At 36.8% G+C, this 576716-nt stretch overlaps 6 protein-coding genes and 1 long non-coding RNA gene across 35 annotated transcripts; 3 read left to right on the plus strand and 4 right to left on the minus strand.

Moving 5' to 3' along the window:
• Window positions 1–27670: 27670 nt before the first annotated feature.
• Window positions 27671–103322, minus strand: LOC133268709 (sodium channel protein type 2 subunit alpha-like). Of its 7 annotated transcripts, none has more exons than XM_061452260.1 (29): window positions 103070–103322; window positions 94602–94848; window positions 93781–94034; window positions 87686–87961; window positions 84109–84229; window positions 83125–83212; window positions 81465–81593; window positions 80680–80771; window positions 79570–79842; window positions 79218–79281; window positions 78184–78325; window positions 77832–78038; window positions 77163–77462; window positions 73011–73358; window positions 69030–69162; window positions 65089–65327; window positions 62014–62187; window positions 60413–60769; window positions 58840–59325; window positions 48415–48535; window positions 47676–47830; window positions 46557–46730; window positions 41020–41142; window positions 38850–39131; window positions 36016–36069; window positions 34958–35095; window positions 33196–33300; window positions 31830–32100; window positions 27671–30940 (listed from the first exon to the last, which is right to left on the minus strand). In XM_061452260.1, the coding sequence occupies exons 4-29, from the start codon at window positions 87950–87952 to the stop codon at window positions 29748–29750; spliced, it is 6036 nt and encodes a 2011-aa protein (XP_061308244.1). In that variant the 5' UTR covers window positions 87953–87961; window positions 93781–94034; window positions 94602–94848; window positions 103070–103322; the 3' UTR covers window positions 27671–29747. The 7 variants fall into 7 exon arrangements, with proteins under 7 accessions (XP_061308244.1, XP_061308195.1, XP_061308215.1 ...); XM_061452211.1 differs by having other exon boundaries at window positions 87686–88002; XM_061452231.1 differs by having other exon boundaries at window positions 34958–35091; window positions 36012–36069; window positions 87686–88002.
• Window positions 103323–112571: 9249 nt separating this feature from the next.
• On the plus strand, window positions 112572–191821 carry LOC133268727 (sodium channel protein type 2 subunit alpha). 6 transcript variants are annotated; one of them, XM_061452290.1, is made up of 27 exons: window positions 112572–112830; window positions 133821–134139; window positions 137111–137228; window positions 139724–139814; window positions 141532–141660; window positions 142148–142239; window positions 143402–143674; window positions 147181–147244; window positions 147814–147955; window positions 148740–148946; window positions 150353–150643; window positions 153813–154193; window positions 155054–155186; window positions 156822–157060; window positions 157977–158150; window positions 159833–160189; window positions 162120–162599; window positions 173356–173476; window positions 173743–173897; window positions 174825–174998; window positions 177338–177460; window positions 182170–182451; window positions 182908–182961; window positions 184009–184146; window positions 185798–185902; window positions 186930–187200; window positions 188502–191821. In XM_061452290.1, exons 2-27 carry the CDS (start codon window positions 133873–133875, stop codon window positions 189695–189697), a joined length of 6057 nt encoding a protein of 2018 aa, XP_061308274.1. In that variant the 5' UTR covers window positions 112572–112830; window positions 133821–133872; the 3' UTR covers window positions 189698–191821. The 6 variants fall into 6 exon arrangements, with proteins under 6 accessions (XP_061308274.1, XP_061308303.1, XP_061308265.1 ...); XM_061452319.1 differs by having other exon boundaries at window positions 153813–154160; XM_061452281.1 differs by lacking the exon at window positions 142148–142239 and adding an exon at window positions 142336–142427.
• Window positions 191822–194250: 2429 nt separating this feature from the next.
• Window positions 194251–295962, plus strand: CSRNP3 (cysteine and serine rich nuclear protein 3). Of its 8 annotated transcripts, none has more exons than XM_061452403.1 (6): window positions 194251–194424; window positions 225803–225973; window positions 268651–268821; window positions 285651–285910; window positions 291345–291641; window positions 293548–295962. In XM_061452403.1, exons 2-6 carry the CDS (start codon window positions 225826–225828, stop codon window positions 294589–294591), a joined length of 1920 nt encoding a protein of 639 aa, XP_061308387.1. In that variant the 5' UTR covers window positions 194251–194424; window positions 225803–225825; the 3' UTR covers window positions 294592–295962. The 8 variants fall into 8 exon arrangements, with proteins under 8 accessions (XP_061308387.1, XP_061308377.1, XP_061308369.1 ...); XM_061452340.1 differs by lacking the exon at window positions 194251–194424 and adding an exon at window positions 213327–213430; XM_061452368.1 differs by lacking the exon at window positions 194251–194424 and adding an exon at window positions 228113–228146 and having other exon boundaries at window positions 225846–225973.
• A 15011-nt stretch (window positions 295963–310973) lies between these two features.
• On the minus strand, window positions 310974–322888 carry GALNT3 (polypeptide N-acetylgalactosaminyltransferase 3). 2 transcript variants are annotated; one of them, XM_061452419.1, is made up of 10 exons: window positions 321090–322884; window positions 319636–319808; window positions 318250–318399; window positions 317759–317993; window positions 317265–317382; window positions 316680–316880; window positions 315512–315643; window positions 314479–314580; window positions 312332–312484; window positions 310974–311855 (listed from the first exon to the last, which is right to left on the minus strand). In XM_061452419.1, exons 1-10 carry the CDS (start codon window positions 321599–321601, stop codon window positions 311733–311735), a joined length of 1899 nt encoding a protein of 632 aa, XP_061308403.1. In that variant the 5' UTR covers window positions 321602–322884; the 3' UTR covers window positions 310974–311732. The 2 variants fall into 2 exon arrangements, with proteins under 2 accessions (XP_061308403.1, XP_061308412.1); XM_061452428.1 differs by lacking the exons at window positions 310974–311855; window positions 312332–312484 and adding an exon at window positions 312526–314117 and having other exon boundaries at window positions 321090–322888.
• A 15404-nt stretch (window positions 322889–338292) lies between these two features.
• TTC21B (tetratricopeptide repeat domain 21B) lies at window positions 338293–377656 on the minus strand. 3 transcript variants are annotated; one of them, XM_061452439.1, is made up of 29 exons: window positions 377578–377656; window positions 377269–377398; window positions 376300–376410; window positions 374265–374431; window positions 371922–372044; window positions 369925–370082; window positions 369457–369541; window positions 368116–368214; window positions 367326–367518; window positions 366515–366612; window positions 365823–366023; window positions 363787–363916; window positions 363208–363365; window positions 362681–362905; window positions 361663–361901; window positions 361266–361338; window positions 360134–360244; window positions 356834–356972; window positions 354822–354928; window positions 352259–352447; window positions 349169–349279; window positions 348059–348140; window positions 347150–347300; window positions 346543–346704; window positions 345945–346140; window positions 343931–344155; window positions 341837–341957; window positions 339504–339571; window positions 338293–338544 (listed from the first exon to the last, which is right to left on the minus strand). In XM_061452439.1, exons 1-29 carry the CDS (start codon window positions 377596–377598, stop codon window positions 338467–338469), a joined length of 3951 nt encoding a protein of 1316 aa, XP_061308423.1. In that variant the 5' UTR covers window positions 377599–377656; the 3' UTR covers window positions 338293–338466. The 3 variants fall into 3 exon arrangements, with proteins under 3 accessions (XP_061308423.1, XP_061308433.1, XP_061308442.1); XM_061452449.1 differs by lacking the exon at window positions 360134–360244; XM_061452458.1 differs by lacking the exons at window positions 338293–338544; window positions 339504–339571; window positions 341837–341957; window positions 345945–346140 and having other exon boundaries at window positions 343962–344155.
• Window positions 377657–379861: 2205 nt separating this feature from the next.
• LOC133268797 (sodium channel protein type 1 subunit alpha) lies at window positions 379862–472919 on the minus strand. Of its 7 annotated transcripts, none has more exons than XM_061452486.1 (27): window positions 472624–472919; window positions 439207–439522; window positions 432717–432837; window positions 428337–428424; window positions 427428–427556; window positions 426632–426723; window positions 425460–425732; window positions 421208–421271; window positions 420463–420604; window positions 420105–420311; window positions 419331–419636; window positions 418210–418557; window positions 416873–417005; window positions 415842–416080; window positions 413078–413251; window positions 412130–412486; window positions 410943–411425; window positions 409411–409528; window positions 407894–408048; window positions 405026–405199; window positions 404141–404263; window positions 393180–393461; window positions 386308–386361; window positions 385834–385971; window positions 384103–384207; window positions 383451–383721; window positions 379862–383086 (listed from the first exon to the last, which is right to left on the minus strand). In XM_061452486.1, exons 2-27 carry the CDS (start codon window positions 439468–439470, stop codon window positions 381921–381923), a joined length of 6006 nt encoding a protein of 2001 aa, XP_061308470.1. In that variant the 5' UTR covers window positions 439471–439522; window positions 472624–472919; the 3' UTR covers window positions 379862–381920. The 7 variants fall into 7 exon arrangements, with proteins under 7 accessions (XP_061308470.1, XP_061308456.1, XP_061308473.1 ...); XM_061452472.1 differs by having other exon boundaries at window positions 418177–418557; XM_061452489.1 differs by lacking the exon at window positions 426632–426723 and adding an exon at window positions 426822–426913.
• A 100-nt stretch (window positions 472920–473019) lies between these two features.
• LOC133268814 (uncharacterized) lies at window positions 473020–571336 on the plus strand. 2 transcript variants are annotated; one of them, XR_009743179.1, is made up of 3 exons: window positions 473020–473152; window positions 542979–543053; window positions 570817–571336. It is a non-coding gene; the product is annotated as an uncharacterized LOC133268814 (long non-coding RNA). The 2 variants fall into 2 exon arrangements; XR_009743180.1 differs by lacking the exon at window positions 570817–571336 and adding an exon at window positions 553986–554400.
• Window positions 571337–576716: the final 5380 nt, after the last annotated feature.

A 576716-nucleotide genomic window follows, 5' to 3' on the forward strand; every position in this document is an offset into this window, starting at 1 on the left:
TGAATTTTTAAAAAGTATGTTTTCAGCAAGAAGTTAAGGAATAAATTTCCTTATAGAAGTGAGCTGAATTTATTTCACTTTTGATCCATTTTTCAGAGTGACTTATGTAGGAAGAAATCTGAGAGAAGTTAAAAGTTGCTAATGTAGAGCCTGCATGAAGTTGCTAAAAAGGAAAGCTATGTAGGAAGAGCCTATAATTTTCATTCCTATCTTTGTACTTGGATTAATGCCCAGAATAGTGACAAATCTGACGTCATTAGAGACGGACTAAGGATCATCTCTGCTGGCAATAACAGCTAACTAAAGGAATGGATAACTGCATGCAATTATAATAAAGTATTTGCTAATAAAAACAATCTCTTTCTATTTTCAGTACAGATAATTGACAAGGGACTTTTTTAACACTCAAAGTAACATTTTCAAGGGGAGAAGGAAATGTTGATATCTTATGTGCAACTATGAGAATATGTGCATGTATATACATATGTCTATATTCAACAGACAAATTCAGCTGAACTTATTACAAAATATAGTTTCCCTCTCAAGGCCAAACCCATTCTTTCTCTAGGAGAGTTACTGAAGAGGCACCTTTTTGAAGAGTTTGGCGTAAAAGGTGCATAATGAATGCCTCTGATAGAAGTAGGGGTGGCATGTAATAGTATAGTTGTATTTATTTAATTTGTCCCCTCTGTCATTCAATCCTCTTGAAAAAAAAAAAAAGAAGGTACATACAGTATGCTGGTTTAAGTACTTCCCCACACACTTAGTCCCATACTGCTATCCCTTGGTCAGCCTAACTTTACCCTCTGCTTCTCAAGAAACACTGCCTTACCTACTTCCCCAATTCTGCCTGCTTTCAGAAGACCTACAGAAAATTTTGTGCTGAGATGATAATATCCTTGGAGAAAACAAGCAACAGACTTTCTGGCTGTCTTTGGAGCCTGAGGGAATAACCGTGGTCCCTGTAGTTCTCACCTCCCTTATTCAAGATTCAAATCATTATTTCTTTTCATAGAATTACAGAATGATTTGCGTTGGAAGGGACCTTAAAGCTCATCTAGTTCTCACCCCACTGTCAAAGGCAGAGACACCTTATACTAGACCAGGTTGCTCAAAGCTCTATCAGGGATTGGGCAGCCACAGCTTCTCTGGGCAATCTGTGCCAGGTTTGGGGGTAAAGTATTTGTGACTGTAAGATGCAGTATTTCTGTCATTTGGAGGGGTTTAAGAAAGTGAGGCTCTAGCAGAAGAATAACCAAAAGAGGGCCAAAATAGTAGTATTTTGTGATGAATAGATGCATAAATGATTTTTTCAGGGTGTTTTTTTGTTGTTGTTTTTGTTGTGCTTGTTTTGGTTTTCTGTAAGGTTTTGTTGTTCGGTGGGTACTTTTAGTTTGTTTTTTTTTTAATTTTTTTTTAACATGGTTATATATATGGAAAAGGGAATCAGGTCATACCAACTAGGTTTGTGTATGGAGCAAGATTTTGCTGTAGTACTGCATGAACAGAAGCTCCCCTTGTGTACTAAGATGTTAGTTGTATTAATTTGGGGGGGGGGGTTTTGCTTCCTTGCAGTGCTTTTTAAGCATGGTCAGTCTAAAAGGAATGTGGAATTGTAAGGAGTCTGCTGCTATTATTGGCCAAATAACATCCAGAAATAAGATGTGTATTTGAGCAATAGACATATTTTCCTCATTGAATGGAGAATTTACTTACAGAGAAGTCAGCTTTTTAGTATTCCTGATGCTATAGTATTCTCTGGCCTTATGTCTTTCCTCATTTCTTAAAATGTTTACTGTTTTGGGGAAAGGAATAAATTATAGATGATAGAGGGTCTATTTAAATTGGGTCTATGCTGAGAGACCAGCTGACTTTACTGAATCTGCTTCATGCTTAGTAACAAAAGGTAGTCTTTCAACACCTCTTTCTTTATTATACAATAGTATGCTAATGCAAACACGTATCTAAAACTAGATGCATTCTTTTTTAAAATCATTGCATATCCTGCACTTTTTGCCTACTGAATATAAAATTTGAGTGTGACTATTGAAACAATGTTATTTTCTACAAAGAATTTTAGTCTTGGCTCTTCTATTTGGGGCACATTGAGCAAAATATAGTAAATACAAAGTTTTAAAATAAAAAGCATAATTTTTGTTCATGGGAGTAACTTTTATTATGTGATCAAATATTTTAGGCAATGTAACATATCTGTCATGCTTTTACATATAAAGAGGCAGTATTATTTAAAGCAAGACCAGATATATATATGCATATGTATATTTTTATACTAGAACCAAGGCTTAATAGGTGCCTGGCTTAGTACTAGCTGACAGTGATCTAATTTTGGGCTGAAAGACTGCAGTAACTCAAACTGGTGACATTGCTTGGGAAGTAAAGACATGTTTTAAATATTAACTGATATGAAATATCTTGTTGAAGGCTGTTGTTGACATACATTATTCAACAACAACAGAGTCTGTTTGCAAGCAGAAATAGGAACATGTGATGATACAGCTGAGGAAAATAGCTCTCCATATTATGTCAGTTGCTAAGGATATAAACCTCATTTTAGGAGTTCAGAGAATGAATAATATCTGTATGACTAAGTATTAATGATATGAACTGAAAAAGAAGCACTGTTGGGTAACAGAAGGTAGAACGATTTTACTATATGCAGTGATGAACATTACCTTGCACAAGCAGTACAGACTTGAAGTAGGGTGGGTGGAGGTGCAGCTGGGTGGGAGGCAGAAAAGAAGATTGAGAGAATATGATTTATGGGTGCGAAATACAATCCTGTAAATAAAATTTAACATTAGAAATTTAACACTAGAAATGCTGCAGACTGGGCTTTGAGTTTACAGACACTCTTTTCTTGCATTTTTGGATTAGTGACATTGTTATTTCCACAGCAACCATTAGTGACATTGCACAAAGGACTGCAGCTAGAGTTTCCATTAATATAGTTATGGATTACTGCTGTTGTAGTTCTAACTATTTAAGATTATCTTCTATCAATTCTTTTCCTCTTTTCCTCACTGCATTTTTTTACTAGCATAACATATGCAAATAAACATCTGATTTGTATAACTGAAAACTAGCCTTGCCCAATGTCCTGGGTTCAGCAGTAGCAGTCATTTTTCTCCTTCGTGGTAGCTGGTGCAGTGCAGTGTTTTGACTTTCGGCTTGGGAACAGGCCAAGGAGCTCTCTCCCATGCATGCAGCTGCTATGTCACTCCTTTACCATTATGCATCTTTTGTGTTGAAGACCCTGCACACTATTGAGTCATCTTGAGCTATTGCATTACCATACTAGCTCACAAGAGTGCAGCGTAGGGGTGGCTGAAAGGATGTCGCAGCCAAGAATTGAAACATAACTGATAGAGTAAGTCTAATTTTAGGTGCAAAAGTCTCAACAGTTTCTGTGCAAATAATGAGAAACTGGCATAAAGTTATCTCAGTAGGTATTATACATGAGAAGTGTTCTTTTCAGTGTTATTTTATCTAATTTGTATTTTGTGTATGTATTTGTATTACTTCATTTTTTTTCTTCTCAAATAGTAAGATATTTTAGTCATGATACCCCTAGATGTTTTGCAGCTATCCACATGTTTTTATATATTCCACTGCATTATATTTTTGACTGATATTTAGTAATGTATTTGTTTTGCTGAAGATTAACATAATCTATTAAGCAGATATCTAACACGATTCATTTTGAAAATGTTGTCTTGTGGGCTTTGTTTTAAATAGCTAATTCTGCAAATTGTATTTCCTTAAAAATAACAGCAGCTGTTGTATGTACAGCATTTTTAAGGTGTTTAAGTCATTTAATGAAGTACTGCAACAGATCTAGTACATACACAGATATAAATACTCTGAGTGGGAAGAGAATAACACCCAGCTAGATACAAGCGCAAAATGGATGCTACAGCCTTGATCTAATCCCTTAACATCTACAAATAGCAAGGAATTGATTTATTATACAGTATGAATCTAGCTATTGGACTGGGCAGCCTTGGCTCCAGAAGTACAGCTTACACACTACTTTTACCCTGCTGATTGCATACACTGGACTCAGCAAAGTGAAATTCTCTATGCCTTGAGCTAGATGAAGGACTTTGTGAATGCTTGACAGCAGAACTCTGCTTAGTATTGTAGAAACTGACATAGCATAATCAGGTTTCTAAGTCTGGTCCTTCCAGAGCTGCCTGACATCACTTAAGGCATGGAAGAATTTAAAAAAAAAAAACTAAATCTATGTTTTTACAAGGATATTTCTTGGCTGCTACTTCATTTCTCCCTCTCATCCCTAACCTGACAGAGCAGTGTATGGTGTTGGTGGTTGGTTGTGGGGGGGGTTTGTGTGTTTGTTTTTTTTTGTTTTTTTTTTTAAATTCTTTATTTTTAAAAATTGAGTTTACCTTTAGATCTGTTTGGTCTAAAGGGCACTTGATAGGAGTCTAGTGACGCAGACCTTGATGGTGTTGGAATACCTGAATTTACCTGTAGAAAATCTCGGTACCAGGAATATGATACAAGTAACTTTAAGTATTCCTCTGGATAATAGTCTTAAAAAATACATCAGTGACTGCATAAACTAAATGAATTAAAATATGGGATTATGAATAGTAAGACTCTTTGGACTTATGACAAAGGTCCTGTAGCCTATAGAGTCAGAATTCAAGCATGTTCCCACATGCTTTGCTAGCAGATCTGAGGCGTTTGTGACAGAATTTAACAGCAGCATTGCTTTCAGAGGAAAATGGTCTTACTAATTTTGGCTTCTTATTGTGTTACTAATATCAAAAAGAAAATCCAGTGTAATGTCTTTATATAATTCTATACCAATAATAGTAAAACCCAATGTTTTAGCTTTTATATGCTGCCCAACATTTGAGATGTTTATTTTCACTTTTAGTCTGCTTCCAGATCTGTACATGTTTGTGGAGACCCAGTTCTGTCAAAAGGGAAATGGTGATAAAATATGCATAGTATTGTTAATAGCACAAACAGTATAAAAGCATCTTTAGAAATTAGTGCCACAGATAGAGGACACAATAACTTCAACCTGTGTTTAGATAGTCTCTGCTTTAAATCCATGTGCTTTTGGGCTTTGTAGTACTTGGATTTCCTCTCCATTTTGCTGCAGAAATTTCTTTTGAGTGCAGATTGTCAAATAGAAAAACCATACTTAAAATCTGTCATTTAATTGATAGCACGTGTATTAGTATTTATGGAATTTGCTGAACCAAGGAAAAAAAATATTTGAAGCTGAATTACTTGCTGAAGAATAACATTATAACACAATGTTCAGTTGAAGGCAAGTCACTAATCGGTGTGTACCCCAGGGACTGATACTGGGACCAATACTGTTCAACCTCTTTGTTAATAACCTGGTGATGGAACAGAGTGCACCCTCAACAAACTTGCAGAATGATGAGGATTTGCTGCACAATAGTATACTCCAAGTGGTTGAGCTGCTATTCAGATGGATCTGGACAGCCTGGAAAATTGAGCAGAGAGGAATCCCATGATGTTCAACAAAGGGCAGTGCCAAGGCCTGCCAGTACCTGTTGGGGCCAAATGGCTGGAAAGCAGCTCTACAGAGTGGGATTTGGGGGATTTTCTGGTGGAAGTTAAGTTGAACATGAGCCATCAATGTGCCTTCATGCAAAGGAAGCAAACATCCTGCGCTGCACTAGGAAGAGCACTGACAGCCGGCTGTGGCAGGTGATCCTTTTCCTCTGTATTTAGTAGTAGTGAGGTCGTATCTGGAGTATCACGTCTGCTTCTTGGCTTTCCAGTATGAGTAATATGGGGACTTCCATGAATGAGTCCGTAAAAGGACCACAACAATCATCAAGGGATTGGAGCACCTGTCATCAGAAGAGAGGCTGAGAGAACTGGGACTTTCAATATGGAGAAGAGAAGGCTCAGTGGGGGTCTTCTGGAATACAGTGAAGATGAGGGAGCTAGTCTCTTGTCAGCAGTGCCTACTGATAGGACAAGAGGTGATGGGCACAAATTAAAATGCTTGAAATACCCTATAAACAATAGAAAACCCTCTTCTACTGTGAGGATGGTCAAACTTCAGAACGGGCTGCTTAGAGAGGTTGTATATTCTCCATCTGTGGAGATATTGACAAGCTGTCTGGACACAATCATGCACAACGTGGTCTGAGTGATTGTGCTTGCACAAGGGGGTTGAACTAAATGATCTCAAAGAGGTCCCTTTTAACCTAAATGATTCTGCAATTTCTCTTACCTTCAGATAAAATGGTGGGAAAATGTTATCACAATGGCCGAGTACATGCATAAATCACAGGCAGCTCTTCTTAATGAGATTGAAATATGGAAAGAAGCTGTGGTGGAATCTGTCATTGCAGCAACGATGTATCTTGTGCTCATGTCCTTCCCCATAAACTTGTAGGATTGTGCTTAAACCGGTGGATTCTGGTATCCTTCCTGCCAGGACTTTACTGCTCTGTAGAGATTCATGGAATAAGTTTTTGAGTTTCAGCTTTCATAGATCCAGTCTGTCAGCAGGTGGTGGGAAATGTTCATCTGACACTGCAGTATGATGGCAAAAACAAAGAATAGCCTAATAAAATGTGTGCACAACACCATTTTCACTTAATATAAGCAGGTGTGATGGAAAAATTTAAAGACAATCTGATATATTTAATGCTTAGAGAAACTGAAAACTGAGAACTCTACTAATTATAACAGCAAGGTGGCCACCGTAACGTGTTTTCTTTGCTGTCAAACCTATAAATCTTAGGATCTCTTTTTTGGATTTTAAAGGTCCATTTGTATAAGTAAGTAAAAACCTCTAGTAAACATAATTTTGTTAAATGTTTTTATTCATCAGCACCATCCAAGTGAGGTAAGATTTTGTGGTGTATGAAAATTTGTATCTAAACCCTAATTTTTATCATATTTATTAAAAATGCTTTTATTCTTTTTGCTAGGCTTTTCTGCCTAGTTGCAAGCATGTATAAAGTGTCGGTTTTCTGCTATAGTGGCTAGAAATTTTCTGCCCTTGTAATCTACTGCCAGTGGTGCAGCTACTGGCAGTAGATAATGTTTTAAGCATTTGCATCAGTGAGCACATTTTACAGGCACTTTGAGCTATCCTACCATGCATTTGGAGGAAACATTGTGTCTCTTTTGACCACAAATTGAACTTACTTGCAGGTCTCCATTTTCTAAAATATGAAAAGATGGGGAGGTATGGGGCGTGGGAATAAAGGGAGAGAGCAAGGATGCAGCTGTAAAATTTTTTTAGGTAAAAACCATGATATGCTGTGAAAAGTAAGAAATCTACTTCATTTATGCAAGCATGTGAAATCATTGATACTGCAATGGAGCATCCCCCTCTGCAGACATACAGAGGAGATTCTATGTGTATCAAATTCCCTGTGGTTTGGTTCAGGGATCAAAGTTCTTGTTGATTCTAGTATCTAAATTTGCTAACAGGGATTAGCATAACTTTCAGATACTTAGAAACTTAGAGGACAGCTGAGTAATAAATTCATGTGTGTAATTTTGATCATTATAGAATTTAGATTCAAATCTTTCTCATATTAGTAAACTGTTCCATAACCATAGTAAGATTTCAGTCATCTAGTTTACCCTTCAGTAGTTGTGTCCCATTTCAGTACAGTTAATTGTGAAATGTGTAGTGAATGAACCTTGCAGTTTCACCAGAAGTAGTCTGTGTTCACAAACATGTAGAATTCAAACCTAGAAGCTGGTGGGAAATTCCTCCTCCTTGTCCCATCCCACACCCTTTTTTTTTTTTTTATTTTTTTTTATTTTCAAACTAACTCTTTTCTATTGTCCCATTAGGTGCTGTGTCATAAAGAGTGAGGTTCTGGTGGGTCCAGTGCTGAGTGCCGTTCACCAACAGCTCCCATTAAAACTGACAAGGAACAAATATACTGTGAAAGGAGTTCATTATGTGCTTCAGCAAAGTAAGTTAGTTGTGGTTTATTTTTAGAAGCTATCACAAATGACTTTTACAGAGACCTTTTCAACTGTGTGCAAGCAGTACATGTTCAAGCCTAAAAAACGAAAAATAGGCAATGTTAGCCTAGAGAGGAGGATCTGTGCAAGATGGAATTCTGTGAATTCCTGGAGTATATGAAAGTTTAGGCAGCGATTGGGAGGCTGCAGAACATCTCACTTTTCAACTATCTTTGTCTATAATATTTTATTCTTTGAAAAAAAAAAACCCAAACAACCCTGATGTATTTCTTTGAGCACTGATTTGTTTTTCACTGTAAAATGGCCTAGCTCTTCCTTTGTAGGTCAGGAGAGTGGGCATGCTTCCTGTGCATATTGATAGGTATGTAAAATCTTAAAAAGGTTGGGTTTATATTTATGTAAATAAAAAGAAGGGAAAAGGCATTTACCCTGGAGAAGGTCTAGTATATAACCAGTCAGAAAGTGTCATGAAGAAATTGTTCCCTTTTCTAGTCTAGAGTTAATTTAAATACATTGACTGAATACATACTGTGAACCCATTTACAGTGGAAAGCATCCTTCTTTCGGAACGTAGATATAACAGGAACGAAACACAGGTAACTTTGTTCTCCTGGCAACATTAGAATAACTAGGAAGGTAAGGGCATACTGGGATAATACAAATTGTAAGGACTTCTCAACATTTAATTATGTTAATTTCTTTCCCTGTTAGTTCAATCCGTTTTGTAGATGGTGTCATATGAAAACATTTCAGATAGGTTATTGTTTAATTAGTTAATTTAACTAAATGTTTTCTTGCTATAAATTACTATTTGCTCACCCTCCCAGAAGGGTTATCTGTTTCTTAAAAGGAAATAGTGTTTTCAATTCACAATATCATGAACATAAGAGCAGAATAAGGATGTAACAGAATATTTTATTTTTGCAGATGTCCCCTAGAAAACTAGAATTTAATTTTTTTACAAGTACTAAAGTGCATCTTAAATAGTGGCCAAATAACATAAAGCTTTTATAAAATATCAGAAGAACTATAAAGTTGTATTTGATGGTAATACATGTTACAAAAAGTGCATTGTTTGTGTTGAAGCTGGGGAGGAGACAATTAAATTTGAAATCCTGTGCTATTTGTGTACTTACATGATCCTTACTTGATAATTACAGAGATCAAAGTATAGCTGGTGGTGGTTGAGGGCAAAAAAGGGAGAATCTAGAGCTAAAAAACCTGTCAGCTTGTATCTTGGTAATATGTCCTAGTAACTTAGAAATAACACAATCACAATGCAAAACTCTAGGTGTTGGGTTTTGGTTTTTGGTGGTGGTTTTTTTTTTTTCCTGAATATTAAAGCACAATCACAATTTAGTGAGTTTTTAGTAAACAGCAGCTGAACAAATGGCTTTCCGCTTTTTTGATTGCCATGTAATGTAGTCCAGTGGAGTTGGAAGTTTATGGGTCCTTAGAGCTGTTAGTGATTGCTTTCCCTGCTCCTTGGAGCACTAGTGGTCTGTTTTTACCCTGCTAACTCTGTGTCTCAGCCTGTCCTCCCTCTCTGCATATCCTGTAGGGCTTGTAAGGTTCCAGTCCTAGGAAGATTTATTTTTGTAATGCCATATATAAGTAAGTTTTTCGTGTGTTGTACAGTTGAGCAACCTCAATATTAACTTGCTTAAAATTTATGGATTTCCCATCATAATTAAAATTTATAATATAGCCTTTATTTAAACCTAGATAGAACTTTTGGATCTGAATCTTGTACTCCCATAGTTACTTAAGTTTTTTGCTATTAAAAGGTGCATTCCCTTTGGGAAATTTTGAATTTAAAATGCTTTAGTTTACAGAACTTAACTGCTTGTCATTTAAGTTAAAAAAGAGGTCTAATTTAATATTTTTTATGGAGCAAGATCTATTTGTAAGTCTTTTTTTCAGTGCCTTAAGAAATCTTTGACAAGTCATTTGCTCTCCTTGATAAATAACATCCTTATGTGAGATTAATATGTATCTCATATGACTTGTGATGCCTTTTTCCTCAGGGCATTCTGATTTTTTGTCAAACTGGGTTTTACAATGTAGATTTTTAATACACATGCTTAACTTTTATGGTCTGAAAATGAAACTACTATAGGTTGACTCTGTGGGGTAGCAGCCTGTAGCAGAAAGCGTTTATTTCACCTGCTAAAGTTTCAAGCTCTAATGTAAACTGAATAGGGAGAAAATAAAAGGATCATGTCAACAATCTGTCAGCTAACCCAGTAGATGGAGATGAAGTGTCAGCAGCTTCTCTGCCAGGAGGGATGAATCACTTGTCTCCCTGTCTGGGGAGAATCAGGATGGAGCGAACTGGCTTGCCAGACCGTCTGCCCAGAGGTGCTGCTCTAGAAGAGAAATGGTCTGCTGGCTAATAGGGTCCACAATGCTAACCTGTAATCTTTTCTCAGGTCCCATAAGCAAATGAATTACTTAAGAGAGTGAGGGAATGATAAAAATAAGAAATTTAAACATAATTTACACTGAGGCAGAGTTCTTTGGTAACAAGATGTATGTTATTTAAAGAAGTATGTTTTAAGATATAAAGCTGTACTAATGGTGAGAAGGATATTGGAATCAGGCAATTTTAATTCCAGTTTATTTAATCTCAGGTGCATGATAATATAGTGAATCAGAGAAGTTTGTAAGATTCCCCCCCCCCCTTTTAATTCTTGTTATTTTCTATTTCTCAAGGCAGTTTTGATACTAGTATTTTATCTAGTATTCTAGTAATAGTTCTAGTAAATCCTTCACATAAAAGAAGGTATAAAAATCATATTTAAAGAAGTGTGACTTTACAGAGCTGTAGTTAAAACATTTTTGTATGCAAATATTCTACAAGGATTCTGTATTAGGCTTTACATCTGTTACTCGATTATGATATTAAAAAGAATAGTGTGCAAACTATGCTATCTCTTAACACTTCTAAAAAATGTAAAAGGAGTCTCCTCTGCATGTAAGAATTTGTAGATGATAATCACATTGTTCAGTATTCAGGTGGATAAAATAATTTACTCAGAATAGTTTGTTAGTGTAACATTCAATGAGTTTTGGCACCTTTGTCTTCCAGAACGTTTTTCAGGACACTGGAAAGTATCAATTACTGGGGTTCTTTAGCTTCCTTGAAAAGTGGGTGCCCCTTGGTTCTTTGACAGTTTTTCCTGTGTTTCCTTGTGTTTGCCTGGCTTACAAGCTCTTTGGAATAGAAATTGATTTGGTTTGTGTATCACTTTTCAGCTTGTAAGAAATAACAAGTACAATAAATAGCAGTGAATCCATCCAGAAGTGCATAGCTAAATAATAACAGAATGAGATGCGATGAGAAAAAAATACAAATAAAAGAAAACAGGAATAAGTTTGCCTAAGTAAATACTGATGTTTGAAAGTCAGCTTTCGTGTGTGGTGTTTGCCTTCTGCAAGTTGAGTACCTGGATTTTTAATTAATTCCATGCAAAAATATACAGGTTGCTCTTTTCATGAGCTCAGAGCTTGAAGGATGTTTTGTGGAATTACACTTCCTTTACATGGTTTATGATTGCAAAGAATTAACCAATTCTGCTCAGGTGTTTGCCTTTACTGTTCTTGTATATTTCTGCATACATTTTAGTGTTGGTCTGTGATTTGTTTTAAACTCAAAGAATATGACTGTTAATTATCCCCTGTTATTGTGAATTCTTATGTGACTTTTAATTGAATATTAGTTAATGCATATCTGGTTTGTTTTTTTTCTTTTTTTTTTTTCCAGATAAATTAAAGGAAAATAAGAGTTTGTTTCACACTTGTTTAAATTTTAATTGCCTTTTCAAGTAACAAACAAGCTTCAAGCTAAGACTTGCAGATGTTGAAAACTAGGTCATCCTGTTTATGCACAAACTCTTGCTTGCTGTACTGCAGAGTGGTGATCTATAAAAACAAATTAAAGGGTATTCCCAGGATTAGGCAAGTCGATAAGAATGTTAGAGTATCCTTACTGCATCCTGCCATGAACTAACCATTATTTTTTATTAGTTATTCACCTATCGTAATTCTGTTTTTTGCTTACTTGGATTTACTTTGGCTATCAGACTCTGGGTGAGTAATTCTTGTGGAGATTCTTCACTCAAAATCTAACTCGTGGAATCTAAGACTGGTATTTCACCAGGATTGATCCAGTGCTTTCTAGAATTTGGTCTCCTTTGCATGGTAACTTTACACAGGACTGGTCCCCATGAAGAGAACAGAATTGTGTCAGATTATAGTCATACCATCTTTTTAACAACAACATTAATTTGAAAAGTGCTGACATAAATCTGTTTCCTTCCTTCACCTCATGTTAGTCATACCGTCTCCCCTGTAAGCTATGCAGTTTGCTGAAGTGGTGCGTATAAATAGGCTAATATTTCTTGTCTTCTCTGCAAAACCTTATTATTTAACTATTAGTCAGGACTGTGAGAGTAAGTATAAAATGCTGACATCACAACAGGTTATATGGACACTACAGGATCACATGTGGTAAACCAGGGTCAACACTCAAAAGGCACAGTGAGAGTTTTGAAAATTTTGGTCCACCTTATCTATGCTGTGTATTCATAGCCAGTACTTTCAGTGATGTGATTTTAGTGAGTCAAAATGCAACCTGATTTTCTAATTAAGACCTACTTACAGTTCGGTTTTGTTTTCTTTTTCTGAATCTCTTGCCTCTTTATGGAAGTAATAAGAAAGATATCAGATTTCAGAAAATTTTGAGATTTCAGTGCTTTTTGTGTCAGCTTGGTAAATAGCACGAGAAGAGTGCTTCATTTACCCCTGCTATTTTCCAGTCTTGTTCAGAACAAAAATGTGGTTTCATGAGAACTGAGAGAAAATGGTTAATATGTCTTAGTTTTAAGTTTTCCTTATTAATTTCAGACTCTGTAAATGATTAGAGTCCTCATGCAAAAGTCTGCATTAATGCCACCCTAAGAGACTGAGCATTTGTCTCTGTAAGATACCTTTCTTTTGCATTTTTCACCTTTTTGTTACCCAGAAATGGCATAGGAATAGATATAACAAAATCTTACTGCAGTGCTTGATAGGTTGAGTATATTGTCCACATGAAAGGCTTATTATCTCTTTCTGTTTCCCTGCCTCATCCTGTTCTGCCTGTTATATTCCTGTCTGCTTCTATTTTAGAAACATATAAATGTATGTAAATAGATGATCTTGTACGATTTGTGATTTATTTAGCAAGTCCTTCACTTTCTGATAGTGTGTGTGGTTTACTCAAAACATTAGCACTTTAAACTCAGTGAGATGATACAGAACAGAAATGGAAGAAGCTTGCTTTGTTATTTAGAGCATTTGCTTCGCTTGAAAAACTCATTTAAGATAAAATTGGCAAAAATTGCTACGCTAGGTTGATAATGTTCTGTTTTTCACTGGATGACTGGATTTTTAACAAAACCTGTATGACAAATGGCTAGCTCCTTTAAAGCGAAATAACTAAAACCTGAAAAGGGTCTAGTTTTCATCTGAAATTTTCAGTGTATGAATGTAATATTGTAGTAAGTAAATAGTTACCAATTTTGATGCCACTGCTGTCATTTTCCTTTGTATACTTGGTTCTTTGACTCCACTACATATGAAAACTGAATCTTACTCTCCCTCTTTCCCCCACCATGAGTGAAGAGATAATATTTTCTAGTTATTTTATACATTGCTCCTTTACAGATCAAAACATATTATGAGGAAAAGCTTAAGGCTTGAGGCAAAGACCACATTCAGTAGCAACCATGTGACTCAACTGTCCAAGGATTGAAACAGAATTTAACTCTTGCTAGCATTTTATTGAAGTTTTAACCTGTGATGTCTTTTATTCATTTACACACAAATCTCAGTTGCAGCACTTGAGCAGCTATGCAATGTAATCTGTACAAATGCCATAAGATAATTTGAGAGGACGTAGAAAGTGGGGCAATGTCTTCACCTCTGTCTCATTTTGACTTATTAAAACACCGACATAAGTTGTTGATAAAACTGGCTGCATATGTCTTACCAAATGCTAGATTAGAACTGTAGATACACGTGATTGTTTTCTTGGGACGATTAATACAGTTGACAAAGTGGCATTTGGTCACAGAAACCTCTTTTTTGGATCTGAAAGAGAAACAACAAACTTCAAACTTAGATACCATTGAGAATAACTGGTCTTGGATCCTATGAGAAAGGAGATACCTGCTTCCTATTTAGTGAAGTGAGGAGGGAGGATATAAGCAGAAAGATAGTGCCAAGGTGATCATTTACTTGGGGAGAGTGATTAAATTATAAAAGTAAATTATAGCCTGTGGGACATGAACATGTTTCACTCAGAGTCAGTAGAGAAACCAGAAATAACTTAGCTTGACCTTTAAATTCTGTTTCCAGAATTTGAATTTGGAAAGGAAGGGAAAGAAACAAAACAACACAATGTAGTGAATGATTTACTTAAGTTTACTTGATTTGCAATCTGAGTAAATGTAACATGCATCAGAAGCACTGAAGCAATAATACTATTTTAGTGCCATTTTAAAGGCATTTTCATCAGTGAAGGTTTGCAGTTGATCAAATTGATCTGAAACATCTTTCATGTACTGTCTGTTAATTTTTTGCAAATAAAATACAAGGCTGTTGAATAGGCTGAAATTTCTTGTTTTGGTGTGTTTTGGGGGTTTAGGGGTGGTTTGTTTGGGGTTATTTTCTTATTTTGGCCGATATTCTTGATTGCATTTGTCATCTTATAATACTGTTGCCTTGCTTTAGAGATTATGTGTCTTGAGTATGTGTATCACACATAGACCCCCTGAAGTCTTTTGAAATCAAAGCAGTTAATAGTTAATGACAGTTTATTAGGCATTGTACTGTAATTCTGACTGCTGATCCTATTTGGAGAATATCTGTTTTGGGCTAAAAGTAGCTAACTGCATGAACCATGTTGATTTTTCCTTTACAGCTGTAGTGGTGGTATTTATTCATTTTCCCAGATATTCGTAACGTATTTTAAAAGGCATTGAATTAGAAAGTCATTTACACTGTTCAGTTTTGATACTGCATTGAGATTTTACTTATGTTACACTTTCTTGTTCATGGCTGATTTGGTTTAAAAATTTTTTGGCATCAGTTTCATGCCTTTTCTTAAAAAAAAAAGGTTTTTGTTTTTGTTTTCGACATAGTTTGCTGTTTCTGTGTGCCAGAGGTTATCATGCACATTGCCTCTAGAATATGTTTACAATACATAAGAAAAGTGTTTGGGGGATGGATGTGGTGTTTTTGTAGCTCATCAATAGTAGAACTTACTGAAATGACAATATCTCTTGATCAAAATGAATCTGAAGTACACAGTATGACTCGGTTATTTGGATAGCACTGACTTATTAATATTTGCAGAGGAAAAATCCCACATAATATACTGCAGATAGGGCCTAGCTATTTTGGAGGTTATTTCTCTTCTTTTGATTCATACAAAACTGAACTCACTACCTGTTTGCCATGGTAACTGTCTCTCAATAAACCTGTTGCCTTATCTGTATGAGTCATTCTTGACAGGAGTGACCTGACTTATCCTAAATGGTGTAGAAGCATCCTTACACTACGTAATGGTTAAGCATGAGGCATGCTCACATGTAAAGTGGCAGGGAAAACAGAATCCCTATATTCAGGTTACAGATTCAGATGTAATGTCTGTTTTGACAATGGGCAGATACCCGTATATTCTCTACTACCCCGAAATGAGACATCGTTGTCACTTTTGTGTAACACTGTTGAATCCTTGTATATAAATTCTCTAAACTGTATTTTGTATATATAATAAATGCACATAATAAGGAAAGACAAAGTTATAGATAACTAAGGAAATTGATCTAGTTTGGTATTCAGTGTCATTGTGGGGAGAGTTTTAAGAATATATTTATATACATGGATCACACCAAAATCAGTGTAGGATGCCATGATTGGTACAGAGAAATAGTGAGAATTTACATTCAAAATCACAACCCATATACAGAATTTGGATTTGCAAACAATACTTCATTTTTAAAGTGAACTAAACCAAAGTCTTGGCAGTAATTCCACCAGAAGATTTGTACCTCAAAATCAATGTCTTTTTTAGTGTCTTCTTTTTCTTTTCCATTTCTGATGACATTTAACTGAAATTAGGCAATGCCTCATGAAGTAACTGACAGAACACTCACGAAGTGTGGCGGAAACAATCCTGGGGGATTGTACAAATAAATTGTACATTTTCTGCTGTGTCTGCTGTACCTGAATTTGTATCTCTCTTATAGCCTTTTCTTTTTTAAAAGTGAGAAAAGGCATAGTTGTCTTTGACCTGACATGTATAATCGTTTTTTGCATGGGTAAGGAAGAATTTTGAGTGAACAGTCTACCAGGCTACTCTGCCATGGAAATATTTACTGTCATCATTAAATCAAGCTTCTCCTGTTTGCCTGTCGCACTGCCTCTAAATCAGTTACAATGGAGGTGAGAGGTTACCCAAATGAGGTGGTCTGCTGATCTTGTCTTCCCTTTTATATAGTTTTTATATCAAGCCAGATTAATTCAAGGATTCAAAACCAACAGCATACCTTCAGTGTTGTCTTGTCTACCTACTGCTAGGATTGTTATCTTTGGGTAAACAGTCAAAAGCTCTGTAGACTTTTTTCTCAGCCTGAAAATATATCCGAAATGTTCATTACAAAGTTATTTTCTTTTATTTTTTTTTTTTAATAGCTTTGTTTGTTTGTTTGTTTGGAAGGGCACAATAAACTATTCAGCCATACTTTTTATTGCTGTTTATTCAGCCTTTTTTCTCACTTCTTTGAGTGAAGCTGGCTATTTTGCTTTAGCCTATAATGATTCCAGGTTTTTAACCCAAGAATGAAGCTAATTTCTCAATCCTGTGTAAGAAAAAAGTGAGTCTCTTCCACAATACTTACACCGGTGACACACATCATGGCTCTAACTATCATGATTTAAAGCATCATTTACTTATGCTTTAAGTAATAGATTCATAGAATCATAGAATACCAGCTTGGAAGGGACTTCAGGGATCATCTGGTCGAGGCATAACATGACCTAGACTAAATGTCCCAGCACCCTGTCTGGCTGAATCTTAAATGTGTCTAATGTTGGGGAATGCATCACTTCCCTGGGGAGACTCTTCCAATGGCTGATTCCTTTCATCGTGAAATATATTCCTCTAGAGTCCTACTGGAATCTTCCTGGGATTAGCTTGTACCCATTACCCCTTGTCTTTTCCATGTGACTCCTTGTAAAAAGGGAATCTCTACCTTCTTCGTAGCCACCCTCTTAATACTGGAATATGATGATATGTTCTCCCCTAAGCTTTCACTTCTCAATGCTGAATGAGTCGATCTTATTGCTTTAATTTAAGCACCCTAGCTACTTTTTTAAGACATAACCATAATTTTGATTTCTAATTGTTCAAAAAGTGAAAGGTATTCGACATGTGACATCTCTATACCTAGAACATTACTCCTATCACTCCTGTGAAAGCATGACAGAAGACTGATAGCTTTACAAATAGTAATTATGATCAGAGATGAGGAAAGTTGTCTTATTGAAAGGATTACATTGAAATACCTTATCTATATTTAAAGTAGAATCCATGTTCTACTGTTATTTTTATACAGAGTTTCCATGAGTCACAATTGGAGAGATTTTTCATTAGAATGAAAAAAAAATAATGCATTTGAAGTGTGATAGCAGTTTGGTAATTCCTGCCAGGGACCAAGATTTCACAACACTGTTGAAACTAGTCACCAACAGAACTAATGCAATTTAATGACATTGTTATGTACTAATGTAACAATATTCCACACAGGAAGGAAAGAAGGGCTGTTTGTGTTTTAGAGCAATATTTAAGCACATCTGAGAATTTATCTTTTTCTTTGATTTTAACTTTCTGACGGTTATATATATCTGGAAAAATCCTTTTCCTGTTTGTACCGTTGTGGATGTCATTTGGACTCTACTTTTGCACTGATGCTTGTTCTATGCCACATCCAATTTAACTGTCAGCCAAAACAATAACAAAATTTTTACTCAGCAACTCACAAAAGTGCATTTTACAACTTGTGTTAAGACCAAATGCAATAGTAGTTCCAAGTAGATTTAATTTATTAATAGGTAAGTTTATTAGCCAAAAATAAACCCAGAGTCTTATTTACAGCTAGATAAAATTCATTGCTAGGTTTTCATTCCATTTCACATCAAAGAGATGACAAGTTTTCTTGACTGATCTTTTTTCCAGTGTTTGGAAGAAGGAGTCTGACTTGGTTTTATCTTTTTTTTTTCTTTTTCTTTTTTTATTATGCTAATTTATGTCATTGTTAAATCACTGTTTTTTAACTGTATTATTCAGAGTGACCAAGAGTCTAGCCTAGAGTGTCTGTCCAGCTAGAATTAGTACTGTATCTTGGGCAATGTAGCTCTGTGGTTACTTCTTCAGGGTGTGTAATACTCATTCTGTATGTCATAGCTACCAGATGGTGAATTGTATTTTCATCTCCCATTTTTCTTTCAGAAATATTTTACTGTCTATTCTTAGGTAGTTAATATATAAATACAAGATACTAATTTGTCTGCAAAAAACAGCATAGTAGATAATAGAAAAGAGGTGTATTGTGGTATATACCCACAAGATGGCAGATTAACTTTAGCATATGTGACCTTCAGCATTTGCTGAATTTTGGTTTTAGTTATGAAGCCTTAATATTTTACTGGTTCCAGAAAGTCTCTGCTTGTCTGTTAAAGGGGCATATGCTGGAAATAGGGTGCATAGCACCTCCCCTTTGTGCAGTGGTATTAGTAAAAACTGAAGCAATAACATATCTGAGAGCACTAAATTATTTTTTTACCTAGCTACATCAAAACTCTGACTTCTCTGCTAACCATTTAAAATGGTAAAGTATTTACAAATCATGTAGATGGAAGAACATCTAACCTGATTTCCTTTTATGACAAGGTGACCTGTTTAGTGGATGAGGGAAAAGGCTGTGGGTGTTGCCCACATAGACTAGTAAAGCCTTTGACACTGTTTCCCACAGCATCCTCCTAGAAAAACTGGCTGTTCATGGCCTGGAAGGGCATACACTTTGCTAGGTAAAGAGCTGGCTGGATGGCCAAGTCCAAAGAGCTGTGGTGAAGAGAATTAAATCCAGTTGGTTGCTGGTTACAAGTGGTGTTCCTCAGGGCTCAGTATTGGGGCCAGTTCTGTTTAATAACTTTATCAACTATTAGGATGAGGGGATTGAGAGCACTCTCAGTAAATTTGCAGATGACATCAAGCTGGGTGGGACTGTTGATCTGCTTGAGTGTAGGAATGCTCTGCTGAGGGGTCTGGACTGGCCTCAGTGCACTGATCCAGCCTAGTGTATGATGTTCAACAAGGCTGGGTCCTGCACCTGCATCACAATAACCCCATGTAGTGCTACACTGAAAATCCCTAGCAGCCTGCATTTCTTTCCTGGGGAAACAAAGTATTCTGGGAAGAGAAGGAGACAATCACTGTGTCTTGTCCAGTGTAAGGTCAAGCTAAAGCAGGGTCATACTTCCACATCTGAGAGCTATGAGGTCCTGCTTAATTCCACAGTGTATGCATAACCTGAGGGATAGTCTAGATATATGGGATAAGAAGGAGGAGTTCTGTTTAGGCCGTCTCCTGTCTGTGCTGGGATGCATTTTGCCTGCTTATTTCATTATTTATACTGTTTACTTCTTCCCTTCACTGAGTGGTACCACGATAGTAGTTTAGCCAGTTTCTCTGTGATTTTTGGTCAGCTGATGTTTAGAGTCTCATAAACTGGCAAAATGCTGCAACCTGGACACTCTTAACTGCAGGTGAACAGCATATAATCTGTGGGTGTTTCCCTTGCAATAAAAGCCATGTGTAATAACAATTGCAGCCCATCTTTAAATCTGTTTCTGTAATGCCTGTGTTTTATATGTTTGGACATAAAACATCCCTTTTATGATTTTTATGCTCAAAATTGCATTTTGAAGAATGTGAACACTGGGGTTTTTAATACATTTTCATAAGCCTTTATTAATTAATCTGGAACTTTCTTCAGATTTTATACCTTGAGAACTGTTTTGTTTTATTTGGTTTCTGTTAGGATCAGGTTATTTGGAAATGTGCTGTATGCATTCAGCAGCAGTAGCAAAACAAAGCTTTGTATTCTGGCTCATCGCCTCCATTACAGGGGCAGACAGGTGGTGATGTCCTGTCACCATGACTACATGCAGCCTTTAGGGAGGGCTCTTGTAAGATGATAGTAATTCCTGAATGGGGGAAGGGCATCAAGATATACTCCTCCTGGTTGTGGGCTCTTTTGTACGGGTTGCACTTGATGACAAGCCTACCCCTGTCGCATGCATGTGTGCTCCCTGAAATGCAGGAATCAGAAAGAATGCATCACTGCAGACAATGTAGCAGGGGTTGCTCACATTTCCCATTTACAGTAAAAGTCTTTACATGGATTAGAAAGGCAAAAGAACAATTACAGCCACACTGTCTAAGCTTCTGCATTGTCTTGACCATAGATTTTCCCAGAGTTAGGCACTTCAGAAGAAAAGGTATACTGGTGCTGAGGTGAAAGGAGGTTAAATCTGGCAGTGGTTTAGGGCATTGGTCTAAATGGGAAGGAAGGGCTCTGTGGCTGTGACCGCATCTAGTGACAGAAAGTAGCCGTGCAGTAGTGGGAAGTGTTAGCGAGGGTAAAAAGAAACTGTTCTCCCTCAGTGAGTCCCGGCGATTTAGGTAAGTAGAACTAAGAAGCCGTGCCTGGCACCCACAGACCACCAGCCTTCACTTGTGAAAGAGGTCTAATAGTATTTGTAATGATTAAATGTGGTTTGACCTTGTTGATGTCATAGCTGAAAAATGGGATTGCCTCATCTTTGGCTTCAGATTTGAATGGCTTAAAAAATAATTTTTAAGTGAATTGCCAGTATTGTCCTTTTACATGTTTTTATGCAGCCTGACCTGGCACAGCCTTATTTAAAATTCTGAGATCTGTCAAGACCGCAGCTGGACTTGGTGTTGCTGCAGGATACTTGTCATTTCAGTTCTACTGCTCCCCTGCAGCAGCACAGGTAAATGTCTCTGCTACTGGAGTGTTTTGAGTAATGTGAGCGAAACTTGAGAGGGACGTAAAAGAGTTAAATAACATAAACCAAAAAATCACTACAGTCATAGAATTATTTGGGTTGGAAGGGATCTTAAAGATCACCTTGTTCTAATCCCCTTGCCATGGGAAGGGACACCTTCCACTAGACCAGGTTGCTCAAAGCCCCACCCAACCTGGCTATCAGACTTGAAGGGACAGAACAAGAAAAATGAAAGCTGGCCTTGTAGTTCAGAAGGGATTTTTTTTTGTTGTTTACATGACTGAAATTTTACTTTTAGGAAAATGCAGCTGTCACTCTACATGTCTACATGTAATACCTGGTTAAGATGAGCTCTGGAAAAGGGTTTGTAATCTGTGATGTTACTACTGTTATTCAGTGTTGGGATTTTCCACCATAAATTCAGCCAGGAATGCTGTAGACAGGAAAAGGGAAGGTCTCCCTGATTCAAATTTAATGTGGACTGACAGAAAGAATGAAAGTTTAGTGCATGAGGAGTGTAAAGAAGGGAAGAAACCCTTCCTTTTGAATGGAAATTACATGGAACTGGCTAAAGAGAAGAAAAGACTAGTTAATCCTTGAAGTGTTTAAGTCCCCATAGTGAGTGAATAAGAGTTACCACCTGGATTTTAATTTCACAAGGAAAGAGACTCTGTGTATGTTTTCAGTGCTGTGGAGGGAGTGTGGGAGCAGTGGTGAGCTGCAGAGAATGAGTGGTCTCCTTTGTACTCCATCTTCAGATGCAGCAGTTCCTTCAGTCTGCTGTTTGCTCCTAATGATTCAAGAACAGAAAGAAGCAGTGACCTAGAAAGCATAGAAATATCATTTTACTGTAAAATATTTACACTCTCTAGCTTTAGCTAGACAAATTCTGCAGCATGATGAATTGGGAACAGACTTGCTAGTAAAGCGTCTTTTAAAATCATCAGTTACATATTTTAATCTGAAGTACAACAAGGAGCATTCTTGTATATGCATATAATCTGGAAACAGAAGTAGAATGGTTAGAACAAAAAATACATCTTTGCCAAATAGCTTTGAAAATTTAGTAGCTCAGCCATCAAATTGCCCTGCCTACTCCATTGACAATTAAATAGCATAAATCACCTGTCTAAAAACCATTACTTGTTCTGGGCAAGTATTCTGAAACTAATAAAACAACGGGGAGCTTTGTATTTTAGTTACTTGCTAAGTTTTAGGACTTGTTCTTATATGTCAGTCATGAAGACATACAAGGTGTCAATATGAGTTCTGATGCACTCAAAACACGGTATGCAAAAAGTCTGTAATCATGCTGGGTCTGAGCATGAGCATGTGGAATTCCACTATAGGGCTGCCAAATGGAGGCCAAGTACCAATGGAGGCAAGGCCCTTTGCACTCGGTATATATTTCTGTGTGTATGGCCGGCAAGTGGAATGTTGCTTCATGTCCCCATTTGGAACTCTTGAAATTCTTCTGCTGTATATCAGTAATCTGAAGGGCACGAGCAGAGGATGAAGGTAATTTAAATACCACTGCTTCCTTTCTGTATTTCCTGTTGCACAGCTTGGATGAACCAGATAATTTATTCTCATTCTTTGAAAGAAAAATAAAAAAGGAAAAAAAAAATTGTGCTAAATGGACCAGTTACAGTTTTTCTGTCTAAAATATATAATTGAAAATACATGTGTAAATTAAGCATTTTAAAATATAGACTCTGGGTTAAAATGCTGCATTATGAAATGAAGATAACAGTAAAATAAAAATAATTGCTTGTCCTCATTTCTGCACAAACTCTGCAACACATGAATTAAGGATGTGCCTGGTGCAGATGGGAGATGTTAGTAACATCCTTTCTACACAGCACACATTCATGGAAGTAGCATATGCTCTGCCAGTTCTGTCCCTTGTCACTTTCAGAGTTGAAAAGAATGTGCTGTTCCCTGATGCCTGGAGTTGCAGCAGCAAAATCCCATCCAAAAATTGAATGATACCTATGATATGTGTTCCACATGTTAGGATCTGACTATGCCAATTAACGCCACCATTCCTTTTTTCTTCTATAACTTTTTGTGCTTGCATCTTTTTTTCTTTGTTTGTTTTGTTTCTTAGTTAAGAGAGAGAATTTATGCAGCTTTCCTGTTGCATACTTTCACAAGCTTCTCAGATCTTTATCTGCTTATTTGCATGAAGGGGTAGGATAAGGCCTTTGGCATTCAGCAGAGACAAAAAGCTGTTATTTTTTTTCTGGGTCAATCAATTTCCTTCCTTAGATCAGAGCTGGGATCTCTGAAGTGTATACTGGAACTGAGCTTTCTGCTGTTGTAAGATTAGACCCATCACTGTCATCCCCCTGTAACAGCAACAAGAGAGAAAAATATGAACAAGTGTATGTTTTTGTGACTGATGAACTCAGTCAATCAGTTTCAGTTCTCTGGGAAAGAAACTCATAATACAACCACTTACAGTGTGTGTATGACATAATTAAAAAACCTGTGCATGTTATCTTTGAATATAACTGCTATTATACGGCATGCTGTTAAACTGCGTCTTTTGGTTTGCTGGATTTGATATCACTGCATTAGACTGAGGGACAAAACAGCATGACCCACTTTGATTTAGGATGGCCAATTTCACTCATTAAGACTGTACTTTGCTTGTATTTTGCTGTAAGCGCATACCTGGGGCTATGCCTTCTGAAAGCAAACCCAACACTGCTACATAGGGAGACTGGTAGGACAGAGTGTTTGTGATCCATGTACAGTCTATACAGGTTTTATAATAAAGAATAAATAACCCTCTGATACTGAAATTCTCATAAGGCTTGTAGTCTTACAAAAAAACTGTGCCATGTAGGGTCTGGTAAATGCGTTTTGTATTTCTAATACGTGTTTACTATAACAATGAAACATACCTTTTAGGGCTGATACCATTTTTCCCCTTGCCCCTTAATGTAGGTTATGAGAAAAAAACATTAAATGGCTTTTATTATACAGGAATTCTACTTGAAGTGTAGAATACTTGGGAATGGATGCCTGCTTTAGTGCTATAAATTGTTCATGATATGTCTTTTCTTATATGCATCAAACATAGCACTTGCTGCAGAGATGCATATGATTTGTCTTCTGGGAGATGGTAATTTGCTTCAGTCTACCTAGGCTACTGCTGTACAATTTATTTTCTTAGCTTAGCTGAGGCTCATATTGCATCATGTTTTCTTCTATGGGGATGAAGTGTTTAATTTGTAAAGTGGTGGAGAGTATGTGTTACATTATGAAGACAGCACATCCCTGCTCTGTGATGTTTAGTGGAAACAGATCACAGCACTCCACCATCCCCCTTTACCTTATCCTCTCTTGTTATTAAATTGTACATGAGTTAATCATAATCTTTTAGAAAGCATCTGGTGTAACTTGCTCAGTAATTTGAACACATGAGTAATGAACTGTGGTTACTATTTGCTTTTGTCTATTTATAATGATTTTTTTCTGAGGTTTTCAGCTTGAGTCACATGGTGTTATTCCTCTTTTATCTCTGTCTGGATAACCAAACATTCTTCAAACAGGCAACAAATAAAAATAATGAAAACATTTTAAGTATCAGGTTTTTTTGTTACTTCAGTGTTTTGGTTTGGTTTGGTTTTTTTCCTGCTCAGATTTCTGGTTTGTTTTAAATTTATCTATCTAGATGAAGAACTAGAGTTTAAAATAAAAAAAATCACAACAAATGGCACTTCAAGAGAATTAAGCTCTTCAATATATAAATTTTCAATGGCAACAGTTCTTGTGGCAATAATAATAATGTACCATGCAAGCCGTATACTGGAGATGAACCCTGAGTGAGGGCTTTCTTGATTTTATTAATTCCTATCATAACTGTACTGTCTAAATGATTGATTTTTTTTTTTTTTCAATAAGGAAATTAGTAATTGGCTAAGAAGTGCTGAGTATTTACAGTTTCTTTTAATGGATTAATGAGTTTCACAGTAAACACATTTGACTGCTGGGGATCTTAACTTGTCATAATGGCAGTCCTGTTTATTATAGGTGTGGCCAGTCTGCTTCTTTTTGGAGGAAGTGGGTGTGGGTGTGTGTGTGTGGGTGTGTGTGTGTGTGACTGTTTTTTGCGTGGGTTTTTGATTTGGTTTTTTGTTTGTATTTTTATGTTTTTGTTTTGTTTTGCTACCATGTACTGAGCTTCCTTCCTTTGTTAATATTACTTCAGTGCTGAATTAGCTTCAGTTAATTCTGCAGGCTCATTACTCTTTTATGAGTGTGCACATGTTAGGACTGCTGCGTTAGCTCATGTGAGGCACTAGGACTTCTGGGAACACTTGCTTGGGAATACATTAAGCTGTGCTGCCTTGTGAATTAATTTGCAATGTACCGAACAGGAATATGTCTCATTTCTGCGCATCCATGTGGAAATTTCTTCATTTAAAAACTCATTAAATAAAAGTAGCAAGTAATGAACTTATACTATGAGAGTGACCTAGCTCTACTGTCAGCATTACTGATACTCTCATAATGGCAATACATAACAGATAAGAGGTTTAATACAGAGAAGAAGGCATTTTGTTTGGTTGGACACATTGCAAATTCACCTGTTCATGGACATGGATCAATACAGTCATGAGGATTAAGTCATGAGGAATTTAAGAGCCAATAAGGGATATTCCTTTGACTGGAAACTGTGGAGAAGAGACTACACACCCAATGATAGTGGTAGTGTGGAATATAAAACCACACTTGAGTGCGATAACCATCACGACTGGATTGCCAAGTAGCATGGAGGGAGTTCTTTCAAATAGCTTTTCTGTTCAAATGGTCTGTAAGCGTAGGAGTATGTAATGTGAGATTTAAATTATACAAACTATTCAAATGATGAAACCCCTGTTGATATATTTCTGTGGGAAAAGGAATAGGTAGAAGGCAAGAAGTTCACAAAAACAGCAAAGGGTAATTAAAAGGACAGACATGCCCTCAAAGCAGTGAGCCTATTTATAGTCTAGGTTAAACCAAGCCTGCTGGTCCAGGCCAAAAGTGGTGTCAATATTTTCCCACGTACAGTTCTTGGTAATGAAGTCAGGTACAGTAATCCTACAGAGTACTGTAAGAGACTCCAGGTTTCTGAAAATCAATGATGAACTGTCATTCCTCATCAGAACACTTGCTAGCATGTTCACAGAGCAGAAGTTCTGCAAATTTTAGGTGATTTTTTGAGCAGTGATATGAATTGGTATGAGTAAAATGGAATTGCTAATTGTGAAGTGAGGGACCAAAGAAACAGAAGAGCTTTAAAAGTCTCTGGAAGTAAATTGAATCATTTATGAGGTTAGATAAGGTAGTTAGAAGAGTGTTGGAATAAATAATGCACATAACTTTGACTTCAAAGATTTTCATATTGACATTAACAGAATGTGGTTAGATGATTCTCTAATTTCAGCCTAGAGGCCAGGTACTTTTAAGGATGCCTGTGGAAGACAGTGTCTTGAGCTTTAACCCTGTATTCTTACAAAGCCAGGGACCAGGTCCAGGAACTAATCATATGAGCAGGCCTGACAATTCCATGTGTTCTTGGTAAGGCATTTTTCTGGTGTAGGTAAAACCGTTCATGCAAGCAAATGCAGGTTCCCTATTTCATGGTGTACCAACTCGGAGACCCAGCTGCAGTGATTGTTGATGCTTATCATACCAGAGATCTTAATAGATTTAATATTTAGCCAAAATATGACTTCTATGGCATAATATCCAGAGATGATGAAAATGCTGAAAATATGGCAGTAAGGAAACTCCAGGAATATTCTACTTATTGCTAATTTTAAACTATGTTATTTTAAATCAGACAATGTGTTTCAATATACTACATCTTTCTGTCCTAGAACAGCATGAAGTCAAAAAAAAAAGTTGAGTCAAAAATTATGGTATAGCATCTGGGCATTATGCCTATGAAAAATACTTAACACAGCTGAGTTTCAGTGCAGACCCTTTCTTGGGATATCAAGTGAAATGGTATTTATTACTTTTGAGAACTGCTGGAATAAAAAAATCATGATACAATTAAAACCAATTTTCATCTCTTTGTGATCAGCCTTTTAGTTGAATGTTATAGAGGACCTAACAGAGGAACTCTGTTGGAAAATTTGTTTGCATATTTAAGACTCATAAAGTGTGAGCAGCTTTGGTAGCAGCAATGTGGCAAACTAAAACAATACCTCTAGATAACAAGCACTGCCTTTATACTTCAGAAGGGCTCTTGAGGGCTGACAGAAAGGCTGCTGGGGCAGAATGTGTAGGTGTCCTGTATTATCCCCAGATGGCATGCTGGTGGCAAAGAAGTCAAAATCAACGGGGTGGGGGTCAAAATTATTAGATTTTTTTGTTTTACATAAAAATTAAAATGTGAAGAATAACATATTTGGTTCTAGTGATAAAGAGAACATTCTTTATTTGTACCAAAGCCAGTTTTTACCTTGCTTTAACCAAGAGAAGGACAGAGACAAAGAGGAAAAGAAAAAAGCCCTAAACCAAAAAATAAAAAAATGAAATCTTTATTTTTTGGCTCATTTGTAATATTGTTTACGCTGTTTATGGTAATAGCAATTTCCTGCATGCATTTCACCAACACATTACAAGTCAAAAACATTTGTAAAAGAAAGATTCTACATTTAATGTTAGCTTGTGTATGAAACACAAAATGTCCTGATGTCCTTAATTATACAAATGTGCTGTTTTGTTCTTGGGAAATATTGTGGATCCTAGTTTTACAGGTCTAGTGCAGCATGATTCAAAAAGAATAAGAATAGGCTATGTAAACAGACACTGCAAGATAGCAAAGATTTAATGAACAATGAGACTATCTTGGAACTTCTGATTCAAACAGCGCTAGAAATTTGCACATTCCTCTAATAATTTCCTTGCTATTTCCTGTTACCAGATATAACTATTTGGAAACAAGCTGGGTTCCAGATTTACACAATTTACTTCACATTGAAATATATTCAAATATAATATTAAAACAAAATAGTCTACGAATACTCATTTTTTTTTTCTCAGAGTGTGATGATGCCAGTTTGAAATAACTGTGGTTAAAAAGTCAATGAGGAAAGAAATATAAGAAACAGTGATCCAAACTTGAAGACACTTCTCTTATATACAAAACTGTTGCCAGTGGTATTTCTTTACATTATTTATATATGCTAACCATATTTTCAACAGGTTAAACAGTTTGCAGTATGGCCTGTACAGTCTGATTCTACACCATATAGTAGCCACTTCAATTTTAAAATGCAAAACTAAAGAAGCTCATAAATAGCTGCAAACTATTGCTTAATGATTTGAAAGAATGAGGTCTGCTTGGACAATTTGATTCACTTCACCACTGACACATGGCTTCCTATAGTGGAGACTGTTGACAGTGGAAGGAGCGAGATACAGCAGCAAAAGCATTGACATGCATCAGTGATACTCTCCAAACTAACTATAATGACACAGAAGACAACATGTCCCGTTGAGCTCTTGCAAATTATCCATACTGTGGTACATATCTGATGCAATTCAATGTGGCAAAGCCATTTAATTCTATGCTCAAATATGCACAACAGTATACCATTAATATTTACATGGATAAGGGTATTATTGATTCACTGGATGTTGGCTATGATGAGAGAAGGCAGTAACTCAAGTGTAATCCAGGAAAAAATTCTAGCTGTTAAAAAAAAAAAGAGAACTCTCAAGTATATGTTGGCAAAGCTGTTTTTCCAGTGCAGAAACCACACAATATTTTTTAACAGAACCAAGAACTTGTGCATGTTTAATGATTTGCATAAAAATAAGTCATTGCAGATTCCTGTAAATTAGGGGAGACTTTCCAGGCACATTAATCTGGATGCAGTCATACAAGTAGTTAGAACACCTCAAGTTTAAGAGCAACCCTGAAACTTGGAAGTTCTTAAAGTATTTGGCTTTGTGCAATGTCATATTTTCATTTATGCATGATTGACAAGTGCAGCATGCCTATGCAAATCACTTCCCTCTATACATTATAGAGAATCTGAGAGTAGAACACCTGGTCCTCATACCTCTTTCCCCAACATAAAACCTACTACAAAAATAGTCACATGTAATAGTAAACAGCTTGTGAATTAAAAAATAATAAATACACTAATACTGCTTTTGCAAAAATCTGACAAATGTATCAGCTGCATTACAAAGAGTGAAGAGAATTACTGTTCTATGTGTTTGCAGAATGTGAAACAAAAAATTATCGCTTTGCACTCAATTCATGCTCCATGTTCTCTGTGGAGCCACTTTTTCCCTCGTTCTTAGCAGTGTCAGCTGTAGTGAAAACAGTAACCTCTTGTCAAGTTTGTTACCCTGATTCACAGAGTCACAGTTTGATGATGAAGGTTCACTGTTCTGTTATAGGCACTGACCTTAAGTATATATATATAATGTATATATATGCACACACACACGCGCGCACACACACACACACATATATGTATGTGTAAAAACTGTCAGTTTGGCATAAATCTCCTGCAGGAGTCCAGTTGATGCTTCGTTCTCAAAGACTGTAAACAAGTTGTCCAACAAGCAGAATTCTTAGATCTTTATTTTTTATGTTCCCTGACATCTTTACTTTTGTAGTTCTTTTCTGCTTTGTCTTTTTCATATTTTTCTTTCTCTGGCTTTGTTACACTGTCGTAAGAAGGTGGGGAAGTTGTAGAGGAACTCTCATCCGTCTTTTCTGGAGTGGAGTTCCCATTTAGTTTATCAATAATTATCTCTTTTATAACTGGTCCATATCCTTCTTTGTTTTTATTTCTGTTATATATACTAGACACCTTTTTAACTTTTTGCCTTAAAAGGTAACACCTGTAAGCACGCTGAATAATGACAGCAGATACCTCCTCCTGTTTTCGTTTTAACGTGGTTGTAATTGGTTCATAGGAGACTTTAGAAGGATTGGCTGCCATAAACCGATCTTCCATCTGTATTCTGAGGGCGTCCATCTCCCCACTTTCCCCCAAAACACGCTTTGTGAAAGCAAACAAGATGTCAAGGCAGTGAATTCTGTCACCGCTTACCATGGGCAGATCCATTGCAATAAGCTGGACTTTGTTTGGTTTCGCGATAAGAAGAGGAGGATCTAATGAAGCTGCAAAATCTGACAGTTTACTGTATTCTATGAACTGTGTTGCATCGGGATCAAACTTCTCCCAGACTTCATAGAACATCTCAAAGTCATCCTCGCTCAAGGGTTCAGCGCTTTCTTCAGTAGCAACACTGAAGTTCTCCAAAATCACAGCAATGTACATGTTCACCACTACCAGAAATGATATGATAATGTAGCTGACAAAGAAGAAAATCCCAACAGAAGGGTTGCCGCAGTCACCTTTAACGGAGCTCCCTGGATGGTCTTTATAGGGATCACAGTCTGGCTCCCCACTGTTAAGAATTGGGGCTAGCAAACCATCCCAGCCTGCAGATGTGGTAATTTGAAACAGGCAGATCATGCTGTTGCCAAACGTTTCAAAGTTGAACATGTCATCAATCCCAACTTCCCTCTTAACGTAGGCAAAGTTGGACATGCCAAATATAGCATAGATAAACATGACCAGGAACAGCAGCAGACCAATGTTGAACAAAGCAGGAAGAGACATCATCAAAGCAAACAGCAGCGTGCGGATTCCCTTAGCGCCTTTAATGAGACGCAGGATTCGGCCAATTCTGGCAAGTCGGATGACTCTGAATAGCGTTGGGGACACAAAATATTTCTCAATCATCTCAGCTAAGAACATACCTAGAGAAAAAAAAAGTGAATATTTAAAATGTAATTTTAAATTCATTAATTCACTGCCCATAGAACGATTTATTTATTGCTGTCTCCAAAACAATCAATATAGGAAGCTCATAGTTATAGCAAAACATCATACAAGTTATTCCATTTTCTTGAAAGCACCTTCCTGATGTTGGAATGTTATCTAGGAGAAGGAAAATAAGTAAAATATGACTCGCTTGTGGCAAGGTAATTAGGGTCTGCCTAAGTTTTCAGTTACTTCTAAAGCAGCCTGGAAAGAGAAATTTCTGTCTTAGACATAATTAGTTCTTGAAGCCGAGCCTATTACTACCATCTTTTATGAACAATTATATTACTTAATTTCTGCAAATCAGTAATTTATTTTTCTTTACCTGAGTATCTACACTGTATCAGCACAGCCTTGCTCAGGCGTATCACTCTTTAAGTTTTGTCACGCAACTCAGTTGCACCTTGGAGAGTCATTAGCTTTTAGTTGACAGAAATCTAAATATTCACCAAGTCCTTAGTTATCAAAAGCAATTAAAAATCTCACCCCCTTCACATACTTTTCAGGTTTAGTACTGAAAACAAATTTGTGGTTAGTTCACATATACCACTAAGGATTCCCTGTTAATCTGATGTGCCAAATAGTTCGTCTCTTCTGATGTGGAAGATGACAGGAAATAGTATGGAAGAGATAAAAATCTTACAAGCAACATTTCTTATATTGTACGCTATAATGCATGAAGATCTGAATCAACATTTAAGTCATACAGGAAACAGAAAAATTCATATTCATAGCATTCAATAAAAATTCAGTATCATAACATTCCTGAAACAAATGTTCCCTTTTCCTTCCACTAGTTCTTTCTTGAAAGGGAATTGCTCTTACCTACTATGGAGAGAATCACAACCACAAAATCAAAAATATTCCAGCCTAGAGTGAAGTAGTAATGGCGAAGTGAAATCAATTTCAGGACACATTCTCCAGTGAAAAGGACAATGAACACAAGGTTAATCCGGGATAAAATTGTTTCCATTTCTTTACTTTGGTCATCTGTTTCTACCATCATTGTGACCATGTTAAGGCAGATGAGTATCATGATGCTGATGTCAAATACTTGTTTGGTTACAAAATCAAAGACCATGCCTTGGAATTTGTTCTGCAAAACCAGAGATGGGATACAGTTTATAGTCTGAAAATATTTCTCTTTACAAATGCCAAATGGGAAAGCAAGCCCCTGCAAGATTTAGGAGTGCAGAGCAACACCCATTCATGACACATCTGTTAATATATACTAAGCACATGCTGGTTTGTGTCTCACTCTGTGAGATCATTTTGCGAGCGGATCAAGAAGTGTACCACTGTTGGCCGAAGGGATGGGAAGGGAAACAATGCAATAATAACAGTAATAACATTGACAATTGATTCTTTTGGTGTAAAAGAGGTGGTGTAACTTGACAACCAGCAAGAGTACCAGCCAAATAGATACTTATTATTCTTAGCTGGTTTGTAATACTAATAGCCAGACAGGCCTCTCTCTTTCTTAACCTAATCGTGCTTGGTGAGATCGTTGAAATGCTGAAGTTACATGTCTCCAACACACCATGACTGCAATATCCTAGTTTTTCTTTAGTACTTAGCTAAATGTTTATTGCCATATGTCTCTCCTCAGAAAGACTATTTTTAACCACTTGGTGCATAAGGTGCAACAAGTATTTTATTTTTTCCAAACACTGTAGGAGTACAGTAAATAACAGTTTCTTATCTCAGAGACAGATTTATCCTAGTTTATGCTTTGCTCCCTAGGGTGTCCTTTTATCCTGTAAGATTATCTGCATCTGTCTTTCTCATTAGGTGACCACTGCCCCCTTCTGTCTTCAGCAAGGGCCAGTGCCTCCTCATTTCCTACACATTTTCTGGGAGAAGAAAACAGAAAATTAAGTTTATCTGGGGGTAACAAGAACCAATAAATGATACAATTAACTGTAATTTTCTAGGATTTAGGGAATTATGAAATTCATAACATTAACCTTATTAATACCTACAGTTCATATTTCTGAGTCTATGTTTTTAAATGAAACATGAAAAATCTCGTCCACTGAATGAAGAAAAAAAGGGACAAATTCTACCTTTACAATAAAATAAATAGAAATAATATTTTCTTTCCAGACATATAACCTTTTCTTGTTGGCCAAAATTATATTCCCCAATGAATATTTAATATTAGGGGCTTTAAAAAACAAATCACTCTTACCACTGGCCTTGGTATAGGTTTCTGTGGCTTTTTGGATCCCAGTTTCTTCATTGCATTATAATATTTCTTCTGTTCTTCTGTCATAAATATGTCCTGACCTCCAAAGTAAAAAATAATATCAAAACTAATTACTGCCGTGTCCATGCATACAACATTTAACTACAGGAAGTCTCTCTGTAATATAATACCATGGTATGTCTCTTTGTAATATAATATATTTGATTTAGATAACAAAAGTGATGTTGTTCAGGTATTTAGAGTGTGGATGTTCATATGCATTCCTAAAAAAAACAAAACCTCCCCTTTGTCAGGCTGACAGTTGAATTTTTCTTCATGCTCACTTTTGCTGACATGGCTAAAATGTCTATTTTGCTGTAAAGTTACTATACTGATGCTGTTAAATAACTTGCTGATTTGGGGCATACAACCCTGATTGTTTCCTCATGTGTCCTAAATTCTAGACAGACTTTTAAGATTACACATAGCTAGGTCTAAAATGAGGTAACTTTGAGGCACAAGTTGTGTCAGGGGAGAGTATTTGGGTCTAATCTGAGGGGTTTAATCACCTCTGGTACAAAATTAAAAAAAGTAATTCAAAACATGCCACAGCAAATTATTAATTAAAATATCACTAGAACCTTGACTAACTCAAATTAGCCTTTGTTTGCAGATGCACATGCTGCCAGTTAGATGTGCAACTGACTGAATTTCAATATAAATTGTGCTTATTGTGAATCTGAACTAAGTTAGATAGAAACATAATGCCAAAGTCTCTGTCTGCTAAACTGGATATTGAAGTTCAAAGCATAACTGACAGAAACGGAGGAAGTAGCCTCAGATGTGTTTATGGCTCTTTTAAGAAGCTAAAGAATATTTTCACATGGAAAAATTTCTGTAGTTCACAACTGACTTTAACCATAGATTCTGTTTAGTACTGCTGCTTTCTACTTGGTTACCAGATAAAACCAAATCAAAACTGCTTTTTCACAGCATACAAAGATTTAGAATGATCCTGAGGTTCATTTTGGCAGCTGAAGGCTAAGAATCATGAGCCTTCAAAATTTTTTAAATGTGATTATTTGTATTTTTTTATTTTTAAAATTATTTAGAAATTATTTGCATTATCAATATATTTTTTAAGCAGACTTGTATGTCAAATGTATAGAAATAAATCTTCCTTTTATACCTTTGCATTATTATTGCTAATAAATTATAGATTGTGTCTAACAAGTTCATCTAATTTCTTACAAAATTGTTAGAAAATAGACTTCTTTTGTACACTTTTTTACTTGTATCTTTAAGCCTATTCATGTGAAGTCTGTCGAACTTACTATTAACCCACTATTTAATCAGTTTTCAGAACTATTATCTACTGCATGAAAACAATGCCGTATTATATTAAGTGCCAACAGTTTATAAGTTTAATTAAAATTAATTTATCTTGAATTTTAAAAGTTAACTAAAAGGTTAATATGGCAGATATTATTGCATCTAATCAAAAGAATAATGCACATTCCCTTTTTGCATTTTCATTTTAGCTCTTACACAATTTGCACAGTATTATGACCCAACTCCTGACTTGTCCCTTTTCACTTGTCAAAATGATGAAATGCAAAGGTCAAAATCACCCACACAGATTCAACACAGATTGTGTTAAAAAAAGAGATGTTTTTATTCAAGGACTCAAAATGACTTTTGATTTTTATTAGCTTTACATTAAAAAGTTAATTTGTAGAGCTATGGAAACATTTTAAATACTTATCTTCTTTTTTTGTTGGTTGAAGTTGTCTATGATGACACCAATGAAAAGGTTCAAGGTGAAGAATGATCCAAATATGATAAAGATGACAAAATAAAGATACATATACAAGTTGTCCTCATACTTAGGTTGATCTTCTACCTGCAAAACATTGTAAATTTTATCAACCTGGGAATATTAAATGTAAAAACACAGTGCATATAATTTATGAGTAGGTATATGCTAACTTAGCTAGAAAATCTTTAAACTGTACTTAGTTATTAAAAAGACTAAACATGTCCATTCCACTCAGTATTTGGAGAACTGGAGGTTGAAAGAATGATTGCTGATATGGAATTTTAGACTAAATATGCACACAGATGTGTTTATGTATGTACATATACACAAAGTTCCTTGTATAGAAGGAAGAACCAATGTGGGACTGAGAGCAGTCATTAATACTTAAAATTTTAACAGCACAAATCTAAATATTTTATATTATGTTCAGTATATTTTGATGCAACAGAATCAATCAATTTTACTATCACCTAAATCTCCTTGGAATTCTTTTGGGCTTATATGATTTAGTTCTGTAGCCTATTTAAAATTCTAATTCCTAGAAAACAGATGTTCTTCAAACTTAGAATTTAATTGCACTTAAATATATAAAGGAAGTGCTCAGACCTAAATAAAAAAAATGAAATGTAGTTACATATTATAAAACAAGATTAATATATTCAATATGTAATAATTGCATTATATAATCTTAAATTAATACCCAAGATTACCAAAAGAAGTGGTTTAAAACCCTCTTCTTCTTTTTTAATTAACATTAGCTTTTTAAAAAAGTCCCATTAAGTTAATTTATCTTATTTGCCTAAACAGAAGGAAGTAGGATTAATTCTTTCCACTACAAATTCTAAGATTCATGAAATTAGATAAAGTTCATTTCTCGACTAAAAGTATCTAGAAAAATATGTACTGGTGCTGATTATAATTCTTAATGTTATTGTATGTGTAGCTGTTTAAATTCTACACTCAGAACATGGCCAACAGATTATATTTGAAAGTCTTACACTTACATCTCGTGAATCAACAGCAGCATACATAATATCCATCCATCCTTTGAAAGTAGCCTAGAAATAAAATACAGTTGTTTGTCTTTCCTATAAAAATTCATGATGTGGAAAATAACTAGGTCACAGCATTTGGGCCTTAACTTTTAGTAAAATGATATCTAAATATGTAAACCACATTTATTAACACGGGTATATTTTTTATAATAATACTATTTTTTTTTGAGAAGTTATTTTTCACTTATTAAAAGTCTCTGAAGGTCTCAGCAAGGGCAAAGTGTATTTGGAGCTGCAGATTCTTGCTTTGCAGATTAAGAATGGTAGACTTGGATAGACTGGAGCTGTTCAAGTAAAATCTACTAGAACCACTCATGCTGACAAAAATTTTATCAAGTGCACAGTATGAATTGATGGAGTCAGCAGTACAACTTCTGAACAGATATGAACATGCATCTGAATGTTTTTGCTATGTCTAAATTACCATGGTATTTTTAGAAATGTTTTAATCCCACATAGCTAAAAGGAATAGTCTCCGATAAAAATATATATATATATGTATATACACACATATATATATATATATATAAACACACACATTATTTCTTGAGGAATAAGATTTTCAGAAGACCAAAAAGTGAACTATGAAAGAACTGAGATTAACTTCAGCAAAACTCTGGGCTGAGTTCCTATAGAGACTTCAGGTAGAATAGAGGAAAATAAGATCTGTCATCATTGCTCTAAGGCAGTGATTTTCATGGACATGGAACATCCACTGTCTGAGGAACACCAAAGGGTTGGTGTGACATGCCGGTTGAAAGCGCAAGTGCCCACCCATTAGCCAGGGTTTCCGGGCTTATTCACAATACAGAAAAAAGAGCTAAAATGCCTGTTAAATGAACAGATAAAAAAGATCTCTTCTAAGGAGATTCAGGAGAGGAATTATCCCAAGGGGTATATTTGCATCTGTGCTTTCCATAAGTAGCTCTGATACTTTGGTACAGCTATAACTTTCCACAGCAGAAAACTTGCATTCCTGCAGTTTTTATGTCCTGAATTTTGCAGTGCAATACAGATATATATTAAGAAGGTATACTTGAAGCCAGGCTTCATAGCTCTTTGTGGTTCAGTTGACAATTGGCAGGCATTTGGTGCACTTTGCATAGCAATATTAGAAGAGGATTAGTTTGGTAAGAGCAATAAACACAGGAGAAGAGCGGAGGGAGAATGTTAATGGGGACAATCAGCTGAAGAGGTGACAAGATACATGCTCAAGGATCCTTTAATCTCTGCATGAAAAGTAAAGGGCAGAAGGGAATTTTGGAAAAGAAAAGAATCAGAACAGAAAGAATAAAAGACAAGAATGAAAGGTTCACAGGTGTGATGTAGGAATTAAAGACCAACACTGTCTGCATGAATGACAGAGACGACATTCAGACAGTTTCAAGAGACTAGAAGTTTTCTTTGTACATTTTCAGAGTCGAGTATTGGTAATAAGATGATTTAGTCTCTAGTGGGTAGCAACGCGATCTGGTCAGAGAATTAGGATCATCATTCAGTACTACTACTCAGCACATGAGAGTGCTGACTTTACAGACTTTGAATATGTAGCAGTAATGAATAGAATATGCCATGCAATACAATAACATCTAATACTTCACAAGGACAATACCATAATTAACATAAATATATTATAATGATTCTTTAACAAGCATTAATGGAATATAATAGTTATAAATCATTAGTATTTTTTTTCATAAAAGTATTTTACATTTTCCTGTTTTAGCCACAGTTTAATGTCTTTGTAGTTCCATGTACTTCTTAATAAAGTACATTTATTTTAGTAGCAAGTACTGTTTATCTGCCAACATCAAGAGAAAGTGTTATATGATTAATCAGATCTAATACTCAAGTAGGATCTGTTTATCAATAACTATCCATATTCTTCCCATGGACAGCTTCTACTTCTCTTAGAGGATTTCAGACCTCTTACACAAGCATTACGATAATAAAGAATTGGCTCCAAGGTACATGAAACATTGGGTGCCCTAATCTCAGATCTTGCTTTATTTATTATTACTTTCCCCAAACCTGCTTCCAGTTCCGGAAAATCAAGGCTGTATTAAACAAATATCTTCATCAGAGACACTGGGTTGGTATGTTTTTATTTTTACCATCTAACTTACATACTGGTTCCTTAGATAAGCATAAACATGAAGGAAAATCCATTTTACCTTGATCACACTGTTGAGAAAAGAAAAATTATTTCACAGTGACAAAGTGCCTAGATTAATGGATTTTGGCTCTCAAAGAATTTTGCTGTGGATGTGTAATGATCACAGAATCACCAAATCATTAGGGTTGGAAGCAACCTCTGGAATGTAAGAGGTATTGGCAGTAATTTCTCACTTCAGACCAGTTACTTGTCTGCCCTCTTTTAAGCTGCTGTCTGCCCTCCTGTCTTACGAGGTAACAGAGCTCATAAAAGAGGGCAGAGACCTTTTCAGTAATTATAGGGACTTCTGAGCCTTGCCCACCATGGCAAGACACATGAAATACATTCCTGAAGTTTCTATTGTGCAGCAGTAAAAATATTCTTGTAACTTTTACATTTATTATTTTCACATTATTATCATCACGATGAGACTGTGTTCCCTAGCCTTGAAATGGAAAGTTATTTTACTATCTTGAATACAAAAAATATAGGTAACAATGCAGTAGAATTATGTAAGCTGTACGTCACTGCTATGAAGAAATTATTCCACTCCCTAACAGTCCTAAATTGCCCATTTTTTGTAGACGTCTTTAAAAAGAGCAAAAAGAAATTATATAAATTTACTTACTACTTGAAGAAGAGCAAGATATCCAGCTCCTACATTATCAAAGTTTACTTTCACATTTTTCCATCGGGCACTTTGATTGTTTTTTATGAGTTCCTCACACTGAGTATAATTGTTGACATCACTGACATCAAACATCTCACCAGTTGTGGTGTTGACACAGTGATAGAATTTGCCAGCAAACAGATTTACTCCCATGATGCTGAAGATGAGCCAGAATATAAGACAAACCAGCAATACATTCATGATAGATGGAATTGCTCCTACAAGGGCATTTACAACCACCTAGTGTACAAATTAGACAAAATAGCCACTTAGTTCGTGAGCAGAAAAATAAAAATACTTTTAAAATGTTTAAACAGTATTAATATGGAATGGACAGTTAAAATGCTACATTAAAATTTATGGGGAAAAGTTATTTAAGATTTAATAAAAACACTAATGAGATTGCAAAAAGCAAGAAAGAAAATAATATGCAAACCAATACAATGCAAAAGTCTGAAAAAAATCATAAAGCAAATGAAAACCTGTTAGTAGCAAGATGGATTCTTAGAGTTTGTGTGCTCTAGAGAAAAAGAGAGAAATAAATGTTAAATTCCAAAAATACAAATCAAAATCTATGAATAGAAAATAAACCAGAAAAAGATCAAAGAATGATGATGTGGGAGACTCAATAAAAATGTCTACATGTAAAACTACCATTATGAATTACTTTATTCTCAGAAACTCTATGTATATATTGACACCAGTGTATTTTAGCCTCTACAGACAATATAACATAATTAAGCATATCTAATTTACTTTTTATTAACAGCATCTGCTGTAAGTCTTGGGCTTAAATTGCCTGGCTTACTGTAGTTGCTCTTACATTTCTTTTTTTAATTGGTTGCATTTAATACAGTTGAGCTGATCTATAAGGGCAAGGGCGGTAAAAGATAGATGAAATCCCTCTTACTTCTTGTGACTGAACTAAAAGAAAGCTGCAGATAATCAGATGATAATTTCCTCCCAAATCAGTAGAGGCTGCAGTACTTTTTTTTGTGTATTGTTTTGAAAACAACAGTATTTTTCAGTATACAAATTTGACTGGAAGTAGTCTAATATCAATAGAGGTTTTGCCCATTTATTAGACAGAGACTTATGTGTTGTTTGCAATGCAAATCACCCCCTACACTGGCTACTGTGGCCACATCTAGAATATCTCAGCCTCAACCCAAACTGGAACCACACTACTTCTTTGGAAACTTGAGACCCATGACCAAACTGTAAATTTGTATTGCAGCATCTGGGTGTTTTGAGGTGAAAGATTAAAAATAAATTTCTTAGTAACATTACCATATTAATATTTTATGCATCAATTTTTTCCAGGAAATAGCATAGCCTGCATGTTCAGCAGACAGCTTGCAATAGTTGGGGGGGGTTGTGTTTTTTTTTTGTCAGATTGGCAGAATATGAAGATAATAATTTCCTCAACAGGAAGGATTTAAACTATGTAGGAGGAGAGGTAAGATGGCAACATATGCATTCATATGAAGTAAAGGACACTAGCTGGGAAAATTATTTCCCATCTCTCCTTTTCTGTACTTCCAACCTCACAGTTATCAGAGAACCTTTCCCTAATACTACAGCATTTATTATGGGATTTTTTTTTTTTCCCAGGCAGGTAGACAGGGAGCCGCAGGAAGGCTACAGTTTCTGGTGTGTCACTGTTGTCACTTTCTTCACCTTCTGTTTTTTTTTGTTTTGCTTTGCTTCACTTTATTTTGTTTTGTTTTCCAGCTAATCCTGTTCCACCTAAACTGCTGACAAGCTGGCAGAGAATAGAAGTGAGGTACACAAACGTGTAACATAAAGTTCCCAGCTAAACTGGAGGAAAAACCTCCAACCCTCTGTTCTAAAATTTCTCATGTCTTTTTACTTTTCTATAGAGATCTACAAATCAATGGAAAACACAACTATGCAACAGTCAGCAGGCAAATTTAATGAGCTCAGACTCTCATCTCTGAATGTAAGCTGTACACATATTGTGTACAAGGACATGTTGGGAGGCTTTTTTCCATACATTTTTGCATGCATTCCCATTCTGGAGTTCTTTGCAGAAGGCATGAGTGTCAAACTTCTACATTACTTTTTGTATGCATGTATTCATTCTGACTCATTCATTTTGTCTCACCCTCATTCCTTCAAATCGTGACAAGGCTCTTAAAGGTCTTAAAGCTCGTAACGTCCGAAGCGATTTAATGGCACCAAGTTCAGAATAGCCCAAAGCATTGGCTATTAAACTAACCAATGAGACCTGTAAAAAACACAGAAAAAATATTATGAAATTTGTTCTACACTGTTTAGTTTAAAAAAAATACAGGTTCAATCAACAGAAATATCAACAGTGACACCATTCTTGCTTATAGTGATATTGGAGGCCAAATCCCACTATTTTCATACTTGCTGGAAGGTCAACAGGTCATACAAAAGGAATATATGCTATTAAATGCCTGTTATAGCTAAGTAGGATTTAACAGACAGATGGAAGCTCACTGTTGGTGAAGAATATAATTTTCAGTAGTACTTAAAGACAAAATAGCCATACTTTCAGTAACTTCATTAAGGTTCAACCTTTCAAGCAGTTTAAAATTCTGAATACATTAGGATAGTTTATTAACTACTGAAAATATTATTAATATCTATAATCACTAATACTATGATAAATAATGTACTGGTTAATTAGCTTTTGTTATAAATACTAAGTTACTGAGTTCATAGCAACAAAAGCCAGGGTATCTATGAAATATATGTTGACAGAACATTTACTTTCTCACTTGCCTGACAAATCTTTTTTTTTTTTCTTCCCTTATAAATATAGGGAAATATTACAGGATATATGTTAACAGATGCTGGCATTATAAAAATAAGTTCTTTGTTATCAACAACAGTAGTGAGCTCCTGTTCATGTTACTGGGATTTTATTACAAGCTAATCTACTTTAGGAAAGAGCAATTAATTTGCTTCTCAAATAGAATTGTATTTTAAACAGTGTTTAAATTTATTTCAATTTAATTTAATTTATTTTGAGCAGTTTTGCAGACAGAAGTAGGGAAATACACCCTAATTATTTTATTCAGTTCTACCACCAGAAGCATAAATGAACATGTGTCAGTTCTTGAGAAAAATCCTTCAAATATTCATTGCAAAATACCTGAGTCTAGAGGGTTTCTCAAGTAATTCATTTAACAGAAATAGGTATTTGCTGATAATGGTGGTAAGATTTTGCCCATTAGATGAAAAATTAGTTTCCTATGTTACTTGTATCAGTAAAGAACAATCAGGTGAATCATAGAATCATAGAATAGTTAGGGTTGGAAAGAACCTTAAGATCATCTAGTTCCAACCCCCCTGCCATGGGCAGGGACACCTCACACTAAACCATGTTACTTAAGGCTTTGTCCAACCTGGCCTTGAACACTGCCAGGGATGGAGCACTCACAACCTCCCTGGGCAACCCATTTCGGTGCCTCACCACCCTTACAGTAAACAACTTCTTCTTTATATCCTATCTAAACTTCCCCTGTTTAAGTTTGAACCCGTTACCCCTTGTCCTGTCACTACAGTCCCTAATGAATCAGAAACACACATGTTACAAAGTCATGTCTCAAAAGGACAATCTGACAGCAGATAAAAATCAATTATTCATTACAATGATGCTATGTATATTAGTCTAACAAAAATTGTGTTTTAGGGAATTCAGATCACTGTAACTTTCAACTGGATTACATGTAAGGATGTAATTCTTTTTATCAAAGGAAAGGCTTATTGCCATAATGGAAAAGTTTAAAGGAACTTGCTATGATTTACAAGCATATTAAGAAGAAAATCTTATTGACTTTCTGTAGCCTGTAACTCGTCTGTTCACTTGCAAGAGATAACATTACTGTTTTGGCCATTACATTAATTACTGTCATTGATATTAATAATTGTCATTAATACAATTTATTTGCCCTGTGATTCTACAATCAGAGAGGGTTTTTTTAAATCAATTTTTAATATATTCCAGAGATAACAAGACATTAAATTCTAAGTATTATTAATAGAATGTTCATTGTGATTCACTCACATCAACAAGACACCCAGACATTTAGTAGAAGATCTTTACCTTTGGTGTGAAGACAGCACATTTTATGGATTAAAATGCATGCAGATACAGTAATTTTAAAAAATTAAAAGGAACTCAAATTTTTACGTTCATCTCCTAAAACTGGAGTGTCAGATGTTCACATTTTTGTGTATGGATCTTCTAATTTTGCAAAAAATGTTTTGAAAATTAGCAGTCATAATTACCCCTGCTCAAGATCTTCAGTTAGGGTTGTCATCCAAGCCAGACCATCAGTCATACACTCCACATTGACTTTATTTCTATTTAAGCCTAAACTTTTTACTCCATATGAATTCTGTGCTACTTGGTGAGGTAGCTTATATATGTGATTTGATTAGAGCTCCTCAGTTCCAACACTGCTTATTATACCTTTCATGTAGTTTAAGTGTTTAGGTATTACACTTAACTAGGAATAAAAACAAACTGCAAGATGTAGGAGGAAAATAATAAACAAACCACAACGCACCCCCCCCCCCCCCGAAAAAAAAAACAAACAAACCAAAACAACAAAAACATCTAACCAAACAAAAAAAAAACGAACTAAAGATTTTTCTTTCTATTGAGAAGTTAATGCTTTTTCTTGTTTTTTGAAAGATAGACACTGTATTATTGGTTTTCCAGGTAAGCATTTTTGGCATGCTTTTACAATGTTAGGATACACATAAAGTCATATAAGACTATCTAGGAAGACAAAGTGACATCTCTTTCTGTATCTGGTCCCCCAACACATCAATATGCTCATCTTATTTCTCCTTATTTTGATTATGAAGTTGTCGAGGCAGTAGTTGCCCCTTACTCTGTGCATACAGCATTTAGCGTATTAGTATAATGTGACCCTGATGTTTTCCAGAATGTTGCTGCTGAGTTATTTATTCAAAAAAACTAATAAAAAGGTCAAGAGCATGGCTGAATTAAATTAACTGTTTTAACAAAAAAGCATGAAATGTTTTTAGCTATATGAAGAAATATTATATAAGCCACTGACACGACCAATTTTCATGTACTGTACAATAAGCCAAATTGGAGGGGTTTCTTGCTACATTTAAATGTTCAAAAATTGTACCCACTGGAATTTTCTCAGGCATCAGCAATTTCAGGAAGGTCAAAGTTTTCCTTCCACTTATACATTCATTACTGCCCCACAGTATTTGACAAACATGTTTTGTTTTAAATATTATTTCTGTTTCATTCAAGTACAATTTATTAACATAATAATTTAGAAATAAAGTGTCTATACCAAAATGTAGGACTAGCTTATAAAATTTAAAAATACACAGCATAAACTATATCCACTTAACACTATCTAAGTTTACATATCCTATCAGAAATCTACACAAACAAATTTGATAACTGACAAACTCATTGGGTCTTCCCAGATTCTTTATCTCCTTCCCTGGTATCCCATCTCCTAGGTTTGTATGTGGCAAAGACAACTTAGGCTCATTACAGCTGTACATCAAAACCTAGACATAATAAACTTATGACAGATGGCTTCTAGAAAAAGGAGTAAGAGCAAAAACCAAGGCACAAGATGACATGTTCTATAGCATCTAGTTGTACTGTGTTATGATATTGCTGTCTCAAGCCTTTACTGGATATCTCTGCCAGAATTAGTCTCCCCTAAAAAAGTGAGTATGTCCCTGCCTGTCAGCTGCTTGACCAAAATTCAGTCTCTTCACTTAAACCACTAAACTAATTTACCAGATTGTGATTTTGGGTAGATAAGGCACTCCATGCAAATATCTGCTCCTTGCTGCAGATATTGTTGGTTCTAGCATAGCAGTGGGGCTGAGAGATGGCATGATAAGGTTAAAAACTGAGGTAGCCAGATGTACCAAGAGTCATCTGTCATGGCTGTAAACTGACAGAGCTGAAAATTGCCATTGCTTTGTGTAATTATTAAAACTAATTTGGTCAAAATCACAGAGAGCAACTATGGCTATTTCTCACAATGAGGGAGTTAGGTATATAAGATATTAAAGGTCAAAGCCATGAAGGACTATCAGTGTTTAATCTTGAATAATTTTAGAGGATGGAATTAAACAATTTGATTAACTTGAGTCACTTCTAATGAAGAAGGGCTCACTGGTGTTCTCACTAGGAGCATGCCACTGAATCACACCTGTTCAAACTGCCTGTTAAAGCAGTGTAGATTCTCTGCTTTTCTCTAGAAAAATAAAATGACAATAACTTTTTAAGTACTGCCTGTTGGTGTTGAGGGAAATGCTGCATTAGCCTTAGGCACATTTTTTACCACTTTCTGGAACACAATATAATGCTTCAAAAGTAGAAGGGTCCAATCTCATTTAGTCATGATTTTATTTATAAAATTAAAAATTATGGGTAAGAAGTTAGCAAAATAAGCTGCTTTACTTACAGTGATGTTTTTAATAATTCTGAGAACCTGCTCAGGTAACAGCATCTCTAAGGCTAAACCATTATTAAATGGAGCATGTCTTAGAATAATCTGTTTAGCTTTATGTTACTAAAAGAATAATTAAAACATGAGTTGTAGTTTATCTGAAAACAGTCTTAACATCATCTTGGAGAGGAGCATCTCTTCTGCATTAACATCCTCTTAAGGAAACTGTTCCAGTGTAGGTCTTCAGAACTGAGATAAACAGTATAACAAAACTAACTTGGGCAGTTTAAAAAGCTGAGGTCTTCCATTTTGAGTTATGGGCCAATCTAAACAGGTGTTTTTCTCTCTGTGAGTCAAAAATCTGATACATTTATATATTTTTAACAAATGAGTATTTATGGAACTGGGATTTATACAAACTTCCCAATTAACATAGTAGCTTGGGCAGAAATAAAGGCACTATTGCCCTGAAATGCCATCTCTCAGTTCCACACTGTGGACATGTGTAGCTAATGAACTGGGTCACATAATGTGTGAAGGCAAGAGACCAAAATATTCTGGGAGTAAAACCAGCTTTGATCCCTAAGCAAGGCCTTTGCACAGAAGTGTATCACAGCTGGGAAAGCAGCCAAGAAACCTTGTATTCTCTTCTGGTATAAACCCTGCCAAGTCACAGCTGTTTTTACTATCGCAGATTGGCAGCCCCTTAAAGCTAATTAATTTTTAGACCAGATAGCCACTGTGTTTCTGTTTTACTGAAAATGATAACAGAATAGTTTTGTGGGACAAAGTACTGAGAAATCAGATGAAATCTGGACCAAATGTATTGTTTCACTTGCAAAGTTGCAGTGTTTGTAAGAAGAAACTTTCACAGTATGGTGACTTATTTGCTAAGGAATAAGGTAGAATGACCAGAGTTCATTAAAAATATCATGTTTCAAAATTAGGTTTTGTCCTCATAAAATCTCAAGTTTGATACACCCTGGGTACGAAATTATTAACCATGAGGAATGAACAAGCTGATGGCCAGCCATCCTTTTCCTTCTGGCATGTAAATCTACTTTAAATAATACATACAGATCATTGTAGGCTATTACTAAGGCAGTAAGACTGCTTATAAGACTGCTTGGTAGTAAAGAGCTTTACAACATAAAGGACTTAACTACACTAAATTTTACAATATTAAAGTCTGTGTACTTACATCAACAATCAGGAAGTCCAGCCAGCACCAAGCATTAGTAAAATATATTTGAAAACCATACGCTACCCATTTTAAAAGCATTTCTAAAATGAAAATATAAGTAAAAACTTTGTCAGCATATTCCAGCATGGTCTTGATAGTTTTGCGCTGTTCAATGTATATATCTTCAAAAGCCTATGAAAAAAATATATTCACAGATTACTAATGTTTCACAGAATACACATGATAAAAATAAGCTATTTTATCCCCTTGTTCTTCTTCATATTTCCCATCTTTAACCACACTACAAATTGGAGCAATTTGCCCTGTCTTAAGTTAGATATATATATATATATAATGTTTTACTAATGAATGACGAAATAAACTCAAAGCACAAATTTTCATCCAATGTGGTATTAAGAAAATTTCACATACACAAATGCCCCCATTCTTATACAAAATCTGTTCCAGATATGTACATTCCATTCTAGAAAGCAATTGGGTAGATTAAATTTCTATCCTCCATCAATCAAACTTACGTCTAGCAGACAAACTAAAGAGCAATATATTTGCTAGAATGTACACTTTGGTACTGTAGTGAATGTTAAGTGAAGCTGGAGAGGTGGGTAATGTAAATCTTGGTGGAAAGAGGTTGTTAGGTTTAATTTGTTGTCACAGTCTTCCCTATCTTCTGCCTCCAAAAGAGAACTGAATGAAGTAATTATTTCTTTTTTTTTTTTTTGTATGGTCTTTCATTATCAGATTCCAAGAAGTGGCTGAGCCTAGAAGGAATTAAGAACTTAAAATATAGCTATATATTCAGTTTACAATGATCGCTTGTACTCAAATCTCTTGATGAAAATTCGCAGGCAATTTAAATCTTGAGTAGCTATGCTGGCTTAAATGAAACTTTGCCAGCTTTACAACGGTAAATCAAAAGTATCACTAAAAAAGTGCATGTGAAAGTTGACAAATTTTTCAAGTTTGGGCCAAGTTTAATTCCATGCTGAAACGATGGAATGCAGGTAGTTTTATCCAGCTCCAAGTAAAACAAGTCTTTCTAAAGCAAATCTGAATTTTGCTGTTGCTTCTAAAGAGATATCTAAATATTTCAGCATCTGCAATTTTTTTTCTACTTACTAGTGCGCCACTGCTGAGGAGAATCATGAAGACAATGAAAGTCTCAAACCAGTTGTGCTCAACTATGCTGTAGCAGGTTTTTCTAAGGTTCCACCAAATTTTTCCTTTGCCATCCTCTATACTTACTTGACAACATGGAAATTTCTTCACACAACCTGCATTAGATTATGAGACATTAAGATCCAAAAGCAAATTGTTTCAAAGTCAGTATTTACTGGGGTATCGACATGGTTAGAAGCATTAACAAATTTTATAATAGTTTTCTAAATTAAACACTGGAATCCTCTTTATAGGATGCTGAATATTGGAATTTAGATAAGTAATTTGAAGGGAAACCAGACAATAGTGAACATACAGTATAAGTAAACAATCAAAATAAACCCACTGATACTTTTGAGTTTTGGCATGTAAACTGTTCCATTTGTTGATGGACTATCACAAAGATTAATTTTTTCCAAATTTCAGGGGCCCTTCCAAATCAGTGTAAAGTGTTTTAAAAGTAGAAAAGTTAATAAAGTTTCTTAGTTACAAGATGTACACAGTGGCCAGGCAGATAAAGTTACTCAAAGCCTAGGGAAACTGTGTTTTGATTTTCGTGATTTGCACCATTCTAGGTTATTTTCTTTTGATTGTTAAGGTCATGAAGGTCCACCAGATTTGAAAGTCCCAAGAACTTAAATATGCCTAGTAATAATGCCATTTTACTAATACATCTCTTAAAGCACAGTTATTGTACAACCTTCTGTAAAACAGGCTTCTGGTTCAAGAGCTTCTTCACTTTCAATTTCTGCTTGCTCGCCCTCTCCAGGAGGAGCAATATCAACCGTGCTGCCTTCTGATGAACTGGAGGCATTTAGTTTCTGCAAATAAAGTTCCACAGAACAATTTTTTCTCATTAGATACATATTCTGTAAAAAATTATATTGAATCAAATCATGCTAGTCTGACTTTTGAAGGACGCTAAATTTATACTTATAAATTGTGCATCACCATAAGTAAAAGCATAGTAATGACATGTGCATTGTATAGTTCTGCTTCCCAGTTTATCTTCTCATAGGGAACAATTAAATATAACTTGTCTACTAACCTGGTCCACGTATAAAACTTCTGAAGTATTCTCAGTAGTATTAAAACTGGAGAGCTTGCATGTACCACACTCTCGAGTTATTTCATTTTACTGGATTACACTGAAAACGTGTCTTAATTTTCCCAGCGAAATGAACTAACAGAAAGCTCCACATATATCTTCGTGTCCTCTACAGATGGTGTTTTCATAAACACACACCATATCTGGATTAAAAATTTGTAAATTTAATGGCATTTAATGGCAAATTTCTGCACAATATAATTTTTTCAGAAAGCACAAATTACCAGATCCTAAATACCATCTTTGCATTCCAGTCTTCTGTGAATACTGAGAGACCCCTGAGGTCCTTTCCTCAGGTCCTTTCCATCATGAATTTTTCTGTTATTCTACTTCTTTTGTGTTCAGTAACACAAACACATTCCTTACTACGGTAAAACCTTAGTTAGATAAAGCAACTGAAATTAGGTGTAACTTTTTACCAAGTACATTGAAATTTGGATCAGGTCAAGCTGTTTATCAGACATGCAAGACTGCCCATAATTTTGTCCTTTTAAGAAAGCATATTTTGAAAGGACAAACTTGCCAAAGATGCATACAACTAATTCAATAATCATAGAGTTGTAAGTTGTATTCAGTTGTCAATACTGCGTGTCCTTAATCGCTTCCATCCAAACTACATTGTCTTTTACTGTGAAATAAGTCTTGTAATCAGAAAGCAACATTAAAAAAAAAACACAACCACATCAGTGGAATATTTCCGGTTTATACCATGTAGCAGTAATACGCAGGAATTTTGAGGGGGATGGAGAAGGCATCTCTAACTAAATAGTTCAAATCGTACAGGCATTGATGTAACAAAAGGGCATTTGGTCGCAGACTAGATTTATGGTTTCACCTAAGCAGATCTGGTCATGCCCTTTTACCTATATGAAGAGCTTTCAATAAAATTTTTTTGAGGGAATGCTTATTACAAGTTACTTTTCACATTTAGTTTTCAAAATAGTGACCTTTTTAGAATATATAGAAAGAAATACTGCTCAGATGATTTGACTGGTTTTGCAACAAGTAATAAAGAATAACCCTTTATAGAGGCATTTCCATGTATTCCCTTCTTCAGAGACACTTCTACAAGTTAAAACTACTTATTTAACTCTTCAGTCCCTTCAGGAAAATGCGTCAGGAACTAAGGGCTTTTTTTCTGCCAGAATTTTGGTAAATAGCACATATATCTTCATATAGATTAGTAAGCAATTCTTTCCTCATATTCAGCTCTTACATGACATGAATGAAATTTTTAAAAGTGTTAATATTGGGTGATGAATAATTTCAGGGTTAAGTTTCAAGAAGCTGCCCTTCATGAACATGTGTAAATGGAGTCATTACAGGGTCACTCACACTCAGGCTGCATGGCTGTTACTGCATTGTGACCAAAACCAAAGGACTTGTTGCATAATAATATAAAAGATTTCTGACAAGCACACAGGTATGAGTTTGAAAAACATTCTTTCTCTTCCTAAATATTGTGATCCGTCACACATGGAAAATTGTGCTGACAAATGTGAAAAGATTTGGATAAAAACATTGAGATTTTAATGTTGGTTAATTTTTGCTTAGTAAACTTGTAAAAAAATATCATGTTTTCTTTTTCATTATGATCTTCCTCTGTAATTTCCAAAACTTATGTAAGTAAAATAATTACAGCTATATTGCCTCTAAATGGCATCATTTTATTACTGGTCATGGAGATCAATAAGTCTGAAATAAAATATCATGTACTTCCCATTGTGAGAGTATTTTAAACTTTGCTTTCTGTATTACATTTACAGACCAAAATACACATTAATGTACACTGTATTAAGCATTATTAGCACACCACCTTATTATACACACATAAGGCTGTCTTTTATAAAGGAAATAAGATTTGTGAATGAACTTCATTGTTATATATCATTGTAATACAAAGAAATACAAGTCTTAAACTTGTCACTGAAATTATAGGCAGTTTCTTCATTAAATAAAAACCAAATATTGTGAAAATAAGAATCTGTCACATTCAATTTAGGAAAATTAAAACTGATTTATGGCCTGATCCATCATCATTAAATCAATTACTGACTTAATAGTAGCAGGATAGAAGTTCATAGTAGGCATCAATTATTAATCTATATGAATGCCAATTACAGAATTAAAAGGCAGTCAATTTTTTAACTGCATCTTCCCATGTAAACTCTGTTGCAGGTAGTCCTGTCAGCATAGTTGCTAAAAAAAAAGTGATAGAAGTGCAGTTTATAGTCACTGCAGACAAAACCTGCTATAATTCTCATTACTTTTTTTTTGACATAAATTGTTCTATTCATTTTTTTCCACATAATTTTAAAGAACCATATTATAAAAACGAAACTCATTAAGTTAGTAAAACTCCTCTTTGCTTCAAGACCCAATATTAGAAAAGAATCATTACATTTTAAATAAGGTGACTTTAATGATGTTTTTTTTTTCTGGCAATAAAACCAATAAGGCTAATTGGAAACTCAGTATACATCATGGATTAACGCAGTCTTCTTTTCACCTCATAAATGTGATTATCAGCCCCTTGAACATGCCATGCCCTATAAATACTTATTTGCAACTTCAGTGATATTACATTTTCCTCTACAAGGATACAATTGAAAGCAATTGCTTATGATGCAGCATTCTCAAGGCCTGAATCAGCAAAACAACATGCTTGACTACAGCAGAAGCCTGAGCAGTACTGTGGAAATCACGCACAAAAATAAAACAGAAAATAAGACTACCTCTGTGGGATTTTTTGTTTGGGTTTTTTTTTTTTTTCTGAAAATGGTATTGTATATAAATATTATTTCATAGGATATTAAAAAAAAAAAAACAACAAAAAAACAACCAAACAAAAGCTTCATCACCAACCCAAATACTTGGTTAATATATGTATAATCAGCCTCCATTCTGTCCTTTCAGAGCAGTGCATCTCTTTTAGCTTCGATCATTAAAACAAGCTTTGACCAACAGCATGTTAATGTGCCCATTTACAGGAAAATGCATTCACCTAAGGCCTGGTCTTGCTCTCATTTGATTTTATTCTAGATTCAATAAGAGCAAGAGCAGGATACTAAAATTGTAAGCTTTACAAACGGCTTCATGATTCAAGTGACAATAAAATAAAGGGATTCAGCCATTACAAATTGCCTTTAGTAATTCAGTCATGTGGTTTTATCCTTTGAGTCTTGGAAGCTGCACTGTAATTGAGTGACAAAATATAAAATAATGGGGATCAATGATTCCAAAGTGATTCTAAACTGACTTTCAATCTCAGATGTTATGATATTTGACTTCTATATAATATTAAGGAAGCCACTTTAAAAATCTATTTCCATGTTCAAAGCATGTCTTGGTTTAAAATTTAATCAGTAAAATCTGAGAATTTTCAGAATAAACATCAATATTAATTTCTTTTAGCATCTCTGGAAAATTTATATTCAGTACAGTATAAGTAGATCATACTAAACTATAATCAATAGTACAAAATGAACTATTTCGTTATCCTTTTGAAGCCGGCGAGACTCTGCCTGAAGGAAACAGCTTTGAATTTTGCTGTAGGACTGAAATCTCAATCCCAACAAAATTTTGACTCCTAGTTTCACTAGGATAGTTTGGCCTCCTTAGTTTCATGCAATATTTGGTGTCCCTGTTCCTAAAAGCTCTGCCAGTTACGCATCATGGAAATTATACTTGACTATGATTAAAAAATCAAAAACAAAACCAAAAATCCCCAAAACCTAGGGTTAATATACATGGAATTTTATAAAAAATTATGCTGGCTATTCCATAGTCTTTCTAATCTACACCAAGTGAAGTCCTCCGACTCAGTCACAGACTGCTATCATGGAACACCACTGTTTATGAAGGAGTTTAAAATGCTTTGTAAAATTTGTAAAATGCTTTTCTTTGATAGATTTTTAAGGGGGATTATTTGCTAAGTATAATTTTAGCAATTATGAAACTGTTTACTTTGCTTACAGTTCATAAAACTCAAGATATGCACTGACCAAATGAATATAAAATGTAGTTTGTAGCATTTTTAAGATTTGCTTTACAGTGCATCGTAGATTTAAAAGTATAACAGTATAATGTGTATGCAAGTAGCTACTGCAATAGTTTAAATATTATTCATGAAGGAGCTGAAGTTGTGGCAGTAATCATTATAAAAATCACTTAAAACATTTCCTTACATATTTACATTTATAAGGGCTGAATCAAAAAGGGCTGTTTTTTTTTAAAAAAAAACTACGCATGCTCCCTTTTTCTTTTGCCTCTTTAATGTATAACATTCCAGTACTGTTATGATCCATACTTCAAAACCTGTAGACCATGCACTTATTTCTAAAGACTGTATTAAAATATTCAGAAAAATCATTAGCAGGTTAAAAAATGTATGTTGGGGTTGCCAGTCCCACCTGACCATGCTGTGATGTGAGTCTCATGACTCAGCAGAGAGCAGCTGTGCATGTTTGTACTGTCTTGCAATGGATAGGGAAGGTACATAGCTGAATAGCATGCAGGCCAGTCAAAATCCATTATAAAGTGATTATATATATATATACATATATATGTATAACTTGCTTAGGTAACCTGTGTGAAAGTGGTGACACGTTGCTCTACCTGGTTAAAAAGCACCAGAGCTGCATTCTTGATTGCTCCAGCTTGGTTTTACCCCTGTGAGAAGTAAGAATGGTAGGTAGTGAAGTTCAAGACACAGGATCTCTAGTTTTCCTCTTTTTGGAATCTCTAATTAAAACATGGCTTTAACACAATTAAAACAATTATTAAATATTTTATGATCAGTTGGTAAAAAGGGAAATACATACCACCTGAAATGTTCAACAAACTTTTTCTACAGAACTTGTTTATTTTAGAGAAATAAGAAATGCAGAAGCTAGACCTAATAAACCACACTCTGAAATGGTGATTCATAAATAAAAATAGAATTAATTCAATTAATAAAGACATGGTTAGAGGATTTGGAAAGTATTCCAGTATTTATATAGTACTTAATGCATATTAATAAAATTTTAAGGGTTTTTTTTTTGTTTAATGTTCTAGTCTTCATTTAAGTGACTATGTGATTATGTCTTTTATTTGAAAAAAATGTACATGCAGTAAGAAAAATACACTGAAGATGTATGTTTTCCCATGCCTCCTTCATCCCCTAATAATAGTGATAAAATTTCTGGGTCTGAATGAAAAGAAATCTCCATAATTTCTGTTTAAATGGAATGTCATGAAGTATCATATTGCATAAGTTTAGATTTAGTATGCTATATACTTCCAAGTCTGTAATCTCTCTCTAATTCTCAGAAGAGGATTGGATTGGTGTCTGGATGGAGGCCCATCAGTGTGTCCAGAGATGTGGTCTCATTCATTAAGTATCCACAGCTAGTCCATAACTTAAAGAATCTGTGGCTTCTGAAGACACCATTACAGAATTGGTCAGTTACAGAAAATAGAAATTTAGATTGTTGGATATTTTAAAAGAAATGCGATAAAAAAATCACCCAACAAACTGATCAAATCACTGCAGGGCATGGTTTGGCTAAGAAATTTATTGAAGCCCAATGACAATGCTTAACTTTGGGGAATGCAGTAAGTATGTTCCTGTCTTCACCTAGTCACAATATCACTAGTGATGCCAATCTGAAAACTGAACTTATTCCTTGTTTTGAAAATTCAGTGGATTAGGTGATGAAGGATATTTTTAATGTTATTAAAAGCACCAGTTGCAATTTCAGAAGTTAATTGAGCAGTCTTACTTCTCCAGTCTGAATTTGTACTTACTGTACATATACTGTAGATACAAAGGCTTTTGAAATTCTGAATGATAGAGGCCTGTAGGTGTATGTATTTCTTTAGCTGTGAAATAAGCTTTCCAGAACTGATGAATATCTTTGAAATAACTTTCCCATGTTGAAATCCAAACCGTATTCATAAAATTGTGATTCAGGTAGAATGAGGAGTTGTTTAAGTGGTACAGAAATACAAGTAGAGGAGTTTTATGTTTGGTAAGATTAACAGAGTCTATTGATTTCACTGACTAGCAGTCATGCTTTATAATAGAAACAGCAGCCCCAATACTAAATTTAAAACCATCAAATTATCCTCTTTAGTTACTTCTAATTTTCTTACTATCTACATAGTTAAGTATCTTGAGTATCTTATTTTCAGAGCAGAAATCAGTTATTTCTGATGGTTATTTCACCGGGCATCACCTCTGTTTTCTGTAGCAGGTACTAAAAATATCCTCCTTCAAAGTATCAATTAAATGTTTGCTTCTTTCAGGTACTTTCTGCCAACTATTATTATAAAGCAATGGGTAACTTAGAAATCTAATAAATGTTACTGTTCTGTTTCACCCGAATGGAGACTTCCCAGAATTTCTAGTGATACATATGAGAAAGATCTTCTTTTGGTCTGAAACATGCAATCAGGCTCCAGAGTAAATTCTGGAGCAGATTTGGCAAGTTACTAACTAGCAAATTAATTAGGAAGTGTTTTCATGAAGGAAGACGGGGACTAAGAAAAATTACAATTTGTTCCTCACTCTCCTGCTCTATCGCCTTGCTCTTGGAACATTCCTCATTGAGGAATATGCCCTGCTCTTGGCATATTCCTCACGGGCACACAGCCTCTGCCTCAGCTCTAGCGTGACCTGTTATTGCTGACAGACTTTAAATAATCATTCTGCTCTTAGCATTAGTGACAGTCAGTAAGACACCAAAAAATGGGCCATTTTACAGTTCCTGTGAAGATCTAGTTTCCAACAACTCTGTTGTTAAATAAAAAGTTATTAAAGAGGATACCTCCTCAGGGTATTGTAAGTGCTAAGTACTGCCACAGTTAAGCCAGGGAAATACCTGCCTCATCTCTTACCCTTTCTTTTGAAGACTAGGCTTTCTCCTAGCAGAAATGTTGTCTCGGTGGTACCCCTTGAGAGGGAAAATAAAGTAAATGATGGTGAGCTGTTCTAGAGAGGTAATGTAAACATTGCACCAATATACTCCTCAAAAGACAATCAGGAGGCAGCAAAAGATTCAACAGTACTGTTGACTTGGTAGGAGAAGATTGGGAATCTTCGCAAATTCCCATCACACACCGGAACATTTGTTCTTATATTATCAAAGTGGATTTTTATACACACACTTAAAAAAAAAGAGCATACAATCTTTCTCCTAAAAATAATCCAGAAGGAATGAATTAAGGAAACCAGAACAGAAATTGTAAGTAACATAGAATTAACAATTTTCAGGGTACTGGTAATAAATTCCTGTCTTATTACATACCATTCACAACATCCACACTTGAACCGTACAAATACCTGCCAAACAATTAAATGCTAAACAGCTGTGTGTGAGTAGAACTTTCAGGAAGCACTACTGCTCCTGCTTCACAATGGTAGTGATTATTACAGTCTACAGAAACCTTGAGGCTCCACGTAAGTCCTAAGTTTATCCTATACCCATTGACAATTTCTGTACAAGTTCTTAAGATAAACACCATCCATCACTTACTGGCAGATTTCCTACAGTCACCTGAAATTTTCACTTTCAAATTCCTTATAGAGACTTTTGAATTTGGTTTCTCTTCCTGAAGACATACATATACAGCTAAAATCTGTAAAACAAGGCAAAATCCCTTTTGATTCATTATGGTCCTGAAACTTCAGGATGGCCTTAGAAGAAAAAAGTATGTCTGAATTGAGCGAAGATGAGAATGAACAGAGAAATTCACTTGTGAAGTCACCTTGAAACTGGTATAATTCAGAACTTCTCAGGACAGCAAGGGATTTTACTGCATTTTCTTAGGATGTATTTACATCATATATTCACTTGAAAAGCAGAGGAGTTTCTGCCTTTGCATTGCATTTTGGTTTGCCTTCAGCTGTTCTGATAGAATAGATAGCAACACGCCATAAACTGAATCATTCAGTCTCTCTTAAAGAAGAAGTAAACAACACCTACGGGATGATGTTATTTAATTTGCACCCCTCCAGTGACATGCCTGATAGAACAGACCCACAAGCACTGCATCAGTGAAACTGGTAAAGACTGCCAGAGGAAGAGGAGCCAGGTGTGAACGGGAACTTCCCAAGCCAGCTCTGCTGCTGAGGCTGACATGCCACGTAACTGCACATTTAGCATCTGTACAGTTTATAAGCATACCAACTTCCTAATGCATATTACAAACACTTTTTAAAGTAACATATTCTGGAAGTGTGTAGGCATGTAACTTCGTAAGATGGAGTTACCTGGAAGGAACTCATCACTGTATTTACCAAAAATACCCAGAAGGAAAGCAGAAAAAAGTTAGTAAAATGTCATTTTAACAAACATCAGAATATATGAAAATACTTGGAAGTCTTTGCTAAGTCTTTTGCTAATGGAAAAGACAACTTTTATTAGAACAGCTTATGTGAAAAATACTTAATTTTCAGACCCAAAGTCATTCTGAAAACTTTTCTTTTTCTATACTAGTTGATCACATAAATTATATCACTTTACACTTCCTGTGTCTCTAATATTCTTACGTTGTCATGTAAAAGCACTACTGCTATACTGTCTTATATATCTGCATTAAAAATATTCGTCTCATAACCGAGCAATTCAGTCTGATGTTTGATAGAATATCTTGCTCTTAATCTCACAAATGTTATGCAGAATAACCTCCTTTGCAGCTGCAAGTAAACACACGCTTTAGATGTTTCTTTATGTTCTTTAGCAAAAAAAACCCACGACAAACCCAAACATACTATGATTAACTGGATTACAGTTATCCATTAATGTTATGTGATGTAGCTTGCTGTTGCTGAGGAACACAGCATTATTTTGGGTAGCATGGTTTAGCGAGAGGTGTCCCTGCCCATGGCAGGGGGGTTGGAACTAGATGATCTTAAGGTCCGTCCCATCCCTAACTATTCTATGATTTGCAAATATGGCAGCTCTACAGCTGTGATAGAGTCATGAACACAGGGCTTCTTAATAGAAGAGCTTTCTTTATGGTAAACAAATCCTTTTGTATTAATGAGTTAATCACATAACATCATAGCTTCTCATCTAATTGAAAACATTTACCAATGGTCCTTATCCCTTAAACCTCACAGGTCCTACATTTCTAATGGCATTGAATATAATTATATTCTGCTATATGCATTTATTAGCTAAACCCTACATTAGCTAAATCTGATGCATTCATTAGATTGTCATTGATCATTATTCGAACATACAGAGTTTTCCTTGAGCACCATTACAACCTGTTCATGATCACTTCTGGTATTTGAGCCCCCTACATTTTGAGCCACATGGCTTCTGATTTTTAGACCAACTTCTTTCTCTTTGCACAATAATTACAGCATATGGCTTTCCAGTAAACTGTTTCCAGATGCATCTATATTACAAGATTATTCTGCTCTCCAGGATCTTTTGAGATGCTGCTTTACCATGACATTGCTTGGTATCTGGATTACTTCAATTCAGCCAGCCATAATCTATGAACCCAAAATCTGTAAGAATATTACTCACAAAACTTTTTAGATAACCCAGAATACATCACTGATTTATGATGTCTTAGCGTTCATTTTTAGAACTAATCTCTCTACATAATTTTTTTCTCCACTTACATTTCATTGAGTATGCAAAGATGTATATATTTAATTTTTCTTTAGCCTTCTACAATTCCATAAATCCTGATTCCGTAAATCCTGATCGCATTATAGGTACTACAGAAAGAATGCATTATAAAATGTGCGCTAGTCCTAAAAACCTCACAAAGTTGTTAAAGAAACAATCATATTTAAAGTTATACATCTGCCAAATGCTAATAAACAGAGTATTAAAAATGTAAACTCTAAGGATCCACTAGTGTACCATCAACAGGGTATTTTTTTTTACAATTATCATTACATTAAATACTAAAATATAAAATATATTTATATGGGATAAGACAGTTTTTAAACAATTCTAAACATATAAATACATAGCAGTGCAATTGTTAAGATTAAGAAAATCCTACCTGTTTGCTTTCTTCCATATCAGACTCACTGCTAAATTCTTCTGTATTTAAATTTTCAAAATCTGATTCTCCAACTGCAATGGGCACTGTCACAGTGAGACCTGGGTTGTTTATGAATGACATGTAATCATTTTCATCGATTACGCATTTTTCCACACTGCTGCCTGTTCCTACACCACTGGTGGTTCCATTCCCATCTTTAAGATAATTCATATCTTTGTTTATTTCAACAGCAGTATGATTGGAAATGCAGCTGCCTTTCTTGTTGTTTAGCTCTTCAAGTGCTTTGATTTCCTCTAAAGCTTTCTGCTTTCTAATGAAGGCTTTTTGGATGAACTCCTGTATCTTTTTTTTAACATAATCTATTCCCTTCTGTATCCTTGCCACAGCAATCTGGAGATTGTTCATTTCATTATCATCATCGGTAGCAGCAAGGTTGTCTGAACTAAATGAGCTCAGCAGCAAGGCCAGAAATAGGTTCAATACCTAAAAGATGAGAAAATACAGCTGTAGAGTAAATACACACATGTAAGAAGTGGTGGACTAAGCAGTGCCAAGTTAACAGTTGGACTTAATGATTTTAAATATCTTTTCTAATTTAAATAATTCTATGATTCTAAAAGAATAGTAGAGCAGGTTACTGATCATAAGTAAGTGTCTGGGGCTCTGCTGCACGTTTCTGCTGATATAATATCAAGATTGCAAGGTCATGTAGATAACTAGGATAAGAATATTTTGAATTCTGTTTTATAAAAAATTAAATTGTGTTAAAATGTATCACTAAAGGAAAATCATTTTGACAGGTAATGAAATACAGTTTTCAGGCATATCAGAATTAACTGCAGGGATTAACAGTAAATGACACTTTAAAGTGTAAATGGCGCATTCCAGTTACAATCCTGATTTCTAAGAAGTTCTCACCAATTCAATACTTACTAATTGAACCTTAGGCGTTTTAACTTGTTGGCTTGAATTAAAATTTTTCTATAAAGGTTTCTTCTATCATTTTGAGTTAGAAGCTTTCAAACATATTTTTAGTATAGACATCCAGTCACTCTGTATTTTGCTTTCTTTTTTTTATACCTAAACAGGCCCAAAAGTTCAGTACTTACATTCAAGAGATTCTATATAAGAACAGATATATTATACTTTATTAAGTCAGAAGTATTAGTGCTGGAATCAGCTTTCATGGGTGTAAGAAAGATTTTTTTCCTCTGAGCATGCAGCTGCCCAAAAGCTGATGCAGCATAAGCTTTATTATTTCAAGAGCAGTTAGGAAGACGTTTGGATTTAAACAGCACCTCTAAAATAGCTGCAGCACTCCAATGTTAGGTTGTTTGATTTGACATTTTGGTATATTCCTAAACTCTTGAACCCATAGTGAGAGTACTCCAGTGTATGAAAATGAGTAAAAAGGGGGAAAACAAAATCATCTTATGTTTTTATCCAAAATCTAGCACATTCAGATTTATTTTTTAATTATAAACAGAATTATGACATTCTCATTGCCTAGTTGTATAACTTATGTGCAGTTTTGCATTAGAGTTAACGCTAAAAAGCATTCATCACGTACCACAAGGTTTCCAATCACCATGACCAGCATGAAAACAATAAGGCACATGGTTTGGCCTGCAACCTCCATGCAGTCCCACATTGTTTCTATCCATTCTCCACACAGCACTCGGAATACAATCAGGAAAGAGTGGAAAAAGTCGTGCATGTGCCAGCGTGGAAGTTCACAGTCACTGGAGATCTTGCAGACACATTCCTTGTAGCTTTTCCCAAACAGCTGCATCCCAACCACAGCGAAAATGAACACAATGATGGCCAGCACCAGGGTCAGGTTCCCCAGAGCCCCCACTGAGTTGCCAATAATCTTAATCAGCATATTCAGAGTTGGCCAAGATTTTGCCAATTTGAAAACTCGCAACTGAAAAACAAAACCGCACAGGAATAAATAGTGTTAGCCATGAAACAGAAGCTAGGTTCAAGTGGTTCAGCAGATTAATTTGTTCTTCAGTAGGAGAGCCTTATTATTTTAAGAGAAAGGAGGGAGAATGGAGTATTTGCCTAAACTGTTGTCTTCAGCATTTCATCTTAGTGATGTACATAGGAAAAAAAAAAAACAACTAATTTGTACCACATTTGATTTTAAGATTTCTAAACACCCACTTACAGACGATGACTGAACAATTCTTAAAGACATTTTAGAAGTTTTACTCTTTTCATCACCTTCACTACACCCTCTTTTCTGGTTTGGTTCCATGTTTCCCTCAGTGCTACATAAGGTCTTCCAGGCTTAGAGAACAATTTTTTTAAGCAGCAATTTTGTGCTGGTATTGTGATGCTCATTCAAATCATAAACATTAACTTAAAAATAATATTCAGTAACCAAACTGTGGTATATCAAGTTGGGTACCATTTCAACTGGTCCTAATAAACTAAGTCACAAGCTAAGCCACTACTTTCTGCTCTCTATATTAAGAATTAACCTAGTTTTTCAAGTAATGTGATAAGTATTAGTAATATAGACGTCTAAATCATGAATGCTGTGCCTCCAGTAAACATACCTATAAATTAGCTTCTGTATGATGCTAACTGCTATAAAAAGATACTTCTAGTAGAAGCTCAATATTTCAATTCAAGCGTCGTGCTTAAGTCTGACTTTACTCATATTGACTCTGTTACATGCAATGGACTTACTAAGTGTTTATTCTCGGCCCCCATTGAAATAAATGTGAAGAGAGGATCTGCTTAGGGGCTTTATGTGTAACAAACAGTAATGTTCACAATGAAAAGACTAAAAGTGTTATGATTCTTTACACTGGTGTAAGTATGTATATTTTCAGAGATATTCAGCTTGGATGAATCTTGATGAAATCAGTGTAATAAAGATTTACAGAATTCTCAAACAGGTAGCATTTATCCTTATGCTGGCAAAGGATATCAATAGGATAATTTAATACCAAAACATATCAAAGGACATCAACTGACAAACACCTTAAAGTTGTACTTACCAAAAATGGCTTGCAAATTAGGTATATATGAAAAATAGTGTGAGCCATATAAGTATATACCTTTATAATGCTGGCAATTGTTACAGAAATCAGCACTTTTGTTTCTTTTTTTTTTAAAGACAATAGCATGCATGTATTTAATTATCAAGGTATTTACCAATCTGAATGACCGAAGAACAGATAATCCTTCAACATTTGCAAGACCAAGCTCCATTAAACTAAGGCTAACGATAATACCATCAAAAATATTCCAGCCTTCTTGGAAATAATAATAAGGGTCCATGGCAATTATCTTTAGTACCATTTCAGCTGTGAATATCCCAGTGAATACCTAAAATAAAATGTAATTAATTAGTTGAGTTGTTATGAGAAATTTATATACCTGAGTGAATATTTCTAATAAAGCTTGAGTTGTTATACCTGTCACTTTTACCTGTCACTATAAAAAACAGCTGACTGCTATCTCCAAATGCCATTGAAGTATTTCTAAACACTGAAATCTGATCATTAAAAACAAATTACTAAATCAGGATAGCTAAAGGAAGGCAGAGATTTCATAAACCTATAAAAAGCTCTTCACCAGTCAGCAGCTCAGCTCTGGTTCATATTTGACTGATATTGCTGGACTGTCCATCCAGAAGACGATGTGTTATGATCCAGTGTTTTCAGTTCTGTTTCTAGAGAACAGTCCCAGTAAAGCAGAAGACTCAACAGTATTTTTTTGTTTGCTCACAGTCTAAGCAGAAGTGGTTTAGAAACTCTCTAAAGTTCGATGCTTGAAGGACAGACTCTCTAAGTTCTGTATTTTAGGTCAGAGTTAAAAAGTATAAGTGGAATAGATGGGAAGTTGGAGTTTCCTGCACAGCTTTTTGTAAGGACATTGAGGTTTCACACACAGCTACTCTTCTGTGTGACAATTATTTTCTTTTGGGAAAAAGAGCTTCAAGGTGATAATGTTTGAAATATCAAAGTACCAAACGTGAATTATCAATGCTACTTAGAATTTTAACGTCCAGAATTTAATCCATTTAAATTTCTTGCAATGACTATTGACCAGTGTTTTCTGCAACACAAAAAGAAGTTTTGGAGCATAATGCAAAACCACTAAAAACATGTCAATACTCTGCACAGTACTCAAAGGATATCCTAGATGATCCAAAAGCCTACTGAAGTGCACCAACATACTCTGTCATTGCCTTGTGACAGTTCTTTACCCAGCTTATCCTCAGTCTTCCTACAGTGAGTTTTTAGAAGCAGAGCTGACTTTTTACAGCACTATATAACTACACTCATGACTTCCTTTTAATTTAAGATTAGGAGGTGGATATAATGTTGTGGAAACATTCACCATTGTCAAAGTGTAAAAGTTTATATTTTTGAGAAAACAGAAGTACAGCAGGAAACACTTCACTATTAAATTGAGATATGAGAGATGTTACCATATATTCAGAAGCATGTAACAGATATTGCTATGTTTGGTAAAGAGAATGCAACAAAGAAGATTATTCTTGACAAAACTGTAATATTTTACAAAAGAAAAAAATGGGGAAAAGGCAAAGAAAACCATTTTATTTTAAAATAGTGACTTCACAAAATAACCCATTACATCCATAAACTACTTTTTCTTGAGCATAACTGCAACCCCAAATACATAAATATACATTTTAACAGAAGTAAACTCAAGTTTTCTTATAATTACTTAGGACTTTTGAATAATGAATGGCTTTTAGTATTATGAAAATGAATCATTGTTTTTAGAACTATTTATTTTCATTAAAATCCTGCAGAAAAGGCAGTCGTATTTGTCATATTTAATTTATCCTCAAACAGACCGTGATGTCACAAGCAAAGAGTAGATTAACATATTTTGAATGGAAATCACAAAATCAAGGTTAATAGGTTAGTACAGTGAGGAACAGAGAATTTAATTGAAACCAGCAGGAATAGTATTCACTGCATATATATAATAATCATAATTAAATATACTGGTTTGTTACAAAGGTAGTTAAAAATATGACTGCTTCTAGTTTAGAGTAGAAGAAATAAGCATGAGATGGGAAAAGGCAGACAGCATTGGAAGTGTAAATGTTTGGAGAGAATTACTTCTAAAAATATGGCAGAGCCACATTTTAAAATACAATATTCTGTAATCTGTGATGAATATAAGACTATCCCAGTAATTAGATCTTTGTTCAGGAGAAAGAAAACCATAATGCACACAAGAACACATAGGTAGTAAGTGCAATTTTAGTTCTATTTTTTAAAAAAGTCAGGATATAATACCGTAGATATAAGGAAAGTGTTTAGACTTTAGAGCATACTCCAACCGAGAAATCTATTGCTCTATTTAAACATTAGCAAATTTAAAAAAAAACTAATAATTTTGATTGATTAGTTCAGAGAACTTGGTTGGTTTTGGTTTTCAGGACTGCATGCTGTGTCAGTCAGTCCAGACCTCTCCTGTGTAAACTATTGGTACTTATGCGTGCTGGCAAAAGATTAAAAATGTGAGTCTTCTTCTAAAACAGTCGCAAGATTCTGTCTTCTGCTTCCGGAACATTAGAAGCAAATAGAGAGAAACAGACAAAGATATTTGAGGGTTATGCCACACTTAGGTATCTGCTCAGAAACAGAATTACATGTAACCCTAAATCTCTGGATCAGCTTAAAATCAGGAAAGGTATAACTAATAAAGTTTCAGATACAAGGTGCTTTTTGTTAGAGAATAAATAATAATCTTCCAGTTTATTAAGTACTTTTTATTTACCTAAAAAGGCAAGGACTGTGGTAACAAGAAATGTACTTCCCTTTCTTGGAAAAGTAGTGTAACTGAAAATATATCAAAGAGAAATTCTGCCATCTGAATATTTCACTGCATTCTTACAGAAGAAAAATATTTTCTGTGATGAAATATCAGTACTTTGCTAAAAATTAGATAATCTACCATAACATTTTAAAGAAAAAGCCCAAGGTAGACCTCAAGAAATCTGACAAGCCAGTGAAGACTGCACTTCTAGACAGGTTTGGTTATACCATTATAGTAAGTACAAAATAGATTAATGAAATTTAAAGGCTCCAGAAAAAATCACTTTATCTATGAAAATCACATATACAGTTTCTAAACTGATTATACAAAAAATCTGGAACAAATTTAAAACAATTGCAATGCATTTATGCATTTCTTCTTTTAGAAAAGGTACTTTTAACAAGTAATGTATAACAAACCACTTACCAGGTTCCCCACAGAAAGGACACTGCTAAACTGTTCTGTCATTGGGTAATGTTCCATGGCCATAAACAATGTGTTTAAAACAATGCAAATAGTTATAGCAAGATCAACAAATGGATCCATCACAATTAAATTGACTAGATGTTTCACTTTTAACCATGGATTCCAGCAATCCCAGATCAAGAAAGTGTTTGCAAATCTGTACCAGCATGGTGGGCATTTCTGTCTGGATTCTTCAAGCTCTGAAAAAAAAAAAAAAAAAAAATAGAAAAACGTTAACAAATAATGAATATCCCAATTACATCCTCTGAAAGTTCTTCTTTTAAATATGTACAAAGATTAAATCATTCAAAGAAACACCTCACATTAACGTGTTATTTCCTTCACCTACGTTTAGCCGTCTTAAAGTTGAGTATCTAATTTATTTAAGCTTCTCTACAATCAGTAGACAGTGAAATTATCTCTAAAGAGTGAATCACCTCAGATATCTATGTAAAGAGAGAAGTGTGTTTGTCTCTTTCCCATGCAAGTAGGGAGAGTCTAGACATTTAAAGTCAGTTGACTTGCTTACAGCAGATGTTTTTTGGATATTAAAAGTTAACATGACTCCCCCATCAGTTGTAAAAGCTTCATAAAATATGAAATTTTTGTGTTAAATATGTAACATGCATACATATTTTGATTTGAGCTACTAAAAGCATTCTATTTGCTACTACACTGATCCAGTACAGTATCATAAAGATCACAGAATCACAGAATCCCAAGGGTTGGAAGGGACCTCAAAAGATCATCTAGTCCAACCCCCCTGCAAGAGCAGGGTAACCTACAGTACATCACACAGGAACTTGTCCAGGCGGCCCTTGAATATCTCCAATGTAGGAGACTCCACAACCCCCCTGGGCAACCTGTTCCAGTGCTCTGTCACTCTCACAGTAAAGAAATTTTTCCTGATGTTCACATGGAACCTCCTATGCTCCAGTTTACACCCATTGCCCCTTGTCCTATCACTGGACATCACTGAAAAAAACCTAGCTCCATCGTCCTGACACTCACCCTTTACATATTTGTAAACATTGATGAGGTCACCTCTCAGTCTCCTCCAAGCTAAAGAGACCCAGCTCCCTCAGCCTCTCCTCATAAGGGAGATGTTCCATTCCCTTAATCATCTTAGTTGCCCTGCGCTGGACTCTCTCCAGCAGGTCCCTGTCCTTCTTGAACTGAGGGGCCCAGAACTGGACACAATAATCCAGATGCGGCCTCACCAAGGCAGAGTAGAGGGGGAGGAGAACCTCTCTTGACCTACTAACCACACCCTTTCTAATGCACCCTAGGATGCCATTGGCCTTCTTGGCCACAAGGGCACATTGCTGGCTCATGGTCATCCTCCTATCCACCAGGACCCCCAGGTCCCTTTCCCCTTCACTACTGTCCAGCAGGTCAACCCCCAACCTGTACTGGTACATGGGGTTGTTCTTCCCCAGATGCAAGACTCTACACTTGCCCTTGTTGAATTTCATCAAGTTTCTCCCCACCCAACTCTCCAGCCTGTCCAGGTATCGCTGAATGGCAACACAGCCCTCTGGTGTGTCAGCCACTCCTCCCAGTTTAGTATCATCAGCAAACTTGCTGAGGGTACACTCAGTTCCCTCATCCAGGTCGTTGATGAAAATATTAAACAGCACTGGTCCCAGCACCGACCCCTGAGGGACTCCGCTAGTCACAGACCTCCAGCTAGATTCTGCCCCATTAACCACAACTCTCTGACTTCTTCCTTTCAACCAGTTCTTGATCCACCTCACTACCTGATCATCAAGCCCACACTTCCTTAGCTTATCTATGAGGATGCTGTGGGAGACACTACCAAATGCCTTACTGAAATCAAGAAAAACCACACCTACTGCTCTACCATCATCCAGCCACGTAGTTACTTCCTCATAGAAGGCTATAAGGTTGGTCAAACATAAATGCTAAATGATTTGGTGTGCATACCTATCACTGATTATTTGAATCAATATTTTTAATCTACAGAGTGACTGTTTTCTTATTTTAAAAATTATCACTTGACTTGTGATAGATAGACAGATGCAGTGTCTATCCATTGAGAAACAGAACAATGTTAATATTAGCAGAACGACTTTGCCCTCAATTAGAATCTTTACAAACTGTTTTCTTCCATTTCACTGTCAATATTGTCAAGGTTACAGAGGAAAAGTAACTTCTACTGAGTTAATAATAGAAAGGATGGATCTCTAATGTGATGGGATGTTTGAGGGCAGCCCAGAAAGAAGACTGATATTTGCTTAAGTGAGAAATACTTAAAACTATGAAATACATGAGAAATGGACACAACTGTTTTGATAAAATGTCTGCATAGTGGCATTAACCCAAATCTGAAATTTGTCAGTTTTCAGACATCGCTTAGAGCACAGGAAGTCTCCATCATCATGACACTTCTATCAGATTTTGCTAAAATGCCAAACATAGAATCATAGAATAGTTAGGGTGAGAAAGGAACTAGATCATCTAGTTCCAACCCCACTGCCATGGGCAAGGAGACCTCACACTAGACTATGTCGCCCAAGGCCCTGTCCAACCTGGCCTTAAAAACATGCTTAATTAGAGTATTTGCTAGTAAGGATTTATTGCTAAGTTCTACACTTTGAGGACCAGTGGACTGCTTCTAATATTGTCCTGTATGGGTGGAATTACAGGAAGTTAGAAAGTCACTTGCCACAGATCTCAAATTCATTGAAATTAGCAAGCTCTCCCCTCACATCTGACTGTAGCCTCCAGACACAAAAGGGTATTGTCAGTAGAGAGAGTCTTCTATAATATTAACATGTTTTTTTCTGGCCGGAATAATGAAAGGACAAAGTATTCAACTGGAACAAGAGTGTAGCACCCTCTAAGGAGATACCCTACCTACCTGAGAGGAGAGCTAAGAATTGTACACCAAGAATCAAGAGGTACCAACACTTCCTGCTTGCACTAAAGTAAGAATATATACTCAGATATACTCAGAAAGGCACATGTTTGTGAGAATACTTTTAGAAGAAAATAGGCAAAATAAACCTTATATTTCTGACTACAATTGTTTGGTATCTATTTATCTGAGAGCAAATGGCTTCAGAACCCCCTTTAAAAAAGTCTATTTCAATTCTGGCTTAATCTTCAGGACACTGTAAATTTTATTGGTAATTTCTTGCCCTTTTAGAATATGTGTTGTAGGACATCCTCAGGGTTTGTGTGACTCCAGCAGCTGTCACACTGTGGCAGTATCCAGTAGATACATCCATCCTTTAAGTTTATAAAAGGCATATGTTTGAAGCGTGAGTGCACTCAGTTTCCATTAAGTAAGCAAAACAATTCTTACAATGCAAGCTTTTTTGTATACTAAATATTTTTTTAATCTTTGATATACTTACCTATGAAAGTTTAAGCAATGCTTGAGGAAGGCAGTTCATGTGCATTGCCATGGGCTAATTAGAGTTGACTGTTTTCTTTAAAACTCTCTTTTTCATTCCAATTTCCTATTGTCTATCCTTAGATATTAAATCTAAAGAAAATATCTGTTCTAGGACATCACTGCCTTTATCACAGCAATTTCTGTGTATCTTAATTGATTTTTTCTGTTGATATCTTATAGGAAGAAAATCCCTGTATTCTCTGTTTGGGGATCTGTCAATCCCCTTACTGTAATTATTTTGGGTCTGTTTATCCATTAAATAGCATAATAATTTGGAACGTGCCACAAAAAAATAAATGAGTAAGCATTCAGAATGTGTGAATGGTCTTAGAAATGCTCAAAAGCCTTGTATATCTGATGTACAGTGATTTCACTTGTCCAGTTTCACATTTAAAAAGGAAATTATATAAATAATTGCTCTGTACATATGGTTAGCTGAAATTACTGAATTGCCTGTCAGATAAAACGCATCAAATACCTTCCATTGTATTTGTAAGTATGCTGGCTATACTCATTGCTCTTTGTCTTGCAGCAGAATCTTCTAGCATTTCCATGGAAATTTGATAAGAACTCAGTCTTCTTTTTCTTATCTCTGTTTCTGTAGTGGTGCCCTGTAAATGAAATACTGAGGAATTAAAACATCCTTTCAACAAAAATTAACAATATTTACTGTGTAAGTATAGTAATAAATACAGTAATAAATAATAAATAATAAAAATCAAGTTTGTGCAGCACATTATACTTTCTTGCATACTGCATTTTTCTGTTCATGTAGGAATTACTTTGTTCTTTCTTGAGGAGCTCAGTGGGAATTTTGTACAGTTCTGCAAATGATCAACTGAGGGACAACATACCAAGGCAATGTTGGACCAAAGGTGATTCTTATTTAAATCATAGAATCATAGAATGGTTTGTGTTGGAAGGGATCTTAAAGATCACCTAGTTCCAACACTCCTGTCATGGGCAGGGACACATTCCACTAGACCAGGTTTCATGAGTGAAAACTTTGCTAGGTATCTTTTTGCTAATGATGATTATTCTTTTCAGAAAAACATATCAAAATTGGAACCTGTCACCTTAATTTCCAGCAGCCAGACATATTAAATAAAGCACAAGCACAGAAAGAAGTGAACCATTATTTAAGAAAGTAATTCGCCTACAAGAAACATGAATATAATTCTAGGCATTTATCTCTTTAATACTATGCACTGCTTTCCTACCCTGATAAGTGTGCTTGGAATGTTTTTTAGGAGAAAAAAAAAAAGAAAACCACATCTTATTCAATAATTCTTCTTCCTAATTCTCACCACTGCAGTGTTCATACAGAATTTGTTCTTGCAATAGATCTGCAAGTCCTGTCTGTTTTGTATGGCTTCTAATTATCTTTTCAAAGCAATAACGCCTGATTCTGATTGTGATGTGTCTAATGTGTCACTACTCTGTGGCATGTATCACAGTATCACAGTATGCTAGAGATTGGAAGGGACCTCAAAAGATCATCTAGTCCAATCCCCCTGCCGGAGCAGGAACACCTAGATAATATTACACAGGAATGTGTCCAGGCGAGTTTTGAATGTCTCCAGGGAAGGAGACTCCACAACCTCCCTGGGCAGCCTGTTCCAGTGTTCCGTCACCCTCATTGAGAAGAAGTTTCTTCTCAAGTTTAAGTGGAACCTCTTGTGTTCCAGTTTGTACCCATTACCCCTTGTCCTATCATTGTTTGCCACTGAGTAGAGCCTGGCTACATTCTTGTGACACTCCCCCTTTATATATATATATATATATATATATATATATATATATATATACACTAATAAGGTCACCCCTCAGTCTCCTCTTCTCTAAACTATAGAGACCCAGCTCCCTCAGTCTTTCCTCATAAGGGAGATGCTCCACTCCCTTAATCATCTTTGTTGCCCTGCGCTGGACTCTCTCCAGCAGGTCCCTGTGCTTCTTGAACTGAGGGGCCCAGAACTGGACACAATATTCCAGATGGGGTCTCACCAGGGCAGAGTAGAGGGGAAGGAGGACCTCTCTCGACCTACTAACCACCTCCCTTCTAATACACCCCAGGATGCCATTGGCCTTCTTGGCTACAAGGGCAGTGTTGGCTCATGGTCATCCTGTCATCCACTAGGACCCCCAGGTCCCTCTCCCCTACACTGCTCTCTAACAGGTCGTTCCCCAACCTATACTGGAACCTCGGGTTGTTCCTGCCCAGATGCAGGACTCTACACTTTCCCTTGTTATATTTCATCAGGTTATTCCCTGCCCAACTCTCCAGCCTGTCCAGGTCTCGCTGGATGGCAGCACAGCCTTCTGGTGTGTCAGCCACTCCTCCCAGCTTAGTGTCATCAGCAAACCTGCTGATAGTACACTCAATTCCCTCATCTAAATCGTTGATGAATATATTAAATAATACTGGTCCCAGTACTGACCCTTGAGGCACTCCACTAGTTACAGGCCTCCAACTAGACTCCGCCCCATAGACTACAACTCTCTGGCTTCTCTCCTTCAGCCAGTTCGCAGTCCACCTCGCTACCTGATCATCCAGACCACACTTCCTCAATTTAGCTGTGAGGATGCTGTGGGGGACTGTGTCAAATGCTTTGCTGAAGTCAAGGTAGACCACATCCACCGCTCTGCCATCATCCATCCACCGTGTTACTTCCTCATAAAAGGCTAAGAGATTGGTCAAGCGTGATTTCCCCTTGGTGAAGCCATGTTGACTGCCCCTCATAACCCTCTTATCCTTGATATGCCTTAAGATGGCACCAAGGATAAGGTGTTCCATCACTTTCCCAGGGATGGAGGTGAGGCTGACCGGCCTATAGTTACCCGGGTCCTCCTTCTTGCCCTTTTTGAAGACTGGAGTGACACTTGCTTTCCTCCAGTCCTCAGGCACCTCTCCCGTTTCCCAAGACTTGGTAAAGATGATGGAGAGCGGTCTAGCAATGACTTCCACCAGTTCCCTCAGCACCCACGGGTGCATCCCATCTGAACCCATGGATTTATGGATGTCCAGATTGCTCAACTGGTCTCTAACCCATTCCTCATTGACTAAGGCAAACTGCTCCATTGACCTGACTTCATCTAAGGTCTCCGGGGTACAGGGCTCTTCAGGACTGCCTGCAGCAGGGTAGACAGAGACAAAGAAGGCATTCAGTAACTCTGCCATCTCTGTATCTTCTGTCACCAGGGCACCCATCCCATGTAGCTGTCTTTGTTTTGGTTTTCTTCTGCAGTGTGGCCTAGGGATCTAAACACACGAGTAGGATTAAAAAGTTCCTAAATCTTCGTGCTTGCTCTACCACCAAGTCTGTGATTCATGGAAACCACACGCTCTTTTTGTCATTACTCTGTTCCTACCCAGAAAAAGAATAAAAAAGCCTACAGAACTCATAAGGGATTTCAAGGTTATCTTAGTGTGAAGATGAAAAAACATTTTCAAGCATTCACTAGTGCTATTTTTTTAGTGAAGACTCTTGAGTTAAATGGCTAATTTCAAGTGAAAGTATTTCTGAAATAGAAATATATGCTCATAACCTCTGCGGTGATCTGACTAAATTTCTGGTATGAAGGTCTGTATCAAGATAGAGGAGAAACAAAAAAGTAAAAAGAAATGTGTAATAGAAGTAGTGAAATCTCAATACTTATTTATGATAAAAATATTTTCCAGGGTAATTACAGTGGTATAGCTACCAAAATGCCATAGTGAATCCATACTAAAATACTATCAATGAAAAGCTTTGTTTTTTTGAAAGCTTGAAAGAACATCTTAGCTTACAGCAGTCTGAAACTGGGACTGAAATGTAAAGTAATTGCAAAGATACATAGAGATTATATGTATTTTTCTCATGAAAGTTATGAGAAGAATTTCTTCAAGATAAATTCAGTAAGGAGTATTTCTACAAATTGCCATGGGAGTAGTAACTGCATCCTGCTTAATTTTGCAGGTGTTTCCCTATGCATATTTCCATTTTATATACTTAGTAATATATCAAATGTCTGCCTTTGTTGATGAGGTGAAACTATATAGAAATTGTCAAATTCAATTTACGGGGTTGTCCTGGGTTCAGCAGTAGCAGTCATTTTTCTCCTCCTTGGGTAACAATATTTCAGGGCAGGAAAGGCTGTATAGAGTCCCCAGCAGCAAGCTGCAGAAACTGCTTAAGGGGACAGTGAATTATTTTAAGCCTGGTGGGCCCATGGCACTTCAGGCCATCAGTTTTTCTTTGTACGTACAGATCTCTTGCTGAAAGCAGGGAGAATACGACACTTTACTGAAGCTCAGACATAGCAGGTTGAGGACTTTTTTTCTTTACACTCTGTTGTTTAGAAACCATTGCAAATTATTTCTCACAGCTGTAAGAAATGATGAGGCATGCAGAGGTGTGCAGTAAGAGAAAAAAACATGCCTGAACAAAACTGTAATAATTACTGATTTACTTCTAATTACCTCTGGTACAAGCTGACCAGCAGGTGAAGTTAAAGGTGAAGGTCCTCCAACTAAGGAAACTACTCCATTGCAATCCACAGTGCTGTGCATCTTCCCATTTACTGGAAGGGCTGGTACCATTCTAGATGACACACTGGCTTGACTAATGTTACTGTTGCGTCGTTCTCCATGTCGATTTGGAACAAAGAGTGAATCTCTTCTGCTCTCATTGTCTTCAAGAGTGCTGTGCTCATCATCAGCAAAGTCATTTTCTGATCCTACATCCTTTGCATGACCTCTGAAACTGAAAATGCTTGTTTTGCTGTTGCGCCTTGGAGAAAAGAGGGAGCCTCGAATGCTTAGCAAAGACTGTAAAAGATTAAAAACAAAACAAACCAGCATTAGAACTGAAGTTCTAAGCTTGTGACTTTTCAAGGAAAAGTTACAGTGCTGGAGGAAGAATAGTCACTTTTTTCTTCAATAGTATCAGTGTGTCCATTAGGGCAATGTGCTTATTAGGGGAACTAAAGTGGAGGTGAAAAATTCTTTTTAAGGAATGAGGAAAAGTTGTGCAGGAGACATAAGTAAGGTTGGACAGTTTTGAGCAAAAGCTGCAAGCTGAATTGGTATGGATCCATGACTGCTGGAGACAGTTCTCAACACCCCTGTCAAGGCTTTGCAGGTATTTGTCTTTTATTGCTTCTATTAGAGGACAGAACTGAAAATCTTTAGTTTTTTTCCCTTCCTCATCGCCTGGATTCCCCTGGGTAACAACTGCTAATGCTCACTGATCATCGCTTTCTAGTTTATTTGCTAGACACAGAGGTGTTCTTAAGTTTGGTATTAAATTCAGTCTAAGTTCATGTAACGAATTTGTCTCCCCCCTTCACAATAGGCTCAATAACATGGGAACAACATATGCAGTACTGTAAAACCAGAAAACAGAGGCAACAGCTTGGGGAAGCTCTGGAGGCAGAGTGTGAACATGACTAGTAGTACTGTTGGGTATAGCACTCTGGGGGCTGTGCCCACTGGCACACCTATCAGAAGGTACCACTTGGCCATCAGGCAGCTCAATGCAAGCATTCACCAGGGACATAGTTACATAAAGATCCTCTTACAAATGTGAAAAATAAATCAGTGGTTGTTGGTAATTCATCTTTTAATTACAGTAGAAACTGGTTAATGGAATGTTCTTCTCCCCTGCTACACATTTTATTAACAGCATTCATTAATAAATAAAATGAGTACTAATTGTGGGAAAGAGAAACCTTGCATTAAGCTTTCTTCAGTTCTGCATTTGTACAAATGTTCACATCTTAGTACATCAAAAACCTGGTTTCAGAGACTCTCAATTTTTCACTAGTTTTGCAGGTGGAAAGTGCTTGTATGTAATAGCAGTGTTTTTTATCCCAAGATAATTAAAGTGAAAGCAAAAGCTGCATTATAATATATAAGCCTATATTAATACTGTGAAAACCAACCACTGAATACACATATATACAGATCCATATGTATCTTGGGATGTACATACTCAGATTTATATGTACACACACATAATGTGTGTGCTAAACTGCTAGTACTGCCTGTTATAAAGGCGGGCGGGTGTTCACCATTATGAGATGTATTTTTTCTGCTTTTACAGCTAATAATTTGGGATGAAATTTTGTATGCTGTCTGTCAGCCTCAGGCTGAGTTACTTGAAGAATATCAGCCAAATGGTTTTGCTAACCCATTTATGTAAACTTGGCTGAAGAAAAAGTGCTCTTTTGCTTATGCTGAAAGATAATTTTATCCAAAAAGAAGCTCCAGCTGCTAGAGAGCATGACACTGAAGTCTGACAAAGTGGTAAACTAATTACTGCACCCTTTGTAAATTTCTTTGCAAATGTATTTGGTCAACCTACAGTCCTTTGAAAAACCACGTGCTCGCCAGGTTTCATCTGACTATCACTGCTACCTTTGCTTTTTTAGAGAATGTTTCCATGGCTGCTATGTATGCTTGTAGCCCAATCTTTCAAATATGCATTATCATGCTCTGAGCACAGCTAAATGGATTAGGCCCCTCAGGGATCTGGGAGGAGTACTGCTCTGCAAGTCCCTGCTGGATTGAGATAAAGGAGATAAACCAGAATGGCTGCAATTCCAACACATATAGAGGCAGAAACACACGTGTCTACATGCTTCTGGAAAGTATTGTCTGAAAGGGAAGCTTGGCTCTTCTTGAAGTCTGCATCATTCATTTGCATGTGGAATATTGTGTCAAAGGACAAAACCTCTACAGGGGCCAAGTGAGCAGATCATCTCCACTTACCATTCTACCACACTGTTTCACAATCTGCCACCCTGTTTCCCAAGGGAGCTCACTGCAGCGTTGTGGTGGTGCATCCCCCCTGCCCCCTCCCCTGGATCTCTCAAGAATTCCTGGTAGGCCCTAGCTTTTGCACAGGCACAAGGAGTTGGACAGCTGGGTGCTCCCTGGCCATAGCATGAACAATAATTGCCTAGCAAAGGTGGGAAGAGGCACACAGCTATCAGGATGGTTGGATACTCCCTGATTGCATCAGTTCTTTTGGGATGATAAATCATTCCCTGACAACCCGAAACAACCAACACAGAATTGAGGCCAGGATGAAAATTTACTAATGAATAAAGCCAATCACCTTATGACCCTATAAATAATGGTCTCAAGAGAGCTCTCCTGAACTGCAGTGGGCTGTGACCGGTATCTCCCTCTGCATGGGATGCCCCTCAGAGCCTGTAAACTCTCAATATGAAACAGGGGGATCATCTGCCTGGTCTGTTACTTCTGCTCACTGACACTCAACTTTTCACCCATTGAGGAGTGCTGAGAAAGCTGATGTGGTATGGACACATACATAGATATCTAAGTGAGGCAGGACTATGCAGTCTAAGATGAGATCTTTGGCTGCAGCTCCTTTGCATCAGCCTGACCCAAAGCCCATTCCAATTAATGAAAGATTTTTTGGAGTAGAGTTGGCCCAAAACTGATAGTACATTTGATTAGATTGGAGATACACCTTTACAGTATTACTTAAAGGAGTTGCGATAGGTTTAATAATTTTCCTTACATTTTATTTTTTTCTTATCCAGAGAACCTAGTCATTCTTCTTAATTATAATAAACATCACTTTCTTAGAAATGCAAATGTATCCTTTACAGACCAGGTGTCATCCTTTATACTTGACTAGTTACTGAGGCTTTGTCTAAACTTAAACTTTCCTCCTCTCAGTGCATGTATTTCTGTGTGAACTATTTCTGCCACTGAATCTCATGTTTTATATGAGTCTGTAAACTAACACATTTGAGATGAACATTAAATAGGACAAACATTGGCCATTAAATGTGGCTAGAACTAGTAGTTACATGTCATCTATTGCCTGAGACCAATGATCATGTTGAAGAATGCATCTGAGTGACTTTTCTGCAATTACCATAACTGTGTGTAGACTTGAAATATGCAAGTTATCCTCAAGTGATGGAAGAGATCCTTTGATTTAAGGGAACTTTGAAGTTTGGATTAAATGATTTCCAGAGGTCGTTCCTAAACTACATTTTTCTGTGATTGCAATGATTCTCCATCTTGTATAATGAATTTCTAATGAAAAAGAACAGTATAACTAAATTCTTAGCCCAAATCATCCCTATGTAGTGTGACTTTGTTGTGGAGTACTGGAGCTATTTTTCTCATTATCTGCCATTTAAAGAAGCTAATTAAGGAAAACAAGAGCAACTAATGGTAGTGTAGAATTTCCTGTGCAGAGTATTCTCATGATGTGGTCTGCTAAAACCCCCCTCATATTTGTATAGTTTTGAAATTAATGCAGTACAGAGAACCTATCATTGATTAATGCAAATATATGAGTATTAATCAAAGAGACTTTGATTTTTTCCTCCAATCTACTAGATACATCTTTAGAAGTACATTTTCAGAAATCTTTTAATTAAATTTACAATACCCATGCTATGTTCTTTTTATGGCTAAGCTGATACAGTGGGTCAAATCGTATAAATTCTTAACACTGTTAACAGTACTAACACTTCTTTTCCTTCACTCACCTTTTACATAACTTCTAATGTGCAAAGCTGTTGTAGTGTCAGTCAAAACCATATAGAGTAGTCATACATGATTTAAGAAAAAAGAGTCCTGTACCTGGTGAGGAGATGTGAACCTTTTTTCATATGACAGTTGATTTCCTTCTGTGGAGAAGCGGAAACTTTTCCTTCTGATACTGTCTTCTGACTCGGACTTGGGGAGCTTATCAATATCTCCTTTGTCCTCTGCTTCAGACATTTCTTTCTGTCTTCTTTTCTTCCTTCTGTTTCTTCTTTCTTTAGCACTCTTTGAGCTCAACTTTGATGCTTCTGAAGAACTTTCCAAGAGTTCTCCTAATCCCCCTACACCACTGAAATCTCTTGATGCAACTGATGCTGCTGCTACTGCTGCTGTTGCCTGTGAGGTTACAAAGGAAGGTATTCCTAGTAGGCCAAAATTGAACAGTTTTACAGCCTTTACCAACTATTTTTATTATCACTGTGGTAATACTGCTGGTTGTACACCCCTGAGTATGCAAATATACACAAATAAATTGAACTGAAGGCAAACTGAGTTGTATAGCTCCTCATAGTTTAGTAGCATGAGCTAATTGAAACATCGACTTCATCATAATAGTGATGTCACTGTTCCTTACAGACCAGCTGCACAAGACACTGGTCTAAAATTCTGTAATTCATTGTACAACTTATACATGTTCTAATTCATAAAGTTATTATCCTTGCCTTACAAAATGAGGCTGTTCAGAAAGCAAATTTCTGTCCTTACCTGAGCTTCTTCTTGTTGCTTCTTCAGTTGTTCTAGCATCTGTTGAAATTCTGCTTCTTTCTGCTCTGCTTCTTCCATGGTTGCTTGATTCTGTTCTTCATAGGCCATGGCAACCACAGCCAAGATCAAGTTGATCAGATAGAAAGACCCCAGAAAAATCACGAGAACAAAAAATATCATGTACGTTTTCCCAGCAGCACGCAGTGTCTAGGGAGTAGAAAGAATATCTAAATATTATTCTGCCACTTTGTTAGTACAACAGCATTACGCTTTCAACTCATGTACAAATAAGCCTATTTATATAATTTATTGTGTAACCTACAGTTTCCTTTTTGTCATAAAAATGTCTTACCAGCTGATACAGGTTTTCCCAGAAGTCCTGAGTCATTAGACGAAAGAGTGACAGAAAAGCCCAACTGAAAGTGTCAAAACTTGTGTAGCCATAGTTGGGGTTTCTACCAGCTTTCACACAGATATAACCCTCTGGACACTGCCTATGTGAAAACCAAACAGGAGGTACTTAGTCATACCTTTTATTTCCTGTGCAGCAGATTTGTTACTTTCTGGAACAAAATGCATTATTTTTTCTACAAGAAAGCCATGAATTACAGTTAAATTCATTCAGAAAAAAAGTCCTAAGAAACGAACTAATAAGATTGTAAATGAAAGATATCCTTTCCATCCATTCACTGGTTGAAATGACCTAAATATCTAAATTCTCCTCAGTCACATATTGCAAATAGATTCCTTATTCCAAATGAATTTCCTGGCAGAAATAATTGCTAAAATACTGCTAAGGTTACAAATAGATTAAGCAATATTATTAACTAAATCCAATTGTACTGTTAAGGATCTCCCACATAATGCTGAGATTATTATATTTTTTTAATAAGCTTCTTCACTGTTGCCAGTTAGGTATTGCAGTTCAGCTAACAATTCCAGGCTCATAATTGGGCACGTATGTACGGCAAAATTTGGCAGTAATGAAGAAGAGGTAAAGCTTATAAAAAAAAAAAAAATCCATCTGGAACTATGAAGCCACTACTGTGCTTTCTTAATATTTTGTATATTCTCTTTCCTGGTTCTGACCTTTGCTTTCATCCTACTTTCTTCAATCAGTGTATCTCCAAAATAGATTTTACGAGAGTTCGTATTTCATCATTAACACCAACATCACTTTCCAATCGAGCAGGAAGAAAGGCTGTTAATGAGTATTTTGTTTAGCCAGAGAGTAAAATATTTTGACTTAAGTAAGAAATCATTGTTTAGCAGTAAAACTGTGTAAGTTCTGTAACACTACTAAATATGGAGTTGAAACTGCGATGAGTAGGTTTCATGTTATTGCTTTTGCTACAGAACATGAGAGGATTTTTGAAAGGGTCTTACCCTGCATCAGAGCTATTACCACAAAGTAGGGCATCTCTTTGTCCTTCCAAAATGTAAAAGTGAGCTGTGTAGAAAGCATTAGAAATACATGTGAATAAATAAAATTAACCTGAAAGTAGTACAAAGTAAAATAAAACTAAATTGTAATAAAATCAAAGTGGGCAGCTGCTGGTCATTTCGTAGTTGGTTTAGAAACTCTTCTGCTTATTTTATTTTCTATTGTATGTCAGTGACTGCAAGCAATTTTACATAAGGCAGAAATATAAACTGTTCAATGTTCTTTGTTTGATCACAAATAGTTGCATACTATAGCCACAAATATATTAAGAATAGTTATATCAGAAATTCTTACTTTCATCCTCAATGTAATCCTTCCAGTTAAATGTGCTCACTGTCATATTAATAAGTGTACCATTTTCATCTATGGTGCTGTTGAAGTAGGAAATAATATTTATTTCAAAAGTAGAATTGTCTGGAGGCCACTGCAGGCATTTATTCCTCAAGTTGCCCATGAACAGCTGCAGCCCTATTAGTGCAAATACACTCAGACAAAATACAGTCAGGATCATTACGTCCGAGAGCTTCTTCACAGACTGAATTAGGGCTCCCACAATAGTCTTTAGGCCTGCAAAAAGAAAAGATCCATAGATTTGTCAAAGAGTATCTTTGCCGATGCCATGTAATTAGGATGTCATGCAGACACTTAAAAAGAAATTCCTTTTTATTTTTCAAAAAGTAAAGCTTCATGAACAGCCTCAGAGCTTGTGAAGATGAAGGAAAGAAAAAGATTCTTTTTTATGAATATGCAATGTACATATATTCCACTAAATTGGATACATAATGTTATTCTCAAGCAGGAAATTTTATCAATAATGCTTTCCTGTTATAGAGTTAATTTTATTGTTTTATTTTTTCTCTGCATTTAATATTCTTCCAATAATTCAGTTTCCAGTTAATACTAACTATGAATTCACAATAGTATGAAGATAGTATGAGATAGAAAGTAATTTTGAGGAAAAAAATCACTTGCATTTGATAAACTTTCCTGCGCAATATTTATCTCCTTTTTGTTAGCTGCTTTTGTTGTTGCTTGGTTGTCTTTAATGTTAGTTCTAAGTGGTAAAATGAAGGAAAACATTCAAAATCAAGAAAGCCATAGCGCTAAAGCTTCTTAAATGTATAGCAATTTCTTATGATAAAATGCAAAAAACCAAAGCAAAATAACCCATAGGCTTCATATTTTATGTTTCATGCAAGAATCTGTTAAACTCAAAGGCTGATTTTGCAAAATAAAGGAAGCTAATGCTGAAAAGGCAAAGCATCATAATCCAGGCTGATGATCCATGCCTTTTTTTTTTTTCCTTTGGCAACATGAGCAGCGAACAGCAAGACTTATGCTCAAAAGAAGTGAACTCAACTTCAATGGACGAAAGTCAGCCTCTGTGTTTAACCTCGCTCTCACCTGGAATGACTGATATTGTTTTCAAAGCTCGGAGAACTCTGAATGTTCTCAACGCTGAGACATTGCCCAGGTCCACAAACTCTGTGACATATCTGTAATAGGGGAGTTCACACACAAACACAATGACAGCACACAAATAACAGTTGGAGATATGAGGGGCCTAACACCTTACACCAACTACTTCTTACCTGGAATTACAGAAATAGTTTTCAAAGCTCTCAATACTCTGAAAGTTCGAAGAGCTGAAACATTGCCTAGGTTTACAAATTCTGTTACATACCTGTAGGATTAAATCACAGTTATTCAGAATTGAGGCAGATCTTATACTAATTATGTGGGTCTTCAAAACCTCTGTGGCAATATTAGCACTCATATTCCAAAATTTGCCTGTCTCTTCAATACACCTCACTTTTATAATTATAAATTTTCATCATTCTGCTTAAATTTCATTGAAGTGAAACTCACTGATTTGTATTTGAACAGCTAATTAAGCTAATTAGCTTGTCATAGGACGGTGATATGAAGTCAAAGGGATGACTGCTATTCTTCTGAGCAGAAAAATGTAGGACATGAAATTAGTGTCCCTCAGCAGTAATTACACTAGTGGCTAACATTCCATACTAGTTCCTGCTGTATATTACTTTATGAGTACTAAAATGTGGGATATGGTGTCTAAACTTCACAGGTTTCCGAAAATAAATACTTTTAAATAAATACATTTATCATTATAGTATTTGCCACTAATTTCATGCCCTAAAAGCTTAGAAAATTCTTGAGCCACTTACGCCATTAAAATGACACTGAAGTCAAGCCAGTTCCATGGGTCTCGCAGAAAAGTAAAACCTTCTAAGCAGAAGCCCCTTGCAAGAATTTTGATAAGTGATTCAAAGGTATAAATTCCAGTGAAAGTGTATCTGAAAAGCACCAGAGCAGGAATAATGGATTTTTGCATATCTATGTTTATAGACAGTGCCATTCATTATCAAATATGTCTTGCAAGAAAAGAAAAGCATTTAGAAGTAAAAGGAGAAAATCATTAACTTTACTAGACCCAAACACTTAAGAATGCAATTGTAGATGAAATTTGAACCTGATACATTGATTTAATCTCATTTTTTGTGCAGGGATGCCTCTTGGCTTTTATGAAAAAATCAGGTGTCTAAATATTACAAAGAACTACAACAAAATAATATTTTTCAGGTCAAAATCAGAGTTTTGTCAAAATCAGTTGTGGATAATAACTACACTCATTCTTATAATACAGGTTTATTTCATAAATATTCATTAAATATAACAAAGCATGCCCAGACTGTTATTCTTGAAGATGTGGATTGTGATTACCAATTCACCTGGTGTGGTGACTACCATTCATTTAAAATCATAGAAGTCAGTTATAACCAGTGTAATGCAGGGACTTCCTGAGACTCATGTGGGTCTGTGAGGACCTCTACAATAAAAAAAATCTACCTACAGATGCTACTGGTCTCCTTTCAGGTTCTCAGCCATAGTCACAGTTGAGCATACTGGGAAGTGGCGAATATTAGTGCAGTTTCTACATACAGTATTCAAAGTAAGATTTCTTAATGCAGTGAAATAAAGCAATATAAATCAGTAATGGCTTTTGGAGAACAAGAGGGAATAAAGTGGTTAGACCCAGGTTTTTCATGAGTAGTACTACTTCAAAGAAAAATATAATCTTCAGAGGAAAATGCATATCTGTTTGAGAACATGTATAACAATGAACAAGAAAAAGAAATGGATACTTTATGGCTTCTTCACTTCTATCTGCTTTTTGTTACTCCTTCATAGCTAAGGCCCTTTCCTCAGCAGTTTGAATTTCTTGTGATTTGGGTGTTGCATGCGTTTGCTGTAGCTGGCGCTTGTAAGTACACATCAGTGAGCCACAATAGATAATAGAATAGTATTGTAGAATGTTTGGGGTTGGAAGGGACCTTAAAGATCATCTAGTTCAAACACCCTGTCCCAAGGCAGGGACACCTTCCACTAGACCAGGTTACTCAAAGCTCCATCCAATCCAGACTTGAACACTTCCAGGAATGGGTCATCCACTGTGCTAAGATCATGGATACTCAAGCAATATATGGTTGGCCTCACCAATAGCATGCAACAATTTCACACAGACATTTGTAGTTCTGGAGTTCCTTTTCCAATTTACAGCTCAGAATACCCAAGGATGAGAACTTGTGTTCATACTTCACAGTAGAACTTCAGATATTCCTCAGACATAGTTTTAAAGAACAAAGTATTACTCTTAAACCATTTAAATTATTCAGAGGAAACCAGAAAGATATTGATATCTTGGAATCTGATTCTTCATAACTCTGGAATGCCTATTCTGGCATGTAACTTTCCCTAAATGCTTCTGAATCACACAAAAACAAAGACATAAAAAAAAAAAGAAAAGAATAAAAATGTGTGACTTACTCTACATTCTTTGTCCAGTCTGGAGGGTTACTCATGGTCATAAATACACAGTTGGTCAAAATAGTGCACATGATAAGCATGCTGAATAATGTAGGTTATAGTCAAGGCATGTAAGTCACATAAGTTTGACAGTTTTATAACACTGAAATAATTAAAAATATTAAGTGTATAAAAATATGTACAAACAATGAGACATTCTAAATCAAATCTGAAATTGAAGCTTTGCACATGATTTTATCTATTTTAAATGGTAAGCCATCTGGCATGCTACGGTGCAGTTACTGTAAAACAATGCATTACTTTTATAATTCTGGCAGGTTTAGGATTTAAATGAAATTTAAACGAAATTTAAACACATCCTTAAGTCTGTAAAAATATGAAATGAGTACCCAAGCATAATTACTCACTGAAGCCAGGCGGATCATTTTGAAAGATCTTTAGGCAGAGGCTGGTTGTTTACGCCCAAGTTGTACTTTGGGCATGACTGAAATATATTTGAAAATATACTCCTTTATTCTGACTCGGATCTTTTATAGGACACCTACCCCAGTGCTGAAAACACAATGCTGAAAAAGTATGCCTGAAAAGCAGCTTTCTACTCATGCTCTTTTGTCCTTGCTAAGTGTTTCTAGTTCATGACAAGTGCTACTGGTCTTGGTAAAAGTGTGACCTTAGATATGTTCAAGTGCAATGTTTTGTTACTAATTTGGACTTCGCTGCAGGGCTTAGTAGGGATCAGGTCTCCTTTTGTATATGAAGCCTGATACTTAAACCCTGACAGCTTAAGAGGTTCAGTAGAGAATTCTCTCAGTGGGAATGAAGATCATAATGCAATTCACATGTGATATTTCTGCTTTTAAAGTGTGATCAGCATAGTATACCCATACATAATATGTTTATCAATACGATAAATTTAATAGTTTTAAAGAGCAATTTAATAGTTTTAAATGGCAACTCTTAAATCAACATGAATTACAAAAGGATATGAATGTACCAAAATCTTGATGGCAATTTTTCTGATGGGATTAAAAGGAGTCAAAATGTACAAGGCAGATGTGGCACTGAATCGGAAAATTGCCTTTCCCTTATTCAATACTATGAAAGTCTGAAAAAAAGACATACAAAATTAAAATGCAGTGTTGAGTACATAAGTGTCATTACCTCCTTCTAAAGTATTCCATTCTCCATGTGGGAGGTTCACGTTTCATTCTACTGTCTACCTGTGGTAGGGAAATAACTGATTTCTATTAATACAGTGGATTAAGCCTTCCACAGTCAATTCTCTAATTTGCTGAATTCTCCAGCATGTGGACTGAACTCTGATGTTATTAAAATTGGTGTGAATTATCAACATCAATGTCAGTTTATCAGTAATAGAAAATTTGGCACTTCATCACTAAAATATTTTCGATTTCATTTCTAACAAAGTCCTTGATTAAATTCAGAATTTCAAATTAATCAAATACATTTTACCTCATGAGCAAACATGCAACAAAACCAGGAAAAGGGCACTTCTAAGCATCAGTTTGTATTTGGAACAAACACTTGACAGAATTATATACACATATATATGGTGACAAGGACAAACACCTGTTACTAAACAATTAACCATAATTTTAAAATAATTTTTCTTTCATTTTTGATTTTTAAATACTACCAGTATCAATTATATGTCTTCAGAAAATGTATCTGTGAAAAAAAAAAAAAAAGAATTAATAAATTTCCAGCTGACATTATTCTGAGCAGTCAGACAAACATATGCCAGAATTTGGCATCTTGTCACAACAAATCTTTTCTTCAAAAAAATGATTTCATTTTTAATAATATTCTGTTATCTTTCCCTACATGTGAGCACAAAACAGGTACTTTTTACGTCTTAAAATTTGACCTGATAAACATAGTTCATGTTCATTTCATTCTGTTCCTGTTGGCTGTCATTGCCTAAGTGTTTTCATTTTTATTCCAAGTGTATTTGTGCGTGAAGTTTACTTGCATCTTTGGTCCTCTTTGAAATTACTTCAGGACATGACTATTCTTTATTCCTTTTGCTCTTTGTCAATGGTAATGGCTCTTCTTTGTGTTATCATAATAGATTCTTTGTTATGCTCTCAGCAGAGCTATACAGTATCACTGCTCTCCATGTTGATTTCCATTCTGTCTAAAAACTTGGCTGTGATCAGAAAAATGCTGCCCTCTCCGCAGTCTTCATTGCGTATCTGGTCTGCCATCTCTGGCAGAGAAAGCAAACCTCTCTACAGTGGGAAAGGAATGTTGCCAGTTCCTGTTCACAGAATACCATCAAGCACAGCACTGAGGATGACAGAGAATGGACTCACACTCATCAGTATTTCTCTCTCCTCTAAACTCCTTCACCCAGCCAGAAATGCTAGAAAGATGTTGCCTGTCCCAAGCTCACTGCTGCAGCAGATCCTGAAGACAGACTATGATTCACATATGATTTTCCCTTCACTGACAAGTCCATGATTAAGAGTAGTTTCTGTTATATAGTGGAACAGGGATGACTAATTCTAGTTCGTCAATTAAGATGTCCACTTGTTTTCTGTTGAGCACATTAGGCTGGTACATTACATAAATACAGATGTCTTGTAACAAAAGATTCTGCAGTTTACTAGTTATTCTCATAAACTAGCAAGTCCATCAATAGTCTGAGTTTTTACACTTTTGCTCAAGAAAACTAACTACTTTTTCTGATCACTGGAGGTTAGAAAATAATACACTTCAGTACTTCAGGTTTTCTCTGATACTTCATTTATTTTGTTTAGAAAAACCTATTCCTCAACTTATTTATGCAACTTTACTCCTGATTTTTTTACAGATAGTGGAGAAAAGGGCTCCGTGCACACCATTATATTGTAAGTTAGAATCTGCATGGAACTGTTGGTATAACCAAAAACATATAAATGAAAATAACGCTTGGCCACTCTCCTTCTCTGAGCTTTCACTTCTTTAAATTTCTTTAATAATGCTAATATTATCTACAGCACTGTTACACAAATGTTAATGTAGGTTATACAATTACATATGGATTCTGCTTAATTTTCTATTTCTATTACTGAAGCCACAATTTTAAAAACAGTTTTGTGAACCAAACTCAACCACAAATTTAGCCACAAAGTTGAGGGTACTCTTAGCATGACTTTTTCCTAAGAGAGTGAGTTTTTTTACAGTTTAAAACGTTTTATGTCTTCATTTTTTTATAGTTGCTCAATGTCAAGTGTCTTATCTCAATTGCAGCCTGGAATGCTTCAAACCATCAACAGAGCAACTGTGTCTGTTTCCTTCTATATTTCAGAGAGACAGGAAAAGATAATCCCAAGCACTTTCCCATAAAACAACCTCTGCATTTTTGAATTTAGGGTTATTATCCACAGCTTTGTCTTCCTCCACTGTCCTTACCCACAACATTTTGCAGGTTTATCAGGAACTGAGAGAACATCTTGATGCTGCTAAAGGAGCATGCAGAACTAAGCAGATAAAGAGTACAGATGAGAGAGAACCTGCTGTCAGCTGTACCTTTTACTAATCTGTGCAGGATACAAGGTATTTTTAACTATCTCCAGGCTGCACTATTTCAGATCCTGGAGGAGTTTAGCGCAGTCCACAACTAATCCCAGCTACAGTGATATACTTGTTTGTCAAGGGGCAAATATTTTACTTGAGTTGATCTGTTTGCCTATTTCCAAGTCCCTAGCTTGTGGGTCATGTGAAAATGAGGACTTTGTATGGCTGTGCTAATCAGAAGGGGAAGTACACCTCTTAAGAATTTACATTCTTCATGGAGCACAGCCATGCTATTAGAGGTCCAGTTGTGTTACAGCCTTGCACATGTAACTCAGGCACATAACTTTTCTCTCACAACGTGCAACTCTTCATTCTGCTCTTTCTGCATGAAAACTCTCAATTAGTCTTCAGAAGAACAAAACTGTCTTTTTTTTTGATTCCTTCCTCAAAACCCAGCTTTTCTGTTGTGCCTGCCACAGACTTCTAATTGACAGCTGTGCAGCAGAGATCTGTCATAGCAATCCCAAGCACCTAAACAACAGTGTTCATTGTAGTTTCATATGAACCAAAATATACACAGAGTATCTATGTACTGACTATATAGGGATATATATATTTTTATATGTACATATATAGATATATGTTTACATATGTTACAGAGCTATAACAAAAGAATACAGCTACAGTTCTTTATTTTACTGACATGAATGGATGTAACCTGGTTATCCACAACCATTTCCAACCTTGCTTGGAATAGCTCACTTGTCATGTCCAGTCTTATTACTGCATTGAAATCAGGAAAAATTCAGCCATGTACTCAGATTCAGGCAAACTCAAGGAATTGTATCTTCCTTGCAGTGATGTAAATAACAAGTAACTGTTGAAGGAATCGCAATATAGAAGAGCATAAATCAGTTCTATCAAAGGAAAGGATGTTTCTGTATATTTAGTGGCTTGATGGGTCAAACCGTATTTTGTGATTAAACTTTTCTAGTGTTGAAAATTATATTCTATTTTGTGCAAAAGATTATTCACTCACTTTTTTATTGATATAATATGGGTCCAGGTCTTCCAAAGGTTCAGACACCATTCCTGGAGGTATGTCACCGTAAATAAATGGCAGTGTCTTTCCTGCCTCCAGGTCACTGTTTGGTTTTGGACCATTTTCATCATCATCATCTGTATGTTCTTGCTTGGGCTTTTTAGCTTTTTCTTCTGCACAACGCTTCTCAATAGCTGTGAGAGAATCTCTTGTAAAATAGCGGAAGCTTTCAGGTCCTGGTGGTACCAGCAGTGCCTGTGCCATGTTTTCATCCTGCAAATTTAATTACTTTTAGCCTCTCGCATAAGAATGACCTATAAAAGAAAATTAGGTAATTTAGGTAAGCTAGTTGTACCAACAGAAAAGAATAAAAATTTGCTCAGAAACCCTTTCCAGGCCTGAAATGGAAGCAGTGTATTTCAAGGCTGAATGAAAGAAAAAAAATTAACTGCTCAGAATTTATTCAGATATTTTACAAATAATTTTTCAGCTTTTTCTTTCTGTTCTAGAAAAATACATTACTTCTGCCCACAAACACAACTTTGCCTATGTCCTTAGACTTGCCCAGTTAGAGGAAAATATGGATATGAGTGTTTTAAAAGTGTGTCTTTTTTAACAGCAAGTATAAATGCATATTCTATGAGGTACTCTTGAAAATTGTAAACCTATATTTTACTAATCAATACTCTTTCCATTTTTTTAAGTATTAATTTAACTTTACAAGTGTAAATATTTTTATTAAATGAAAAAAAACCTTGTTTTTGTAATTAATGCTATTTAAATGACAGCAACTGAACTATGGAAGCAACGAGTACAATTCCTTCTTACTGACACTTTACCATAATGAAGGGTAATGTTAGATAACCAAAGAAGGTTAGGTTGCATTTATTGACTGTGAGCCATGAATCAAACCAACAGGCCTTTTAAGTAAAAGGAAACAGGATGTACGATTAAGATTAGGCAGGAAAGAATCCTGCCCCTGATTCTTTGCAAGGCAAGTGCCATAATATTACTTCAGACTAAAACTAGCTTGAAATCTAAGTCTGGTTCCCTATGAATGTCTTTGGTGCCAGTACTGGATGATGTCCCTGCTGCTACAACAACCCTGCAGAGTTCCCGCTCTCTGCAGCAAACTCTCCATTGTAGAACAGGTCTTTTTATGAAGCCCTGCAGGGCATCAGCTGAAAGTAATGTTCTTTTCTCTCTTACAAGTCCTTCTGCAGCAGGATCAGTTGCTTAAACTTATGCACAGTGTAGAGGTTTGAATGGCTGGAGGGAGAGGATGGCAGGAGGCAGGCAGATCTTGTTAAGGAGCAGTGCCGCCGAGTAAGAAATGATAGCCTAATTTGATGTCTACTTTGCAATAGTTTGTGGCCTCGTGTACTAACAATTTTAATTATGAGACCCAGTTTTTAAGAGTGAGTTTCAGTGCTTTCAATGAGGTCTAGTTGTTTTCTGTACATGAAGCCACGTAGCCTTCCCTACGTTACTTCCTGAACGTGCAACATCTGTATTCTGGAGTTGCCATGTGTAGATTTGAGACATAATATTGTATTCATTTGCACATTCATTCAATAGCCTTTCTCCTAAACATTCTTGCCTGTCTGAAGCAGTTTGTAGAAATCGCACACAAGCACAGACACACACAAAGTGCTACAGTAATGATCTTATGAAACAATGGATTCCTGTTCAAATGACCTCCCCAAACCCAAAATCCTGTGTGAAGGTAGAAGGGAATGTTAAAAAGTGCTGGAAGAATCTACAGAAAACTGGAGGAAAGAAATTAAACTGCATATTCCTAAATCTGAATTACCAAGGTAAACCTGCTCAAATGCCACATCAAGTCTTTACCTCTGGAATGGGTTCACAGCATAGCGTCTGTGTGTAAGACCAGTGTAAACTCGTTGACCTAGGTAGCTTTTCTATGAAACTAGTGTTAAAAGGTGCACCCTCTGAGAGTCATCATGGGTCTGCCTTGATGTTCAGTGCATTTGGGTAGGCTGCTCTTCATCTGTTAACAGTTATAATTACAAATGCTGTAACGAAATACATTGTCCTCACTAGAAATATGTGTTTGTATTGCTAGAAGTCCACAAAGGAGCCAGTGAATGACTAGGAAAAGTAATATTAGCAGACTTGGGATTTCACTGTATTTCTCAGACAGTCATAAAACATACTTTAAAAAAGTTTTTTTTCTTCACAAGTTGGAAACACTGCTTGAGTGCTGCCTCCACTACTGTCCAGTGCAGTTACATCTTTCCTGTGTGCTGCTATTACACAAGAAGGTTTTTCCTGTACTAAGTATGCTTCAAGTGTTTTCATTCAGATTCAAAGCTTAAAAGAACAACATACAAATATGTATTTGATTACTGTTGCTATTAGGCAATTTAATAGAACAAAGCAACAAAAGTGATTCTGTTCCCCCCACCGAGCCCTGAACAAGCTCTTAACAATTCTTGAACTATAAACCACTCATTTGTTAGTGATAGCTTCTCTCTTCCTCCTTCACTGGTTTTAAAATTCCTTGTTACCTAGTAACTAAACTGCCAGGACATGAATGATACTGGGCAGAATTCAGATAAAGAATTCTGTAGATATAATAATTTCAGAACAGCTTTCCTTAAAAACCAGTCTTTAAAGGAATAGTCTCAAAAATACATGTGGTCCAGGCCCGTCAAAACCAGATACTGTTCAACAAAAAGGATTTCAAGTTTTGAAACACAATTTGGGCCTAGATACTGTATGTATAAAGGTCTACAAGTCTATAGATTTCATTAGAAAAAACAAGCTCTGGTTTATTAAAGACATAATTTTGCCAAATAAATCCGTTAAATTATATTAGAGCACAGCATTACATAAATCTTTCTCCAGTTTTTCTTTAGTCCCTTCCTTTGAATAATAATATTGAGCAATAAACAGTATCCATATGTTCTTAATTTTATGTATATTTCAGTTAATTATATTATGCCCATGGATAACTTGTTAAATTTTATTTTTGGCTATAATTATCTTCACACCATATACACAGAAGATGACTCAGAAAGTGAAATATCTGTGCTAACGATGTCAAATTGATTTTTGTGTGTTTCTGAAGAAGCCAGAAGAAGTGGCCTGAAGGTATGTATTTTTATGATGTCTTAAATCAGACATATGGTAAAAGTGAAAGTACCAGTGTAAGAGCCAGGTGGATCCTATGATTACTTAGTAAAATCATAAGGTTATCTAACAGGTTATTTGCATTCTGCATGAGAAGGTACACATGCATACTTTTCAAGGCAGAGAAATGGCAAACCTTGCAGGTTTTCTTATGGAATTTTTTTTTTTTTCCTTTTAGAACACTGGATTCGAATTATCTTCATGCTAAAATCTAGAAAAAGCTGACTACTGAGATTTTCATTCCATTAAAACTGAAACACTGGCACACAAACAGCATTTGATTAGAATTGGAGTAAGTGCAAGGATAGCAAATGGAATCTGTAAAATGACCAACCATCACATTTTTCTTATGTTAATCTTTACTTTGAGAGGCTGCAATTGGAATATCTTCCTCCATGCCAAGCACAGCAATAGCCTCTCAGATGCTAAAACCTGGGTAAAAACCTCTGCTCTAAATCGCTAATGTTAATAAGACTAGCTATCTCATATTAGGCCAGTAATGATATTTGTCCAAATCAAAAAGGTGGGGCTCCCATGGTAGGACAGTCAGAAAGAACAGGGCTAATGGCAATTCAGAAGTAAAAAGTGTCGCTGTTGTGTGCTGATGTTGTGAGAAAATTAGCAAAACTCAAACAACCACTGTCCTAAGGAGGAAAGGACTACACAGGGTGGGCATGCAGGAAGTCTAAAGAAGTAAGTCATCTTGACTCCCTCTCTTAGTATTTGGGAAGTTGCTTTGCAAAATTCAGGTACTAGTTTTCTGGAAGTGAAGATAATTTATGTTTAAATTACTATAATCAAATTCAAAATTGGGTAATGCTGCACTCAATTTTTCCTAAAAACAAAAGGAATGGTAAATATAATTTTGTTGTGAAAATGATCTACAATGAAATATCTTTATTTAAATATCTCATGGTCTTTATGCACAGAGGCTAATGTCACAAAGAAAAACCCATCCCCTTATATGCCAAAGTGCTTTAAAGTATTTTTTTACAGTTACAGATTATATTTTCGTAACTGACATTTGCCTTGTTTTTCCTGGCATCCTTGCACTATTTTTTAATGCTTTAAAAATGTTTCAATAAGAAACAGAACTCAAAAAAATGAGCCCAAAAATGTCACTGCTGTAATTCAAAGTGGTAAATGTAATGCAATACACAGTTAATTCAGATATCTAAAGAGATAGCTGTGATAACAGAGATATCAGTGAAAACTATCTATGGGTCCTAAGCCAAGGAATCCTTCAGTGTTGGTTCCACAAAAGTTGGTATTTCCTAGGAAAGGAGTGAACTTCCTCAAAGCTGAAAACAGAGTCCAGCATTTAGCATTTGCTCAGAACCTGCCTCTTTAAACTGTAATCTACTAATGTAAACTATGATAATTTTCGTTTACAGGTCCCAACTGACTAATATGTAGGGTTTGTTGTCCTTAATTTTTGTTTACAGGTTCCAACTGACTAATATGTAGGGTTGGTTTCCCTTTTTTCCATTCCTTCCAACATTTATCACTCATCTATTGTGTCATTTTCCTTAGACTGTAATTTCTCTGTAGCAATGCCTATAATTTTTGTCTGGATTTGTACAGTCAGCCTCAGTAGCCTATAGGCATTAATGTTATGTAACTATTCAAAATAAAAATAACAAAATCAACATCAGGTATTAATAAAATTAATAAATCACGGAAGACAAAAATACTTGTTATGAGAATATGAAATCAACTAATAAGGATATGTAACAGAAATATTATTTCCTTAATAAAAAATTACTTCAAAGGTTTTAGAAGGGGGTAGTGACAAGTGGCTGAATATGAATTGTAGTTCACAGTGGATGAAACCTGACCAAAAAACAGTAAATACAGCAAATATTAATGAATTAATACTAACGTGGTGCTCCAGGGATGTTACATGCAATTTTATTGAATGCCCTCAGTAATGACTTGCAATAAAGTGTGAAAACACATTAACTAACCTTAAGAACCTGAACCTAAAGAAAAGAAAGTACTGTAACAGTTTGCAGATCTCGGTAGAATATAATACATGAGGATCTGTCTGACTGGTGAAAGACTAGGCAAATGGGAAAACACTCAAAGCAGACTGGAAAGCAGTCCCAGACCTGTCTGAAAGATCCAGAAGCTGCTTCTTGGGAGGGCATCTTTAGACACGCTCTCTTCCTCACCAAGACATTGCTATGGATAGTCTTTCCCCCCACTTATTTGCCTGTTTGTGACCATTGCTGTTCCACAGTCATCTATTTTCTTCCCTCTATCTCATTGCTACATTCACTTTTGAATTAATTTCTTCCTATTTCTTCTCTCCCCCTGTTTAGGAGAGGAAATAGTGGATTAAGAATCTTACATCAAGGCCAACATATGCTGTACCTAGTAAACTGGAGCAATAAAAAAATAGATATATCATGTAAAGAAATGAACCTTGATTTCTCAGATACATACCTGCAAGTTGTAGAGCCCTGAAAAAAATCATTTGACCCATTTATTTATGAAAACTGATCAAAATCTCTAAGAATTCTTTACATGCATGCTCACCTTATATTTCCTTTAACACCACAAATTGCCCCTGAGAAGGTGTGAAAAGAGATCAAGTGTGACTATTTGAAGTGTTGGAGAAACCTGAAGGTGGCCAAATGAAAACTATATGCAATTTAAGAGGAAGAGGAAGGGTCTCTTTCTTGGCCCATCAACCCAATTGTAATACAGTATTTGTTTAATATTTTGCAAATACCTTCCAACGTTAAGGATCCTTACTTTCTAATGAAAAATAGATACAATACATGTAACACGAATTTCTACGGCTAGACTTTACTAAAGATGATAATTTCATTTTCTCACTGATATTTTAGTGAAGATACATTGTCCTATATCTAACAGCCATCTTATGAAGCGAAACATTATTTATGGCTGAGAAGAAAAGATAGTCTTACCTTTCTTTTTCTAAGAAATGCCAAATCTCAGAAAGTAGCCACTGGATCTTTTGCTATCATGAAAACAAAAAGGCTACATTTCTAGCAGAAAATGGAACTGGTAATAAAAGTTTCTCCCTGGGAGCTGAAGCTTCTTCAAGACAGAAGTTTCTTCAAGAATCTGTCATTCTTTCTTCCTGTGTCCAAAGCTTCTCAGAAGTAATTGTGGTAGACAAAGATAAGTCTACATATTGATGTAGATACATTTTTGCAACCTAAGAGCAAAGAGATGTAGGAAAAGCAGGGTGGAACATGGGTTAGTCCACAAAACCTAATACAGACCAAAAGTGCATTAAGGAATATTCTTTAAATTATATGAGTGAAAAAAATCAATTTATTCTTTTACATGCATGCTTTAATTAAAAGGAAAAAATGGGTCTTGTTGAGATTTATAGATACTAATGCAGTCATTAGTAGACATGGAATAACAGTGCCTGGGCTGATGGGAGTGTCCTCATTTGTCACTTAGGGAACTGCACAACGTTATCATTCCTCCCCACTGGATTTACTGTCTTTAATCAGGAATAGCAGTTAATTCAGCCTGTATTTCATGAAAATATGGATACTTCTTCATGTTTTTTATCTTAGAGAAAGTCAGTATAAAAGTTCTTTTCTGTGGACAAAATTTTTCTTCCACCTGGAGCAATGTGTAGCAGGAAAAGACAATCTCTTCAATTTAAATATTGCGTCATTACAAGAGCTCACCAAAGGTTGGTGTTGTCTTCCTTAGTCTTTAAAGCTTTAATAATCTGAGTATTTAGTTATTTAAACAGTCTACTTACAACTTGCAAACTTTAGTCTTCAGCCATTGTAATTGAGATGAGATGTCTTTGAGACATTTATTATTGATTGAGCTAGATACTCTGGCTCTTTTTGTACTTCTTTATGTTATTGTTATTTTGTTTTTACTCCCAGAGAAGAAAAGAAAAAGAAGATATCCCCCTTTTTTAGGTCTCTGCTCCTGCCATAGCAGCCCTTAATAATATTTTCCTCCAAATACAGTGAGAATGAGCAGCCACTGTAGAAACCCTGTAGATAAAGAAAAATCTGTGTAGACACAGAACAGGTCAAAGAGTACACAGAAGGTGGGAAAACAGAAAGCAAAAGCTTTTGAGTAGACCACTGCTTCTTTTGTATATAAAGATAGAAGATCTCCAAGAACTCCTGCAGAAAATACATTACAAAAACTAACCTAGAAGTTACCTACTAACAGTTACTATTAAACTAGAATTACATTTTTCCAAAGATGAAATAAGTTGTACCACAATTAGAGCTTCTATTTGCTTAATAACATAACATAAGGTCATGCCAACAGCAAACTCTTTCAAAGTCCTGGTCATTTTCAGTATCAGTAAGACACTGATTCAGCACAGCTTACTGTGGTGAGTCACTACTGGAGAGGCTCCACTGAAGACATCTGAAAGTTGTGTCTCCAGCATTAACCTCAGGGGATAATGACTCTCATAGTGCCACCAATGATACTTATCCACCAATGCATATTTTACACTGAATGCAGCTTTCCCTGGGGCTATGTAGAGGATTTCCCCATCCCTTTGCCTATTGGGTGCATCTGGATTCTGCTTCTGAAGTAGCACTGTGGCTGAAATCTGATCTCATGGTCAGATACAATGCAAATAATGTGTAAGTGCAATTGCTTGAAAGTTTTAAAATAATATGAAAGGGATACTATAGATTCCTAATAAAAGAGTAGTCTTAATTTCAATTTAAATAATATTAAGCATTCATATGCATTTGATTTCAAAAGAGGGGGTGTAACTTCTATCCAGCTGTTAAAATATTTGCCAGTTTACAAAATGTAAAATGAGGAATTCATCTTTCATGTGAAAATTGTTAATAACACTAGCAGTGCAGGGTATTTCAATACATCTGTATTTCGAGTTACAGCACAATGCAGAGAACCTTTTTTCACATGTAAGCTTAGTCTCCACCTCCCTGTTTTTTATATCCATGTCTCTTTGTACTGCCTGTATCTCCAATAGATAGGAGATACAGCTTTGTAACTACTAATGCTATACATCATTGTAGTACAGTAGTTATCAATGGTAGTCACAGCAAAGGAATGAGGTTGGCATTATTGCAAGCCCTTTGTCCTGAATTTATAATAGGCCTAGGCCATAGCAGAGTAATTTAATTACAGAATTTCAATTAATAACTCATCTCATATAGTTTTTAGCTTTTTTTTTTCTGCATAATGCAGATATTTTTAATACTCAAAAAAAATACTTTGAGTTTTTTTTAATATGTCTTTAGTTCTCACCCCAAGACTAGAAATTTTCATAGGCAGGTTCATAGATTATAGAGTTTTACTGTAGTTGAAGGTGATAACAGAGCATTATTATGTTGACCAAAATAATTTTTATTTGGGTAGATTATTGCAATTCAGCTTCCAAGAGTGAATCGTAGGTAAAATCTCAGCTCTAGTCAGAGGTATTTCCTGATGGACAGATTGTATATATTCTTTTCTGTGGAACTCCTGCCTCAACTCTTCTTCCTCTATGGCATCAGCATTTAAGTCTGGTTAGAATATCCTTCAAACTCTGAGATATAATATTGCTTCCAAAAAAAAGTTACAAACGATATCCTCATACACTTGAGATCCCTTTCAATGTAATAATGAGCTGGAAAAGACAGTTGCATATTACTGTCACATTGACCTGTGGCAAGATGTGTGACTCCATCTGAAATGTGATTTAGAAATCAAATGGGGTCATTTGAAATTAGATACTCTTATAAAGACCCTTATAGGACAATATGACAGTGATGGCTTCAACTAAGTGAAATCTCATGTTAGAGACAAAAGCCAGACAATGAACGGAAATTGTGGGCAACCATATGGACATCTAATGTCTTAAGTGATTATAAAAATGTTAACCTGGACTTAGATTAACAGGAGACAGAGCTATCCACAAAATTAATTGTCCAGATTCAGAATTATCTGTTGCATGTTCTCCATTATCTAGATTCAACTAGTTCCTTATGGCTTTTTGTACTCGCAATTTAAATGTGCTGACAAGTGAAACATTGGAACACACATCAGTATTGATTGGTATGGAGGTAATTAAAGAAGTCACAATAAAGCATCAGTTAGCAATACCTAAATACATCACAGTATCTGTTTTGCTTTGGAAAAAAAAGCCGACCCAAAACAAAACAAAACAAAAAACCAAGCTTTGTTTGAAAAGCAATACTCTTTTCTAAATTTTTCCATGGAAACTTATGAAAATGCATTTGTAACAGAAAACATTGCTTATAAACCTAGAAAAAAATAACAAATTATTGAACTCAGAAAATTAACCGAATCATTAAGAACCATGCAGCTGGAACATGTGCTTTCCTAGTCTTACTAAGCCCCAGAAACTGATCAATACAAAATATGAAAGAATAAACTGTATAGCACAAGATTAATGGATTGTATTTAGACTTTGACAGTTGTCTAGGAAACGAAAAGGGAAGAATTGGAACTTCTGGCTGAGAGGCTTACATACAATTCTAAACTGAATGTGAGCGTTCCTACACAAGGAGCAAACTGCACAGAAAGTCAGCATGTAAATAGAGTGCTTTATGCCTGTGGTTTAACACAGCGTATGAAAAATGTACATGATTTCTTCAGATATCATGGTAGTTCCTACTGAAACTTAACCAAGCCCTAAATTTGGAATGTTTTCCAAATGGATTATGGAAGTATGACTTTGATCTAGTCACTACATGCATGTAATAAATCCAAAAGAGCAAAGCCTATGAGTTACAAGTTCTAGAACCCCTTTAAAAAGTGTCTCTTGTAATGCTGAACTTTAAGTATACTAATGAAACATTGTGCTAATTAGAGACCTATGGCTTTAAGTAATATACACTACAGAAAGTGTTATAGCAGCTACTAGAATTTTAGTATTCTTCCTCTTATAACACAAACTAAAGCGAGTTGATATGTAGGAAATACATGGCAAGTAACTTAAACAGCTGTTAGTAAAAAACTTTCAGGAAGACTCCTTTAATACTCAGTTACAGATTCACTCAGTAGGAGGAAATTCCTTCCTAACACAGGTTGAACTTTTTTTATACTGCTTTTGGTCAGAACTTGTGTCTCAGGCCAGGCTTCTTGATAGCAACATTTTGGCCTTAAATATTAGTGATAGGCTTTTCTTTAGACACTTCATCCGAATGAAAGTAAATATGAGGATTGCCCTCTTTCAGTTAAATCAGACACTGGACTACTGGGGCCTTTTGAGATTACTTATTTCTGCCATGAAGTTTATTCTGCTCAGACCTAAAATAACATCATAAATGGATTGCCTCTCCTACCGTAAACCCTAGCACTTTCGCTTTCATCTGTTGTACACAAGTTGTACAAATGACTGGGCTTTAAAATAAACAGAATTTTTGAAAAAGATTCAAAGCTGTTTGTGATGAGTGCAATGTGTCTTGCTCCTTGGCAGGGCATATTAAAGCATATGCCTTCACTCATTTAAAAGGGCTCTCCCTCTGTAACATAGAAGTTATCACAGGAAACTCAATTTTTTTGCAACAGTTTAAATTTGGGGAATTCCTTCCCTCAAAACAGTGCTTTTCTAAAGAAAACACATTCAAATATCTGTTCTAATAGATATTTATCTGTGGTGAAAAATATCTTGCTTTGACTGTCACTGTGGAGTTAGGTTAACTTTTCTAAAATATATGGGGTTTTGTCATTCCTATGGCTTACTATCCTAATCATATAGTCTACCAGCTTGATCCTTTTTACTTAACCATTGCACAATCACATACACATTCAAAGTAAATGCTCTTAACAACAGTAACTGCAGAGAAATTTCAGTACTCAAGGAAATCAAGTTGGTATCATGTTAACTGCATCTGAGAAAAAAAAAAAATCCTCTGTGGAACAGAGGCAAATTCACCTTCAGGTTTCCAAGATGGCCACACATATATTTCAAATATGAATAAAAGGGGATAAAAATATTCTTGTACCAAAGTCTTGGTGCTGTTCCACAGTTATATTCTGTGACTGGCTTTTGAAAAGGCAGTGAAAGTTGTTTATTAAGACAGTGCATTTAATATCTGAAAACTTATTTGGACATACTTAAAATTAGACCAAGAACTTTGGCTTCCTGAGAGTATATTTTTAATCAATGTAAATCTGGAATTCCTTAGTGTGTCCAAATATTAAAGGATAATACAGCTACACATAAGAAAGGGCAGACTTTCAAGGAAACTCAAACCAATGTAGGCAAAAATCTGGGACATGTTTGGCCAAATTCAGACTACATGGGTTCATGTAATTTCTGCTTCTATCCCAGGACTACCAGCCAGAGAAAGGACATGATTTCTGAGAAATTATGGCAGTTTTTTCCTCAATGAGTAGGTAGCCAGGCCACATAGTGAGATATATGTACCTATATACATATCCATAGAGGGAACTATTCTTCCTCTGAACAAATAATTTCCTTTTATTCCTTGCTCATTTTAATTCTTCAGAATTCTTCTTCCTGTTAAGTGATTATACTGGGGTATACTGAAGGGGTCACAGAGCCAATAGTACAGATACTCTTCTCAGCCATTTTCCATACTGGCATTTGTGATATCCTTTCAGATTTACTAGTGTTCCTCATGCTTTTATTCAGGAAATGGTGCACAGCTCTATGTGCTGCTCAGCTGATCTATACATATGTAGCAACTTACAACACATGTGAAACATCAGCTTTGCTAAGCAGGTAGCTCAACAGTACAGCGCGTATGCAATTGATAAATCTGGGATGGGCCAGGCTTGCTGCATACGGACTACACAGTCAATACATACATTTTCAAAACGTGATCATTTGATAAGGATATCTGACATCCAGCAAACCAATAGTCAGGAATCCAGAAAAGCATCAGGAAAAACAAATTCCAGGTTGAAAAAGGGACCTGTGCACATGGTAGCTCTATGATTATACTAGCCTAAGTAGAACTACTCGGTAGAGAAATCAATAGCAATAAAGAATTAATAACTAGACATATAATTAATCTGAGCATAAATAACCTTTTCCTCAAAGTTTTTACATGTGAAAAAGCTTCATAGAAGCTTAAGCTCTTTAATTAAATTTTAACATTTTAGTTGCATTTTTAACCGTAAAACATGTTCCATGATTTGTCTTAGTTGTTCGAGCAAGTGAACAGTATTTTATTTGTAGGAAAACCTTACAAAGACTGGTGACCAGTTTAAGAGCACCAGTTGGCTGGTGCTTTTGGCTTTTTCTTTTTCTTTTTTTTTTTTGGAAAGAAATAATTTTGGGATTGATAATGAACAAATGAGGGAACAGATACTACTGTGACCTAGTATTTAACTTGCTTACTCCTTTTTGGGATTACAGTGGTAATACACTCACATTACGGTTACTCAAGAGCATATGGTGCTCCTACTCTATATTTATATTTTGAAGTAATAGAGTCCCTGCCTGAGCTGCTCTTACCCCTACTCCCTCTGTCATAAGACAAGGAAAACCAAGCAGTAACACCATCACAGTAATATACTAGGTATTCCAGTTGTTCATAAAGAAAATTTTGATGAAACCAGGTGAACTGGTTGTAAGATACCTGTTCCAATGTCTAGGTCCTATGGGAGAGCAGTTAATACCAAACTTAGAGATGCCATTGGCAATGTGCTTCAAAGCTTTAATGTGTATCTGTAATGAGTATCAGCAGCTTTCCAGTGAAGGGGATGCAGTTTCCTATAGATGGATTTTATGGTTGTTGACATGTGATTTGATAGATTCACTAAAGCCACGGCTCAGAGTGTGTACTTTTGCTCTGTAAGTAGTCTCAGCTAGTGAGCATCAATTTTATTTTGATATTTTAAACCTTTCATTTATTCATGTGAGGATGAAAAAAAACCATTCCCTGCAAATGGTAACAGCATCTATTACTGATTAGCAGCTATAAGGTAAAAAAAAAATAGAAGAGTTACACTGAATGGCAAATAAGCTAATTAGACTTTTGAAAGTTAAGTTTCTAACTTCTAACTAGAATTTCCTGATAAAGAACAAGTAAATGCAACTTCCTGAAACTTATTTTCAATAGTAATTCTCAGGGTTCAACAAATAGATATCTTAACAAGTACAGTACTAAAATATCAGAAAGTTGCATTTATTTCCTTAATAGGTTTAAATCAGGCAGAGTTCAAGCAATTTTTTCATTTGTCACCTTTTGGCAAGAACAACATATGGGTAAGAAGAGCCAGGATTTTCTCTTTAGAGAACAAGGTCATACCTTTCCTCCCTTCTACAAAGACCTAGTATCTGCTCGTCTCTGATCCATCAAAAGCTGTGGGACTCCAGCAATGTAATTGATACATAGCATACACATAACAAATTGTACAGGGCTGAGAATGTGAGCAGCAGAAGGAAATGAACCAGTCAGAGCACCAGTCAGAAAGTTCCATCTTACATCCCACCATCCTTTTTTGCTTCTAAAATCCTTATTCTTCTGAAGGCAAATAAATTTATCTCCGTGCCTAATCTTCATAAGGTACAAATTAACTCACGTAATGCTATCTGAGGAAGAAAAAGAGGTGAAAACACAAGATGTGTTGTCACAATATTGATTTAAATCCCCATACTTTCTACCCTTTCTCCTTTCCCTTCATCCCTCTCCACTCCAGGTTACCTGATAATAAATGGAAATGACCAAACTACCACTCCAACAGAATCTGAGAGGGCACAGGGCAATTGTTTAATGTTCTCCAATGAAAAAGTCTTTACCTCTGCTTGCATCTAGCATTAGCTAAACAGAAATTTACAATGCTGAGCTTAATTGGCACAGCAAAGAAAATCAGTATGAGCTCTTCTGCTCATTAGAGGAAAAAACATAGGCTAACAACACAAGCATCACTTCTATAAATATCAAGCCTAATAAACAACATATCTGTTTAACAGGTGCCGTGAGGCTTCAGATTACTGCAGCAACTCACGTTCTAGACTTTAACAATCTTTCCTCACAAAATGGAGATGTGCAAGAGAGCAAAAATTAAATATTAAACTGTTAGAATTAAAAAGTCTGAAACTGTTTTCTTGACAAATCAATTAGGAAAGCACAAACATGGTATATTTAAAAACAAACACGATCATTATTATTAATTATTTTGAAGTTATACAAGGACATCACAGACACATTGATTTGGCACTGTAAAAAATACAAATTAAAAACCTTACCCTTTAATATACCTACTTCAGGTACAGGCCTCACTTGCTACTCTGAGTACCACCTGAGAGCCAATCCTGCTCTCTTTTTCTTATATGGATCGAGATGTGATTTGTAAACAGTGCACTCCCTATTTTTTTGGCATTTTTTTATTTCTACTGTTTTCTCTTGGAAATAATTCCTAAATTGATACTATGATAACACATATAGTTTTAATGTTAACGTGTGCCTGTAGAATCACTACTGAAAACAGAATTCACGTATCAAAGTGATCTTCAATTGACATTTTCCTTTTACCTTCAATAACTGACAGCTTTAATTATTACTGATAACAATGAATGAGACAATAGATAAATGGACAATAACATGAAGAATTATAATAATTCTTGTGCTGATTTCTTCAAATGTTCCTACTAAGAAGCATATATTACTTAAGACAGTAATGTTACAGACAAAATTTTAACTGTATCATCAGTGTGGACCTCTGATTAATTAACAGTTGGTGAGCCCATTCTCTCATACACACAGACACGCAGCAGTGCAAAAAAAATGGCACAGAAAGAAAAAAATCCCTTATAGATCTTCTACAAAATCCAGCCAATAAGAGAATTTCTTCAAATACAATATATATATATTGAAAATAGCAGTAACAAACCACATAGATTTTATTTCTGGATCATCAGAATCTTATGAGACCTGCTGTTCCTGAGCCTGAATATTACCAGATTTTTCTTACTAGGAAACAAGGTCACTTCTGTAAAATGCCAGGAATTAATTTAGTATACCTTGATTACAAAATGATCTGATTTTGAGAGTAAGACTACTGCATCATAACATCACATTAAGAGTACAAGGCCAGATACCAGATTTAACGAGTTTAAATGAAAAAAAAATCACACCATTATCACAATCAGACAGTACAAAATGGCTTTGAATTCCCCATTTCATCTTTGGCTTTACCTTAACAGCAGACCAGAGGGTAAAATCTGATTCCAAAATGTGGGAAAGATCATATTGCTAAGATTTATTATGGCTACAATGAAATGTTTTGCCAGCTTACCTGATTGAAAGAGAATGACAAATCACTGCAACGCCAAGCATCCAAAAATAATGTGATAATATATGTCTCCTCCTGAAATAGTCCAGATTTCCATCCACAAAGCTTTACTAATTATTTATAATTTCTGTATTCTCAGTGAAAAAGAAAACACAGAGACCTTTCCAGAATCCTCCCTGATTCTGCCTCCGCTTCCTGTTCTCAGTCTCACTCTATGGTACCCAACATATATCAGAAAACAGCTTATTAGGAGAAGGAGGGGGTGAAGGGTGGGGGAATGGAGGGGGAGCAGAAGTGAAAAAAACGCAGCACCTAACGTGGCAGCTCCACCTACTGGTAAAGATAATGAATCAAAACGTACAATGCATCAGTTTCTGAGGCGCCTTTATCCCAGTTTGTTCTGACCTACACATCCACCAGTTCCCGTGTAGTAAGTTCCTCCGAGCAAGCAGCAGAGCAGCCCACAAACCCACACTGACTATTGGATCACCATTTTAAAGATTTTTTCTTAAAATAATTAAATTTAAAGCCAGATGTCTATATGCATTCAGCAGAGAATTTAGTTTGAAATGTGCTGTTTCCTTTAAAAATCCGTGGGAAGAGAGGACTGTGTAAATACCAGAGCACAGACACTGACTGCACCCCTAACTTGTGTATGCTGAACTTGCATCTTGATACTGTGTTATCCATTAAATACTACTATGCATTTTTGGCATTATGTTAATTTCTTTTATGTCTGTAAAATGTAGTATGCTTATGTAAAAAACATAGCTCAAAGTCTTTCCTTAGACAGCATTCCTGGGCATGTGCTTACCTAGGATTCCTCTAGCCATCCTGGGAAGAATTACTAGAGCACTGGCTCCAACATTGCCTGGTCCATGGGCAACAACATTGAGTGAATAACGTGCTTCAGGCAACATATTTTGTCCTGCATGTCAGTTTGAGGAGTATTGTATCTGTAGAAATGCTGAGCAATGTCAGCAAGTGTGTGTAATGTATTAACTCATAGCCTTGGGTTAGAGATCACTACAGTTCCCAACCAATTTAAAATCAACCTACTGACTTTGTTCAGTCATGTGGGATTTAATGAACAAACATTATTCCACACAGCAAGAAGAAAGAGTATAGGAGACAATGAATATTTTACTCTTCGGTAGTCTGTATTTTCTTTCAGTAGCTCTTCAGTAGTGTCTAGAGAGAGCCCCATTCTCTGTCCCACCAGTCACATACATTGTTTTGGATGTGAGGACTCCAGGGCAGCCATCACATATCCAGCCTGAAGGCCGCTACCAAATCACAACTACACAAAGCAGCAGCAGTGGTGACAACTGCATACAGATGATGTCTTTTTTCTCCAGTATCATAGAGAAATCCCTATTCAAATTAGCATACTTAAACTACAATCCTTAAACATTTCTGTCAATTTGTTAGTAGTCCTTTTAATTTCAGTTAAGTTTTCTGTATGCTTGACAGATACAAATACCAAATTCCTGAATTTGGCTAATAACAGTAAACAGAAATAAGTTTTCAAATGTATGCATTCTGTATGTACAGATAATCTCTGTATATTAAGAAAAAGAGATGAGCTCCCACATTGCAAATGCAGCTGCATTACTTCCCTTGTTTGTTTTTGTAGAACCCTAATGTAGAACCAGAGCACATGAGGACAATCCTGATCACACTGTACAAGAAAATCCCTCCTTTTTATTTCAAAGAGACTTTGTGGGTGTGAACATATAGCACAGTTTTTTAAGGGAAAAAAAGAAAGATTTGTTCTCTCTTTTATTTTAATATTTACATTTTCAAACTTGCGGAAGTTAAGAAGGAATTTATTTTTAATAAAAAAATGTGCATTGTCTCTAGAGCATTGGGTTTGCTTTCATAGGATTATGTTAATTTAGCTAACCCAAGAATAAACAGAGGCTGGTGCCTTGATTTTAAACTGCTTAGGAACATTGTTTTGCAACTGAATTGTGTTTTGAAAATCAAATCACGTCCTTGGATAGGACTTTCACTTGCTTATATGCTACATTTATTTTTATTACTATTATTTTAATCTTAAAAATTTTTCTTAGTGGTCTTTGGAAGTTTTCTTCAGGAGGTCTTTATGTCATAGTCCAAATGTAAGCATCATCTCATAACACTGTAGCTAAGGATGGGTTATACATGTTGAATCTGTTTCTTCTGGAAATGTAAGAAAGATATATGCGGTACATACCATGTATATCAAATGTGTACATGCTCATGTGTACAAAATCCCTCTCCCTCCTTTCCTCTGCCTCACTAGATCCCACTGAACAGTCAACTACCAGATATGAAAATCAGAAGAGGTCATTCAAAAGACAACTACAAATAGACTGCTTTGACAAAAGTAATTTATAACAACGCCAGCCTGGCACTTGTTTCGATCCAAATTATTAGTATAACTTTTACTGAATCATCACTGAAAGTTCATTTCTGAAATTGCATTTAAAAATATAACTTGAAAAGCCTTGACATTTTTAAATAATCCGTTTGTCTGGGAATCCTGCCCCAGGTGCAGTTATGCTCTCAGTAATGAGTGAATAAATGCAAAGCTATTCAGTCACTTTTAACTAAACAGCTGAAACAGAAATGTTGAAGAAAGAGAAAAATGATTTTGAAGTGTTAAACATGAATGAATGCAGGCCTTGTATGAGGACTCGTAATATAAAGGCAAGTCCTGTACATAGCTCACATGTAACTTTTCAGCAATGCTTGTTTCAGCATCAAGTATTTTGTTTGGTTAATACCATTTTTTTTGGACAATAATTCTCTTTAGTAATTCTCAGGCACTTTTGTGAACATTAACATGTATTTAAAGGCAGCAAAATACAAGACACTCTGTCATATCTATTCCTTCAACTGCTTATCTGTATTAGCCTATGAAAGTGACCTAACGCAGTATTTAGCTAAGTCTGATGGATCTGACTTTAATTCAAGTTCAAGACTGGCTGATATAAGAGTATAAACCTTTGGTTTCTTTCTTTTTTCCTCCCTTTTGTCTCTAGAGTGAGGAATGAAAAAATTGCTTGTAATAAATTTTATACCAGTGTTACTAATGCGTATTTACAAGCCATGGACCTGACATAGTGGCTTTTCAGCTTAAAAACTGTACTTTTACTTGAGAATCTATTTTTATTTGACTGCCTCATAGGGTGATAAGCAAAATTTAGGGAAGGCAGTACACTCAATTGCAATAGAAGAATCTGGTCTAACATTTAAGGAAGATCAGTGGCAGACTTGCAAAAGAGTTTCTACAGTTTCTTTTTATTCAAAAACTTGTGGGTTACACATGTAGAATTTCAAATCTGCGAAAGGAAATGCAAATGTGGTAAGCAGTCAAATGATACAGAACTGCAGAACTTCTTGGGGTAAAGAAGGGCCTGAGGGTATGTGTAAAGTCCATGTCTTCCCTGTATCATCAGTAATATCACAAAATTCTCTCTGTAGAGGATCGCAGAAAAGTATAAGGACTTCATAATAACTGAAGCCTTTGATGGTTAGATATTTTAACAGGCCACGGAGCATACTATCTGAAAAATTATCTGCTATAAGATACACATAATAATGTCACAAAAAAGATACGTGATCAGCAATCTGTATGTTAATGGTTGTAGCTTTCAGTTATAGCAAAATTGTTTTAACATTAATGTTATTATATAATAGTTTAGACCCCTCCTACTCGTCGAAAACAATACGAAGGCCATACACAAATGGCTTTTGTCCCAGTAATTCCAAATGTTTAGTAAAAATGAATTAAAATACATCTCAAAGGATAAACCACCCCAACCACCTTCCATATGTGTCCAAATATTGACCTCTAGATGCAACTTTCCTGTCATTCACATGACTACAATCACAATTATAAATTATGAGCTGAGCAAAATGTACACAACAATCTCACCTTAGAGATGTCATAAAATACTCACATGATATATAAACTATATATATGTTCATACTTTGTGTATATATATATATATACATATATATATATGTAGAAAGAGTAAGGATCTTGTGTACCTATGTTTTGAATAAATCAGATCATCATGTGAGACTCATATGTGTTTAGTCAGTGGTCTAACAGTTCCCAGTGTCACAGGTTTCTAAGTTTAAGATCATTAGCAGCAGATGATGATAAAATAAATGGTGAAAAAAAAACATTTTTTTTTCTAATGACAGTGATGCTGGAGCAAGAGGTGGGCCTAGTTGGTTGCAGGAGCCCCACAACAACTTCACCGGGCATTGTTAACTACTTAGCAAGAGAGCTGGTGAAAAGATTCATAGGTTATTAGGAAAGATGTAGCTTTCCCCCCATATATGTGCTAGATGTTTCTATTCTCTAGAATGTAGTAGGCACAGCATCTGCTGCCGCCACCTCAGAAGTTTAGGAATTTCTGAGTGCTAGAAGCAGCGTTCCTCCTAATCTTGTTAATCTTGCTTCAATGTCTATTTTGGCACAACACAGGAGAGTCATAGAAAGCGACTAATGCATAAGGAAATACTTTTTTGCATGACATATAATATACCTTAAGAACTTAGAGATAGACAAGCCAATAGCTTAGGAGGATCCTGAAAAACACTAGATATTTATGTGAGTAATAAGAGCTAGAGCAGGGAGCAGGTGCTGACTCAGATAATAAGAATTCAGTACCTAAGGCTTGCAAGCTTCTTGTGTAACTTCGTGAACACAACATACGTTTGTATCTCAGTTCCTCACTTATGAAATTAAGATAATAATTCCTGACTTCAGAAAGGGGTATATAATAAACTAATTTTCTTAGCCAGACATGCTGTAAAGAACAAGGCTAAAGAAGTATTTTAATTTTCCTTGTAATGTCCAAAGAAGCCATCCAGGACTAGGAAGCTATTATTTTAGGCACTATATATTCACAGGACACAGACTATGTTCAAAAGAAGCTACTATATGTATATGACCAGACCAATAAACAAAGAGGAAATGCAAGCAAGCAATTTCAGAGTGAATAAATACAACTTCAGATAGACAGATTTTAAGAGGTGGACAAATGAATTAAATGATACCTCAGCAACAAGTGCAGTAGTGCTCTCAGAGCTAGTAACAAAATCTAATAATGTTCTCCCAGGACACCTATAAACAGAGAGATTGCATTCATATGTTTTCATTCCATTTATTGCTACTGAGTCATGTGGTTTAATTGGTCAGATGAAAGGTAATCATCACTTGGAGAGAGGGGAGGTTTTGTTAAGCAAACCTCAAGTTATGATTTATTTATTTGGTAGTCTTTAAAAGCTGGAATGCCTAGAAGAATTGCTCTGTTTAACAATATATGCTTGCCAAGTTGAGTTTGCATTAGAAAATTTCTCTGCATCTCACAGTATGCCTAGCAGTTATCTGCACTAAAAATAGTACCTTTATAATCAAACCGTGAAAATATACTACACTGAGAGAGATGATACAAAATTTCAAACAATAGACTCTAATATGTTAAGGAAAAATAACTTTACCTTGATCTGCTTCCAGCAAATACAGATACAGAACATTTCAACTGTTTGGTGCACTGAATCGTGAAGTAAGCACTAGTTAATGACTTAATGGTTCTGACTATAGGCATACTAATGTCTCAGAGAGCAAAAATGGAAGGGATAGATCCTTCCAAAAACTTTTGTACGCATTCCTTTTCAAATCTGTCTTCCCCATTGGTCATTAAAAGTGACTTCAGGGTTAGCCCCCGGCAGCCAAGAAATGACTGGCTTTACATTTTGAAGATATTTTGAACATGATTTAAAATATTCTCTTCTTCTAAAGTAATTATCAAGACCAAATAGTTTTCATTACTTAGAAATATGTTCAGAAATCTTTTAAGTTCCAAAGCTGTCTTCCTTCTAAGGTGGAGGTAAAAAACTGGTGGGCTGATGCCAACCTCATGAAGTTTAACCATGCCAAGTGCAAGGTCCTACACCTGGGTCGGAGCAATCCCAGGCACAGCTACAGGTTGGGCAGAGAAGAGATACAGAGCAGCCCTGCGAAGAAGGGCTTAGGGGTGTTGGTCGATGAGAAAATGAACATGAGCCGGCAGTGTGCACTTGCAGCCCAGAAAGCCAACCGTATCCTGGGCTGCATCAAAAGGACCGTGACCAGCAGGTCGAAGGAGGTGATCCTGCCCTCTACTCTGCTCTTGTGAGACCTCACCTGGAGCATTGCCAGTACAGCCCCAACTTTCTCAGCCTGTCTTCATATGGGAGGTGCTCCGGCCCCCAGGTGGAAGGGATAGATTTATGGACAAACAAGACAAAAAAAGGAAAAGTAAGGGTTCTAAATATGTGAAATAGCTATGTCTTTGAGGCATGTAAAGGACAGGCGTCGATAAGTGTCGGTTGGCCAGAATAGCTACTGGCATTGCTCCTTAGGCTTAACATCCCATGTGCTGTGGAAACTGGAGTTTGACCTTTTACTCCATCTCTTCTGGGCAAATGTTTTTGCATGATTTAATAGAATGGGTATTTTTTATGCAGATGTCTGTTAGCCATGCTCTGAGAGGCAAAGAGAAATTTCTGGTAGAAATGAGCTCTATCAGCATGGTTGAATAAGCAGAAAGAGTCTTCCAGCTATCTCAGCTTTAAGACACTTGAAAAAGATCAGAAAACTAGATTTGTTCAATGGATATTTATTTTCATTCCTATGTAGTTACTACTAATATGGATTTATAAAACCAAGAATAAACCATGTTTGTAGCTGTTGCTGGAGAGCTTTAATAGATTTAGAATCAGTTTTGAGAGTTTTACTGGAATTTGTGATTCTCACAGTGCTTTTCTGAATTTTTCCTAGAAAAAAAAATTATTTTCTCACAAATGTGTAACTGGGAGAGTTTGTACAACTGACAAATCCAGGTTTTATAAGAAAATAGAAAATTCCTGTGAATTTCAATGGTTAATTTTTTATTGTCTTTGAGTTCTTGTGGCATTTTATTATGGTGTATGTGAGATACTACCATCATCTTTCATTATCATTGTACTCTTCACAGGGGATATAGAAAAGCAAAGCTATCTTTGCCAACAAGTTTTGCCATTATTATGTAATTATCACAAATTAAAAAAAAAAAGTGAGAAAGTAATAGACTGTGGAAGGATTAAGATTACAGAATATATTAAAAAATAAAAGTTTCTCAGAGTTCGGGAGAGAGAAAATAGTATTTATAATGAAGCTGAAATCCATGTTTCTTCCCAGTATTCCTTTAATTAGATGGTTATTCTACAGCTAAGAATTTTATATTAGTGTTGTTAAAAGTAATAGTCATACAATCTCCAAATCTCTTGAAACACTTCTATCTCATTTTTAACTCTTCAGATTTTATTAATTCAAATGATCTTTGGGGTGTGGGTTTTGTTTTTTTTTTTTCTGGTTGGATTTTTTTTTTTTTTAGAAAGCTTAGAAATTCTTGTTTGCTTTCTGAAGTAGGTTAAATTAATATTCAAAACTTTAATGTTAGGTATTCTGGTGAAATGATCGTTTTGTGAAAAGTAAATTCAGTGAAAGCTTTAGTGGAAGTAGGCTTTAGAATATCAGCTTCACCAGTTTATGCTGATAGTAGGCCTGTATCCATCCATGGTGCATTTCCATATGTATACAAATTTGTTAAAGTATATTCAACAGTATTTCAAGTTACACCCACGTTGCACTCCGGGCATTTTGAAGTGCCAAGTCTCCGTGGGACGCCGCTGTGCGCTTCAGCACCATGGACAGAGCCCACCGCCCTCGGTAGTGTGAAAACTGGCTGTAGAATCATAGAATCACAAAACGTTTTGGGTTGCAAGGGACCTTAAAGATCATCCCGTTCCAAACCCCTGCCATAGGCAGGGACACCTTCCAGTAGACTAGGTTGCTCAACACTGCACCTAACCTGCCCTCCGGGAGTGGGGCAACCATTTCTCTGGGCAACCTGTGCCAGTGTCTCATCAACCTCATAGTAAAGAATTTTGTACTAATGTCTGATCTAAATCTACCCTCTTTCAGTTTAAAGCCATCCCCCTTGTCATATCACTAGACTTTTATATTACTATACCTTCCAATGAAGTCCTCTTTCCAGGTATGAATATCATTTTTTTAAATATAAAAGAGTATTTTACAGCAAAAATATCATTAAATCGAGTTCAAATTAGAGTATATTTTTTGTGACAATAATATTTCTAAAACACTCAGCCCATGCTCACACAATAGGTATGTTGATCTATTATTATCTTTACTTGAACTACTTTAGTACTTCAGAGTTCCTTCATCGTCCAGAATCCCATTGTAGGGATTGAACAAGCATGGAAATTGATCTTTTTCCTGAAGAACAAACCCTCCAAGGGTTTGTGATAACTGTAATGAATGGTTTAAATTGACACAAATATGAGTTGCTACTGAAAGGGATAGTCTCTCCAGCAACTTCCTTGTGTTGATGTTACTGTTTTTTGTGATGCATTAGATCATGGATCCTAATTAAAAATTCCATGGCTTTCATCTAGATCCATTCCTAGGTAACTCTTGCACATTTTCCTCCCCAAACCCTATGGTTTAGTGTGATGAAATTTTCCTCCACAGCAGATAATTTTTGAGCCAGTCCTGCATGCAGGTGGCTGGTAGCTGTTTGATGTGACAGAGCAGGTATAAGTGACAGAAAACTGTCAAGGAAATAGATAAAAGTAGGCACACTCAGCTATTAAGTATAAGGGATGCTTCAGTAAATCAAGCATTGTTATCATGGGGATCATGGCTGGAGACACCTTGGGTGAGGCACTCAGATTGCATATTTGTCTTTCATAAGTAATAGTACCCAAAGTACAAAAGGCAGTTTCAAGATGATATAAAATACAGAAGAGAGTCTTGGATGGAAATAAGTAAAACAGATCACCATAAAAGCTCTTTATTGAGCAATAACGTAACAGTCCTGGCTAAACTCAAGCATTCATTCTTTTTTTCTTACGTAACTTCCCCCCCCCCCCCCCCCCCCGAGGCTTTCAATGAAGTTACAAATGCAATTTATATCTTGCAGAATCAATATTCAAAGAGGAAAAAAGCAGGCACACTTATTTTCTCTGTCTTCATAGTGATGGGTTCTGAATACAGAATTACCTCTTTATTATTAAGCATACTGCACTGTTACATAGTAAAATATGTTATCTGGCAGAACCTCGAGCTTTCTGTGATTATTTGTATACGGATGGATCCAAGTGCTTCATTATTAAAACAATCAATACAGAAAAAAAGTTGTGCAGATTAAATCTCAAGCCAATTTTTAAAAACATTTAAACATTTATCAGTCCTAACCTACTTACTTCGTTTTGAAGCTGTATAATCAAGGGCTAATACTCAATTAAAAACTATATTACAATTGTTTTGGAGGGTAAGAATCCAGCCGAGCCCATTTCCTTGCCAGTAGGTGGAGCCAGCACATAATATGCTGCCTCCTTGTTTCCTCCCCCTCATTTTTCCACCTCCCTCCCCCCCCCCCTCCCCCCCCCCCCCCCAATTTTCTGATCGATGCTGGGATTCAAAGAGTGAATCTCAGAACAGGAAGCAAGAGAAGAGCCTACAGAATACTGCAGAGGTTCCTTTGTTGCTTTGATGGGGAGGTTCTTTCTTTATTTCCTTTTTCATTTCAGTGAAATTAAGAGTTTACAAGCTTCTTTGCCCAGGACAGTGAACCTGCAGTAAGAAGGAGACTCATCACCTATAAGTGTCTGGATATTTCTTATGCCATGATTTGTAATTCTCTTTTAATCAGGTAAGACAACATGATATTTAATAAAAATGCTTAGGCGACAAATTCCTGTTGTTTTGTATGAAGAATCCTCTCCTGTGGTGCCACACCTAGTTTTCAATTAATATTAATAGAGCAAGAGGAGAGGAAATAATAGCCATCTTTACCACTGCATGGATTTTTCATAGTATTTAATTGGATATCAGCACAATAACAAAAATGTTGTTGCTCTTTGGAGTTCTCTCCTCCTGTGTTTCTTTAAGATTGTATGTTTATCATTAGAATTACTTTGGGGCTTGTATTTTTCATCCTAATTGTGGTAATTTGTGCCTGTTGTTTTGAGGTGGCCATCCACAAGTGTTTTCTTTTTCTACTGGAGGTTATATTGGTGCTGTATCCAGAATACAGATTGGAATGTATTTTAAAGCATAGAGATACATCCCTGGGATTGCCCAGTTTTAATGCAGAAATGTGCTGTTGCTTCTTTATGCCATCTTCAGTCAGAAGCTTTCTTTACTTCCTTAATTCATTGTTTTGTTTCTGTGAGGTACAGGAGATTTACAGGATTCTCCCCTCTCTCATTTCCCAAAACAGCCTCTCCCTGTTCTGGAAGACAGAATGGAGGACTTGTCTGTGACTAAACATGGTTTTGCACTGCTGCAAATATCATAGGAAACACATGTGCTTTGTGAACCATTTTATATATGGAAGAATGATTTTATTTTTTTTTCTTACTGCAAAAAAAAAAATCATTCCATGTTGCATGAGAATGGAAAAAAATTTTCCTCCTTTTTTTTTTTTTTTTTTTGGATACATGATACACACTGGGGAGACAGCAGAATGACTCAGGAGGTGGGAAGCTCATGCAGCAGCCCCTGACTCTTCTTTCAGACCTTCTCATTTGGTTTTTATTTTGGGCTCTGTTTTGCTTGGGGTTTTTTTTTAACCTTACTTACAGCAATAATTTATTTAGTTGGGAAAAACAACATAGAAATGCATTGACTTACACAGCCACAGATTAAAGGTCTCAGTAGCCAGTACGTGAGGAAAAAAGAATGTGTGATTAGTTTAAATGCGTTTTGCTTTCTATTATAAGGTGGTGAGTAGGAAAGCACTTAATCAAAAATTTCACACCTGCATGAAGGTAAACTTTATTCTTAGTGTGATTAGAGAAAGGACAGAAAATCGCCTGTTGAGATTTGAATGCTAGATGCTGTCTTTAACATGACTCATTAGATACATGTGAAATGTTAAGAAGGCTCACATGCATCCTTGCCATCTATGCATATTGCCTGCTTAGTTGTATATTTCTGATCAATGTTTACAGTGTGTAAATGGGTCTGGCTCAAGCATTACAGCATCTGAGGATCTCTTCACTAGATGGTAAAGGGTCATCCATTCTTGAAAAGATCTGGAGAGAAGATGAATACTCGAGTCCAAATGATCTGCAGTTTCCTCCAGAGACAAATGCATTAAATAAATGATGCTCTCATGTCTATAGGCCCCAACTCAACAACAGGCATGTCAATGGAATGACTCACATTCTTAATATCAGACAAGTGGACAAGCATCTGGCTACGTTCTCTTGATTTTTAAACTGCACCAATGTTCTGGGAGAGAGTAACTTTTTCTCAATCGCAGCAATTTTGCAGTGTTCATAAAATGCAGTTAGTAGGCATATAGCTTCGAAGACAAGCTACAGGTTTAGTTTTACATTTAAAAAAATGGAAAGAAAAACCATTAAGTTGCTACAAGCCTTAAAAGAAAATCTGAAGTTGAATTCTTACAGATTGTGAACATTAGTCTTGGTAAAATACAAGCATGTAAATGGCCATACCATATCAAAGCATGATCCAGTTACGTTTCAGTAGCAATGAAGTCGATGTTTCTAGAGAAGTTCAAGTGAAAGTTGACCCTAAGAAAGCTGGCCATCCCTACCTTCTGTGAAACTTAATTTTAAGGGATATGTAAGCCTTCAAATTTTTGTTCATCTGAATTATTCTATTTGAAGTGTACCCTGTGCACATCTCAGCATCAGATCTCTGCAGCAGAGACCAGCAGACCCAATCTGCAGCAACAGCAAGAACCCAGCAGCCGTCATGCTGCCAGCACTGCTTGTTCAGTTTATTGATCACAGGCCTTGATGAATGGATTTGCTGGGTCACTACCTGTATTCCCACTCTACCCCTGAGTAGCCTCTAACTGTCCTGCCAAGGGGGTAGAGAGGACACTGAAATCTAATATACCCTACCTGCTTGAATCATACTAGGCATGAACAAATGCAAACGTAATTCCTTCGTATGCATGCAGCTCTCAGCTGCACAAGAATCACAAAGAAGCTTTTTACTGTGTTGCCCCCATTTTTTTAAGGTCACGCACACTTATGCTGACTCCTCCAAAGGACAGTGTGTATCAGCAGCAGGCCCTCATTCTGTACTCTCTCAGAGTGGGAACAGACTCTCCTCCACCAAAACCCCTTGTTCCTCTTTCTTTGCCCTCAGCCCCAGCTTGCTGAGCAGGCAACAGGGATCCCAGAGGCCTCCTTTCTAGAGGCTTCCTGAAGCCACTTGAAAGAATCCATTTCTTGTGCCTCCTCTCCTCTCACTGACATATACCAGTCTCAGAAATGCTGAGTTAAAAGACATTTCTGACAATGGTGGCTGAATCTCTTCTGTTACTGTCTTTGAAAGACAAGTAATGTACCTGATTTCAAAGATGTGTTAATAAGGGGAGGCAAATGGTGTTGTGAACGACTAAATACCATAAGACTCATAAATAAAGCTAAGGAGGAAATTAGTAATTCTGTACTCACTGCATGCATGGGAAGATAGGTAGTAAAGACTGCTTGGGACCAAACTGTTGAAAAAGGACCATTTATAGAAACACTGAACAACTATATTCGTGTTATTGAGTTCAAATTCCTATTGTTTCCAAGCCTGCAACTTAAGCTGTCTTATTTCTGAACCTACTATTATTCCTATTTCTATCCTTATATTCAATTTAAATTAGGTTGCTTCCTATTCCTGCTTCTAACTGGTTTGGGAGCAGCAGGAGGGATTTTCCTCTTCCTGGTCTCAGTATCTCATGCCTCAGCAGCTTTTGCTATCAACAGCAATGAAGGGGCTGTTAACTAACGCTAGGCAGCAACACAGTCAACACGTGGCAGCTTTGTAGGTATTTAGTGCAAGCCACTAAGAAGCTTTTTCTGAGCATATTTAGAAATTATTTTAGAGAAGTGTTGAATGGCCAGATTTCAATAAATTTAAACAGGAGCAACAAAATGCAAACTCTTATATTGCCTGAGCAGCCTACTTGACAAAATTCAGAGTAAAGAGATGGTATCAAAAGTTCTCAAAAAATGGCTGGAAATATATTTTAATGCTGCAGTATTACCAGTATACTCATTAAGTAATTGCAAAAATAGTTTTTAACGTTCCTATTAAAAAAAAAAAGAAATAACATAGATTAATTGTTCTTGTCTTTTGTTTTTTTAAACTTGTAGGTTACTGAAACAATACTTTCAAACTTTTCCCAATAAGCAGATTAAAAATGTACTTTTTCTATGAAATGGTGAAGCTTTTTCTGTTATAAGCATTCAAGCTGAAAGAAGCAGCACCATGAGAACACATGGATCTTGCATTGTCAAGTTAAGTTTTTCTTTCTAACTTCATTGAAAGAAGTATCTCGCCATTTATAGTGTCATTAATGAAAGGAATCAGGACGAGGCCAACAGCATAAATAAATTCAGTCTCAACAATTAATATTTGGCAAAGCTGAAGGCATAAGGAAGAGATTCTCATGACGGACACTCTTAAGGAATCAAAACTGTCAGCTCTGTTCATACTGTACAGAAAAAAGTTCAAAAACGATTTTAAAGTCAGCAATAACTTATTTTTTTACATCTCTAAGTTCAATGATTGTTTCTGTGTGAAGTTTTCTTAGGTTTTATGTAACTGTGATCGCAGTTGCTTCTTGATTTTTAGCTCAGCTTCCCTTAAATGTGGGCAGAATGTGATTTTGGCCAGGTGAATTGTTCTTGAACTGCTATGCTAGTCAGTTCTCACTCATCTTTCTGGAAATCCTCACAGGTACTTCCTATTATGCAGTGAAAATGCAGGCCTCTCCCATCAAGAAAGATGGCCATGTTCAGTAAGATAACGATTGCTCTATGCAGTATATAGTTACCTTACTTGCACAAACTGATAACATATAACATTAGCACACACGCATTTAAGATGATGGATATCCAGGCTTTGAACGTACAGCAAGGGATCTTCTCGTGGTCTAACATGGAACTTGGCATATGACAGGAGAACCCTGGGTTTCATGCCATATGGCGCTGCTTGTCTGGTCTTAAATGGAGTTGTAAGGTACAGCTTTTGTGTACAGCTAGAAGATGTCAAATGAGCTATTCTACCAAAAACAATTGGGTACCATTCAACCCTGCAGTAAAAAGCATGACTGCAGTAGGTTTAGCCAGCTCTCATCTTAGTACTTTGGTTTCAAAGGCAGTGTATGTGCTTTAAACAAACCCACCTGATTATTACGGCTACTCATCTGACCTGCTAACCTGTCACTCCATAGCTTTCTGGTCACTGATACCGAGCTAACTAAATTAAGACTACAATATTTCTGCATCTACCACTGTCATTGCTCTGATAGATGTGCAAATTTTCCTTTAGTTACATTATTACCAGCAGGCTTTTAGAGTGGGGCAGAAACAGTCTTCCTGTTTGAACGGGTGTCATTTATACATTTTCTTTTCTGTACCATCCTCATCATATCTCACCATCCTCAGTGTAACTGCAAAATTCTCACCAGACTTTGACCCCAATGTAGTTTCGTTTGATGATGAATGTAAATGACTCACTCTGAAATTAGGAATCTGACTCAAGTTCTTCAAAGCCATAGACTGTGTTCTAGACTCACCCATTTGTCTCGGTAGAATCACAGATATATTGAGTCAGATTCCACATATGTATACAAAATGGAGTCAGATGCATGCAGAAAAATCTGTCAGTCTGTGAGTTCGAGAATAAAAATGGCCAGGGTTTAATGCACTGTAAACTGCATACAGATAGAGCACGGTCAGAAGGAACTTTCCTTTCCCTAGACATAGCAGTCTGAATTTGCTGTTTAAAAATGAGTTCCATAAACAAGTTAACAACAAAAAGAAGTTTGAAGTAGCACTCAGGTATCTAAACAGACCATGTGCTTATAAGGAAGTGTATGGCAAATGTCTATACAACCACAACTCTTATGAAACTAGTACTCTCTGAGTACACTTACTGTATTTTGCTTATTATTAAATATTTGTACCGAATCCAAAACAGTGGAAAATCCTACCTCTTGGGCTGCAAGACAACCTTTGTTAGATCAGTTTTCTCCACTGGAAATCTCTAGTGTGGTTATTCTAACTGGGACTGCGGCATGCAAGGTCGGATCGCAATGTATAACAGGTGTACTTGTAGAGCATGTGAGCTCCATGTGTTTTCTCTTTACTGAGAGTCAATAATGAAACCATGGAAACTAAAAGATAAGTACTGATACCAGGCAGAATGAAAAAAAATCTTCCATCTGTAGTGGTGCTAACCTGAAAACAGACACAGGGTAAACACCGCAAGATTGTTTCCAGATTGAGACGTCAGTGACAGCTGCACAAGCATCATGATGGCAAATGCATTCACGCAGGTTAGATTTTGCAGTGCAGGGGCAGGTTTCCATTTTGTAGAATGGGAAGTACCACAAAAGTGCTGATAGCAGACAGCCTCCTAGGTACCACGGTACTACTACTGTAAAATTCCCCTAGCAAAGCAATGAGGCTGTACTTTGAAAATACTAGGGTGCAGGATGAGCTAACTTTTTTTAATTTGGCTTCTGGAAAATACTAATAGACAAAATGAAAATCACCCGATTTTACTGTCAGTAGCAATGGTAGATTGCACATCTTTAAAGTTATTAAGGAAATCAATTTGATTAGGAAGCAGGAGACTGTTACTGTGCCACGTTTATGAGAGTCACTTTTCAATAGAGTAACATTTCACATCTTGCGAACAGTTTGCTTTTGTAGTTTTGTTGGCTAAACACATGCAACAGTCAGAACATTTTTTAAGAGTTATTGTTTCAATTTTTTTTTTTTACAATATTTTCAGTTAGAGTTAACATTTAAAGCACTCCACAGCCTTTACAACATTTGTGACTGTAAAAAGACATTTGTGCTTTTGCCAGCTGTAGTTTTTATGAATTACATGATCTTTGATCTCAAGCAAAGCTTCAGCCCTCAAAGACAAGCTGAAGGCAAGCTAGTCTTTGCACAGAGAGAAATCTGTTACTCTCCTCCACCAGCATCCTTCGGGGGAGGGGGGGGGGGGGGAGGAGGGGGAATTGTTAAATTTGAATGTAAGCCTCAGGGTATGAAAATGGTGACCTTTAATATTATATAGGACACTTGGGTGCTGTTACTTAGGCTGATATCTTGCACTGTGGAGTTGCAGAGGCTGGGAACACAGAAGCATTCTCCATTGCTGGGAAAGGGATTATACAGCTTTTCTCAGTATTGACCTCACTTCCAAATTAGTTTAAGGATTCACACATTCTCAAAATAATCTGTCCTTAGTGAGAAAGATGATGGATATGATGTAGAAATTGAATGAGCTGGTACAAATATTGTGAAGATGGGGAAACAGATCTGAAACTGTGCTAAGGAAAGGAAATATCCCCTGAGAATCTGGAGAACAGCGATTGATTGGGGGGGGAATAATCAAAGGGGGAGGGGGAGGAAGAGAAATTTTAGGAGAGTACACAAATTCAATTCATACAGTTCATACAAAAAGTTCAAGACTCCATTGTAAAGCAAATATTGAAATATGTATCCATGTTCCGGTATGGAGGTGAGCAGCATGGTGTGCATGGCTACAGTGGAAACATCTCTTTACAGTGGTACAGCACCAGGTCGCAGGTGATGCTGTGAGCAAGGAAGGCTTGTAAGAACTCTTTGGGGAGCTCCTGTATTCCCTCTAATCAGAACCCATTTTGCTGGCTCAAACACAGTGGGAAAGGAAAAACTCTCCTGAAGAGGTTTTCAACATCTGCTCCCTTGATTTATTCACATGTACCAACAAATGCAAATGGAATATACTCAAAGAAAATTTACACTTAGGAAATTATTTCGATCTGGAGTAGATTGTCAAACGCCACTGAACAAATCTCAGTTCTGAGCCACCCAACTATAACGGGCTGCAGTTGTATTTTAGCCCGGGCTTTTGTAGATTATCCTGAGCGATCCTTCTTTTCCCCATAGTTATGAAACTGCCATGAACAAGCCTCCCCTCCTTTTTTTAAAAAAAAAAGTTACCTTGAAACTGAATCTGCTTTTTTAAAGACAGTGGCTGAACCTCACAGCTGTTGGTTATCTGTAGTTTCTTTCATTATGTATTTCCCCTCTTATGAATAAAATGAGAAGCTAAAATAGATTAGTTTGGGGCAGTTATATGGTGTAACTGTTTAGCTTTTAATTTCTGGGACATTCCTATACTTAAAAGGAGAAGTGGCACAGAAGTTTTCTTAACTTCAGTAGCCAGGAAAGTAATGTCTAAGTATAAAAGAAGGCACCTATTTTATTGCAATAATAATATTCCAGTAAGCAACTTACTATTTGATTCTCATGAATTTGGTGTGTCCCAGTTGATGCTCATATTAACTCAGGGGACTGTTATGAGCCATACTGTGCAGAATGTCAGAATAAACACTCATAAAAATCTCCTCTGATCCTAAATTTATCAATATGCATTGCTCCCTTAGGCCTTTCAACTTTCTTGATGGAATAGTGATATCACCTTTCTGCTCTTACTTAACTGCACATCTGCCATATGCACTCTGTCCCTCAGGATAACTTGATTCATAAATATTTTTTACAGTGTTCAGAAGATTCTCAATTAATGTCTTGATATGACAGTCAGGTTATCAGGACACTATAAAAGGCAAACAGAAACCAGGCCTGGCAAGCTGTTTCAGGGGCAGGGGGTTTAATGGCATTTCTATTTAATTTTGGGCCAATTAACTTCTTTATTTTCTTTCAGATAAAAAAATAATCTTCTGAATTTAATAGAGAGTTGTTTAATGCTTCCTAATGTCATATATCTGACTGAGCTTTTCATTACCCAGAGAAACAAACATGCTGGTCATGTCACCAGGGAGTAGCGGTGATCTTGCTGTCTTCCTCTGCATGGGAGGCTGGGGGGTTGAAGCTGTAGCACTTGTTTTCTGGTGTTTCCTGTATAATGGTCTGAGAAATGCTATATAACCACTCAGCTGTGTTCTGCAAGTCACCAACCGTATTACTCATCATAGAATTTAATTTTATGCTGTTTGGTTTAATATTTCCTTTTTGGTTGCCAAACTTTGAATATACAACCACCCTTATCAGCCTCACACTGTGACATCTTCATTTAAAAGACATACTTACGCAGTTACAGAGATACCTGTAGTGTGAAGTTCTGGACAGTTGGCAAAACTCCAGACAAAACTATTAAAAGTACAGTAACTAATATATATGCTAAGTACTACAACAAGAATATTAATTTCTCACCCTGCCTCTGTTAATGTGTATCAGTACGCAAACTACATGTATTTTACTATGTTATTCTGTTTTCAAAAGTACACATGGTTCTGTTTTTCAAAATGTAGAATTAGAATAATGTTAATAGGTGCAGAAGAAGTGCCTGATATTTAATAAAGAGACTTGGAAGTACAGGGTTCCACTAAATAGTTTACATTTAAAAAACTGCATTAAAAATGTTAGTCAGTGGCAGAGCTGAGCAGTCAGTTGTGGGACACTGAATTAAGACTGTCTTTACATTCTAGAAATCAGACATACGATTCGTAGCCACCTACAAATTTGAGTGAATTGTGCAACTGAATTGAGTGAATTGCCTGCCATCATATTGGAGTACTGAGTAGGAGTCATCTCATCTCTCTCCCTTTATTGTCAGTGGAGAGAAACAGGCACTTCAAGGGCACAACTTGCCTCATCTTAAGCTAGGTACCTAAAATAGGTCAGAAGAATTGACTTTTAATGGACCCATTTTTCTCCAGTGAGTATGAAAGGAGTTCACACTAGCTTAGATGTGGATGCCTACAGATACAGACATCTGATGCCAGGGAAGGTGAATCCTGCTCATGATACAGGCAGAGGTGACATCCAGTTCTCCAAAATAGAATTCTGGCCTTACACATAGGACAGTATGTTTTGCCCATGTAGTTATTTTCCTTTTTCCTCTTCCCACTAGTCATTTCTCCCAGTCCATGTGCAGCACCAGTGAAAAGGACGTCTCCTCCAAGACAAATCTCACTGCTTTTAAGAGCTCACTCATATTGTGTACTATAGAAGGCAGTAAATGCTGGATTATAGTTATCTACTGACAAATGGACCAAAAGGCAGGCAGATCTCAATTTAACATATGCTGTCATTCGAGTCCCCTTTCCCGCGGCAATAAATTGTTTTTATTGGAGTATTTGTACACGATTTTAGGGTGACCATACTGCTACTCACAGGAATAATCAGGAGCTGTTGAAGGTGTGTTTACATATACGTTAGACCTTGAACTTGTCATCTTTAAACTCATTTTCAGATTTTATTGTCCATCCTTCCAACTAATTCCAGTCCAGTTATCTCAGCTTTTTATTCCTCTCTTGCCCACTAAGTCCAAGCTTTACTGTTTTGTCCTGTTTCAGCATCTGCCATTATACTGGCTCCCTCCTACCTCTCTTCCCTTTTCCTTCACTTTTTCCCAGCCCAGTCTCCTATGAGGTCAAATTGATCAACCTGGGTGATTTTCTTGGCCATAAAAATCTACAAGTCTTTCTTTGATCTTTTAGTGTCTCCCCAAACAGCCTCCAGCACTACTACAGCTAACTTTGAGTCATTCTCTTTATCCAAGCAGACAGTTCTCTCACATATAGTTTCCCTGGAGGTTTTTTTCTTCAGTCCCAGATATGTCTCCCTTTCTCCCTACCTTCCCTCTTTTCCTTCTGTATTTCCCTCTGTAGGTTTTGGGTTTTTTTTTTTAAACCAATGTATAGGATCATAACACAAAGACGAAATCATTCCCACTCTTAGGTCAGCAGTCCACAAAAACACACACTTCAGCTGCAGGTAAATGCCATCAGCTGGACACTGAAACATTAACAGGAAAAGCATTATTTCTGGAATTCACACCTTTAAACCTCTGGGGTGTTCTTCTGAATATGTGAAAACTGACCGTTCACAATTTTCCAACTCTAGGCAAGAATCATAGACACCACTCCAACAGAAAAGTCCAAAATTCAGAATGCTGCTCTGCAAAAAAAGTTCTGCAAGACTTCATGCTTGGAAAAATAGCAGCTATAAAATTCTAAAGACAAATACATATACATCATTTTTTCTTGGAAATGGTTGCATCATTTGAGCTGAAGCTTCCCTGCAAAAATCAGCCTGAGGCAAAAATGGAAAATTTTAGCCCTGGCACTTCAAGTTTGGCATAATCAAGCAAGGAAAGGGAAGGAGGCAGGGGTAGAAATAAAAGGAAAAGAGGACAGGTCAGGCATCTCAGTAATAAACAGTACTGCCTGCCCCATCTGTAATTATCACAAAACATGCCAACCTGTAACTAGTAGCTGGCTTGGATCCATCTGCATTCTATCCCTAAGGATATACTAACAATTGCTAACACATAAACCATCATAAGACTAAAGCATACCTTAAAAGCAGATACAGCACCTCATCCATGACTTAATTTCCAGAATCACTGAAATCACTTTGCTTTTTGCTTGACTGCAGTGGCAATTTCCTGAAAAAATGCCAACTCTTCCATTCCAGTGGCAAAGGGAATCTGGTGGAGGCCATGTGTGGGGAAGGGAGTTGTGCTTTTTAATTGCCTGTTTGCTATTTCTATCTGTTTTGGAGACCTTGATATGTTTCCAGATGCAGCCACATAGTAGGATAGTCAGGTAGGAGCATGAGTACGGCTGATAAGGAAACAGAGTCTGTGGCATCCTGCCCTTGGAGGCTGATGGGTATCCAGGGAGTTACTGCTTCTTTCAAGCTGCATTAACTCCTGCAGGATCCCCTCAGCAGCTGGTGCTGGGCAGCTGCAAAGGAGCCTGTCAGCAACAGAGCAGTTACCAGATGGAAAATTCTTGTATGGTATCCACAGAGATGTTCGTTGCCCCATGTCGGGTGGTCCTCACGCTTCCTGTGTCTATTGGTTTTGGTTTTAGAAATAAGTTTGTCACTAATAAACTCTCTTTTCAATTGCAGGCCTATTTAGAGAATACTCCATTTAGATTCAGATTCTCTTTATTTTGCAGAGTGACAAATTACATACATACCTCTTAATGCTCTGTCACATATACTAAACCTTGGTTTATTTGGTATGTGGTGGAGGAGGCTATTTCCTCTTAAAAATATACCTACAAAATGGAATAAGGGCTGCATCTTTTAATAGTGAAGATGATGTAAAAACTGCTCCAGCACCCCATTCCCCATGTGTCTTTCTACGGTTTTACAGTCACCATTTTCCTATTAAACCCCCCAACAAACCAACAATAAAAAACCCCAAAACAGGACTCCCTCCCCCCCCCCCCGAAGAAGGGGAATTGGCTGCCTGTACCCAGTAAGCAGCATGACTATCTGCATCCCATACAGACAGTAAACAAATGCAACAGAAAGGAAGAATGACAATCGCCGGTTGCTTCCAGCCTTGGTGTAAAGCTTGGATACGGCACTATCCCCGCTCAGCTCCAGGGGCAGGGGGGCCTCACGTGGCGCTGGCGCAGGGCCTCAGCTGTTCCTCGCTGGTGACTGAAAGGCGGATCCATCTTATCCCCGCAGACTGAAGCCCCTTCCCACAGCACGCCCCTCTCCCAATGCCGCCTGTCTGTAACCCCGCTGCTATCTACCCTACGCTAGATGCCTGCTCTTTCCCGTCACTCCCGCTGCTCCCGTTTGGCCAGGTCTTGCTGAAGCAGACAGGGGAAGCTTTATTCCTTCTGGAAAAAGCGATCTGCAAGAGGCAGGTTTTCGCGGGGAGTCTCCGGCGCTCCCCTGCGCCGCGCTGTCTGCCAGGCCGCAGCGCGGGTGCCGCAGCCGCCGGGCCGGTTGCTAGGCAACCTCCCACCACCACCACCCCCGCTCCTCTCGGCGCTGCTCCGTGCCGGCCGACTGCGCCGCCATTGCGGAGCTGCGTCGCTTCACAAGGCAGCAGCTCCCCGTCCGTCTCCCCCTCCGGCTTTTCGCTCGGTGTTGTCGCTTCGAGCGACATCGGACTGCCCGTCTCCCCTTGCTGCACCGGTGCGGCAAGGGGAGGTGCCGAGGCCCTGGGCGGTAGTCCCCTGCCGCACCTGAGTGAGCGGGGGAGGTGGCGCCTCAGGTGGGCTCGGCTCGGCACCGCGGCCGGCTCATCGCCTTGCCTTCCCCCTCGGCTTTCCGCAGCCCCCATGCTGGGTGCTTGTTGGCTCTGAGAGGTTAAAAGGAGCCCGTGGAACTGGTTTGGGGTTGGAGGGGTCCTTGACCATTTGTCCTTGACTTGAGGGGAGTTCGGGCTCTCCTTGGCTGTCAGAGCCCGACCTGGTCTTACATAAGCGATAAGTGAAAAAAAAAGTACTTTTGTTCATAGGTTGTGTTTGCAGTAGAGGACAGTAAGAGCCTATAAATGTGGAAGTGCACAGTGTTTTCCACAATCACTTGTCAGTAGGGTCAGAATCGTGATTTATGTTCTTCATCTGAAATTGCTAGGCAGTTGTTAGGGGGACATTAACATCTCTATACCTGGTGTCTTTAATCGAAAAATATATAAATTATATATGATTGAATTTGCTGTAGCTGTGCTGTGATTAAGATTAATGGAGATTTCATTCTAAGGATCCTTATATAATGCCCATACTGGGAATGTTAAACTCAGGGTTCTGGTTTGTCAGGAAAGAAATCACAGCATGTTTTATTAACAGCATAAGTAGTCAGCACATTCTCCTATTCAGGCATCTGGAAATATCTAGCTCATCCCATACATATGGCACTTCTGTTATCATTGCATCTTTGAATTGTATAGTCACTCTCCCCACACAAACACACTAAAAATGGGTACATCTGAGCCTGACACTCACTTACACAGGAATGTACTTGTGGGGATACATTTCTTACAATGGATATTAGGGCAAAGATTGATTTGATGAAAAGCCCACCTCGGCTAGATGGCTGAAAGGCCTTAATCACTTAACCAACTTCATTAGGGATTTACTGAATGCTCTTCTCATATTACTTTGTCTCTCACATTGCTGTTTGCTTTGGAGACAGTATATTTCTCATTTTGGAAAGGGAAACTTGAACTGTTGTTTTAAATTTTGCTCAGGTGTGAATTGCCCTTTGTTTTTCCCTCTGGTCATGGAGAACAGGAGGAGCTCATCAGTCTGGCAGAAAGCTTATTTCACTGTATACAAAAAAAGTCAAGAATGGTACTATCCTAAGGTGAGAAAAAACAAACTGTCTCCTGCTAGAAAGAAGAATTTAAGGGCCTCTCATTGGAAAAAACAGCATTTTTGTCCACTCGCTGGCATTTGATTGAAAATCAGCAATTGTTCAAACACCATTTCTGATGAAAGAGGAAAACAGAGAATGCAACTATAACCAAATGCAAGTCATTCCCAGTTACTGGATAATGATAAGTAAATATAATGATCAACTGATTTTTACCAATGTATTTTTCATACTTCCTTGGAGTACATCTTACCATAGCTGTGTGGGCAGTACCCTGAAATAAGTTCTAAAGAGAGTGATAAAATTTATCTGAGGGAACCCCCAAACTTCCCCAGCAGACGTCTTTGTATGTCTGTTTTCATGTTCAGTGATCCTTGCCACACATTTTGCATAAAATGCTGTCATGATGTTGATGTTGAAAGGCAGAGTGTGATCCTGGTCACCTCCTGATCTTGGAAGAACAGTCCTGAGGCTGCTGAAACTGAATGCTAGCTCAGTTTGATCTCCAGATTTGCTAGTGTTTGGGCATTTTAATAAACATTTTTGCTTTGTCATCCTACCTGTACTGAGTTCTACACCAGGTACTGGACGTGGACTACACAGTTGTTAGAGCCTCGTTCAGCCCAGCATTCCAGCCACCAAAGATCTGTTTAGTCATACTCTGGTGCTTTAAGCCTTATTGAGCTTTGCACTTAGGAGAAGCACTAAAATTTGGAAGACACTGCAAGTAGTCAGCTAATCCTTTGCTCTCTAAAAGTAAGGGACATATTAAGCCTCTTAATTTCTGTAGTGTGATGAATCAGCTCTTTCATCTACCGAAAATCCAGCCACTTGAACTTTTCAGGCAGACCAGTGAGCTGTTGCAGAAGTGCTCAAGCCAGCATAGTGGGAAATGACCAAGATAAGAGTGGTGGAGAATGGGGCTGTCCCTTCTGACAGCACCATCACATATTGGCTTAAGATTTTCAGAAACTGCATTTTCAGGGGTGACTTGCTAGTTATACATCCATTTAAAATGTTAGAAAATGTGTAGGAAGCTGCATTTTTATAGAGCTCTTCTAAGAGCCCTTTGGAAAAAACTTGTATAGAAAACACCTACTGCTCAAATCTTTCAGCACATAGATACTGTATGAAGAGCCCTCTGTCAGAGCTGACTACTGAATATACAATCCAGAGTAGTATGAAACACACAGACCTCAAGCATGAGAAAACTGTGGTTTATGTGCTGTCTACTAATTTCAGCAGTGGAGCAGTGAGACCATAAATACTACACCGACTGTAAACCTTCTACCTTCAGACAGGGCAGTCGCATGTTACACAATCTTTCATGCAGTACCATGAAGTGCCAACACATCCAGGAGGGCTATTGCTGTTTCACACAAACAGGGCTTTTTCCACATGTATTTTACCTGTGTGTAGGACTAGCAGTGATGCGAGTTGTAAGAGAATGGGCTATGAAATAGCTTTTCTAAACTTGGTCATTTTAATTTCTTTTTGTCAGGATAGGGGAAAAGGAAAGTACTGTGAGGAGAGAGATGAGTAAAGAGAAACTGGGGGCAGATCTGTCCTGTTCCACTTCCACTGTTCCTCTTCCTTAGGCACTCTTGTCCCTGGGGACTTTTCTGCATATGATGTCACATTTTTCTGTCCTGCACCCCAGTGAGTCTTCAAGAACTTTCTCAGCCAACAGTGACTGAAATCCAACCCCCTTTGTTTTATGATTCTCTGGTATATAAACAATAAGCTCTTGCTCCGTAGAGGCCTGGGGAGAAACATAACAGATGGAGCAGAACAAAACAATGAGAAACTTAGACTTGTTAAGTCTAACCCTAAAACAGTGAGGGTCTGTTACAAGTTTCTTGATTCTCATCCTGATTAGTTTTGCTACAAATCTCACACTCATCACTGATCTTTCTTTTTACAAAGCCCAGCCTTTCTTATAGCCCTTGAATGATTGCAGTGTAATTATTCTGTTCATTCTCTGTTTTTACTGGTAAGAGGTTTTCCTAAAAATCCCTCTTGCTGCAGTTTAACCCACAACCTGTTTGCGTAAATGCCGAATAAACAAAAACCAATTCCTCCTCTTCCTTGGAGGAGCTTTCTAAACATGTCTTCCATCAGTCATTTCAGTGTAAAGACAGAAAGCACTCAAATCCCACAATTCCATGGATGTTTTCTCCCAAGTTATGTTTATATTGCCATAGTCTGAATTCTTTCAGGTGGCCCCCATATTTTTTGAAATGTAGTACTCAAGTTCGATGCACTGCTTCAGCTAGAGGAGTGGAAGATCATTCCACAAGTGTATAAATCCAAATACTTTTTGGCTTTTTGCAAAACTGACAGTTTTAATTCACTTGATTTGTGATGTGGCACGTGCTATAGATCTTTTCCTACAGAGCTATTAGTGGGGTTTTTTGCCTTGTCCTGTAATTTTTCAGTTAGCTATTTTTGCCTCTATATAAAATGTAGGGCTGTAGGATTTGTGTTTCTTGGATTGCATTATTTTTTGAGACCATTTGTCAGGACATTTTAAATTCTAATACTGCCCTCCTGTTTACCTGTAGCCCGCCCCGTTTCATGTCATCTGCAAAGATAGCAAACATGTTTTTCAGTCATCTGAATGACCATGAATAATTTAGTAGTACAGTAAGTGTTTTAAGTGGCATGGGGAGAAGGGGCGATACGTATTTCTTTGGATTCAGTATATTTGATTGAATCTATGCTATTTTAAACATCAGATGTATAATATTTAGGAGAAGAAAAAGCTCCTTTTTCTCTCTTCTACCCTTTTTGCTCTTTAAATTAAAAAAATACTAATTAATTTTAGAGCATAAACCAGAATTTTTCAAGATTAAAGTTTTTGGAGTAGTATTAATGTATTTTTCAAGCTACAGCAAATACCACAGTAACTTACACTTGGGTCCAAGTTGCCCATCGTAATTATAATTTTGGGACGGATCTCATTTAAAATGTAATTAATTGTTTCAGCAAAGAAAAGGAGAGATATGCCAATGTAATTTGCTCCTATCAGAAAGTTGGGAGGCATTGTCAAAGAACAAGCAAGCTATTATAGAGAAAGAACTAGATGAGCTTGATGACTGGTGTTACTGGAACGAGATGAAATTCAGAGCCATAAATGAAAAGTCATGCACTTAGGGACAATTTAATACAGTACAGGCACACACAGCTGGAGAGTGAAAGGATCACAGAACCACAGAATGACGGCAAGTTGCCACTTGTGCGTTTTAGTGCTCTCCTTTAACATTGAACAAAGACAGTTAATTCTTACAGATTTCTGAGGAGAAGCTGGTAATCTGTTTTCCTTCTGATTTTATTAATCAGGAGCGCCTGTAGATGAAGGGCTCGTAGACAGCCAGGAAAAGACTCACAAGTTTTTCTCAGCTCTGTCCTGTCAAAAATCATTCACCCTCATGCAATTTCTTTACATATGACACTGCACACTTCAACTGTACCCTTTATATGGGCCATGAGTGTTTTGCCAAATAATTAAAAGACAAAGTCCACTTCAAGCTTTCATATGTGCCATAATAGTGGGAAGGTGGATACCACTGATGATACATAAAATGTATTCATGGGTATAGGTGAGAAGCTAGACAACAGTCAGAAGTTACCTGCTACCAGAATTCTTAAAAATTCTTATTATTGTGAAAACTTTCCATATTTAGGTAAATTGTGACCATGTTTGATCAGTAGTTTTTAATAGGTTATGTTGGATTGGTTTCTGATTGCAATTTACTATTTGATTTGATCTCCTGTCTCTTCTGATTTTATCTGCTACATTTACTATAGCTATGTATCATCTATTTATTTTAAGAATTATTACTAGCTTCTCTAGGTGTACTATAGTGATCTCCTCTTTAGAAGTATATATATTTCTCTTTTTAGACTGCAAAGATCATATTGAATTTCCTGTCTATGCTGTCTTTCTAGAATACGTGTTCTTTTCAACTTACAGCCTTGTAAGACTGTAGACCCAAGCATCTAAGGCAATGGGACACAATGTTCCACTGGCTGTTTCCTTTTCGTCTCTACTTTGCACTGTCCTTCCTAACACTATGAATGTGAATTATAAAGCACTGTTGGAAATCAGTTTGGGATCTCAGATCATTTTAGACCTATGCAATAAGAAACAGATAATCAGACATTTTAACTTAATATACTATTAACAGCAGCATCAGGCTCCTTTTCCATATCGTGTGAATTAGCCCAGTTTTTCAGGTACTTGCTTTACTGTAACTTTAATAAGCAGCTGCATAAACACATATATATGTATTCACATGTATAAATAATATACTATTAACAGCAGCATCAGGCTCCTTTTCCATATCGTGTGAATTAGCCCAGTTTTTCAGGTACTTGTTTTACTGTAACTTTAATAAGCAGCTGCATAAACACATATATATGTATTCACATGTATAAATAATCAAAATACTTTTGTAGTTAGAAGCTCCTGTAAATCTGTCCTGTCTCATCATTTTCTTACTTTGAGACTGCAGAGCAGCTCCAAGTAAACCACAGTCCTAATTAGGCCCAGTCAGAAGTTTTCATCCAGAGCTATCTTACACCAACAAAAAAATATGTTACACAGAATTGTTTGCAAGATTTCTATTGATCTCATTGAATCATTTGTGAAATTAGAAAAACCTAGCAACTTTTCTAGGAAGACTTTTCTAGAAAGGCTTTTAAAATTATTTAAAAATACTGTGTAATGTTTAAATGGTTAAAACCCAAATCAGTGCTTTTAATGGTTAAATTTCTCATTCAACACATTTTTTCTTAGTTGTTGAAAATTTCAAAACCACTGTTTTGATGCAGACTGTTCATTCTCTCACCACTATTACCAAAGAAACAATTTATCAGTATTTGTCCCTCTCTTCCTTGTCTTTTTTTCAAAGCCACAGTGGCATTTCTTCAGCTACTGTGTTCTTTCCTTCTCCAACCTTTTTCACTTTGGAATGACCCTTTGCTTTTTATTACTCTCCACAGCTTCTTTAGTACCCTTCACAGCTGAAAGAAGGGAGATGGCAGAGGGACTGCTTGAACAGCTGAATCTATAGATTGGAATGTGTTGCTTGAAAAGTTTGAAAGCGATTGGGTATATGTGAGAGAAGGAGAGAAGAGCAGAATGCCAATGGTGGGGAAGGAGGCTGAAAAGCTTCATTAGTGCAGCAGGAGAAAAAGCCTGAAAATCAATAAGCATAGAAAATACGGAGAAAGCAGGAGAGTGGAAGGAAGTAGGATGGCATTTCAGTGCAGTGATCCCCAAAGGTTATGTCTTATTGATTCACCACAAAGGAGGGGCTTACAGCACTCGTGATCATCTAGTCTTGCTCCCTGCTACTGTGGGTGACTTCTGTACAGGAATTCACCACTGCAGTGAACACTCCAGACCACCATCCTTCCCGCTCATTGCTAGCTTTCCCAAATTTGGGAAGAATACACATCAAGTATATTGTATAAATTTATTATAGAAAACTGATACAAAATTTGATTTTAAATAACCCAGACTGTTGATAAACCAGTCTCAGCAACTGTTCTGGTGTACACTGCCTGTGCAACCTCCATTTTTCTACTTCTCTTACTTTGCTATCCCTCCTACTTTATTTCTGTGTGACCTTTGCAGTTTTAACAGCTATGGTCTCATCAGCAGTAGTTGCTATATATTCAAAACAATCTTTGAGAATCCTGAGACCTGGCTGGTTATATAAAATCGTGTATTTTAGTCCCAGAGTCTCAGTTTAAGTAAGTGTTTCAGCATGCAAAAATTCTTTACCGGCAAGAATTTATGGATTAGTACCATCTAGTGTCAGTAAGAGTTACAGCACTTAGTAGATTCTCACAGGAAATGCCAGTTTTGACTTCAATAACCAGGATCCTTCAGCAGGAAGTTAGGTGTGGTCTGTAGAAGAGAATTTAGGAAAAAAAAAAAAAAAAAAAAAGGAAAAGACATGATGGAATTTTAGCTGCAGCCTTCCTTGGTGCCATTCCAAACCCACATAAGTGCAAGATTCTTCACTGGTAATGAATTTTTAATTGTTTCCTGCAATATTAAAACAGGATTATGCCTTTTTTTCTCCCCCTCCTCTAGTTAACAATAAAATGTAACAAGATTCTACTGCAGGACCACTTTCAGGTTGCTAATTAACCCTTTGCTGCTCCTAGTCAGTGCAGCTTCCAGCAGCAGTTTGTTACAGACCGTCCATGGCGGAATGCACCAGGTGCATTTGCCTGCAATGGAAGAGCGTGTTCATAGGGAGACCTGCAGGAGTTGGGATGCATGTGGGTGTCTGTGTAGGTATAAATGACTATGTGCATAGGGTGGGAAAGGAGGAGAAAGCATTGTGTTGCTGTTTATTTAGCATGCCTCAGAAATATGCATTTGTTGCAGCTGTGCTGGAGTATGTGTATTTAGCAGACAGTAAAACAGGATCATGCCGATTATATTTAACTATTGTATCATTTTAATTTGATAATTGTTTCTGGGCATATTTTCTTACTCGGAAGTTGTTACTTTTTTATTGCATTTGTTGAATTTTTAATGTGCTTACTTGAGAAGAAAATTCTTGGGCTATGTCTGAGATCCCATTTATTATTTCAGATCAAAGTATTTATATCAGGAATATTTTCCACCTTTTTTTTTTTTTTTAACTGGACACATTTAGAAGAGATCTTTCTGTTCTTGTTTGTTGAAATTGTGAAGAACATATATATATATAACTGTATATAGATTCAGATGTAAAAGACCTAAGTGCAGTATGTAACGATTTAAAGAGCATTTTTGTTTAATTCAGCAATTCTTCCAGTGCACAATGTGTTGCCAGGCAGGAGATCTGAATGCAGGTGCTTATACCTGAATCTTGTTTCCTGAGCTGGCAGCTCTGCAAAGGCTGCATATTTGTACCTGAAGAGAAGGAGCATCTCACATTGCTTTCAACTGATCTGTCTGGCCTTACATGGCAGTAGTGGGTTCTAGGAGTCATTTCTGGCCCTGTAGCTAGAGGGAGGATTAATCCAAGGTGCAGCTTTCAGGGCTATAAGGAGGTGAATTGTCTGGAGTCTCACGTCTCAACACCAAACTAGAAACATTTCAGAACTGTTGATTCCTCACACTGAATGTGGTGGAAAAGATCTCCTACTTTATTCCCTGGAACAGATACATTATCATTGATAAAGGCAAGATGTTACTGTACTGTACGTGACTTTTTTTTTAATACAGTCTGTACAGTTGTCGATCTATCATCACAAGCACTAAGTAAATTTTAAACTAAATGTTTTAAGAATTGGTACCTTCAAGACAACTCTGAGACCATTTTCAAAGGAAAATGGTTTGTCTTGAATAAAACAAAAAAAAAATCCTTTTCATTGCAGCCTCCTCTTGGATAATAATTACTGAATAACAAGATGTCCTACAGAAAATTCTGTGAAGGTATATTGTAGCTATTTGTGTTGCTCTGATTTCTTTCTTTGTTTTTTATATTTTTAGCACTTTTTTATGAGAGAGGCTAAACAGTAATTAAGAGGTGCAGGATGAAAAGATGGCACAATCAGTGCTGGTACCACCAGGACCTGACAGCTTCCGCTATTTCACAAGAGAATCACTTGCAGCTATTGAGCAGCGTGTCAATGAAGAAAAAGCTAAGAAATCTAAACAAGAACGCAAAGATGATGATGATGAAGATGGCCCAAAGCCAAATAGCGACTTGGAGGCAGGAAAGACACTGCCATTTATCTATGGCGACATACCTCCAGGAATGGTGTCTGAGCCCTTGGAAGACCTGGACCCATATTATATCAATAAAAAAGTGAGTGTGTTGTATATTTCTACCAGACTTTAAAAATACTAAAATACAAGGAACCCTCTCACAGATATAGTATTTCCAGTATTTTGGACCCATTTTTTACATATAATACATTCCCCCAGCAGCTGCTTTCATTGGCAGAAATCTCCATTGTAAGAACAGAAGTTAGTAATTAAAGTTACTAACTGATCTGTGGGTAGACATGCATTTAGGTTTATTTTATTATACTTGGCATTTTATTAAAGCTTTTAACTTTCAGTATTTTACACGCAAGAGAACTGAAGAAGTAGCAGAGGGGTTATCTTTAGAATTATTATTTTATTAACTGCCATACTACAGACTTGAAAGGAACAGATCTTCGCTATGAAGCCCATCTCAAAGGTCGCTAGACACCTCCCTAGCTTTCTCCACTGTTACATGGAAAGCCTAGGTTGCTTTCTCTTGTTGCTGGGAATAATAGGGAAGTAGATAAAGGCATTTCTCAGGATATGCTGAAGATCATTCTCTTCCATTTTATACTCTGCAGAGGTATGATATATATCTGACTTAGTCTGGGTGAAAAATTTTTCATATCCAGTTTAATATTATTCTATGACTGTTATAAAAGAGGAGGTGTTTAAAAGTTGGACATAAATAGGGAGGAGGTAGGAATTCCTCTTGGAGTGTTGTCAGAATGTTATGTAATTTTGAAATTATTTTATACAGTTTAAAAAAACCAAACCAACCACTTATTTTATTTTTGTTTAAAGTAACAGCAAAAATTGTTGTGACCAAGAATAAAAGTGCTGAACTTAAGACTTTTGACCAGATGGCCTTGGCTTTCCTCCAGAATTCCAGTCCCTCAGGTTTTGGCATCATATGTATCGCACCCTCACTATTCTGCCAGTAAAGAAGAAATTACTGATATTTTATTTATTTATCTGTCTTCATAAATTTTTTCTTGTGCTTTCTTTTCTTTCCTGAGCAAATTAAATGGCAAATTAAAAAACCAAAACAAAACCCAACAAACCAAACCAAAAAAAACCAAAAGAGCATGAAAGCAAAAAAATACTTTAAAGGAAAAGGATGAAAACCCCCAAGAATTGCTAGGAGTCAAACTTGAACTAAGTAATAATACAAATATTTGTGTACATATCCTGCAGGAATTAGGGCTATGCCTCATCACTATTATATTGAAACAATAACAATACAGGCATCCCATGATAAATGGGCAGCTTTAAAAAAATCAGTTATACCTTAAACGTCCATTGCAGAATTTCTGACACTCAATTCATGACATGGAGAATCATGAGTTAAATTTGAAAACAAGGTTTCCAATTACATACTGTGTTCTCTTCCCTTTTACTCAAGTGATTTACCCAGTTGAAGTCTGGATGTAAGGCAAATGGAATGTGGGTCAAAGTACTGATCCCTTTCCATCTTTCTTTCCGAGTTCTGTACAAATCCAAATTCAGTAGTAAAAATCTAAATTCAGTGCTGGGAATTCTAAAGTTAGCACATGTATTATCATGCTTTGAAAAATGGAAAGCAATTCTGAAATTGACTGTGGACATGAAGTAAAATCCTGCTGAATTGCATGTTCCTGACTGAGAAATGCTCAGCTGTTGTCTTGATCTTTTCCAAAAGCGTAGTGGTTTCTAGTAGGAGATACAAGACTATATCCAAATAGCCAAACTATATATGCATTGCAGTCATAATATTTATTTTTCTTGGTGTTTGAATATCTTTGAACATCCTTGTTTAGGTCAGCTCCATTTTAATTTTTTTATATGTCTTGATGAGTCAGCATTGCACAAGTGATGCTTCATCAGGTGTTTTGTCAGATTAAAAGGAACAGAAAACATATGGAAAACTCTGATTTGAGGGCATATTTACTTGAACTCCTGGAAGAATAGTAACAGAGTTGAAAAGCAATGGTAGCAAAGCGTACCTTACAGACCAATCCTTTCTCCTCTACAATAAAGGACATGGCATACAATAAAGTATGGCTTGAGAATCAACGAGTATCTTGCAAAGCAAATATATTTGTTTTTGAAGTGCTGAAATTTATTATTTCAGTCAGGGGGAGGCATTGTGTTTTCAGGATTTCAGCTGCTGTGTTTAGCATACCTGCTCAGAATGTAGAACGTATCTTTACAAATGCTGCCCTCTGGTTCCAGCTGAGGCAAATCATGGCTACTGGCTGTGCTCCAGGTTTGCATGGCTTATGTTCCCTTGGGCTTTTTAGGGCTGCCACAGTGCTAGCTAGATCCACTTACGTTCAGCGAGCATGAACTTTCACCCATGTGTAGAAAACAGAGATGACAGAAATAGATAGGAATTTCCACAAATGCATGGAAATCTAATTTTAAAACTTACTCATTGATAAATTTTTCTGATTTCCCAGCTCTAAAGAAAAATATTAAATCCAGTAATGCTATTTTAAACATTGGTAGTACTCACAACTTATTGCTGAAACTGAGGACGCTGAAAATATATGAACTGTTGAATTCTGTATTAGGTAAAAGTAAAGCATGGTATAAGAAAAATAGAATTGCAGGTATGAAATTCACAAGAAATAGCTGAAAAGAGAAGCAGTGTGTTAGAGTACAGCAGAAACTCAGTGCATTAGTGTTATTTTGAAAAACTGGTTATTGAACACTCAATTTGTTTATTTTCATGAGACCACTCTTGAAATTTAGATCACTGTAGTACTATTGTCTTAGTACTTTGATGTGATAATTAATGCTGGTTATTTGATTTGGGGAATGTTGAAGCTTTAATGGCTCTCATTGCAATTATAGTGATTTGGCTGGACTCTACAATGTGTGAACTGGACAAGGGGATTGTGATCCTGGGGGAGGTGCAAATGGAAGAAGAGTTTGAGCAAATATGATTAATGATGAAATTAAAATGATTCTGGGTTTGAACTTGTAACTTGTTTGTAACTTGATTATCTTTTAAATACTATTTTTCATTCTGTTTCTTTTTCCAGACCTTTATAGTATTGAATAAAGGGAAGGCAATATTCCGATTCAGTGCCACCTCTGCCCTGTACATGTTAACTCCTTTCAACCCTCTTAGAAAAATAGCTATTAAGATTTTGGTACATTCATATCCTTTTCAAGTGGTTAGTCTAAAACTTTAGTAAATGAGATGTTACTTAGTATTTAAATGATTCTCTGGCATGTGTCCCAGGATTAATATGATCTATAACGCTCTGTCCCTCTTCTCTCTATTATTTCTGTCTTCTGTTCTTTTTCTGATTCACTTTTTACATTTATTTTCATTGCTGGATCTTAATATAGTAATATCGGAAACCAGACAACCAGTCATGGTCCTATACATTTTTTTCTTGTGTCTTTTTTTCTTCCACCACCTGCTTTAGATTTTTTTTTCCCTCCTATTTTTCCTGTAATCATCACATCTTTTTTCATTTTCCCCATCCCCCATGTTTTTCATAAACTGCAGATACAGTGCTCAAAATATTTCCAGTTCTTAACTGACACTGTGTTAAAAATCAAATCTTTGATCCCAGGTTTCTGCTTGCACGAATATTTAGTGAAAATATGGTTTCATTATTCTTTTTCATTTTCTGATTCAGATCACAGTTGCAGAAGGATAGGTTGATAAAAGAGCTTAGGTTTCTTGTTTTATTATTATACATTCTCCATGCTATATGTATCTTATCTATTTTCTTCCTGGATCATTATTGCATTATGCACTTGTAATCCTGTAGATGTTTTAATTTCAGTCTTCAAGTAGGTCATGAGATTTCCATATTGCAGGTAGGTATTTGCAAAGCTAAATGATCATGATGACTTATCTATTATTTTGGGTTTTTTCAGTGTTTTGATAGCTGACTGTAGTAGGCATCCCACTGCTCTGATCCCAGATGCTGTTATGAGCAATCAGGACATTGACTTCAGCAAGTCTACTTACTTGAGGAACAAATGCAGATGTTTGCACAATTAGATTTTAGAAGTCTTAACATAAGCACACTGAAAGTAGTTTTGTGTGTAGCATTGCATATAGTGATCCTAAGATAATGTAGAATGAATAATGAAAGGATTTTTTTTCATTCTTGGTATGATGGAAGTCTGGTAATTGCAATGGTTGTGTTGAATGTTGTTATCTATGGCTAGCTTGAAAATAACTTCAGAATCAATCATGACACTACATAACCTATTTTGTATCTTGCTACAGGTGCTACTACATGCGATTATTTGTCAGTTATATGACACTCGTGAGCATGTTATAGAACATTATTACATGGAATAATGGAAAATCATGGGACTGAGATGGTGATGAAGAGCTAGATTGATTGAAGTCAGGATGTTAGAAAACATTTAAAATTGTGGGAAAATATATTCAAGTTATTTCTCCACTGATGAAAGAATAGTGAGGATTTGCAACTCTGACAGGACGTTAAATCAAGAGGATTTTGAAAGCCTATGAAAAGCCCAGGATTGTGAAACACTCTCATAAGATGTTACCTATTACGTTTTTAGAAATACCTTTCATTCTCTTCTGCTCTATTCATGTATGAATTACATAGTGAGAAGCTAGATTATGAGTAATGGATGTGAAATACATTTATTGAGCAGAAAACCTGAAGAATTGATGAACGTGAAGCCACGATTGTTTGACAGTTCAAAAGGCAGAGGTAGTTACTGTCTCTTGAAGTTTTTTCAGTTGATGTAGACATGCAAAGAGGGAAACCCCACAGTACTTCCCACCCCATTATACTCGGATTTCTATTTAGGAGCACCATGTGAACCTAGTTACAGAAGCTAAAGCTCTTCTCAAAATCGAGTATTGTCCTCTTTCTAGTTTTAGGTGATGGTGCCATCATGTGGTCATTTGGGGCATCATCCCTGTGGTTTTCATTTGGTGTTCGTTGCCATTTTCTACAAAGAACGTCATCAGTCCTGAGAGTGAAAGGTTTTAGATCCAGAACAGTTCTGTTAAAATCAATGAAATATTTATGGCTTGTACCTGTTTCGGAATGGTTGGCTTTTTTTGACTATGCCTTCCCCTCCAGTAACATTCATATTACAAAACCTATATAAAACAATATTTTTCTCCCAAAAATTTCCCTATGCTCTCTCCTACTATGTGATAACTAGCTTTCAAAATATGTACTATAGTAAGCAAAAATGTTGATACATGCCAAATTCTATGGTGAAACATAAAATTAGAAAGGTGAAGAAAATTTATTTTTCACTAGTTTGTATGCATGCAGTAGATCAGATTTGTCTAGATCATCCAAAACAAATTCTTTCTGTGTTATTCCTCTAAACTGGAAGCTGCTACTTCAAGCTTTCATGTTTTTATTCAGAATAAAAAAAAAACATCTAAGGTCTTAAGATTAAGGGCTGGGGGTTTTATATGTATTTCAGGGTTTTTTTTTTTAATTATGTGATTGTTCTCTTTTAGCTATAAAGCAGTGACTGTGAAATCTTTAACATATTTACAGCTTTTTTTTGAGTGTTACCAGAGCAGTGGAGGGATAAATAGCTCCCGATCCTGGAAATCTGCCAAAGCAGTGTTATTTGATACTCTTTTAATGAGATTTTCTGGCTTACATTCCTTAACTCTTTACCTACATTATTCAGCATGCTTATCATGTGCACTATTTTGACCAACTGTGTATTTATGACCATGAGTAACCCTCCAGACTGGACAAAGAATGTAGAGTAAGTTAAATGGATTTTCTTTGAATAATATTCAGTACTCTGAAATAAACTGCTGTAAATGATTTTGTATTAAGATGGCATCCACTGGCAGCAGCTACTTTGTTGGGATATCCTTTCAACAGCTATTCTGATGCTACTTTCTAATTTGTAGTATTAAATACATATATTTTACACCACTTGCCTCATTACAAGTTGTTCAGTGTCTATCCTCTGTTTGCAGTACTAGATGGGGAATGTAAGACGAGAAGCTAGTCTTCTGACCAAGCAAAAAATAGATTATAAATATTTTCCAAGGCATTTGATGTTATATCCATGCAAAAATGTGGAGAAATACACTCTTCCATCTCTCCTGGAATAACCATTGCAGATAAAAGGATTGTCTAATGGATGCCTGTGTTCACCATAGTGCAGCCTTCCTTCACCAAAGACAATCTAACAACGGAAAGCTTGTATGAAAAATAAGCTGTTAGAAAAGTGTTTAGGTGGTTGGCTGATCTTGCTATAGGAAGAGAAAAGGTCAAATATGCCAACAACTTGATGCTGATACACATTTGATGCATGTTTTGTGATAGTTCCAAGGCTGTAGTCCACAGTGTGAAACAGTTCTTCATGGTGCTTCATTTTTTGAAATAGCATATTATGCTTCTGCTTCTTCTTCATTCCTAACTGCTTTGGATGATATGTAACTGTTCAGTCTTTAGTGATCAAAAGTGAAATCACAGGAGGTTGGAGTCAGTGGAGGCATTCTCATTTTGAGTTCAGTATGAACGTGTATGTATTCAGGATGTCTAGCATATAGTAAATATTCATGAGTAAAGATAGCTAGCCTGAATATTTCTTCATATCATCATATTGTGCCATTTAGATATGCAACAGAAGTCCCCTGTTGAGCTAAGTTGTGCAGGAAAGAAAATTTTCAGAAATTTATCTGAAAAAAATTTGGAAAACTGGTTTCAGGTTGACTCAAATCTGAAAACCAGTTCAAGCAATTTTACCTGGATTCTTTGCTATTAAAAATATAAATTAAACACAATTTCAAGATGACCTAATTTAGAGATAGAAAATTGAAATTATTCAGAATGCCAGAATTAAGTAATTTTACATTTCAACTAGAGTTTTTTGTCAAAGTGAGTAGCTGAATTTTATTGGCAGTTGTAAATATTTCTGGTTATTCTGCACAGGATTTTGCATTTGAAAACACTTGTTTAATTCCAGTACCATACCTGTCTTGCTGAAGGTGAAGTACTTGGTACACCTACTCTGTAACCAAGTCAGTGAGGACTGATGACGGTGTATTCCCAGCTCATGGTACTAAGCAGTACTTCAGCATAAAAATAACATTGAAGAAATACCTTTGTAGTCTGGAAGCAACTTCTGAAATCCTAATTTCTGTAACCCATCTGTATATTTTAACATGGATTCAGACTGGACATACACATGGGGAACAATAAACAATTGGGAATTTTGCAGCTGGTTTTTTTGGTGTAGATTATAGAATGTGAACTTAAGCTATGGGTTGTCATTTAGTCTTTCAATAATCAATTCATTCCTCCTTCCTTATGGTACAAATTCTGCAGATGATTAAATTTGCTTGTAACTTCCATTAAATTCTTATGTCACTTAAAGAGAAGAAAATGAGAATAAAGCAACTTGAGAGCAAAATATGTAAAGTTAATGCCTGTGTTTCTATAAACTCTGTCTTGCATATTTTCCTCAGATACACTTTCACTGGAATTTATACCTTTGAATCACTTATTAAAATTCTTGCAAGGGGCTTCTGTCTAGAAGATTTTACATTTCTTCGAGACCCATGGAACTGGCTAGATTTCACTGTCATTACATTTGCGTAAGTCTTCTACCTTTTTTTTTTTGTAGAAAAAAATGTTCCTGCTAGCATGAAATTAGTGACTAAAAATTGCCTCATATTTTGTCAGCCAGAACATTTGGAGCCTGGACTTCCTGCGGTTTCAATATGTTTCTTCTACCTCTTTTACACATTTTAGTATTTCTAACTAACCATGTGCTGCAGAGGCCAGCATAGTGTGCCAGCCCATTAGGATTGTGAATGCCATCAGCCTGAACTGTTCATATCCTGTCTCCTTTCTGCATACCAGAATAAAAAGAATCCTTTTGACTTCCTGCTATAAGATGATGAAATTTCAAACGTCAAGTCAATTTGGCTAATTTTTATTAAATTAATTTAAATTTGTGGTCAGAAGCATATTTATAACACAGGCAAAATACAGTGAACGGTGAAGAGGTCTTTATCAAAGACCCAAGCAATTAGGATAAAATCTGCCTCAATTCTGAGTAACTGTGATTTAATCCTACAGGTATGTAACAGAATTTGTAAACCTAGGCAATGTTTCAGCTCTTCGAACTTTCAGAGTATTGAGAGCTTTGAAAACTATTTCTGTAATTCCAGGTAAGAAGTAGTTGGTGTAAGGTGTTAGGCCCCTCATATCTCCAACTGTTATTTGTGTGCTGTCATTGTGTTTGTGTGTGAACTCCCCTATTACAGATATGTGACAGAGTTTGTGGACCTGGGCAATGTCTCAGCGTTGAGAACATTCAGAGTTCTCCGAGCTTTGAAAACAATATCAGTCATTCCAGGTGAGAGCTAGGTTAAACACAGAGGCTGACTTTTGTTCTACAAAGGCTATACTCATGTTTTTAAAGCATAAGCCTTGTTTGCTACACATTTTTAACAAAATAAAAATGCAGGAATCAAGACATGTAATTTTACTTAAACTGATTCTTGCTTGTATTAGTGGTATTTTTCTATCTCTCAAAAAAAAAATCAGCCTTTGAGTTTAACAAATTTTTGCATGAGATATTTGCAGTAAACAGCCTATGTGATTTGCATCTGATGACATCAAGCTTTCCTGTACATGTTTTAAATGTCAATTTTAAGCTTTCATATTGATGCAAATTTTATCATTTATTGCAGGCACTTGATATAGCAACTTAATTCAGTTTTAAGTCATGTATGAAAAATTAAAGGATAGCATGGGCCATGCATGGGGTATTGTTTTAAAGATGTCTTTCTTCTCCAAACCATCACCCCTCTTATATTGTAAGATTATTGTTATATCATTCAAATATGCACTTACAATGTCTTTATAATGGGTTTACTAACGCAGAATATTTAAAAGGTTCATTTAAGAAAGGTTTGGGCAAGAAGCATCAGCAAAAGCAAATGATGCTTTTCTACATAGGGTTGAGATATAGCATGAATAAGAAAATCACTTATTTTGGCATAAACAATGTGTTTGGTATTATCTACTTTTTATTTCTGTACACTGTAAAATAAGCATAAACTTACAGCTTTTCATTCATCTTCACAAGTAGTAAGGCTTTTCATGAAAGTTATTGTATCACAAAATATTCAACTCAGTTGTCATTTTGCATGAAATCTTTATCTTGTCAGGAAATACCACATTATATACATTTTTTTTGGGGGGGGGGGTTGGTGTGGTGTGGGGTTTTTTTTGTTGTTTTTTGGTTGGTTGGTTGGTTTTTGTTTTGTTTTGTTTTGGTGTTTTGTATCTGTTTAATGCCATAATAAAATTCTTTTCTCTTTGCAGGCTTGAAGACAATCGTGGGCGCCCTAATTCAGTCTGTGAAGAAGCTCTCAGATGTTATGATCCTGACTGTATTTTGTCTGAGTGTATTTGCACTAATAGGTCTGCAGCTGTTCATGGGCAACTTGAGGAATAAATGCCTGCAGTGGCCTCCAGACAATTCTACTTTTGAAACAACTGTTATTTCCTACTTTAATAGTTCTATAGGTGAAAATGGCACGTTTATTAATATGACAATGACAACATTTAACTGGGATGAGTACATCGAAGACAAAAGTAAGAGTTAATTATATCACCTACTGCATTGATTTTCTGTAATTTTTTTTTAACAAACAAAAGCATCAATATCTTTTCATTGCATTTTAAATGGTGTAATCTGTCCAAAAGACATAAAAGTGCTTATTTTGTATAGCAAAGAAAAGAACAGTCATAACATAGTTTAACATACTTACAGTATTGTACTGGGTACCAAAATATCTTTTTACCTTTTACTGAATATGACTTTCAGAGTAAAAACACATTGCAGCACAAAGCAGAAATTTCTGTGCTAGCTTCGAGCCTCCTGATATAGTGTGACTGTCCTGATGTGGGATCTGAAATCATATAGCTACACTTGTGCAAGATAATATCCAATATCATAAATCCCCATTTGAACATCAGTTAGCTCATGAATCCTGCTATAGCATGTAAATGCAGCTGCATTGCTTCTTCTGGAACTTGGTCTTCACACCACAGTCCCATGCACAGCACAGACATGCCTTTATGAGAATACTAGTGATTTATCGCATGCTTCTTACTCTAGTAAAATAAGAACTATATTCCATATTATGTATCTTTTACATTGTTTCTTATCTGTGGAAAATCAAGAAATAATCATTTCCGTCTCCTATGTTACCTCATAATACAGTATTTTCACCATTTTAGGTAGTTCATGTCATTAATGTTTTAAAAGAAATTATTTTAAAATATAGATACTGAAAGTATCTATAGTAGATTGCTATTCTGTCATTCATAATGGTACATTGCTTCAGAATCTCCTATTTATTCAGTACTTCCTATTTATTTTACTGTAATTAGGGTTTTAACTTCATAATTAGGCATGATCTTAGTTTTTTTCTAAAGGCTGCATAAGTCTTGTAACTAACATCTGTACCACTGAAAGTTAGGGAACCTCAGTGTGACAGCTAAATGCTTTTGGATCCAAGTCTCATTGCCTTACAATCTTTTAATATACTTAGCATCTCAGCATACTTCTAGTATCATAGAAATGTCATCTTGGAAATTTTGGATGATAACATATTCTTAAAAATATCTGAAAACAGATTCCACTCCCTTTTAGCTGCTTCTGGTACTACAGCATACAAATAGAAAGAATTTTCTAAATATCTGACCTAAATTTTCCTGATTTCAGATTGAATATATTACTGCTTCTCCTGTGGATTTAGAAATAAGATAATCATAGACTGTATTAGTCTTTATAATACTTTAAAACCATTATCTTCTTTATTTCTGGTCTTTTCTAAATCAGGCAATCCTATTTTGTTTTGCATTTTCTCTACATCTTTTCGCCTTTTTTTTTTCCTCTTCTGGAATCTTTCCAATTTGTCTGGGATTTTGGGTAGTTTTTGTTATTGTCCATGTTTGTTTGGGTTTTTTAATTAGATTCTCAAATTGTACTTTACTCCTCTAGCAAAGGTACAAATTAGAAGTAATTACCTTATGTGCCATATATGAAACATTTCTATTAAAACATCTCAAAATTGCATAATTTTTGTATCAGCGCTGTATTGTTGATTCACAGCCAATTTGTGGTTTGTGACAGTCACTGCATCTTTTTGCACAGTAGTGGCTGTGGCCAGATCCTGTCTATTTTGCATTTACGTATTTTATTTTGCCTTGTCAGTTGTTGCATTTTCTTCTTGTCTCTGTTGAAATAAATCCAATTGCTTTTGGACCAGCCTGTCAGTTTGTAAAGGTCATTCTGAAATTCAGTCATCTTCTCTCCTAGCTTGATGTCTTCAGAATACTTGATGCATTTTTTTCTATTATTTCATGTCTTGAGTTGGTAGTGAAACTTGTTATGGAAACCGTGTATAGCACAGAGCCCTGGAGGACCTTCAGAAAGATGCCCTTATGAACTGACATTGAGCCACTGGCAACTGCCCTCCAAGAATCTTTTTTCAAGTATTTTGTGATGATTCCAGCCAGAACATATGTCCTTCATTTGCTTATGAAAGTGTACGACTTGTACGTGTGACTGTTGTCCTGTTATTAATTTGGCAGGAGACAGGAATAATTTTAATATATGGCATATTTTCTACAAACACATATTAGCTATTTTTATTACTTAATCATTATCATCTTTCTATTGAAAAATTCATTATTTAAATGTTTTCTAAAATAGTGGGCTAAGGGCTGAGTTGACTGGATGGTTTAGCTGGATCCTCTGCTTACCAGAGCAGGAACTGTGTCACATAAAAATATGAATTAGGCCTACAGACAATTTTTAAAATCCAGCTTGTAGCCTATCTGCATCTTTATGCTTTTTAAGTAGGGCTTAGATCTCTCACAGAGTTTGACTATATGAGTTCCAGAATGTCTGAGAATCCACTGTTTTCTTATCTGATACCCAAGAATGTATTGCAGATGCCTAAATTATGCACATAATATCTCTCTCTCTTTAAAATAAGCAGATTTTATGCTGTCTCTATGGTATACCGGTGGTGACAGAGTAGAAGCAGTCAATAGGAACTGGTTGCAATTCCCTGCTTGTCTCTTTAGCATTAGCCCTCAGTTAGTTCATGCCAGCTAAGCTAGTCTGTGCCAGCTGGCAGTGAATCTCAAGGAACCATCTGCTTCCTGGGAACAGCCAGAACATACCTAATTCTGGCAACGTTAGCTTAATATGCCACCTGACCCAAAAATCTCCACTAGAGATTCCCATTTTACCCCAAGAATCCCAAACTGGGAATTGGTGGCAAATTGGTTTTCCCTTTCTGCCTCAAAGCAGAACAAAGAAAAGAATATGCCAGAGGCTTTTAAGACTTCCATCTCTTTAAATCATATTTTACCTCATTTTAATAGTTAACCTATTAACAAAATATATGTAGGCACTTCAAGTACATTCCTCTGCTACAGAATTTTGTTTAGTAATTTTTTGTAATGTACAATAAAAGCTTGGTTTCTTCCTCAGCTGCTCAAATCAAGATTCAGGTAGCAATTTCTTGTGCATGTTGCATTATCTTTCCATGCTGAAAAAGTGTCAGTACTTTTTGAAGTAATATTTTGATATAATAGCAAGTAATTAATAGTTATAAATTAATAAAACTAAATGACATATATCAAAATGCATGAACAAAGGCAGGGTATCAACCTCATCTTTTGTCTTGTTTTCCTGATACTTGTTCACTCATTTGCTGACACACATAATTTGGTATTCTACCCATTGTATTTTAGTCATTTGGGTAAGTTACTGAGAATTAGCTGTACAACTACCTTGCTATTTTCTAAAGAAAGGCCAACTTCAAGATGCCGTAGGAAGTCATTTTCCTATCAAAACAGTATTTTCCATACTTTTTTCTTTCCTAATCATTATATATTGAGGTTAAACTGTTTTTTAGCTATGCTTAGTTCTTTATAGTGTTAAAGGTGTTAAAGTCTATATCATTGCTCAATTTTCATTATGTATAAATGATGTCTTTCTCATCACCTTTTTTTTTTTTTTTTGGTTTTGGTTTGGTTTGGTTTTTTTTGTTTTTTTTTTTTTTTCTTTTTAAAAACAGGTCATTTCTACTTCTTGGAAGGCCAAAATGATGCTTTGCTGTGTGGCAATAGCTCAGATGCAGGGTAAGAAAACCATCATCATTTTTTGTTATGCATCAAGAAAAAACAGCTACTTAGAATAGCTCAGGTGGTCAACTCTAGTATCAGCTGTACCAGAGAGTTGCTAATTACTGACATTTTGCAGTTGAAGCTAGACTGAGATACAGCTATCAACTATGTGGTTTGAGTTTACACTTTTGAAGCACTTTTGTCAGCATCTGCGGCTAATTTTGTAAAGGTAACCACATGAATGCTATGTGCATGAATGTTGCTGCCAGCTTGCTGGTATCTGTTTATCATGAGCCATGCTAGTTAACATTCTTTTATCCTAGTGGAGATGTGTTGATATGACAAATTGTGGGGAAGGGTAGACAACTATTAGTTATTTATTAAAGCATTGAAATGTCATTAGGAAATTGAATTAAAAATTGAAAAGCAATAAGATATGTAGTTTTCTTTTAGATATTTAGAATAAAATTTTACTTGTTCATAATTTCATTACCAAATGGTACTCCTGAACAATTTTGTGATTTACTATAGCATATCGTAATTTAGAGTAGTTGTTAAAAATAGCATTTCCTCTTCTTTTGTAGTCAATGTCCAGAAGGATATATATGTGTGAAAGCTGGTAGAAACCCCAACTATGGCTACACAAGTTTTGATACATTCAGTTGGGCATTCTTGTCACTGTTTCGATTGATGACTCAGGACTTTTGGGAGAATCTTTACCAGCTGGTGAGGACTTATTAAAATAAACAGCACCATCACCAATACCATTACTACATAGTACTTGTATAGTTATTTTCATTCACATGTCCCTAAGGCATTTAGGACAGAAATCATCTTTTATTTCATATATGTAAGCGGTCTAAAACAAAAGGGCTCTTGTTAATGATTTAGGTTCCCAAGAAATAGCAGCTATTTTGTTAAGGTGGTTAAGCATTATGTTTTCTTTTCGCAAATGAGTAAATGAACTTAAGTTGTTAAAGTTTATTAGCCGAACATGCTCTAAATAGATGCTAGCTAAATTGGTCTGCAGTCTAGTACAAGTATGTTGTTATTGAAAAGGTTAAATCTTGTCCCTGAACTACACATATCCTTAACCCGAAGGACAGTGATGGTGTACAGCATGACATTTTGTATACTGCACTGTCTCTGTGGCATTGTAGTTTGGGACTGATGAAACAAGAAGGTAAGATGTTGGTTAGTGGCCCCACTACTGTTAGATTTAAAGCTATAATATAAAGATGTAAAGTGGGGACAGCAACTAATACAGATTCTCACTGGTAGATGTTCTGAGGTATCCAAGCTACAGAATGTTATTTACCTTGGCCATACCAGACACAAAACTTGAATTTTTGCACTTGTAGCCAGGATATAGTACTATTTATATATGGAAAAAATAACTAATAACCTTGTTATAACATAAAGCAATCTTATAATGTATTTCTAGACCATAAGACAGATGCAACAGTATTTAAAAGTTTGCTAAAAATGTGCATTGTCTCTTTTCCTCCAGACACTGCGCGCTGCTGGGAAAACATACATGATATTTTTTGTTTTGGTCATTTTCCTGGGTTCTTTCTACCTGATTAACTTGATCTTGGCTGTGGTTGCCATGGCCTATGAAGAACAGAATCAAGCAACCATGGAGGAAGCAGAACAGAAAGAAGCAGAATTTCAGCAAATGCTGGAACAACTGAAAAAGCAACAGGAAGAAGCTCAGGTATCCCTGTAAAGTAGAATTCCTTCTTCCATTTGTAATTGTGATCAAATGTGTTATGTCCACATATAAGAATACTTATTCCCCTACTCCTAGCAATTTATTACCTTCAGTCTTACAAATTCCTTCACTTTGCAAGCAATCTTTAGAGTTTTCCATTGCTCCGTTTCTGCTGGCTTGAGTGAACCTGTTAATTTATGGCAAAAATTACAACCACTAAGCTAAAATACTGGATTATTAAATTGGAGATGGAAATTAACATTTTACTGAGCCCTTGAACAAGTTGCTCAGAGTGCTTGTGGGACCACCACCCTTGGAGATAATAAAAAAACATTGGAACATGGTCCTGGGAAACCTGCTTTAAGTGACCCTGTCTGTGCTGGGGAGTTGGACATGATGACCTCCAGAGGTTCCTTTCCAAAATCAGCCATTCTGTGATTCTGTGAAATGGAGATGGAGATGTGGGGAAAAAAGCCCCAGGAATTCTGCTTATTTAAATAACAGAAGCAAATCTATTACAGGGAGAAATATTTTGCTTCAGCAACATTTGGCTTTTTCTGCTCCTTCCCCAGCTCTCACAGCAAAAAGCCACAGTGTTCCAATTTTAAAGAAAACTAGAAAAAATGGAGAAACTGGAGAAAACGCTTCTGTGGTACAGGCATCGTGATTGCATACTGCTTTGAAATTCCTTTTCATTTTTTGAAGACTCTGAAATCTATAATAGGATAATTGATAATGTCTGCTTGGCATGTGGCCACATAGAGCAGAAGCTGAACTATGTCTTCCATGTAAGCACATGACTAGTCAGCAATAGGAGTTTCTTGTTTGGTTAGTTAGTTGGTATCTGGGAATTTTTTACCAAAACTTGTAAATAAATGTTAATCAAGTGCTCCACAAATGTCTGAAACTTCAAAAAGCAACAGGTCTCTAATGGCCTGCAGTTTAACTCAAATCGCTGATTGTGATTTGCAAAACTGAGATTAAGAATGTTACACCAGGCCTTTAATAGACTAGACAGTATTCAAAATCCACTAAAATGGTGTAAGCAAGTGTAGCTTCCTGTAATTGGGATTTTTTTCTGTTCAAGCCTTGATTCCTTACTTTTACATAGTAATTCAGGTGAAAAACCCATTACAACATATTGCTCCAATGTAAAACAGATGTTTGTTAACTTGATTCTTTGACAGCAGTTTTCCCTTGGGTTGCTCTAACTCATGGCTTATGGAGCAGTGGCAAATTATGGGTCCTGTGGTATTTCACAAATTCTATTTATGGTATGCTGGGTTTAATAAAGTGGGATTATTGCTTTTATTTCAAAATCATTATTTTTTTTTTAAGAATGGCAATAAATTTAAAATAGTGTATGTTTGTATAAATATTGTAAATTGCATATGTGCTTGTACGTATAGGCAGCAGCAGCAGCTGCAGCAGCTGACTCAAGAGATTATAGTGGAGTAGGTGGAATAGGTGGATTCTCCGAAAGTTCTTCAGAGGCATCAAAACTGAGCTCAAAAAGTGCTAAAGAGAGAAGGAATAGAAGAAAGAAAAAAAAGCAGAAAGAACAATCTGAAGGCGAGGAGAAGGACGGGGAAGAATTTCACAAATCTGAATCAGAGGACAGCATCAAAAGGAAAGGTTTCCGATTTTCCATTGAGGGGAATAGACTGACATACGAAAAGAGATTCTCTTCCCCACACCAGGTACCATAGTATTATTACCTCTTAAACACCTTCGTTTTCTACTCATCATATAAACAAAACCTTGTAAAGTAGTTTGGTCAATTCTTGCAAGAGATTTCACAGGTTCTTTAATGTCTTAAGTCAAGTATGACCCAGTTAATACTTACAAAGATGAAACTGTAAGGATTTGAGAGATTTTGGTTTTATTCTGAGTTTATGTGTAAAAAAAAATCAAAACAACATATATTAATTAAAACCAATTTCTCAATGAAAACGGACCTATCTCCCCATCAAGATCAGTGTATTCAGTATGATCAGTGGCTTCAAAATTTGGTGCAACCATACAATGAAATTTCATAGTTTACATGAGAAAAGTATTAAAATTTGAGATATAAAAACTGCAGTAGTAATTGCATAAATGTTCATGTGAAATTTGACAAATTGATGTGAGACCATTAATCATGTTATCTTAAAGGTGGAACTATGTGTGGCAATGTGTCCTTGCATGTGTTCTCCTACATTGAAACACCAGTGACTCAGAGTGCCATCTGCATCTCCCATTCAGACATTCATTTAATTTGATAGTTTCATGTCATCCCTTCTACAATTTTCAGAGCTCCTCTTCATTTGCCCACCTCCAACTCTCCCCTCAGCACTTCACGTGCAGATCTCACATCCATCCTGTTTTTCTGCCCCTTTGTGTGCCTCAATATGCTTCTTCCTTTTATCATCACCTCCTTGATTCTCCCTCATCTTTGACTTCCTTTCACCCTCTTTTTAGTCACTATTGCTAAACTCATTCATTCCTTTTTAATCCTTTTCTATTAGAGTGTCTAGAAAGCCTGTTTTGTCCCTAAATCGATCATGAACGCTCATATTCTCTTCATGTATCACTTTCTCCAACTCCCATTCTCAAAGAAGCTCAGATCTCTTCTGAGGTCTTAATTTATTTTTTTTAAATATTTTTTTTCCTAAGAACTGTCCTCCTTAGATCAGACTATGGTGGGAATAAAATTTTTCTAGCTTCCTATTTCTGCCAAGTTAACTCCTCCTTCTACTTACTTCTTAACATACTTCCTTTTTTTACTAGTACTGCATCCTTCCCTCCTCCACCACCCCCCACCCTTGGTCTGCCATCTTTTTACATTGCTGTCTAACCTCTGTAATATTTCATTGCTGAATTTATTTAGTTCATGGTTCATTCTGCTCCATATACAGATTTTCACACCTATATCCATTGGCTTTGTTGGAAGACCCATGTGATCCTTTAGGTGCATATCCTTGCTTGTGTTGTCATTCAAACTGTAGCCTTATTCAGCTGCAGCTCAATACATCTATCTTGTAAGAAATGAAGCATTCCTCATACAACTTGCTTCTCTTTTACCTTTTCATCTCCAAGTTTATTTGCAGCTGTTTACTATGGCAGTCTAGCAATCACTTCCCCTCTGTTTTCCCAACTCTAGTGCTTTTCACAACTCTCAACTTTTCACTCTAGATTCTAGCTGCTAATCAAAAATACCACTCACCAGTTCTTAATAACCTTTTCCTAGACAAAACTCAGGTTTATATCTCATCTTTGACTTTTTCCTTGACATTTCATTTGCCTTCAGTGTCCTTGAACTGTTATGTTCTCTTGAAAACTTACTCTTCCTAACATTCATAGTTTCATTTCCTATCAATTCTCCTGATTTAGTTGTGCTTTAGAAGATTCTTTTTTCCCTTTGGCAGTTTTCTAAGGGATTTCCACAAGGCCTTTTGCTCATTCCCTTCTCTCCCCCTATTTTTTTATTTTTTTTATTTTTTTACTCTACTCTGGACCCACAACTGTGAATCATTTTTTTAACCTGGACCTCTTTCCATGTCACAGTTACTGCTGTATTCATCAAGAATGTGGTTGCAAGGCTATCTCATTGCTTTACCTAATCTGCTAGTAAACATATCTACCTAAAGATATTTTTTAATACCATAAAACATACGGTGCCTAAAATTCCTCCTAACTCATCTTGTCTACGTAGAGTAAACAAGTCCCAGCTTTGACTGACCCATCCATAACCTCCTGTTAAATTTTCAAGCTAGTTTCTTTGAGCTCTTTCTGTTATGCTGCCCCTCATGCTTGGAAGAAGCTCCCATGAGTTTCCACAGAACACTTCATTGCTTTCCTCAAATCCCTCTTTAAAACTCTCTTTTACCATGCTGCCTACAGAAAGCTTGACAGGGAAGTGACTTCAGGTGAGCTAAGACCACTGTTTATCATATCCATCAATTTTGCCTCCTTGTATTCCCTCTCTTTTTGTATCCATCTGTTGTGTTACACTTAGATGATAAATTCTTTGCAGTGCCTTTTTGTTCTCCATTTTGCAGTACCTAGAACAATGGGGTTCAGGTCCATAAAGATAAGTTGCAGAAGAGAAACAAAGACACTGCTTTGTTATGTATCATCTCTGCTGTTCATAGAGGTCTTGGTTGAAATCAGGTGATAATCAAATCAAGAGGATCACTTGAATTAAAGTTAAGAACAGCTATAATTATATGCAATTTTAGAGCATTATTTTGACTCTTATCCTGAAAAGATCCTTTCATAACAGAACATTTACTTATGTGAGTAAACTGATGATTAGTGAGACTGCATAAAAAATTATAAAATTACAAGCGTAACTTTTCATATTCAGAATAGCTGAAACTTTAAAAATGAAATAAAACCTTATTGTGGCCTACTTGACTAGTATCTGAAAAAATATGGTTTTTAAAATTAGGCACTATTTGGGAGCTACCACTGTGTGCAGACTGAGTCATGGGAACTTTGCCTAAAATTTTATTTACTCAGCCTGACAGACTAATGCTAACCTGAGGTAAACAGTGTCTAGATTTGCTTCCTCAGTTTATGAACAGTTGGTAATAAACAAGCAGAATGGCAGAGGAAACAATTCTGTCAAGCAGTTTCTTTTACTCTAATTAAACCAATTGATTTCATATATCCAAAGTAGTAAAATAACTAGTCTTTGTCTGTCACTTATGTGCTCTTTGTTTACTACCCAAAAGGGAGTGTATTTGGGGGGGATGTGCCAGTTCATTTCTTTGTAGATAACCTTATCCTTTAAGACATATTAACACTGTGTTTTTTTCCTCTGTATGAAAACATTATATTTGAAAGGATTTTCATTGGATAATCATTGTTTTTATTTGCCTGCAGTCTTTGCTGAGCATTCGAGGCTCCCTCTTTTCTCCAAGGCGCAACAGCAGAACAAGTCTTTTCAGCTTCAGAGGTCGAGCGAAGGATGTAGGATCAGAAAATGACTTTGCAGATGATGAGCACAGCACTTTCGAAGACAATGAGAGCAGAAGAGATTCTCTCTTTGTTCCTCATAAACATGGTGAACGACGCAACAGTAACATTAGTCAGGCCAGCAGGTCATCCAGGACAGTAGCTCCACTTCCAGCAAATGGGAAGATGCACAGCACTGTGGATTGCAATGGAGTAGTTTCTTTAGTCGGTGGGCCACCAGCTTTGACGTCACCTACTGGACAGCTTCTGCCAGAGGTGATGATTGATAAAGCAGCCACTGCTAGCAATGTAAGGAAGTCTGCAATAGTTTAGGCATGATGTCTTCTCCCTGTACTATCAGCCACTGTTTTAAAAAAAATGTAGATACTTGGAAATGATTCCCATTCTGGCCAAGCTGTGAATGATCCTTTCATATATTCCAGTTATAAGCTAAAGTAAAAACTGAAGTTGCCTAGCTCTCATTACCTAAGTATGTGAAAATATATGCTAATTTACTGGGAATTAACAGAATAGCATAGTAAACCGTTGCATAAATTTTACATTACACCCATTGATTCATTATGCTAACTGAAGACTTAACTGGAAGGTTCTGTATTTGTATATCAGGATATCAAAATGAAAAAAATATAAAAAATAATTCTGTATACTTAATGGAATATATTAAATGAGCATTCAACTTCACACTGACCACATTATTAAATATTTTCTTTCTTTTGTTTGAAAGCATGTGCTAGGAAATTGATAAGTTACTCTAAATTAAGAGTTACCTTAAGAAAATACTCTGTGCTTTTACTGCTAGCTGTGTGGGCTGTACTTTTCTGTGTTTAGAAAAAGACTGCCTAATTAGAAGGATATTTATGGCAGACCTCATTGACAAGCATTGTGGAACTTTTTATAATCTAAAATCTTTTTTAATGTCTCAGCCCAGTTTCAGCAAAATACTTGAAAACATGTTCTTTAAGCACAAAAGCAATATGTCCGATGTGTCGACCATTTGCTATATATAAAATTAGGCATACATTAGGTTACTGCAAAAGTGTGACATAAATGGAGCATGGTGCAGAAAAGCAGTGTTTTAAAATATTGTAATTCTATAATAATTTACAGCATTATTTTATCAGGCTATTTTATCAGTGTTTTATTTTCAGGGCACTACTACAGAAACTGATTTAAGAAAGAGACGGTCTAGTTCTTATCATGTTCCTATGGACTACTTAACAGATCCTAGTGCAAGGCAAAGAGCCATGAGTATAGCCAGCATGCTTACAAACACAATGGAAGGTACGTAGCACAGAATTTTTGTATGACAATACCATGAAATGCTATAAAATATCTGATACATTAAGTAGCTGTGGCATTTTATGACAGCTGTTTAAGCCTAAAAGGTACAGGCAAATGAGATTTGTACACAGGGATTTGTACACTAGGTTTTTTTTTTTTTTCAAAGGCTGACCTATCTGTTTGGAGAAGCAGACAAGCTTTCAAAGTACTAACAGGTTTGAGGAGGAAACAGCAGTCATTCCACACAGTTTCTCTAGATAAGTTATGTTTTGATGAAAAACCTCCTTTTAGATTACTGAAATGGCTGTGCTTCTTGCAGTGGAACAATCCCCTTCTGCCAGTTGAACAGACATGTTGTTTCACAAAGGAAGGATCACATTGTTCTTTCTGTAAGGGTAAATACAATGAATTTGAATTATGGAATTAAGCAACTAGTTGTAAGAAACGGCAAACGTTACTTTGAGGCTTAAATGACTATGCCAAAAATAACAAATAGGAAGGTAATAATCAGAAGTTTTGCACATGTGGACCATAATGCTGTTTAAATAGTTGTCTGAGTTCAGGTTTGTTCTGACTGTTTATCTTTAAGGAGGAAACTTTTAAATATTCATTCTAGGTATAAAATCATACAAAGTTTTCGGTTGGAATGGACCAACTAGATCATTTAGCTCCAACCCCCCTTCCACAGCCAGGAACACTTTCCACTAGCTCAGGTTGCCCCAGGCCACATACAGCCTGGCCTTGACCACTGCCAGGGTTGGGGCATCCACAACTTCTCTGAGCAACCGTTTCCAGTGTCTCACCAACCTCAGCATAAAGAATTTCTTCCTTATATCTAATCCAAATCTACCTTCTTTCAGTTTAAAATTGTTACCTCTCATACTATCCCTGTAATACCTAATAAAAAGTTCCTCGCTATCTTCCCTACAGTCCCCCTTTAAGTACTGGAAGGCAGCTCCAAGGTCTCCCCAGAGCTTTCTCTTCTCCAGGCTGAACATGCCCAACTCTCTCAGCGTGTCTTCATAATAGAGGTGCTCTGGCCCTCTGATCATGGCCCTCCTCTGGACCTGCTCTAACAAGTCTTTCCTATGGAGGGGACCCAAAAGCTGAATGCAGTATTCCAGGTGGGGTCTCACCAGAGCAGAGTAGAGAGAAAGGCTTACCTCCCTCAACCTGCTAGCTTCTTTTGATGCAGCCCAGAATGAGATTGACTTTCAGGGCTGCAAGTGCACACTGCCAGATCATATTCAGTTTTTTGTCCATCAATACTCCCAGGTCTTTCTCCACAGGGCTGCTCTCAGTCCACTCAGTGCCCAGCCTGTATGCCAGATTTTTAAGACAAATTTCTATTTTGCATCCTGTGTAGCATTTTCTTGTGAATAGCTATTTTATTTATGTATGAATATTTAGTATTCTTTTTACATAGAATTTAAATCATAGTGGGGCAGATTGCTTTTAATTGTAATTTATTTTGACAGTAGCTTTTGTTTCAAAAGATCTATAATATCAACATGGTTTATCAATAATACCTTGGAAAACAGCATTTAGACCTCAAAGAAAAATCCCAGGTTATACTGGAATAGAGAAATATGTTTAAAATCTTATTTTCTTTTCTTATTTTTATTTTCTCTCTAGAATTGGAAGAATCCAGACAGAAATGCCCACCGTGCTGGTATAAATTTGCTAACACTTGCTTGATTTGGGACTGCTGTACTCCCTGGCTGAAAGTCAAACATATTGTAAATTTGATTGTGATGGACCCATTTGTTGATCTGGCTATTACTATCTGCATTGTCCTAAACACCCTGTTCATGGCAATGGAGCACTATCCAATGACAGAACAATTTAGTGGTGTGCTTTCAGTAGGAAACCTTGTAAGTCTTTTATGGTGTGACATGTATGTAAAATGCATTTTTCTTAAATAATTCTTCTCTGACTTATGTACCTATATTTAAAGAAAATGTTGAGTAGATCTTTAAAGGCTTGGGGTCGTTGAATTTATATTTAAGCTGTACTGAATCCCACTTTGTTGACATTTGTGGGTTTTGCCACTCTTGCTTTATAGAGCAAAAGGTAGAAAGATTTATTAAGTCAACATACATTTTGATTTTTAAAACCTTCAGCTTCTGTCATTGAAGCACTTTAAAGGAATTTATCTTTTGTGTTTTGTTTTTTTTTCTTGGATGGATACTTTCAAATCATAAGAACTTTCAGTTCCATTCTCACATCTGTTCTGCTCCTCACTAGCACCTCATAAGGTTCTGGGCGTTCAGGCAATTGCAGAGGGGAAAGACCTTGTAAGCATGGCAGCTCCACAGGAAATGGTGAAATGGCATGACAGTGCAGGTCATCCTGAAGAAAAACAGTTCTGCTCAACTTTCAGTAAAATATTTTTTCTTAATAAAATAATTGTCCCTCTCATAAACATATCTTTGTTCCTAGAAGCAAAAAGATGTCCCAAGGGCAAAGATGAGATCTAAGGAGGAAAAACTAAGCATTAAAATTAGAAGAGATTCAGTATTAATACATGCATATTAGCAGGCTAGATAAAAACTGTATTTTCCCAGTTACCTCTTTTCCTTTGGAAACCAAAAACTGTGATGCATATGTAAGCTTCAAATCTGAATTTAATTTTTAACCGCAATGTATGTCAACATAAAGAAGCTATTAAGATTTACCATAGATTGCTTGCTGGAGATATAACTTACCAGAAAGTTGATATTATTAATCTGGGGGAGGGGGTAATATTTTCTTATTAAACTGGAGTAAGAAACTGTATTTTGCTTGCAGGTGTTTACTGGAATTTTCACAGCAGAAATGTTTCTCAAGATAATTGCCATGGATCCTTATTATTATTTCCAAGAGGGCTGGAATATTTTTGATGGTTTTATTGTGAGTCTTAGTTTAATGGAGCTTGGCCTTGCAAATGTAGAAGGATTATCTGTCCTTCGATCATTCAGATTGGTAAATATACTAACCTATGTTGATCTGTTGTGGTTTTGTATTTCTGCATGTATGTTGTGCATTTTTAGTTTGTACATTATATATTTGCTTAAGACAGAAGATTATTTCAGAAGAACTTACAAAACTTCATACTCGCTAAATGGCATGTATCTATTAATATTGTTTTACACATTATCTTAGTAACATCTGTTGCTTCTTCAAGACATTGTCAGCATCAGTTCTGTTCTTACAGTGAGTGTGCTTTAAGGATTATCTTTTTTTAATAGTAGTATCTCAGAGTCTTTTTCTCATTAGATGAGGGAATGAAAAATGCAAGAGCCATGGGCCCCCACTAACTGTGACTGAAAATTTTTAAATTGCTTAGTAAATAACGGATTAGCTAATAAAAGTTTATTGACAGTTTTATCTGATAGACTTTCATTACCAGTTGGCTTACATGGTTAGTTTTAGAAGAGAGTAGTGTTAAGATTTTTCTTTGGATAAAGATTTTTCATCACTCTCAGCCTTCTCCTTATCATCCTCTGCAAGGCACCATCTGTCTAACAGTTTTTCTGTTCAGAAGTCACTATGTTATCTCTGTCTGTATGAAATATCTCTGTCATGAATAGGAACTTGAAAAACTTTGGTCTTGCTGAAGACTAGGCTAGCATTCAAGTTGATGTTCACGTTCTCTTCTGAGAAGACCTACAGAGTAAGAGACAAGAAGTTAGAGTTCCTATTCATCAAGCTCAAGTTTTGCCTAAATAAAGCAGAACACATTTGACTTTCATTTAAAGTTATATAAGCCCCCTTTAAAAAAAGAGGACATTTACATTCACCCATTTGCTGGTTCTCTACATATCATTATATTGTATTTTGCCTGAAGTCTAATATCTGTCTGGATTGAATTCTCCCTCAGTAATTGAATTTTCTTTTTAACTTTGCCCATATACATTTTATTTACATGTCATCCCATGAAATAATATTTAAATTTAGATTCCTTTTATATTCTCCTCTTTCAGTTGTCTGAACACTTACTGTATCTTTCCAAACAATTTCATTTTTGTCAGTTTTGACTTGTTTAATATAATGCTTTCCTTTGGTTTTCTCAGCGGTGTATGACAAACTTTTTTCAGACACTTTTGTTTGCTTATATTAAATGACAGAAAATACATTAGATACTTGTAAGTAACTTCTGTGCCTGTCATTAACAACTCTAGCTTGTGTCTCTTCCTAGGAAAACTATTTCTTCTATCTCTCTGCCACTGAAGATGAAAGAGATCTGAAAGTGTCTATACACTTACAATCCTGTTAAACTGACCACATTTCATGTGTGCTGGTTTATTTTTAGTTACATTCTTTTAGAGTTAACTAAAGGAGAAAGACTGTTTTGTCCAACTTGTCCAACAAGTACAACTTGTTTATAGATATCTACAGTCACCAAAAGAGGCAAAGTCTGAATAACAGACTTTGTGATAATTGCAATATAATTGAAATGAGCATACAGACGATATTTTTGATTTCTTAAGACTGCTGCTGTGTAGTATTATACAAAAAACCTAGAAGCAAATTTTGTAACTGAAGTTTCTAAAGATACATGAGACATGATTTATACACAGGATAACTGAAATATGAAATTTATGGCAATGATTTCATTACAGTTAGTAACATGATTAACTGTATACTTTTCTTCTGTTTTTCAGTTGCGAGTTTTCAAATTGGCAAAATCTTGGCCAACTCTAAATATGCTGATTAAGATTATTGGCAACTCAGTGGGGGCTCTGGGGAACCTGACCCTGGTGCTGGCCATTATTGTGTTCATTTTTGCTGTGGTTGGGATGCAGCTGTTTGGGAAAAGCTACAAGGAATGTGTCTGCAAGATCTCCAGTGACTGTGAACTTCCACGCTGGCACATGCACGACTTTTTCCACTCTTTCTTGATTGTATTCCGAGTGCTGTGTGGAGAATGGATAGAAACAATGTGGGACTGCATGGAGGTTGCAGGCCAAACTATGTGCCTTACTGTCTTCATGATGGTCATGGTGATTGGAAACCTTGTGGTATGTAATCAGTGGATTTTTTTTTAGAAGTATTAGAGTTTATTTCCTGTTTTTCATTATTTAGAAATCAGAGATGAAGACTGGAAAAGGACTTCAGGAAATCATGTAACTCATTTGCCCTTTCGCTAAACCAGGTTCAAATCTTAGAATCATAGAATGATTTGGGTTGGAAGGGTCCATAAAGATCATATAGTTCCAACCCCCCCGCAACAGGCGAGGAGACCTTCCACTAGACCAGGTTGCTCAAAGCCCCATCCAACCTGGTTTTCAACACTGCCAGGGAAGGAGTAGCCGCAACTTCTCGGGGCAACCTGCTCCAGTCTTGCCATGCTCACAGTGAAGAATTTCTGCCTTATATCTAATCTAAATCTATCTTTTATCAGTTTAAAACCATTACCCCTTATCCTATTCCTACACACCCCTGTAAAAAGTCCCTGTCCAGCTTTCTTCTAGGCTCCCTTTAGGTATTGGAAGGTTGATATCAGGTCTCTCCAAAGTCTTCTCCAGGATGAACCCAAACAGCCTTGATCATTTATGAAAAATGTTTGTCTACCTTTTCTTTTAATTCTTCAGTAAGTTTATGACTTCTTTAAGATCAGCACTGAATTATGCTTACAGTTAAAAATGCCTTTCAAAAAACCAACTTCAATCACCTGTTACAGCCAATTAAACTGGTCTCAATAGGGATGAAAACCAGTTGGTCTTCATGACAATATTTGTAACTCTTAAAGTCTGAAAGTTTCCACTGTCAGTCTTTCCTTTTTGAAACAAAGTAAGTCCAGCTGTTAAATTTTTTTCCATAGATTTCTAAACTACTTACCATTTTTGCTGCTGGCCTCTGAATTCCTCTCAAGCAGCATATTAGATAGAGATACAAGTATCGGATAATGTGGAATAATTATACTTTCAAGTCTTACACCCAACATTCCTCATGGTACATCCCCAAATGACACATGACATTTCTCTTCCAGCAGCCTATATGCCCTTTTCTTCAGTGCTTCCACCTTGCCAGTTATCACACCTTCTCTATACATAGTTTTCATTTTTTACAGCCAACATTTCCACTCCAGTACTTCAGAATTAAATGCCATATTAATTTTGAATCATTTAATCTATTTACATGCTTATGCTTAATTACAGTTTTTTCTTGTTGAGTGCTAGCACCCCTTCTCTTTTTAGTATCACCCACAAATTTTGTAAATACGCTTATTCAGACGTACATACAAAGTTTAACTGGACTGATGTGACACTCCTGTGGCAATTTTGAACAGGAAGAATTGAGAAGTATAATTTAAATGTTATGATTAATCAGTTTTGCATATAGTCTGTCATAATTACATGCAGTCCAAATTTCTCTTGTATGTTTGCAAAATGTCATGCAAGAAAGTCTGAAATAGTTTCCTAAAATTGAGGTGTATCACATCTGTGGACTCTTTATCTCTTCCCTAGTTCACTTGCCCAAAACAAAAATAGACTAATATATTTTTGGCAAATACAGAAGTTTATTATATTCTGAATTAGAGACACTGAAACTACGGACTCTTGAACTGGAGTCTGCCTGTATTCCCCTCACCTGTGAACACTACTGCAGATGTAGCTTCCATAAATTACTACATAGTGTTTTATCCTGCTTCCTTAACGTCATTCTCCATTTTGAGGGGCAGACCTGCACTACTTGCAGTGTGGTGGAGAAAGTCAAGGAACAGCTCAGATTTTCACATATATTAGTCAAGCTAAAAAATTTTTTGGCAACTTACAATGAAATATGGGGAACAGGGATTACAGACTGGAAACTGTAGCAGAAAGATGGGTTGAAATAAAGTGCTAGCTGTAAAATAAAAAACATGTCCTATTAAACAATCCATAGTGGAATTACTTTTGTGACCTAAGAATAAGAGATCCATTATGTTTTCTCCTTACTGTTTTGTAGGTACTCAACCTCTTTTTGGCCTTGCTGCTGAGCTCATTTAGTTCAGACAACCTTGCTGCTACAGATGATGATAATGAAATGAACAATCTACAGATTGCTGTGGCAAGGATACAGAAAGGCATAGATTATGTGAAGAGAAAAGTGCGTGAATTCATCCAAAAAGCCTTTGTTAGAAAGCAGAAAGTTTTAGATGAAATCAAGCCTCTTGAAGACCTAAACAACAAGAAAGACAGCTGTATTTCCAACCACACAATAGTAGAAATAGGTAAAAACCTTGCCTATCTTAAAGAAGGGAATGGAACTACCAGTGGCATAGGCAGCAGCGTGGAAAAATATGTTGTTGATGAAAGTGATTACATGTCATTCATAAACAACCCAAGTCTCACTGTGACAGTGCCCATTGCTGTCGGGGAATCAGATTTTGAAAATTTAAATACAGAGGAGTTCAGCAGCGAGTCAGACCTGGAAGAAAGCAAAGAGGTAAGACTATTTCTGTATCTAAAATATGCTGATGCTTTTCTTTATTTCCTAAGCTTAGTATTGTTGAATTCAAATCTCTATTGAATTCCTGTATAACAACGTATACAAGCTTGTAATGATATTTAGGGTAAATCGATGTAAGATTGTGAGAACTGAATGAGATGGTAGTACAGTAATGCATTTACTGTGATAATGAAGATGCATGAGATAATTTTTTAGAAAATCCATACTTTTTTTTCCCTATTTTATTTGGTTAAATCATTAAGAAGAAAAGGAACCAATTTAATAGCCCTGGATACCAGAAGTCTTACAAAATGTGTGTGGGTTGTGCAAGTTTCTGCATGCTTACTTCATCAGTGCAGTTTATTTACTCTTTTGTCTGCTTTCTGGAGTGCCTTCTGTCAAATTAATAGTTCATTCTGATGATTTTAACCTTTTTGATCTAGTCAAAATGCATCTAGATACATCATAAGTACATTTGAATACTGGACCAGCATCACTAAATGATTTCGTATAAATCACTAATAATCCATTTGATAGTAGCAGAACCACTGAAGAAGTGAAGTAATGGCTTTATGGTAAAAAAGTTATGAAGCTTTATTTCTCAGTGTTAGATCCTTTCATATGGTGATCCATTGTAATTTTCAAAGCTTTAAGATACTTGAATCTGCTACCTATTGTGACAGTAACAGAATGTACCTCTTTCTGGCACAATGTGGTGCCAAATGGGCAAATCCAAGCTAGCACTCAGTGAGTTACAGTGGATGGATGCTGAAGCCGTTATTATCATCTTAACCCAATGCTCTGTCCTGCACAATTGTACATGGTGGAGGCATATCCCCTCAAGTGCAGTAAATCTATGGTCTGCTTAGTACCAATGTGAGTTCGTTCAGCAATAGGATGGGCATTTTTAAGCACTATTACATGCTCCAGTGTAGACATAAACTAACATAAAGGCTTTTGTAAGTGATTTCCTCATGCTTGAGGTATAAGTATGGATAAGATTCTAGCAATTCTCACCTTGAAATCCTTTTTTTTGTACAGACTGCAATACTCAGTCATATTTTCTTGTTCCTTTAATGTCTTTAATAAATGTCTTTATTATTCTTTTAAAAATATTTATTTTTGAGAATGTTTGTGTTAGTATTTATCTTACTCTTCAAAACCATGATTTGAGTGTAAACCAAAGCAGAAGTTACTGTAGTTTAACTTTTAATTGTTGTATGTAATGAAGAAGGTGAGTATATGAAAGTTTATTGGTCTGAATGTAGCATTTTTGTTGATTCTATTCTATTTTTGTACACAAGATAAGAAAAGAATCTTCTTCAGGCAATTTTATACCACATAGGGCTACTGCACTGTCCTGTCTTTCCATTGATCTGCTGTTGTTCTATTGTCCCATTGTTCAGTTTCAGAACTTACTGCTGCCAAAGGAGCAGCAAATTCTACTGCTAATCTCAGCAAATTCCACCTATCAATGCGATCATCCATAATGGTTGCATGTGGCAGGAATGGCACAGGTTATTTTTCTTTGTGTAGATCACGTAGTTTCTTGGTATGAGTATGGTCCTTCTGGGTTTCTTCTTTTTTCCTGCAAACCATGTTCAAATCCATCATTTTCAGCCTTCCCCCTATTTAGCAACTACTGATAGCCAGAGGATGTACTGAAAGTTGGGCAATGAGGTATCTTAAATTGGAGAATAAAGTATCTCAAGCTGGAGAAAAAGGTGTCTTGACTTAAAGTTCAGTACTAGGAAACAGAATACTTCATATTCCTTCATCACAAAATATTTATTGCTATCTTGCTGGAGTAATACCTATCTGTCATTCCATATTTGCCTCTAAATTTAGTATAGTACTTTCTGTTTGAAGGGTGCTGTAAACCTAAACCTATAATTTTTCATAAAACATTCCAAATGGCTCAATTGGAAAGTGTGAAGAAAATACTGTTAGCTTATTCTGCAGATATTGTAACTGGTAATGATGCTTCAGATTATACTACTATATGAATGTCACTAAAAGAAAATCTTCTAATGCAGATACAATCTGGGATGTTGGACGTGAAGTCCTAGTATGATGAGAAGGATGCACTCAGGAAAACTCTGTTCACTTCTTCTTTGGTGCTTCCACCTATATCAGATTAATTTTGATAATTACTGGTTCTGATACCACCACTACTCATGGTAGCAGTAAACCATGTTTTAAATGGTCCTGTATACTTTTCCTGTAGTTGTTCTTTTTCAAAAGTTATGAAGTTATGTACATATTAACTGAAGTTATATCAAAATAAATGATAGTTCTGATAATTTTTAATAGGCAACTTCTCTGCAAAAAGTAATTTGGAAGTGTAATTGGATCTACTCATTTAAATACTATATGTCTAACATTGCTTAGAAAGAAGTAATTAAAAATTTTCATTAGTGATTATTAGATTATATAGCTGCTGAAGTCTGTTTTTATGTGTAATCACAAGACCTATGTACTAGTGCAGGATTCTCCATTTCTTGTGCTGAAGCTACAATTGTGCAGAAAATAATTTGTGATTCACTGAACAGTGGTAGCAAGAAAGAACATGACTTTTGGTAGTGCCTAATGACTTAGGCATCTGTTTTGAGAATGAAATGTTTCCCTGCTACAAAATCCGTTTATAATTTTTAATACAATTTTTTAATATTTTTATTTTATTTATTGTATTATATATTTATTGTATTATTGTTTTAATATAATTAGTCAATAGTCAGTGGCTAAAATGCAGAAATTGCCTTGAAATAGGGCACATGAACCTGAATTCGCATGTGAATTCCCCGATAGCCAGCATTCTTACTTTTTTGCTTCTTTTTATAGCCTGCACAATCTTTAACTATTTACTACACAAGAGCATTATGTCAGTAGAAGAGATGGAGGATGCACTTTACTCAAACCTATAGGCTGATGGTGAGCAGGACTGAGTATGATCACAGTGACAATGGTGCATCTATTCCTATATCGTATAACAGGATGGTATAACTTCTGACTATCTTTATTAGCCAAATATTTCTTTTTACCATTGGAAAGGTCCCAATTATGTTATTCTACAAGGTGAAAAAAAACCCTGAATTCCTATAGGGAAAACTCTTAAGTGGATTATACCACGTTTGAGGCATAAGCTCCAATCATTAAGCTTCCACCATAAAAGAAAGGCTTCCTCCTCCAGATACAGTTATTTAAAAGAAAACAGTGTCCTTATTGCATTTTTGGAGGCACTTAATCTCGTAAATGTGTGTATTAATCATAGTTCAGTAACTGCAAACTGATCAGGTGATAAAACAAAGAAATTGCGTTGTCAGGAATGAGCTAGTGCCAAGCAGTTTTGACTGGTCAAGCCTGAAACTATTCTTAAGCATATTCAGGACCAAAATTTCTTACTCTTGCAGAATTTGAAGGTGAAAACTTGAAGGGAAATGTGTACAAATTTCAGGCACCCTCAAGAGAGGGTTAAGCAAAGACACTGCAAGCATATTTCTTATTTAAGTGCCTAAATTTCAAATAGATTTTAATCACAAAAGTGCATATCTTAATCCTAGTTCCTACTCTTCACTTGACTGATGTTATCCTCTGTGGTTTTTATATAGAGAAGACTGATGACTTATTATTCATAAGACCAACAGTCTTGTCATGAAAATGATCCAAAGCAAAAGAAAGAACTTTTTAAATTAAAAAAAAATTACTGCAAATGGCTTTTTTGTTCAAGGCCTCCTCTTATTTGTCATGCCATAAAGTGCCTTGCATTTCTGCCCTCTCATGTTTTCTCATTTATATGATTCTGCTGCTACTGAGTGTTGATCTGCCAGTTACTTCATAGCTTATACTACAAATTGAAAGAACTGAAGTCAGAAACTACCACCAAACCATGTTCAATTAGCAGTATTCCAAATGAAAGGCAGCTTAGGCATCCATGTACTGTGAGAACATTCTGCACAAGATAGCCAGGTGCTAATGTGTGTGTCTGTGTGCTTTTGCTTTTCTCTTTGTATACACATGCATACACCTATTCACTGTGGTATAGGGCAATAAGCTGAATTTCTACAAAGTAATTATAACTTATTAGCAAGTTTTAATTAAGTTATTAATATTTAGTGGATAACATACATCTTTTCCTTTATTTTGATGGAAATGTTATCTAGATTATGCCTTTCTAGAAACAATATATAATGGTACATGCTAGTAAGTGTGAATTTATAAGGAATTTTCTAGGAAATTGACCAAAACCTAAAATAGTGTTAATTAGGAAAATATTGCGTCCATAAGAATGGTAGTGGGGAAAAACAACGTAATGAGGGAATTAGAGAATAAATCCTAAATAAAATTTTATCATGGAAGTAAGGCCACTAATATCTTGGGCCACTGTGCTGAGTCTGTTGTCCTGTATGTAAAGGTCTGTGGACCTGAGCTGCATTAGTGCTATCCAATATAGAAACTATAAAAATAATTTTTCCTTTTTAGGTCCTTAAGTACTGCAGGGATGGTTTATATAGAAAATTTTGTAGTGCATGTGTAGCTGTGTAATAATCAGTTACAATAATAATAATAGATGTGTAATAACTAATTTATGCTAAGTGTAACCTCTAGGCTAGTAATTACACACAGATATATCAAGTTAGAAGACATTTTTAAATGCCTTGAAACATATGGGATCTCCTAATGCTGTTGCAGACACCTGAATAATGTGTATTTTACTTTAATCAGTATTCAGTGCAAAAAAAAACAGAGGTGCTGTGTTGTGAACTTCATTTCCTGCCATTCTTACTTCTCACAGGAGTAGAACCAAGCTGGATCAGTCAAGCGGGCAGCTCTGGTGCCTTTTAGCGAGGCAGAGCATCGTGTCACCAGTTTTACCCAGGTTACCTAAACAAGTTATACATCTATGCGTATATACTATATAATCACTTTTTTAATGGATATTGACTGGCCTGCATGCTCTTCAGCTATGATCTTGTCCCATTCATTGCAATAAAGTACAAACATGCACAGCTGCTCTCTGCTGAGTCACGAGACTCCCATCACAGCATGGTCAGGCGAGATCGGCAGCCCCAGTATTTCTGTGGTTCAGATGCTATACTTTCCATGATATTTTAATAATTTTTTTGCAGTGCATGCTATGTACCTTTCCCAGTCTTTATGGTAAAGTTTCAGGATTCTCTTTTTGAAGTGTTTTCCTTCATTTTGAAGGACGACAGAATATGTAACACATAAACTGTATTTCTCATCAGAAGCTTATGTAAGTCCATCTGTAAATTGTGCTGATAATGAAAAGCTGCTAGCTGTTTTGGAATACGTTCCTACTATTGTATTTTAGCTTACAATGGCGGTAACTTGCAAACTCATGATAGTCACTTCTTTAGTTTTCATATTTCTTTTTAGAAGTGCTTTTCTTCAGTACCTATATAAGCATTTAGTTATTTTGGAGATTAATATGCAGAACATGAAGCACCATTAAGCATGAAATTCATTTAATTTCCAATCTAAGCATGTGACCATCATTTAGTTAAAAAAGTTCATACAAAATTGGTATTTGGCTGGTTGAACATTTGGAGATCAGTTCTGCTCTTACTTACACCCACACTTAACAAGCGTAGAGGTGCAAAGAGAAAACTGATAGCAAGATCTGGCCCAATTCAGTCTTACCATAGCTTTTCAACTTATGCTTAAAAATTGTCTTACCTCTCCAAACATCTAAAATTGTCTGCCCTGACAAATTTATTCTCATCTTATCAGTAATAAATAAAGTTCCACAATCAAGTGAGTAAGTTACTGATGTTGGTCCAAAAGGTTCTGAGCTTTATTAATTACATCTCACCTATTAAACATTATCATAATATTTGCAACACCATAGTTCTGCAATGCTGCTTCCAGTTTGGTAAATCAGTGGAATTAAAATATTATTATTGCATAGCTTTTTGTCTTGCATTTTATAAGGAATTATTTTTCTTCTAAGTCATATTTTTATTTTAAAATACTAATTTTTCAGAGTCCTTTGATACTCTGAAGAATTTAGGTTTGGAATTGTTTGTGAATTGGTCACATTGTATTGGCATATTGTGATTCACAGTGGATGATATTGTTAATGTTAGACTTAATTGGAGTCAGCTTAATTGATCCTTACAAAAAGCAGTCCCTTGCTCTGTCAGAAATATCCTTTCACTATTGTTTGTATGAATCAAAGGGCCTTTTTAAGTAGCTTCCAGTGGGAGTGCTTTTGCAAATATTTCCACTGCTATTTACGACACTTTTGCTATCATCCAACATTCTTGCAAATATTTTTATTTATGAAATGCTCATAACTAAGTAGATCAAAGGAATTATAAATAGCAACAAAGTACAGAATGTACTATAATTTAGTGAACCTGTTTTTCTGCAGTATTTGCAAACAATAATCATTACAGAATTGTTTTGCTTTGATTTTAAATGTTCTGGTTTTTTGAACTGATAGAGTTATTATGCCTGACTTTATAAACACTAGAAAGAGTGTTATCCAGATTCCATTAATTATACCAGTGGAACTATGATGATATTTACCACTTGGTCAATTTTATAGGTAATATAGTTGTACTGAAAAAAGACTGGATAAGCTTGTCTATAGTATTGCCATTTATATTATGGAACATCTCATTTTCATACTGACATACACACAGCGCTGAGAAAATAAAACCAATACCATTTCCATTATTTAACATTTTCACAGGCATTTGGGAGGAAAGCAAAACCAAAATGGTGGTTTCTGTTGGCATCATCTTCCTGCTTATGTCTGTTCTGTTCTTTGCTCCTTCAGTCCTTAAATTACGATTTCAACAGCTATTAGTGGCATCCTGGGCAATCATGAAATTTCAGGCTTTGTCAAAAATCTTAACCTAAGAGCTGTTCAGCTACTCTCAGATAATCATCTAAGAAAGAAAGAAAGAAATGTTAGAAGCTCCAAGTGTTCTGCCTGTAAGTGAAGCAGAATTGTATGAATCTATGAGATGTTGCCGTGGTTCAGAAAGTAATTACGTCAAGAACTTCCTGACCTAATCTTGGCTGCTGCTTTTGCAATGCTGCTCTGATAGGCAAGCTGCTTTCCACTTTCAGTTTCTATCTTGAACCTAAACCAAAATATGTATCTCATACTATACTGGATTGCTGACTAAAGCATGACTGGCAAGGCTGTTGGTAGATGTGACAGAATAGGTATCTCTCTACGTTAATCAGTATACTGCTGCTTTAGAACCATGTAAGTACCTTTGTCCCCTTACTGTTTTCTGTGAAAAGAAGATGGAGTATGTACAGTCTGAGGTTTTGCAAAGTAGATTTCTCTGAAAATAATTTCCTTAGCATACTTTTCAGAAGGAATCTATCATCCTAACTTTCAGAGTGTCTAACACTTGGCCCTCTAAGTATCTTTTAATCTGGGTCACTCAATATTTTTGAAACCTAAAACTATGGTATAAAAAAGTCTTTAAAAGGACTTACTACTATATCAAAGAGAATTTTTTGGCCTGATGATTCTCTTGTTTCTGCAGGCTTATTTTTTAAAAGGCTATATACATGTTAAGCAATGTATACATGCATACATGTATAGAAATGCCTAAATCAAGTTTTTGTAATGTTGGTGAGCAGAGAAGAATTTATCAAGTACAAAAGTAACTTTGAGATATGCTAAGGTAAAGAACTGCAACATACACTATATACCTAACATATCAGAGTCTGCAATTAAGGGTAGTCTAGCCATCCAGCTGTATTCTATATGTACAAACACTGGAAAGATGTATTAAGTGGTAGAAAAAGTTTTCCTATATATTAATGCATATGAAAAAAACATAGCAATAACATGGTCCATTCCCATGTGATGTTGTGTTGAATACTTAGAAATCAGTACAACTTCCCTGTGTCTGCTGCTTTATACCAGAGCAGAAGTTTGATGTGGAAATAGTGACTGTTAGTGAAAAGTTTTACTAGCATACTGAACTTAACTGATTTTCTAAAATCTTAAGGTTTTGTATCATAAAACCTTCCTGTTTCTAATGCATACAAAATTTTATAAATATTGTATAGAATGCCATACATTAAATTCAATGTTAAAAATAACAAACAAAAAATAGTAACTATTTATGTTGAAATTCTTAATTTTTCTTCCACAAATGATACTGAATTATTACAGATTGAGTTTATTGGATAATTTTTATAAAATGCATCTTCATGTACTGATCAGGTTGGGCCTAAATTCATGTATAGCAGAAGAGTGTGCTAAGGAAATACTCTGTCATGTCAACAGAAGAGTAACTGAATTCTCAGTGGGCTAAGTTATTTAATTGTTGTGTTTCAAGTATCAGTTGCTGTTGATTCGTTTTAGGATTTGTCTGTTTAGCTTAACTCCTGTGATTACTATTACAGCTGTTTAAAAGAAGTATACCAGATTTTCAGTGAGAAGAGAATTGTAAGCTACAACTCACCATACATACTGCCCCTCATAAATAAAGATGGCTTTCTGATGTTCCTATAATTGACAGTTCTACTGATAATTTTCTACTTTTTCTACCTGATCTTATTGATCTCTTCTTATAGTGGGTGTCTCTAATCTTCCATCTTGAGCTGTTAGTCTTATGCCATTGCAATAATAGGAATTCACTACCCTTTCTTAACTTTTGCCGTTTAAACTAACTGAGCAATATCTGAGCTACTGAAATCTTCATGTTCCTATAAAATAATGGACAGTATAGGTCGTTCCAAATTGTGGTTTAACCAGTTTATAATTTTTGTTTGCTCTGCTACTATACAGCATTCTGCTAAAAATGCTGTCCAGATTGGAATGATGCAAGCGACATTTTAGGAAAACTCCACATAATGCAAACAGATAATCACTTCTCAGTTTAAAAAATATTTACTGTATTGTATTGGTCAACGCTGATTTTTAACACCATATATAAATTTCTTTGGAATGTACCTTGTGTTTATGGTATTTCTGGCCTCTTCTCAAACTGATGATTGACTTCCACTGATGTTTACATTCTCTGGTACTTAAGAACTACAGTATTTATTCTATTCCAGTTTCTCTATTTTAGAGGCAGTATTCCACAATCACCAAACTGCCATGCATTATCCATAATTTGGATATGTTATAGTGGGGTATTTGTAATAATAATCTGAAGAAAAGTATGCATCCATGTTTTTGTACACTGGAGCTGACCTCATAGATGCTAAAGCTTATGCACAAACATAAGACATGAATATGTAAAATGGGATTTTCAAAGAAACGAAGTGAGTGTGTAGTTATCACTGAAATTGCGTGCATAATACACTATACAATAAATGTTTCAATTTGTTTGTTCTTCCTCTAAAATGTGGGCTGTAGTGTACCATAATACACAAAAATAAAAGTTAAGCCAATGTCAAAATGACAACAAAGTATATTATCAGTGTGATTCAATAAAATCAGAGTTGGGAAGAAAGGAATTAATCTTTTTTGTTTGAAGAACATACTTAATATTGTCTGAAATGTAAAATTCCATTAAATCTTATGGTATTTTCTGTTTTCACATACTGATATTGTTTACATTTCCTTTACAAACAAACAAACAAAAATGTATTCAATTTGGAGCTTCTCAAACATGTTTTAAAAGAATAATGCCTCTAACTGAAGTTTTAAGTGTCAGCAAAGATATATCTTTAATTTTATCATTGACTCTCTCTCTGTGTAATATTACTTCCTTACAGACTATATTCTAAATCTGCTTACATCATTCCCTTTATAAAACTAGCTACTTATCAATGCAACCATTTTACTGATGTTATACTCCACATAGTGATAACATTAGAAGAGTCATAAAATGCTGTGATTAAACTACTTTTACTTATTATAGTACTCATACTTGTCTGTTGCCAATAATGTTACAGTATGAAATAATTATTTTGAAGATTTGATTATTGACATGATTCATAGGTGTAGTATTGTTTTATGACAGTACTGTTTTAAAAGCACTGTTTTTTTAATTTAGTCTTCAAAAATAATTTTTTCTTAAAAAAAAAAGGGCTTTTATAGGGATTGGACATGTATGTTTACTGTACCAAAGTAATAAGTAGTTTCAAAATGCACAATAAATTCAGAAAATGCATTGGCAAGTGAGAATGCAAAATATCGGCTACTGCTCTTAAAGCTGCTCTTTTGGAAATAAATAGAATTAAACTATCCTATGCAAATCATAATATGTGTTTTCATGTCAATGATAATGAAAAGCTTATATTTGAATTTTTTAGATTTTACAGACTTGCTAGCATAACATTTACTTGAGACATGAAAATACATCTGTGCAGCTTGCTGTTGGTTTGGTCATGACGTTGGAAAATTATTTGTATTAACACATGCTATCTGAAGTGTAATCTAAAATGCAGCCACATGATTGGAATAATTAAACAGTACCAACTGTGGGAGGCACCCATTCCTAAGTTCTGAAATTTCATTTCAGAATTCATATGTGTGGCTCAAAATAGTAGTCTAATGTCAGCAATTCCTTGTATGAAAATATCAACATATTTTCAATAGGGAAAATGCACATTATGTAGTTTCTAATCTTGTGACCTCACCTGTAGTAGAGCAATTTGGCATTATGGAATATAGATCAGAAATTATTTTAATGTCAAAGTGTGGAATAAATGCAAAATATATTGGTATGCATTTCAAATATGAACTTCTATTCAAAATAGATAAAATTGAAAAAGAAAAAAAAATATGGGGTTTCATTCACAGAAATTAAATGCATCCAGTTCATCAGAAGGCAGCACAGTTGATATTGGACTACCTCCAGAAGGGGAACAGCCAGAAGCAGAACCTGAAGAAGTTCTGGAGCCAGAGGCTTGTTTTACAGAAGGTAGGCAAAGCAAAATGTATGCAAGGTGATTACTCTTAACTGTTGTTTTGGTCTGGATTCCATTTTTGTTAAAAATCAAGGAGAAGCTTTATTTTGGAAGGTATTATAAGAGTTATAAAACTTTAAATATTGAAACAAAAATCCTCAAATAGGAGATACTTATTTACAAGCATCTATTGCAGTAGCACTGAAATAAAACAAATTAATTTGGTTCATTGTGATTCCTAATAAATACCTTATCTGACAAAATGTATTGTTGCACTTAGGCTGTGTGCGGAGATTCAAATGCTGTCAAGTCAGTGTAGAAGATGGGAAAGGGAAAATCTGGTGGAATCTTAGGAAAACCTGCTATAAGATTGTTGAACACAACTGGTTTGAGACCTTCATTGTCTTCATGATTCTTCTCAGCAGCGGTGCTCTGGTAAATTCTGTGTAGAACTGTTGTGTCAATTTTAAGGAGCAAGCATTTAGAATTCCAGATAATTATGCAACTGCATGTAATATATCAGAATTTAATATCCAGTTCATAAATGTCCTGATATCAACATTTATCAACAAGTGTTTGGCATGTTTTGTACGATACTCAGGAGTTTGCTCACAGGCTAAGAAAATTTTTTTTGCAAGTCAGTGTTAATGGAAATAAGACATCAGTTATATCAGACTGGTATTCACATGTATTCATATTGATGTTTTTTTTTTTTTTGTCTTATACACTTTTAAAGTAAAGCATAGCTGAGCTAGGAACTTATCAACAGTAACATAAATTATCAAACTGAGATGTAAGGTGCCAATGGGATACTATCAGGCATTTACCAGTTCCTCATAGCAGCAGCAAAATATAGTTTACTTGCTACACTTGGGATAACGCATGGTGATTTACTGACAGTGTAGACAGTTGTGGGTTTTTTTAAAGAGAATTATTAATCTCTGTTCAGGATTGCTTTATGGGTTAGTGTGTACAGTTTGGTTTCAATTATTAGTTCCTCAAAAAATTTTGTATCACAGAGTAATTTTTAAATCCCTTATGTATTTTTGATATAAAGTTGTAGCTATCACAAATAAATCCATATGTGAATAAGACACTGCTATCCATTAAACTGAGATTTGGAGGTATTACAGAAGTTTTTTGGATCACTGTTCAGCTACACTGAAAGCTGGATACTGTGTTTGGACCCAGCTTCATGAAAAGACTACAGTAAGGAGTGAAGGCAAAAACTGTGCTTAAGGGAAGGATGTATGTCTTATCATCCCATATATCTTTCCAATTAATTCTTTTTCTTGGCTACTATATGCCACATTGCAAATTGTGAAGACATTTAATTATATCTTCAAAAATCTTTTTTCACAGGCATTTGAAGATATATACATAGAGCAACGTAAAACTATCAAGACCATGCTGGAATATGCTGACAAAGTTTTTACTTATATCTTCATTCTGGAAATGCTTTTAAAATGGGTGGCTTATGGCTTTCAAACCTATTTCACTAATGCATGGTGCTGGCTGGACTTCCTGATTGTTGATGTATGTATTCTTTTTCATGTTCTCTAAGGTGCTAAAAATCAGAATATTAGGGTTTCACGATAAGCCTTCTGTTCTATTCAGTGGAAACTATTTTAAAACTTGCTGTGGTATGGTTTATAACACTGTTCAGAAAAGTAAAACTATTTAGAAGTGCATATTACTCTAGAGAGGTTGTTTTAATATTCTCTAGTTTTATGAAGTGGTAATGCTTATTGAAATAATTTATTGAAATAATGCTTTTTTTTTTCACGGTATAGAAAGGATGCTGTTTATCCTCTTCATTTTTTGCTGTATAGGGAATTTACATATTTCAAAGTAATTTCTTTAGAGCTTTCTAACGTTCTAATGAATTACTGTAAGTGATACTCTGTAATATCAAAGGAAAACACTGCTAGGAACTCTCACATCCAGTATACTATTCAGTACTATTAAAACTTTTCACTGCATCACATGGGTGACCTTAAAGAGGCATTTGGAGAACTGTGGATGAGCTCCCTTAGAATGGGCTTTCAGATGATTTTCAAAAGGCTGCACCACCAATGGGCAAGTGCATATTGTCTATAGCAGATCTAGTGCAGAGTGTCCTGTAATTTCAGGTCTACATGCTGACCAATACATGCACAGTACTGGATAGCATAAATGAAGTCTACAGATCTTTAACAATACAGCAGACATTCATTTCCCTTCCATCCCCAATAGCCTGACTACATTTGTCTGTGCTAATAGGGCACCTCTCAGTTCCACATATGTAATTCCCATAGAATGCAAGGTAAGAATATGTCTTGAATCACTTGGCATCTCATTCCAAAAGCAGCAGAAGTCTATAGAAACCTCTGTGTGTCTCCCTAAAACCACAATGATATGATAGGCCATGAAGTCTTTACTATACAGAGGTTGGAAAACATTATAACTTTTTAATCCATACCAACATTGCAGATCCTATGATAAAACATGACTATATGCACACATAGTATTCTGTGGTTGAGTCTGTACCCTTGTAAAAGATTTAATTTTCAGGCTCAATCATCCCATGTTTAAATTACCACGACCAGCAGAACATAAGAGACACTCTGGACAATAGATAACACTGTCATTATTTTATCTACCTGTTTATTTTATCTATCAAAAAATATTTAATTCTTATTCGGTAATCTGTGCTTTAGTTACTTCTGTGAACTTTATAAATAACTTTATTAGATTTTCATAGCACCCTCACCCTGGTGCAATTTTTTTCATGGAAAAAATTTTATCTTTGAAGCATTTTGAATTTCTGGATTTTGAATGCCCCATCCCTGGCAGCATTCAAGTCCTGGCTGAGTGGGACTTTGAGCAACCTGGTCTAGTGGAAGGTGTCCCTGCCCATGGCAGGGGGGTGGAACTGGATGATCTTTACGGTCCCTTCCAACCCAAACCAATCTATGATTTTTGATTTTTTATTTTTTTATCTTTAGCCAGAGGATTGAGGTAACGAAGTGCAAAGTTTAATATGGAAATGAGAGAATTAAGAGGAAGGATGGAAGGGAAGGGCATTAAGCAGAGGGAAATAGACAATGGCTTGGTTTGGCTTTGATTTTGTTGTGTGTTTTTTTCTAGGGTGACTCCTTCCCAATGGTTTATTATAAATACATTTCTAAGAATTATTGATGAAAGATAATTGTATTATTTATTTTACAGCTATTCTAGTTTACTTATTCATCTGCCTGCAGACCAGACCAGCGTTATGCAAGCCAGGATTAATGAAGTGGTTAAAGGAGTCACAGGGAATTTAATGAAATGTGGATATGCCTAACAATGAAGCCTCTACCGTTGTCTAACAAACAGTCGATTATCAGTGTTGCTTATCCGGTCAAATATAAACAGATCTGGTAGCTATGGCTGTTGAATAAGATTTTCTGGACACCAGAAAGTTACATTTGACCAAAGGCCAGGTCTGGATATGGTTTTTGAGAGCTTTTACAGGCTCGTCAAGTTCCAAAGATACTATGGGAAATTCTGAACTAAATTGACCATTCTAATTCACCCAGCTTTTGGGAGTTTTCTTTTTTGCATGGGACTTCATTTTTCTTTAAATACCACCAAGTGTTGACTGGTTTATATGAATTTAGAAGGCCTATTTTTATACCATTCTACCAACATGATTTCATCAACAGGTACTTAGAATATACTTTTATTCTACTTTGTCTGACTTGAAAGTCCTTTCTGCATTATAGAGGGATTCCTGGAGAAAGAGGTCCAGCCTTGAATCTTCTTGAGAAGTTCAGGGCACACATCATTCCCGCCATATGTTTGAAAGGATATATAAGCTAAATGAGCAATATTGCCTTTCTGTTTTTGTGTAGGTCTCTTTGGTTAGCTTAACAGCTAATGCCTTGGGCTACTCAGAACTTGGTGCGATTAAATCCCTTAGGACACTAAGAGCTTTGAGACCTCTAAGAGCCTTGTCACGATTTGAAGGGATGAGGGTAAGACAAAATGAAAGAATCTGAAACTATGCATGCATAGAAAGAATGCATGCATGCAGAATGATCAATGACAAATCCATGCAGAAATGCTACGCTATCATTGTATGTATTTTGCATTTATCACTAACATATAAGCAAAAGGCTTCATCTGCTTATATGAATTCATATGTTATTGCACACATTGTTACACTTATCGAGGCTCCTTGGCCTTTCACCCTATTTCATATTTTCCTGGAGAGCCTGAGGATCAACTGCATGGATCTATGCAATGTTACTACAAAACTGAATTTATTCCATACAAATAAATCCTGCTATAGCCAGAACAGTTTAAAAAAATCAATACTTCCTCATAAAAGTGTGTGTACATATACACACATACATATGCACATATGCACATGTGTACTCCATACCAGTATAGAATATCATGAGTAGTCTACCAAATACCTTTTAACCCACTATACTGTAAATATTAACTGGGAATTTTTGTTACAATTTAAAAGTTTTGTAACAATTTCCGATGTTACTATGTAAATTGGCAGTGTTAAAATACCCCTCTTTGAGAATAAAGCTATTGCATTCTATTTAAAATTCTTCTAGTATATCAAAGATGGAACTGACTTTATGATTTCTGGCATAAATTGGTGGGTTACTGCTTTCCCTGATTATACTCTATAGACTACTAATCAGCCTGAAAACATATCTGAAGACTTTTTCTGACAGTTATAGAATAGAATCGTAGAATAGTTAGGATTGGAAAGGACCTTAAGATCATCTAGTTCCAATCCTCCTGCCATGGCCAGTTGGGTACACTGGAGAAGTTACTGTCTCCAGCTGTTTGTTATATCAGTTATAACACCCGAGACTCTCTGCTGCCCAGCTAGGCTTTCTCAATCTATTCCAGTGCAAAGTCAAATTGATTCGTTTAGATGCATTCCTTAGTGCACTGAATTGGCAAAGACCTTATGTGCTCTGCTATGACATGAAAACTCAAAAATGTTTCTCTTAAGGGCAGTAGTCAACAACTGGAGATGGTATATAACTCTAGCTCCAGACAAAAGAAGTTGTCTGGCTTATACCTTCAGGGTCCATCTGCCTGCCTTGGACATAGGTCTAATAGGCAGATGCACCTGAGCTGAAACCCTATGGCTGTAATTAAAAGGGATCCTTGTGTGAGCTCCCTACTACAATCACTGATCTTTGGGCACCCCAGGTTATAAACTGATAAGCAAATTTGTAAGTCAACTACAAATTGGTGAGCTTCTGAAGAAAATGTGGTGCTTTATGCGTGTGTGGAAAGATTTCAACAGGCTTTGATTGAAGGTTATAAATTCAAATAGAAAATAGCACTTCCTTGCTCCAACAAATGTCTGGAACTTTGCTAAAGCAAATTTGAAAATTTGAGATGCTTGTATCAGACATAAGGGCTATATAAAACATCAGTAGTCTCTTGCTAAAGAACACATTAGCTGTTGGAGTTTTTTTAAGCAAATGATTAGCAAAGAAAAAAATCCTAAATACAAAATATTACAAATTTTATGTGCACAGTAAATTGCTTAAGTGGCAATCTAATGTGGCAAGCTAAAATCAATCACGTTGTCATGAGGGCTTATGGGTAATTGTCAATCCCATAACTTTAATGTTGGTGTAAACTTTACCTACAGATTTGACATTATCTGCTGTGTTTCTTTGTAAAATACCCAGATAAGGAGATGTATACCTTCAGCAAAATATATAATAATAAGGAGTGGGTGAAGTTAGATAACTTTTATTAACCAGGTAATTGACCATTGAATTTGAAATTTTCCTATAGATATAATGTGTTTGCTTTATTTAAAGTAATTAAATTCAGGCTTATTGTCTTTAAAGATACAGTAGGTCAAGCTGGTGAAGAAATTAGTGTGAGACAATTTTAAGGTCTGATACATGCAAATTCAAGATGTCTGTTCCCAGCATAGTAATTTAATTGGTGTTTAACATCTGTGAACTGAAAATATGACAATATAGTATGGTGCACATTTTTGCACAGACGCTTAAAATTACTTCCAGAGTGAGCATTATACTTCCTATATAAAAGGAAGAAATTCCATTCCACACATCTAAAATTTTTAATCCACTATACTATTTTCTAGGTTCAGGACTTGTGTCTGCCTGGACTAATACTGAATATAAAACATTGCCCCTGTGGAAGATATGTTTCCCCTGCGGCTTCCCATCACTACTATTGCTAGGGGAATACACTTTACACTTGGGACTTCATGAAAGTAGCCTGAGGGAGCATAATTAATCTGTCTGTGCTCTGTATCAAGCAGTATTACTGCTGTATGGTGCTAGGCACATACTACCCCTTTTTTTTTTTTTTTTAACCAGTAAACAATGTTTTCAATATCTTTCTAATGCTTTCCCTACTTTCACTTGCTGTCAGACCTTACCATCTTCTCTCACACCCCTGCTACCAATGGATCAGTGTTTTCAGTGATGCTCAGCAGTCTTGTTTTGAGTGTCTTCAAATGACCCATATTAAATACTAGTCCTGCTATAGCTTTAGGACTCAGACTAAATACGGAGAAAGTAGGTCAGCTGTAGAAATCCAGCAATTAAAGAAAGAGGAACATGACTGGACCTGTAGCTGTAGCAGAAGGAGGAACAAAATTCTCGGGTGTAATGAGACTGAGAGCTTGAGGACAAATATTTTCACTTCATTAACTATCCCTTTATCTCTCAATAATTATTCCTGATGGATTATATTATTAAATTAAAAAAAAAACTCTACTTATATTTTAAGTAGAAGAACTGAGACACCTTTAAATAAAAATAATGTGAAAATAATAACTAATATGTATTTGGAAAATATTCCCAAACTTGGAAAAAAAATTATGTTGTCATTAATTATTCCAGTCAAACTTCCCACTGAAACCAGTGAGTTCATGGAATTCCAATTTCAACTAATTCAGCATTATTATGAAACTATTCATTTATTCAGGTCAAACTACTCCTCATGGCCTTCCACAGTCATGTCATTGACAAAGCTGATAGTAACAGCACTGTTGAAATAATCAGAATAGATGTATCCATTAGTCAGGAAATCCTCTCTGCCTGGCTGACGAGTGAAAAAATGCTAGATTATTTTTGCTTATTGATTTATAATAGGTATTGATAAGGAGATTATTAGTATAAAAAACAATGTATATATATTTTTTACCTTCTGCATTATAAATAAACACTTATTGCAACATTTGATTTAAAATATGTGGCAAAGCATGGAAGTTTTGGACTTCATCCACCATTCTGTGCTTTTTATTGAGTCAGAGAGTAATTTACACTGAAAGAGACCTCATTTGATCCAGTTCCTAAATTTAACAATTTTGTTGAGGTCCTATTATCCAAAGTATGTATCACCCCAAAGAGGCATTGTTTTGGCAGGAATGGTGCTTTGAAAGTAAAACAAGTATTTCTCCTTTCCTTCAGCCCAATCTACTATATGGTATATGGTGGTGGTTCATCACCTACTCTTAACATTCAAAGGTTTTATTTTCTATTCTGAAAAATGGCAAGGAATGACTACTTTTTTACAAGTAATTGAATCTATCAAACCTGTTAACTGTAGATACAAATGTAATGCCAAAATATTTTAGAGGCTAAGCTACATATCTGTATTTCAAATAGAAGTAAATACCATAGTGTGCTAAGGGATCTGCTGTAGTACCTACATCATATAAACTAAATGAATTATAAACAATTACATCTACATAACACTTAATGTCCTGCATTTTTAAAACAAAGTCTTCATTAGGTTCTAAGGATCTGATTCAGTTGTTTTGGCAAAATTGATAACGGTGCTCCATAGTTACTAAATTCTATTTTGTTAGACTTAAAATCAGATTTAAAATGGGAGTTAACTAATCTAGAAGTTCATCAATTCCATCATTAATTAAATCATTCTCATTCAGAATGGACCTACTTTCTCCCTAATTTTATTTTCTTTACTATTTTATTTTTATTCTGGCATGCTTTTTATCATTGTTTATCATCATACATGAACTCATTTTCCTGTTTTTCTTTCCTGATTTTCCCAAAAATTCATTTGGGAATTACATCTAGTGTCTTCCTTCTTCAAGTCTTATCTGCCACTTGCCTGAACACTACCAGCAATTCTGTGTTCAGATGAACGTATCTGCTTTTCTGATTTTATACATAACCATTCAAATGAACATGCATATATCCCTCAGGTTTTTTTTAAAGGAAATCTTAAAATGACTTTTGAATAAAAACTTGCTCAGTAGTAATAATGATTTTGACTGTTTATCCAGTAAACATGTAATGGAAAAAAATTCATTGTTTTTGTTGCAGTCATTAGAAATATTATGGGTATGGTTTTGCAGACATACATGAAGTAGATATTTTATGAAAAAGAACAGTATATGATGATTTTGTTTGTGAGGTGTTTTGTTTTTTTTTTTTAGTTAATTCTTCCTGTTTGTTCTTTTTCCCATTCTTTAAAGTCACCACTTGCTAATGTTTGTATGGCTGTCCTAATTACATTGACATTTTGTCTTTCCTCTATACTGCTTTTTGTACTTGATACTCTCAACAATTAAAAAAGTGTAATGCAGCTTTTAGAGTTAAAATAGAGTGTTACATTTAAGTAGGTCTGATGAGGCATTTGTAAGACTGGTGCCAGGGTTCTTACGCTGTCTCTCCTTGTACTGTAGGTGGTTGTGAATGCCCTGTTAGGAGCGATTCCATCCATTATGAATGTGCTTCTTGTTTGCCTTATATTCTGGCTGATCTTCAGTATCATGGGAGTAAATCTGTTTGCTGGAAAATTTTACTACTGTGTTAACACTACAACTGATGAGAGGTTTGATATCAGCCAAATCAACAACTATAGTCAATGTGAGGAGCTCATAAAAAACAATGAAACTGCCCGATGGAAGAATGTGAAGGTTAACTTTGATAATGTAGGCCTTGGTTATCTTTCTCTGCTTCAAGTGGTAAGTCACCACTCTTTAATTTTTATTTCTCCTTCTATATCACTTTTGTTTACTTGTAGCAGTAAAAATTAATTTTCTGTTGTTTCTTGCATTTGGAAATCTTGTCTCTCACTTCTTGGTTTATAATTATATAGTGTGGGATAAATCCATGACTCTACAGAAATAATACAAAGCATAGAGGCTATGCTGACTATGAGAAAAAATACGCAATTCAAAACTTAATTTGCCTGCACTGAATCTATATCAAGTGCATCTACTTTCCTCATACACAGAAAAATAACTTTTCTATCAAATATTATTCATAATTGATAAAAGCTCTTAATAAATGCTGTGTTGTCTATAGTCAGAATGCTTCCAATTCTTGTATATGAGTAAAACATACAATGGAAGGGAAAAGTTTTTGACAAGCCATTTTCCAGGAAAAGCATGAGGTAAACACCAGTGTTCTGTTTATAGGCTACATTTAAAGGATGGATGGATATCATGTACGCAGCTGTGGATTCTCGTAATGTAAGTATAGTCCCTTGAGTCCATTTGTTTTGACTGTGCAAGCTCCAAGATTTAAGAATATAATTATAACATCTTTCAGAAATAACAGTGAAGATGAGAAAACAAGGAGTTATTATAGTTTTGTAGTTAAAGAAAATGGAAACCACAGGAAAAATACAGGAGACAAAGAAAGCAGAGGAGCATTCCTAAAGGATTCCATGTTCTCTATTGTGCTGTTGGACCAAATTCCTCATTTCCACAGCAGACTTATCTATTGCCGTGAAATGTCTTTTCCTCCTTTCATTATGTGCATTGAGGCATTATTTACATTTGGAAACAGGCACTGATACCCAGCTTAGAGATGATTTTTTATAAAGTTGATCTTTTTATAAAGTTGAGACTTTCAGTGTGCTCAGCAAGCTCCAACTCCTTTCTTCAGGGCACAGTTCCTGTTCTTAACTAGGCCTGCCTGTGCACTTTCTTACCCTTTTGCCTTCTTCTTGCTCTCTTGGTGCAAGCTGTCATCTAATTCTGAGTAAACAACTGAATAAATTATACTGGCAAAGCCCCAGGTTTTCTCATAAGCTACACTCACAGTGGGAGGCCTGTTGTGGTAATAGCAAATATGTATAGCTGTACCAAGAAAATATACATACTCTAAACATGGCTTGGATGCCTCTCTTCCATAATCCAGGACAGTTTCCTGATTACCTGTACTAGTGAAAGTTCCACAAGCTCACATCTGCGGCCTTCCATGAGATACATAGAAATTTTACAGCTTTATAGGCTGGTGTTTTGTGTTGCCTGTAGACTTAGACTAATTTAAGCCTTCGGTGTTTATTCTATGCTCATATCAGCCAGTTACATTTTTTTAAATGAATTATCAAGTTTGATAGCCAAGTTCTTTGTCAAGAACGTAACATCATAGATTGAAGATCAGTGGGATAGATACGTGGGAACTTGACCATAAGAGGCAAAGATCAGAGTGGCAAAGCCCTGAATTCTATCCAGATATTGATTCTGTGCTCACAGTTAAACTAATGCTTAGTTTTTGTGCCTTTTTTGCAGGTTTTGGATCAGCCTAAGTATGAAGATAACCTGTACATGTATCTTTACTTTGTCATCTTTATCATATTTGGATCATTCTTTACCTTGAACCTTTTCATTGGTGTCATCATAGACAATTTCAACCAGCAGAAAAAGAAGATAAGTACTTCCCTGTTATTTTGAAAAGAAAGATAAAAAATTGCTTATTTTTAGACCACACACAATAATTTCATTCATTTTTAAAAAATTTATGATAAATTAATATGCGCTATGCATATTGAATATGTTAAATTATTAAAGCTTATGATTTGGCTTGATGTGGATTTAATGGACAAGTGACAACATATGTCTGTCCATGGTTAGTGAAAAACTCAATGTCATTTTTGTAAAGGTGTGGATTTCGGGCTGGAGTCATAAAAAGACTAACCACTTGTCATGGTTTAAGCCCAGCCGGTAACTCAGAACCACACAGCCACTCACTCATTCCTCCCCTTCTTCCCTCTCTGTTCCCAGAGGGATGGGGAGGAGAATCGAAAGAATGTAAATCCCACGGGCTGAGATAAGAACAGTCCAGTAACTAAGGTATAACACAAAACCACTACTGCTACCACCAATAATAATAATGATAAGGGAAGTAAGGGAAGAGAATACAACCACCCACCACCCGCCGACTGATACCCAGCCCAACTTGAGCAACAATCTTGGGCCTTCCAGGTAACTCCCCCCAGTTTATACACTGGGCATGACATGCTGTGGCATGGAATACCTCTTTGGCTAGTTTGGGTCAGGTGTCCGTCCCTGCTTCCTCACGGCTTCGTTTGCCCTCCTCACTAGCAGAGCATAAGACTGAAAAAGTCCTTGATCGAAGTACATTACCTAGCAACAACTAAAAACATCAGTGCGTTAGCAGCACTGTTCTCAGACTAAAGTCGAAACCATAGCACTGCACCAGCTACTAAGAGGAGAAAAATGACTGCTACAGCTGAACCCAGGGCACCATTGAAATAGCTAAATGTAGCTATAAAGACTCTTAGTTATACTACCCTCATGTGTCAGAGCTCAGCAGTGTAGATTTTTGAACACTAGCAATAAACTTTTTATTACCTTTATTTGTACTAGTCTTTGTATTTTGTCAACACTGCCTCAGAATGTATCAGTGTTTCAGCTGCAGAATTTAGCTAAAGTACCTGGCTACACAAAGTCTTACTGGAATGGTGGAAATGTTGTTGGATCCATGTGCTGAAATTGGTTGAGATGGAGAGAAATTATTCTTTTTCTACTTGTTCCACATATTAGTTCCAGGATCTCCTTCTTCAAGTCCTGTCTCAGCAGACGGAGAAGAGGTTGTAAAATATAACTGTCTAGATACTTTGTAATTCTCCTTTGCTATCATAGATGTCAGTTCTGAAATTTTGCCAAAATTTACTCTAGAGGAAAAACAAGAGAAGGGGATTACAATATCTTATTAGTTTGTGCCTCTGTAATAACTGATGAAGCTTAGTAGAACAGAAAAAGCATACTCTCCTTCCTCTGTACCTCCCTGTCCCCAAAGGAAAGCAAAGGTTTGCCACAAACAATGCAACTTCAAAAGCCTCCCAGAAAAATACCGCAAACATTAAAAGTGGAATATGTAAAGCAATTCTTCTGTTGTGAAAGTATTAATAATCATAATAACAGGGGATTTTTATGTCTGTCCAAGCTTTTTCCACAGATGAAAACGTGAACAAGAGTGATTATTACTATTCAGTATCGTTTATAAGTAATCAATAGAAATACGTGATTGTAACCAGGTTTTGTCTCTTTGGTTTACTTTGGAGGTCAAGACATTTTTATGACAGAAGAACAGAAGAAATACTACAATGCAATGAAAAAACTGGGTTCAAAGAAACCCCAAAAGCCAATACCTCGACCAGCAGTAAGGATAAAAATAATTTCTGATATTTTTACATTTATTTAAAATTGGGATAGTTTCAGTTATGCCTTAGGCTGAATTGAGTAAACTAAAAAGTCATATAAGAAAATCCTTATTCATATGAAATCAGATTTTTTTTTCTCTCTTTGTCTGAATATGGTGGACTCTTCCCTTTTCTCCCTTATTCTTTCTCTGCTGATGGCAATGGCATTTTATGTGGCATTTTTTCAAAACCCTGATTTGATTAGAACAATTAAATGTGGCAGTGTACTTATGAAAATATGTGAAAACCTTAGGGTACAGGCTTTTTCAATCATCAAGGAAGACTCTGAAACTGCTCTATGGGGGCAGGTTATTTTATTGTTGCCTCAAAAATAAACCCTTTTGCCCTTCACACTCCTGTTGCACAATCCATATAATGGTTTGCTCTCCTCAGCAGGCCTAACCTAGCACTACAGAGCAGGTTTTGGCTGGAGCAGAGTGTTTGCAGCTCTTCAGTTCTACTTTGGATTGTGGAACCTGCCCAGTGGCCAGTCCATCCATCAGTAAATTCCCTATAGCTGAAACATGGAAGATAATTGTTTTGAAGGTCATTTTGGTGGCATGAAGAGTACTGAATTCAGGGCTTGAAAACTTTGTGAGTTTTCTGGCAAATGAAGTGTTAGTAACTCTCAGCCTGCTTACACTCACCCACCTTAGGTTTTTTTGGCCAAGCTAAGCATTCAGTTAACAGTCTGTGTCACAAAATGGTACAGTGCACTGGTTCTGGGTGGCAAAGTCTCCCTTGCAGCTTCAAAAAAATGCACCATGCATGTTTTGAAATCATCCCTTTAATACTTATAAACACAGTACTTGTATTTCTGTTTAATTGTGTTTACATGTACGAGCTAGAAAATTCATACAAATGGAGGACTTCATGGGAGACAGGCAATCCCCTTCATACTAGATTTGGATAATTTGTAGCAATTCCAAAGAAAAGAAATTTTACCCAATGTGTATTGTAATGAATCTTATTTTTTTCCCTCCCCAGAACAAATTCCAAGGCATGGTCTTTGATTTTGTGACGAAACAAGCATTTGATATCAGTATCATGATACTTATCTGCCTTAACATGGTTACAATGATGGTAGAAACAGATGATCAGAGTGAAGACATGGAAAACATTTTATATTGGATTAACCTGGTGTTTATTGTACTTTTCACTGGAGAATTTGTCCTGAAATTGATTTCACTTCGCCATTATTACTTTACTGTAGGCTGGAATATTTTTGATTTTGTGGTTGTCATTCTCTCCATAGTAGGTAAGAATAATTCATTTTTATGAAATGGCTAATTCTACAGAAACTGGCACTTTTTGGCATGTAAAGTCTATTTATATTTTGGTTCAATATTGTCACTAGAAAGTCTGACCACAATTTTTGTTTCTTCTGATTTCGTATTACCCATTAGATAACTGAACAACATGGTAAGACATTTTTTAGCAATAGGTTTCATAACTCTCATTTTTCCATTAGTTGAAATCTGATACTTACTCTGAATGCAGCAGAAATTCCTCAGCATACAAACAAACCCATACATGAAAGGCAATTTTGATATAAACTAACAGTGGCAGTTGCAGGAAGAGTCCAACAATCAGAAATCCAGGAGAAGAATCCGTGTGGGACTGTTGCTAGGCTAGCATGCAAGCAGCCTGGACAGCAGGGTAAAACCCTCAGCTTGCTTCAGAGTTTTGTTTGATCCTGGGAGGTTTTACGCCTGAGCTAGAGTGAGCGACCAGAGAAATAGAGCTGAAGCCGATGTAGTAATAAATCTATGGCTCTGCTAATCTTTGCTTTATCTAAAGGAGAAAACATGAAAGAACTTGAGTAAAAATTCTGTCCTTTTAACTTCTCAGAACTTTTTAATATGCAAATAGGTTTGCCATTTTTGTATGGAAACAAATAATTTTTTGTAATTTTTTGTAATAAAAGGATGTAATTATTTTTTCGGCTTTGAGGTACATAATACAACGCTCAATTCTTCTATTCTTCAATGAGTTCTAAGAAGCCTTTTTATCATAGGTTTGGAATTGCTGTGTCATTTAATACTAGACTTGTGGTCACACCATTTCATGTGTGATTAAGTTGTTATCTTCAAACATACATATTTTCTTTGAATACCATCACTTGATTATGTGGCACTTTAATATTATTATAGGTATGCTCTTTCTTCAGATTAACTGAGATTATTTTTTGTTACAGTTCAACAGAAAGCTGCCTGGTCCTAGCATTTGCTCGTCCAAATACATAAGTTATAAGTTCTTCCTAAAAAAGATTGATTTTGTGTATTTGTGCATTTTTTTGCATACTCAGTCCTACAATTAATGCTTAAAAATATAATTGATGCGGTTTTTTGTTATCCTGCAAATTACTTCAGAATTTCTCTTGGGATTTATGGGTTTCTAAAGGTTTTACAGGGGTTTTGTAAAAACAGCTGAATGGCTAATTTCTAAAATCTCTTCAAATATCCTAAATTTATACAGTGTTTGTAGGATAAGTTTTTAAAAGTCTTTTTTAAATGTAATAATAATATTCTTTACTAATTTAACTTGTTTTTTCAACAGGGATGTTCTTAGCTGAGATGATTGAGAAATATTTTGTGTCCCCAACGCTATTCAGAGTCATCCGACTTGCCAGAATTGGCCGAATCCTGCGTCTCATTAAAGGCGCTAAGGGAATCCGCACGCTGCTGTTTGCTTTGATGATGTCTCTTCCTGCTTTGTTCAACATTGGTCTGCTGCTGTTCCTGGTCATGTTTATCTATGCTATATTTGGCATGTCCAACTTTGCCTACGTTAAGAGGGAGGTTGGGATTGATGACATGTTCAACTTTGAAACGTTTGGCAACAGCATGATCTGCCTGTTTCAAATTACCACATCTGCAGGCTGGGATGGTTTGCTAGCCCCAATTCTTAACAGTGGGGAGCCAGACTGTGATCCCTATAAAGACCATCCAGGGAGCTCCGTTAAAGGTGACTGCGGCAACCCTTCTGTTGGGATTTTCTTCTTTGTCAGCTACATTATCATATCATTTCTGGTAGTGGTGAACATGTACATTGCTGTGATTTTGGAGAACTTCAGTGTTGCTACTGAAGAAAGCGCTGAACCCTTGAGCGAGGATGACTTTGAGATGTTCTATGAAGTCTGGGAGAAGTTTGATCCCGATGCAACACAATTCATAGAGTTCAGTAAGCTGTCAGATTTTGCAGCTTCATTAGATCCTCCTCTTCTTATCGCGAAACCAAACAAAGTCCAGCTTATTGCAATGGATCTGCCCATGGTAAGCGGTGACAGAATTCATTGCCTTGACATCTTGTTTGCTTTCACAAAGCGTGTTTTGGGGGAAAGTGGGGAGATGGATGCCCTCAGAATACAGATGGAAGATCGGTTTATGGCAGCCAATCCTTCTAAAGTCTCCTATGAACCAATTACAACCACATTAAAGAGAAAACAGGAGGAGGTATCTGCTGTCATTATTCAGCGTGCTTACAGACGTCATCTTTTAAGGCAAAAAGTCAAAAAAGTTTCATGTATATTTAATCAGGATAAAGGTAAGGATGAGGACAATCTGCCCATGAAAGGAGATATGATTATGGATAAACTAAATGAGAACTCTACTCCAGAAAAAACAGATATGACCCCATCCACAACCTCCCCACCATCCTATGATAGTGTAACAAAGCCAGACAAGGATAAATATGAAAAAGACAAATCAGAAAAAGAAGATAAAGGTAAAGACAGCAGGGAAAGTAAAAAGTAACACAGAATTCTGTTTGTGATAAACTGTTTACAGCCTGAGAAAGTATGTATTTGTGTCAACAGGACTCCTGTAGGAGGTACATGCCAAACTGACAGTTTTTACATATATAAATATATATATAATTATATATATATATAAAAGGTCAGTGCCTATAACAAGACAGTGACCCCTCGTCATCAAACTGCAACTCTGTAAAACAGGGTAACATCTTGACAGGAGGTTGTTGTTTTTATTACCAGCTGACACTGCTGAAGAGAAGATAAAATGGCCAATCAGACTGTAGGGACCAGTTAAAAAAACAAAGGTGCGAACCTATGAATCTCTGTGTTTAACATGAAACACACAGTACAGAAATTGTATCCACTGTTTGCATTTCAACAGCCACATTTGCCATATTTTTACAAAAATCAGTGTTGGTGAACTTATCATTTTTTAATTCACAGGTTGTTTACTATTATATGTCACTATTTTTGTAAATGGGTTTTATGTTGGGGAAAGGGGTATGAGAACCAGGTGTTCTACTCTCGGATTCTCTCTAATGTACAGACAGAAGTGATTTGCATGAAGGCATGCTGCACTTGTAGTTCATGCATGGGAAAACATGACGTCGCACAAAGCAGCAGAGTCTGACTACTTCCATGTTTCAGGGTGGCTCTATATTTTGAGGTGCTTAATAACAGTATCCATCTAGTATCTCATCCAGACAAATTTTAATGTGCCTGTAAAGTCCCATAGAGTCTACAATAATAGAACAGATATTTTATTTTTTCATAAGTCATTTAACAGTAGTTGAACAAATTCTGCATAGATAATTTACCGAGGGACATAGCGTCCATTTTTCTTCTGTAGAAAACGGCTTACCTGAACTTGGGGAATTGAATTTACCAAAAACCTGCAAACCTTAACGATTATGAAGTTGTTCTGCTTCACCCTGCAGTATCGTTTAGCCATCTTCTGCTCTCAGCAAGGTTGACATTGTATGTGTTGATTAAAAAAGTACCGTCTATGTAAATAGTTTTTTTATCCCGTGGTGCATGTTTGAGCAAACAAATAATGACCTGTGCACAATATTTATTGCATCAAATATGTACCACAGTAAGTGTAGTTTGCAAGCTTTCAACAGCTGATATGAAGTATTCCGTACCATTATAGATAGTTTGGAAGCTATCACTGATGCATGTTTATCTTGCCTTTGCTGCTGTAATTTTACTCCTTCCACTGTTGAAAGTCTAATATGGGAAGCCATATCTCAGTGGTTAAGTGAAACAAATTGTTCAGTTGGTCGTCATTCTTTCATGACATCAAGCAATAGTTTGCAGCTATTTAAAAGCTCCTTGCTTTGCATTCTAAAATTTTAAGTGACTACTGTACGGTGTATAGTCAGGCTGTACAGGATATGTTGCAAACTGCTTAATCTGTTGAAACACACATGGGTAGAATTTTCTAAGAAAATATAAATATTGTAAAAAATACCATTTTATTTTATTTTTCAGCGTTTTGTACATAAAATAAGAATTGAGAATTATCTTCAGGTTGATGTCACTGTCACTTTTGTTACTTTCTATCCATAGCACTTTTTAATTCCAGAACTTCACAAAGTAAGAAATGAAAGAATGGGGTAGCTTTAGGTTTCTGCTTTTTTATTAGTACTGTATTTTTGCACACATTTTAATGTGAAATAAGTTTCAAACTGAGTCCAAAATGCACTTGCTTCCAAATAGATATAACTTGTAATTGAAATGTGTTGGGGAAGACTTGTTTAAAATTCTAGCACTGCCTGCATCAGAAGTTTCAAGGTAGTCTTTTTATTCATGAAAACTTTACTGGTGTTTGTTTACATAGACTATTCTTCTTGTTGATTCATGCTGCACTAGAACTGTTCAAAATATAATATGGGATCCACAATGCTTTTTTTCCACAGGAATTAAATAGCAAACTTGTATAATTGATCACATGAGGACATTTTGTGTTTCTTACACAAGCAAAAATTCGATGTTGACTCCTCCTTTTACAAAAATATTGACTTGTGTGTCGGTGAACTGCATGCAGGAAAATGCTATTACCATACAGAACAGTAAATCACATTACAGTTGAGCCAAAAGAATAAAGACTTCATTTTTTATTGTATTTAATTGTTCTGTCTTTGTTTTCATCACTAAAAACTGTTGGCTATCAAGAGGTGTTATGAAAATAAAATGGGAACATATAAAGTGTAAGAAATAAGGAGTAGCGATTAAAAAATATACTACTAGATTTGCAAAAGTAATAAATTGAAGCCATATGCTTTTACAAAGATCTTCAATATGAATTGGACTTAACACTCTTCGGCTTATTAAGCCTGCTTAAAAGTATTCTTTAGTAGGATAATGTTTATGTGTACATGATGATTAAACCCCATTTTCATGTCAGGCATTCTCAGACAACTAGAAAAAAAGGTTGTTAAAGAAACTACCTAGCTATCAAGGCTGAAAACCAGTATGTATAATTTCAATGACATTTTACATTTGAAGTGAAAAGTTTTTTTTGTGTGATAACAAAAATTTTGTTTACTGTATGATTTGTAAAATACTTATCTGTTATTTTGCTTTAAGACATGAGGGGTAGAAGTCAGCAGAAACTTTGCAGGAAGTTTTGGTAAAGCATCAAATTTCTTTGTGTTTTTTTGTTTGTTCTTTTTTTTTTAATGTTAAGGTGCTGAATGCAATTACAATGTGAAAAATACTATGATTTTAAACTTGTATGGTGAATTTACAGAGTACTCTTCACTGTCAGGGAGCTGCCATACATAGAACAGTGCATACATATGAATGGAAGGGCTGATACCAGAATCCAGGAGGTAGATGCAGGACACGCATTACAAAAGTGTTGGCAGTGGAACTGAGAATTTTGAGGGAATTACTATAAATAAGTATTTATTGTGTCAGTCATGTCATGTGAATCACTTGCTCTGTCTCCACTTTACAGAATTCCTCACGAGATGCTTAGAAGTATGCTGGAAAAATACCTGGTATCAAAGTATTTCTTTTTCCCCTAACACTGCTTCCTATGAGACACAAATCAGTTTCCTGACAAACTGAGGGACAAGAAATTGTCTTTAACTATGTCACGAGTGTCTTCTCAATGCATTAAAGTTACATTTCATTTACATTGTTTCAAAGTCATCTCTGATCCTGTAAAACGTGCTAAAATTGGTTCTCAATAAAATAGCATTTGCCACACTGAAAGCAGGGAAGATGATTTTTTAGGTAGCAATCATATGTGAGTGCTATTTCTAACAAGGATTTTTCTCTGTTGTAAGTGTAAAGTAATGCCCTGAGGGTAGGATACCCTGAACAAGTTAAAAGCTAAGGAAAACACGCACTCATCACAGGTGTGCAGACATGTATCTCTGTGGAGTATCAGGAAAACCAGATATAGCCAAAGCTTTACGTGATGTGCAAGTCTTGGCTTTGAGACAAACACTTCCCAACGGAGCAGCTGGATGATGCCCATCATCTCCCCACATTTTTCAGCCACTAATGGTCCGTCAAGATTGCTTACACCAAAAATGACTATTACTATACTAATGTAGCAAGTTCTCAGGCTGCAGTGTTGCAATTTGATTTTTTACCTCTGCCTATGAAAAAAACAGTTGTCAGGGTAAGGTCTAGGATAAGAAAAGATGAGAGAATCTGAATTTCTGTAATTTAAGGACCAAAGCTATGGCTGTTTGGTTGGTCTTTTGGAGGGAAAGGTATTGAAAAAAATGACATACAGTTGTATGAATTAGACCATTCAGCAAATAATCATTATTCTTCTTGCAGGGATTCATACCTAACAGACAGCTAGTAGAAATGAGAAACATAATTAAATACCTCAAAACCGATAAGCAGGTATGGTTTTGCTTGGGCCCCTCTTCCCCCTTCTTTTTTTACATATCTGTAGATTTACTGAGAACACCCGCTAATAGGCTGCAAACCAACTAATGCGCAGGTTCATCCACCGCAGCCATCTCCTGTATTTCACCCGTTCTGTTACAGAGGGATCCCGCTCTCTACAGCCGTGGTCCGAGATACGCAGGGTCTGAGCGCTCGAGTAGCACCATGAGCCCGTCCCTTCACGCGCCCTACAAAGCCGCGTGGGTCTCCCTGTATCTTCCCCCCGCCCCAGGAGGCGGCCGCTGAGCTCCCCACGCCGCCTGTCGCCACGCAGCTCCCGGGGCCCCCAGTTCTCTCCGCCCGGCGGGCCAGCGCCGCCTCCCGGCCGCTCCGCGCGGTGCGCCTCGGTCAGCACCGCCCCTCCTCCGCCAGGACCGCAGGCGCGGCGGATGGGGGCCGCCTCCCGGGCTGGTGGGTGGGTGACGATCGCCCTCTCCGAGCCCGGCGGCCGTCGGGTGGTTCGGGACCTGCTCGCGTTTGCAGGCGCAGGAGGCAGGTACGGGGAGCGTGGGGAGGGCAGTGAGGCGTGTGGCAAGGGGCTGCTGCTGCTGCTGCCGCTGCCGCCGCCGCCGCCGCTGCCGGGGGGAGCGCGAGCCCCGGGCGGCACCTCTGCGCACGCCCCGGGGGGGCGAGCGGCGGCCCCGGCCCAGCGCGTGCTGAGGCGGCCAGAGGGAGGTGGTCGGTGCTGCGCAGCCCGCGGCTCGCCGCCGGTGACGGAGCGAGGCCAGGGGCCAGGCTTGCCCGTTACCTGCCGTTGCTGGCTGAGCAGCCCAGGCGGCGGCAGCAGCAGCAGCATTAGCTGGAGCACTGGTTGTTCAGGTGAGGACCCGTAAGCGCGCTGAGTGTTCCTGACCGTAGGGGAGGCTGTGGAGCAAGGGTGCACCCGTGGTTAGCCCAGGAGCTGGGGGGGGGGGGGGGACGACGACGACGATTTCGTGAGGAAGGAAACGAGTGTGCGGTTGTTGTTGCGCTGAGAGAGCAGCTGAATGCACTGGATCCTCGCCGGTGAAACCATTTGCCGTTCCTGGCGTTCCTGACACCGGGCACTCCCAGGGCTGAGGCGAGGTGGCCTGACTCACCCCTCAGGGCTCGGGGTTTCCGCTGTCCTCAGGCGCTGCAGATGCCCCAGCCCCTTCGCTCCCAGCTGCGCCGGGTGGCTCGTGCCGTGCCAGGCTGGGTAACGGTAGCGCTGGCTTGCCGCTGGCATCCGGGCAGGCCGGCCTGCCTGCCTGCCTCCCTGCACGGGTGGCGGCAGAGCGCTGCGAGGGCAGCCGGCAGTAGCCCGTGTAGCCAGAGCTGTCCACTAGAATAAATGTGAGCCATTTCACAAGGTTGCTGTGGTTCTGGATAAATCCTGTGCTGCTGCAAGACTGTGGTAGTCCTGCGTGAGAAACTGTTCGGAATCTGCTCAGCACAGCAAACTCCAGAGCAACAACAGATACCACCCGTTCTTTCGTTGCCTGAGTAGGTAAGAAAGGCAAACTGTTGGGCAGTGGCTGATACAAACTATTAGAGATACGGAATAAACAGGCTGCTTCAGGAAGGAAGGCATGCTCCGTTTCCCGATTCTTTCACTCGTATTAGTGAATTGTACTCATCTGATTTTGCAGTGCTTTGAATGAGGGTGTGTTTTACTGGGGGAAGGTTTGTTACCTGAAGTCCGGCGCAAATGATTGCACATCCACAGTTGTTGCCTTTGTTTCACCAGTGTGCGAGTTGGAGAATGAAGCATTTATGCAGTATGTGGGGGGACATAAAGCTCTAAGAATTTCGTAAATTTGAATATATTTGGGAGGTGGTAAAGTAAATAAAGATACAAGAGCAAAGGTGCCAGAGTGGCATAGCCTAGGGTGGCTCCAGGACAACTGTGCTTTTCAGTCTTGTCACAGGGAAGCAAGCTAAGTAATCTCTTAAATAGCTCTTTTAATAATGGACTGTGAGGAAAGGTCTGCCCTTTCTGTATGCCTGTTCTTTTCTGTGGGATTCTTTTTTGTTTGTTTTTTTTTTTGTTCTAGTATGTTATTTTTGTGCTTATTACATGAAGCATAATTCAGGTTAGCCTCGCTGGTTGAGGGTGACTCACTGAAAATCTCATCTATCATTTCTTTTAGAGAATGCAGTAAAGAGAAGGGAAATCAGGGAACTCAGAGAGAATGTTTCTATTTATCTTTGCAACTAAGCTTCCTTTATTTTAAAGTGTTCTTATATATCTTTGATGGAGCTCTTTAGATCTGACTAGCTTTTATAATGAGATAAACACAACTTTCTGCAGTATGTGGTGTAGGTTTGGTCGAACCTAGAGAAATCTATTTGTAATTTGAGTTAGGTAGTCTCAGATTTCTAGGTTATGAAGCATTTCATTGTGGGCTGGCTTCTTCACTTGATGGGGACCCTTACTTGTGCTTGCAGCATGCAGTGTTGCCTTACTGTGAATTTATCATTTTTATAGGTCTTGTGCTTTACTGCTTAGACTTTGGATTCTGTCAGGTCATTCTAATGACAATTTAATATCAGTTTCTGCCTTCGTGATTGCGTAGCAACAACAGCTTGGAAAAAATAAGCAATAAGCTACTGTAGGAGGTTGTAATTGTGTTGTTACAACACATATCTGCTATTGTAAATTGTTGTACTTTGGAAACAAATAGCCTTGTAGAGAGACTGCAGATCGGAATACAGCCCAGTTTGGTGTTTGTCACACTGATAGTACAGCAGTAGAAGTAGCAGCTTGCTTTAACCACAGACAGATGTTACAACACTGATGTAAGACATTCACTTGCTCAAAGAGGAGAGGGGGTGAATGGGGTTGAACTGGGGTTTGTTTCCTTTTCTAAATAGCCAAGTATAAATAGGGCAATCTTCTACAGGTGGCTGATGGTGACTAATTTAGAGAAACAGTGAGCCAGAGGACAAAGGGAGTTGGATGTCCCTGGCAGCGAAGACATCTGCCTAACATTTGTATGAATTGAGAAATGCAGAGCATCCATATTACTGAAATAATGTTTTGGCAAATAGATGCAGTGTTAAGTGAAAGACTGATATATGCAGTAAAATGAACTAGAAGATTAAGTATTTTCCTGTGGTTTTTACTATTTGTAGTATACTTTATTGTACAAGTTACTTTCTTACTGCACAGCCCTTTTTCCTCACCAGTCGCCACTCAGGAAAAGATACTGGTATTTTTGCAAATTCTAAAAATTTGTCAAATTAATAACGTCACCCCATTCTCAGTATAAAATTTTACCATTAGAAGCTTTGCATACTTGATTGTTTCACTTTGTTGTAAACTGCTTGGCTTCTTAAGCCCAATTTAAATACTTTTACAAGCCATAATAAAGATGCAGGTGTCACCTCCCTCCCCCTGTCCATCATCCTGTTTACCTATGACTTTGTCAGGCAAAAATGAAAAAGCCTGTTGCATTTCCCAGGTGTGAATACGCTCCATTGGAAGTGCCTTCCATTACTATGAATGTCCTCAGTTATTTGATGATCTGTCCAAGCATTTCACCAGATCTGTGCAGTTCTGTGCCAGGGCATGCAGGCTAGGTCAAAAAGGAGAATGGGCATGGCTAAATTGTGGGCAGCTGCTCTAATCTGTGCCCTGGGGCAGGGGATGAAATGAAGAGTTAATCAAAACTAATTGGTTTCAGTGGTGCTACATTCTGTGTATTGTGCTGTCTGATAAGCGTTAGAACAGATAAAAAAGTATGTTTTTAAGAACAGATAAAAAAGAACTTATTTCCTAATTAATGGTTCTGCAGAACCATCTGGAACTGTGAACTGCAGATAGGACTTGTACTTAGTTTCCAAGGTTTCTTTTTAAAGTAATTTTTCATAATCTGATACTTAAGCAGTTATACTGTTAAAATAAAAATGTATTTCGAGTATATATTGAGACTGCTTGGATGTGCAAAGGCAGTTTTTGCAAATACTGTTCTGCAAAACTTTTCTCCAGGGATCTTTCCAGCTTTGTGGTTGTGTTACAAATCAGCACATGGCCTACAGGTCACTCCATTTCAATGTAGTACTTCTCATCTTGTGTTCTCGAGACATTTTATATCATACACATTTGACAGGAAAATAAATCTAGCACCTCTGTAAGATTTATAATGGGGTGCTGAAAAGGGTATGTTTGTAATATGAATTCCATGTTATTACACAGATCCTTTGATCAGTTTGTTGGTTTTTTTACTCACACTTCTGGGAACTGTTTGTGTTCAAGTGGGAATTGCATGACTCTAGGTTTGACACTGATTTTTCACTTGGCTTTGAAGTGCCAGCAGCCTTCTCAAAAGGCTTGATATTCTATTTTAGTAATCAAACGTTAATTTTTGTTACCTGGTGAGAACACAGATGCAAAGGGCAAACTGCATGCTAACTAACCTTGAAATATTGTGTTAAACAATTGCATTATTGTAGATCTTGCTTTATACAGCCAGTCTTATGCAATATTCTTCTTTTGTGTGCCTATCAGCAAGTGCTTTAGGATTATTTTTGTTGTTTTTTTTTTGTTGTTGTTTTTAAGGATCTGTTTATTGTCTTGTGAGTAGATGAACTAAGCAATATAAATCATGAGTGTACACTTTATACCAAGTATATCTGGAGAAGGCATACATACAAGTTGGTATTCTTGAATTGTATGTAGCAAGTCTTAACCACTAATTTGCTTACCTTCCTTTGTATAAACAAAATATATATGTGCAGCTTTTAGTGAAAATTTGCAAAATGCTTGTGGAGGGAGAGTTTGGAAGTAAGATTTGAGGAAGCATTTTGTTTTCAGGTTGCAAATACCCAAGCATTTTTGATACAAGAACCTGGACTACTGGTAATTTCCCAGCAGACATGTTTCTGTTGTAGCCTTGCTATGTCATGACTGGCTTTTTTTGCAGTTCCCATGGTAACAAGGATTTTTGATCTGCAAAGCAGAATAATGTGTATGGTTTGAGGAGGTGTGTGTATATATATATATATATATATATATATAAATTTTTTTTTTTATCACAGAGGAAATCTTGATCCATGAAAACTGATCAGGCACTCTGCTGTCCCCCCCACACCCCCATCTCACTCCTTAATAATCTGTTTTGCTGATAAGATTACATTTAAATGTGAAATCCTGACAAGAATGAAGTTATTTTTTCTATTTTTTGACATAGCATAAGAGATGGTGGAAAATCTGTAAAGGCTTCCTATAGTGATACCATAGAAAATGTGTCATCTTCCAGGTGGAGTCTTGACAAACAGAAGGCCATTGTACATGTATATAAATTTTAATGCATATGTATTTGTGAGCATTGTGTATGCATATAAGGAGGAATGAGAGTTCAAGTTGCTCAGGATTTGCATTGGCTTCTGCTAATATTTTCTTTGGCTTCGACTCATTTCCAGGATGTATTCATAAAATACTTTTCAGATGGACTTACGCATTTTAACTAAAGGATATCAAAATATTGTACGTGATTCACAAACAAAAAATGGTTAACAGTGGTAATAATTTTGTGTGTGCGCCCTGTATCCCTCACGTTCTCAAATGAACACATGGGTAGCATGGGAACTAAGTAATTAACAGGGGAACCCGCCATAGAGTAACTATGCTTAAGGCATGGGTTGCTTTTTTTAGAGTTTTCTTTGTTACATTTCTTTTTGAGCTCTTGCTAGCCGTTTGAGATTTGTCAAGTTCCCTCCACACCCACTTTGGTTTTATTTGTTTGGGGCTTTGTGCAACTGGTAAAAAAGAAAATGGGAACAATACAGTTATTGAAACAAACAGCATAGGCAAAGGAGGTAATTACCATTTATGTTGTAAAAGCCCTCACAATAGTGCATGTAAGAAAGATATGTTTGTAACACCTGAAAGGCAATTTAGAGATGTATTAAAAAACAATTTGGAAAGTCAAGTCTACTGCCACTGCCCTGTTGGTCTTCATGGTGTTTGGTCTGAGACCTCTCTCCCACAGCCACCATCACCATACACACAGGTAGGATAATTCTGAAATCATGAAAAGGAAAAAAAAACAGTGCACTGATCTCTGCAAGTGAAGCTACTCGTCCAAAGACATGCAGTTATGCTGGAGAAATACTGTGCAGATGTAGGGCAACCTAGTATTTAGGTAATAACTTCATCCAGACACCTGCTTGTGAAAGATTTTTTTTTTTTCACTAGTGCTATTACCTGTGTATGTCATAGCTGTGACAAAGTAACTTTCATACACAAGAGACAGAAATTGAGCTTAACACCCATACCCAGACATGAATACCTTGGGTGAATATCAGGGTTTTTTCAAGTGAAGCTACAAGTTCTGAAATTACTATATTTTTTTTCTCCCCACTCCCCCAGAGATGTATTGAATAGGGGAGGTACATGTAACTTAGACCTCCATCACTCTTCTCAGGAACAACTTTCAAGTCAGTTCAGTGCTTATGTTGGAAAAACAGCTTGGAGCCTGCAGTAGCGTATCATCCATAATGCTGCGTGTGATCCCGGATTATCCTTATGTTTGGGAATTCAAGAAAATCGAGATATGAAAACTGGAATTTTGAACACAGGTTTGCAAAGATTTATGGCAACTGATAGCATCTGGCAGTGCATTGTGTAACACCCCCTCCCACAACCTCAGCCTATTTGTAAGAGTTGAAGGTTTATTTTGATATTTGCTTTTTCTGGCTTTGCTTGTAACCCTAGGCAGTGCAGTGTTTCACTGAATAATTTCGCAGAATCATAGAATATCAGGTTAGAAGGGCCCTCAAGGATCATGCGGTTCAACCTTTCTTGGGTAGGCATAACCTAGACCAGATGACCCAGCACCTTGTCCAGCTGGATCTTAAAAGTATGCAATGTTGGGGAATTCACCACTTCCCTGAGGAGATTATTCCTGTTGCTGATTGCTCTCATTATGAAAAATTTTCCTCTTATGTCCAGTCAGAATCTCCCCAGGATTAACTTGTGCCAGTTATCTGACATCTTTTCAGTGTGCCTCCTTGTATAAAGGGAGTATCTGTCTTCTTTGTAGTCACCATTTAAATATTTTGTCCAGTGCTCCCTGAGAATTCAAGAGAAGCGATGGTTTCTAGCTTGGGCTTGGTTTGAAAAACTTGTAAAGTTTAGGAGAAGGGATCCCTTAAATGCAGTAAAAGAATAAGAAGAGTTGTGAATTGCAGTATCAGATCTATTATTTATGGAGAGGATGTGGTGCTGGTGATCCTATGTGAAGCTGGCTGAATAGGTCAAACAGCCAGCTTCTGCATCTCTGTTGAGACACATTAGGAGGAGTGACAATGCAATGACATAATCACTGACCCCAGATTGTTCTCAGCTATAAATCCTCTGGTTGCAGTCTCCACTATTCCTCAGCATGTGCCATTCACATTTAAGGGCTTTTGAGATCATCTCTACCACCATCTGCTACATAATGGAAACAAAACAATTGTGCTGTGTGTGGAGCCAGCTGACTCCTGAGCAGAGATGGAGGTTTGCAAAATACATCTTGGCTCTGAGAACTTGTTTGTCTGGTTGGTCTCACTGACATACTGTGCACTAGCCACTAGGCTGTTGTGATGGATGAAAAACAAACCAATGTAACGACTCACAGGGACATACATGTTTTTCAAGCAGGTCAGATACTGCATAAAATATTGTGTGTTCTCATGCTTGTGTGCAAGAAATACGGCATATCCTAATGTCTCCCTAATTAGAAGAAGGGAAAGCCAATCTGTATGTGAAGTATCTTATCAGCATGAATATATTTGTAACAGTTGTCCTGCATAGGCAGAAAAGATAAGCAACAGGATTTCTTAACTGCAAGTATTCACTAGGTGTCAGTGCATGATCACACTGAACTGATCCTGTCAATGAGTTCTTTCAGGATTGTGGTACCTCCCTAATGAAAAGGGATTTTAAAGAAAGTAACTGCTTTTGTCTACAGAATGCAGTGTGGTTTAAATTTAAGAGCAACTAATGATTAATTCAGTCTTATTTTATAGGAGCAGTCTGACAAAAATGCTGATTTAGAAACAAACCCCATCATGTTTTGTGCTTAATAAACGTCATTTAAAGACTTCAAATAGCCCATGTTGATCTTTATCTAGCTTTCTTGTCAATATCAGGTGTATTACTGATCAAACATTTTATGTGATAATGATGCTGCTCCCAGGTGTGACTAAAATTCCTATTAAGATGAGGAAAAATTACAGTTTTCATAGTGATATGTTATCTGTATCACAAACACATTCACATAATTACTTGCAAAACTGTTGTTTTCCTTAAGGGATGTAAAAGATCGAGTCTGTGAGTATCAGTTGAAACTGAGGAAAACCCAGTGAATACAGCTGAAAATTCCTGGATTTCTGTAACAAACTGTTGTTCTCTTGCCATGTCATGTCACTGGAATGGAATATCATGTTTATTAGAATATCTTGTATTACCTGCATCACAGCATTACATTTTTAAAAATTATTTTTAGGCTTATTTGAATTAATAATACTTAGTCTAGTGTTAGTGATAGATGACTAGGGAATGTATCTTTTCAATAGAGTGAACAGCATTAATCTAGAAGTTTAAATTGTTACAAAATGGGTATTTTCTGTCTTGTATGTGAAAGTGTTCAGTGAAAACTATGTATTAGTAGGTCAAAATAGCAAAGATAGTAATTCACTTGATAAATGTAAATATTTGAAATGGCTTTTGTGTACCTTCCAGTAAGTACTGAACTTTCTCTATTGTATTGTAAACCATAGCGCATGGTGAATGGTAAAAATATTTACATGTTACTCTTTTCTATCTGATCTATTTACAAGTGAGGCCTTTTGTAGCACTATTCCCTGGTACCCTAAAGAAAGTGTTAATACTTGTGCTAATAGTTAAAAGAAGTTAGCTTGATGACAAATACACGTTTTTTGATTTATGATGAACGCTATATTGGTAAATATTCAGTATGCAGCAGAAATACTCATGTGGTTGTTTGATGGCCAACCTTCAGTATTTTCTGCATTGTTACAGCTGTACAAGAGGGCCATCTTTGGTGCCATCTTTGTTTATTCGTACCACTTAACTGTCAGATAGAAACTATCTGATTGTCAGACAAAGGCATATTTCTTCCGCCCTGGTGTCCCTACAGTTACATCATGCAGTGACATTTAAGCACTGCATCTTTCATCCTGGGACCTGCCTGGCCAGATTTTAAGGCAGATTATGATCGAGCTTGTCTGAGAAGGTCCATAAGATGTATGGTAGGAAGATTGTAGAGATTAAAATAGACCATTGTTCAACATGCACTTTTCCCTTACGCAGACATACTGAATCTAAACACATATAACAACTTCTAAATAAAGGAGAGCTTGAGTGGCTTCTTGTTACATATGGCTCTCTGTGTCTTTGAACGCTGAATGAAAGCACATTGTCCATCTTTAGTTGCTTGTTAACTTCACTAGAATTGTTGCATACTCACAGTGATGCAAAATCAAACAGATTCTGTCACTGTCTTAAAAAATTTTCCTAACTAAGGTATAACGATTTATACGAAATGCTGATTTTTCCTTTCAGTGACAACTTTGGGATTCTTCCAGGACCTCTTATCAGAAGCTGATCTATCTGAAAAGAGATCTCCGCCCAGTGACAAAATCTTTATCTTCCCTTGTTTGACATGTCTCGAGAAATTTGTTTAAAAGAATTTGAGATGCTTGCTTTCTACTGTACTGCTTTCTATTGCTAACTGTGCCATTCTGTTGGTATGGTTCCTTTGAAGTTTATGATTCTATAAAGCATTTTCTTGCAGACCTCCTGCTGCACTGAAGGTGATTAAGAAGGCATTTGCAACTCAGAATATCATTTTGATGGTTGTCTGCAGCTGTAACTTTTAAAGTAATGCGTACTGTGTTTTTAGCATAGAAAATAGAGCTTATGTCTCTGCAAAATACAGAAAGAGAAATTTGGTCATCCTGCACTTCACTGGGGTTTCCACTTTGCTAAATGGACATACTAGCACAGTAGGATGTCTGAATTTCTGAGCTGCTTTAGCATACAGGCAGCTGTGTGCATGAAGCACTGAACCCTCTTCTGTGGACTGTTGAACGTAATAGATTTTCTCTTCACCAGTGATAGACAGGCGCTTATTTAAAATGGTTGAGAGCATTTCCTAGCAAAGTGAGAGACTTGGTTACTGTTCTTTCCTCTGCCTGAAGGTGTTCAAATCCACCCCTGCATCTTACAGAAATGTACCATAATTGGCAAGCTATAAAATAATTTGGGGAAGATAGTGCTAAACAGGGGTCTTTCTTTTATTTTGGGTGATATTGGGTGAAAAGGGGAATAACACTCTAACTTGATATTAGGCTGTTCATTTGTGTGGAAGGATAGCATCAGCAGCACTATGGAAGAAGCATGAGTACTACCAATAGCAACAGTGATGCATGGTGTAAAGGAGGAGCTCCTTCAGTGACTTCTGCAATTAAATTTTACAGAAGTGTATTTTAAAATTTAGTACTTGTATTGGTGGAAATGTAAAACAGTGTTGTTTTGGGGGGTTTGGGTGTTTTTTTTTTTTTAACCAGAAAATAGGTTATGAAAAAAATACATGCTTTATGCTTGTATAATGTACTTGAAGACCACATTCACCATTTGCTCCTTTCTCTTTAATCACTGGTTGGTAATGGATGTGCAGAAAATCGAAAATCTGAAACAGAAGAAGGGTGACTTTCAAATGGGTAAAAAGTTGTGGGGAGAAACACATTAAGGGGGCTAGATGTGCATGTGGTAGGAATTGGGATAGTAGGACACAGAGACTGATTGATCCAATATAAATTTAGTTGATTTTTAATTTTATTCTTTGAAAGTTGAGAGATGCCCACAGTGCTAACTTGGGATCAGCATCCAATATTCAGAGGAAATGTATTTTGATATTATCCCTGTTCTTCATGTTTTTCCACTTTTCCTATCTGAATTAGATGTTTGCAACTAACTGCAGTGTAGCTGCTTAGGCTCAGAATATTTGGCTTCATCCATTTATGTTTCTGGACTCTTCTTGCTATACATATATCTCAAAGAACTACTGAACACTGTCAAAAAAAGAAAAAATATTTATGGTATCTGTTATTTAACAAACTTGCAAGAATATTTCAATACACGCACATGCACATACGATTTCTTCAGTCAAGGGTCAGGCATTTCCTCTAAATGCAAGTTTGGTAACAACATCTGTGGGAATCAATTACTGTGAGCATTCCATGTAAACCATGCTTGCATTTGAATAGGAACTTTGATCCTATAGTGGAAATACAGGTCTTAAAGACTGATTTTGTAGTTTCTTCATCAATAAAATCCCTTATTAATGGTCCTAATGGGGAGGAGAGAGGGTTTATACCTTGCGTGTATGGTCTTTGGTATTTTTAAATTATTAATTAAAAAAAAAAGTTTCCAGGCAACTTGAGACGCATGACAGCATATTTTTTTAGGCATCGTTATGCATAATTGCCAGCTACGTCAGAACTGGACCGACTTAAAATCAGCTTAAAGTTTTCATTAAGTCGGCGCATTAGTAGAGGAGAAAGGAATATAAATGAAAGAAGAAACTAGCCTAACCTGCAAAATAAGCAGAAAGAAAAAGAATCCTTATTAACCTTTCAGGTGTTGAGCTGTGGTGACTAAGTAAAAATCTCATAAGGTGCCTGTCATAGCAGTGAAAAGTGTTATTCCTCCCTGATCTAGCTGTCAGTCTGCGTCTGTGTTCCTTCCAAAAGGGGTAGTACCTCATCTTTTTTCTTACTGTGCTGTGTCAGCACTATGCTCCTCACTGGAGCAGATATGGCTGAACACCAATTTTTTTTTTTTTTTTTTTACAACTAATAAAAATTGGGATAGTAAACTTATTCAGGTTTGCTTAATATTTCCTTTCAGTTGTGAAGTCTAGATTATGGTTCAAAAGAAACTTGTTTTTAACGTCTGATGTTTTAGGCTTGTGTACTGTTACTTAGTTGTGAGAAGTCAATTGCTGATTTTTGGGAAGAACTTACATGACTTAGTTACTGGTGTGTAAATAAGGAAAATTGGAAATACTTTCCATGCTAGAAAGTACTTTATAAGATAGTCATAGATGAGTTAATGGAATTCCACATGTACTTTTGTGCTTTGCTTAGCTTTTTCTGTCATTTATTATACTACTTGTGATTTCACTGAAGGCAGATGACTATACTCTTGAGCTGATTGAAGAAATATAAATTGAGCTTGGAAAGTGAGTGGGAGTCTGAGGAAGTTGAAATTTATGTAACTTACATTTCAGAGAGATGAAAATTAGTCTGGCTTGAATATGTTATTAAATTTTGCCCTGAGATTTGTCCCCACCTGGCCCTGTTTTCATAGAGGTTTCTGGTTTTGTTGTGGTAGGGTGTGTTTTTTGTTGTGGTGGTGATTTTTTTTTTTTTCTGGTTTTGTTTCTTGTTTTCCACAAATATTTTATTTATTTTTTTATTTTTAAGGGGAAAGGAGAATTTGTTTCAGTTTTCTTTGGGTTTATTTATCAAAGAGTAAAGAAAAACTCACCTGTTGTAACAGACGTACTACAGTACTGTTTCCCTTTTAGGAAGGAGCTAACTGCTTTTGGCCTGCGCAGGAAGTGTAGTTTTCCCCCCACACACACACACACCCCTTCACCCTCCCTTTCTTCCAACAGTTTTTACAGCTTCTTGATAGATAATTTCTACTAAACTAAGGTGTATTCAAGTGTCAGATCCACTGACCAGCATAGACACTTTCTAGCATCCTTGTGTGCCATATAAAAAGGGCTCTGTTTGTTACTGTTCTGAACTGGCACAGCTGCTTCAGAGATGGCACAACATTCAAGGTTCTATTGAAGAGTAAAAACATATGAATGCTGGGGTAAAGTATTCCTATTCTTCATTCCTGAAGCAGTTTCAATTTTCAAACTAAAGGGTGATGTGTTTTCACTGTGTATCGCCCATAATTATCCAGCTGCTTCTCCAACCTAACAGTCGTCCCTTTAGGCTTCATTAAATGCAGTCAGTAGGGCATTGAAGCCAATGTAGCTTGCTGTTTGGCTTCTGCATTTTAATATGTTGCTATTTCGTACTGTGGAGTCCTGTTTTTCTAAGACTCATGGAAGTTGTATCACACACATCCTATCCAATAGCTTCTCATTAATTAAACCTCAGACTGCTGGAATCCTACATGCCTTGAGATTTCTAAGGCCAGTAGGTGATGGCATCTGTCCACAGTTTGTGAGAAAGGAACATCAGTTCTCCATTTGTTTGCAGTCATAAATCGTAACTAATTTCCTTGCAATGGCAGCAGCTTCAGGTTAAGGAAGTCTTGGCTTGGATTTCATAGTTGAGCGTCAGTGGGTTCCAGTTCTTTTGGCCACACAGGAATTTTCCAGTCAGCCACCCTGAGTGCACATAGTCATACATAGTTAATTTGTCACTTTCTTATTTTTTCTCTGTCAGTGTTTATTGTGCTTCGGGACCATACTTACACATGTCTTAATGACACTGGATCCTGAGTTGCCACATGAAATTGGAAGTGGCAGTCAAATGCACATAGTCTTTTGATGCCTTACAAGCTTGGTCACTCCTTCAAGGATCTTTCCACAGACATGTAGGATGCTGAGAAACAAGGTGTTACAGTGTCTCTTTCCATTCAGGAAATCTAGTAGATCTAACCTGTAGACTGTGATATACCTTCCCGGCACCTTGCTAGTAGAACAGTAAATAACACCCTTATTTCTAGACCATGCATGAAAAAATCGTTCCGATGTCCTAGTTACAGTCTTTCAGGAAAGTGATTATTCTGTAAGAAGTCTGAGCTCCTCTGGCATTAATCGTCGACGTGATAACTCTTTTGCTCCTGAGCTGAGCAGTAGCCACCATTTTTCTTTTTAGGCAAACGCCTGATCCTGCAGTAAGTTGCTTGGTGCAGATAGGTCACAAATGGATAACAGTCTCAAATGCCTGCCTTTAGCTTTCACTAAATATCAAGCTCCACCTGTGTCTTCATTAAGCAGAATATTAGAGCCATCTTGCATTTGACAGAAGAGATCTGCCATAACTGGCTTCTAATGAAGGACTCTGTGATCAACTATCGTAGTTACATAACGTGAGGATACCTGCTGGGAACCATCCACTGTATGAATGCCTGCATGGGATAGGGAGTGGAAATCAAGAGAGGTGTTATTACCAGTAATCTGAGTTCTTTGAGATATGTAAATTTACAAGGACCCTTTGCCCTGGCCATTGTTTACCTTTCCTTCTCTCCTACCTGTAAAGATTTGTGTTTCAGAAGAAAATAAAATGGTGCAGAAGGTGCTACATGGTATCCTAAACGTGACAGCAGGCAGAAATCAGCATATCATATACTCAGTGGCAGAAGGAAAAGCTGGTCTAGTCTTGAAGTGGATATACCTGTGAACAATAGGAAACCACAGTTACTGATAAGCTCTCATCCCTATCTCTGTATGTACCTAGTTTTTGAATTGAAATTTGAAATAAAGGCCATTAGTGAAAAACTGGATGCAGAATTTAATAAATTAAGGATTCGCTTTAATATTGAATGTTAACAATGTCGCAAGCAGGTTTTAGTATTAATTTAGCTTTAAAGAATTTTAACTCCTCTGAACTCCTCTGTCTTTCACAGAACCATAGAATCGTTAGGGTTGGAAAGGACCTCAAGATCCTCCAGTTCCAATCCCCCTGCCACGGGCAGGGACACCTCACACTAAACCATGTCACCCAAGGCTCTCTCCAGCCTGGCCTTGAACACTGCCAGGGATGGAGCATTCACAGCCTCCCTGGGCAACCCATTCAGTGCCTCGCCACCCTTACAGTAAAGAACTTCCTTATATCCAATCTAAACTTCCCCTGTTTAAGTTTGAACCCGTTACCCCTTGGCCTATCACTATAGTCCCTAATGAAGAGTCCCTCCCCAGCATCCCTATAGGCTCCCTTCAGATACTGAAGGCTGCTATGAGGTCTCCACGCAGCCTTCTCTTCTCCAGGCTGAACAGCCCCAACTTTCTCAGCCTGTCTTCATACAGGAGGTGCTCCAGTCCCCTGATCATCCTCGTGGCCCTTCCCTGGACTTGCTCCAACAGTTCCATGTCCTTTTTATGTTGAGGACACCAGAACTGCACGCAATACTCCAAGTGAGGTCTCACAAGAGCAGAGCAGAGGGGCAGGATCGCCTCCTTTGACCTGCTGGTCACGGTCCATGGGATGCAGCCCAGGATATGGGTGGCTTTCTGGGCTGCGAGCACACACTGAAGCCAGCTCATGTTCATTTTCTCATCGACCAACACCCCCAAGTCCTTCTCTGCAGGGCTGCTCTGAATCTCTTCTCTGCCCAACCTGTAGCTGTGCCTGGGATTGCTCCGACCCAGGTGTAGGACCTTGCACTTGGTTGGCACCAGCCCACCTCACAAGTGTGTCAGGGTCCCTCTGGATGGCATTCCTTCCCTCCAGGGTATCAACCAAACCACACAGCTTGGTGTCATCGGCAAAATTGCTGGGGGCGCACTCAATCCCACTGTCCATGTCACCGACAAAGATGTTGAACAGGACTGGTCCCAGCACAGATCCCTGAGGGACACCGCTCGTTACTGGTCTCCAGCTGGACATTGAGCCATTGACCACAACTCTTTGTATGTGGCCATCCAGCCAGTTCTTTATCCACCAAGTGGTTCATCTATCAGATTGATATCTCTCTCAGTTTAGAGAGAAGGATGTCGTGTGGGGCAGCGCTGAATGCTTTCCACAAGTCCAGGTAGATGACGTCAACTGCTCTACCCCTTTAAGTCTTTAAATAAATACTTCATGGTTCTAGAAAGGAAACTGGTTTGTGCACTTAAGAAGCAAGCATGGGCCAGATGTGGGATACAATAAAAGAGAGAAAAGTAATCTGATAAACCAGAACAGCTGCAAATATTTTTGATTTTTTTTTTTTTTTAAAGGTAAAAAAAACATAAGGCCTAAAGAGAAAGATAACTGGACTACTAAGAGAGCCTACCAAGGGAGGGGAGTGGATCCAATTAGCTCTTCTAAAGGAAGTGGATGAAAGCAGATACCATGTCTAGTTTTAGCAGTGTATGTTACGAAAGACAAGAGATTTTTTTTGAGGTTCTTGTTACTTACTGAGCTGTGTCAGTTCATCTTTACAATAAGGGTTGTCTAAAGCCTTAAGATAAACACAGGTTCTCTTTGTTTTTTCCAGTATCCCTGAGTGTGGAAGTGAGCATGATTTAATCATCATCATAAATAATTTATACTCTATATATTTGTGTGATATATGTGATACACACTACATTGCTATATATGTCATACACACTTAAGTGTTATTTTACTTGACTCCCATGGGCCTGTGCAGCACCTCTCAACTTTTTGTCCACCTTAGCTTATCAGCAGCTCTGGAGTGGGAAGTAAAATCTTGACTTGTAACCCTGGATGTCACAAAGAACTCTGAGTTGCAAGTGAAACCTGAACTGGGATCCACAAATGGTTTGCAGTGAACTAAACCAAGTCAGGAACTGCCTTCAGCCCTGATGGCATAGCTGTAGAGATTTAGTCAAAGGACCCTGGCAGCCTTGCGGTTTCTTATTTCAACTCACTTATATTCTTTTAATTTTCTCGGTCAGTACCATTACCAGGTATGGCAGAGTGGATTACTGAGGTATGTAATTTGTATATACCTTCTAAATTTTTTCCTCTGAAGCTTTTGTCAAGAAGGAGGTGGGTGATCCTGTAGCATACTATCCTCCCATGAAGGGATTGCCAAAAGAAGCTTAATTCTTTGATTGAAAGAAATACTTCAGTAGCAATAGACATACTCCAGGAAAGGGGCAGTGAAGAATCATCAGGAACCTGCTTCCTGATAAAGTCTTCCTTTTGTGCAGTATAATAGCTCTGGAGAAAGAAAAAAACAAAACCAAAGCCAACCAACCAAACAAAATCCCTGTATATTGTAAAGGAGCATTAAGTATAGAGAAGTTAACGCTGAAACAGCCAAACAGACACAAGCACACCGACTCATCTCTTGAGTCACATCAGGGACTAAGTAAAAATGTGGATTCAAAAAGGATCCACTTTCCCTTTCTCTGTCTCTTTGTATATGTGATTAATTAGTCCAATAATGCCACTAGGAGCCGGAAAGCGCTGTTAAGACTTTGCAAGTGGTGTCTCTGGAAAGCGACATTTGGGTTCAGGTGCTGTACTGGGGAGCAGCCAAGGCAGCTTGGAAAGGGCAGGAGAGCCAGAAGCTGAGGGCAGCCCAACGGTACTGACAGGGCAGTACAACAGTCAGGTGGAGGGGTGGCCGCCAGGCTGAGACAGGAGGCAGGTCTATGGTCAGTCTCCTGGGGTTTGTATCAAGCAGATGCCTGGCCAGATCCAGGAACGGCTGCAGCCAAGTGCTAGCATTGCTTGGGCAGGGCCAAGGGCAAGAGGCTGAATTTTAGCGCAGCATCCTAGCAAAGGGTGGGCAAGCTCACAGTGGGGCTGCTTGCTCCCTTGCTCTTCCAAGGCCACCAGCTGCGCTCTCTGTAAACTGGCCTTGTGCCCAGGCAGCCAAACCTCACCCTGCACAGGGGAATGTCCTCAACGCCCTGATCTGTTAGCAGAAATGAATTTCATATATTTAAAATTCATTTATCAAGCAAATGCCTTAATTTTTGGTGTGCAAATTGGGGCAGATTTCACAAGGACTGATGTTATGTAAAATTCTGAAGAAACTGGCGAGTGTAGGTTACAGATTGGACAGACACTGCTCTGCTGGGGAGAGCACAGCACTTGCGAGGGGGAAACATCAGCCTATTTAATGGTGGTAATTTTTTATAGCAAGGCTATTTGTGTTTTATTTAGAAACACTGACTGTATTAGAGTTGCTTCATTCTAAGCCTATTTTAGGGGTGTTGGGTTTTTTGTTGTTAATAACCTCCCTTTTTTTCATAGTAGATTTTGCAGGGCATTCTGATTTACTTGTTTGTACTGCCCATTTCTCTGTGATTGCTTATTCTGATAGTGCTTCAGGGCTGGAACAATGTTGCACCTTCCATCTGTACTGAAAAGATTTCTATTTGATCCCGTTTTGACACTACAGTTCTGTATGCCTGTGCGTTTCTCTCAGCAGTCAGGCTGCTTGAGAGGTGGAGCCTTAGTGCTCAACTCCCACATTTCTTTCTACAGATTAAAAAAAAAGAAAATAAAGTTGAAGATGTCTTCCAGCCAATTGCTTACCAGGGCAAAATGTCTGGTTAAGTTTTCCTTGGTCTTCCCCACAGTTCCTTTCCACTGAACAAAATGGTATTATCACAGAATCATAGATAGTTAGGGTTGGAAAGGACCTCAATCTGAAACCTAATAGTTATTTTAGATTTTAATGCTTCCAGGAATGGATTTATTTTTTTCCAGGCATCTAGGAAGAGGTTTTATGTTAAACTGGTATAATTTGATTAAAAAGACACCTAATTTACTTGTTAAGGCAGAATCTGCATTTTATACACAGGATCCACTGGCAGTTTGTGATAAGACTAATGGCTAATTTTTTTCAGACGCTAAACCAGCTATTACTTTATAGTGAAAGTATGCTAACAGCTATAATCTTGCTGTGGCTAAAGATTGATAGTCCAGTGAAGAGGACAGATCCTCTTATTTAGAGGAATTCACAGTTAATTTTATTGGAAAGCCATAGCTGAAGACTGAAATTTGTAAACACAAAGGTATTTGTCAGCATCTCGCTGCTTAACATTCTCCGTTCAAGGGGAAATCCTGGACTACAAATGCTTTGATGTGGCAGTAAACATTACCTTAGCTAAGACTGAAGATTCATTACTGATTTTAGTTTTAATTAAACTGTCGTAAAGTAAACCTGATGCCGTTGTTTTCAACTGAGCAGAAACCTGATTTATGTGGATATAGACAAAATAAAAGTTCCCTAATCTTGGAAAGCAATTTTTGACTAAAGAGGCTACAGATAATAGCCTGTTTGAAGTGCAAAAATTGAAAATGGTTCACCCAGTAATTTTTTGCATTTGAATTTTTTATTTAGGTAGAAAGTTTTGTATGGATGAAGTTCATGCGGTACATTGGATTTTGGCTACTGTATTATAAATTCAGTAAAATAAATGCATGCACATCAATTATACAGGTAGAGCTTTGTATATAAAACTTCAAGAAAAAGTATCTAGGAATTATTCTCTTTCAGGTATTTTATAAATAATGACTCAAACAGAAAATTTATATAGTAGGAAATTATTGGCATTTATCTCTGATTTATTCTTATTTGCATTGATATTTCAGAGTCTTGCATTCTATAAAAGCACCACTGTTATTTTGGTAAACACAAAATTTCCTAAAGACACAGCAGCACTCTTCATTAAGATCTGGATGGCTAAGTCAGGCTCAAAGAATGTATACAGGCAGTAACTGTGTTCCTACAGCTGTTTGCCTTTTTTCCTTACAACGAGGAGCTGAAAGGGAGAATTGCTGTTCACTAGTGGAGCTGAAGGTTATTAATAGAGAGACTTGTTTTTCTTCTTGTCTTTAAATTTAGTCATTACCTTCCAGTACAGAGCATCCTTACTGATTACTAAGTAGCTCATTAAAGCTGTTTTTCAGATGTGCTTTTTTGTTCTGTTTTCTTCTTGCTGTTTTCCCATTTTGCTAGCATGCAGATGGGGGTGGGGAGTGGGAAATAAGGGAGAGAGCATGTTCCAGAGGATGCCAGGATGACTTCAGTTATTGGATGACTGCTGTCTGATGGATAGAAAAAGGAGGAGTAAGCCTTTCAGTCTGCACTGACGGAGCTGAAAGACAGAAATCCGATTTACAGGTAAGTGTGAAAAAAATTCCTGATCTGAAGAGCTATTCTTGATCCTTGCCACAACATTTTTGGTATAAAAAATGTGCAGGCATCTTCTCTGCTCCTCATTAATGACTTTGAAGCAGCTTTTTAGGTTATTGTTTCTCCTGCCTAAGAGGCTTCAGCCGCTGTGAGATCCATAGACAGTGAAATCATAGGCATGCCTGATGCTATCTGACAACTTTCTCATGTGAGGGTATAGGCACTGCATCTCATTGATGCTGAAGTTGTGCAGTAAGCTGTAGGCCTTTTGTGTGATGGAAATACTCGCTGTTGAAAATAATGTATGCTACCAGCAGGAAAATAGTACTGGAAGATCTAAAAATGTTTTCTTTGAGTTTGGATAGGAAAAGGTCACACAAATGAACTGCTTCTTCAACTGGATGTGTCTTATTTAGTGTTGATCATATAGTAAGAATGGCTTATCAGAGCAACTCTTAAAATGTTTTTGTGGATTTTTGCATTATTTTTAGGTTTGGAATTAATCTGGTTTATAATTCACTCATAAAATTATCTTTGTTGTAAAGAAAAACCATGATGCTTATAATTGTGTGTGTAATACAGATAAACCTTGTAGTACCTACAGCAGTTATATACCAGTTCTAATAAGCTATTGAAACAGCTTGTATGAAACATGTTCTGCTGAGTTTGTGTTATTAGCAGCTATTAGGTCACAGGCCACGGAGATGCCAAGTAGAGAAATACAGAAAATAGACTTGTTTATATCCTTAAATGATGTGACTTGATAGGGCTACAGGCAGAAATCCTGGCACCACTGAAAGAACTGGAGATTTTGATGTTGGCCTCACTGGGGCAAGGATTTCAACATGTCAGCGTCAGCTCTCTATTGACTTATTTATGCATTTTATCATGTAGCAAATAATTGTACTGTGTACAGGGTCGTTTTGCTGGTTTGAAGCAGAAATCTTCATTGAAATAAGTAAATTGTGATTACTGTTGGTGTGAGAGTACATAGTCATAAAATATATTTATAATTCTAAACTGTGGGGGTTTAGTTTTAATGAAGTTCAGAGATAAAATCAGTAAATGCTTATATCCATTTTTGTTGTATTCATTGAGCGAATTTGCTTAAAGATGACCAAAAATTATTAAAAGGTGGTGTTATTAAAGAAAACCTGGACAAAGTCAACAGAACTCTTACTGAGTACTAGGACTGGAAGAAGCTTTGCCCTCTGTCCACTTATTTACACATCTTACCAGCTTCAGGTGTCTGGTGTGATGTCCTTTTTTCCTGGCTGTTTTTTTCCAATGGAGCCCGGTATGTTTGCTAAACAGACAATTAAGAAAAAAAAAAGGTACAGCAATTGTCAGTTATTCTCAAAATATTCTGTAAGACTGATGATCTGTATCTCTTTTTAATACTGGAATGTGAACACTGGTAAATAATACTGACTGAAAAATAGATGAGTTACATCCTACGTTTGTTATTTGTATGGAATGGATATGTATCTGAAAGCATAAGCACAACTGTTAAATTACAATCTCGGATCCATGTATTCCAATCACTTTTCTTTTTCTCCCCACAAATGAGAAATCCAGCTTAAATCAGCTCCACTAACAGAGAGGAGTTGATGAAAACAGAGATGTAGTTCCACATGTATTTAAATTATTCTGTCTCCTTGGAAACGCTGCTGCTGCAGATGGATTTGGCTTTTGGTGGCTAAAAATATCTACTGCTTTAATAATGACAGCATGAAAGATACTGGATAAAACTACTGTGTTGTCACTAGTTTTCAAGTTCCCTAATGATTCAGGTATTCCACATGAACTACAGTTTTGCATCTTCTGTTCTGTATTGTCTGTCAGCTGCTGCCAACACTCACCAGCGTGGTGGAAATGAGATAAGGTCATTAGCCTTGGTTGGAGACCCTACTGAGAAAGGAGCATGTGTGTGGCAGGTAGGCTAGCCAGACAGTTTGAAAGCAGGTAGAAAGCTTGAGGCAGGGGGATAGGTGGAGTTACGGTGCTAGTTTGGGTATGTGTTGTGTAGTATTTCAGGCTTATTCCCAGGGAAGGCTATGACAGGAAGAGTATGCTTAAGCCCTGCCTTTGTAAATTAACAATTTGTAAATAAAAGAATGTCTCATTTATTGCAGGGTCATTAGTGATAATTTCATTATCAGTTGTATGTGTAGGTGATTGAAATATCATACAAACCACTTAAAAGTCAAATATTATCTTAAAAAGCCAAAATTTAACTTACTAAAGAACTTGTAAGAAATAGAATTACATGAAGAAATTTCATCCTTTAAAGAATTCTTTTCAGTTATGAAAATGTAGCCACTCCTTTTTTTTATCCAGTTCTTTATCATTCCTTACATATATCACAACTACTTTTGGTGTTAGCTGGTTTTCAGTACAGATGAAAAATACTGGTTTTGATCTCTTCTTCATTTCCATTGGATGGCTTCTTGCTTGTGCCCAGAAAAGGGAACAAATGACAAATATTTCCTCAGTGCTGCATGGTGAGCTATATATTCCTCTCTTATTCTTTTGTTTTGTTTAGCATAGATCAAAATTCCTAGTTAATTTTCAATTACTGAATGAGGTTTTTTTTTCCTGTTCTGCAGTGTCTTAGAGACAACACTAAAGTATTATGACGCATCGTTACAGATGAATAAGTAGTCCTCCTCAAATGAATACCAAACCCCATTTTTAAGCTGATAACAGAAGTACCAAAGGTCATTTAAAGTTGAATACTTGGCTTTGATTAATTGAAATAAGTAGTAGGAAAGAATCTGGATTCTCTCATTCTGTAAGAGACTACTGACATATTAATAAGGCAGATTATTAAATGGAGTATGGAAACTTTTCTATGAGGACAATAAAATGTAATCATGGCCTTCTTGTTGAGAATAATTTGTTTTGTATTAAGATGAGCAAGCTCTAGTTAATTTTAAACCCCCTTTCTTATAGTATGTCATTTAAGATTTTGCAGAAATAATAAGTAAATCTGAACATTGTTTGAGAAAGTAAAGGTGTGATGATAAGGTACTGGAAGTAGCATCTGTGTGTTTTACAACAGTAGTCAAGTTGAGCTAATTTGATATAAATCCGTTTATTTCGGGATATAGAAGCAGAAGTTCTCATCCGTTGAAAATAATAATGAGGTTTGTTTATCTGTCATTATGTCTAGGTTGTGCAAGATACTGATGATAGCACAGAAAGTACTGCTTTTTTTACAAAACCCTGAACTATCCATTAGTCTTGTTTCTAAACGTTAATCCCCTAAAGTTAGGTATTTTGACCTTGTTACTCATAATTATTGCCATTAATGTCAATGATTATGGCAAGAACGAGGTATGAAGTATTTTGTTCACTGTTATCTAAAATTTGCACCTAGACTTTGTGCTTTCCCTGAGATACAGTCACACACCCCTCCATACATAAACCATTAAGCTGGAAGAGTTTTCTCCTGTCCTTTGAGATAAAAGAGGTAAACTTAGTTCAGAGTTAGTGTTGCAAGTATGTTCCAGTACATTTTTGTGTCACAAGTTTGTACTGTACTTTTCAGAGCTCAAATGTTCTGATTTTGGGGGTGTTCAGGGGTTTTGTGCATATGTTTTTTTTGTTTGTGATTTTTTTTTCTTTTGTTGTTGTTCTTGTTTTGAAACTCAACACTACAGATTTCAGAGGAAAGAATGGCTAATCATATGTCAAGATGCAGAGCTCATGGGGCAGAAGGGGAGAGCTGTTGAATTTATGTGCTCTCTGCTGGCTTTGGCAAGGGTGAATGAACAGCCAGGCTGTGTGTTAAATAGCATGCGACAGGGAGCTAAGTATCATGCATCAGGGCTGTAGATGTGCGAAAGCCCCTTTGGCCTGTACCAGTCTTGACCATGCTGTGCTTTGGCAGGAGCATACGAACATATACAAGAGAGCCTACCTACCATGTTGTGTAGTTCCTCTGTAGGCAGTGCACAAGACTGATGATCATGAAAGAACAACGTGGAAGATCAGTGCTAAAATAGTACACAGACATTTTACAGTGCCAATCAGAATTGCTATCTGGGCTAATCTGGGCAAAATTTATATTACATACCACTTATTTCCAGCACTCTGTAAATTGATGTCATTTCCAGTCTCCACTACAGAGCTGAATGCTACTGCTATTCTTGTAGCTGGGAGCAGAATAATGCAAAGCCGCTGTACCAGAAATATGTGGAAAACACTATTGCAAGTCTCAGAACCTCAATCCAGTTGTTGAGCAGGGGCAAAGCAAGCCAAATGTTGTCTGTCCTTTTGCAAAGAGGTGTAGTAAAGATGTGTTGTTAGTATGCCATCTCCCTTATAGCAGATGGAAAGGTTCTCCCTATCACCTGCATGCTCACTCTTCTCTAAAAGGCTGTGTATCTATAGAAGTCACTAGGACTGGTGGCACTTTTTCTGTTTTTACGTTTCAATTTCTATGAAGAACTGTGACTTCTGGCCAGAGCTGTACTGCAAGCAGTCCTGCAAGACAGTCTAAGAACTCCTTTCTGGGTGCCCACATACAAACTTAAAAATTTCTTCTGGGATACAGATACTTCTGTTGTGGATGTCAAATACATTTAACTGTCTGTATTTTTTTTTGTTTTTGTTCTTCAAAAGAAGCAAGGGCAAATCTTCCACAGATATTTTGGATTAAGACATTTTAATTAATGAAATTTCATCATCAAAGCTTAAAATCTAGAAGTGGCCAATACCAGGTCTTCAGCAGTGTTACCCAAAGACTTTGGTAAAGACTTCATGACGGGCCCTGCTAAAAGCGTCCTAGATAACTTAGAGGTTAGGCATTATGAACCTGAGTTTGTGACTCAGCTTCAGCATGGCTTTTCTCCAGAATCGCCTGTTTGCCTCCAAGACTCAGTGTCATTTATGCATCTTCCACTCTTGTAGAAGCATTTCTTGCTGCAGCAAGCTTACAAAATTGTTATAAATGAAACATAAGCTCAAACTAAACAGCTTTTGTGGGCAAATCCTGTCTTGACAGGAAAGCTCTCTTGCTGAATGCCTCTGATTTCCACTCTGTCAGGTTGTGCCTTTGTCATTGGAGACCTAAATTCTAAGCTCCTGGATGCCTAGTTGAATTATTTCTGCTGCTTACTTGTCTCATTTTGCTCTGTGGGGAGCATGCTGAGAGAAGACTTAGGAGAACTAGGCAAGAATTTTCTTCTGTTGGCTGAATTATACAAGCATTTCGTTTAACAGTTGGTACCACTTGATGTAGCTAAGAATTGAACTTGGGCATCAGAAGGACGTTTCACTGCCACTGATATGTGGGAGTCTTGTATTTGGATGATGGAGAAGGGGATATTTACAGGCTTGGTGCCTGTAGGATCTTATGAGATACTTCTGGGAAGACTAACGGAGCTAGATCTACCACTATTGCATCTGTACTGTATGTAGGGACAGGAGGTGAGTATATGCCAACATCCTTTTTGCATTCAAAATTCATTGCCAGTGGAGCTAGTTGGCATATGTTAGAGCATAGAACAATGTGTAGGCAGTCTAGAAGATTAGTGGATTAGTAGTCAAGTGTGAAATCAGGAGTTCTGTAAAGTAATGGTATAGAAACCCTGCAAGGAGCAGATGTGCCAGAATTTGGCTTGCAAAGCCAGAACAGATTCCCAAGTTGAACTGTGCAGCCTTATCCTGCAGGATTTACTTAGAGCTATGGATTTAGCTAGACTGAAGCAGGCAAGCAGAGCAAGACTTTTCCTAGTTTATGTCTGTGTAACTTGACCACTGCTGTAGGCACAAATTTATGAGTAAGATTATACTACTGCTATTCCCTGTGCCTGTGCAGACCAGTCTCTTAAGTGGAATTAGCTTGCTATATGCTTTTAATTTTTACAGACTGTAGTAGTGAAACTATCACGAGCCTACCTCTGGCAACTGGTGCTTGTGATTAGAGCTGCCAAATACAGCAAAACATGTATTGCAAACATTAATTTGAATTCTGAACAGCTGTTTGATTCATGTTCATGTACCTCTGTTGTTCACTGTTTGCAAGCATTCATGCAAATGGCTTTTTGTCTGCATTAATGCAGTCCTTTACATGAATAGTCATTTTCACAAGCAAATAATATTCTTTGTGTGAGTGATGTTGTCACTGTAGGTGCTTTTGGTTTTGACTCTTGCTACCCTCCCCCCCATTTCAAACTGTCTGTAACACAAAGAGCAAAATAATTAAGTGCAATATGTGGAACTAAGCAAACACCTTGATTAATTCACAGCCATCTCTGCTGCTGTCGTTTATTCAGCAGGTAAGAAAAATGTCTTTTGAAAAAATCAGGCTTTGTTTGCAAGCTAAGAAAAAACCTAAATTCAAAAAGAATATTAATCACAACAAATAACCCAAACATCTCTGCTTGTGAGCATCAATATTCATGATTTCACTGGGAAATTATTTGCCAAATCTCCCTAGCATATTATAGTACATGCTGACTGGCCAGTGGGTGGGAGTTGTTTGTGATGAGTACTTTGCAGTAATGTTTTATGTGTAACATCTGTTTTCTGCATCCTCCTGTTCAGTTTGCACTCATTTGCATAGAAGTGCTTTTTGTTTGGAAGCAAATCTGTATTGCTACTACACACTTTGTCAGAATTTTTCCGTACTTTCAATTGATACATTTGAGACAAGGCAGAATGCAGTGTGACTCATAGGTCAAGTCTTGGTTTGATGCCTGCCTTTTTATTTTCGTTTTTATTTTCAGATCAGAATTTTTATGCAGATATATTTTATCATGGTATGTGATCAGCTCTCAAGAAGGAATTAGTGCAAAATAAGGTTTCATATATGGTTGAAAGAAGCATGGTCTGTCCCATGTTGCTTCCTCCCTACCCCAATGCTGGTGTGTTCTTGGACCTTTTCTCTTGTTTTTCCTGAGCTTTGGTCAGTAACTGATTCCTATAGTGAGACTTTTCTCTAAATCATGAGGATATATAATCTGAGGCCGGGTCCTATTTTATTTTTTTTTGTATCTGTTTTGCTATGCTTACTGCATATAGTACACCCTTGATGTTTATGCCTTCACAGGGCAACAGGTATGTTCCATGCTTGTTCAATTTCCCATATGATTTCTATGAGCTATATACTCTAGTGCTGAATTTAACAAAACAGTAACTTATTTTAAGATTCTGACTAGGATAAAAATCTCTTTGGAGCTTTCTTTGTTGCCGTCTGTGTTATTAGTATCTCTTTTCACATTTCAAAGCAATGGCTGAAGTGCAAGTTGGGAGAAATGGTTTTTACCTCTTCCTGTAGTGCCTGTCTGCTGTGGTCCTGGTGCTTTTGTTCTGTGGACTATTTTTCTGTTTTACTGTTTTCTGTCCATGGATGCCAGTGATACATTGAGGATATGGCAACTTAAAGTTAGGTTTTGTAGAGCAAGTTTGGCAGTGTACGTTATGGGGATAACATCATAAGAAGCAGCTTCTCCTGGAAGCACAGTCATCCCTCCCCTCCACTCAGTAACTCTTTTTGGGCTTTTCACTGGGGTTTGGAAATACCCACTTGCTGCAATGAGGCTGTTACCATGGTTTTCTGAGATTTCCAGTCTTTTCAGGTGCAAGAGAAAAATCAATCCAGCTAGGCTTTTATATTATTTTACTTTGTAGGTTCCAGGTAGTATTGTGACTGTGTTAAATATATCCCCCACGTTTACATGGGATTTTTGTCTTCTGGTAATAACATGTTGCTACTGAACCCTTTAAATGGATGGTGCCTGCCAATTGTTTGGCATTGTAGCAAGGCAAAGCCTGTTGCCATGGAGCTTTGAGGACTTGCTTCGCCAGTCAGCATACCTGCAGCTAGAGAGCTGGTTAAATGATCTCTTTGTAGGAGCAGTTTCTTCAGGGTAGAGAAAAATTAGGAAAGAAGGGAGGAAAAAATGGATGTGGGGGGTGTTTAAGAAAGATACATCCTTCTCACAGCCCATATCCATCATATGTTTCTACTGTGTCAAGTTGCCATCTCCTTGAAGAATCCTTAATTGTCAGGCAATTGGTGTCTGACTTAAAGCTCACAACAGTGCATGTAGCTGATTTTCCTTGCTTTAATTCTGCTCCCCCTGTTTCAAATTTCCTTTGCTTTGCTGTGGATTAATGCCATGTTAGCACGGTGAGGAGCATGGCAGAGGATGATGTATCTCATCTCTGTGCAAGGATTTTTTTTTTGTGCAGGATATATCATCAAACAGGAAAGCTTTCAGTGCTTGCTTGTTACTCAGTTGTGAGAATCAGCAGGATGCTGCTCCAAATCAGTCTCAGCTACTAGGCAGCTATTTAATAATTATCCAGAAAGGTCTGTTTCTCATTGAACTTTTCAAGCCAACTTTCTCCCTTTTTCACCTAGACTGACAAGTCTGATGTAGTAGATATCTAGCTGTAGCTGGTGGCTGATTTTTCTGGAGGCTGGGCCTCACTGGTGTCTTACTGGAAGTCCAAAAATACTGACACCTGTGTTTGTTTTTCTTAGTCATGTGGTGTAGTTTGGTTCCTACAGTCAGTTGTGAACTTTTGTGTACTGTGTACTGGATTTTATGCAGAAATACATACGTTTTCTCATTTTTCCTCAGAATATACGTGTTGCTGTAGTACTTCTGTGTTTGAAATTATTGCCAACCTATACAATGTATTGTCTTGCATGCAGTGACTTTTGTGTTAGCAAAATTGTACCACTGTGTAGTTATATTACCCTTTATGATTCCTGTTACCAAATATGTGGTGTATTTGTAAGTATTACTTTCCATTCATATATTGAAAATTTGACTTGTCTAAGTCTTCAGTGTGGTGTTCCCTAAACTTGGAGAGTCTTCAGTTCAAATGAGGTTGGGTTCAAATTTCTGTGTGACTGCAGTTACTTCTATTTGATTCCCCCAAATCTGAAATTACTGATGCAGTCGTAGCTCAGGTGCAGGAAGAACAACAATTCAGTATGAATTCCCTGTCCTGGTTCCTTCATTAGGGACTTAGGGAACCTGTTGAGATATTTTGAGATATATTTCTGAGATAGTTGAGATATATTGAGATATATGAGATATATATTTGAGATATATTGAGATAACTTTGTGACCTCACTGCTGTTGTAAGTTTGACTTTTGCTTATTCCTATTGTTTTCTCTTCCACTGGAATGTATCATATGTGTCACTGTGCTTCTTTTGTCCTAGTTCCTAGAGATGTGGCTCTTGCTCAGGTACTACACGATGCCCATGTAAATGAGGCGTGGGTTAAATGTATCAGCCTTAGGCGCTGCTCTGCAGATGTGCCTCCTTCTGAAGACTACTGGCTTATGGTGTGGCAGCTGTTTATACAGATGTTATTCTAAAGGGATCTCCTGCTGGCACATAATGTGTATAAACAGTTTTAGATACTTTTTAATCTATCTCTCGGATAGCCAAGCTCTTGAGTAATGGAAGTCTCTCTTTTCCCAAGTGTAGCATTTTCCTGGGGAGACCTGATAGCACAGAGACTGGAATTAACAGATCTCAGGCAAGTGGCAATACCTAAAGTTTATCACAACGACTACTTTGTCAAACAATCTTCTTGATAATCTTCCTGGAAGAAATTCATGACAAAAACTGGGCAACAGGTATATGCCTTCTTTATGTGTTGTGGTAATATTCAGGTTCTGCAGTATTCCTGTACCTCCTGGCTTACCTTGATCAGCTAGCTGGGCATAGAGCTAACCTGTATGTCACTTTCAAGGATCCTGGGAATCATTTCTTATAGTTAATTTCATATATCTTCATGATAAAATGGATTTTCTTCTACCAGGGCATGACACTTGGCACAAACAGGCAATGCCAAATGCAAGCAAGTTTAAAACCCTTTGGTGTGAAAAATACTTGTTTCTGCTACTAACTGTGAACTTCTCTGGCTATTGAGACTGTCACTGTATGCAACAACTTTACTAATGTGCAAGATGCATGTTAGTCATCCAGTTGCTGGTATACTTGCAGAAGACAATGTCTGACAAAAGGGCTGTTGTCTGGACATCATCTCAAGCTATGAGAGTTGTTGCTTTCTGACAGTCTGCGCACTAGTGATGATAGCAGTTACTAGGGTTGCCTTGCAGTGCAATTATGACTCAGGTTCTTTGAACACGGAATTTCATGATTCCTGTAGCCACAGTTTAAATGGGCTTGGGCATGGGTTTGACCCAGGTCTCACTTGTACAACAAACTCTTTGTCAGCTCATTTCTTTCTTTCTTTACTGAGATGTTTGAGTGTAAGCATTTTCTTTCTCACACTCCAGCTGCTTCTTCACCCTCTTCTGCAGTCAAGCTATAATCCTGTGGATTTGATATTGCAGGCTGTTGCCATGGAAATAATGGTGATTTCACTACTTCAGTGCTACAAGCACTGCGGGAGGCAATAGAAACGGTGGTTAGCAACAGATACAGTGAGGACGTGGGGGACAGTTCAGGGGAGTTCTTTATGATCTTTTTTTTTTGGGGGGGGTCTTCTCCCTCTCTATTATTGTTTTTTCAGTATTTGTTATTCTCTTTTTTTTTTTTGATGGGATTTTATTAAAGGCTGATGGGTAACAATTTCATGTATTTTTTTTCTCTTTTTTTTTTTCTGCCCAGGTTGTAGCTAAGTGCTGCTTTCCTTTTTGTCAGAATAAACCACAATGCTTTCTTTGCAGCTGGTAATAATTCATTTCTGGACAAAGGGCAAAGGTTGAGATGTAAGCACATTCTGTTTAAGTCATGTCTTTAGCCTGCAGAAATCCCTTTCAGGAAAACTTGTGGTGGTGGTGATTTTTTTTTTTTGGTTTGGTTTTGGTGGTTTTTGTTTGTTTGTTTGCTTATTTGTTTTCATTTTTGGGATGTTGGTTTTTTGGTTTGGGGTTTTGTTTTCTTCCATAAATAGTAAATGAAGCTGGGAACATCATGTCTGACACATGCATTTAAAGCTGTCTGTGTGATTGACAGGATTCAAACCTAATACATTCATTATTTAATTTGTAGTGTGCTCTGCATACAAAAAAGATCGGTGCTGGAGATCATCTTATGCAGCATCTGTTCTTAGCATTATGTTGTGATTCCACATGTATACTGAAATCTTTTCTCTAAATTAGTCACATCCATAAAGGTAGAATGAAACCTACTGCAGAAATCAACTTGGTTCTAAAATGAATTGGCAGCTTAAGAAGCTGAAGGCAAATGGCATGGAGAAGAATGAGAAGTTTTGAAACTATATGCTTGAAAGCATCAAACAGCAGTCTTTTTTTCCCAAATACTTACAACAGGGTTCCACTGATTAGCATAGTCAGAGAGCAGATATTATCTGTAACTTTTAAATTAAGATCTTAGAACTAATTTTCAGTCTTCAATAGGATGTCATCAGTAACGATGGTGACAGTAAACTTTTAAGATCATTTTTAATTAAATCAAGAAAAAGTGTTTCAGCCTATCAGATGCTTTAAAATGATCTAGGAATTGCTTTAAAAATATTTTGATCTTTTTCTGCTTGATAGTCCATAAATGGAGATAAGAAGACAAGCTATTACGTACGAAAGGGAAACAATAAGGAATGTCCAACGTGCCTCTGGCTTTGTTGGGCAGTGTTATTAGGAAGACCATAGGAAGTTCATAAGGATAGATTAGGAAGACCATTAGGAAGTTCATAAGGATAGATTCAGTCCCTTGATACCTTGTGTGAATGGAAATAGAATATGTGTGTGCCAGTACTCATATCTGAATTTCACGAAAGCCTTGCAAAAAACTTATGCATAAATTAAAATGACAAAATGAGCCAGAAATATGTTTGCAGGGCCTGGCCTGAAAAGATGCTAAGTATTTTATGGTCTTAAATCTAACTGAGAATGTGAGCATTTGATAGTACTGAGTATTACATATACCAGGCTTTTAAAATAAATCGAGAAAACGTTTCCTCTGTGAACTATATTTATTAGTGAACACTGATTTGTCATGTAATGTCTCCTCATGGCAACTAAGTTTTTAAGCTTTGTATAAAGGCACATGTCTGCTGAATTGTATTGGGTTATATATACTTTATGCTTGGCCCAAATTTGCTGTGTAACTGAAAAATTTGCATTTTTTCATGCATGATATTGGTTATAAAATTTTGTCTGTGTCGCTATAATACAAGTAGCATTTACCATCTGCATGTAAGAAGGTCAGTGAGGTGATGAATATACTATTTTTTTACTCCTTCCTGGAAAAGTTATTTAAAACTCTTGGTAAGGCACCATTTACTACAGGTGGTAGTATCTGATTGATACATGAACTTCTCCATGATAAAGGAATTTGAAGGCCTGGACAACAGGCAGGTATTTCGGTGCCTCATTGCCTCTGTTCCTGTTACAGGTGCATGTGACAGCATCGCAGCAATGAGTGGAATTTTAAAGAGGAAGTTTGAAGAAGTTGATGGCACTTCACCTTGTTCCTGTGTGTGGGAATCAGATGATGACATTTCTAGCAGTGAAAGTGCTGACAGTGGAAGTAATGTCCATCCATCCACTTCTAATCATTTTACTCGTAAGTACTAAAGTGATGTGTAGGGCATGATATGCCTTTTTATACCAGCTAAGGAAGGTTCATTTTATGTGGCAGAAATACAGTAGTCTATCTGATTGTATTTTGAAGCATTTTTCTGTTTTATTACATTTAAATGTTGACACTGTAAGGAAGTACTTCTTTTTGAAAAATAACTATTTCCTAGTTGTTGTTTATGTAAAAAAAATTGTACATCAGTGAGTTTCTGAGAAAACTCTGCTTGTATATTGTCATTTACATCTAGATAGTGTGAAATATTTTCAATATAGAGAACATCTTCCATTTTGGGTGATGATTTGGGTGGGGAAAAAGGGAAAATCAGCAGTCACAAAGTTTGAACACCAGTGTTTCTGCATAACACTATCTGTTCAGAGTTGAGTAATGTGTGCCATCTGTGACAGAATAGCTGATTCCTCAGATCATTCGTCTGCTTAAGCCAATGCAACCACACAGCCCTCAGTCCTTCCACGCATTACAGGAGTAAACAGAGGAAATGTGTAATTCTCCCTGAAAAAATGTTAGATTCATATTTGATGTCTGCAGGATACACTTGAACAGAAATCTTGTTCCCACTCAACCAACTGAATATGAATAGTTAATTTGCAGAATATTTTGCTTTTGACTTCTCAGGTTGAGGTTACCAGTTAGTAAGCTTGTATAATTTGTGGAATCTACATAAAGCCTCGTATCTGCAGTAAACCATGTGTGTAAATGACTAGCAGTAAGTGATCCAGACTTTATTTTGCAATTTGTATGTAGCAGCTAGAAGGCTTTCTTAATTTGTTCTTTTTTTGTTTTCTTTTCGGGGGGGTTCTTTTTTTATTTTTTTTTTTTTTAACTCCCTATCTAATAATGCTGGGCTAGAGCTGTTTACGAATTACAGCTGGCAACAGGGTTAGTGTAGTTCTTTATCTAAAAAACAATAAGGAAGAGCCTAAAACTCCCCCACCAGCCCACACAGAAGGGAGGAGGACCAGTAATGCAGAAGAATGGAAGCTTGCAATGGAAAGGACCAGCAGAAGGAAGAGACTTTCCTCAAACCCTGAGGTGCCCTTGCAAAACCGCTTTACCAGTCTGCATACTGAAGACGAAAGATCCATCATATCAGAAGACATGCTGGAGCTGAGTCTGATCTGCTTCTGTATAGAATCATAGAATGGTTTGGATTGGAAAAGACCTTAAGATCATGTAGTTCCAATCCCCTGCCATGGGCAGAGACACCTCCACCCTAGACCATGTCACCCAAGGCCTTGTCCAGCCTGGCCTTGAACACTGCCAGGGACCATTGCAACTAAAAAAAGGCGACAGATGTTAGTAGTAGGCAACTCTTTTCTGGGGGGGCACAGAGGCACCCATTTTCTAGCCTGATGCGCTCTCTTGAGAAGTGTGCTGCTTATAGGGTGCTTGTATCAGGGATGTTATTCAGAGACTACCAAGCCTCATTAAATCAACTTACTGTTATCTGCATCTGTTGTTTCATATGGGCACCAGTGATACATCCAGGAGAAGTCTCAGGAGTATCAAGTCTCAGGAGTATCAAGGAGTACAGACCTCTGGGATCTATTTGCCACTTCGTACTACCAAATCTGTGTGTACATCCGGTCTTCTGATTTGGTACTTTGAGTACTGCTGCCTTACCTCTGTGAGTGCAATGGCAGCCCAGTACTGAGTGGTTTGCAAAGCCCAGGTTTTCTGTAGGCTTCTTTCTGAATTTAGAGTATTAGTGGAAAGAAGAGAGACTGGGGTTATTTGAGACACAAGTAGTTGAGGGATGTCCCGCTCCTTCCCCCTCCCCAACTCATTACCCTGCTTTGATTGTGTTTGAGGCTCTTGCTGTTGGAACTTGAACTCTCCAATTTAGCGGTGGAATTTTCAGCCTGGAATTTCTTCCACTTGGAAGTCTGCCAGTGCTTTTGTCTACTGAATAGGCTTCAGGGCATGACGCATATACATTTATTTTGCTTAGCTATCATTTGTTTTCCATTTGAATTTGTTTTTTGGTTTTGGTTTGGTGGTTTTTTTTTGTGTGAGTGTGTGTGTGTTTTTGGTTCTTTTTTCCCTTTTCATTTTCATTATTTCATTCTTGACAAAGCCACAATCCATTTGCTCATGTTTCTGTAGGCAACAGCAGTACTTTTCTAATGCAGCTGTCTCGGTAAGTATTTTGTGTGATACTTTTTTCTGTGGGAGTGAAAAACCCAAAACATCCTGGCTTCTGTGACAGCAGACTTTATAAATCACAAAGTAACTAAACCAGTTCAAGTGCTTTTGTAAAGCAGAAATAAACAATAAAGATTGAATTTAAAGAGCTTGGCTCTCCATAGCTGAATCTTGTACAATTTAGCTGCATCAAAATAGAAGCTGCCACATCAACTTCTTTTTACAGTGGTGTTTCTGTAGCGTGGTGAAAAATCAGACCTGTAGCCTAAGAAAACATAGTATTTCATGTAAATTAGCTGAGAAACTTCTGGTTATTTTCCTGTTTGTTACCTCAAAGAAAATTTGGCAATTCCTATATAACAGTTTTATTTTCCCAATTTTGCTAGCATCTATTGGTTTTGGAATATACTTTTATATTTTTCTGGGGAGAATGGGTTTATTGGAGTGATTGCTGCAGCAGATGGCTGTTTACTAAAGGTTTTTCAAAGGATCGGGAGTTGCATATATTGTATCAGAACTTAGTTTTTCAATTAGATTCTGGTAATACTGGTTTTCGGATTCCTCCATTGATGTTGTTTTCTATTAGTTATCAGCTTCTGCAAAACCCAAATGGCAAGTTTATTAAAAAATCAAAAATATCTATAACTGTAAAATGGAAACCAGTATTTGCAAAGAAAGATTATTGGTGTGAGAAAGTTGCAGGATTGGGTTGCATAGTGTTTGAATACAGGGCAGAACAAGCAAATACACCTTACTGTTGCAGACAACTCTATCCTTACAAGCATATGTTACACACATAACAGCAGGCTTTTAGAATATGTAAGATGTTTGCTCTAGCCTCATCTGAGATCAGTGTAAATTCCCCCCCCCCCCCCCCCATACCACTTTATGCAGTAATGCATTTATTCTATACATGTTTCATGAAATCTGGGCTCCTACTGTGTGCCCAAACCTATTCTGCTGTTCAGAAAAATCTAAATATACTCATAAATTTTCACTCTTCTTTATCAGCACATGTGCAGATTCATTGCTTCTCCAAAGGACTGCTGAGACCCACAACAGAAATCTAAAAAATCCTCTTCTATGCCATGAGCTCCAGTAATCTCTGTCAGCACACAGTAATTCTTTGTGATGGTAGAATGTATCATTATAACAATATTTTATAAACTGCATACAGATTAAAGCTGTTAATAATTAATAGTCAACACTTTATATTAATCTCTATATTTCTTTTCCTGTGGCACCATGTTTTATTCAAAAATAAATGTTGGGTGTATCCAAATCAGGTAAATGATTAGAGTAGCATTATATTGCTTTTCATTTCCTTAGTGACATCCATGGAAATGAATGTGACTTTTTCAATAAATATGTATGTCTGTGTGTTTGTGTACATGTGTGTATATAGGTATAGCTTGAAAAAAACATAACTATGTATGTGTGTAACTATAATTTGTGTGTAAATGTAATCTGAGAAAGCATATGCACTTGTGTACATATATATGTACAAGTGCAGTAAATGTGGTAATGGCATATGGAAATACTGAGTGGTATTTTAAATTTGTGAATTTGTGCTGGCCCAAACTTTCTCAGGTGCAACTGGAAAGTTTCTCTAATTTATTTCAGTTGACTTTCTGTGGATGCATGTTACAGACCAGCTATGCTCACCATTCTTTCCAGACTGGCCAAACTATTGAAAACTATAATCATGCCTATTGCTATAAGATCCTTGTAAGATGTGGGGAACTGCTTGACCCCCTGGTTCAATTCATCCTTCATGCTGGAAGGATTTCCAGCATGAAAACCTGAGCCAGCGGACGTTTTCCATTTTGCTTGTTGTTATGTCATGACTGACGTCAGTTTTTACTGTTTCTATGACAACCATATTTTTTGATTGGTAAAGAATAAAGTGCTAAAAGATAATTTTTTTTTTTTTTTTGACTGTACGGTATTTTTTCATCAAAGGAGTGAAGACATTGCAATGCTTTTCGCTAATCAGTGTTATAATTGAATTGCTGCCTAAATGCGCATACCTGTTTGTGGCAGATTCCGCGTATAATAATTTTTCAGATAGAACAGATAAGAAAATATCCCTATTACAGTTGCCAAATAACCTTCTGAAAAATTAATGATAATTTGTACTTCCAATTTAGGACATCCTTATTTGTCAAATCATGTCGATATTTAAATTCCAATGTTAACCTGTAAAGAAATGTACTTATCAGGACATGGCTCAAAGCAACATACTGGGTTGTTCTCTGAGATTCTTTAGCGATTTTTGCAAGTCAGCAGCAAAGTGGTACTTGGGAACTGATGATGGAATTTCATCAGGTGGAAGTCAAAAAGAAGCAGGTAAGAATAACAAGAACATGGCTTGCTGGGTTATAAGAGAACAGAGAGAGGGGTCAGAATGCACAGGTGAACAATTAGTGGTTACTTGGGAAACAGAGCAAGGAGCTAATACAGGGCTGGTCAGGGTGAGAAGATGGCTTATTGACTGTGTCTTTATGAAGGAAAAGAGAGGATGAGGTTTCCTGAGACAAGAGGGGCTTGATAAGCAACAGGGTGTTTTTCAGTAAGAACAAGAAAGCAGTGGTAACAGATTTTACTTGGTAAATATGTCAGTTTGCAGAAAGGGCTACAGATTGGCTGGCTCATAACTGGGAAAAAAGGGAGGGCTAATGAACAGCATGAGAATGAGACATCTTATCAAGATCAAAGGAATTTAATGCTCCAGCAGTTTGCATATTCTTAGTCAGTGAAAGTGACTCATACTCTCACTACATTGATGTGTATGGAACATATTTCAAAAGCACATTTAGAAAATCACTGGGAAGTGTTGATTGGGATTCTGTAGTGCTTCTGGATCTGTTCTGCTTATATTAGAAAAAAGCACCTTGCACTAAGAATGTATGTATAAATCCCGGTCCATATTCAGGAGTATGTACCATCAGCAGGTCTGGAACCATCTTTTGCAGGCAAAATCTAGTTCAGAATGATGCTAGTGTGATGTGTGAAATTGTATTTGCTGACTGGCTCTTGTCTATGAGATTAGCTAAAAATTAAAAATAATGGTTGGATTTTTGTCCTTGATTTGTGATGCAGAATAAAAATTAGATTCACAATTGGAGTAGTGTAGCACATCAAGTCTTAGTCACTAGTTTTATACTTTTTATAGCAGTTGATGTCTCTAGATGCTATTACAATACGAAAAATAAATTTAATAACTTTACAATCTAATTTATAGACATATCTATATATGAAGTTTGTTGTTTTTTTTTCACCTGTGACATGCATGAAGTTTTAGTAATACAAAATCATGATAACAATTGCATTCTTGACAAAGAGTAATGTGCTTGCGCTCAAAGTCTTTAAAATTCTCTCAGAAGATCTTTTCAACTAACTTCTAGCTTGGATTTGTAGGTCTTACCAAACATCTTTTTCTGGAGAATCCATGAAGCTGGGATACAGATTTTAGTGAAGATTTGCTTCATGGTCTTTACAAATAGTACCAGTATTTTCAAATGTGTTTCTAAGGGTAAAAACCTTAAGATGTCTTGGATGCTAAAAGTAGCTGTCCTGCTCCGCAGACATGAAGCAGAATTATGACAACATTTGGATACTAGTGAAAGCTGTGGGTGGCCTTATACCATTACATTAGCTTTTGCAGGGAGATCATTAATGAATCAAATCTTATTCCTAGTGAGTCCCAGTGGCCTCTTAGCAGCTTTCTCTGAATTTGCAAATTAAGCTTCAGGAAGACTATTACAATATCTTCTCATCTAGTGCAATATCTTGTTTCGTATATTTGGTACACATTCTGTGTTTTATACTGGTTTGCAGCTTTTACTACCAGTCTTTAAAGATGGCTTTAAAGATGTTTTGAAATTTAAAAGCAAGTTAGAGCTTTTGATAAATTATATTGTCTTATTCTCCATTACTGTAAACGTTATAACTAATGTCAGTATATACCACCCCTCAATACATGAGCCATTGGGTAGTGTTTTCTCCTTCTCTCTTTGCCCACACTAGCAACTGATTCAGCAAAACGCCTGACTGAGGGGAGTTAACACCAGAAGGACAGCGGCATAAAAACCCAGTTTCTATTGGTGGTGGATCTTCTTCTAGAGGTTCATTCCATTCTGTGGTTTGCTCCTGCTCAAAGGTTTTTTTTTTTCCCTATCAGTTAATGCAGCTTCCAAATATGTTGTTTGTGTGACCATGCTGTAAGAGGTCTTAGGTCTCTAACAGTGAGTTGAGAATAGCCTCCTGTGCTGTTTTTGTTTGTTTTCATTTTGTTTGTGTGGGCTTTTTGGATGCTTGTGGGTTTTCTTGTTTGCTTGGGTTTTTTTTTAATAGACTAGCAGTTGTTCTTGTAAAGCAGAATTAACAAGCAGATGAATTTAGGAGGTTTATCTTTTCTTGGTGCTTCATGATGCAACTGTTCTGATGGTTACAAGAACGATGCCACTGTATCTTGTCTCTGTTTCAGTATTATCAGCCTTCAGTGATCAAGTGTTTTCTATTCTGTTTTTTTGTCATCTGTATTGTGCTTGGGCTTCTTGGTCCTATTGGGCCTAGACTGGACTGGCTTAAGATGAAGGCCTGTGTCTGGATACAAAAAATACAGACTTCCTTCCTCCCTCAGATAATTTAGCCTTGTAAGACATCAAGCATATGGGAATTACTGACCTATGAGCAAACTATTAAAGAACTTTGAAACATTGGGAAAAAGGAGAGTATTCTGCCTGTCAGAAGCTGTATTGTCCTCATGCTTTCTTTTTCTGCTGTAGACCAGCCTCATCTCCCACATGTCCTGCTGTTTGCTGAGCTGTCCTGGTGCCCATGGCAATTCACTGGTGTGCACTGTCCTGGGTTCAGCAGTAGCAGTCATGTTTCTCCTCCTTGGTAGCTGGTGCAGTGCAGTGTTTTGACTTTCGGCTCGGGAACAGAGCTGATAACAATGATGTTTTGGTTTGGCCAAGGACTTTGTGAGCCTCATGCTCTGCCAGGGAGGAGGGGAAGCCAGGAGGAAGCAGAGACAGGACACCTGACCCAAACTGACCAAAGAGGTATTCCATACCACAGCACGTCATGCCCAGGATGTAACTGGGAGTTAGCCGGAAGGGCTGGGAGACTGCAGGGTTGGAGGAGGTATCGGTCGGAGCTTGGTCGGGCTTGGGGGGCTAGTTATCGGTCAGCTGGTGCTGCGGTGTTGTATTCTCTTCCCTTGTTATTTCCTTTATCATTATTATCATTGGTGATAGCAGTAGTGATGTGTGTTATACCTTAGTTACTAAACTGTTCTTATCTCAACCCGTGGGAGTTGCATTCTTTTGATTCTCCTCTCCGTCCCTCCGAGAGCAGGGGGAGGGCAAGAAAGGGGGGGAAGTGAGCGAACGAATTACCTGACTGGGTTTAAACCACGACAGCACTAAACACAAAATGTATTTAAAGAAACTGAATATCAACTCCCTGCCTCCAAAATACAATGGTGACATTTTGAGCAGCCTCAGTTAGAAGAAATATGTGCAAACTATTGTTTCTTTGGAATTTGCCAATTCAATGAAGTAAAAACAGTTACATGGAGCATGGAGTTTGTTTGGTTTGGGTTTGTATTTATTTTGTTTTGTTTGTTTTTTTCTTAAAGCTGTAATGGAAACCAGATGGCTTTCTCAAGCTTTTTTTGTTCCATGACAGTTTGTCTGCTTGGCCTCCCAGCAATAATGCTGTGGTGTCTTGTGTTCATCTACCAGTGGTTTTGAGCTTGCAAGAGTTTAGAGCAAGTGAGAGGATATGATTCTTCATTGGTGCTGATCAACACCATTGGTTATTATTCTCCTGCTCAATAAATATGAGGCATTTTTTTGCTTTGGTTGTGTATGTGAATACTGATATTGCCCTACTGCTATGTGTTTGTAGCACTGATATCATTAAGGCATGTGGATAGCTCCAGGTAAGGACTGGTTTAGTCTGAACTCACATAATAGTGAAATAACTCTATTCTAAAGGAGAAAAACAGTTAGCAGTTGTTGAGGATATTGACTTATCCTGTTTCTTCCCAGTTCACTATCAAAGTCAATTAGAGTCTTTTTGTTACATGGAGTCTTTTGTATACAATCACTGAATAATTAGGGTTGGAAAGGACCTTAAGATCATCCTATTCCAATCCTCCTGCCATGGGCAGGGACACCTCACACTAAACCATGTCACGCAAGGCCCTGTCCAACCTGGCCTTGAACACTGCCAGGGATGGAGCATTCACAGCTTCCCTGGGCAACCCACTCCAGTGGCTCACCATCCTTACAGTAAGGAATTTCTTCCTTATATCCAATCTAAACTTCCCCTGTTTAAGTTTGAACCTGTTATCCCTTGGCCTATCACTACAGTCTCTAATGAAGAGTCCCTCCCCAGCATCCCTATAGGCCTCCTTCAGATCGTGGAAAGCTGCTGTGAGGTCTCCACGCAGCCTTCTCCTCTCCAGGCTGAACAGCCCCAACTTTCTCAGCCTGTCTTCATACGGGAGGTGCTCCAGTCCCCTGATCATCCTCGTGGCCCTCCTCTGGACTTGTTCCAACAGTTCCATGTCCTTTTTATGTTGCGGACACCAGAACTGCACACAATACTCCAAGTGAGGTCTCACAAGAGCAGAGCAGAGGGGCAGGATCACCTCCTTCGACCTGCTGGTCACGCTCCATTTGATGCAGCCCAGGATACAGTTGGTTTTCTGGGCTGTGAGCGCACACTGAAGCCAGCTCACGTTCATTTTCTCATCATCCAACACCCCCAAGTCCTTCTCCGCAGGAGGTTCTGCTCAACCTGTAGCTGTGCCTGGGATTGCTCCGACCCAGGTGTAGGACCTTGCACTTGGCATGGTTAAACTTCATGAGGTTGGCATCAGCCCACCTCACAAGCGTGTCGAGGTTCCTCTGGATGGCATTCCTTCCCTCCAGCGTATCAACCGAACCACACAGCTTTGTGTCGTCGGCAAACTTGCTGAGGGTGCACTCAATTTATTTTAATGAATTCATCATCTACTATGTATTCCCCAGGCTAACAGTGGTGAGAAAGTGATTTTCACCATCAGATTGGCTGAAGACTAACTATACCACTTCCTCCCAAATGAGGCTTTAACTGTTAGTATCCGTGGCTTCAGCCTTGTTACATGACTGGGTTTCACTTTGCACTTGTGTGCAGAGTAATAATATGTGAAACCATTATCTCCAATTTGCAACAAATACACTGCACACAGCATCACAGAACTCACTGTGTGCTTATCAAAGGTAGCTTAACCTGAGTGCTTTCCGAACTGTATTACTAATGTTTAGCGGGTTGCTCTATATAAATGTTTTTTCCTGTTTGCAACTTCTTGTAAAGTTGGTTGTCTCCATCTTGGAGACTTGAGGCTTGAGGTGCAAAGAGTAAATTTTTAGGTGCTGAAAATCAGGTTTTGGTGTTTCCAACTGGCTAGTCAGTTCATCTACACAAGTATATTAGGGGATGCTTTTGAAAATGTTGAAGGAGGAATTATGTTTGGAAGTAAACTAATGGCAATTCCAAGCACTTCTTTAGCTCTTTCTTACATTAACTGAGACATGTCAGTATTTGCACATCACCTGCTAGCAACGAAAGCGGCTATAGGCAGTGGTCATCCTTAGAGCTATAGTTCAGCATTGGTTACTATGGAAACCATAGGTGACCTACATTTTACTAAAAAGTGATAAAGTTTCTGTGATTTTTTTTTTTAATTTTTATTTTTCCTTTAATGAGGGACACCTTTTGCTTCTTAGGTTTTAGTGATTAGTCTGGAATGGACACAAACATCTGGAGCAGAGATGCCATTTCGTTGTTAAACCACTATTTACAATTAGTAGAAAGTATTACCTTTGCTGTCTTGTCAAATTGTGGGTTCTTAGGAAGAAGGTAACACGATTTCATTAATTGCAATGTGCTTTATAATAAAATATAGCTATAAGTCTATGGTTTATAATGGCTTGCAGTGGAAAGACTTATGAATGTATCTATTTGACTAATATTACAAGTCAGTTGGTTCCTGTATGAAGAAAGTTACTCAAACTATTGGACTTTGAGTAAGCTTCAAAAATGCTTTTGGGTTTAGTAAATTCAGCTTGTGTTGCCTTTAAAGGAGTGAGAATTTTTTCCAAAAATGAGAATATACTGCAGACACTGTTAAAGAGCATCCAGAAGAGAGGACAATGTGTGACATTTGAAATAAAGCTTGGGTTGGCATTTTGAATATACATTTCTCACAATGAGATTAATACAGGAGGGTAAACGTTGGCTTAAGAGCATGTGTCTAATTGAAGTCATTAAATGTTGTGTTTGTCTAGAACTTTGGCTTGTGGATGAGCCAGGCCTGTTCTACTCTGCATTGTTTATTGTACTTTGTAGTGCGAAGGAGTCTTTAGTTTCACAGATATTAAGGACAGAGAAAAGCTAAAGTTTGACTTATTTGGGACCAAACATATTTTCTGTGATTACTTTGTGAACCACCCGCAAATTACTGAAATCCTTTCTCATAGCCATCGGTCTTCTTACGACATTAGGTGGGACTACTAGAGGCTGAGATGGGATTATATAGATCCATAACTACCCATATGTCATGGTTTAAGCCCAGCCAGTAACTCACCATATTTTGCAGTCTTTCCTCACTGTTCACATGTACAAGATCATAGGCGTCCTGCTGCAGCTGATAATGGAACCACCTCCTGATTTCTCCTGTATTTCCCACTTCTCTGCCCACGCTTCTTTTGTAACCCTCTTTATTGCACTGAAATTTATACAGCCTGCTCAGTTTGCCATCCATGCTGCATGGCACACTGCTTCATCGCATCAGTTGTGTTATTAGGTTAGCAACCAGCTCATTTGTTTCCATACCTCAAACTAGAAGACATTTGGTTATTACCTTCTTTCTTGCTCTAGAAAGCTCAAGTTGGTTGCATTGTATCCATCTGCCTACATTGTGATACTTGCAAACCGCTGCAGTATTATTGGCAAGAAATATTACTTGCATAAAACAGCCAGTACTAAATGTTTTGGCGAGTTGATCTAGTTTGCCTTTATGATGCAGTTTTTAATTATCACCTAAACTTCCTGTAACATGATCAAAACCTTTGTATTCTCCAGATTATTTTGATCCTAAGAAAATCTTAAGCATGCCTTAAATAGGTAACGGCTGGATAGAAAGCACTGTACCACTGATGCTCAAGATGATAGCAAAGACAGTGTGTAGGAGTTGTATGCCCAGAGAGCCGTGATCTGTGCTGAAGGAGGGTATGAAAGTCACTAGAGGTCTAACTGGAATGTGTACCAAAGTTTTTTCATAATCATGTCATTCTGAACTAGCGGCAAGGACAAAGTACCTTCCAGGCATATCTGAAGTGTGTCTCTACTACTTCTGGCCGTAAGCCTCTCTCCAGGTGTGCTCAGTTTTCAGTGCCATAGAAGGTGAAAAATGATCAAACTGCAGAAACCAGACTCCACATTCAGAAATGTTGAAATTAATATGCTTTTCTGATCCTCTGCAAGTTAAGCAGAAATACTGAACCAAGATAAGAGTCTGACTTTATGTTAAAGCAGGATCACAAGTGTTAGGGGCCAGAATGGAAAGTGACCCAAACAGGCATCTGTAACAGCAAAGACAGACCAGAACTGCTGCTGGTTTGTGCTACAGGTTGCTTTCCCCTTTACCACAGCCATGTCCACAAGTGTGTAATGTGGATCAAATGTTTTTTTTCTTTGGTTTGGTTTTGTTGTTGTTTTTTTGTTGTTGTTGTTGTTTATTTTTGTGGTTTTTTTTTTTTCTTTGGTTGGTTGGTTTTGTTGTGTTTGGGTTTTTTTTTGTTTGTTTGTTTGTTTTTGGTTTTTTGTTTTTAAAAACTATATCCAAAAATCTTTTTTAGAAAGATATCAAACCTTGCTTTAAGGACTTCAACAGATGGCAAGTCTGTCACCTCTTGGTAAGCAGGATTAATGTTTAATTATCCTTGAAGTTACTGAATTTTGTTCTGTTCACTGAAATACAGGAAGGTTTTCAGAATCCCTGTAGTGCCAGAGCTGAAGTAGCTTGTGTGTAGCAGAAACCAAATGTGCATACTGGCTATGTGCTTAAAGGTTGTATGATCATTTGGACTAAAGCATCAGGTCTGCTCTTCTCAAATATAAAATATTTCACAAGTTAGTAAATAATTGTTTGAAATAATTAAATATTTTGGTAAAATAACTTCTGTGGCTTACTCACATGCTGTTATGACTCTTTTTTTTTTTTTTCCCTCAACGTGGTCATTGGTTTAATGTCAAACAAACAATTTCTCTGTTTATTCTGTGAGTGTGCATAAGGCATCTCTAATACCTTGATAGAAATTCTAAGTTTATTGGTATCATTTTAATGGTAATGAGACATGAATTTCATTTTTTTAAGGACAGATTAAGGAAATGTCTACAGACTGAAAACATGATTTCAGAGGTCTAAAAATCTCCTGAGAGAAACTGGCGTTCACAAGGTCAGTAGTACAGTAGCAGTTACTCATGTGCATATATCTATAAAATTATACAGGTCCAGTTTCAGTTTTGTGCCATTTGATGGTACAAAACAAGGTGTTATGTTTTACATCTCAGCAGATTTTATTAGCAATTTTAGTACATTAGTAAAAAAAAAAATCCAGCTTCCAGCTGCAACTTTGTTTAAAAATGCTTAAAATTCATGCTAAAAGCTATTGGATTAGTATACATCAGCAGCTTCCAATGTGACTAGAATTAGGAAAAATGTTCCTAACTTGTTGCTTGTGTTTGTAAATGCATTAATTATTCCATATTTGCATCTTCCTTCACTTGCTTGCAGAAGTATAAGCTGTTTAATATTTTGGAAAAGGAAACACAAAGTTATCTGAAGAGGTACTTTCAAAGATTCTATTTTAATTTGTCACATTATGATGTGATTTATTTTTTCCAAAGACTGGAAGTAATGGATATGATTTATTCAGCCACAAAGAGCTAGCCAACACATCTCAAATAGTAAATGTGTTCAGAGAACTGTGTAATCAGTATAATATTTTAATAACATCACAGAGTAATTTAAAATGCTTGATAAATGGCAAGAAATGATAGAATCTTCTCTTGGATAATGTGTTCATAATTTGTGGCAAGCTTTACTCAGATACTGGAAAACGTGTCTAATTGCTATCTTTAGGTGTTTGTTATTAGAATCTTATTTTTAAATGCTACATATACTGATGAAGGAAAAATGAGTAAGCATGAGTGTACTTAACCCTTATGCTGAAGGGTCTGTTTGAATTATAGATTAACTGTGATATGAGTGCAGACATTAAACTGGCTTTTAATGAATGACCATGGATCTAAATGTATTAGTATGCTGCTTATGTACAGCATCATGTGGACATGCACATCTAGGGCAATAGTTCATGACCAAGGAATTACTGATCTCCTTTTTCTGTTTACCTTGTTGAATGTTTGAACTTATATTACTTCTTTTATCCTTATCACGTGTTACTGAAGGCAGTTGGCAGTTGATTCTATTTCTGTAGCTTATGCCATATGAGTATTTGATGACCCTCTACAGTAGAGAGGAGGATGCATGCTGCTTAACGAAGGCTCACTTGGCCCAATTTTCCTTAACTGCATAAGGGAAAAGGAATTCATTAGAATTTTCACATAATATTTATTCAAGAAAGAAGTTACTGAAATATTTTTCTTTTGCTATACTCAAGTTTTGTGAAGTGTGTTTCACAGTAAGGTAGAAACATAACGGAAAAAAAACCCTGCAGAAAATAGTACTGCTGACTTAAGAGGTGCTCCATTAAGTTTGATTGGTAAATACTGCAGGAAAACTTCCCAAAGGGTCCTTGGTGTTACTGTTGTTCCACTGCTGGGTGCAGTTAAAAATGTGGTTTAGAAAGGTAATAGACCAATATTCCTTTGGTGGCTGCATCCGAGAAGGGGGGCTGTGGGGAATTTTCAAGTAGCAAGTAATTTACATTAAGGCAAGCCAGACAGTTTACTGTTATTTTCTGCCATTCTCTAGACAGGCTGAATGTATATGGAAAGTTTTGGGTAAATCTTCAGAAGTGTGTTGTGTTTGTGTTGTAGTATAACAACAACTTCAACTTGTTTTGAATTATGGTATGTAAATAATTCTTGCAATGTAAGGCTTAATCATACAGTCATTACTGAAATAAAATTTTTGAAAATAAGGCTTAGTATCTACATGATTTTTAATTTTTTTTTTTTTTTTTTTAACCCCTCCTTGTCTTCATAAATTCTTACTGGGTTTTAGAGACCAGAGGAGGCTTGGTGAGGACTCAATGCATCAGCCATTCAGAGCATAATGCTCTGAGGTGATCCCCAAAAACAGTGCATTAAGTTCTATTCTGTCTACAAACTGTAACATTTTATATTAAAAATAATTTTAATTCAAATTTAATATTTACATGAAAAGGAGAACATATTAGGATTTCTTAAAAGTACACCATTTAGGAATCTGAGCCCAGTTTTTCATAGCGTGAATGTCTGTCATTTAGTTGTATACTTCTATCAAATTTCTGTAAAATAGTGTTGTATCACATTGTTCAATCTTTTCTTGGTAAGAGTAATATTTTAGAGCTCAAAGGTACTGTAGTGTCTAACATAACCTGTTTACTAAGTAATACTTGCCCATCGTATTTTAGCATTTATTGTTCTGTTGAAAATGGAAATAAGAATCCTGAAAAGCAGCCTAAATCAAATTCAAGCAATGCAATTGTTTGTGAAATACAATTGCACAGGACAGGTTGGCCCCAATTTACACAGAAAATCTGTGTTGCCGTCTCAGAGAGTAACTTCTGGAGTCACTTACAAAACATTCACAAATAAGAAAGACTGTTGCCTGCTTTTGTACAGGTAATATCCAGGAGAGCTCTTCACTCATTGCCAAATTAATGGATAAAGGAAAGGACCTTAGTCAGCCCTCATAGAGAAGTCCCTGATTCCTGTAGGAGTCTGGACTCCTAGTCCTCGTACCTGCTAGTAACACATAGCCCTTGGGTATAGCAGTTTGTGTGCTCATTCATTTCCATGAATAAACATTTAGATAAGAAGATCATAGAATAGTTAGGGTTGGAAAGGACCTTAAGATCATCCAGTTCCAGCCACCCTGCCATAGGCAGGGACACCTCACACTAAACCATGCCACCCAAGGCTCTGTCCAACCTGGCCTCGAAGAAAGATGTCTTTCTCCCTCCTGATTTTCTCATTCACAATAATGCGTAGCAGGGAAGAGCATGTGATTCATAACTGACCATGTGATTTGATAAGAATATTAGGCTTGTTTAAAAATTGCCTTTTTAATAAACAAAATGCTTCCTTTATTTTGGTAAGCATGAAAACATGTCAGATTTCTGGACTGAGTTTCTTAGATTCATAATGTTACTGAACTTGCAAAACTTGATATAATTGCACCTGAATTTCTGAGTCACCATTAGACACTAGGAGACACTTACTGCCTACTGCTAATTCCTGGCTATATCTGCTATCGTAAGCCTGCAATGTGAAGCCAAGCTTTTGTCATATTGTTCTGATTTGAGAGATGGAGAAAAGATAAGAGTTACCACCCCCTCCCCGCTTCTCCATCTGGTACTTGGAATTAAGTTTCTGGACTATGTAAGAAAGCAGTTAAAAGGGGGTTCTTTTTTAGGCTTCATTTAGTAAATAGCATAAGTAACCTATCTAATACCTGAGATAATAACAGAAGTAACAGAACAGTTAGTTATTTTTCTGGATGTTTTTCTCCTTGCCCATCCTTTTGTGAAGGAGAATTTCATCCTATGTGCTTTTTAAACAGCACGTTAGCTGCTGTAGCAAATTCACAGGAATAAACAAATTCCAAAACAATGGCAAGCTGGGAAAATTAATAATTTAACTTCAGATAGGTGGGACCTGCACAGAATTACGACTGAAATTTTTTGCTAAGGCTTTTGTGTTAACCCCTGGTTAAGTGTTAAAGGAGCTTTAGAAATGCTTATTCTGTAGCTGTTTTGTGAAAATGTTAGTCTTCCAGTTCAAGCGTCTTGTCACCTCAGTGACAAGTAACTTCCTCAGGAACTAACCTATCTTTCCACGCTTTGTGGACTCTTATTCTACACTTCCCTTCCCATGCAGTGTCACAACAGTGCCCACTTAATTTCTCCCTGTGGATCAACCTTCCTCAGACTTGTCAGCTGTCATCACAGCCTCGAAAGTGCAAGTGTGCTAAGGTGTATGCTTTGATGTGTCAAGCAGAACCATTTTTCCATTTCTGAAGTGGTTTCTTCTATCTGTATCTTACTGGATTTGAATTTCTCTTTCAGTTGCAGGACGGACAAATGACAGAAATTTCTTCATACCTGTAAGATGACAAATACAATTTTGATGGAACAGTTTTTTTCTCTACCGTACATAACAGGGAGGAATTGCTAGCTGATAACCATTCAGCTTTTATTTTTTTAATTCATGTCCATACATAAAATTGCTGTCCACATGCCAATCTCTGGCTAACAACAAAGGGACACTCCCCCCTCCCCAACCCCAAAAGAAAACCAGCCAAACAAAAACCCATCCAAACCAACCAGCAAAAAACTCCACAACAAAACAAACCCCAAAACAAAAGCCAAAGTAAAAACCAACTACTGCTCTTGAAATGGCTGCATTCACAAGGTTTGATGGTAGTGAGGATGGGGATGAAAAATGTACACATTCAAATCTCCATCCACTGTCTGAAATGGGGGGAGCAGAGAGATCACACAAATCACTAACCTAATTGTGCTAGAACAGCTGCCCAGATATCACAACTGTGAAATCTGTAGTAGAAATCTGATAAAGTTGTTTTTTAACCACCGTACCATCTAACTTAGCTCTATGTGCTATACTGCAGTATCTAGATCCACTGGCTGATTTAAGATGTTTAGCTGGTGGGGACAAATCCTATGAGAGTTACTGCACAAATGCTGTATTATAAATCCTCTTCAGTGATGCTGGCATGGTGCTAGCATGTGGACTCGCTTAGCGCAGGAGAGGTGTGAGACATGCAGAGATTTACCACAGGCTATACATTTCTGAAGGGCATGTTTCTCGCTATCACAAATGCAACAGTTTCTCATGCCAGGATCTGTAAAACTGCAGAACAACTGAACAGAGGATATTTCAGGAACAAATGGCACAGTCTTATTTTTGAAAGGAACACAATTTAATTTTATGTGACAATGCCTGCCTTTTAATGCATAGCATAATAAAGCCTGAACCCTTTGGCTGAGGTCAGCCTATCTACCAATGTCTTCTTTAGGCATAGAAAGAAAAACTCCTCTTTTCCCGTGAACATTTTCCAGTGTTTCAGTACAAGAGTTTTTAATCAGAAATCACAATATGGGAACTTAGAAGGTTTATGTGACTATAAATTCCCTCATAGCACTTTTCTCCCTAGAAGTTAGAAATACAGAATAAAAAGATAAAAGGCATGTGTCCCACGTTATAATTTGGAGAACAACTGCTGCAGAATTTCTCTCATAGTACTAGGACTTGTATTTTAGGTTGTGTGGCTGTGGTTTCATTTTTGAGAGTTTTGCTCAGATACCATTACTGGGTATGGCAAAACCCAGTATTTAGACAGCAAAATAAGTTTCTACATTTTGTACCTCTTATTATGTAAAATGCGTAAGTTGTCCATTTCAGGGCTGGCAGCCAGTTTAAAAATCCTAAGTAATTCCACTGGAGAAGATGTGTGGTATGTAAAGAGTAAGCACCTTCATAGGATCTCTACCCTTTTGTCTGTGAAGATACATATTTTGTTGATAATATGATGAAGTGTTTGAAATGTGAACCAGGGACTTCAGAGACTAGTATTCTAGGCTGTAGAGTTTCCTTCCTCTGGGAATTTGAAGAATTCATTAAAAAAATCTGGCCAGCAAGGTGCTTAAGTTATATTCATGCTTAATGAGAAGTATTCTGGGAACACTGTATTTTTAATATCTGTTCTTACTCAAATGGGGCCTTAAAAACCCAACCATCTAAAATTAAAGCAGAATAAATAGTTAAGGATGCTGAAGAGCAACTTAAACCCCATATTATTCACTTAACTATTTTAACAGTCTGTTTCTTCATCATCCCTGTTATCATTTTGATTGTTTGAAAAGCATTATAATTCAGTGGTCCAGGTTAGTACTAAAGTCCTAGACACATTGCTGTTATTTCTGATCCATCAAGACTACAGCTCCTTTATTTTCTTTATAGCAGTCTAATGAGGTCAGAAAGGTCAGAAAAAACTAGCAAGAAAGGTCAGATTGGCTTATGTACGGGTCCTTTTCTATAGGCTGATACTCAGCATGCTAGGAATGGGTTGGGTTATACTCTTTGGATTGTGCAGTGAAATAATGACATGACCAATTTGACAAGTAGTCTTCATTATCCTTTCCCACAAATGTATTTCCACAACTAGAGCAATTAGTAGGGATTATCTTTGAGAAGATAAATTCATGGCTTTTAACTGCTTTGTGTGCTCTAAAATAATGCCAGACGGTTAACATTTTTCCTATCTGAAGAGTATTTCTTTTGTGAATTCAGGTGACAGGATATCACCCTGTATCAGAAGAAACAGATTTCCCCATCCACTTACTGCTGGCTTAAATTTTCAAACTTGCCACTGTAATTCCACCCCCACCTCCCCTTTTGTTTTTCTTTTATACTTTGTTGTTGACAGAAGTGCAAAATAACTCCTGATTGATTTTTCTTCCTGTAATTATTTTACAATGAGACAGACTCTCTCTAGCTGGTGATAATGAATCAAAGTTTTTATTTTTCATCACTAAAAGTTTAATTGTGGGATAAGTAACAATAAGATGTTTTTCTTTTTTTCTTTTTTCCATATGGGGAAGCTAGGCATGGAATAGTAAAACTGCTCAAAGTCTCCCAAAATTGTCCATTAAAAATGGCTTTCAGGGTTTAACTGTTCATGCAAAATTACTTCAGGTCTCTGCTGCCAGTCTGATCTTAGCAGTTAGGCTCTCCGTTTCACAGTGCAGAGAAAAGTTCTGAAATATTGCTATTAGTTCAAGTATTAATAACACCTCTATAGCAAAAGTAACAGTTGTGTAGCAATTAAGTGCCTGGCAGTTTCCTTGTAATATTTCTCTAATAAGAATGCTTGCTATTTGTTGCTAGCTTTTATTCCTACTGTTGAATTGCACACGATCAAGCTGTAGCTTGAGAGTCCTCATTGCTTATTACTCAGTGTCTAGTAAAAATTCCCCCACATTGTATTTGATGTTTAATGTGTATGTGGGCCTCTGAATTTTTGGCTTTGGCTGATGCCTTGGTTTGGGGTAGAGGGCTCCAGTGCGCCTATGACTAACAGAGTCACCTTGTTTATATGCTTAGATTGAATAAAACAATGGATGTGTGGACAGGCAGGAGTTCTCACTTCAGTTCCAGTTCAGGCTAGATTTCACTCGGCTGTCAACCTGTTTGGCTTTCCCACCCCCACACATGCTAGTCTGAGGTTATTGATGTATTTTCACCAAATTCTCAGATTTTGTGTAGCAAAGTGATACCTTTCATATCTTCCCTTTCTTTTTTTTTTTCTTTGCACACATTACAGTCTGTGAATATTGCCTCCTGAGTTTGCTGGAGGCTTTAGATGCAAGCAGATTGTTTTTTATGACTTTTTTTAATGGGTAGACTTATGTTCCTAGCATAAGTTGTGTGTTACAGTACGATATTTCTGCTGTTCTCATTCATTTACTTTACTCTCTCATTCAGTTACTTTAGGACCCATGTGCCTTGGTTTCTGCATATATACATTAGATACAAATGTTATTTCCTAGATCTCAAACATTTCAGCCTTATCTTCCAGAACCCATCTTCAAGAGTGTACCGTATTTCAGCTCTTCTGAAATGTTGGCTTGCCTGTGCTTATTTCCAGTCCTGGTTCTTCTCTGCTCCTAAACTGCCACTCAGTGTATTTTTGAAAAGGCACTTTGTTTTTTCCTTCCCTACCCTACAACTTTCTATTCAGTTACATTTTCAGTTGCCTTTTCATTTCCATTTGTGCTTTTTCTGGCTTATCTAAAAAAAAAAAGTTACTCTATGATGCCTATGCTAACAATAGATGTATCCCTCTCAGACCTTTACTGTAAGGTCATTTTCCAGTAAGCAGTTTGTCTCTCCTCTAATCTAGCTAACTGAACTCATCTGTGAAGCAAAAAATCTTATGCAGACTTTTTAGCATCTTCCATCTCAAGTATCACAAAACCCTCGCCTCAAAAAATATTTTCTTTCTTTGTTCTCATGCATATCTAATACTGCTTCAAAAGGGATGTTACTGCATCTCTTCATATCTCCTTTAGCATCACACTTTTTTTTTTACTGTCATAAATGTATATTCCTTGCCTCTGCCTCTTGAAATAGAGGCAAGTTCTTCCTGATCTTTCCCTTTCCACTTACCTGTGGGTTCATAAATATTGGTAACTATTAAAATTTTCACCTCCCATGCTGTTTCTAATGTTTTGGAGCAGTTCCTGAAAATGTATTTAAGTGCTTTTAAAATTCTTTTGTAAAACTCACCTTTGTCATTGCATATATAAAATTTCCAGTTGGCTTGTAAACGTAACTGTTAGGGCATGACAAGTGATCTCTGATTTCTCTGCAATCCTGGGGCTTTGAATTCACCTTTGTATTCTGCTTGACGTTTTAAGATATTTGGCTTCTGAAGCTATACATTAGAGAGCCTTTTGAGGCTGTATATGAGGTTGTATGTAGCTTTTAAGGCTGTTAATGCTGTTCCTCTGGTATGAAAATCTAAGGATAACCATCAGACAAGATTTGTGGGGGAATCAGTATTTTTTTAAATTAGATTAACTTCTACAGTTAAAAAAATAGGTAGGTGTTTATGTGTATGATCCCTTTCTGATGTCCTCAAATGGTTCAGTTTACCTCGTCATCCCAGCTTGTCTACTTAGGTACTGCTTTTCTCTGCAAACTGCCTGTGTCATGGCTTGACACCCTGAATGTCATGACAAAGCCAGCAATTGTTAACCTGGGGTCTGTTCCAGTATGATTATGAATGTAATTTTTTAAACAGTTGTTTGTTCAGTATTCAGTACTGTGAACAAAAAAATCTAACCAGAACATTAAGTCCTGCAGCTGGTAGGTATCAAGCAGTTTTATGAAAAAAACAAAACACATTCATGAATCTTTCTGAAATGATGCAATCTTGAAAGACATTTGGGCTATAAAAATGCTTTAATAAAAGCCTTTAGTCCTGATGCATTTTAGGAAGATCTCTTACTTAAACAGTCACTTCATAATCTCTTCTACAAACAAACTTCAACATGTTGCAGAAATGTTGATTCTCACACAGTTTCAGTGCATGAGACCACCACAGTTATCCTGTGTATTTAAATCAAACCCATGGTATGCCTTTGAACACCATTTGAAAGCTGTCATCAGATTGTACATCAGCAGTCCATTTTTATCATTGAAGTCAGATTTACACCAGTGTATCCTAGAACTGTCCACTGATTTGCTAATAGGAATGTGGTTATTTAAGTATTGCTAATTGATCTTCTACCTATATGAAAGACATGGCAGTCAGTGTTCCTTGGAAAGTATATTTCTGGATTGGAGAGGCTTGCTTTCTGAAGCTTCAGAATATTAGAATGACACGGTAGAGAGTTGGCTGTAAGAGTATAGTGGTTCAGGTTTTAACTTTATATGAAGTTAAATATCTTGTATTTATACGATGAAGTTTATTTGGGATGCTAAAACTATATGATAGGGTCTTTAATTCCTTTAATACTGATTTCAGGGGAAGTGAAATCATTACACTGTTTTTAGGGTGCAAAATACTTTTACTTTATGTAGTCTGCTGTCATGGAACATACAAGGGAAAAATGTGCTGTGCTCTGCTGGTAGAGAATACTCAACATAGGCAGTAAAACTCTCAGTGCCATGCTGATATTACCAGTAATGCTGGTACATGAAGAAAGAAGTAAATAATCATTATTTTCAAGCTCTGCTGGATAACACGTAAGGAGAAGAAATCAGTGCTGGCCAAGTGGAAATGGACAGAATTATTAAAAGAGAATAATTTTCTATGCTTTAAAGGTTATTTGAAACAGTAAAAAGTTACCATGCAACCTAGAATTCAGTGTCCTTTTAAGCTTTAAATGACAGATCTAAGGTAGGATGTACAAAGGTGCAAAGAAGTGTTGCAGCAGATTTGCTTCCTGTGGAATGAAACCCCTGACTGATATTTAGCACTTCAAGGCAGAAACCTTATTTTAGATTTTAGGTATCTTCTTGTCTGTCAGATTAAAAGTCCGCTATGTATTTTAGCTGTGCAATGAAAATGTTGCTTTGCTGGATGTGTTGCTTCATAAGCTAACTAACTGCTCTAAAATGTAAAAAAAATTGTGTACGTTGCTCTCCAGATCTGTGTCTATTATATTTGTATTTCTGTCTGCTCAAATTAAAATACCTGTGTTTACAGTAGACATGAATAAATTCAGAGGTTGTAACAATGAAAGAATTATCTTCCACTATGGAAACTGTTAAAGTGTTGCTAGTTTAGCCAACAGTGGTACTTTAGAAAAGTTCTGCTGATGACAAGTCCAGTAAGGAAAGAAGGTCTGCTTCCTCCTGACTGGATTTTATTCCTGCTATAACTGTGGTGACTCAGTAGCCTTTTTGGTTTACTGTGGTGTAAGGGGGATTAAAAGAACCAAATAGTTGGAGAAGAAGAAAAAGAGAAAATACTAGCTATCCTGCTTGCTCCAAATAGCTGTTACTTAAACTTTTTACTGGTGAACAGCTAAGTGAAATTTGCAAGCTGAGAAAGGGTGTTATGAGGAAGGTGTGCTTAGTAACCAAGCAAGAGAAATGAGATGAAGTAAGGAGTATTATGGTAATTAAAAATGAAACCGGACCTCAGTTTCTTCTGTTTATGTATTGCAATTTCTAATTATACCAAGCACAGCTCTGTGCAGATCTGAATTGCTCCCCGGCATGGATCATGTTGCTGTGTCTGAGCTGTCATGGATACTGGCTGGAGCAAACCTGGTTTAGGAAGCACATACAAGGCAGCACAGGCAATCTCTCAAAGTGTCTCCTGCCTTCTAAGTTTGTGGAGGTTTTGGTGTGGGGTTTTTTTTTTGTTGTGTTTTTTTTTGGGGGAGGGGGTGTTTTTGTTTGTTTGGGTGGTTTTTTTTTTTTTTTGTTTTTGTTTAAGATAGGATTCTTTAAAATAGAACTTGCTTTGTTTTATTTTTGAACCTCCATGCTCTGCTGGCGTTTTGGCCGATGGCTGTATAAAGCATTACAGCAACACCAAATTAATTGCTTTGATTCACATCATCTAATACAACAGTAGTGAAGAGATTCTTTTGCCACTTGTGTACACACCTTTCAGTACACCTCTTTTAATTTGCCTGCCAAAGTCAGTGCGTTCTTTGATTTTGGTAGTAGTTAACCAACAGTTTTGAGAAAGGTTGTGAAAGGAGAAAGAAACCCTGTATGTTTACTACAGAGGAGTATTTTTGTTTGCATACAGTAGTTCCTTCTAATGCATAGTACCATTCAGTGGTCATTTCCGAAAGGAAGCACATTTTCCTCTGAAATATCACCCTGGTGAGAGGGTTTGTTTTCTCTTAGAAAAATGCAAGTATTGTAGGATGACAAGATGTATCATTAAACACAAAGTTGTTTTCAAGAGCTGTTGTGTTAAAAATCACAAGGGGTATGCTACTGTATAGCTCCCAGCGTATGTACCGCAAATTCACTTTGGTCTGTGCCTGCTTTGCACCACATGATGTAGGAAGTTGCTCTGGGTCAAGGAGGTAATTTTTAAGAGTCAGGAAGAAACTGTACGTGGTGTTCTTCCAGTTGATGGGGTTAAGATAAAGGTGCCAGAGGTAGTAGTGAAAGGTGGCAGTGTCAGACTTATATTGACATGCTAGCAGTCACCGTGTAAAGTTTGGAGATGAGATTGCTAAGGGGCCGGAAATCAGAACAGCTTCTCACAAGGCTGTCCTTCAGTTATAAGCTGTTTTCTTCATCCATCTGTTGAGCTGAGGCTGTCTTGTTACCTTTCAGATAGATTTTGCCTGTTTTCCTTCATTTTACTGACTAGACTCTTATTTCAAAATATGGTTGTACTTCTTTGTTGAAAATGTCATTTAGGAATGACTAAGTTTTTCATATTTGTGTAATTCAGGAACCCACGGTATGTTGTTCTTTCTGGCAGGCTACTGAAACCCATCAACCCCCAATATTTGGAACAGAGTAGTTAATGTGGCAGTACTTGAAGATAGTTTAGCTATGACTGTGATGCATCCAGAAAAAGCAAGACATTTGGGGCCAGGGTGAGGGACTTTGATGAAATTTTATCTGGTGTAGAAAGAAATATGTAGAATTTAGACTTTAAATTATCCTACCCCAGTGAAACTGACAGTAATTTCAGATGGAGAACTTTAATTAATATTACAGCATTTTCTCTCATTTCTGTGCATTTTGTAATTCTGTAGAACTTCTGTTATGGCAGAGTTCCATGGGAAGTTTGCAGCCATTCCTCATCCCGAGCTCAAATGAGAGGAGTTTGCGTAGGCAAGGTTTATAGATCTTACCAGAGGAGCGATCACAAATTATCTACTTCCAAACCTGAAAGCCAGTGCTGAGGCATTTGGGATTGCTGCTGCAGCAGCTCATAAAATGCAAACCATGGTATGTGAACCATGCTGTTTGCAAGGGCTGGAGTTGAGCATGTATGTTCCACTGGACGCACTTCATAAATCCTTGACTTCAGATTTTTTTTTTTTTTTTGGTACTAGACTGCAAAAGGGACTTTTGGTAAGCCCCTGTTTTTCTCAGCTGGTGTGGAAGTTGTGTTTCTGGTGTTTTTCTAAAGAAACAGGAGCTCTTGCATTTAATGATAAGGTACAGGATTCAGCCCTTTAGAATAACAACGCATTGAGTGCAAGTTGCCCCTTTTTGTTTCATGAAATTGAAACAATTATTGTACAAATAACTGTTTAAATTCATATATGATTCATCCAACTGTGATACAGGATACTGAACTGCAGCTTAAGCTCAATACCTGGCAAATAGTTTAGTTGTATAAGGTGGGAATGATTTGAAGTTCAGTCATGGGTGTTAGCCTGTTCTGTGGTATATGGCTGATTTGGGGTGGCGGTTGTGGTTTGGATGAGGGTGGGGTGGGGGCTGGTGTTTGGTTTGGAGAGTTTTGTTGGTTGTTTTTTAAATCTGTGCAAATCTGTATTTCAGTGAATATAACCTGTGTAAAAGTACTTAAGTTTAAATGCATGTAAGGTACAATAAACCAGGCTTTATGTAATTATTCCTTACTAATGATAGAGATGATTCAGAATCAGAATTTCCTTAGCAGTTCCCTTTAGCTATAGCTTCTCTGGAATGGGAAAACATAATAATGTTCCTGTGAACTGCTTTTCCTGCTAAGCAGATGTGGGATCTGACAGTTTGCCCTTATTTACAGTTTTTCAGCAAGTCCTTTATTCTGTTTTCATTTGGATTTGCAAGGAACCTTTTATTTGACGAAAGCCTTTGCTTACCTCAACTCCAGTGGAAACCTTGGGTGGATGCAACTGCTAAGCATTTGCATATCCTTCTCCCACTGTTGTTTTACAGACGTGAATTTGGATTCTCATGAAGAAGTTGTCTGTTACAGGAGAGGTACCAGAAAATAGTGTCTCATTTGGAGTTCTTTCTACTATGGAGCCACAAGAGAGGCCTGGGTTCCGGCCACTGTGAAACTCTTACATGATTTTTAACTTCTTTCATGGTAGCAGAAACACACTTCCTCAATAGTATGTTTGGGCAGAAATTCAACAGTATGCCTCTGACAAAGACTTCTTTCTATTTAGTAAACCTGTAAGAACAGAGTATGGCATGGAATATGATTAGCTACCAAAAAATGTCAAGTTAGGAAATCCCTAATTCCACTATGGAAGGATGAAAATTCCCTCCTGCCCCCTTGATCCCCCCCCACAGCCCTGAAGAACTGATTAACTGAGGCTGCCTTTCGTACACCATTAAGACTTGCTTGCTGCTATTGTCTCCTGCAGAAACAGCACTTTCCTGCTAACTGGTTTAACTGTATCATGTCCTTGAATGCATTTTCTTCTAACGTCCTTTCAGGATTTTAGAAGTGCTCCATAGTATGTACAACCCTTCCACCCCCCAAAAAATGTGACAATAGTATTCTTTCCCTGATCAGGTTTTGTTCTTTCCATTTGTCAAATGTTTGGGTTTTCTCCCCCCCCCCCCCCCCCCAGTGCTACTGCAGCAAAAATGCCTGCCTTTTGTTTATGTCTTCGTACACTGGCATCATGACATCATCAGTGATATCGCCGGGGAAAAAATATGCATAGCTGTAGCTAAACCAGCTGTTTGTTAGCAACCCAGCTAGTCTGCTTTCGTTTCTTCTCATTAGTGTATACGCAGCAGTGTTTCCTGCTTAAGAGATGTAGAAGGTTCTCAGCCACAAACCATCTGCTCGGTCTGTGTCTTTGGGTAGATAAAAATGGTGGCACTTTAAAATATACTCATTCTTGATAATGGAATTTTTTATTAAACACAATGAATGTGAAAGCCTGTAAGATATTCATTGCGGGATTTAGTTCTGGGTAATTCTGAATCCTTTACTACCCATCATTTATAATTCGGTGTAATCATAGAGACTGCATATCAACTGTTAGAAAACCTTAATAATACACAATGAGCAAGATGCACAGAACAATAGAAAAACAGGGAATTTTGTCACTGATTTGCATGATGACGCAGTAAAGCCTATGAATCTGTGTTTGTCACGCTTGTCCCTTCTTCCATGCAAATCGGCAGCAAAACTTCCACTGACTTTCATAGGACTAGAATAATGCCAACAATGAGCAACAAGCTGTCATTTATTCTTAGGAGGGAGATCACAGATAGAGTAAGTAGGTATTTCACTTGCGGAATGTTAATGAGAGCACAGTTTCTCTTTGCCATCTTATATTTTCAAAATGCTTATGAATTATTCCAGAGATAATTGACTATTTCATAGAATAGCTGCATCTTTGCAATGTTAATATTATGGTTAATTATTTGTTCAGTACCAGTTTTCAGCATGGAGAAGAGCTGTTCATTTCTCATCACTAGCAGTATATTAAAGAGTTTTAAATTAGGATATTCTGGGAATTCACTCTGTAATAGGTGTTAAGCTGTCTCCAAATGTTCCAAAAACCAATATATCAGTAAAAAAAACCCACCATTAAATATTTAACTTTTTATGCAAGTGCTTTTGTAATTTTGAATACAGGTATTCACTTGTTCCAGTGTAAAATGCTTAGGTAAATATTATTAAACAATATAAAATGTTATTTAAATGTATAATTTTGTGTTAAAAAAAAATCCCCCAAAACCAAACGTCCTCTCCCCCCCACCCCGACCCAACTGAGTATCACCAATTATTATCAAGAAGACTTTAGATTCCATTGTACTGAATAATTTGTCATTTGGATTTGAGACTAATCCTTGATCAAATGGCCAATTCTTATTCACCTGAGTAGTCTCCCTGAAACCAGCAAAACTAATTTTATGACCAAAAATTACCGGATAATGCCCTTGACTGATAAGAGAAATTTAAATTAAGGGGCTTCTTTTTAGGAACAGTTTTTCATTCAGAAGCTCGTCCTCTATGTAAAGGATAAACACTGGCAGATGAAGTGTTGGAAAAATATTACCTCTTCAGAATATTAATTTCAGTGTGCGCTATGTATGGAGTGATGCAGACAATGCAAGGGTTTTGCCACTCCCCACAGGAAAAATTACTTTTAGCAACTCTTAATTTCTACTTGAACCCGTGTTACGATAGGAGTAATAATAAAAGTTGAGAGGATTTCCACAATGACTGTTGTCTTAATGAGGTAAAGAAGCCTTAGAATTTGTTGTTCTTTCCCGATAGTAGACCTCAGCTGATAAAAATATTCCCAGCCGGTGAAATCAGAGGCATGCCTGGCTTTCTCAGACAAAACTCCCATGTGATCATGCAGGCAGCCTCAGTGAGCCTGAAGCTGCTCAGCAAGCAGTAGGTAATGAGTCTTTGTGCAGAGCGAAGCTCTTGTGGCTGAACAATAAAGCATATGGTACCAGCAATAAAACACGGGGCTGGGAAATTTAAGAAGATTCTGCTGGAACTAGGAAGACAGTGAATATGTCAAACGTTATAAAATGATGATCAATCTGGTTTGGTTCCTATTTAATAAAAACAGTGCATGGATTGGAAAAACAGCAGTTTGAACAGGTCAGTTGTTTTACAGATTCTTCGCACACTTCAGTATTTTAAATGTAAGTGGGGGTTTTGCTATTTCCTTATTACTACTAAATCCAGGGGTGGTTTTTCATTTTATAAGGTGGTATCGGAAGGGTGCACATCAGTGTGATACCAAGCTAAATAAATTGTGTAAGTTCTGGGATCAGATTCATTGTAAAAATATTTTTACCATTGTTCTTATGCAATTCAAACTTCAGTTGTGCATGAAAAAAAGGATAGTAATATTAAATTTATGCTAGATGGATCATTTACCAATATCATAAAATATTTAGTAACAACAATCTATTATTCTGTTATGTATTTGAAGCTATTTTTTTTCTCAGTAGGAAATCTGTACTCTGGTTAAAAATAATGTAACACTGGAGCATATCTAACTGAGTGCTTACATTTGTTTCTTTGCTCCACGTTTTTCTTGGATAATTTTGAAAGTGGTGTTTTGTGTTGTTTGTAATGCCTTTGTATCCACACAGGAATGACACGTTATAACCCTTTGCATTTATTTTGCTCTAATATTGATGCAAGAGATGTTATTTTTCAAGCAGGTATTTATGTCTATTTATGTCTCATGGTAGTTCCTAGTTATGATATTTCATTTTTGAAAACTGCCCCCCTGAGATTTTAGTGGCCTGTGTTTGTCTTCCAGAGGGAAGACATGTCATTTCTCCGTTACATCACAATGCATAGGAATTAACTGTGTAAAAGTTTTTATCCCCAAACCTCTGTAGTAGTGTTTGTCTGTTTTCGCCAGCACTCAGAAATCATAAACCTGATATGCTGGCACTGTCTTAAAGAAATAGATCTGTTGATTTGAGGGTAATATTTCGGCAGGAAGGAGACCGAGCCTTTGAAATGGGATTGGGAAAATAAAGAAGAAAAAAAAAACAAATATAGAGAGCAGGATGTGATTTTCATGTGAGAGTGTGATTTGAGGCAAGAAGTGTTCTTAATGAACACCCCTCTGCCTAGCTCAGAGGAGCGTTGTGTAAATACCCGGGGCCGGGGCTCGGAATGCTGCTGCGCGGGCACCCCGCGCCGGCTGCGCAGCCTCGCTCGCCTTGCGTCCGCGCCGGGGTTACTATTGTGTCTGTGCGTGATGCTAATTCACGTGGGTGCCTTGAAACGAGCCGTGCGCGCAGCGGGTCCGTCGCTGACCCGCGGTCCCTTCCTGCTCCCATTGGAAAAGGGGGAAAGGGAAAAGAAGCCGCGCTCCGGCTGTGGAGCGGGGCTCCGCGCAAACCAACGGGCGTGCGGACGGGCTGCTGCCGGTCGGGAGCACCGTACTGGCGGACGCGGCCGGTGGGGGCCAGCAGCTCCGGCCGCTGTGCGCGGTTTCTGTGTGTGTGCCCGGCGTGCCCTGCGGCGGGGAGGGGCCATGCAAATGATGGGGCGGGCGAATTGTTCGGTGGCGAGGGGCCCGCAGTGTGTGCGGTGCCCCGCGGCGGTGGCGGGATGCCGCGGCTCGGAGATCGCTTGTTCCCCTCTTGCTCCTAGCAGGTCGGCACCACAGTGTCCTGTGCGAATACCTGCCTATGACCACGGCTTGGGAGGGGGCCCTGCAGCCCACGGCCTCGTAGGTCATAGAGATTCGGGGTGTCTTTAAGTGCAGAATTTTCCAGCTATAAATATTACTACAGCGTCAGTGAAGGTGCTTTGCAATCTTTGTATTAAAACATCCTATAAAATATAATTCTATATAAAAAAGGCAACATCTCTGAAAACAGGCACGTTCAGGCTAGATCTGAAGGGCTGTGATAAAGTATTTGTTTCATTGTATGCAGCTGGCAACGGAGAACACGGTAACGACTGTAGTAACACCTGCACTATTTACCGTCGGATTGGGTGAAATACACTGAACTTCTCACTCCTTACTGATTTAGATGGAGAAAACAAAGCAGCACATAGTCATGCGGTTTGTATAATTGCCGTATTTGTCTGAAATGAGTACAGCCGGTTTTACATTTAAGAGGCATTTAGGTACTTACAGTAAATACATATGTAGGTAAGATAAACAGTGAGTTCTAAAATAACAATAGGAACTTCCCTGTGGAACTGCATTCCCACTGTTATAATGGAATCACACTTTGAAATGCACCTGCCTTTTCCATACATGCATGCAGGAAACAAAAAAGCCAAAGGTTTTCCCTGTGAATCGGGCACTTTATGTTCTAAAGTGCTCCCAGTATTAAGTTATTTAAAGAACTTTAAATAAAAAGATTCAGAGGATTCCTGAGCAAGCAGGTGTTCTGTGTTGCTGCCAAATTATGGTAATTCTGAAATAAACTTATTGCTCCTATCTAAACTCTATTGAAGCAGTGGTTTATATAAACAATTCATGCTGCAATTTGATTCTGGATGCTGAGCTTCTAGAAGCATCATAAATAGAACCAAATCTTTCTGCATGCATCAGATGGTTTGGAGATAGAGACACAATTCTTTTCTGTATTACAGAAATTCAGCGTTAATTCTACTGATCTTAAATTACTTTACATCTGAGAAGCCAGAGTCTGGCGCATAATGTTTTGATTAGAGCATGCACAATGCTTACTGTGCATTTTTTGAATTTGGGTCTCGTTTGTTTATTGGAAAAAGGAATTTGTTTTTGTTGTAAAACACACTGGTTTGGATTGATGCAATAGTTGAATATATTATAAAGTTGAAGTTTAATATTAATTGAAGACACAATAGTCATCATTTAGGGTACATAACAGCAAATATTTAGAAATTAATTCCAAAGCTTAAGTATTTTCCCTGAAATAGGAAGAGATGATTCTGCCATCTAAAACTCTTACTTGCTCTTAAAATGTACTCCTAGTAACTGCGCCTTGAAGTTTAGGGTTTTTTTCCCCCTGAACAACCAGATGGAAGGTCAGGCTGTAGAAGGGCAGGTATAATCTATTGCAAGATTTAAAAGCTGTCTGAAAGATAAATTTACATGTAGCCTGTCAGTGTCTGTCTTTGCCCTTGATCTGAACCAGTTATGATGCTGAGGAAAAACTGGATTATAAATGTGTCATTCCCTTAGCAAAACATCAACAGACACCCTCATATCTTTAAAATGTTGATGCCATTTGAAGTTCTATCAGTGAGTTTTGATCACTTCTGCTTTGTTGCACTTTTGTAGGGCTTTTTGACCCTGAAGAAGGAATTGAATGTAGATAAAAGATATGACTCGTTTACAAATACACACAAGCCGCAAATATTTACTAGGTTAAAACAACTCTAGGATAAATAGCATGGCTTTTATTTCCCCATCTCTAGAAATACGGATACAGTATTTAGTGTAACGTGTGATAAATGGGAGTTACGAATAATTGCTAACATAAAATCTGAAAAATTGTAGGCTTTTTCCTCTTTCCAGTTTATGCATATGTCTTGCCAACAGCTCCAGTTCCTCTAGTCTTGTCCCCCACCCTCTAAAAAAGTTTGCGTTTCTAGGACCTCTGCTTCAGTTCTCTGTCAATTTCTGTCTTGTTTTTACCACATGAAATAGAGAACATGGGAAAAGGAGCGTAAATGTGTATCACAATAAATATTTGATGGAAAATCCAATTAATATGTAAGTTGTCTAAAAGTGAAATAAGGGATAAAAGAAAGAGGAGAGGAGCTGATGAATTTTTTTTTTTTTTTTTTTGTTTTCTGGGTGGTTTTTTTTTGTCTGTTTTGGTTTTTTTTTGTGGGTTTTTTTTTGTGTGTATGTTTAAATGCAAGAATTTAAGCAAGGATATTTCTTAAAACTTAACATCAGAATGCATTGGACCACTTGTAGTTAGGCTTTCTGATGAAAAGATAGATGGCTTTTTGTTACTACTTCATGAGTCATTTCATGAAATATTTAACTTGATGTCCTGATTCAGTTTGGAGCTGGTTAGCATCCTGCTCTTTCATAAGCAATAGGGATTTGCATATTTATTGTCTAGTGTGAAATAGGAAATATGGGATGCATGGTATGGAGCTTGACCCTCATCAGTCTTTATGAAGGATGCGGGCAGGAACTAGAACATCATTTACCGACTGTAGCTTCACCATCCCATGTAGTCCTTGGATTTTGATGAGGAAATGCAATCAAGTGGTACTGTTATGTAGTGGAAGGCTACAGAGTAAATAAGCCTCCGCAGTAATTGTAGCTTTCATTAGCATGCTGCCCTTTTGAGGGTAGTGAGAGGAATTTGGGGTCATGTTACATTTATTTATTTCATAGTGGTAAATCATTTCTGTGCTTGGCTATAATCATGTTTTTCATCTGCTGCAAATCAGGACAAATTGGTCAGTGTTGAGCTCTGTGCTGCTGCTGCTATTCTGGTGCAAGTACCTCAGCTAGCTGGTCCAAAGCTGGCCTGGGGATCTGTAGCCCCTGCAGTAAAAGCGCTGTCTGCATAAAGCAGCAGGAACTGCTGTTGGACGACCATGAGAGCTGTGGGAGGAAAGGCAGGTAGACCAGAACCAGGACTTGCATTTCCCTGCAGGGGGTCTCGGCTGGTGGAAGAGGGCTGCTTTTCAAACCCATCTCCATGGGCTGCCTGTGAGAGGGCTCCTCCGGTGCCTGTTTGCATCTCCCACCTGAGGATCAGCTGGCTGGCATATCGGGGAGGATGACGTAGGCTGACGTTGTGGTGGCTTCAGGAGGAGGTTGGGTTTTTTGAATAAGGTTCTGAATTTATTATTATTGAGCAAAGTCTCCTTTTAATGTAGTATGAATATGTTAGAAAAGGTGAGCTGGATTGCTGTTGTTTTCAGTTATACTTCCTAGGTGACAGCAGTCTCTAGTAAATGCTGTTTGTCTGGGGGTGAAAGGGTAAACAAAACAATGTTGAAAGCCACAAAATATATTTATTCATTATTTTTAGTGTGCACAACATGAACTGTGGCGGCTGAGCAGGCTATTCTCAAGCAAACATTTTTGCCTGCAAGTACTTTATTATGGGGGTGGAGGGAAACCCCCTGACTGGGGGGAGTCGGAGTGCTTGCAGAGCTGCCATTGTTTTGCTCTGTTGTAGTACCAGAGTCTTTATTGAACCATTAACTTTCAGAGTAGCTCAAGGTTTAACTTGGTAGCTTTCAGTTAAGTCACTCTGTTGTTTACCATTATGCCCTCCTCGCTCACTCTTATTTCTAAACAAACATCTTTTTAACAGTAAAATGGAAAAGTGATAATTGCAAGAAATTAACCTTCTCATCTCAGCTCCCCTGGAAAAGACAGAATAATCAGGGATTTGATAAAGAAAAATATCAAAAAATATCTCAGAATATAAAACCCCTCCACTCTCAGGTTGAAAGTGTAAGCCACATACCTTCATAGCAGTGCTTTTCAGGAGAGCCTAAGGCAGGTAATTAATTTTGTCCCAGCAGAGTCCTCTGGCTGAGGTGTCTTTGAATGGCCACAAGGTGCTTACAAGTCAGGCAGTGCTATGGGAATGGGCTAGCTGCTTAGTTCCTATTCATCAGTGTCTCAGTGACAAGAGTGCCTTGGGAATTGTATGGGTACATACTTCTTATCAGACCTGCAGCTCTTCTGTCAGCCTTCTGGAAGAGTTTTCGGCTTTGAATTCTAAAGTGAACTGAAAGGGATTTTTAGGCATGTTTATTATGATGTCAAGTTGCTACAGCCATGACTTCCAGTTTTTCTGTAGTACTACAAAAAAGCGAAGAGAGTCAGTGTTCAATTCTAACACAATCGGGATCTAATTTTAGGTCAGCCTTAATGTGGCCTGTGGCTTTGCACATTCTCATTGTGATAACATCATATACCCTTTCTTCATGTGCCTTTATGTTGAGGATATAAAGGCACACACACAGAGGTGTGTAAGGACCCTTGTGTAATGGAAAGAATAGCTGTGATTGAATGAATATGCATTTTAGAAATCCGACCCTGAGGTGGTCAGTGAAATTACTGGGAAGACTACTGGCTTACAGAGAAACGTTTTTGTTTGTTGATTGTGTTTGTTTTGCCTCTCTTCACAAAAGTCAACCATCTCATTCTGTGATGCTCTGGTCATTAAATTTGCGAATCTAAAATCTTAGTGTAGCTGATCTTTTTGACTGATTTCTTAAGGACATTAGACTTACGCAGTTATGCTTTCTCTATCCCTATCATATTGTTTGATGTGTCTGTCATGTTTTCCTTACAAGCTTCTTTTTTTTTAACCTATTACCTCATTTTAGCTGAGTTTGAAAGGGAAGTAGTAGATCTCAAAGTATTGTGCAGACAGGTGGTGAGATGGATAAGGGAGAGAGACTGTTAGTTCACATCAGTGAAAAAGTATTTGCACTATGACTAAATCCCTGAGTATCAAAGTAACCACACAGAGCAATACTTAAACACCATGACCCTGGGGAAGAGCATCAGTGAACCAACACCCCTACTGTGCCTCAGGCAGCAAATCCATAAAGGATCAAGTTCCACTGGTTTCTCAGAATATATATATTTTTTTTTTTCCTCATAAACTTGAAATTAAATTTTGCTTGTGTGTTCTGGCTGATAGCTGAGTAGCTTATTTTTATCTTGTGCTGTGAATTATCAACACTTTATATATGTGTCAGTGGCAGGAGGAAGCTTAGCAGTTGCATGAATTCCCTATTTGTTGTGCATGTTATTTTGGGGTGAATTTCCCCAACAATAAACATTTTAACAATAAACAATGTCTATTGTTGAAATAATATCATTGCTAAAAACATACTAGTTTTCCTGGCTGAATAGATACACCATATGTGGTGAAAAGTCAAAAAGCAAATAATAGAAACAAACCTTAATTTTACATCTTATTTTTAAGTGTCGTATTTTGTGGGCCTGAATGCCTGCTTTGGAATGTCTTGGGTGTCTGTTAAACCTCCAGATTGTAACAGTAAATGTTGGTTGTGTGTTGTCCTTGATTTAGATAGAGAGCTTGAATTATTATAGCCATAAAGCTATTTTTGAAGATAGTAGATTCAAAGCATCACAGCCTTCCAGTAGATATTAATAATTTATATTTTCCAGTACACATAGTTTTATTGACTCCATTCTCCAGGGAGAAACATGCCCTTAAACATCTTTTTACTAATTTTGGCTGCACTTGAGGCCAAGCCTGGAATGAAGTCATGATTTTACTTTCATGCCATGGAGCTATATCCATTTCATGGGTGGCAATTGAATGTTAGCTCCTGCTGACCAAAATTGTTTGTGTTTATAGGGGCCTGTTTCATACACTCTTCCTTAAGTATTTCTGCTAAAGAAAGCAATAGGTTTTATGGTATTTTTGAGCTGCTCGTTTTACCATTTTATTTCAGCTTCTCATTAGAAAAAAGATACAGAGTAACCTCTTTCAAGAAGTGTTTTGTGCTATCAGAGATGCCAGTCTTGTCACTTAAGTTGCTGCTAATAGCTGTGCCAAATATTTATTTGGTGTCTTAAAAATGCACACAGCCCTGTGAGGGTAGTAGAGAATTGTGTTTATGATGTTCTTCCTAATTTTAACATTTATTGTAAAAATAAAGTAAGATGCTATGGGAACTTTTTATGGTTTTGTCTTAAAAAAAAAAAAAATCAAAAGGAAAAAATAGAAAGCACACAAAACCCAAACCTTTTGATTTGTTGTTCATAAGTTGTCAGATGCAAAGAACAAACCTCATACCATAAGTTTTATATTACTTGTTATTGAAGTTGGAAGACCATGATCTGACTATTGTAATATCAGTGGCTCCACACCAGCTTCCGTGCTCTCTCTCACTGAAAACGTGGAGGCTCCTGGAGCTCCCATATCTGTGTCAGTGCTTGCATAAGCATAAGAGAAAGTATTCCTGCAGCTGTGCCTTTTCTTGGGTGGATGTGACAAGACAAAGGCATTGGGTTGGACAAAATAATCTGCCAAGCTGGAATTTGAACGCTGAATTAAGGAGAGGGAAGTTGAAACAGTCTCCATTAGGGAACATGCTGAGCATGCCTATTGTACAACGCTGCAGCAATACTAAACTGCAAATGGCTGCTGGCTGTGCACAGGCAGTTCTTTAATATCTCAGGATTTGGTGCATAATAGGCTAAGACCATTTTTCATGCTACCTATACAATGAATTCTTGTTAACAATATTTGTTAAGGCATATTAAACATCCACATTAAACCTGTATACATAATTAAATTCTGCCAGTATATGACAGAAGAAAACCTGTGTTAGAAGAGCAGCAAAATTTGCAGAGCTAAGAAATGAATAGCAAATTGGCAAATAGCATAATTTTTGCCATCATATGACCCTACAGTGCATTTATGTTTATATCCAAAGCGATGTATGTTTACACTTCAGAGATGCCTGTTGAAGCTAAGAATATATTGCACAAGGGTACTGTAAATGGTCTAGCTGCATTAGGGCAACATTCTGTTTCACATGGTATTTCTGCCGAGAAGCTGTGTGTATCAGTACAACTGATCTGCCTCTGCTGATCGTGCTGTCTTGTTCAAAGTAGCTGAGCTAATAATGCAAGTCCTTAGCTATATGTTCATATACATTGTATAGATGAATACCTGCTGCTCGGCTTCGAGGGCACCCTTTTTTGTATCTGCTTTGTTTACATTCTTTACAACTGGCCTCCCGTGATCATGACAGCACATGGTTTCCCTATTTAATGTATATTTCTATGAAACAGTGAATGAAACTTGAAACTTTTGGCTCAGAGGCCATCTTCTGTAGGCAAAGGTTTTTTTTTAATAACCTTTTACATCAGTTCCTTCTCATCTCTTTCTCTCCCTCCAGTTTTACCTCTTCCATTGTGCTCCTATTCAGTCTGTATTGTCAGTCTCAAAAATCGACTCATTTAGGCGAATTTTTTATATGTTTAGGCACATCTTTGACACTGAGAGATGTCCGCACTAAAAATTACAAGTGTTTTCCTTAAAGGTCCTGTGAGTGAGGGCTCTTTTCAACTGCTGTAGTTACAGGTTTTTTTTTTTATTACTATTTTTTAACACAGGTAAAACAGTTTATCACTTTTCACTTTGTAAATACTTTTGACAAGTTCAGCTGGCAAAGAAGATGAGAAGAAATGGGCAAAAAGCGAGAGGATAAGAGCAAGCTCTTCATGTTCCCCTTTCCAGAAGAATGTATTTAGAGATCGGAATAGGCAACATAATTGATTCCTGCCAGAGGCAGTATGAATTTGTATCTTTACCCTTGACTTGACTTTTAGCCTATATTTATTTAGCCATGTAAATTGTTGTAGCCATTTCTTTTGACCATCCCCTTGGCAGTCTCGTTGTTGACGCTTTCACTTCATTTCCCCCGCATTTAAGTCATAATGGCAGGAAGTATTTTTGAAAGAAGGTGTATAGGCTAAAACTAAACACTGTGCCACTCTTAACTCCAAGTGCTGATGCTTTCTCAATTAAAGCAAACATTGAGTAGTAGAAAGTCTATTTCTTCATCGGAAAGTTTGGACTAAATATTTAAATTGTAATCTTGAGGTTACATCAGCTGTGATATACAAACTTAATGTTTTACAGATGTAATTAAGGGTGTTAGGAGAGTTGATTTTAAGGTGGCTGTAAGATAAAAGAATCCAATGGCCTTTTATTGAACGGGAGAGGGATTAATGTTCAGAAAAAGAGTTTGGAAAATGAACAGGCCAAACTATCACTCCCCTGGAGATGCTATTATTTAATACATCTGCTTTGTTTTTCAAACATTTCCTTCTAGTGGCTTAGAATTGATCAGAATCCCATTGTATTTGAAGGCAAAGCAAAATTACAGAGCTTATTTACTGATGCAGACGTCCAGTAGTGTACTGTAGGGAGGAGGGATCCTTCCTAGGAGAGTTGAGGTGGCTGAAAAATACACTGTCCTTCCAAGGACTGATTTGCTTTGAGGAGAAATACATTGTTTCTTGTGGTAAGTATAGGCTGTGGTCATTAAGGACCACAGATCTTTTGCTCCTGAGTAAAGTTTCAGGATTAGTCCCAAACTTATGTTCTCTTAGTGAAATACGAAGCAAAGCAATTAGAGGTTAGATGTGTGAGAGTTAAATATTGTAATTATCGATGTCTGGGTGGTTACCCTTCAGCATGGAACCACAGCTCAGCTGTTGGCTACTGAAGCTCCCTATTTCCAGGGTCACAGTCCAGTACCTGCTGCTGAAAGCAGGCTCATAAATTTTCCCCTTCAAGAACAGAGCATAGGTCACTCTTCTTCTTAAAACACATTTCTTGTCAAGATCTGCTGCTGAATGGGTTTCATATTAATTTACACAGTAGCTCAACAGCTGAAAGATTCACCATGATGCTGGAGAGCTACATCTGTTGTTCAGTAATTGCTGTCTCTTAAGTTACAGCTTAGCAGAGAGCATTCTAATTCCTTTACTTAGGTGGACACCATTTCACTGTATAGAAAATAATGCCAAAGAGAATGTGCACAGGTAGTTTTCAAATTCCTGTACTGTATTTATCAGCCTTCCAGGTACATAAATTATCACTCGTGGGTTTGGGCCTGGCCCAACCTTTCCACCCCTTCTTCTCAACATGCTCTGCACTTGTACTATGGTTCTGTTTTGTTCTTAGACACCTTGCTTGGAAGAACACCAAGGTTCTGTTTCCTGGGGAAGTCTGGACATGAAGTTATGCAGGCATCTCAAATCCCTGTAACTTCTGAGTATGTGCAGAAGCAGCATTTATGCTAGGGGAACTTGAAAGTGAGATCCTGTGCTGTTAAAGAAGGCAGTTTGGGCAGAGCCTTCTGGGAAAAGGAGGTTTGGTCTGAGGACTGGTCAAAGACAAGGACACTGGCATCATGTAAAAATTCTTGGTTTCTCAACTGAAAGCAGCTATTTCTCAGTCAACAGGCAGTAAGCAACCATTTGTATGTCCCTGTGCACTTGCAGGGGGTAGGCTGAGCAGGTGTAATTTCAGTGTGCAATTTGTACCTGTTGGGATTGCACATCACTCCCCCTGCTTTTGTTTTTTGGCCATAGGAAATGTGGCAGCAGTTCACAGACTCAAGACAGCTGCATCAGGGACCAGTGCTCCCTGTATGTTTTTCTCAAGAGTTGGAGTCTTTCTGATGGGAATCCATGTACTGTTCTGAGAATCATTAACTCGGAATTGGGAAGAATCTGTTTAATCAGTAACTGGGTACTACACAAGTGTTTTCAGACCTGCACAGGTTTTTGCTCACTTTTTCCTACTTATTTTGGCTGATGAGCACCTTAGTTACTACGTTTGAAGTCAGAAGCAGTGTCAGCAAGAGGCTGTGTTGCTTTGGGAGTTCCCCAGAAGCAGGCTGGTACGGGTTGCCCAGCTGTGAGGTTGAGAGTGTAGGCAGTAGCGTGCTGGGTGCTTTGTGACAAATGAGCAGTCAGACAGACTCTTCAGCTTTAGGATGAGTAACTTGATGCTGCAATCCCATTTGTAGCTCCATTGCCATTCCGTCCGTGCACACCCCTCCAAGTATAAAAGGATTTGCTAATTCCTCACAGGATCAGCAGATGCACTGCACCTCCCTCGTAATGTAATTGCTGTTGGTGATAGAAATGAAAATACCGCTATAAAACAGCAAGAAGACCTCAGTAACTTCTCTTCAGCTATTTCCACTTTATGGGGAGTACCCGTACGCATGGAGTTCTGTCTAGTACAGCATGCTGCTAGACACTTGGCACGGTTTTGCTCCTGTTTATTGTCCAGAATATCATAAAGACTGAAACGGCTGTGATTTTGAAGGGTCTGTGGCTATAGTTTTGGGAAATGTGGTTTTTTTGTGGATTTCTTCCCCAGTAAACTGATATGAAACTTGTTGCCTCAGGAGAGCAAGTCACATGAATTTATAAGAGGCTGTGCACTGTTGTATAGCAACATTTCAGCCTTATGCTTAAGGGAAATTGACTGCAAGGATGGGGAAGCAGATCCATGTATCTGCAGTGGTTGTGGCTGGATTTCTCATCCCGTTGCGTTCCACTGACACATTAAATAGTGACTGTTGCTGGAGGCAGGATATTAAACTTGGTCCAGTCGTGTATGTGCTTCTCAGAGCTTTTGCTTCCTAAGAGGTGAATGAGCTCCCTTATTATAAAACTTCTAGTACTTGTAATTAAATAATATAAAAATGTTGTAGAATGTATCCATAATTTCTAGTGTTGACCTCCAAAGGCAAGTTTAAACCTGCTTATAACTCCCTGCTGCTGTGGTTAGGTGCTGGCAGACAATGTAAAATGCTTTGTCAGCAAAGCAAAAGAAGTAATTGGAACTAAGTTTTGTTGCTCTGGGGTGAAACTGATATTCTTGCCACCTCAGTCCCAGGATTTCCTACAGACTGCAGTGTTGGCTGAATTACGATTTTCAATTATGATTCTGTAATATGGTAACCCATTGATTTTTAATTTCTTTTTTCTTTTTTAACTCTCAGCTTCATATACTGACCCTTACCCTGTTTGAGCTTCATATCAGGCCAAAAGCTGGTTGCAAACCTCTTCACGCTGTTGCTTTTTTTTCTTTTTCCAAGAAGGAAACAGGTGTTGGGGCTTGAAGGGAGCTGCAGGTTGCATAGGAGACATTGAAACTACTTGGTACCAAAGATACCAGAGGATCTGCTGAAATGCTGTGGTCACAGGGTCAGAATATGGCACCTACATCACTGGGACTACCTCTGTATTAATTAAAAAGATAAAAAAGATCCAGGCTAAGGACAGTGTTCTCTAGCTTCTGCTGCCAGGTGGCAGGGTACAGTTCTTGTCCACCATGGCTAAGCTGTCAACCCTCTGCCAAGAGCTGGGTGTCCTCATCCAGCCTGCCTGCTGGGAACAGTTCTGGCACCTGCTTCATCCTACGTTATCCAGCAGAGTGCGAGGTGGCCTGAGCCAAAACTCTGAAATGTGTTAATTGTTAAACAGTATGGGCAGTACTGGAGTCTCTGTCTTAACCTTGTCTTCTTTACTCATAGTCATTTAGCCAGCATGTGTTTGCTTCCTGACAGCTTTACTGATTTTTTTAAATGTATAACCAGGGAAATGTTTGTTGGAAAGGGGCTTTGGAAGTTATCTAGTCCAGCTTCCTGGATGGAGCAGAATGCACCTGGCTTGGAGTTAATGAGTCCTAAAAATGGCTGCAAGGATTAAAGAAGTTCTGTTTCAGTGAGGAATGCAAATTTCTTTATTCTTTTTTTTCCATTGCTTTCAGTGGGATTTGGCAGACCACTGTGGTAAGTCCATAGCACGAGGCTGTGTGTCCTCCTCAGCAAGTATAGCGCGTCCTCAATCCTAGACAGACTTTTTGCCTGGGTAAAGGTCAGCACTGGTTGCCTCTGCAGTGTTGTGGATGCTGTGGTGGCAACTGCATGTTCTCAGAGCAGGCTCCAGCTGTTCTTGATCTCTCCTGGTAGTTAAGGGTACACTTTCTCCTTAGTTACATGCAGTCCATGTTTTATTTCTAACTCTGCTGCTAAATTTCTGCTTGAATGCTTTATACTCTTCTGCACAACCTCAGGAATATATTAGGCATCTCATTTCTTGAAGTGGGAAGGAGAGAATTTGGGAGGCAATTGGTATGTCTAACTGGAGTGGGGAATTTCTGAATTACGGGCATTTATTGAGGACTACATTGGTATATGGTCACTGTGATTTCAGTGTCTTTTATCTGTCTGCAAATTCGAATTATCAAATTGATTTCTTATAGGGGTGATATGAACACTGATTGGATGAAATATATTGGAATAGCAACTGTAGTGTACAGGATAATTTCTTCTTATTTAATTTCATCCCTGTTTGTGAACATTCCTTCCTCCTCTGGCATCGAAGACAGGGACCAAGTGAGGATATTTGAAGAGAAGCTTCCATTTTTATCTTGTTTGAAATTTTGCAACATAACCTAGAAATCAGGCGTACTGTTGACATCAAAATGGGGAAAAGACTCCCTGAAAGCAATCTGTTACACATTATTCTAGCAAAAAACAACATTTCCACACATCAGGTTAGAGTATGACTCATGATGGCTGTTTTATTATTTCCTATGGCTTCACTGTCTCCTAATAAATTATATCTAATTTCATACTAAATGGTTATTCAAGACTACAAGTGGCAACTTACTGATACTTTTAAGTAAAAATGACTTTGGAGGTTATGACTGCATGTTCCGCAGTTGGAAATTTCGGTGCCTCATTGCCTCTGTTCCTGTTACAGGTGCATGTGACAGCATTGCAGCAATGAGTGGAATTTTAAAGAGGAAGTTTGAAGAAGTTGATGGCTCCTCACCCTGTTCCTCTGTGCGGGAATCAGATGATGACATTTCTAGCAGTGAAAGCGCTGACAGTGGTGATAGCGTCAATCCATCCACTTCTAGTCATTTTACCCGTAAGTACTAACATTGTGTATCTAAAGAATTCTCCCAGTTCCTCAAAATACAATCAATTTTATTGTTAGATAAACATGATGATTTTAAATCGAACAGGTGATAAAATGGTCTCTCTGTTCAGTTTGTGACTTGCTCAGAATGTCTTAGCAAACTTCACCCATTTGCCTGCTTGTTCACTATATAAAACTGTATGTCATCATTGTAAAATTTTGAAGTCACTTGGAAGCCCCTACCTATTTGTTATTTCATTTATGTAGCTGTTTGTAGTTAACACTGGGAGTTGGGGTTAAGGTACTTCAAATGTGTACTGTAGGAAAGGTGTTTTAGGTAAGTTTGTTTATTTTGCTTATATAAGTATACTGCAGCCATCAGCTATCTGCAGGATTGTATTGGTGAGAGTTCTTCTCCAAAGAAAACAATAAGCTTTGTTTCATTTGGAATTGAGGAATATTGTGTATGGAAAGCATTATTGTGATAGTTTATATTCTTCATGCAGGAGAGGGTATCTCTGTACTAGGCAACGGTATTGTCTACAGATCAGAATTTGGTTTTAAGCTGGCAAAGCTACGTGAGCAGCATACTTATCTAGAAAGAATGAATTTACAGTTTATATTTGTAGTTTGCAGACTTTTTTTAGGTGTTTATACTGTTTTAATAGTGAACTGCATGATTTAAAAAACAGGGGTTTACCTTTTTCAACTCTGTTGCATATAGAACTCCCTGCTGAAGCCAGTGGTTATAAAGCTGTTTTCTTAAGACTATGGGCCAGGGAATAGGTGAAGTTCCTCATCAATGCCCGTATATAGTGTGATTCTTCTAACTATGTGTTAGATATCATGTCTGTAGCATATGTTATGAATATTCTTTTAACTGATTTGTCTACTGATTGCTGCTGTGCCGTTTGAGATAGGCTCTGGATGTGAGGGTCTGAATCCTCTTTGCTCTAGTATGGAACACTCCTGTGCAAAGTGTTGCACAGGCACAACTTTTCAGACGTAACGGTCTTGATGTGGTGTATTATATTTAAGACACAGTGCTAGTAGAGGACCTATTTTATTGAAGTGCTGCAAAGGGGTGAGTGACCCAGAAAATCTCATTGATAGTATTAGGAAATAGCTTGGTAAGAATATTATCTGCATGCTAATATTTTAACTTTTACATCTGTTTAAGGACTTAGATGATTATTCATCATAGGGTGAAAGCAGTCCTTTTACATCAGTCATTGCCACCCACATAGAAGACAGCAGTTTTGTTGTGAATACACAGATATCAAAAAGAAGGCTTGCAGTTCAGGGGAGAAACTTGGAAGTTGTAATACATCTGTGTAACAATAAGCTTTAGTTGTAGCTGACACAATAAATAACTTAGTTTCTGAATAAAATCTGTAATGGAAACTACAGCATTTCAGTGTTACAATTAATGATCTATAAACTGAGGTAGTTGTGGGCAGAGTAATAAACATCTGTGCAGACACGCACATAGAAATTGTACATATTAACTTTTTTAAAATACATATATATCAGTTGGTGATACAGAAATAGAGTAAATTGTTTGTATGTGCATTGATGCTACTTTATAAGAAGTATTGTTTAATATAGATGCAGCGCACTGAATTCCAAGGAGTCAATACAGAATAATCCCAGTATTATATAAGGCTGGTTTGGCAAGAAAAGAATTGAAGGGCTGGCATCAGTCCTATATTTGAATACGCAAATCTCAAGGTCCTCAAGGAAAAGGAGACTAATTTTGGTACCACTGTATGTGGCATCTTTCAGTGTCTTAACATTCTGTTTTGCTCTTCCTGTAATGCAGCATGGTTGCAGGAGCTTGACTGTAGTGACAGGACAGAAGGTAATGGGTTCAAACTTAAACAGACGAAGTTCAGGTTAGATGTAAGGAGGAAAGAAGTTCTTTACTGTGAGGGTGGTGAGGCACTGGAACAGGCTCCCAAAGAAGTGGTAAATGCTCCATCCCTGGCAGTGTCCAAGGCCAGGCTGGACAGAGCCTTGGGACACATGGTCTAGCGTGGAGGTGTCCCTGCCCATGGCAGGGGGGTTGGAACTGGATGATCTTAAGGTCCTTTCCAACCCAAACCATTCTATAATTCTATGATGAAGGTGATAGATTTTCATTTTATAGAGGATGTTGATGCTCAGATGAAGTATAGGATAGAAAAGTTGTTTTATCCCATTCTAATTACTTGCATCTTGCATCCAGACTCTTTCTGTATGCATCAGTATTTTGTAACTTTACCAAGGACATTCCATGTTGCATCTGATGGGGAAGTCAGGCTTTGTTAATTTACTGCTGAAATGCTGCAGGTAAGATTTTGCATCTTCTTCTTTAATACTAAACCATATCAGTTACTTATATGTTTACACAATTAACATCTACCAGCTGAGCAGTCTTAGAAAAATCCCTTAGCTAACCTTAGGCACGTCTGCTGTGTATAAGAGCTGCACTAAAACAATGAATCCTAGTGATGATATATGATATATGGTAATTAAAGTTAATATATGTTTGCTATAAAAATTAATCATGTTTATATTTAAAGTAAAAGCAGTAAAGACACTTGGGAATGCTGAAAGATATTTTTCACTTGATAACTGACTACCTCTAGAAAAAACAGGTTTCTGTTGAGGTTGGATATTATTTTTATTCTCAGATTTTCTTGAGTTTTCATGTGCTGTGCTTTGATTTGGGAAAGAATGTTGTAATTGGACAATCGGTGACATTTTTATAGGCACGGGATTTGTTTTCATTTTGGTTTGTGTCAGTTGACATCAGTTGTGTGTGCGATGTTGGATGCTCCTCAGGGAGCTTTTCTTTGTGTACAGTTAGATTTTTTTCTTTTTGAATTCTAGATTTTAATACAAGTATTATTTGAAAAAAGCATATTTTGAGTTCTGGGAAGTGCTATAAAACGAATTGATCCTGCTGAAGTACTTGGCTCTGTCTTGTCAAAGCACAATATGTGGAAATTTTAGGAGAGGATCTGGTTTGAGACCATCCTAAGAAGCTGAACGTGTCCAAGTCCATGGGACCTGATGAAATCCATCCACGGGTCCTGAAACAGCTGGTGAATGAAGTTGCTAAGCCACTCTCCATCATATTTGAAAGATCATGGCAGTCAGGTGAAGTTCCCAACAACTGGAAAAGGGGAAATATAACCCCCATTTTCAGGAACAGGAAAATGGATGACCTGGGGAATTAGAGACCAGTCAGTCTCACCTCTGTGCCTGGCAAAATCTTGGAGCAGATTCTCCTGGAAGGCACGCTAAGGCACATGAAAAACAAGGTGCTTGGTGACAGCCAGCATGGCTTCACTAAGGGGAAATCCTGCCTGACCAATTTGGTGGCCTTCTATGATGGGGCTACAGAACTGATGGACAGGGGTAGAGCAGTTGATGTCATCTACCTGGACTTGTGCAAAGTGTTCGACACTGTCCCACACCACATCCTTGTCTCTAAATTGGAGAGACATCAATTTGATGGATGGACCACTCGGTGGATAAAGAACTGGCTGGATGGCCGCACACAAAGAGTTGTGGTCAATGGCTCAATGTCCAGCTGGAGACCAGTAACAAGTGGTGTCCCTCAGAGATCGGTGTTGGGACCGGTCTTGTTCAACATCTTTGTCGCTGACATGGACAGTGGGATTGAGTGCTCCCTCAGCAAGTTTGCCGATGACACCAAGCTGTGTGGTTCGGTTGATATGCTGGAGGGAAGGAATGCCATCCAGAGGGACCTTGACACACTTGTGAGGTGGGCTGATGCCAACCTTATGAAGTTTAACCATGCCAAGTGCAAGGTCCTACACCTGGGTTCGAGCAATCCCAGGCACAGCTACGGGCTGGGCAGAGAAGAGATTCAGAGCAGCCCTGCAGAGAAGGACTTGGGGGTGTTGGTCGATGAGAAAATGAACATGAGCCAGCTTCAGTGTGCGCTCGCAGCCCAGAAAGCCAACTGTATCCTGGGCTGCATCAAAAGGAGCGTGACCAGCAGGTCAAAGGAGGTGATCCTGCCCCTCTACTCTGCTCTAGTGAGACCGCACCTGGAGTATTGTGTGCAGTTCTGGTGTCCTCAACATAAAAAGGACATGGAACTGTTGGAACAAGTCCAGAGGAGGGCCACAAGGATGATGAGGGGACTGGAGCCCCTCCCGTGTGAAGACAGGCTGAGGAAGTTGGGGCTATTCAGCCTGGAGAAGAGAAGGCTGCGTGGAGACCTCAGAGCAGCCTTCCAGTATCTGAAGGGGGCTGCAGGGATGGTGGGGAGGGCCTCTCCATTAGGGACTGTAGTGACAGGACAAGGGCTAATGGGTTCAAACTTAAAGAGAGGAAGTTTAGATTGGATATTAGGAGGAAGTACTGTATGGTTGGTGAGGCACTGGAATGGGTTGCCTAAGGAAGCTGTGAATGCTCCATCCCTGGAGGTGTTCAAGGCCAGGTTGGACAGAGCCTTGGGTGACATGGTTTAGTGTGAGGTGTCCCTGCCCATGGCAGGGGGGTTGGAACTAGATGATCTTAAGGTCCTTTCCAGCCTTAACTGTTCTATGAGTCTATGAAATTTTCAGTGTTCATATCTCATGAATGCAGGTGTCTTACAGAGCTACTGAGTGACATTCACTTGAAAACCACATGCAGATGTGTTGTACAGTAATGAAACTGTTAACAGTGTGCATTGAAAGCTGTTTTGTTTGTTCTTTAAACTCATTCATGTCCCCAGATAAGAGTGCTTTCCTAGGTGCAATATTTGAACCTGTACTTTTAAGGGCATATGGAAACAAAAGAGTTCTGTGAGACTTTTTCAGTAAACACGCCAGAAAAAAAGCCTGTGCGGGAGAAAGGCTGGCCCGATTCCTTACCTCTGTAACATGCCACAGTACCTCTTTGATAGAAGTTATCTTTCTAAGCCATTTGCTGACACTTTTTCCATTCACTTTTCTCTTTTATGAGATGCTGTCAGATCCTGCATTTTGTCTGCCTTCCAGTCTGTTTTCATATAAGTAAACCTGAAGTTCAGTGTAAACTCTTCTACTGACTGGAAGTGTGGTGGTTGTATGTGACCTGTAGTCAGCAGATAGATCTGTATGTAAATTCTTTAACTTAGCTTTTTTAAAAATGGACCTAACATGGCCCTCTGAGCCTTGCTTTTCCTCTCCAATTCACCTGACAGATAACTTTTTAATCACTTGCAGCTATATACCTTTCAGTGCTTCAGCAAACAGGCAGTTTGTGTATAAATCTATGTAGAGTAGCTGATACATCTTCAGTATTTACATAACCCCTGAAACAGTATGTACTGGGTCAGATAAACAAGAACCTTTCAGCTATCCTGCTCCATTAGCCTTAAGTTTAACCTGTCAGCTAAATGAGGCATGCAGATGCTATGGGTCACTCAGGTGGAGCAGAACCACCAGAAGATAGCTTTGATCTCGGTAATTAACCCTGTAGTGTGATGACAGAAAATACATGACTGATGTTGTCTGAGTGCTGTCTGTTGTGACTACTACACAGGGATGAGTACAGTTTCTTTAACAATATATACATTTAAACAAATCAAGACAGCGACAAAACTATATATATCTAGCCTAGGTTACAGGTGTCTTTTTCTGAGTCACGAAATGAAATGACAGTCCGTAAAGCATAGACAACTATTACCAGGTTCATAACCAACAAGCGAATAAATTTAGTATTTTCCTGGTCACATATGTGTGTATATTATATACATCTGCATATTTTTCATTCTCTTACCCCAAATGGTGATAAGAGTGCCGTCATTAGCACTGTCAGATATAGTCCCTGCTATCTTTATTATTTACTTTTCTCAGTCTGTTGAGGTCATTTGAGTTTGATTCAGAAGGCCATTAGTCACGTGGCTGATTTACCTTAATGGATGCCAAAGTATATTACTAATCAGCCCGTGTACCTGTCCCGTTTCACAGCTTCTCCGTATCAGAAAAAGGGTGTTCCTCAAGTAGCAGTCCAAGAATGCACATATAGTATTAGTCAAGACTAAGGGTATTTGTTCCTTTTTTTTCTTACAGGTACATGTAATACAGGGTGTGAGCACACTCAATGCCATTTCAGTTCCTTTAAATTGCCATGATGAGCTAGGGCATCTCACCACTGTGTTTCATCAGCTCCACAGCAAGTTGTCTTTGAATACTAAATGCTTGATCTACTTTTCTGATAACCAAATTTAAGTTGCAGAATTTCAGGCAATTGGATGACCTGGGAAGACCTTAAGTCCTTTTTTTAAGCCCTTTTTGCTGGTAAAAATTCCCCATACAAGATTAATCACAGATGCGTCTCTTGAGAAACATACGTTGAGGAGCTGCTGCTTTCCTCTGGCATTTCAGCTGGGCATTTCTGGCCTGGCTGAAACTGTCAGAGTAATGCCTTTGTTGCAGAGGCTTCTCCACCTGCAGAGACAGGTGAAATCTCCAGTGCCAGCTCATCCCATAACATGATCTTCACCAACAGGAGGTAAAACCATTGCACAGTTTAGTTCCTATCCTCCATCAGTTTTCTGTATCTTGCCATTACCACCGTCATTAGGAAGGTTATCCTGCAGCCAGCCATAATCATAGGTCCTGTCATTCTGCTAATTAGGGTACTGTATTTTAAGAGTGTTGGATGTCTGAGGTTCATTATAGAATCACAAAATGGTTTGAGTTGGAAGGGGACCTTAAAGATCATCTAGTTCCAACCCTCTGCCGTGGGCATGGACACCTTCCACTAGACCAGAGTGCTCAAAGCACCATCCAACGTGGCCTCGAACTCTGCCGCGCATCCACAGTTTCTCCACCCTCACAGTAAAGACTTTCTTCCTTATATCTAATCTGTATCTACCCGCTTTCAGGTTAATGTCATTACCCCTTGTCCTATCCCTAGATGCTACAGTAGCTAATATACTGAGACTGCCTCATCTATGTGGCTGTGCAGAACTTGTATCCAATCTTTTGAAATCTTTAGGAAAGTCTAGATTCTCTTAATTTTTCTCTATGTAAAGGGTAAAGTTTTATTTGCTGTGAGATGAATAGCACAAAGTATTACTTGAGCCTTGAGCTTCAGGTGTGTGAATAATTGCTGGTTAATGATAGAAATCTAAATGTGTTAGAAGTAGTGATGCTGACATTATGGAAAAGCACTTAGAAGGTGTAGCTAAATGCAGGGATTCTTTTTTTCATGTCATCTTGCAACTATTTATATTGCTTGTAGCCAGGCTTGGAATTTCCTTGTTAATGAGAAATATGTTCTTACTGTTATTTGTTGACTCATGTTATGAAATCCAGACAGCTTGAGAGATTCTTGGGTTTGATTTTAAAGTAAGTCAGCCGGGCAGTAAAAAACAGGAAATGCAAAGAAATACAGTGAAATGTAGTGCAATGTCTTTGCTCAAATACTCATACAGCATGACAGGGCAGGGCATGCCATGACAGGATCTTTCCTGTTACCTGGAATAACAGTTACTGTAGAAGGAGTGTTCTAAAAAAAACAAGGAGGGGCTGGGAGGCAGGCTCCCATGGCTTTTACAAGGACTTGTGCAACTGTTTCTATTTCTACAGTTTTGAAAAGGTCTTTCCTATAAATGAGTGCATTTCATATGCTGGACAAACAGGGATGGTTTTTTTGCCTTATATGGTGTATTTGTTGGCTTAGATAACATAAAGTCCTTTTTTTTTTTTTTGTTGAAGATGTTCATGGCAGATATGCCAAATATGTTTGCAAATGCAAAGTCACAAGTAGCTGATGGGCACTTGTATTTCTATCAAATGACTGTTCACAAAAGTCACCCATAAGGTGGGACAAAGGATTGCCTGTAGTGTCTTAGGAGAGTTCAGCAAATACAGTTGCTATGCATGGGTGGTCCTGCAAGCATCCTTGGTAGCAGTTTTCCTCTTCACACTGTTTGGAGCTGGGGCCAACTAAGGTCAGCAATAATCATCTGCGGAACAGCAGCTGACATTTAGAGTAAATGGTGAAGCTGAGCACATTTAACTGTCTCTGATTCTCCCCACAGGCTGATTATGTTTGCAAAATGGAGAAACTGGACCAGTATGATTAATGTCACAGAAAAGCATTCTAGAGATAGAGGATGTTGAGGAAATAAAGCAGTAAAATTCCAGCTCTTAGCATGCATTCTGAGAGTTTTAACGTTTCTGTGAGATTTTAGACAAAACTCTGACATTGAGTTAAAATGTTCAACTAAATTACAAATTAAAATCTCTCCTATTCATGTCAGACTTGTCTGTGAGCTGGTGTTTTTCAAAATCCTTTTCAAATGTCACATAAATAAGTCTAGCATTTGGGAAAAAGTCCCATCAAGTCCCTCCTGTGAGGTAAACTTAGCTTTAGCTTTAGCTTTACCTGAGAGGAAGGTACTGGAAGGATGGAGCAGTGAAATGTTACTAGGGTAGGTCACGCACACACCTCAAGCTTAGAACTCAAGTAATGCTTTGTGCTATTGACCTCACGCTAAAGGTCAAAACTTTACCCTTGACATAAAGAAAATTTAAGGGAAGCTTAGACCTTCCGAAGAATTTCAAAGGATTTGATACCTTCCAAATTCTGCACTCCAAAAATAAAACTTTGTCCCTGTCCAATTTTCATGCTCAGTTCCTGCCTTCTTGAGCATGAATTTCCTTTCAAGACTGCCAGATTCAAATTTATGTTAGAAAATACCTCCCTGCCCCCAAGCCCACATTTCTTTTGGAGCATATATTGTGTGTCACAGCATTCCCTTCTAATGTGGATTTCCAGCATGCAGGGAAAGCGTTTCATCATTAAGCATTTAAAATTTGTTAATTTAGTGTATGGAAAATCTTAGAAAGATGTCTTTTGGGAGGCAGTTGGGTAGAAGGAGAGGTAGGAGATAGACATAGAAGCAATTTCTGGAATATGACCCTTTTCCCTGTTCTTATTTTCTGTGGAACTTGCAGAGCAAGATGGCTTTTTTAATTGATGTTCTGACCTGGATTACCATGATGGGTTAGGCTTTGCAGTTCTGTGGATTTAAGACTTGATGAAACATGGCATGGGAAAGTCAATGGAGCGGGTGGAGGATAGTGTTAATCCTTCTTGCCATAGCGGTTTATATGGCACTAAGAGTGTTTAAAAAGCAGACAGAAAGAAAAGCAGCATTTCCTCTGGTCTAAGATAGGGCTTTAATCCAAAAGGCTGCTTCATACATGGGTTTTCCAGCCTTTTGAAATGTTCATGTGCGTAGGATATTTTTGCGCTGGTGACAATGAATTGCTTTGCCCTCATTGATGCAAGAGTGCTAGTAATCTGCCAGCTAGCCATATGGTTCACATTTATTTTAATGTGCCTTTGACATCAGGAGAATAGCTGAGACAGCAGAAGAAAGTGCTTATGTCTCGGAGTTCAGCCAGAACTGAAATCATTTATGTTTCATAATCAAAGAACTACCAGTTTTCTCAATGAAAAATGTTTGAAAAACACTATGGGCTTAAAATGTCATTCCTGTCAGGATTTTGTCAAATTAGGAAGCAGGCTTTCATGGACAAATACAGCTGCAGTGGGATCTCTTCTGGAGTGGGAGATTTTGGGTTCTGTTTTGGCTTCCAAACACACAGAAGAGACCACTGTGTCTTTCACAGGTATGCCAGTGCTGTACCTCCACTGCCCAGAGAGGAAAATGAGGATGTTCAAAGGCAAAAGAAAAGTGGGGCTGTGTAGTGCAATTCAGGAAAACTTTGTTTCAGTCTACCAGTGCATTATTACTGTTGCTTACCTATTTCGTTGGTTATAATTTATTCATATACAAATGAGACTTGGATGATTCTCATAAAGATACCCTGGACTGCTAGTGTAAATATTGATCTTCCCCTCTGTAAAAGTACTTTTATTGGGAGCTGGGAGTTGGATGGGCCTGTGATGTCATCTCTTACCAAAACACAAGAAATATATTACAGATACAGCTCACCCCTACGTGCAGAGATCAGTAGTAATCTCCTCTGCTTCTAGCATCCCACTCCGTGCTTTGAAAATACCTTGGTGGGTAGTAGGGCGAAGAAAGAAAGGCGCAGTTTCAGAAGTTAGAGAGCTGCTTTGAATAAGCTGTAGAAAATGAGCTGCAAATGAAATTCTTCAGTCTCCCAATAATACAGAAAAAAAATTGTTTGTAATACGAAAGTAAGTGCAAAAAATCTTATAAGTGTGAACGTGTTGGTAGAAATAACTTGATGGCAACTATTGTTTGAAACTAACTCAGCAGCAGGACTTGGTGATTTCTTCCATATACCTACAACACCGAGGAGGCAGTCTCTAACCACAGTGTTCTAGTCACATTTAAATATATTACAAAAATATTGACAGTGATTTGTTACGAATCTGTGCCTTGCTGCATCCTTCTTCACTCTTGTCTATTCACACATTCTTCTGGATGTATGTTTACACTTTTTTGCCATATGTATTACTTTATTCTCTTATTAGTTGTTGGTGGACATTCTCTAACCTCATGTGACTTGAATGGCTCTCATTTTTCTTGCCATCTTTGCTGCGGAGTGTCGTGGTTTAAACCCAGTCAGGTAACTCGTTCACTCACACACCCCCCCCCCCTTCATTCCCTCCCCCTACTCCCGGAGGGATGGAGAGGAGAATTGAAAAGAATGCAACTCCCACGGGTTGAGATAAGAACAGTTTAGTAACTAAGGTGTAACACAAATCACTACTGCTACCACCAACAGTAACAATGATAAAGGAAATAACAAGGGAAGAGAATACAACACCTCAGCACCAGCTGACCGATAACTCGCCCCCCAAGCCCGACCAAGCACCGACCGATACCTCCTCCAACCCTGCAGTCTCCCAGCCCTTCCGGCTAACTCCCAGTTACATCCCTGGGCATGACGTGCTGTGGTATGGAATAGCTCTTTGGTCAGTTTGGGTCAGGTGTCCTGTCTCTGCTTCCTCCTGGCTTCCCCTCCTCCCTGGCAGAGCATGAGGCTCACAAAGTCCTTGGCCAAACCAAAACATCGCTATCAGCTCTGTTCCCAGGCTGAAAGTCAAAACACTGCACTGCACCAGCTACCAAGAAGGGGAAAAATGACTGCTACTGCTGAACCCAGGACAGGAGTCTTTTCCCAACCCCAGGAAGTATTTCCTCACTTGCTATGTTTGTTTGGTGACAGAATTCCAGCCCGGATCAGTGCTTTGTACAACATACTTTAACCAGGATCAATCTGACAGGGAAGTTCTGTTGTCAAACAGCTATGTGTAGTATTTGCCTTTCTCCCATTGATCGTCATTGTGACAGAGATGTATGAGAGACAGCAACCTAAGCGAGAAAGAACAGCAGCCATGGAAACTATTTTACAGGAAAGTTTTATTGTTTAAGGCTATTGTTATTTTCATGATAGCTGTATATATATATGTATTTTACATTGATACTTTCTTCAGTTTTGAATTTTAAGTTTTATTTTTAGAGTATCTCTGAAAAATGGGTTAGTGTGGCCACACACACACAGTGTGTATGTGTTTCATGCTCAATATGGGCCACACTGTCTAGAAAAATGCATTTAATGCACTTGATCAAGTACGTTTAATCTTAGAAAAAAATTAATCTGAGGGACACTGTCTTTCTGGTAAACTATCTTGTATGCCACTGGGTGATAGAAATTGTACTTTTCAATAGGTAAAATGCTACCATTTTAAATTGCAACCATTTAAATAAGAATGTTGGTAATAACAATTATGACTTAGTGTCCCAGTGTAGGAGGCGGTGCATAATTTATCACCTGTGGGAACAACCATAATGATGTTTGTGTGTTTATTCTGGTTTTAATCTTTTGATAGTTGGCGTTCTGTGTCTAATAAACCACAGGTTGGGTAAGACAGCCTTAGAGTCAAGCCTTAGTCTACGCAATCTGGATGAGTGGTGGTGTGGGAGAGTGGTAACGTGTGGGAAAAGGTTGTCTTGAATTAGACAAAGCTTATTCCATGGCGGTGTGCAGCCTTATGAATAAATCACCGAAATGACTGCTGAACAGTTATCTCTATTGTGTACTACAGTCACTGACCAAAAAAGGACCTTACTGAAATACTGAAAACTGAAGGGCTGTAATAAAAAACATTGGTATGTAGTGCTTAGACATTCTGCAGGTCTTTTAAATTCTGGAAACCTTAGAGATTCCCTGTATGTTCAGTATCCAAAAAAGTACATATGCCAGGAATTTTACATAAGGAGAAATGGCAGAAATATTGTATGTAGTCATGAAATAAATTATAAATGCTGTGCATAAAGAAAATTGTTATGAGGGAGAGAGATTAATAACTGAGGAAGGGATGAACAAATGCATTCTGCTGTAGTATAGAAATCTGTTAAAGATCATGTGTGATCCATAGGACAGTTTTTGGTGATGATGAATATTACTGTTCCCTCTGGCATCCTCACTTGCCTTGAACTGCTAGAAAGAGATGGTGGCATCTAGCTCTTGTTGACAGCATGTGTCCAGCAGCTGCTAAAAAGTCTCATCGTTGCAGTCCTAGCACACTCTGCCTGTCACCCTTTTTGTGCGGAACAGCTGATAGTGGCATCCCCTGATACCACTTGTTACACAGGCAGACAGCATGTAAATACTTTCTTGAGACTGGCCAAGCAGGGAAGCTGTTACTAAATCTCTTCTAGAAAAGTGTGGTGTTTACATTCTCTCTGGATAAATTTTTAGGTTTAGGGCTTTTGCTTCCCTGCAAAAACCTTTGCAACTGACTCCCAAGAGGCATGCAAGCTTGCACGGTCTGCATCCCTCATTTTAAAGGGAGCTTAGTAACTGATTAACGTCAGTAAACTTTGTCTGGGCATATGTTCATGCTTTCCAGTATATCAGAAAATATGTATTTTGTATATCCTTCTGCTCTGTCTTGAGCTAAGCAATGTCCTTAGCAGTAATTAAAACAGACTTGAATGTAGTATGTAAGGTACAGTGCACGCAAAATAGCATATGCCCCAACTCTTGATAAGATGAGCTGAGAATCTCAGTTCTGGTTGGCTTGAAGCAATAGGAATGAATAAGTTACAGCTTTGTCCCTGATATTGGAAAATTGTTCGATAGTTGCATTCAATATCTAATAATAATTTTTTTGAGGTCATTTTAAGGCATCTCCTCAGAGACTTTAGGACTAGAGTAGTAGAGCAAGGATATAGCACCTCTGTGGTGCTTCCTTTTGTGTCCTTGGTTACTGAGGTAGTCAAAAGTGTCCAGTCCTCTCGCTGACATCTCTAACCTATGCTTTTGCATAATCAAATAAAATCCTGTGATCTCTTGCAGTTCCTGCCTGATCTGTTCTTGTAAACAACATTCTCATAAATATGAATATATTCTGACTACTTCCTAGCAGTAACACAGAAGAGATGACTCTAGCCTTAGCTCTTCCCTTTAATGAGCTCTTGGGTGAGACAGAAGCAAACCCAAAAGATAGGATGTGTTTCAGAAAAAAATAATCATGTGCAGTCTGAGAGCTCTGAATGTTTACATGCTTGTTCACTTACACAGATTATCATAGAATTTGTCTGACTCAGAACTATCATATTAATAAATAAAGCCATGAACTTTGATGTAATTTATAACAAATACATGTCAGCTCTTATGCTGTCTTCATTACAGTTGTATAGTGCTGGGTTTATAGCACTGGCGGTGTTGCAGTTACAGTACGACAGCATTTTCTTCAAGTTCAGCTTAATTCTATCTTAACATTTTTGTCAGTGATCTATTAAAAAAAAAACCAAACAAGCAACTGTGATGGCGTGGCGCTGATATTATAATTACTAAAAGTGATAAGAACTATAAAAAAGGTTGGAGAAATGTGCTAATGGGTTTTTGAAAGACAGCTTGTGACAGTCCTACTGAGAAACTGCTGACCAAACTTTTGGGCATAAATGTACAGTGATGTCTGAAATTCACATTCTAAATTTTGACAGCATGCACATGGGCACCACCACCCAGTCAAAAATCCATGGAGTGGAAAAGCTCATTGATGTAATCCAGTTTTTATCATAGATGATGTTCTGATTTTTCTTTTTCAGCTGGAAGTAATTAGATCACAGTCTTCTGCCTAGCTTCAGTTAACTATTAATATTAGCGTGTAGCCTGTGAATAAAACTGAAGGTTGATTTCCTTATGTATAGAAAGCAGTATGAAAGTAGTATCTCTTCCATAAAGAGATTGGCAGATTTAAATGGAAGTACTTTTATTGCAGCGTTTGGTATTCCTGCCAGTAAGCAGCCATGTCAGGAGTTCCATAGCTAAGGTCTAAAAACAAATTACTATAAATGTAGACCTTATGTGGTAGATACTGAAGTTTACAGATGAGGATTCAAGGGCATTCACAACTTGTGCAGTTTTATAGGCACAATTGCCTTCTATTTCCTCATGAAGCATACATATATATATATATTTAAGATTAACCTTCTATCTTTCCTTTACAATTTTAGTGTATTTTTAACTCTCATTCCATTTGTAGCTGGTTCTTTTTTCTTAGTCAGCTGCTTGCCCTGCAGTAGCTGTCAATATGTCTTCTGAAATAAGAGCAAGATCCAGTTGAGAGCCAAATAACATCAATACTGTTGTATCAGAAATTGGATACCTCCCAGCAGATGTATCTGCTTCTTCAGCAGAAGCAGCATTTTTTAATATGCACTTTCCTGTGCGTAAGAGCATATAGGCAGTGAAGGTTCTGACTCAGAGTATTTGCTTTTATGCTAACTTGAAAGAGAATGACACAATATCAAAATTACCCTGTCCTCTAAACTCTAAAAAAATTGGCTTTATTAAGGTAGATTTGTTTTGAAACTCTGGCATATATGAAAAAGATCAGTAGGTTAAAACAATATCTAACTTAGGACAAAACTGACACACACCTATGAACTAGACCGCTGTGAACTAGTCTCTTCTAACAAAATAAACCTTTTCCCCCACTCAAAGCTTCCTGTAAATATTTTTGTCAGGCTCTGTTGATACGAGATTTACTAAAACTTGGATATAAATTTTAACATGCCTGATGTGACAGAGTTTATCTTTTGATTCCTCTCTGTACATCCTGTGCCTTTTTTGGAACACCCTTCACTGAGAGCATGTAAGTGGATATAGGACCTGAGCTTATTTATGTGCTTCATATTTTTCATCTAACATACCTGCAGCATATCTGAAGTGCATGTTATTTATACAATAAGCCATACTTTCAGTTGTTTTTCAGTATTTAGGAAAAATAACACTATTTTAGTGTTTTTCTGAGCCCCAAATAGCTTTATGATTATGTCATCAGGGTATACTGTCTAAAATTTAGTTTTAGGACTGTATTTTCTAATATACTATTATTATATACTGAAATTTGGTTTTCATATAGGTAGGTTATGCTGTTTGTTAGACTGAATTAATTCATGTAGAAGTTTGGAGTTTTCACATTCATGGTGATTAACATTTCACTATATAATAATATTGGAGAATTAAGTCTGTTTGTGACAATAAACCAGACCTGTTATGAAGCCAAGGCTGAAGGCCAGGTGTTCTCAATCTCTAGATTGGAAGCTTTAGATTTGGAGTGTACATCTTGTTGCTTTTACTGCTCCTACAGAATAGTTCCAAGTCTTTCTAGAGTGGTCGGGCACCTTTTAAATCATCTTACTGCCTGAATCCTGACAGGTAGCTCACATCTGCTAAAGGCGTAAGAGGATAATTCAGACCTCCTCAATTGTTGCTTGTAAACTGCAAAGCAATGACTTACCTATCTGCATTCTCAACATCCTGTTGCTATTTTGCAATAAATCAAATAGATCAGGTTGGTCATCTAAAAAATCAGGTGGTGTCTCTTACCTAACATTTGTGTCTCTTTCTTTTTCCTTCTCTAAAGGCTCACCACTGTTACTAGTGAGAAACAATAGATCATCATCGGTGGAAGGAGTTACTAAATGTCTGTAGAAAAAAGACAATATTTAACAGTTAAAATTTGGCATTTCTTTGTAAAGAAATCTATTTTCTATGATACTGCATATGTGCATGCGAAACTGCGCATGAGCGTGAGGGGAATCAGAAAAGAATTAGATTTAATTATTTGTCAAAATTCTACACGTAAAATATATACACACACATGTATTCAGTGGATGGCAGCAGAAAGAGGATGAAAGTAAAGAAAAAGTGGATCTTATTGTTAATCACTATTATTCCTGTATTATTCTCTGGTGATGATGGTACTAATTTCTCAGTCGGAAGCACTCAACATACCACCTTGATAGTTTTTCTAACACTAATTTCTAACATTTTGGATTGTAAGAGGTAGAAATCTTTTCTGCCAATGTGATCCAATGCTTTAAAGATGTAGTTGCAGATCTCTACAGCTAATCTTTGCTGACAGAATAGTAACGGTGTATGTAGACCTGTGAGAGATTGGGTCTGTTGTTCTCCTCACTGCTGTCATATACATACGGCTTGTTTGCAGGGGTTTGAAAAGCAGCAAGTCACTGGATCTTTGAGGCGACCCTGTGAAAGAAGTTAATTTTCCTGGGACTTGTTTTCTTCTTTGGTAAAAGGAAAAAACATGTTCATAATGCTATGGAACAACAGTTCTGGCCAAGGATTTCTGATCTAAAGTAGATAATGGTGTTTATGATTGTAGCAGTTTGGAAGGACTTCTAGGTTTGTAGATATACTAAGTATTTCTAATGTTATCTCCTCATTTCAACTGCATGTGTCAGAACCTCGTTGTGTACAGTCAGGTATTGCTAAGGTAGGTGGAACTACACAAGTGATGAATTTGCTATATTGAGTGCAAGTTATCACTCATACTGTGATCTCCATCTGTTCTAGCTTCTTCAATCCTGAAGAGAGAGAAGCGGAAGAGAGCAAAAAATGTCCATTTTAACTGTGTTACTGTGTATTACTTCACGAGAAGGCAAGGATTCACCAGTGTTCCCAGCCAAGGGGGAAGCACACTGGGAATGTCTACTCGCCACAACAGTGTGCGCCAGTACACGCTTGGAGAGTTTGCAATGGAACAGGAGAGGCTTCACCGAGAGATGTTAAGAGAGCATCTACGGGAGGAAAAACTCAATTCTCTAAAATTAAAGGTAAGAATTGTTCAAGACTTTGATCCCTGCCTTATTTGTTTAAATGAACAGTGACAGAGCTATATGGCCCCAGTACATGTGTGTTAAACAAAACCATTTCCTTTCCGTCACCTCCATTTTCAATCAAAACAATGGCATTTTTCTAAGTTTTATTTTATTTTATTTTTACTGAACACATTATTTTTGTTCAGTATTACCAAGTGCTGTTATAGCTCTTATTGATGTGTGTCTCAGAGTTCTTTACAGCGAGATTGTTATTTACTTCCTGTTTCCTACAGAGAGGAAAACTGAGGCAGAGAGTGGTGGAAGTTAGCCTTGAATAGGGTGTCCAGCAGAAGTCTGGAAGTGGCAGGGAGAGGCAGTCTTCTGAGCCCTTGTACAGTGCCCTGTTAGACAGGGGAATGGTAACATTCTACGTATAGAAAGTGAAAGAGCTTATTTTCTTGGCCAACTTGAGTGAATTTGGCTAACAGTAACAAACTAATACTAAAAATGCTTATTTTTTCCGTGTACCAATTTATATGGTCATATTTGTAATGCTTCACCAGAGGATGTCTGTGTTGAAGAAGGAACATGTCAGAAAAATTAACTGGCTCTATCAGTTTAGCCAGAACAAATCTTGGCTACAGTTCTGAAGTTCTTTATTTAAATGTAGCATAGGAGGGGGAAGAGTCTGTATTTCAGTAGAGGAGACTAGAAAAGAGGATTGTGTTCTTGGAAGTGTCCCTTATGGGTCTTTAAAACTGGTAGCAGAACTTCTGGGTTTGCTATGTTTTTGGAGTGGATGAAAGACTTCCCGTGTAATGACTGGTGTTATATGTATTTCAGGCTCTTCTTCAGATGAATCTTGTAATTAACTGAACAATATTTAGAGTTGTAGCCAAACTGCTGTGCTCCATAGCCCCTTTTGTGATACTGAATCTGTTTCAGATACTACTGCAGTTGCCCGGGTACCCTCCAAGTTTAAGAAATGCCTTTCAGTATTTTTCCCATAGAAGGAACCATGTTCATGAGTTCTGTGTCTGAACTCCTGAAGAAGTGTGTATGACCCTTACTATTGTAATGACTTTCTTTTCTCAGTTTCCTAATTGGTGTGGGGTTTTGTGGGTTTTTTTGTTTGTTTGGTTGGTTTTTTGGTTTTGTTTGTTGTTTGTTTTTTTTCTATTATTTGAATAGCTAAATAGATTCTTGAATAGTTCATAAAATGTGAATTGTCATAATGAAAACAAACAAACATAAAACCACTCAGGGTAAAGGTAAATTAAAGGTGGATATTTGGACAGGTTGGACACCAAAGGCTGGAGTATGATTTATCACTAGTAGAGATTATGCCTCTAAACATCTCATATCACAGCATCTTCAGAGCACCAAGTGTAAATTGAGCTCTGTCAGTGTAACCAGTGACTCTGTGTAGTTCCCTTGGATGGCTTCCAGGAATCTCAGTGGAGTGGATAAAGAATAGTAAGGCATGCAAATCTTTAGCTTTTCCTTTTTATAGCTAGAAAGTAAATTAAGAATAATCACAGGTCCTATTTACTTTTAAAGATTGGATGAAGCCTTTTAGCTTTCATCTGTATGGAGCAGTGCTCGGCTCTGTGTGCTTTCCTAAGTCTCCCCTTAGGTGGGACAAATCTCTATTCTTCATTAACTTCACACCAGCCCACTCCCTTTTCTGGGACATGGACTCTACTTCCTGCTCCTCTTCCAAATACAGTATGTTCTTCCATCCCCCCAGTCACTTGTTTAAGTGGATGATAATCTTTATTGTGACTGTTAAGTTCATGCTAAATTTCTTCGTAAGTATTCAGTAAGTAAGGAAAGCCTGATTGGCTTTCCTCTCTCTGTCCTAATTTTAATTGCTTCCTTTTACCAAATAGTCCTTTTCTGTACACTTAATTCAGGAGTGGTGGGGTTCTTTCTTCATTGATACTCAGCAGTTGATGTGACAATACTAGCACATACTGAGACTGGTACACTGACTTCAAAGTTTTAATTGAAATACTAAGAAACTGTGTTTAGGTCTTCAGAATCCTGAGACTGGCTTAAAACTGTTAACATCTTACTAGTGTTAAATCTTTTACTAGTGTAAAATATTTCTCATCACTCTCCAGCATGTATGAAAAAATAGGGAACAGAAAACTTCCTTTCTGAAGTAGTCCATTAAACTCAGCTCAGTTACATCTGTAGCTATACACTTGGGGTAAAAAAATCAAATAAAAACTACTTTCCCTCCCCAGACTAAATCCAGGACTCACTGAACTAGTGAAGAGTCGCTGTAAAGCACTCAGTGTGTTTTATTTGCTTAAGACAACTTGGTCTTGCTGATTTCCCATTGTAGAGATGGAAGAGCCACATGGCCATTCACATGGTTTCTGGATTAACAGGAAAACATTTAAAATTTGTCAAGAAAAAATAGAAATACAGGAATATATTGAAATTGTGCCTTTATAATATTAGGTGCAGTTTATTCTTTTACATGCTAAAGGTGAAGAGAGAAATAAGAAGCTTCTCTTAATTAAAAGCAGATAAAGACTTTAAAATCGTTATCAAGTCACTTTAGCCATTTAGCACCAGCACTTTGGTGTAAACGTTGCTGACAGTGGCATAAACAAACACTTGTCAGCAGCAGAGTGTGAAGAATCTAACGAAAAAGCCATCTTGTCAAGATGAAAGGTACAAGGTAGGCTTTGCTTTAATACATTGTCATTTGAGAAAACATTATGAGTAAGCACAATAAATTAGGTGAAATAGTCCTTATTGCTTACTCATAATGTCTCCTCAAATTAAGATCTGTTAAAATTATTAGCGTGATGCTAGTGATGTTAAGGCTTCTGGGTCTATGGACAGAGTTGGTTTCCTTTGTGGGAAGTTGTAAGGAATAATTTCCAGCTACAGGAGGCAAAGGTGCTAACCTGAATTTTTCACATTTTACAGTTGAAGTGAATTTCACCCAAAGGCTTCACATATTCATTGGCCCTTGCCCTGTTCTGTTGTTATGACATTACCTTTGAGCTTTATGAGAGAAATTTAACCCCTCTGCATATCAAGTTTAATTCAGATGAGCAATATTATGACAATCAAGAGAACTTAATGTTACCCTAAAGTTCTGCATTGGAAAATGTATTTGATGGGTCTCGGTAATCTTCCTCCCTCTGTAGTTACACAATAACTTGTTCAAGAATTCTTCAGATCTTCCATTTCATTAATTCGTTTGCTCTGTGTGTGACAAAGCAGTTAAGATTTGCAGGAGAAGGAGGAGAAATGCATGACGGGTTTGGTATGGTTCTGTAGGTGCCCGTGTAAGCTGAGCAGTTAGAGCATTCACCTCATGGGTAAGAGCCCTGAAATTGAATTTTTATTAAATACTAATTGAATAAATTACTAAAATAATTACAGAAGCAGGGATTAGAATTCTTCCCCGGTTTCCAGCTTAAATTCTGATAGGCATTTAAACAACAGTGATCTGCTTAAAGAGTGGTATGAGCCTTGTGTATTTAAAACTAGAGAATTCAGAATTCTTAGGTGGGTCATTCTCCTATTTCATATTACCTAGCTAACAAAAAAATGAAAAACATAAAAAATCGAGGATAATGCCATTCTGGATTTGAACATTCAGGCTGAGTTGCATGTACAGCGGAATATTCCCTCCCACTGGCTAAAGGCAGCTAATTCAAGGTGCATTTAATCACTCTGTGGATTTACCTGTCTCTCACAGTAGATTATACAGAAAAAAGGATGACTTCTGACATTGTCTTTCCTACCTTACTGAACTAATAACATTGAAATACCTGCTGTAACTAATCTCTCCATTGTGCCAGGGCCAGGCAGGCCAATTAGGTAACATCTTCAGTGAAGGAGCTCTTGCCCCTTCCTTTCCAGCCACTGTAAAGGGAAATGAATAATAGAAAATAGAGAAAAAAAACTATCTGAGGCAAGTTTGAGAGGACATTTTGCAAATGGCTGCATTGGAGATGAAGAAGGAGGCAGAAGTGTACATACATAAAGAGATTTGAATGTCATAGGGGTAACAGACATGGTAAACAAACTGAAACATGAAATAAAATGACAGCAGCTCTTAGAGGCAGCAGTCATGGAGAAAGATTGAGAATACATTGAAAAGCAAAGGAAACAGTAATGCCTATAAAGCAGGGTTGTGGAAGTGGCAGAATACGTCTGTGTGAACTAAATATGGTGCTGAATTCCTAAGAAGGAATCTCTCTCAGGAGCATTTTTCTTTGTGCAGCGTGATGCATACATGTAGACCATATATAAGGACTACCAGTTGTGACACTGATGCTCTTCTCCTCCAGAGGGAATAGTACTGCTTTTAACCTGACTTTACAAGTCAGGAATAATTGGTTGGGAGTTTTTTCTGTGGCTGGCTTACACAGTTGTCATAAACATAAAACTGCAATTACTAAGAGTAAGCAGTCAGTAGGAGTTCACTGTCAAGTAACTCAGTAATGCCATAAATGACAGTTACAATCCAAAAGATTGTGGAAAGGACAAACTGTTAATGGGAAAATCAAACAGCTGGGAATATAATAAAAGTAGAAATACTGAAATGGGTAAGATTCAGGACTGCTTTCTTACACACAAAAGCATAGCTAGATGGAGATGACAGGATTTAGGAGGAGGAAAAAGTGGGAGGTACATTTAGAGTGACAATTGTTAAATGTCTAAGCATTGAAATACACAAGAAACAGGCAATGTTAGATATGACTTCCTTATTTAATCTGTATCTGGTGCCTAAAAAATTATTTGGGATAACATGGCAAGCTGAAACTTTCTGCAAGTAAATAAGGCAAATCAGAGAAAGAGTTAGAAGGCTATTTTTTCTATAGGTAAGAAACATTCAAATTACATTCACTGGGACTATTTTTCTGAGGTGCCCCTGATGAAACTTTTAAGGCAGATGAGACTTGAGACTTCATCAGTATATAATTATCACACAGGTGCACCATGTTTTCTCCACAAAAGTAGGAAACCAGGTGCTTGGCTGGTGTAAATCAGCAGCCTCATCAACATAGAGGAAGGCGAACATTTGGAATCTGGGGGGGGGTTTGTTTGTTTTTCCATTTTAAGGAAAATTATTTCATAGAACAATTAATAAAAGGGATTGATTATATGACAGAATAAGTAATATGTCTGCACTTGTTTCACATTTGCTGTGTAGTACCATGCTTAATCTGAATAGCCTGAGACTGAGAAAATATATTTTTTGTAGTGAATGTCATCTCTCTGCCCTTTAACATTTGATATTCTCTTGATTCTCAAGCAATTTTCTCTGTAGAAGAGCTTTTATGAACCCTGTAGTTGTGTTACATACAGTTGTGCACATTCATAATGCATTACATGTATTTGCATCTGTTTGCATATATGGCACGTGTGACAGTATAGTTAAAGGACTTTGTTAAATTGTTCTATGCAACAGATGACAAAGAATGGTACAGTGGAATCTGAGGAAGCTAATACGCTGACGCTGGATGACATTTCTGATGATGATATTGATTTAGACAACACTGAAGTAGATGAGTACTTCTTTCTACAACCTCTGCCAACAAAAAAGCGAAGGGCATTGCTGAGAGCTTCTGGAGTGAAGAAGATTGATGTAGAAGAAAAACACGAGCTGCGGGCCATCCGACTGTCCAGAGAGGATTGTGGCTGTGACTGCCGTGTGTTCTGTGATCCAGAAACTTGCACTTGCAGTCTTGCAGGCATAAAATGTCAGGTAAATGTCTCTATCTTATTTAACTAACAAGGGGCTGGGTAGTTGTGCATGTTAAGTATTAGCCAATAACACTTGTGGATGTTAAACCAGTTATTTTAGACCTACCTTTATAAGTATATAATGTGCAATATCAACAATCTCCTTAAACTCCTTTATTTTATGATTGATTTAGGCACATACGTTGCTCGGGGTTTGGGGTCTTTTTTGTTCTTATACAAATATCCTGCTCCTCATATTCCTCTTTGGCCTTTATCTGAATAGGCAGCTGCAGACAGCAAAAGAATCGGTAGCCTGCAGACTTAAAAAGGGATATTACTTTTCATTTTAGAGACAATTCACATACTTCCCAAATGTGAATTATAGTCCAAACTCAATGAGAAACAATAAATGACACTTTATTTAACATGCATGATGCTTAAAATGGCTGCATGAGAAATTTGCATGTAAGCAATGAAAAATACATCTGCTAATATAGCAGGTAGTTTTTTTCCTCTGCAGACTGAAAAGGCATTTTGAATTGTACATAGTGTCCTATGTACAGCTGTAAATGTCCTTAAAGGAATGTCCCTGAATGCATTTTTCATCTTCTCTTAAATCCATGCTAAACTTTCTCTGCCATTTTAAATAATACGTTCTGTTTGCTGTTCCTGTTTTCATCTGCACATGTGAGGAAGATGTACTAGATTGTGTTATATGGTTTTCCTCTGCATTCATATTTGATGTTTGGGTATTGCAGTGTAGATGAAAATCATAGACCTCAAACTATGTAACCAAACTATCCAGAATGTGGATTTGGACACATCTTTAGGAATTTAAGGTAGATATTATGAGATATGTAAGTTCTGCCCACAGTCTGCTGAACTTGCAATATTGCATCTGCTGTTGACTGGAATATCTTGTAAAATGTACTTCAGCTTTTATTCCTACTTTTTGTGGTCAGGTGTCCCTGTTGCCAACTTCATAAAGTTTTTTATATATAATTCATTTTCTTTTAATAGGTTTTTATTTTCCATGATTTTTACCAAATTTTAAGATGCTTTTCTGGTAATGCTTTTGCCAGGATTTGAGCACAACATGAAGTAAAGGGGTAGCATATCCATAAATAGAAAAACTACATATTTTTTTGGTTCCAATGTATAATGCTTTCACCTATGGAGCAGAAACATATTTTTCTTATTTTGTAACATTGCTGCATGTATGTGTCCCTTGCTGTTCCTATGAGTACTGCTGAATTCCAGGGCTAACTCCTCTGAATTATTGTTAGCTTTGACTGTGCTTACAAGCATTTCTTGAGGTGAATCCCACTTCACTGCTGTAGAATCACAGAATAGTTAGGGTTGGAAAGGACCTTAAGATCACCTAGTTCCAACCCCGCCTGCCATGGGCAGGGACACCTCACACTAAACCATCTCACCCAAGGCTCTGTCCACCCTGGCCTTGAACACTGCCAGGGATGGAGCATTCAAAACTTCCTTGGGCAGCCCATTCCAGTGCCTCACCACCCTTACAGGAAAGAATTTCCTCCTTACATCCAATCTAAACTTCCCCTGTTTAAGTTTTAACCCGTTACCCCTTGTCCTATCACTACAGTCCCTAATGAAGAGTCCCTCCCCACCATCCTTATAGCCCCCTTCAGATACTGGAAGGCTGCTATGAGGTCTCCACACAGCCTTCTCTTCTCCAGGCTGAACAGCCCCAACTTCCTCAGCCTGTCTTCATACGGGAGGTGCTCCAGTCCCCTGGTCATCCTCATGGCCCTCCTCTGGCCTTGTTCCAACAGTTCCATGGCCTTTTTATGTTGAGGACACTATTTTGTACCATATTGTACTTCTGTAGGCTGTCTAGGTTCTGTCGTATCACCAGGCTTATGCTGCATATTGTTAATGTGTATTCTTTTTTTCACAAGGTGGATCGTATGTCTTTTCCATGCGGTTGCACTAAAGAAGGCTGTAGCAATACAGCAGGTAGAATTGAATTTAACCCTATCCGTGTACGGACTCACTTTTTGCACACGATAATGAAACTTGAATTGGAGAAAAATAGAGAGCAGCAAGTTCCGACACTAAATGGCTGCCACAGTGAGATAAGCGCACACACTAGTTCTATGAGTCCAGGACCCCATCCGGTTGAATATTCAATTGCAGAAAATTTTGAGATTGAAACTGAACCTCTGGCTGCGGTTATGCATTCTCAGTCAGCCGAGGACTTGGACTGCCCAGGGGAAGAGGAGGAAGAGGAAGATGGGAGTAGCTTTTGTAGTGGCGTTACAGATTCTAGCACACAGAGTTTAGCCCCTAGTGAATCAGATGATGATGAAGAGGAAGAGGAAGATGAGGAGGATGATGAGGAGGAAGAAAAAGCAGATGATTTTGTAGAAAGCATGGGCTCCCACGCTGATATGGTGCCTCTTCCTTCTGTCCTTTGCTACTCTGATGGAACTGCTGTGCATGAAAACCACTCTAAAAATGCCTCATACTATACTAACTCTTCAAATCTGTATTACCAAATAGAGAACCACATTGCTGGCACTGCTAACCAGATCAGTGAGACTTACTCAGAAAGGGATGCTGTCAAGAATGGTAGTCTTTCTCTGGTGCCTTACAACATGACTTCAGAACAGTTTGTTGACTACACACGGCAATCAGAGGAAACTTTTAGCAGCCCTCACTACCCTTCTGCAAACCCCTCGGTGATTGTTTGCTGCTCATCTTCTGAAGGTGATAGCAGTGCTCCCTGTAACAGTTTATACACTGAGCATAGGCCAAGTCACCCTCAAGTGGAATTTCATTCATACTTGAAAGGTCCTTCTCAAGATGGGTTTGTTTCAGCTTTGAATGGCGACAGTCACGTACAGGAGCACCCTGCTGAGAATTCATTAAATCTCCCAGAAAAGAGCAGACTGCACGAAGAGTGCATCAAATCACCAGTGGTAGAAACAGTACCTGTTTAATATTAAATTTATTCTAGGACTGACTTCCTGCATCAAAGTGCACTCACACTGGATTTCCTGGAAACTTACTTTTTTAAGTGGTAGACAACACTTGGACTACAGTCAATGTTCCAGACACATTTTGTTTTCTCAAGCTACACTGGCAGTGATATTGCACAAAACCAGTTCATGTAAAGATTTAAATAAGAATAATCAAACTGTCTTTTGATAAAAATTAAACACCTAAGTAAAACCACACCCAACATATCTCAAAGTAGCCTACCTATTAAAGTATGTGAAACCTGCCAAGCTATCTGAATCAAAGCTTCGTGTTTTTGATTGTCGGGCCTGTGCAAGATTGTTAAAAATGATAGTTTGAAAAAATCATGTTTAGAGTCCTAATTTTCAACACATCTGAAAAGATGGTAAGTTTAATGTAAAAGTAACTGCTGTACAAAAAAGTTTTAATTGTTCTGTACTGTATGTATTTTATTTATGGTAGTTTAGTACTCATGTTTTGAGAAAAATGAACAGCATGTTCATTTGAGCAGAAGATCCGTAGCTAGTTACAAAGAGCATGTCCACTCTTCATCTGGAGTACCTTGTATTCTTCCATTTTGTTTTTTTAATTTTTTCAAATACCATTTCTGGAAAATTATTTTGAAGCGCATTTTTAGAGTGTACTGTTTTCTCATTTGCTATATTTGAAAAACAGAAGAGTCAGAAAGGGGGCGTTTTACATCTTCTAGAAAGATGAAAGGTAGACAATCCTCCATTTAAATTAAAATCAGTGGCATTCCAGAAGTAGGACCCCCACCCCAAAGAAAAATGATCTTTTATATAAAGGCAAAGCAGTAGCTTCAGCTTGCACAGCACCTTTTAGCTCAACAAACATTCAGCTATTTATGCACTTTAGTGCCATTTTGCAGTACTGTATTAACTGCGGGAACTGTGAACTATTCTGGAGAAATGCCATAGCTCCAGACTCTGAGGTGTATATAAGATCTTAAAATTCATTGTGACAAAATCTATACGTTTTTTCCCAAGCCAGTTTATGAATGTGTCAGTAGGCAATTTGTAAAAGCAGGTTCTTGCTGGTCAGAATTTAAACGAAGCATGGGAAAAAAAAAAAAAGTTAAAGTGTGAAGTGTCTAGATTTCATAAATATTTAGCAGTTTTTATGAAACGAGACTGGCTTTTGTGGACTTCTAATTGTATCTCAAATTTACAGAATCATTTGGTCTAAATAAGAACCTGTAGATTCAGTGAAGAAAAATAGCTTCAAAAATTTTATATTTGCTAAAGTTTGCAAGCAGAATAGCATGTGCATCGTGGGGGGATATCCCTTACCCTGTACTCCATTTGTTTTTAAATTAAATGAGAATTAAAATACCTACTGTATCTCAACCTTTAATCTATTAACCAACCTTCTTTGGTTGGCATAGAAACATACTTTTCTCTACACGATAATTCTGCACTGCCTTATTTTGGTTTCAAAATCTATTTATTTAAAAATTTTTCTTCTAATACTGAAAATTTATTTATTACACATCAAGTGGGTTGCAATGTAGACCTGTCTTGTTTGTCAAAATAAGGATCAGCGTCTTAGTTTTTATCTGTGTCAGATCTATATGGTTAACAGTATGCATGTAAACACAGTGTAAAGTTTAGCTCTGTAACAGTGACTCTTCTGGTTAAAAGCTCTTTAAAACACCATGTACAGTACTCCAGTAGAAAACTGCCAGACTTAAAATATGCTTTTTTAAAAAATAAGCTGACTTAATTGTTTTTATATGAAATCTGGGCAAAATAATTTCTCATTTTTATGCTAAATTAGCAAAATATTTTTACTCCATGTAGTAGCTGGAACAGTTTCTTTATTTACTTGTTTCCACAAGAAGTCCTACATGTTTTATATGAACTGCATTGAAGAGTCCTAGTTCTCTAGGGATTGGATTTCACACTTGCAATGTATTCCATCTCCTGAGAAAGTGCAGGCGTGTTGGTCATCTGGCTCAGCAATTCCTTAGCCTCAGTTCCCTTTTAAGGAAACTGTGGTCTCTTTCTGTAACAGTTGAGTAGCCAGGTTAAGCACGTGTATTCTCCAGTTCCACACAGCAAATACCCATCTTTATTTTTAAAGAAAAGCTTGTTAGTTTTACATCTAGTAACAATATTATTCTGCTCAAGACAGTCTATGGGCAAATGCAGCAAGTCTCTGTGTATCTAGGCATCTTGCATTAATAGGAGACTTAAATCTGGCACTGTCACTCAACACCAGCACCAAAAGCACAAATCCCTTTTTTCTTGAGCTGGGACAGTAGCTGTGAATAAGTAGCAGCTTTTTAACTCAGAGTGTGTTGGAGGATCATGCACACTTTTACCAGGGTATTTCTCTCAGGGGAAAGTTAAATATTTTGTTTTGTTATTCACCCCCTTATTGAGCAATAAGAAATTATTTTCTTTCCCCTGCTCTTTCACATGAAAAATATCTTTAATAATATTAGCAAGCACAGTAAGTGATTAACTTAATAAAATACATCTCAGCAAGCTTTAAAATACTGAGACGATAGTTATTTAATATTTCCATTGGCACCTGCTTCAGAGCCCAGGCCTCCTTAAATTTGCATCTGTATACACTTCAAAGTACTCAGAAGTTTGTTCTGTGCCATCCAGGCATCAGGGGTGACTACAGCTAAATTCCCTAAAGCTTGTCCAATTGGATAACAAGCAGTAGCTTGTAATAGATAGGGTGGAAAAGGCAGTGACTATGTAAAGAACTTGTGCTACACTATTTTCCCTCGTTTAAAGTAGCTCATTCCTGGGACTCACGAAGTAAAATGTGCAGAATAAAGATTTATGTTGAAAAAAGAGTCTCAACTACCTGGTGATAATGTAGCTAGTAATACCTTTCATTTGATCTGACCTGATGTTTTTTGATCAAGATTTGATCTCGGGATACAAAGCAACCAAACTTTGTTTAGTTCTTGCAACAAGTCACAAGGTCAAATCTGTTTATAATCATGGAGATTTTGTGGTAGCGATGCTAATAATATCAAAAAGCCTTGTAACGGAGTAAACTCATGCTGAGGTGAAAAGAAAACAAATCCAGAACAAAACAAAAACAACCAAATCCAAAACCAGTAGAAACCTCTTGTTTTGATACAGGCATAACCTGTTCCCCAGCCAATTCTGTATCAGCAGATAACAAAGCTGCGGCCTTTTCTAGCATGTATTATTTGACTAGAGTGAAAAAACAAGAGTCACAGCCTTGACCAAAACAGGCTAATTTGTGAAATCTAGAGTAGGCTGTAGAATAAGTGAGAGTGGAATCAGCCCTTGATTAGGCTTTGATGTTTTATTTAGAAGAAGATAAGGATAAATAAGGAAAAAGGATAAATAAGGATAAGGAAAAATAAACTTAAATCATGGGATGGGAAATGTTGTAATGTTATTTTCTGGGCTAGCATATAGTAATACATGATGTGTTCCATTTCCCAGTTGGTTAATATTCATGTTGATGAATCCTTTCATTTTGGGTAAGCTTAGTTCTGTGTGATATTGTTAGAAATGACAAACAGCAGTATTTGCTTCTGTATTCACACAGTATATAATTTGTGGAAATGTTTACTGGTAGTTGCATCAGCTTTATTTCCAACACATCTGGCTACTGCTAATCACTCCTGAGAAGCCCAGCAGTAAATCGGTAGATAGTTTATGATTACACTACCTATGTCAGGAAAAATGAGCCCTATAAAAGCACTTTCCTCTGTTAAATTACAACAGAATTTTCACACAGGATATCTCTGAACAGCACCTAAAACTGGATGATTTTTTTGCATGTAATGTGAAATTTACCTCTCTTGGAAAAAAATGCATTGCTAAAATTTATACATGAAACTTTAACTGAGGTTAGATATGAAATTAGAACTTCTCTGACAAAATTGCAACAATTGCAATTGTTTCCTAAGAGTTGTAACTCATGCCCTGGAACATCCTTTAATAAATTAAAAGCTGGTCAGTAGACATTTCTAATATTTCTTCACCACCCCTTTAAAAAAAATATAAAATTCTACTAATCCTTTGATGAGCTGTATGCCATTTGGATCAGAAGGTTCCAGATTTGTAAAGTTATACTGTTGTTCATTTACGTAAGTTCCTGCTAGTGAAACATAATTTCAGTTGACATTTATTTAAGACCATTGACTACGCTATGATAACCACCACCACTTGCTATAGATAGAATTCAGCCTCCTCGCTGATGATAGTTAACTGAGTCAGTCAACAATGCAATCCTGCCTTTTGTGTAAGCTCTGCAGAAATGGATGCAGTATTCACAGTAGTGTTACTCACTAGATGATTGCTAGCTGATCCAGATCCAGTTTCTAATCTTATCTGGGTGCTGCATTTCAGTAAACATGCTATCAAACTGATCATGTAGCGTTCCCTGCCACACCATCAGGAAGATATCTTCACAAAACAGCTGGTTTGTTACAGACTATACATACATTTGTATGCAAAATAGGATGTGATGTTTTTTCTTATTTCAGATGTTCCTAACTCTTTGATCGAAATGTGATATACTGGATAGAGAGCGTTAGGCTCAGAGAGATGAGACCTGGGTTCTGCTGGTTTTGCCTTTGTCCTGCTGTGTCACTTCCATTCCCTGTGTTCTGGTTTATAAAGTACTTGGAGATACTGTGATAAAATATTAATTCTACACCACTGGCAAAATACATTTTTCCTCCTTTTTTGTCATAACTAAAATTTTGTACTGCAGACTGAGTCACTTTCCCAATAAAGCCCAACCCAGCTCGGAAGTGACTAGAAATTTTATCGCTAATGTGAAGCAGCAAAAGCAAGCTCCCTTTTCCATGGACAGGGTTAATGAGCAAAAATATAATGATAAATTTCATAGTGAGCAGAAGCTGTATTGAATATACATTTACCTGTTGAGTGCTTAACATCTGAGCAACAAGATTGTAGTTTACCTGCAACATCACAGCTTGCAGCAACAGGCAGTCTTATTGCCCTGTGTGGTGGTGGTTTTTGCCAGCTGACCTCCCTCAGTGAAAATCCTCATGCAGGCTGCTGGTTCTGTAGCAAAGCAGGTGCCCTTATTCAGAGCGAAAGCAAGAGTAGACCCAAGTTATTGTTTTAAAAGGCATTTGATAAATAAGCAGCTCCCATGAGTTGTATAAGCTCACATTCATTGTGCCAGTTGTTGAATTTTCTGAAGCAGTCAGGAACAGGGACAAGAGAGGACGATATGGTAAGTCCTTAAGTGTTTTGGGGTGTTGCGCCTTCCCACTGAAGCTAAAGAGTAGTTCTGTCATCTACTTTTATTATGGTTGCAGAACATTTGTAAAATACTTCAGAAAACTAGAATTAACTCAGAGAATATATTCTATAGAATTTATTTCTAAAGTAAAAAATCTGATTATTTTTTTAAAATGGTAGAAAGCTACTGTTATTTTCAAAACAGAGTCTAGTTCATTAACATGTTCTTTGGTATAAAAAAAAAAATTCTCAGTATTTGCCTTTTCAATGTTCCCATTTTTTAATCCTTAATTTTGCTGTTCTCTGTGATTACTGTCCTTGTGCAAATTATGAATTGTCATTTTCTCCAGAAGTGTGAAATCCAAACACAAGCATTGAAGTGATGAACAAGTGCAATTTAGTTGTAAAGAGATCTGAGTGAGCACAGGCTCAAGTTCTTTGTAAGTGCTTCTTGTTCACCATCTCTGTTCACTCATCAAAGGCAGCTTTTAATTTTGTTGCTAATAAACATGCCAGTGTATTGTTTTCATATAAGGAGGAAAGCTATCCTTGAGAACTTTCTGCTACCCCTAATAGCTGATACCAAGAATTTTATAAGAACATCCAGTTCATGAAATATCTGTTTTGCAGCTTTAGTCTTTTCTTTTGAATTCCTTCCTCCCTTAATCTTAAGTGTTTGGCAAAAGTCTGTTGAACAGTAAGGCTTTTTATTAAAATGGATCATTAAGCAGCTCTCATGTCCTCTGTGCTATATATCATTTATGTTACATTAGTATGTAGATAGATTGAAACTGTGGTGAAAAATAGTCCCCCATTGGCTGAATATGAGAGGCATGATGGAGCAATTTCACTGGGGGGTCAGTAGACTCTCCCTTTCCCTATACACAAACAGGAAGGAAACCCACCCCACTGGCTGCAGACATTTAGTAGGAGATCCTTGTTGGGTCCTGGGGCCTGTAGATCTAGGGGAAGAATGTCATTCATGATACAGCACAACCCAGTACAGGATGAAAATCCAAGATTATTAAAAGCAAAAAAATGTCATTTAGGAGAACAAAAAGTTTCTTCAAACTACTGTTACAATTTTTTTTTTTCCAATTTAAGAAATAATAAATTAAACCCACCCTTTTATAAAACAGAAGTGAGTTAAATCTTAAAAAGTAAAAGTTAAATGTGTATTGTTTCTACTGCTGTATAGTCCTTAAAAGTTAGGATGATACCTGCTACACAGAAGGTCCCATCTGACTGGAGAGCCGTATTCATGATGCTCTGTACTTCTGCTTCTTAGTTGAGATGATAGTCCTTCATCCAAAGCTGGGGCAAGGGGATTAAAAAAGAGTCAGAAGGCAAACTTCATGTATTTACTCAATTATCTTAATTTGAATCTTAGCAATGACACTTTACTGAGGTATTTTATGAATTAATGTCAAATAGAACCAAGTCAAAAGAAGTTGGCCTCATGTATGTTTGCCTGCAAATGTGCACTTTTCTAACAAGCTATGAAGACTGGATTAGCTTTTCTCGAAGGACAGGAAAAATGATGGAAGATAAAGGAACACCACTGTTCTAAGACAAGGATCAAGATAATCCTTTGTTTTGAGGCATGGGTGGATACACCCTGGAGTGAGGTTAAGGGAAGGATGAGAAAGGGCAATTTAGAGGAAAAGAAGGCTGAAAGCAAGAGGTAGATTGATGAGGACAATTTTATTCTTCTAGAGGACAAAAGAAAACATTATATATGGGGGAAAAAGGAAAAAAAGAAAATATCTGCAGGGCAAGGATGGAAAAGTATATGCATGTTCACTACAAGCTTGGCCATATTAGACCATAATAGTAATTTTGTTATTTAATATGTTTTAAAACAATAACGAACTCAGTGCAAACACAAAGTGTCATTTTTCCATACCAGCTTTATACAGGCAAAATTAAATACTTTGTTATCCAAAAGCATGGGGTAAAAACCATGAAGCAAAGCAACACCCTAGAAGCACTGCTACCATGTCTTTTCTTTGCCTGTGTCAACTGAGAAGTCACATTCAATATCGTTTTGTTTTATATATATCTACTCCCAGGCACATACTTCTAATATAACCCCTTTCTCAGATAAAAAGAGACACTAAAAAGTGAAAAAGAAATCGATGTTCTTCTTAGAGTTTTAGCTTGGGATTTTCAAATGAGACTTAGTACATTATAGCACCTAATACCTTGCTGGGGTACTGGGAGATCACCGTAAAGAACCAGCCATTCATTTGTGAGTCTCTGGTACACAGATTGAGCAGGAGTTTTCAGCTTATTGAAAAGATTGCATCATTGTGTGCACTGGCAGCTGGTTCTCTTAAACATAAACCAGAAGCAAGCATGCTGTTTTTTTTCAAACCATTTCACACAAATACCACCACTTCGGTTCTCACATAATAACACCCATGTAAACAATGCTTAGCAACTGGGCCCTTCTTTTAATTGACTGACTGTAGGCACTTCTATGGAAATGCGTCTGAAGTGTAGTTTGTGAAACATGTTAAAAAAGTGTTTGATGTAAAATAAACGCTAGACATTTAACAGTGCAAAAATAGTTAAAATCTGTAGATTTCAAATCTGTTCCTAAGAGCCTCAGCCTGTAATATTGTCTTAGTAAAGTTGATCTTTTAAGTTAAATTGCGTTCTGGTGTAATAACCTTTTACAAATAAAATTATTAATACAAATGTACTGATTAATACCTGTTAACATAAGACATGGCAATTGGTTATTTTGAGTTGTTCCCATCTACTGTTAATACATACAGCAATTGTGGTAAAAACACAAACAAAACCAACATTTCTTCCATTTTTTTTTTTTTTAATGTTTAAAGTATTCTCATTGTTTTAACAAAGTACATAACATTTGCACTGTCTAGTCCAGCCCTGTCTTTTGGGAAGTTCATTGCTCTCTGTATATATATATTTTCCCATAAGAATATAAAATTGCTTTTGAAATTTTTGTTGACAAGTGGTAAATAGTACACCACATGTTGGATTCAGAAGCATGTTGGATTCAAAAGTTGATGGTCTTTCAGACATGCAATCCATTCAGATGAGACCCGTAAAACTGTGGTGTAATTGCAGCGATTTGTTTGAAATTTGTATGTTACTTCTAACTTCACTAATTTTTTAAGGAAAGTAATTATGTTGAAAGTACTTAACATTTGCCATTGCAGATGATCTTGCATACTAAAATTACGGAGATCTCAACAGTAAAGCAACATATTTAATTGGACTGCTGCTTATAAACCATTAAGAAGCAAAGGGAAAGAAAGTTAATCTTAAAATGTACATGGAAATAATTTTAAACTTCATGAACTACACATTTCCTTAATTTCCTTTTTATTTTTTATTTTTTAACAAGTTGTAACATCAAAGATGCCAAAGGGTAATATAAGCTACAATAATATTAAACAGAACTTAACCTAGACCTTATGTTGTAATAATTTATTCAAATTAACTGTATTACTATTCTGTATTTATATTTTCAGTATTTATTATGAATGATATGGAATTTGATGTATTTATTGTGGCTTATTACTGCAGTGTATATATTACAAAAATGAGCATTTTTAAGTCTTAACCTTAGTTTCTTTGTTAATTAGTGGCACTTGTATCGGCTGTATTTTTATTATATATTGTACAATATATATTGTCCATTTGTTTGCAATGAAGTAAAACAGGTTTCTACGTTACATCGTGGCTGCCAGTGCATTGTGCATCTTATTTCAACTATACAGTCATGAGACATTCCTCTCATCTAACAGAGCCGGAATCAATACTGCGCCTCCTCCCCCAGGCCTGCGTAGCCTCTGAAGACACTCTGAAAGCGCAAGCATTTCTCCCATTCCTCATAGTCTGACAGCATGAGGAGAAACAGTTTTGGTTTGGTTTTGGTTTGTTTTCTATTTTTTATTATTTAATCAGCATATACATATTTAAGAAATCAACAGAAATGCTTTTTTAGGTGTATCTGTCGCACTTTAGTGCCTACACTTTTCTTTGGCCAATGGAATAAACTACATGGTTCAGCTGCACCTATCACAGTGAATTTAATAATTTTGGTTATAAGTTGATGACAGAATCATTTTCAACAGCTGTTGGAATAAATTTTGCAACAGCTCTCTCTGGTGGACAATTTGCAGTAATTTTATACAACAAATCATTTCAGCGGCTGTAATGGTATATACAGAATTACTGGTACATTTCAGGACAACTGCGTAATTATTTTGAAAACTGCTGATCAACATTGCTTTGTTATGAAAATACTTAACAATCACAGGTCTCTAATCTTTTTATTCTGATATTTAGTAAAGGTAAGCTGTACATTTGTAAAAGATAAGTTGTCCCTAATTATGCATTACTGAGAAATTACATATGGCTAAAATATATGTATTTACAAAGCCTGATAAAGATCAGACCTTGTTCTCTAGAGTATAAAAGAAGTGGTCACAGGACTCAAGGTAGCATTTGTTTTTAATTTGTTAGGAGTTATAAAGAACGGAATAGGTTAACAGCTGCTATCAGACTGCTTTTTGCATTGCTGTGAGCTATGGTTAGCAGCGCTGCTCCAGGGCTTGCTAAGCCATGCTGAAGGCAAAAACTTTGTGCAGCAACTTTCAACATCAGTGTTCTATAATTCAAGACAACAGGATGTCAATGCAGATGTAAGAAGACTTAATACTAAGGTTCAGTTCTAAGTTGATCTGTTAATAGTACTCATGTAATCCTATACTCACACTATTGTAAATCAGCAATTTCTTCCAAGGTACCAAACCAAAATCCTCAGGTATGGCGAGCTGGTGAAGTCCCACTGCAGTTAACGGAGTCATAACCAGGTAGAGCCACAAACAACCAGCAGGGCCTCTTGTTCATGGGCGGGAGCTGCCCCAGAGGCCCTGAAGTCCCAGAACATTTAGGACCTGCTTTGTCCTGTTGGGAGTAAGGCTGAGCTGTCCTTGCCTGAAAGCAAGCCTTCTTCAGCACTTGTCTTTACTCCTGGGATATATAAGAGAGCATGATGAGATGAAGGTTAACACTTAATGCTGGCTCTACTGGTAACCTGCAGTAGTTTACGTAGCTGATTGATGTACAGTTCTTTACATATGTAGTAGTACTTCTTTTTTCCCCTCCATAGGGAAAGAGCATAATAACATTGCTGAAAGTGCATCAAATTAAAAAGGGCAGTAAAAAAAAGCAGCTTAAAAAGAGAGCCAGAGAACCTCCTGCAACAAACTGATTTCAGCATACTACTGCATGACGTTAACATTCACCCAAGAAGAGCTCTAGATAATGTGATGTACTTGAAGAGATTTTAGTTGATTTTTAGATATGTAATCCAGCATTTAAAAAAAAACACAAAAAAAAACACAAAAAAAATCACAAACACACCCCCCCCCCCAAACCACACACACAAACCCCAAAACAAAAACCACCACCACCAAAAAATCAACCAAACCAAACAGAACCAAAAAATCCAACCTCTTAAATTTGATTTGTTAGCTTAGAGCAGAGCTTATGATTTACATGTTTCAATGTGTATTATGACCATTATGTCTGGAGGACAAATGAAGATATTTGCTGAAGAAACAAAGTTAATATTTTTAATAGCCATTTCAACAGAAATTCCCTACTAACAAGACAGAAAGGAGTCTTAGAAGGAGGGTGACATGCTACAAGGTGGAATCTAGCCCAAGGGAAAATTCAGCTGCTTTTTAAGCTGGCTGAGGTATGGTGATCTACCACCCTGGACTTCAACAATAAATGAATTTTTCTCTATTACATAATTACTAAAGCGTGTTTTGGATTATGCCAACAAATATCTATTGGTTTCTGATACTAAAATGAGATTTAGCTTGCATGAGCTTTTGTTTATATGGTTTAGTTTTATATGCACATGCGCATTCAAAATGCAGCTATGTTGACAGAGTGCAGAAACCATTTTGGTTTCCACCAGCCTTTGCAAAAGAGATCTTCCACTTATACAGGAAATGACCATGCAAAAAGCATTTTTTGTTCTATTTTTTTCTAGCATTTCCTTTGGGCCTTTGACTCTGGTCCCAAGCAAGTATTTGGAATGTACACTGGAACTGCTACGCATTACTTTTCTGGCTACACCTCTGCCTTTTCCTTCCCTTTCACATCAAAGGCACAGGCTGCCCTTCATCTCTCTTGGCCGTTGCATGGCTCCGTTTTTCCCCAAACCCCATCTTCCTTGCTCCTAGTTGCTGCCAGCAATTAGGCTTTGCTCCTGGCAGAGCTAAAGCAGAAGTCCAGCTTTTAGGCAGGCCAAGCCAACCCACAGAAACCAGTTTTTGTCCCACAGCCAGCAAAAACACTACAAATCTGCACTTTAACCACGGGCCTCGAGTAAGTCAATAGGTGGCCTTCAGCTCTTAATTTTCAGTTACCTAGACAGGGAAGTAGCAGCCTTGATTTGCCCTGAGCTTGCTAGCTTGCTTTCCCTTATTCCTTTTTCCTCCCTCATCACACATTCCAGTCCCTTTTGAAAATATACACAGGAGCTCTAGGATTAACAGTCAGGCTTTCCTGGCCCTAGAGTAGTAGCTCAGTTCAACGTTTTAGGTAAGTATGCTGTGCCATTATGAACTGCTGTCCCCTGATAAATTACAAATCTTACTATCTCATAGAAATTATGTAAGATCAAAGTAAGGGTTAATACTAAAGCAAAGATTTTTTATTTAGATGGAAGGTAATATATGTGGATAAATGTTATTTTACTGGGCAGCTTTCAGATGCAATTATACCAAAAGTGACCAAAAAAGTATAAAATTGTCTTCCCTGTCAACAGACACAGTAGCTAGCAGCTTGTCAATTGAGGAGTTATCAGCCACAAGGCATGATGATTTCTCTGTTTGTATGCCCATTGTCAACCAGTCATCTTTTTTCTGACAGCAGTGCATGTCTGAAGTACGGAAGGTTTAGCCAAATGGAAAAGAAAGCAAATACACTTTCCACACCTATATCATCTAGGCAGCACTGAGGCACTCGAATCACTTAATTCAGTGAACTTTGGTGAAAATCATCAAGAAACATAAGCAACACTAGGATTCTAACACTGGAACTCTTTTAAGTGTCTGCATACATTTCCTGTGTAGATGCCATTCCTGACAATGTTCTTCCCACCACACTTAAGTAACATAAACATTATTAATTAAACAATTCTTATTCCTTCCCCACAAGCTTTTTTTATTCCTGACACTGCTGTATCCTATGTAACAGATGTGGTTCTTGTCAGAAAATATGTCATTTCTATTTTTTATTTTGCACTAAGAGATGAATTCTCACTTTCTAGCTTTTCAGTGTGAATATAAATGTTGATCTGATTCTAAACCACTTCTAAATGCAATTTCCCCACACAAAAGAGATCAATGAGAATCTCCATCATGTAAAACTATTTCATGGGAAAGAGGGCTGGGCAGAAGTATGACGTTTGCTTTTTAAGGGATTTTCTTTTTTGTTTGCTGAACCCAGGAACACAAGCATGTAATTGTAGTCACTGTATAGAATGCTGAAAAGTTTTAAATCATCGTCCTCATTCCCCCCAGAAAAACGAAGGGGCAGTCTAGACAGAACACAGTCTAGTCAGTGGTATTTGCAATACAACTCTTTCCCTATCCACCTACCTCCTTCCTATTCTGTTCTTCTTTTTGTCTTCTTGTTTCCAGCCCTACTTTTGAAAGGTTTTTTGTTCCTCTAAAAAATAGTAAACTTGTATTAATGTCTCCCTCAGACTGGGAGAAACTAAGCAAAACACGCTAAAGTTGTTACTTATGAAGTCAAGCTAACATTTACATTATAAAAGACAGATACTGTAGATTTACCTTTATAAATATAATTTTTCCAAAACTTTTAAAGAGGGCAACCTAAAGTGAAGGCTTAATGTTTATAATGCAGAAAAGCTTTCAAATAAAAATCCTGTTTTGTTAACATCATAATATTAAACTAGTACTTGGAATATTATTGTCCTGTTGACACAAGTGCAGTTTTGGAGAGAATGTTTTAGCAATTAAATCCCTACTTGAAAAATTAAGGAGATACATTAAGACACAAAAAAAAAAATACTATATGTCCCTTCCCTGAAACATCTGGTAGAAAGTACAGTCTCAAAGGAGATCCATGCACAAGAAGTTCAAAGGACTGGCTATACTTCTGACAACTCAGCCACTGAAATCAAGCCCCCAACATCTCAATCTGATATTACAATCTTGATCAGATACATAATATTAAAAAAGATTATTGCTCTTCTAAAATTGTACTATACCCATCTATACACACACATATATATGTATATGCGCATATTTGGAATCGCAGTCCTTAATGCAGACACAGAAGTTTCAGGTCTCCAAACAGAACAGAACAAAACAAAAAAAGTAAATACTTTCCTCTGCTTACCTCTTTTTGGGTGGGTAGAAGGGAGTCCAGGTAAGACTGAGTTGCTGTTGTACCAAGTACTGTAAAAATACAGACTAAAATGTCACTCATACTTTAAAAAACAGATAGGGAACATATGTATCAAAAAAGTGCTTGCAAAAATAGCAAAACTCTAGTAAAACTAGTAAAAAACCCACCATGTTAGTGTATTATAAATTTTGGACTATTGACCTATGTTAGGCCAGAAAAGTCAAGAAATGAAAGTCCTAAAGACAATTTTAAATCACAGAATATTTTTTTCCTTTCCACAGCTAGAACTGACCACAAAATACAACAACTAGGTGACTAGTTATTCTGTGTATATATGTATATATGCACTGCTATATCTAATTTTTGCAGAAAACAGAAGTACATATACTGCTCCCTCCTATAATGCAGTCTTAAATTACCAAATAGAAAAAAAAAAAACCAACAATGAAAAAGGTGAAGTGGAGCTCCTGTAGTGCTGCTCATAAAAAAATTCCTACTGCCGCGTGCAATTTAAATTCTATCCTGGTTTGGAATGGTACCTCTGAAAAAAAAAAAACAGAAAAAACCAAAAAACCAAACAACCCCAAAAAACCCCAAACCAAAAAAACCCAGACAACCTGGTAATGAGCAGATAAATGATATTTCACGTATGCAGATTCCAACCTGACAAGTTTTTAAGAAAAACCTGACAAGTTTGTCAGAAGAAGTTTTACTTACAAATGACAGAATACATTTGTATATAAAACTAGGAACTGAAGAACTCAAGTATTCTAAACAGTTGTGCTAAATACCTTGTTTTCTAGAACAGTCCCTTAAATTCTGTTTCCATTTCATACCTGGGTGTCAACACAACACAGCTGCTATCTCTGTAATCTCCCATTCTCTTTCCATATTTGAACAATTTTTTCATTGACCTGCATCCTATTTTTCCTCAACTCCTCCAGTTTGTCAAGAGCATTTGTTGCCTTTTCCATATTGGTTCAATCTGCAAAAGTAGCAAGAATACTTTGTACTCCATTACTGAATTATGTAAATAGTTATCAGCAGACACAGGCAGATCTTGGTGCAAGGCCATTTGATACAGTCTTCCAGTTTCACAGTGGCATGAATAACCTTTCCCAGTACAGCTTTTTCAGCAACTTATGTTCACAACATAGCAAGTTATTTTAAGTCGTGTATCCTCACAGGATATTCTCACAGGTGTCACCAAGAGCCTTTCAGAAGCCAAGATGTGACTCAAAGGCATGATTATAAGCCAAGAAAAGAGAAACCTTAAGTTAATACTTCAGACAAATTCTTGCTGGTTCTTGTTTATTCACTTGTGTTTCAGATGACTTGAAACTACTGAAAGGATTTCTTCTTCTTGCTTTTCTTCAGAAACTCAATCAGATGATGCTAAATTGATCAAAGACAGTCTCCCTCCCCTCATTAGAAATAAAACCCCCAAAACAATATCTGTCCATTCACTTACCCAACTCTACAGATATATTAGTTTTTATATGTATTGATATTATTTATTTACCATAACAAAAGAACAAGTTAAAAAAAAAAATAAAAAAATAGGATTTTCTTTCTTTTTGGCAGCCATGGCATCTTCCTTAATCTTCCTCCTCTTACAAGTATAGCACTTAAAGAAAATACTAAGCATCTCCTTAAATACTGTTAATAGCTGCATCTAACTAGGCTTGATCTTATTGCTCAACTTTCCACTGTTATGTGCACTCTTCTCAAGACTGAGATTATCAAAGAGTTCATTATTAAGCTGGTTGCTATTACGCAACTTCTATTTCATTCTGTTTGAAGATTCTACAGATGATCAACACAATTCATTCAACAAGCTGCAAAGATTTAATACCTTCCTACCATTGATGTTTCCCATCCCTACTTAACATTGGCACTCCTAGACAACAGTAAGTCTTTTCCTTGTCTTTATTCTGCTGCTTTCTTCCCTTCATAGAAGTTCATTATATTTATGTCATACCCACTTTCCTCCCATATCACAATACATGCAACTTTAAAGTTATTTTTAAACCTCCACAATCTGCATAAACCAATTAGATCCTTTCCAAAGCAGAATATAAAATTTTATTCTGAAATAGATCTTACCATACTAAAGTGTAATCTTTTGTGACCTTAGATGCTTTAAGGGTGGGATGCTCAATAATCTCACCTTCCTACCCTGGAGTAGAAATTTTATAAAGTGTACATCTCTGTTCCTAAAAAGCACATGTCTTGTGCAGAGAAGTTGCCTCTTTCTGGCCTCAGATAACCACAGTCAGAAAATAGGCATGATTGGCGATTGCAATGGAAGACTAACTGGAGGGTGTTTAACACTTATGCATCCAGTAGGACAAACAAATATAAATAAAATACTTAATCAAAGAAAGGCTATTTATGAAGTCATAGCTCTACATGACCTAGGGAAGTCTGGTTGTGGATGTTTACAAGAATACTGTATTTCATATAAAAGGCCAAGGTCTGACTTGGACTGATAAAATCAGTCTGGACTGATCAATCCTTTGTAAAAGAGGAAACAGCAACAAGAAAAAAAAAATCAACATGCAAGTTTTTACACAAGAAATTATGTACAGATAATATTAGAAACTTCTTAGGTAAACATATAAATGAAAAAAAATGGGGTTACTAGATAACATGCGATTTAAAATCAATAATAAACAAAATGCTGAGAAAATGTGTTTATGTTAAGCAGCTCACAAATCTATTACAAAATAATTTCATCATAAATTTTAAAGTTTATGAAATACAAAATGATCTATATGAAACATTTTGGCTAAACAAAAGGAGATTAATATCAGAATAAGCAAATTCTCCATGAAGAAAATCATACATATTTCATTGAGAATTATTATTATCTTCTACAAATGAAGAACTGACTTGCTAGAAGCTGAGCACAGTGTGGTAGCCTATTTGGCTTTAACCTGAAGGTGAAATATTTAATTTTCAAGTGACAGAACATAAAAAACACTGAGAAAGGTTCACTGAGTAGATGATTAAAAAAATAAATGAAGTTAATCGAGCATGAAAATATACATAAAGTGTCTTGTTTTTAAGCAGTATTCCATTTCTCATAACTCTACAGAGAAAACTAGTCTTCCTCAGAAGTAGTCACAATATGTGGAAAACCGATATCCTTATGGTCCCAAGGGTGAAAAAGGACTAACAGAATCCATAAATCAGTGGTCAATATATAAAGTCTTATCCTAGAAATATTGTAAACATTTTTCTTAATTGGGATCTCATCATCTTTGGTATAACAGACTCCTAGGGAATCTGTGATGACACATTTTTTAACCAACTTATATGAGAGGAAAAAGAAACTGTTTAAACATTTTGCATCACTTAAAAATGCAGTATACGTATATGAATCACAGTTTAGAATCGATTTTTAAATAAATCTTCCTGCCTATAAATGTCAAGTCTTAATTGTTCTGGCCAAAGATCCACTTCTGGAAGGGGTCTGATGGATTACAGGATGCCAAACTTGGATGCTCTCCATTCCCTGTAAGGCACATACGTAGCGCTGCATTGAACAGAGTTTGATCCTAAAGTGAGTAAAAGAGGAAGAAAGAAAAAATAAATAAAGTGAACAAACATCAAGCATGCTATTTTACACACACACTTCATTTTTTCCCCCTAAGTTCATTGTTAAAGAGTAAGACATACAGATGGGGGATATTCATCTCTGCAGACATACAGAGAGGGGCTAGCAAGCAAATATGAGTAATGTGCAAGTGACAGGTTCTTTTGTTAGGAATATTTTAAAAAATTATTCTAAAAGACACTATAGGATATCAACCAGTTTTCTAAGTGACATTTCTACTTTACATTTAAAATAGCGATATCATCAAGTTTTGATCTGGTTAACTGAAAGGCTGGAATTACCTACGATTTCCTCCCAGAAATAATTTTTTTCCTTTTCATCTTCAGAGTTTTGTATTGTTGGGATTCTCTTTTTTATTGGAAATCAAAAATTAACTTATATAAAAAGATCACTGATAAAAATGGAGAGTCTAAATACCTTTTGATGCAGCCATTGCTCTTCTCCAACAGCAAAGGTTTTCTGGCCTTTGTAGTTACATTCACGAAGCTGCACAGGTCCTTTAGAAGCATACAGGCAAAGCTCCTTCTGAATGTTATGTCGAATTTCATGGTGTGCAGAATATTCAAAGTACTATATAAATAATAAAAAAAGTAAATAAACACTAACAATATTAAACTAAATTAATCCTTTGAATTGAAATGCACAAAATAATGCATTTTTTTGTTAATCAACAACTTGAGACTACAGAATACTTGCTCTTATTTCTAGCATATAAACTTTAAAAGTGTTTACAAAAGTACTAATGCAGTAGAAAATATTTAGAAGTACTTAAATGTATAAATTGCAAATAAGCATTATGATGCAAGATCTCGTTTGCTCTCCCAGGAATCATATATAATTCAAGGAGATAAACTGAAGAGTAGAGATAGTTGCATGGATAACTTAAATATTGGCATTTCTTAACTTTAAAAAACTTTATTCTATTTTTGTTGCTGGATTTTGTTTTTTCTTAGAGCAAACAAAAAAGAAAATTGTCACATAGAACAACACTGATTCCTGCACATCAAATTTTGCGGCTTGATCTAAACCATAAATGCTAATAATAGGATGCTATTCTGTTCTCTTGTGAGCTAGCCATTAGAAAAGCACAGAAAGTAAGGTTTAAAACCTCATTAATTTTTGATATAGAGATGAACATGTTCCCAACCCCAGAATACTCCTACAAGGAAGAATGATAAACAATTCATGTACAACTCTCAAAACGAGGTTCTCTAGGTTCTAATCGATTCTCCTGGAAGGGAAATTTTCAGCCTACACTGCTGAAATCTGGTAAAGCACGTAAACCAACTAGAAACAGAGTACTGTGATGAGAAAGGTTAAGTAAGCAAATACGCACATCTCTTGAACACTGTCAGCAAAACCTACATTAAAATGCTCTGAAGGTTGGCATTTAAAGGGATTTAGACTCATTTTATGGCAGAAGGAAAAACAAACATAATTTTAGTACATTCCCAAGATAACTTAAGGAGAGCTGACAATAGAGGCGTATGGTAGACCTCTTAATATAATGTCTTTGCTCCTGCATTAATGACTGTGACAATGTGAAAAGGCTAATATTGTACTAATTCACATCAGAATGAAGGGAAAAAGAAAAAGTTCAGTATTGTAAGAAGCTAACATAACAAGTTATGTTGGAATTCTGTCTAGTTAACCTAAACAGTATTCCATCTCCCACAAAATCTGTGTAAGAAAGTATCAACCAGGTGTCTGAGTTTTCACAGTACCATCAATGGAGGGCATTAAAATTGAAGATTTTACTAAGAAAAAAAAATACAACTATGTTCTAATAAAACTTTTTATATATTTTTGACCTTTAGTTATTAAGAATTTACAGTTAATAAATTTTATTCACCAAATAACTCCTTAAGGCAACACAGAAGCGTTCATTTCTGGGCAGTAAGGAAGATGAGGTGTTACTTTTACTACTATTACAGTAGTGACTGAAAGATTCAGTATCTGACGTCTATTGCAAGCCATACTGTAGGAGAAACAGAGCACCATTGCTGCCTCCAAGAGCTATGCATCAAGGAGAGCTCTTCTTGGAGATATTCAATATTATGCACTTGCACTAGCCAGTACAGGACAGGCCACTTTGACCTCCGACTATGAGGCTGCAAGCGTGACAGGGAAGATGGCTCAGGCCTGGCCACTTGATCTCCCATTGGCCGGATTCCCATCAACATCTTCCTTGACAGCGTGAGTCCTGGTAGCAGAGAAAGAAGCAATAGGAGGAAGCATAAGGAGAGGAAGAATTAAGGAGACAACACAAAGTAGTAAGGGTAGGAGGAAAGGTTTTGCACTGAAAGGAGATAGCAAGTGAAGCAGTGCAATTGTGTTAAAAACCGGAATTGATATGATGAACATAGAAGACTAGAAGCAGGACACAACATGAAGAGCATAATGAAAGTTTTCTTAAACAATAGGAATTAAAAAAAAAAGAAAAGGAAAAAGAGGGAGAAATTGCATATTAAAAATTAGTCCATTGCTCTAAAATAAATTAAAAGCTTTAATATGGGAAAGTTACAGCTAAACAGATCATAAAAATCAGGTATCAAATATTTTACCTGATTTCCTCCAAGTCCATGACAAGAATACATAATCAATGGTTTGCCACCATGGTTGTTTTCACCAACATCCAGACACATGCGGTTACCTAGGTTTTTTAGCTAAAGAAAGGGTGTAATCAGAAAAATAAAAAGAAAGAAGTTCGCTCAGGGGGGATGACAAAAAATTAAACTGTCTCATGGATACAAAATTAACCTTTGGGTTAACAACAGTTACAGCTGTTCATTTTTACTTTCTGCTGTGCTGAAGTCTAAAAATCCTGGTCTCTTCATTAATCTTTTCTAACTAAAACCCTGATAACTCCATTATGGTTGTCTACAGCCACACATGGGGAATTACTGGGCTACTGGTGTACAAGTTTATTGTTACTCAAATCACAATTTGAACAGATATACAGAAAATATTCAAAATTGGAGGAAGGGGAAGTTTTATTTGTAAATGTATGCTAAACATTTGAATTCACCTCAAACTAAGAATTATTAGTTGTTTAACAATTTTTGGTTTTAGGAATGCAATATCTAAAGTTATTTGGAGAGGAAACGCAATGGACTTAAAAAAAACCCCATACATATAATGTATAAACATACATTTTCCTCAGCATAAGCTTAACTCTGACAAGCAAACAGCTGTCCAATTTTCCTTATTAACATGAAGTAAAAATTCTCTCAGACTTTCTGCTATATAAAGCTAAATTTACCTTGATAACTCAGGAAATCTCTCATCACTGGCTTACTACTTTTGCGTCATTTTAACTGTTAGTGATAAGCAGAATGTTGTTTATCTTAGCAGGCTGTAAGACACTGTTAAAAAAGTCTACTGCTAGCTATTAAGAAGCTTTGCTTACATTAACAAAGCTATAAAATATACAAATAGCAAGGTATGGAGGAGAGATTCTTGTCCAGAGTAGTGACAGAAAACTCTAGAGCAACTAATGACCGATAAAATGCAAGTGCTATGGCTAAGGTAACACAAAAGATTAGCAAACTTCCTGAATTATAGATGACTATAGAAAATAATTAATATTCAACTTACATATCCAGAAAATAAAGGGTTCAGGTCTGGCACATATGCTTCTGGATAAATATTACTGAGATACCAGGTAAAATTTTTACACTGCAGACGTTGCCTTAACTCGAGTCTTTTTGAGATGTCTCCAAATGTTTTCTGTTAGAGGAAGGGAAGTAAGGATGGAAGGAAGAGAAACATACCAATGTTACTAATACCAGGTTTCTACATATGAATCTATGATAGTCTGTATTGTAACATTAAACTAGCTTTAAGCTCCATTTGCTGATTTTTAATTTTTCTTTAATACTGTACTACTACAGTTACTGCCGTTTATTTTTCAGTGTCATAACATCACCGACATCCTGCCTGCAGCATTTCAAAGCATGTGCAAGAAAAGTACATTGCAACATGGAAACTACAGACGTATCCTTAGTCCCAAGAGAGTTTTAACACAGTGCCATGAAATGGAAAAGTACAGACAAGACCATACTGATGACAGTTTTAAAGCTATCTGATCTCACCAAAAAGAGTGATCTGAAATAATGAATTGGAATAACTAAATAATTAGCATAATACTGCATGCAAAATTTCCCAGACAGAACTCAGTTGTCTAGCTGTTAACATGCTCAGGAAATCTAATTCTATTAGTGATACAATAGTCACAAAATTTATCATACAAAGGGAGGACAAATATCTCCTTGAAGAAAACTCTAAAATCCAGCAGTGAAAGACCAAAGTTTCAGAAAACTTACAAAAATAAATCAACACCCAAATCCCCCGAATTGAATATTTTTTAAGCAGATAGCAAAAGGGTGGATAGCTATCACTGAATAATCTTTATTCTGCATCTAAAGAGCAACACAACTCAAAAAACAAAAAAAGAGTTTGGACTTTGTATGCTCAGTAGCTTTTCTCATGCTCATTCCAGTAATGCTCAGTGCAAACAGCCCAGGATTTTAGAGCATGTATGAGAAAAACCCTACCAATCAAAAACCCCACCATGCAAAACAAAACTATTACCACCCAAACAGTGAAGACATTTGATATTTGTTGGGACTACACATTAAGCAAACTGAACTGTCTTTTCATTAAAATTTCTAGAATCCTTACATACTTTGTCAATAAATAACTTTTGCTCACCAAAACTTTCAACGCAGCAAGTGTGATTTCTAATACCACCACCACCACCTACTTGTTTCACAATTTTTGCTGCCTCTGTGTTTCTTCGATAAAATATTTCTTTATATTCATCCATCCACACTTCTGCAAGGCGGACTTGATTACGTGTGATCACTTGGGTACCTTTTGGGAAAGTATGGGGACTCTTGCTGCGAAAGACATGGCCAACAACAGAGCAAGGCATGATCTCCAACTGTCCACCACATTGCCATACCTAATAATAACATTTTTTGTGTAAGTGCACTGCAATTAGAGTTAAGGGAGTGGAAAAAAAGATAAATCAGCAATGTTACCATTTGCCAGAAAAAAATCCCAGACCACTAGCAAAAGTGCATATATCAGGCATACCATAAGCAATTTTTCTAATCAGGTAAACCCTGGAAATATACATTTCCGTTATTAACCCTAAAAACATTAAAAAAAAAACAAAAACAAAAACAGTCCAGTGATCATGTTTGTATTTTATATCAGGTCATTAGTAATTCATTTCCCTTGTCCTAGTTGGCCAATTCATCAGACAAGTCAAAATCTAAGAATAATTTGTCCTCAAAAATTCTGTCAGTGTAGAGGTCACTGCTAATTAAGTAGCTAAACTTACTCTGAAAGACATTTCTATATTTTCACCTCCCCATATTTCCATTTCTTCATCATAGCTTCCAATGTGCTTGAAGTAGGCTTTTGATATTGAAAAGAGACCTCCAGCAAAAGTAGGTGTTCTGCAAAAAACAGAAATTTACTGAGGAAGACAGGATTCAAATAGATAGCCCACATTAGGTCTCATTTGACAGTTTTATTGTCATTTATTAACAGCTGATTTAGAGTAACTTCTGCTATAAAAGACAGCATCAGGAAAAACATATTTTCCCTGTACGGACAATATCAAGCAAAGTTATTACTCCTCCAGACCAGTAATCTGTCTGTAGCCAAAGCACATACAATTATCATCAAACACACTGCTGTAAAAGTCTAGTATTTTGATGTTCTGAACCTCTGTTGTCATCCTTTCAAATATGATGAATGAGAAGCCAGAATCTGTGGTATAAACAACCATGAAAATTGAAGTATTTAAAATATTATTCAAATTATGTTTACCTAATTGGATAGGTTTTATCTTTTCTTCTTTTATTTTCATGTTTAGGAAGAGATTCCCATCCAAATGACAAACTCCAATCAAAATTTCCTCTGTTGTGGCTATGCCCATAAGGAGATGGTTTACTGAATTCAAAAGTGTTGAGATCTATAGAAGCAATATCAGGGCTTACAACAGCTACCGGGTTCTCAGCTATTCTTGCCAGTAATGGCTCCAACCAACCATAAAAGCATTCACCTATGGAGAAAATGGTGACAAGCACTGAATTTTTACTTTACTATAAAGTAGCACACAGAGAATATTTTAACATGCCCACAGCAAGCCAATATGCACTGCTTTTAAATAGCATTATTAAGTATACTTTCAATAATGCAAGATAGCAATAGTAAAGATGATGCTTTGTTAATGTTAATAATTTATAAAAAATCTGTAACGTTAAATCAAAGACAATAGCATTATAAACCAGACCTGGCATAGTTACAGATCTACTCACAGTGAGCATCCAGAAAGGTAAGGGTCTCTCCTGTTGCTACTGAAGCTCCCAACAACCGTGCAGTGATAAGACCTTTTCTTTCCTTTTGACGGACTACTTTAACTATTTGAAATTGTTTCACATATTCATCTAGCTTATCATGCAAGTACTCTAGAAAGAGAAATTGGTTTAAGGATATTCAGTGTATATACATGACACTGCCTAAAATTTTACATTACTAAACTATCAGGATAAACAATTCACACTAATCCTGGGAGTGACCTCACATTAGAGCACTAAAAAATACAAAAAAAATAAAAATAAATCCTGACTGTTGAATGCTATTTTTAGGGACTGAGTTTTGCTGGGGGTGAATGCATAGGAAGACGACTGGCCAAGAGCAGAACATGGAACACTAAAAACATTCTAAATGAGAAAGGACATGTGCTAGTACATCTCTTCTGTAGTATTAACAGTTTGAACATCGATTTCCATTTTCAGAGGAAATGGATCGCATACTCAGTTACTCACGTTATCTCCAGAGCATACAATTTTTTTTCCTGAATGACAGCATACGTTAGACAGAGTTTTCAAAGGCTGCAATATTTACATCAGCAACAAAATATACAAAACACTCTTTGGACATGCTAAATTTGAGAAACAACCCCACATCCCTCATTACACATCCCACATCATCTTAATTCTTCTGCCCATCCTTGGTATTAAACTGTATTACTGAACATATTTCACATCTAAGTGTGTCAGTATACTAAATACAGACTTGTAAATGTAAATGCATTAATACAGCCATGCGTGTATAGACATGTGCATCTAAGGCTGAGCATATGCAGTTTTTTTAAGTTGTATTTGTGACCATAGTCAGCATACATTCAAATTTTTTTGGCAGCCAGCATAAGTATCAAAGATTAATTTTAATAATTTTAAAATTTGTTTAATTTTAGTTTTTACATAAGACACTGCCTTTCATACTAATAAGATTAATTTGCATAAAAAGAATCGCTATGATAAAATGCAAATTGCTACAAGCATTGGCCAATTTATCCTCGGGTACTTTATTCTATGAACTGTAATTGGTCTGAAGCACAGATTACAGAGCTACTTGTCATGCAACCAGTTATGCAGTTTAAGAAGCACGAGAATTGGAATAATCAGGAATGAGGTTTTAAAACCCTTAGAGGACAAGAATTTCGTATTTAGTTACCTTAATGAAAAAAGATGGGAAGAACTGTTTTGTATTTTATAGAAAAAGAAAGCAATACAACCACTTAAAATACTATTATACATGTCAATGGTGGTAGAGAGATAAACTCTTTCAACCCATCTGCAATCCTAACGTGTCTTAAATTAAAAAAAAAAAAAAAGTAGAAAATAGAAATTACTTCTTACCATCTACACTGGCATCATCCACCAAAATAATCTCCTTTAGCAGTACTGCAGGAGACGTATACATCACACTGTGAACAGTTCTGAGCAGAGTGGACCATGCTTCATTATGAAAAACTATTATAATACTTGTGGTTGGCAACGGCGGGCAACGCTTAAACTTTTGTTCAATACATCTACAGATCAGAGAGCATCAAATGTTACAAAATGGACAAAAAGTTTGGAGTCAAACTCTGAGTTTTGGAGCACAGAAGCAGGTGCTCCAAATGGAGAAGCTGTACAAATATTTTTCAAAAACGTGATAAATAAGAATGCCACTTAACAACTGACTCACAACTGACTCGGTTCTGCTTCTGTTTTAAAAACGTTTGAGAACTTTTCATATAGCACCCAGACCTTCTTCAGAAAATAATACTATTTTATTGAGATCAGGAGGTACTGAACTGCAAAAATCAGACTTTAAGTCACATTTACCTTTGAAAACCTAAAGTACAAAGATTACTATTTGCTAGGAGAATGCAGAGCTTGCAAGAAAAAAATAGATCTAATTCAGAACTTCAAAATTTTGTAGAAATACCAAAAAATCCTTAGGGCAGCATATCCCATTCAAGAAAAGCAATTTTAAATGCACAGTTTTTCCCATGACTGACATATTCTGAACCTACTTAAATCCAGTTGCAAGTCAAGATGACAATACTTCTGTATTCATAAGCTGTACACTTACTGTTTATTGCCTGTCAGCTTTAGAGACTGCATGACTCCCCAAGGTAAGTATCACAGCCATTGTCTCAGAAAATACACAGGCAGAAACTCGCCAGTTAGGCTCTAGCAAAGGTTCTTGTGAGCTGCATCACATGTAACGATATTCATACTGCCAGAAGCATCGTTGTAAGATTAGTCACTTCTGACACAGATGAGAACATATATAATCTGACACTGACATAGGCACCTCATAACCAAATCCCACTCTACCAAGTCCTAGAGACTTCATTAATACAAGATGGCTCAAATGTTTCATAGTCTTGTTCAACAACTTACATTTCCTAATTTGTTAAATTATGCTGGTGGTTTTACTAAAACACTGAATGCTTAAAAAAGTAGGGCAGGAAATAGCATTTAACTTGGAAAAAAAAAGCTTAAAATACATTTTTAGTTTTCTTCTAAGTAAAATCAATCTGGCTTCCAGAAAGTCACTAAGAAATTGTAGCTTAAAGGGAAAAAGTCTGAAAACTTCATTTAAATATGCTTAATTGGAATTCAAAACCATGAGAGAAGTGAGCCTTTCTAAACATTCTTGGCTTTGGCACTGTGGATCATTATGTACAGCCAATCATTATGCATAGCTAGGAAACTTTCCTAAACTATCACCTAATGCTGAACTCAAATCACTTTGCAATTTGCAATCTGTATTTCTGAGAAGTTTTTTCAACTAACAGAACATACGCATTTCAACATACTCAGGAGGTCGAGTGTCTGGTCCAAGATCTCGGTGTAAAGAAATCCTATCACTTGCAAATGCATTAAAACAGTGTTTTTCTTCTCCACGCTGTTTTTCTTTCTGTTCTTCTGAATTTAAGTTGATGGTTTTAAATGCTTTACCAGAAGCTCCAGGTGCATTAGGATCTTGAAGGGGTCGATCTAGAAAGGGTTTTAGTTCCACTGCAGTATAGTATCCTGGCAAACAGTGTCTCTCTCCAGGAATCTTAGTTTGCCTAACAGGTGCTTTTATTTGCATTTTTGGCTTTGCACCTTTGATATTGTTCATAGCATTTAACACAAGACCTAACACATGACTTTTCTTTCCAACAACTGGCTCAATCCCTGCTTCATCTTTAAAATCTTCAACACCCACTTCTTTTTGTAATAAAAATAAAAATACCAGAAAGACAAACACAATGATGCTAAACTTCCAAAGTTTCCAGTGAAGAAAAAATTTCTTGAATAGTTTAGGTGTTTTTTTCAAAGCCATTCTAGTTTTAAAAAATTATCACAAGAAAAAAGTTCCTGTGAATGATGTTCTTCAAGCAAGTCACAGCATTTCTTGAAATAACACCTGTAAATTAAAACAAAAATAGCAATTTAGACATCTAGTGTATTCAACAGTGTAAAAAACCAAGAAATTAATGGGTAGGAACTAACTCACTATTCCCAACTGTCAATCATTATGTGTCCATCACTTAAAGATACTTCAAACCTATCTCTAAGATAACCCAAATGCACTTTCCATGGTTTTTATTCTGTTTTGGTTTTCTAAATAGAAGAACTAGAAAGCAGGAATACCACTGAGAATGAACCACTATTTCTACACAATGCCATTACATGTTCATTTTCTGCCAAATCTTGAAAATTTAGTTGCTTAAAATTTGAGAAAAGTGTTTAAGTCTCCTAAAAGCAGGGAAATTTAGTTCCATGTTAGTATAGATGGAAAACAAATGGAATCAATAAAATAAGTTAAAGTTGCATGTGAGAAAGAGCCACATAAAAAGTGAAGTATAAAGACAGGAAGGACTTCTCAATCAACTTACTTCAACATTAGGAAATTTCCAATATTAAAAAAAAAGCCAACATTTTAATATCAGACTTAAGTAACTGGACTTCAAGTGGTAAATGTTTAGATTAATTTACTTATCTAGTATACATACTCAATGCAGACTTCATACATGTAATTTGGAGTACATTTATCTAGTCTGAGGATCCACTAATCATTCTGTACTTTTTTTTTCATTCACTTATACCACGTTTTCTGGCATGTGCTGCTGCAACTCATCAAGAGAACATGTCAAAGAGCTCCTCTCTCAGGAGCTCTGCCACTATTTTTTTTCACAGACGAGCAATTATTCCGCAGCTTTCAAAGATGGGGAAGTATGGAAAACATTTGTAGACTACCAGAATCTATGTGATTTTAATTAATTTCTCACTGCAAAACTGGCAGTTTACAAGGAGAAAAACAGCAAGCAGCCTTAATTCAAAGCACAGCTTTATTTTTCTGTAAGTTCCATATATGTGAACTAAGAAATAAGCAGCATCTAGATAAAAGCCACAGTTGGTTCCCACTCGCTTACTACTGACCACAGAATTGCGAAAACCGCTTTTCTATTTCAACCTTTGAAATACAAATAGGTTCTGCACTTCTTCATTGGAATAACATATACTCAGGAAGAGATAAAACTTATAGAAAATAAAAAAAGCTCACCCGTTTTCCTTCAAGAATTTCCAGGATAAGTTAAGCATCCAGACTTGAGCACATTACAGATTATATCAAAGCTTATGTCAGTTTTTTTTAATGAACCCATACATTCAAACCACAGTGGATTTATCATAGAGCTATTATTATAAAAATGCAGACAGGAAGGTCATTACATCACTACCATATAGATTCTAAAATGTACAAAAACATGCTTCACGAAGTTTCCAAGAAAACACATTACAAGGCCCGCTTCTGTCTCACACCTTATTTTCCCATTTTTCTTCAGTGCTGAAAATCTGTACTACGGTTCTGAAACCTATACACTGCAAGACTAAGAATAAAATCTTTCCTTCCTGGTGAAAGGACTGTGATCCATTTACCAAACCGACAGGTTAAAAAATGCCTTGTTTTCTCACAGTGTGTGGGGAGTTGGTCTTGGCTGGCTGCCAGACACTCACCCAGCCATTCTCTCATTCCACCTCCTCAACAGGACAGTGGGGAGAAAATAAGATGGAAAAGCACACTGGTTGAGGTCAGGACAGTGTGATCACTTACCAATTACTGTCATGGGGAAAACAGACCCAAGGATGACAAATTTAATTTATTGCCAATTTAAAATAGAGTATTATGGTGAAAAACAAAGACAAAAATAACATCACCTGCCCAAGCACAACTTCATTACTTCATTCCCAACTCTTCTGTCTCCTTTTTCTCAAATGTTGTACACAGTATGGAAAATGAGGCCTGTGGTCAGCTCATAACACTTCATCTCTACCACTCCTTCCTCTTCACACTTTTTCCCTGCTCCAACACAGGTCCTCTTCATGAAGTGCAGTACTTCAGCAAAAACTGCTCCAATATGGGACATCCACAGGTTTCTGCCAGGATCTTGCTCCTGCATGGGCTCTCCATGGACTGCAGATTCCTTCAGGGCATATCTACCTGCTCCAGCATGGGGCCCTGCATAGGCTGCGGAGAAATACCTTCTACACTGTGGTCTTCTCTATAGGCTGCAGAAGGACAACCTGCCTCAGCATAGTCTTCTCCATGGGCTACAGGGGAGTATCTGCCCCAGTGCCTGGAATATCTCCTCCCCTCCTTCACTGACGCTAGTGTCTCTGCAGGTTTCTTCCTCTCACATTTTTCTCCTTCCTCTCCCACAGCTGCTGTGCAGCATTTTTTACGCTTTCTTAAATACCTTATCACAAAGGCATCACTTGCCACACTGGGTGGCTCAGCTTTGGCCAGCAGTGGGTCCATTTTAGAGCCGACTGGAAACAGCTGCGTCCAGCACAATGGCAGCCCCTGGTCTTTTCCTCAGAGAGGCCACCCCTGCAGTCACCCCATACCTCCCAACCTTGCGACATAAATGCAATACACAGTGTAAAACACTGAGCATATATACAGATCAACACACAACAAGAATACTGTAACTTGTAAAACTACATTGCTAACTGCAAGGGCGCTGCCTGAGCCTACAACCTCTGCAACCAGTGTCAACTATGAATGTTTTCGTAACATCTGAGAAAAATAAAATCATATTACCATTTCTCAGAGCACCACATATGATGCAGTGCTTGTGAATCTAAAAGCTTAGATTATGAATATAAGCTTATATAATGAATATAACATCATCAAATTGGGAAAAAAGAAAAAAGAGAAAAAAAACCCATGTTTTTTATATTTTAAGTACTTAATGTTACAAGAGAAGTCTGACAACTTTTTCTCACAAGTAGTCATTTGGCATAGTCAACCAAGCTAACACCTGTGGGGGCAGGGTGGGGTGTGTGTGCACTAGCATTGGCTGGCTGGTTGGTTTGTTTCCAAACGTTGTTGCCCTCAAATTTCTTTTGTATCACTAAACATGCAACAGTGTTCTCCAACTTCCTCTAGGCCTCCTCGCCTCCTCCTCTGGTGAGAGATTAGGTTCGGTACCAACAGAAATGTCAGTCTTAAATGAACATACTGCTTTAAGATACGTCAAGAGAAGAGAGGTTAATTCTATGTAGCAACAGGGATTGTTTTACACTGAAGTTATACTTAAATCAGTATTTGAGTTAAATACTTATGACCGTCTCCTTTTGTTTTAATGAGACTAATCAAAAGGTAGAAAAATTAAATTGTATGGCTAACATATCTGTTATCTGCCTTAGTACCAGAGAAATCCTCTAAGTAATTAAACAATTACTTTGTAGATTTAAAGTTGCAGTTGTTAGATTTCCATTGTACATTTCCACATTTCAATTAATGCAGCCACATTTACTTATGCTACTCTCACCGTGTCATTCTAGTTTTATGTTTACTACATGAAATCTGGCTTAATTGTCTCCAGTGACAAAAATCAAAAATGGACTAGAAAATACCAAAGATTTCTTCCATAGATTTTTAGCACATACTTCAGATTTCTGCTGCTGCTGGCTTTGATGCTAACACATAGAATCATAGAATAGTTAGGGTTGGAAAGGACCTCAAGATCCTCCAGTTCAAATCCCCCCGCCATGGACAGGGCCATCTCACACCAAACCGTGTCACCCAAGGCTCTCTCCAACCTGGCCTTGAACACTGCCAGGGATGGAGCATTCACAGCCTCCCTGGGCAACCCATTCCAGTGCCTCACTAGCCTAGCAGTAAAAAACTTCCTCCTTATATCCAGTCTAAACTTCCCCTCTTTAAGTTTTAACCCGTTACCCCTTGTCCTATCACTACAGTCCCTAATGAAGAGTCCCTCCCCCCAGCATCCTTATAGGCCCCCTTCAGACACTGGAAGGCTGCTATGAGGTCTCCACGCAGCCTTCTCCATTCTGAATAGCCCCAACTTTCTCAGCCTGTCTTCAGCCGGGAGGTGCTCCAGTCCCCTCATCATCCTTGTGGCCCTCCTCTGGCCTTGTTCCAACAGTTCCATGCCCTTTTTATGTTGAGGACACCAGAACTGCACACAATACTCCAAGTGGGGTCTCACAAGAGCAGAGTAGAGGGGCAGGATCACCTCCTTTGACCTGCTGGTCACGATCCATTGGATGCAGCACAGGATACAGTTGGCTTCTGGGCTGTGAGGGCACACTGAATGAAGCCCGCTCATGTTCATTTTCTCATCGACCAGCACCCTCAAGTCCTTCTCTTCAGGGCTGCTCTGAATCTCTTCTCTGCCCAATCTGTAGCTGTGCCTGGGATTGCTCCGACCCAGGTGTAGGACCTTGCAATTGGCATGGTTAAACTTCATAATGTTGGCATCAACCCACCTCACAGGCATGTCAAGGTCCCTCTGGATGGCATTCCTTCCCTCCAGTGTATCAACCGAACCACACAGCTTGGTGTTACAGGGAAAATTGCTGGGGGCGCACTCAATCCCACTGTCCATGTCAGCGACAAAGATGTTGAACAAGACCGGTCCCAACACCGATCCCTGAGGGACACCATTCATTACTGGTCTCCAGCCAGACATTGAGCCATTGACTACAACTCTTCACGTACGACCATCCAGCCAGTTCTTCATCCACTATTCTTTACAAAGCACCAAAAGCACATACATACATTTTACAAAAAAAAAAAAAAAATGAAAGGGAATTACTGTTGTTTTTATTTGAGATTATTTCCTGCACAAATTGAGCATGTATAATGTCTTAGGACACTCATGATAAACACAATAGCCAAGATAAGTGCAAATCAAAATAACCAAAATCATAAAAAAAAGTCCAGATTATTTCTTGTGTTTTGTATACACATCTGTGTCTTCAGAAAAGACAGTCACTAAAGACTATGAGCAGACCTAATGAGCAATCAAGAACACAGAGCAGGTTTTTTAGCATTTGTTTTCCTATGCAACTATATTCACTTTAATCTGCATATATTTTGACTTCTTTTTGACAAAATGTTTCCTTCTGTTAGAGAAATCTGTCTCAGCTGCTCAGGTCTAACTACATACAGCAGGCTGCCATAACACACAAGTGAAATGTGTCTGTCCCTAGAAATGAAAAGACAACTCACCTGAGCAAGGTGGTTGTGCAAGAGAGCATCACATCTTAACCCTTTCAGTGTGGATTAGTATACTCTAGTACCATATGTGGCAGCACATTCACAGAAACAAGTGTAAGTTATGTTTCTTTTTTAAAGAAAAGATCAAACACAGGCCCATTTGCCATAAACATACAGCAAGATCTTTGATGTACACAAATGCTGAGTGTGGTTTTATTCAAAAAGTATCTGATATGGACATTGCTTACAATAAGAGCTACTCCCTGCACAAAGTAGTAGCAGTTTCCAGAACACACGTTACGCTGTCCCAAGAACTTTTGCCATGAAAGCTGTATCTTCCCAAGGGTTTTTACCAGGATAATTTGTTAGTGAGAAATACAATCTTCATATTCCATAAATGCTTCACACATTTTTAGGGCATGGCTATGTCAGCAAGCACCGACCAAGCTACTGTTCCATCCTCCAGGACATGCTGAAGAAATACGTGGCATGATTAAACTCCCTGAGGTGACTGTTCACCAGAATGTTTAATCTTATATTCATTAGTGTTATTTTCACTAATAGTAGTCTGTATTCTTACAGCACTTGGAAATACTTAGCCCTAAACATCAGAAGTGCGATTTTAAGGATTTTTATTTTTTTAAAGAAGAAAATAACCAGAAAACTAGTATGTACTACAGAAATATTCCAAAAGTGCTAAAAAGCAGCTGCCACAGTTCTTCAAACCACATCACACGGGTAGTGTGTGGATTCAATACAGTCTATGTTACATTATGCCACCCACTAACTCTGATGTCAGCCTGTCTGCAAAAACTCTGTCTTACAAGAAAGCCTTACTGCAGTGGCCAGCATGTAGCCAACTCTGACTTTTTGTTCGCTTGGTCTGAGCAAGACTGTAGACAATCATTATTTCTTTTTTAAATTAAAATGTCAGTATAACCCAAAAGAGCAGACGTTCTTTCAGACCATGCCAGTGAGGAGAAATTTACTGGGGTTAGCATCAATATACTTGACCTCTTTTTTTTTTTTTTTTTTTGGTAAAACTGTTTTAAAAATCTACTTTTATCTTAATGTTACATAGAGTTCTAATGTTTCCAGAGAATGTTGCTTATGGAACATTAATGGTTAAAAAAATAAACAAACAAACAAACCAAACAAAAAAACACTTTAACAAATAACCAAAAAAAGAGAGAAAAATAAGGGGGGAGGTGAGGGGAACTTTCAGAATTATTCTAATCACAACTGTTTAACTACACAACTTTGTTTCACCTTTAATCTAATTCTGATGCAGCTCTAGAAGCACAGGCTCATTAAAAAGCTTCTCTATTTTTTATGATATAAGTAAACAACCACCTCATCAAGATATTCATGTCCCCTTAATCAGAAAGGGCACGTGCGAGTAGAAACACTAACCAAATTCTCACAATCAACTGTTCTCACCAAATTAGCAAAAGTCTGCCAGAGAAACATATTATGGATGTCAGGATGCTTTACCTGTATATAGCACTACTTTCACCACTATTATTTCTGAATCTGAAATTCTGGACAGGGCCTTTTAGGGTTTTTTTGCATGAATACCAATGTAGGTGCTACTAAACATTACTGAAACACTCAGTTTGGTAAGCAATATTCTCACCTTTTACCACCATGGAAATTGAGCTTTTTCTTCCAGCAAAATAAATAAATAACTGAATAAAAATATTTTCACTTCCTAGAATTGCATCCCAGAAGAACATCCACTCACATTACCACCTCTTGTGACAGACTAAGAAGCATGCAATTTGAAGTGAGCTTCTTATACAGAATTAGCTGCATATAGAATATGAAGGCATTTCGTTCAATCCAAAACATTCAGAAGCACTTCACCATTTGGGTAAAATGAAAACAGTTGCTTAAGTTTACTGAACTATGCTAGTGTTTACAAGAATATTAGCTCTCAGTTTAAATACAGGAATAAATTGTAAAGGAAATGCACAGAAATTAAAGGCTTCACATAAAAAGGAGAAACGGAATCAACTTCCAAGTTTCTATCTCTACACTTGCAACAAGAGACACTTGGCTATTTTGTTCCACTAAGAATTCCTATTAAATATACTCCTAGACAGGGCACACATATCTAAAAGAATTAGAGATTCACAAACTCCAGATACTGTTCCTCTGGTACATTCTTTGAAGCTCAGCCAGTGGAAATGTGGTTCTACTCCTGAAAAAAAAAAAATGTTCTAAGAGGAATACTGAACATATTCAGTTCCCGAGTCTTAGTTTTAGAAACACTGAAGGCATAGATTATTCTAGCAAAAACCAGACGTAATCTACCCCAGTGATTCTTAGAGAAAAAACTGAAGCTGTAACTGGATGATAACACAACAGACTAAAGAAATTCAGAGCAGCAGCAGCTGCCCAAAACACCTAGCTGGAATACAACTTTGTAAATTATTTTCTTCAGCAGTTTCTTTGAGATTAAAAGAATACAAAAAAAACCAAACCCTCCTTCTATGTATTCTAGAGGAAGCGCTTCCAAAACCACTTTCAAAATGAGCACTACTACTATTTTTCTACAGCTAAGCACTGTACATGATTGGCAGAGATAGTTCGCTGTGACAACACATAGTATGTTAAAAGTATACAGCAATTATTTATTATAAACAATATTTACAGGTTATTTTTATAGTTCTGGGACTGTAAACATGAACTGAACTCAATTTAGATTTTGCTCAACTTTACCTCTTTTTTTTTGTCTTCTTTCTAGGCCAGATTGGTTTGGGCTTCTGCTAAAATCATTTTAGGCTGTCCTTAAAAATGCCATGATGAGAAGCGAGTGCCATAGCAGCTGTAAGCAATGTTTTAACTTAGAAGGATTAGTGTCTGATTTTCACTTAAGTACCAGAAAATTATCTCTGGATCATAACCAAGGGATTTTTTTTTTTTTTTTTTTTTTTACTTTTTCCCTAATTGTAGTAATGCTTCTAAGATGACAAAAGCATCTGAGTATCAAGTGCAGAGCTGGAAATGACATTTTTACACCCCAATTTTTCTTAAGCTTTTTTTGCTGTTTAAATAAGTGTAAAGCAAAGCAAGTCTCTGTGTGGATATTATGAGATTTACTGAGGTTTATTGAGCCAGTGACTGTTAAAATAATCTTCATCAGAATCTCCCAAAGGTGTCTGTGCTTTCCACCTCACACCACTCAACTGGTTCTTTTCCAGTTATACTTCACTGCTGAATAATTACACCTAATGACAAATTGCCATTTGATCACAGAATCTGATTACTAAGTCACCATCAGTAGTTTGGTGACACAATTTCTCTGTAAGCAGAAATGTTTCCTATGGCACGTGACACCAGCAATTCTTAGGTAAAATCAGACAATGGTAAGACAGACCTCAAGTGAATACAACCACACTTCACACGAGCAAACAAAATCCAGCACTTCATGGTCCAGCAATTTAAGGCACTTTCAAATCTTCTACAAGCACAGAAATGAGCAGATTAGGAGGAGAAACTCATCAGCTCTGACAGATACCTGATCAGTGATTCACATTATAAACATGATTTTCTACACTGTGTACGAAAAAAGGGGAAGCCCTGTACTCAAATATCAGCTCTCAGAACAGACCGACAAAGCAACACATTTATGCAAAGCAAAAAGGAACGTCTCAAAGCAATGCAGTTTGTCACCTACAACCACAGACTTTTGGGAAACATCAGAGAGAGGGCAGCTGTATCTCGTTTCTATTTTAACACAAGTCAAGATATCCAGGCTGCCGCTGTTATTACCCAACCCGGTAAGAGAGTTGAAGTTAAATAGCAATAGCAGTTACATGAGGAAAATTGGTCTTCTGCTCCTTCCCACAGTGCAACTAAAATAGTAATCTGGGCTCTCTGTAACTACCTTCATTTTTACTCTGCTATGTTATTGAGAAGCCTTGAGATGATAGTATGGGATGCCAAACTGACCAGGCTACTGAGCAAGACTAGCTAAAAAAAGAAGCCAAAAGCCATAAGTTGGCTGTTCTGACTGTCTTTAACTGTCACTCAGCTCCGCAGCATGACACCAGCTTTAGTCAAGACTGAATAAATCAACGTAACTTTTTAAACAAAATATGCTGTTTTGTAGCAGAAGACTAATGTGTAAAACGCGATGGAGATGCGTAAGTAAAATTTATATTTCCAATAAGATATTTTTATTTAACCAGTAAGAATGTTTATAAATACTTCTCTGTCAGCATATCTTACAAGAAGTTAAAAAAATAAGAACCCGTGACACCAAGGTTAACCGTATTACAATTCACTTTTCCTGCCAGGTCTCCAGAGCTAAGAAAACATTCGTTAGTACTGTCATCTACTGTGTAGAAGGGAAACTAACAAACTGCCTGAGAAAAAAAGACCATCTAGTAGCTTCAAAGCACTAGGACGGGATGAAATACACCAGAGGAAGCTGTCAGCGTACACAGTGAAACTACCACCCTGCTGATATCAAACCAGTGCGGAGCTGCGGGCAAATACTTGGGCGGGATCAGAACGCGGTGAAGAGACACCTCCCTCAGTCAATACTTTTGGTTTGGACAGTGCATCCGGCTGGTGGCCAGCACTTCCCAGAGACCTGTTTGCCCAGCTGCCGGGCAGCAGCCCCCTTTCCCGCAGACCGAGCTCCGCGCTCCATGTCACGTTTGCTCGGAGCGGGGCGCGGTCCCCGGCAGGCCCCCAGCGCCGCCTGCCTCGGTGGGATGTGAGGGGTCTGCGTGCGGGCCGTGTGAGAGCGAGCATGGCTGGGGGGGTGGTGGTGGTGGAATCGGCCGGGCAGGCCCAGCCCCGCGTCTGCCCCAGGACCTCTCTCCCTCATTGCCGCAACTTCCCCCCGCCCGTTGTGTCCCGTGCCGCGCACACCCGGACGATCGGCGGCGAAAGGGCACCGGCTGCCGGTCGGCCGCCGCGGTCAAGGAGGACCAGAACGGCGCGCAGTGGGGCTCCATGGCCAGAGTTCCCTCCTCCCCGCGGTTTCCCCAGTGCCGGCGGCTCACCCCGCCCCGCGGGTACTCCATGGCCGGGGTCTCCCCCGCCCCGCGGTTCCCCTCAGCTCACCTCGTCGGGCGGGAAGAAGACGCAGGCGTTGCGCGGCTGCCCGTGAGGGGTGCACGCGGCGCTCCACTCCGCGCCGCTCCCGCCCGCCCCAGCGGGAGGCCGCCCACGGCACGAGAAGGCTGCACCGGCAGCTGCTGCTGCTGCTGGGGCTAAGGCTGCGGCGCCTTCTGCTCGGCGGCCGCCAGGTGCGCGCGGGCGGCCGGCCCTGCGCCTGCGCGGGGCCTCGCCCTCACCTGGCGCCCAGGTGCGCGAGGCGAGGCAGCTGTTGCCGCGGGCGGGCTGCGGGGGCCGCGCGAGGCGGGGGCGTTAGGAGCTGGTTGTGAGGAGGAGTGAGGGGGACGCGCTCGTGGGGAGCCAGGCCTGGCCGGGAAGGGGTGAAGCCGCGAAGAGGGGCGAGGGCAGCCCCTCAGCAGCGAGGGTGGCGGGCCTGCGGGAGGCGGCGGAGGGGAGCCGAGAGCTCGGCCCGCTCGCTGCTGGAGCGGAACGAGCCGCGCTGCCCCGCTCGCCTCCTGCGCCCGCAGGACAGTGCGATTTTTAGACAATTACATACTGCGCACCGCAGCAGGGCACGGCCCTCGGTGCGTGCCTTAACGTCCGAACTGCGGAGTGCTGTTTAAGCATCGCGGCGGGATGCTGCGGTTTCTGCTCCAGTCACCTAAGTGCTATGTCGTGCAAGACGTGGTCGACCAAGCGCTCCCGGTGCATGTTGCTGGGAAACAGAACGCAAAATCCCTTAGAGGTGAGATCACAGTGTGAGAGAAAGGCTGTCGCACCGAGCGCCGAGGAATAACCTCACAAAGTTTGCTAATAACTTCCCTTAGCAGAGCACACAGTCTGCCTTTCTTCCTGCTTTCAAATAAAAGTGTTACAGCTGCAGCCTCCAAAGCTGATTTCCTTCAGCTTGCCAAGCTGCAGGTAGCTAAATCTGCTCAGCAAACACACGGTGAGTTGGCAGTAGTTATACTGATTCCACAGAAATGTTAATACCAGTACTTTTTGACTGAATTCATCTACCCCAGGAGCACCTAATGAAGAGTTAGACAGGAATTAATCAGACTTAGTGTGTTCTGGTGTTTTTAATACGTGAAAATCCTTCCCTATGCATTTGAAAGTTGAGGCCTGAACTGTAGGAAGTACTACATCACCTCAGACGTGCATAGCCAGCATTCAGCCTTTCGAAGCACAAAATTCAAGTAAGGCAAGTTTCTAGTGTGCAGACTTAAAAAGCTGCTGTTCTCCAGAATAAAGCCTGCATTAACAGGCACACGCCTTAAAGGTTCTTCAGAACAAGACTTAGACCAGTCACTTAGCTTCTCGTTTAGTACACACCATGTCAGCTAATTACCAAACCCAATTTTAGCACAGATAAAGCATGTGATTTTTGCAGCGATGGCCCATTTTAACACAGGTCAATTTAAAAAAAAAAGAAAAAAAAATTGGTTCTGATTTAATTGCAAGATGAAGCAAGAAGTAAAACCAGAGAGTAAATAAAACCAGAAATCTCAAATCACAGTTGTAAGGAGTCTAAATGGACAAAACAGTGATGACCTTCCTTTAACAAGTGGCATAATCACAACCTAATGGAGAAGTACTTGGTGGTGACATTTTTTCCTTAATTTCTTTTCCTATTTTTGCTGTTGCTCAGCACTGTACAGAGAATAAATACACTGGTGAGTTCTTTATGATCAATTTCCAAAGAGACAGATTCCACCTCTACTATTGAGACTTCCCTGCAATGTCTCCTGGACCACTTTCAAAGCTAATTTGTTCAGAAGATTTTCCACAAATTTCTCTAGCACTATAAACTCTGTTTAAACTACCATGTTTATAAAGCCACCCACTCATCTAATTGGTAACAAGATTAAGGTTTAGGTTACTAAAGCAGAGTTGCCTGATTTATGAGCCTTTCTGAAAACTGCTGTAGCCACATTTGAGAAATGACTTGCTATTAGCCAAACCTTGCCCAAAAACAGGGAGGAAGAAAATGCAAATTCTATTTTTCAGTAGGAGTCTTGCTAGCTTAGTTATTTTTAGCTAATTATACTAATTACTTTAGTTAATGAGACTTTCTAGACCATCTTTCTAGTATTGGTACAATCTGAAAAAAGCTGTAGGGAATTAAACCAGAAGCATTATTCAGTACACTGTTAAAAAAACTGTTTACACATCCTCTAGAAAATGTTCTAGGCATTCAATACCTGCAGGGAAAAGGGAGAGGAGAAGAGACACCTATGGCTTATGTTGCTATAGCTACCAGATGCTTAGATTTCCAGTTTCAGTGAATGAATCAATAGAAACCACAGCCTCACTCTGCTCTTTTTTTCACCAAAGGAAAAACTGGAAGATGGGTTGCTAAGCAACACCAAAGACTGCAGGTCTTTGAAATCAGCATTACTGACTCCCCGCCATCCCAGGAGCCTCCTCCATTCAAAACCATTTATTAAGAAAGGAGCTAAAGAAACCCAAGCTACTAGGACATGCATTTTTAAAATAAGAAATCATAAAAGCAGAAGGAAAGCTGAAATTGACGCTTTCAATTAGTTGGAGCAATGAAACAAAGTCATTCCTTGAGCCCAGAAATTAAAAAAAAAAACCAACAAAAAACCCCCAAAAAACAGTAAGGACAGGAAAACTGAAACCAGCTTATATAAGCCAAAAAGGAAAGGTGATTTATTCCTTCTGGGGATACTGTATTAAAGCAACGTTTTCTCTAAAGGACTACTTATAGCCACCATTAACAAAAATAAAAAAAGAAAATTAAATCCAAAGATGTGCCTCATTTGCACTCTTAAAGACCTCATCTACAAAAAGATGCTAGTGGCTAGGTAGCAAGATGGCTAATGGGAATTCAGAAATCTCTTACCTGCATGGTGTAAGTATAAAACCCTTCACCAAAAGTCAGCCATGAAAGCTCAAAGTCTAAGCTCAATTTCTATCAACTAACTTCTGTAACTTACCATTGTCATGACCTAATCTGTTACCCATCTTATGAAAGGGTAGTGTCTATCTCATGCTCATAATAAAACCAAAATAAAGTGAACGTCAATGCTGATTAATCTTGTCTTTTTTTGAAAACATCTTGCGTGTATTGATATAAACCCACCTATTTTTATTCTAAATTTCAGCTAAATGTCATTCCAGTGCTCCTGAGGAAGCAAAACCACATTGATCCTGTATGACTAGGGCTGTGCACAAAGAAATGCTGTGTTTTTTCTAGAAACTGTCTTGATAAGGCCTAGGTATTTACTCTTTCAGCAGTGGGGAAAAAAAAAAACACTAAAACAGCATAGTTTAATAATTCATAGTGTACTCACTACCACAATCCAGCTCCCTTACAGTTCCCTCCAGCCTCAGTATTTTCCAGATCCTTCCATGTTCCTCATTCAACTCCCATGCTCTAGTCTCTTAAACTTCTCTCTCAGAGCTCTAACATGCTGCACAACTTACAGGCAAAAAAACAGGGAGTCTGTGCTGTGCTTGGTACAGTTACGTACACACTCATTGCCAGTGCTTAAACAGAGGGATAAGGCTAGAGCGTGAGTTTCAAGGCTCCCTAGGTAAAGCAAGGCCACTTATTTGGGTCTTTTCTCAATTCTAACATTCACACAAATCTCCTGGGTTATAGCCCTTGTATGCATCTATTAATTTTAGTTTAGCTGACCAACAGCTCAGAAAGCACTGGAATGCAGAGCCTGGAAACCACCAGTAGGTAGCATCATTGCGGAAGTGAGGCATATCAATCTATTTAGGAAACAAGGCTATAAAATTACCCAAGATACAGCACCTTGTTACTGACAAGCAAAATTAGATATAACTGTAATTAGGCTCCCTTTTGTAGCTTTAACGTTGACTTGTCATAAAAAAAAGAAACCCCAAAATCAAGTGAAAAGTAATTTACACAATGTCAACATGAAAAACTGAAATTACCTAAGGAGGAAATTGAAATTCATTCAGAAACTTAATCATTAGCATTAAGTATTCTCTTTTTATGCCAAAACATGATTTTTCTAGTCAAATACATAGAAGATCAAGTGCTATTTGAAAACCAAATACAGCCGCATGAACAGATGTTTTTGTCAGGCATCTGATTTTTTCAGAAATTCTGCACCACCAAAAATAACCAGACTATTCTTCTCATTCATTCATGACATGCTACTGCTCCCTTAAAGATCCACAGGTATATTCTGTATGTGAAGCAAGAGCATAATCCCCTGTAATGAATGAAGACCTTGGGCCCACTGTAGGAGAGGATCTGGTTCAAGAGCACCTTAAGAACCTGAACATGCACAAGTCCATGGGACCTGATGAAATCCATCTGCAGGTCCTGAAACAGCTGGTGAATGAAGTTGCTAAGCCACTGTCCATCATATTTGAAAGATCATGGCAGTCAGGTGAAGTTCCCAACAACTGGAAAAGGGGAAATATAACCCCCATTTTCAAGAAGGGGAAAATGGATGACCTGGGGAATTAGAGACCAGTCAGTCTCACCTCTGTGCCTGGCGAAATCTTGGAGCAGATTCTCCTGGAAGGCACGCTAAGGCACATGAAAAACAACAAGGTGCTTGGTGACAGCCAGCATGGCTTCACTAAGGGGAAATCCTGCCTGACCAATTTGGTGGCCTTCTATGATGGGGCTACAGAACTGATGAACAAGGGTAGAGCAGTTGACGCCATCTACCTGGACTTGTGCAAAGCGTTCGACACTGTCCCACACCACATCCTTGTCTCTAAACTGAGAGAGACATCAAATTGATAGCTGGGCCACTCGGTGGATAAAGAATTGGCTGGATGGCTGCATGCAAAGAGTTGTGACCAATGGCTCAATGTCCGGCTGGAGACCAGTAACGAGTGGTGTCCCTCAGAGATCGGTGTTGGGACCGGTCTTGTTCAACATCTTTGTCGCTGACATGGACAGTGGGATTGAGTGCGCCCTCAGCAAGTTTGCCGATGACACCAAGCTGTGTGGTTCGGTTGGCACACTGGAGGGAAGGAATGCCATCCAGAGGGACCTCGACACGCTTGTGAGGTGGGCTGATGCCAACCTCATGAAGTTTAACCATGCCAAATGCAAGGTCCTACACCTGGGTCAGAGCAATCCCAGCCACAGCTACAGGTTGGGCAGAGAAGAGATTCAGAGCAGCCCTGCAGAGAAGGACTTGGGGGTATTTGTCAATGAGGTACTTAACACATGTGTGCTTGCAGCCCAGAAAGCCAACTGTACCCTGGGCTGCACCAAAACGAGCGTGACCCGCAGGTCGAAGGAGGCGATCGTGCCTCTCTACTCTGCTCTCGTGAGACCTCACTTGGAGTACTGTGTGGAGTTCTGGTGTCCTCAACATAAAAAGGACATGGAACTGTTGGAACAAGTCCAGAAGAGGGCCACGAGGATGATCAGCGGACTGGAGCACCTCCCATATGAAGACAGGCTGAGAAAATTGGGGCTGTTCAGCCTGGAGAAGAGAAGGCTGTGTGAAGACCCCATTGCAGCCTTCCAGTATCTGAAGGGGGCTGCAAGGATGGTGGGGAGGGTCTCTCCATTAGGGACTGTAGTGACAGGACAAGGGCTAATGGGTTCAAACTTAAAGAGGGGAAGTTTAGACTGGATAGTAGGAGGAAGGTTTTTACTGCTAGGCTAGTGAGGCACTGGAATGGGTAGCCTAAGGAAGCTGCAAATGCTCCATCCCTGGCGGTGTTCAGGGCCAGGCTGGACAGAACCTTGGGTGACATAGCTTAGTGGGAGGTGTCCCTGTCCATGGCAGGGGGGTTGGAACTTGATGATCTTAAGGTCCTTTCCAACCCTAACTATTCTATGATTCTGTGATTCTATGTAATCAAAATGATTTCTCCAGAGAGGTGTTTCATATGGTTTAAACAAAATGAGTGCTAACTTCTGCACATAACTGTACTGTCTACACATACAATGTTGAAAGACTAAACACTCCAAATTAAAGATTTAAAACATTTCTCTTTATGGAATAGATAGCCTCATTAGAAATGAAATTCTGTGTAAGACTTGCATGATCTATAAAAGCCTTTACTGAATATTTACATACAATCTTTATTTTAAATATTAGATGTTCATTAAAAATGTAAGTTTCATTAAGAACAATGCATATAACTGGTTTTTTCAAGATTAAAAAATAAATTGTTCTTATAATACATGAAAAATAAGCCCTTATACTTAAGAAATACACTTGCAGTAAGATTATACTATAATTATCAATAAATGTTTTACATAAACTGATATCCAGCACCTTAACAATGCACCTGCATTAGACAGAACTCAGAACAATAACTTATCCTATTTCAAACAGACAAAGAGCAGTTATATGCTTTAAAACATTTTTCCGAATGCTGGATGACACTTTACACAGCACACATGTATTTATTTTCATTCAGGAGGGACCACTGCTTACAATTTCTGTCAGGGCTACAGATTTTTCCTGGAAATCACCCAGATCTCTACTGTAATTAAGTTAATCATATTCACAATGCTTTTGTGCAGATACAGTCTCTGTCACTGCAGTATTTTATTCATAGTTCCTGAAGTCAGATTAAACAAATCCATAAATCATAAAAAAAAAAGAAATAACTCATGTTCTTAGTGATGCGCAGGCCTTGTCAAGAATTTCCTTTCTGATCTTTGGATAGTTTGGATGTACTCCAAGGACCTGTCAAAAGACAAAACAACCAAAAAGTTCTGTGTCTAAAAGGAAAGAATACTGCCTGGTTATCCCACTCATAACTGAGCTTACACATTTTAAAATTAAAATAACAGTGTAACAAGTTTGTCTTAAGAATCCATAAACAACTGTAGCTAGAGACTCCCGTGCATGGAGGTCAAGAACAGCTTTATCAAAAATGCCTTGCTTTCCTTTCACACTGCCCTGTCACTTCGGTGTGAAAGACATGAACCAAGGGAATAAAGCCTCCGGGTGGCTTGAAATGCATGTATTCAGAACAGTGACCTCTGGAGACATTTCCAAGGTTTTAAGTACACTTTCTCTGAAAAAAACTGCTCTCATGTTTTCACTCCCTCAGGTTCTTTCACTATATTCTATCCACTTCATCTTCTTGTTCTTCAATTCCCTCCTCTCCCTTATTCTTCTATCCAATTTGTCCTTTCTAGTTATCTTCATTCCCCCACCCCCCGCAAAGAGCAAATATAGTTTATTTTGTTACTAATGCTAATAATTATTAATCCAGAATGTAATAGTAACCCTTCCTCTTACTATGCATCTGCTCTATTTATGTTTGTACCATACGAAGATAATACTGGAAGACACTTTCTAACAGCATCTTCTGATGTTAACATTTGATTAACACCTTCAGCTATAATTCTGTATGGATTTACCAAGTTGCAAGCAGAGGGCCAAAAGAAGGTGCTACCATTTGAATATGCTATTGCATATGATCCAGCCGCTTTATCTTTTATTTACCTGGTGGTCAGGGAGTTCAGGGTCAAGCAGATTACATAGAAGATATTTAATTTAATCCAACTTAACGAATTAGGTGGTTTTTTTTGACATTGTCATATATTTTGGAAACTTAAACTCAACAAAATAAGGACCAATATATAAAAGAGTGTTGTTACAGTAGAGAGAGTATCAAGTATATACACAAATTCTACCTTATGACAAATATCAATTGCATCAACATATCTCTTTCCTTTCAGGTAATTGAAAGCCAGCTTGTATCCTGTAAGTAAAAAGAGGGAAATACAAGGGGTGACAATTCTGTGCTGAATAATGAAAAGATCACATCCAAATTATTTTTGGTCACTGTGTGTTTCTGAAGTTAGTATGTTTGTTTTCTATTGTTCTCTCTCCTAAACTTGTAAAGATCAAAATTTCTACTGAAAGTCACTTTAAGTAGTAAGTAAGAGTCCTTTACACACTGATAGCTCTGTTTGAATCAAAAGGAGACATTATTCTGGAGAGCATGTGTTACTACAGACAATGCATAATGGTTGCCCTCTCTCAATTACTATGGTACCCCACAGAGTTTCTCACTGTGACCTATAATACACTGTCTCTCTGCAAAGGCAATTCCGTTATTAAAGGGAAAAAGAAAAAAATAACCAGGGCAGCAATAACAAACTAGAAAATTAAAATGCTATTCTGTTCCACTGTCAGCAGACAGTGGAAAAAAAGTCATACAACTAAGTTGCATAGCAACATGTCAGGCTGATACTTCCAATATAAAAGATACAGCTCAAGCATATCAGGCTGGACAGAGGTCAGGAAAAAATGCAATTTCAAAAACTTGAATCTTTAAGTATTTCATTTATGAACTTATCCTCACTAGCAAGTGATTATGGGGGGATCTGATACCAGTTTATACAGTTTTAACTGACAGATGCAGTTTGTACTGCTTTAGCCATTTTAGTTTTTATGCATGGCATTCTCACAATGCCATATATAAACTAGAAAACAATGTGCATGTAGTACCTTCAATATCACACTCTTATCTTTCTGTATGCAAGACTGTTCCACAGTTTAACTTCACTAAGGCATTCCCCTGTCTAGACACCAAATGATTTTGTAATTTATTCAATTCCTACCTTCTTGGGGGTTTCAAAGCCTTTATATATGTTCTTTATAAACTAAAAAAATACCCAAACCGCACCTTTTTACTGTTAAAACTTCCTCTATCGAATAGATTTGATTTTATCAACAACTGTAATATCTAAACCAAGGCATCCATGTGTCAGTCTACAGGAGCAGGAACAACTAGTAAAATCACTGCATCCAAACTCAAGATATCTAGAGATTTTCCTATATAACCTCAGTCAGATTTCTATTAGTCATTTTTATTACTGAGATCCGAGTCTTTATTCTGCTTTGACACTCCTGATTTTTTGACTCACACTACACAGGGTAACACATTTTGGCAATTCATCCTTGCATATGCATTTTTATATCTTTAACTGCATTATAAAAGCAGGAGCTAAACCACAAAACATTTAGTTACATTAATAAAACACTACTTTCTATATATTATGATCTATACTTATGAACCAAACCACTGCAGCATTCAGGAGTTACAGTTAAAGAAACAAAATGTATACCATTTCAATATACAGAACACTTAACAAGCTTGTTAAAAAAAAAAACAACAAACAAACACTGTTTTCCAGTTCATGCTGAAGGCTATCTCATCCTAATGCTAAGAAAATTACTGGCACAAAAAAAAGATCACAGATTAAAGACTACAAGAAACATGCGTTTCTGAGAAGCCATAAACATAGCCCAAAACCTTGAACAGAATTTTTGTAAACCACCAGCACTGGGACCTACAGACAGACTATAGGTGTTGAATAAGAAAGGGCATTTCATCCTATGAGTCCATTTCTTAAAGGGTTTCCTACATGAAAATAATTCTAAAAACGTGTTATTCAAGTGTAGACTTGAATTAACCATCCTAATTGGAACTGTAATAGTATCCCAAGTTTTCAGTTAACTATCTTTTTTAAAACAGACATATTTAAAAACATTTAAATATTTTATTTTTAAAATCCTTACTCATGCATATAAAACTCATATAAATAATTTGTCTGATTATCAAAATGAAGTAAATAAATTGATGATCTGCCACTATCAGATATATATTGGGTTATATATAAAAGATTCTCTAGTATAGCAGACATTTCATACTGCGTTACTATAAATACATTATTAAAATTTAATGCTGTATTTATAAAGATGTTCACAAAAAGCAAACTAAAACTCTTTCAGACCAAACCTTGCACAAAACCAGAAACTTCTGAAGCATCATAAAGCTGCTACCTCTTGCCATGGGGACTTTCCCAATGACTGCTAACTACACCTTTAAACATCTCTGGGTTTTATGGAAAACCAGCGATACTATATGGAAAATTAAAAGCAGTCTTTCCAGTAAAAGGCAGCTGTTTCATTCTTACTGTAATGCCTGAAATCATGCTTATAGATTATGTATACATACCTATTGTTGGATTCATTTGATTTCCATATTTCCAGGCCATCTCATAATTCATTGCTGCATCCTTATATGCTCGTTCCTTCTCCATTATGTATCCCATGTATTCATAAGCCTTGCAGCATGACTGCAAAATATAAATATTCATTCCAAATTTTATTTAAAAAAGATTACCTACAACAACACTGATTGCTTAAAAACTTCAAATCTGCACAATTGGAAAGCGTAAGTGATACTCGTACTAACTTTGATGACAACAGTCTTGATTTAAGACATCTGTAATACATATCAGTTACATGGAATTATGCACAGTGACTTCCTATGTTACACCAAATCCAGTGCAGAGTTCATCACAGAGGACACTGCAAATATTCCTTCAAAGATGTTTAGAGCCTCCAGGAACCCTGTAGATTCCTCTCTCCGTTAATAATAACCCTACAACAGCCATATTTCAAGTCCAAATTGTATCTTCCGCATATATTGCTTGTTTCATGTTTTCTTAAAAGGGTAATTCCATAGCCTTATATTTGAAAACTGTTTCATATTATAATTTTCCACTTAAAGAGAAGGGAATGCCTGAAAGATATGGATAAAAAAATACTCTCCCTCTCATTTGTGACAAACAAAAAGTACAAAATCAAGAAAAGAAACCCCAATTTCACAGAAACAGTTTGCTCACTGGGATCTCACTAACCAAATTTAAGTCTTTTAAAATGAAACCAAACTCATATAATCAGATACTAGACTTTTATAAAGAAGTTTTCACTCAACCTATTTACTTAAATTGTGCGTGTATATATATCTCCATATCATTCAATTCTGACTGCTAAAAACAATCCTAAAAACTAATTAATCACAATAATGTGTTTTCTCAATCAAATAATATTGTCCACATTGGAGAATAAAATGCAAAATATTGTTTTGTGAATTAACACGATATTTTAAGATATAAAATGTTAAACATATATTCATATAGTACAATTCCTGCTTAGCTCCTTCGCATGCAAGTTGGAAGAAAGGCAGTATTTTCACTGTGCTGTTTTGTTAAGGAACTGGAGTCACTGACTTCTATTTTGCCATCCTCCTTCCTATCAAACACAGCTTGTTTATCTAGGTTCCTCCAGGGACTCAAACTTCTTCGAGGAAAACAAATTCCGTGGTAGGCTGTGTTTTTAGAGCTGCCTGGAAATTCTGCAACAAAGTGTCATTTGTGGTATATACCTGCTCAACAGACCATCTATTTCAAATCTTAGTTTGGGGATGACTCATGTTTATCCTTCAGTAGTATGGATTTTGCAACTTCCCTTGGCAATCTGGATGAGTATGTAACAGATCTTAAGGTAGAGTTTTTTCTTAATTAAAATTCAAAATCATTTTCTGTACAAATGAAATGGAGTAAATCCTATTTTAAGGGGCATCTATGCAGAAGTACCTGACACCATTATATCAAGAACTGTTGTAGCTGCTTCTTAATTTCATATTTAGAAATAAAAAGAGGAAAGGTTCAAAAAAGTCTAGCTCTCAAGGAGGTTGTGAAAATGAGACAGAGTAACAAACCTTATCTTCTATCCTTATGAATTCAAACAAGAAATACACAGAATCAGGTTCTTTCCCAAACCAAATCTGCACACTATAAATACCATCCTGACTCCAGCATAGCATCTATAGAACTACTGGATGTGCCTCATATGAGGGAAAGTGGAGTGTATAGATGAAAAAATGTGATTATGAGAAATCAGCACAAGAGCCGAGATCTGTGTCTGCTCCTACAGTCTCCAAAATTTATATGGCTATATCTTTTGCGAGGCTTAGTAAAGTGCATCTCTGACATTCCATACACACTTTAAGCTTCTAGTGTCCCCACAGCTAAAACTTGCAGAAGTTATTCTAGAATATGAATAAAAATGACAAAGCAGCATTCACAGGTTTGTTCACTATCCTCCAGTGTGAAGCTGTTGTTTCCTGGCTTGTTATGGTCTACTTCTAAGTGAAATACCAGGCAATGGGAAAAAAAAAAATATATTTTGGAATCATGTTTCAGGGGAAAAGTAGCTGAATTAAAATAGGAGGTTACTAAGGTTACTTTAAATGTGCACTTACCCTGTTATGACGAAGGCATAGCTTCAGTAATTCACCTGCTATATTGTATTTTGCTGATTGAATATATATATCTGCAAGCAGAAGCCAACTCTTTTCAAACTCCTCTGCATCAATGGGATTCCAGCTCATTTTTGAAATTCGTTTTAACTGATTTCTGGCTCGTGGAGTCTGTTTCAAGATCATGTAGGCTGTGGCCATTCCCAAAAGTGCTGGTATATGATCCTTCTGCAACAGAAAGCAGTGACTGTTTGGTGCTTTTACTTTGCTTATAAGTTGTTGTGGGTTTTTTTTTTTTTGGTAGGACTTTCACCAGGTATCTGAAAACTAAACTAAAAGCTAAATCTCAGGAAATAAAGATAGAGCATCCAACCTTACAAACATGTTTTCCATCTAGTTCTATGATTATTTCTGTAAGACTAACCATGATAACCACCATGTTAAATATTTAAGATGCTGAAGATAATTTGGGCTCAAAATTATCTTCTCCAGGCTCAAGAAATGTTGAAAGCATCCACAGGTGCTTCATCTCAACAAGAAACATTCTGATATCACTAAGACCTATCCTTTGATACACAATAAAAACTTCAGATAGAAACTCACTTGAACTTACTAGACAAGTGGTATTTTCTACTTTTAGAAGTGCCTGTCAAATGTTAGTAACAGGGACACTGTTTCCTATTATTAGGTCTACGGCTCCTAAAAATGTTAAGTCTAAATTGCCTGCATCCAAAAACTATGTATAACGAACAGGATTTTTAGAAGCCACCATTCCATGCAAGAGCCACAGGTAAGTAGTAAGAAGTACAGGAGCAAGTGAGATTTTTAAAATCCTGCCTTATTAGCATGGGGTATAGATGAGAATGGGGCTTGCATTCCAAAACTATGTCCTAAATGTGGAGAGTAGCTCTATCAGCAGCTAACTTAAAAGCTTCTTTTTCTCTGCCTTCCTGGCTCACTGTTGGATTCTGCATCTACACTTCTTTGTAGGGTTGTACTGTATAATATGCTTGCCATAATGGTTTATATAAAATAAAATGATTAAAAAGACCCCACAAAAAGGCCCTCTTCCACATAATCATCAGGTCATCTCCCCTCTCCCTCAGCAGTCACATCTGGCACAGACCAATAACCTCTGAAATCTGAAAAGATTAAAACTGTGTTTTATGTGACCCTGGAGAGAAAACTAAATAGACTAGAGCATTCTTCTTGCTTGAACTGTGTCACCATGTGAAAAGCATTCAGTATTGAAGGAACCTCAGATCAATACTGAGCAGGACTCAGAAGCCAGTACTGGAGGCAGAAGGACACCTTGTGATTCTCAGAACTGCCTTACACACAAGATAACCATCAGCATGCTCACCTGAGACAAGGAGCAGTTTAGCACCCAGTCAATGGGTAGTAGTAACTTGAGTATTTTTTGGCATTCCTACAGACTAAATATGTCTAAAAGTGCTTAAATAAAATCTGTTGAAAGGTGCTGGTAACAAGAGCATCAATTATTAATCCTAAAGTTAATGAGTACAGCAAACTATGAAATAATGAAGATTTCCATTGTAAGGATGAATTTTAAGCAGATGGATAATCTTGTACTGGAATCTAAATTATGCCAAGTTTACATGAAGTACATGAAGGCATCTTATATTTAATTGTTTCTGGTTACAGAATGAAGGTACTGTATCGATTTATATCATCAGACACAGTGCTGGCAAGACTGGGAATTAAAAAGCAAACCCAGCAACTCAAACCAAGCAGCCTATTCACATTTTAGTAACTGGCAATATTAGCACTGAGTTACAAATTTGCAATCCAATGGAAAACTTCTAAAAGACATTGTTATTTCAGCATGGCTTTTTAAAAAAAAAAGTTATATAAAATATTCTTTAATAAGGAAAAAAAATAATTAGAATGAATTGCACTAACACACCACTACTCCTGAATGTAAACCGCAAGACTGGTTAAAAAAAAACCCTGTATTGTGAAAGAGAAGACTGAGGAAATGATACATGTTACTAACCTCAGCCACTACTATTTCAGTGAAAGTGTTCAGTGCTCGCTCAACATTTGATTTCTCTTTGGTTGCCATGAGACAGTAATTTTCCATGATTCGCAGCTGAATGCGACCCTGAACGGTCTGAGGCTTGAGTTCCTTCAGAAGATTTTCTGCTGTTCTTACAGCCAACTGCACAGACTCCTGCTTCTCTGTTGAATTACTGTTATTGGAAAGAAAGTGTTTGTAAAAGTTTATTTTTTAATATACACTAAATTAATTACAAGTTAGTATTGATTCCATGCTAAAGGCACGCCATTTTGTACAAGACAGTTTTGTTACATAGGCATTCTACATTGATTCTCTTCTGTAACCACAGCAGTTCCAACCTAACAAGCTGGGTTTCACACAGCAAGCGATCAGGATTCCAGACAAAAATCTCTGTTTTCTGCTTGAGACTGACTTATTACAGTCTAGAACGGACTCTCACAATACAGTAGGTAGAATATTTGAAGCATTAGATAAGCTCAAACTTGTAGCAATTTAATTTAAGGCACATTATTAAAGAAAAGCAGAGAAAAGGGATGATGGAAGAACCCAAGCAATATTTATTGCATTCACTTACCCTATGTCAGCATCCAAACTTTCAAAGACTTCACCACCCACAGTTTCATTATCTGGGTTCAAACAAATTTCAATCATGTTGTAGACTGCATTCTGTCCCCAGTCACTGTCCTTTCGAGCTTTATTAAAATGCTGGAGTGCACCATTTGGTTCACCTGTGTACCTACACAATTAATGAAAATATTTAAAGATGGGCAAGCAAAATTTCCTGCCTCAAATCCCACCCAAATCTCACAAAGAATCCCAAGTATTTATAAAACAGTTTACACACTTGCACACACTGATAATGCAAGGCTCAAAAAGCACACATACTATTGCAAGGAGCTTGGTTTTGCAGACAAAAACCAGTCTGATAAAATTTGAAAATAAGTAATATATTATTAACCCAGCAAGAATATCCCTCCCATTTAACAAACAGGAAATATGAAAGATGCATGTGAGACAGATAAGATAGCTTTCAGAAGAGAAGAGACTTGCCTGAAGTCCTAGCACCTTAAATAATTAGGAAAGTAGTGCTATACTACCTACCATTTACTTATCACACTATATATAGATATATCTTTGAATGACAATGGGTAAATGAACCTTATAATTATAATTGCAAGTACCAAAGATATAGCCCTTTGCAGTAGTGAAATCCTGGTTCAAGGTTGGCTCTGGAAGAATGTTTTTCAGCCATTAACAGAAATCTTGGGACTTCTTCTAGTTTCCCAGCTCTTCTTAAGAGATCAATTAATCGTGAGAGAGTTGCATAATTATCTAAATATAAAAATAATTAGGACATTGTGATTCTAGTTATTTGCTATATGAACGGCTTAAGAAATAGAGTCTGCCTTTTCTTCACATACAAAAATTATATATGATGTAATGTATAAGGCATATTACATAGCAACCACAGATACAAGAATGAAGATATCAAGTGATACTTGAGATATTTCTATAAAAACCTTTATAAAGATAATTGTACCTCACTTTCAAAAGCACTCAAACAAAAAGATTTGCTGTGCTCTCACGACTCCTTTCACAAAGTCCTCTAAAAAGGTTCACATTCATTATAGTACTGTTTTAAATAGATTTTAGTAGCTTTCTCTCTGGTCATAATCTGCAAATTACTAAGAGCAACTTTATTATAGGAATTCCAAATTCATATAACAAAGTTTCCTTTATTAATTTGAAATAAAAGGCTAGCTTTGCACTCATTCACTTGTTATCTTAAACACAAGAGCAAGTGCTTCACAGTTACAAGTATATAAAACCCTAGCTATATTTGGCTTGAGGTAAACAATGCACATTATATTGCAGCAAAGTAAATTACTGTATATACAATAAATAGTTTTCTCAGCTTCCCCTAAAATAACTTTGTTTTTACATACAGTAATGGTCTTTGTTTATAGGATCTATTGCATTATAAATAGCATATTTCTTTTTAATCATACAAAATTTCTAGATATTTATTCTTCTATCTCATTAGAACTATGTATCAGAAAGAATTAAAAATATCACTGCTAAATATTCACCTGGCTTGCGTTCTAGGAGCTGCTGGAAATGAAAGACAGCTTGTTCATAATCTTGCTTCCTGAACATGAGATCAGCCATCATCTACAATATGGACCAATTTAGAGAAAACAAACCAAAATATTATCATCATTTATAATGAACTTCAGTTCTGCAAAAGCGGGGAGCTGAAAATACAGCTTTAAAGTGCTGCAGGAATTATGCAAGAAGTAAAATGAGTTGGATTTTTTTATTACTCTCTGGAAAATAAACACTCTGTCTAGATAGAGAGGATAACAGTGAGCAGGTACAGGCTCATATTTAGAATTTTCACTTAAGGTAGAAATCAAAAGAGAATTAAACACTTTGGTGTAGCTTCCAAATATGTTTGGTTTTACTTCTACAGCTTTTCTCTTATTTTCTTATAATAATAAATTCCTTATTATTATGTGTAGATTAAGCACATAGAAAAGCAAAATTAGTTTAAAGTTAGGGAGAAAGAAACATGATAACTACTTCAGCATTGGAAGTAAAACAATTATTTGGTTTTTTTTTTCTCCACTGAAAGGTAGTTAATAAAGAGTAGATTTAATAACAGATACTGAGTGCTATTACCCCTGTTCTTGCACCCTACTGGGTTAAGTTCCAGATGTTAGACTGCTGTAAGAAAATAAATTATTCCCATCTTAAAATCATTTTGCTCCTAATGTATTAAAGCAAAAGTTGCTCAGTCTATTGAGCAGTCTCTTAAGCAGACAAGTATGCAAATCCTGTACAAAGAATCTGCAGCTGTGATTAAAAATGCTTAAGGAGGAATATGATTATCTATGATTGTATAAGAATGTAAAACCACCTTAAGTACACAGTTCTTGTCTTCTGGAAGGTTTTTTTTAGACATTTGCTTTAATATTACTGCACTATTAAGATAGAATAAGGGCTGTGATTGCTAGAAACACACTGAATGATTATCCAGCATAAACAGAAAAACATTTTGTTGCAATGGATTTTTCATGTTTCTTGAAATTAGAAGCTGCAGGCTTTCTTAAAAGTAGCATTTCATGGATCCATCATATTGCAGACACACAAACTTTAAAATTAAACTCCTGATACAGGATTAGTATAATATCACATACCATTGTTGCCGCTTCATTATCTTGGTCGTTCCTCAGTAATAAGGAACAATGATGTTCACAAGCATCAGTATCATCTTGTGCAAGATATAAGCGTGCAAGTTCCAACATCGCCTGTACATTAAAATATTCAACTATAAGTAATTCAAAGATGAAGAAAGCTGGTTCAGTTCTGTATTAACCTGAGGCTTCAGAGCCTCAGGGAAAACTTATTTCTCTTCTAAAGTGAGAGCTTTCTCTGCTGTTCCCTGTGGGCTCTTGGTCAAATAAATTAAATTTCCAGGCTCTCACCTTTAAAACAGATAAAACTTTTCTTCACCAGATGGAAATTCTGGAGGTACATTGAATACAGAGCTGCCCAGACAGAATTGCTCTGAAAACTGTTATTTTGGTAAGAATAATTTTCTTGGAAAAAAATGGAAATGCAAGTAGTTTTCAATTCCCTGACAGAATCAAATACCTCATCAACATTTCCCAATTAGTTTTGGAGCATAAGCAAATTCCAGCAGAAAGCACTTTCTTATTTGCATTTCATTTTCTCATTTGCATTAAGACTGTGTGTGGATCCATTTCTGAAGCAACCTCAGAACAACTATTAACAACCCGAAATGTACGTAAGTACGCATCTTTAAGGGTAAAGTTCCATTGTAGACTATTCTGAATAAATTGCCACGGAAAAGTTTATAAACACAAGAGTTACCACAGATTTAATCAAGTTCCTATTGAAGCAAACTAGAGTTAAACCAATCACAAAGCAAAATTAGCATTAGACAAACAGTAAGCAATGTCTCTCCTGGTTAACTTTACATGGTGTTTTGATTTTGTTTTCAAAAATGAGGCACTTATAATTGCATTGTAATTCTTTCTCTCGTTATACTTGCGAACGGCACTTCTGAATCAAAACATATTTTGAACATCCTATTCAGGATATGAAGGCTACTTTCCTAATATTTAACAACTGTTTTCTTCCTACTTCCTGTTTTTCACATATTCAAACATCTACTATATAACTCAGAAAGGCAGGTGGGTAAGCACTGAAGTGATATGGAGACAGCATGCTGTAAGAATTTGAATTATGAATATTTTCTTCAAGCCACTATTCTTTTGTGCACAACAGTGGAAGACTGAAAACCAGTGTGCTGGTCACGGAACACCTCCTGCCGTAGGCAAGACAAGAACACCAGCTGCACTGGTCTTTTATACTAGATTCTAGTGACTGGAAGTGGTCTCTAAATTTCCAACTCCAACCCAAACAATAATGATAATCTGAAATAATGTCCTTGATGCAGACTGTGATACACTTCGAGTCTGCGATCCACTTCGAGTCTGCATCTGGAAACTGCATTGCCTCTTATCTAGTCAGAGAAATGAGGTATTACCTACCAAATTTAACTATGTAAACCAAAACAACACAACACAACCCAACCCAAAACCCTTATGACGTGGACTACAATCTCTTCACATTTAGCTAACTGACTTTTGTTCAAATCTGGTTTGGTTTACTTTGGCTAGAACGCAGAAGAATTTGTTCTGATGAAATACAGACAGCTTCATAGGAATTTCCAATACTTCCATATACAATTTTAAAGAAAGTAAAGCTCTGTGAAGACATCAAGCAAATCAGTGGGTGTTTAACAGCTCAAATTTATATTTAGTAATCTAAAAGAATTCAATTAAATCCTGTACCAGCAATGTTTTTAAAAATGAAAGGAAGAAAACAAGTTCAACTCTACTGAAACTACAGAAATACAAGGAGATGACAGAGCCTTGGGCAACATGGTCTAGTGTGGAGGTGTCCCTACCCATAGTAGGGGGTTGGAACTGGATGATCTTAAGGTCCTTTCCAACCCAAACCATTCTCTGATTCTGTAATTTAAACTGCTTGTGGGCAACCAAAAGCATTTTGTTTCCAATACTCTAAGCAGGGAGCAAGTTCTTAATCAGAAATTCAGTCCTAGATTTTCTGAGATGTCATTGTATTCTGTGTTGCTAGCAAAGCAGAATTAAAGCCAAGATCACCACTAACTGCATCTAGCAGATATTCAGTACAAATGTCAGTGCACAGCATATCTTTAACAATGGGAATCTCTTAATAGTATGATTTTAGCAAGAATGAAAGGAAGTGCTATACTGGTATTTCAGTACTGATGTGAAAGAAAAAAGTAGATTATAGCTTTGTTACTGTATTAGTGGGATAGCATAGACCAGAAGCCATAGCTGTACCTGTACTATGACAGGCAGTTTCCTCACTTTTTAATGGTAGAAAGGGAAGTCACCTTTCTTTGAAGACTTTAAGGATATTTTTATTCCTGTCCCTATTTATTTTTCTATTTCTTCCTCATTCTCACAAATTGCCTTGAGGAAAGCCTGTCTCAAAGATGGTGAAGTTGTGATTTCAAGAATCTAAGTCCTTCCTAAAGCTACAACACATGAGTCCAAGTATTAAAACCAGCTGATATGATGATAATTTAGCACCTGGTGCATCTGACAGCTATGCAATAAGAAGTAGCAAAATAGGAAGTCGTCACATACACCTAAATATACAACAGACTTATGTTAGAAAATCATGGAAATTTGACAAAAAAAAATTAATATATCTATTTTCATCTAAAAAAAACCCCAGTAAACATTTTGTGACTAAAAAGGGAATCCTACCAAATCCAGATAAAAGTCTAAAGCTTCTAAAGCAGATAAAGAAGAGATAGAAATTGTCTCAACTGACCATAATCACTAATACCTCATTCCAGAGGACAGGCAACAAGCAACACTGAAACAATCTCCATTAACACCGGGCGTACGTTACCTGTCCTCAACTGGTACATGAAGACAAGCCCAATATACATTCTAATAGACAACTCCAAGCACATGCAGACTACCACTTGAATCAGGAGTTTGTAAAAGAGACAGAAATTAGCAGAACATACAATTATTTTATCATGATAAGCAATGCAAGGGAGAAAGTTAAAGGCTCTATGTATATCATAAAGAATAAATAATTGCAAATACACTTCTACACTGTGGATAATTAGAAAAATGTATGGCTAGATATCATAACTGAATGGGAAAACAATGCAAAATAGAGGGAGAACTGACCTTGTTATCGGTTCCACAGTGAACAAGAGCTTCTTTGTAAAATTTAATTGCTTTTTCATAGTTTCGCTGGGCTGTGAAATGTTTTGCAATCTCAGCACAAATTTCAGCCGCTAACTGTTTCTGTGTAGAAACTGCATCCAGCTGCTCTATCTGAGCCCGTTTAAGCACTCTGGCTTGTAATTCCCGAGCCTGGTGTGGGGAAAGGAGTGAACGGTCAAAAATTTTCAAAGGAGTTAATTTTATATTACCTAATTTAAAGTGATTTTATTAAATTTTTTTAAAGGTTCTACAAGCACACTATGTAGTTTACAGATGAACACCCCTGCCCCCCCCCCCCAAATAATAAAGTACACACCACCCCAATCTCTCCCTCAATAACTCGTCTCAAACTGCCTTGCTTCTCCAAAACCCACATTAAAAACACACTGAAAAGCAGCACACTCTTTAACACTTCCAAGATGGAATCCCAGTACGCTTTTTAGAAAACACTCTTTATGACAACTGTATGCTGATCCAGTAATGTACATTCTAAAGGGCAGATTTAGAGAACATAATTTTGAGATAATCATAGATACAGTATTTGTGAAATGTAATGAACAGGACATTAAAGCAAAAAGCTGGGAAGGAATCCAGTTTACCCTTTGTGTACTTGAATCAAAAAGAGGTATGAACAAGCTTATTTAATATTCCATCTAAGGAATATTTAGGCCAAATACATTCAATTGAATAAAGATGACACATTTTTATTGGTCTAAATTTTCTCCATATTTGTGTTCCTTGCATTATTTATAACTAACCTTTTCCTCAATCCAAATTGTTATGTTCCAATTCATAACTTCTAGCAAAGTTGTAATCACAAAAATGCTAGGACATCACTGAACAAATCCTCCTTATTAAAGGGAAAAGCAATGCTTTAGCACACAAACTCTGCAGTTCTGCTTAGAGAAATTTTATCAACTCCATGGGTTCCTGTTAAGAACTTAAGTCTCCAAGCTACACAAAAATATTCAACTGAAGCGTTACATGCCTTTTTCTTCTCTTAAAATTAAGCTTTTGATAAGGTATATATAAAGGATCTCAAACTCAAAAGCCACACCCCAGAGGGTGTATGTACTTAACTGCTTTAAGTACAGAAAGCTCGGGAAAAAAAAAAAAAGCAAGCAAAAAACCCTTCAAATTTCATTTTGAGATCTTTCATCTAGGGAGTGATTAAGAAAAGTCCAGAAGAAGCATGGTTCTGATTATGCCTGACCAGTTTTCTTTGATTTCAACTGCAATTCTAACCAATTAACACACAAGAGATTTCCTCTTTCTGCTCAAGCAGTTTTGCAGCTATCTTAACACTGAAATAAAAACTCAGAAGGCCTGTTTGGCTCATTTAAAAAGTTCACAAGTTGAAGAGAAGGAAGCACTAATATTACTCTGCTGCTTCTCATCCCCCTACCTTTTTGCCTAGCAGGGAAGGAGAATTAAAACACAAAGTAAAATACGGGAGGAACTTCTAACATCACACTGACAACTAAGGGGAAAAACCTCTCCAAGAGGCAGCAATAATACAACCAAGCAGTTAAGTCTTGCTAAAATAATCAAAATGTAGGTGGTTTTGTGTAAATGGATGTGGCAAGAAAAGACTTCAAAAATAACTTGTATAAGGAAGGATAGTTTTGAGGAAACCAACAAAAACAACAAAAGAAAAAAGGGGAGAGAGACAAAACAAAGTTTTTGACGTGTGATATAGTGAGAAACCTGACAGAACTAAAGAAGTAAAGAGTAAGAGAAATAGACTGCCTGGGGGAGATTTACTGTAGGAGAATGTGGGGAAAAACGTTAACTTTGAAAGTACATTATGAGGAAAAGCAAAGAAAGATTTTAACAACAGATTAAATAGCAATTCCAGTAGGATTTTAACTCCTATGTACAATTATCATTCTAACCAATCTACATAATTTAATTTTCTGGCTGGTCAGGAGATGCTACCAAGGCTTACTGTTTCTGTAAGACTGGAGATAAAATGGAAAAGCATGTGCTGACCCAACGTCTTGCTCAACCTTTGTGTTGAGAAAGCGTCTCCTAAATGGATTATCTCTAGCTTCCAACTTAGTTCTCAGTGAATATCACTACTCAGTCTGAGTGGTAATATTCAGCTCCAGAATACTACCACAATAACAAGAACAGGTGTTATTATTGCTTTTTAAAATAAAGAGCAGTACAACAAGATGACAGGTAGCCATTGAAAGCTGTTCTAGATTGTTCTGTGAGTGTTCAATGCAGAGCTAAAGATATGTAACCTAGCTGCTCCCATAGCAATGCTCCACACACAAATAAAGGCATAGTAAAAAAAAATGCAGTAAAAGACTGCATTCTGAGATTTGAATTCAGATAGCATTGCTCACAAACAGCTTAAGACTTTCTAACAACTTATGTTCTTTGCATTTCACAGCAGTCACTAATGCTTTCTTCCCAACATGTATGCATTTTCCTCATTCACAGAAACATGGTTAGGATTTGGGATAAAAGTAAGGACATTGCAAGATTTCATAGGTTTTTTCGTTTTTCCCTTCACCTGTTGTAATGAAACAATGGCTTCATCAATCTTCTCCATTTTGCTGTAAATCTTTGCCAGAAGCACCTGGTAACGTACATCTTCCTCCAGAGAAGATGATTCATGACCTGTAAGAATTACATTAAACATTATTCTTGTAAGAACTGATGATCCTAATAAAGAAAGATGAAGCTCTCCACATACTCTAGGCAACACCCTGTAAAAAATTCACATCTCAATCTTATGTATTTAGGATTGTGATCTGACTTGGTATGTTGTTACTGGCCAGAGTAAATATTACAACCTACAGAGTGAGATTTAAGGCCAAAGACACTGAAATGTTCAAAAGGAACAAAAAAAAAAAATTGACTGTATACTTTACTTGCATTCTCAGAAATATGAGAGACAAGCCTGTGATTTAAATGGACAGGAAATAAATCCTCCTTAAAATCAATGAAAAATATACAAATTGACTCAGTGAGTACACCCAAAAAGCATAACATCAATGAAATTTCTACTCAGACTTTAAGCCACCTTTCTTTTGCTAGAGACTGCAACAGACATGAACAGAAACAGTTATTTTTAACTAAATATTTCAGCATCTCCTAAAAAAGCAGCCATCTACTTTTGAATAATGGTTAAAACATATTCACATAAAATACTATTTGAAGAATACATGCTCTCCTGGGCTTATATTGATTTTAATATATTGACAAAGTGGGATCTTGAGCACAGGCCCACATTAAAACATAAAAGTCACAAAAATACATGCTTTATTTTTCTTAAAACAAATAAATAAATAAAATCATATTGAGCTATATACTCTATTAGCAAACAGTCTTCAAAGTGCTGTAATTGTGACATGCTATTCTAAATCAGATTACGCCATGTAGCCAACCATGTAAGATAATTCCCTCCAGTACTTCTCCTGCATTTCATTTTTCTTTCAGAAATGAAGGATATTTCAACATTTCTTAAAAAAAAAATCCCACAAAAAAAACCCTAAAATATTAAACTTCAATAATTTTCCCAATCAGCCAATGAGTTATATATTTTTTTTTTATATAGAGAACGTGTGTACATCAAAGACATACAAAAAAGGATATTGGCTTACATACTTTTTTGCTTCCTTGTAAGATGGAAGAGAAGATTTTAAAGTACACAGGACAAATGTATTTAGTGCTAATTTATCTTTCCACACCAGAAGATCAAGCTGCCTTGAACATGATTATTAAATTAACCAGAGCCTCAAAGGCTTAACTAAGGCAGGAATATAACATTAAATCAGAAGATTTTTTCAGTAAGTAGTAAACAAGACAGAAAACCAACTCTCCCCTGCACAGTATGAAAGGCCAGTAAAAGAGTGACATAAGAAAAATTTACAGAAGGGACTAGGAATAAGACTTAATCATACTAACTATTTCTGTATTCAGATAGCCACAAAAGTTAACAAGTGTAATTCAGCCATTGAAAAGATTTCCTTAATTAAGGGTATAGCTTGACAGCTCACATTAAAACTTCTTAATTGCCTTTTAACAAAAACAAGGAAAAAAATCCCCAAGTTTTAGCTTTGTAAGTGCATATTCCTAATATAAAAGTAGGGTAAAAGAGGTTCCTAAAAGGCATCTTCAACCATTTTTATCTCTTTTCTCTGAAAGACACTGGGTAGTATTAATTACTTAAACAACTACTTCTTAACAGTAGGAATGACTCATCTACACTCAATTCAGAATCACATTTGTCAGCACAGAACAGAAAGAACTTTATATGTGTGCAGCTCTGCCATCGTATTTACTTACTCCATCTACCAGAGATGTTGCATCTTTAAAAGTCCTGGCACAAGCACCTTTAAAGGTAAGTGAAGTTTATTTTAAGTGAAAAATGAGAAATGCACTCTAACAGTTTTCTGTGGTTTTAACAAGAAAAAACAAACCAAACCACAAAAGTTTGTATGGAACTTGTTTACTCCTTGGAATCATGCAGAAAACAAACAATAGAAACTATGTTTTGTTGCAAATTAATAACATTCCTACCAGGCTCACGATCTAAAGCTTGCTGAAGTACTCTTTCTGCCTTTTCATACTGCTTCAGTTTCATTAAAAGCTCAGCCAAATCATAGCGAAGGAATTTCTGTTGACCATTTCTCAATGCAGCCTCATAGTAACTGATTGCCTAACGGGAAGAAATAAAAATCTGACTGTTATTTAAAGATAAATTTTAAAGGCAACAACTTTTCTACTTAAGTATGTAGTGACATGCTGCTTAAGAGTTTTCTTTCTTTTCTTTCTTCGCTGCTCTTGCAACCAAGTCATTTTTAATAAATACTATATTAAAAAGAACAAATATTATTTAAATGCAAGTTCAGGCTTCCAAAAAGGTAATACCAAATTAAAGATGAATAGAATAACTAGAGCCCACATTTTGATAACAGGCATGCATTTACATGGCCTAACCACATTATCACGTTCTATCTTTGACAGGATCACTGGCAATTAAATTACATTTTTAGTAGCTGCTGAAGTTGCATAATTCCAGGCAAATTGGAGTTACAAAGTTCTGTTTTACTGCATACAAAGGACAAATATTTTCCCAAAGTCTACCTGAAATACATGATGATATAAGAAGTTACGAAAAGTTTAAAAATATCAACGAAGCATAATCTAATAGGAAGGAATTTTTCTCTTCATTTCTAAACATAAAAACTGGCAATCATATCAGTTTAAAAAAGTCAAATATTTACTCAAGAAAAAACAAAAGCAATGTTCTGGATTAATAAACTATTGTTCCATAAGTTTTAAAAATATCCACTTCAATATAATAACTCAAATAGTCTTGGAATAGGATGTTACTTTTCTAAGTAAAAAAAAAAATAAAACAAGAACTGCTACATGCTGAAAAGGTACATTTCCAAAACGAAACTGAAATAGTTATTAATTTTTGTTGTTTTAAAAGAGAAAACATTTAAACATGCATAATAATGCACACATCAGGCAGGTTACTTATTTAGACTTAAGCATCCTAAGGATGACACAGCTGAACCCTCAGAATAAAAACAACTAAAATCCATGAAATACCCACCACCATATAGACTAAGTTTTTCTACAGCAGCTCTAGGAATTGTCACAGTGCATTAGGTTATTACATACACAAAAAAGGTTTGAAGTATCACGGAGCAAGACAGGAATCATATAGTGAGCTGCCTGTAGTACTGACCTGAAGAGAAGCAAGGCAAAATTCTAACATTGCAAATACAAAACACAATTTGGACACACCCTCCAGTAGTTTGAAGTTGCCCAAATAAAATTATTTGTTCCTCCAAGTTTCCCCCAAACATTTTCTTCTGGTTTTCCTACAATAAGAAGCTAAAGCCTTTATCAGTACTCTCCTAGCCAACATTAAGGCTAGGAGATGTAATAAATCTGGGTCAACGAAGAAATAATTAAACATGGATTTGAGTGCACTTAATCACATAAACTGTAAGTCACCAGACCTACAATTCACCAGATTTGTATCCACCAACGTACAGCTGTGCACTTTGCCAGATACTTTGAAGAGGACCTACAAACTTACTTTCAGAACAAAAAAGACTTTTCAGTGCTTTAAAGGCTTCCTTCTATTCAACCTGACAACAGCACAATTGTAGTTAAGTAATTACATTATGCATACACAAGAGCCAGCTTATACATCACAAATACAAAAATTATATATATATAGAGTCCCTGGAATAACACTCTGAAACTTTCACATTCAATATGATAAGAAATCGGTAGCAGGATTTCTATGCAACATACCTCCCCAGTCACTCCTTGGCAACTTGTTTGTTCACTGGCCTTACGGAAAAAAAAGTAGTAATCTATCAAATAAGACATTCCCAGAAGATGGATAACCTTTGGGTTTACTCCACAGAGCTAAAACCATGTTTCTCCTTCAACACCATCCTGACAACTGTAATAAAGATGCAACTTTAAACAAGTCAGATGATGGCATATTAGTACAGTGCTTGAAAGACTCTCTGCAGTATCACTTACCTACACTGGTAATACACAGATTCAAATCAGTATTAAGCCTGACAAGAAGTGATGATGGGAACTAGCAGTCCTGTCCTAAATCCAAGGTAGAAAATAATTTTCGAAGAATCATATAATGGTTTGGGATGGAAGGGACATTAAAGATGATCTAGTTCCAACCCCCATAAGCAGGGTCACCCTTCACTAGATCAGGTTGCTCAAATCACCATCCAACCTGGCCTTGAACACTTCTAGGGATGAGGCATCAACTTTTCGGGGTAACCTGTTCCAGTATCTCACCACCACCACAATAAGGAATTTCTGCCTCATACCTAATCTAAATCTTCTCTTTCAGTTTAAAACCATCACCTCTTATCACTGCACTCCCTGGTAAAGAGACCCTAATGATCTTTCCTGCAGGTCCCGTTTTAGTACCAGAAGGCTGCTGTCCAGTCTCGCCAGGGCCTTCTCCACGCTGAACAATCAGACTCTCACCCTTTCTTCACAGACAAGGTGCTGCAGCCCCCTGATCATCTTCGTGTTCCTCCTAACTTATTCCAGGCTCAATAAAGATAGAGATGCCGTTATTTGAAATAAGTTCAATAAGTAGAGTGGGAGATTGCACTAAGAATCTATGAAAGTGATACTGCTGAAACAAAACACAGAGACATTTCTCGTACTTTGTCTCCCAGGCACTTTCTGTACCCATTTACAGTTTCCTATTTCAATACAAGTGACTAGAAAAAAAGAGCAGACACTGAAAGTTAGGAACTTGGCACTGATTTCTCTGCAACTAACAATCCATGTCAAAGCCACTTGTACAGAACATACATGCCAGCTTGGGATGATAGTGGCTTCCTCCAAAAAAGAATTAAGAAACACTCAGCTTCTTTCACAGCACATATGCAGAAGAATACTGCAAGCACAAAACAGTTTGTCTTTTGCAACATGAAGACTATTCAAGAACATTGTATTAAATGACTCAGTGAGATGTAAACAAAACCTAAGAGACCCAAGTTCAAGATGCCTGTATGTAAGCACTAAGGTACAATCACACCATTTCTCCAGCATTACAGCCCTGCTTGCTTCCTTCCCAGGCTGTTCCAAAATGCCTTCTTCCTTTCCCTGTACTGTGAAGGGTCACAGAGGGCTGAACAGGTATTTCAAAGGGGATCTACAAACATATGTTCAGGATAAAAAGTCTGTTAGGCACTTAAAAATGAAATGCTGCTACTACCCAAACTGTAAACAAAATCAGGCAAAGCCCACATGTTCACAATAATGGACACAGTATTTAACTAGCCTAATATAGTACTTATAGAATACCTTAGAATAGCTATGTGTTTTGATTAGTGCTTTTCCAATTTTACTTGCTAAAGCTGGATCTTTTGGATTTTTCTTCAAGGCCTGCTCGTAGACTTCTATGGCTTCATCAGGCTTCAGACAGTAAAAAAATAGAAACACAGAAGTCAAAGATTAACACAAAAAATGTCTGAACAAAACAAAATCTGGTAACAATTCCAGGAATGACTGCCAAGTACTACTGATTCATAAGCTACATACTTCTGAGAGAAGAATGGTCACTATAAAATTGCTGGAAGTGTAAAGCCCATGTAAACTTACATTTCCATGCCAAAACAGAATGCGGAGATGACTTTGCAAACAAACAAGCCTGATTTAACCTGATCCTTTTTTCACTGAAATTTCTCTACTACTGTTTCACTAGTTAACAAACTTATGCAGACTTATTACTGTGCTGGACAATCATCCATTTCTCTCCTCTAGCCATGTTACAGCAGACCTAAACGATTTCCCTTTTGCTTCTTAATTCTTCATTAAGGAGACAAATGTACACAAACATTAATAAGTAACCATTAATGATGTACAATTCCCCAAACTAGTAATCTGAACTATGAGATATGTGTTCTAACCCAATATATTCTTTCAACATCTGAATTTAAATGTGTATTCTTCCAAATCCTAGGTCCACTTGACTACACCGTCTTCTAAAAATACTGAGTCGTATTTCAAATTCATCAAAAAAGCAAAGGATATAAAAAAATGTACAGGAATTCAGTAATTTAAAATTTAAAAATAGAACTAAGTTACCTAGAATTATTCTAAACTTCAAAACTCTTTTAAACATCTTCAACTTCTTTCTGAATTTAATTTAGCTCTTGCTTTTAATTTCTGTTAGTCTTATGGGTCAGTAATCTTCTAGATAAAACTCCCACCTTGGCTTTCACCCAGTCAGTTATTAGAAGAAATGCATTTTCAACTGCTTTTTCTTTGAACTCAACAGTTACATTTGTAGCCAGTAATTACAGGGGTTTTTCACATCCTAAAGCAGTTTCTGTTTGCCAATTACCAATCAATAAGTCAACATGTTACATTGCCTCAACTTGCCAAAGTCAACAAATGACTCATATCATTCTATTCATCTCTAGCAGGCACTTACCTCTTGAATATTCATGTACGCATCACCAAGAAGAAGGAAAGTATAAGCACTTGGCAATTTTTCTACTAGGTCTCTGGAAACAGAAGACAGAATTTTGCTCAGAATTTAACATGTCAATGCTGGTATCTAAACAACAATAAATAGGGCACAACAATTTTCTATTCTGCAAATTTTAGTTTTTATTTCTGAAAATAAAACAAACAAAAAAATCTGAAGTATCTTTCCAAACCAGGACTCCCAGATACTGTTTTAAATGCTACAACACTAACTCAAATGAATTCATTATGTCACTACATATTACTAACTTATTACAGTAGGAAGAGAAAAAAAAAATGAGCTCACCATGCTACCATAAAACACCTTGGAAAATATATACACACACACCGCAAACTTTTACCTGTAGCAACCAGCATATAACCTCTTATCTTTCCTATGCTGAAGATAAATATCTGCCATTTTTTCTTTAGCTTGTACAAAGTAAGGCTGTTCAGGTGTAATATTTCGGAGCATAGTCAAGGCTTGTTCAACATCTCCTTGAGCAATTGCCAGATCTGCATTTGCAATCACAACTCTTAGTTCCTCAGAAGTTCCAGAAAATTCATTAATGGCTTCTTGCAGTACTATAACTGCTTCATGCTGCAAATAATAAAACCAATAGAATTGATGTATTTCCTGTTGTTAAACAGCCAAAAGTAAAGACATCATAAGCAAATAAATGTCTGGGGGTATTATAAAGACCAACAGAAAAAAAACCTCACAAAAAACCCCAAGCCATAGGATCCATTTGTTTTGCTAAAACATTTAATTCTCTTTCCTCTTGATTTTTTTAAATAAAACATATCTGGTATGAACCACCAGAGAAAGTTTTAGTAAAGAAAATAACGTCTGCATTGCATATATATAAGGAGATGCCCAAAACTAATCTGGATAATGCCTTTAGTACCTCCTTCCTGCTTGAGCAGAATGACCTCCAGAGGTCTCTTCCAACTACATGATTGTGCATAGCTTCTCTTATATTCTTATACCTATGTAGTGTTCTACTGTTCATTAAGAGAGTAAGAATGGTGCTACAGAAAGATCGTGATCCAAAAATATTTCTAATACCAGTCAAACAAAACAGGAATCTACATTCCAGCAGATGACCACCAACAGCATCTCCTCCTCAAAATTAAAAAAGGTCTTGTAGACTAAACATTTAACACCTGCAAGTCAGGTTACTTTTTTTCTCTGTACAACTTCAGGTACAAGCTGTCAAGTCAGATATTAACACCTTTGGATTTCACCAAGCAAATCTTCTGATAAAAAAAAAATTTGGTTTTCTATTCTGAACTAATATGAAGATAGACACTTCTGTTAACGGGAAGAAGAAATTGTTTTCAGGTAGGTATTACATCTTAGTAAGTTTGCTATCTTACCGGTTCTCCATTTAAACGATGAACTTCTACTAACTCCAGGAAGACGGACACACGATCACTTGTGTCAATTTCAATTCTTTTCCCTTTAGTTTTTGAGGAAGCTGCAGATTTTCTCATTCCAGGCAAATTCTTTGCCATCTGTAAAGTCTTAATAGCCTCTGATAATTCTCCCATCTTCTTCTGGGTTTGGGCCTTAATTAAGTGATAAACAGGATGTTCTCTCACCTAAAATATATAATGAGATAAGGAGTTGCACAGTATTCAAACCCTTTGAAAGAAGATTTTTTTTTATAGTGACCTTAGTTCCTTCTTTCCCCCAAATATATCTGATTTCAACTTCGGTAATTTACTTATGAAAACACCAGAATTTTCAAAGAGTATGCAAACTAGTAATTAAGTAAATTAATTCCTACACCCCCAAGTCATCCTTCTCAGGGTTGTTTAGTTCTGTTTAAAAATTATTATATGCAAAAACATACAACTTCAGGTGACTGAATAAAATTGTTTCATTCTCTTGTCAAACTCACCTCGAAGCTGTAGCTCAGACAAAGTTCCAAGGATTGAGAACATAGCTTAGTGTTGTTTTGAGCCAAGTACACCTGGGCCATCAGTAAGTGTGCATCTGCATAGGAAGGATTCCTTTCAAGACAGTAACGTAGATTACTATGGGCTGCTTCAATATCCCCTAGGAAGTCAAAAAGGGAAAGTGAAAAAAAAAACCAGTTTATATGAAATGCACAGGTTAAATAGGGAGCACTTATTTTTTTAATGTGAGCATTTTGTGAAGAAGCTCATATGCCAAGTATTATGTGGCTATGAAATGAAACCAAAAGCAAATCAAAGGTAGGACGCTTTCCTATTGTTCCATCTCAATAAGTGATTTTTTTGGAAGCAATAGATTTAAAAATACCATATTTATGTCTTTGTACAATTAAGATGCCCTCATACAAATCACAAAAAAAGGCAGTACGAATGTTTTTCACTGAGCTGTAATGCACTACTGTGCAGTGAAAGAAAAAATTCATTACGATTTAAAAGCATGAAATCAATTTTTTGTATTAAAGAAACTAAAGAGGTGGATAGTTATCCATTCACATAACTATTACCTGACAAGTATTTTACTTTTGCAATTAAAAAGACAGCTTGGTGAAGACCAGGCACAGTTTTTACCACAGTTTCAAGAACAGAAGCACAGTGTTTGAGAAGCGGCGAAGGAGACTGCCCAGGACTTGCAGGCTAAGGGTAAAAAAAAAAAACAACAAACAAATAAAATCAACCACACAACAAACAAAACACACACAAAAATCCCCAAACCAAAACAAACAAACAAAAAAAACAAACCAACAAACCCAACCCCAAAAAACAACACTTCAGTGACTGGTTTTGGACTTGTCTTTTATTTCAAGTCTGAGCTTCATTTTAAACTCAAATGGGTCACACCAAAGCACTTTGACTTTATTAAGCCCTAAAATCTAAAAGCTGTCATTGTGAAGGAACATAAAAATACGTTTTAAATTTAAGGGGGCAACTTCTGGGTATAAGCAGGAACATAAGAGAGCCTCATGAACTTCAAGGATGATGTAACGCTTCAGATCTGACATAAGCTGAAGATTCAGCTCATAAACGTTTGGTGACATACTCTGAAATACCCTGCCAACTCATCCAACACAATGGTGACATGAACTAAATTTCAAGAGAAGTTGGAATGAATGACCACAAGGATGAGAAGAAAAGGTTCTGGTCCTGTCCCTCCTACCCTCATTCCACACCACAGAACATATCCATACTGCTAGCAACAAACTGAAAACAGCAGCTGAGAAATAGCACCTTTCCCGTAAACTGCTAGTACAATGTACCACATTTTAGCTGCTCATTATCAGAAACATTGTTCATTTCCCCCCACTACTTTAGCTAGTTGCTAACTGTTACATATAAAAAAGGAAAAGGCAGCCTAAAGATCCTTCTGTTCACAGCTTACATTTCCACAGGACTGATGCCCCGGAGAAGCAGCAATCATCCACTATGAAACTGGGAGCTTCCACCACTTGGCTCCTGGCTGAACGCCTGACTTTCTAATACCACAAACCTCTTTTTGCAATGAAGAGATAAGAAAACTTCAGGAAAAGCCTACCTCTTCTTTTCCAGTTTGTTTTTTTTTTTCCTATGAACAACAGTTCAGGAAAAAAGTTTTCATTCCAAATTAAACACCATCTTTGCCACTAAGTACTTATGGAATACACCCCAGGCAAATCTTCAGACAAGACACTACCTCACTGAATGACACTTCTTATGTATGTCCATCTGTGACATGAAATTGCCTTTGTTACTGATGTTTTAGACTTACAAACATTACCATTACATTATAGATGGTGGTATAACAATAGAAAACTATTTGTCCGCCTGTTAAGATTTTTAAAACTGCACATGAATAAATATTTACAGGAAGGTTCTATAGTTAGACCAGAAATCTGCTAATGACAGGATAACAAAAGTCAGTTCCCACCTATTTCAGAAGAATAATCTATTTCAGGAAGACGTTATTTTAAAGAAACTTTAACTGTGTTTCTTCTGCTTTAGCAGTATCAGGTGCCCATTAAATTTCTTAGTTCTACATGCATTTGTTGCCAAAACTAGCACAAGCAAATTCAGACACAAAAAATTAGCCATCTAAGTAATATCTTTCTTTGGAATTACTAATAACAATGATGATACAACAAGTAGCACTTCACTGAATTTTACCAACACAAAAAAGAAGCTGAAATGAAGAAAGAACATAGGTATACTAAAAAAAAATACCCTGAGCTGACAAAAATATTTCAATAGGATCACCAGTGTGAACATCCTACGTTCATATTGAGATAGCTCTGCTCACTGTACTGTTAGTTTCCTGATCAAGAGATACGAAAAAGTATAAATGCACATACCGTGCACTAAACAAATATTCCAGTTTCCACAGGTATCATTATTCCAACTTAATTCACAGAAGATACGTTTTCATAGATATTCTGATTAAACATATGTATTAAGAAAAATTTATTCACAATTTAACAGGGAAAATTTTCTAAATTTTTGCTTCATGATCTCAAAAAAAAATCCAAGAATAATTTCCATTTTCAGGCAAATGTCATCTACAGCTGCTTACCTGTGCTGGGCAAAAATTAAGATACTCCTTAATGATTTCTAGCAAGAAATCAGGGTTTAGTTTTTCCAAATATTCCACACCAAGAGGAAAACCACACAGAGATGAAAAGTGAGTGTCCAGAACATCATTCAGTAAGGCAATAACTTCTTCTTGTCTCTTCTGCTTTTTCATTGCTAGGACTGCACACAAGAAAGATAATTCCTACAGGTAAAAAAGGAATAAAACATTCTCCATAATCCAGATACATGCATCTGTTACTCATACAACAGTATATAATTACTAATGTTAGCCATATCTTCTTTACATTTAGGGACACTGTAAGACATTTAGTAAGTTCACTGTAAATTACATTTATGATTATCATATCGATGTATTCCTTTAATTTCTGCTAGAAGCTCTAAATGCTTCCAAGCCCAAAATCCTGATGATAATTAATATCCCTCCCTTCCTGGCATTTCAAACTTCAGAAAAGTTTGCACTGCAGGAAGGCAATAATGTTTTTGCTCTATAAGGAAACAGCCTTGTGTTGCAAAGCTAGACAACACATGAACTTAGATAGACAGCACAAAAAAATGAAACTTGGATTTAATGGTACTCCATGCTCTGCTCAAGTGACTGAAATACAGAAGTAGCTAGTAGACCAGAATACAGATTGTAATCAAAGTATTTTAATGAAAGAAGATGTCTCTTACCCCAGATTTCCCAATGGACTGTTGAATTTCATTAAGAAACTCCAGCTGCTGCTCTACATCTTCTAACTGTCCTTGTATTAGCTGACAACGGATAATTCCTGTAATACATTCAAACATTTTATTGTAGATTTGCCTCCTAGTCAAGCACACGCTTTGTTTTCCAGAATTAATGGAATTCACTTCCACAAACCACTCCCACCCTCTAAATTTTTTATACAGTTTAAGGTGATGCCATAGTCAGGTAGAAAACTGCATGGGGGTGGTGGGGAAGAAGAGGGAAATCTGTGAAGCAACTCTGCCATATTTACTCTCCATTGTCTTGAGAGCAATTAAACTTTATCAAAAGTAATTTATTTTTTTCCAAAGAATGCAATAGGCACACAAACAGTATCAGATATTTTGATTATATTTTTTCAATCTAATTTGGACACCTATGGAGAGCTTGTTCTATCAACTGCCCTTGATTTATTTTTGTAGTGCCTAAGAATTCTCTTGTTCTCAGGTTCTACAGAAATAAGATAATTTAAAAAAAAAATAAATAGAGCCACATCTCTGTCCTTAGCATTACTTTGAGAGTTCTAATTTAAAAGTTTCACTTTCCAAAAGGAAGACCAAGACACATATCCAGTGAGGAGAAACTGCTGCTACAAGGAGACTGCATAACATGAATCAGGAAGTAACTGCCCAACGATCCCACTCTAATAGTTCTAGATTTTCTTAGCAGCAGTAGTAGGAAAACTTGATCAGAAAAAAAAAGTATTGCCTATGCCTTAAGACCAGTAAAAAACAAAAGAAAAGTGTAAGACCTTACCAGTTAGCGCAGGAACGCTTGTTTCATCAAGTCTCATAGCAGTCTTGTACCATTTTAAAGCTTCTTTCACTTTTCCTTGTAAAATCATTTGGTAGCCAAGCTCAGTAGCAAATTCTGCATTGTCAGGTGCCAGATCAAATGCTCTTTCAACTAAGGTTTGTGTATGTTGAAGGATGAGCTGGTCCCGGCCACACTAATGTTAAGAATAATCTTTAAACCTTCAGTTTTCCTCATTTTTCAGATTTACTTAGATAAATACACTGACTATTGCTGTAGCAGTTAAGACAACAACATCTTGTACACAACTAACATAATCTTTAGTAGCTGTAAAAATTATGACATTGAAGCATGTTAGATTCCAACATAAATCTACAGTACTACACAGTAAGGAAGAGTTGACAGTTACTTTGAATGCCTTCTTAAAACAGTTCTGATAAATACAAAGATTAAAGAAACCTTCCACTTCAAGGGTATGTGATTAACCTTGTCACTTTCCTATGCTAAGAATATGGTCGGTAGACATTTGAGTGTATTTTCATTGGAATCTTGTTTCTTATTTAAAAGCAAGCAGTAAAAACTTTTTTTTGAATGAGATGGCTTAAGTGTGGTAATTCGTACTGAATGGAAAACTTAAAAAACATAGTTACCAAAGGCTACATAAGGATATCTATTTAAACTGTCTGCAGTATTCTACTTTTTGATAGACATTTAACAACTGCCTACCAGAAGATAAAACAAAAAACAGAATGTATGGATAGCAGTATGATGCTTAAGAAAAAGGCATACTCACTGTTCTACTGAAAGCTAAAGCCATTTTACAGAAGAGCTCCGAATTATGTGGTTCTAATCTGTCCAGGGCTTTAATTAGGTCTCTCAGTCTTGCTGAAGCCTTAGAGAAAAAAAGGAGTAACGTAACAAGTAACAGAAAGAACCAACAGATTAGGACAATTGAACAGCTTTCACTACAAAGTAGTCACATACTTTACTATTCAGTAACATCTTGAAATATAAACTTGGAATTTTTCAGGGGTAGCAGTTAGGTTTCTTTTGGAAGTCTTAAAAAAATACTGAATCACGTTAAAATCTCATCAGTTTTTTTAATGTTTTCCTAGACACGGGTCTTAACCACATGTGACATTTTACCCCAGAATCTTTTGTTTACACACTACCATGTTCAGCAATTTTCATTCCTAGGTGGCTTTAATGAATTGAAGTCTGCAATTGTTAGTTTCTCCACATTTCCCATGACTGTGCAGAGGCAATACTTAAATTTGATTTTAAATACACTAGAGAGTTCTTTGCAATAACTAAAAATACGTTATACAACCTAAAACACTTTTTCCTCTTATTACTTAAAAGTAAACCTACAAAACACCACAAGCACTTTACTTTTTTGCCAAGTCTCCACTTAGATTATACCACCATTTTTGCATAATGGAAAAGATATATTTTAAAAATATTTAAAAATATATTTTAAAACATACAATGGTTTTTCATGACAACACATTTTAACATTTCCTGAAAAATGGCACAAGCACCATCGGTACAAAACACATGCATATATTCACTGTGCAGAAAAGAGATCTTGGGAGTAGAAGAAAAAGTTAAAGAGAATTCTTAGGGCTAAAAAAACCCACAGTAATTGCCAAAAAAAGGCAAACAAAACACAGGTTATACAACCTAACACAGATAGATGTAAAGTGACTGTGATCCCCTTCCAAAAATTTATAGATACAAAACTCATTACTTCCTTCTTTCAATTAATAAAATACTTCAAATTAATGGACAGCTTATAATAAATAATTTCTCAAATGAGCATTTAAACAATAAAAGTTTGCTTTGATGATTGAAATTAAGGTGATTCAATTAACTGTCCAGAGAATACTTCTCTTTGGTTTGATTCCTGTTGTCTACAAAGATGGAGGTAAAAAATTGTTTCCCTTGGCTTCCAGAACTGCCCCCAGCAATAAGCCAGAGCAACCATTTGAGTCAGAATAGGTGAATATACCTCTTCTGCAGATAAGCAGTAGCACAGGAATGAAGTATGTGAGAAGACAAAGAAAATAGCGTATGTGGCATCTAGTCCCTACAAAGGCTCAGTTATGCTCAGTCTGCTGATTAAAAGACTCACCTCAGATATATTTCCTTCCCTGCACAGATAATGCAGGGCCTCCATTCTTATGGCTTCTAAATTGAGGGCATCTTTCTGCAATAGTCTAAAGCCAAACAAAAGGTGAATTGTAAAGAGACCAAAACAAAACGTTTACTCAATCTTCTGTTTTGCCCTAAAAGGGGAATAAAATAACTTGTATTGCAGTCACTTTAAGTAACAGCTCTCAACTGAAAGCACAGCTTTGTTACTTTATGTCTATCCCTCAGACAACATCTTCTTCCATTCAAAATGGTTTCACACACTGATGCAGTATCCTCACAGAATTGCAAGGCTGAGTTCTAGCAAAACTTAAGCTTTTTTTTTTCTTGATTTCCTAGTTAAAATTAATTGAAAATCAATGGAAACCTACCTACTTTTGTTGCAAAGTGTTCTTACAGTGTAAACATGGCAAGAACATAGATAACAGTGTGCTACTTCATTCTCTACCTATGTGCTGTTTCAACTGTCTGCTCCCAGTCCTGCAAGGCTAGTTGTAGCTTCATTTTCTTTATGAAAGCAGGAATGAAGTTTGGAAAGTTTGCAATTATCTGGTTCACAGTTTCCAGAGCTCCTGAAAAATTCTGACGGACTTCAAAATACTGTGCCTAAAGGAAGGAAGACAAGTCACATCTAAAACCTGTATACTCACACAGGTGAGAAGATTTAGAAGTTCTGATACAGAAAACAGGAAAAAGAGCTAGTGAGAGAAAAACCTGTAAACAATAGTTTTACTTCAGCATCAACCACAACTAGAGATACTTCAACAATCAAATAGCAAGAGATGACATGTAAAACCTAGTGTGCGGTAAGCATTCTATAGCAAAAGGTAATGACAGCATTTGCAAGTAACTAATCATTTCCAAGCAAGAAAAAGAGATGTAGCTGAAGAGTAAGATTGTCTTACTAGTTTTTTTTTTTAATTTACAAGGTATTCCAAATACAAAACCACTTCAGAAGTATCAAGCACCAGTTTTAAATAAAAATCAACTTACAGCTTAAATCCTGTTTTGCTTTGATGCTGTGTGCATGCCATTTTATTTCATATTTTTGATAAAGAAATGGTGCAAATGTAGTAGTTTGAGAGTTAATTTCTTAAGTCATACCAAGCTAGCTGTCTGTCTAAAATCTAATTTCAGTAACTAAATTTGAGATATACTGGTAGTTGAATTCAACAGTCTGCATATAGCCAAGCACACATGATTAACCAAATACCATTGTGCATGCTCTCCTGAACTTTAGTCTTATTTTCATTGAACTACTTTTTCTGTGTTTAACTTTAGAATATTAAACTTTATATTAATAAGTAACAACGTATGTGATATGAACAATTAGTATACTCCAAACCTGACATGTAAAACCTAGTGCAGGGTAAGCATCCTGTAACAAAAAAAAAACAAACCCAAACCAAACAAAAAAATCCAACACCAAAACAAACAAACAAAAAAAAACAAAACCAAGAACAAACAAACAAAAAAAACACCCAAAAAAACACCCAGGAAAATGTGTAAACAAAATGATTCATGCCACTCTCTTAATGAAATATAACCAAAATAAGCAGTTGAAATGGTCCAATGATGATTAAAAAGAACCCAATGTTCATAGATTGGTTTTATTTAAACACTACAGTGTTTTTTTGTCATGGCACACAGCAATTCTGCAATGTTAATAGGTGTCCCATGCAAAAAAGGAAAAGACTACACATACTTTTATATTTTCAGGTGATTTGAAAACTCATTTCTTACACATAAATACATGAATAAAAAGTTTTCTTGTGTACATAGTAAAATCATAACCTCAGTATACATTTAGACAGACTGTATTTAAGATATACCTTTCTTTTTTACATTGGTATCTAATGAACCCTCAAGTATCACCTAAGAGGTAATTTTATTCCAAGGAAAAAAAAAAACCAAAAAAACCCTCTCAAACAAAATCAAAACACTCAGAAACCAAACCAACGGTGGAAACTGTATTTAGTGCAGCCGTATCTCACTGCAGCAATGTTTTATACTACAGAAATGTAATAATACAAGAACACTCCAGAAATTCATAATCATGTATATGGTAACTGACATAGTGTACCATTACCATGTACCAGTAGCATTACCCAGGCATGCCCCTTTGCCTTAATCTGCAAAGTAAGTGAGAAGTCTTACGAACTACAAACTACTTGAAATGGGCTGTCTAATACAGGACACAGAAGCATCAGTATATTTTTATTGTGCTAGTGATCAATTTGTTTGACAACTGTTCTATACTCCTTAAACAATCTTATAAATTGAGTAAAACTTCATTTCTAAGACCTAGTCTTTTTCTCTAAACCAGCGCGTATTTCTGCTTCTTGGACAAGCTCATTTGTGGACAACTTTTCTCAGCATTTCTCTAATCATTCTACGAGACTAACATGACATTTAGTAAGTGTTAAAATCATGATGCACACTTACTTTACCAAGCAGAGCAAAAACATCATTGCCTTCCTGCAGTGCTTCATCAAAATATTTTACAGTTTTTTTAATGTGACTTTCTTTTCCACAGGTGAGATCAAGCCATCCTTTCAAAATCAACCCCTATAAATAAAATATAAATTAGAATTCATCACTAACTAGGTGGTAAAAAAGTATACTTGATACATTAATAAGAATAACGTAAAAATAGGACTTAAATTATCTATAATAAACTATTTAAATATATATTTGAATTATAACTTGTCTACAGCATAACCTAAAATATTAGTAATTCACTACAGCATTAAATTAAACAAATGGTATATTTACTTACAGGATTACAAACAAAAAACAAGGGCACTGAAATAGACTAACATACTCAGCAAACAGAACAAAAACATCACAGAAATGACTCATAAGACACAGTATTTTCTGCAAACACTGCTGCAGAATATTTTCTTAAGATATATGAGACACCAAGAAGCAAATGGGGTGCTGAAAAAGCAGAGGCACCTGTTTTTTTTCTGTTAGTGTCCGATTAAAAAGAAAAACTTGTGTGCGAAGGGCAAAGATCTGACATCTCCCAAATCCCCAACAGCATTATAAATTAGTAAAACAGTATTATAAAAAAACATTATAGTTAGAAATTTTAGAAGCTGAAATGTCTCTTTTCACTGAAGGAATTATTGCCTGTAACTAATGAATTTTATTTCTCTTATGTGTTCCAGACATTTAATGACAGTTTAGGTAAATCTACTCTAAAGTGCTGGATTATTTCACCAAAATATAATTGCCATAAAATATTAAACCAGAAAATACCACTAGCTCTGTTATAACATAAAATTGAAGAAGAGTCATTTATTTAAAATGCAAAGGTTAGCAAAAGAGCCATATTCTGTAACTGCTAACAATCAGGGACAAGATTTTGTTATGCAACAGGAACTGGCTGAAATTGATATATTCAAGTTTTGGTTTTGTTTTTTTTTAAGGAGGTATTTTACTTCTCTATAAGAAGTACATAAAGTATCTTACCTAAGTAAATTGTATATACTAAGCAAACCATAATCCACAGAGTTTAAGTACCCTTAATCTCCTCCCAAAAACCATGCAGTATACATAACTTCATATTGTCAAACTTGGAACAGGGATAAGAATCATAAGTAAACTTGGCAAAATATTTTTTCCTGCATATTTAAATGCCAGTGTATATTTTTACATGTGTGCATGTCCCTCTGTATAAAAAAACCATATACAATATTTCAAATTCATTAAACACCTCTGCTGAAAGCATTTCCTACTAAGCAACATTCCCAAATAATCTTCTGAAAACAAAAACAAGCAAACAAACCCCAACTACTACGACTTTAATAAGCAAGTCATAAATACTGCTGTTTTACAGAAACGGCATACCATTAGTCTTTTTAGAAATAAACATATTAATGCTTTGTGATGTCCTTAATTATTTCTTCATGAGTAAAATTTAAGCAGCAATTAAAAATAGACTACCAATTTTAATTAAAAACAGTGATAATTCAAAAGCTATATTATACCCAATTCATGATTCAGAAATTAACATTTAGAATAGTTAGAGATTTTTAACTCACCTAATATCACATAAACCATAAAACCGCAGATTATACATTGAGCAATGTACTCAACCACACAGAGGAAAAATTCAGAAACAACATTTGTGTTTAAACCTAGTGTCATAAGAGAACAGTTATGCATTCAATTTTAACAGCTCTGCCTCAAAGATGTCTGACAAAGTTTTTTGTCTCCTTGAAGCCGATACATGCTTTAAAACACCCCCAACATTAAGTTTTCACAAACCTCTTCAAAGATTCTAGTGAATTTTGATGCCTGCATACAACTGCAGAAGACATTGCTATATACAACACACTGATTTCAAAATAAATTACATTCAGTAAAACCCCAAGCAAATTCTGCCTTTAGTAACTGCTGAAAATTTAAGTACCCGATCCTTTGGATATTTTTGGACTTCAGATTCAAAACAGATGTGTTCCTCTAGTGAGGCTATCACACTCAGGATTTTTCTAGAAATTATGATGCTCAGTATCAAATAGCAAAATTGGCATAACTATGTATTATTTCCATTGGTCAGTGCAGACCTGTCATTTCTTAAGTGAAAATGAATATTTAGCAGACAAGAGAATAATTATGTTAAGTCTACTTGGCCCTGTCAAATGAATTTATGACATTAAGAAGAACAAGAACACAAAACAGTTAAAGGAAACTTCCAAATAGCATTGGTTTAGTTAAGTCTAACTTCAGAGTACACATGATCCTATTACTATTTTACATAGCAAAAAAAACAGAAGTTACCTCTTTACCACCACCAGAAACTTTTATCATTCTATCAACATATTCACGGGCTTTGTCCTCACGACCAAGATGCCACAAAAATACACCAGCAAAGTACAGAGCCTGCTGTCCTGCTGTTCTACGTTGCTCCTTCAGTTTTGCATCCAATTCTAGAATAGCATCACGATCTGAAAAGGTTTTGTTCACAGCTTAGGTTGATAACATCTCAAAATATTACAAGAGAGCAGCATGTAAGTCAAGAGTTTCCAAAGCAGACCTTGTTTTCTGTATTGTGTATTGATAAACACAGATCCTTGCAATCCAAAATATTAACCAGATACAGAGGTAAAAGACAAAAGAGGATTCCCATCAACATGATAATCTGTGCAAGAATACTGCTACTTGTTAAACCTCAAATCTGCAGATAAGACTTCTTCCAGATAAACAAAAACTTGACAATTAGGTTCACATTTATATCAGTGTCTGTCAAATAAGTAAACAGTTAAATGCAGAGCAGCCCTAAAATGCTGAACATGAGATGATTTAGCTCCAGAATCCCTGGAAAACACATGGTGTGTTTCTTAAAACTAAAACTCATTTTCCCACAACCTCATTGTTACTGTCAGTTGCTCTCATCAGGTTAATCCCACAGAAATTTCATTTTGTATGGGGGGCTTACTGCCAAATATTTTCTTTTACCCACATTAATTTCTGATCCATTTTTAGAAGCCATTAAAATCAAATGTCTGACTCTTGAAATGCATGATAATTTTGCTGCCTTAGAGTATTAATCCTCAGGGACTCAAATAAGACTGATGTCATTAGTCAGAGCTATTTCACATCCATACTGCTTAACAAAATTGTCAGTAACAGTTTTTAATCTGCACAGTCAGGAAGATACCAGGGCAATAGTTTAATGACAACTTGGTTTACCTGATAAACCAACTGTGGTTTTGAGAATATGACTTAGCAAAATAACCTCTGTTTTTAGACCGGGGAAAGGAATATCAGTGTTAACAAAATTCTTTTCTCCCTTTGTAAGGTCAGGGTAACTTGAAAGATAGAAATGGCTTGGATTTAATGACTTCTTAAATTGCAATTATGCTTGTCCTGGGTTCAGCTGTAGCAGTTTTTTTCTTATTCCTAGTAGCTGGTGCAGTGCTGTGGTTTCAACTTTATTCTAAGAAGAGTGCTGTTAATACACCAATGTTTTTAGTTGTTGCTAAGTAATGCTTACTTTGATCAAGGATTTTTCAGTCTCATGCTCTGCCAGGGAGGAGAGCCAGAAGAAGCTGGGAGGAAGCAGAGACAGGACACCTGACCCAAACTAGCCAAAGAGGTAGTCCATACCACAGCACATCATGCCCAGTATATAAACTGGGGGGAGTCACCTAGAAAGCCCAGATCACTGCTCAGGTAGTATCAGTCGGACGGGTGGTGAGCAACTGTATTGTGCATCACTTGTGTTCATTGTTTTATTTTCCTTTTCCCTTTTTAGTTTTATATTCTTTTCCCTTGTTATTTCCCTTATCATTATTATTATTGGTGGTAGCAGTAGTGGATTTGTGTTATACCTTAGTTACTGGACTGTTCTTATCTCAACCAGTGGGAGTTACATTCTTTCGATTCTCTTCCCCATCCCTCTGGGAGCAGGAGGGAAGAAGGGTGGGAGTGAGCAAGCAGCTGCGTGGTTCATAGTTACCAGCTGGGCTTAAACCATGACACTGCTCAAAAGCACCAGTATCAGACAAGAGTGAACAACAGTCACAAGAAGCTTGATTAATTTTTTTTTCTCCCATGAAAGACTTTTCATCAGGTTAGATAAGTCAGATCTTTTATTTTTTTTTTTAGCATTTCATTTTAACATTCACTCTTATCCTTTGCTGTTTTGTTATTTTTGTTTACAATCTTGGTAAGTGTCAATTTAGTACTATATAGTATGTCAAATGCAAAGCTGGAACACACCTTTTTGAATTAGGAAGAATTAGTCTACAACTCCTAGATCTTCGCACAGAGCTGTTTAAAACATGACACAGTACTGTCTTAATGACCATACCTGGCTTAGGGCTCTTCTTATGGGCATAAATCAGAGCCATCATTGTACAAAGTGACACCTCCTGTTTGTTTTTAATAGACTCCAACTGTCGAATGCCCTCTTGGATGTCACCTAGTGAAACAAGCACAGAATAGGCTATAATATTTTTCAAGATAGAGAATATCAACACCAAACATCAATCTCGCTTAAATTTTCCCCTCTATTTTTCTTCTGTATTTTTGATAACAGCTTCTTCCTAACTCCCTTCATTATTCATATAGCCACTTTTACTTCCTGTGCAAGTCTTTCAGACAGACACAAGAAAGAAAAAAGCATCTCCGTGCAGAGAACTTTAAAGGAGTTACATGCTAGTTCTGCCAACTGCCATAAAGATTAAAATCATCTTTATTGTTTGCTTTATACTGGCATTGAGCAGCTCTTCTTGCTCCTGTTTCTTTAGATGGCCAGATATTTTGCCTTGCTCGTGTGAAACTTTTGAACACCAGTAGGTAAGTCAGTATCAGAAAAAACAGAAACTTGTGACTGCAAAGCAAACAAAGTCAGGGAGTTTGGAAACAGATACCTCACCTCAAAACCTTCTAAATCCCTCCTTGCCCTCTGCCACAGCCTTCCCCTACCCCGAGTTACCTTTAGTATTTTACGACAGCCTTGAAATACGGATTTAGCAAAATGAAACTTCTCAAAACAGTTTAACGTACACAAAGACCCTCCCAACAGGCATCAGCTGTAAGCTCCTCTGAGGCAGATGCATAAAACAAAGTTAGATACAGCTGCGTTGAAGGGAAAAGCTCAAACCAGGGTGTGTATGGGGTGTGATCATGAAACACTGGCAACCTTCTCAGCATGGAGAATATTCAAACTCCATGGCATTGATTTCTTTCTGTGTTAGAGACTGAATTTTGCGACGTAAGGAAACCCAGAGTTTGGGAGGGACAGGACACAACAACCAGCTCCCCAGCCCCACATTACCTTCCCTCAGGGCGCCGTAGGCTCGGTAGAAAAGCAACACCGGATCGCTGCCCAGCCGCCCCAGCGCCTCCTCCGCCGCAGCCCGGACGTGGTGGAAGTAGCCTTCTCGGCAGTAATAACTGAGCAGCGCCTGCAGGAGGGGCGGCGGCGGTTCACTCGCGCAAACGCTTCATCTCGGGACGGCAGCAAACCGCGCCGCCTCCGCCAGACTCCACCGCCCCTCCCGCGGATCACCGCCCTCCCACCCGCCAGCCCGGCCGTTGCTCAGTCCCACACCCGCGAAGGGTGCCGGGGCAGGACGCCGCCCACCTGCTGCACCTCCACGTCCATCGTTGCTACGCAGCGCCGCCGTAGTCGCGGGGGAGACCCTTGAAGGGGTGAGGAAGAGCCAGGCAGCACGCTGCCATTGGCTGGTTTAGCAGGAGCGCCCGCTGCCATTGGCTGGTTTAGGAGGAGAGCTCACTGCCATTGGCTTGGAGGGAAATGGGGCGGGAGAGACACGGGAAGAAAAACTGGCGGAAAAGGGCGTCGCGTGCCGGGTGCCTATTGGGCTCTCGGGAGCAAAGCCCCGTGCCATTGGGTGCCAGGCGGAGAGGGCGGGGTTTGAGCACACCTTGGCGGGCGGGCGGTGCCGGTTGCGGGGTGCGGCGCCCCCTGCCGGCGCTGCCGCGCGGTCCCGCCTACTCTCCCTAGGGGTGCTTCCAGCAGCGAGGTCTGTTACTGGCGGGACGCTACGCGGAAAGCCTAGGGAATCGGTTTGTTTTCTTGCTTTTTTTAGCTCGCCATACGACTAAGTGGCGCACACTCCCTGTGTTTTATAATGTATCTTAGCACTGAACACTTCAAACTATGTGAAAACACTTCAAACTCTGTAGAAATGAAATAGCAATGGGGTAAAATCCAACACAAAAAGTTCTCCTATTTCCCCCCCCCCCCCCCCTTCTTCCCTCCTAGGGAATTAGAGTGGGAAAGACTAGGAGAACTCAGGTTTTCCCCCGGAGGTGAAAGCATGCCCAGTCAGCGTTTCTAGACACCAGAAACAACCCAGCGTTGCTAAACAACACTCTTCTTAGAGCGTCTGTGCTGTCTGTCCCACATGAAAACCACCCGTATTGCCGTATAGTACAAGGAGGCAAACCGATCTTGCACTAAATTGGCAGATGAAGCTGTTTCTTCCAGCGGAGAGCACTCAGAGTAAGCTTTCCTAACGAGTCCATCCCACACAGGACTACTGCATTGAATGCTTCTCACTCCCAGTGTCAGGAAGGTGCAAAGACGTAATGCATAATAATATTTGTTTTTTCTTGTTGGCCCAGATGATCGTCAAAATTTCCTGTTGTAAGTGATGCTCTACTTGTTTTGAAGTGACATTTCAGCTTCTGTAACATTGCAAAACTAATACAGGTATGAGAAAAAACTATTTTGCATGGCCGCAACCTGTGATCAGCAGTGAGAGTGGCACAGTTCTCATTTACTTTATTCCCTTGAGAAAAGCTAAGGTTAAAAAGCTGCTCATAGAACGTTAAAAACCATTATTCAGTTTATTACCTTATTTTTGAAGCAGCCTATTCCTTCTGACAGTTTTTTGATAATTAACATATCTTTTAAGGTAATCTTTTAAGACACAGTTTTGTCTGCATCTTAATCTGAAAATACTCATATTTTTATTTTGATACTTATGCATTCCATCAAAGTTTTAGACTTCTTCTTTTTCATATTGCATTTCAGAATAATTTGAAGGAGAAACATTTTCCTGCACCTAAAGAGTCGTGATGAATTTCAGAGATGATGCTATGAAATTTTATTACTGCATTAGCAACTGAACAAGCATATGGAATACAATTGCTCATAAACTGACTTTAGTTCAGTACTAGTTCAGTATTCATCTCTGAGTGTTTTCATTGTAAGTTGTAAGGGAATGCAATATAAAAGCATGTAAGCATATAAGATGAGCATTTAATACATTCACTGAAGCAATTAGTAAAGATAACCGACATGCCCACTTTCTAGCTGTATTTGCATCTTTCCATATAAGTATCCACACATGCTAGCTTTTAGAAATGAACATTCCTGAGGAAAAGAACAGTGGTTGTTCATTCTGACACTGATTCGCCTTTTTTCAGAAATGCACTTGCATATGAGAAGTTCTGTAGCCTATTTGTGAATAGTAACTAGGAAGAATGAACTGGTTCTCATAATCCAAGCTGTGGAATGCCATGTATCTAGTACTATGTTCAATCCTCCTTTTCTTTTCATAAACTCATGAATGCTCTCTTGTCATTCCTGTAAATGCTCAGAGCCTCGTGGGACACACTCAGGACAGCTCTGCTATTTGATGGTTGAGTACCCCACTGGATGGAGCTGTGGCATGAACTCAGTGCAGTGCTATGGATACATGTGGAATCATCATGCTCAGTGTCTAATATATACTGAATTAGAAATTCCTAGTTGAACTAACAAGGAAGTCCCAAAGATTTGCTCACATGGAAGAACAGTTTAGCTGCCTGTAAAGGTTTTCAGTATCCTCTTATTCTGTGGTTTTAGAAGCATACCTTTTTTATATTAATGTCAGATAGTAAAGAAAAAAGGAACATACAATAAAAAAATGTAATCTTTATTATTTTGGCGCATTAATAATGTTCTTTAGCATCAGTTAGGGTAATAGTAGCATCTTCCTGCATGCAGTTCACTAATACAGTATTAGTCAGTAATTTTAATAAAAGTAATCTATATTTAATTTTCCTGTGTAAGAAACATAAAATGTCCTGATGTGTTGGATTATACAATTTTGCTACTTTCTCTGTGTGAAAAAATATTGTGGACCCAAGGTAACATTTAGAACTGTTCTAGTGCAACATGAATCAAAAAGAATCTGTGAGTAAACATGAGAAAAAATTAAGGATTCTGTGAAAGAAAGGTTGTATCTGAAAACTTATAATGCAGGCACTGCTTAGACATTCAATTTGAACTTTACACCATTTCCCCACTGCAAAAAGACAGACTTTAAAAATAAAATTATGAGCTTATTTCACAGAAAGTATTGACATTTGCAAATATTGCAAAAAAAACAAACAAACTACAGCTATCCATTCTTTCATTTATACCTTGTTCTCTGGAGTTCTTCTGTGAAAAAGTGCTATGGACAGAAAGTAACAAAAATGGTGTGACATCAACCTGAAGATAAAATTCTGTTCTCATTTTATGTACATAATGCTGAAAAATAAAATAAAATGATTTTTACAGTATTTATATTTGCTTATAAAATTCTAACATTATTTTCAACAGGTTTAGTAGTTTTCAGTGTCTGTACAGTTTGGCTATACACTATATGCTTCAAAAATGTAAAATAAGCTCCTAATTAGCTGCAAAATATTGCTTAATGGTATGAAGGAACGAGGTCTTGTAGAGTAGTTTATTTCATTTAGCTCTGATGTATGCCTTCCCATAGTTAGGAATCCTGGACAGTCAAAGGAACAGCAGCGTAGGCAATATAAACATGCACTGATAGCATCCAAACTATCTATAATGGCAGATAATACATAATTTTACCTGTTGAATGCTTGTACGCTACACTTAATTGTGGTACATATTTGATGCAATAAATGTGCTAAGGTCATTATCTGTTTGCTCAAACATGCACCACAGGTTAAAAATTACTATTTACACAGCAGAGGGCTTTTCATTAATGTGTACAACATCAATCTTACCGAGAGCTGAAGATGGCTAAACAATACTGCAGGATAAAGCAGGACAACTTTATAAAGGGCTCTTTTAAATCAATTTGAAGGGCTGAGGCAGATTCATTTATTGTTTGTACGCAGAAAGACATTTGGCAAAGACAAAATCTGTGACTTCATACCCAGAAAGAAGTTTGCGCTTTCTGAAACTAAATGGTTTGTGTAAAAACTGATCTGTTTCTACTGTTCTTTTGAGTTAAAGGGGATTTTACAGGCGAACCAAGACTTGTTTGGATATGATACAACATGAATACATTAATTAAGCACCTCAAAATGTATTATTCCTTCCCAGAAACACTGTGCTAAAAAAATCTGTTGTTCTGTGTGACTTAATGTTATTTTCATGCATGATCTATTAAGTGCAGCATGCCTTCATGCAAATCATTTCTGCATCTATACTACTTGTATAATAGAACACCTGGCCCTTGTACCTGTAACAGTGTACTTAATCCCCTTTCCCAACAGAAACCCCATTTACAAAAATAGTCACATATCATAAACAATATATGAATAAAAATAAGATGAATCCACCAACACAGATTTTGTAAAAATACGACGTATGTGGCAGTTGAAATGCAAACAGTGGATACAGTTACCATATTGTTTTATGCTAAACACACAAATACTTGGTTTGCACCCCTTTAACTGGTCCCTACAGTCTGCATAGCCATTTTTTCTCTCCTCTTCAGCAGTGTCAGCTGGTAGTGAGAACAGTAACCTCCTGTCAAGGTTGTTCCCCTATATCACAGTCACAGCCACTGTCTTTTAATAGGCACTGACCTTTAATGTACAGTATATTTGTAAAAATTGTCAGTTTGGCATAGACCTCCAGCAGGAGTCCTGTTGATACGAACACATGATCCTTACAGGGTATGAACTATTTTGCACACAGATGATTTTGCTTGCTATTTACTTTTATTTCTGTCCAGCTTTATCTTCCTTTTCATGCTTTTCTTTGACTTGCCTTGTTACACGGTCATAAGAGGGTGGACAAACTGCTGTTGATGCAGTTACGGTTTTCTCTGTAAATGAGTTTTCATTTAACTTGTCAATGAGGATTTCATCTTTTATGCCCTGACCAGCCCCTCCTTCAGTTTTGTTTTTGTTATAGATAAAGGAAGCTTGTTTTACTGTTCGTTTTAAAAGGTGACGTCTATAAGCCCGCTGGATAATGACAGCAGATACTTCTTCCTGTTTTCTCTTTAATGTGGTTGTAATTGGTTCATAGGAAGCTTTTGAAGGATTGGATGCCATAAACCGATCTTCCATCTGTATTCTGAGGGCATCCATCTCCCCACTTTCCCCCAAAACACGCTTTGTGAAAGCAAACAAGATGTCAAGGCAGTGAATTCTGTCACCACTTACCATGGGCAGATCCATTGCAATAAGCTGGACTTTGTTTGGTTTGGGTAGATGAAGAGGAGGCTCAAGTGCTGCTGCAAAATCAGATAATTTCTCAAATTCCATGAATTGTGTTGCATCGGGATCAAACTTCTCCCAGACTTCATAGAACATCTCAAAGTCATCCTCACTCAAGGGTTCAGCGCTTTCTTCAGTAGCAACACCGAAGTTCTCCAAAATCACAGCAATGTACATGTTCACCACTACCAGAAATGATATGATAATGTAGCTGACAAAGAAGAAAATCCCAACAGAAGGGTTGCCGCAGTCACCTTTCACTGAGCTCCCTGGATGAGCTTTGTTAGGGTCACAGTCTGGCTCCCCACTGTTAAGAATTGGGGCTAGCAAACCATCCCAGCCTGCAGATGTGGTAATTTGAAACAGGCAGATCATGCTGTTGCCAAACGTCTCAAAGTTGAACATATCATCTATACCGGCTTCCCTCTTAACATAGGCAAAGTTGGACATGCCAAATATTGCGTAGATAAACATGACCAGGAACAGCAGCAGACCAATGTTGAACAAAGCAGGAAGAGACATCATCAAAGCAAACAGCAGCGTGCGGATTCCCTTAGCGCCTTTAATGAGACGCAGGATTCGGCCAATTCTGGCAAGTCGGATGACTCTGAAGAGTGTTGGGGACACAAAATACTTCTCAATCATCTCAGCTAAAAACATACCTAAAATAGAAAGAAATAATCTTAAGCTATATTACACCATATCAGAGTAGAAATTTAGAAAAATAGATTTAAGACTGGTTGTTCTATGTGGCAGTTAAATATATTCTGTAGATTCCACTTGCATTACTGTTATACCAGTTATACTTAGTATTTGCAGGAGAAATAAATGTTGAAAGAGTATAAGTTTCAATGGTTGGAATAGGTAAATTATTAAATACAACTAAAAGTTGCATGACTAAATATTCTGTGAATCTGTGATTTAGTTGTAAACTTTGCAATGGCAAAAGCCAACCATACAGCTGCATTCAAGTGGAAGTTCACCTTATATTCATTTTACCTTCCTTTTAGCTTAATAGAAACTTACCTACTATTGAGAGAATGACGACTACGAAATCAAAAATGTTCCAGCCTATAGTGAAATAGTAATGACGAAGTGAAATTAATTTCAGGACACATTCTCCAGTGAAAAGGACAATGAACACAAGGTTTATCCAGTATAAAATATTTTCCATTTCTTTACTCTGGTCATCAGTTTCTACCATCATGGTAACCATGTTAAGACAAATAAGAATCATGATGCTGATGTCAAATACTTGTTGTGTCACAAAATCAAAGACCATGCCTTGGAATTTGTTCTGAGGAGAAAATAAAAAAAAAAACAAAACAAACGTCCAATACAAACTGTAAGTGTTTTTCTTTTCACATTAGAAGAAAGCAGAAAAATACATGCAGTAAGGCCTACAAGACCTCAATAAAAGCAAAACTAGTGATCTTAAGTAGACTAGTCAAATTAAAGTGAGTACAACAGCTTAGTTCAGCCTCTATGGTTTGTATATTCTTACATAAACTGGTTGCAAGGGAAAAATACATTTTCTTTTTACTGTGTTTTCATTTTTGCTGACTGATAGACTAATTAATGCTAATTTTCACATGGGCATATTTCTGCTCTCTGTATATCAATAAAACCCAAGCTGTTCATAAATAGCTATTGGTCTGACGTGTATAAATAGTTTTACCCCTGGTCTTGGTATAGGTTTTTGCGGTTTTTTGGATCCCAGCTTTTTCATTGCATTGTAGTATTTCTTCTGCTCTTCTGTCATAAATATGTCTTGACCTCCAAAGTGAAAACATGAAATCAAAACTGGTTATAATCACATTTATATGCAGTGTTGAAAAAAACTCTTGAAGAGAAACATGATTTACTCACTTCATGAAAATCAAGAAGACTGAACTGGGAAAAGCTCCTAGCTATCAAATGCAGCTGCCTGCAATTTAAGCATTTAGTCCAGAGCTTGTCTGGACATTCAGTATTGCATTTCACAAAAACCAGTAATGCAACATTTTTCTACAGTTATTTTTCTCGAACTTCAAGAAGTCCTTTTGAGTACCTCTTTTATAGGGAGAGATATGGTAAGCAGCATCTGAGATAAGCTTGAATAGCCTGGGCTGCTCAATATTATCGCTTCTGAACTGCGATTTTAGTGAAACAAAGGAACCAAAGTCAGGGTTTCAGCACCTGAATGTGTTAGTGCTTTAGGTATTTCTAGTTTAGCATCACAGCATGAAGATTGGGACTTAAAGTCTTCAAGTTGTTTGAGAAGATGGATTATCAGACTTTGGAGAAGCACCTCTGTGTACAATGAAGTTCTGATTAGCAAAAGCCATTACTGGCCTTTGGAGTCTAACAGTGAAGACGAAGAGAACATTATTTATGGTTCTTTCATGGCAACCTAACCAAAATCCACTGACAAAATCCACTGCCTGGATCCACTGCCAAAACTTTCCTGTAGAAGCAGATTGAATGAAAACCCATCAGACTCCACATACATCTGGAAGTAAATTTTTCATGGATAAAAAGTACTTGCAGACATCTAGTTCCAGGAATGTTTATGAACATATAGGACTGGATGCAGCCACTTTGTGGGTGAGTGCTTGGGAAGCCTGAAGACGTGGGATTTCATGCACTGTACAGTAGACAGGCTCCCTAACTATATACCCCTGGGGCTTTAGCACGTACAGTTTTCCAAAAATCTTATTTAGCATCTCATTAGCAACACAAACAAGAGAGCGATGAAGACCAGTAAGGTAAAATTAAACTAGTAGTTCATAGCTGCTTCTTTCCTTTAGTTTTCATTACCTTGTCTATTTACAGAAAATAATTTTAAAGATGAGCATCTGATACTCAGACCATCTGTACTAGTGAGATTATCTACATCTGTACTATGAAACAATAAAAAAAGGCCCTGAGATAGTTACAAACCACTACTGTTCTGTATCTTTTCAGATGATTCAGAACTTGATTACTTGAGATCAATAAAACAGTAGTCTGTACCAGTGTCATGAAATAATGCTTTATTTTCACAACCAAGTAGCTATTATTTTTGTGCTGATAGAATCCCTACAAATCAATAGAAAAAAAAAAATCAAGAAATTATGAGTACTTTAATGTAGAGGCCTCAATCAAGGGTTTAATCATGTAAGGAGATTTTATGAAGTTTGGGCATTGAAAAGGAGATGACTTGAGGAAGACTAAATTGGACACTGAAACCGGAAATGTCTGCCCCATTTACTAGAATGTTAAACCTTGCTACATTGATGTATACTACATCTTGGTAAGATTTTATATCCTAATATAATTCAGCTTTTTCAATTCTGAACAAACCTCATGTGAGAATTCCATATATCATGCACATGCAAAAATGCAGTATTTTAGATTATCTTCAGAAAAGAAATAAAAAAATACTTATCTTCTTTTTCTGCTGATTGAAGTTATCAATAATGACACCAATGAACAGGTTCAGGGTGAAAAAAGACCCAAAAATGATAAAGATGACAAAATACAAATACATATACAGATTGTCTTCATACTTGGGTTGCTGTAATACCTAAGAAAAAAAAAAAAAAAAGAAGTATCATTCCTAAGATTTCATGTGAAAATTTTAGCTCAACAAGGGGCAAAATGCCCTTAATGTTTTGTGTTTGGACAACACTCTTGTCACTTAGGTCAAGCATTTTGTCCATTCCATCGATTACTGACAGCATCTGGCAGTTTGTGTTCAGTTTTCTACAATTTGTTACAGGAGAATCTCATATTAGTTAATTTAATTTTGTTTCGTTCTATTGTATGGATATTAATTGATTTCAGAAGATATATAAAGACACAATTGTTAATAGACAGTCCTCAAGAAAAAAAGTAAATTTAAAATATTTGCAGTACTTACATCTCTTGAGTCAATAGCTGCATACATAATATCCATCCAGCCTTTAAATGTGGCCTGTAAATAGTACACACCTGTTTAAGCATAGAGCTTGAAGACAATTCATCTAATTATTTCCAGCAACTGAGTACAGCACGAGGAATAATTAGCATAACATGAGATTTCTAGATCATTTTGTCTCTTTATCTCTCAGCCTTCTTCAAGCACTGCTGCATATCCCCCTATTTTGTCTCCATATTAACATTTTAAGCAGTAAGGATAATTGACTTAATTCTAATTAATCATCACAAATGATAGAATGTAGTGCCATTTTAGGGGAGTAAATGTTCATCAGATCTTGTCAACTGCAAAGGCTATGTACAGCTGAGAAATAGCCTTATATAAGTGAGTTGCCACCAATGAAGACTGATGTGTAGTTCTTCGTTCTCAAATCAGTCATTAAGGAGGCAACCAAAGGGGACCAAAAATTTGATCAGCTCAGAAAAGCTATTTTCCTATCAATCAGAATGCTGATTTTTCTCTACTTTGAAAGACTTTGCATGATACAGTAACTCCATTTTCACTTTAAATGTATTGCGGTTTACAGAGGCTAGATCTCTCCGATGTGTTCTGAGATGCACTGGTAAGAAGATGTGTTTTATGTGCATCAAAGACTAAATATGCCTCATAGGTAGCATCATTTAATGAACTTTTATAGCTATTTCATCTGCCCAAAATCTGTAACTTTTTATATTTGACAGTGAGGTGTAGATTGTTTCATCTGAGTGTTCAAAACAGAAAGTCATTTTCTCTGTTGTAGAAATTAGTTCTCTTTTGACAAGGCAACAACCCCAAGTAGAAATCACTCAGCCTGTAATCCAGTTGTGCCCTAAACAAAACGATGGAAGATGGTTCTTTGTTATTTAATTCCCTATTATATTTTTTTTGCAAAACAAAGCTGCAGATCGTTGGTTCCTTCATATTCCTTGCCATGGAGACCAGTTGCAGAAATAAGTTGGAAATAGAACACTCTTCATCCATAGTTATTCCTCCGTCATCTTGAGGTTTCATTTCCAGTGCAAGTTTCAAGAAAGCTTGGCTTATGCCACATAGAAAGCAGCTGGTGAACTTAAAATGAAAAGGAATTATTTTCTTAAAAGGAAAAAATGTCCCTTATATTTCTGAAACAGTGAAATACGAGAAGATCATGATCACATCTTGAGGCCAACCCAGAAAATATGTTCAGGCAACTTACAGTTAATACAATGAAATCAAAGTGTAGTATCAGAGGACCAATAAATCAATAATAAATCTGAAACAAGTAGAAGTCTCAGCTGAAGAATTTTAAGTCCTTGTGGAATATTTGGACTGCAGTGGATTAGGAGAGGTAAAATCAGCTTTATTTATGTAATTCCCATTAGACTTTCAATGATGGACACTCCACAGCCTCATAAAACATATTTATTCCAGCACTAGTCTTGTTTCCTAATATCAAAATCCTTCTGTTGACACTTAAGACTGCCACTTGTCATAATCATTACATATCTGGAGAACAGAGTACTAATCATCCTCTGTGCAGCACCTTTTACTCATTTGCAAACTGATTGTTGCTGCCTGTCTTCTTTAGGATGTGACTGCTGTTCCTTCAATCTTTCATGTAGATCTTGTTTTCCAGAACTCTGATAATTCTCCTTATTTTCCTCTGAGCTCTCTCCACTAGTTCATCTCTTGAAATGTAACCAAAACTGGACTCAGTATTTCAGCTGAGGTCTTACAGGGGCTAAATAGGGCAGAATCATTACTTCATGTCTTACAGGCACTACTTCTGTTTCTCTCTTGGTACATTATTTGTATTCTTTAGAATTTTGTACCTTAGGATGAAATCAGCACTTCAACCTGAAACAATAAATGTAAATAACCTGCCTACTTTTACATCAGAAAGATGATGCAGGTGACAGGGTGGCTCTTCTGCAAAGTGTGTGCTGTTGCCTCAGATTCAGACACATTATGATCTTTGCATATCATCCTCCAGGCAAAGTAGAATTATTGTTTTTTTTGTAAATTTGTTGGTGTAGACTAGACTAACTAGAATGTATAGAAAAAAAAGAAACTAATTTTAAAATGCTAAGCTTCACAATCATCAGTAAAGTCCTCCATTATAATGAAAATACCTTTCAGTTAGTGACAGGAAAAAATTAAGTTATTTTAATAATAAAACATTCTGCTTCATCATGTTGTTTTAGTCTAAACCCCTCCTGAAAATCAGTAGGAATCAGTGAATATAATCGTCATTACGCAAAAACATTTATACTAGTTGAGAATTTAGCTGTGAAAAAATGGATACTTAATTGCAAAAGCAGAAGTGTCAGTTTAGTGAGAGAATTTGTAATTTTTGAATACGTTCTGAACAACAGCAAATAATAGATCTGGAGTTTCAGTGTCAAGGCATCTGCATAGTGAAAGAATATTATTTCTTCTGCATTCAGTAGAAGCTTAGGCTAGCTTATTGTTAGGCTCAAATTTATTTGCAACACATTTTCTTTAACAGACATAAGGTATTATTTGGGCATATGTGCACACTGAATGGAATATAACACAAATATAACTAAGACATCAAATACTTAGTTTCTTTTTGTATTTTCAAAAATAAAAATACATTGTATATCTTTGGTGACACTAAATAAGGAGCAATTCGTTGATTTCAAAGATTACAGCAGTGTAACTGAAATCAGCATCTGTTCCAAATGTTGGGTTTTTTTTCCCCCTCAAGGAATTTTGAAAAACAGATATTCAAATCCAGATTCAAATGTAGTTAGAAGAACAATCAAAACAAAAATCCCCAATCTGCTTTACTATTGTTAGAAGTATGTAGACTTTTTTCCTGATGAAGAATTTTGATGAAGTTATAAGTAATCTGAAGCTTCACCACTTCTTTACCAGAAATAATGACCAGGAAGATTCACATTAACTTTTGGACATACAATAGCATTTTGCTTTTAAAATACTAACCTGCTGGAACTTTGAAGCTGTCCCAGTCTTATAGCCCTAATTCAGATTCTGATTTTACCCTACAATTCACGAGACATGTTTTTTAGTTTGTATCAGTAACAGCCGAATATTGTAATGTTGTGCTTTGAGACCCACTGGTTTGCCACATTTTATCCTTGTAAGCAGGATATAAGCTTACCAGCAGGATAAAAGCAGGCCTTTAGGAGATTTACTTACCAAAGAATCCAAACACTAGGTTGAAGTTAAATAGGCATAAGGCCATAGAATTATCAGGGCAGATGCCACATCTCTTTGTGTACACTGACCTCTTCCTCTTCCTCATCGATGCATGAAAATTGTGAAAGGAGTTTCTCCAGCAGATCTGTCTCTGCTTTGATGCTTTTCTTTAGGGACAGAGAAATACTCAAGCAAGTTCAGACCAAGAAATGAAAAAGTCTGCAGATCCACACTGACCAACATAAGCTACGCTGCGTCATAGAAGCAAAAAATCCTTACAGAGAGAATGTGTACTTATGACTGATGGCAGGAATATTTGCACTCCAAATTATTTAAGAACTTTGGAAAATAGTCTCTGATTAACAGAGCCTGTGATTAACAGAGTCAAACTTGATTGTATCAGTTGCACATATTGATAGCCTATATCTTGGGGCAGAAAGAATTATAGCATTGTTATCAATACTGAAGATTTTCTACACACACTCCTGCCCCAAAAGAAAAAAATACAATACGCAAACCAAAAATTAGTTTGTTCTTTTTTGTAAGTCCCTCATTCCAGAAATTCATTCACTATCACTGCCAAGTAAACTCAAGAAACAGCTTGTTATAGGGTTTTCATTAAAGAGCCACTGCCACACATTTCCAATCCTTTTTTTTTTTTTTGAGCTTAGAATGTTTCTTTCTGAAATTATCCCACTTCTCTTGAGTATTTCTGTGTGAAATGTCTGTTTCTTTTCTATATTACTCTTAAAAAAAAGAGTATTTCGGTGGTTTTTTTTTCTGCAATGAACAGACTCATATACTACTATAAAAGGCTTTTCATGATCCATAACAAAAATTGTTAACAAGAATAATTTGTGTCTTTCCCAGAATAATACAATTCTCAGTGCCAGGGTTCTTTTGGCTTATTTTTGTCTGTAATATTTTTTGTCACGAAAATAGCTCTACTTCCAGCAGTATTCACACCAGATAGAAAACCTTAGTGGTGCAGCTAATAAAGATTTATGTTGTATTACCTATAACCCAGAAAAGCTGACGGGATTTACAATATTCTTTGACAGACTCAAAGGGCATGAGTTAGAAGACAGAATGGAAATAATACAAGATTGCAAGAGGCAGGTTTTGGTAGTTTGTTTCCAGCTTCCTGAAAAAGGGACCTTGTATCAGTAATTCACGCATTGATACTTATCACTGAGTTTGTCATCAGAAAAATGACATTTACCTCTGTTGAGTTATTTTTGCAGGTCCATTACAACCTAAACAAAAGTCTGTGCTTGAGGTTGTTAAATTGGAGAACCAAATTACTTCAGTAGACTTTTAAACTAATCATTAAGATATTAGAAAAAAGGCTCCTAATGTTCACATTGGGAGTACAGAAAGCACATTCACTGGCAGCCATGATTTTTCAATCAGATTTTTCAGGCTTAATACCTTATTTGGGCCAAATACTCGTCCCCATAGCTTTATTTTTCAAACTGACATCGTAATGGATACCTATAATTGAGCAATACCTTAGTATTTACTCTTTACTGTTCCTAGAAGCTGGGAAGGATGGGTAGGGAAATCTAGGGTTCTGACATACCTATTCACTTCTCATATTTCTTCTGAACATGATGGCTTTCCAGATTCTCATCCAAATTATTTTATATATCAAATAGAAAATCACACTTATAAATATCTTCTTTGAGAAGATAATGTAAGAATCTCAAACATTTATGAATTGTAGCCTTTCTTGTGTTCATGAACGTGAAAATAAACCCCATTGATTCTGTGCATTTTAAAGCATTAACTGAAAACCAAGATGGTATTTTCCTTCCTTTTCCCTAGAGCTTTTATAGTTCCATAACTGCAAAATCACTACTAGTGTCTTACTTACCAAACCCTATAAAGACCCAGAGAGAAGGGTCTGGTTTGTGCAATGACAGATGAAGTGCCCCCCCTTTTTTTTTTCTGGTATGTTATACAAAAAAATCTCCTCATGCTTTTACAAGCATTTTAATAATACAGAAAAAATAAGTAGTGTTGTCACTGACATTCTACTCACACACACAAATTAAAATCCATCCATTAGGCAAGCCTTTGATATTGGTGCAAACTCTCTGTATTGTAGATACCACAAAAACAGCTGGCGTGTCCTCCTATGAGAGATAGCCCCCCCTGTGGTGGTCTAGATAAATTTTTCCTTTGGAAACATGGGAACAGCTGGCAAATTTCTCCCAATTTGCCTGCTAGAACAATCCAATAATTTAAGAATCTAAGACTTCATGTAAGAAATCTTTGCTGCTTTTCAATGAAGAGAAGATGGAATAAGCTGTGCATAGGTGGGACACTGAAACATATATGACTGCAATTAGATAAGGGGTGGTGACTGTGGCCATAGAGGCAGGTAAAAATGTACCTGGTATTATCCCTGTCCCACTACTGAAGGAATAATTGCAAACCACCTGCAAAGGGTTTCACTGATGTCTTGTTTCTGCTCAACATGAGTAATATAGCATTATTTCTCCCTGACTCCCAAAGGGGATTCTAGGCCAGTGGATATAAAAAATAACACAAAGAAAATAAATATTTAAAGTCTTCCTATTATAATCCATCTTTTTTTACCAAAATCAAAATGTATTCAGTAGTTTATTTCTTTAGTGCTGGTAGTCCCTCTCTGCTATTTCTTGGTGTGACAGTAAAGTATATAATAAAGCACAGTGAAACTTAAATTGTCAGGGTTACCAGTCACACAGTTGAGATGCTGTATGAGCTGCGAGAGGCAGATCACAGAGCTTAGAACTAGTTTTAGACCCTGTGCAGAACAATGTTGATACCACTGTAACATGTTGCTGATTTGTATTATTGAGATTTCTTATGCCAATGTAAAAGCTAGAAACTTATTTATAACCTATAAAAATGAAAACTAAGCTTCTGCAGAATTAGACAGTAACCTCAAAAAACCATAGAGGTTGCTGAAGACACACAACAAAAGTTAAAGTCCAGCATTTTCTCAATTAAAGCTGGGTCAGATTATTAGTTACTCCAAAATACAAAGATAGAGAGTTGTGAGAATACACTTTTTGATTGTGAAGGCATAACCCTATAGTATTTTACAGCATATATTTTTTTTCCTTCTTTTCTTCCCTCAGTTTTTGCTAAATAAACTCCACTAGATGCTTATGCACAGAAATAGCAGGGAAAATATTTCACAGAGTACCTAATGATATTTTTATTTTATTTCTCTTCTGAATGAGAAAATACCTAGATCACATAAGTCAGCACTGGTGGCAGCCACATCACTGAGATATGATTTCCTACCTGGAATTCTTCTCTGTGACTTAATCACACCAATGCCAATTTTGGTTTTCAGCAACAGTAAAACTTAAAATATTCAGATAGCTGAATGCCATTCCTAGGTACTTCCAGAAATTTAAAAGTTAGAAGGGGCTGGAGGATGAAGGGAGCTATAAATATGAAAAATAACCCTTGTTCTGTCAGATGTCCTAAAAATTCTTTATTCATCTTAGTAGGCTCTACTTGCTGTTTACTACGAAAGGAGTTATCAGGGCAGTGGCATCACCAAGTCACAGATATAAATCATCAAGCAAATATTTTCTGTCTTTGTCATTAGAATCGCTTTTCACTATTACATATAAACAGAAAGAGGTATATAAAGAGTGATCACTTACTACTTGAAGTAAAGAAAGATACCCAAATCCTACATTATCAAAGTTTACTTTCACGTTTTTCCACCGGGCACTTTGATTGTTTTTTATGAGTTCCTCGCACTGACTAAAATTGTTGATTTGGTCGACTTCAAACCTTTCATCAGTTGTGGTGTTAACACAGTAGTAGAACTTCCCAGCAAACAGATTTACTCCCATGATGCTGAAAATTAGCCAGAATATAAGACAAACGAGAAGCACGTTCATGATGGATGGAATTGCTCCTAAAAGGGCATTCACAACCACCTAATACACAAATACAGGGGGAAAAAGAAAAGAGTGTAAGAAAGAATATTTACAGCAACAGTTTTGTATACTGTTTTACCAATGCTTAATAAATACTCATTCAGAGACTAATGATATAAAATTTAAAACAGTACATTAATACGTGTAGTATCGCACTGTTCTTTTAAATACGTAACATTAGTACATGTAATGAAAGGAAAATAAGTGAGAAAAAATAAAATAATTAAAAGAAAAATAAAAGAGAAGACCTGGTGGTAATAAGATGAAGCCTGACACTGATTTGTTCTATGTAAAACACCACAAACATGTTAAATATAAATACAGACATAATAAAATCTGAAAATGCATCAAATTATAGTTTAAAAATGCTTAAAGAAAAATGGGAACCTGTAGATTTGATCAACATAGCTTTGAAATTTAAGCTGAAAACTTAAATGCCATGAATCTAGAAACTAAGCTCTACATTAAAGGATTATGCAGGAATTAAATACATATCTTTATTGCCTTATCATTCCATGCAAGATTATAACAAAGATTAATTTCTTTGTATAGAAAAGCAAGACAGTTTTGCAGTATGTGTCTATTTGAATCAACATAATTTATTTCAAGCTCCAGTCTTATTGTTCCATGTATTCAGTTTTAATCAGTAATACCCTTCATTTATCTAAAGAAGGACATATATCAAGGATGTAGTTAGGGTGTGTGAGTTTGCATTTTACATTACTTTTGACCACTTCCCTTCTAAGCCCCCAATAATTACTTATGTAGATAAAAACTGTATTTTTTTCTGATATATACAGTAATTAATCACATGTGTCTGTCAGAGCTATCAAAGATTTTGCAATTTTTTTTTTGGCTAATATTTGAGCAATCATTTCTCCTTAAGTATCCAATACCAGATCTCATTTTACAAGTTACATTTTATTTTAAATGTTACTTTTTTTCTCTTTAAAACTTTTAGGACTTTGTAGGAAGGTAAACCAAAATACTCTGATTCACAGGAATCCAATTTCTGCAGTAAGACAGGCAAGGATTGGCATGGATACTTGGGGTGTATGAAGGCATTTTAGTTCATTTTTGTCCCCTGATTTCTGCATAGAGGGATCTTCCCACTACTAACATAATTCTGAGCAATCTCAGAACTGCTCAATCTTACTACCTGCATTTCACAGCCTCCTGAAGGCCTTTGGAAGCAGAGTATTGTGGTTGTGTTACGCATCACTCAGCAACCTCCTCCTCCCAAATGTTATTTCCAGGAACTGGGACCTGTTTAGAGATCTTGGGTAGAAATGTTATTTTCAGGGCATATTTTCTTCTCATTTTAAGGGGCTCCTTCATTGCCAGAGAGTAGAAACGGGACTCTTCTGTAACTGAGAATTACCGTTAATTTTTATAAACTGAGTTTTTTAGAATCTAACCTTTCTTGGCAGCTTCTGGTTTTGATGATAACTTTATAGGAAGCATGCTTGCTTCTTGAGATTTCTCTTATAAAAAAATTGAAGTATCTAGGTGATGTATGCATAAGCTAGCCATTTAAAGAAGTATTTAAAAAGACTAATGAGGTCCCAGTAATATTCTGAACATAAGAAACCATTTTCAAAGGAGCGAGGGAAATGTTTTTTTTACTATCCTGTTGGGAGAAGAAATCTGTTGCTACTTAGCTTGATGGAACTGAGAACAACATCAAATTAGGAATGCAATGATTCTGGAATTTATTCCAAGTCTGACCTGATCTATGACACTGTATTATGCTATGGCAGCTTTGAAATTCTAGGCCAGCTAGAGCTTGTCTTATGTTTTCCTATTTTTTTTTCCTTTTTTTCTTCACCTATAAACATGTTCTGGATGTGTTACACTAATGGAATTCCTTTTTTAAATCTTAGTGAGAAACCTGAAAATAGAGATGTCAAGGAAGAAAGATAGGGATTTAGTCCTGCAACTTAAATACATTAAAGTTACCTGTGCTCACAGGAAGAATGGCTTTGTATGAATTAAGTGCCTGCAGCGGTTACCTTTGTAACAGCCCTGAGATCCACTGGGCTACAGCACAGATCCAGAAGAGGCAGCAGAATACTAACAGCTGCAGTAATTGTTACAACAATTATGAATTGATAATAGTCTTAGAAAGAAAGATTTCTACAAAATGCCATCAGTGTATCTCGCATCTTTAGATGATCAGGTAATGCAGCCGCCCTTCTGAGACTGCCAAAAGGTCAGCCACATTTTATTGAATAAAAAGTGAACAGCTTCCAGCAACTGTTCCAACAGTGGTTCCAACAACTTATTTCATATAGGTCACTGAAAATCCATCAAATGGTAACAATTTTTGGTCACTACTGACCTGGCCTGGATGCGAACTGGTGACCTAGAGATGAAAGGCTCTGTATCCTATTACCAACCCCTTGAGCTATCCAGTCCCCCTGGAAGGTTTTTTAAGAAAAGAAGAAAAGAAAATTAAAACTTTTAGAAGTCGTTTTTGTTTCCTTTTTGTTTCTGTTTTCTTGGGTTTGTTGGTTTGGTTTTTTGGTTGGTTTTTTTGGGGGTTTGTTTTGTTTTGTTACCAGTGCTGAGTCTTTGCCCTATCATATTTAAAACGTAAAACTGCATTTTCACATGCTGGTCAGATGTTCGGCTGACTGTAAAGTCCACCTTAGGAAGAAGTCTTTAATTTCTTCAGTATATACAGTTGGAGGCAATTGCTTAAGCAGCATTTTTTTCCCACTTAGGTTTTTGTTGTTTGATTTGGGAATAGCTGAGGTATATCAGAATAATCAGGACAGGCCTTTAGCTTGCGTAATATATATCCAAGATAGCACCCATACATACACACACGACACCTACACACATAAGTTTATACACATAAGTTACAGCAAATGGGCAGAAAAAAGTGAGAATCAATTGAAAAGTGAACTGAATGCAGAAAAGAGATCAATTAGCATTTCTTAAGTAAAATTTAGTGAAAAATTTAGCAAATAAAATTTGTCAGTCTCATAGAAAAGAGTCTGTAGTGGGTAAAAAAATGATGGCAGCTACAGCTCTTACTTCTTGTTCTTCAAATCTAAATCAAATGTGTGTGATTCTAAACGTATTTTTTTTTTATTTTAAAAGGGGTTGTTCTGTTGCTCCTATTTCCTGTTATTCCTTGATACAGAACATAGTGCCAATAACTGGAAAAAGATGTTTACAGAGTTGCTTGCTTCTTTGTTTAAATTACCTATGCATTTCCTCAAAGCTGGGATGCTGTTGGTCAGGCTGACTCTGGTGATCAAGCTGCAAAAGCCCAAGCTGATTCTGCATGTTCACCTCCTTATACCTTCAGGTAGGTGGAACTGCATCAAGTGCAAGTGAAAAGCAACACCTGATACCTACAAAGACAAACGTGCCCTAGGCTATTATTCATCTCAGTTGATATCTAGTGGGGAAAAAAAAAATATTGTGTGAAATCATGTCTCTTCTAGAATAAAGCAGTATTTCATATACACAAAAGTGTAAACAATCTGTAATAAAAGAGGCCTAATTCTTTCTCACAAGCAGAGTTTTTTTAACTGTGTAGGAGATGGGTTTGAACTTGTGAAACACTGAATTATAGCTGTTAAAATCAAGTCAAGATATCTGCTGATAATTTACTCCAACTATGATGGTTTATACATAAGTATACACCTGCATGAACAAACCGCCATTTTTTTCCCTTTTAAAACCCAACCTCTCCCATCTAAAAATCAAACATTCGATAATGCCTTTTCATCCTAAAATATTTTTAACAGTTATAAATTTGAAGGGACTGGCACCTGAATGACAAAACAGGGATTTCATCTGAATTTATACTGTTTTATAATTTCCCAAGGTGGCAGGGGCTCAGTGTGACAAAAGTGGTTGGGACAGTCCCTTTGTTGTGACCAAATAATAACAAAAATGATGTAATAATGGCTTCCTGTTCTCCTGGGCACTACAAAACTACAAAAAATGCCTTTCTCTGAAGTTAAAGAAGCCAGTTCTACAAGTTTAACAGGCAAAAAGTCAGTGGGATCAGATGAAATGGGTATGGAGCTTAAATTAGCAGTTGGAAATGACCTGTGGGCCAGCAAACAGAATTCAAATGCTGCTCAGGGCAGAGGATTAAGACTTATCCTCAGTGGAGGCTTCGTGATCTTTGCCACAGTTGCTTTATGTGAGGTTTGGAGGTGCCCAGGATGATGCAGTACAGGAAAAACATTCCCACACAAGATACCCTCTCTCATCTGAGTGTCTCCATGGAGTTTGGTGGAAGAGGGATGACATGGATACATAAGGATTGGAAGGTCTGTGTTGAAGGGATAAAGTATATGTACATTGCCACAGCAGTAATGTAGATGGGAACTTTTATTCAAAGGTAATAAAGAAAATTTATCACATGATGAGGACAGAGTTGGGAAGGGAGAAAGGAAGAGGAAGAAGAGAGAGAGATTGCAATGATTTTTTTACTTCCTAATAAGACGCCTCAAACTACATATTTTCTCATTCTGTAGCTTGGAATGGGTACACTGGGAAGTAGCATGCTGCATATGCTTGATGATGAGCTATGAACTGGCTTTAGAGACAAGAGAGGATGAGAATTAAATATTTATGTGAGAGAAAGTGCAACCTACTTGACATGATCCAAATAATGGTTCTAGGGAGGAACTACGGTGAATCAAAAAATGTACAATCACTCAAGGTATTCAAACCTTTTAATTTTAAATTATTTACTTCTATTTTATCTTAATGGGCTTCCTATGAAAAAGTCTCAGAACTTTGTCCCACAAAGGGTGGTACATCATATTTCTGTGAATGTTGTGAGCTGTAATCCACTAATTATGTTCTACTATTCCAGTATTTACCTCACCGTAAAAAAAACCACAACCCAACAAAAAAACTCAAACCTCAAATCAGAATCAAATAACCTCCTCAAAAAAACCTTCAAAAAGAAACAATACAAACTTCCCCAAACCCTATTATAACAAATAGGAATTTCCCATAACCCAGCTTGTGTCCATTGCCTCTCATTATAACTTTGCACATCTGAGAAGATGCCTGGCTTTGTTTTCTATCCTCCAACCAAAATTAGTGGTATCTTGTGGCATCTGCCTTTAGGAAGCGCATAGTGAAAGAACACCTATTGTACACAGTTTGCCTTAATGCCATATACTTTTAAATACATGACCTACAATTATGTAAGCCCAGAATTAAGTAAAATTTAGGAAAATATTTAGAAATTATAGAAGCAAGGGAAAAAATACAACTGCAGTCTTCTTCTAGCAAACTAATGCTTACTCTTAATTCAGGATCACTATATAACAGTAAAAGTATGTAAAATTAGATTATGATGAGACAAGAATATTATTTAAATCAAGAAAAAAAAGCACAAAAGTTTGTCTCATAAAAGAAATGAATGCATTTTGTCAGTGTTAGAACTGGCATGAGAAGAACCTCATGTGAAACAATCAAAAAAATGTGCCTATTTGTGGCAATATTTTTTACAACATTGTTGATTTTTGAGTAAAATGAATACTGCATTGGAAATTCATGGTGAAGATTACTAGAAAACTATCATTTAAAGTGGCAAGTGTAAAGAAAAATTTGGATTTAAGTGAGCATATGCAAAGAAAAGACAGGCAGATGGAAAGAATCAGAGACATCTGAGAAGGAGGTACAACTAAACCTTAATCTTAACAGTAATGAACAAATAAAGTTGAAGCAAGAGTGAAAGATCTCAGAGGAAAAGAGAAATCACTCCCTTAACAAGCCAATTGCAGTCTTTCCTACTTTTCCTTAATTGTTACTGTATAAGTGCAGCTGACTGAAGAATGCTTTTTGTTAGTGAATTTTACCTCCAAACTACTTTCTCACTTAACACACAAACTATTTTTATAACACTTTGTGCTGGAAAAATTTCGTGTTATTGAGTAGGAGTTTGCATCTTTGAAGGATAGAACTATTAGGGAGGTTCAACTAGATGGTCTCAAAAGGTCCCTTGAAACCTCAATGATTCTGCACTTCTACCTTTTAAAAAAATTAACTTTGTCAAGGTAGGAACAGAAGCATTTCTTAGTCACATAATAGCCTATTAAAAGTAAGCTAAACAGTTGAATTAACAAAATACTGTAGCTTCCAGGGCTGCTTTCATTCTGTTCCTTATCAGAAATCAAGTATACGACAAAATATTTTGAAGACAACATAGAAAAAAAGACATTATTTAACGTACTTTATGATGAAATACAATAATTATCTGCCAAGCAATAGATTACATGGCTGCATTTGTTTGAGAAGACCTGGTAAATATACTAAATGCAAACAAGCACGAAAATAGAATAATTGCTTAATGTGGAACAATATCTTTGAATTTCACCAGATGCAGTGAAAAAAAAGTTTTGTTGTCCTTCCCGTTGCACAAATGAGATGTTATTGACCTTTATGTATTCTTTAACAATTTTAATTACAGTGTAAAATATAGTATGTATCTCATTCAAATGTCATCAACTTTTGATCCTAAAAATAAGGATTTTCTTCAAGAAAACAAATCAGAACAAAAATAATCAGTTTCAATTATGTAAGAAATTCCTTAAAAAGTTCTCTTCTAATTATAGAATTACAGTCTAAGAAAAATCTCACAATACTAAAATATTTCCTGTATTATTTATGAACATCTATATGGAAAGTCTTCTTACATCTTCTTACATTTACAAAAGTTTGTAAATTTTTTAGTTGTTTTTCAGGAGACATAACAACTAGCTTCCAACACAAGCCAAAGAAGACTGAATTCAGATTCCAAGAAAAGATTATGTTTCTTACACAATATCTTGTGCTATCTATATACACTTGGAGTGATTTATTTAATGTGATATATAGGGGTATAAAAATTATGCAAAATTTTATATTGGAATTATATAAATATCTGTAGTTGTGAGTATTCAGATCATATCATTTTGGTATGTGCTTAATGTATTACAGGTAATGTTCAAAAACTATCTATGGGATATTTCTTAATGTATGTAGCTACAAACTGAGTAACAGAGTAAAGCGCAGCTCTTTCCAAAACAATGTAAAAGGCAGATTCAAATTTTAAAACAAAGCCAATTTTTTATCTCAGTTAAAAAAGCATCTAAAAATAGCTGAGCGATGTTTTCATGTTATTTCTGTAACACCAAAGGATAACTTCCAAGTATTTAAAGCAATTAAGAAGTGAGTACAGGGTGAATATATATAAACTAGTTTTGCTGCTACTGGGATTCTCAGATGAGACTGTCTCTCCTTCTGACACTAAATAGACAATGTAGTGATTAGTATGTAGTGATTAGTCACACTGCAATCATTAAGGGTAGAAAAGGGGGAAATACTGTACCCATAATACAGATAAGGGGAGGAACTAGTGGTCCACCCCATCCAAGCTGAAGAAAGGTTATCCTATATGAAATAGAAATATATAGCCTGTTATTAGTTGTGAATCTGTAATGACAGACACTTGATGTCATGTTTTATAATTCAATCATATGAATATTTCCTACTAATGAAGTTTGGAATACTCATTATCGCTTTCCTGGTAAAGGAATCTGAGGAATAGCTTTTGAATTTTAGAGGACATCAAATACTCTAATTTAGTTTTTCAAGTCATGAAATTGGACTGGAAATTTGAAATACAGTAAATGTTTAAAGCCATCAGCCAGAAATATGCATAAGGCATGCAAAACTGAAAGTGCAAGTGTATATTTCAGATTGTTTGCTGCCTTCTACTATTTCTCTAATAAAAAAATCAAGCACGGCATGACATGCTTTATTTGTGAAATTAGACACAGATGCATGCTTTATTGTCACTTATTTCTCTAACTCAGCAAAGCAATGTATACTTAGTATTCTACATTTACAGGTAGCATACCAATTCAGAAGTCACGCAAAAGCATTATATTGCAAGTACTAAAAAGCTAAACAAAAAGCAATGGGTATATTCAAATCTCAGATAGCAGATACCTCTGCTTAGAACGTACACTAATTGAGATGAGAATATAAACCCTAAAACAGAAATTTAAATCAAATTAAAGCAATTCTTTACTTTCCTTCCAGTATCTGGGTGGAGTTGTTTTTGAGGTTCACTATAGAACCTATTAACATTTCTCAGAATTCAGTTTATTAGCAGATATTTAAAATACCTTTAATATGTCAAAATTAACTTCTGTGCTCAAAGCATGCACAAACTATGGACCATTTGTACCCTATGTTGGTACAAGTGATTTATATATCTTATATTCACTTTGGAAAGAGAATTTATCCCATTTATGAAACAGTTGTAACTACAGAGTAAAACAGTAGACTTGTAAGAATACAACTTAAAAAGTGGAGTATGTTTCATATTTAGGGATAATAGAATAGTTATCAGTATTTACTATGTAATATGCTGTACTCTTCCAATTCACCAGAATGCTAAAATTATTTAAGAAAAAGGTTGATTTAAAGTAGCTGAGAATTTAGCAGATTTTTTTTAAAAATGCATATGATCTCTTATATATTCAAGGCAAAATTTGAACATGGGAGTAAATGTTAAAATGGTTAATACGGGCTGAATAAAAACTCTGCTTGTTTTGTCACAGCTCAGCATAGGTATAGGCAATATAAGAAAGAAAAGAGGGTTGATTTACTTTTTACTGGCAGGTAAAAGAATCTGGTTTTATGGATTTTTATGAAATGAGCTCAGTTTCTGAGAAGACTGTAATTTGACTAAAATCTTATGATGAGCTGGTCAATTATTTATTATTTGAATCTTTTTACAGTTTGTGAGTCATTCATAAAGTAATCTTACGATCTGGCAATGAGCTGTTGTGAATACTTGCCAAGTGCTTTGGAAAAACACTTTTTCATAAGTGCATGTAACTAATAGTAAAGATAAGGCCTATACAGTTGCCCAGTCAAATTTTCTAAGTGACTGGAATCAGGCACTTCATTGATTAACATTAATATTGGAGAACAGAGCTGAAATCGTTTTTTCTTTTCCAGGCTTGTCTGTGATTCCTACACAGTAAGTTGCTTATGAATTATTCATGTTGTATATCTGAATTTCTACCATATGATTGGGCTTCTGTCATAATTTTGTAGTTATTTAGTAAGAACTAAAGGAAAGCAGTAAATAGATTTTAAACTACAGGTACTTTTCTTTGAGCATAAATATTCTAAATCTTTTAAGTGGAAAATTTACGAAGGCAATCATGTAAGGATACAGAAAAAATGGAATAAAACATTTGGCAGTCAATTTTGACATTATCTTTCTGTAATTTTTTTTCTTTTTCTTTTTTTTTTCTCAGTGTCATCTAAAAAGCATTTCTTGTCCCTGTATCTGGGACTCCAGTCTGGTCTGAGAGCCCTCCTGCAACTGAGCAGAACATTATTAAAAAAGGAAAGCTGACAGCAATTTCCCGACATTCCTTTTCAGAGAACCACATTTACCTGAATGTTCATGAACAGTAAGTATAAAGAAAAAGAGGCTAAATCAAGTAGTCATTCCAAAATTAAATGGAAATTTGTACATACTGCAGTACTTGACCAGCTCTTACCCTGCTGAATATCAATTCATGAATTTCAAATTATGAGAAAGCTATTAAAAGTCAATTTGCATATGAAATTGAAGATTATTATCTAGTAATAATTTTATTAATACCTAGTAATAATTAGCGATATTTTTTCTGATGTGTTCTGAAGTAGAGATATACAGCTTGATGAATACTATTAAAGGCATCAATTTCCCTTGATTAAGCTTAGATTTGTATCTAAATATTGTTGAGATTATATATTCCAGGCTATTCCACTGGTATACAATTGATTTGAAATTCATCAGCCCATTGTTTCCTCTTACATTTCTATGAAGTAGCAAAAAAGCATTCTCTCATAACATATTTCAATAACATGCATATAGAGTTAGTTTGTATTCAGTGGCTTTAAGGAACAGAAGGTATAAACAAATGAAAAAATAAGTTAAAATGCTTTCTTGAGTGAAATGAATAAAAAGCAGGGCCGCTAAGTTACTCAAAGTAAGAATAACCTTATATACATTGCATTGAATATTAAATGGAGATCTGTTGAAATAAGAAAAGCATTTACCTTACAAAATGAAGAATTTAATAGAGAAATCAAGTAACTTAATCTGTTTTTAAAGTCAGCCAAACTCAGAAATAGATTTAAACCACTAACAAGTATGAATGTATCTCTGGTACCATCTGGTAAAATTCAGCTGGGTTTGACCCAGGGTGGTTCTCAAATGCAAAGAAAAATGAAGGATTTCCACTGGTAAGAGAAGATATCTTTATTAACTAATGCTAAATTAGATTCCTGTATAAATACTGTGATATGTTTATCAGTAAAATATTACTAAAATCGTGTTACATTTTATTCATTATTAAGGTTCTGTTAAAAGAGTTCATAGTTGGTAATTTCAATGCCTGGGATTGGCTAGAACACTCCTGAGATTGGCTAGAAAGTAAAGTAACCTTAATGAATATAACTTCTATGTGGTACTGCATATGGATTTAGGTGAATTGATGAAGCTTTTTGCTTATCTGTTAGTAAAAGATATGCAATAGATAGATAGTGCAGCCTTTCTGCATGGACTTGTCATTCCTTATTCTGCATGCATGTATTCTTTCTATGCATGCATAGTTTCAGATTCTTTCATGTTGTCTTACCCTCATGCCTTCAAATCGTGACAAAGCTCTTAGAGGTCTCAAAGCTCTTAGTGTCCTAAGGGACTTAATGGCACCAAGTTCAGAGTAACCCAATGCATTTGCTGTTAAGCTAACCAAAGAGACCTATATGAAAACAGGAAAGTAAAAATTATTATACTGTACATGCTACTTTACATACCATAGATGTGAGATACAAACTTCTTTAGAAGAATCTAATTTTGGACCACTTTCTTCAGGAATAGGAAGTCTTTTAAATAAAAAAAAAAAAGTAACATGAAAGAAGAGCAGGAAGGTAATCAAGCAAACAAAGATGTCATAAGGTAACATCTGTAAAAATTAATACTTCTGATTTTTTTATTTTGCTAGTGATTTGAGAGCATTTAAAAACACAGAAAGCAAATTACATTAATCTCTCCTTTTTACTAATTTAGGTATTACTTTCACTTTTTCTTTGTTTTAAACTGATGTTGGGATCAGTAATTATAGCTGGTAATGAGCATTTGATTGCCCACAACTGAAATGGAAATGATTGAAGCCTGTTCTGAATTAACAGATGGGTCACAGAGCAACATTGCTCCTTTGGAAATTGGTAGAAAGGACTAATTTGTCTATATTAAGTTACCCTAATGCTTTTACCTGACTGCTGATTTTATATGCTCTACAGATTGACATTAATCTTGGTTATGCTGTTTCTTAAAGACTTTACAAGAACAGTTACACAGGTGGCAGAACTCCACAGGTCTTTTTATATTTTATGTCCCCATATTACCTTAGTGCAGATACCATATTCCCTACGTTTGCATAGATACTATGGTTGTACAGCAAGTAATTAAAAAAAAATCAGATTAAAAAAATACACAAGTCACATCTAGGAAATACACATACATCGACAATCAGGAAGTCCAGCCAGCACCAGGCATTCGTAAAGTATGTTTGATAGCCATAGGCCACCCACTTCAGCAGCATCTCCAGAATGAAGATGTAAGTAAAGACCTTGTCAGCATATTCCAGCATGGTCTTGATAGTTTTACGCTGTTCAATATATATGTCTTCAAAAGCCTGTAAATGAAAACATTCAAAGATATTTGTTGTTATTCCCTTTTTCTACTGCACAATACTTCAGGTTGCAACAGAAAAACCCCCACCAAAACAAAAAACAAACAAAAAAAAGGAATCAGTCTTTCTTCAAGAAAAAGCATGAGTGTCACTTTTATATGGTGGGTGTTGTTTTCTGCTAACTCAGTATGTACCTGTTTTTCCCTGACGGAACTATGTTTTCCAGCTTGCAGGAGGAAGAAGCAGATATTGCAGAGCAACCACTACCCTGATCAGAGATTTTTATTTATTTAATTATTGCTGATTATGAATTATTTTTCTCAAGATCATTTTCAGTACTTACAAACAGCACTGATTCTGCAGAGTGGTGTGCCTAAACTGAATTCTAGAGAGATCATTTGGTTTGTATATAGGTAAAGCTCATTTAAAAATCCAGGGTCATAGCTTTAAAATATTCAGGACAATGTAAATGTAAATACAATTGACCATTTTTTAAGTCCTGCTGCTTTTTGGAATTTTTAATATATGAATCATAAAAGAGAACTTTCTTTCTTTAAAAGAATATTTATTTATCTAACTCAAATACTTGCTTCATTGTATTATCCACAGTTAATGAGATACATAAAATTTCTGAGCCGCTTGCAATGTTATTTACCCTTTTTGTGTGATTTCAATTTTGTACATTTGAAAAAACACATAGCTTCTGTGTTTCAGAGATTCTTCCTGTCCTCCAAGAAATTTTTCCTTTAATTTCTTGTAAATTTTAATTATGCTATTATTTCATATGGAGAATGATTGATTTTATGGGTTTGAAAGAACTGGAATGGTCTGCTTTCTTGCAAAGATTTATATATATGTTGTTCCTAACATTTGTTTTTACCCAGCCTGCTTTTGAATTACTTTACATCTGTCAGTTCAAATAATTAGTTCTTGTCTATCAGTCATCAAATTAACATTTGTGTATCAGTAATTTTGGATACTTCGTTCAGGCACTATCGTACTTGACACTCCTCATAATCACCAACAACTTTAGCTCACAAAACTGGGAAGGGCCCACACAGAGGCTAAGCTAGCAGTACTCCTGGCAGCTACACTTGTGTCTGCCCCCTCCCTGAATGCCCCTAGGGCAAGGGTTTGCAGGCAGCCTGCAATGCCCCTGTGCCTGCCAGATTTCCTGGCTCTAAGGACAGTGAGATTTGTCTGGACTGTGGTCTTGGGGTTAACATTGGGATGCACTACTTGCAGGTCCAAACAGACTTTTCACTACCACAAAGAAGAATGAAGGCAGAGCAGGGTCTCACATCTCCAGAGGCTTGAGCTAATTAATCCCTGGTCTCTGCAACATTTTCACAAAATAAATATTCTGTGGATGACACACACCTTAGGTTCACTAGCATGAGATGTGATCGCTGTGGGATGTCATCTCAAGATTCTTTTAAGTACAATGATGGAAATTCACCTATATCAGATCTCTTGCCAGTACTTTTCTCTCATTTAAATTCTTGTCACTAAAGGTTTTCTCCACTTGGTGGCATCCATCAAAATTCAGTAATGTAGATATGAGTCTTTTGTTATTTCAAGGGCTTTAGATCACACGGAAGGTGTCACATGGCTTTGACTAAAAGCTGCTTATTTGATGATTATGTTGGTATTAGACCAAACAAAAGCAGAATGACTCTTAAAGATTTAACCAAAATTAATGATGTATAAAATCATGAACTTCTAACCACTAAGGTATTTTAAAGTGTTGGGAATGGTCTAAAGAGTTTGGAATAGAATTTTGCAACACAATTTTTTTCATGATGCAGGAACTTGAGTAATTTACCAAAGGGCAAATGCTAGATGCTAGATATACTCTGTTATCTCAGGGCAAGTAGTTTGCTTAAGAAATTTCAGCTTGGTATGTATCCAGGCTCACATTTATTTTACAGTTCATCTCCAGTTTCCTTATTCTTTATCATTATTTGCATTTGTGAAATAACAAATTGTTGATAGATTGATTTTTTTTTTTCTTTTATGATTACAGATTTATACTATGGTTGGGTTTTTTTTTTTGGCTTTTTTTTTTTTGTTCTGCCCTCACATACTTGTTAAACTTAAAGCAAATTAATGTTTTTACAGATATACCTTTAGTCTACATGAGTATGAGTCAGTAGAAGCTGAATTAGAAGCATAAATAATAAACTCCTATTCTTAGAACAGAGTAATTATAAACACACGGTCTTAATCTTAGTGTTCACATAATATTTATTATCTGGCTCTGGCTCTGGCTCTTGCAAGGTGTTGTCAGCTGTTTATGCCATTACAGTTACTTCCAAACTCTTGTTTTTTCATTAGTGACAGTACTTTCCCCTGAGTTGAATCAGTAACTGGGGAGCAAACTAAAAAAACAAACTTAAATATATTCTCTTCTTTGCAAGTTGTCCCTCTCCCTGCTTCAGGTGTGTCACTATCACTTTCAGCAACAAAGTTAAGCTCTCGCTAACCAATTACGTCTATACTTTTTTCAACATATTGTTGAGAAGAGACTTTTTTTCTACCATTCTTTCAAAAGCCTGACTAAAATTCAGCTCTGTCACTTCAAGACATGGAATTGTGTGTTCTTTCTGGTGGAGAAAAATAAGTTCAAACAATGTTTGATGAGCCAACTTTTAAGAACTTCACTGACAACATTATGACTGTTCATGTTTTACTTACCAGAGCTCCACTACTGAGGAGAATCATAAACACAATGAAGGTCTCAAACCAGTTGTGTTCAACAATCCTGAAGCAGGTTTTTCTAAGGTTCCACCACTGCTTTCCTCTCCCTTCTTCTATACTTACTTGACAGCACTTGAACCTTCGTACACAGCCTTTACAACAGTGTATATATTGAGAGAGGGAGAAAAAATAGATTTTGTTGGATTGCATTAAATTTGCTCATGCATTCTGTTAATGATACAATGCTACCTTTCCAGAAGCTGTGCTATTTAGTAAAAACCCAATAGATTTTCACATAGATGACTTTCTTTTTCTCCAAAGAAAAAAAATACCCCCCCAAAAAAACCCAACAAAAATACCCCCAAAACCAAGCCAAAACCCTCCAAATTTCAAAACACGAAGAAAATTTGAGTTTACAATTATATGAAAAAGTAAGAAGAAAGTCTTTTTCTTTTATCAAGAACTAAGTGCTCAGTACAGAGCACACAAAAAGGTAAAAATCCATGGAACATAAAGCCAAATTACAAAATACCAAGTATCAGTAGAAATAGACAAACTCATCCAAATGTATACTAGGTTTATATTGTAAGATTTGGGTAAGTGTTACTAAATTGTACTTTCTTTTGGGGGGGTACTAAATTCAGACAATATTGCATTTATTATATGAAAAAACAAGCCTCTAAGTCCTGAGCTTTTCAGTACCAGCAAATTCTCTAATTTGTGCCCTAATTTATTTATGCTTTTATGATTTAGCTCCTGACATGATTTTTGACAGTAACATTTATTTTCTAAATGCTAAATCTAACTTCTGCTTACAAATACCAAAAATAGCATTTGTATCCTTACATCATTTTTTATACCCATTCCTTTCCCCACCTCCTTCACACGCATACATCCATAAAGTTTCTCACAAGAAAATGCCTTTGTAAATTAAGTTTATGACCAGACTGATGTTTTATTTATTTTTGTAAAAGGGCCAATAAAAGGTGTCATTAAAGATGAATGAGTCCACCAGGTGAGACTGCTCTTGCTCCAGGTGGCACACAAAAAGCCTCTGCCTTCCCTTTTGGCCAACCTGTAGGTGGTTGATTTAGCATTTTGCACAAGACCATCCAGGTGAAGTTTTTATTCACCACTCAGCAGCTTTTTCAGTGCTGTATGCTTTATAAAGCACTTTGATAGATAACTATGAAGAATGGTATATAGAGAGACTGTAACTAAACTCAGAAAGTATAGTAGTTCATACTAAAATAAATCACCAATATATTTATCTTATTTAAAAATAATGATAAATTTCTGATAAAACCTTTTCTTAATAATTTATCTGATATATAGTATAATTGTGGTACCATTATCTATGTAGTAAATTATGGTCTAAAAGTACTACTGCTGCTATTCATAGTTTAAACAGTAACAAAAGAATAACTCAGTACATAAATATAAATACTTAGTTTAAATAGATAATTATTCCATATTTCATTAGTAAGTATTATTAGCATTTTTGTTCCAAACACCTTCTGTGAAGCAGGCCTCTGGCTCCTGGGCTTCTTCAGGTTCAGCTTCTGGTTGCTCTTCTGCAGGAAGTCCGATATCGACTGTGCTGCCTTCAGAAGAACTAGATGAATTTAACTTCTGTTAAAAAAAACAGAAGATAAAAAAGAAAAAAAAATAGCATGACAATTGCACCATAAATATTTTTAAGGCAAATATTTGTTGTTTTCAGAATAAGTAAATAATTCTGCCATATTTTTGAAGTGTCTAGTAGTCAACATAAGTAATTTGCTGATAATCATATATGAAATTTGTACAATCTTTGGTTTTGCTTCTCAGTTGTACGGATCCATTAAATAAAAGGTGTCTCGATAGATAAGGCTTTAAAAAATATTCTTAAACCAAAAAATATAAATTATAATGCCAAGCCTGCAAAGATCTATGACCACAACTAGCCATATTAATATATTAATATATTTTGGCTAACATTTATCAGGGAAAGAAATATTAATGCTTCAGATATTATTTGGGAAACAGGAGCAACGCTATCTCTGATATAGGTTGCCATGGAGAAAGGCTCTTTTGTACAGATTTCCTTTCTCGAGGGGATCTAAATATTGCACTTTGGGGTTTTGTTGAGACCACTAGAGGGCTTATGCACACTGAACTGACAGCAGTACAGAATTCAGCTAGCCAAAAATCGGGTATCTTATGTACTGTTAAAAATACAAGAGAAGCAGGGGAAGATGAGCTATCCCACAAAGAAACTGAATTGCTACCAGAATGGAAGTTAACTAGTTTAAGGTTGAGGTTCCCAAAGTCAGAAAACTAATTTTGGTAAGTGAAAGAAAGGTAATTTTCTGATTCAAATAAAATGTCAACAAACTAAATCACTAAGGGTATAGTTGGTTTGCAAATTATGTTACCAAATAAATTATTTTGTCAAAAGAGCCACAGACTAAAGGTCATATAAGGGAAGATTTATAGCCTTAATATATTTTTTCTAAACAGCACACAGCTCTCAGCAAGGCTATAGCCTGCTTTGGCTACATATTTTCACAACTAAGTGAATTTGAATTATATGGAAGAGTCCATGGATCAAACTTCTTTTTATGAGAATCTAAGTCTAGAAGAGCTGACAGTTTTAAAATCTAAAAGAATTCCAGTGTCTAAAGGAGTGGCAGGGAGATGAACGACACTCTTAATGGGACCCATGTTACAGGAGGCAAACAAAAGTTTCTGGAATAAGACTGTAGCTAAGGCACTGTCCTGCTCTATCAGTTGTTACAACTACCATATGGACCACAAAGCAGTCCTTAAAGGTTAGTTCTGTTTCCCATTGCCTGGCCTCTCCTCTCAGAGACTAATTTTAAATGCTTACTCACACTTTTGTTCATCAAGAATTAAACCCTCCTTTTTACACTCATTTATGTACAAAAGAAGTATTAAAATAAGAAATGATCAAGAATTGCATGCACTGGGAGCTGAAAAAAAAAAAAAAAGAAAAAGAAAAATACTCCAAGATCAGAGAGAAAAACACAAAATATCTCAATACCTCTTTACTTTCTTCCAGGTCTGATTCACTACTAAATTCCTCTGTGTTTAGATTTTCAAAGTCAGATTCACCCACAGCAATGGGCACTGTCACAGTGAGACTTGGGTTGTTTATGAATGACATGTAATCACTTTCATCAATGATGTATTTTTCCACACTGCTACCTGTGCCTATGCCACTGGTTGTTCCATTCACATCTTTAATATAGTCATGGTCCTTGCTTAGTTCCACAGTTGTGTGATTGGAAATACAGCTATTTTTGTTGTTCAAATCTTCAAGCGGTTTGATTTCATCTAAAGCTTTTTGTTTTTTAACAAAAGCTTTTTGGATGAATTCACGTGCTTTTCTTTTCACATAATCTATGCCCTTCTGCATTCTTGCTACAGCAATTTGGAGATTATTCATTTCATTGTCATCATCTGTCACAGCAAGGTTGTCTGCACTAAATGAGCTCAAGAGCAAGGCCAAAAATAGGTTCAGTACCTGCAGAAAGATTGAAAAAAAAGGATGTTCTAGACTTTATCCCAACAAAGAACATTTATTTTATTAAAAAATGTGATATTAGTGACATCGAAGACTGAAACTGCAATAATTCACCATAACCGAATAAAACTATCCTAAAAATTTTTTCTCTTCTTCATAAAAAATTGAGCTTTTAAAATTTTGCTTAGATCCTCTTCACTATTCAAAAATATTCCTACAACTGTCAAATATCTGTAAATGTGTCTTTAAATCCCCAAGGTATATAAATATTTTGGTCCCAAATCTTATAATCTAAAAATGGAGATAACAGATTTACTATTCAGCATGATTAAAAAATTTAATTTATCCTATTACACAGCAGAAATTAGATTATTTTGGTGACTAATCATATGGGATAAATAATAAAAAATCCACAGCAAATGGTTTATAAAGAGCCCATAAAGTATTTGAAGCACAAAATATTTACAAAAAGCCAAATGACAAATTAAGAATGTAAGTAAGTGCTCACTCTAACATTCTTAGGATTTTGATATTGCAGAATACTTTGTTCTCAATCCAAAACAGCTCTTAAGCTTAACTTTTAGCATCACTTGAAACCACCTGCTTAATTGCTTTGTTGAAGTAAAGCCAGTGCGCTTAGTTCCCTTCAGGACTGACCCGACTCTACTGCCAAATAATTTTTTGCTAATGCTTTGATTACATACCACAAGGTTTCCAATCACCATGACCATCATGAAGACCGTAAGGCACATGGCTTGGCCTGCAACCTGCATGCAGTCCCACATTGTTTCTATCCATTCTCCACACAGCACTCGGAATACAATCAGGAAAGAGTGAAAAAAATCCTGCATGTGCCAGCGTGGAAGCACACAGTCACTTGCGATTTTGCAGACACATTCCTTGTAGTTTTTCCCAAACAGCTGCATCCCAACCACAGCGAAAATGAACACAATGATGGCCAGCACCAGGGTCAGGTTCCCCAGAGCCCCCACTGAGTTGCCAATAATCTTAATCAGCATATTTAGAGTTGGCCAAGATTTTGCCAATTTGAAAACTCGCAACTGGAAGAAAACAAAAATATTGTTAGGACAATGAGCAAGAAAGACACAAAGATGTTTTGAAGCTAATTTGTGGAAAGATATTCCTGCAAAATATGCCCTAACTATTGACTGTTCAGAGGGTATCCTCTTGTCTAAAACCATTAAGGATCAGTCAACAAAATTCTTTGAAGTTAGAGCTTGATATCACCAAAGCATAGTTTTTACTGAAGGCCAAAGAAGCTACCAGATATATTAGACAGAATTTAAAATCTAGGGTTTATCCACTAAAATCACCTGTGCCACTTTTCTATGGGTATCTATAGAGCAGATACATTCCTGTAATGCCAATCAGATCACAATACACCTAGTAAGCCTGTTTCTGCACAGAAGGATGTTTAAAGCATGTATATACAATACACTGGACACACCTTTTGCTATCTATTTGCCTGGATCTCTACCAATTCTCATTGAAGAGAGCAAAATACCACAGATAATAAGAGCTTGCACTAATGAAAGAGATATCAGGATCAGTATCATGGCAAACATCAATCAAATATGTAAGGGAAAAAAATAAAATTAATTGAAAAATCAGTGCAATTGATGTATATTTACCAATCTGAATGATCGAAGAACTGAGAGTCCTTCCACATCTGCAAGACCAAGCTCAACCAAGCTAAGGGTTACAATAAAACCATCAAAAATATTCCAGCCTTCCTGGAAATAATAGTAAGGGTCCATTGCAATTATCTTGAGAAACATTTCTGCTGTGAAGATTCCAGTGAAGACCTGAATTCAAAATGCAGTTTTGTTATTCATTATGAAATACAATATTACAGATTTAGAGGGGCTTGTTTTGAATTCAAGTTACATATCTGCAACATCTTTTCCAAAACTGATATTTTAAAATAGTTCAATGTACTATTATGCCCACCTTCCCTTAACAAGTTCTATACAAGCCAAGTATTTTTTTCAATTAATTAAATTTGATACTAAACAAATTACATAAATTTCTGCTTCATAACATTTATAATCCAATTTCAACTCTATTAGGATATGAACTTTCTTGTGTACTGTACAAACAATATCCCAGATTTGATTTTCACAACATAAACCAGAATGCTTTCCAAGAAATTATATGGTACAGCATCTTTCTTGGTACCCTAATTACAACATACAGCATCATGAATGAGGCCAAAACTAAGAAGACCACAGAGGGGTAGCTCCTTTGCTGGCATAACCTGCCATGATCCCATTCAGTTCAACAGAGATACAATTATTTATACCAGCTGGGAATCAACCGAGATACAACAATGTATGGAAGGAAAACTGAGGAACTGGGTGTTGCCAGCAAGCTCAGTGAAGTTGACTGGCTCAATCATTTTGATTTCAGGATGGAAAGAGCATTTAAGAATGCATTTTAAACATGATATTGCTGGTAATGGTTTACCATCATGGGATGCTATGCTGAATAAAATAGGAATCATATTTAGGAGCCACCAAGGTAGTGACCCTAAGTAGCTTTGAGAGAAGTCTTAGGAGAATTTCTAGTAGGATAGGAATGTACTAAAGCCATTGTTGAAAGCCTGTCAGAGCCCTAGTCTGACAGAAATGCTTTCTTTTTTGGTTTTGATAACCCATTTTCAGGCAAGCTGAACAGAAAATGGGACAGCGAAACAGAATAATCTAACTGGGATAATCAGGAGATGGACAAGAAGAGTCTGACTTCCTCTACCTAGGTAAGCCAATGCTAAATAACCAATGTAATAATAAAAATGTCTTTAAATATATTCCAGATATAAACACTGGAGAAGAAAAGGTTACTATTTTTTAAGCTACAGGATTGGAACCACAGAGAAAGAGGTAGGAATGAGTAAATAGTTTGAAACACTGACTTAGGTTGGAACCACAGAGAAAGAGGTAGGAATGAATAAATACAGTTTGAAACACTGACTTAGGTTGCTAATGATCAGGGCAGTGAGGTTCTCAAGGAGCTTTAAAATGTAACCACTGGAGTAAACAAACCGTGAATGCTTCTATATTGCAGAAGGGGTTTATGTCTTAGGCTATGCTCCAGCTTAAGACTGGAAGAGTATGATGCTTATAGCCAGGTTCTCTTTCACTGCCTTTATAGTCAGATATACATCAAGATTTATATGGTGTTTTCTTGATTGGAAAACAAATCTATAAAATGCTACAATATAAGTTTTTACATTTTAATATGAAATTCAGATTTGGAGCTATTTCAAGTATTTGAAGAACAGCTATACATTTATCTATTATTGCTCCCTTTAAATCCTGTAGTTATTTGCATGATCTGAGAGATGTTTTTCCTTATTAAAAAAAAAGGATTATAAAAAAATCCTATTATAAGAAATCAATTCTTAAAATAAGAGACAAAGTAGGACTGCAGCTGTAGATAATTCCATGAGATCAAAGCTGTCAGTTCAAAAGCATCAGAGCTACAAAAAATTAACTCTTGAATTTTTTAGTAATTTATATTTTTGAATTAGAAGGAAGAAAATATAGGTGACAACATGAGGAAAAGTTATCTTACTAATTATCTGATGACAAAAAATATAAAAAATAGAAGAGAAAAAAGCACTGCAGGATATTCTTCATAGTTTTACATTGAAAGAAAACAATCCACATAAAAGTCTTTTACAGGAGAAAGTTCTAGAAAGTCTCTTAAATGGGTCTTTTACTTATTAAACCTGTGCTTAGGAAATAGGGCAATAAAAACCACATTAATAACTTAAAGACTTGTATTAATTAAAAACTAACACTACATTTATTTGCATAGTGTCTTTTTCATGGAAATAATGCAGTTCCTGGTCTACTAGTTAGACAAATTAACTTCTGTTTAAGATGGCATTTACTTAATGTAGCATTGGTGTAATTTTTTAAATTTTTGATTCGGCTTTGTAGAACACTGAAATATATAGCTTCTACAGTATCCTAAGTTACATGAGCCAGGTTTGACAGTGAAATTTCCCCAAATGTTCTGATAGGTTTAGATTGGATAACAGCAAATTTTTTTTTCACCAAAATGGTGATCAGATGTTGGAAGAGGCTTCCCAGGGAAGTGGTAGAATCACTGTCCCTGGAAGTGTTAAAAAAGCATGTAGATGAGGCCCTTAGTGACATGGTTTAGTGGCAATCTTGGCTATCCTGGGTTAATGGTTGGACTTGATGATCTTAAAGGACTTTCCCAACCTAGTTGATTCTGTGATTCTACAGTTCCTATCCTGAGGGCAATAAATGTCCAATAAATCTACTTTCTAAAGAGTGGGGAAAAAAAAAAAGCTGTTAAAACTCCTTCAGTTCTTTTAAAAATACTATCTTCCAAATCATGAACATAAAACCCCAACAGACTTACCAAATTTCCAACTGAAAGTACATTATTGAATTCATCGGTCATCGGGTAATGTTCCATAGCCATAAAGAGTGTATTTAAAACAATGCAAATTGTGATAGCCAGGTCAACAAATGGGTCCATTACTACTAAGTTGACGATATGTTTTACTTTTAACCAATGTGGACTACAGTCCCAGATCAAGAAAATATTTGCAAATTTATACCAACATGGTGGGCATTTCTGTCTTGATTCTTCAAGTTCTGTGGGAAAAGAAAAATCACACAGGTAACTATGTGATTGCTCTGCCATTCCTCAGCCCTACATGAAATGTACCAGTCAAATTTGCAATCTTTACTGGTAATGATTAACTTCCTTTTTACAGGGATTTTGAAGAGAGTCTTTAAAAATTGCTATCAAATGTGTTTATTTTGTTCAAAGCTTATCTATCAAGCACAACTTCTTTGTATTCCAATCGCTATGCTGATCAGTATCAATTTATGCATCAATTTGTATTTTGTATTTAGTTGTTCCTTGATTACACTTTAGCATATTCCTCTCACTGTTTTAGCATGTCAGCATTTTTATTTTTAAATTTGTGGTGTTTAGGTAAAAATTTTCAATATCATTTTCATTCCTTGTTCAAGAAAAAACCTCCATGTTTATCAACAAGAGTAGCACTTCTTTAAAGACTAACTGAATAAATATAACCACTGAAAATACATATTTTAACAATGGTTGCATATCTGAAAAACGTTCAGTGGTCTTATTGTGTCCACTAATATAATTTTAATTACATAGGCATCTATGCAGTTATGACCATCAAACATATCTCTTTAGTCCTGATGACCACATGAGATAGATGGTGGCAAAACAATGCTTACTTATGTAATAACCTTAATGAATAAAGAGCTTTGAGTCTGCTAATAAATACGCATCAGAGATGGTATCTGTCAAGTAAGACATTTTATGTCAGTTTTAAAGTTTCAACTCAAATTTACAAAAATCCATTGGAAAAAACATGTATTAAATATTAATTTGTGCATAGCACACACCTTCCACAGTGTTTGTGAGGATGCTAGCAATACTCATGGCTCTTTCCCTTAAAGCTGGATCTTCCAGATAATCCATAGAAACACGAAGAGAGCCTGATATTCTCTTCCTCATTTCTGTTTCTGTAGTGGTGCCCTAAACAGAGAACAATAATATGTAAGACCATGTTGGAGAAATGAGACAAGCAAATACTATATGTAGCCCTGTTATTAATGTCTTAGCTTGGATACGTGCTTCATGCACTTCAACTTTTATCATGTCAGACTTTTATTACTTTTTAGTACCGCTTAAGTAATTTTAAAGAGATATGAGGCAATAGTTACCTACTGTTCAAGAATGAACAGGCATTTATGTATTTAACTTTTGTATTTCTTTCCTTAAACTATGAAAAATAGAAAAAAATTGTCAAAATGTTGTATAATTTTGTTTTGCAAAGTATTTTTTTGTTTTTGTGCTCCTGCTGACAGAATATTCTGTTTTGTAACATAATAGTCTTTTCCCCTAGGCAAACTATAGCAAGTAAGAAAAGTCTGACTTCCTCATGCTTCCTCATGCTAGCATTTCTTTAGTAATGTGTGTAGACTACTTTGAACTGAGCAAGAATTCTTTTTGAGACATCTTTTCTTAACTTGTATATGGTAAGAGAATGGCAGCAATATGTGCTGCACATACGTTCACACAGACATTTGTATTTTTGGAAGTATGTATTAATATGCAATCTTCCAATGAACTGTTTGTTATCTACACTACAGAACTCCACCTGCAATGGATGGAAAATATATAGGAAGGAGAAATATATGATAATAAAGAATGGACAATTTCCATACATTTTTACCTGGGATGGTAATGAAGAATGATATCAAAATTAACTGATAATGCTAATTTTGATAAAGTGGTAATAGCAGCATCATCGTGATTGCAGTTATCTGATAAAATTTTTGTATACTCTTTTTAATTTTATGGTAGCTATGATTTTGCAGACCATAGCCAGATGCACCTTTAGATCAGCAAAAGTAAAGTATAGCACAGCAATACAGTAAAACATACCAGTATTGTGGATGTGTAAGTTAATATTTTATTACTTAGAAACTGCAAATTGCATTTATTTGAGAATATTTGTAAGTAAGTAAATGCTTAGGTTGCCAGCCTATCTTAGCCGTTTTATTTATTAAAGATTTTACACGATGCGGGAGCATTCACAGCTTGACCAACCAGGAAGCATTGCCAAGGGTTCCATTCTGTAGAAAACACTGGCTGGTGCAGTAAGAAAAGGCCACGATGCCTAAACTATTTAAAACTTTCTTACATTGTCATCAGTAGCTGGTTTATCTATTATCACCTCTGGCAGAAGCTGTCCAACAGGCGATGTAGGAACAGATGGTCCACCAACCAGGGAAACCACCCCATTGCAATCCACAGTGCTGTGCATCTTCCCGTTCACTGGAAACACTGCCAGCATCCTGGATGACCTACTGGCCTGACTAATGTTACTGTTGCGCCGTTCACCATGTCTGCGTGGCACAAAGAGAGAGTCTCTTCTGCTATCATTGTCTTCAAAAGTGCTGTGCTCATCATCTGCAAAGTCATTTTCAGATCCTATATCCTTTGCTCTACCTCTGAAGCTGAAAAGACTTGTTCTGCTGTTGCGCCTTGGAGAAAACAGGGAGCCTCTAATGCTCAGCAATGACTGCAAGCAAGCAAAATTTGTGATTATTATGTGAAACCTTCATATTTAGCATTGTTATTAGTATAGCATAGGGGTTTTTGTTTTTTTTTAGAAAAGTTAAATGCTGCTGTGAAATTTCTGTATTTCATTATATATATGTATATTGCAGATAGAAATAACACTATTAGTGGATTCTTGAGAAAAAAAACAATTTTGAACACTCCTTTCTGCTAGCATCAGTTAGAATTGCTAAGTAAAGTAGTTGCACAATACCCATGATGAATAAAAGAGAGTTTATACATGCACATTCTTTCATCTATGAGGCTTCCTGGACATATTACACCAACCTTCAAGCATCACTGAAACAAGGAGGAAAATATGAGGCTATCATAATGGAAATATACCATTAACATTTTAATAAGTCTAGATAAGACGTAATCATTCTTAAAAAGCCCCACAGAGCAATCAGAGAATATTTTAATATGTTTTTTAAACAATCTTGGGGGTTGGAGCTAGATGATCTTAAGGTCCTTTCCAACCCTAACTATTCTATGATTCTAAGAATAGAGATATGAGGTACATCTAACTCTCTGTGGTTGTTTACAAGACAATCTAGCGGCTACAACACTTTCTCTCAAGCATTAGCAACAATAATAAAGTTTAATGAAAATCTTAGGGTTTCCTTTCTTTAAGCACTAGGGTCATATTACAGTACGAAGGAGACTAAAGTAGTTTTGTAACAGTCTATGATGCTTTAAATGTATGATTCAATTAAAAATAACTATATGCAATACCTGGTGTGGAGAAGAATACTTCTTTTCATATGTCAGTCTATTGCCTTCAATAGATAATCGGAAACCTTTCCGTCTGATGCTGTCTTCTGATTCAGATTTGTGAAATTCATCTTCATCTTTTTCCTCTCCTCCTGACTGTTCTTTCTGTTTTCTTTTTTTCCTTCTATTTCTCCGCTCTTTTGCACTCTTTGAGCTCAATTTTGATGCCGCTGAGGAACTTTCTGAGAGCCCTCCTGCTTCTCCCCCAGCACTGGGCTCCCTGGACTCCGCAGATGCTGTAACTGCTGCCGCTGCCACTGCTGCTGCCTGCCATGTTGTAGAATGAATTTGTGTCACTGAGCAAACCATGACATCATGGATTTTTTTAAAATTTTCTTACACAGAATTTCTGGATCTCAACATTTTCCATAGGACATCCTCTCCCTATTTTTTTCTAATTTTTATCACTCAGTTGACTCAAGGCATGTATTGGTCACAGCCTGCTTCCATCTTTCATGAGCAGTTTTTAAATGCTGAAGTATAACAGACTCAATGACACTGGACTAAGAAAAACATAATGAATAATGTATACCTAGTTTTGAATGTTCCTTCTTGGTTATGGTCAGACAGCTCACAGTAAAAGATCTTTAGAGCAGAATAGAATATCTATGAGTTAGCTCTGTTACTGAAAGCCTGTCAAGGTGTTTTATAACTTCAAATTCAAAGAGAAGAGGGTGAATACTTCTAGTAAAGTTACTTCCATATACTTCTGCATTACTAAACCATAAATTATACCTGAGCTGCTTCTTGTTGCTTTTTCAGTTGTTCTAGCATCTGTTGAAATTCTGCTTCTTTCTGCTCTGCTTCTTCCATGGTTGCTTGATTCTGTTCTTCATAGGCCATGGCGACCACAGCCAGGATCAAGTTGATCAGGTAGAAAGAACCCAGAAAAATCACCAGAACAAAAAATATCATGTACGTTTTCCCAGCAGCACGCAGCGTCTGAAAATAAGAATACATTCATAAGCAAGAATAGGTTAACAAAATTTTTGGTTTTCCTATTGTTAAAAGATAACACAAGAAAATTGATGTTAGGCCTCTTGCATTATTGGCACAAACATATTTAGTTTATACTGCATTAAAAAATTCTCACCAATTGATAAAGATTTTCCCAGAAGTCTTGAGTCATCAAGCGAAACAGTGACAGGAATGCCCAGCTGAATGTGTCAAAACTTGTGTAGCCATAATTGGGGTTTCTACCAGCTTTCACACACGTATATCCTTCCGGGCACTGCCTATAAAGACAAACTTGTTTTTAACATATATAGTTATTTTAATATTATCACCTGGAATGTCCAGGAGAAGATTAGGATTAAAAAGAGGATTTTTCTGTAGAAATAATAGCAGCCATGATTTTCATAGGAAATTATTTTGAAAGACAGTAGAAAAATTAAGCAGGAATGGAACATAAAAATTAGTCTGAAAAGTTTAGTTTAAGCTTCTAAAACACAATATTCCAAAAATTTTTTAAATTATTTAATATTGTAACATTAATGTCAATGTCAGTGTTTTCTGCTGTCTGCACCCATTAATACACATATGTGCAGCTGGAACCACAAAATAACATGTGTTTTTCAGCTGCTGTGTCTGTTACTTCTCACCCAGGCAGGAGGTACACTAATACCATATTACCGATTCATTCATGCAAGCACTAAGCTCATCTAACCAGTCCACTGAGCTCTGACCAGGAACCCAAATCCTCAATGAGGCGTAAAATCCTAGCATTTCTTATGTGAAAGAAAGTGATCACTCAAAATATAGCCGCCTCCTCCTCCAACTGTACATCTAAGGGACCTAATTTGTACACAGTGCAATAATTTGATGAAATTTGGTCTTACCCAGCATCAGAGCTATTTCCACAAAGCAGAGCATCGTTTTGCCCTTCCAGAAAATAAAAATGACCTGTTTAGAAAAGAATTAAAAAAAATATATAAAATTCTGAATATGAAAGTTTTCTTACAGCTTTATGAAATAAATAGTTCTGCTCCAAAAGTGTTAAGGTGAAAATCAATACAACTTTATCAAGCAGTATCATTTTTTTAGCAGGACCATATCTTTAGAGTAAATGGCAGTACGAATTGCAGTAAGTACTATTGCTCACAGCACTCACTGTTAAAATGCCAGAATGTACTGAAAAACCTGTCAAATGCTTCTAGATGTAGATGAAATGTACAAGTCTCCCTTCAGCCTGATCACTGAACTAAATCACACTTTGGAAAATTGTATTGTACAGGTATTTATTATAATAATTAAACTGTATTTGAAAATTACCATATTAATAATGTATTTCAAACTTTCTGATCACTATTGCCGAGGGCTCCAGTTTGTCACCCAAAAACACTAGTACCCTGGCCAGCTGCATCTCTCCATCCCCTGAGGAAAATTCACCATTTGGAAAAATCAGTTTTTAAGCTGTATGTAGACCTTGTTCTGACACTCTGTGAAAGGCTCGGTTTCAGTGTTTAACAATACATCTGTTTCTTGCTGGGCACAGTCTTCTGCACCGTGCAACTTACGCAAGCCTGTGTGTGGCCACTGTCATTTCAGGCTGGTATGCATTGCAGAACTGCACTGTGCTGAAACACAAGCTGAAAGTAGTAAAGATAGCTGACATGATGCTTACTACAGCTGACCTTTATGAAGCAAATCATATTCTGCATTATGTCAGCTAATCACGATTAAAACATACTGGAACATAACAGCTGGTTAGGAAGAATGCAAACCTAACCTGATATAGTTTACACTGAGCAGTCAGCTGTGATCAGTAATGTATCAACTGAGTTGTACCACTGAACTAGGGTCTGTGTTTAAGTTCTATGGTTCAGAGATGTCCCTTGCAAGCATGCTGTACTTGCCAGCTCCGTAGGAAAGAATGGTGACCCAGGCTTTCTCTGAGTGCACTGACATAGCCATGACAAATGCTCAAAACATCATGACACAAAAATTTTTATAACACCAAAAACTGAGCAGTATGAGCATGTGTCCCTAACTACTTGCAAAACTCTGAATTGTATTTTACCAAAGTAATGTGAAAAGTCTCTCATTACATCAAAGGTATATGTTTATTCCCCATTATATGATTGGGAAATGGGAAAAAGTCCCTTGTAGGTGAATTACCACAAGGGAATTTACAATTGCTTTGATAAACCTAGGGTAATGACTGAGAAGAATTGCTACAAAACAGGTTGTGAGATATTATTTCCCATAAAAAAAAAAAAAGGTTATGGCAAGCTTGCCAAGATGAACTTGGCTAGCGTCGAGTTTGTCAGATTCACTATCTTGGAAAAAGAAGGAAAAAAAAAGTGCACTGGCTGACTGATGCCAGGAGTGTTTATATAAAGTCTCTCTAAATAGTATTTCCAAAAATGAGCTCAGTGGCAAAATTAGGCCTTACATGCCTTTGTTGCATAGTACACACAACTACTGCCATAAACCCTCATAATGTCTACAAAACACAGTGCCATCATATTTCTCTGAACTCTGTGTAAGTCCTTTTTAATTGCCCAGTGACACAGCTGGTTTAAGATCCATTTCTGTATTTTGTCTGCCCACCTGCAAAAATTGAGCAGGAAGCTGTGAGAAGATAATTTTTCTCTTTGAAACTGATGGTAAGCAAGGAAAACCTTACTAACTTCATAACAAGATTCATAATTTCATTATAAATTTCATAATACATATGCAATCCTGTGTAAATATACCAAAGATTCAAGTAGCCATTCAATAAAGTACTTTCTGTAATTAATTAAATCCTGTTTTTTTTCTTAGGGGACTTCAGGTTGTCTTTAAATTAAATAAAATCAGAGCTTGAGTTTATAGATTCTTTGTTAATAAGACAGGAAATTAAATAATTAAGTTTGACCTTGAAGTCTAAGTCTTCATTAGGATACTTTGCTTAGACTTCCTTATACCCTGTGGCATGAGATTTCCATGAATTCACATGTTCAAGTAAAATGATTGCATGTTGATTTAAGAAATTCAGATGGAAATTCCTCATAGTCATTGATCAGCTGTGTGATCACACTTAGAAGCTGTCTGATTCTATTCAAAATTTGCCTGTCTTTAACTTGCAGCTATTGGACCTGTTATATCTTTGCCTGCTAGATCAAAGATATGTCTATGATGAAATTTCTGTTCCCCATGAGGTCTTTCTCAACTGCGATCAAGTCGCCCTTTAAACCTTCCCTTTGATATGCTAAGTAGGTTGAGCACCAGGTCTATCTTGGTATAAAGCACATTTTCCAATCCTTTAATCATTCTGTTCTGTTCTGTTCTGAACATCCTCCATTTTTTCAACAGTCTAGCTTAATTGAATTTTATATACTATTCCAGTAGCAACTGCAGTAGTGCTAAATACAGAAGTAATAATGCCTTCCTGGTCAATAATTTATTTATGCGAGCAGGATACTATTTAGCTTTTTGGCTGCAGAATTTTAGTCTTAATTTGTCAGAGTCCTGGCTGCTCCACAGTGCCTTAGGTGCCTTAGCTGCTCTATTGCTGAGGGCTTTCCGGTGCATTCCTACATCCTTCTTCCCAGTTGCAGCTCTGCAACCTTTCGCGTAAGCTGCTGCGGCAATGTTTCTCAGAGCCTCTATGGCACTATTTTTCTTTTGCTCTCATGCTTTTTTTCATGTAGCTTTTATTCCCATGACATTGCACCTACAAACACATCATTGTTGCAGCAGGTACTCATAGGAAGCAATTGTCTCTAGTGTGATACTCACTCCTCTTTCTCCCCTTTTTTCCTACTTCTTTCTTGCAGCTTTTGGCTTATATTTAGACGACCTAATAACATGCATGTATGATCTTAAAAACCAACCAGTTGTGCTGCACCCATCCTGATCAAAGTGCATTCCAATTAGTGCTAATAGCACTGTAAGCAGGAACAACCTGTAGGGAGTTCGAGGAGATGCTAATGAAAAACACATGGTTGCTATGGAGAAAAGTATTATAGAGTGATCACTGCTGCACTGGAAAGGATCCTCAGGGGACGAGATGCACCTGGTGACCCCACCACTTCTCTTCACAGTTAGACACTGTGGTCAGTTTTCCCTTTCCCCTTCCATTTTCTTTCTTTTTTTCCCCTTTAGCTCCCATTTTTCCCCAAAAGTAATGTTCATTGTTAGAGATGATATATGCCATAAACTACACCCTTTATGCATGTGAACCTGTCTCAGCATGGATTGTGCAGCACTGAGTTTCAGGGTAAGGAGCTTAGGCTTGTAACCTCACACTTAACTGCACTGAAATACATTTCTTAATCTGTTCTCAGTTTGCCAGGCAATGTCAAGCCCCAGCCTAGGATATATAAAACGGAAGTATAAGTTACTATGCTACCACGTAATCTTTCTTCTCTGATTATACACCTCATGTGAAGGAGAAATGTTTAGTTGTGGGTATGGCATTTTAAAAAGAGTATTTATAAACAAGGAAGGATATAGATAAGAGATCAAGATCTAGAAAATAAATTGTAGGACACAAACGTTAATGCCATGGGCTGCTTAGCAGGCAAAAAGAAGACTGAAAGAGGAGAGAAGAGGACATGTCAACATGAGAATAGTAGCTAAATACCTGAGGGATTCATGATAGGGAATATTTTTTTCTTTATGCCTGTGGTGAAGTTAATAAGAACAATGAGCTTGAATTGCAGCAGGAAAATTTTTTAGATCTTGAAAATCCTTAATAATGATAATGAAGCATAAGAATGGATAGATTGTGAAAAAAACTATGGACTCCATCAGTGGACTCTTCACTGAATGTCAGAAATCTCTGACATCTGTCAGAAGTGACATAGCATTCTGTTTCTGATCTTGCTTTGGAGCATGAGAATGGAAAACCTGTAAGACTTCAGTAATTATAAGAACTCCTTTGGATCTCTTTCTGTCTCAGGGAAATTGTGGGTTTTTCAGAAGGAAAAAGCTGTGTCAGATAGAGACACCATGTTCCTTGTCTCCTCTTCAGTGCTGGCCTTTGAGAGAGAGAAAACACTTTTGCTCTGTCTTAACTAAATGTATCATCCCTTCCCCTTCCAATTTCTAAGAACTGGGTCAGCCACAAATCACTTCTACAAGAATAATGCTGGCAATACTTACTTTCATCTTCAATGTACCCCTTCCAGTCGAACAGAGTCACTGTTGAATTAACCAGGGTACCATTTTCACCTAGAGTGCTGTTTAGCTGGGAGGTAATATTTGTTTCCAAAGTAAAATTTTCTGGAGGCCACTGCAGGCATTTATTCCTCAAGTTGCCCATGAACAGCTGCAGCCCTATTAGTGCAAATACACTCAGACAAAATACAGTCAGGATCATAACATCGGAGAGCTTCTTCACAGACTGAATTAGGGCTCCCACAATAGTCTTCAAGCCTGCAAATGCAAAGGAATTTTTATTCCGATGTTCAAAACTGGTTTGAAAGCATAAAAATGACAGTGTCTCCCAGTAAAGTTATATATATCATGCAGAAGCCCAAAAAAATGATTGTAATGTCTGTGAAATAACATTTCTGTGAAGAGTTTTTTCACTTGTGAAAATGAATATATAGCTGAAATTTATGTTCATTCGAAACTGTGAATGGAATGAGTTGCATATATTTCAAAACACTTGTTTTACTATTAAAACAAGTGACTTTTTTACTCATGTTGTACATGAATCTCACATAAAAGTCTTCTTTTTATTTGTCAATACCTCTTGCCCCAAACCTTTGCTACTATCAGTTTTATAACATACTAGATTTAGAAGACAGTAAAAAGCCTGTTCAACAATAAATACAATTAAAATTTAATGCTATAAAACTGGAGATGGTTTGGAAAATCATATACTTTTAAGATAATAAATCCCCCATGCAATGCCCATGCTATTCTTTATTATCTTATCCTTCACCTTCTTACTAAGTCAACAGTTTTTTTTTAGACAAAAATATCCACAACAAATACCACATAACATCATGTAGGTAAGATACACATGGGTAAGAAAACTTCAGGGTTACTGATAATCATTGAATGTGGAGAAGAAAGCTTGACATCATACGATGCGAACCACACACACTGTGTACTGCAATGTCTCATGCAAGAATCTGTTAAACTCAAAGGCTGATTTCAAAAGGCAAGAGTTCATGTTAAAAAGCAATGAATCAGAGATTTCAGTGAATTCTAATATCTTCCGATTCCTGCTTTTTTTTGTGGAAAGAAATAAGACTCATGTTTAAAAAATATGAATTTCATTTTAATGAATTAAAGTCAGCCTCTGTGTTTAACCTAGCTCTCACCTGGGATGACTGATATTGTTTTCAAAGCTCGGAGAACTCTGAATGTTCTCAACGCTGAGACATTGCCCAGGTCCACAAACTCTGTCACATATCTGTAATAGGGGAGTTCACACACAAACACAATGACAGGATAAAAAGGAACAGTTGGGAGGTACAAGGGGCCTAACACCTTACACCAACTACTTCTTACCTGGAATTACAGAAATAGTTTTCAAAGCTCTCAATACTCTGAAAGTTCGAAGAGCTGAAACATTGCCTAGGTTTACAAATTCTGTTACATACCTGTAGGATTAAATCACAGTTATTCAGAATTTAGGCAAAGTTTATGCTACTTACTTGGGTCTTTCATCAAGACCACTTTGGCGTTTTTAGCAAAAATCAAATAGCAATAGTCAGAGGTTTACCTTTCACTGCAGTGTGCCTTGCATTAACATGCTTTCAGAGCCTTCAGTTAAATTAAGTGTCTCTGAAGTGAATCACAGTGATTTAATTATTTAATTTTGAAAGCCTAAAATTTATCTAGGCTATATTGGTAAGTTTGGAGAATGAAGTAAAGGGATGCTCCTTTTCTGCTCAGAGAAAAAAAAATGCAGGACATGAAATTAGCCCCTCTAGTACTAGCTGCACTACTGGCTTCTGCAGTGTCTATATCAAAATATACATATTAGAATATGAAAATTGTTTTAGACCAAAGTAAATCCACATTTCCATTTAACAAAATTGATATGTATGGATACTAATTTCATGCCCTTTTTGCCCTTCACTTTCAAAGAAAAAGCAAAAAACAAAAACTTACGCAAATGTAATGACAGTGAAATCTAGCCAGTTCCATGGATCTCGAAGAAAGGTAAAATCTTCTAAGCAAAAGCCCCTTGCAATGATTTTTATGAGTGACTCAAATGTGTAAATTCCAGTGAACGTATACCTGGAAAATTAATATATATGAAAGTTTAATCAAAGTAAGTAGTAATGTTTTACAATGGCATTCTGATAGAAAACTGATGATCAAATGTAAAAGTTTTTTTATTTAAAAGCTGGAAAAGAAATACAGTAAACAAGCAATTTCTTCTAAAATGCATTATATTCATCACATATTCTTGGGTATTTACATGCATTAGTTGTGACATACTGCTGAAGTACAGCTCTCCTGATCTTATACATAACTAAAAGTAAATAAATCCATCAAATAAATTTATCTGTGACACTCAGTTTCAAAGTACACAATACTAGATCTGTTATGAATAAAGTTTTGAGCATGACTGGATACTGTCTGAATCACCGACATCTAAAATACTTGGTATTAAATCTAAAGAAGGAAGAATTCAAGCATGCACTGAATTCTCACTTTAGTAATACTTTTGCTTATATGCCTTCCTTAACTGGGGTGTACAAATAGATGCTATTAATGTAGTGGCATAAAGGAGGCATAGAAAAATTGGGTAGATGCTACACCATAAATGTAAGAGAAAACTAGTGGAATCTCAGTAGAATACTATCTGTAAACAACTTTCATTTTTTCTACCCATTCATTCTACTAGAAGGAGATTTAAATAATTATTCAACATTTTTACATCATTTAGACAGGAAATAGCAGTAGTGTCTCACAACATTCCCGCCAGCACACAACCACTGCTACTGGCATGCTGGCTTCCTGAACAATTTTACTGGCAATTAAAGATTGCTTTAAATAAGAAATGCAACTTACTCTACATTCTTCGTCCAGTCTGGAGGGTTACTCATGGTCATAAATACACAGTTGGTCAAAATAGTGCACATGATAAGCATGCTGAATAATGTAGATATAGTTAAGGAAAACACAGTAGTAATTCATACAAGATCATATCAGCCATACATCTTAAGTACAGTAAAATACTGCCACTTACACAAATCTTCAAAACTTTGCTAAACATTTCACATATATTTTGTTTAACCTGGTAGTTTTCACTTTAGCACACTGAATTTTAATGTTATTCTTCATTTGTTGATGTGCTGATGTTTGTTTTCAGTTTGTACAGAAAGGTGAAGGAGATGGCTGTCACAGGCCTGGGAGGTAATGTGAGCTTGTAACAGCCAAAACCAAAAGAGCTTGCAGAAGAGTACTGTTTTACCTTAAGCACCTCACATGATCAAATAAGCAGTCTTCTACTTCTACAGTTCATGGTACTAAATTCAACCACTGGCATATGCAAGGTAATCTTAGAGGTTTATCTTGTTTACAATGAGTCAGAGCTGTAGAGAAAGCACCCACCACCCCAGCACCCACCACAGCCAGTCTGTCAAAGACATGGCTCAGTTAATGAAACAGAAATCCATGGAGAGTTCACATATTAAGGTGAGTAATTTTCCAATATTATTTTGGGGCTGTCTCAAAACACGTTAGCAGCATCAGAAGTATCTCTTGTTCTACCAGTGCTATAATTTGTAGTCAATTGCTTGAAAACATGGAAAACTGATGAAGATTAGAATGAAAATTAGTTTTCATTTAATGTTCCAGCTAGGAACAATTACTTATTCTGGGACTATGAAATCCAGACTAACAGCTCAGGGGAGTTTGTGGTAGGGATGTGGGACAGTCCACTGTGGCTTTGCCATATCTGCTGTGATATTCTTGGTTTACAAGGTCAGTGGCTCTACAAACAGTGTGGTCTTTCTCTTTTCGTGGCAATAAAGTAAACTCGACTATTCAAACAATTGAATAGATAATCATAATCAATCTAGACTGAAACCTGACTTAAAATGGCCACATGATGGCAGCAAAAAATAAGAACCACTATGCCTTTATATCGAATGTTTAACTCAACTCTAACTTTCCCTTTATTCATTTCTCTAACTGAAGTGTTCCTTAAAAAGAGTTGCACAAACATAATTGGCAAAGAAGCTAGCTTAAAATCAAGAAAGCCATTTACACATAAAGTTGTATATGTTGAAATATGACCTCTGTACAATAAAAAATAATGTTCAGTACTTTAGAATACATTATTAGAACGCCTTCAATGCTTGTCCTCACAGTCCACAGCCAGCTCTAAAAAGTCTGTCTTAATGTAATTGGGAAATTCCTTTAAATAAAGATAATGCCTTTTGGTAGCTGAAAAACTTGGAGATACCTGGCTGCAGCTTCAGTTGTCTCATAAGACAGTTAAAGAAGTGGACTGTCCTAGGAGAGCTGAGGGTTACACTATTAAGTGTATTATGTGTCCACAGCTAGATATCATTCATAACAAGGCCACAGGCAGGTCTTTGCACATTGCTCGCTCCGTGCATAGCTCACCAGTTCTGTGAGCTGCATGGCCCAAGTGCTGTTCACTCTCAAAGGGAGCAGATGCTCAAAAGGCACTAACTCATTTTGAAATATAAACTCTTGCCATGCTTTCCCAATGGGGATTTCAGTCATAACTTAAACATTCAATATCTGTGCCTCTCCTCTTTTCCCATGTTTGATTTACAACCTCAACATCCCCTTAATTCACTATTTTATGTTCCAGAATAATTCAATTGTATGCATAGGTACACATAGATTCTTTTATGTGATGACTTCTTCATGGAAACATACTGCCTTTTTCATGCTCTCCTATATAGGCAATCAGAAGGTTTAGGCACGATACAGCCTCACGCTAATCAATTATTCGATCAGCTGAAGTCTCTTATCACCTGTGTGGGCTTGGTGGAAGATGAAGACTGTAAGAAACAAAGGTTGACAACTGGTCTCACAGATACCTGCTGGCAGTCAGGCCACACTGAGTACCACTATAATTTCTGCTTCAAAGGCTAGCATAGGGGTACTTAGCAGGTACTTAGCAGGTACCATATTTTCTCTAGAGCACCTCTCTATTCATTTCTAACGCTCCTTGTGTTCTGCATCTCCAGGCACTGCCACCTCCCTTTTTTTGTCTGCTCAACCCAGTACCTATTCTTACTGTTTCATCTTTTCCTATTACTAGCCAAAGTCCGGCCATCTCCCATGACTCTTGTGTTACCCCCTCAGTCCCACACTCTCCTTTAACTTGAGCCAGGCAGGAGAAAAAACTCAACAACCCCAAACCAGAATACCAGGAGGTGAGTCAGCAGAGCATGAAAAGCATAAGAGAAAAATGCATTCTGTTACCAGTTCTTGTAGCTGGTATTACAAATAGGAACCAGCAGTGAGAAAAAGTAATTGCAGAGAAAGTCTCTGAGCACTCTGAAGAGACATGGTCTATTTCTTTATAGGGGGAGCAACATCTGAGCATGTGTCTGAACAGATGTGAGCAGAGCACCCTATAGAGAGGTTTAGAGAATTTTGAGGATGTACAGATGAAGGTTTATCAACCAATGTGCCAATTTCATTGTTCTTAACACACATCTTTCACACTGAAAGTCGGAAAGGCACAGTTCTGTTACAAAGGCCAAAATGCCAAAGACACCTCAAAACATGAGGGCAGTAGAGTTTTTCCCTAAAAGTCAGAAGATTATAAAAAATAATAACCAACATTACTCCCTAATCTTTTTCTTATAGGTGGCTAACCTTGTATAAGCAGCTAAAATCTAAACTGCGTTATGGGACATATTATGTGATTCTTAGTTAAACACATACATATTTGCAGTGTATGTACTATACCGAATTAAAAAATAAGTAAATAAATAAAAAGAACCTGTACATCTATCCTTATGTAAAGATTAAATAAAGAAATAAATACCCCCCCTACGCCTATATCTAGGATAAGAATAGCCCATTCCATAGCTGAATGGTTGGAAAAGAAATCAGTCTATGATCAATCTAGTGAAAGGAAACCTTCTACAATAGAGCAAAATTACATGATCACACACACTAACCAGTTAATAGCAGGAAAAAATATTGGAATTGCAGATTGTTTATTAGAATTGCTTTTGTTCTGACTGCCACCAAGACCAGCTGGTTAATCTTTGAATACAAATAGGAGGAACTTAAAACCAAAACCCAACTCGGCAATCAGTACAGCACTAAAAAATGTTACCCACAGCTAGCACAGATGCAGGGTTGGAAGCTATTGTAAATCAAAGTCTGTAACTTGAATGCATGAGTGTTCATTAGAGGATTCAATCTGGCAGTCTTTGGCTGCGTTTTCTCACCATCACCAACACAATGTCTACAGGTCTCTGTCAAGTCCCTTAGCTACTGCCCCAATATTCCCTTACTTCACCCCAGACACCTTTTTCCCCTTCTCTCACTGTTTTTATCTGCCAGGAAGCTCAGAGGAAAAGGTCTTCCTGAGTCAGCATCAATCAGCCCTGATTCTTCCTTCTTCTAAAGACCTAGAAGGTTGTGCCAGCAGTCTCTAACAATAGGCTTCTGACTTTGACTAACTGTTCAAAGTCTTACCGTCACACTGAAGTTTTCATTTGGCGACTACTTTTCCCAGTCCTGAGGTTTTGCAAAAAAGTGCACCAAACCCTCGCCTGCCAGAAATTCCTATCAACCAGTTATGAACATCAGGGACCAATCCAACGTGCCAGCCTAAAATTTTACCTTGTGCACCATCCTGTCAGTTATGGTCCCCCAGTCTGTCTTGCAGGGCTGCTGCCTATGCTTTCTGGCAATGTATTACATTTGGCAGAATTTTATAGTGCAGTTGGACAGGTTTGGGAATGTGAGATCCAGCATGCATGAACCAGTCTTCTAGGCATGTTGCTGCAATAGACTATAAGGCTGGTCTTGAGGTTGACCTCAGAAGGACCCCTAAAAGACAATATAACCATACCCCTGGGCTAGCTATTCATTAGCAATGGCATATATGCCTAAATGCTTGCAAAACTCAAAAAAGAATCTGGAACATAAAAAGAAAAATCAATGTTAAAATAAACCTGAAGAAACTTTTCTGAAAAATTAATCAAGATTCTTAAATCTATCTGCAATTTTGTACTGCAGGAATACTGAAATTCAACAGAATAGCTAAAATGCATATATATTATATACACATATTGTCTAGTATTTATAAAAACTTTGCATGTCTTCCACTGTAAAATAAAAATGAAATTAACAGCCTAATAAAACCTTTATTTACAATGAAATAGAGAGATGAGTTTTCTTAATTTCAGTGTGCAACATCTTGAACAACCATTGAAAAAGGATATGAATGTACCAAAATTTTAATAGCTATTTTTCTAAGAGGATTGAAGGGAGTTAAAATGTACAGGGCAGAGGTGGCACTGAATCGGAAGATTGCCTTCCCTTTATTCAATACTATAAAGGTCTGGAAAAAAAAAAGAAGATAAAAGACATTTTGTAAGTGTGTATTCATTGCAGATGCTGATTTTAAAACTGTTCCTAGTGACCAATCACCAAAATTGACACTTTTTGAATACTTAAAACACAAAAACCATGACTAATTTTTTAAGTAAAGTTTATTTCCAGTACTTACCTGATGTACCTGACATGAAACTATAATTTTAAATATAGAACTTTCAATTCATTAATGTTTTTATATTACTTCTTCATTTAAGAACTCCAGTATAGTCTTCCTATTTGAAATACCATAAGTGGGGAAACCTTACCTGTGGATGTTAAAGATGTTCGTAAAAGAAACACTTCCAGAAACTGATTTAATAGGCTATCTAATTGTTATTTTTTTTTTAATTTTAGTCTGTTTCTTGGTCTTTGTGCTAAGGAGAGAGAAAATAGCATTAACACCCATAGTCATGATTAGTTAGATCTCTGAGGATTGTGGACATCTGAATACACCTTACCAGAGGACAGCAAGATACATCCCAGATGACCTCCTCGTACAACTGTGGTTTGAAGGTGTGACACTTTCGCAGATCGTACAGACTTGATAAATTTAAATTTTAACAGCTAAAGAGCCTATCAAATTTAGAGAAACTTAGAGGTATGCAAGCCTTACTTCAGCAAATTGTAGAAAACTCAAAATGCTGAAAACGTCTGTTTTCCTCAAATACATCTGTGGACCTGACAGACATTGCTTTGCTTCCACTGTAGGCCATCATGGCTGCAACAGCATTAACACTACAACATGGGAAATGTAGACTGTCAGGTTCAAGCAGAAAGAAATGGAAAACACTGAAGAAAGAAGGCTCAGTACCTCAGAAGAAAGCTGCATGCAGTGGAAGGGATGATGCAAGGTTTATAGCCTAAATTAAAGTAAGTTATAGGTATTGCAGAATCTGCTCAACAGAAATGTTGAAAATTGCTTTTGTTGTTTTGTCAGAATTGTATATTTCATAAATAAGTTTGATGAAGCCTCCTTGTTTTTCATTACATTGCTGAGAAAGTGAGCTATAAACTAGAATGCCAGTAGAAGTGCAGGAAGGGTATGTTGGTCTCTTCTGGTGTCCATGATATAAAGTGCCACTTGAAGAGTGTAAGTAAGCAAGTAGGTATCCCTGGCAAGCCTGGCAGAGAGAAAATGTGGCAAGGAGGTTGAAGAAGGATGATTCTTCAGTCTGCTTAGATTTTGGAAGCTTAGTATATATGTACCATGAAAGGAGGATTGGAATTAGGTATTTTTAAGGTCCCTTCAAACCCAAACCACTTTATGATTCTGTGTAGTAATGGTATAAAATATATGTTTGATTTCCTTGCCTCTGCACAGAAATAGAGAAACTAAGTATGAAACTGAAGACAAAAGGATGAATCCTGAGCTAATTTTTCCAAATTACACTTCCAGTCACAGATCACAGACAATAACAACCTTCAAAGTGTAACTGAAGATGACCTGACTAAGGCTTTCATTTTAAATACTGAAGGAACCAATCAGGTGAATTACTTTTTTTGGCACAATGTTTTAAAACCTCACACCCCAAGGGGGAAGGTGACTTTACCGTCTCAGGTCTGTCCCCAGTCCCAGGACTTACAGCTAAGAAGCCTCCAGCTCCTGCTCTTGGCTTTTGTAGCTATGACATAGTTGACAAAATACATTAAAAATCACACTCCCTACTAACTTCATACCTAAGACTACACCACCTACATTTAGTCAACCTACATTTTTAAAAAATCTTTAGACACAAGCATATTAAACATACATCTCTCTCTAACGTGCCTTCTGGAAAATAACAGCATGCTGGCACAGCTCCAGTTTCAGTTGGAAGCTGCTGCTATTTTAGCTGCTCTACTTTCTGCTGCCCTGCATAAGCAGAACCAACAAGACATAAATTAACTACCTCAGTTTTAATTCTTCACTCAAAGCAACTTTGTGATTGGAGCCCTCAGAATTACTTTGTTGATCCTCTGACCTCCAGACTTAAACATGAGCTAAAATTGTGTCTTATGTCTGAAGAAGATTTTTCATAAAAAGTACAGCTAACAGCTGACATCCAATCCCTGTGTAAGCTTCCTCCCCTGGTAAGTGTGCTATATCTCACTCCAGTCTCAACCCAGATGCAAGCCAATGTGTAGGCAGTGTGGATGAACATGAAATATTGTACCCAAAGCTGTCAGGACAAATTAGATGTACACTGAGAAAAGCTAAATAAATTCTAAACAATTTGTGAGATTAATATTTTTATATGAAGGATTATATATACTTTTCAGGGCTTATGTTTTATAAAGTGCTTTAGTCATTGTATAAAGGCAGGAAACCCGCTCACACTTGAAGTATTCGAGTGTGAATATAAATTGAAAGAAAACCTAATGAGAAGTCCCTGATCTGCTGTTTTTGCATCTGTAACCTAACAGAATTCAGTTCTGTAGCTTCTGCCATATTACATATAAACCCAGAAACTCTATTCTTCGCAGGGCAAAGGAGGAGGAGTAAAAAAGAGTCTATGTTGAAGATACGGTCTCCCAGAAACCCTTGGGACAAATAGTTCCCAAAACCTTGTTTCTCCTCTCCTTCCTCCCAGTTAGCTTTAAATGTAGTTTCTGGGAGGCTACATTTAGCAGGCGGACTGCTACTTTGTTGCACTTCCGCTTCCTACAGTTAAATAAACAACTGAAACCTCAAACGACTTTCTGGAAGGTAAGAGGTGACACATTAGTTTCCTGGGAAAAGCACAGGGGTAAATAGAACAAGAGACTCATGGCATATTGGAAACTGGCATTTCTTGGTTTTGCAGCTGTCTTTAGAAACAGACCTGTTTTTCTAGCAAAACCTTAATTTCCTGCATGGCTAAAACTTTTCACTTAAAAATTCTTTCACTTACAATGATATAAAATATCTAAAATCACTAGTGCATTCACCTGTTCTGATGCAATAAAGTTAAACAGTTTTTAAGAATCTTTTCGTTTTCTGCAACCCAAAAATCTAGGAATCCCAGGAGCTAGTGGTTTGATCAGATTAGAGAGACAGACAAAAGAATGTACCTTTTTTGACAGACATCATTCAACATCATCCTGGCAAGAGGCAGGGCATGGAATGGCAATCAACAATGCTATATCTATATTGTATCAGGAGGAATGTGAAGCAAGACCCATTTAGTTCCTCCTATTCTTTCTCTCCTCTTTAATGTAGCAGCCGAGGTTCAAGAGAAAATAGCCCTCAAAGTATGAAACCAACTGGACCAGATTTTTATGCATGCCTGCAGGTTAGGGTCTTAAGGGGGTCCAGCTGATCATTTCTCTATAGATAGTGATGTAAACCTCCTTGATCCTTTGTAACAGCAGCTTGAGCACAAACAGGCAGTCACTTTTATACTGGAAGCACACTGATTTGCACTTAAACAGAAGTGGTACATGAAAAATTTGTTAAGGTCCAAGTTCATTTTTTACTCAATTTTTGATTTTAAAAGAGCATTGCAACCATTTAGGATGCTAAGCTTTGCAGTTCTAAAGACCAGCATTATTGACAACCACAGACAGCATTTCACTATAATAAAATCATAAGAATATAAGGTCAGGTATTGTATTTTGTTGTATTGTATTATATTATAATAAAATAATTATGTTTCAAGGGTACCGTTGCTGGCATTAAGGCTATCTGTGATACAGAGTAAATCAATAATGCTAACACATGTGTAAATTTGGTACAATGGGTTGCTCCAAACAGTGGTTGTCAATATTTTCCTTTTCCTTTCGTCTTCAGATTAATATTGGGCTTGAATGTGTCCTCTGTAGTTGTAGGTTTTGCATAGAAGCACAGTTACAAAACCATAAAACTAGCACATATGTTTCTGTTTCTCTTAAGAGGTTTTCCCATTTTCAACTTTTCATCTCTGGGCTACTTTATCCACAAATTAAGGCTTTCACTAGCTCAACGCATTTATTTATTCCTGTCTTATTCTGTATTAAACTGCATTAGATCAGGGCACCCACATGCATAATTGCTTAGAGAAAGAGGCCCAAAGATGAAATGTAAACCACTCTAGATGATGTTTCAGCATTCAATGAATGCAAAAATACAGTGAATTTGTTCAACATTGCTATAAAAATAGGAAAAAGAAAAACAACAAAAAACCTCAATGGGCTGCAATACGTGCATATGAGGTAAATAATGGATGATTTCACTTATGACCCAAATTTGGAATAGAAAAGATATTCCTAAAATGCTTGCACAGGTTTCCTGAATAAATCATGTGACCATGTTCATTAAAATAATGTGATCAGTGCTGCGAGTAACCGTTTCTATTTCCTATTTGAAAGGTTGGAAGCCAAACTGATACAATTCTGTTCATAAATTAGTTTATGCAGATATCTAAATAGAGTTCTGAAGTAACAGGAGCATCTACTTCTCCATACAGTTGTCCTAACCCTTTCTTGAAAATAAGTATTTTCCTTCATTCTAGCGTTTCTGTTAGATCCATATAATTTCAAATAGATGCTTCCCCATGCAAAAATTTAAAATCTCTAACCATCATGCAGCAGTTGTCAGGCCACTACCTTGTGAGAGGGTGTGCTGATTGCCTTGTTCGCTTTACAAGGTAGAACTTGGAGAGAGATAAAGAGAAAGCTAAATGGTACAGAGGTAAATGCATTGAGCATTAAGAGTCCTTCACTTCTTTCAGAGATGTTCACTTTTTCTTCGGGCTTTTCTCAAACTATTTCTCCTTCTGAGACTTGCAAAAGCATCAGCTACTACCAGTACTCTCAAAAGACAAGTAAAACAAGATAAAAGCCTTTCCAGAGTTCACACACAGCTAGATAAAAAAAACCTAGGAATTAGATATTTTTAAGTCATTTTGACTGTAAAATTTAAATAGATATTGAATTTCTGTTAGGAAAGTCTATTTTCCTTATACTGAAGGAAGAAAAAACTGGGGAGAATTGTGGCGTGTGAGAAATTTTTTCTTGCATTTGACTGACAGAGCTGTTTCTATTTCTGTCCTGTAGGACATTAAAGTACATGCGTAGCGAATATTTGTGGACTTCAGCACAAAGAAGAGAATACCAGCGGGTATGTGATGTGCCCATGAAAGTTATTTAGTGTGCAAATGAAAAGATTTTTCCTTTCAAATGTGCAGGAGTTTGCCTGAATATGTTCAGCGGGTTTCACTCTGTTTCTTTCTATCATCATACCTGGCTGATGTAGCGTTTTCAGCTCCATCTGTGAAGAGGCTGAAAAAGTCTTCCATTTCTAAGGGCTCTAGAAACTTACCTGTAATCATACTTATCATATAACTGGTTTCACTGTAAGACACACAAGACAGACTGATTTGACTGTAAAGACCCAGGATGAGCTGAGGGCAGGTAGGGATATAATTATAGGTGATCTTCTATACAAACAGACACAATCAGTACAGAACTATACAAGGCCTGCTTTTACAGAAACACATCTTTTATCTTTGTAAAAGTAGAACTAGGATTTAAAGATAAATCTTCATACCCCATGAATGGCAGATAAAGGTTCTCTCAGAGGCATCAAATAAGAAAGACAAAAATATTGTTGTTTTACATAGTATTTTCTCTCTTTTCAAAAGAAGATTCATAAATCACATTAAATTTAGCAAAGTAAGACACTTAGAACACAGCACTTCGCGATAATCAAAATAACTCCTGTCTTGATATTGATAAAGTTTTTATAACCATAGTATCTAATAATTAAAGTATCACCCAAGCTAGTTATCACTATAAACCATGAGCTTTTTCCACTGTATATGGGCTGTGTGACAGAATCATCCTGAAAGGATTCCAGGGCTTTTCAAGACCAGTTCCACCAGAATTTTTTAAATCAGTTTTACACTCTCTTTATGACATTTTTCTGCTTATCTGTATGTTTCTCTATTGATTCCATAGATTTCTTAGGAATTTGCTATCGAACCAGATTTCCAGGAAGAAAATGCGCTTTGGTAAATAAAAGCAAACATAAAAATAATAAAATAACCCATTTATTTTTAAGTGCTTTCATTTATGCTATGTCGGAATGCTCATGTACACAGTGTTGATAAAAATTCAATTATATCAAAGAAATAAAATTTTATGTATATGAAAAGGATGCTTTCTGGAAAGCAGAATGTGTATGCATTGCTGGCATTAAACATTTTCTGCTCTTGTTATACATCTAGTCTGTTAGCAATGCTCAACTATTTCCACATTATTAGAATGACATTTTACTACATGATTGTAAATTAACAGACTGAAGTAACAAGTTACATGATCCACTCCACAAAAATGAAATGAACATGATAAAGCACTCTAAACACTGGCATATGAACAGGATCGATATCAGACTCACTTTTTTATTGATGTAATATGGGTCCATGTCTTCCAAGGGCTCAGACACCATTCCTGGAGGTATGTCACCATATATAAATGGAAGTGTTTTTCCTGCCTCCAAATCACTATTTGGCTTCGGCCCATTTTCATCATCGTCTTTACGATCTTGTTTAGGATTCTTAGCTTTTTCTGCAGCGATGCGTTGTTCAATAGCTGCAAGAGACTCTCTAGTGAAGTACTGGAAGCTGTCTGGTCCTGGTGGTACAAGCACTGACTGCTCCATCTTTTCATCCTGCACATTTTAATTACCATTTATTCTTCTGCATAGGAAAATACTAAGAGAAAGCAGACACAAAAAAAAAAAAAAAATCAAACTTGTTAAAATCACCAAGAAAGATAAAACTTCTTGGTTTTTAAGTGCTTTCATTTATGCTATGTTGGAATGTTCATATACACAGTGTGGAAAATTATGCAAAGAAGAAAAAATTAGCAGTTTTGTTGGTGATTTGACCTTTGTAAGACGCATTTGTATAGCTCTTATGCTAGTTGTTTCTCAACTCTGGGACTAAAATGTTTTTTTTACTCCAAATAAATAAAAGCATGATACTTCAGAGCACTCAGATACATTCTTTCCTCAGAACTCTAATTATTTTAAAATCACCTCACACTCCTCAGGAATCAATCAGGATTATATTGATAACTATAAACAGCTCAATTCATCAGAGCTAATGCAGAAATTTCCACTGAGTCCAGCAGGTCAGAAAACAAGCAGAATCAGATTTAAAAAAAAAAAAGAATAAAAATAAACTTTGAGTATCATGAAGAAGTAAAGTAGTGGGTCCAAGTAAGTCTGCACAGGTGGTTATTCTAGATAATTGGAAGAACAATTGCCTATTTTAATTTCAATTTACCTGTTACTATATGTTTAGTTCTTTATTCAATAGCGGTAGCTGGATAAATCTGAAAGCACTCCAATATACATATTTATTCATATATTGAACTGAGAACATAAACTCAATGAGTTTATGCACTGAATAATTTTCTGATTACATGAAACATACAGATGAAATGTATATTTAGATGCACAATGGTGCATATGTCCTTCGTGCCTGAATGTAGAGAGGTATTTTCAGTCTCCACCCATTGCTGGGGTCCTTGCGGAATGATCAGTCAGCCTTTCAGGAGGCTTAAGGGTTAATGCAGGTCAGTACTCGTTTAAATTAGCTAGAGATATGGAATGACAGAGAAGAAAGAATGCAAGAGATGGTTGGGGGAAAACATATTAAATAAAGCAAAAGATGACAAACAAAACCAGGTCTTAAGGAAAGAAGCTGAAAAAGATGAGGAAAATAGAGCAAAAAAATGGAAACAGACTGTAAATGAATGTAGAAAGAATATGAGGAGAAAGTGGAGAATGAGAGAAGGAAAAAATAGCAAGACTGGAAGATTAGCTGTATAAAAATGCATAGATGAAAATGAAGAATAAAAAAGTAGATGGAAGAATGGAATACTGGGAAAGGAGCAGGAAGGGAAGCAAATATAGATAGGGTTAAAATTTCTTCTAAGGAAAAGTCAGTAAGGAGAATAAGAAATTAGATAAGAAATGAGGAGAAGAAAGGAAAACATAGCTGGGAAATGAAAAAGAAGGTCAGTAAAATATATTAAGTAATAAACCCCCAATTCTCTAGATCATTAATTCCAGGGTAATCACACATATATATTCAGTAGTGGAATATAGAATAAAAAAAAAAAAAAAAAGAAAAAAAAGGAGAGTTCAAAGTGCTTACAGACACTATAATCCAAATTTCCTTTATTTCTCAGAAAAATTAAAGGAACATATTTCATTCAGGTGTATAGAATCATCACTCACAATCAGAGGAATGACTTCTGAAAAATCAAGGTGGCAGATTTCTCACTGTAAAAAAAAATAATTAAAGGAGCTCATCTCCTACAAACCCACAATTTTTACCCATGCAGAGTGTAGATTTATGCCAGAAACAGTTATCTAAAATCTCAGTCCTTTGCTTCCTTGTAATTCTGAAAGGAAATGGAAGCATCCTGTTCTCTCTCCATTAGGGGGAAAAAGAAAGGATATAATAAAGTGTAATTCAACCAACAAGGATTAAAAAAATTATCTTCCTCCACACAGAAAGCATCCTGCAGACATCCCCCAGCTTCCCATTTCATGATTCTGCCTAGTTCTAGGAATGGACTTTTCAGCCTCTGAACTACTGAGCAGTTATGAACTCAGTTTGTACACTCTGACATTATTTCTTAATGTTCAGTCCCACACTGTGGACTTTTGGAAAGGATTAAAAACTACTAGCCACACCACTGACCTTGCTGATCCCCAAACTGATCCCTGTAAGTGTCACTGTAGTTTGGGAAACAGATCTCATACTAAGCCACTAGTCAAACATTATGGGAGCCACAGCTGTAGGTGGATACTACTTGCTCTGTGGGCTTCAGGGAGATACAGAGACTCAAGAAAGACAGTCAGCCTCTCTTCTCTGCTCATCCTATTTGGCAAAGGAAGGGACAAAGCCTCTGTCTCTTTCTTTCTCTCTCTCTTCTCTGTTCTCCCCATGGGCAGTAGTAAATAAGGCTAAGCAGCTATGCCTGCCTTTCTTCCTCCTTGTGAGACCCAGGAGGTTGATTTTCCCTTCTGCCATTTTTTTTCTGTGAAAATTCCCTTAACTTGCTAAACCCCTAGGTATACGGCACTTGATGTTCTGTGCCACAGTAGCCAGTGAGGGCACAGCAAGGCAAACAAGTTCTTGCACAGTAGGAGAGAGTTGCTGGACAGTAGCAAGGGCAGTCTCATGTTTTGAAGAGGATGAAAACGAACAACTAGCAAGCTGTCAAACAAAGATGAGCTCCGAAACCCCATTTTGCTCTGTTAGGATTACCTTTTAGTTCATCTGAGTCTCCCCAGCTGGCATGTAGAACAAGGAGGTAAGCCTGTAGGATTTGCCTGCAGAAGCAAGCCACTTCATAGCCATTAATTACACTGCAAAAACATTTGATTCAGCTACTGTGTTTACATACTGAGTTTAAAACCAAAAAATGCTGTGGGCTTTTCTAATAACACCCATATTTTTAACTTTAGAAAGGAACTTCACTTTTTTTTTCTTCTATAGTTAATCCTAGAATATTCTCAGGTCTGTCAAACATACATAGAGCTAAGCCAGATATATATTTGTATCTAAATCTAAGTAGGCTGTACTTAACAAAATGTTTCAGGAAAATTTATGAAGGTTAAATACTTTTTATCCTCTACTTAGCAGATTAAAGGATGATATTCCAGATACTTTTTCCTTTTCTTCACACATTTCCATAATTATAAGTCTTCAGAATTGCAAATAGAAGTCTTCTAAATGTTTAAAAGTCAATTTGAAATACATACTGTATTCACCCCAAATCACTTTCATCTCCCGTACGACAGTGGTTAAAGGAAAGGTTTGTATATCCTTTATTATGGTTGATGAATTTATTCTCACTTATCTGCACAGTGTATGGATAAAAATTGATACCAGGCCAGTTAATTAACTGATATCCTTCTATTTTCTATCAAGTGATTTATTAAATATTAATTGAATAACTACAAATTGCTTAACACAATCCAAATGGACTTCTTTTTATTACTTTAGCATAGCACTGGTAATTCAGCAGAGGAAAGAATATAAGAATACAGAAAATATAAATTTCTTAATAAGTTCTTTCCTACTCTCCTCTGGAGTGGACAAGATTTTTCTTTCCTTTATTTCCTGCTGTGTTTGAATGACTTTCTTATGAGCAGGAAATAAATTCTGGAATATAAGGTACTCAGAATATTTGAGAACAGAATCATTATGTTTCTTCTGAAATTTCTCAGGCAAAGTACATTCATATATACCTTGTAGTATACACTGTTGTAAGCCAGATAATTCCTGAGCACACTCAGTATATCTTGTGTGAATAGACAATCTGTAAACCATATGCAGAATAAGCCTGAATAAATTTTGCAGGTGAAATAAAGGGACATGTCAACAAATGATAGAGTGCCTTATCTAACAGTGATTGCAAACCAGTTGCCCAGTAGCCTTTGAAGAAGTCAGTTAGACAATACATAACTCTGAAAAAGCGACAGCTTTGAACAAGTATATCATTTCCTAACCTGACAGGCATTTGGTTTACTGTTACCTTTTATGCTCTTCATCCCTTCATAACAAATAGTGACAAGAGTTTCTGGAGAGTTTGGTCAGGAGAACCTTTGCATACAGACAGAACTACAGTACTGCAAATACGTAGACCTCAGCAAGCTAATTTCTTTATATTATCCATACACTGAAATCTAAAACTGCAACAATCTTTGATGTTTGATCTTCTGTGATAACACCCACAAATTAAAATTTAGCTTACATTTGCCACAGAATATTCTGTATATTGTACCCTGTGTTCTAGAAATGTAGGAATTTGGTTGTAAAAGACCAGTTCCAGCTTTGTAGTACAAGTCTGGTTCAGTTTTATACTTTCATCTATACAGACACAGACATAAAGCCTTCCATGATCACCTTTATATCCACATGCTGACATCAAACCTGATCTCTAAAAAATGATCTTTTTCCTGCCTCTCTCTCCATGTTTCTGGCACCGAGTTTCTCAGCAATGTAATTTTTAATATCAGCCAAGATTTAATCTTACTCAATTGCCATAGCAATATGATTAACTTAACAAAGCTATAGCTTCCCAGATTTATCATATAGTAATGTGCTGTATACTCCAAGTGGGGTCTCACAAGAGCAGAGTAGAGGGGCAGGATCACCTCCTTTGACCTGCTGGTCATGCTCCTTTTGATGCAGCCCAGGATACAGTTGGCTTTCTGGGCTGTGAGCACACACTGAAGCTGGCTCATGCTCATTTTCTCATCGACCAACACACCCAAGTCTTTCTCCACAGGGCTGCTCTGAATCTCTTCACTGCCCAACCTGTAGCTGTGCCTGGGATTGCTCCGACCCAGGTGTAGGACCTTGCACTTGGCATGGTTAAACTTCATGAGGTTGGCATCAGCCCACCTCACAAGAGTGTCTAGGTCCCTCTGGATGGCATTCCTTCCCTCCAGCATATCAACTGAACCACACAGCTTGGTGTCATTGGCAAACTTGCTGAGGGCACACTCAATCCCACTGTCCAAGTCACCAACAAAGATGTTGAACATCAGTCCCAACAGCTACTCCTAAAGGACACCAGTCATTACCAGTCTTCAGTTGGACATTGAGCCATTGACCACAATGCTCTGTGTGCAGCCATCCAGCCAATTCTTTATCGACAGAGTGGTTCATCCATCAAATTGATGTCTCTCGAGTTCAGAGACAAGGATGTCATGTCAGACAGTGTCGAACGCTTTGCACAAGTCCAGGTAGATGACATCAACTGCTTTGCTCCCAGTTCTGTAGCCCCATCATAGAAGGCCACCAAAGTGGTTAGACAGGATTTACTCTTGTTGAAGCCATGTTGGCGGTCTCCAGCCACCTCGTTTTTTATGTGTCTTAGCATGCTTTCCAGGAGATTCTGCTCCATGATCCTGCCAGGCACAGAAGTGACTGTCTGGTCTTTAGTTCCCCAGGTCATCCATTTTCCCCTTCTTGAAAATGGGGTTTATATTTTCCTTTTTTCAGTCATCGGGAACTTCACCTGACTGCCATGACTTTCCACATATGATGAACAGTGGCTTAGCAACTTCATTCACCAGCTCCTTCAGGACCTCATCAGGTCCCATGGACTTGTGCATGTTCAGGTTCCTAAGATGGTCTTGAACCAGTTCCTCTCCTACAGTGGGCGCAAGGTCTTCATTCTCACAGTCCCTGTGTCTGCCTTCCAAAACTTGTGTGGTTTGGTCAGAGCCTTTGCCAATGAAGACTGAGGTAAAGAAGTCATTGAGAACCTCATCCTTTTCCAAATCCTGTGTAGTAAGTTCTCCTGATAGCTTCCGGAGGAGGCCTACGTTGTCCCTAGTCTGTCTTTTATTTGCGATGTACCTAAAGAATCCCTTCCTGTTATCTTTCACATCCCTTGCCAGACTCAATTCTAACTGAGCATTAAGCTTTCCTAGCCTGATCCCTAGCTTTTCAGACAAGATCCTGATATTCTTTCCAGGCCCCCTGTCCTTGTCTCTTCCACCTTCTATTAGCTCCCTTTTTCCTTCTGAGTTTTCTCAGCAGCTCCTTATCCATCCATGGAGGACTACTGGCACTCTTGCCCCATTTCCTTCTTATTGGGGTGCAACGCTCCTGAGCTTGGAGCAGGTTATCCTTGAATAACAGCTAGCATTCTGGCTCTCTATGGCTGTATTCCATGGAAACTTACTGAGCAGGGACCCGAAGAGGCCAAAGTCTGCATCCTTGAAGTCCAGGGCAGTGAGCTTGCTGTGTGCCTTTCTCACTGTCCCAAGGATCTTGAACTTCACCATCTCATGATCACTGCAGTCAAGGGTGCCCTGGAGCGTCACATTCACCACCTGCCGTTCCCTGTTGCTGGTGAGCATGAGGTCAAGCATGGCACCTCTCCTTGGCTCCTCTATTACTTGCAAGAGGAAGTTGTCTTCCACACAATTGAGGAACCTCCTGGATTGCTTGTGCTGGAGTTTACCACCCCTTCAACTGATATCAGGGTGGTTGAAGGCTGAAGACTCCCATGAGGACAAGGGCCAAAATTTTGCATGCATTGGAAGTAGTGGTGAATTAATACTTATGCTTCCCCTGTTGGTTTTTTTTTGGGGGGGAGGGGTTTATTCTCCAATTTCTCAATTTGATTAAGGACTATTGAGACTAGATTTGTGAACTGCCACATGATGCAGTCTGAGATGCAATGCTAGTGCAGCTCTGGTTTGCTGGGTGTGAATGCATGTCCAAGATGAAGTGGAAAGATGACTGCAGAAGTGAACGCACATGAATCTTTCAACAAATACGCTGCACATTCTTTTTTCTGCTACTTGCAGAATTAATGACTCACAGGACTCTTCATTATATACATTGAAAATGTGATATGTCACGCTTGGAGATGTAAGAAATAAGTCATCTCTCACCATGAATAGAAAGTAAAAATGACACTAAATAGAATAAGGCATTAGCAAATGAAACTGGACTGGTTTTGCTGCCTGGTTAATCTCCCTTTGAATTCAGGATAGCAACCTTAAATGTCTGTACAGACTGCTGTTTCCTTGTACTTTCCAGCATTGTGAAACTGATTGCTAAGGGAAAACTCAGGCAAGAGAATTCTGCTAGAGTCTGCAGAATTTAATCTTTGCCCTTCACTTTGCCCTTGCCCTGTGACACATATAATGTTTTTGCTTTTGGCATAAACTAACAAATCAGTTCTATTAAAAATCATGCATCTTACTATTTTGAGAAGATGATCAGAGTAGTAAACACTGTCATTAATATTTTGAAGTGCTCTAGATGTAATGATGTAACATTGGTAACTGCAATTTTGATAAAGAGACTAACCAGGTATTAGTGAGGTTATCAAGCATAAGCCCAGGAAAAGTCACCTGGCTCATTTAAGGCACAGCTAACAGATCACAGCTACTACAAAATAAAGATAAATCAGCGAATGTACATGTAAACTCACAGAACCCAAATCTCTGTGTTATATTACTTTTTTTTTTGTTTATTGGCACAGTTTATCATAATTTTTGATCTATCAATTACTCATTATGATTTTTATCTTCAGAATATAAAATAGTTATTACCTTTGTCAGTGTGATTGGTGGGAGAAAAGGAAGGAAGGTATGGCAAACTGCTACATTTTTTTATGATGCCTTAGCTAAGGAGAAACCCCTATTTCTTTCTTCACAGAATTGAGCCTGTATCTGGCCTGTTTACTTCTATTTTAGGCTACTACAAGTCGAAAAGGTAGGTAGGGTATCCAAAGCAGCATACTTGGCAGAAGGACAGAAATCAGATTAGAATATTTGAACTGTACAGATTTTTATGTCTCCATGTAACTGACATATAAAATCAAATCTAATTCTCACGGACACCTTTATAAAGAAACATGTATATTACCAGACTGATAATAGGACTCTCCCATATATTTCATAACCATCATCTTGATGTTCTCTCTCAGCATGGATAATGCAGATCTGGGCACAAGGACTCACGTTAGATTACTTGGACTTGGCTAACTATATTTAATGCATATTAATTTTAAATAAAGGGTAGGTAAATTAATACTGCAAACATCAGAATAAGGTGCATACCTATGCACTGAGCTATAAATGAATTATCTGAAATATTGGAAGAAACGAAATAGTATATACTAACTCAAGTGAAAGCCTGTGCTTTGCAGCTAGGTATTTCCATTACCTAACCTAATACACAGCAAGGTTATTGGCACAGGCCAAGAGTCAGAGAAGAAGTAAGAGGAGGGAAGAGAATGACTGTTTAGTTGCAAAGAGCCACGGGTAGCTATGTGGATTAGGAAGGCAGTTTAATGCCCCAGTCTAGGCTGCCCCACAGCCAGAAAACAAAATGGTGATAGATAAGAAATACAGCTAATATCTATGATATCCACGCTGTTGTATAATTACTTAGCTTACATCTTGTTACATGAGTATCTATACTCAACTCCCCATCAGCTCCAGGGAATTCGAAACCACATTTGCCACCAATCAGCAAAACTCGTACGGTGCCATAGACAACAGATCATCTGATCTCTCTTTGCAGTGCTCTGCCATTTGCTGTACGGGAACAAAATCAAGATTAATGGGATAGAAAGAAAGAAAGACCATAAGGGTGACGGAACACTGGAACAGGCTGCCCAGGGAGGTTGTGGAGTCTCCTTCCCTGGAGACATTCAAAACCCGCCTGGACACATTCCTGTGTAACATTATCTAGGTGTTCCTGCTCCGGCACGGGGATTGGACTAGATGATCTTTTGAGGTCCCTTCCAATCTCTAGCATACTGTGATAAGAAAACATGAGCTTGACCTCTTAATGGTAAGCTTTCATTTGGGCAGGCAATCATGGCTTCTAATCTCTTCTCCTAGAGCTATTTCTCTATTATATCTAATAAATTCACTTGAGGAGAGTCAGTTGAATTTTGCCAGAGGTGTATTCATAGTTGAGAAGAAAAAAATTAGGAGTACCTGTGGGAAAAGAGGGTTTAGTTCCAGTTTTCACTCCCAATTAATTTTGTTGATTCAGGACAAAAATACAAGACTCATTTTTGAAAAACAAAGCAAACAAAGTAACAGAAAAACCTCAAGTCAGCCTTCCCCAAACAAAATAACTAACTAAGCAAAACCGCCATGGTGGGAAAACAAGAATGCACCCTGTGAGCTAACTGTGCTAGGAACTGTTGTCCATTTCAGTCAAAGCAGTCTTCTGTGCAGCTGCAGCCCCTTTTTCCCCCTCTAAACCTATATTCTCAGTCCTATCCTTGTTTCTTGATTAAAGGAAATCAAAAACCCACATGATCCAGACGCAGCATATTATTCATCACTGTTAGTTATATATACGTACGCATTGTTGAGATTGCTATCCTCCTTACATTTTTAATTTAAATAATGTATTTATAAACCAAAGTATAGCTACTAGACTCTGCTTTAAATTAAAAATAAATTGCTTGCTTCTGCTTACTGCTTTGCTAGTTTAATTCCAATAACTGCAACCAAGTCATTTCTATTTTAGAAAGCTGAAAAAAACCAAAATTAGTTATGCAGTTCTTTAGAAAGAAAAAAATATTTCAATGGGACAAGTCACAATGCATCTGCATTACTACTCCATCTGAGCAAATACATTTTATAGGTTAGAACGACAGGACTGCTACCAAGTTGAATGAATTCCATGCTTGCTACATTCCTGCAGTGCAACTTGTGCAGCAAATGACTGCAGTACAGAGTAACATACTTTCTGCTTTCTTTCATTTGATCAGAGCAGGGGCTCATTCTATTTTCAATTACTAATTCAAGATTAACTTTCTTAAGCAATGCCTGAAGTATCTGTTTCCCTTTGCTTTAGCAAAGGTAATAGCACCTTTCTTAGCTTTAAAAAATAAACAAAACAATGCAGGATATGCATTATGCTACATGTTATATACTGCTACCAATTAGAACCATGGAATCATAGAATAGTTAGAGTTGGAAAGGACCTTAAGATCATCAAGGTCCAACCCCCCTGCCACGGGCAGGGACACCTCACACTAAACCATGTCACCCAAGGCTCTGTCCAACCTGGCCTTGAACACCCCCAGGGATGGAGCATTCACAACTTCCTTAGGCAACCCATTCCAGTGCCTCACCAACCATATAGTAAAAAACTTCCTCCTAATATCCAATCTAAACTTCCTCTCTTTAAGTTTGAACCCATTACCCCTTGTCCTGTCACTACAGTCCCTAATGGAGAGTCCCTCCCCAGCATCCCTATAGGCCCCCTTCAGATACTGGAAGGCTGCTATGAGGTCTTCACACAGCCTTCTCTTCTCCAGGCTGAACAGCCCCAACTCTCTTAGCCTGTCTACATACAGGAGGTGCTCCAGCCCCCTGATCATCCTCGTGGCCCTCCTCTGGACTTGTTCCAACAGTTCCATGTCCTTTTTATGTTCAGGACACCAGAACTCCACACAATAGTCCAAGTGAGGTCTCATGAGAGCAGAGTAGAGGGGCAGGATCACCTCCTTCGACCTGCTGGTCACGATCCTTTGGATGCAGCCCAGGATATGGTTGGCTTTCTGGGCACACATGTTAAGTTCCTCATTGACAAATACCCCCAAGTCCTTCTCCACAAGGCTGCTCTGAATCTCTTCTCTGCCCAACCTGTAGCTGTGCCTGGGATTGCTCCGACCAGTGTAGGACCTTGCACTTGTTAAACTTCATAAGGTTGGCATCAGCCCACCTCACAAGCATGTCGAGGTCCCTCTGGATGGCATTCCTTCCCTCCAGCGTATCAACTGAACCACACAGCTTGGTGTCGTCAGCAAACTTGCTGAGGGCGCACTCAATCCCACTGTCCATGTCAGCGACAAAGATGTTGAACAAGACCGGTCCCAACACCGATCCCTGAGGGACACCACTCGTTACTGGTCTCCAGCTGGACATTGAGCCATTGACCACAACTCTGTGTGCAGCCATCCAGCCAGTTCTGTATCCACCGAGTGGTCCATCCATCAAATTGATGTCTCTCCAATTTAGAGACAAGGATGTGGTGTGGGACAGTGTCGAACGCTTTGCACAAGTCCAGGTAGATGACATCAACTGCTCTACCCCTGTCCATCAGTTCTGTAGCCCCATCATAGAAGGCCGCCAAATTGGTCAGGCAGGATTTCACCTTAGTGAAGCCATGCTGGCTGTCACCAAGCACCTTGTTGTTTTTCATGTGCCTTAGCGTGCCTTCCAGGAGAATCTGCTCCAAGATTTTGCCAGGCACAGAGGTGAGACTGAGTGGTCTGTAATTCCCTGGGTCATCCATTTTCCCGTTCCTGAAAATGGGGGTTATATTTCCCTTTTTCCAGTCGTTGGGAACTTCACCTGACTGCCATGATTTCTCAAATATGATGGACAGTGGCTTAGCAACTTCATTCACCAGCTCCTTCAGGACCTGCAGATGGATTTAATCAGTTCCCATGGACCTGTGTACGTTCAGGTTCTTAAGACGGTCTCGAACCAGATCCTCTCGTACAGTGGGCCTAGGGTTTCCATTCTCACAGTCCCTGTGTCTGCCTTCCAAGACTTGGGTGGTTTGGTCAGAGCATTTGCCAGTGAAGACCGAGACAAAGAAGTCATTCAGAACCTCAGCCTTCTCCAAATCCAGGGTAGCCAGTTCTCCTGACAGCTTCCGGAGGGGACCTACATTGTCCCTAGTCTGTCTTTTATTCACTACGTACCTACAGAATCCCTTCCTGTTATCTTTCACACCCCTAGCCAAGTTTAATTCTAACTGGGCCTTAGCTTTCCTAACCTTGTCCCTCAGCAGCTCCTTATCCATCCAAGGAGGTCTCCTGGCCCTTCTGCTGCACTTCCTTCTAGTTGAGATGCAACACTCCTGAGCTTGTAAAATTGATTTTACATTAAGGTAAAATTGAATTTAAGACAAGATTTAAGTTTTGCTTTTGGTATATTACCACCCTTGGGAAACAAGAAATAAAAGCTGATGGAGAACAGACTGCTCCATACCCTGGAATGATGTCAGATTTGTAGAACTGTCAAACCCAAAGACATCTTCATACTCAAAAAGTTACTAAATCCCAACTTTTGGTCTTGCTTAACCCCATGGACAGCGTTCTGGTACTTGCTGTCTTATATGGTCAGTAGAAGTGCCAGAAGCCTTAAAGATGTAATGACATAAGTCTCTCTGGCATGTGTCCTAGGAAAAGACTACCTTTCCAAAAAACGGCACTTATGGTTCAGCAGCCTTCCTAAAATCCCAGCACCAATGCATATTCCCACAGTCATCATATATTAACAGATTTATCCCAAAGCTTCTGACACTGATGTGCAGCTCACCACTTAGAAAAGCAGCAGTTGAAGCATGTCATTCAGAAAAGGAGCATTTGAAGCAAGTGACATAGAGACTTTGCAGAAGTCCTCGATACAGTTATGCTTTACTCTGAACAGGGTAAAAGAGAGAAAACTAAAAGCAAAAATACTAAAATATTCTCCATTACTACTTTTCTGAATTTCTTAGTAACTCTTAGCTCAATCTTTTGTTTTGGTCTGAGTCATTTAAGCTGTCTTTCACACTGAGACTTTCCTCAAAACGGTCAAAGAGAACCTCTTACTACTTCCAGCTCCTGCAACAGGAGACCTCCTGGTCATCCCCAGCAAATCATCAAAATCCATCCACTAATTTGCTGTTTAGTTATCGTTCCACTTACCAGAATGAGTTTTCTTGGTCAGCTCCCATTTACAAGCATGCCAATTGTAATCCTGTGATTACATCTCATTTGTTTTATTGAAGCAACATTAAGACTACGGCTGAAGGTCAGATTTGCTTTCTCCTTGCCCTGTGACCCTGTAGAGCAGCCTGGAAGCTGGCTGTGCAGTGATCCAGCTGAGAAGTCCACAGAAAGAATTGCTAAATATGAGTTAAATCTAGATGACATTAAAAGGCGCATTGGCTTCCTCTGTGGGTGGGTTACAGGCATATTCACCTGCCCCATCCTTGTGAGAAACCACACAGCTGATGTCAGGCAGACATAAGGTCCTATGTTCACTGTGAGAAGTTATTTAGGGATTTGCAAGAAGCCTGAATTAAGATCAATAGTCTTGGTGAGCACTAGCATCCGCCTAGAGTTTCACATACATACTTCATAACTTGTAAGAGCATTTTGTGTAGACATCTTAGCCCAGAAACCATGAATTCAAACATGATATGGGCAATTATAAGGGTTTAGGCATAAAAAGAAAGAAGTATCTCAGAATAATAAACTGTAATGCCTTTGTTTCCTCTGATGTTTAGCTTGTTTTGAGGGGCAAAAAGGTCCTACATGATACTCATGATATTTTCAGCTGCATAAAGGGGAAAACAAACCCCTTGACACTTCCTAGAAACAATGCAATAGTTTTTGCTATTAAGTGGTTACCTACAAATTGCAGCAACAGCATCTGCTGCCTCTGCACCCTTCGAGCAATGCCTTATTGTAGAAAGCTTCAGATCTGAAAAAGAAGGTAAAGCCTAGGAATTAGTATTTCTGCAGAAACAGTGGCTTGAAAGCCACTGACTGAAGACTGTTGGCAGCAGTTTTACTTAAAAGCCAAGATTTCACTTTTTTTTTTTCGGGGGGGGGGGGGGGGGGGGGGGGTGTGTGTTAGTGAGTTTCCAGTCATTTCATATTTTACATTCTAACCCTACCATAAATGTTCAATGTGTTAATTTTATTTTTGAAAATACAGAAATGTAAGAATACAATAAATAATCCAGTCAAAATCTAGAAGTGACAAAATTATAGACCTTTTAAATCCAGTGCTTTGGGATGTTTCAGTTTGTATTTATTTTTATCCTATGGTTGGTCAAGAATTAAAATTAGAGAAATGTGCTTCATTAAAATAAACAAAAACATATTACACACAGAGACTTTAACTGTTTAGCAGCCCAGAGTATTTAAAAATTAATGAACTTAATGCTATTAAGTGTATGAAGAAAACAGACACAATGTATACTGCATAGCAGTATAGAGTTAAAACATAGCAGAACTAAGGCAATATCACTGGATAACATGTGATATTTAAAAATGGAAAACCATTAATCAGAAATCTCTGAAATATAGCTATATACTTAAAATAGAGTAAATTATAACACATTTTGCAGGAACACAGTCATTCACTTTGAACCAGTTCTGGTACTTTCCTGAATAACATATCCTCCATTAAAAGGCAAACATTTACTTTATGAAATACAGTTCTGAACTATGTGGTTAAAAATATAATTGTAGTGCATGTCTAGTGATTATTTTGCAAAGAAACCATTCGCAACTACAGGTACAGAAATATAAAAAGGAAAGAGGCTTGACATCTTCAGTTTCACCTATAAGGTTAGAACTCACACTGGAGAAGCAACAGGTACAGGGAAGACCACAGCAAATAATGGCAGTTCTTACTAAACCACGTCTCTTTCAATCTCGGCTTTTCTGATGGGGAAACAACAGTTTACCCATTTTAAAAGATTTGTAATTAGTGATTAAAATACTTTCAGCTATCCTCACTCCCACACATTTGTCTTTTTAATGGCTAAAAGTACTCTTGTATTTGTGATTAGAACTGCTTATCACTGTTCTAAACTGACGTTTTAAATGTTGTAATAGAGGAAGAGTTTTGGAATGCTTTTTTCTAAATAGTAATTTTTAGTTTATAGCAGTGAGTTATAATGTTTTCTGGTATTTTGGCATTGGATGTGCAGGGAATATCTTAAATAGTTTCAAAATAAATGATAAGATTAATTGTTAATGTCCCATAACTCTTTGCTAATAGTAGACCCAGTGTGAAAGCTAATTCTTGCCCTAGAGACATGAGAGAAAGCTTCAGCCACTCAAACTCCTGGAGTCAGTTATTGATTTACAATACACTCAGCTGAGAAACAACGCATAGAGGCATTCCCCAGCACATCACTTTTCTTGCCTGATCAACTTATCTGAAGTCAGAGCACCATTTCCCACTAGACTGAGAGCTGAAAAATATTTCTGTAGGCATCATATATACACCCTAGATGTCTTTGTATAAACAAGCTTGAAGAGAAAACACAAAGTAGAAAACCACACTTTCTAAGGCTGTTCATTAACACACTGAGAGAGGGCATAAAAATGGATTTTAAGTGCACTATACAGGGAAAAGAATATCCAGTTATGAAAAGCAAGTCTTTATTATGTGAGCAATGAACATTGTCAGAGAAGAGATCAATGCAATGTGTAAGTCATAGCTCTAAGGAACTGAAGGACATTTAAGACTGAGGGAACCATTAAGAAGCTAAGAAATGATTGACTTACATTGTTATGAGGTAAGGATAATTTTTGGACTTCATATTTGTAAGTAAAAATGACATCAAACAAAACTTAATTTGTTTTTTGAGGAAAAGCCTATGAAAAGTATACAGAAAAATTTTCAGGACTTAGCAATTTCAAGTAGGAGTTGGTTATGCCTGTTTATCCAGGCATAATAATTCAATATTTATTACTCTTACAATTCTTTATTTTGTCTATGATTTAAAATTGCACCATGGTGTATGGTTGTAATATAAGAGATGAACTCTTGATCCTATTGAAGCTGTTCTCAAAACATGCTATTGACTTCATTCATGCAGGTGAGCTTTATTACCTAATTGATATATTTGATTCATATCTTGAGGAAGAATTCTGATTTGTGCTAGTTATAAAAGTAATTTAAACTCTTTTGTCTTACGTTAAAGAAGAGGTATATTAGCCTGAAGGAATACTTCCCTTTATTTTTTTTTTACATACTGAAATTTTACCAGCTGACTTTCATATATGCTACAAAGATGCAGTTTCTTTTTCTGAACATATTTTGATATTTCAGTGCTGTACAATTAATACATAAAAAAGAAATGAGATACTTGTATTAATAAATTAATAGAAGTTCTATTGCAAATTATATAAATATACATGTATCATTCCTAATTCAATAATTACTTATTAAAAATTTTGTAGTGTCTATAAAATCATTATGATGGAGGTCTTCTTTTGTCACGTATAGTGCAAGTTATTTCTCCTACATTAAGTTCTGGAGTGGTAAAATGCTTTTTACATTATGACATTTAATGTCATACAATATATACTCTCATTGTAAATTGCTATAAAACAGCGATTCTCAGACTGGGAAAGGTTGAGGACAGAAGCAGGGATTTAGCCTGAAGAAAGTAATAAAAATAAGTTATAAAAAATGCAATAAAATTTTTGCTCTTCCTTCCCGTCTTCTTACTTCTCTTGCTGAATATTCTTTTCACCTTTCTGGCAAACCCAGTGGGGACTTGAACTTAACATTGTCCTAAAGTAAATGGGTCCTAGGGAGCGGGATGCAAGTGTGCTCCCTCCTTCCATGACTGCTCCAGCCTTCCCAGGCAGCTCGGATTGCTGGAAGCTAAGTGCTACATGGGGTGTTTTCGGCTCAATAGGACCGGGGCTGGGTTTTCAGGTCTGTGGTTGTGAAGTTATGCTGTTTGCTGGTTTGGTAATGAGGGAGTTCTTCAAGTTGACCACAGAAGCTTGGAGCAAGCCAGCAAGCCAGGAGAGGTGAATGTATCCAAAAAATTACAAAACTGAGAAAGGTCAAGATCAAAGCTGTTACCACTGTAAAAGATAGTTAAAGACAGAAGAGAGTGTAGACCAAGAAGCATTGTTTCAGTGAGAATATGATGATATATAACAGATGATCAAAGCCTAAGACTGTGACTCAGTACCTTATACAGCTTGCAGCATCAGCAGATACCTGATCTTTTCTAGAAAGATATCTCTCTTGAGCTACTTTTGGTTTTGTACCCTGAACATCAGACAGCCAAGATGTGTTCACGCTGCAGGTAAATAGATTTACACACCGGTGAAGATTACCTTTTCAGAATAGCATCAGGACTGTGCGAACCACCTGGGCCCTGCTGAAAGTAGGCAGAATGCTATTTTGGTCTTCAAGCTCCCTTCAGAAACATCCTATTTATACTATATTCAGTTCAACTGACCCAAGTTTTAATTATTTCAGACTTCCTTCTGCTGGCATTGCTGGTGTGTTTTCAGTTTCTAGGTGAAGTGATTAATCTCAGTCTATGAGTGTTTAACACAGCAGCTTGACACATGCAAAGCTAGCAACCAAGCCTAAAGGCTCCTGAGATTAGTGGTGCCTGTGCTGCTAGCAGTCATGATAAATCTGACTCTTACTCTTGTGTTAAATGTTCCCATCTAAGTTTTAAAGCAAGACTGTGGTTAAATCTTACTGTACCTCCCTCTCCTTCCCCCACCCATACATACCTAAGATACAGCCCTTCTTAGTCATGCATAACATTATTACTGTCAGTGTTTTCTATTACGTTTACAAAGAAACAAGAAAGCTTCTTTGGCCTTATCGAACAAAACCTGCCCATATCCAGGGTGAGTTTCTAAATAGTCTCTTAGGCTATGTTATCTTGCTGTATAAATGCTCAGAAAATAGATGACTAATTTCCTCTCAGAGCATCTTTGCAGCTTTTCTTCATCATCTCGAATTGCATTTTTTAGTTATTAACTTTGTTGTTCAGATTTTCAATTTACATCAACATTCTGCTACCAAAAAAAAGATTCCCAGTCATATTTAGGTGACAAAAATATCAGTAAATCTCCCTCATTACCCTCTTTTTTAACTTTTTTTTTTTTTTCAAGACACTTTCCAAAACACTTCAATGGTTACATTCAGTTACTAAAACTACACTTTCACCATAAAGGTCATCTTTCTCTCTGTGCTATCTGAGCACTTTTCCTTATACTTCGATTGAGTGCTGGGTGGAACAGTGATTCCATTTCTCTCTGTATTTGAATAGTGCATACAGATTGGGGTCATAGATTCCATATATGAATGCCTGCCTACTATCGGCATACAAAAATATCCATATATATACTTTGTAGCGGGTAATGTTGAACACAAACTGACACAGAACAATTTGTGGGTAAGAATCTGGATTTTAAGAGGTGTTAAAGTTCAAGATTGTATACTTTAGAGGAGTATTATGAAGGAATGCATTCAGAAGTAGAGTGTGACAGAGCCAGAAAGCAAGTTTTTAAGAACAAAGTTCCTGAATCTTCCAGAAGTAAAAATACACCCTACAACACTGCAATACAGTATTTTAACTCAGATAACACATCAATGTCTCAAAAGAATCCAAACCTGTCTTATTTTAATTCCCCAGAGCAGTTAATAATTGTTGCTTCCGGAAAGACACCTGAATTAGAAGCATAAAAAAAAGAGACCTACAGACCTCTAAAGAGAAGGGAAAGTTGCTTACTGCATGGACTTCAGAATAATGCTAATCACAGTTACACTACCCACAGCCATTATTTAGCCATCTTCACAATCTTTTTTCCTATGAAGAGAAAATGGCTCATATTTCACATCTGGAATTTATCTGAACAGACAGCTAAAGGCAAAAAGGCGTCCTTTTCCAAAGTGCTGAGCAAACAAGAATCCACACAAAAGTCAATATGAAATTCTTGTCAGTCTGTCTTGAGAAATTGTATTCTTTGCCTAAGCACCTAAATATAGATTTAACTCAAAAGCTTAGACCTATCTTATGAAACTTCAGCCTTATGTCATAGTCAAACTTCAATCAATGAAAAAAAAAACATTGCCAAACCCCACCAGTTTCCTCCATTTCAGAATCCTGAAGCATATAACCCTGAGAAATAAATGTCACCGCTGAGACACTATAGAAATATGGGCAAAGAGGTAAAAGAAAAAAGAAGAGAAAATTTTGAATGAAAGTGTTATTACTATTAGACAGTTAAACAGTATTTAACGTGCTGAAGACAGACCTGTTTTGGAACAGAGAAATAGCTTTAAAAATAAAATTAAATGCTTACTACTTCCCTGCATTTTTAAAAATTAATTAATTCATATTTCTCCAGCTTTTTTTATCTCAATTATTTTTTTTTTTTCCAAAAAAACTCCGTGCTAGCTCTCGTCAAGCAGTTAGGCATGCAGACATAAGAGAGGGGTACTGTATCTCTGCTTTCTTTTCTTAGCATGTCTTCTAATTTATTACTACTCTTGAGCAGTATACTTTTTTGTTTCTCTCAGCAGAGTTATTAAATATTATTTAGTGCTGATTCAGGATTAGTCTGAATTTAGACTTCACAGATGTATAGAAAGCTACCTTGAGGGAAAAGTAGAGGGCAAGTCTGAGGTCAGTGCCCATAAGTGACAGCCACATCCAGCCTGTGCAGCAGCAGCATGTAACCTGGGGTCAAAAGTACCAGATGTGCTGTCTAAAAGATTTGAGAATTTCTAAAAGATATGAGAACCCTACAACTCTCATAAATTGTAATAGCCCTTAGGATTGGCATTACAAAGAACAATTATTGATTAAAACAACCTAAACCAAACCAAACCAAAAACCAACAAAAAACCGCCAAAATGTGTATCAGCTTCTAAGCTGTTGTTCATTTTCAACACATTGTAGAAATAACCTAAGCAAACATGGCTGTTAGCAAACCAAAGGAGGCAATGCTTCTTTCTAAGCTGGATTGAAGTTCGTGTGCGAAACAAAATGGTAGCACCACTGCTGCAAGTGTTGCAAAAAAAAAAAAACAAACCCCACAAACCTGAAGAAAACTCCATTAAACCTCCCTCCCCAAAAATATTATTTGAATAAAAGCAGTCATCAGTTGGAATTCTATTTAAAAGGTACACAAAGTAATGAAGATTTTTTCTCTAACCTCATTGAACATGTATATAAATAAAGCTGTAAACTTTATGTCTATTATATGTACCACTCATGAAATTTGACAAATTTTTAACTGCAGAGCAGGTACAGAACTCACACCTGGTGATGCAAGACTACGTCTACATTAGCATTTCCAAATGTTCTATTTATATTTCTATTAATAGAAATATTTTGTAATTTTATATATTTAATATATGTTAGATAGGTTTTATAATTTATATTTCTATCTCTGTTTCTCATTTTTCATATTTTGGTGCACAGTTTCTCCTTATTACAATTGCTAGTGATATCTCTTACCCTGCACTCCTAGGATGTGATTTTGAATTACAGACTCACAGATAGGCTGAAATGGAAAGGCACCTTTGGAGATCAGTTTTTGTTTTAAAATAAAGATATTTTTCAAAATCTTCTCACACATTTCTAGTCTGGGTGGATGTAAATCCTGCTTCTATAAAATGTTACAGGCAGTTTTATATTTGCCCATCAAAAAGCAGACAGCAAAATTGACAGAAATGGCTTGAAATAACATTTGGCAAGCCTTACTCATCTAGGTGTGTATGCAAATACAGTTTTACAAGGCTCCCTGGTACCAGAAACGGTACTATGGAGTAAACGATACTATTTTCCAGCAGATTTTAAGTATACGTGATGTATCTTCCTTTTCTCAGACTATATATGTCTTACTCATCACTCATTAAGCAAAATAAATTTAGTCTGCCATTAAATTGGAATGTATTTTTAATGATTCGTCATATTCAGAATTATTAAAAAGAAATAAAACAAGTTTTGGTTTGAATTAAGTCCAGTTTGGCATCTGATTTAGCAAGAGACTTTCTAAATTGGTTTTGCATTTCTTGTAAGTATTGATCAGTAATGTTCTACATGATGATTTAAAAATTTTAATTGGTGTTAAATTTAAACAATTTACCCGAAGATGTGTCCCTCCATAACATTGACTTTCATGGAAGGAAAAAGAAGCTATAAATTTATTTCTTTCCAACTCTAAATTTTTCCTTTAAGATGCTAAAGATAGTACTGTGCTTTTTCCTTTGCAACTGTTAATGCAGAAGGTAAAATAATTTGTGTTTACTTGATTAACATGCTATTCCAGTTTGTGAATTTATTAGCTTATTCTAAAGTCATACTCTAAAAACTCCCCCATGCACAATAAAATGTTACTACCTCTTTCTAGGTAAATACATACATGTTTCACTAAATAAATTTATATGAACAACATTTATTTTATTTGTTCTGTAGCTTAGAAGCTAATCAATCTCCTGTACCTGGGGACACAATCACCCCTCTTGTTAGAAAGAGCTGACCCTGGTACAATTTTCACTCATTTTGATTTATAGTTTCCCAAGGATTTTGGGAACATGACTCGAGTTCTTTGCAGGTACAGAGTATCTCCAAGCCAGTTAGTCTTGGCCTAGATGGAGCCAAAATGAACAAGAAAAAAATTATTGTAACATATAGATGTCTTTGTAGTGATTTTTTTTTTGTTTGCTTGTTTCAGATATAAAATTTTATTAATTCACAATAGTAGATCTGTAATAAATTTTATTTTGAGGCAATATAAAGTCCTGAAAACATAGCAAAAGGTCACATTTTCTGTTCTATCTCCCCCAGTGTATGTGTAAGCGTGAAGAGAAAAATGAAGGAAAAAACACTCGGACTGAGATCTCTAGACAACATTTGGAACGCAGTCAATGTTTAAGGAAAAAAAACCTCCAACATTGTTGGATAATTTCTTATTCAATTAAGCATTATCAATGTAGCCAGTATGGAAATCTGAAAAGTTCTTTGCCTTTATCCACCACTGCACAGTTCAGGCAATTATTTGTTATTATTTAGGCTTTTATTTCAGAAAATAAATGCATCAGATTGGGTTTCTCAGATGTGAAAAACACTAAACAACAACATATAATATAAAACGCTGAAATGGCTCTGGTACACTCACTTAATTTAATCAGCTTTTGAAGTGTCCTAGTTCTCCCTACTAGAGATAAACTATAAATTTAAATATATTTTTAATTAAATGTATAGTATTCTTCTGGCAATAAGCAAAAAGTGTTCAGATTTCCCAAATATCCTTTTTCTACCCCTTTTATTTACATATTGGTTATGGTTAAACATTAAAAGAAACACTAAAGAAACTGAAAGAAACACTATGATATTAAATAACATTTTAGAAAACATTTTTGTTCTTTCTAGATCACTCTGAAGTGTTGCAGAGTGTATATTCCACAGAATAAATATTTTGAGGGGATGCTTATATGCTTGAAGAAAAGCCTGAGCAGAGAGCTTTTATGAGGCCTATTTTGAACCCTGTATGATTTATGATACACTTTTCTTTAAGTCTGTTGTAGCTCAGATATCCACATTTTTTTTTTTGTAGACTTACAGAAAAACATGGGTTGGAAATGATCAGAGGCCACCTAGTTCATCTCCCTGTCCAACAAGATAGCTATACCTGTTTCCCAACAGATGTTTCATCTAACCTCTTCTACAAACCTTTATGACAAATTCCACAGATTCCTCTGACACTCTATTGCAGCTCTTCACTATCCACTCTAAGAAAGTTCCTTCCCACATCTCATCTGAGAGAGCCCATTTCTCCAGTCTTCACATCCTGCTGTACCCACTACAAAGAACAGAATTCATCTTCACCATCTAGCTTCTAATGATCCACCACCCTCTTCCCTTCTGTTTTCATCTGTAGACTTACTCCAGGAATCTTGCAAAGCTACTGAAAGAGCCCTTTCTAAGACATTTCTAAGAGAAGCATCCATCATCTGCTTCAGAAATATTCCAGGCACAATCCTCTCTTGGCAAATAAAGTCAACAATAATTTGAAACAAAACAACTAGACACTTTAAATCATGAAAGAAAATGAAAGATCTCATTCTGAACGGAGCACCATTAAAGAGTAAGTAGAAAATGGAGTCCAGGGCAGGATGAGAGTATGGAAGCATTGCAGGCAAATACATCTGGAACACAGTCAAGTCATTGGCTTCAAATGCATTAAATAACCAAGCATTTGAAAGCTTCCTTCAGATACATTACTTCAGTTAAAAAGTAGTGTATTTGCTGCTTAATTTTGTCATCTTTGAACAATACTACTATTAAATAAAGCTTATTTGAGTCACATGAGCCTCTACCTTAATTCCTAAATATTTCTTTCTGACCTTGGCAGGATTTTGAGTTTTGTTTGTTTGTGATTTATCAGAAGGATGATCTTAAGAGTTCTGAATTGTATGATAAAGTAATTTTAAAAAGTCAATTATGGAAGCTTTTAAGAAGTAGGGAAAAGATGAAAAAGGTTGATCTGCATGTTTATAAGGTACTGAAACAAATTACAGAGATAGAGGGCATAAGATGGGATAAAGCTTGAAAGCACAAACTGAGCTGGTTGTTTCTGAGACCAAAAATAGAGAGATTATACCCTTTTATTTCCCTCAAACACTTCTGAAAAAATAAGAAATGAATAAAAAGAAGGATGCTAACACTTTAAAATAGAGCACTGGAAAGATTGTCAGAGATGCACTGGGTACTGCTGAGACAGTGAGCTATGGAACTTGTGTTCAGAAAAAGCAACATAATGAGAATTTCCTAGGACAAAGAGAAAGGAGAGAGAGTTTCTGGGGCTGATAAATGGAAACAGTGAATAGCATGATGACTGATTCAGAAATGTACTTTATCAAATGATATATAAAATGGCAGGAAAGGGTGCTACCCAGAATTTTGGTATTAAGGGCAGAATAAAAACAATTCTTTTTATCCAAGCTAAATATCACATTAGAAAAGCATGAACAGGGGCTGGAACCACATATGCTGGTGGAAATGGAAGACAGAAATGATGACACAACCATCAGTAAAAGCCAGGAAGCCTGAAAACAGGCATGTATTCAGTAAGACATCACAGTCCTTCTTTAAATAAATACTATTAACATTGAACAAGAAAAGATCAGTAAATTTTACAGAAATTGGACTAACCCTGCTAAGGAAAGGGTGATGATTTCTGAGCCTACATTTGTCATTTAACTAATTACTTCACTCATATCAAACTTCCTTTTTTTTTAATCCAACTTTTATATGTTTTCATGGATAGGAATCCACAAAGAATAAGCCTACAACCAGAAAATGGAAGCAACATATCAGAACTACCAAGTTTTGAGAGTAATATTTGGAGAACTTGCATGATACTCTCCATCTCCCTACAATAACAGCTTCAGTCAGAAACATCAGTTGTAGCTTTTAACGGTTAAAATTTTCTCAAAGGTTCCTATTTTTCCATTTTAGAATATTTCAGCTTTATGATTTTTTTCTCTTTGAGCAATTTGATCCCTTAAGTGCTCTAAAACATTATGCTAAAAAAAGCCTAATGGTATTCCTCACCTAGTATGTCTTACTGATGGCATGACATTATTTTTCTCAGTTTACAAGTGTGAATATATATTGTTCAATTATTAATCTAGTTTGTCTTCTGCTGTATTCATTTTGGCATCCATAGAAAGTCTACAGGTCAAATAAAGGAGTCCCACTGCCTCCTAAATATATCAGATGTCTTCAAAGGAGAAAAAGAAAGTAGAATATGTTCCTGTTATTAGAAGAGAATCAACAAATCTCTTCATGATGTTTAGCCCAAAAGACCTAATATGTTTTGTCCCAGGTAAGGTGGTACTGGAGTTCATAAAACAAAAAATTAAAGACAATGCATTCATCCAGGAAAGCATCACAGTTCTAAATACACACACACAAATTATAGCAAGCTTTCCTCCCCTTTTCAAAATAAATTAGCAAAGAAGTACCCACTTCTGATTACTGCCCAACTGTCTCAGCTGTTGACATATACAACTTCTGAAACTTCAAAGCAAGTTTAGGTTTGAATACGACAATTTCAGAGTACATTTCAGTGATCAATAATAAACTACCCTTGCCCCTTATATAAAGTATTGTTTCAAAGAGTTGATAGGATATATGATTCCATGATATACATTCATCTATGTAATTTTCCTGTAAGATGTTAGTAGTCAGTCTTATTTATATCTGGTACAAGATACTACACAAACTGCTATTGTTTTCTTAAAATTTCCCTAGAAATGCCTTTCCCGATCAAAGCATATCATAATCAATAACTCCTACCTCCCGCCATTGATGCTTTCTTTAAGATAATGAAAACTTTCTGGTTTTTACCTGGCAAACTGAACACAATCAGTTTGTCAATCAGCTGCCTGTCTCTAACTTGCTTTCCTGTGTCTAAATACTTCATCAAATATTCAAGAGCACACAAACCAGGCTCAACAACCAGAATAAACTAACAGGGTGTCAGTCTTGACAGTAATCATCCTGTTATTGTTTCACATTAGATTCTCAGAGTAATTTTTAGCACAGTCTTTTTTCCTTTGTTCTTTATATTAATACATTGGTCAAGCCTGAAAAACACGAAAAAAAAAGTAGGTGCACTTCAAGAATGCAACACTAATATCAGCCAGTATAGCTCAGGAATTTGATGCTGTAACCACAAAATAAGCATTCTGGGAATAAGTACAATTGATCAGGGGTTCAACACCAATAGAAAATACCTATCAATTTTCAAATATAGCAGAATGAGCAACAACTTTTCCAAAGTGGGGATGAAGGGCAGGTGAGTTGAGCAGAAAGCCCAATCCCAGATAAATTGGTTCAATGGGAGTCTTTCATGCACATACCTCAGACAAGCCGTGGAGAAGAAATCCATTTTAGAAAAGATGCTGAAAGAGCTTGATATCCACCTGGCAAATTTCTAGTGTTGTTTGAAAAAGCAAGACGGTTCAGAATACGAACCAAATTATACCTACAGCATTACAACTAGTTCTGATCAGTATGTAAATGAAAGTAAGAGCTTCTAGCAGTGTACCTCATCAGAAAGACTAGGGGCAGATGGAGATGAAGAGAGAGAAAAAAGAGGAGGGAGCCCCTTTTTCTTTCAGTAAACCTCAAACATGTGTGTGAAGCAATTAGTGTTAAAGCAGAGCATCTATGTATGGGAAGAAAAACTGTACAGTCCTGCAGTGCTAGGATTTTGACTACATCACTGATTGCTTTAGCCCTTAATATGTTTTCTACGACCTCTGTTAACTTCTAAACAGTTCAGAGAGAAAATCTTGTATAATAATTTAAACACTCCAACCCCCAACAAACCGACAAACTCCCCAAATATAAGGCCAGTGAAATTGTAACAAAATGCTGTGCTGCCAAAAAGACCTCATTGCAGCTCTTTCATTTCTAAAACACCAAAATGGGATTTTTCTCTTTAATTATATGCTTAACAATAACTACAAAGCAAGCATTCAGAAATAATTAAAAAAAAAAAAGAAAAAAAGAAGGGAGAGGGGGAAACCCCATGCAGACAGCTCATATAAATGTACTGAGGTTAAGGCTTTAACATTCTGCTCTCTTACCTGATAAGACATGAATTTCAAATGTATTACGAGGAAAACAAGAATAAAACCCCTAAAATACAGGGATCATGAAACACCTGAAATTGCTCTCTAATAAACTTGTTCAGATTCCCAGTTCCAAAAGATTAACATTTATAAATTGCTGCATTCTCATTGGGAAAAAAACAAAACAAAACAAAACAAAAAAAAACCACACCAAAAAACAAAACAAAAAATCAAAACCTCTGCAGTATCCTCTCTGCCTTATTCTTGGCTTCCTGTTCTGAGGCTTCACTCTATGGTACCAAACACAAACCAGCAAATAGCAGGAAATAAAATGACAAAAAAGGAAGAAGAAGAAGCGGGGGGGTTGGGAGGGGATGAGATGGGAAGGGGATGAAGAGCGACAGAGAATAGGGTGAAAAAAGAAAAAAATAAAGGGGCTGGGGGGAGGGAGGGAAGATACCAGACCATCTCCTTAAAGGACAGCCCCATCTACCGGCAAAAGAAATAAACCAGCTGTAAAAGATTGCTTTTAAATATACTTTCTGACTTAAAAGAGTCTGATAATCTACAATCCCAGTAGCACCAAGAAGCAGATTTCTTTATCCAGTGTTACACAAGTAAAAGTTTCCATTAATTTTAATTTCTTTTCTGTTAATTATTTGTCTCTGAAATGTGAGAAGAAAATAGTTTGGGTAAGGGTGTTCTGTTACGAAAGCACCAGAAACCTTTCCAGGTCAGCCCCTGGCATGCCGCAACTAAAGGCTACCAGTCCCCTGTATCATTTTCCACCTCCCCCCAAACATGGTGGTAGGTTCAAAATCTTCAATCATGGGTTCAATCCCCCTCCAAAAATAAACCAAGGTTCCTGTGCCAGAGTGATACGACATGTCCATCTATTCCAGACTGCATTGTTAATCATGTAGCCTGATACTTGACTGCCACGTCAGATTTATACATTCCCATGTATTCAGATGACAGCTGCACAGTCAAATCTGGAACCTAGACAAAAAACTGCTCCTGTTTCAAATTCAGACTGCTAAGTAAAAGTAACTGTTAATACAACAAACTCCAGCTGCATTGGATCAGCCTCAGTTTGAGCTAAATCAGGCAGCATTATATATCTCTCATTTTGCTTTCTTGACAAAAAGAGTGGAACAGGGATGGCCATCAGCCAACATTTTGAAACCCCTAGTTTCAGCCATGATGGAGGGGGGTGGGTGCACTCCAATAAAAAAGGAAGGGGCAATGACTAGAAGGGTGAGAGGTGCACAAAAGGAGGGCCAAAAACAACACTGCATTTCTTTGATTGTGTAAGAAAGTTTTGGCATGTAAAAATACAAGATACATACAATACTCTATGCAATAAGACTGTCACCTATCATGCAACACATACTTAACATGCTAACCTGTAATTCAGGGATCCCAGGCAGCTCTAATGAATTTGATCCCCTACAGTCAATTCCAGTACTGTTCTGATATGTTCTTTTTAAATATTTTTACATTGTGAGATTTTAACTGCTTGAATTTTGCTTGAATCCAAGCTATATGAAGCCGAATTTTTACATCTCCCAGTGGTGGCCTGACATGCTTGGTCCTTCACAACAAGCACTTGGAATCTCTTAGTATAACACCTAATTTTCAACCATTTATCAACACGTAAGATTATGAACAAGTATTCTAAAAATTAAATCTAATCTCTCAAATCTTAAAATATTTTTTCTGCAAATATTACTGTGTTTCTATGAACACAACATGCAACTTTAGGACAACAAATACTTAGTTAAAACACACCATAATATACCCAAATACTAATACTCAAATGCTGACATACTAAGGGCAAGACCAAGCTGGATACACCTGTGCAACCTGTCCCTATTGAATGTGCCTTAGCACTGATTTAGAAAGACTTTAGACGCTTTAACATTTCACTGCTGTCATGATCACCAGTTTTGAATATAGCTTTTCTGCTGCCACTACTGGTAGTATTCTAAATAGTTCAGGCAGATCCCCTCTACCCAAATGACCTTCATGTAGAAAAATCTATAACCATGACCACATTATTATCAGTCGGTAACACTTTTCTACTATCTGATTTTTATTTAGGTATAACTGTAAAATTATACTATTGCTGATGACAATCTATCATTCCCAGAAATCTATCTGTTAATGGAAGATGTTTCTAGAAATGAATTGCCTAGTGTTTATAAATGCAAATTTATCACCGGGTTAAAAGGCAGAATATTTATTCCCCAGTTTGAATTTTAATATGAGTTGTTCCAGTCTTTGCTACAGTCTGGGCATGTTTGACATTTTACAGGCATAGCTCCTTCAAAATGTTGTGTTTGAAATTAAATAATACCAAAAAGAAAACAATAAAACAGGAATCTGCATAGCTTAAACAATAAATGCCTGGTGGTAAAAAAAAAAAAAAAAAATGTATCTTTGAGATACCTCAGGTGCTTACAGTTTTGGTCCTGAACATAACACTGCACACAAAAAATTTAAATGTAATTTCGATGTATTATGAAAATATACAGTTTTCATTAGTCCAAAACCATCCCACTTTAAGGATCAGCAAAGGTTCAATATAGGATGCTTAATATGACCACTGACTTCTCCAAGCATGATTAACAGAATACTGAAAGGTTGTTGGGTTTTTTTAAGCAGCATTTCCCGTGGCTCATATTTCACTGGTCATACTGGTATAACCAGGCGCTCAAGTCCAGCTCCACCAGCTTAGTGTCAGGAAAATTGATAAGGCTTGTGGTTATCTTAACAGGCTCATTTGGTAGCTCCTTGAACCAGACTGCCATCTGATATGGGGTTTGAGAGAGACTTTATCAACACAAAAGCAACTTCTTTCAAACTGCTAAAGAGCTAAGTCCCTTGAATTTGCATATTTTTACTATTTTAAACTTATATGTTGCACCACAATTGCAGAAAACAAAAAAGCTACTCCAATTCTAAAATAAATGGCAAGTTAGGTAATCAACCATGGTCCCTCTCCCCACTCCCCCCAAAAATACAACTTGCCTTTTTTACTCTCTAAACAAAAAGAACACAGCTAAGAGCTAATAAATTAATTTTCAAAACCAAGCAAGTCTAGGATACTCATTGTTTTTAATTTGGAAATTTTAACCACTTCTTCCTGCAGGTATGGTCACAACTACTCAGATCCTGAGTGCCTAAGGAGCAACCACCTTAGTGGGCATTGACTGAAGCAACCATCCAACAGGCCCAGTGGAGAGCACCTCCATGCCCTGCACAGCACAGACACAGTTGCCAGGCAAACTTCCATTGCAGCCTTGAGCTTGCTGTCCCGCAGATTTCAGATTCTGCAGAGCTGGTAATTTTGCATTAATGGAGATATGTGGTTCACTTGCCTTTATAAAAATTTTGACCAGTCCTGTTCTTGGCCCTGCTTCAGCAGTACTGTGCAAATATTTAAAAGCACTGGTGAAGAATAGCCCAGTAAGTTATTGACTCAAGTGCCACAAAAGTGCCCACCCTTAGTGATCACCAGGCACTAGGAGATTCTGGTTTTCTTCAGCACATGAAAGGATTCATTGGGAAGTCCTTCTCTGGTGATCCTCTGCAGCGTCCCTTTCTGAAAGGGACCTGTAATGAACTTTGGCTGAAGAAAAAGAGAATTTAGTTCTTTTTGTCACTATAAGGTTTCAAGCATTTGTGCTGTAGACATTATAGTTCTGTATAATCTAGAGAAACCTTTAAAATTAGCTTAGATGTTTAGCCATGGCAGTAAATAATGCAGAAGAGTGTGTTCCACATACATAACCAAAAGTGTTAATATATATATATACATATTTAACGATAGTATCTGAGGTAAATTTTATTTATCAAAACATTAAGAAATCACACTTGATTGTTTACAGTATCTCTTTGTAGGATTCTACGAATGAATTCTCTGAACTGTAGTGAGAATTGAAAACAGATCATGGAGTAATAAATCTAGTATATGAGCAATGTACCATACAAGATCCTGCATGGACAGGCAGGTGAAGATGACAATCCAAAGGTTTTTTCTGTTTCTAAATAAGTGAACCAATTGTACTGCAGTCACAGAAGAGCTATACAGGAAATAACGATGGAACAACATCATCATGAAAATCAGGACCTGGAAAAATTACATGGACTGTAGCAGTATAGAGCAGAAGATTGCATCCAACCAGTTTCAATGAAAAGTGAGGAAAACCTTTAAATAAAAAAAAAAAAAAGTAATGTAATGTTTCTTTTGTACTTAATGCAAATAAAATTTTGCAGTTCTGGACAGTGAAAGATCTGATTTTGTGAATCCAAACTTACCTGGAAAGTTTGTGAATTATACTATTACAATCTTACCTTTAGATGTTACATGAGATAAACTAAAACACAGATGTTTGTAGTCTTAGCAATAAACTTGTCATTATAATGTATTTCTCAAATTTGATAACATTATGGATTACAAAAACTGGTCTTACCATTGTTTATGCTAAACACATTATTCTAAAATAATCTAATTTATATGCTTTGATACTGATTCCATGCTCCTCAGTTTTAGTGATATTTCCATGCCTGTGAAGAGAGAACAGAAACTCCCTTGCAGGACAGAAATCTCTAGTACTCTGAAGAAAAGTGAAGAGAAAGTTTGTCGAAAACTCAAGCTGCATATTGTGATGCGAAGGAATATACAGAATATTGAAAACAAGCTACTGATAAAGCCATGGACTGGACAAATCTAGTAAACCACAGGAAAATACCAGGAGGAGGTAACAACCACTAAAGGCCCATACCTTGAATTGTAGGGAGTTCAAAACATACCTTACAGCTCAGATCCAATTACTTAGACCTAAAGTGATATTCCAGAATATAGGATATATAAATACACAGAGGAAACAGCTTTTTCTAACAGGTTGTATTCTACTGAAGCTTCTGCAACTTGCTGTGGCGAGAAGTACTGTGTGTGCCCTGCTCTGAACCATGATGCAAAAGATAAAAATAACACTTCCAGAAAACCACCATACATTTAAAGACAATAAGGGTTTTCTTTTTCTTCTAACTGAACAGATAGGTTATTGATACTCCTTAAGCCTGTAAGAAAATACCTCAAGCACCCACACTTGAAATGGGATGGAACACAGTGCACTCAAGTATAATAGCATTATTATTTTAGAACTCCTCAGGCAGAAGAAAGAAAGAATCTGAAGTACATCATAACAGTAACGTGTGGTACCTAGCAGTTTTGTTCTACGTTCCTTTACTAAGCTATTATTTTAAGAGCGTGTTTGCTACACACTTCTGCATTTTCCAGCACAAAATGATATCTATAAAATATTCCACACTGTAATATACTGTACTGAAACAGAGGTGTTTTCAAGATACCAAAAAATTAATTACATTTTCTTGAACCTAACTTTTCACAGTGTAATTGATGAGGGCACCAGCTTGGTATTTCTACTCAAACATGGCATAGATCTACATGACTGTCTTTAGTAATCTAGTAACTGGTAAGGTAAGACCATCCTGAAGAGACACCTGACTGCTTGGCAGCTCTTTTACGGAGGAAGATAGCTTTTAAAGATGGCAATAAAATGATAAAACAATTCACCTCACTTACAAACAAGTGTTGAAATTAAATTCTATGAGTTATTTCTAGAATAGTGTGGAGAACCACTAATTTTGGGGGAGGGCAGGGGAGAATGGAGGGGAACCCATTTAAAGGACTTCTACTCTTGTCATCAAAACTAGCTCAATCTGATATTAATACGTAATCATCTATTAATATTCAATCTTATTTTGATATAAGAAAGGGACTTTGGTATTTGCTCTTAGAGTGAACCTATCAGACATGAAAATTCTATAAATGACATACTGTCAGTAATTTTTAACTTTTAATTTTCTGGTTTCACACTCATTAGCATAACTTAATACAATCATAAAAATTTTTAAGGCTATACATTAGACAAAATCTTGGTAATAAGCTATTAAATATAACTCCTTGACATAATGCCAACCAAAGGTTTTCTCAGGAATTTTTACTATAAATTCACCTGTATTTTGGAATTCATTTATGTGTCTTAAATTTGTATTATTTAATTTTTGCATATTTCTAACTCCCATGGGGCAGAGGCTGCAGTACTACCAAAGAAAAAAGTTACTGTCCAAGGTACTGTACAGAAACAAGAGCTTCCTAATGAATCTCTGAAATCCATAAAAATAATTTCAATTTTTTTAGTGTAGTAATTATCTCTAGCAAGCAAGCTAGCCTGCTTGAAATTCCCTACATGATGCTGCAGTATCAGTGATATGCTGTTACTTTCCAGTGCCACTTCTGCTGCATTCCAGTATAATCAGACGTTCCAGCACCTGACAGTACTCAGCATGTGTAATCCTTTTAAGGACAAACCTGTTCTATGTTTTCTTATAAACTGACTCTCATCAGGGTGAAAGTATAAAAAAAAACAAAAAACTTTGAATTCCACATGGTGCATGAAAAAAAAAGCTATCCTCTAAAATAAATCTAGCCAATAGGCACTGTTCAGGCATTCTGCAGAGCAACCACCAAATGTAATTTTACCTGCAGTATTCACTTTAAAAATTTCAGAAACATATAGAGGCATGTATTTTTGCAGTACAAAGCAAATAACATATTGGATTTAGTCACCACTTCAAAACATAACAAAAAAGTGCAAAAGAATTACATACCTTTTTTTCCCCTACTTTGTTTCGTTTAATAGAAGCAGCATATCTGTAATTTGCCAGGCTAAAACAATGCAACAGCCAGGAACTGCAGTAAACCTCTCAGAGCTAATAGCTATATCCAATAATGCTTTCCCACACCACCTCCAAGCAAATGGGTTTAATTCACTGCTTAATCAGCCAAATTAACAATAATCCCCATATGGTTAGAAAATATGTTTGTTAAACGAGCCCAATTTATGATTTATTTATTTATAAAGTGTCTTAAAGCTGAGATGCCTAGAAGAACTACTACTCTTTTAATGCAATCATGCTGACAGAGCTTTTTTCACCTAGCAAATTCTCTCTGCAATTCACAGCATGGCTGACAGCTGTCTGCATAGAAAAAGAACACAGTAACCATTTAAATCATGCAAAAACATTTACCTGAGAAGATGTAGCAAAGATCAGGATCCGGCTTCCAGACCCCATGAAGCATGAAGCTGGGGGAGCAATCCACTAGCTTGCTCAGGCCAGCAGTCTCTCTCCTACACTTGACCTAGACTGCCTTACATAATGAGGAATCAGTGCTGTATCCTGTGTGGAGGAGCAAGCTGAATGTCATCACTGGCAGAAGTACGGAGAACTGGCAGCAGGCAGGCTGGTAGTTAGCATGGAGATCACGAAGTCTGCTTTCCCCGAGTGTTCTGGGAGAAAACACAAGAACAGCTCAGAAATGCTGGTGTCATTCCTCCCCTGGAACAAATGACCGGAAGGAGCGAGGGTGTTACAAACGTGAGGCAGACTGCAAGTGCTAAAGCTGCATCTGTACCTACTGTCAAGGTAACAGAGTTCCTGCCACACTGTGTCTAGAGGACTGCATAGCGACAGCTAATAAGAGAGCAACAGCAAGGCAAATGAGAATGAGAGACACAGACTGCTTCTGCATACATTTGTCTATATATTACTCATTGCGGTGAGTAGAAGAAAAGCAATGGTATAAGATAAAATACTATGATTGATACACAAAGGGAAGTGCTATTCCCTTAAATAAATCTTATTGCATGCAAGTTAGTTTCTGCAAATATAACCATTTGTTACCTGTTTTACCTGCTGCTAGAGAGGTTAAAGTGCTCGTATTGGAGAGATATTGATATTTTCATGAAAAGTATGAGTAAGAAATATTCCTGGTTGTGAATATGTTTACAGTCACTTTTGGTATTTTTTTTCCTTTTTTTTTAAGATATTTGGGATCTTTCTTAGTTTATCATTGTTTGGGTCATATCAGCACTTTCACTGTGGAGGGCACAAGAAGAGAAACAAGTATTGAGGCTTAGCCAGCAGTTAGAAACCCACGCAATGTTATTGTTTACAAAAGGCAGCTTTATATTAATTAAAAGCACTGCATATTACTTGTATTCCATATTTTATTTCATGTGAATATTTGAATACTAAGAGCCTTAAATACCGATAATGCATATACAAAATATTCTTGAATTAATATTTTGAGTTATATAGTTTCTGTTTACAAAAGAAGATGAAGGTTTCACTAAGATGGGGCATCTTAAGTTTTCTAGTTATATTTGAGACTGCTTGACCAGGCATGATCAAGACTAATTGCAACTTGGCACAAATGTTCAATGTCACAGATAAATATCACTTGATAATGAATACAGTAACTGAAAGATAAAGAAACTATCATTTAATAATATTTAACATTCCATGTCCTTCTTATTTAAATTAATGGGTTTGGGGAAATGAGTGAAATAATGGGGACAATTTTCATCTCAGCTCTGAAGCTTTCCAAGTTAAAACCCTGGGCTGCATTAAATGCGAGAGTAAAGAGGAACTCAGCAACAACATTGCAGTAACATCAAAAGACAGGTCACTAATGTTACCAAAAGTTTTAGTATCAATATACAACATTGGCTGTGTTTTACAAAAGTCAGCTGAGGTACAAGGACTATTACTCTTAGTTCTGCCTTTAGAAGCGTAAACATTTGAGCTCTGACCTCAAACAGAAAAATCATGGTGAAGTTTAAAGGGATAAAATTAATCCAAATTTTATTTACAAAACTTATTTAAATGGTTATTTCTCTTCAATAAACATACAAAGGCTTTTCCAACGGATATAAAGGTTAAAAAATATTGCTTGAGTGTCACTGGTTTTTTTTTAAATATACATTTTCCTAGTTCCTTGTTGAATTATCTTCTTCTTTTTGCTTTCTTGAGAATGAAAAAAAAAAAAAAAAAGAAAAAGGAAAAGAAAAAGAGTAAAAGAGTATCAGGATATACCAGCTGTAGATACAAAGTATAATGTGCAAAAAAAACCCACAAAAATTCAAGGGAGATATAATTTGAAAATGATAAATTGTTTTCTTAAACAATTACTGTTGTACTTTAAATCAGTAACTTTTCATCCAGATAGCACAATTTATACCACATCAGCAAATAATATTAAATCTATCTTGGTGAGTTTATTCTTTCACATACTGGTGATGACATTCAATGGGGAGTCCCTTTTAAAACTTTATATAATTTTTATGTACCAACCTCTCCTTTTGATGTTTCAAGTGTTAAATATGTACTTGCTTACAGGAAAGCTATCTAATACTAGTCCTTCATCAATCAAGAGTTAAAATTATCATAACCTGTGTTAAGCTGTGTATACAACAGTAGTATAGTTAAGGTACAAAATGTTGGGAATTCTGTCGTCACAGCAATGAAAACAGCAAAGCATCTGAACTACTCATTTAAAGCCAGCTCAGATGCCTTCATGGCAATGGCACATTAATACATTACTAGGACAATCTGTCTACAGATGACTGCATCAGGCAGAGAAACAAATAAAATTAACAAGTAAACTATCGGTGAAACAACCCAATACACAGAAATAAAGTAGAAAATACTACCTAAATGAACAGAATAACAGACTTGACTATTAGCCTTGCAAAGGCAGCATAGGGTTTGCTTGATGTTACAGTTTAGACAAACAGGTTTGATAGAGATGATTCCATCTTTGGGCAAAATAATGAACTAAATATTCCTTCAAAGCTTTTCCAGCCTTCTTTTCTCCGATATTCCCAATAAACTGTTTTTCCATGGGCAGAATAATGACTGTCAAATTATATACTTTTGTGGTGATGATAAGTAAATACAAAGTAATAATTTGTAAACATCATGTAACTGTCATTCAGAATATGCGTGCAAGCCATAGTTTTTGCCTGGAGTGTAAAAACTGTTTATTTCTATCAGGAATCAGCCAGCATATTCATCCATTGATTTAGAGTAGTTCTTACAAGCGTTTTGCTCTAGATGAACTTGGTCTGATCTGCTGGCAAGTCAAAACTATCAATACAAAATGATGCAGAAACTGCTGACATCTAGGACTCTTAGTCAAAGACTGTTTCTGGGCCAGCTGCACTGATAATGTAAGCAGTAGAGTCTGTGGTAAGAAAATAAGTCAAATCTATATCACTCTCAACTACCAGATTAGTTAGTCTGATGCTCCTGTAGTAGTATTCACTCTGACAAATTAAAGACAGTAAATGCAGTTTTTTAAAAAATCTTTTAAAACCTGTATTCTTTTGCAAATGACTGTAGAACAAAACTGCTAATTGGAGAAGAAGAATGGACTAAGTCTACCCCTCACATAAGGATGGAGATGAAAATATGAATGTTTGAGATTTCATATTTTGCGAGGAGTATAAAACAATTGAGTCTCTTTTGTTACACTAGTCTTATGAAGATAATGCACCCCTAGGATGTTTTACAGGAGCCTAAGTCTGTGAAACAAGTTCTGGGATTTTTCTTTTCTGGAAAATTTGGCAGTAGAAGCTAACAAAGCTTATCACTAAATTGTCCTTACTGGCTGAGTTTATGTCCACAAGGTTCTTTCTATTCCTTGCTGAAATGAAGGAAGCAGTATCTCACAGACAGTACTCCTGCCAACAACCTTGAGTAAACAGGACAATTTTTTTTTAGACACCTTGCTCTTAAGAGGCCTTGCACATAAATAAATCATTACTTGAGGTTTGCTCATTCTAAGATAGATTCCATTTGGAATCTAGTAAAACATTAAAATGCTCCAGTATCACTGACTGCAGAGACATCTACAATATCTTGAGATTAAGGTTTTTGTTTCTTTCCATCCTTCTCTGACCTTGCTTTCTTTTCTCAAAATATTTTTTACCTTGTGTTCCTGAACAACTTTCACAAGTTATTCATGCTGAAATGTGTGAACAGTTGCTCAAAGTCTTAAAAAAACAAAACCCAGTACCAACCAGAACCCACTATTTAGACCTGATATCATATACTCTGATAACTGGGAGGTTAAGACTGTAACATACAAGTCCTTTACCAAAGTCTCTCTGGAGACTTAGGCCATTTCTATGTATATTCTTGTCATGGCTTAAACCCAGCCAGACAGCTTGTTCACTCACTGCCCCCATTCTTGCCCTCCCCCTACTCCTGGAAGGACAGAGAGGAGAATCAAAAGAATGCAACTGCCATGGGTTGAGATAAGAACAGTTTAGTAACTAAGGTATAACACAAATCACTACCAAGCACTAACTGATACCTTGTCCAACCCTGCAGTCTACCAGCCCTTCTGGGTCACTCTCAGTCACATCCTGGGCATGACGTGCTGTGGTATGGAATACCTCTTTGGTCAGTTTGGGTCAGGTGTCCTGTCTCTGCTTCCTCCTGGCTTCCCTCCTCCCTGGCAGAGCATGAGGCTCACAAAGTCCTTGGCCTGACCAAAACATCAGTGTTATCAGCTCTGTTCCCAGGCCAAAAGTCAAAACACAGCACTGCACCAGCTACCAAGAAGGAGAAAAATGACTGCTACTGCTGAACCCAGGACAGTTCTTTTTCTGTTAGCAAAACCAATAAAGGCATACCTCATATCTCCTGTTTTGAAATGCATAGCAAAAGATTTGATTTGATCCTTTGAGTTTTATCTAACAGCTTGAGACCTACATTTACTTTACATGTATTTTTTATTATTTGATCCAGCCATAACACAATGAAGATCACTGGAGATGAGTCAAAGTTAAGACTTTTCTTCTTTAGTTGACTAGACTTCCTAGACTGTCTGACTGACAGCAATATTCAAATAGCAGAAGTACAACTCTAAATGTTATTTTACCCTTAGATCATTTCCTTCTAAATGATCAAGTATTCCAGCAATGATAGGTGAACACTGAAGTCTCAAATTCAGCCTGAACTCCTCAGATGGGTATTACTAATTCTATAATTTTGTGCACATGAAATTTCTGTTATTTGTTATACATTATCCTAGAAAATAACTGAAAAATAAATAGTTATTTTATGATTATTAAAACAAAATAATCATAAAAACTTTCTACAATTAAAGTATGAACATTGAGTAGGTCAAGGTTACAGTAAACTCAGTATTAATGGACTGTTGTTCTTTGACTTCTCTTTGACATACTCTCCTCTTCAATGAAACTAGCTACAATAGCCTTTTTAATTCTTTTCATAGATTTTTGGTAAGATTTATAGGGCTGACTATTATACCTCTGAGAGTGCCTATAAATTGATTTCCCAAGCCACTATTTTTGTACTTATCTCATAAAAAAACCCATCTGCTGTTTTGCATATTAATACTGAAAGAGGATGGCAAAAATAGGAGAAAAAAAGTTAAAATTAAAAGGCAGATAATTAAACATTCAATAAGTGTCTATTTATTTTGAGTAAATGAATGATCTTTATCAACTGAAAATAATCAGTACTGGCATGATTTTTTATAGAATTTTCTGGTGTTAATTATTGCAGGATGTTGAATTTAGATTTAAATTTTTTTAGTATTTCCCTAAATTATTTCTTATGAGCTGAAAAGCAAGAAACAATACACAGTTTTGGAGACTAACTTGTTTAAATTATAAAACATCCATGAAAACATTTCTAGAGCTTGTAGCAGTATGAGGTACTTATGCCTAAGAACAATGTCAGGCAAAACAGATTTATGGTTCAGCATAAATGTACCATTAGCACTAAAAGCAGTCGAGTGCCTTTATTTCTTTTTCTTTTTTTTTCCCCAAAACCACTCCTAAATAGCCCACAGAATGCATCATTTGTGATATTGATTCAACACAGACACAGTACTGCCTAACACAACATCCTGAAAGACTTACTGCAATTAGCAAGTTTACAAGCTTGGTCATCCCCTCTCTAGCAACACATGAAGATACAGTTGGCACTGACTGTTAGCTAAAAGGTGTAAATTCATCACTTCAATTTCATTCTGAATCTAGGTAGCTTATTTTTTCTGTCTTCAGTTGACATGGGACTTGAACCTGTCAGGCAAACTGTGTTTGGCTTTCATTAGGTTTTACTCTCTTTTCAATTCTTTGAAATGTCTATACTTATAGAAAAAAAAAAAGTAAATCAGGAGTTTTGGGATTTGTTTGTCTGTTTGTTTAGAAAAGTGATACTTCCTGTATTCTGTTTTGCCAGAAATTTTGAAAACATGCTTAATGACTACAGGGTACCAAAGGTGTAGGTGACCTGTTAAATGCTTTCAAAAGATCTATTTGGTTCATATCAAAGAAAATTTTCCAGCTCCTGGATTCTGTTCCTCTTATTTCCACCATTTAAATGCTCCAGGAAATGACACAGCTTCTCTTTGGCCTCTTGCTTTTCTTCCCAAGAGGTTCCTACTCACTTGGGCATAACTTGCAATAGAAGACCTCACAATGGCCTAAAATAGAAGCTAGTGTCTCTGGCAACTTTTCAAGTCTCTAGCATCCGAAGCTGTTTTCCACAGAGGACTTACTGAGCAGTAATCAAAGCTTTTCAGGCTATGTATTCCACATCCAAACTTTAGACAATCTAGCACACTGCAAGCAAAGGCAAAAGACTGTACCATCTCATATACTGTCTGGAGAGTTAAATGAGAATGATGCACAGGTGTCTAGGTCAGAATATGTCAAATATACCAACCCAAAATGAATATGTCAATATACCAACCCAAAGATACAGACTAGTGAAAAGGATAAGTCTTTCAGGTCAGTACATTTGACCTAAATATGGAACCTGCGTTCAGTGCTGAGAGCAACAGAGGTACAACATGCTGAATCTTCCAAATCTTCATAAGATGAGGACAGTTCCTTGCAAAGCAGGAGGATTCAGTTACATTCTGCAGCTTCCAGGTTCTAAGGTTCTCCAGCCCTTGGCTGACTGGTATGCAGTGTATTATCCATTCATATAGAAAGATATATTCTTGACAACACTTTTATATACTTAGGTTAGCATAAACATTTCTCTTACAGTTTAAGTGCTCCCATGTCTAATGTTGAGCTTAGAAGCACTTCAGATTAACACTATCTAAAGAAAATTCATTAACTCGTAGAATGCCTTTTCAAAATAATGTTTGTTCACCCGTTAAAATAATTATTTGGCCACCATTAATTGATCTTTCATTTAAATAAACTCTCAATTAAAAACAATTATCACAATAATTGTATATTCAGCAGTAGTATTTTGAAGCTTATAGGACAAAGAGACATAAAACTCTGCTATTTTTAAAGAGATATAATTTTTTTTTTCCTTATTTTGCTCATTTGCAGCTGTCTTTTCCATTCCCTTATGTGCGAAAGTAAACTGAATGTCCTTGTAAGCTACTGTGGCTTGTTGTCAGGCAAAGTAAACAAAAATTAACCATAAACTGACCAAAGCAGTGCATAAAATGCTTTTTCTTTTAAAGATACTAGCTCTTTATGTTAATCTCTTTTGGACTGATTCCACAGTATGAAACAATGAGATCTCGTAAAAATCTATTGCAGAAGTTCCCCTGTCCTCAACCACTCCTTGTGGGTCATTCTTCCAGATTCAGCTATAGCTATACTCAAATCATTAAGTTGTTAGAGGTCAATGAGGGGAAATACTTTTCTCTTCCTGCTTTTTAACAGGTCATCATAGATGAATCCAGCAAATTCTATTCTTTATGTCAATTTAATGAAGCAAAATTCTTTACTTCAGCATAGTTACTTCTTCAAGAGTTTTTCATTTTTATTAGAAGTTGTGGCAATGTGACCTTGAGAAAGACATGTCTCTACTCTTCAGTCTTTAATCACTTACAGTGCATTATGTGGATAGCTATCACAGACCTGTTAGAGACCATCTTCTGCCTAGAACCAGTAGCTTAATTTATAGCAACTTTGACTCATTTCCTTGCAAAATGCATATTTTGGTCTCCTTGTGTCTAAAGAAGGACTTCCAAAGGAAATTAAGCAATGCAAATCTATCTGTTCTCTTTCCTAAGAACAGCTGGCTGAAGCCACCTAAAAGCTCCAGGTCTAAATAAAAGCGTCTGCAAAAGAGATGGAGCTCTATCTCACAAGACATATGAGGATTCCTGTGGTACTCAAATAGAAGCATATTTCTGCCTATAACCACAGCTCTATGGTCCCAAATCTTCCTCCAGGATTTGTATTTTGATTCACTGGCTTCCTGGAAACTGGGTTTTCCACTAAACTTTCCATATGCCCTTCTTCAGCACTAAAAAAAGCAGGATAAAGCCATTTTTTATTTTTCCCTTTTTAACACAGGACTTTCGTGAGGACACTAATTATATAACTGCTGCACCTCTAACCTTAAGCCTTAACAGGGTTACTCTGATATTGGTTGTAGGGCTATGTTGATATTTTCCTTCTACATCTCTGAGTCTGCTGAAGTATTTATGTCAGTCTAGAACTGGAACAGTGCATTACAATCTGCCATTTCTGGGAGCTAATATTCAGCATTTTCAATAGTAATATAGAAATGAATGCTAATCCCTGGTGACTTTAGTCAGTTGCAGCCACTTTCACATGGCAAAGTGATTTTAACAAAAAAAAAGTAGGAAAATATAAACAACATTGCTTCATAGAACTTTGGGCCTTAGGGGCTAGAATGCTTAATCTGAGCTTCATTCCACTAGATTTCATTTAGTTACTTCTCTAATGAAACCACATGAACAATTTAAATGTTATTTGCTCGGAATCTGAATTAAAGGCCAAGACTAGTTCTATATCCACTGCTTTTGTATTAGATGTTCCAACATGTATATACAATAACTATTTTACTCATATTTTACTCATATAGTTACTCAAGGTGAACCTATCAACTGCTGGACGTTAGGTTATGTTATTCCATTGTCAGGCATGCTGGGGACTCCCACTGTAGTATCTTCTCCAGCAATTGTGTGCTTCTTAATTTTCTCTTTAGCAAGTTCATAAGCTGAGTTCTTTGAGTTAGTTTAAATCTCAGAACACTTCTGTGGCTCTGCCACAGTCTGTTAGTAGAACTTAAAATTTTTCTTGACCAAAAGACAGTACATCCCAGCTCACAACATGCTCATGCCCCTGCTTCTGCTCACTGCTCCCCATTCCAGTCATCAAAGAATCACAACACCCTTCTGAAGTCCTAATTGTACCTCGCATTTGACACTATTTAAATATAGAGTTTTCAACTCAGATATTTAAACAAGATTTCCCAGCTTGCCCTGACCTATAACCTTGTTAATCTTATTCTCTTTTTCATGTCATATGCAGACCTTACTACCAAATACCTTGCAGTATGTTTGCATAACTGACAAAAATACTAATTACACCAAATAACTTATTCATAGAGGGTCCTTCCTAGAAATAACACCACTCACTTATATCTCCTCATTAGGATTATCTTAAAATCTATTATCCCAGGTTGTAGCCCACCTAATATAGTCTCTATTACTTCCAAATAAATTGTTTAATAAATGCATGATATTTAGTGCCTTAAAAAAAACCACCCAACTATCCTTCTACATTTGCCTTTTTTACATAGATCTATGATTTTTTCTTTTTTTAAAGAAGAATAATTTTACACCATTTATCTTTGTGTTGATTACTGTAATAATCACTTTAACCTCTAGCTTTTTTGTTCCTCAAGTCCAAATATCTTCACTGTATTACTTGGAAATAACATCCATGTAAATAATCAATAGTTCTTCAAAATGTCATTATTTCTAGTGTTTATAAATTTGGAATAAGATTGGCAGTCCTCCAGTGTTCTGAATGTCACATTTTCTGCTGTTAGCTTTGCTAACAATAAGGAACATTACTATTCATCAAGCCTTCACTGATTAATCTCACTTATTTCATTTTTTTTATATACAGGAATAAAATGGAGTCCATGCCATATCAACAGACAGCATTCAGAATACCAAAGATAAAGTTATGTACTGTTTCTCTCCTTTTCTCCTCATTCATGCTAACGATGCGTTGCTTGTCTTTCTTCTGCTATTCCAGTAATATGAAATCTACCCACAACAGCCACACAAAGTACTGTTGGTGCTGTGAATACTGAGCAAGTATTCACGTTTACCTTTGGATCACATTAAAAAGTCTCATAAAATACTTTGAGGTTCTCAAATTTTTTAAACATAATTTGAGCACATATTTTTACATGGTGCTTTATAGAGATAGGTAAGCTTTTTGGGGGACATGTCACTGCCTGTGCTCACTACATCTGACCTCATTAGGAATGGTATAACAAGTGAAATGTGGCAGATTCTTAAGATGACAATAGTACAAAAGCGTTTTCTATAATTTTAGCAATCTTTTAAATGAGATTTGAAGTGGAATGTAAGGAGAGGCAGCAGGCTTGTGCAAGAAGAGACATGAGTCTTAACAATGTGGAGTTGAAAGATTCTCTACTATCCCAGATGTATTTGTGTTGCTATTTTGTTTCAGTTTCAAATTTTTAAAATTTTCATGAGAAAAGTTTTTAACAGAAGAGTTTTTTTCTGATCGGTCTAACTTTGGAAAAAAATACATGAAAGTATTGCTCTGGACGTATTACAAATGCTTGAAAACGAAATGTTTTGGGCATTACCACCATAAGCAGCTGATGGTGAAATTTGTTTTTTTGTGCATCCCAGGAGCTGCAGAAGAGCAGCAAGGTTTGTTGTTTGTTTTTGTTTAATTTCCTCAAGTCAACACACAATTGGGGGGTGCCACAAAAATGTCCCAAAACACATTGTACAACTACTTAGAGCAGTTTAAATGGTGGTCTTCTTTCCTAGATGGCATTACATTACAAAGGACAGTTCATCTGACAATTTAGAATATATCAGTAATATTAACCTTGATTTTGCCTATCTGCCTTGCTCTGCATACTTTGTGTTCAACAGAAGCCTGAAGTCTTAGAATCACCACTTTTTTTTTGTGAAGAATAACAACTAGATTACATTAAACCTATGGAACATTTCTAAGATTCCTTCACCATGCTCCCAAGAATAGCTTCTATTTCCAAATAGGGAAATTCTTTGCAGTCTATCTGACATTAATATGTAACTATTAGAGAAAGAGGATTCACACAACCTCTGGATGAATGGTGAATAATAGACAACTTGATGCAGGATATTATGGCACCGAGAATTCATTGGTTATATAGGCTGGGATATCTTGCCTGCAGAGACAAGGAGCTCTGCATAGTTATTGTGTGCCAAGAGCTATTGATCTTCATTTTTTATTGAACAGAAACTGGAGGGAACTGAAATAATTATAGACATATAATATGATAATATCCCAAAGGATCTTAAACATTTAATAATAACAAAAAAATAAATGCCAAAGATGGTTTAGCTAATTTTCAACAAAAAATGTGCAGAACAAATTACTAAATTTGTGAAAGAAAAGAAAAAAAAATTTTTATAAAGATAATGAAACCTTTAGTCTGGTTAAACTGGTTAAGTCTGGTTAAAACTACCAGGCCTGCTGAAACACCAGTGGGGAAAAATTATTGTATTTCCCCAACTTATTATTATTTTTTTTAACATGATAAATACTTGTGTAAAACAGGATATAGAATACAGTATAAAATTTTTAACATTTAACCTTAGATTTGGATTGGTTTTGGTAATTTAACTGAGTTTATTATTAAAAAATAAAAATAAGTATGACTTAAAATAATAAATACTTAAAATAAGTATGCATAAAAATAAGTATGACTTTTTCTCTGTGGGCGTGGCTCAGTTTTCATCTGCATTTTGCTATTGAACCACTAACTGCTTCTTGAGGTATTCCTAGTGTGCACCTGTCTGAAGCTGCCTACTGTTACTGCTGCATTTCTGGATTGTATTTGCAGGCCGATGTCTGAGGCCATTACAAGCATTTTTTTTATTATTACTATTGGTTTTGTTTTTCCTACAATTTGGCAGAAAACAACACAATGATTTTCAGTAGTGAAAGTGACTGAAATTTGCTTACTTTCCTGCATTAACAATTTTTTTAACCAGTATAGCCTGGTACTTATTACATTTGCAGTAGACATTTCAAACTGAGGATATTATCAAATTATTCCTCTTTTATAATGCATTATCAAATGATAAGATTTTGCAAACCTTTTTTCTTTTTTTTTCTTTTTTTTTCTTTTTTCCCCATATGACTGGTACTCATATCTAGATAAGTATTTTTTTATCAGTCTATGCTTACATGTTACAGTTCAGGACTAAAAGCCTGATTTCCATGCAGATACTGAAATACAGGAATACAAGAACTGAGGAAGCATTTCTACGACCTTACCTCTTGGTGTGTCCTTGCCTGTACACAAATGACTAAAACCTCTCTAAGCCATACCCAGATAACACAACAGAGCAGATACACTGGGAATGGAAACTTTTGATCATGAGGATTAAGAATTGGTAAGAAACACAGAAAATTTTTGCAGCTGCAATAAAGGAATATGTGTGTACTTCTGCATAAGAAGTCTCTAGAGGAAAGGATATAGGCATGCTGTGTTATTTACCATAATAAATTTTAAACTTTCATATGTGCCTGGTATTTACATTTCTATTTTCAAGAAGATTGAAGCATTATATATTTCAGTAACAAATATTCCAGAAAATCAAAGCAAAGGCAGTTTCAGAAACTCTTAGCCTACTGTTATGAAAAATCTCAGTCAGCAAATATAAAGTAATTTGGTTTATGGACCACAATGTCCAAAGTTGTTTTCTTTAAGCATTTTGATGTATAAACATCAGTGGAATTAAAAAAAAACAAAAAAAGCACCAAACCAAACATATTCATGTGTTGGAATGAAGCCGAGGCCTAATTTTACAAATTGCAACCTTCTGAAGAATTCAAAACACTGTTTTTGTTTTTTATCCTGTACTCTGTAGATGTTTATTGCCTTTCAGTGCTCTGTCTAAATGGTTATAACTAAAGTGAGATTCTTTCACCTCACTTTCCATTTATGGTGCTTAGATGGTATCCAGAATGCTTAATTTTAAAATTGACTACAAATTCAAGAGCTTCAAACATGAAGAATACTTTCAATTATCTATGTTTCCATCATTACATTGAAATTGTCTTCAGTATTCAGTAGCTAAGATAATTTTGCTTGAATTTGCTGATAAGTGTCTGAAACATTGATCCTAGACTTCTTATTTGCTTCTGTGGCCTATTCTAATGCACTTTCAGAGTTCAACTGCTTTTTTTTTCTTCAGCTGATCACCTCCCATTAGCCACATTTTGAAAGAAGTTATATCAGCTTGGTATTTCTCCTGTACTAACCTTGAAAACAAATATGAATTTGTCAAGATTCTTTTGGACCACACTTATTGCAAAGGATATGTTTATATTTGTGATGCTTTTAGATTATTTAGAGTAGTTTATTGATACAGAGACTTGAACATCTCCCTGTAAAAGGGTCTGAATATTACAGAAAGAGCTGTAATGTCATGAGGAGTATCTGGCACCCTGAACTGAAACATGAAATCATAGTGAGCTGAGTGGTCATGTTTTAATTTTTCTGAATTGTGCTCACCCAGTTCTTGCTGATAGTGGCATCTGTAAGTCTTCCATTTGGGAATTTGATGACTGAACATTGACTAACCAGCTCTGATTTAAGAGAAGAAATAAGGTACCAACAGGGAGTGGCTGGTTGGCTAAAACTTATCATCTCAAGATGCTCTAAGTTCCTATATACTAAATAGGAGGAAGCTGAGCAGCTCCAAACACCTACCACCCCTCTTGGAAGACAGTCCCCCTTTTTTGCAGCCAGCATTCACAGTCCTGACAAGCTCTAGGGACTGGTTAACTGGGTCAACTTTAGTGGGACTCTGTAGATAGGCAAGCCAGGAGCCTTCTGACTCATGTGTTCTGACCTCAACAAACCTCCAATTAGGAGCCCCTAGACTTCCAATCCTCCCACCCCCTTTTTTTCTTATTACAATCTGGTGTCCAATTAAAACAATTGACTCATTCATAGACCAGCCTACTACAATTAAAACATAGGGCATCCAGAAACTATTGCAGAGATGCTTTGTGTTTGTCATGATTGTAACACATTTATTTTTTGTATCTCTACTTTTTCATCAATATTTATATTTCTATGTTTTTCTACATGCTTCAGGTCACTCACTCCCTCTTGCCTGTTTTTCCTTCCATTTTATCCTTTTTTTTCTTTAGCTACAAAATTCCCCGTCATCCACCCACATCTTAACATTTAGCATTTTGTTACTAGTTATAAAGCCTTTGAAAAACTGGTGACTATGCTTGGGATTCTGGAACGAATGGGATGGAGCAAGTATAACTGTGGACATAAAATCTTCATGTACTAATTCTTACCTGAGATGAAAACACATACAGATATAATTACGCACATTCTATTTATAGTAGGCAGGATAGTGTATATATTTTCTTTTTTAAAAAGAATGCCACCATTGCTTAACCTCTTAATTCTCTTTCCCCATAACCCCACGAAAACCATAAAGCTTTCTTACGTATGGAGAAGAGAATACAGACTAGTCAGAGGCCTTTCCCAGTAATAATTATTATGCCTCTCCTGTTATTCACTATGCATCAACTCTGGCCTGTTTTCCCATCCAGAGATTCTTTCTGCTCTTGAGGAGATTAACATGAAATTTGATAGCTTTCAAAAATGGCTTGAAACCTCAAATAGGAAATAAGAGCAGTTGGGACCAATTGTTCAGAACAGAAAAATCTGTCACGCTGCACACAGCCAAGTATGCTCTGACAGTTCTTTCACTCTGAACTCAGTAATGTCAAAGTCAGTAAAGAAATGTTATGTAACCTGCCTTAAAGCCCATATTATCTAGTTTCAGAGAAGTTGAACAGAACACAAAGAAAACTGTATTTGTTGCATAGGAAAAGAAAGAGTTGGTTCTGACAATCTTCTAAAGTAAGCTCCTCCAGGCAGGGACTGTATCTTTGTACCTTTTAAAATATCAAGTGTGCTGCAAGCACTTAACAATTAATAATGAATAGTAAGTAAATGCAAGGCTTGTGAAAGGTGCCAGACTTACATCTCTAGAGAATTCTCCTGTCTATTTATATAAAGAACAGGCAAAGCAGCAATGCAGGCTTGTTTACACTGTCCCAAAAATCACTAATGCATTTCACATAGGCTGCTGAATGACCATCAAATGGTAACTGCACACAGTCAGTAAAATCTTACAAGATATTTAGACTGCTGGGTTCACATTCTAAATCTAGAACTGGGGGTTGTATCTCTTTATCAATCATCAGAATGAAGTAGAATCCTTTATTTTTAGTTGGAATGACAATAATCCAGTAAATAAAAGTTTTGTTCAGTACACAAGAAATATTACAAGTAGGATTAAAGAAACTGCTATTTGCCAGATGTCTGTTTATATGCCATAATAAATGAGTTAAAAGTAACCTTTTTGCATTTTAGCCCTACAATTTTAATTTTAAATATTTAGCATGTCTTGTTATTTTCTGAAATGCTGAGGAACATAGGCATAATATAACTGGCAGTTGGTAAAATTCTTAGGTGATATCTAATCATCCTCTTTGAATTTCCCTATCAAAATGCCAGCATGAAAAGCTTTTTAAAGAAAACATGAACAAAGTAGAATACTTCATTCAGTGTTGTACTTACCAGTAATTCTTCAGATGGCAGAGTCAGAAAACAGCAGTACCTTCATCATGCTGTGCAGAATTAAGAAAAAAATTACAAAAAAATTGGAAAACGTCTGCCTGTCTCTGCATCATTCCACAGAACAACAGATTCATCTTCACATTAGTTGCTTCACAATTAGCAAAGCAGCAGCAAATTAGGATTATCTCTGTTACTGCCATCAAAATCAAAACACTGACTTTCTCATTAACCAAAGAATAGAAAAAATAGGAGTAGCAGGGTAGCATTCTGTAAAGGTAACCATCTGTTTTTAAATTGAACCTAGCACAGGATTCGTGTTGAGGCAGAGTAAATAATATCAGTGTGACTGAAATCAGCTCCTGCAGACCTACTCCCACATCTCTGTACTCCGAGTGTAATGGGTACGGTCACAGAATGGCACAAGTATGTTTAGGTCTATCTATGTCACCAAAGGTTGAAGGTACTTGACTTGTCCAGACACTGGCTTTTAGGAAAAGATCCTGCACTGCTTGCTACTCCCACACCCCATAGCTGTCACTTATAAAGAACAAACCCTTTTTTGTACTACAGAAATCTTTGACTCAGACTCTCTGAATCCTGTATTCCTCCCTACCTATATGGCAGGTAGAAATTAACTCCTCTGCAGTTGATTTCTATGTTGGTTTTTAATTGTCAATAAAATAAAGTTCGAAGTATTGTCTGTCTGCTTTGTTGCTGATAACTTCACACTTTGCTGAATAATCATGTAGCAACCACAGTAATAAATGACTTCACCACTACACCAGCCATTAGCCTGCAAATTTTTTGTACCATTCTTAGCTATTTCTCAAGTTACCTTACACCTGCATTTAATTTGATGATACTTTTAACCAGTCCTCTAATTTTGCCTAGAAAAAAAAGCCACAAAAAAAAACCAACAAAAAACCAAAACCCCAAACCAAACCACCAAAACCAAACAAAAAACCAAAACCAACTAAAAATAAACAAAAACCCAAAACAAAACAAACATAAAAAATCCCAAACAACAAACCCACATCAGAATGCAGCTAATAGGCACGCCTACCATTCACCTTGAAATAACAAATTCAAAGGCACTGTTCTGTTTTTGTTGTGCTGCCCTTTACACACAAAAAATATTGTGACAGTGGATATTAGTTTCTTTTTTTTTAATATTGAAGTTCATTATTTGATCAGTTTACATTCCACACTTGGAACAAAACCCAGAAAAGCTGAAGAGTTGTTACCAACCTCTGTTTCTACACATGTAGTTAATACTACAACCAGGTATCTTTATTATTTGTTACAATAACATAGACACTTTCCTGAATCTCTATAGTAAAGAAGACGTCATTTTAGCCAGTTCATACCTCTGCGCTTCATAGTGTTAACTGATGCTCATAAGCCCCTAAGGAACCAAGAGTTTATTGCATTCCTCAATTTTCTCTTAAAATGCATCAGCAAAATCAGGGGATTTTGAAGAGCACAAACTGCAAAAGGGTGCTGTCCTAGAAACACCTGCAAACTGCTGCAGAGCCTGCTGGCTGCCTGCTTCAGAAAATTAACCCCCTGCTCAGCAAGCATACTGCAGAATTAATCCAATCTCTCTCCAGTTTATCCCTCAAAATTTTGGGTTATTTACTGAGCCTGGCATCCAAGTGAGTTATTTTCCCACTTTCTTAGCACTTGTGCAAAGACAGGTAGGTTCTAATTTTAAAGTCTTCAATCTAATTTTTTGTCATACTCAGGAATTGTGTCAGAGAGCCCAAAGATGAGGGATGATTCTTCTATTCATTTGTAAGGGAGTACTGCTTTGGCTAAATGCTTTAAAGCTAAGACAATATATTTTGTTCTTTTATTAGTTTAAGTAGTATATGTAATTACTACATATAGGTATGAATTCGGTTAATCAATTATTTTCCGATGCATGGCTGAAATATTCATATTGAAAACAACGGTTATTTAAAGAAGGTAATTTATGCATGCTCTTTACCAAAAGGTTCATTGTTGCCAAAAGCTGAATTTCTTAAGTTTAATGATTGATAAGGATTTCGAGGGAGGGAGGGAGAACCTCTCACTGTTGCTCACAAATGTGAGATAACTCTATCAAGTTGACTTAAAAAAGAAAATAAAATAATCACCATCTGTGAATCCTCCATTCAGCTCTAGGTACAATCTGCTTCCTGATGGCATAACTCAGGTTGGTAGGCTGAGGCAGACAAAAGTGATAAAACACCATTAGAGGTGGAGTAGCAAGATGTTAAAAGGAAAACCACCTCATGGGGCAGTACATCTTAGTACTATTATCTGTCCTGATAAGCAAACAGAAAACCCAAAACCAACACAAACCAAAAAAATTCAAACAACCAAAACCCCGCAAAATGATAAACATGTACACAGCCTATTTTATAAAAAAAGTCATGGAGACATTTTGCTTCAGAAAATGTTCATTAGAATTCAAAGATTTATCTTTCATTGAATAAAAAGTCCTTAAAATATCTCTACTGATCTCTGGAAAATAAGGCTATGGCAAAGATAGTTATGCATGATGCACTTCTGAGTTATGCAAATCCTAAAGAGGAAATAATATTAATCCCCAGATTCTATGTATTCTTCACTAGTAATTTCTTATGCATGCTCAAAATCCAGACAGAAACCCAACCTACCAATTTTATTTTTACATGAGTCTAAAAACTTACAGATTTTCATGGAGTAAATAATACAGAAAAATACAAACAAAAGATGAAAGTCAACTTGAAAGTAAATTCACTGAATGGATGATATCTTATCCCCAACCCTAGATTTTATGCAACTGCCCCATGCCACAGCTGTCTATGGCAGTTGCTCCAAGACATTTTGTAGCTGAGCCATGATGATGGGTTCTCCTCCTACCTCATTATGTCACTGTCTCTACCTTGACCCACCCACCCTGCTGCCATCTCGCTGTCCTCCTGCCAAGGTACACTTTCATATCAGACAAAAAGAGAGTTGTATATACTACCACTGAGTAATAGATGAAATTTCTCTGCTTGGAAATGGAGCAAAGTCCTCTTCCAAAATGGAAGAAGCCTGTGTTTGCTTCCTCTACTCCTAAGTCCCTCTAAACATTCATTGTTAAAACTCATTGTTTTCAGAAACTAGAAAAAACAGATTGAGCACATCTTAAAAGGTGACACTATTTATTGACTGCACTGTAGTCATCTTTTTGCCAATTTGTTTTGTGGCAAAATTGGGTTAGGAGAGGTGTCTCAAAAAAGCTCTAAAAAGGACCCAAGTTTAAATATCATCACTTTGAAGTTAGTGAAATTGACCAGCTACACATCTTTTATTTCTTATAAGGACAGATGAAATGGGTGGATCAGTAGCTGCACATGCAGTAGTCTACTTTGGAGGCGACAAATACGGAGATTACTGTGAGTAAGATGCTGAAAGAATAAGGAAGTAGTTTTCTGGCTAGAAAGAACATTGAAGAAAATAATTCCTGTACTGAAAGTAAAATGATTGAAAGACACAATTAAGAAATTTTGCATCACACATTTGAGGCTATAAAAGTAGCTGCAACAGAAGGCATGGAAAATCAAGATATGCAAGCAAAAGATACCCCTGCATTTTTTAATTATTGTGATTAAACTTAGAGAACCAAATTAGAGTTATGAGAGAACATAATCTATACTGCTGATACAGGTTACAACAACGCAGTACCAGACAGTGATGTTCTTTAAATAATTTAAAATTGAAATATTAGGTGACTACTGACAGTTTTTCATTTCTCAGCTTGAAAGATGTGTTGTCTGGGTTTTTTTTGTTTTGGGTGGGTCTCTTTGGGTTTGTTTGGTTGGTTTGGTTTGTTAATGAGCTTTAGTTTATAACTTAGAAATTATGGTAAAAACAGTTCAGAAAAAATATAACAATACACCATGTTATTTGATATTTAATCTACAAGCCATCAAGCATTTGCATACAGACAAAGATAGCATGGGTGTGGATTTTGAGTAGTGTGCAGCAGTCATGCTCCTGGGAATCGCAGGATCATGACAGGATGGTAAAGCAGGTTAACTAGTAATACCTATCTTCCAGCCTCTGCTGAAGCATTGGACTCAGTTGGAGCTGCTGTTTCACATCTTGGCAAAACCCTTCTTTAAGAGGCACTTTCTGGAGCCCATTGAATTTCTCCTAGTGGATTTTAACTGGCAACTGGGTACCGTTTTAAATAGAAGAGACTAAAATAAATTAATTGTATAATACAATTTTCAAACCAAATAGCACTGAGAATTTTCATTAATATTATCTTGTTGATACGAAACATTTTTACTTTGGCAAAATGAATTAATTTCACAAGGTGAAGTCAAATGGAGATCAAAATTGAATTTTCATCCATATAATAAAAATGGAGATACCAGTTTTAGCTAACAAATTTCTTTTTTTTAAGAACAGACCATACCAAGGGTATAGAGTATTGTAATGTGAACATACACAGATTTGGGTTTGACCTATATTGCTATTTTGGCAGAGGATACCACGGAGGTTGAATTCTGATTTTTAATTCTCATAATATAGATGCTATATTTATATTGTAATTTTAATTCTAGGAGGTAAGAAAACCATCAAGGCTTTGGCTTCAGGGACCACCAAGAGATATTCAAAGCCACAGTTTCACAAAAACCAGAATTAGCACAAAAGGTCATTGCTTGCTGCTGTCCATCTCCTTTCTGTCTACCACAAGCATTTTTATAGTTATGAATAAAATAGGAAGTTTATCTAGGTTAAAGAGAAACTTTTTCTGTTCTCACTGAGTTTTTAGTTCTTCAATCTAGTCTGTTGTAGGGCAACACAATGGTTGTGCTAACCTAGGGGAAAAGGAAGGGCAGAGCTTCCTTTTTCACTTACATTGGCACCTTATGTCAGTTAAATATGTTTGTGAAACTACGGCCTAATTTAGACCTTCTACTTGACAATTAGTCAAGATGGGACACTTTCAGAGATGTCAGCTGTCAGAAATGCTACTGAAACAAAGAAAAACCCAGTGAGTCATCAGCACCAGATCTTACTCACCAAAGAGTTCTTACAAATTTTAAGGAGGGAAAGAGGAAGCCAAGGATACATAAAATATACGCACTTAAATGAGATGATGATTGTATGATTGCCAACTTTATAAAAGTTATGGTTGTCAATATTACTCATACTGTTTTCATACTGCATCAAGAGATTCAATATTAATGCATTACATTTCAAGGAAGGAAACTGAAATACTGGAAAATCTTTTGATATAAGTTATGTAAAATAAAAGAAAAAATTTGTGTTGATAATATGCAAAGAATGACATTTTTTCCTAAATCACTCGACTTCAGGAATTTGGCAAGATTTGCCCCTAACTTCTCTGTGTTCTATTCACTGTCTAGCAGCTATGTTAGTAAGTGTCTTACGCAAATCCTGGACATTAAATGTGCCTAACAAATTATTTTCAAAAACACTTTGACAAAGATTCCTCAAGGCCTTTCACACTTGCATTGTGAAGAAACTGCTAAACTGGCAATATATCCTAGCAGATTTTTCAGCCACTTATAGTATTCTTCACTTACATTAAAATATAAGTGTCCCCTTGGTTTTAATCCTTTTAGAAAGGGAACAGCTCTGGAGTTTCTAAAAGTCACAGGGCACAGTGCTGACAAAACCAATGAGCTGACCTAACTCCTCTCCTAACTGAGAACAACTAAGATTAGGAAAGGGTAGTGATATGGAGTGCTAAGTGAAATACTCTGCACTACCAGTAATAGTATTAATAAATCATGATGTGTCGATGCAATTGACAGTAATAGATCTAGATTATTTTGGACAAATTTGCTGTAATGCCTTGATAAACTGATCAGATGCAGCCACAAACTCTTGAGCACACATTTTAAACACACAAAGCAAGCTGTGCAATTGCTCAGTAACCCCTTATCCTAAAGAAGAACTTCAATGAAATCAAGCTGAAACACTTTCACATTTTCAGGGGACTCATGATTTTATTACATCATTTTTCTTAATGCTAAATTAAACAGTGCACTGCCTATAATACTACTCATAAACCAGTTCAGCTATTTCAGTCTTTTGCAGCCTGGAACAGAAGTTACTGCTCAGCTTCATTCTGCTCTTTTCCTTTGTGTTTATCCCTACTTTGCCTACCTCCTCTCATCCACAAGTGAGTTTGCCAACTCAAGACTTATAAACTGTTGTGCTTTCCCAAACAGACATATTGAAGGATTAAGATGGTGTGCTGCTGTTTTTGGTGTGCTGAAAGACAGATTTTTCAACCTGCTCAGTAACTGCCGTGACTTACCCAGTATGTCTGCAATGTATAGGCCAGGAAGAATGAGATAGCAATAGATTGGTCACCCAGGGAATCAGCTAAATCTTAGATTAGTTTAGTAATCATTTGGTAGCATTTTGGCATTAAAGGTGCCTCAAGGTTTCTCACCACTGGAATGGCCAGCAGCTGCTATGTTCAAGAAAGGTTTTCCAGTCCAGTATCTCAGATTCGAAATTTAAATTAGGCTCTTCCAGATTTTACTTTTTTGTTGGTTTTGGTGGTTTTTTTTTTTGGGGGGGGGGGAGATTTTTTTTGTTGTTTTGCTTTTTAAAATATACTTTGCTCTGTATAGATTAGTAAGATTTTTGTAACTATGAGAAAACTTTTAAAGTACTTGAGAGGTCTGCAGCTGAGATTGTCCTGACATTCAACCATACTCTTGAAACTGTTACAAAATGTAGCCAAACCTAAAGAAACTACCACAAGGTTATGAACAAACCAGATAGGTTGCAAAATTCCCTACCACTTTCATCAGATGGGACATGTTATAAAAGGATGGAATTAACCTATCTTAAAAAAAAAACAAACATATAAAAGCAGGAATTAAGGTGGTTATCAGTTTCTAAGTATGAACTATTATGTGCTTCCACTTACAGTTAATGGGAAATTGTGAGGTAGCAGATTTGTCAGGTTTCAAAGATTTTTTAAATCACTTCTAGAGTGCCTTCTATCCCCATGAGTGACAGCTGAGTTTTACATGGAACACAACTACTTATAAAACCTAAAAAACTTCCCTTGCTCTAATTAATTTTACTGAATAACAATGTGTTATTTCTTCTCCAACATTTATTCTAATTGCTGCTGAAGACTTTTTGATAATGAGGTTACCTACCACCATTTGCTACTGCTACTGCTGATCCAGTTACTCTTCAGCTCCACTGTTTGAACCATCTGCTGCAATAAATTGATTTCTGGTCTTCCTGCTTGAAAGGCATGCTTTTCTCTTCCACACTGGCAACAGAGCAGGAAGAAGGAAAGGAGATGGAGACAGCATTATACTCTACTAGAGGTGACTTAAAGTCAGAAGAAAAAAGAACCTATGTCTAGAGAAACATGAGCAGGCTCTTAGATGTGGCACTTAAAGTAGAGGTGTTGACCCCGTCATATCAAATTAATTTTGAAACTAGTTTGTGTTTTGTTTGGGTTTTTTGTTTTTTTTTTTCCAACTGTTACACATGCATTTCAAAAATTCAGTAACTCTACCTTTGGAGAGGAGTAGTATCAGAATTGAGAAAGATAAGAGAACTTACTTGAAGTAATTTAGTCCATTTTTTGTTTCAGTTGCAGTTGGCCTTCTAATATGTCTTTTAACTGATCTTGATATCCTAAATACAAAACTTGGGGACTAAGAATTTGGGTATCTGAATGGGATTTGAGACAGAGAATGCTATGGTACACCAACTCACACTTTCTCCAAAAGCAGACTACTCTTTGAGTATTTGAACAAAAAGTACTACACCTTGTTTGAATTCCAAAGGGACATGCATTTCAGATGCGTTTCACCTACACAAACAGAAACTTACAGCAGAAGTCTATGAGGAAATTCATACTGACAATGACACATTTCAGGTTAAATTCTTACACAAAACTTTGATGACTGCTTTTGGGTTTTGTTTGGGGATGTTAAAATACTTGAAAACATTTCCTTCACTAGTTTTGATCATTACACCACCTATGCACATTGGCTGCCCCTGCCTTTATAGATAAACAGTTCCATACAGTATGAATTTCTGAATTATCTTTCAAACTTTGTTATATGAGTAGACCTGAGCCTCATGAGAAGCTTTAATATTCACTGTGTTCAATCATCTCCATTTTTCCTGGGCTTTCATCAAGTGGTTGTCCTCTGAAAAATTCTACTACTTTTAGATAAAGGAGAAAAATTAGAAGTCAACAGATTGTATTTTAACATTTTTCCAGTTTTTACTTTATTTTTCTTTTTAGCAAAGGAATTTTTTGCATATTCTTTTACAGATTTGTTATGAAATCAGGCCCTCAAAAAAATGTCAATATAGTTGCTATTTTTGAGCTCCCTCATTACTCAAAACTTAGACCTGGCTTCCCAGGCTTCAGGGGAGTCTTTTTTAAATATTCTAATATTTACCATTTATATGAAAACACTGTCAACAACAAAAGATAAAAGTCAGGGAACCAGGCAAGACAGTAGAACCAAGGTTTTTGTATAATACAGTATGTAATTAATGTGATGACAACACATAAATTGTCTTAGTCTTGATCATCACAGACAGCACAGTGTCAAAATCAGCTGGTTTTGTAAGGTGACATGCTTTAATATTAAAGAAACATTATAAAACCAAATATTAGCGAAATTAGAATAACATCTAAAAGTAATAAGCACCTTTTTTCCAGTGTCGCATGTAATTCTAGTCCCCCAAAAATTACAGGAACAGATTTTGGTAAGAGCCATTGGTAAAAAAAAATAAATAATTAAATAGCTAAAAAATATTACTTTTGAAAGAGTCCTAATCATTGGTTGTTAAAACAATAACAGTGACAACTGCAGATATTAGAAAAAGCACAGTACACATTCTGTACACCTCAACTGTATATTTTACTAAAAGGTAGTTTTAAAATACTGCCTTGGAAAGAGAATTGACAATAAATCAAGAAAGTACACTGAAATCAAGCTGTTAGAGATGCTATATTTTACACAGCAAACCTATGCATTTTTATGATTTATAATCCTGCATAAATCCACATTTTATATACAAAACCAGGAAGTCTTAATACAAGAGAAGCATTAAAGTGGGGTTTTTTTGCTTTACAGTAATATTGGTAAACTAAAACCAGTAAATTCTCTCAATATTTTGCAGTTGTCAGTGATTTGCTTTTTTCTTAAATTCCTATTAGTTAATCAGTGAATAGGCATAGTATTATTGTTAATTAATCTGGGTTATCATGTCAATGACATGGCAGTCTAACCTTGGTAGTCCAGGTGTATGCTAATTTATTCTTGACTAATTGCCAATGGACTTGATAATAGTTAGAAGCATTTATTTACTTTTTTTTCCTACAGAAAGATCCACTAAATATTATTAATGCTTCCCTATTTCACTAAACTTACAAAATATCCAATAGTTGGCCTTTACAATATGCCAGCTATTGCCTTCCACCAATTCCAACTATTAATGGAAAAAGCAACATACTGGTATTCTATAAATATTAATCATGACCCATAACATTAAACAAATTATAGTGACTTAGATTTAACCTTAGGTGTAGAAAAAAGTGCTTCAAAAAGGTTTCCAAGATTAACTTTTTGCCATTAATGAGACATACATACTCAATATTCAACCCTGAAATCCCAAGTCCATTCCTCTGAACGCATGGCTTCCTTCCAGCACCTTGAACCCCAGGGGTTATACAATATGATATTATTCTTATTATTGTTACATTTCTATATATAAATACCAAATATACTAGTATTTGAGCAGTGCTGAATGAACTGTGAAGACAAGCGGGAAGTTACAGTGATTCACAATGCCTATTATTGGAGAAAATATTTTAACTTTTTTGCCTGCCTGAGACCATTAATATTGCTGTCATGTTCCAGTTTGCTTTATGTGGTGGATGCAGATGCAGTTTTTACTTAACATTATATATAGATATTAATGCAAGTATTGCTGTAGAATATGGGCATAAAGCTGTAGTTTGGCAAAAGTACCATATGATAGGGGTTGCTATGGAATCTGCAAGCACAACATTTTTATAAAGCAATACTGCAAATAGCAACACAGCATGTAATTCTGATTTCTGAACATGAATATTACAGCTATTTATTACTTTGAAAATTAAAATGGCTTATTACTTTCTGTTTCAAACATATATTTTCTGAAAAACGTTATCATCGGGTTCTTTAACCAGCTGACAGATTCTACACAGATTATTAACAAGATTGCTGTTAAAGTAACATGCTTTAAGACAATAGAAAATGAGAGAACAGAGCATGTCTGGCACTGCTGGTTTCAATTGTTATAAATTGTTTATGAAGCGTCATTCCTTATTTTCATCAAAAGCTTTTCTTGCAGCAGAGAACATGTGTGCTTCAGCATGCAATTTCCCCTCTCGGGGGGGGATGAGAATGTTCCGCAGTTTACTCTGCTCGGGTTACACTGCAGTATTTTTTTTCATAGCAAGCACTCCGATATGGCTGTTTCACTGAGCAACAGCTCTCACTGATCAACAAGGAAAAATAAAATATGTTAACTAACAGAGACTTCATGCGGTATCACATAGACAAACACCTAGCTGTGCTCAGAGAATGAAAGCAATGGGTACCATCCCCCACTGGAAATGATGTTGCTAATGCAGAGGTTTGCGAGCCACTGACTATTACTACACTGCAGAGATTTCAGATTACTTCTGCTAATGCATTATAAAGCTAGTTAAGCCTTTTTGAATACATACTACAGAATGAGGATCATAAGAATTTTCTATGTCAAAAATGCATTTTTTTAATAATACTTCATATCATTAATGACTGTTTGTCCTGAAAATGAGGCAGATGCTTTCACTGTGACTCTTTTAGAAGGTTGGGGCTGTTTCATAGGTGCGCCATGGGATAAATTAATAATGCCTATTAACTAAGTAAAGATACATCTGTGGAATTCCCCAGTGCACCTACACCCTTCAGCTATATCTTAGTAAGCTTGGAGAATGTGGCAGTTCTTAACCAGTGTCGTGTCAGTTCTGGATATAGGGCCATATGCCCTATAGGGTATAGGACCTAAATACAAAACTGGTGTTCCAGTCACAAAAGTATTACAAACAAAGCTATCTTTACACAACAAGCCGAATGATCATGTTGTAGCCTCATAACTTCACTAGAAAAAAACCAGTATAAAATCCATAAATTCTCTGCAAAGCTATAAGCTGCAATTTGTATTTCTTGACCCTTTTTGCGGCTGAAGGCAGCAGGCACAGAACCATGATCATCTGGCAGGTGTCTATGCCCTCTACTGGAGGAAGACAGACTTAACGATTTATTATAAATCCTGTGCTGCTACCAGCTGGAGGAGATGCTCTTTTACTTAATCTGATGTATTTATGGTACTCAGCAACATACATTTCTGCTTTAAAATAATACAAACAACCCCCAGAATATATTTGAGTCCTTTTTACAAAAAAGGTGAATGAGTATTATCCCATCTCTTCCCCCTGCCATCTTTCCCTTTCATACTTTCACAGGTAATTTTGCATGCTGGGTACAGGAATCTTGTCTTTAGAAGTGACAGTTTTTCTACAGAGGTGAGCAAGGCAAAGATTTTTTAAAAAGCAGAACTTTTCCCCTTCTATGTCCTAATATAGTTAGGGCAGGTGAGCACTGGGGGCAGGGGAATACACCTTCATAAAATACTGGGTGGGTAAGAGACAGTAAAGAAAGCTTGTTTCTGAGCACATTTAAAGGGAGGCGTTCTTACTATTTTTTCATTCTCTGTGAACTACGACAGTAAGAGTGCAGTGTCCTCCTGTTCTAGGAATTCTGCTTAATGCTTTGTATACTGATATATGACTGGCCCATTGTGCAAAAACTACTGTCTTGTATCACTATTAAAACATGAATACATTTTATACCTGCAGGTTAAGAAGGAAGACTGCAAGTCAACTGTGTCTTCCATAAAGGCAAATAACTTCCGGGTATGCTGGAATAATTTCAAAGGTATATAAAAAGATACAAGTTTATTCAAATCTATACACTTGAAACCTGCAAAGTAATATATATGCAAATTAATATATTATTTTCAAAGGAGCAAAAAGTTTAGAACTTCACTCAAAAACAGACAGTGACTTCAGTTGGATTATGACATCAATAAACATAACAGTAATAGACATTTTATAGGGTAAAATAATTTTATAAATGACCCCATATACTTCTGCTCATTATCAAATTTGTAGAAAAATTATTACACACACTTTTCATGCTTATTCCACCTAGAGTTTTTAAGTTACATACCTGCTGAGCAATGACTTAAAAAAATATTTGTTCTTCAAACAGCTATTCAAGAGTATATATGTAAAAAAATCCTAGAGGTTTTTGTTAAGCATTTACATTAGTAGATTTTGCAATTATTGTTAGTCACTGAGATAATAAAACAATAACTATTCTGGATTTGAAAAATCAAAAGAGGAAGTTTTAATTCAAATCAGATACAGCTACTAAAACTGTACACATCGTCCTTCAAAGCACAGCATAACTGAGTTTTTTTTCCTGTTAGCTATATTGGCCCAAATATACAGCAGCTAGTCTTCACAACAGAAATGAAACTGGAAAAGAATGCATTATATACTCCATGTACAGGCCCACCTGCGCACACCCTGCCCCAATATCCTACCACGTGTATGTAGTAACCTCTTGCTGGAGAGTCTGCCTGTTAGGCCCTGTAAAGGCACCAGTTACCAAGTTGCCTGAAGACAGCTGCTGCGGGGAGCATCAACTCTTCTAGCAAGTGTTTTTAACTTCTCCTGGGAAGCATGGATTTCCTGAGGGTAAATGGGATTAATGTGCTTCTGTTATTGCCTCATAGGGTTACTTTGGTGGCAGACCCCAGGCCACCCTCACCAGGGTGAGCTGGATCCACTGCTCAGCAAAAATGTGGAGACATCCTCCATTAGACTTGGCCACCAGAAGACAACACTGGAGCTCTTCCCAGACAACTCATAAAAATCTGACAAAAACCCACACAGTCAAATTGGATTTTTTTCTGAATTTTAGAAAAATTTCTCTGGTAAGGGTAACATGAACATTTCATTTCATCTAGATTGTGACAAGTTGATATTGATCATAGTTATAAAGCGACATATTATCTAGATGACTAAAACACACTGCCTCATTGCTAAAGTGGTTCTCCCTTAATTTTACCAATCATTACTTGTTAATCTTTACAAACTTCATACAATAAATACACAAAGACTAAAACAAGTACATAAAAAGGTTACCTTTATTCTTTTGGGTTCTTAGCAATGTATTTATTTCTGGTAAAACTTCCTGCATGCAGTTCATCAGTACAATATGAGCCCGTAGTTTCTATACAAGCAGGAGCCCATCTGTATTCCAGTCGTTTTGTACGAAATACAAGGTATTCCACTGTCCATTGCACAAGCTCACTATTCATTCTCATGAAGAAAGATTTTGAATAACAAATTATATTTAATCATACTATTTCAGTATGAACTGACAAGAAAAGCAGACAGTGTGATACTAACAGTGGGGAAAAGCAGTTTCTATGATTTAAGATTACCTTGAACATTGACAGACAGGATTATAATTTCAAAAGAAACCCTTCTATCTTGTTTCACATACAAAGACCTTCCTATTGATCAGAAAAAGAACTGTGCTATTTCTTTTAAAATTATTCCTTACTAAAATATGTTCTACAATTAGCAGAAACTTGCCGTTACCAATTCACATTGTATCTTAGGTTGTCCAACACTGAAGTGTCACAGATAGACAGCAACAAAAATTACTAACAGTGTGAAGATATGTGTAGTTTCTTGTAAGTATAGAATGTTACAAAATAAAACTAACAAGAATAGATCAACAGATATATATTACGAAAGTTGTTTTCTAGCCCCACATTTTAAGCAATGTACTTCTCCTGTGTAGTCTGGTTATTTACTGCATACTTGCTGATTGAAAAACTCAAACAAAATAAAATCTATAATAGTAGCAAACTATTGCTTACTGGTATGAGGCATGATGGTCTCATCAATCAGTTTTTTCCTTTATACCACTCACTTCTTCCCACCTTAGACTTCAATAGCTGTAGGGTAATAGCAGCAAGCATGCATTGGTTAAAGCTTCTCAAATATCTGGAGTATTACAGAATACATTGTATTATCTATTGCAATGTTAGAAGCTACACTTACTAGGGTACGTATGTGATGCAATAAATACAGTACTTGGGTCATTGTCTCTGTTCAAACAGGTACCACTGCATAAAACAATTGATTAAACAACAAAAGACTTTTTACTTACATATATAGCGTCAGACTTGAGGATAAAAAGTCATATAAACCACAGTGCAGGACAAAGCTGATTTAAGTACATCCTTTTGGTCATCTCAGTTTTCTATGGAAGATTGCATTACATACAGTGGAAACCTGATTGAAGTGCCACTGGGGGGGGGTGTGTGTGTGTCAAAACCACCTCTGATATATATATTTTGCGTATCTGGCATGACCCACACTTCCAAAGTATGGAAATTTAAGTCTGAGGTATACATTAAGGTAGAACTTGTCCCAAAAGGTAATCTGCTGTCAATTTATACATGAAGCTTTTATTATGTCTTAAGTGGGATATATTCATGTGAAATAAGAAGTATAGAAACATGACTTTGGAATAGTGTATGGAAGCTACTAATGAAATTATATGGTCTATGATTAAAAAAAAGAAAAAAAAAAAAGACTGCCACTTTCTTTATTTCAGTAATTCCCTGTAGGCACAACTTGGCATTCATAGCTTTTCTGCGAAAATGTTTAAAAAATCTCAGAAATTATGAGATATCATGGATGCTGAAATTAACTATGTTCTCATCATAGTTTCACATCTTTCAAAACAGCAGTTGTGTGTGTGGCATCCTTTCTTTATATCAATGCATCTGAAATGGACTGTATAATAAATTAAGAATTACTAAGAAGTATCAAACATAAGTATCTTAGAACAAGAGACTAATCTACCAACCTCTTTTCTGTGAAATTGTTCTGTTTTCTGATGTATTCTCTATCTATACTCAGTGCTTTTTCATATCTGCTGTTACTTGATCTAGATCCTGAGGTTCTATAATCTGGAATCTTGGTTTTCTGCTTTTAGAAGTGGCTTGAGGAGAACTATGTTCACATTTTGATGTCATAATTACATATTCTTGACAATGTTTCTCTACAAGGTATTTAGGGTTTTTTCCTCATCACAGCAGAATGACAAATAGTAGTACATGAATTAAAGCAAATGAGATCATGAAAAAAACTGGCACACACAGAACATACACAGGAGACAAAATGTACACAGTGGATGTACTTATTCCACAAAAATACAGACTTATTAGGACTGGTATGCACTCCATTAAGGGTTCCTACAGTCCAAGTAGAAACTTTGTTTCCTCTCCATTAGCGCCAGATGATAATGAAAGCTTTTCTTCTGCAAAGTTGTTTCCCTGTTACAGACCAAGAGTATGTGAGTCAAGAATCATTGTCTTTGTACAGGCACTGACTGTAGCAGTGAGTAAATATGTAAAAACTTGTAATTTTGGCATAATCCTTCAATAAGAGGTCTATTGATAAAAATGTAATTTTATCAGGCTTGTGAACATTCGTCATGCACAACCTTTCACTTTTTATTTCCTTTTCTGTCTTTCCCCTTGTCTTCTTTTTCCAATTTGTCATCTTCATATTTTTCTTTTTCTGGTTTTGTTACACTATCATAAGAAGGCGGAGATGTGGAAGATGCAGACATATCCATTTTCTCTGGAGGTGAGTTTTCACTCAGCTTACCAATAATCCTACCTTCTTTGATAAGCAGATCACCCCCATCTTTCTGATACATAAACAAAAGTTTTTTTACTGAATGTCTTAATAAATAACGTCTGTAAGCACGCTGAATGATAGTAGCGGATACTTCCTCCTGTTTTCGCTTTAATGTAGTTGTAATTGGTTCATAAGAGACTTTAGAAGGATTGGCTGCCATAAACCGATCTTCCATCTGTATTCTGAGGGCATCCATCTCATCGCTTTCCCCCAAAACACGCTTTGTGAAAGCAAACAAGATGTCAAGGCAGTGAATTCTGTCACCACTTACCATAGGCAGATCCATTGCAATAAGTTGAATTGTGTTTGGTTTTGGTATATTAAGAGGAGGATCCAGAGAAGCTGCAAAATCAGATAATTTCTCATATTCTATGAATTGCGTTGCATCTGGATCGTACTTTTCCCAGACTTCATAGAACATCTCAAAGTCATCCTCGCTCAAGGGTTCAGCGCTTTCTTCAGTAGCAACACCAAAGTTCTCCAAAATCACAGCAATGTACATGTTCACCACTACCAGAAATGATATGATAATGTAGCTGACAAAGAAGAAAATCCCAACAGAAGGGTTGCCGCAGTCGCCTTTCACTGAGCTCCCTGGATGAGCTTTGTTAGGGTCACAGTCTGGCTCCCCACTGTTGAGAATTGGGGCTAGCAAACCATCCCAGCCTGCAGATGTGGTAATTTGAAACAGGCAGATCATGCTGTTGCCAAACGTTTCAAAGTTGAACATATCATCTATACCAGCTTCCCTCTTAACATAGGCAAAGTTGGACATGCCAAATATTGCGTAGATAAACATGACCAGGAACAGCAGCAGACCAATGTTGAACAAAGCAGGAAGAGACATCATCAAAGCAAAAAGGAGAGTGCGGATTCCCTTAGCGCCTTTAATGAGACGCAGGATTCGGCCAATTCTGGCAAGTCGGACGACTCTGAACAAAGTGGGGGACACAAAGTACTTTTCAATCACCTTAGCTAGAAACATACCTGTGAAACATAAAAATAGAATTATAATGGTAACATTTTATCACAGATTACATCTTCCACAACAAAGTATGAATAAAGAACAACGCTACCTGTGGAACTGGTGGAAATTATAACTGGAGATAAATTTTATCTGTTATGGGTAATTTCAGCTTACTTTATAGCACTCATAGAAAAAATAAAAGGAGTATTATAATTATATAGAATTATTAAGAAAGTTATTATTCTAAAGTATGCTTTCAGTTTCTTAAATAATCAGGAGAAATGAAGTATTTAATCTGCAAAATTTGACAGAGATAAAGCATTAAATACATCTTACTACATTGCATTTGGAAAATAAGAATTTCTTACCTACTATTGAAAGAATAACAACCACAAAATCAAAAATATTCCAGCCAATGGTGAAGTAATAATAACGGAGCGAGAACAGTTTGAAGACACATTCTCCAGTGAAGAGGACAACAAAGACCAAGTTAATCCAGTATAAAATATTTTGCATCAGTTCACCCTGGTCATCTGTTTCTATCATCATGGTGACCATGTTAAGACAGATGAGAACCATAATGCTAATGTCAAATGCTTGCTTTGTTACAATATCAAACACCAGACCTTGCAATTTGTTCTGAGGGGAGAAAAAAGAAAAGGTGCTAGTGTCTTGTATGCAATGCGCATCCTTTTCCTCCCTCCCATTTCCGTCTTCCTCCCCCAAAATATACAACTAAACAGGAGAATGAAAAATCTAAGAAAAACACTATGCAGTAACTGGTTTATTTGCCAGCTCTAAGTTTTCCCCTCAAAACCCAACAGGCTTTTATTTCTTCATATTATTTGATTCTCTGCTTCCTGAGGCATTACAAATATGTTGAGATTTTTTTCTGCAGAATAGAAATATACACATGATTTAATTCAGCATGTAGAGCTAACTTGAGGTAGGCCTCAATAATTTTATAGTTAAGGAAGAAATATGGTGACAATTAATGTACTGCTGCTATTGTAGATGATACAAGAATAGCACACATTCTTACCGCTGGTCTAGGTATAGGCTTCTGTGGTTTCTTGGATCCCAGCTTCTTCATTGCATTGTAGTATTTCTTCTGTTCTTCTGTCATGAAAATGTCTTGACCTCCAAGGTAAAATAATAAAACCAGAAGTGATTACAGCCAAGCCTTTAAATCCATTAATTTGCAGCATTGTAAAACATGGGTTCTGTGAACCATGTATTCATTTTTATAGACCGTTGCTGAACAAAAAATACAGCGATTACATCAAAGACTGCTAAAATATCTGACAAGTCTTGGTGAAAAAATAAAATCAAGGAACAGAGAAAAAACCCAGAATTTCTACCTATTTGCTAAAAAAAAACCAAACAAAACCAACAAAAACACCCCCCCAAAAAAAAACTTAACTAAACCAAACCTGAATAATTCAATTTAGTATGCACAAAAACTCTTGTAAAAATATACATTCCATAGATGCTTACAAATCTATCATAATCAACTCCACACTGTAAATCAATAACCAGAAATAAAAAAGCTTCAAGGGTAGATTCACTTAGAGCCGACATGCCTTCAGGGAAACCATAAGAGGAAAAAAAATTACTGATGTTACATTTCAGGATGCACATTTTATCACTTGAGTACAGGTATCACAGTTCAGATGGTTTCTTGCCACAGTAATACTTCCACAGAGCATAATGAGGCTTAATCGCCCCCCTACATTGTATAGAGGTCATGAGAGGCATGAACTTACTCTGGGGTTTCTTGTCTGAATAATACGATAGCAGTCTGAGTAAAAAGTGTATCTAGATTGGTAGGTGTACTGTACATATGGAAACACTTGTCAGAAACAAAATTTATGTTGACAAGCAACATTTTTTTTTCTTTCATGCATTTGCTTGCAAGTACATTTTAGGTATGTATGATGTCAAAACAGTGCCATTTGGAAACAAATTTTAGTGTCACAAGTGATTCTGTGACTTCATCAACTGCAGGGTCATTCTTATTGAGAAACTAGTGGTGAATCTGGATGAAGATGTGTTTGCGTCTTTCAGCTGTGGACACATACAGACGTGAAGATTCAGAAGTCAAGAGACCTCGTTTAGCATGCTCTCCTCATAAACCCAATATTCAAGTAGAATTAAGGTCTTAGAGAGAAAGGGTTTGGGAAGAAAACCAAGAAATTAATTTGCTGATTATGGTGGAAATGTGGTATGACTGTAAGAAGATTTTATAAAAAACCAAAAAAAGCTAAAAAGGAACTGACATTGAACTAGGGATTGCTGCTGCTTCAATGATGTAATGGTTATCAAGAAGGAACAAGCTGTCATTGTCTCAGTGTGCTGTCCATAGGGAGAGTAGCAGTCTCAAGATAAGATGCACCTTATATGTTTTTGAGGAATGTAATGGTAAGAATTTGACAGCTAGTGGAATTTTTCCCCCCATGGGAAAAAATGTAATGAAAGTAGGATGCACAAAGGGACAAAGAAATGCACATAGTATGTAACTTCAATTTTCTTCTCCAAGGGTAAGAAACTGAATAACCTTCATCTTAAGTACTGGATGCCCCTGATGTTTATTCCAAGGGAGGTGCAAACATCTTGGAGAATGAAGACATCATCAGGTTTGGAACCCCAAACTCATCCTTCCTTTTATGTGGGTCTGCAGATAAGAGAACTCAAAGAACCTGAGGCAGCAGCATATGAAGCTGCATACTCCATTCTCAAGTGAAAAGATTTACTGAAAGTTTCCCCTGCAGTAAGTCTAGCAGCACTTTTTTTTTTTTTTTTTCAGGACAATAAATCAAACTTGACAAACCATCTAGAATCGCAAATGAAGAAATTGTGTACTGCCTTGCTATTACTTAGGTCACTTATTAAAAAAAAATAAAAATCCATATTCCAAAATGATTCTACTCCAAATGCATACAGAAATACAAGAACACTGTAGACCTTAGACAGCATGTATAGTTTAAATAGCAAGTAGATTTTAATTTGTCATCATAATCTGCATTTTAATCTCTTTAAACGCTCTTGGAGGTCTTGACACAATCCTGTGTTCACATGAAAACAGAAACAATTTCAGCTGCAAAGAAAAACTACACATTTTCAAACGTCAACAATTTTCTTTCTCTTGCAAATTCACTAACTTGAGATAGTTTCACAACCTCCTCTAACCTTACGATACAGAGCAGTAATTCCAGCATTTAGCTTGTCTGTATTAGTCTTTTTGTAATTGAGAAGTCCTTCACAGTATTTCTATACATTTACTGTTTGCCAGTTTTGATATTGGTAGTTCTACATATTGTCTTCTTCTCTATCATCTATTTGCTTGAATTAGGTCATCTGCATTTTCACATAGCTTTGTTACAGCACGTAAGGGTAAGCAAAAAACAATATATAACTTTCTGATGCACAACACATCATTGGGCTGTAGAGAGATGTGAAAAACAGACACTCAGCGTAAGCTTAAATTACTTCAAATATCTTAAAAAACACAGACTATTATTTCATTATTTTGAATAGAATAAAAGGAAATCTTAATAGCCATTTTTTTTCCTATTACTATGAGAAATTTCAAGACACTTATTCATTCTTGCATACGTTTGCTGAATGCTCAATAACAATGAAGTGTTTTGAAAATTAAACAAGTGATACTTATCTTCTTTTTCTGTTGGTTGAAGTTATCTATGATGACGCCAATGAATAGGTTTAGGGTGAAAAACGATCCAAAGATGATAAAGGCAACAAAGTAAATATACATATACAGGTTATCCTCATACTTGGGCTGCTTTTCTATCTGTGTAACATAGAAAAACAGCAATATATAACAAAAAATATTTAAGACAAATTACAGAATACGAAGCAGGAACAGAAATTGCATACAACAAGACAGCAACTTCTACACTTGCCTTATCTTTGAACTTGAAAAATCTATTTAATACAGGTGTCCATAATTCCATACACAGACCTGCCACTCCTTCCTTTTCTGTCTGACAGTTCCTCTCTAATGACATTTGATGTTTCATGTAATTCTTACTAAATTTGACAGACGTCTGCAAATCTGAAAGCAGTTCAGCCCCTATGGAATCTACACAAATCAGGAGCTGGCTAGAGGAGAGATGCAAACAATACCAGCACTAAAAGAAAAACATGCAAAAGTCAGCCATTTTATTTTTTGAGAGCTCCAGAGTCTGCAATTTTGGATTAGCTGTTGTAGGTGAGGTCACTTGATGATTTGGGTTATTTCTGGAGACACAGAAAAAACTTGTTTCCTAATCTGTGCGATCCCAGTGACATTAATTGGAAGCCATATATGGCTTATTAAATTAATAATACTTTGTGTAAATCTACTATTTTTTTACCTTTTAAAGTATATGCATTTTAACTATAGTGCATAGACTTATATATAGAGAGAAAATTTATCAAGCTTGTAGATTTTTTCCTCTATATTTTACTTTATTTCTTTTGCCATATGATTCAGTTACGTTCATTACATCAATCTTATCTTTGTTTTCACTCTGTAAAGTTTATATTGCACTCACTTCTCTAGAATCAACCGCAGCATACATGATATCCATCCATCCTTTAAACGTTGCCTAAAAACAAAGTTTGTTAATATTTTCTATTAAACCTCTAATTTTTTTAAACATTCTATAAAACTCTGTCTTCTGCAATGCATTTACATCCACAAAAATAAAGAGTATTAAAAATCCGTTAAGACATGAGTGAAGTATTCACACAAAGCAATTTGCGGTGGAATATGTCTTCTTAATTCTTAAATACTGAATAAATCCTAATCGTCATGCAAATTCATATAAACTCGGTGTGGATGAGTTGCAATCAATATCTGAGCATAACAGAGACTGCAATTTAAAACAAGGTTCCCAGCTCTAATGTTCTGACTACCAAAAGAGGAGAGCTTAAAAAATCAGCCATAATAGGTTGGCATTTTTCAGACAGAATATGCAAATAGTCCTGAAAGAAACTCCAGAAGATAAGTAGTCCCAATAGATCTTAAGAAAATAACAGAGTCATAGAATGGTTTGCCTTGGAAGGAACCTTTGCAGATTATCTGCCTTTACATCCCACACTTCTAATGATGAGGCATTCAAAACTTCTCTGGGTAACCTGTTTCAGTGTCTCACCAACTTATCATTTAAAAAAAATATTCTTCCTTAAATCAAATCAAATCAAATCTAAGTCTACCCTCTTTCAATATAAAACTGTTTTCCCCTTCCTGGCACTACAGGCCTTGGGAAAATTTTTCTTTCTTATAAGCCCTCTTAATATATTGAACAGCCACAATAACGTCCCCCTGAAACTTCCTCTTCTCCAAGATGAACAAACCCAACTCTCTCAGGCTTTCTTCATAGCAGAGGCACTCCAGCCCCCTCATTTTTTTCATGGTCCTCCTCCAGCCTGTCCACATATTTTTTGTATACTGGGGACCAAAAACTGAACACAGTATTCCAGGTGTGGCCTGATGAGTGCAGAGTAAAGTGGGACAATGACATCTTTATCTCTGCTGGTTATGCCTTTGATGTAACCCAGCATCCTGTTGGCTTTCTTTGCCATAGCAGCACACTGTTCACTCCTATTGAGCTTGCTGTTCGCCAGGACCCCCAGGTCCCTTTCCACAGAGCTGGTCACCAGTCAAGTATATTCCAGCCTGTGTTGCACACTTGGATTGTATTTGAGCACAAATATTTTCAAAGAAGCAGCTTGTCAAGCAAACACAATTAGGAATACATGTTTCTGTCCTATTGGTTCCAATTTACAGATGCTGTCTCTAAAGAAGATTTGTACTTGGAAATCTAGCACTAGTAAATTCTGCAATTGCTCATCTAGAGTTTAAAAACAAGCTAAAAGTTATCTCCAATAAACCCACGTGACATCAGTACACAATGACTGGAGTGGGACTAGTAAGGATAACAAAAAGGTAAAGAAGAGAAAGGAAAAAATAAATTTAAAACCTTTTTCTAAATTATTAGTTCCCTTGTTCTGTAAGTTCTCCTCTTGTCTGAAGATCAGATGAGCCCTAGAATGTACCTGTGTCAACATGCCTTAACAGATTAAACAAAAGAACATTAATCCTAAATTTTTTATTATTTTTTTTTTTTATTAGATACTGTATTTCTGTAGAACTTGCACAGGTACTAGTGGCCAGGTGCCAAGGAACTTTATATCCACCTGGTACATATCAGGTATTCTTCTTCCAGAATGCATCAGATTTTTACTCTAAGAAATCTTACTTTGGTTCACAGAACACAATTATAAAAGCAAATCCCATATTCATTCACACGTTTTAAGGTAACACTGAAAATTATGGAATGAAATGTTGCTGCTACAAAACTCAAATCTGGAAATTTAATTTATAAAAATTTATACACTTACTACTTGAAGCAGAGAAAGATAACCAGCTCCAACATTATCAAAGTTTACTTTCACATTTTTCCACCGAACATCCTCATGGGTGAGCATAAGATCTTCACACACACTTTTATTACTGACTTGCTCTGGAGGGAACATCACACCAGTTGTGGTGTTTACACAGTGATAGAACTTTCCGGCAAACAAATTTACTCCCATGATGCTGAAAATTAGCCAGAATGTAAGACAAACCAAAAGTACATTCATAATGGATGGGATTGCTCCAGTAAGAGCATTCACAACCACCTAGTAAATAAACACAGAGAAAAAAATAGTTAAAAAAACAGTAGTTAGACTAGTAAAAACTTTTTTTTTCAAATATAGCAAAATATCTAATGTAGAACATTAAAGTACATTGAAGTAATGCAAATAGAAAAGGAACAGCACATGCAATACAACCAAACATGTTACCGTTGGCCTTGAAAACAGACATGCAGTTCAGTGCTCCTCCAAGATTTTATAATTAGGCATAGTTTTATGTTTTACACACTCTTTCTTTTTTTCTTACCCTCATGCCTTCAAAGCGCGACAAAGCTCTTAGAGGTCTCAAAGCTCTCAATGTTCGGAGGGATTTAATAGCACTGAGATCTGACAAACCCAGAGCCTGAGCCACTAAGCTAACCAAGGAGACCTAGAAGAAACAAAACAAAAGATTATATTCTTTTTTTTTAATAGACTCACAACACAAAAGTAATGCCTTGAGGAAGAAGCTTCTGATCTGGATATCAGCAAAAAATTTCATAAGGACCCTGAGCTCCTAGCAAGAACAAGATAAAAAAAGAAGTTAATTTCAGACCTGTTTAAACAAAGCAAGACCTTAATCTCTGGAATTTTTACCATAGACAGAGTGCTAGTTAGAAAAATGCTTATCATACCTCTACAAAATGAATGGCGATTTGAATAAAAAGCATTTTAGTAGAAGATCATGCTGTTCAACTCAGCCAAAGCCTGAAATGTACTGAAAACATAATCCCATTCTATATGACGTTACAATGCTAACCAGTGCTCTACTACAGATGCATTATGTTAGTCATGATACAATATGAGTCAGTAACATTTGCTTCTACTAATTCGCACTTAGAATAGTTCACATAAAACCAGAGGTATGAATAACTGTAATTTATGCTGCCTGCAGATGACAACAGGCTTCACAGCGGTATATACTCAGTCAGACACAAGTGACAGGTGTGACTTCTAACTGTATCACAGACACAGACATACTCAATGATTGGGACCCAGGGCAGTAAAACTCTGAACAGAATCAATGATAGCATACATAAATACAAAGGCAGATTTAGCTATTCACTGAATAATTGTGACATTGGAATCTTATTCACTGGTACGTGATTTTCTGTTCTTTTAAACCCTACTTATATTCCCTTGGTATATATATGTATCAGACTGGAGTTACATTAAAAGGACCTGCCTAAATGACATAAATACACTACATAGAAAGTATAGTACCTACATCAACAATCAGGAAGTCCAACCAGCACCAAGCATTAGTGAAATAGGTTTGAAAACCATAGGCCACCCATTTTAGCACCATTTCAAGAATAAAGATGTAAGTGAAGATTTTATCAGCATATTCCAGCATGGTTTTTACAGTCTTGTGCTGTTCAATATATATATCTTCAAAAGCCTGTGAAGAATGGGATACATGTAAATCAGATATTCATAGGTCTTTGCAAACTACAAATTAAGCCAAAAGAACTGAATTAGAACCAGCAAGGTAAAATCACTTTCAACTTTAGACATTTTACCTTAAAAAGAGCAGAGATTACAATTGGATTCTTTCTGAATTTTAGATTTCATCACTGCCTGATAATGGAATTACAATATAATGACTGAAGTTGCAAAAAATGTTTTTAGAAATTTCAGCAGTACTCAAAGCAGAATTACAATGTAGTACTGTGAAAAGCCACTCAGGCTATTAAATAAACTGATATTTACTAACAAAAGAGAATCATGAACTACAGTGACCAAATATTATGCTGCTGCTGATGTTTACTGAATTCCAGTATTTGGTGTTGATGGCAAGGTTTTAGCAGCAGAAGGCTGTGAGCAGAGGCCATGGGCTGCCCTGTGCCAGCTCCACAATGAATCCACCACAGGAAGTAGCTGGGCCCACCTGTGAAGCTGGTGGTGCCTCCGCTAAAACATACCTAAAGAGAGGGCAAAACATCTCATGGCAGTATGAGGACTGAAGACAAAAAAGTGAGAGAAACCATCCTGCAAAATCCAAGGTCAAAGAAGAAGAAAGGGACATGGTGCTTCAGGTGCCAGAGCAGAGATAATGACAGCATATTCCAAATCCTATGTCAACCAGATCCCAATACTCAGTAGCTGTGTGAAGGACTAAGTGTCTCTAACAGTACCAAGGAATTCAAGAATTCCTATACACCCGTCCAGAAAAACTAAAGCAAAAAATTAACTGAACACAATGAATTAACTATCTGTACTGCTTTTGAGACAATTTTAGAGTACTTGTTCTAGTTATTGCATAAAACATATTTCGTAGGACTTTTGTAATTTCTTTAACAAGATTTTTAGTGTAACCATTTTAGTAAGTACCCTCACACACAAGTATCACCTTGCATTAATCAAAAATTCACACATAGAACACTATTTGACAGCAGAATTGTAATGACTTATTTTATATACACTACCAAAAATATTCTGGGAATTTAGTTTGAAGCTCTCTTTCAAGACTTTTTTTCCCCTGTTAATAAACACAGATGTTTTATAACACTATCTTTGACAAAAAATATTTTATAGGTACTATTTCTATGGGGGTAAGCTCCACTTACCAGAGCACCACTGCTGAGAAGAATCATGAAGACAATGAATGTTTCAAACCAGTTATGTTCTACTATCTTGTAGCAGGTTTTTCGAAGGTTCCACCAGATTCTCCCTGTTGTGCTTTCCATACTGCCTTTGCAGCATTTAAATTTCCGTATACAGCCTAATAATACAATGACAAATTGTTATACTGTAGAATTCTCATTGTCCTGTAAAAGCAAAATCACTCTTAACTAGCTCCTGTTTCATGCTGTTCAAATTACTTCATTTTACACTTCAAATTACTGCATGCTAATTAAAGCATCCTTACCGGCTCAATTTGGTACTTTGGATGAAGGAAAATGTGCATGTATACTTGCATGTACACAACTTTTCTACTACCCTGACACTGCATCAAGCTTAGAAAAAAAACCCTAAACAACCAAAACCAACCCAAATATCTAATTATCTAATTGAGCTAATTTTCATTTATAGGCATATTTTTTAATAATTATTTCTCATTTATATACAGAAAATCAAAGAATACGTGACTATTGTCAGGGAGTAGAAACAAAAAGCATAAACACATAGCAACTTGCACATACACTTGTTCAAGAGTCCAGCTTCTTTTAAAGGTACTTCTGTCTCTCACTAATTTCAAATAAATCTCACAGATGTAAACATCCTTTATTATAAAGGAATGACCTCTGCTTCAAGGACTGACTAAGGATACATCTTTCATGACATAAAGAACTAATTTAACTGTGAAATGGTGAGAGCTTTTCTATGTGGCACAGATTTGCAGCAACCATCCACAGAATTCTGCCTCACCTTGGAGAACTCCTTTATCATGGGGCCTCTGGGTACAGCTTTCAGTGAACCTCAGTATCTTCCTGGCTAATAGTAGTCTTATTTCTTTAAAAAATACTAATCACATAGAAACATAATGAAGTTTAAATTATTTTAATGGGTCCCAAAGGCAGTATTCTAGTTTCCTCTGAGTGTCATTAAGTTCATGTTACAAGTAAGTTATTCTGTATTTCATCAGCTCAGCTAAAATAGGTACCACTGTGAAAAGCATGATTTACCTTACCTTCAACTACTCAAAATGTCTATGTTATGGGAAAATTAATGTTATACCCAGGGACTGATAGTCACATAAGGAAGAACTGTGAAATTACACAAGAAGTGGTTAAACAAAGTACAAGAGTCCACATTCCAAAACATTTTTTTAAACATGAGCGAAATAATATTTCAAATGACAAAAGTCAAACAGCCTAAGTCAAAGGTGTCTTTGTAACAGTAAATCTAAAAGCATGGATAGGATAAGAAATATAGCCCTGAAACATTTTGTTCTGAATGATTCTAATCATGACTTAAAAGTAAAGTAAAACCCACAAGATCACAAAAATGGGAAATACATTCCTATACAGTATCAGTAGTCCCCTAGAGGATATAGCTACACAGAACTAAAGAAATCAAAACTTCTAAGAACATGCAAAAGCATGCTGTTAAGACTTCTGTATTTGAATAAAAACACAGGATCTCATTCTATGTTTTTACTTTACATTATACTCATGCACATCCTCCTCACATTAATGGTGTAATGTCAAGATATTAACTCTTTTGTTTGAGTCAAACTTTCAAAGATCTGAATCATCCACTGGATTGCTTTCTAGCACTGTGAAGGGACCACAGGTAATCACATGATTCTGGCTTAAATTTCACAGTGTAGTGAACCTGGTGTAGGATTTGGTCTTGCAAATTTCACTACTGACAACGTCATTTAAATCAACAGGATTACTAATTGCTAAGAAAAATTGTGCCGAGTGTTTGTTTTAAAATATTATGAATGATCACATCCACATATATTTAACTTTTTATCACACAAAGGGTTCAATGGTCTTCAGTACAACTATCTACAACAGGCAAAACTAATCACACCATAACACTTGGCAATCTAGGATCCTGGACTGCTGCAGCAAATAGCTTCCTTGAACTGCCAATGCTTGTTACAAAAAACCAAGACGTGGTGGCAAACCCCAAATTTTATTTCCACATCTTCTGTAAAACATACCTTCTGTAAAGCATGCCTGTACCTCTGATGCTTTTTCTGGTTCAGTTTCAGCTTTTTCTTCTCCAAAGAGAGCTAAATTAACTGTACTTCCTTCAGATGAGCTGGAAAAATTTAGCTTCTGAAAACAAAATTTGGTAACAATTATACTTTACTAATATTTACATTTTTAGAATGGTAATTAAGTTAAAGCATGCAACACTGTGTGCACAAAATAGTCATCATATTTCTCACCAAAAATACACACAAACATCCACATGTAGCAGTTAATGCTGTTGAAATGTGCATAAATCATCCACTTTCTACCTAGAGATTGCAAGGCAATTCATGCAATCTTTCATGGAATTCCAGAATTTCTGGTCTAAAAATAGTACAGTCTTATTCAAAATTTATTACTACCGAATAGACTTCCTGATACATATTCTACTCATTTTCCTTTCTACTATTATTGTCTTACTATAAATTCTCTTCCTACATTTTAAAACAATATCAATTATACTGTATGCGTTAAGATAATGTGTGTTGGTAGCTATTTTCATTGGCGCAGTCTCCTCAACCTCAAGACAGTAAATCCTGACATCAAAACACTTTAAATTGTGAATTATCATGGTTAATTGTCCAATGGAGAAAATGTAGCAGATTTTTAAGGGCTGACTTTATTTCAGTGGCCAATATTCACAATACAGAAGAAAGGAAATTAATTATCAGTTATTTTTCACCGGCAGCTTCAAAACCAATATGATGCAAGTTCATAATTTCTAGCATACATGAGGATTTATGATAAGATTTGGTTTCCTCTGAAACACATAATTTACTTAGCTTTCATTTTAAGAACATTCTTATGATTTAGATTGGAAAATACTAAAGTAAAATCAGGATTAATATGAAATCTTCTTTCAGATGTGAATTGGAACATTACCCTCAACAAATTATTAAAAGAAATTAAGTCTGGACTATCTTAAACCATAATTGTCACTACCACGCAAATACCCTTTTTTTTTTTTTCATACACACTGATAAGTTTGGAGGTTTTTTTTCAGGAAAAAGTATGATAAATACATTTCAACCAGCATTTGCATTCTTCTTTGCCAATGCACATATGTATGACATTGTGCATTCTGAAACTACTCATTACTTTGGTACACATACGTGTTAATAGTCAGAAGAGAGGATGTGTTCTGTTGGAATTATTAAAATTACACATAACAATAGTACAAAATATATTAGTAATAGAAGAATAAGCCTTAATTTATTTTATATTTTGTAATCTCCATGTGTATTGCAAAAGTCCATAGCCTGGAGATTTTAAAGGAAAATACAGTGTCCTGTATATTTAAGTTGATATATGTACCAAACTAAATCAAAGTAGTTTTGGTCACAGCATTCTCTGACATTTTATGATGTTTTATCAAGTATGTAACATCAGTAATGAACTCACACAACTAAATGTCTGTAGGGAATGATGTAAGCGCACTTTCTAAAACAGCCTCGGTTTTGTAGAATTAACACCATTTTCATTAGTTTAGCTAGACTTGCATGATTAAGAGACATGTTACAGACAAGTTACAGAATTTCTAACCAAGCTATATTTACACCTCAACTCCAAAATTAGAAAGGACAAAATTATTTCAGGGAAAAAAAAAAGTTTAATATCTATGTTTGTTAAAGAAGACAGAGACAATTTAATAAGAAAAAGCAATCCAGTGCTCCACATTAACTTTTCTTAAAAGGATTCAGTAATATTGCCTACTTAGCTGCTACTTTAGAAACTGATTATCTGGAATAGTTAGACATTTAATATAAACAATTTTCATTTTTAGTACCATTAATTTTTAAATATCAATATTTACAGCAAACATTTTCCTATTACTGATTCTACTTAACCTGAGGATAGCACCATATACCTCCCCTATTTCATTAATATGCTGCTTTCATCTGAAGTTTTTTGTCATATCGCTAATAAAAATGAAAACCAACATGAAGTACTCTGGGTCATTTGAACTGAACATAAGCTACTTAGCACACTGAGCAGATGACGTGATTTCAACAGAATTTTATGAATTAAAAACATTAAAAGATGAACAATGATAAATGGAAAAGAAATGGAAAAGAATCAATGTGTCTAGAACATGAATATATATCTCATTTAATACTTGACTTTTGCAAATCAGCAACTAAAACATTTTTGTTAAGAGAAAGTTCCCTGACTATAATGTTATTTTTCTTTCTCAGTGTTAGCAGTGAAAAGCTATTTGGATTTTGAAAACAGTATTTTTATCAATACAAATCTCTACTGTGCTGTTACAAGGTCAGATTTGGAGCTCATGATCTTTCCTTTTTTTTCCTGAAGGAGTCAAAGTACACTGGCACAATTACTTGCAAGACCAATGTCACTACCTCGAACCGTCCCACTGAAGCCACTAACAATTCCTTAAGGTAATTAGTAAAAAGTAAATTTTTAGTGAGCATCATCCTAAAAGTAATAAATGAAACCAGAGAAAATTGCAGATAAAGAATTTAAGAAAACCTCCACAATAAGAGCTAAAAGTAAGTAGGCCTGAGTATTCACATGATACAATCTACTGTAAATTTAACTTACAAGTCATTCAAATGTTGATATCCAAAGAATAAAGAAAAATCTGGTATGTTTCCCAGCCTCCAAAGCAAAGAACAAAAGTACAAGCAATAGAGCTGTTAATACAAGGAATAAAGACGAAACATTGTCTCATGTAATTTAAAAGAGAAACAAACAAAAAACCCTAAATAAGCCCAAAGACTGCTGCATATTCTCATCTTCTCATTTACTAAGAATATCTATCTCTCTCTCATTTTCTGTAGACCAAGTTTTTTTTTTTTGATGGAGAAGAAGGTAAAGAACTGTACCAAACTGTGAAAGACGATTGTTGATAACAGCACTTTGGAGAGTATGTTCAGAAACCTCCTAGAAAAGAGGATCCAAAAGTATTTCTACTTAGAAATGTTACAGAAATCATTAGAAGACCTGTGTTAGAGTGCTTATAGGTCATAAATTAATATTTTCCTGCTTAATCAAATCTATTTTCAGCAAGGAATACTTTTTCAATAAAAAAGTATTGTCCTTAGAAAATACTTAGATTTTTTTTTTTACCAAACTAAACCCAAAACCTACCTTACCTATGTAACTTAGAAAAAAATGTCATGCATATATATATTAGAAAAAAAAAAAACAAAGCATCAAATTACTGTGCAGGGAAGGTTACAGTAAAACAATGCAATATACAAATAAAAGAGATTCAATTTTTTATCAGTCAAATCATTACAAGCTCCTGGTTTACTAGCTTGCATGCTGTTCTGTAGTTGTCGGATTCGTGGCAGCAGAAGCTTGAAGCAGGAGCATAAACAATATCCATCAAATCTGAATCATCCCCCCATACCTGTCATACCTAGCCCTAGTAGGATGGCATACTACCACATTCTACCCTCTCCTATTTAAATGCCTTCTCTAAAATGGTTTGGAAAAATCCCCAAAAAGATATTTTTCCATTCCATCCTTCTGAATAGCTTACAGTCCCCATGAGCACAAAAGTGAGACCTGAAACATTTCCGATACATAATGTGTGCAAAAGAAAAATAATGCAGGATTCACAACAAAACCACGTGACAAAATATGTATTTGGAAAAAGAATACCTCACTAACCCCCAAGTGGCAAGGAGCAGAACTGCCAAACTGTTCAGAAAAGATCATCAGGAATAAAAAACACATAGCTTCACTCAATTATGGTTTGTGTTACAGTTCTGGAGTTCCTGCATTTAGAGGTTTGGGAAGATACTATTTCTTATTGTATCTTTTTAACAATTGTGTTAATTTTAACCTTATCCTATATTTTCTTATTTTTTATATTTCCCTCTTGCTTGAACTTCCTTATTTATATTATTTTAAATCACCAAGGTTTACTTAGACACCTACATAGAATCCTACATACATGTTTTACATCTGTCTTCTAAAAATAAAACAAATGGATTGGGTTCACAAATAAACAATTATTGATGATGAAGAGCAAAACTGATACAAATGATTCCCTAACTTTCAATCTTACAGATATGAATAATATTCATGAGTAGAATTCAACTAAACTATTACACCCATATTCAAAAGAACTATGTGTATGTACAGAAAAAAATATGTTTGATTGTTCCCAAGAATGTATCTTTCATCCTGAATTGTAGTTTCTCTTATATGAGAAAACTGGAATGTAAATTACAAAAAAAATGTGAACTAACATTAAACAATTTATATCAAAAGAAATAAACATTTTAGCACACAAGTAATTCTATATATGCAATACTGCAAAGGCAGTGGTCAAATGAACATGATCAGAAAATGTTCATAATTACATGACAGCTGAAAACATGGTTCAACAGATGAACAGGAACAGCAAAGTGAAGATTACCTTTCTATTTTCATAAAATTATAGGCTGGCAACTTCTTTTAAACTTGGAACAGTCTTGAGGCTTAATATTTCAGTTAACATTAATAGAAACCTACAAAGCATGCAGGTTATGCCACAGAAGTAGTACAAAAAATACCAAAGATGTAACAAGGAGAGAGGAATATGTTTGGGTTGCCCTAAACCATGCTGTGATGTGAGTCATGGGACTCAGCTTGCAAAGTGGTTGCGCATGTTTCCGCTACATTGCAATGGATGAGGAAAAATATATCGTAGCTGAGTAGCATGCAGGCCAATCAATCTCAAAAGTGATCATATATGTATGATTTGTGTAGGAACCTGTGTAAACATGCTGACACGTTGCTCTGCCTGGTTAAAAAGCACCAGATCTGCATTCTTGACTGATCCAGCTTGATTTTACTCCTGTGAGAAGTAAGAATGGTACGCAATGAAGTTAAAAAATGGTACCCTTTAGGACGTCTGAGCTCTGGAAACAGAAGTATGGATTCCTGTTTACTTAAAAATGTGTTTTCTAGACATGTCACACATTTGCAAAACATAACATTTATAGTTGTTGATTAGTGCTTTAGCCATATCCAAAGACATACTGAAAGAGGTAAAGTCAGCAGAATATCTGAAGGTCATAGACGTATATTGGACTTGGGCCTGAATGTAAGGAAAAAAAACCCCAACAAAACCAAACCAAATCCAAACCACAACTAAAAAAAAGCAAACCAACCAACCAACCAAAAAACCCACCACAATCCCAAAACAAACCCACACTATGTATATTAAAGCTTTACGCATTCCCTAAGAAGTAGTAATTAGACCTTTAAAATAACTAGTTGCTAAATATGCATCTAGGATACACTTTCAGAAAGAAGCCACATGCAAAACAAAACAAAAAAATCAATCATACCACATCAAGTATGAAAACTTCCAGGTAAGCAATTTTTCCCAGCTTTGTTAGCTCTTTTAACTGCATGACTTATTAAGTTCAAGGTGTATTACGGATTGTAACAGATACAAAGTAATGTAAAAGTGAAAACCCATGCCTAGCAATAAAGCTGTCATTTCTGCAAGTATCTCACATACATCTTTTATTAGTCTTCTGGTAGTCTTCTCAAAGGCTCATCAAATAATATAGCTATTTAACAACTCCTGTATAAGCTGCTCCAATCTAAAAGGAAAGTCTGGAATAATCTACAAAATTAAAGACAATTTCCTTACTGACTATGAACTAGTATACATGAAATAGTTTTTTTGGTTGTTCAATTACGTATCTCCTATGGTTGTCTTTCAAATACGCCATTCCATAGCCGCTTTTCCAAACTGAGGTAGGTTAAAGATACTAGATAATAGTATCTTTTAAACAGCTAATAGTTATGTTTAAACTTGAAAATCAGAGGGGAGAAAGCATAGATTTTGTTACCTAGTTCATAAATAAAAAATATTCAGCAGACATTATAGCTTCCTCTTTGCTTTGCTTTTAAAGGTTTCTTAGTACTCTAAGGTCTTCACAACACAGAGGTCAATATAATATATAGAATAACAGAAGCTCCAAAAAGTAGATGGAACAGATCAAACGTCAGGAAATCAGCTGCTGAAATAACAAATGAGTGTAATCCTACTGAATGCTGAACTCTACAATAAAAGAAACGATGCAGAGTTCCTTATTAGTCTTTTCAAATTGAAGTTTGATTTAATTATACTTTGTTAGAACAAACTTATTTTCTAAAATTTGGAAATAATATGGGCAAATTCATTGCCAGTTCAAAACAAAAACAACCCAAAAAGCCCACAACTGATCAAATAATAATACTAATAAAGCACCAACACAAAACCAGAAACACCCAAACAAATAAAAAGCAACCAAACAGACAAACAAAAAAACAAAACCAAGCCAACGCACAAAGGAATACAAAATAATCCTGACAAAGCAATCCAGGCTGGAGTATGACTGTTTGCACAAGCAGTGACACTCCATTAATGTCCTTGGGCCTTCTGGTGCCAGGGGAGTTGATACCAGACAGTCTGCTCTGGAACCACAGCACAGCAATCTGAATTTTCAAAGTGTCTCTCAGGATCCTGATGAAATCCACGAATTTGCTTTCCCCCTCAGTCTGCAGCTGCTGGCAAGTGGCTACTTCCCTAAAACTGGCCCAGCTTAAGGTCAGGCAGCTGGCTTTGAAGTGACAGGTTCAAAACTCTCACAAACAAGCAAGAAATTAGTACTTTTTTTTCATACAGTAATTTTATTTTTTTCCTCATCATTTTTACTTGACATAGTCACCTGGCAATATTGACATTGTTCCCTTGGCTTTCCCCCATCAATCTGACTTCAGAATTCAAAAACTTTTGCTATTGCTCTCATTAAGCTTCAGTTAGCACCCTTGTTAGGTTATCCAGTACAAATGATGCTGATTTCTGCAGAATTCAGTGAGCTTTAAAAATCAGATGCAATGGGATTCATTTCCTTTATTAATACTCCCTTATTGTTTTTAAATAGCAGTTTACTTTCACCCTTACTTCATGGAAATATAATGATATGCAAAAAAAAAGAGACTTTTGTCTCTGTTTATTCTTTATCTGTATACTAGTTTATCCAACTAAAAATCAGGAAATGCTTCTTTTTCAATGCCCTCTTATAAACAGGTCTGGCCATGTTTATACAGCTCTGCATGGATTTCCTACTCTCTTTAGCTCCACTATCCCACTTCAGATTATGTATTCTCAGTGGAGTCCAACAATTTCACATTACAATTGCTTTCTATTTCTAAGCAGAAAGAGCCATATTATGAAAGAACACAACTCATATAATTCATTCAAACCAAATATCAAATATTTAAATTTTACCTCCTTGCTTTCCTCCAAATCCGAGTCACTGCTAAACTCTTCTGTATTTAGATGTTCAAAATCAGATTCTCCAGCAGCTATTGGTACTGTAACTGTAAGGCTTGGGTTGTTTATGAATGATGTATAATCACTGTCACCTATAACAGTGGCCATTCCATTCTCATTTTTGTGATAATTCGTATCTATCCTTATTTCAGCAATGGTACAGTTGGAAATGCAACGGTCTTTCTCAGATCTCTCATGCAATTGATCTGTTGCTGTTCTTTGATTTACAGCAGCTTGTTTCCCCCAACATGCTTTTCGGACACATTCACCTGCTTTTTTCTTCACATAATCTATTCCCTTCTGAATTCTTGCAACAGCAATCTGTAAGTTGTTCATTTCATTATCATCCTCTGTAGGAGAAAGGCTGTCTGAACTAAATGAACTCAGCAGCAAGGCCAGAAAAAGGTTCAATACCTAAAAATCCCCAAAACAAAAAAAAAAAATAAAAAGACAAAAAAAGACAATACATGTGAATTTCATCCACATGCTTCTTCTATCACCATTATTAACTCAGGGTTCATGTTTTCCTTTGCTGTATATGATTTGGAAAATATGCAGTAGATAAAATATAAATGCATTTTAAGTACAACACCTACCCTTCTATGTTTGTAGAAGGTCAGAAATAAACGATTCTTTTGTACTAACTGAACAGATCAAAAATGTTTACTTCTCTGGACAAGAAAGCACTCTTCAACAGAACACATATTTCATATGTGCAGAAAAGAGCTTTCTTAAACAAACTCACACAGATATTTTGCTGTAGGTAACTTAAAAAATGTGAAGAACACCGTATCTCCTAACCCACAAATCATCCTCTTCATTCAGCAAGACAAAACATAGAACAGGTATCATTTATATAAGCCCAGAGTTTACCAGTAGCTCAAATGGTACTAGGATAGCCAAAGCAGCGGAATATCAACTCTTAAAAGCCTTCACATCAGCTCTTCTGTTCAGCTTTGAAGGCAACAGAATAAAACTATGCTTAAGGAACATAGACAACTGGATAACAGAGCCCTGAATATACAGCAGAGATTGCTCATGAAAGAAATTCTGCTAGAGCTAAGGTATAAAATCACAACACAGTAAATACTGTGAAAGAAAAAAAAAACAACAAAAACCAAACAACAAATCAGAGATGGATACTTCATTCCACAAACTTCTGTCTTCTGGTTTAGAAAACTATGCAAGGAGGACATTTTATTTTGGTCAACCAAACAGCTCTCTAAAAAAAACAGATCTGTAGAAAATCCTGAAGCAAGTGGCTGTTTTACTGGTAGTAATACATGACTGGTTTAAAGACAGTTAGTTTATTCTTGTTGGAAATTTTATTCCTAAAGAATGCTGGCAGGATGCTTAATTTAAAATCTCTTTTGCTATTGAAAGTTGCATAAAGAAAAGATGTAGACTAATAGTGGAAGACTCAGCAGGCAATGAGAAAAGCAGAGCAAGAGGCAGAGAAATGAAGGCCTCAGATACTGGTGAGTTAATGAACATAAAAATTTTAAAGACAGGTTTGCGTACAATAATGTAGAAACTGTTAATGTACAGATCTGATGCTTTCCTCTGAAAGAGGAAGATATAATACAGACCGCTCTAGAAGTCTGTGTAAATATCAATTAAAAGACCAGAAGCAAAAAGTTGAAGGGGTGAAAAAGTATCTGAATCTCCTTTTTCTGCAGAACTTCTGCCTTCCTGTTCAAGTTTCTTGACTCAAGTTGTATAAAAAGTTAGCTGTGCAGTAAGCAAGGCTCAATATGGCTTACATTTCACAGCCTAAGAACGTTAAAGCAGTCATTTTGATAGAACAGAGAAAGTGGAAAAAAAAATCCCATATAGGATCAAAAATCTAACAAACAGAAAACTATTTCAGCACCTATACTCATAACAAAAATAATAAAACCCATATTTAAATAACACATTTAATGATGCTTTAAAAATTCATTACTGGTTCTGTTACCGTTCTTACTCTAAATGAATTCTCAAATTATTTTGGCTACATACCACTAGGTTTCCAATCACCATGACCATCATGAAGACCGTAAGGCACATGGGTTGGCCTGCAACCTGCATGCAGTCCCACATTGTTTCTATCCATTCTCCACACAGCACTCGGAATACAATCAGGAAAGAGTGGAAAAAATCATGCATGTGCCAACGTGGAAGTTCACAGCTGTCAGAGATATTGCAGACATACTCCTTATAGCTTTTCCCAAACAGCTGCATCCCAACCACAGCGAAAATGAACACAATGATGGCCAGCACCAGGGTCAGGTTCCCCAGAGCCCCCACTGAATTGCCAATAATCTTAATCAGCATATTTAGAGTTGGCCAAGATTTTGCCAATTTGAAAACTCGCAACTGAAAAACAAAAAAGACAGATGTTATTTGCAGTAGTTACAAAAATGGTAAAGAAATAAACAACAGATTATGAACAAGTGACTCTCAGCAATGACAATAAGGAACTTCAGCATGATGACAACAGCCATAATTTACACAGAAACAGGAGTTTCACAAAATCCACATTTCTAAAGCCTAATACATTTTAGACTTTGCTCATTTTTGTACAGCATGTCTGTATTCTTTTCTACATGAAAGAAACAGCACAGTGGTTGAATTTGTTCAGATAGTAAATTCTGAACATGGCATACACATCAACAATTACGTGCAGAAACAAATCACATTAAAAAAAATGCCAAATACAAAAGCAAAAACCACAAGAAAGCTCAACAGCATTCTACTGACAGAAAATAAAGGATTAAGAAATTCTCAAAAAATGGTGTTCCAAAAAAATACTGCCTCCACAGTCTGGAGAAAAAAAAGCCCAACACAAGCTCTAGGTTAAACATTTTAAATAATGAAGGGGAAAAAATATAATTGATACTACTTATAAGCCATAATCCATCTGAAATAAAAAAAGGTATTAAATATTTTTTGTTTTCAGATAAAGCAAAATGGAAATGCAAAATGGAAAGACATCACAGGTTAAAAATGTCTCATAGTTAATTTCTCATTTTTATTTTTTTTTTTTCTAATAAAATAAAGCATACTTTATTTTGCCAGGAAGGAAGAAAAAAAATAAGAAAAAAAAAACCCAATCTTTTTAAATTGAAAAATATGTATTTTATAATTTCAGCATCTAAAAGAACATTTCTAGTCTTGCAATTTCCAGATATCAAAGCAGACAGAAGACGACAAATGTTTTGTTTATATCTCTCAATAGGCATTAAATAAATTGTACATGTCACTGTGCTTTACCCATCTGTGTCCAAACAATTATAAAAAAAATACAGCTTTCCCTTGAAAAATACTTAGTTGCTTCTGAACCTTAAAATGGCACACACTACTCAGTGATAACATAATTTTTTAAAACATGTTTTTAAAACACTTAGCAAAAAATACACATATTACTGAAATGTCTTATTTACATTAATACAATTAAAATTAAAATAATGAATTAATTAACACAGATATATTATAATCACTTATTTCTTTACCAATCTGAATGATCGCAGAACGGATAATCCATCCACATTTGACAGAAAAAGCTCCACCAAACTAAGGGCAACTATAAAACTATCAAAAATATTCCAGCCAACTTGGAAATAATAAAAAGGATGCATGGCAATTATCTTGAGAACCATTTCTGCTGCAAAAATTCCAGTAAAAACCTGAAGGAAGAATGTTTATTGTTACTTTATAGATGAGTAAGTTGAATCAGCACATAAAGAACACTGAAGAAGTAACAATTCCTCTTACAGCAGAATGTCAGTAGAGAAAATTAACAGAAGCAGAAGCTCACAGGAAAAGTGACAACATTAAAATGAGCTATAGCATAACACTATTAACTGAAGTTAAACCTGAGACATGTTTAGTGACTAGTGAAGAATAAACTATTCCTAACAGGCTTCCTGTTTGCTCCTCATATTTGCTGCCCATCTAATTAAAGAACTTTTCTCAGCAAGATAAGAAAACTTGCTTTTGCCACAATGGAAGCTGCTTTAAATTAAAGGTGTGTGAAAAAATATGAACTGATCATGAATTGGGGAGTGATGCACTCTTAAGAGTTTTCATGAGACCTTAAATTGTTCAACATCTTTGTCACTGACATGGACAGTGGGATTGAGAGCACCCTCAGCAAGTTTGCCAATGACATCAAGCTGAGTGGTTCGGTTGATACGCTGGAGGGAAGGAATGCCATCCAGAGGGACCCTGACACACTTGTGAGGTGGGCTGATGCCAACTTCATGAAGTATAACCATGCCAAGTGCAAGGTCCTACACCTGGGTTGGAGCAATCAGGCACAGCTACAGGTTGGGCAAAGAAGAGATTCAGAGCAGCCCTGCAGAGAAGGACTTGGGGGTGTTGGTTGATGAGAAAATGAACATGAGCTGGCTTCAGTGTGCCCTCAAAGCTCAGAAACCAACTGTATCCTGGGCTGCATCAAAAGGAGCGTGACCAGCAGGTCGAAGGGGGTGATCCTGCCCATCTACTCTGCTCTCGTGAGACCTCACCTGGAGTATTGTGTGGAGTTCTGGTGTCTTCAACATAAAAAGGACATGGAACTGTTGGACAAGTCCAGAGGAGGGCCATGAGGACGATCAGGAGACTGGAGCCCCTTCCATATGAAGACAGGCTGAGAAAGTTGGGGCTGTTCAGCCTGGAGAAGAGAAGGCTGCGTGGAGACCTCAGAGCAGCCTTCCAGTATCTGAAGGGGGCCTATAGAGATGCTGGGGAGGGACTTTTCATTAGGGACTGCAGTGATAGGACCAAGGGGTAACGGGTTAAAACTTAAACAGGGGAAGTTTAGATTGGATATGAGGAGGAAATTCTTTCCTGTTAGGGTGGTGAGGCACTGGAATGGTTGCCCAGGGAGGTTGTGTATGCTGCATCCCTGGCGGCATTCAAGGCCAGGTTGGAGAGAGCCTTGGGTGGCATGGTTTAGTGTGAGGTGTCCCTGCCCATGTCAGGGGTGTTGGAATTAGATGATCTTCAGGTCCTTTCCAACCCTAACTATTCTATGATTCTAGATAACGTAAGCACATCTTCTCTCTCTAGCTGAAAAAAAAAACAAACAACAAAACAAAAGGCCAATAATGCCAAGGCTCATACTTAAACTAAAGCTCCTTTCTGCCTCTCAATGTCTCTGACACTACCTGAAGCAGAAAGCAAATGCCTCTTAAATAATTTGTTGTGTTTACTGCAGATTTATGACCACCAGTATCTGCAGAACTGCATAAATTGTTATCTTTTCCTGGGAAGATGAGCAAACTTAAAAACAAAACAAAACAACCCAGGAGCATTTGAGAGTTCTTAAAAGAGAGTGCTACACAGCTCAAAAAGCAAACAATCAACTGCTGAAACTACACATGTAGTACAGTGACATTTTAGCTGACTGGGAGTAAACACAAATTCTTACACTCACAGGGCTCAAAATTACATTAATATTAAATATGACAGGAAAAAATGGTTGTACTTCCTGGGTAAAACACACAGGCAGGATCACAAGACAGACAAGATGTCTGCAACAGTCACTGTTCCTCACCTATTCATCTCCCCTGTCTTTCTCCTCAAACACATCCTGAATTTATTTTAAACAGCGACATGATTACTTTCCATAGATAATGCTCTCTGACTCCTGGTTAAGGTGAAAACATTGAACTATGTTGATACTGGCTAAAAATATAAGCCTAAAATTAAAATGTTGACACATTAACAACTCTAGACTTAAACCTGAATACAATCTCAACATGTACTAGAATTTTATATATTCTAATAACAAAATTGTTTTATTATTTTGTTACACCATAATCAACAGAACTATTTTTCACAACAAACATGGGTTAAAAACTTACTAGATAACATGATCTATATTATTGCCATTATAAAACAAATGAACCAACCACCTCAAACCCAACCTAGAGGTTGTGTCCACTAGGGAACTTACCTGATTTCCTATTTTAAGCACAATACAGAAATTGTTAGTCATTGGGTAATGTTCCATGGCCATAAACAGCGTGTTTAAAATTATGCAAACAGTTATAACTAGGTCAACAAGTGGATCCATTACAATAAATTCAACTATATTCTTCACTTTTAACCAGGGCTCCCAACAATTCCAAATTAAGAAAGTGTGGGCAAACTTATACCAGCAAGGTGGACATTTTTGTCTGGATTCTTCAAGTTCTGCAGGGGAAAAAAAAAAAAAAAGTGAACAATGATTTGGAGGAAGCGAAGATAGAGTTTGTTTATCTGCTTTCTCAGGGTTTAATCTTTACCCATGGATCCATTAAGGATGTTTGGAGAAACTTCCTCAGATTTCAGAAGACTTAGAGAAAAACCTCAAGAATTTTGAGCTAGTAATTGATAAAGTTATCTATTTTTAATATCATATGATGCTGTTACAAAAAAAACCCTAAAATATTTATGCTTACATTTAGGGACAGCTTTCTCTTTACAACTTCCAAGTTCAGAGTCCTCTCTAATGTTCAAATACTTATCTTCAGGAAAAATAAGGCTAATTTTACCACGACTAGGTGTTTGAAAACTATTCAAACTTTATCAAGAATTTCACTAGTAATAATTTCACTGTTCTAAATAATCTTCCTGCAAATTTTGTTCTCCTTATTAACTAAGGCCTGGCCCTTAATTCACTGTCACATTTTTACAATATAGTAGAAAATTTATCACAAGGTATTTCTTCCAATATCTGTATTGCTAAACATGAATAACTAGTACAAAACACATACATGTTATCTATTTCAATTAGAACATGTTTCTTATTCTATTAGAAACATTTTCTTTAAATAGAAGATGTTTTGACTGCTTAATTTCTTTTTTCATTATGTACATGCACTTTTGTTCATTTATCCAGTCTGTGTATTTGCAATGGCTAATATATTTTTTATCTTCCATATTCGCATTGTGATATAATACCTTCAAGCTATTCTGAGACTATGTCAATAACATTCACAGTTACAATTATTAGAATGGTTCAGGTTGGAAGGGACCTTAAAGCTCATCCAGTTCCAACTCCCCTGTCATGGACAGGTGCATCTTCCACCAAACCAGGTTGCTCAAAGCCCCATCCAACTTGCCTCTACTTCCAGGGATGGGGCAGCCAGTTCTCTGGGCAACCTGTTCCAGTGCCTTACCACCCTCACAGTGAAGAATTTTTTCCTAACATCTAATCCAAATCTCTGTCAGCTTAAAGTCATTCCCCCTTGTCCTGTTACTACATGCCCTTGTAAAATGTCCCTCTCCAGATTTCTTGTAGTCCCCTTTCGGTATTGGAAGACTGCTATACGGTCTCCCCTCAGCCTTCTGTTTCTGCTGAAGGGTTGTGTTTTTTCATTTTTATCACTATTTAATGAATTTATGTCCTGCAAAATATCAAGTTCTCTACAAAAAGTAGTATCTTTCTTAAAAAACAAACAAACAAAAAAGGCCAAGGTGTTTCAGCCTGCAAGATAACACCGAAGACAAGGGAATAAGAACTGCAGCTTTAGGTTTCCTGATTGCCTTCACTTGTACAGTTACTGTTCTAAGGTAGCACATCTGCACTTATGACACACCTTCCATTGTATTTGTGATAATGCCAGCTATACTCATGGCTCTTTCCCTTAAATCAGGGTCCTCCAGAAGCTCCACTGGTATCTGATAGGAACTTGTAGACCTTTTTTTTATTTCTGTTTCTGTAGTAGTGCTCTATAGAAACAAAGCGGGGGATTAAAATCAATATTAGAAATACTGCAAAACAGTTGTCAAAGACTTCTGTTTCAATGAACTCATAGTATACAAAGCCTTTAAGTGCTGCTGTATCAGATTTTTCTTCTATTATACATATAAATCTAGTATTTTTTCTAAATTGCTGTTTTCATGTTATATTTCTGAATACTGTTAATATGTATAAAATACCATAGAATGATTTTTATATTTAATTCTCAGATTATAATCACATTATAGTTAACTAGCATTAGCTCGCCATTAGACATAAAGAAATACTGAAGGAGACCACAGTCGAGGAAACAAACCCAGAATGATTAAAAATTCCCAGTTCTCAGTTCCATGCTTTTTCTACCAATATTTCACTGTTGAACTAGTTCAATTCACAAGACATTTATAATAAGTGCTTTATATTAGGAAGTTTTCTGCAATAAGTTACTTTCTAGAGTTCATTTAAAAATAAAAAGATTAAAAAAATTAGTCTTAATGTCCATACATATTCGAAACTAATTTAAAAGTTAACTTTAACATTTAATAACTATCATCTCCAATTTATGTTATTAATTTCTACTGAAGAAATAGAAAAAATCTGGGTGACCCAAAAAAAAATGAATACTCTTTTTTAGGTATTTTATTAAAAAAAATTGAAAGCTGTGTTGTGTCAATGAACACACCTCAGTTATAAAGAATTTTTGAACATATGAGCATAGGCAGATTTTTTTTCAGTAAATTAAATAAGGCAGGAAAATGAAAGCGTAATGAACTACAAGAGGATTGTAAGTGCAAGGAATCTGGCTGATGCACTTTCAGATGCTGTGACCCAGGTAAAAATTTTTTGTTTCAATAAAAATTTCTAGGAAAACATATGCAACAGATCCTTCTGATCCATTCCTAAAGCAGACTGGGGGAAACGGAAAAACTGACAGAAGGAGAAACATTAATTTGCATGTACTTTCTTTTTTCTTTTTTTAAGCTACACCTTGATCCAAGGCAGTGGGAAACTCAGCTCATTTCTCAGACTCAGGAGAAAAAAAAGGGTTTCAGAACTTCCAACATGTCAACATCATCTTTAAGACTGCACGACTTGCACAATACCAAATATATGGACAGAGGGGAAAAGCAGGACCAGCAGATTATTAATAGAGAGCTAGGAAATACATTTTTTAAAGAAGCTAAAACTATAAGGAAAGAAAACATATGAAGACAACAAAACAATCTGCAGAATGTGTAGAAAGCTGAGCACCCCATTTTGGGTTCTAGGCCAAATTTAGCAATTGAACATTACTAATTTGTTTCACTAAGCAGGTGTAGGCATATCCTTGCTCTGTGGGTATATAAAAATGCGCTACTTTGCCCTCTTTCATTTTCATGCTTCAGCTTCTCACTCTTGACTGAATCACCCTAAACCCATTCCACTACAGTAAGATATGCAAAAGCATTCACAAGTTCTCATTCATTTTCAAACCATTTAACTCCACTAAAACATTGTCTGGTGCAATAGAGGTCATAAAACATGGAGCAATTTTAAACTTTCTTACATTGTCATCAGTTGTCGGTTTATCTATTATCACCTCTGGCAGAAGCTGTCCAGTAGGCAACAACAGACTTGGTGGTCCATCCACTAAGGAAACCACCCCATTGCAATCCACAGTGCTGTGCATCTTCCCATTCACTGGAAACACTGCCAGCCTTCTTGAGGGTCTACTGGCCTGACTAATGTTACTACTGCGCCGTTCACCATGCCTGCGTGGCAAAAAGAGAGAACCTCTTCTGCTCCCAGTATCCTCAAATGTGCTGTGCTCATCATCAGCAAAGTCATTTTCAGATCCTATATCTCTTCCGTATTCTCTAAAACTGAAGAGACTTGTTCTGCTACTACGTCTGGGAGAAAACAGGGAACCACGAACACTCAGTAAAGACTGCAAAGGAAACATAAACAAAATGCATACATAGATTTACTGCATACCTATGTATGAAAAAAATCATAAAATATGTCCCCCAAGAATCTGATAGCGTTATTTTTAATACAGTGCCCTAGGTACATTTGAAATGTGCCCTAGAGTTGCAAGTCATACTGTAAATTTACCCATTCACATACCTAAACAATTATTGGAGAGAAAAGAATGAACATGCATAAGGCCATAGGAGCTTCCACCTGTGTATTAAAGAGAAAAATCAGGACTTCTAGAACTTATAATGATCCACAGAGATCATGCATTATATTAGAAAGTGTCGATACCCTTAGTCTTCTACACTGATACATTAAAAATTTCCTTTTATTAATTAATAAGGGATTCCTATTTCAAGTGAACTAGGGAAAACACAATGCTGCTGTGCATCGTAAGACCCACCACATCCTAAACAAAGTGAGAGAGAAATCAAAAAACTTGCTTAGGTACAATCTAGAAAATAATAACATTAAGTCAAGATTTAGAACAATGCAACATTACTTCTTCTTGGTTGCATTACTTTGCTGAGGTGAAGTTTGTTGGATATTATGGTTACCTTACAAACCCCAAAATAACAATTGCACTATTCACAGTACCTGGTGCGGTGATGTGAACGGCTTCCCATAAGCAAGTCTGTTCCCATCCAAAGAGAAACGGAAACCTTTCTTTCTGATACTGCCATCTGATTCAGATTTTGGAACCTTTTCATCCTTCATGTCATCCTCATCTCCAGAGAACTCCTTCTGCCTTCTTTTCTTCCTTCTATTTCTTCTCTCTTTGGCACTTTTTGAGCTAATCCTGGATGCTTCTGAAGAACTATCTGAGGGTCCACCAATCCCACTTTCACCGCTGTACTCAGTCATCTCTGCTGCAGCTGCTATTGCCTGACACAGCAATTATTTAACATGATGATTTACAAATCACACCATTTTTTAAAGGAAGCTATAGTCATCGTTCCTAAGATTTATAGCAAATTACTTCTAGATGTTTGACAAAGGCCTATATGGATTTGTGAAAGCCTTCTAATGAAATTCTGCAATATGAGTTAAAATAAAAGGGCAGTTATGAAAGCTGCCATTCAAATTAAGTTCTGTTTTACATCCACATCATGAAGTCAGAAGGCACTGCATATACCCACAAAGTTCATGAGACAAATAACTGAAAATTACTAAATTTATCAATTAGATTGAATTCCATTGCAAACAAAAGAGCTAAATAAAGTCATAGTTCAATCTGTATCAATTTAATAAACTAATTTTTACTGTTATTGTAAGTAACAGCTTCCTTAAGATGTTCTTTGGAAAAAACTTACGGATACTACTTCCAGTCTTTAATTCACTGGTGGCAGTACAGGTAGCAAAAAATTATTCAGAAATTTAAGGATAAAAATCATTTAAATTCTAATTTTTTTTAACTGAATTATTGGTTCAGGTTTGCACAAACAGCATGCAATGGCATATACTAAAATTCAAACTCTTGTTAGAAAATACCTGAGCTGCTTCTTGCTGCTGCTTCAGCTGTTCAAGCATCTGCTGCAAGTCTGCCTCCCTCTGTTCTGCTTCAACCAGAGTTGCTTGATTTTGTTCTTCATAGGCCATGGCAACCACAGCCAAAATTAAGTTAATCAGATAAAAAGAACCCAGAAAAATTACCAGAACGAAAAATATCATGTATGCTTTGCCAACAGCTCGTAGCGTCTATAAGAGAAGAAGAGAAATGATCCATCTGGTAAAGACATGCATCAGTTCTGCAATTCACAAGCATTTACTGAATTTGAAAAGTGCAAAACTATTATTGAGCTGCTCTTCTGTAATAAGATCATACAAGCTTTCCGAATTACAAAATAATCAAAAAAAGGGAGCATTCATGTATGTTAAAAACATATTTAAGGATAATGCTGCTTTGAGACAAAGCTCTTTTAATGCCTAATAATCTTGAAAAGAATGTGGAATCAGAGCCTTTAATATGAATCACGTATCACAGGTTGGATGCTTAGTACGCTTACCGTGTGTGAGTATGCTTTCCCCATGAAAAAACCAAAAGAATTAAAGATGGCACAATTGATTAAATAATTAAAAGACAATATTTATTAACAGATTTTCACACACTATGTATGAAAATCTATGGTAAGGAAATTTATAGAAGACACACATTCTTAGTTATGAAAAACAGGACTTCCAGTACAAAAACTTAGATGCAGATTTTGCTGTCATGGAATTATTTTTACAATTTAAACTCAGTATTAAAGTTTTTGAATATAAGATCCTATCATGAGGCACAAAATGAAAAATACATAGCAAAAATTAAAGATCAAAAAACCTCATGGGCCTCTTCAGAAATCATGTGAGATTCTGTAGTAAGTGCCCATGTCTGCTTAATTCTGCAACTGAATTTGACTCTCTTCACAAATTGATTTTCAATTGCAAACAACAACAATGGTATGAAATATAAATATGAATGGCCTTTCCATGTTTAATTTGGGGACAATAAGACACTAACCACAATTTTTACTATACACTCACCAGCTGATAAAGATTTTCCCAGTAGTCCTGTGTCATAAGTCGAAACAGTGACAAGAATGCCCAACTGAATGTATCAAAACTTGTGTATCCATAGTTGGGATTTCTACCAGCTTTCACACAGATAAACTTTTCTGGACATTTACTAAGACAGTAAAAAAAAAAGTAAAGCAATCTATATAAAAAAGAAAACAATATATAATACTACATTTGTTTTTAAGTTATTGTACCTTAGGCATCTATTTGCAGCTTACAATTTTTTAAAATTTAGTGGGAAAATGAAAAGAGTGTTTTTTAAAAAGCCAGAAAAGAGGAAATAAGTAAATGAAAATCTTTATTCCTACCTTCTTTCACCATTAAATACAAAATAAAACTTATTCCCAAGAGTTTGGTATGACCTCTGCAGATATGTCTTCCACGGAAACAATGTATTTACTTAACACAGAGACTCCATATGGTGAATAATTTCATGCAAAAAAACAGAAAGTCAGTATACATATTTTTATGCTGAATTCTATCTCTCAGCAGGGTTGGCCTACCAGATTTCTTGGTTTCCTCAAGTCTCTGAATTGGTCAAGTCAAATTAACAAATTCTGCCAATTCCTCAACAGCAAATACCACCATAGCAATACTTTTATCTCCTAAAATTGTACATATCAGTTTATGTATTAGGTGATCCAATCTTGGTATCAACTGTAAGCACACTGTTTCAGTTACGATTCTAGTCCTAAACAGTAGAAGAGGTTCTTGCCTCCAAAACCACTAGAGAAAAATACTATAAATATTTCTTTTCATGTATGTGCATGTACACTTGATGCATATTTACATACACACATAAAGTTACCTGATAGTTACTTATATATATATATATACATGAAAAGTTTACCAAAAAAGACTTAAGTATATCTGTTTTGAAGAAATAACAAACCAAAACAAAGGGATGGACTGATTCCCTGAAATGTAATTTTTCTATTTACATAAGAGGTTTTTAAAGGAATTTACAGCAAAGTATTGTCTGATTTGACATTTTTATTCATTCAAATTTTTACTTACTACAAACCATGACCACACATTAATGTGAAGTCAGGCAGCTAAATTAGCTTCTCAAGTTTAGAGTGATGTGTTTTGCACTTTGGTTAGACAGGTAGAATGCAATTTTCAGTGTACCTTACCCTGCATCTGAGCTATTGCCACAAAGTAGATAATCCTTTTGTCCTTTTAAGCGATAGAAATTACCTAAAGAAAAAACAGGAAGCAATATGATTATTATCAGCAGGAGGTTTTGGCAGGTTTTTTTGTGAGGATGAACCTATGTCCAAGTTACCATGGTTTGAATGTTCATAATCTCCCATTCGTGTTTTCCCAATAAGGGGTTCAAATACAGGCACATCCATACTGGTAAGTAAAGTTACAAAATTAAAGAATAAAATAAAAACACGACGTAAAAAAGAAATCCTAGAACAATGATTAGAACATTTAAACATAAATTGCATAGTCATTTCTTATTTTATAGCAAATACTGAATATCCTTCCAAAATCTGATGTTTAGTAAGTCAGAGAAATAAAGCACAAAGCCTAGAACTCTTTTGCTTATTCAGTAGGTAGACTGTAATCAGATAATTAAAGCCTACCTCATTTAAAATGGAACTATTTACAATGGCTGGCTAACATTGGCAATTATTAACTAGAGCATCCTGTGATTAAAATATGGAGGTAGCATTTAAAAGGAAGATGGATGTTCCAATGACAATGTTGTAACAGCTGCTGTACTGTAAACTAATTTACAGAATTTTTCTTTTAATTATAAGGTTGTAGGCTTCAGAAATAAGAATGACAAACTATGTTGTCCTTTAAAACAAATAAAAAGAATACAGATAGAAAGATGGTAACTAATTAGGGAAGAAGTAATCCCCATTCAGAGGGATCTATGTAGGCTGGAGGAAAGGGCTGACAGGAGACAGAAAATTCAGCAAAGACAAATGCAGAGTTGTGTCCCTGGGAAGGAGGAGCCCATTGGAGTGATACAGGCTGGGGGCTTTGCTGGCTGGGGAGTAGCTCTCCAGAAGAGACACTGGGGGGTCTTGGCAGACAGAGAGCAAGGTGAAAGTAAGACAGCAGGCTGGCAAAGACCCTGACAAAAGGCTTGGGGTTTAAAAGGGTAAAAAACTTCTTAGTCAGAGACTATGATGAAGAATATATGAAGATAGGAGGATTGCAAACCGAACACTTACATCAAGCCTAGTAATGCCAAAATCCTACCATTCAATAGCAGTACTTACACAATGTTAGAAAAATTATAATCCCATTATTTCCATAGATTCTTTAGAGCTCGCCAAAACTCTGAATGTTCAGCTACTGATCTAAATGCCAGGTGCCAATACTCTGACATGTGGATTGTTCATGTATTTTCAAAAAGTAAATCTGGCTTTGTTCCTTAGTCAATGAAAATGCACATATGTTAGAAAAAGTCACTAGATGGCATCACACTCACTCACAGCTGACCAGCATATGATATGATGAAAAATAATACTAGGAGGACAAACAACTGAGTTCACTGAAATTATAATACAACTGACATATAAAAATGATTAAGAACAGGTTGTATAAGAATGGAGGAATATAAACACAACTAGATGGAACTTCCTCGCCTGCATCAGCACTCTGTAGAGACTCCCAGCAAAGTCAATGGCTGTAGTATAGGAAGCAAATGACATTCTTGAAGATTTTAGTTCTGTGGTTTAGTTTTAGATTGATACTTAGTGGGAAATGGAAATAGAAAACCTCTATACTGTATCTGAAGAGAAAATTGACAAGTGTTCTACAGCATATAAGCTATCAGCCAAAATTATCCACAAAGCACTATCATCACTCCATTTCTGCAACACTTCTTAAGCAAATAAACCAGCTAAAATAATAGATTGCACAAAAAATGTAAATACAGTCACAGAATTTTGAGAACATTAACAATTCAGAAGTTTAGAAAGAAAATCTGAAAATACAGAAAAAAGAATTTTAATGTCCATTTTTAAGGAAGGAAGGAAACATGACACATCAAAACTCAGCCTGTAACAACTGTATTTGCTTTTACTTTTGGGTCAGTGAGGAGGGAGCTAGCATCCACTATTCTACCAATTTCTTTTTCTTTAAACACACTATTGCAAATAATTACTGAGCAATACCCCGTAAATCCACTTCCAGCACACACTCACATATGAAAATGAATCAAATTTTTGGCAATTAGAAGATGATGTACTACATCTCATGGTTACTGGTGCTACCACTTAATATGACACAAACACAAAAAATAGCTGTCTGTTTCTGAACCTGCCTGTTATCACTTCAGTCTAGAGAGATTAAGACTACTGAAAAACATCTCGATTAAGATGTCTTTGTCAGTCCCCTTAGTAAACAATATGTCCTACAAGATGAATACCATCTTCTTTCCTATCAGAACCACTACTTGCTTAGTGAGTTCTTTATTTAAGAGACCAACTGATTTCTTACATCTACCTAATAATAAAAGTACATCTTAACTAGGAAATCACTGATATTTATCTAGTGCTTTTCTACCTTATTTACAACCTAAAGATACAAGCAGAGGCTAAAAGAATTAGGTTTGTTCAGCCTTGAGATCGGGGTGGGAGGATGGGAGGGTGTAGGTGGATCTTCACACTGCCTACAACATGGAAAACTCAAGATGGAGCCTGACTCTTCCCAGAGGCGCACACTGGAAGTGTAAGAGGCAATTATGAAAAGTTTAAAATTCAGATTTGATATTTTAAAAAGACACTGTGAGACAGGTCAAACACTGGGCAGGCTGCCCAGAGACACTGTGGTATCTCAGTTCTCAGAGATATTAAAAAATTGACTGGACATGGCACTGAGTAGACTCCTCTAACTGGACCTGCAGGCAAGCAGCAGCTGGTCTGGCTGACTGTGGAGATCTTGTCCAACCTGCATGAATCTGTGATTCTAAAATCAACCTAACCCTATAAATATGTTTCTAAGTGCAGAACAAGCATGTCAGCATAGTTTTGGGATACAAATACATGCAAATCCCTACTCTTTGTCATCACATTTAATTGCTTTTTACCTTTAACCTACAGTATGAAACGGTAATCTTGTGTGTGAATGTGTTTAAACACAAAATTTTTTTTAAGTTGCAAAAGTGTTTCTTACTTTCATTCTCAATGTATGCTGTCCAATCAAACTCCGTGCCATTAAAGTATGGAGCTAGGTAATTTTCAAAAGATGTTGAATTGTCTGATGGCCAGAACAAGCATTTATTCTTCAAATTGCCCATGAACAACTGCAGCCCTATTAGTGCAAATACACTCAGGCAAAACACAGTCAAAATCATTACATCTGAGAGCTTCTTCACAGACTGAATTAAGGCTCCAACAATAGTCTTCAAGCCTGCAGAGAGAAGCAGATTTTTGTTACAATATTAAATATTTACCTACACTAAAATGTGACGTGAACTACTCTAACATACAAATATCATGCACAGCTTCTAAAAAGTCTTAAAATATTTTCCAAAGGAAAAAAAAAAGTACCAATGAGTCTTATGGTTCCTGACAAATTAATTTGAAAATATGAATGTGAACGAATGTGACACGTTCCAAAACACTTGCTGTTCAAATGAAGAGGGAACTTTTTATTCATGCTTTCTATACATGTAAACTACATGTAAAGAATATTTGTCATTTCATTTTCTTCTTGATGCCTCTTGCTCCAAACCTTTGCCAGTGCTCTATTCCAATACATTGGTTCTACAACAGCAAACAAAAACAGAACACAATTGCACTGTGGTAGAAATTCTTATGACTGCATTCTTTTGCATCCTCTTCAACTGGAGGTGTAGTTTGGTGAAGACAGGCATCTTAAGGTAATAAATACACCATGCAGTTCCCATGCTACTCTTTATTATCTTGAGCTTTTGTCAGGAATTCAACTTCTACAACAGACTGAAATTTTCAATCCCAAATGTCTTTGATAAACAGTAACATTAAAATTAGTGAGAGAAAAATAAAAAAAAAATCATTTTGATCCTTAATGTGGGAGAGCAAATTTGACACCATGAAATGGAAGTATGCACAGGATATGTGATTCAGTTTCTCATGCAAGAATGTATTAAACTCTGAGGCTGAGCATTTTAGAGTATTAGAAAAGGGAATCAAATTGCACTTAAGACTAAAATCTGGATGCTTCTGTTAAAGATAAGAGTTCAGCTCCTCTCGAATTTCAGTCAGCCTCAGTGTTTAACCTAGCTCTCACCTGGGATGACTGATATTGTTTTCAAAGCTCGAAGCACTCTGAATGTTCTCAAGGCTGAGACATTGCCCAGGTCCACAAACTCTGTCACATATCTGCAGTGAGGGATTCCACACACAAACACAATGACAGCACACACAAAATTAAACAGAGGTGATGTAGAGTGCCTACTATTTTACACATTTACTTCTTACCTGGAATTACAGAAATAGTTTTCAAAGCTCTCAATACTCTGAAAGTTCGAAGAGCTGAAACATTGCCTAGGTTTACAAATTCTGTTATATACCTGTAGGATTAAATCACAGTTATTCAGAATTGAGGTAAAGCATACACTGCTTACCTGGACCTGTAATCCAGACTGGAATTTTTGGAAGGGGAACTTTAAATGAAAGACTTGCAATTCATATATTCCTGTTTCAACTAAGTTTTCCCTAAGAAACACACACTTAAGTGAATCTCCATTGAATGTAAATTAAAAATTATTTCCCTGTTTATATTGTTTAAATACTCTTTAAAATTAATTGTCCAGTGGTAACATCTACTTTTAAACTGTGGGACCGTCCACTAATTCTGCTGTGTGCTACATTAGTGTAAAATACTAAAATGGAAAAAGTTGAAACACAATTCAACTACAATTCATTTTACATGAGATAAAATAACCCAAACAAATTATTACAGGTTAAAAAAAAAAAAAAAAAATCTGATATTTTACTTTAAAAAAACTATATACTTACGCAAAGGAAATGACAACAAAATCAAGCCAGTTCCAGGGGTCACGAAGGCAAGTAAAATCATTTATACAGAAGCCTCTTGCAAGGATTTTTACCAGAAACTCAAAAGTATAAATTCCAGTGAAAGTGTATCTATGAGAAAACATCCAAGCAGAAGTATAAGATTGTCCTTCAGTGATACAACACCACAGGCATAATGGAAAACCACTAGGACCCAGTGACTGTTACACATACTGTAACAGTAATTACAAACTCACATAAACTACGGCTGTTTTCCCACCACTGCTCTGCAAGATAATTGGATCAATTATTTATTTTATCTGATACATTTTTGCAGTTCCTGGCATATGAGATTTTGAAATTTCAGCAGAAATAATAATAATAATCATGACTATCACAAAAATATTTTTGCTCAAATAAAAATTTCAGCATGGTTGCCACGCCAGAAAAAAAAATCCATAGGTAAATGAAACCTAGGGTTTTCTAGCACTTGATGGATGACCAGGTATACTTGAGAATGTCAAATAATAATCCTTAGCAGAGGTATTTTCTTTAATAAGGGTGTGTGTGTCACAGTATCACAGTATGCTAGAGATTGGAAGGGACCTCGAAAGATCATCTAGTCCAATCCCCCTGCCGGAGCAGGAACACCTAGATAATGTTACACAGGAATGCGTCCAGGCGGGTTTTGAATGTCTCCAGGGAAGGAGACTCCACAACCTCCCTGGGCAGCCTGTTCCAGTGCTCCGTCACCCTCACTGAGAAGAAGTTTCTTCTCAAGTTTAAGTGGAACCTCTTGTGTTCCAGTTTGTACCCATTACCCCTTGTCCTATCATTGTTTGCTACTGAGTAGAGCCTGGCTCCATCCTCGTGACACTCCCCCTTTATATTTTTATATACACTAATAAGGTCACCCCTCAGTCTCCTCTTCTGTAAACTATAGAGACCCCTTTTAGATTTTGTTATACAAAATGAAGATGCCTCAAAGGGCCTTAGAAAGCATCTTCCTCAATGAAAAGAAGTAGTTTCAGGCAGAATGGCCTTATTATTCTTTTTTTTACATATATATATATAAATTCCGAAGGAACAGCTCAAGAAGGAGAATGCATAAAAGCATTAGTTGTACAAACACTCTGAACAATAGTATTAATCAGAATATTGTTCAGAGGAAAAAAATAACAATATCACAGCTTGTTTTCTTCCTTGACCTTGAAGGTCTATGCTGCTTTGAGTAGCAGCTAGGATCAAACTCAGGCTAGAAAAAGGAGAATACTGGTATAACACACGGGGGTAAGTAAAACTATATAGTCTAGCTCTTAACTTTTTGTTTTTAAACCATATAAAAAATTACAAGCTGATTTAAGTATACTTACTCTACATTCTTTGCCCACTCAGGAAGGTTACTCCACGTCATAAAAACACAGTTTGTCAAAATAGTGAGCATAATGAGCATGCTGAACAATGTTGACTATAGTTAAGGAACATACTCTTGTCATCAATAATGCAAATAATGGCGCAAATAATGATGCAAATAATGTCATCAACAATGCAAAGAGGTTTCACAATAATGATGGCTATATCACTAACTCTGTAATCTAGGCACACATGCTGTGTATCTCCCTCTGAATTTAACCAGAAAGCTAAAGAGACAAATCTTAGCTCTGATTCATTTTGAAAGGAAGAATTAAATGTAGGTACACATTTAAACACTAAACAAAAACCCCCATTGTTATTAAAGATTAAAAAAGACCAGTAATAATTTTTAACAAACCACTTGAAAAGGATATGAATGAACCAAAATCTTAATAGCTATTCTTCTAACAATATTGAAAGGAGATAAAAGGTACAAGGCAGGTGTGGCACTGAACCTGAAGATTGTCTTCCCTTTATTCAATACTATAAAAGTCTTACAAAAAAACCAAACAAACAAAAACAAACAGAAAAAAGAGAGGAGACAGGAAATAGGAAATTAAGGACACCTGTTAGCAACTTTGCCATAGAGGCTGCACTTACACATCAGTAGAATTTTACAAGCAAATACCAGTCTAAATTTTCACATAAGCAATGAAAAATCAACACCAGACATCCTCTGTCTGTACTTTTAAACAAAATCTGCATTTCAGCTTTTCCCAGGATTATGCTATTACATTAAAAAATTGTCATTTTTAACATTTAAAATTAATCCAGCTGTAATACCTGCACTTCAGGTCAAAGTTGGCAAAGCAAAACAAAGCACCTAACCATTTTTGGACACTTATAAGCAACTATTTCAGTCCTCTGTAACCGCTCCTGAGGTGAGATATCCTTGGCTTTCAAAGGCTTTACTGCCTTTACTGCATGTACAATTATCACTTGTACCATTTATGCAACCAGGTTTTTTTGACTATGAGACAAAATGAAAATGTCATCTAATTAAATCTTAATTCAATCTATTTCCTATGATTATTCTCCCAGAAGGAGAGTATCTGAAAATACAAAGGTAGTAACATTGAATCTGTTTTCTAATGATATTCTATTGTAAAAGAAATAGATAATTTGACAGTAGCATTCATGAAGTTGCAATAACAAAACCTAAACTAACTAAAAAAACCTACATCTTATTATTAGTCTTCAATATGCTGTACAAAAACCCCACTACTTTTAACTTCACTGCTTCTTACAGAGAGATAATATAGCTCTTTGGTCACCTGCATGCGAGTTACTCATCTGTTGATTATCTAGCACTTGATTTCAAGAACCTGTCCTGTTTTTAATTCAGCAAGCATTTTATTGATTTACACAATAAAATAACCACTCACTGCTTATATTCCACTTCTGCCTACATAAAAACATATTTTCTTCATCTGTACTTGCCAAAGTCACCACCCTTGCTCTTTTCTCCTTTTGTTTTCATTTTACCTACAAAAGAAACTGAGTCGCACTGCAGTACATATATATAAGTTTAGATTTTGTCTTCAGGTCTATATTGGGCATGTACCATAGACCAAATATTAAAACACAAAGTACACAGTTTTAGTCCTTACACTCAGTCCCATGTGAGAAATGAGTGTCATGCTACTGGCATCAATGTTATTTTTATGCTATTTTGCTGAACCGATACTGAGCCACAAATCCTCTTTTACATTAAAAAACCCACATCACTTATATGAAATTTCTGGGAAAACTTCTCATCCATGCAGATATAAAGTCACTCTAAGAGGAATGATGTAACAACTTTGAAGAACCTCCTTGCTCTGTAACATATTATTATTGAGGTCATATGACCTCAAATTATCCTACTAGTGTACTGTCTTCATGTTGCTCATGGGGCAGTCCAGGGAGCAATTGCTGGAGAACTGGTATTAAAAACCATCAGAAGAAACATAACTGGTCAGAAAAATCAAATCTTCCCATGAGACTCAGAATAGTTGCAGTGGCCCTGAAGCAAATTCTAAGAAAACATATCTGTGATACAAACTCTTACCAATCCACTTAAATCACATCATATGAAGCTGACATGTATGTGATGACAATATTTATTCTTTTTACTTATGTCACTCCTAGCCAGACAGTGTTTAACAGTTAACTTTTTACAAAACAAATATTTCTATGAGATTTCAAGGAAAGTTTGACAATTAACCATTTTGGCACATGACTGAACGAGCACTTTTTCCAAAGATTACCTTACTGAAATAGATCTCAGGTACTGTCTATGTTTCCTAGAAACCCCAGGAACAGAGTAGGCAGACAGAGGAAGTTTTCAAATGTATCTGCATTCAATCAGATTTGAAGAGATTTTAGGACATCTAAACCAAATCCACTAACTCAAACTATCATCATAGGAAACCGCAGACATTAAAAGAAAAGCTTATTAAGCAGAAGAGTTACAGTCATATTTAGTGTACTCAAAGTAATTAAGGTGATATCACACACTGCATAATACTTTCAACCAGGGCTTCTGACTACCTCCACACCAGAGCATTTATCACTTTATAGTTCAACAGGACTGTTCTAATTACACTCTTAATATAAAATACTTACTTTTTTATTGATATAATATGGATCCAGGTCCTCCAGGGGCACAGATACCATTCCCGGAGGAATATCACCATAAATAAATGGCAGTGTCTTTCCTGCCTCTAAGTCAGGACTTGGCTTTGGGTGATCTTCCTCATGACCACCATCATCTTTATGCTCGTCATCATGAGTTTTTTCATCAGCAATACGTTTTTCGATAGCTGCAAGAGATTCTTTGGTGAAACAGAAGAAGCTGCCAGATCCTGGTGGTACCAGCATCGCTTGTGCCATCTTTTCATTCTGTAAACTTTAAATGCTTTTAGGCTCTTGAACAAGAAGATCCTAGGAGAACATGAGAAAAAAAAAAACAAAAAACAGAGAATAGAGGGCAACAGCAATGAAAATATCCAAATAAAAGCTTCTGGCACAGTCATTATTTGCCTCTAATTCTAAAGCCCTGTAGCAGGAAGTATGAGAATTAATTGTCAGATACTTCATAGAAAATTAGGTACCATTAATGACATAGAGAACAGATGCCAATTATGATGCAAAAAAAAAAAAGGGGTGTGGGGAGAAAGCTAAAATTTGCACACAGTTTGTCAACTCATCTTAAGACAAACCTCACAACAAGACAAAAGGAAAAACAAGTCCCACTTTACCTAGCCTAAACATTAAAACACACTTTACTGTGAAAAAGAAACGTGTTAACACAACTGTGTAGTGCTGTGTTTCAGAGAATGGGGTGGCTGGGGTCACACCACTGCAGTAGCTATCTGCCACCCCTTCCTCCTCACGTTTTTCCCCTGCTCCAGCATGGGTCTTTCCTACAGGCTGCAGGGCTTCAAGGTAAGTCTGCTCCAGGCTGAGCAATCCGTATGCCACACTTCCTTCAAGGAATATCCACCTGCTCTGGTGTGGTATCCTCCACACGCTGCCAAGCAGATACCTGCTCTGGTATACTCCTCCACGTGCTGCAGGGAAATACTTGCTGCACCATGGCCTGTCCCCCAGGCTACTGAGGAATCTTTCCTCCAGCGCCTGGAGCCCCTGCTCCTTCTCTTCCTCCACTGACCCTGGTGTTCACAGGGCTGCTTCTCACACTTTTCTCCTCATGCTGACATATGGCATTTTGCCCCTTTCTGGGTGTGTTTTCCAACAGGTGCCACCATTTTGGCCGAGGGGCTCAACTCTTCTCTAGGCTGGGTCCACTAGAGCTGTGTGGAAATGGCCATATCCAGCACCAGGCTCTCCTCACAGAGGCTGCCTCTGCAGCCCCCCCTCAAAACAGGAGCCACAGACACCAAGTACAGAAACACTTTTAGGTCAACTTAATAGCAGTTGAGGAAGATTTATTTTTTAACAATTTTCTAGCAGAAGCTACATTCTCGTGGACCTGCAACCTGATGTTACACAAGCCATCTCTTCCTCAAAATCAGCCAGTCAAGGGTATGCACAGACTTCAAAACCCTGTTTTTTTCAGCTGAGCTAAACCAGATTCTGATTTCTTGGCAAATACTCTTCACCATGATAAAAGACATAAAAAAAAGGCATCTTTGCACAGCTTAGTAAAGAGATGAGATAGAGTATTGGTGAATGAGAAGCGGATTATGAGCCAGCAGCGTGCCCTTGAGGCCAGACAGGCCAATAGTATCCTGGGGTACATCAGGAAGAGTGTGTCCAGCAGGCCAAGGGTGGTGATCCTCCCCCTCTACTCCACCTTGCTGAGGCCACATCTGGAATACTATGTCCAGTTCTGGGCTCCTCAGTACAAGAAAGACAAGGAGCTACTGGAGAGAGTCCAGCACAGGCCACAAGGATGATCAGGGGTCTGGAGCATCTCTCATGAGGAGAGATTGCAGGAGCCGGGCCTGTTTAGTCTAGAGAAGAGGAGACTGAGAAGGGATCTCATTAATGCATTTAAATATCTCAAAGGTGGGCACCAGGAGGGTGGTGATAGACTCCTTAAGTGGTACCCATAAACTAAAGCTCAAGAAGTTTCACCTCAACATGAGGAAGAGCTTCTTTCTGTTGAGGGTGGCAGAACGCTGGAACAGGCTGCCAGGGGGGTTGTGCAGTCTCCTTCTCTGCAGACATTCAAAACCAGCCTAGATGCATTCCTGTGCAACCTGCTCTAGGTGACCCTGCCTTGGCGGGGCGGGGCACGGGGGGGCTTAGACTAGATCATCTCCAGAGGTCTCTTCCAACCCTCACAATCATGTGATTCTGTTATGTCCTAGTAAATGGCTATAAAAAATCAGATGTTTTTCTTGTCAGACACAAAGCACTTAAGGAAAACACAGAAATGTTTTTTCTCCAGAACACACAGCCCAAGAATGCAAAGTCTCCCCTTATTTACCGAAGAAGTAATAACTTCATCTGTGGCATCTTAACGATTCACTATTCTCAAATGGTGACCCTGAAGATCTGCCCAGCCATGCCTGGACTGAGAAGCAGCTGTCTCTTAAAAGGTACTTTTCCTTCAGAAGCTGGATGACATCTGTTGCTCTCAACATCAAGGGAACATGCACCAGCCAAAAGGGTGAGCAATATCTCTTGAAAGGAAGGTCACCAAGATCCTTTTCCATAAACTTTATTTGTACCTAAAAGCTAAAGTAAGTAATGCAAGTATTATTTGGTACATTTAGCTTACAACTCTTTTTCAGAAATAGAATTGTGGAGGGGGGATGGGTATTATCTGCTTATCTTTAAGCTGAAAACTCACAGGGATTTTTTTAGCGCAAGCAGACATGTCCGTTTAATTTTTTTTTAAAGCCAAGGAAAGTTCTTACTAGCAAAGGGGCTTTTTCCTACACCAAGGTGGCAGCAGTGAAAAGTTAAATAGTAGGTTTTCCCCCAGAAAACTCCCCTACATGGTATATTAGCCAACACTGTATGTGGTGTAACAGATTCTGAGGACAATGATCAGGGGACTTGAGCACCTCCCATATGAAGACAGGCTGAGAAAGTTGGGGCTGTTCAGCCTGGAGAAGAGAAGGCTGCGTGGAGACCTCAGAGCAGCCTTCCAGTATCTGAAGGGGGCCTATAGGGATGCTGGGGAGGGACTCTTCATTAGGGACTGTAGTGATAGGACAAGGGATAACGGGTTAAAACTTAAACAGGGGGAGTTTAGGTTAGATATAAGAAGGAAATTCTTTCCTGTTAGGGTGGAGAGACACTGGAATGGGTTGCCCAAGGAGGTTGTGAATGCTCCATCCCTGGCAGTGTTCAAGGCCAGGTTGGACGAGGCCTTGGGTGATATGATTTAGTGTGAGGTGTCCCTGCCCATGGCAGGGGGGTTGGAACTAGATGATCTTAAGGTCCTTTCCAACCCTAACAATTCTATGATTCTATGACTGCACTTACATAAAATTTGCTTTTTCTGTATTGAGTGATATAAACTATGGTTAATATGTGCAGCTATATGTAATCAGTCTACACACAGTTATTATCTAAAATAGTTAGATAGTTATATAAACCCTTTTTAGAGTGCAAAGAGAGCAAGATCTACAGCCATTAGAACAACTATCCTAAAATCAAATAAAAAAGGGGCTGCCCTTTATAAACTAAATATGATACCAATTTTTCACCATTGACCAGTCCACCATGCCTACCAACAAGCAGGGGCCTATTTGGCAGTCTAAGAAATACTTACACAACTTCACGTTTTGATGACTATCTTCAGAAACAAAATATGCAACACCAAACATGTCAACAAAAAGAAAGGGGAGACACTCTCAGAGAATAAGACAAACACATGCCATAACATTCAGCTAGCCTTTTGGAGGATGTTCCCATCGCTTTGAGAAAGAATTTACAAAACGTTAAAAATAGTTGTCTAGTTAACTTTATGAGCAGAGACTCAGAGGGTGATGAATACCATGTCTGCAGGAACAACTTACCAAAGATGTACTTGAAAAATGTCACTAACTGTTATGGCTGTCTCTGCATTTGGGCTAAATTTACTCTTCAAAAGCCTCTAATATGTAAAACTAAAAGTTCATGACTGCTCACTTTACCAAATACCACTATGGCCTTATGGCAGTTTTTCTGAGTTGTTACAGATGTTATCAGAATGAAAACCAATCTTGTTGCTTGCATGTTCATATTCCACTGGTTTATTCAGGAAGGCTTAAGTGGTATCCTTAGGGCTGAAATGAACTCCAGCATTTCTCTCTAGAGACACCACAGACAATGACTGCAGCACATTGCTCAGTGTTAACATAAAACAGAAAAAAGTTCTCTTCCAACATATAACGTGACTCTGTTCTATTAATGATTTAGCCTAGCAGCCTAATAACAATCTATGCCTGGAAAAAAACCCACACCTATTGAACACATTTTGTGTTGCAGTTCATTGATTGTATTTTCCTGTTATGCGTTTTTTAAAGTACTGCAAATACATACACTCTGAAGCAAACTGATGCTACTTAAAGCATTATTTCATCAAAATCAGTTTATTCAAGTAAGAAAATGAGTGGAAAAAAAGAAAATATTTCCTCTCCCCATCAAACCCCTTTCAGAAGTCCTTCTAAAAGCTTCCACACACACCCAAAAAAAACATTAAAAAAACCACCAATAGTAAAAAAAAAAAAAAACACCAAAACAAAAAAAGAAGCACATAACACCCCCCATTTTCTCAGTTTACTATTAAGAAATAGGCTTCTAATCCAACATAGCTATATTGTGCATGCATGCCTGAATGGAGACTCTCTCCATCAAGCAGGACACAAAAAGCAACTTTATTTATAAATAAAAGATTACAGGCAAACTGCTGGATACCACAGACTACCCAGTAGCACAGCACTAGAAAGAAAGTCCTGGATCCAGGAACAAGCCAATAACAGCACAATACAAATGGAAATATTAATATACTTTTATGGAACATGGCAGAATGAGAATTATTATTATTTTCAAATTATCTTTTAAAATATAATTTTAATGTGCATACAAAGAAAAGCATCAGGGTCATATTTATGTCATTTTAGAAACAGTGTATCTCTCATTATTCCATTTTCTATGCTTGACATGTAAATAGATTGCTGCTCCAAAACGTTCTCCACCAACTTGTATTAAATCTAGTCCTGTATTATTTTACAGGCAGAAGTTTGACGCTTTGAGCTTGAGTCAACCGGGCTAAAAAAGCATGAACACATTGTTAATATTTTCTATAGGAATCAAAAAATGTTCATTCTAGCATTTACACAAATAATGGCCAAGCTTAGAGCAAAGCTTCGACACAGGAACAAACCCCCAGTACTGAGGAAATGTGTTTTCCATACAGACACCATGTATTTATCTTCAAGTTTTTCAGAGTTAGAAATAACGTATCTGATCTTGCTTCCACATATTCCATAGCATGACAATGAATTTTTACGACATTATTTTCAATGTTCTCTGTAATACCGTATATTTCATAGTGCTATTTTAACAACTCGAATAAAGTTTTCAGCACCTTAAAGAAGCCAGGTGATATTACTAAGTCCCAATAACCATATCTTACACATACAAAAATTAATTAAAACTATGAAGCTATTACCATGACAGTTGGGTGAAGAGGTACAGTAAAATTTAATGAGGCAAATGATCAAATCTGATGAGTCATAAGCAAGCCTACATGTATTTTCTTGGCTATGCTCACTCTTCTGCACATCTGTACATAAAGAATATGGCTTTTTTGCCAGGGATATTGAATTTTACTAAATAAATGAAGATTCACATTATTAACTGCTATGTAGTCATTATTCAATGATGCAGCCTTCAGACTGCTAGAGTTCCCACAGAAAATAAGCCGATTTTATCCCTGCTACTTCAATATTACTATTCTCTGATTGTCTGCAAAACAAGCAGCAGGCTATGATACAAATCCAGAAAGTTCTTAGGTAAATGGGTCAATCTAGAAAGCATGTGCTCTAATCAACAATTAAAAATCTAGTATTCTTCCTTCTACTCTCAAGTAATTTCCTGTGTAGATGCTAACAGTACATACACTATTTGTCTAGTTGTAATGCTAAACATCAATAAGAACTAAAACATTTCTGAATTATTAATTGCTCTAAGACTGAATAAATTAGACCTATAGTACATTTCACCCTTGATAATTCTTGTCAGAAGACTGGCAATACAACAGTACTAAGTGGGACAACTCATTTTAAACAAAAGCTTTTGCCAAGCCCTTCATTTAGAAGTTGCTTCTTTCTCTATAGATTGTTCATGAAAATAATTACAAAGACCAAAGCAAAATGACTATGGAAGACTGACAATTTGTGTTTGGTTCTAGGGATTCAACTTCTTATATGCAACTCACCTTACATGACCTATATCTCTTCTAAAGTTATCCCAAACTAGCTATTTTCAATTCAATAACCTCTGATTTCAAGGGATGAGTTTACAGTAATACTCAAAAGATAGCTGAAAGATATTAATATTGTAGGAAAGAAAAATGTTTAAAAGGTAGAGGATACTACAGCTGATCTTAAAAAAAGAAAATTTCTCTAATATAACCCCATTTTAGAATATACAACCACTTACGTAAACTGATCTGCCTCCGTTATGTATTCATCAAGTGCAGATCCAGGAAATTCACTCTTCACTAACAAGCAAATCCAATCCCTAATGTAACAAACAGAAAATCTGGAATAGAGCCAACTCAGAGGAAATACATGGAAGTTTTTTTGTTGACAATGCAATGAAAGCCAGTGAAAAACATGATTTACATTGTCAGAAAAGTGATGTGTATTTTTATTCTAGCAAGCATGATATTTCCGTCATTCACATGTCATAGAATGACTGCTATAACATTTTTCCAGACCACAGAAATATGTCTCAAAATTTCAAGACTTTGCTTCTAGTTAGGTCTGAATAAGTCATGCAGCCAAATCCCTGGATCATAATCCTAATTTAAAGCTTTCCCAAACTGTTAATTCCTTTTACAATCTAAAGGCAAGTTTATAACAGATTTGCCACTACATTGAGGCTATTTTTCTCTTCCGTAGCCTGTCAGCCACTGATATTTCCTCCATTCATGTACTTACAGTAAAAACTCTTATCTCAACTTCTCCTCTGGCGATATGAGTTCAGTGAACCTTTTCTTTGAGACAAATAAATTATACCTGTCTCTGAAACTTGTTTTTACTCTTTTAGTGTTTATGTTACTTTGTGCAACATATTTGCTTTTGTAAATCCTGGTATTTGGTCTTGCATGGTTTCATTATCAATGTGTTGGCTATTATTTTTTTTTTTTTTTTCTCCTCAGTTCTCCAGATTCCTCCTCCAATTTGCTGCTTAAAGGAGAAACAGAAAAATTAGGTATCTCTATGGATACCACATAAGAACATACTATAGTTGCTTGGAGATGAAACAATGAAACAATATTCTCTATATGTATTTTCAAGTAATCATGGTACTTGCTCAGTGTTTAGTTTCCTTGTATTCATTAAAACAGGAAAGTCTACCCATCATACAGGATAAATTTATTTTCTTCATATAGAGTAAATACCCAGTAATTGTGTTCAGTTACAAAATGGAATACACCACTTCTGCTGTGCGAGAAAGCAGAGCAGCTGAGAGCCTTCCAATAAATGGTCCATTACCCGTGGAGGATCTGCATAATCAGTTTAAGATATTACGTAAAAAGCGTTGGTCCTTGCATATACATCAAACAAGAGTTTTTAAGAACTTGGAGTCTTAAAAAAATCTGAATCTTAATTCTGTTGTAATGTAGCTGTTGACAGACAATAAACTTGTGAACTTGAAAGAAACCTTTTTCTAATTTCTAATATTGCAATTTCTGGATTTCTTTGTAAATATCAAGATCTTACTCTGTGCACCTGAGTCCTGCTAAAGACCACACAGCTTTATCAGGATCCGTTTTGGGAAAACAAACCAAGAACAACAAAAACCCACAACAAAGCAAAAGAAACCCCCAACTAACCAACCAAAAAGAAAAAACTCACTTTAGCTATATCAACTCTTTAAGATACAATGCTAGATTCCCCAAATGATGATACAAAATGTGTTTTATCCAGGAATCCTATGGACTGAGCCATGTAGCATATAAGGACTGGAAGTTTTTGAACTAGAAGTAGTTAGTGAAAACAGTGAACAACAGGTAAACAGCTCTCCAGGAGAGTGTCTTTCCTGAAGCAGTCATATTTAAAGGAAGAAATAAAAATATTTCTAAAAAAATACAAAACCCCAATAAATAAGAATTTTTAAAATATCCTTCAGGACTGGCTTTATAGAATAAGGCTTCAAAGGTACAAGTAAAACAAGAATGGCCATGACAACACTGCAATTTACTTTTCAGTTAAGATTCCTTTTACATTACAGATTTGCTGCAGTGATTCCAAGAAGTCAATAAATAACGCTTTCAGAAAAGAAGAAAGTACTACAGTACTTCTAGATTAAATTTTCAGAGGCACTCTGGCTCAAATTTCACCTTCACTGAATGAAGGCCAGCTGAAAAAGAAAAGCCAGCTTGAAATAAAATTGTGAAGAAAAGAATCACAATAGGCAGAAGTGTTGCTTTAGAATGTTCTGCCTACATGAAATCCAGACATTCACAAAATTCTTAATGACTGCAGTTATGGCATTACAACTAGCACATGTGCTTGCTTCCCATTTCCTTGGATAATGCAATTTTTAAAATTACTAAAAAACCAAACATAACTACTTCTGTTCAAAAACCTTTGGTTTTTGTGACGTAGAAAGAAGTAAGTAAGTCTGGGGTTTTTTTGTTTGGGTTGGGTTTTTTGGCTTGGTTGACTTTTGGTTTTTTTTGGTTGGTTAGTTGAGGGTTTCTTTTGCTTTGTTGGGGGTTTTTGTTGTTCTTGGTTTGTTTTTCCAAAATGGATCCTGATAAAGCTGTGTGGTCTTTAGCAGGACTCAGGTGCACAGAGTAAGATCTTGATATTTACAAAGAAATCCAGAAATTGCAATATTAGAAATTAGAAAAAGGTTTCTTTCAAGTTCACAAGTTTATTGTCTGTCAACAGCTACATTACAACAGAATTAAGATTCAGATTTTTTTAAGACTCCAAGTTCTTAAAAACTCTTGTTTGATGTATATGCAAGGACCAACGCTTTTTACGTAATATCTTAAACTGATTATGCAGATCCTCCACGGGCAATAGACCATTTATTGGAAGACTCTCAGCTGCTCTGCTTTCTCACACAGCAGAAGAATAAGCATAATTGTATACAGCATTATATTACATGAGTAATGTTAAATTAGTTTTATCCAAAGGCACTCTCAACTTCCATTAACGTATGATGGAGATTAAAAAAAAAAAACAAAAACAAAAAACAACAAACCCTCTATCACATTTAAAGTGGTTAAGGTCTCTGAAACTGCCTTTCTTATTAAGCAAATGTTTACTAAGAAACTGACATTTGGAAATTACAAAACTTAGAATCATAGAATAGTTAGGATTAGAAAGGACCTTAAGATCATCTAGTTCCAACCCCCGTGACATGGGCAGGGACACCTCACACTAAAGGGACACCTCACACTAAACCATGCCACCCAAGGCTCTCTCCAACCTGGCCTTGAATGCCGCCAGGGATGCAGCATACACAACCTCCCTGGGCAACCCATTCAGTGCCTCACCACCCTAACAGAAAAGAACTTCCTCCTCATATCCAATCTAAACTTCCCCTGTTTAGGTTAGAACCCGTTACCCCTTGTCCTATCACTACAGTCCCTAATGAAGAGTCCAACCCCAGCAACCTTATAGCCCCCCTTCAGATACTGGAAGGCTGCTATGAGGTCTCCACGCAGCCTTCTCTTCTCCAGATTGAACAGCCCCAACTTTCTCAGCTTGTCTTCATACAGGAGGTGCTCCAGTCCCCTGATCCTCCTCATGGCCCTCCTCTGGACTTGTGCCAACAGTTCCATGTCCTTTTTATGTTGAAGACACCAGAACTCCACACAATACTCCAAGTGAAGTCTCACAAGAGCAGAGTAGATGGGCAGGATCACCTCCTTCGACCTGCTGGTCACGCTCCTTTTGATACAGCCCAGGATACAGTTGGCTTTCTGGGCTGCAAGCGCACACTGAAGACAGCTCATGTTCATTTTCTCATCGACCAGCACCCCCAAGTCCTTCTCTGCAGGGCTGCTCTGAATCTCTTCTCTGCCCAACCTGTAGCTGTGCCTGGGATTGCTCTGACCCAGGTGTAGGATCTTGCACTTGTCATGGTTAAACTTCATGAGGTTGGCATCAGCCCACCTCACAAGCGTGTCGAGGTCCCTCTGGATGGCATTCCTTCCCTCCAGCGTATCAACCAAATCACACAGCTTGGTGTCATTGGCAAACTTCCCACTGCCCACGTCGCCGACAATGATGTTGAACAAGACCGGTCCCAACACCGATCCCTGAGGGACACCACTCGTTACTGGTCTCCAGCCGGACATTGAGCCATTGACCACAACTATTTGTGTGCGGCCATCCAGCCAGTTCTTTATTCACCGAGTGGTCCATCCATCAAATTGATGTCTCTCCAATTGAGAGACAAGGATGTCATGTGGGACAGTGTCAAACTCTTTGCACAGGTCCAGGTAGATGACATCAACTGCTCTACCCCTGTCCATCAGTTCTGTAGCCCCATCATAGAAGGCCACCAAATTGGTCTGGCAGGATTTCCCCTTAGTGAAGCCATGCTGGCGGTCATCTTGTTGTTTTTCATGTGCCTTAGCTTGCCTTCCAGGAGAACCTGCTCCAAGATTTTGCCAGGCACAGAGGTGAGACTGACTGGTCTGTAGTTCCCTGGGTCTTCTTCCATTTTCCCCTTCTTGAAAGTAGTTCCCTTCTTCCAGTCATTGGGAACTTCACCTGACTGCCATGATTTCTGAAATATGATGGACAGTGGCTTAGCAACTTCATTCAGCAGCTCCTTCAGGACCCACGGACGGATTTCATCAGGTCCCATGGACTTGTGTACGTTCAGGTTCTTAAGATGGTCTTGAACCAGATCCTCTCCTACAGTGGGTGCAAGGTCTTCATTCTCACAGTCCCTGTGTCTGCCTTCCAAGACTTGGGTGGTGTGGTCAGAGCCTTTGCCAGTGAAGGCTGAAGCAAAGAAGTCATTCAGAACCTCAGCCTTTTCCAAATCCAGTGTAGCCAGTTCTCCTCATAGCTTCTGGAGGGGGCCTACATTGTCCCTAGTCTATCTTTTATTTGCTACATATCTCTAGAATCCCTTCTTGTTGTCCTTAACATCCCTAGCCAAGTTTAATTCCAACCGTGCCTTAGCTTTCCTAACCTGGTCCCTCCCTTCCCAGACAACATTCCTGTATTCTTCCCAGGCTGCCTGTCCTTGCTTTTGCCTTTTATAAGCCTCTTTTTGTCTTCAAATTTTCCTCAGCATTTCCTTATCCATCCAAGGAGGTCTCCTGGCCCTTCTGCTGCACTTCTTTCTAGTTGGGATGCAACACTCCTGAGCTTGTACTCAGAGACAATAAGCAACATTTTTTTCTGAATTAATAGTAGAATGGTAACTTTCACAAGAAGTGAATTTGCTTTGTATTACAGTTGCATATAAAACCAGGATAATACATTTTAAGTGGCATGCTTGGAGAAGGACATCTTTAATGAAAAGCACAGGCATTTTTCCATACATAAAATGGACATGGAGATAAGATACATAACATTTGGCTTCACATCTACATTCTGTTGTGAGAAGCCTCACCACAGACATGAAGCTCCTCTATGTTGAATATATTCTAGAGAAATAACTTATGCTAAGCTTTTGCTAGAAAAATCATACAACCCAACAACAGTTTCAGATTAAGTTCTCTCCCATAAAAAGAAACAATCCTCCTTTTGAAGATATTTTCAGTGCAAGTTAAAGGATTCACAACTGGGAGGAAGGAAAGAAATTGAGTATCTTTTGCCTTCTTATTGCCAGATGCTAGAATTTTCACAGTGAATCCACTGCTGATTCATTAAAATATATCCCCTCAAAGTTCATTTACTATCCAGAGAGACTGCTTCAGCAGCAAATCAGAACTGCTCCATGATCTGTTCAGACCTCATAATTTAGTAATAATTATTAATTCAGTAATAAATAAATTACACTAACACAATATTTCGAAGTACACGAGCGCTGTGCACAGCCAAGAAACTGTATGCATCAATGTACATAGGGTTTTTCATTTAGCTCTTACAGGCACAGATTCAAAATGTCATGTATTTAGCTATGTGCATCAGAATGCTCCATGTAATTACTCAAAGTTTGTACACAATACTCAGACATTGCAGAAACATCTCCAAGTGATTTATTCAAACTCATGCAGGTGTAGCACTTGCTATAAATGTTTTAGACTTTAAGACTGATACATGGGTCAGTGTTGTTATCATTCTGATAACTTTACTGTAAATATTATTTTAAAATAAAATTATCTTGAAGTCCTTACCTCCGCCATTTACAGATTCAAGTCAATGTATTGGGATCCCTCTGACCGACCGTACCAACACCAACTTTACATCAATGAAACTTCCATTAATGCAGAAAGCATTATTGTGAATTATGACTGCTTTCATGGAAGTTAAAAAAAAGAATATTGGATGATGTTTTTCCAGGCAGGGAACACATATGTCGTATCCAATAGAAAGATCTAGCTTATTTCAAGAGTGGATTAAAAAAAAAAAAAAGTCAATTTCTGATAAAAGTTTTAGTATTGTATTTATAATCAATTACATAAAATAAGATTACAGAAATCAGAGAAAAATATAGTTTGGGATGCACCTTTGGAAGTAAGGTCGTCCAAACACCAGTTTAAAATGAGGCTAAGGTTACCTACCTTATATCATCTACAGTAAGAACTCAGTAGGTTTAAGGGGTCTGTTTCAGGTTGCTTCCCCATGCCCTCCACTGGGTCTCTCCAGGATCTCCCAAGGTGCCTTAGTAAATCCTCCACTCATCATATTCCAGCCTGCACCTCATCCAAGCCCAGGATTTTTTTACCAGCTCTCTATTAGCCCTCAGCACCACCTGCACCTCCAGCTGTCTAGCTTGTGTTCTACCAGGCAGAGCTCTGAAGTATTTGCTGCAGGCTTTTGATGGTCTGCTTGTAAATTCTCCTTTCTGGCTTTCTGCTTAAGTTTTGGGCCATTGCTAATACATATCACCACTGCAAAGCAACATCAACAAATTATGTCAAATCAGCATAAATCCCCAAAAGTGCAGCTGAAAGCTTCTCTTCTGAACAACGAAAATTACCCCAGGTTCCAGTATAGGTTGGGAAACGACCTGTTAGAGAGCAGTGTAGGGGAGAGGGACCTGGGGGTCCTAGTGGATGACAGGATGACCATGAGCCAACACTGTGCCCTTGTGGCCAAGAATGCCAATGGCATCCTGGGGTGTATTCGAAGGGGGGTGGTTAGTAGGTCGAGAGAGGTCCTCCTTCCCCTCTACTCTGCCCTGGTGAGACCCCATCTGGAATATTGTGTCCAGTTCTGGGCCCCTCAGTTCAAGAAGGACAGGGACCTGCTGGAGAGAGTCCAGCGCAGGGCAACTAAGATGATTAAGGGAGTGGAGCATCTCCCTTATGAGGAAAGACTGAGGGAGCTGGGTCTCTATAGCTTGGAGAAGAGGAGACTGAGGGGTGACCTTATAAGTGTATATAAATCTATAAAGGGGGAGTGTCACGAGGATGGAGCCAGGCTCTACTCAGTGGCAAACAATGATAGGACAAGGGGTAATGGGTACAAACTGGAACACAAGAGGTTCCACTTAAACTTGAGAAGAAACTTCTTCTCAGTGAGGGTGACAGAACACTGGAACAGGCTGCCCAGGGAGGTTGTGGAGTCTGCTTCCCTGGAGACATTCAAAACCCACCTGGACACATTCCTGTGTAACATTATCTAGGTGTTCCTGCTCCGGCAGGGGGATTGGACTAGATGATCTTTTGAGGTCCCTTCCAATCTCTAGCATACTGTGATACTGTGATACTGTGAAAATGAATTAGGAGCTGAAAGAAAATGTACTCTTTAAGCTATGCCAAATCAAGGTTTAAAAAACAGAAGATTTTTTTATATTAGGAAAGTCCTCTTGAATAATAATAATGATTTTTACAAAACAAACAACAGAGACAATGTAACAAAAACTACCAAGAAACAAGTTAATAACACACTGAAGAACCCAAACCGATGTTTGTCTGGATTTGAAACAGTAAAAAATTTTGTTTTCAAATCCTTAAAACATACAGGGACACTGTCAGAGACCATAACTGAATAGATATATCACTTGAAAGATTTTAGAAAGCAAATGTGCTTTGCCATGAGCTTTATAGCCTGCAAACATCAATTGCATCAGTTTTTTTTCCCTCAAATGTTGCTAAAGATTATTTTCTTTTTCCTTTTGCAAATAAGAGAATACATCAGAGGAGGGAAAGAAAAACGCAACTACCTCCCTACCACCACCCCATAAGGATACAGAAACTGAAAACTGGCTACAGAAGCAAAAGTCGTAAAGCAAGGAGTACAGCCAGACCCCTTTCAGTTCCTCATTCTGGCCAGACAGACTCCCTGTGCCTCATTTAATGGGCTCATTAGTGTAATCTGAGTCTACTTTTTGTGCCTGTCTAATTTCCTAGCCAGACTCAGCTGCTCTTGTGCAAATGGATACAGGCTGGGGGCTATCAGTAAAACCTGGCTTGGGCTACAGTGATACGGGCGGGAAAATTCCCAAATCCATTCTATGTCTTTGTGCAAACACCCTGAAAATGGCAAATTGCATCAGCATACATCATCACAGGGATGTGTGGCAGGATATTCTTCTTGAAGAGGTTCACCTGTCAGGTTCAAAGGGATTTAGCACCTCCAGTATATTATTGAACTTTCATACATACCAGAAAAAAAAACCTTGTTTACTCATGACATCCATTAAGAAGCCACAGAAGCAGAATAAGCCTTTAAAATTGAGATGAGAGTTCAATACCAATTATTCCTTTCAGTTCAACAGCCTAAAATGAAGCGCTGTGCTGCTACAAGAGATTTTGAAGCTGTCAACCACATTGGCAAAGTTCACTATCTTGGTCCCACTGAACATGAGAGCCCAAGAAGGAAAAAGAAAAAATATGCTAGAATACTTGATACCATGATGGTGATGTCAGAGGAGATAACAACCAAAGCAGACACACAAGAGACACTTAATTTTCATGACAAAGCCTTGCTAACCTACTTCCAGCTAGAAGTTCCCTCTTTACAATCTTTATCATCAACACAGACTGCCCTTTTTCTTTCCCCTCACCCACTACACCTGTTTATATAAACTGATGTATTTATGACATAAGGAACTGAAGCACTGTTAATTTCCTAAGTTTGTAAAGCAGTTCATATAAAAACTGCCAAGTAGTAAGAATATTAGACAAACACAAAAGTGTTTACTAATCTGTTTGTAAGAAAGATCTGGTTTTGGCCTCAGTTTAAATAATCTGAATTCACACTTCTGCCTTATCATGACCTAGGTTTTGAAGCATCCAGGATATTGGTAACATCTGAAAAGAACATTATCTGACATTTAGGTCTGGGTGATCCATTTAGATAGGTCATTCCCAGATAAAAATGGTAGCGAGCTTTTTCTGCAGAAATAGCAATCTGGCCTCAGTTATAGTTTAGTAATTAATCAGTTACATAATTTTTATACAGAAGATTAAAGTGCTTTCATAGTTGAACAAGAAAATAGATATTTACAAATGTGTGGGAACACAAATTGACATATAAGAGGCAGGAATCTGCAATAGACCAAACCTGGAAACTAATTACCAACTTGGAGTTAGCAGGTGTATACACCAAGTAACTTTTTAAAAAGCCTAAATCATAAGACAAAATGGAATACATGAAATAATTATTTGTGCAGATTGTAACATTTATTGTTTCAATTTAAATCAGTATTCTGAAGCAAAACCTACTGAACTCATCATTTGACTTCACTACAATTTTTTATCAAGCTGGAACAGTTGATCAAACTCTGATTTAGACAGTTTCCTCCTCTTTCTACAGTATTTTATTATTACTGATGATATACATTAAAAAAAAAAAAATCACAAAAAGATACATTCAACTCCAACTTTATTGTCAAAAAGCAGTATGATCTACAAAAATATATTAAATACAAGGGAATGAACCCTGTCGTCTGCATATGCCATCCTGAGCAATTCAATTAATACAGCACAGTGATACTAAACTTATTTATGCACATTTCTGCGAATTTACAAAGCCCACTACTTTTTATAAATATAAACACTAATGTAAGATTGTGCCTTCTCTTTGACACTGTAGCTATGGAATATCTACAAGAATGTCCATCAAGCAAGGTGCCAGCAGGGTACAGATAAATCAAAATGTGTTAAAGATTCAAAGAAACCTCTCTGGCTGAAGCAGAAAATATATACAAGAAATATAGATACGCTAGCTGAACAGTGATGTAGGAACATGCAGAACATGGTAACATAACAAACAGCATAGCTGCTAGAGTGGACGTAATGGAATGAAAGGAAGCACTGATGGCCTTTATCCTTATGACAAATTTATTAAAAAAAAAAACAAACCCAAAACAAACGAACAAACAAACAAAACCAAAAACCAACCAAAACACAACAAAAAACAAAAAGAAAACAAACACACATCAAAAAAACTCCATGAATTCCCTTCATTATTATTTTTAACTCAAGTGTTAACCAAACTATTTCCGCTATTACACCAGTGGCTGCGGTAAAGAGATATAAAGCACTTCCTTCGGTTTTCCTACACTTACAAATAGTCAGGCCTATTTCACTACTGAATTTGTTTCTATCATAAGTAAAAGACAAAGGGAAGAAAAGACTGTGAAAGAAATTTGGAAAAAAGATTGCTTGAATATGAAGTAAATGTCATGGTGTGTGAGGATGGAGGCACGGACCCAGAGGCAGAGTGCAAGCTGGATCGTTTATTGAAAAGATTACACGATATTTATATGCTTCCAAGCAATTAGCCAAGCACATCTGTGTTTGCCTTGCAGTTACGTCAGGTGAAAGGTCTATCTGATTTTCTTATCGACATCCTCTTTCCAGTTCCGATGTCCTTGTTCCTTGCCAGTTCCAACATCTTCCAAGTACCAGTCAGGGACAGGTCACTCTTAATTGCCTGCTGTAGCTCCTTCTTCTCATGGTCACTCTTAATTGCCAGCTGTAGTTTCTCCTTCCCATGGTCTCTGACAGTTTCAATACATTCCAACCCCCACAATGGTGAAACTAGGACCACAGAACCATAGAATCAACTAGGTTGGAAAAGACCTTTAAGGTCATCAAGTCCAACCATTACTCCAGGAGACCACAGGTCTCCTTCACATATAAATAAGCCCTGCATTTCTTACACTCTGCCTGCTTTGTGCAGTTTTGTTCTGGGATGTAGTTCTTTTAAAAAGAGAATTTTTTCCTACGACCAGAGCCTTTTCTGTAAACAATGTTAATTCTCTTAATCTTCATCAGGCATTTTCAGACATTCAAATGATCATAGACCAGAACAATGGAACTTCAAGGCAGCTTTGGCAGTAGTTTTCTTTGGGGCTTGAATCAAAAAGTCTTTATGTTTTCTGAAGTATTTGTTCTCCCTCATCCCTTTTTCTTCCCGACTTTCTATATTATTTGGGTCTATGTTGTGAGACAAGTCTGCATCAGAATTTATCAGACAGTACAAGCAGTTGTCAGGAATACAACAGGAACCTTCCACAACTTGCACAAAACCATACAAAGCCCACAGCACTGAAGACCCCAAAGGACAGGTGGAAACACATGTTTTTATTTACTTCTGTTATTTACTCACTTTGTAACAAAAAACTGGATTAGATGAAGTAACCAAAACCAAAACCCTAAAGTTAATGCTACCCTTGCACCCACAGGGGAAATGATGGACAAAACCCAGATACAACAGTATCCTGTAAAACAAAATAAAATTAGCAGAATGAAAAAGGAAACGTAAATCTGGAATAGTAATTTCATTTCATAAGCATTTTATTTCCACTGAAAATGTTATGATTTCCATATTCAAATTTAGAGGTTCAAAATCAAGGTTGCGCTGACTGATACTGATTGCCAGCTGATACATGAGTAAGAGACAGCAGTAAAACACTACACCACATTGGGTTGTTGGAAAATATTGAAATGTTGATAGCTATTAATGAAACATTACTATTAAGAATATTAGAATCAAACCAAGGAAATACATTCTGCAATCAATTTACCTGATTCAGAGCCCAGTTTAAAGGATGTTACTGCTATGTGCAATGAGAAACAACTTTCAGCAATTAAGTATACAAGATTCTTGAAGATCAGCAAGTAAAGGATCAATCTCTATGAGCTATAATGATGATAATTGCAGACAAAGACAAATGTAGTATTCTGATGCAACCCACTCTTCTGGTCATTGACAACAGATAATAAATTCAAAAGGAAATCATCTTTTTCCCCTTGTACTAGTATGATAGTTACCCATATTTACCCAAACATGATTAAGTCTAAGAAGACAAAGTCTATTGACCTGGTTTTTGATAAATTGTGAAATTTTCAAAATGTTTGCAATTATTGTATCAGCTGTGACTACATTAAAAAAAAATCTCTGCCAAGTTCACACTGTATTATCAGGGCCTGATACTTGGTAGAAATGAAAGCACATAGAAATGTGTCTTCCAGTAATACCTACTAGAAGTCACAGAATCATCTACAGGATTGTAAACATCAATTCCCCCTGCCTTATCCCCCAGCGATTCACAACCTGTCTGAACAAGCCCACCTGGGCACTGCTGTGGTGCAAGTCAAGTTGAATGGAGCTTTGAGCAACATGAGCCAGTGAAAACTGTCCCCATCTGTCGACGATGACAGGCCTGTCTGCCTGTCCCTGCCTGAAAGATGTCCCTATCTCCAATACAGAGAGGTAAATAACCTTTTGATCATTACAGGCCCCACCTCACACACATAAGCACTTCACAGTCCCACTTCCATTAACACAGCATGATCAGCACAGGAAATCCTCAAAATTGATTTCTCTGACAGTTATCAGTATTCTTTATCAAATCTAGAGCCATTAGGAACAGTTCCAGAAATTATACCTGCTATTCATTTACTTTGCAGCATAAAGCACCAGAGGAATAGAAGCAACCTATAAGCAAATCATTGAAAACACACCTGCAGCATAAGCATATAGGGCACAACTTCCAACTCAGATTTGCAAATGAAATGAAGGCTGTATTACAAAGTGCCTTTAAAAAAATCATTTAGAGAAAGCTAAAATGATATTCCAGGTGAAGGATTACTGGTAAGGTAAAAGGTTCAGCATATGTAATATGCTATAACTAATACGGTGTATGGACTAATATATTGTTAGGTACATATGGACTAATCTATTTTTCCTTGATGAAGGCACACAGTGTTTTTTACTATGTATGCAGTAGTACAGTTCCCTAGAAACAAGGAAGTCTTTGCCCCGAAGTGCTACCTGGTTGCAGAAAGCAGAGATTATACTGCACAACAGCAATTCAAGTAAAAAGAAACCGCAAGACATTTACAGAAAACATTTTTTCAATTAAAAAAGCACTACACAAAGTACAGCAGCTGGTTAAGAAAAAAACCACCTTTTTTTTTTTTTTTAAACATAATTCACCATCATTTTCAGGAAAAAAAGCAAGCAGCTGTTTCAGACCAGAGCTTCAGAGCCTTTGTACTTTTATCAGCACTGTGGAATGACAGAGAGCTTCAAAACCTTCCTTGTTCCTTCCTTCCCAGTCATACAGCGGGAATAAATAATTTAATCATGTATTCATCAGGCAAGAGGAATATTCTATTAGTCTGTACCTGCATTCCTTCCCCCTCACTCCCTTGCTTCTCTTAGAACTCCAGAAGAGATGGAAGTGTACATCTGTCTCTTTTTTTGTGTGTTTTTACAGCTCAGCCAAAAAACAGCTCTAGGAGCTTAAAAACACAAACAAAACAAAACAAAACCCAAACCTGTGAGTATCTTCAAATTCATATGCAACTTTCTAACATTAAAAGTGAGTAAAGAACCAGTATAAATGGAATGTTATAATATTTAGAAAAGAACCATAAAATTCACCCTGCGTGAGAAACTAGAAAAATGGCACTGAAACAATACCACTTTTAGAAAATCAGTTACCAGAGACTTCTTCAATCATTAAACACTCATCTGCCCCTAAAAGATACCTATGAGACACATCACCATAATGCAAACCATGAAAAAGGGCTACAGATTTTGCAAGTAGCTCATTTGCTGGTAAACAAATGTACATTTCTTAAATTACTTACAAAGTACCAAGCTACAGTCACTGACACATTTGTCCAAAGATGCAAGGAACCCTGTCCTCAATCTGACTGACCAGGGGCAGATTATAAACAGAAAACCTTAAAGGATCATTCTTTATTATTTCCATTTGAACTGAACTAGAACCCTTGTAAACAACAAACACAAATGGAGCAGCAACTAGCATCCTTGTCAAGTACCCTTGTTCAGCTTCTAGAGTTTTAACAGAAATGTTTTAACAATGCAAAAGCCTGAGAAACAGAAAAATATATCAGTGCTCTTAAACACAAAATACACCTGTGTTGGCAAATGATTGCATTTGCTTAAAAGAATGGGAATTGCTGTTCTGATGATTATGTTTGACGCTATTTGCCTTCTGTTTTATCTGCCTCTGTGAACAGCTGCCACACCGTCAACCACTTCTCTAAAACCGAAAACCAGTCATCATTCCCCCAGGAATTTGAAATCTTATTACTTTTTTCTTACACTGAAAGCTGTGGCATGGAAGCTGTAGAAAATCAACCAACTAACCAGCAACACACCCACACAAACCACCCTAAATCCTCACACAAAACAAAAACCCTAAAAAATGCTTATAAAAACTCAAGATTCACTTCTAGGACAGACGTACTTTGGCTTCAGTGCAGAACACCCTAATTCTGTATCTATGTCCCTCAGCAAAATGATGAGATAATTGTTCAGCATATCCATGCAGTACTATTTTAAAGTAATTCCTGTAATTTGTCATTTTAGAGTCGTCAAACCCATTTTTTAGATTAATAGAAACACTCTCACCCTCTGCATGCCTTTACATTCTTAGGCGATTGTTTGAATCTTGTGTGACCATGGTCCATTTGGCCCTGTGTCCAACTCAAAGAAATCCACAAAAAGTAAAGCATTATGCAACGGGAAAGGCATCATTTACAGCAATGTAGAAGAGCAGTATTTCTGAAAGGCTCTGGAAAACTTCTGGAATCCACAAAGCAGAAAGATGGAAAAGCACAAGGCTATGATAATTCCTGTACTCTTTTCACAACAGATAAAACTTCTTGGAAAATGAGTGTCTGAAGGTTTTGTCAAGAGCTGAATCAACTTTCTAGAAACAAGAAACAGTTTCCTAGTGCCTCACCACAGTCCATTTTATGCTTTTGGACTTCTCTAAATTACCATCGCAGATATACTGGTGCACATGTTTTCTAAAAAACAGTATGCGTCTTATCCCTAACGAGAAAAACACTGTGATTATTTAGAAATGAAATAAACACACATACTTTCGCTCATAAGTGTAGATTATCACAAACCCAATCTCTATTTACTTAGTGCAACAAAGCCTCTGGAAGTCATTATTTTATTCCTTTCCATCATCCATGAAGTAGAACATCATCACTACATGGAAGGAAAGAACTCTGCTTGAATTCAGTAAAAGGACAAAGATGCAGCAAGATGAAAATAAAATATGCCCCCAGGGATTGGGAGACAGAAGGAGAGTGAAAGAAAGAAAGACTAAGTAGGCGATCATGGCTATTTGGTGCTCCAAACAAATGGACTTTTCTTTCATTCAATTTATTAAATCTAATTAACAAAATCTTTTTAAGCCACGGAAACTGCTACAAAATATCATTAAACATGAAACATCATTAAGTATTAACCACAAGTATCTACACCCTGAAAGCTTTAAATTGCATCTTCTCCATGACAATCTGCAAGTTGATACATCACTTGAAGGACATACTTGAGTCTTTAAGATTACAGAGGTAAAAAAAACATAATAATTCTCACTGTTTTTACTTACTTATATATTCTTCAAAAGTTTTCCAAGGCATCGTTTTAATTTTGAAATATCTTTTCCTACATAAAACTGAGGATCATGTTATTAATAAAATTAATAACATCAGAGCAAGTAGAGATCTCTGTTTGCAAAAAGAGCTATATACTCCTTAATATAGGAAAATATAGTAAATCCTTCCTAAAGATACATCAGCCTGGAAACAGAAAAACAAGCTTCCGAGAATTAGGATCTATTATTGAATCTAAATGTAAATTAATTAACATATTTTTCTTTGGAAATGTAATATAAAGTATATAGCTCAAAATTTTCTAACACAATGGTCCACTATTAGCTATAGATAAGTCCTTTGAAATCTCATGCACAGGCTACAGAAGAAACACAGGCTGTCTTGATAAAGAATTTTGAACCCAACAGTGACAGGACTGACTGCAGACAGAGGCCTCTTAAGACACACTGCGAAATCAGCTGAAGCTCAACACAAACCATCACCACCACTGCTCTGCATGAAACCTGGAGTCCAAGTCCCAAGCAGTGTAACATGAAAGGAATTTTTTACAGGGATAGAAGAGAAAAACAGATTACACCATGAAAATCTCTCTCCTACCCTCCTACAAGGTCCCTCTGTGCTGAACCTCGGGTCTCTGTTTTAAATAAAGATCTTTCAGGTTTTGATGTGTTGGTACGGCAGGCAGCACCTTCGTGGCACCCTTAACAAGAGATGACTCCAAATATGAAGTTCCTCCATCCCCACTGCTCCTCCTATCGATATGTTTACCTAAGCAGTGCCTCCACATACAATTTTCCTCAGTAAGCATCACCTCCCTGTGACTGTTTTTAAAGCCCCACTCTCTCCTTCCTCTTGCCTTAGTTGTGCTGTATGTATTTAAAGACAACCAAGACTACAAGTACTCTTCCCAGTAATTCAGTAATCTCAGCTCCTAAATAATGACCTTCCCCTTCCCCCAGCAACGCCCCCCCCCCCCCCATCTTGGGGTGGGAATAAAAAAATTAAACCAGCTGTGTGCCAGATAAATAAATGCAGCAGCACTTGCAGCAAACCAGAAGGTTGTTTTTCAAACACGTTGTAGCTACACAGTGTGTAGCTACCTCTGTACCAATTAATCTGGCTATACGTGTTAAAAACTAAAGGTATGGTGTACCTTCAAATCGCTAACTTTATTTCAATTCCTCTGAGGTTTTCTGCTTGAATATAAACCTTGCTGCATGAGAAGTGTTTCCAGATAGAATCAGGATCAAGATACAAGGGCTGAACAGCACAGAAAAACACCACTTGCTAGCCAACCACAATGTCAATGCCAAGAAAACATGCAGCACCCAAGCAGCAGGTACCACAGAAGCCACTGATGGATTTAGGGCAAAGAAGCTTCATTTCCTACTAAGAGGCAGACCTCCAAAACAAACACTTCGTCACTGGCTAACTAGCTGCTCAGGAGGCACGTTTCTCACTATTACAAAGAATTTGAGTGCCTGTTGATCAAGCCAGATGGCCAAGAAGCATACACACATTAACTAAGCATTTGGGTACCAGAAGCAAAAAGCTCCTTCCTGCCTGCTGTCCCTTCAAGTATCAAACAGTTCCTCTACACATGCAGTTAGACTGCCAGCATGAGAACTGCACAACCGCGTCTAGCCCTGGAGTGCCATGGCCACCAGGGGTGGAGGCAGCAGAATAAAAGAAGGGAAGAGAGGAGACACAAGGGTGGCTATGGTAAGAAGGATGAGGTGTGAAACAGTCGAGAATTACTAACAGAATTACAAGAAATGCAGCAAATGCAGTAGGAAGGGCATGCAGCCTTTATGCAAATAGCTTATCCAGTGATTTAGAAATTATTTATGCAGAGTAAAAATATTTGGGCAAAACACTTCTCAGGCATGTTGTAAATATTCTAAGATGTGTATTATACATTCAGGAAACCTAGAGATATATTAATGAGCACAGAAGTATTTAAAATCGCATACTTAAGGCACAAGGAAAAAAACAACCATTTTCAGCAACACTGTAGCAAAGTAAATGGGTATCTATAAAAGTTAAGTTATATGCACTTCAACGTAAGATCAATGTGAGTTTCAAGACTGTGTATGTTATTTGGTTATCTTTCTTCTACAGTATCTTTTCACTGTATTTACTCATTTTCCTATCAGGATGATCTGTACAGTAAATCATAGTAGTCCAGACACAAAGCCAGTGAGCCAGATGCAAAGGGCTTGCCCAGCTTTTTCCAGGAACTCAGGCAGCAAGACTTGGTGGTCTCTCAGGAGTTCTCACAAGACTGATAAAAACTAGAGACAGCCTGCCTGCTGCTGCTTTGGGTCAAGCACAAACACCATCAGCACTCTACACCCTGGCAAGTACCATGGGCATAGTACCAGTCCCTATGGCACCCCAGCACTGCTAGCCTACAGATGCAGGAACAGCTACTAGAGAATACATGCTCCAGCCCATCTGCAGAAGCAGGTAACACTGCAAGGGTGCAGAGGGACACCTTATGTTTTTTGGCTACTTGGGCCACCCTAAGATATTACTTTTTTTAAACAAGAATTTCACATCCAAAAGTTCAGGATAACACTGGATAACGATTCTGCAAATGCATCACTTGAGAAAAATACCATTTCAGTCTGAAAAAAATAAATTGGATCTATACATTAATAATCTTGTCAACTGTAACTAACACAAGAGGATCAACTAAACATGGAGCTGGAGGTGGAACTCTCATTTAATATCTGTCATGAAAATGCATGCTCCCAGAGGCTTGCTGGAGCATTGTTGTTATTTTCCCCTCACTTAACTTTGTTGAACTCAAGACAAGAAAATTTTATAGCATGACTTCCAAACAAAGAGTCCAAACTCGACACAGAACTTAACAGAACTCCTATGGAAATAACTCTGTTGAACTTCCTGCTCACATGTGAAAATATATTCAAATTATGTTGTGGGTTTTGTTTTTCTCTTTTCCAGAATGCAGCAACTGCATGCAGGATAATTTAATTTTTCTTTTAAACTTCTGCTTTCCTACTGAATTTTTTCCAAGACTGTAAAAAAACCTATTTATACTGAATCTATGACACTGCATGGGAAAATGCAACCTGTATTTAGAAATGTGAGAAAGGGTTTATCTCCTATCTGGAAAACAACCAGTTAACAGTGACAAAAACCTTAACAAGAGGAACAAGACAATTAATGAGAAACTTCCCTGGCAACAGATCAATGGGCTTTGGACACAAGTGCTTCAACCAGCACAACCACTCAATGTTGAGAATGACTCAACTCTCTCTAAGGAGCATGACATCTGTGATTACTATTGATAAATTGTAAACTCAGCCCAGGATGAGGATGTATTTATTTCAACAGGAGGGAAGAATCTTTCTGAAGATTAAATTACACCAGCTTTCTCTCCATGTGTTCTGGACTGCACGCACACACGCAGTCCCGAAGGACGTGCTGCAGAAGGCATCCAACTTAGTGTCCTTATAAAAAAATTAAATGAGGACATATGCGCCTAAAGGATTGGTCCTGGGATAGTTTGTTTCTTGGACCTGAATAAGGTGGAACATCTTCTACATGCTATCACTGCTTAACACGTACGTATTAATAAATTAGATTTGCTTACACGAAGAAAAACAAAGTCTATCTTTTCAGCATTGCATCAAAGCTTCATCTTTGCCTCAAACAAAAGAAATGAGTTCTAAATAAAGTATTGAAGGTAAAAACTGTCCATATCAATACTGTTTTGCTGGTAATAACAACTCAGATTAACAGAATCTGTGTAAAAGCCCAGGAATTTGTTCATGTCTCATACTATTTATCTGACTTTGCATTTATTTTAATGTGTCTAATTTTAAATATCAACAACCTGCTTCACTCCTTTCCATTTCTCTGTTGAGTTTCAGCTGCAAACACTGGATATTTTTTTTAAACATGAAAGGGGCAATGTTTGCTTTTGTGTCTCTTACAAATAATATGAAAGTATCAGTGAACGCCTAAGATTTATCCAAATCTTACATTTTCATCAAATCTGTCTTGGTAAAAACTTCAGGTAAATAAATTTTTAGAAGACCACTTAAAAAACACAGTATTTAATATGTATGTGTGTGTGTGTGCCAGAAATAAATAAAAAACAAGGTCCTAGATGAAAATGTCCTCTTGAATCCTTAACCATGACAGGTGATGGGGTTGGAGTGCGGGTGAAGATGACATTAAACCCCTTGGACTGGCCTATAGCCAACCTAGCCCTTGGCATATCTTGCAGCAGCCTGCGCAGCCCTCCGACCGCCCTGCCCCTCAGTGTGTGAGGCACACAGCAGAGCTCTGCTTCCCATCCTGACACACCCTTTTCCATCAGGACTGGCCAAGGAGCCGCTGTGTTTCTTGCAGAGATCAGAGCCAACACACAGATTGGGTTCTTCCTAATTGCCTGCAACAGTTCCATTTGGCAAACAACAACACCACAGGAACCAATCAGATTCTAATAAAAAGTAGATTTTCAAGCCACTGAGAAGCTAGAAGACATTTCCCCACACGCACACACACAATAGTGACAGGCAAATGACAGCGTCAGAACTGCTTTCACCCCATATGAAAATTCACATCTCAATACTTGTGTGGTACTGTGCATTAAATGGTAGATATGTCATCACAGTAATTCATCCTACAAAATACCAAGGAATTTTATCATGGGGTGGGTTTTGTTTTGGTTTTGTTGTTGTTGCTAACTCCCACACACAGATTTGCTCTAAAACAAGTTCAGCTGGGAAAAAAAAAAAAGATACCAAATTTTACCTTCCACTACTTAATTTTGCTTTTTTGCACCCTACTCAAACTAATATACTCCAGAAACAAAGAGATGTTTGGGTAACAAAGAAACATTACATAGATTGGAGTCCTCAAGTGAAACAGCAAAATCAGACTTTACACAAGTAGGGGAAAAGTGTAATGAAATTAAGTTTTCTGAAACCTTCCCACTTTTCATAAAGCAACCACGTAATTTTGTATGAAGGATTGCTCCCATAATTCGTTTTCCTACCAAGGTTTTTATGAGGTTGAAGCAGTACCATTCACGTGGAAAGCACAAAGTGTGTTTTTCTAAATTACTATTCTTTGTATAAAAGTCACAACAAAACAATCTGGATAAAGCAAATAACTCTGCTCTACCCAGAGTACAAGATGCGATGTGAGAAGCTTAGAGTTACTGTAACCAAGCACCTAAGAACGATTAATGTGTCATGCTTTTATTTTCTACACAGAAACCCGGGAATTAAGGTTGCCCGAGATGAGCACACGCTGTTCTTCCTGTTGCGCTCTCCTCTGTGAGCTTCTTCCATCTTTCCTACAGATGTGGTCACCCCTGCTTTGCAACCACGGAGACCCGATGGCACAGGGGAAAAACTCCCATCTAGATCTCAACCTGCTCCACCTCCGCAGCTGCAGACTCTCTTTCACAGCAAATTAAGAACTCGTTTGCTTTGTTGCCTCAGAGATACCAAGTGGGACCTCGGACGCAGCTTGGAGAGAGATTATTTTTTCCTGGGTGGGTGTATGGGGGGAACTGAACAAGCTGGATACCAGGAGAACCTGGGGCTTGCCGGCAAAGCAGCTACCCAGCATCTAATGCCACTTTTAAAACAAGCAACCAACCAACCCAAGCAAACAAACCAAACCAAACAGGTGCCACACAACGATGCGGCGACGGGGATGAGAAAAGCAATAGAAAAAAGGGATTCAATCGAACACATCACCTACTTTTACTCAGTGCTCCAGCCGCCCTCCCAGGCTAGGAGGGGTCGGGGGACCCGCGAGCGGCAGCTGAGAGCAAGTTGGGGCACAACCCCGCGAACAAGACGGAGAAAAGACAATACTCACTTCTCCCATGCCACAGGTAGCTGTTCTCTCCGCGCCCAGGGGCTGACGTCGCCTCCACTCGACTCCCCACCGCCTGCGAGCGCCTCGCCCTTCCGTGCCCTGCCCTGCCCTGCCCCGCCCCGCCCCGCCAGGGAAGCGGCCGCGCCCGCCGCCACCGCAGCGCCCCCCCGCGGACACCGTGGGCCTGGGAGGCTGTGGGGCGCGGCCGAGCCGTGGCGCAGCCCACCGCAGCGGGGAGGGGAGGGGAGGGGAGAGGAGGGCTGGCGGCCCTGAGAGGAGGGTAGCGATGCCCTGGGGCGAGGCTGCCCGCCCGTGAGTGCGGAGGGAAGCAGCGGGAGCGAGCGGGGCCCTGAGGCAGCTTTGTGGGATGCCGCTGCCGGGAGGTGGCCACGTAGAGCCTCTTTGGGCTGGACGGCGCGTTTCCTCCGGGCAGCCAACCCGCTGCCGCCTGCCCGTGACCGCCGCGGCGGCTGCTCCTGGGAGCCCCACGGCAGGCGGAGCGGGCCACCATGGGCCCTGCGGGACAGGGGCGGCTGGAGACGGCGGCCCCGAGTAGAGCAGGCGGCGGGTCCAGGGGACTGGGGTACACCCGGGTCCGGGGAGTGCAGCCCTTGCGGCGGAGGCCCCGGCTCACGCACCTTCGGATGCGGCGTTCCGCAGCGGTCTGCGGACGCCGGGCGCTTCACTTCGCGTCCGTGTGTCGTTTCTTGTGAGCACAAAGCCAAAGTGGCTCTTGACAGCCGTTCCCTTCTGCAGTTCTTCATTGACGTTTAGTGCTAAATGGGTTTCCGAATGGAAGTCATTCCTCGGTGCCCTTGGGCTATAATCCAAGGCAGTGACATTATGCATTTGTGTAACGAGCTTTTAAAATGTTTAGGCCTATTTTGCTTACTGATGGCTGACTGTAATACCTTTTGAAGGTCCCTTGGAAAGCAAGCAGTGAGTAAGTTAGTCTGCAGCTCAGTGCGAGAGGGGGTGTTTTATGTTGTTTTACTAAAGGAAGCGCCTCAGTGTGGTTGTGTCCTACATGGACAATAAATTGTGCTCCATGCTTTTGGGTGTGGGCAACATGATAATTCTGTACAGAGTTTAGGAGAAAATAGACACCCGAGGACCAGCAAGCATTAGAGCTGTAGTACCTCATTTCTTACTGTGTGTATCTAAAACCGTTATGGATAGCTAGCCACAACCAAAATCACAACTAACCATAACTTAAATGTTTAGCCCCCAAGTTAAAATGCCAGCCAGTCTAGGCCCCCCAGCACTTTCGCCACCAGTGTGCTTCATAATCCTGAATGCCTCCTGCTGTGGCGTGGGTGCATTGTCTGCACTGATTCCCCATTCTGATGTTCTTAGCACCTCAGTGGATCTAGAAGGCTGTATAAATTAATCACATCTGTAGTTTTTGACTTCCATAGCATAAGACCATGAAAACTCACCAGAAATACTTTGAATTCCCTGCTGCCTCAGAGCAGGGATGGGCAACATAGGATATGATGTCGTGTACAAAAACTCAGCATATACCTGTCACAACAGAATAATAATTGAAGTAATAGCAATTGTTTTCTTCATCTTTCTAAATAAATCTTCACCTTCTTTAGAATTATGACAAATACACTGACAAAATTCAGCATAGATTTGAACATGTTCCTATGTGATCTGTCTCCTGTGCTCCCATTTGCTTGCCCCAAATCTGCCACTTTTCCTCATGCAGCATCAGCACACCACAGCAGGGAGGAAGAGGTGCCAGGAGGGTGTTTCTTTTCACTTCTACCTTTTTAGCACAGGTAATGGGTCATGTGTTTCTGTAGCACACTTGGTCGTTTTGCCAAGTTGTGTGAGCTTTGGAACCGGCCCCCAGCCACATGGAGCCTGCATGGAGCAATTTCCATATTGCCCTGTCCAACTGCCAGAAACCAGATTCTTGACTGTGTCTAGTTTTCTCTTAATTTTAAATAAACTAAAAGAACAAATGGGCATGTATTCCCTGCAGTACAGTAACAGTGTTTGATAGTTTCAGTCTGGTTGCTCCAAACAAAGACAATCAGGGGTCTGGAGCATCTCTCTTATGAGGAGAGATTGCAGGAGCTGGGCCTGTTTAGAAAAGAGGAGACTGAGAAGGGATGTCACTAATGCGTACATCCCAAGAGCAGTTTCCAGGAGGATGGTGCCAGACTCTTTCCAGTGGTGCTCAGTGACAAGACAAGGAGCAGTGGCCATAAACTAAAACACAAGGAGTTTCACCTCAACACAAGGGAGAATTTCTGGATGTGTTGCTGTGTAACCTGCCCTAGGTGGCCCTGCCTTGGCTGGGGATTGGACTAGATAATCTCCAGAGGTCCCTTCCAACCCTAACAATCCTGTGATATTCTAAGAAGCTGTAAATTAGCATAGGAGACTGTTATCTGACTTTGGTGACTACAAATAAAACCTTTAGATTTCTGCAGGCAGTTAAAGCTGAGTATTAGACTGGAACAGATCACATGCAGGAGACTTTTCTTTTTCTCTCCTTCTCTCTCCAAATAAATCAGGGGGTTTTCCCCCTTTTTACTATGCCCTTTTACATTTCTTTTTTTTTTTTCTTTTCCTTATTGTTTTGACATTTTAGTGCTGATGTACATTTGCTTCCTGAATGCCTTGTACATTTCGAAATCTAAAATATTTCAGTATCCAGTGTTACTGGAATAGTCATGTTTGTCTTGGGGAAAAGACAGTCCTGTGATATTCCAGATAATGATGATTATGTAGTTAGCTAAAAATGGCAGTGGTTTTAAAATGACTGCATTATAGAACCAATAGATTTCCGTATGACACAGGAAGCTAAGTTAATATTTGTTACATTAAATTGAAATAGGTCATTCAAAATTGTCCCCATACAGCTGTGGCAATTTTATCTGTTCATATAACATCATCTACTGCAGTGGGAACTGGATTCATTACAAGACTGTGATTACTCAGTGCTAAATTGCACAGACAGTGAGTACAGACTGTAGCTCATT

This window comes from Pezoporus flaviventris, unplaced genomic scaffold, assembly GCF_033815535.1.
Source record: "Pezoporus flaviventris isolate CSIRO_AGI_PZ_B2104156 unplaced genomic scaffold, CSIRO_AGI_Pfla_v1 ptg000001l, whole genome shotgun sequence".
Taxonomy (NCBI): Eukaryota; Metazoa; Chordata; class Aves; order Psittaciformes; family Psittacidae; genus Pezoporus; species Pezoporus flaviventris.

What these genes read in the sequence shown, in the direction of transcription:
- GALNT3 (XM_061452419.1), bottom strand. Translation starts at nt 321,601, where the DNA reads ATGGCTTTGAAAAAAACACCTAAACTATTCAAGAAATTTTTTCTTCAC. An exon ending in GATAAAACCTATCCAATTAG is followed by an intron (nt 317,383 to 317,758) that starts GTAAACATAATT and finishes TGTTTTTTGCAG; the next exon opens with AACACCTACTTTTGCTGGAG. An exon ending in ACCCTTTATTTTCTGGATAT is followed by an intron (nt 314,581 to 315,511) that starts GTAAGTTGAATA and finishes CCCTTTCTTTAG; the next exon opens with CTAAAAAACCTAGGTAACCG.
- LOC133268797 (XM_061452472.1), bottom strand. Translation starts at nt 439,470, where the DNA reads ATGGAGCAGTCAGTGCTTGTACCACCAGGACCAGACAGCTTCCAGTAC. An exon ending in TTCTTCGATCATTCAGATTG is followed by an intron (nt 412,487 to 413,077) that starts GTAAATATACAT and finishes GTTTTCTTCCAG; the next exon opens with TTGCGAGTTTTCAAATTGGC. An exon ending in TGGTGATTGGAAACCTTGTG is followed by an intron (nt 411,426 to 412,129) that starts GTATGTAATCAA and finishes ATCTTTCTGCAG; the next exon opens with GTACTGAACCTATTTTTGGC.
- LOC133268727 (XM_061452290.1), top strand. Translation starts at nt 133,873, where the DNA reads ATGGCACAATCAGTGCTGGTACCACCAGGACCTGACAGCTTCCGCTAT. An exon ending in AACTATTTCTGTAATTCCAG is followed by an intron (nt 142,240 to 143,401) that starts GTAAGAAGTAGT and finishes TTCTCTTTGCAG; the next exon opens with GCTTGAAGACAATCGTGGGC. An exon ending in TCCTTCGATCATTCAGATTG is followed by an intron (nt 158,151 to 159,832) that starts GTAAATATACTA and finishes TCTGTTTTTCAG; the next exon opens with TTGCGAGTTTTCAAATTGGC.
- LOC133268709 (XM_061452270.1), bottom strand. Translation starts at nt 87,952, where the DNA reads ATGGCACAGGCACTGCTGGTACCACCAGGACCTGAAAGCTTCCGCTAT. An exon ending in AGCAACAAGAAGAAGCTCAG is followed by an intron (nt 77,463 to 77,831) that starts GTAAGGACAGAA and finishes GTAACCTCACAG; the next exon opens with GCAACAGCAGCAGTAGCAGC. An exon ending in GGTTCACATCTCCTCACCAG is followed by an intron (nt 73,359 to 77,162) that starts GTACAGGACTCT and finishes AATCTTTTACAG; the next exon opens with TCTTTGCTAAGCATTCGAGG.
- TTC21B (XM_061452439.1), bottom strand. Translation starts at nt 377,598, where the DNA reads ATGGACGTGGAGGTGCAGCAG. An exon ending in TTATATGCTGGTTGCTACAG is followed by an intron (nt 361,339 to 361,662) that starts GTAAAAGTTTGC and finishes TTCTGTTTCCAG; the next exon opens with AGACCTAGTAGAAAAATTGC. An exon ending in ATAATGAAGCGGCAACAATG is followed by an intron (nt 348,141 to 349,168) that starts GTATGTGATATT and finishes TCCATATTGTAG; the next exon opens with ATGATGGCTGATCTCATGTT.
- CSRNP3 (XM_061452403.1), top strand. Translation starts at nt 225,826, where the DNA reads ATGAGTGGAATTTTAAAGAGGAAGTTTGAAGAAGTTGATGGCACTTCA. An exon ending in CACTTCTAATCATTTTACTC is followed by an intron (nt 225,974 to 268,650) that starts GTAAGTACTAAA and finishes TTCCTGTTACAG; the next exon opens with GTGCATGTGACAGCATTGCA. An exon ending in CACTTCTAGTCATTTTACCC is followed by an intron (nt 268,822 to 285,650) that starts GTAAGTACTAAC and finishes CATCTGTTCTAG; the next exon opens with CTTCTTCAATCCTGAAGAGA.